We start from the raw sequence: 492,827 nt of genomic DNA on the forward strand, positions 1-492,827 counted from the left end.
TACAAATGTAAAAGTTTGTTCCCACTTGGAGAATCTGACCATGTATTACTCCATCTTATACCAAATTACAAACCTACTCTTAAAACTACAAAGAGAGTTATAAAAACGGTCAAGATGTGGTCTGAAGAGGCTGTAGAAAAACTACGAGGATGCATTGAGAAAACTAACTGGGAAATCCTTATTGAGAACTGTCCAGACATAAACGAACTAACAGAAACTGTTACCTCATATCTATCATTCTGCGAGGAGTTAACAATTCCAACAAAAACAAAACAAGTCTATGGAAACAATAAGCCCTGGATGACCAAAAAAATCAAACACCTTATTACTGAAAAGAAAACAAAGTATAAGGCTAGCAACGAAGAGTTTATAAATGCTAAAGATAAACTGAGAAAAGCAATAATTGAAGGGAAAAAAACATACAAAGAAAAAATTGAGAATTTCTTTGCCAAGAACAACTCAAAACAATGCTGGGAGGGATTAAAGAAAATAACGGGCTGCGCCTCAAAACGAGAACAAATTTTAGTGGCTGATGATGAGAAATTCGCCAACGAACTAAATTATTTTTATTCTCGTTTTGACAAAGAAGATTTTGTTGATCTACACAAAGAACTTTTCAACACTCTGTCCAAAGGAAAACAAGAGCCCTACGTCAATTTTGTAACGGAGGATGAAGTGACCTTGTTATTTAAAAGAGTAGACGTAACAAAAGCTTGTGGACCAGACAAAATTAGTGGCAAGCTGATCAAGCTATGTGCGGAGCAAATTTCTTCTATCTTCTGTCATATCTTTAACCAGTCATTGCAAACGTGCGTAATTCCAAACATCTGGAAAACTTCAGAAATCATACCAGTGCCTAAGAAACCAAAAATAGATTGCTTAAATGATTTCCGCCCAGTAGCACTAACACCTATTGTTATGAAATGTTTTGAAAAATATATCCTTAAACAACTTGTAGCAAAAGTCAATAACAGCCTAGACCCTCACCAATTTGCATACAAAGCAGCTAGAGGAACTGAGGATGCCATTCTATTGCTTTTGGACCAGCTTTATAAGCATCTCGACATACCCAAAACATATGCACGAGTCCTCTTCGTAGATTTCTCCTGGGCTTTCAATACTATACAGCCACATCTAATGATAAACAAACTGAGTAACTTAAATGTAAGCCCTTACTTGCAAGCATGGGTTCTAAACTTTTTAACCCAACGGCCCCAGTATGTTAAAGTCAACAACACCAAATCGTCAACTCGAGTACTATGTACGGGTGCTCCACAAGGTTGTGTACTTTCTCCTGTACTATACACTCTTTACACTAATGACATAAGAAGCATGTATGACTCAGTTAAACTCATTAAATTCGCTGATGATACTGCCATAGTCGGTCTTATTTCAGGAGACGAAACTCAGTATCGAAGCTCGATAGAAGAGTTTACTAACTGGTGCACCGACAACTTTCTAGAACTGAATGTAACAAAAACTAAAGAACTTATAATAGATTTTAGAAAGAAAAAACAAACTATACGTGAACTGCAAATAAACACTACATCTATAGAACAAGTAAAGGCGTTATCATCAACAACAAGCTTTCATGGGAAGACCACCTTGGAACTCTGACAAAGAAAACAGCCCAGCGACTCTTTTTTCTATACAAACTCAACAGTTTTAAATTAAACAAGAAGATCCTTGAGACATTTTACGGCGCAACTGTACAAAATCTGCTAACATACGGAATAAGTTGTTGGCAAGGCAACGCCTCATCTAAACTGTTGCAACGTCTAGAAAACATCATTAAAAAAGCATCAAAAATTACACTCACAACATTACCACATTTAAAGGAACTTTTTGAACAAACGTGCCTAAGAAAAATCGAAAAAATCTTGGAAGACAACGGCCACCCGCTCCATCAGAACTACGCCAGGTCGTCGCGAAGTGGGCGACTGCTGTCAATCAAAACAAGAACGGAGCGGTACAAAAACTCGTTCGTACCTCACTCGGTCAGACTCTATCACCGCCACTCATTGATCAGGGAACATGAAATGCACCAAGATACCTGTGTGTAGTCGCTGAATGAACTCTTTATGTTGTCTGTTGTATTTATGTGTATGTTTCTGTTGTGTTGTCTTTATATGAGAAACGAGTCCTTGTAATCACAACAAATTTCCGTAAGGATCAATAAAGCAGTCTTAGTCTTAGTCATATACCTACATGACAATTTCTAATGGTGCATTGCTGACATAGTCACCCTCACAACTCTACATGACAATTTCTAATGGTGCATTGCTGACATAGTCACCCTCACAACTCTACATGACAATTTCTAATGGTGCATTGCTGACATAGTCACCCTCTCAACTCTACATGACAATTTCTAATGGTGCATTGCTGACATAGTCACCCTCACAACTCTACATGACAATTTCTTCCATGTTCATAGACTCTTCGCTAGTAGAGTGGTTACCGCGTTGGCCTGAGAAGGCTTTAGCCCACAAGTTCTAATTCAGGTGGTTCCCTTTAAAAAAAAATTTAAAAAAACATTGAAAAAGCGATTACTTGGATACGCCGTTCTTTCTCCCTGGCAAGGATCATAGCGTAGTGAGAAAGCTAAAAGCATGAAATTGCGCTAAACAAAAACAATAGGGTTTGTTGGACTAGTCCGTTTCGTTTCTTTGATTAAAAAGTATTGGGCCGGAAGTCGCTTTTTTTCCCTATATATTGTTGTAACTCTAGGGTAGGCACTAAACGTAAAGGCAGGCAACACAACACAGTGTAACTGGAAATAAAGACAGGTGTTTATTCACTAGGACAAACACATAGCATCCTTCAGCTTCCTCAGAGTCTTTCTACTAATTAACCAGTCCTTTAGACAGCAACCCGAATGTGGACCAACGACAGCCTTCCCCGCTTCGCTCCAGGTCCCTTCAGGAAGCACCAAAAGCTGGCTTCTTAGTTTCCAAACATTCAGACTCTTCACAATCCCTGATGCAATGTTCTTCTCTCTGTCCTAGTCTTTTTCTCCCATCCTAGTGTCTTCCTGTTTATGTTCACTAGTGCGCTAGTGCGCACATCAAGCACTGGTGCAAGGCAGGGTTACAACACTACCCCACCTTAGTCTTTTCGTCCCGAAAAGAAACAGGTTCACGGTTGATCAGTGCAGGTGGAGGTCGGTCAGTGGGAGTCACATATTGCATGGAGCGTGTTCCCCACAAAGGGGAGGGGACTGCTCTCAGCAGGTGCCGTTTTCTCCTTCTCCAGTTGACCAAGTTTCTCTCTACACGATGTCGCAAACGTGGCCTCTCCATGCTGACGGTTGTCGCTGGCGTCAGCCACCTGACACATAGAGTGTAAGTGACAGCTATTGTTGTTGTTAACGCAGTTGTCTCATAACTGCGATTCATCAGGCCCTTTCTAAGGATGACTCGTGAAAGAGCTGTAGACCCACATGAAGCCACGCTGTTTAACAAACTGTCAGCCTCAGCCGTCTCAGGGAGAATAGTCTGTAAGGCACCTTTACAACGTTTAAGGTGCAAAAGTTCATCAGCTGCAGGGTTCTTCTTCAGGGCCTCTCTCGCTGGTGAAAATAGAAGTATCGAAGTCCACTGGTTTCAGACCCTGTTGACGAGCTTCTTGACATTTGCATTTCCTTCGTGAAGCACCGCATGTACAGTTGTTGCTTACCACCTGAATGCAACAATCAAAATTCAAGTTCCCCTCGTAGGCACTGGCAGATCGACAGAGGTCCTTAAGGTCCAAAGTGACATGCTCTAACGCAGGCTCAAAGTTTTTCTGCTCTGTCCGGGTCGTTGTTGCACTCAAAGCTGGTACAGCAAAAGTTTCAGTCGCGTAGCAGACTTCTTCTATTGCTTCAACTGTCTCTTTCTGTTCATCTTTGTGCTTCTTGTTAAGATTGACGCATTCTTTGTAACTATCAGTACAGCCACAGTCTTGAATGAGTAACGGTTCATTGTTGTTGAATGATGTTAGACTCCTCTCTCTTACAGGATTGATCTGGCCTTGCACGTTACGTATCAGTTTGTCCATAGAATGATTCATCGAATCCTAGAAGGTACAAAGTTCACTTAACCAGTTCTGCATGGTTTTCAGCACCTCACCAATATCTGGTTTTATCTCAAACAGGTATATTTCCGGTTCCTCCCCTTCATCAACAAGAGCCTGCCAAAGACTGGCTCTCATTTTTTTCTTTGGCACAGAAGATCCTCAGCTCCCTGGCTCGGAGCTCCTCTTTTAACTCTTTACAACTAAGTTCATCTAGCTTTCTAAGCGTTGCCATTCTTTCCTTTCGTTGAGCTGCCCAAATCCCACTTCGACACCAATTGTTGTAACTCTAGGGTAGGCACTCAACGTAAAGGCAGGCAACACAACACAGTGTAACAGGAAATAAAGACAGGTGTTTATTCACTAGGACAAACACATAGCTTCCTTCAGCTTCCTCAGAGTCTTTCTACTAATTTACCAGTCCTTTAGACAGCAACCCGAATGTGGACCAACGACAGCCTTCCCCGCTTCGCTCCAGGTCCCTTCTGCAACCTCCAGGCAGCACCAAAAGCTGGCTTCTTAGTTTCCAAACATTCAGACTCTTCACAATCCCTGATGCAATGTTCTTCTCTCTGTTCTAGTCTTTTTCTCCCATCCTAGTGTCTTCCTGTTTACGTTCACTAGTGCGCTAGTGCGCACCTCAAGCACTGGTGCAAGGCAGGGTTACAACAATATCTTTGTATTTTTCAGTACTCTTTTTAAATTAAACTGACATTATTATGCTATAATTTTAAGTGTACCTGATAGAAAAAAAATTCTGTACAAAAATACGAGTAGTTGGGATATAACCCGATAGAGGCTATAAAAATAAAAGACCTGAAACTAGCGCGTGAAACTACACATTTACAGTACTTTATTTGATGAGTATTTTACCCAAGATCTGTGTTGTTTTTTTAGGACTAGCGTATTTCATGTACCCGGCATTTTCCGATACACAATTTCATACACAAAATAATTGTTGAAAAAAATTGTAGTGATTTTAAACTTTAAATGATTACTTAAAAAGGTGTTACTCTAATCAATTTTGAATATTATTTTGTTATGAATGTCACTGTTTATTTTGTGTCTGTTCTAGTTTCTTAAATTTTTCTTGAGTAAAGGGGTCGTTTTTCTCCTAATGGGTATACCTGATTTCTCCAAGCAGCCTTTGTAAAACATTGGTCCTAAATAATGCTATGTATATAAACGAAAAATCGCATGGCTGCATTATGATGAATGTACGTATTCAATATATTGTTACGAATCTCGCTATCCAGGCTCTCTGCAAACTGCACCACACAGACACCACCAACTGAAAGAACTTGACAACTCAGGGCTTCAAATAACGTAATAGTTTAATGTCAACAAATAACAGCCAATACTGTACAATTGGCAGCACGTAACACAAGACTGTACAAATATCTCTCCGTTAATCGCCGTATCAACTCTTGCACTGGTCTCTCTGTCTCTTCTCGGACTTGTACTGAGCCGTCGTAACGAACCGTAGCTCGAGAAGTTGTATCTCCCCCGTCTTTGATACCTTCGCTCTTTATATAGGGTCCCTGCTGGCCTTCTAGAACCGGGCAGAACTTCACTCGACCATTCTGGGTGGTCAGATGACTACATCCCTCGTGACGCTCCTGAGCTCTGTTCACGACGACGATCCTACTCGAACCTTCATGTTGATACTCGTCACGGTTGACCGCTCGTCTAGCGCTGGCCTGGGGCGATTTGCGTCGGCTGACTACACACACACCACTACCCCCATCTGTGCCACCACCAGGTTTATAACAATATTTTATATTACTAGGTAACTATAAATAACCGCATAAATAGACGTAAGTCTAATATTTTTTTCTGTAAGATAAAGTCATATGGCAAATTTTTCTTTATATCCTAATTCTAAAAAGGAATAATAATAGAATTATACAGTAAAAATAATAAGTTTTTCATTTAATAGTTTTGAAAGTCTAACTGAGTTTGTGTTTTTGCATATGTACACAAGCTACACTATGAGTCAGTCCATCTCTTCTAATTGTTTAGAAATGAGTGTAAAAATGTAGGCTTCGATATTTTTATCCTGAATTTAAGAAGTTACAAACTTCAAACAACTAATATATTGCCTCTTCCATAAAACTTTGTACTTCAAAAATAAATTTATCCAATGCTCGAAATCCTGCTTGTATACTTAGGCCCTATTTAAATCGATCCGGTATCAATGTATTAAGTAACAGTAACCCCGCAAAAAAAAATTAAATGAAAGAAGATTGAGATATACATATATTTTTGTGACGGTATGCACCGGTACGGGGTACCGGCACCTTTTTTCAATGTCGGGAAAAATGATTACTTTTCTTGTAATTCAACGTTAATTGTGTTTTATTATTAGTTGAAAGTTAGGCAATCTATCACTGAGTACCGGAGCCTCTTTTTTATTTAAAAAAAAAAAAGCACTTTATATACTTTCAGCCGACATGCCGTATTATTAAAAACACCTCTATGTGAACTTCTCAATCATCTAGATTCTTAGACAGTCATTATAATACACTAGATTTAAGTCTAGACCTAGATTTAGTAGGCCTATTATTATAAAAAAAAATAATAATAATCAGTCATTATAGACAACATTATTATTATGTCTAGGCATTGAAAAGTAAATCTATTAATAAACTATAATAGATCTAAGTCTAAGTACTAACTTATTAAATAAGTTATTATAAGTAGAAGTATTAGAATGAATATTGTATAGCTCTAGATTGACTAGATTATAGATAGATCTATAGATAGATCTCTAGTTTAGTAGATTAAGTATAGAGTATAGTAAACGTATTACAGTATTATTAGATCTATGTCTTATGTCTATATCTAATAATCTAATAATTAAAAAACTTTAGTCTTTATTAATATCTAGACTTTTTTCTGATAAAAACTGACTATAGGCATAGCATAGGCTAGACTCGGCAATCTAGTCTCAAGATAGAATCTATACTATTGCTAGATCTATTCGATTTTTATATATAGATCTAGACTAGAATTAGATTATAGATCTAAATATACTAATGGAGAGATGATATGAGGTGTTAGCTAATAGCGTTGCACAAGAAACAAACCTGGGTTTTTCTAAACTCTAATACTTGGTATGTAATAGTAAAACAGCTACCTAAATAAATCGTAACTAGCAATCGAAAACCTATATTTATTGTAGTATATATAGGTCTGTGGTTGTATTTTATATAGCCTTCGTAACTTCTTCTATTGAGAAATGACTTTTGTAATTTCCTTTACTGAAAATTGGGCTATTCGCGTCTGACACATATATAATTTTTATGTTCAGCAACAAACCCTATTGGTAAAATATTTCTAATCAAACAGATTTTTTTATTGTTAGTCTAGGACAGTGGTCTTCAACTGGGGCGCTATCGCTCCCTAGGGGGGCGTTTAGAGATTTTGGAGGGCGCAGGGCACAATAGGGGGCGGTAAGGGGGCGCTGGGCATAAAGGGGGAAAGAAGAAACTAAAGGTGCACTGAAACAAAACAAATAATTATTTTTTTTCGAAATAAAGACAAATTATAGTTAGCTTGCTTCTAATTTAAGAACAGAAACAACGTTAGAAATTGAGTTCAGGAATCCCATTTTCTATTTTTAAATTCTTACTCTTTTGCTGTAAAAGAAGGATATCTGTTGTCCTTAGATCTTACGCGCATAGAGGTTGATGATTTGAGAAACCAACAAGAGAATACGCCTTACAGTGAGATGTCCATACAGATATGTCAATGTTCATTGGAACAAAAACAACGTCAACGCTAACATTCAAATAGAATAATTGAACCATTTAACAACAACAACAACAAAAAAAAAAACATTGACAAAGCGTTGTTATGGTATGTAATTGAATATCGTTAAGAGTTTTAGTGAATTGCCACTAGATAAAATGTATTCCAATGTTTTACTTTGACTGACGGCATTTTCAGATGAGGTTATGAAACCAAGTTGGCTTCACGTGAAGCAACTCAACGAGACATAGATAGACGTTTATTTACACGGAGACATGACAAACACAAAGGGCATCTCCATATTGGCTCTCACCTTGGGCGGAAATCGTTCTCTCTCTCATGTCAACATCCGACTTGTTTAGTCACAGATAGTGCGCACCTTCTTTCTGCACTATCTTGGAAGGCAGTGCGCATGGCAAAGTCATAACATTGCCCCCGTCTTAGCACTTTTCGTCCCGAAAAGAAACACTGCAGCTGAGGTTTGACAGTTCAGGTGGAGGTCGATCAGTGAGAGCCACAGGCGGCAGGGAGCGTGTTCCCCACAAAGCCATCGGCATTGTTTTCCTCCAGTGCCGCTTTCTCTTTCTCCATTTGACCAGGCTGTTGTTGCGACAATGACGTGGCCGTTTGACACACAAAAAGATAGTGTCGAGCACTGTTTTCTTAAGCACAGCCGTTGATCGGACACACTGTCTCAACAGACCCTCTCGCCTTACAAGGAAACTGCAGTCTCACAAGCAGCAACGTTGCAAACAAAGTCCAATGCGCCGCAGTCACCCTCACTCAACAGTCTCACATCCAGGAGATATATGTTTACAAATTAGAAAAATACGCTAGCTAATTGAGAATAATGCCTTTAATTTAAATTTACTTAGAAATTTTGTTATGTATTTGAATTTGTTTATGTATAATCTGTAATGTAATGTAATGTTCCCTTTCAGACCTTGTGGTCTATAGGGCAGATGATGTAAAGGTCATCTGTTTCTGTGGCCTACGGTTAACGAGGGTGTCATGTGGCCAGCACAGTGACCAACCGCCTTTATTTTTCCCTAACTAATGTCAGGTACCCATTAGGCGCCCGAAGATCACGAAATTAAAAATCCCTGTCTTCACCAGGATTCGAACCCAGGTCTCCGGTTCGGAAGCCAAGCGCTTTACCGCTCTGCCACCGCGCCTCACATGTATAAAATGTGAGCAGACCTAATTTATGTAGGTGTGCGAGGGCCGCAAGAAACTCCGGCGGGTCACATGTGGCCCTCGGACCGTAAATTGCCAACCCCTGCACTAAATGGTGAGCTGAGAGTATTGAAAATCGGGTTCCAAGTTATTGACGTCTTAAAATGTGCTTTCAGACTCCAAAATCAAGGAATCCAAATAAGTCTTGTACATTTTAACCATTTCACTAGAAATAGTTTCATCTTTATCAAAAGAAAATGACAAAACCTGTTTTCACTTGTTAACCCGGAGAAATGGGATAGGTTTGCTGGAAAATATTTAACATGCGCAAACAAACCATTGCAATAATTCCGATGTAAAACGAGAATTCTGTCTTCCACTCTTCATTAGAAATATTAGAAACAATGTCACAGTCAATGTCCTTCAAGGAACATAACGAGTTCTTTCTTTAGATTTCATTTTGTTCTGAACACCTTGCCGCCCGTGTTCAACCAGCGGATACTACTGTGGTACCAAACATAGGGAATTTGTTTGTTTCCAAATCTTCCCTGAACTGCCTGTGGTGAAGACCTCTAGCTCGGATAAGTTTGATCACTCAGATAATGGGGTCAATAAATGTTTGATTTTCAATGCAGTTGAGTCTATAATTGGGTTAGTTTATGATAGGGATATTGTTCTTTATATTAATTTATTACTCTCAGTCAAAGCTCGGACTCCATCAGGTGTTACACTTGCCGTTTGTTTCATGACAACATTTTCAACACAGTTCTTCAGAGTATTGAATAAATACTGGCCTGAGTTTGTGTCTTTGACCGAATGTTTTGAAATAAGAATCATTTTCGTTTACTTTAAACTTGTTTAGAATGACTTGTAGGGAAAATGTTTCTCTAGCGCCTTTTTTATCATAAGTGATAAGAGTCTCAATAATTGATATAGATATTTATAATTATTTATTTCTAATATGTTTGCATTTTATAATATGTCAGCACACCTGATTTCTGTAGTTGTTCGCGGGCCGCAAAAAACGCTCCGGCGGGCCGCATGTGGCCCGCGGTCCGTAATTTGCCCACCCCTGATCTATGCCAATGTAGATGATGATGGTAGAAGTACATATGCCCTGTTGGTGTCGTAACAGTCTTTAGTTTCTTCATTTGTCTATTTCCCTTCGATTTGGTACATCTCGTTGAGATCATCACAGCAAACATTGTCACGTTTCTCGTCTTGAAAGTCACAACCACAAGACTTGCCCACAACACAGACGGCGCTCCAATCCCCAGTGTCTCCGTCACCACTGTTTGTGCAACCACAGTCTTGACCACGCAACTTCTTTACCAACGAGTCTACAGGCAACTGCTTCTTTACCAACGAGTCTACTCCTTCTTTCATTTGAGACACCGTTTTATCTACCTTGTTTCCCATACTGTTAATTTGTTCACATATTGCATCAATACCTTCATTTATCTTGCTAATAAGCTCATAAATCTCCGGTTCAATTTCAAATAGGTATGTCTCCAGATATTCGTCTTCATCAATTAGGGCTTGCCGGAGACGAGCTATAAGCACCTCCTTGCTACCACCAAGCTTCAGGCGTCTGTAACAAAGTTCCTGCCTTAGCTCTTTAACTAAAAGCTGGTCTAGTTGTTTCAAAGATGCTATTGTACTAGAATCCTACCTCCTCTCGTTGAGTCGCCTATAATCCCACTTCTGACACCAATGTAATAACTGACGTAAGGCAACTCAACGAGACATAGATAGACGTTTATTTACACGGAGACATGATTAACACAAAGGGGCGTCTGCCTTGAGCACAGCATCTCCATATTGGCTCTCTCCTTGGGCGAAATCGTTCTGTCTCTCATGTCAACATCCGACTTGTTTAGTCACAGATAGTGCGCATCTTCTTTCTGCACTATCTTGGAAGGCGGTGCGCATGGCAAAGTCATAACAATATAGCGATATCCAAAAATAATTTAAGAATATTGCTGAACAATTATAAAAAAATCTACTATTCAAACAATCTCTCTGTGGCATTTTACGTCTCGAGAGACGATCTTTTCCCTTTGCAACTTCTTGTGTGACTAAAGAGGCCAATCCTTGATACACAGCTGCGATCGCAGGTTGGGCATATATAATCACCAGGCGCCGTTGCATTTTCACCCTTCTTTCTGCTTCTGTTGTGTATGACATCTGCAATCTGTGACCCTTCCTTTATGCTCTCTCTCCGTGTGGATCTGTCCAGTGCCACCTCTTCCCAGTTGCCAGTGTCGATTTTGCAGAGATTCATGTCGCGTTTGCATACATCCGTATAACGGTATAACGTAAGAGTGGGCGACCAGCGGCTCTCCTGCCTTCTATTAGATCGCCATACAGGATGTCCTGTGGAAGTCGAACTACTGGCATTCTACGAACGTGGCCAAGCCAGCCAAGGCGTCTGCTGCTGATAACAGAGCGGATGTCCTAGCATCCTGCTCTTTGTAGCACTTCCTCACTAGTTATTTTATCGTGCCACCTAATTTTAAAGATCCGCCTTAGGCACCGGAGGTGAAAGACATTCAGCTTTTTTTCCTGCCATGAGTAGGTTGACCATGTTTCACTTCCGTACAGCAAGGTGCTCAACACACAGGTCCGGTAGACTAGGGCTTTAGTACTGCTAGTCAGCAATATGTTGTCCCAGACTCTTTTCTGCAACCGTGACATGGTGGCCATTGCCTTGGCTATCTTTATCCAGTAGAGTGTTGTTGGATATGAAGGAGCCGAGGTAACAAAAGTGATCAACAATTTCTAGTGGTTGGCCATTAATGCTTACTTGAGGTGCAGTGTTTGTGTTTTGGACAAGTATCTTAGTCTTGCTTTGACTGATGTTTAAGCCGAACTTCTGGCAAGCAGCAGATAGTTTGTCAACCATGGACTGTAGCTGAATATCAGAATCAGCCACAATAGCTGCATCATCAGAATACAGGAGTTCCCTGACGAGTAGCTTCCTAACCTTGGTTTTTGCCCGCAGCCTTGATACATTAAATAGTTTTCCAGAGGATCTTGTATGGAGAAGCACACCTTCGTTTATGTCGCTGTACGCATAATGCAGTAGACAGGAGAAGAATATGCCAAACAGAGTAGGTGCGAGCACACATCCCTGCTTGACACCACTGCAAACCTCAAAAGGTGCTGATTGGGCTCCATTGAATTTGACAGTACATTTAGTTTCCTCTTGAAAACACTCAATTAACTTCAGTAGTTTGGGAGGGCAACCTATTTTCCTCAGGAGTTTGAAAAGGCCACTTCTGCTGACCATGTCAAAAGCTTTAGTCAGATCAACTAAAACAATGTAAAGGGGTCTGTCTCTCTCTCTGAATTTCTCCTGCAGTAGTCGTAGAGAAGATATCATGTCTATAGTGGATCTACCACTTCTGAATCCACACTGAGACTCTGGGTAGACTCTAGAAACTATCACTTGCAGCCTGGATAGTGCCACTCTAGCAAAGATTTTGCCCACTATACTGAGGAGAGAGATACCCCTATAGTTGTTGCAGTCACTCCAATCCCCTTTGTTCTTGTATATTGTGACTATAGTTGCGTCACGCATGTCCTGTGGGACATGACCTGTTTCCCAACAGCGGCAGAGGAGAATATAGAGTTCAGGGAGCAGGAGTGATTCGTTGACTTTCACTACTTCCACTTTCAGTAAAACAATATGTTGAAATATAAGGCACAACAGAGATGTGGCTGAATTTGAATATATCACTCAAGTTCCAAATCTGTGGGTCGAAAATGGAATTATGTTTCAGCTTGTCCATCAACAAACATGGTTCACCTAGATTTAGTGCGTAACAAACTTATAGAATAAGCAAAGAAATAGACTGGATGTAGCTACTAGTGGAGACCTTCGTCTTGCTTTGGCTAATTTAAAGCTTGAAACTTCTAATATTGTCAGACTGCAGGAGGCACAAGTTTTTCATTAGCTTAATTTCATTTAGTAGTGAATTCAGCGCTAATAATGTTTATATTAAAATAAAACTAAATTTACAATTAAACGTAAACAGTAGGCCCTAATATCCACAAATTTAAAAGGGGACTATTCTTAGGATTTGAAAGAAATTCATGACAATGAGATTAATTATGTAGTTACTGCAAATTATTTGACTTTTTTTTTTTGTACAATAATAATATTGGCAATGCCTTCGATTCCGAAGATTAAGGCTGAGTGCAAACCTGCATATTTTCCCGAATTTTGTGCAGACAAAGCCGTTGTCTGCTGGCGGTCTATTTAAGTTTTCTTTCCGTCTTTAGCGCCTGTCATCAATAATGGCTTTTCTTTTAGTCTCAAATGTTTGTCCCGCAGCTTTTTCCAACTATTTCTCTCAGAGGCCATCTGCTACCAGAGAATGCTGCCAGGTACTTTCCTCTATGCCAGTGAGGGCGAAATGGCGCCTGACTGGATCTTTAAATCGCTTACCGAGGGCAGCTTTGTAACTCCGTCCTACTCTAAGCTCGCCAAAGAAGATCGCCTTTGGCATCAGTTCGTCTCCCGTGCGGGATAAGTGTTATTGACAGCATTAAAATTAATAAATAGATGACATTTTGTTAAAATTTGACTTATCACGCTTCTTTATAAGTGTTTTTCTTAGAGGGGGGGCGCTGGCGGATTTTTTAAAAGAAAAAATACGAAAAGGGGGCGGTATGCTAAAAAAGGTTGAAGACCACTGGTCTAGAGCAACCTTTTTGTATCGAGGGCCGCATTAAAAAATCTTTTTTGGAAAAAAAAAATATATATATATATAATATTATGTATGCATATATATATATATATATACTTACAACTTAGAAAAATACGTTAGCTAATTGTGTATAATGTCTTTTAATTCATATTTATACTGAATTATGCATGCTTCTTTTTTCACACTCCTAATTGAGGAATTACAACAAGCAATGTCTGAAACCAATTTTAGGATTAAAAAAAAAAATTTGCTGTTGTCTTTTTATATCACAACCTTTGACCCCAAGTGTACAGTTGTAGGCCCTACTTCGTGTGAAGTATTTAACTGCGTACACTCGTTCGTAATGTTCCAGAACTGGGAACTAGTTTACTTGCTGTTATCGATTGCTGTCAAATTACAGTCACAGTCAACATCAACCTTTGATTACACTTGTTCTAGTTTCCACACAAAATGTTTGTTCCCAAATAATGTGAAAGTTAAGCAGCAAGTTTTTTTTTCTTAAGTTTGGAAATACAGCTTCTGGCAGCCATTTAACTCCCGTGGACCGAGAAACTTCTTTCAGGTTGAAGTTTGCTTGAAGTTATGTCCTTTGAAGCTGAACCAGTATCTGCGCTAAATGGTCAGCTGATGGTATTGAAAACTGGTTCTTGGCGTCTTAAAATTTGCTTTTATAGATTCCATAATTAGGGATTCTTAAATAAGTCTTGTATTTTTAACCATTTCATTGGAAATAGTTTCACGTTTCAGCAAAGGAAAATGACAAGACCTGTTTTGACTTGCTTGCCTGAAGAAATGGGAAAGCCTTGTTTGAAAAGATTTAACATGCACTTGCATATGCAGGGAACCCATTGCAATAGCTGCCATGTAAAAAATGAAATCTGTCTTCCACACTTCATTAGAAATATTAGTAACAGGGACACAGTCAATGTCCTTCTAGGAACATAAGCAGTTCTGCCTTGAAGTTTTATAATCTTCTCTTTACTGTGACAGGTGGGAAAATGTGATGTGTGTTTGGCACGTTTAATGTCTAGGGGATGATTATTTTTAAAGCTATCACACACCAACCTATCAGCATATGAATCGGGAGCAGACACGCAACGAGACAAAGCAATGAAAGATAGATACAAAAGTTAAAATGAAGAATATTTATTTACATAAATATACATATAAGAATAAAAAGGGGGAGGGTTTGCTTCTATCTCTAAATAATACTAGCTTTAATCATCACTCTTGCATTTAATAAGAGAGAATGTCACTTTGTCCTCTGACTTAGCTGGTATTCCTGTTGATGTCGCAGCTGGCTGTGTCCTGGCTTGAGGTTCTGCGGCTGGAGGTGGCGCTCTAGCGGATAGAGGGACGCCGGTGATATAGATCTTGTGGAGTCTCAATCCCCAAAATCTAATATCTGTAGTGGGCACAGTAGGGCGGGTGGCCGGCTACCGTGGGCACAAGGTTACTGCGGGCAGAGCTGATCTGCCGTGGGCAGCGTAGTTGACAGGATATGTCCAGTGAGTTGCAGAGGGTTGGCGTAGCTATGACGTCTCACACAGATCTGAATCTATAGGGACGTCGCACCTAATAGCTTGACAGGTGGGCTGTCGAATAGGCGGGCAATGCCGATAGCGCCAAGTGGTAGAGTTGAGCAGATCTCAGTAGGCAAGTGCAGTGCTGAATAGCACTAAGCACATAAATAGTAGGTGATTCTCGATAGCGAATAAATAGGCAGGTCAGTGAGCTAGTGCAGTGCTGAATAGCACTAAGCACAAAGATAGTAGGTGATCCTTGATATCAAACAAATAGTTGATCCAATAAATAGGCAGACACCTGAGAGAGGCTGCGGATAAATAAAGACAAGTTAGGACATGTCTCTTATGCATCTTATCGATGCCCTCGACTGAGGTGCATTCGTCAGATTGGTAAAATTGCTTTAGAGCACAATAGGGAGATGATGACAAATGGGATTAGGAAAATAGATGGCTGATAGTAGCAATATGAAAATGTACATAGAAGGGGAAATAATAATATAAAATGTACATATAAGGGGAAATAATAATCTTAAATAAACAACACATGTGGATAGAGAAAGAACAAGGGGGGGGGGGTGAATTGGGCGGTGGTCGGCGACCAAAACGGTTTGTTTACATATGACCGTAGGTCGAGAACAATGGAGCGCGCTTGAATGGAGACGGTGTCCGTTCAAGCGGCGCAACTCTCGTTAGAGTGAAATGACTACAGGGGAGATAATTCATAACTCTTTTCTAGACGCAGTGTTAGTGCGCTAGTAAAATTATCAAGGCGGTCAACCGAGATAAAGGAAATAGAATAAGATGTACAAATATATACATGGTTGCATCAACGATCAATTGAGCAACGTAGCATTAATAGATTAATGCAATACATAAATAAATACATAGGACATGTTTATGTTTTCTACTTACGCTAGTGAGAAATACACAATGCACTAATTAAATATAAATGAACTAGGCAAAATACACATGATAAAATCCAATGGAAATATACACAGAGTAATGAAGATGGAACTTGTGATTAAGTTCGGCTTACCACCAGGTATTCCTCTAGGAGTGAGAATAAATGAAGCAGTCCAGACTCGATAGCTCAGCTCGAATGAGAAATGAAAGAGAGTCTCTCCTGATTTAATTTACTTTATATAAGCCTAGAAAATGCGGGCGGACACAGGAAATGTCCTAGGCTTAGAATTATCTTACACGTGGGTGAGGTAGACTTGAGATGGGAGCCGCACATTGGGAAGGTCAATGGGCGTGTTTGTCCTCGTGGTCTCATAGATCAAAGAGAGACGTGGGAGAAAGGGGGGGGAGGAGTGACTTGCATTCCACACAAGGTGGTGTCCACTGCGGCCGTCAGACATCCTGCCGATAAGATCAAAGTCTGTGCGTATCTTTGCCCCGGTCAAGGGAAGATAAATCGAAAGACGTGGCCTAGCTATCTCCAATGTGGTCAACTAAGTCTAGCCTGGAGAGGAAAAGAGTGGTGCGGGTGGAGAATTTAGGGGTAGGATGGGGAAATAATTAAAATAAAATAAATAAACAATGAAAAATAATAATTAATGCTGTGATAAATTTGAGTGACTCTGACAGCGAGTTTGTGACTTGTCACATTTACCTTGCCCATGCTAGGCCAACGGACATCGGAATATTTTGTTTCTACATCAAGTACGTGTCGGTGGTGCCTGTGTTGAGGACTTCTAGCTCTTAAAACTGTGGTTTCACTGTGATTCAATAGTCAATAATAATATGTTATTTTATACAGTTTTGCGCAAACTTTCCTGTTTAGAGTTTATGGTTAGGATATTTTTTTAAACAACAAACGAACTGCTATTCTCATTCAAAGATCGAGCTCCATCAATTGTTACACTTGCCATCTTGTTCCAAGCATACCCAACACTCAAGACAGTTCTTCATAGCATTGAATAAATACTGGCCTGAGATTGTTTATTAGACCGAGTGTATTGAAGTAGAGTCAATTAGCTTGATCTTCGTTTATTTGAAACGTTTTATACTGAGACATTTTCAATACTTTATAGAGATATTTAGAATTATTTTTAATATACCGGGTATTTGCATTTTTATATGTATATACTGTGGGCACACCTTATTTCTGTAGGTGTTCGCGGGCCACATGTGGCCCGCATTCCGTAATTGACCAACCCCTTGTCTAGATCTATCTATTACAAATTTAATTACACATGACAGATCCAAAGTAATTGATACACTTAGATCTATATAAGCTTTGGTTTTTTTAAATACGGTATATTTGTTGTATTGTGCTTGTTATTTTTTGTGAGGCTATCTCTTTTATTGTCCTCCTATGGGTTTAACAACATGTCTTGTTGGTCCATTGATCTCATGGCGTTGTTGTCTCACCATAGAGCAGTGTTTCTCAAACTTTTTTGTCTGCCGGCACAGTAAAAAAAAAAAACCCACAAAAATTTCGCGGCACACCACGAAGAGCAACAGTTGTTTTATAATAAAAAGAAAAAAAAAGATTTTACCTGTTTTTAAGTATCACATTTAATGTGAGGGTATGCCTGTTTTTGAGAGCAAATTCGATCTAATCGAGGCTCCAGAGCCGACAAACAAACTCGCATTTCATCGTCTATTGTAAGAAGTCTCTCTCTCTCTTTTCTTAGACTTGATTTCAGTCAGTGCTGAAAATCCAAACTCACAAAACCATGAAGATGCAAATGGAAGAATTATTTTGATTGCTTTTAAACTGATTGCAGGAAATAACTTGTTGATTGAAATCCAAAACACATCCAGGCTTTTCTCGGCAAAACTTTACTTAAGAACTGCATCGTTTTTTTAAATCTATGAGCCGCTCTGCGTCTTCAGTTGTCAGATTTGTAGCTTCATTATTTCCAAATGGATAGCTGACCCATCCATATTCATTACTTCCAACTGTTGGAAAGTAATGCTGCAATGCTGACTGCAGGTGTGTCAAAGTGTCCAGAATTTCGGGGGTGATTTCTTTATTTGAAGTACATTCATTGTGAGTAGGAAAGCAGTCGAAGACTCCTTTCGAGATCTTACTTTGCCACAAAAGACAATTTTTCACCAAATGACTTCAGTTTTGAGGATGCAGTGATGATGGTTTCCGATGGTCCTTGAAGACTTAAATTCAATGAATTTAATTTGTCAAATAAATCAGAGAGAAATGTCACCTTAACCCACCAGATCTCGCCATGAATAGAAAATCCAAAGACTTTTTTTCAGCCTCCAAGAATGACATCAACTCGGCCTTGAGTTGGGCGACACGCTTTAACACTTTTCCCCTGGAGAGCCAACGAACGTTGGTATGATACAGGAGACATTTGTAGTCTGAATCCATTGCTTTACAGAGCTGAGAGAAAAGTCGGGATGCAAGCAGTCGAGATTTGATAAAGTTTACAACTTCAATCACTTATCCAGAACAGCCATCAAATCTTTCGGTAAATATTTGAAGGCAAGAGCTTCTCTGTGGATCATGCAGTGAACAACTAATACATTTGGATTTTCTTGACGCACAAGAGTGACGAATCATTTTCCATTTCCCTGCATGGAAGGGCAGCCATCGGTGCAAACGCTGACACAGTTTTTCCATTGTAGTTTGAATAGCAAAATGTTTTCGTTCACCACTTTGAAAATATCTTCGCCTTTGGTCGTAGTTGGTAAGTCTTTGTTAAATAAGAATTTGTTGACACATTTTTCATCCTTTATGAACCGAATAAAAGCTAGCAGCTGGGCTTTGCCGATAACGTCAGTGGATTCATCAACTTGAAGAGACCACAGCGGAGACACTACATCGTCAGTCACGTCAAATATTTCGCAGATTTGATCTTGTAAATCTGACGATGTCTTCAATTCTGCGCGAGATAGTATCATTTGACAAAGGAACTTTTTTAACTTTTTCGGCGGCATCGGGTCCAAGGATAGTTTCAACTATTGCTAAAGCTGGTGCAATGACTGATTCAGTCTCTGTGTGTGCTTTCTTGCGTTTTGCTAATAACTGAGCAACCTTATAACTTACAATCAATCCCTTTTCTGGCAGCTTTAAGTAGTTCGTAAGTTTCTTAGCTTGTTTATTTTGTTAAGCCCTGATGTTTTCAAAGTATTCCCTCGGTTGCACTTTTACAGCTGGATGTTTTGTTTCCAAGTGTCTCCTCAATTAGCTTGGAGCAAGCGCCTCATTCGATAGAGTTGCATTGCAGATTGGACAGAATGACATTGGAGAATCTTCAGGTCCAGAAGATATGAAACCATATCCGATGTAATCTTCTTTGTACCTTCATTTGGTTCCTTGCTTTTCATTTAACGCTTTCGCAGTTTCATTCTTGCTAACGTATTTCTCCATGGATAACAATGAATAATGCTTATTGATTATTTGTTATTATTAAAATACACCTAAACAATTTACATGAAACACATCGCTTATAATTTTAATAGTAGGCTAGTAGAGAATAACAAACACTTTCTTGTCTGTTAAAAGTTTAAATGCTGGTTTATTCATGTTAGATCGTCCATATATATAGGCCAAAAAGGAATTCAATTACCCCCCCCCCCCCCAATCTGTTAATTAGCACATTCTTTCGACATGCCAGCATTGTGGGTTACTGGGTTACACAAACAGGACGGGCCTGACAAAATAATATTTACATTATTATCGTTACCAATTCAAGAACTGACGTGAGTCTACTAAGGCGGCCTACATGTGAGTCATTATAATAATATTTGTATAGTGGACAATGCCATAATCTGAAGAGCTAACAGCCCTTTCCGTCACTATGGAGCGCTCCACTTCTATTACTGGTCATTGCAAGTGGGGATGTCATCGCAAGGTAAAATAAAAATTTAATAGTAGGCAGACCTGTGTAACGCTGCACTTGTAGCGTTTTGAAAACTCACGCGGCACAACTGCAAATCTTCGGCGGCACACTAGTGTGCCGCGGCACACAATTTGAGAAACACTGCCATAGAAGCTATTCAGTTCTAAGTACAAAGGAGCAAAGAATACTTTGGAAATGCAATTAAAACGTGTAGACTTCATCGGCACATTCTTTAAGATTCTTTCATTCTAGAAAACAACAGATGAGAACATTATTCTAGTGATTTTTATATATTTGTATTTAAAAAGAAACTACCGGTAACAAAAATATTTCAAAATAAGAGCAGCATTTAAAGTGTTCTTTTGCCAGCAGAGAATTTGACCCGCTCAATGTTTCGGCATCTCTTAATTTCACATTGTAGTCATCTTCATCATCTATCCCTTAGTCTGTTGGGCCGTAGGGGCACTACACAAGATGTCAACCGTCTTTCTCCATTCCTCATTGTCCTTTGTCTTGGATAGAATTTCATTCACGGACATGCCTGTTCATTCATCATTTGATGTCCCATCGCTTTCTCTGTCTTTTTCTTCCTGGTACTGTTCCCTGAAGGAAGGTCTTTGCGAGCCCTGAGGACCTTGTGATGTTGCACTAGTCTACTACTTAGAAGTAAAAATACGGTTCGTTGATCCTAATAATGATTGATTTCTTGAAATGGCAGGGCCTACAGTGTAGTCATTAGAAATCCTGTTGTGCTCCCCCCCCCCACTCATTTAGATGGAATTTATAAATAACTTTCTTAAGAAGACTTTCTGTGTTGCCTGACGCAGAACTATTTCTATAGAAGGAACCTTTCTGCCAGTACCTGTGTACTACTTTGAGGTTTGAAGACTGTTGTTAAATTCTTGCTACCTTCTGTTTGATGTGGCCCGCAAGAAATAATTTGGTTAGGTTGATTTGATTTGATTTGAGGCTCATCGGCACAATTTAGGCCATGTCGTGCCTGCAGTCCCTCAAGGACCACTCTCTCTCTAAACAACAAGGGCCAGATTCTATACAGTCATATAATTAAAATCAAGGTCTATCCACAGTTAAAATAGTAAAGGTAGTAAAAATTTAAATATTTGGTAAAATTCTAATGTAAATAGTGCATGTTCACAAATCAGATCTTCGTAGATAGCCCCACTTCCCGAATAAAGCCCAGTACCTTCCCAGGGTCGACATTATTAAATAGTGTTTTTAGATTAGTGGCTCTAAAATATTTCGCCCTGACATCCTGGTATCTGGGGCAATCAACGAGGGGCTCCTCTCTCTTCAGTACAAAAGAGTGCGTGATGTAGGTGTGGCCAATCCTAAGTCTGGACATGGTTGTGCTACCACGCCTTGTCAGACCCTTAGATGTGGGCCGCCACCTGACATCCGCCACAATCTGCCTGAGTTTACTGTGAGTCTCAGCCTCCCATCGGTTCTGCCACTCTCGATAGGTGGCAGAGGCAATACTTTGTCTCAGGTCCGAGTAGGGAATTTGGGTTCCTGACACCGCATGATTTAGGGCTCTCTTTGCTTCTCTGTCTGCGGCTTCGTTTCCCTCAATGCCAACATGGGAGGGGACCCAGATGAAGGTGACATCCCTACGGTTGGCTGTTATTTGGTCCAACAGCTTCAGGCTCTTATGTACCAATGGGATGTCAGTCTTCATCCGCCCCAAAGCTTGCAATGCAGATTTGGAGTCGGAGCAGATTATAAATTTACTCCTTTCTGATGCTTTTACGGCCATAAGTGCAAGCAATATTGCGTGCAATTCGGCCGTAAAGATGGAGCAGCCATCGGGGAGTCTACGGGAGATTGTTTTGTTCCGAAAGGAGCAGGCACACGCGACCTTTCCCTCCATTTTGGATCCGTCTGTGTAGATGGTGCCACAATCTCCGTAGCTCTCCTGCAGTTCCCTAAAGTGGACTTGTAGTATGCTTGGGTCTGTATTTTCTTTTTTGAAATTAAGGAGGGATAAATTTAATTTGGGTTTATTCATTAGCCAAGGAGGATTCTGAGGGGTTTCTATTTTAGAGATTTGGTCAATGGGTGGGGTTAAATTTTGGATGGGTTCTCTCATTCGAAGGCCCAACGGCTGTATGACGTTAGGCCTTCGATTGTATAATTCTACCTCTGTGGGGTTAAATATGGAGTCAAAAGCAGGGTTCGTGGGGTTGGATTTTAGCTTGACTATATACTGCATTGCAAGCTTTTTCATTCTTATATCCATGGGGAGTTCTCCAGCCTCCACATGGAGACTTGGGATAGGTGATGTACGAAACGCGCCGAGACAGAGACGCAGGGCAGCATTTTGTATTGGTTCCAGTATTTTTAGGTACGACTTCCTTGCTGCTCCATATATTATGGATCCGTAGTCTAGCTTGGATCGAATTAGACTCCGATAGAGCAGCAGCAAGGTATCTCTGTCAGCTCCCCAGTACGTATGGCTGAGTACTCTTAGTATGTTTAATGACTTTTGGCATTTCTTCTTAAGTTCCTTAATGTGGGGGAGAAAATTAAATTTGGAATCTAAGGTGAGGCCTAAAAATTTTGTAGTTTTCACGACAGGGATCTTCTTTTTGTGTATAAATAGTTCAGGGTCTGGGTGCAGTCCCCTTAGATTACAAAAATGCATACTAACTGTTTTGGAGTCTGAGAATTTGAAACCATTATAGTTTGCCCAACCCTGAATTTTGTTTAAACATAACTGTAATTTCCTTTCTAAGGTGTTCATGTTTTTCCCATAAGTAAGAATGACAAAGTCATCAACATACAAAGAGCACTCTATGCCAGGGGACAGCGCATTTATGATGCTATTTATTTTAATGTTGAACAGGGTGACTGACAGAATGCTGCCCTGGGGTACACCCATTTCCTGGTCATGAGTGTCAGAAGCGGAGTTGCCCACTCGAACCTGAAATTTTCGATCTTTCAGGAATTCCTCCACAAAACGGGGGATGTGTCCCTTAAGCCCCATAAGCGCCAGGTCACGTAGAATGCCATGTTTCCAGGTTGTGTCATAGGCCTTTTCTATATCGAAGAATACAGCTACTAGATGTTCTCTTCTGAGTAATGCATTTCTAATATAAGCTTCCAGCCTTACCAGGTGGTCAGTTGTTGTCCGCCCCTGCCGGAATCCGCACTGGTAGTTTGAGATCACTTTATTCCTTTCCAGGTACCAGACCAGCCTACTGTTAATCATTCTTTCCATGGTTTTGCAGATGCAGCTTGTTAGTGCTATTGGTCGATAGTTAGCTGTGTCAGAGCCGTCTCTTCCCGGTTTAGGTATCGGTATAACTGTGGCTTTCCTCCAGCTGTTTGGGAAAGCGCCTGTTTGCCACACACAGTTATAGACCCCTAGCAGGACTGCCAATGAGGGTTCGGGAAGGTGCTTGAGGAACTGGTAATGGATTTCGTCTTCTCCAGGCGCTGTGTCATGTGACTTGTCCAGCGATTCCCTCAGTTCCTCAAGCGAGAACGGTTTGTTGTAGTCTTCATTGTTCTCTGACCTGAAATCAATGGGGTGTCTTTCCTCCCTGGTTTTGACTTTTTGGAACTCTGGCGTGTAGTGTGCAGTGGATGATTTTTCTGCTATTGAGGATGCCAGGCAGTCAGCTATTTCTCTGGGGGACGTGACAGTTCGTCATTGGTTTTTCAAATGCCCTATTGCATTTGATTCTTTCCCTTTGATTCGCCTTACTGCCTTCCAAACCACTCTAGCAGAAGTTTTGGCATCCAGACTGCCGACAAAACTTCTCCAGGAATTCCTTTTGGCTGACCGTATGGTTTGTCTAGCCTTTGCTCTAGCTATCCTGAATAGCTTTAGGTTTTCCTGGGAAGGATTCTTTATAAATGCAGCCAGTCGTTTTTTCCTATCACCAATAGCACTTTTGCAAGCTGTATCAAACCATGGTTTGCTAGGCCGTTTTGGATTTGCAGAGGTTAGGGGTACAACTTTCCTGGCTATACTTAGTAGCTTGCTAGCAAAGGTATCAGCTGGGTTCTGTTCATGGAGGATATTTTCTGTGATATCCTCAGAGCATCTTTTTTGGAATTTTTCCCAATCGGCCTTATTCAGTTTCCACCGCTGAGGTCGTCCCAATGAAGGGAGATTGTTAGTAATGATGATTGGGAAGTGATCACTTCCCCGTAGATCATTGCTAACTGACCATTTAAAATCGTCCAGAAGTCCAGGGACGCATACGGTGAGGTCAATGCATGTGAATGATCCAGTTCCTGGGTGCAAGTAGGTCGGTGATGCATCATTAAGTATGCATAAATCATGTTGGAGGAAGATATCCTCCAGCATACGGCCTCTTGTGTCGGTATTGTTGGATCCCCACATGGTGTTATAGGCATTGAAATCCCCAAGGATTAAATAAGGCCGGGGGAGTTGTTTCAATAGGTCCTCCATGTCTGTTCGGTTTAATGGAGCGCCTGGTGGTAGATACAGGCTGCAGCAAGTGATAACCTTGTGAAGGGTTATCCTAGCTGCTACGGCCTGTAGTGTGGTCTGTAGTTCTACCCTCTCATGGGGGATGCTATCCTTCACAAGGATACAGACTCCACCTGATGCTCTCTCTGCATCCTCAACATTCTTGGTGTAAGCACGGTAGCTTCGGAAGCTGATGCAATCTTTCAGAAATGTTTCCTGTAAGCAGACAGCTACAGGAGTCTCAGAGTCCATCAGTAGCTGCATTTCCTCGTAATTGGCCTTGAGGCCTCTACAATTCCACTGTACAATTCTGGAATCCATGGCTTATTCTAGATGACCTACTAGGAGCTATTTGGCCTTGGGAGGCCCCCGGAGGGGTTTCCCTTTATTCCAGTGACCTTGGTATTTTTATTCTTGGGTTTGGATGGAGAGGAGGACAACCCCCTTTTGGGGGAAGTCTTTCTCTCTGGAGAGGGGAGATCCCTCTGGTTAGAGCGGAGGTTATTTCCTCCTCTCTCACCTCGGGCATCCTCTCCGCTTTGATTTCTCCCCTTAGGGAGTTGGTCAACCTCTAACTCGGTAGAGGTTGGGGTGTCTGGCTGGGTTCTCTGAGGAGAACCTGTGTCAGACATGATGTCTCCGGGTTCTCCCGGAGTATTGGTTTTGACATGCTGCTCAGTCTCCATGCTCTCATCAGCGAGCACAGAGAACCTGTTCTTTAGCATGACAACAGGGCTTTCTTGTTTCTTCAGAGGTGTGTTCTTTGGCGGTGTTTTCTTCTGAGTTGGGGGAGGAGGAGGGGGTGGTGGGGTCAATGTGTCCGTCTGTGTGGCTATGGATCTTCCTTTCTTAGCAACAGCCTGGGCGTAGGTCTTTGTCAAGCCGAATTGGCCCTTGGGTAGGGCCAGTACAGCCGATTTCGCCTGGCTAAAGGTACATCCGTTTCTTGCCTTGTACTCCTGCACGGCAACCTCCTGTTTCCACACAGGGCAGTCCTTGGAGTAGGCTGAGTGGCCAGCTTGACAGTTTGGGCATTTGAACTGGGCTGTGCAGCCCTTGTCCTCATGACCCTCTCCAGCACATCTGGCACACACAGTGTTCCTCTTGCAGACTGCCGCGCCGTGTCCATAACCCTGACACTTGAAGCACCTCATGGGGTTAGGTATGTAGGGCCTCACTGGAACTCGTAGGTATCCTGCCTTCACATACTCTGGCGGTGTCCTAGTTCTGAATGTGAGGATAATAGTGGCGGTTTTGACCTCCTCACCCTCCCTGCGCCAGTAGGTCACTAGAGCTGATTACACTTCTGCTGGTGTTCAGACTCTTGTGTGGCATGACTTCCACTTGGAGATCACAGAGTCTTCTGCATCTTAAAAGCCCATCAGAGTGTGTCTTGCTGTCTACTTCTACAAAGAGTTCCATTGTTTTGTGTAGCTTAGACACACTCTTGGGCTCTCCCACTACTGACTTGAGTCCCTTATAGATAATAAAAGGGCTCAACTTGGTCAGGCTTTTTCCCTCCTCTGTGCATCTAACCACCAGAAATGATGGCCAGGTGGCACAGCTTTTTGGGACCTCCTCTTTTTTATCGTCAATTCGTCGTTTCTTGCCCAGACATAGGTCTGGGGCAAGTAGTTTTGTGTGTGTTTTTTTGTCCATATATATTTTGGTTAATTCGGCACCTGTGCTCCCCACCCGCCATCGAGTCCAACAAGGGGACGGGCCATTCGGATGTCCAGAATGAGCCCGCCAGGGCTACACAGGTGCTATACTCAGTCAGCTGCTACATCGGACATGTGTCCGATACAGCAGCTCCCTGATTGACCCTCCAGCATAGGTCGACGACCTATGCTGGTAGCTCGGCATGACCAGCCGGTTGACCCAGAGCGGGCCATCTGGGTCTCAGGTCTAGGGGAACTTGGAGCCAAAGTATTGTGTTGTTGTGGCTTATCCTCAGATAGCCACCACTCAAACACCAGGATCTCTTTATCCCCCCTTACCCGTCGCAGTCCACGGCAAACGGACTGGTCTAGGACGTAGTGAGAATTTAAAGTTAAGGAGACAGTGTGATGATCAATGAAGGCAGACTTAGAAAAAGAGGAGGCAGACACAATGATAGAAAAGAAGTAGGGCACTTTTGAGCTCCAAAAGTGCTAAGGAAAGAGGAGCGCAGTTTAACGTCATGTCTCGGGACGAAATTTGGTTAGGCATCACTGGAATACACAGGCAGCTTTGTTAATAGAATGTGACCAGCCTTTGTTAATAGAATGTGACCAGCCTTTGTTAATAGAATGTGATCAGCCTTTGTTAATAGAATGTGATCAGCCTTTGTTAATAGAATGTGACCAGCCTTTGTTAATAGAATGTGACCAGCTAATTTATCACCAACCACGAAGGAGCACCATGGCATTTGTCTTTCAGTCTAAGTACCAGTATTCCAATAGACTTAATTTAAATTCAAGCAAAGTCAATCAACATTTAATTTTGTGAACACATTAAAACCCTTTAAAATTCAAACTTTTATCACTTGCCCAAGAATGGCAAATGCCATTCAGTCTAAAGAGCTTTAAATAAGAATTCCAACAGACTAAAAAATAAAAATTTAAGCTAATAACTTTTAATAAAACCATGTATCCAATAAATTATGTAGTCAATACAAATAAAACACAAAATCTCACACTAAGTATTAGCTCCAACAGAACAAACTCAGGCTACTAAAATTTGGATGGATTTATTTCCCTATTGGCCATCCAATCCACTGGACATCTTGAAGAGTCAATTAAGTTATTACTATCCAATCATAATCAGCTTGCTAAATGTGACTCATCAATGCTAACAATAAACTAATACCTTACTATCTGACAAAATAAAGCCTGCTATGTTGAATGACTTTCTATAAACACACAATTTGGTCAAAGATATTTTGAAACTAAGACACCTAAGTGATACTTCTTGTTATAAAACAGACAAACCTGTTGTAGGTTTACACAAACAATTCAATGAGCATACATTGTCACAGCTCTATTAGCACCGTAACTATTGCATTGTCATACAAACAGTATCACAGTTCTTTCTACACTGTCACAGCTCTCAAAACTATGTAGACACTTAAGACAAGTGAAAGCTTTGATATTTGTAACAAGAAGCCAAAACAATGTGGACAGTTGGAAATAAAGACCAAACAAAAAATTGCAAGTTTCATTATGCATTTCATACATATCTTCAGCAGAAACAAAACTTCAAGTACCGGTATTCATTAAAAAACTTTGCCTGCACCTGTTACCCCTAAAAAAATAAAATGACATTAAAAACACTAGAACTATAAAACCTTATGCACAACAGCCCAGATGGAGGCATAAAAATAGCTAAAATATCTATTAAAAAAAAAAAATCAATGTGAAGGTTCAAATTGGAATCTTAGTTTTTTAAAACCCTACTTTCATTTGTGATGAGACTTTCTTCTGGAATATCACCATTCTGCCTTGCTTTGGTTTAAAAAAAAATGATTAAAGCTTATTACCGGGGTATTTCTAAAAGTACATTTTTCCTTAACATATTTATTACCATCTAAAAACTGAGCAAGTGTAAATGCTCTCTTCCTTTGGTTTCACTGGGAGACAGTCCACTGTGTCCAACATCACAAGCAGAGGCTAATTCTTCCTAAACACATCACAAGCAGAGAATAATTCATCCTAAACACACCACAAGTAGAAGCTAATTCTTCCTAAACACATCACAAGCAGAGGCTAATTCATCCTAAACACATCACACACACAGGCTAATTCTTCCTAAACACATCACACACACACAGGCTAATTCTTCCTAATCACAAGCAGAGGCTAATTCATCCTAAACACATCACACACACAGGCTAATTCTTCCTAAACACATCACAAGCAGAGGCTAATTCTTCCTAAACACATCACAAGCAGAGGCTGGTTCATCCTAAACACATCACAAGTATAGGCTAATTTTAGCTAAACATTCAATTCACAATTCATCCATTTCTTACAGCTTACAAGAGACTATTTCTAGAACAAAAGATTTAAGTCCTAACAACATCATGTATGACTTGGCAAGTTTGACAATATGTCTTTGTATAAAATTTGTTTGATGACTATATACACCAGTCGATTGAAGATGGATCTGGACCTAACAAGAAATGTTTCTCACATCATGGCTAATTTCTCCTCAAGCCCTAAACGTATTAGAAGTTGTTCAATTTCTTCTCTATGTCTTGTCTCTAAAAGATTTCTTTCAGCAGTTTGTCTATCAGTAAGTTTTCTTAGCTCTCTTTCTCGTTTTTGTCGAAATTGTTCTGATTTTGAATTCTGATGATTTGTTGCTGATGCATTATGTCCAGCAGTGTTCACTGATGCAAAGTCATTGGCTACAGACCCTACAACTAATGTTGGAGAAATATTGGTTAATGATGATTCAGCAAAGCCAAGAGATGTTTTGGCTAATGATGATTCAGCAAAGCCAAGAGATGTTTTGGCTAATGATGATTCAGAATGTTCTGAAGTCAAGATGGCTGGTGCTAGTATATTAGCTGTTGCCTTTGATGTCAAAGAAAATCCTGGAGGTGGAGCTGGATATGCAGAGTGTCCAAGTCCATTGTTCACATCGGCACTGGCAGAAGTTATTCCCTGAAGACCAGGTGTGGTCACCTCCTGGTCATCAGAACGACTGATGCCACGTCCCAATAAACTAAATTTAGGTTGAGCTGAAATTTAAAAAAAAAAAGTTACATTCAATCACATAGGAAAGTACTCTATGAATGCTGGAACAGTTTATTCCACATTCTTTAAGAGAGCTCTTGAGAAAATCTTTGCCTACATGCTAAAATGAAAATGTGTATTTTGAGAGGCAAATGTGGAGTTTCCTTTGTCTTCTTCTAGCCAGCTTTTTGCTGCTGAGCTTTCAGCTCTTTTGCAGACTGTGCCAAGGAAAAATAGTGTGCTGTTTTCTTCAGTTGTTCAGCACTGCTGTACACGGTGTAGGTAATGTTGTGCTGTAGTGGAAATAGGGTTTTATTTTGTACAAAAAGATGCTACCGTACAAATGAAAAAGGGAAAAACTGCTTTTTCTGGCAAACCTAACAATAATTCCATGAACAAATTGCCACATCACTGAGTAGCAACTCTGTTCAGTGAGTAGACAATCTGTTCAGTGAGTAGACAATCTGTTCAGTGAGTAGACAATCTGTTCAGTGAGTAGTAACTCTGTTCAGTGAGTAGTAACTCTGTTCAGTGAGTAGTCAATTTGTTCAGTGAGTAGTCAATCTGTTCAGTGAGTAGTCAATCTGTTCAGTGAGTAGTCAATCTGTTCAATAAGTAGACAATTTGTTCAGTGAGTAGTCAATCTGTTCAGTGAGTAGACAATTTGTTCAGTGAGTAGTCAATCTGTTCAGTGAGTAGTCAATCTGTTCAGTGAGTAGTCAATCTGTTCAGTGAGTAGTCAATCTGTTCAATAAGTAGTCAATTTGTTCAGTGAGTAGTCAATCTGTTCAGTGAGTAGTCAATCTGTTCAATAAGTAGACAATTTGTTCAGTGAGTAGTCAATCTGTTCAGTGAGTAGACAATTTGTTCAGTGAGTAGTCAATCTGTTCAGTGAGTAGACAATTTGTTCAGTGAGTAGACAATCAGTTCAGTGAGTAGTCAATCTGTTCAGTGAGTAGTAACTCTGTTCAGTGAGTAGACAATCTGTTCAGTGAGTAGACAATTTGTTCAGTGAGTAGTCAATCTGTTCAGTGAGTAGTCAATCTGTTCAGTGAGTAGTCAATCTGTTCAGTGAGTAGTAACTCTGTTCAGTGAGTAGACAATTTGTTCAGTGAGTAGTCAATCTGTTCAGTGAGTAGTAACTCTGTTCAGTGAGTAGTAACTCTGTTCAGTGAGTAGACAATTTGTTCAGTGAGTAGTCAATCTGTTCAGTGAGTAGTAACTCTGTTCAGTGAGTAGACAATCTGTTCAGTGAGTAGACAATTTGTTCAGTGAGTAGTCAATCTGTTCAGTGAGTAGTCAATCTGTTCAGTGAGTAGACAATCAGTTCAGTGAGTAGTAACTCTGTTCAGTGAGTAGTCAATCTGTTCAGTGAGTAGTAACTCTGTTCAGTGAGTAGTCAATCTGTTCAGTGAGTAGACAATTTGTTCAGTGAGTAGTCAATCTGTTCAGTGAGTAGTCAATCTGTTCAGTGAGTAGTAACTCTGTTCAGTGAGTAGTAACTCTGTTCAGTGAGTAGACAATTTGTTCAGTGAGTAGTCAATCTGTTCAGTGAGTAGTAACTCTGTTCAGTGAGTAGACAATTTGTTCAGTGAGTAGACAATCAGTTCAGTGAGTAGACAATCTGTTCAGTGAGTAGTAACTCTGTTCAGTGAGTAGTAACTCTGTTCAGTGAGTAGTCAATCTGTTCAGTGAGTAGTAACTCTGTTCAGTGAGTAGTAACTCTGTTCAGTGAGTAGACAATTTGTTCAGTGAGTAGTCAATCTGTTCAGTGAGTAGACAATTTGTTCAGTGAGTAGACAATCAGTTCAGTGAGTAGTCAATCTGTTCAGTGAGTAGTAGCTCTGTTCAGTGAGTAGACAATCTGTTCAGTGAGTAGACAATCTGTTCAGTGAGTAGTCAATCTGTTCAGAGAGTAGTAACTCTGTTCAGTGAGTAGACAATCTGTTCAGTGAGTAGTAACTCTGTTCAGTGAGTAGACAATCTGTTCAGTGAGTAGTAACTCTGTTCAGTGAGTAGACAATTTGTTCAGTGAGTAGTCAATCTGTTCAGTGAGTAGACAATTTGTTCAGTGAGTAGTCAATCTGTTCAGTGAGTAGACAATTTGTTCAGTGAGTAGTCAATCTGTTCAGTGAGTAGTAACTCTGTTCAGTGAGTAGTCAATCTGTTCAGTGAGCAGTCAATCTGTTCAGTAAGTAGTCAATTTGTCCTCTTTAATCGCCAGTAATTTTAGTTTTGAAAAACTTTGCTCACGTGTAGCCCCACATATTACTATCATCAGACATATGCAAAGCAAGATGACACTATTCAGGACATAATCAAATATTTTTATGAAATCCAAGAGCTCAATGTCGTGGGTTGTATTTTTTGCTTTACCTTGTCTGCCCGGGATCCCCTGACACTCTATCAATGGGCTAACGTACAGTATTTAGCAAAAAGTGGTAGCGTAACAATTGTTTAATGTATGATAGTTCATACATAGCAATTAGAGGGGAAAAAAAAGTCAATATTAAGTACTACTTCAGTGAGCATGAATTATGTGCAAATGGATTCGTTGCCTTAACACAAAGGCACACCACAATGCCAGCGATAAAATAAGGGCGGCTCACACTGCCCACAACCAAATACTGCCCATACACAATGACCAAGTAAGGCCCTTACAAAGCCAATCGCATGCAAAGCAGTTGTCCAAAGCTTAAAAAACATTTCTCCTAGGTATGTGAAACTTATACAGATCAACACCAACAGCAAGAAAACTGTTCTTCAATTAATACCTGCACGACTAAACTAGAAGGAAACGAGAAGGCTGACACACTTGCCAATGTGTGGGAGAAAAAACACTCAATTGAACATTGCAATCTATCCAGAAGAAATGAAGAAACTAATAGTGAATAGAATAAACGAGAAAAGACAATGCTTATTATAAACTATCCCGATAAGACCAACATCTAATCTTTCAACTCAGAACTGGACATAACAGAATGAGACAACACATGTTCTGGAAGCTAAAAATCGACACTAGCTAAATATACCCTTGTGAAGTGTCACCAGAGAATGCTGACTAAGTCCTTCAAAACTGCATTCTTTATCATGAGGCCCAAACAAGAAACTGGCCCCCAAGACACCCCCAATAACAAAAGAAATGAAAGATTTGGAAACCACTCTACACACATAATGAGAACAAAGAAGAAGTCACAGTTAAAGATAATGTCAGTCCCATTCCTCCTTCTGTCTTATAGAGACAATGGATGAAACCATGCATCATGCCTCCATCTATATTTGTAAGTGAGATTCAATGGAAGCAGAAGCAATTCTTTTAAAACCAACTCAGTCTCTGGTTTGTCATAAATCACATTGCATAAAGTGTGGATTTGTCCTAAATCACTTTCCCTAAGTGTGTTTGTTTTTGTCCTAAATCACTTTCCGTAAGTGTGTTTGTTTTTGTCCTAAATCACTTTCCGTAAGTGTGTTTGTTTTTGTCCTAAATCACTTTGCATAATATGTGGTTTTGTCCTAAATCACTTTGCATAATATGTGGTTTTGTCCTAAATCACTTTGCATAATATGTGGTTTTGTCCTAAATCACTTTGCATAATATGTGGTTTTGTCCTAAATCACTTTGCATAATATGTGGTTTTGTCCTAAATCACTTTGCATGTGATACATCATAGCACATAAAGGTGTGGATGGTAAATAAACAAACCAATGCATGATTCATTGCTTAAAATGCAAGCAGAGCATTTCAGTGAAGAGCTCCACAACTGATTGAAATGTAACTGATGACCTGGCAGAATTCTTTGATGATTGTCAACAATAACTTTTCATTTTTTGCTTGGAGTGGTCTTAAAACTGATCTTATTATCATGACTTTTAATAAAATTTCACTTGCCATCCATCCATGTCCACTGAAGTATCCCCCCCCCCCTTGCTTGTGCATAATAAGGCATGAAAACTTGACTAAAGATAGAAAAGAGTATAATTTCACTGACTGTAATTCCTGACCAGTCTCTATGTCATTCTAGTGTGTGTCATGTGACATCCTAATATATACAACAAAGTGGAGAGGATTAGCAAAACCTCACAATGAAGAAACAAAATTTGGCATAAAATTGTACAAGAAATGAAACATTTCAGAGCAGAGTTGCCTTACTGTGACTTAAAACTCCACGTCCTGAGCCTCTCAGCAGCTCAACACTTGGCTCTGCTCCTCTGTGTTTCGTCCTACTATTAGCAGAGTAATCAAAGACTTCATGAGGTTGGCTCTGTTTTCTGTTGGCATAATTAGCTCCAGGAGGAACATATGGTTTGGTTACTTCCTCAGGGACACTATTAATAAACAAGAGTCTTGGTCTTCATTCATACAACAAAATAACAATGGACAAACAAAGAAACAAGCCTAATTCTTTCAATTTTCCATGTTTTGTTGAGTATAAAATAAATAATTCTGTTCAGTTTTAACTTGATCCTCAAATGGCGAAATGGGAGAAATAATGTGTAAAATTATCTCAGTGGACAAAGACCTATATATCTACATATCTCTAAATACTGATGGATTATTTTCCCTTTTTGGTATCAATTACCAGTAATTAATTAACATATTGGTTAATTCTTTTTATTTATTCACGTTTTGTTAGGTACAATAAAAATTGTGTAAAGATTCAACTTGATCTGAGAATGGATGTGAGAGAAAATAACATTAATTTAGTACCAGACAGAGTGAGTTGATATATACCAGACCGAGTGAGTTGATATATACCAGACCGAGTGAGTTGATATATACCAGACCGAGTGAGTTGATATATACCAGACAGAGTGAGTTGATATATACCAGACAGAGTGAGTTGATATATACCAGACAGAGTGAGTTGATATATACCAGACAGAGTGAGTTGATATATACCAGAGTGAGTTGATATAAGCTTTCTTATCTAACAATGAATTTCTCTCTGACACTGTTAAATAAAAATAAAGTTCAATAAATTTACAAAAATACATTTAAAATATTTTTTAAAGACAATGCTATGGATGTAACTGAAATTTGATGGCTTATCATGCTATAGTTTGATACAAACTAATAAAAATGTACTTTAAAAAACAAAACAAACTTACTCATGACTATTCTTGTTAAACAGTGCCTTGGTTTGAACACGTGGGGCTGTAAAAAGGACTAAAGTTTAGTTTCAAATAAAGTTTCACCAGACAATTTTGTCTTCATTTGACATGTTTAGGGATGGAAGAAAGTTGGTATTGGCCAGGTCAGTTGCCTGTACGCAGCTACACGCCTTTGTCCATACATTTCTTGATATTATAAAGTAATTCATGAAATGGTTTTGTTCAAATAGTCATTGGTGCCTGACACTGTAAGACAAAAACTTTGTTTCTTCAATCTTGTAGCCAAACAACAATGTTAGGTCCAATCGGCTTGTCTCTTACCAAACTACATTACTAGTGTTGAAAGAGTGCCACAAAGCTTTGGAAAAATTCAGTAGTGTTTGTGGAGTATTTTGTAACTAACAATAATCTGCCAGCTTCCTCCTCAGTTCTTGGGTCTCTCCTCATGTTTTAACCACATCTGCTTCCTCCTCAGTTCTTGGGTCTCTCCTCATCTTTTAACCACAACTGCTTGGTACCTGCTTCCTCATCTCTGTTGCATAATTTCTGACCCTTCCCCTTCTTTCCCTGTTCCAGGATTGTCTTTGGATGTTGGCTGCAGGCTTGCCAATGGTGTGGCCTTCCACCATTCCCCATTAGTGATCTTGTCTGGCCAGTGGATCATAAGGATCGTCCTGAGGCAGGTATTGAAGAAAACCTGGAATTTTTTCATGGTGATGACAGTTGTTCTGCAGGTCTCCATAAAGTAGTCAACTAAAAACATAATGGTAACAAAAATGAACTACTTTGAATCCTCCATCTTAGTTTCTCAGGTCTCCATCCAAACTGAAAGCATGATTTCTTTACTTAGGCACAATTTGTTCAATTTTTTTTAATTTCCATATTTTTGAATAAATTTTTAAATTTTAGGAACCAAAACAAAAATTGACTTAAGTCTGAATGTTGCGTGTCTGAGTTGAAGGACAAGACAAAAAGTGACTGACTAAAAAATATCCAAGTCAGATTATTTATTACAGTGACTAAAACTGAACTTGGAAATACAATAGATGCATCTTATTGCTTGAGCTATCACATTCCACTCAAAAGTGAACTCAATGGCTTAAACTTTTCAAGATCATTAAGTCATATTTTCTTTTTGGTTTATATTTTATTCTAGATTAATACAAGCAAATTTACACAAACTTTAATCTTTTTTTTTACTTTACTTTTTTTTACAAATAAGAATTATTCAAAACATAAAATAAACAAGGTTACAAAGACACAAACTCAAAATCGCCCCCGAAGTGGTCCATCGAGAATCTTCACCGGGATTCGAACACGGGACTTCTGGTTCCATGATTATTTAGTAGGACTACTAGATCTAGGCTAGCACTAAATCTAGATCTACATCTTATCATAGGAAGTTATAGCCATTGTTGCCATGTATAAGACCACAGTCACTTGACTTTTTATAAAGTAGGTCAGAGATTCGGAACTACCTCATTCATTTCACTATTGTTTACGTAATAAATAAATCTGCACCCCTAAGCTGTCAGAAAATACGTTATTGCCTTAATAATTAAAATTTTGTTCAAATTATCAATACATTTATAATATATATATTATAAATATATCTAGATCTGGGCTCTATTTAGTCTTATTTAGACTGTCAAGTGTAGGCCCCTATAATGAGGATATGTCAAAACTGCGCGCTATAAAAGTAGTTCGTTATTTTTTAAACTTATAACTTAAACGAAGTTCGTATCAAAATTATTTTTAAAAACAACATTTGAATCAGTATTCTATTCAATGAGTTATTTAATAAATGGAAAATAAATTTATAATGATCCATTGACACATTTACCATTGTGACCTTAGATGCAAATGTTTTTGTACCAATGCACGAATCTATGAATGAAGCTTGAATTATTAATCAAGAAGTCCATGACCTTTTTAAAAAACGTTACCTCCACTGAAGTTTTTCATTGAAAAGTGGTGTAATTTTTAAAAAAATCTGCTTGCATATATAATTTAAAAAATTATATTGTTCACTTTTGGAAAAGAAAAAGTAGCCGTTAAATCAGAACTTTGAAAGATCTAAAATATCATGATGTTCGATTTCCATTTTCTATTCTAGTTTCTGAGATCTAAACGGGACGGAGGGACAGACAGGCCACATAAAACTAATAGCGTCTTTTCCCCTTTTGGGGACCGCTAAAAATGAGTAAGTGTTCTGTGATTTTGAGAGCTGTTAGGGAAACCTGGTACCTGTTTTTACCAGCAGTCACAACAAGGTTGAGTTTATATATGTGGCTGTGTATAAATAAGATACATCAAATTACTTGAGCTTTTCCTCATTAATCATAAATTTTCTAATGCCTTTTTCCCCCCATACATCTTTTCCAGCATTAAGATTGCCTACTCTGACATCAATGTCCTGCTCAACCTAGTATGACATCAATGTCCTGCTCTTCCCTACTCTGACATTATTGTCTTGGAACAAAAAGGCCTTATATGGCAAAAAAATCCTACTTCCTATGCTTTAATGTGCAGCCACTATTATAAACATTTTTTTGAACTCAAACTTACAATTATCTTTTGTTTCTTGGTTTCCACAGCAACAGACTATTGGCAGCTTTCTTATTTACACAGAGAACCACTATTTGGTGATTACTATTCTGTCAGACATTTCTTCAATTCTAGTTTTTATTCTATTTAGTTTTCATCATTCAAATGGTTTCTACTTATTTTATTTTATTGACAGCTCCTGATACAATGTTCTCAGCTTTACTGGCTGTCACAATATCAAATAGAGAGACTAATTGCTTACACTTCTGGCAGCTTTTCAAAAGCATTCATTAAGATCTGGAAATTAGCCTCTTATATGGGACAAATAGTAAAGCCAGGGAGACAATTGATATTTATTTACTAGAGGTCTATGTTTTTTGTTTGACAACTCAGTCTGGTGCTACTAAAGTTGTTTTTATGTACCTGCTTCCCAGTCTTCTTCCAGCTCCTCAATATGATTGGTAATACCAGGACCATTAACAGCTCCAGTAAATGTCTGGTTTTGACTTGCTTGGTCTGAAATATAATTTAAATCTCATCCAATCAATGAAATGAAAATTAGTGTCATTTGTGTTTGCATTATGTCAATTAAGTGTCAGCAATCTACTAGCTTCTAGCCACAGCACTAACAACTAGCCACAAACATCTAGCTTGTAGCCACACAACAAGCCTTTCCTTTGTGGGACTAAATTGTAGAAAGTCCATAATTGCTCTAAAAAAACAACACTCAAATATTTTAATTGTCCATTTTATATGGAATATAGGAATCATAGCAAAATGTGTCCTTGAAGTGCATTTCTGGAGCTCCATATATTCTTTCTAAAAGTGTGATGGACTCTCTGGAGCTCCATATGTTTTTAAAAGACAACCATTTGAGCTTCTTTCCATTTTTTATTTGTTTTAACTGTGTGTTTGAGAAGGTGTACATTTGTTCAAGGCAAAACATTCTTTAAGACTTACATTGCATCTCACGATCAAATACTGAGCGGCTATCACAATGTTGCAAATGATAATATAATTCTGGTTCAGGGATGATGTGGGTCTTGTTAAATTTACAGGTAACTTTTCTGGAACCTTTATGATTCTGGATAACAAGAGAAACACATTGTTAAAGAAACATTGCAAGAAGCCTTTTCAAAAAGACCGCAATGCAGTCATGATAATAATATTCTCTTTATTATCTTTGAGGACAATTGTCTTACAATTGTGCATAACACAAAACAAAACATTAAAACAATTGAAAATAAAATATACATTCACTATACAGTCAAGTTGACACCAGAAAGTTGGATAGAACTGGAGGAAACAAAAGAGTAAATCAGCATAATGAAGTCCATCTATTCTTTGTTTGCAATTTGATAATTGACACACTGAAGCAGACTTTTAGTAACGCCGTGGTAATTTTGGTGATAAATATGTAGACATATAATGTAAATTAAATTAAATAGTCTTTCAAAACAGTAATACATGTTTTTAAAATTTGTATTTCTGCATTTTTTTGTGTAAACATTTTTACCGTATGATATTGAATCCTAGTTTGTTATGTCTTTATATGGTCACTTGATGTCCAATGTATTAATGTTATGAAGATTTAAATATTATTCATCAAGAATTTATTAAAAGGCTTTTCCTTCTGTGTGTGTGTGTGTTGTTTTTCTCTCTAATTAGTCAATGTTTTAACAAAAATTTGTGAGTAGATTGTCATTAGTTTGCTAATATTCGTTAGTGTGTAATGGAATTGTATAAATGAAATGTTAGTAAAACAATTGTAGACAAAATCTTTGTAAAAAAATATTTCACAACAATAATTATAAAGTAGTAGAAATAATAACACAAGCATTGGATTCTAAAGAGAAGAGTTGACATGTATTGCTTTCATTGGATTCTAAAGAGAAGAGTTGACATGTATTGCTTTCATTGGATTCTAAAGAGAAGAGTTGACATGTATTGCTTTCATTGGATTCTAAAGAGAAGAGTTGACATGTATTGCTTTCATTGGATTCTAAAGAGAAGAGTTGACATGTATTGCTTTCATTGGATTCTAAAGAGAAGAGTTGACATGTATTGCTTTTTATAGTTCATCCATCCTGGTTTGATGATGACCATTTTGGGCATTTAGGGAGCTGAGGGCTTTGCACTGGGGTTTTGTGCCTCAAGTGGCTGATGAGACCTATGTGATCTCAGAATGTTCCACTCAGTGTACTGAGTGTCATGGACACGTCAGATACCCTCTACCTGGTTTAGCTGGCCAGTCAAGGCTGTTTCCGAGGTGTGGCCGCTGCACATGCTACAGCAACTGGGAGCCACAGGTGAGAGTTTGGCTCAATCTTGGTCCCCACTCGGTACTCGGTTATAAGTAATGAAGTTAAGTTTCCACAATGACATGTAGCCTATTAAAGAAGACAGCTGGTTTCCCATTGTAACCTGTCAACAGGGATGAAGGTGGTGGGGAGTGTAGGTTATGTCAGGTCAGGACCCAACCTGCTGTAATGTGATACTAGCATGCTTGCTTGGAAGTGCAGATTGTAAGTACTATTGTTCTCTACCTGAAAATGTGCCCACGTCTCCTGAAATTTATGGGATAGGGGAGGTGCATCATTCATTTCCATTTATCATGTTCTCGGGTAGGAGTATCACTTGTTATAGTTAGCTTTATTTATTCATTAAAGATTTAAAATATTTTCTTCTTTTTTTTTAAGAAAGTGAAAACTTTTTTCTTTGGTCTTTTTTTGTTTTCTAAAACATCAACAAGACTGAACTTCAAAACGTCACTTACTGTTAACACATTAACTCATATTCTAGAATGTAGTTTTAGGATAAAGCACAATGTGATAGGAAGTTACCAACAGTTTTTTTTTACTTTTGATCAAGATGAACTCTTCATGTTATGTATAAAATGAAAAGATAAATTTAGCTTATCATTTTCTTCCCTTAAGATTTTTCAAATGAAAATGCCAATACAACAAAATATTTGTTTGCTTTTAAATATTTTCAGATATTTCTCTATTTGCTTAGGAGTTACAAATGACTTTTTAAAACCAGAACTAGGAGCTAAGATCTGGTTTGCATTCCATCTTTTTATGCAATAAAATACTCTAAGAGAAAAATAATTGAAAGCAATATATTGCAATGGAAATACAATGGAACCAATAGAAAACTATAAGAATTGATGGCAAGGCTGGAAGGACTATTCACAGCCTGAGAGATGAACTCCAATTGATGGCAAGGTTGGAAGGACTATTCACACAGCCTGAGAGATGAACTCCAATTGATGGCAAGGCTGGAAGGACTATTCACACAGCCCGAGAGATGAACTCCAATTGATGGCAAGGTTGGAAGGACTATTCACACAGCCTGAGAGATGAACTCCAATTGATGGCAAGGCTGGAAGGACTATTCACACAGCCTGAGAGATGAACTCCTATTGATGGCAAGGTTGGAAGGACTATTCACACAGCCTGAGAGATGAACTCCTATTGATGGCAAGGTTGGAAGGACTATTCACACAGCCTGAGAGATGAACTCCAATTGATGGCAAGGTTGGAAGGACTATTCACAGCCTGAGAGATGAACTCCAATTGATGGCAAGGTTGGAAGGACTATTCACACAGCCTGAGAGATGAACTCCAATTGATGGCAAGGTTGGAAGGACTATTCACACAGCCTGAGAGATGAACTCCAATTGATGGCAAGGTTGGAAGGACTATTCACACAGCCTGAGAGATGAACTCCAATTGATGGCAAGGTTGGAAGGACTATTCACACAGCCTGAGAGATGAACTCCAATTGATGGCAAGGTTGGAAGGACTATTCACACAGCCTGAGAGATGAACTCCAATTGATGGCAAGGCTGGAAGGACTATTCACACAGCCTGAGAGATGAACTCCAATTGATGGCAAGGCTGGAAGGACTATTCACACAGCCCGAGAGATGAACTCCAATTGATGGCAAGGTTGGAAGGACTATTCACACAGCCTGAGAGATGAACTCCAATTGATGGCAAGGTTGGAAGGACTATTCACACAGCCTGAGAGATGAACTCCAATTGATGGCAAGGTTGGAAGGACTATTCACACAGCCTGAGAGATGAACTCCAATTGATGGCAAGGCTGGAAGGACTATTCACAGAGCCTGAGAGATGAACTCCAATTGATGGCAAGGCTGGAAGGACTATTCACACAGCCTGAGAGATGAACTCCAATTGATGGCAAGGCTGGAAGGACTATTCACACAGCCTGAGAGATGAACTCCAATTGATGGCAAGGTTGGAAGGACTATTCACACAGCCTGAGAGATGAACTCCAATTGATGGCAAGGTTGGAAGGACTATTCACACAGCCTGAGAGATGAACTCCAATTGATGGCAAGGTTGGAAGGACTATTCACACAGCCTGAGAGATGAACTCCAATTGATGGCAAGGCTGGAAGGACTATTCACACAGCCTGAGAGATGAACTCCAATTGATGGCAAGGCTGGAAGGACTATTCACAGCCTTCTGCAAGTGTCACTTTGCTCATTGTATTTCTGCTTTTTTTTTTTTTTTTTAAATTTCAATTCAAATCCTAGGCATCAGGAAACATAGGAAGAGCTTTCTACAAAGATAATGACCACACCAAACAAACTGAACAGTTTTATTATCAATTTCCGATCCCGAAAAGAGCTTTCTACAATATTGAATTATCACCTAGCATAAAATCCCAAACACCCACCCCTATAAAATCATACCCTCTTTAAATGACCCATTTTAATTCACCTTAGTCAGACCCTATGACCACTACAGCCCAAGATAACCAACACTCTGAATGGCAGTGCTGAACAGACTCAGCAGCCTAGCAGAACTCCCAAAGATCAACATGCCAAAGGCAAGTACATTGAATATTGTAAATAGTTTTTTAACACATTAGCTTATAAAACATAAAGCCTTCACGTTTAAAAGGATTTCAATAAAATATTTTTAACAACTTCAAGATGACCTGCACATGGCCATTTTGTAGTCTATGATTTACAGTGGTGTTGCCAACTGGTATTATATTTTGAAGAAATCTTTGGCCCATTTAACAGAGGCTGCTGCAAGCATTGCTATTAACATATATATATTTAACATTCATCTTATCTTAGAAATTAAAGACCCATGTTGATCTAGTCATGCATATTAATTAGCTCTGCTAAGTCAATGTCTTTCCCGACTGATTCAGGCAAATTCGATCCATGATTTAAACTTAATAGAACCAGGAAAGAAAAAGCATCTGTACAAATTAACTGAGCATAGGTAACAATTAACTGACAAAAAATATACATATACCTACAACCCTTTTTTTTTTGGCTCAGTTAACACAGTTTACTCACATTTATTGTTAAAAAAAATATTGTTCTTTAATTTATTAAATGTATTGTGTTAAAAATCTGGCTAAGTTTTTGGTGATGCTATTACAAAAGAAAAAAAAAAAAAAGTCTTGAAAAATTATATTGTCAAATGGAAATGAAACATAACAGTGGGCTCTATTTTGAGTGAGAAACCTAACATTGTATTTTCTGTTACAATGCAATACGAGGTATGCTAATTAAACAGGCTACAGTACAAAAATACACAAAACAATTCAGTACATACATGTCAACAGTTTTTATTATTAATTATTGTAATAATTTAGTTCTTGTATGGTGCCCCAACAGACTAAGGGATAGGACAAGAAAGGTGAATAATTTATTCAAATTTCATTCAAAACTTATCAAAGATATAAGGTGATATGCAGAATTCAATCAAAGGGAGTGATTATATTTCTTTCAAAGTTACATAAATTCCTAATTTTATCACAAAAAAAAAATTAATTAATTTTTCTAAATATTTTAAGGAAGACTATACCTCTCTGCACTTAATGAGATGATTCTGTAGACTTTTTTTCTGTATAACATGCGCAGAATCATAGGGACAAATGACTGTGTCATCACCTCTGTTGGACGGCAACATGGCTGTTGAAAGAAGCTAATGAAGATCAAGGATATGTTTTATTGAAATACCACAAACATTTCTAATATACATGAATAATACCTATCACAGATACAATTTTCAATAAAAACTAAACCTAGAAAAAATAGACATTTTAATTTTTTAAAAAAAGGAATCATAATTACTTGCACCTGCAATATATTGTTGTAACCCTATTCGCGACGCAATAGGGTTAACTGTGTGTGATCAGGTGACATATGTGACACAGGCCAGTAATAAAGTTTAGCGTGCTATATCGAAGGGCAAGGGACAGTAGTGGCATGAACTTTGCACGTGAATAGAACCCAGGTTATAGTCATCTGATCATAAGCCTGCGTGGACTAGAGACACAGTGTGTGTAAGGCAGTGCAGTTCAAGAGAGGACAGCGATTAGACCAGGACTATTGGTCTGCTGACGAGATTAGAAGGAGAAACCATGATGGTAGTCGAGGAAGTCGATTGGAGGCTAAAGATGATTAGGAGAGAGAATCGTAACACTTGTGTCTTGAAGTGGGATTTCCTAAGGCTTCTGTAAAACTGCTAGATGAACTGATTCTGAAAGAACTGAAACGAGCTGAAATGGCGAGGACTGAAGTACTACAAAAGGAACAACGAAACTCTTAAAGAACATCTCCGGCAAGCCCTGGTGGATGAAGACGAAGATCCGAACATGTACATCTTTGAACTCAAACCCGATGTGGTAGAGGAAATAGTTATCTTCTTACAGTTTAGGGGTGCAGATTTATTTATTATGTAAACAGTAGTATCATGAACTTTGCACGTGAATAGAACCCGGGTTATGGTCATCTGATCATAAGCCTGTGTGGACCAGAGACACAGTGTGCGTAAGGCAGTGCAGTTCAAGAGAGGACAGCGAGTAGACTGGGACTGTTAGTCTGCCATGAAGTCGGTCCTGGTGGAGTCCTGAAGTGAATGTATGAGTCCAGGAAGAGCTAGAGACAGTAGAGTTTATTAGCTTAGTATAGTGATGTACAGCAGTGACTGTTAGATCTAGACTAGATTCTAGACGATGTAGAAAATAGATTTATTAATTTATAGATCTACTTAAATTAGGCTTAAAGTTAATAGTTTAATGTCTTAAAAAATAAATGTCTTATTATTAATAATTATTAAATAGGAATAGCCTTGACAAGGCTTGAATTATGTAGGGAGGTTAAATTCCGGAACTTCCGGTGCCCAAAAAAATGACGTAAAAACTTGAGACAAGAGTTTTCCTTACTGCTACATAGGTCTTTGTTTGAAATCGATTAAATGCTCACTATATATAAAGATATCATTGCTAAAAAGAGTGAATTCGATTACTTTTGATGATGGAGAACATTTTTGTCTTTGACAACTTTTTGAAAAAAAAAAAATGTATTTAAATATTTTGCATTGAAAGTATATACATTTTTTATTTTTGCTGATACTCATCACAGAAAAGTCGTACCCTCTTAATTTTTTTCCTGCTAATAGTACATGTCTGGCTATATTCCTACCAATTTTCAGATCTATCTATTGTCAACATCAAACACACTTGAAAAAAAAAATAATAACATTGACCTCAATGGACTTGTCAGGTTTTATTTTTTTTTTTATAGAAGATATTGTTTGTCACCAACAAATGAAATTATAATCTTGTAGCAGATATTATTAGCTACATATCTAGATACTTTTGAAAGATTTTTTACTTTGCAATTTTAAAAAAAAAAAACGCATTTGAAAAAAAATTGTTTCAGGCGATTTTGATCCCAATTTTTAAATATTTTGTTATTTCCTGCCATCACAACGCCGCCATTTTGTCCCAGCCTCTCTGACATTTCTTGTAGATCTAGACCCGATAATTTGTTTATTTCATCAATATTTACATTTTAAACAACTGAAGTTCATAAATATAAATGAAATCAGAATTGTGAGCTAGAAATTTACTACGAATACTAGATCTACTATTAAATTTCTTATTTAATAAGTAGATCTATCGTCTACTAAACTCAATTCCAATTTTTTAACTTTTGACCTTGGGGGTGTGTCTTGCCGGCTGAGCCAGCAACAAGCTCTCACTTCACTTTCTCCATGTCAACCAATGTTAGGTCAAAACGGCACAAAAAAGATCATAACTTTCTTAATGTTAAACATACAGTCATAATTTATACACCATTAGAAAGTTCTTTTATAGTATTGTAATGATGTACTAACGAAAAATTGTTTTTTCAAAGATAAATTTTATTTTCACTTCCCTAAATTATGAATAGGCATTCAATAGATACTAATTAGTAACTAATAGATAGAATAGTCAAAAGATCTATAGTAGATTCTTATATTAGGCACACCGTATTCGGGAACTAGGTCAAATTTTTATTTTATTTTTTTACTTGGTGACGGTTTAACTTACAAAAAAACTGAAAGCAGATTCTTATTCTGCAACTAAAGGACTATAAAAATAGCTATGTTTCTTTGAATTACCACTCATAGTCAAGATTTTATTTTAAAATAAATCAGGTCACTTCATGCTCCTATAATAAACGCAGTTTTTGTGCTTTCTCCTTTAGCGCACATCGAGCACTGTTAAGAAACACCACTATGTTATTGCTAATAAATTATATCTGTGTTAATTAAAAATTATTTAGATTGTATTAAAAGAAGTAGATTCACTTCTGCAATATGTATTTATAGTATATTGCCTCTCTCTCTCTCTAGATATATATATATGCCTACCTATATAATCTATGTGTAGAAACAGACAGAAATAAATCTATATAATTATAGATCTATAAATTAATTATTATAATTTAATAAAGATGATATTTTCAACTAGGCTACATGTATTCTCTGTCTCTTTCTTTTAATTCTCATTCAAGGACCCTCTTCTTTTCATAATTTGGATGTTCGTTTTGTTACACCTTAACATCCCCTCCCTCCCATAGATGCTTATAATTCTTTTCATGACTCTCTCCCCCTTCCCTCCACTGCCTGTATGATAGGTTGTGACACTACACGCTTAGTGTATACCTCTCCTCACCACAAGTGCTCGCCTGGCGTGATCACCTGCAGTGGGCATGGTCTCTGGCTTCAAATTAGCATTCATAAATTATATATTCTAGATATCTCGATCTAGGTCACATTTATTTATTGAAAAAAATCATAGATTTATTAATCCCAATAATATTTCTTATTACGATTTTGCCTTGTGCACTATAGGAGAATGTGTTTTATTCATTATTTTTCATAGAAACACCTCCTTTTTTAATTTTATTTAACAGCTAACAGTATGAATGTGATTGGAATGTCTTTCTAAAGATGTTTGGAAGCTTATTTCGATAGATCCACCAGCATACGATCAAACAGGCTCATAATATAGCCTTCATCCCTTATATGGGTATGAATTGCCGGGGGAGGTTTAAACAATAGCTTTACATACTTGGTTACCGAGAATCTAAAAAACTGCCATCTGCTTTGGAAAAGCGGAACAAAAATACAGGAACTTATCTAAAATTGGACATGCACTGTCCTGAAACATCGTTTTTAGCTCCAAACATAAAAACAAATTAATTATAAACAAAAAAAGCGACGTGTTTCTTAAAGGAGAATTCGATGAGCTGTGCCTAATATAAGAAGCTACTATATATGCCAATCTATGCTATCATCTAGGAATCTAGGTAAAAATAGGTTTGTTTGGATTTATTTTAATAAAAATTGTATAGATCTATATAGATCTAGATCTAATTTTATTGAGTTTATTGCCTAATATTAAATAAGCCATAAGCCTTATTATATTTATATAATATAAGCCTTATTATAAGGCCCTTATAAGTTGTAAGGCTAAGGCTAAGGCTAATTACCTAGACCTAGAGATCTGATAATTTGATAATGATATTATATTGATATATTATATAAAATATTATATATTATAATATATAGTTAATATAGATCTAGTATCATCTAAATCTGTGATCCCTGTCAGTACCGCATTTAGATCTAGATCTACTAATCTCGACTAGAATGATGAGTCTATAGATCTAGAGTCGATGTACTAGATCTAGATAGAATCTAGGATCTAAAATGTAAATCGTAGATTTAGATCTAGTACCTGTGACTTAAAGAACTTAAAAAAGAGATCTAAGTAAATTGAAATTGATGCAATAAAAATACCAAGAAAAACACATAGTACTTGTGTTATTTCGACAATTTGTATGTTAATAATATATCTTTAATTTAGATCAGGCATGTCAAACACGGCGTTCGGGGGCAGCATGCGGCCCGCGACCACTTTGCGTGCGGCCCGCTTAGCCACCTAAAAATTATCAAAATAATGTTGAACGCTGGAAAATAAGAGATGACAAGCTACTTGAATCGAAAAATAGTATTTGTTAAACTGAACAACGAGAATGAGTTTGCATTGAAAGCAATTTAAACTACATTTTGTCCAATTTAATTGCAGCCATGGCAAATCATTTAGTGAATGTGATTTTATGAAGGAGTATGTCGTTAAAGCCGAAGTAATTTGTCCTGAAAAGGTGAAAGCATTTAGGAAATAGCGTTCACTAGGAACACTGTGGCAGATACAATAAATGACATGTCAGTCAGATTACGTGAATAATTAAAGATTTTGAATTATTTCATTGGCTCTCCATGAGTCAACTGATGTAACGGGTGTTGCACAGTTGGCTATATTCATAAGGGCCTGTGATAGGAATTTTGAGATACATGAGGAGCTACTTGAGCTTTGTTCTATGCATAAAACCACAACAAGCGAGGATGGTTTTGAGAAATTAGAGGAGGTGATATTGCAGTACAATTTATCTTTGGTAAAGCTAGCTAGTCTAACAACGGATGGCGCACCAACCATGAAATGAAATGGTTTTGATGCAAAGCTACTTGCAAAAAGAAGAGAGACTGATGCTAAGTTTAAATTTCCACATTTTTAGTACATCATTCACCGAGAAACATTCTGCGCAAAGCAATTAAAGTTCCAACATACCATAAGATCCTTTTCAGTCGCTCTCAATTTTATTCGTGCCCGTGTTCGCCAATTTTCAATGTTTCTGGATAACATTGGACACGGATTTGATTGTGTTCCCTACTACACAGAAGTCCGCTGGCTCTCATGTCATAAAAGTATATAAGAGATTTTTTGCACTGCGTGAGGAAATTGTATTGTTTCTGAACATGAAAGGTGAACCTGTTGAACATTTCCAAACTGACGAATGTGTTCAGGATTTGGCGTTAGCAGTTGATTTTACTGGTCACCTGCAAGACTTGAATTTGAAACTTCAAAGTAAAGACAAAATTGTCTCAACTGCATGTGATCATGTGAAGTGCTTTCAAGCAAAATTACGACTGTGGATTAACCAAATATGAAGAGAAAATCTTGTTCACTTCTCAACGTGTTAGGAACTAAAAAGACTAAATACGGCTACAACATTTGGTAAATATGTCTTACACATGGAATCGTTAGTAGATGCTTCCACTGGCCGTTTGCGTGACTTCGTTCTGTACGAGCAAGAATTTTCGTTGTTTGTATCTCCATTCTCATTTGCTCCTGAAAATGCTGCTGGTAATGTGCAACTAGAGCTGATAGAATAGCAGTCAGATTCTTTGTTGAAATCGAAGTATACAGAATTGGTACGTTGAATTGCGGAAATTTGCAGCCAGAATTCTTGCTGTTTGCAAACACATATCTCTGTGAGCAGTTCTTTTCCATAATGAAAGCTACAAAAGCATCTCACCGTTCGAGATTATCTCATCAATCTTTGTCAAAAGTAATGTAAGTGTCAGTGGAAAACAAACTTCAACATGACATTAATAAACTTTTATCCTATAAAAGATTTCAAGCATCATAACAAAGAAAATATTGCGTAATCATATTAATTTGTAATTGCTAAATAGTACTACAAATTTAGCTAAGGGACAGGTATGCCATTAATTATTGTATTTTATTGTATTGTTTCTAATTTACATAAAACTAGTACGCTGTTTTGCAACTGATTTTTGGCTGCGGCCCCTCAGGTCATACTAAGTTCTTATGCGGCCCATACACCTTAATGAGTTTGATATGCCTGACTTAGATCAAGATCTATAATTTACTATAATAGTCTAGTTTTAGAGCTCTGACCTTATCACATTTTCAGATATAGGCTACTATATCTATATACTAGACATATATTAGGCCTATATATTATATTCGGCACATACATACATACATACATACATACATACATACATACATACATACATACATACATACATACATACATACATACATACATACATACATACATACATACATACATACAAACGCCTCGCATTCTACTTTATATTAGGCATATATTTAATTTATACTAGCCATATGCTACCCGCGGCCTGCGGGTCTTAATCACTGTCAATATTGTCACTGAGAGTGTTTTGGAAACAATTAAATAAAATAATAATGTTATAAGAAAGCGAATGCGTGAATTAAAAAAAAAGTATGAATGGAGCTAATCGACCTAAATCCATTTTTTAAATAAATAAAAACATTTGCTTGTAGGTCTACATATATTTAGATCTAGATCTAGAGTTTAGATACTATTATAATAGATGTAGACCTAGGCTACTATCATAAGAGTGAATTTAATGGGTCAAGAAGCTTATTAATTATTGTTAGTAGATATGTTATATCCCCAGGGGCGGATTGGCTATATGGGCAAACAGGCAAATGCCCGGTGGGTCAGTACCAAATGGGCTGGTCTGGTCGCGACCAAAGAAAATAAAAATCAATGCAGACAACTTTAAAAAAAAAAAGTGACAGCAGCAAGACACAAAGGCCCGAACACGTTTTCTTGTTGTTTTTTTAAATTATTATTACAATTAATTTTATTTGAAATTCAAGAAGAATATAAAAAAAAAATACACTATACACTGCAAAACGTTACACCGTACTTTCTGCTATGCACGAGCGGCATGGACTGCTTTGATGTCTTCGAGGTTGCTTTGGGCCTAATCATTTTGCTGGTCGGCAAAACTCGGCATGGGCCTTTGATGGCACTCCCATGTTTTTTTTTGCTCCTTCCCTCCCCCGTCTTTTAATGGTTCCAATGAAATTTAACCAAAATGAGGGATGAGAGGGGTAAAGTTAGAAAACATTGAAGATAGGCGCGACAATTAGCTCTTTAACAATACTTAATAGAAATTAACTTTAACACATACACAGCCGCGAAATTGCAAACCACCCAACTTATTCACAGCTCAATACGGGTTTAAAGCTCTACTTTCTGCGATTTGAAAAGAAAAAGTAGGTTTCTTTTTGTTTATTTTTAATAACATAGATCTAAAAATAATACACCTTAGGCTTACAAAAAATTATTTAAATAAAAAATAAATCTAGATCTAAAACAATTTTTATACTATTACAAATTAATGGTAAACTTATGCTTAGTATGAAGTCATTAATGATGAAAATTATTAAAATAATTACAATAATTTATATTGCGCTGTCACATCCGATATTTAAAGAAAGGAGATTTATATTTTAAATAATGGGTCATGGTATATTCATATACAAATCGCGTTTTTGATAATGTACTAGGAGGAAGCAAGAGCTTTTCACATTAAGTAAGTGCCTCTATAACCGTTCTGCTTTCTCTTATCTTTTAATGGAATGGGTTGCCTGAGTCAGCCAGGAAAACTAATGATTTAGCATATTTTAAGTCTCAGATCAACATGCATGACTAGATTGACACATGAAATGTGTAAGACGTAACAATCTTATTTTTTTTTTGAAGAAACGTCTGTAATCTGTAAGTAATACCAAAAAAGCCTCTAACTCAATAGGTTGCTGTTGTATTGTTTATAGTTTTCAGACTACTTACATGTATAAAAAAATATATTATGTAATCCTACGAATGCATACATCCAGTTTTTTGCTGCCTTATCAAACTTTATATATTTTGTAGAGAAGTAGGCTTACACCTATAATATAACACATGTGCGTAGCAGGCAGGGGAGGGTCTTCAAACCATCACTTGCCTCAGACCTCATTGTCTGAAAGGGAAACTTTACTTACAACCCCAGTGCAGCCAACTTAAGCAAACTACAGTCACCAAATTTCATGGGCGTAGCCAAAAGGGGTTTTGTGGTTTCCCTTCCCTTTCCAATACAAAAGCTATAGCAAAACTATAGTTACCATTTTCAACCAGTCGCTGGACTCCATTGAATAGCAGATTTGGTTTTTGAATTTTTTTACTGGAAGAATAGCAGGCTGATTGCACTGTAGATACCCCAGAATATGCATTTTTAAAGCTTAAAATTACGGAAATAATGCTTGGTTCCGGGGGGAGCTCACAGCGCTCACCCGGACTCCCTAGCTGCCTTTTCACTAATTATAAGAAGAGAGTATTCTAGGGTAGAAAAAACGTTTGAAAGAATGAAAGATCATAATGTAATGAAGATTAATTACATATACACACACACTAATATATATATATATATATATATATATTATATATATATATATATATATATATATATATATATATATATAAATTGCGGAGTGGGGTAAAAATCCACGTCCCCCCACACCGAAAATATATGACATGCCATTTGTGGGCCGGTTTATATCGTAATGCCAGGGCCAATTTTGATACCCAGTCCGCCCCTGTATATCCCCCATATATACCCCCTCACGTAGCCTATCCAATCATAGTGTGTTTACATAGCGGTGTGCACGACTATTAAAATGTATGTCAACATGGAAGCTATAGCGAACGAATGTATGAAAAATTTGAGGGCTAATTTGATTAAAATATGAAATGAATGGAATTTATTTTGTATGTTAATGTGTTAAAGTATGAAATAGATATTTCCTCTTTGAATTAGATCTAGAATTAGAGTTAGATCTAGACTGCTGCATAGAGTCTAGATCTAGATGTCGGGTTCGATAGATGAATGGGATTATAAAGTACGCCAGGATTTCTAAATTCGCAGATATAAGGAACGAATTTATGTAAAAATGCTTTTGAAAGACAAATTTGAAGCTTTGTTTGATTAAATAATAAAATCAATAGACTATTTTTTTTTAATTTTCAGGTGTCAAAGTAAAAAAAAAATATCTGTGCAAAGTGTAGTTCTTAAAATTAGATATAGATCCTTTCGATCTTTTCTCATGTAAACATGGTAAACATGGCCTAGATTTATAAGATACTAATACTTGCATAGAGTTGGGCAACTTTTTGTTTGAGGGTCTTAAGTTTGTTTTAGGGCTACTATACATACTGTTACAACATTTAAAGGAGGCAACTCAACGAGGTATGGGAACAAAGTCAATACAAAGTTTAATCAACATAGATCACCAAAAAAAAACAAGGACCATCTCAATCTTCTCGCACTTCCTCTTCCTCTCTCCCCATTCATTTAGTCCATCCTCGTGCGCTGGTGCGCAACCATATAGTCACTACAGAACATGGTCATTACACTGCCCCCCTTCTTATGTCTGTTCGTCCCGAACTGACTCTGTTCCTCTCTCCTCTCCACAATACCGGTACAACCAATCGACGTGTACCACATTGCATTTAGTTCGAGGAGCCCTCTGGATACGGTAAACCACGTCGTTGATTCTCTTCACAATCCGATACGGACCTTCCCAATCCTTTTGTAATTTAGGCGATCTTCCCTTCCTTCTCTTTGGGTTGTACAGCCAAACGAGATCATGCTCTACAAACCCCGTAGAATTGGCTCTTCTATCATATCTGGTGTTCATGAGGTCGCTACTGTCTTTTATCCTACTCCGTGCAAGTGCATGAACCCTCTCAAGTCTCCCCCTAAGTTCTGTTACGTATTCGTTAGCTGTCGTTTGTTTTTATCCTGGCAACCCAAATAAGAGGTCTGCTGGCAGCCGAAGTTCTCGACCAAATAATAATTTGCATGAACGGCTCCTCTATAAGACATGAGGAATAGAGAAATGTAGTCATCCCAATCGTTTTGCTGTTCTACTGTCATCTTAGCCAAGTGTTGTATCAATGTGCGATTAAAGCGTTCCACCATCCCGTCTGACTGAGGGCGAAGTGGCGTTGTTCGAGTCTTTTCAATTTTTAAGATTTTGCAAATCTCCTGGAATAGCTTGGATTCAAAGTTGCGTCCTTGATCTGAATGTAGTTCCATAGGTACACCAAAGCGGCTAATCCAGTGTTGCACTAAAATATCGACTATTGTTGTGGTTTCTTGGTTTGGTATCGAGAAAGCCTCAGGCCATTTACTAAAATAGTCCATTATTACTAGAATATATTTGTTGCCTTTTAGTGTCTCAGGAAACGGGCCAGCTTTCGAATGGAACACCTACGTTGTACTGTTGTAGGGGGTCCCCTTGTCCGACGTTGTGGGCCTTTGGTTGCTGCACATCGGTCACATCTTCTGCACCAATCCTCGACGTCTTCCTTGTACCGGCACCAATAAAACCTTTGTCTCACTTTCTCCAACGTCTTGTTAATACCCAAGTGACCACCCGTGGATCCATTGTGCAACTCTTGGAGTACTTCTTGGATTCTAACTTTTGGGAGAACTATTTGTAATCGTGTTGATATCCCATCAGTAGATTCCCACATTTGCTTAAGAACACCGTTTTCCACTACCATTGAGTCCCATTGTGCCCAGTACGCCTTCATGGCAGCCCCTTTGTCAGCAATGTGTTGCCAATCTGGCCGTTGTCCCCTCTCCTTCCAAAGAAGAACGGTTGCCAGACCCTCATCTTTCAGCTGATCCTCTCGGATATTCTCATCAGACCAAGATCCTAAAACATTCAGGTCCAAACGTTGACAATCGATTATCTCTTCCTTTTCCTCAGCTTTGTTTGCATTCTGTTTTGCAAGGACGTCGAGATAGCGCATCAGCATTCTGGTGAATTAGTCCTTTTCGATGGTGAATTTCAGTTTCATAGGTTTGCAGACGTTCGATCCACCTAGCGACCTGACCTTCAGGGCACTTAAAAGAAAGAAGCCATTGTATTGCTGCGTGATCTGTCCTCAAAATAAATTTCTGCCCATAAAGGTACTTATGAAAATGTTTTATTGCATCGACGGCGGCCAGGAGTTCACGTCTTGTGACACAGTAGTTCCTTTCAGCCTTTGACAAACTTCGACTGAAGTAAGCGCGTTCCGTTCCATCAATCTTTTGGGAAAGAACGGCGCCTATTCCGGTATTGCTTGCATCCGTATCCAAAATGAACGTCATGCCTGGTATCGGATAGGCAAGTATGGAGGATGAGACAAGTGTGTCTTTTAACATTTCAAAGGACTCTTGACACTCCTGTGTCCAGTTGAATGACCTCTTTTGTTCTGTCAATCGATGAAGGGGTGCACATATATTGGAGAAATTTGGCACAAACCGTCTATAGTACGTACAGAGTTTTAAAAAACTTCTTAGTTCTCGAATATTGGATGGTGTAGGCCAACGTTTTACTGCCCCAGTCTTGTCGGGATCAGTGTTGATGCCGTCCCCTGATTCTATGTGGCCAAAATATTTGACACTCTTCCTGAAAAACGAGCACTTCTTTGGATTGATTTTCATACCCTCATTTCTGATTCGTCCAAAACTTCATGTAGATTTGCCAGATGCTCTTCAAACATCCTACCAGTGACTATAATGTCATCCAGGTATACAAGACACGTGTTCCAATGAAGTCCCTGTAAAACGCGCTCCATCAATCTGTCAAAAGTGGCGGGAGCATTACAGAGACCAAAAGGCATCACAGTGAACTGCCAAAGACCGTTGCCAGCAGAGAAAGCCGTTTTCTCTTTATCCTCAGGATGCATTCCCACCTGCCAGTATCCGCTCTTTAGATCAAGAGTAGAAAAAATCTGTGATCCAGCAAGCGTATCCAAGGTATCGTCTATTCTTGGGAGTGGATAGCTATCTTTATCCGTAATTTCATTAAGTGCTCTGTAGTCTACACAAAATCGCATGGATCCATCCTTTTTTTTTTACTAGGACGATTGGTGAACACCAAGGACTATTAGAGGACTCTTTGACCCCTTGCTGTCTCATTTTTTCTATCATGTCTGTAGCCTCCTGTTGTTTTGCGAGAGGAAGGTAGCTGCCGAATCGGTCTAGTTACTCCAGTATCGATCCTATGTTGTACCATGTCTGTTCTTCCGCAGTCTGACTCATCAGATGGGAAGATGTCTGCAAATTTCATTATCAACTCTTTGGCTTTGCTATACTGCTCTTCAGATAGGTTCGCCTTGGTTTCTGTCAAAAGCCTGGTAAGTTGAGGGTTGACCGATTCAGTGGGCGTAAGAACCGTTGTTAATGTTGCAATTCTTAATTAGGTCGATTGTATGGCATTTAGCAATGTAGCTATCCCTTCGTAGATGCTTCTCCCTCAAACCAAGGTTCATGATTCTGACAGGTACTCTCTGATGATCTTTACCGATCATGACCAGCGTTTTCCCTACAGCCACTCCGTCGTAATTGTCTTCCGTTCCTTCGATTAGCGCCGTTCCCGACTTTTCATGTCCGTTCTCTAACTTTCCCCAAATAATTGATTCGGACTGTGCAGGCAGACTTGTATCCTCCGTCAACAGTATTTTCATCATTCGATTGTTCCCTTCTTCACCTAACAAAGGAATCTCCACATTTCCATACAACAAAGTTCCTCCGCTAATGTTAATGGAAAATCCAAATTTTTGTAGAAAATCTAGACCTAAAATGCAATCATCAGTTATGTTTGCTATCAAAAATTCATGCACGAATGACTGACATCCGAGCTCAAATCTTAAGTCCGCCAGTCCTTTTATGGGCATCAGTTCTCCACTGGCTGTTTTCAGGGAGAAAAGGCTCACATTTGTAGTATTATTGCTGTTTGCGACATTTGACCGAATGACTGAACGTGAAGCACCAGTGTCTATGAGAAACCGATACTTCCGAATTCCAATTTTTCATTCTATATTAAGACTCCTATTCTGTCCCAGCACAGCTATTGGAGTGACATTGACAGGGGCTCCCATTTCCTGGATCGCCGGTTTCTGCCCCTTGAAGCCGACTAATGTTAGTTTTCCTGATAGCCATTGGCTCCAGGCCATGCACCCGTTTCTGATCTGTGCTTATTGCTGATTAGATGTTCTTCTACACATCCTTTGTATATGTCCAGATTCACCAAAGTTCCAGCAACTGATGAGCTCCATGTGACCGGCTTGGCTTATACTCTTCGAGAACCTCCGTCATCCGTCTGAGTACTTGTGTTAGATCTTCTTCCTGAACTTCCTGTCTCCTACCATGATGACTGTTGATGGATGCGTTCTTAGCGGCTTCATAGGACAGAGCGTACACAAGGGCTTCGCTGGCCTTACGCTTGCCACTAACTCTAATTAATAACTTTTTTTTTAGCTCTTGATCTCGAACGGCATCGATGAAGGCATCAGTGACGATTACTTCGAGGAACTCCTGTGCAGCTGTGGGGTATGCCAGATGGGCAAGTCGTTCAATGTCCGTCTTTAGCTCTTGTAGGGTTTCACTGACCCGCTGTTGTCTGGTCTTCAGCTGGACCCTATAAACTTCCTGTAAGTGCTCGTCCCCGTATCGAAGCTCCATAGCCTGGACGATAGCAACATAATCCTGCTGGTTTGGAATGGATTGGAGTACTTCGGAAGCCTTTTCTCTAAGGGCCAGTACTAGAGCGGTCGCTTTTTCCTCCTCGCTGCCCCATTTGTTAACCTTAGCAGCTGCCTCAAACTGTCTTCTGTAGACTGACCAGGAGACGGACCCATCAAACACAGGAGGTTTCAACTTTACAAGCCCTTCGGGTAACATTGATCCTGTATTCATCTTTACAAGCCCTTCGGGTAACATTGATCCTGTATTACTCACCGGCGCCTTGCTGAGCCCTTCTCTAACTTGAACTTTCAGTTTTTCTATGTCTTTTTTTACCACATCGACTCTCTGGTTCATCGTGACCTCCATTGTGGTTATCTTCTGGTTAATCGATACCAATTCAGTCCTGATCCCTGAATCCAGTGTGTCTATTTTGTCCTGCATGGTTCTAATCCCTATATCAAGTGTATCCATCTTTTCCTGCATCTTACCTAGGAGTTCCATCTTTTCCTGCATCTTACCTAGGAGTTCAGTTATATCTGGCCCTACTTCGAATTGATAACTGTCTAGGTCTTCTTCTTCCTCAATCAGGGCCTGCCGGAGACGAGCTGTAAGTGTCTCCTTGCTACCACCAAGCTTTAGACCTCGATACCGAAGCTCTTGTTTTAGTTCTTTAATCAAGAGTTGGTCTAGTTGTTTCATAATAGGGGAAGCCATTACTAACTTACCTCCCGTTCGTTGAGTCGTCTATAATCCCACTTCTGACACCAATGTTACAACATTTAAAGGAGGCAACTCAACGAGGTATGGGAACAAAGTCAATACGAAGTTTAATCAACATAGATCACCAAAAAAAAAAAAACAAGGACCATCTCAATCTTCTCGCACTTCCTCTTCCTCTCTCCCCATTCATTTAGTCCATCCTCGTGCGCTGGTGCGTGTGACAGGTTGGGGAAAGTGATGTGTGTTTGGCGCGTTTAGTGTTTAGGGGATGATTATTTTTGAAACTATCACACACCAACCCGTCAGCATATAAATCGGGAGCAGACACGCAACGAGACAAGCAATGGAAGATAGATACAAAGTTAAACATGAAAAATATTTATTTACATATAAGAATAAAAAGGGGGAGGGTTTGCATCTATTTCTAATCAATAATATATTTAATCATCACTCTTGCACTTAATAAGAGAGTATGTCACTTTGTCTTCTGAACTAAGCTGGTTGTCCTGTTGATGTCGCAGCTGGCTGTGATCCTGGCTTGAGGTTCTGCAGCTGGAGGTGGCGCTCTAGCGGATAGAGGGACGCCGGTGATTCAGTTCTTGTGGAGTCTCAATCCAAAGTTCCAAGTGTACTGCGGGCAGAGCGGATCCTCCGTGGGCAGCGTAGTTAGCAGGATAAGTCCAGTGAGTTGCAGAGGGTTTGGCGTAGCTATGACGTCTCGCACAGATTTGGGTCTATAGGGACGTCGCACCTAATAAGTTGACAGGTGGGCTGTCGAAAAGGCGGGTAAGTAGTAGAGATGAGTAGATCCACGTAGGCAGTAGATGATACTCAATAGCAAATAGGCAGTTGACTAGGCAGACAATGACAAATAGGCAAGTGCAGTGCTGAATAGCACTAAGCACAAAGGCAATAGGTGATTCTCGATAGCAAATAGTTGGGTAGATCTCAGTAGGCAAGTGCAGTGCTGAATATCACTAAGCACATAGGCAGACACCTGAGGGAGGCTGCGGATAAATAAAGACAAGTTAGGACATGTCTCTCATGCATCTTATCGATGCCCTCGACTGAGGTGCATTCGTCAGATTGGTGAAATTGCTTTAAAGCACAATGGGGAGATGATGACAAATGGGATTTTAAAAATATACGGCAGATAATAGCAATATAAAAATGTACATAAAAGGGGAAATAATAATCTCAAATAAACAACACAAGTGGAAAGATAAAAAAAGGGGGGAATGGGCAATGGTCAGCGACCATGACGGTTTGTTTACACATGGCCGTCGGCCGAGAACAATGGAGCGTGCTTGAATGGAGAGGGTGTCCGTTCAAGGGGTGCAACTCTCGTTAGAGTAAAATGACTACAGGGGAGATAATTCATATCTCTTTTCTAAACGCAGTATTAGTGCGCTAGTAAAATTATCAAGGCGGTCAGCCGAGATAAAGGAAATAAAATAAGATGTACAAATACATACATGGTTGCATCAACGATCAATTGAGCAACGTAGCATTAATAGATTAATGCAATACATAAATATACATACATATGCCATGTTTATGTTTTCTACTTACGACAGTGAGAAATACACAATGCACTAATTAAATGAAATAATAAAATACACATAATAGTATCCAGTGAGAAATATGCACAAAGCAATTAAGTGGAACTTGTGATTAAGTTCGGCTTACCACCAGGTATTCCTCTAGGAGTGAGAATAAATGATATAGTCCAGACTCGATTGACAACGATAGAGAAATAAGAGGGTCTGGCTTGATTTAATCTACCTTATATATAGGCCTGGAAAATATGGGCGGAAACAGGAAATGTCCTAGGCTAAGAATTATCTTACACGTGGGTGAATTAGACTTGAGATGGCAGTCACACCTTGGAGTGTCGAGAGGTGTGTTGACTCGAGTAATCTCTTTGATCAAAGAGAGACGTGGAGGGGGGGGGAGAAAGATTGATTCGCATTCCACCCAAGGTGGTGTCAATTGCGACCGTCAGACATCAAAGAGATTGTGTGTTTATCTTTACCCCGGTCAAGGGGGATAAGTGAAAGCCTTGGTCTAGTTGTCCAAAGGTGGTCGACTAAGTCTAGCCTGGAGAGGAAAGGGTGGGGCGGGTGAAGAAATTGGAGATAGGATAGGGAAATAATTAAAATAAAATACATAAATGATAGTAAATAATGATTAATGCTGTGATAAGTATGAGTGACTCTGACAGCAAGCTTTTGACTTGTCACAGTGCGCAACCATAGAGTCACTACAGAACATGTTAATTACAATATGTTACTGTTTCAGTTAGCACCCAAGGAACATTTCTGTCATGTTTTATCAAGACTGATCAAACGGTTTTGATTTATATGCGGGACATACATACATACATATTACATTCATACATACATACATACGCCTTACTTTCTACTTTATAGTATAGATGAAGGATAACTAATCACCAAATTCCACTATCGTAGCCAAAGGGGTTTAGATTTTGAAATCCCCTTTCCAATAAAAAAAAAATCAAAGCTACAGCCACTATATTCCATGAGAATAGCCATAAGAGAGTGTTAGGTTAAAACCCTATTCCAATTTTTAAAAAAATGAAAACTACTGTCAACAAATTATATGAGCGTAGCCAAAAGGTGTTTTGGGGTTAACCCCCCTCCAACAAAAAAAGTAAAGCAAAACTATAGTTACTAGATCTATAGTTCCTTTTCTTTGCCACTTGTTGGTAGCCTACCCATTAATAACATAAATGTAGGAGAATACAAGCCACAGACTTACATTTCACACATCAAGCCACAGACTTACATTTTACACATCAAGCCACAGACTTACATTTCACACATCAAGCCACAGACTTACATTTCACACATCAAGCCACAGACTTACATTTCACACATCAAGCCACAGACTTTTATTTCAGACAACAAGCCACAGACTTACATTTCACACAAGCCACAGACTTACATTTCACACAAGCCACAGACTTACATTTCAGACAACAAGCCACAGACTTACATTTCACCCACTGCTTTGTTTTTGTATCAGTCACTGGGCTCCATTAACCAAGTTGCTATGAGTAGCAGATTTGATATTTGACCTACATTTTTTAATGGTAGAGTAGCAGGATATTGCACTGTAGACACATACGAATATGCCTTTTTAAAATTTCAATTACAGGAAATAATGTTTGGTGCCGAGTATCAACATTGGTCAGTCAGTCCTGAACAGTTGAACCCTGTACAAGTCCAGGACGAGGCGGAGAGGCCAGTGCAAGAGTTGATATGGCGGTACGGTTGTTCACGGAGATATATTTGTACAGTCTGTGTTATGTGTTGCCGATTCCAGTATTGGCTGTGATTTATTGGACATTAAACTGTTACGTTATTTTGGATCCATGAGTTGTGTCAAGTTCTTTGACTTGATGGTGTCGTAGGAGCAGTTTGTAGAGAGCTTGAATAGTGAGAAACGTTACAATATATAGGCTACTATATCTAGAATCTAAAGTTGAAATAATTTAGATGTAATTTAGATTAGATTTATGTAAAAAGTAAAGCCAAGAAAATCTTTCAATAGACTGAAAGCATAACACAGAATGTAAAAATATTTCTCGTATTTCATTAGTCGGGCTCTCCTTATCATTTCATCATATGTCCTGTGTGCACCTTTTCTTCATTTCTAGACGCATATTGCTACAAATAGCTGTTCTTTCTTCTTTTAATATTATAACATTGCTGAATTTCAACTTATTAGCAAAAGCAAAATAAGGTTTAATTATATTGTCTATATCTTTCTTTCTTTTAGGCCATCTATTCATAATTGTTTCTCTTAATTTGTTCAATATTTCCATCTGATTCTGTTTCTTGTATCTTATCTACTCATTGATCAGGAAGATTCACACTGGCAGAACATTACGAACTTCATCATGTTATTTTTTGTTGTTGTCTAGACTGTAGGGGTGTTACCGTGATGCCTGCAGAGTGTTCTTTGTTTTATTCAACTGTTTCCTGACTCTTTTCTCTGCTGTGACTAGACAGAAAGCTTTAGGTCAATGAACACGATGTACAAAGCTATCTTTGCTCTCTACAATTTTTACTGAAGTTTAACTGACGGATGGAGGAAATCATGTCAATTGTGGACCTCCCTGAGCAAAAGCCGCACTTTGATTCTGGATAGTACTTTGTCTAGCTCATTCATTGTGAGTAATGGGTACATATACATAGATGGTAGATAGGGTTAAGGGCAGAGGTTGAGAATGAGCTTGTTGTTGCATAGAGTTCGAAGTTATTTTCGACTCATCTGTGCATTTGCTTGCTCTTGTCTGTAAATATTTCACCAGTGGTTAAGATGTTTTTACACTCATCTGACGTTTTTCTTTCCTTCTCATAATGTTTTTTTGACATGTAGAAATCTTAATGTTACTCCTTTTGTTTGGTATCAGTGTTCGAGTCATCCGACCAAAAAACATCTGAACTGGGCTTAGTTTTGTGTCTTGCCTTAGAGTATTTCTAAATTAAAGAAGAGCTTCATAAGCATCTGACTTTAATTCTCTAGATTTCTTCATTATGTTCTTCAAAATTTTAACTGCTGACTCAGCCTTTCCATTGGATTGATGGTGTCCTGGAGAAGATTTCAAATGAGTCACTCCCCATTCCATCATAAATTTGGAAAAATATTCCGATGTAAACTGAGGTACGCTATCAGATATACAGACTTTGGGCACCCCCATATCTTGCAAATAAAACTTTCAGTTTCTTTATAATTGCGTGTGTTGTTGTCAACTGCATGTTTTCTACCTCTATGAAATTTGAATAATAGTCCACTATAACTAGATATTGTTGGTCACACATTTGGAATAAATCAATTCCAATCTTGTCCCACGGATTGGAACCTATTTCGTGCTGTATTAATTCTTCTCTCTGGTTTGCTGGTTTATTTTTCTGACAAACATAACATGAGTGGGCTATTTCCTTTACTCGAGCTGATAATCCAGGGCAGAAAACTGTTTCTTTTGCTCTTCTTTTCATTGAATCTACTCCCAGATGTGCTGCATGGAGTTTTTCTTCTATTTCCTTGCGAAGTGATATCGGTATGATTATTTGTTCTCCTTTCAACAAGAGTCCGTCTTCGTATGTTAACATGTCTCTTAGTGAAAAATATTGTTTGAGTTCAGGTAAACTATTATGTTTGTCTGGCCATCCATTTAGGATATACTGAATAAGTGTTTGCATTGTTCTATCTTTCTCTGTCTCGATTCTGACTTTCTCCAGCACTGCATCTGGTATTGCCAGTCCGACTGTATTGACACAAACATCAGGGATATCACTCTTTTCCTCTGATGGGTCTCTACTCAAAGTATCAGCTATGAACAAATTTTCGCCTTTAACATATTGAAACTGGATATCGTAACGATAAAGACGCATCATTAGACTTTGTAGCCTTCTCGGAGCAGAACTGAGTGGTTTTTGAAGGATGTTTTCCAGTGGTTTATGGTCATTCTGAACTATAACTGTCCTGCCATACGTATACTGGTCAAAACGTTCCAAACCAACAACCACTGGTAACAATTCTTTTTCAATCTGTGCCCATCTTTTCTGAGTATCAGTTAATGATCTAGAAGCATATGCTATTGGACTGCCATCTTGTAATAACGCTGCTCCCAACCCATTTTGGCTACTGTCTGCTTGTAATGTAAGCTCTTTGTTAGGGTCAAAATATATCAATGTGCCATAAGTCGATATTTTCTGTTTTATCTTGATGAAAGCTCGTGTGCATTGATCAGACCAAACAAATGGTGTGTTCTTTCTGATCAACTCTGTTATGGGCTGTAAATCTGTCGACAAATCTGGAACAAATCTTGCAAGATATTGAACCATGCCACAGAATCTTCGGACTGATGAAATATCTTTTGGAGCATTCAAACTCAAAATCGCAGATACTTTGTTCGGGTCTGGTTTTATTCCTGCTTCTGTAATAATATGACCCAAAAAATTAATCTCAGCTGTTCTAAAAACAGACTTTTCGTGGTTCAGTTTAATCTTCTTTTCTTGACATCTCTTCATCAGCTCTCTTAGGTAAATATCATGATTTCTGAGTGCTTCTTCTTTCGTTCTTCCTCTTCCTACCACTATAATATCATCAACGTAATTGAAACAGCCTTTCAGTCCTTCTAGTGCTAGATTTAATCTTCTCTGAAAAATTTCTGAACTCACTTTCAGACCAAAAGCTAATCGTTTCCATTTGTATCTACCAAAAGGGGTTATCATTGCTGTCAAATTAGATGACGCTGTGTCTAGTCTGACTTGCCAGAAAGCTTCTTGCACATCCAATTCGCTGAATATTTTGGCATCGTTCAAATCTGCCAATATGTCATCTAAAGTAGCAAGATTATAGAATTCCCTTAGTAAAACTTTATTCAGGGCTTGTGGATCTATGCAGATCCTAATTTTTCCATTAGCTTTTTCCACAATTGCCATCTGACTCACCCACTCTGTAGGCTCTATCACTGGTTCTATGATTCCTCTCTGCACTAGGGTCTTTAACTCCTCCTTAACTCTTTCTTGTAAAGCAATAAGGATCTTTCTACATGGCAGAACCTTGGGCTTAATGCTGCTATCAATCTTTAAAGACACTTCTCCTAAGTCACCCAAATCACCAGTAAACTTTGGACTACAGTCTTCTTCTTGGTTATTCACTACTAATGCTATGAACCTATCTTTATTGACTTTGATTAACTTCATTCTTGTTAAAGTTTCATGACCTAGAAGGCATGCTAGATTATTTGGTACAACTATATATTCCACCTCAAATGTTTCGTTAGTTTTCTCATTTCTCGTCGTTAGAGTGGCTTTTCCTATGGGTCTCATTTCAGTCTTATTCCACATTAGTAATCTTTGCGTTGCCTTTTCTATCTGATTCTTATTTACGTATTTTTCCTGGATGGTGTTTACATCAGCTCCACTATCCATTTGAAACCTTACACGGTGACCATTCACTGTCATAACTGCTGTCATCCTTTTCGTTTTGCGGTTCTCCAAAAACATCACCCATTCATTTTTTACCATCATGACATCATCTCTTGTGTCCGATTGCAGCTGTCTTTCATCGTTAGACATATTATGTGACACCTGCTGAATTTTTTGTGTGCACATAACGACAAAATGATGTCTTCCCTTGCACACTAGGCACATTTTACCCCATGCAGGGCACTTTTCCTTAATGTATTCGTGAATTCTTCCACAATACCTGCATTTACCTTTCTGAATGTTTGTTCTTGAGGGTGTTGATACTTTCTCAATGATTGGAGGGTCGGCTTGTATTTGTCTCAACTGTTTGTTGGCGGTCTCGTATGCTCTGCAATTGTCTCTGCACCTTTCCAATGTGAGACTACTATCTTGTAACAATTTCATTTTGAGGCATTCATGTCTAACATCAAGAACTACTCTGTCTCTAATCAAGCTATCTTCCAGGCGTTCAAACCTACACGTTTTTGCTAGTCTTCTCAGATTTGTTATGTACTTTTCAATGTCCTCGCCTTCTTGTTGTTCACGAGTATTGAAAACATAGCGCTCATAAGTTTCATTCGTTTTTCCAATGCAAAAACGTTCAAATTTGTTCACTATTTCTTCCATCTTTCTTTTTTCTTCTCAATTTCTAGACCTTCATATATGTCCATGGCTTTTGTTTCTATAATTGCTAGAAAGGTGGCCACTCTGACCTCCTCTGATTCTTCCGACAATTAGGTGGCTAACTCATAGTTTCGCCAGCTCCGGTGAAACTTTTGCCAATTTGCGGCCATGTTACCTTCTACCTCGAGCGGCTCGGGTACAGGAAGGAAATTTCTAGCTGCCTTTGCACGGCGTAGCCCTGTAAATGTTGCCTATTTATTATTGCAAACAATAAACCTTTATATACTGATTATTCATTACCTCTGATCATTAATACACCGCTGTCACCATGTTAATTTAAGATCTAGGTTCACAGTCAACAATAAACAACCAACAACCACTAGTGTCAAGGCGAAGAACGATACTTTATTATATTGAACGTGTGCATCTTTGCGCACCATATAAGCAGGTATATAAATAAATAAACTATAAACGATATATATATATATATATATATATATATATATATATATATATATATTATATGGCTCCTTTTGTCTCAAAAGGCAATGGATGCGCCCAAATGAGTCACTGGTTTTGGCTTAATCTTGAGACGGGGCAGAATCTGGTGTGGCTAATCAAGCCAATTCTAGAACGGCAGACTATGCCACAATTCGTACATGTGTATGCCTCTGATTCAGGGCTAGCGGACAGGGCAGCTTTCTTTTTTTACCTCTTGATTAAGCCGCTTCAATTCCTTTGTTCTCAGCGAGGGTTGTCCCAGCACGCGCAGTCTGTCTCCATGCACTCCGGTCTTTGGCTATGTTTTCCCACATACTTTCGCTGATGCCTGTGGCTCTCATGTCTCGCTTGAAGACATCTCTATATGTTAGTCCTGGGCGGTCCTTGGGTCTGACTCCTTCCACAAGCTCAGCATATAAGATATCTTTCGGGATTCTACCATCTGGCATGCGGGTGACATGTCCGATCCAGCGTAATCCAGCGTAATCTTCTTTGTGTCAGGAGATCATACATGCTGTTCATATTGGCCAATCTCAAAACTTCCTGATTGGAGACATGATCCCTCCAAGAGATGCCCATTATGCGTCTCAGGCAGTGCAAGTGGAAACTATTCAATCTGTGCTCCTGGTACATGTATGTTGACCAGCTTTCACTGTCATAAAGGAGAGTGCTCACAACACAGGCGTTGTAGACTAGGATTTTGGTCGCTGTGGTCAATTTACCATTTTCCCAGACGCGCTTTGAGAGTTTTGCCAATGCTGTGGTAGCTTTTCCTATCCTTTTTGTCAGCTCGATGTCTAAGTCTAGGTTACTGACAATTGTTGAACCCAAGTAGGTAAATTCCTGCACCACTGAAAGGGTGTGGTTCCCAATAGGTACTATAGGTATTTCTGCGAGGTCTTGTGCCAGGACTTATAGTAAGGCTAAACTCTTGACAAGCAGCTGCTAAGGCGTTCACTAGCTTCTGTAGACCTCCTTGTGAGTGAGATACGAGTGCCGCGTCATCGGCAAACAGCAGCTTCCTTATCAAGATACGACGCCTTTTCGTTTTGGCTTTAAGACGTGCCAGGTTAAAGAGCCTTCCATCGAATCTGCTATGGGTATATATTCCGTCTTCCAGGGATTTAAAAGCTGAGAAGAAGATGCCAAATAGTGTAGGGGCCAGTACACATCCTTGTTTTACACCGCTCTTAATGGAAAATGGCCTGGAGGAAGAACTTTCAAACTGAACAGTGCCCTGCATATTTTCGTGAAAAGCGGACACTAGTTTTCTTAACTTATTTGGGCAGCCGATTCTCTCTAGTAGGCTACAGCAAACAGACCGCTTCTGCTAACAAGGTCAAAGGCCTTGGTCAAATCAATAAATGCTATGAAGAGGGGCTGCTTTTGTTCTCTGCTCTTCTCCTGTAGCTGCCGCAGAGAGAAAATCATATCTGTTGTAGATCTACCTGCCCTAAAGCCACACTGCGACTCTGGATAAACACGTTCTGACAAGATCTGTAATCGCTTTAGTAATACTCTAGCAAAAGCCTTTCCGACTATGCTAAGCAGTGAGATGTCTCTGTAATTGTTACAATCAGAGCGGTCGCCTTTATTTTTATAAATTGTAACTATGTTGGAGTCTTTCAATTCCTGGGGGACCATTCCTTGTTCCCAGCACAAGCTTAGCAGTTCATGGAGTGGTTTGATTAGGGCATGTTTTCCAGCCTTGAATGACTTCAGCAGGAATGCCAACTCCTCCAGGTGTTTTCCCATGTGCAAGCATGTCAATGGCTATGTTCAGCTCCTTTACCGAGGGCGTTTTGTCTAATTCCGTCAAAACTGGAAGTGATGGGATGTTGGAAACAGCATTTGGTGAGATGGCGTTTTCAATCTGGTAGAGTTCTGCATAGTGTTTTACCCATCGCTCCATTTGAAGCGCACGATCGCTGATGATTTAGCCATCTTTTGACTTGAGCGGAGCACACTTGCTGGTGTGAGGTCCAAAGGCTTTTCTCATGCCCTCATATAGTCCTCTTATGTTACCACAGTCGGCACAAGATTGAATATCTTCGCATAGCTTCTGCCAGTATTTGTTAGCACACTGTCTCGCTACTCTTTGGGCATTGTTACGTGCAGCTCTGAGCCTTTTTAAGTTGCTTGGGATGGGATCCTTCTTGTAGATTAGCATGGCTGCTCTCTTGTTCGTAGTGGCAGTTTCCATTTCTGGGAGACTAGCTTCAAAACAGTCTTCGCTTTTCTTGGTTTTGTTTCCAAAGACAGTGATGATGTTTGGTAGATTGTATCACGCATAAACGTCCAGCTTTTTTCTACCTCAGTCATAGAGAAGTTTTTAAAAGCTTCCTCTAATTTGTTCTCAAATTCGGTGCAAAGATCAGGATTTTTTTGTGCTAGTGGTATTCATGCGTGATTTTCTTTTTCCCTGTGATGTGTGGATCTTAGTTGGCAGCAGTCTTGTCCGGCAGGACACTAAAGTATGATCAGTTTCACATTCCGCACTTTGAAAGCTACGTGACAGCTGTATGTTTCCAATGTCCCTTTTCCATGTCAGTATCATATCCAGCTGGTGCCAGTTCCCAAAACCTAGGCTGCCTCCATGAGACACAGTGCTGTGGTTTTGTCCTGAAGAAGGTGTAGGTAGAGAGTGGTAGTTACCGGTGATAAGTTCCTAGCCGATTGGCGTAAGCTGGAACGCCAGGGACCACTCTTGACGGTAGGAGGGGCTTTTTAGCCTCACTGGATAGCTACTGCCTGCCTTAAGCCGAGCAGCCCTCGGACAATAAAGTGCTATCCCGCCACAGTTTGCCGCACCACTGGGTGCTTGGTGCTAAGACAAAATCAAAAAGCAAGTTGCTCACCCGCACCTGCAAATAAAATCAAAAGAAAACCCTCAACATTAATGCGTTTAGCAAGCTGGAACATACGGACAATGTGTCCCGGCTTCAATACTGACCCTGAACTCGTCACCGACATGCGACAAACAGCTATCATCGACAGAGAACTCAGCAGACTAAACATTGATGTGGCCTGCCTGCAAGAAACCAGACTGGCAGACAGTGGATCTCTTACAGAAAGCAACTATACATTCTACTGGCAAGGAAAACCAGAACCAGAACATGGCGTAGGCTTCGCAATAAGAAACAGTCTCGTCCCCTGCATTGCAATGTTTCCCATTGGCAATGAAAGAGTAGCACACATGAAATTTGCATCACCGCAAGGCAAAGTTAATATAATCTGTGCTTACTCACCAACCCTTGCTGCACCGGAAGAGGACAAAGACAGATTCTTTCAAGCTCTAGAGGACGTAATTAAAAATATTCCAAAGTCCGAGCACCTCTATATAAATGGAGACTTTAATGCCCGTGTTGGTGATGGAAATGATGCATGGCCAAAATGCTTGGGACCTCATGGTGTTGGCAAAATAAATGACAATGGCCAAAGGCTACTCGAGTTCTGTCGCTCTCATGAACTGTGTGTAACTAATACATTCTTCTCTGGCAAGGAACGCCATAAAGTCTCTTGGCAGCACCCACGCTATAAAAGGTGGCACCAGCTTGACCTCTGCATCACCCGAAGGATGGATCTGAAAAGTGTCATCCACACCCGTTCATACCATAGTGCGGACTGCAACTCAGACCATTCACTAGTGCTAAGCAAAATCAAGCTACTTCTCAAGAAGGCTTACACTTCCACTCAACCCAGATCTAGGCGAATTAACGTCAACCATGTAGGTGACCCAGAGAAGTGTGCACTCTTTGGCGAGCTCCTAATCAGTTCAATCCCCTCCTTAAGTGATGAAGAAGACATCTTTATCAGATGGGAGAAATTAAGAGACGTAATCTACAGTTCGGCAATCACCGCCTTTGGGCCTCAAAAACACAAAAATGTAGACTGGTTTGAGGCGAATCTAGCACATATGGAACCTTGCATCGAGAAAAAACGATCTGCACACCTCGCTCACAAGACAAAGCCTAATCCAAAATCTTTGGAGGCCTTCAAAAGTGCTAATAAAGAGGCGAAACAAATTGCTAGAAAATGTGCTAACAACTTTTGGAGGGATACCTGCAACAGAATCCAAGACAGTCTCCACTCAGGAAATAGCAAAGCTCTATTTGATGTCGTTAAAGCGGCCCTGGGTCCAACAGTGTCTAAGCCTGCCCCCCTTCTATCCAAATCAGGAGAAAAAATTACAGATCAAACCAAGCAGCTAGAACGATGGACAGAACACTACCTCGAAGTCTATGCCACACAGAATACAGTAGACGATGTCGCCCTGGCTTCTCTACCAGATCTTCCAGTACTGGAATACCTAGATGAGCTTCCGAGCCTTAGTGACCTCAAAAAAGCAATTAACTGCTTAAAGAATAGAAAATCTCCTGGGAGCGATGGTATCCCAGTGGAAGTAGTGAAAGTCAACGAATCACTCCTGCTCCCTGAACTCTATATTCTCCTCTGCCGCTGTTGGGAAACAGGTCATGTCCCACAGGACATGCGTGACGCAACTATAGTCACAATATACAAGAACAAAGGGGATCGGAGTGACTGCAACAACTATAGGGGTATCTCTCTCCTCAGTATAGTGGGCAAAATCTTTGCTAGAGTGGCACTATCCAGGCTGCAAGTGATAGCTTCTAGAGTATACCCAGAGTCTCAGTGTGGATTCAGGAGTGGTAGATCCACTATAGACATGATATCTTCTCTACAACTACTGCAGGAGAAATTTAGAGAGAGAGACAGACCCCTTTACATTGTTTTTGTTGATCTGACTAAAGCTTTTGACATGGTCAGCAGAAGTGGCCTTTTCAAACTCCTGAGGAAAATAGGTTGCCCTCCCAAACTACTGAAGTTAATTGAGTGTTTTCAAGAGGAAACTAAATGTACTGTCAAATTCAATGGAGCCCAATCAGCACCTTTTGAGGTTTGCAGTGGTGTCAAGCAGGGATGTGTGCTCGCACCTACTCTGTTTGGCATATTCTTCTCCTGTCTACTGCATTATGCGTACAGCGACATAAACGAAGGTGTGTTTCTCCATACAAGATCCTCTGGAAAACTATTTAATGTATCAAGGCTGCGGGCAAAAACCAAGGTTAGGAAGCTACTCGTCAGGGAACTCCTGTATGCTGATGATGCAGCTATTGTGGATGATTCTGATATTCAGCTACAGTCCATGTTTGACAAACTATCTGCTGCTTGCCAGAAGTTCGGCTTAAACATCAGTCAAAGCAAGACTAAGATACTTGTCCAAAACACAAACACTGCACCTCAAGTAAGCATTAATGGCCAACCACTAGAAGTTGTTGATCACTTTTGTTACCTTGGCTCCATCATATCCAACAACACTCTACTGGATAAAGACATAAACAACAGGATAGCCAAGGCAATGGCCACCATGTCACGGTTGCAGAAAACAGTCTGGGACAACATATTGCTGACTAGCAGTACCAAAACCCTAGTCTACCGGACCTGTGTGTTGAGCACCTTGCTGTACGGAAGTGAAACATGGTCAACCTACTCATGGCAGGAAAAAAAGCTGAATGTCTTCCACCTCCGATGCCTAAGGCGGATCTTTAAAATAAGGTGGCAAGATAAGATAACCAATGAGGAAGTGCTACATAGAGCAGGATGCCAGGACATCCGCTCTGTTATCAGCAGCAGACGCCTTGGCTGGCTTGGCCACGTTCGTAGAATGCCAGTAGGTCGACTTCCACAGGACATCCTGTATGGGGATCTAATAGAAGGCAGGAGAGCCGCTGGTCGCCCACTCTTACGTTATACGGATGTATGCAAACGCGACATGAAGCTCTTCAAAATCGACACTGGCAACTGGGAAGAGGTGGCACTGGACAGATCCACATAGAGAGAGAGCATAAAGGAAGGGTCACAGATTGCAGATGTCATACACAACAGAAGCAGAAAGAAGGGTGAAAATGCAACGGCGCCTGGTGATTATATATGCCCAACCTGCGATCGCAGCTGTGTATCAAGGATTGGCCTCTTTAGTCACACAAGAAGTTGCAAAGGGAAAAGATCGTCTCTCGAGACGTAAAATGCCACAGATGTGTTGGTAATGCAGAGCATATGGTATGTGCAGAATTCAAGCAGTCTTTGTCCTTTCTCATTCATCTTTTCGATTCCAAAAAGCCCAAGGCAGTCTGGCCAGGTAGTGTGATCTGATCCTGCTCTGGCATTGAAGTCACCTAGAAGGATCATATGTTCTTTTTGAGGAATGTTTGCAATGGCTTCTTTGAGGTCTTCATAGAATTTGTCTTTGTCCTCCTGAAGCGAGCATAGTGTGGGGGCATAGGCCCTAATTAGTGTGACTTTTACAAATGCTGTCATCATACTTATGCTTAGTAGCCGTTCCGAGCCACCAACTGGAGGGACTATCATGGGAAGAAGACTGTTCTTGACAGCAAAGCCCACACCATGTATTCGAGTCTCATCCTGTGCTTTCCCTTTCCAAAAGAAAGTGTAGTCAGTCTCGCGAGCATGCCGTTTTCGGCCAGTCGGGTTTCTTGCAGGGCTGTAATGTCAATATGTAGCCTTTTTAGCTCGTAGTTTATGACTGCCGTCTTCCTTGCGTCGTCGATCTGCCTAAGATCATCAGTGAGACCAGGACACATTGTCCTGACATTCCAAGTGGCCAGTCGCATGACAGGGATTTTTATTTTCATTTTTATTTTTCTTCTTTTGTTGCTTGGTGCAAGTTTCCAGCCTACTTGTCGTTTTAAACTAAGATCTAAGCTCCCATTAGAGCAGGCAGGCTGTGGCGGATCAGCACCTAACTGACTGGGGGCTGCCCAGGTTGAGGCGGGCGGTAGCTGATCAGTGAGGCGCGAAGACCTCTCCCACAGTTAGAGACAACCCGTGGCGTCCATACATTACGCCAATCAAGTTGGACTTATAACCCGTAACTGTTGTCTCCCGTGTTGTTTTAGCCGCTTTGCAGCAGCACCAGAGTTTCCTCTCCGGGGCGCATTGGATAAAGCGGTCATGGGTGGCCCATGCTTCATGATCCCTCTCTCGACCTTGCTGATGTGATCCAAAGGAACGCATCGCATTACATTTGGCACCAACTCAGTTGCAGAAGCTGCCGGACGGAATTTCATAGCTGATACTCCCAACGCCTAAGGGGCTTTACTTCTGATTTCTCCTCGAGGTTGTCTCCTGAAGCCTTAGTACCGCAAGGCAGCGGGGTTTTAAGTCAGAGTACCCCTCTCCTAGATGAACTGCCTTATTAGGCTGACGAGCTCCATCTGCCCGAAGCTCCCGGTTTTGTGGCGCCAGGTATCCGCCTTCACCCCTTCACCTGTTTGTAAGAGCAGTTTCGCCGGGCTTAATATCTAAGCCACACGAGCAGGCCAGGTGCTGGACTTAGTTGTCAGAGGCTATTTGAGACGCATGCCATTAGGAGTATTTTATAGACAGTGGGAGCTTAACCCCACTGACACCTCTGGCCATGACAATCTTTGAAACCATATATATATATATAAAGTAGAAAGTAATGCGTATGTATATATGTATGTCCCCGTATAGAAATCAAAACGGTTTGACCAATGTTGATAAAACTTGACAGAAATATTCCTTGGGTACTAACTTAGACCGTGGTGTATGTTTTGTAGCCCTAAAACAAACTTAAGACCCTCAAAAAAGTTGACCAGCTCTATGAAAGCATTATAACTTCATCGATCTAGGCCATGTTTACATGAGAAAAGATCGAAAGGATCTAGATCTCGATCTAATTTTAAGAACTACACTTTGCTCAGATAGTTTTTTACTTTGACAGATGACAATACAAAATATTGTCCATTGATTTCATTATTTATAAAAAAATAACCTTCAAATTTGTGTTTCAAAAGCATTATTTTTTTCATATATATTCGTTCATTATATCTGCGAATGTAGAATTCCTGATGGGCATTCTTTCATTAGACAATACCGTAATGTTACACATCTTTCTATTCCTAGGTCTAAAAGTCTAATTAAACTCTAAGACGTTATAACTTCTCTTCGCAAAGATAGTTTTATAGCCTACTATAATACAGGAATTATAGTCCATTCATTTCATATTTTAATCAAATTAACATTCAAATTTGTTTTTTCTAAAGCATTTTTTCATGCATTCGTTCGCCCTAAAGCTGCGAAGCCGTGTTAAGATATATATCTATTCTAATAGCTTCATTCATTCGCGTACATCTAATTAAAAAGGTCACGCATGCGCAAAATGCAAAATGAACTCTATGACTCTAGATCTAGATCTATGACTCTATGTCTAACTCAAGATCTACTTTATGCTTTAACACATGAACATACAAAATTAAGTCTATTCATTTAATTTTGATCAGATATATGTAGGTCTACAAGCAAATGTTTTTATTTGAAAAAAATGGATTTAAGTCGATTAGCTATTTTGATAGCACCATTCACTTATACTAGTTTTACATTTTTACGCATTCGCTTTACTTATAACATCATTATTTCGTTTAATTGTTTACAAACCACTCTCAGTGACTCATTGACAGTTATACGCAAACAAAAAACCCTCGGGCTGAGGGTAATATATGTCTAGTATATATATATATATTATATATTATATATATATATATATATATATATATATATAGAGAGAGAGAGAGAGAGAGAGAGAGAGAGACAGACAGACAGACAGACAGACAGACAGACAGACAGTGAGGCAATATACTATAAATACATATTTCAGAAGTGAATCTACTTCTTTTAATACAATTTAAATACTACTTCTTTTAATACAATTTAAATAATTTTTAATTAACACAGATATAATTTATTAGCAATAACATAGTGGTGTTTACTGACGGTGCTCAGTGTGCGCTGAAGGAAAAAGCACAAAAACTGCGTTCAGTATAGTATAGTATGAAGTGACCTACTTTATTTTGAAATAAAATCTTGACTATGAGTGGTAATTCTAATAAAAACAGCTATTTTTATAGTCCTTTAGTTGCAGAATAAGAATCTGCTTTCAGTTTTTTTGTAAGTTAACCCGTCACCAAATAAAAACATAAAATAAAAATTTGACCTAGTTCCCGAAAGTCGGTGTTCAGATATAAGAATCTACTAAATATAGATAATAGATTTCCTGCGGCCGCCTGATTTACCAGGAGCTCCTGGAAATCTCCTGAAATTGCAAAATATACGAAAATATAATGGAAATCTCCGGAAATTATAAAAATCTTTTGAAAATTCATACAAATCTCATGAAATATATAGACATATATAGAAATATATAGACAAAACTTGTCATTTTGGGTGTCATTCAATCCTACGCGCGATAAGTAAAAACGTCATTATGCATTACCCGTAATTGTGTAATCTGGTGAAAGAAGTCTCTCGCGCCTCAAACTAATGAAGAATTACTTGAGGTTAACAATTCTCAAAGATAGATTGAAACATTTGGTAATTCTTGCTATTGAGCGTGTTCTATGTAGGAAACAGAATTATAATGATATACTGTATGACTTCGCTACACGCAAGGCTCGTTAAGTAATTCTGTACGTAGTAAAGAATGAATGAAATTTTAAGACGAATTTATTTTCTAATACAAACTCTTAAATTTTACTTTTATCCGTATCCCTACACAAATTTGGCCCCGCGAAATCCGTTTCGCATAGGGCCCCACAACGGTTAAGTCCGGCTCTGCTTTTTTTGTGACGGGTGAATACTACTTGTTCTCCCACCCTCTTTTATTTTTTCGTAGGGTAACTCTAGCCCGTCCGACTTGCAGAAATAAAAGAGTGATCTTTCCTTTACGTGGTGTCCAAACTCTTGTGCCATGAAGAGAATTATATATATATTGATAGTCAAATATGGCGACAGAATTTATCTTAGTTATTTTAAGAGAGACTTTGTTTCGGAAAATTTAGAATTCATACGAAATTTTTCATTATAAGAGTAACAATTGAGATGAGTTCTTAGCCCCATTGTTATGTTCCTAGTCACCTTAATAGAACTTTTACTCATACTGATATTTTTCTATTGTAAAAAAAAATTTGAGATTATAACTCACAATAAATACTTGAATCCTAAAAAATGCAAAAACTTTTGAGAACAATCTAATTGGCGAATTATTTTTTGAATATTTTTTTTCTGCGGCGATCCTCAAAGTCTTAATCTAAATGTAGTGGATGTTCAGGCCACACCGGCCACCCCGATATCCACGTGACTATTCCCCCTAGATGGCGTCTTGTGTCCGCGCTTAAAAAGGCAGAACAACGTGGACACTGCCCATTCTACCGGCATCTCTTGTCACTGTAGTGTCTGTACGTTACTGGACCTACTTGGTCTCCACTCCCTGTTTGTGCCTGGTTCTACACCATGTGATTTCGCAGGACTGCAGGTCTTTAGTGTGTAATAGATTGAAATCGTCCTACGAGTTGCCTTCGTCATTTATTTAGTTCTTCTGTGCCAAACCCACCACAGAAATATGTGGGGTACATTATCTTTTCAAGGAACAAATCGGTTCTATTTGCAAAGTAGTATGGGCCTATAAATTCATATTAGAATATTTTTCAAGTAAAACATTTTCAAACGGTCATTTTTTAATAGGATGAATAATGAGCTGTAGATGTCACGAGAATGTGTTTCTGCAGTGAAGAATGCAAGAAAACGCTTTTGGCGTCAGACCCCACTTGGTAAGCTTACAGCGCTCCCCCAAATCCTTTAGCTGTCAAGAGAAAAACCTCAACATGGCTGGGTTTTTTTTTCTTTTTTTTTTTCGCCAAAGGTTGAGAAACACTTTTAAAAAAAATAATCTTATATATATATATATATATATATATATATAAGGCTAGTCTTCGAGTCCGAAGATCAGTGAGGAATGCAGTATTTCCCGTGGATGCGCAGTCCCAGCTGTGACCTACATATTTTGCCACATTCAGGGCAAGCATAACTATTGTCCGCAGGCGGTCGATTTAGATTTTCTTTTCGCCGTCTGCGTTTGTCCTCGGCAGCAGATTTTCTTTTGGTCTCAAATGTGTATGACCCGGCCTTCGTGAGTGACCTCCAGCTGTCTCGTTCGGAGGCCGCATACAACCAAGTGCTCTCTTCTATGTCAGCCAAGGAAAGTTGACGCCTAAGCTGGTCTTTGAAGCATTTCAGTGGGGCGCCTCTGTTACGTCGACCACCTTTAGCTCACCAAAAAGACTGCCTTTGGCATATGTTCGTCTCCCATTCGGGATACGTGCCCTGCCCAGCGTAACTATCGGACCAAAAGAAATCCCTCTATACTGTCCATACAGGGGTTTGCAAGGACATCGCTGTTTGTAGTGCGGTCTTGCCACCGTATGTCCATGATGGAGCGCAAGCATCTTTGGTGGAAGCGCTCAAGAAGTCTTAGATGTTTCCTGTATAGTGTCCATGTCTCAGAGCCACACAGAAGGGTTGAGAGAACCACCGCCTGGTAGACACTAATTTTTGTAGGCAGGCGGAGCGATCTGTTCAGGCAACTCTCGCCTGAAGGCGTCCAAAAGCGCTACTGGCCCTGGCCAGACGGTTATCAACTTCCCTTGAAAGTGAGGCGTCATTTGACACTATACTACCTAGATATGTGAAGTAGTCTACCACGCTAAGAGGCTGTCCGTTTACGGTGATCCTTGGGGGCTGAGTATGTTTTAAAGGGTGACTTCTGTAACATGATTTCTGTTTTCCAGAGGTTTATAGATAGACCGAAAGAGGCGGCAGTGTATGCAAATTCGTTTACTGCGTTCTGGAGATCATGTTCATTGTGAGCTAGTAGGGCGCAATCATCGGCATAGAGAAGCTCCGTTATGACCATCTTCTTTGTTTTTGTATGGGATAGTTGACGTCGAAGATTGAACACATTGCTGTCAGAACGAAACCGGATATAGATGCCATCGTGCAATCGCTGCCTCATTTTACCCAGCATTACGCTAAAGAAGATAGCGAATAGAGTAGAAGTAAGTACACAGCCCTGCTTCAGGCCATTTTCTATTGGGAAGTGATCAGAAAGGGCACCATTGTGTCTGATCTGGCCTCTTTGTCCCATGTGAAACTGTCTGAGAATGGATAGGTAGATGGGCATCCCAGCCTAGCCAAAATCCTCCACAAACCATCGCGACTGACCGTGTCGAAAGCCTTCATGAGGTCCACAAAGGCAGCGTATAGGTTTAAGTTCTGCTCTTTGCATTTATCTTGTAATTGTCCAGAACAAATATCATGTCAGATGTACCTCTACCGGCTCTGAAACCTCATTGGCTTTCAGATAAGATATATATCCCAACTGTCAGGATTGTGTTAAAACCTTATCTTCAGGCTCCAGCCTCCAGCTTCTTTCAGTTTGTCCCATCTCTGGGGTAAATTGGAAAATAAGTTGAACAATTCATGTACAGTTACAAAATAAAACAAGATTACAAAGAGAGTTTGTGTTGCCACACAAACTCAGAGGCGGCCCCCGTGTGAGACGGATCCCTGTCGGATCCGCATATTCGCAAGGAATATTCAAGACGTGATTTTGTTTTTATTATTAAAAGTAATAATGTTTCAAAGATTCATTTGGCGTTGTAAAAAAAAATAAATTGTAATGTAACATCTCCCGCTGGTCGTCGGAGGATGGCATCAAGCAGGGTATGAAACCGAGAACGTAGAGATAATCAGTCCTGCGCGCTAACCGCACGACCAGGCATTGCTATTAACCTAATGACAAACTGGTTACAAAATAATAGCCTATTATTAATAATATACCTACATATACCTAATATAACTACCGGATATGTATAATATGTCAGAAGAGCGATTTTAGATAATCTTTTGGTATTGAGCATTTTCATTTCAATGGAACTAGAATGAGGATGTAGATCTACCTAAATTAAACTTTTAGTTTAGCACTCTCAATATCTTTATCTACTAGATCTAGATATAGAATATATATTTGGGATAATGTAGATGTAATTTAGATAAGATTTATGTAAAACAAAAACACACTAGATATCAATTAATAGACTAATCGCAATATTAAATTTTAAAATAAGTAGATTAGTTTTGGTATTTTATAACATTGCAATATTGACATATTGACAATCTAGACTTTAGAAATAAAAATCTACACTTTAAGTCTAGAAATTAAAATTATAGATCTTGATCTAGTCTAAATCATGACTGTCTGGTAGTGCGGTTTGCGCGCTGGACTGTCGTTTGGATTCATCGATGGTCCCAGGTTCAAACCCTGCCCGCTCCCATCCCCTTCGTCCTGCTGGAGGTTTGGACTACAACTCTGAAGGAACATCCGAAACATGTAAAACAACAAACATTCTAAACGAGGCCAAGAAATTCTAGATCTAGATTCTACAATGATTTTAACTAGAACTTAAATCTAAATCTAGATTTAAAAATCTAGCTCTAGTGTAAAAAAGTATATCTAGATCTAGTGTAAAAAATCTAGCTCTAGTGTAAAAAAAAATCTAGATCTAGATCCTAGACAATGAACTAAATTTTACTGCAAATACTGATTATATCAGCTAAAAAGGGCAGCAAAGATTACGATTCCTAAGAAAACTGTCCTCGTTTAATGTTAGCGAAAAGGCCTTGGCTATGTTTTATCACGCTCACATCTGCAATATTTTAAGTTTCAATATCACTGCCTGGTATGGCAATCTGAGCATTAAAAATAAAAATAAACTTTATAGAATCCTAAATGCTGCTGGCAAAATCATTGGCAAAAAACAAACCCCATTTGGGCAGTTGTTTGAGACAAACATCTCTAAAAAAGCTAACAAGATCCTCGAAATAAAGAATCACCCTTTGTGTCAGGATTTTGTGATTTTACCATCACAAAAGAGATACAAGACACCGATAGCAAAGACAAACAGACACAAACACTCTTATGTTCCCCTGGCAATCAAATCATTAAATAAGAACAATCTGGTATAAACTTTTCACATGTAAATTATGAGTGAGTCTGGTGTGAATGTACACTTTGGTTTCTTATAGTTATAATGTTTTTTGTTTGGTGTAATGCACAAATTGTAAGATAAATTTCCTTACGGATTTTAAAGATTATTATTATTATTATGTTAGAAATGAACGAGTAGTCATTCTCTGGCGCTGCCAGGGTCGAGTTTCGCTAAAGAGAAACAAAATTCATCGTAGTCCCTTTAACAGTTTCCACTGAGGAATTTTCTGGTGATGTGGCAGGTCTGCAGCAGTACCGCCTTCTGACAGGCAACGAAGATGTTCCTAGGAATGTTAAGGGCCTTGAAGGTGTCTGTGAGGTCAGTTGTTATTATCCCCTCGGTTGATATAACAATGGGGTATATTGTTATTTTGGACAATTTCCATAGACGCTTAATCTCCAAGCCTAGGTTCCCATATTTTCTTTGTTTTTCTATCTCAGTTTTTCTTAAATTATGAGACAGTGGTACGGCGATATCGATAATGGTAGCGGTTTTTTCTTTTTTATCGATGAACAGCAGATCCGGGCGATTGAAATCTACCGTTTTGTCGGTCAGAATAGGCCTATCCCAGTACAGCAGATGTTCAGTAGACTCGAGAAACCTCTTGCGGAGAGTATTTATAATAAGGGGGAGTGTCCTTACCGATCAATTTGTACGTCAAAGCCAGGTGTTGGTGTATTAACTTTGCAACTTGGTTATGGCGACCTAGGTAGGCTGATTCTGATAGGGCTGGACATCCTGCCATAATGTGTTCAATCGACTCGCCCACATTTCCACATTTTCGGCATTTGTCGACAACATTGAGTTTCAGGATATGCTTCTCGTATTTTTTTGTCCTGATTACTCTGTCCTGTATTGCTGTAACAAAGCCTTCTGTTTCAGGGTAGAGATGACCTGCTTTGAGCCATGTTAAGGAAGCAGCCTTGTCGATGTTGTCCCCATGTAATGAAGCCGGAAATTTTCCGTGGAGTGTTTTTTCTTCCCATTGGCGAATCTCATGCCCTACGTCGTCCAAACCGATATTGACATCAGCATTGTGTAGGTTCAGAGGGGTTGCATCGGAGTCGTATTTCCGTAGGAAGGAAACTAATTTATTGCTGGAGGCGAGCAGTTTTGATCGTATTTTTAAAACTTGCATCTTACACAATTTGAAGATGTTCTGCAATCCACGACCCCCATCCTTCCTGGGCAGGTATAACCTTATGGTGGAGGACTTGGGGTGTAGACATCGAAACTTGGTTAGTAATTTTCTAGTGAGTCTGTCAATGTCATGTAGGTCGGTGTCAGTCCATTTGATCACACCGAACGTGTAAAGGAGCACAGGGACGGCCCAGCTGTTAATTGCAGTGATGAGATTATTGCCAGACAGTTTGGTGTTGAGGATTTTATTAACTCTTTGCCTATATTTGCCAAGAAAGTCCTCTTTTAATTTCTTATGGTTTATCTTGGCATTCTGGTTTATTCCAAGATATTTATAAATAGAGGCGGAGTTCAATTCCTCGATGCCTTCAAATTCAATGTTGGTGTTCGTTGCCTTGCCCTTTTTAATGCTTATGATGCCACACTTATCCAGGCCAAAAGACATACAGATATCGTCACTAAAGCATTTTACCGTTTTGATTAAGGTGTGTAATTTTTGCTCGGTTTCTGCATATAGCTTTAGATCATCCATGTATAATATGTGGGACACACATTTTGTACATTTAGTGTCAACCCTAAAACCGTTTGTAGAGTCTTGGAGTAATGTAGATAGAGGATTAATCGCTAGGCAGAACCAGAGTGGAGATAGTGAGTCACCCTGGTATATACCTCTTCTTATGTGCACAGAACCTAGTTTATCACAAATGCGAGTCACATTACGAGGTTTAATTAACATTATTATACCGAGTTGTTTTAGCATTTCATTTAAAGAATTTATTCCATATGACGTCAAAGGAAAAAATCCACTACGTTACACGGCCTAGTTAGACTAAAAAATGTCTTCTATACGAGCAGCTTGTCGAGGGTTCTTAGACATTGGTGCACCGGGTGATTTCTGTTAGCATTTCATTTGATTGACTAGTTAGACTAAATATGTATATAACATATATATATATATAAAAGGATTAAAGACGTTTTTTTTTGTTTTGTATGTCAGTCTGTCTGTCCGTCATATTAAAGCTATTGAAAATCTGATTAAAATTTTTTTTTTCCGAAACATCACAATAGTTTTAAGTTTCTATTATAGATTGTTCCGGATATTTATATATTTATAGTGAGAGAAAATAAGAATTCCAGATAAATGAAATTTGTGGGATGGTCTGTTATGAAAATTAGATGTACCATAGCCTTATGGAGAGATTTTCAAACCATACTTTGGTGTTAGGAAATTAGATTTTCTAACGTTTTAGCTAAAAAGTTAAATGTAGTGTAAGAGAGAAGTGCGATTTTACATAAATAGAATTAAAATATTTTTCATTAAAAGTCCGGAACAACCAATTTTCATAAATGAGAAAATGATTTGATTCATTTATTAGAAGAGGGATTTTAAACATTTATTAGCGTTATTAGATTTTTCATATAAAATTCGGATCATTTTTGGCGACGATTAGTAAGAAAATTAAAGTAATGTAGGTCGATTTCTTTTTCGAAACAAAATCCGGAACATTCTTTACCGATTAAACAACTTTCATTATGTTTCGGCAAGAAAATTTACTGTAAAATAAGTCTAAAAGTGATTTTAAATAATCGTTTCTAGTAAATTACTTTCTTATTTTAAAATCCTGAACAACCTATTGTCGATATTTTTGAAAAAATAAAGTCATTTGACATAAATTTGTTTTAAGTTAAAAATTCGGAACAATTGATATTGATAAATAAACGTAGTGTCCAAGAATATAAGTGTAATATTAGTCAATTATGCAATTTCAAACAATCATTTGTCATAATTTATTTTTTATAAAAGAATATCCGGCACACCTTTATAGTTAATGAAATATAAATCAGTATAGATATTTTTATTTAGCATTTATATGCTATTTACATTAAAAACCGGAACAATGTATTTAAGATCATGTGTTTATTGCAACGTTTAAGCATGGAAATAAAATTTAATATAAGTTAGAAGAGCAAACAAATATTCGCTGGCATTGATTTGTTTTTCACAAAACATCCGGAACAATCTATTATAGATACTTAAAACTATTGCAATATTCCTGAATGAAAAATTAAAGGTTAAATCAGATTTACAATAGCCTCTAATTCTATATGTTAATCTAATCGTGACGGACAGACCGACCAACAGACAAAACGCACAAAAATAAGCTTCTTTTATTCGGATGGGGGCACTTAACAAAAAATAAATAAAATCTGATTTTTTTAAAACGTTTAAGGAATTGGTTTAGCACCGCCGAATGTTGCGACGTTACGCTACTGCACGAAAGTCGCTGCATAAAAAGTCCATTTAAAAAAATGTGCGTGATATCTACATACAAAGCGCATTATTAGCCTTTATAAACAAACAGAAATGTTTTCTTTTAATTTTAGCAGCTAGTTGACCAGAAAAAACACCTTTAACTATTATTTATATTTGTTGTAAACATTTCTTGTACATTTTATAAATATATTTGACTTAGCGATACTGAAAATACACAAAAATAGTCCATCTTTGTTAGCATATTGTAACATTGCCTCCCTTATATTTACGTAATTATTTTAGAATTGGTGTGTTTTTATGAAAAAATCGCTTGCATAATTAATTTTATAAATTAAACGGTTTGCTTTTAGAAAACCAAAAGTAGCCGTTGCACCTAAACTTTTTAAGCCCCATTTAAGAGCGGCTTTTTCCCCTTACGGGGGCCGCTAAAAAAGTGACAATAGCTGGATCTATCTCAGCAGAATGAAGAGCTGCCAGGTTGAGAGAGTGATTCTCACAGTTCAGAAATGTTACCTTTGGATTTAGAAGAGACGTTTCTGCAGGCAGACAGAAGGCCCCACTCATTGTGGCTGCGTTATCATAAGGTTAGAACCTCTGGACACATCAAAGTCCAGGCCAATGTCTTTAAGAGTTTTTAGAACCAGCTATTCATAATGTTGTCCATCAGGTTTCTAAACTCAAAGTAACCAATGAATGACTCTTTTATTTCCAAATTATCAACCATCAAGTAACGAACTATTAGGGATGCCTGTTCTTGATGAAAAACATCTGTGGTAGAATCAAGCACCAGAGAAAAGTAACAAACTTGCTTGACTTTCCCAACAATTGATTCCCTAACTTTATTGCCTATAAAGTTAATAAACTCATTTTGAATTTCTGATGACAAATTATGTGTCTTCCCATATTCGATTCTATGTAAGTGATGTTTCGTAACTTCATCAAATTCTGCAAGAAATTTCAAAATGGGTGAATTAAGTTTTTCGTTGTGACCACGTAAGCTTGAGTTTGTTTTTGCTAACTACTTAATAGCTGCTGTCTCCAATACTGCAGATTTGTCAAAATTTGCGCATGAAACATATGTTCATCTGGTTCTGACAGCAACACGATACTAGTCAGCGCTACTCCTTGAAAATTGAGAGTAACACCGCACGGAAAGAGTTAATACTCTGAGTGGAATACACGCTACAGGGTCACGAACTTATAAAACAACGTGAAAAGCAGGATGACATGACAGTGACGCAATATTTTGTTTATTTAAAAACAAATCTGGGACACTCATTTGGGGCTTAGCTACTTTCTGCCCACACCAAAGTTCTGGATCTGCTAGTGACTGGAAACCGGAATCAAATTTTTATCCGCGATTGATCGATTCACAGACCTATATATATTTTTATATATAGATTTTTATGTACATAACTCCCTTTTCAAGGTCTAAGGGAAGTAGCCCCAATTAATCCTTTCTTAGAAAAGTAATGATGTTTGGTTTTCAAAGTTTAGAAATAATGCAAAATCATTTCTCGGATTTTCTTTAGAATGGGCTATTAATCACAGAGCTATATATTCACGCAAATATATGAAACAAAGCCATTTCCGGTTAGTTTCCATTGAGATAATGTTTCAAAAAACCTAGATCGAAATAATGGTTTGGTTTTGGTTTTGGGCACATCGGCACAATTTAGGCCATATCGTGCCTGCATTCTCTTAAGGACTACTCTCTCTCTCTCTCTACATATGTTTATTTTAATCATCTTATGTACATTTAAATAGATTGATTACCTAGATATTTCTAGATTATGTATCTAAAAATTGCAAAATAATAATTATGAGACGAGAGTACTCATATTTTTGATGTTCAATTACTAGATCTAGATCTATAAATTAAATTACATATTACATAGGTTAGGGTTTAAAAAAAATATTTACGTCTTTAAACTACTTTACAAAACAACGCCTTGTTTCAACTTTAAAAAAAAAAATCACATTTTTTGTAGTGTTACAAGATTTCCATGTCCAGTCTAGATATGATATATTTAAGTCTATGAGTGCGCACTTTTTTAAACTCGTAAACACCAGAGCCGCTTCCGACTTTGATGTTTGAATGTAGTGCGCACTTTTTACAACTCGTCAACACAAGAACCGAGACGCACACATTACGGATTCATTCAGATGACATCATTTCCTGTTACTCAGTCTTCAGCTGCCAGATCTTTCGTCTCTTAGCGTAAAATGTAACATTTTGTGTTAGTGGTGTAGATATCTGGTTTCAAAGGGGTCTGGGGACAAAGTTCACCGCAGAATAAGGTAAAAGCTTTGTATAGGTGGCTTGAAGGGTTTATATGGACTCCATCTTGATCCTTTACTGGATTACATTCAATAGTCAAATTTAAAGGAGAATCTACACTCTAGAATAATGAGTATACTCTAGACTCTAGAATCTAGATCTAGATCTAGCTAGTAGATTCTATTATAGTCTATATACATTTAGATCAAGAATATATATAAATACATTCTATCTAGATCTAGATTAGATCTATTTGTAAAATACCACCGACTCATTCATTACAAGATCTCGTACAGATCCGAATGAAATTTCATAAACAGGTTCTTTTTACCTCCTAGGCCTAGACGCTTGCTAAAAACTAGGGAGGTGAAATGAAAAATTTATCTTTGAAAAAAACAATTTTTTGATAGTACATCATTAAAATACTTCATTACAACTTTCCAATGATCTATAAACTATTGCTGTATGTTTAACAGTTTTTTTTTTGTTGCGTTTTAACCTAACATTGAGCGCAATGGACCAAATGAGAGGAGAGTTTGTCTCTGGCTAAGCCGGGCTTGGCTGGACGACACCCGCCCCTCAAGTCAAAAGTTTAAAGTTAAAGTTGAGTTTTGTAGATGATAGATCTACTTATTAAATAAGAAATTTAAGAGTAGATCTACTATGAGTAGTAAATTTCTAGCTCACAAAGCTGATTTCATTAGTATTTATGAACTTTAATTGTTTAGAGTGTAAATCTTGAAGGAAATTGACAAATTCTCAAGTCCTGGAACTACAAGAAAGAGTGGTCTGGAGACAGAAACAAAATATTGAACGAGATCAAAATAGTCTGAAACAATTTTTTGAAAAATGCGCATGTAGACTCATGCGAGTATTTTTATTATAAAAAAGAATACTGGTATATCCAGACTATTAGGCGCCCTACAAGCCCTGGCCTGTTTTTTTTTCTTTTTCTTTTTAATATCAATTTTGTTATTTAGGCTATCTAAAAAAAACTGTAAATTCTCATAGGGCTCAATGTTAACCGTATATTTCAAGTTTGTGAACAAACCGCACATGCAATAGCGCTAGAACATTTGGTAGAAGTATGGCCAGACATGAGATCTAACAGGAAACAAAATTTAATGTTTGAAAATTTTCCTGGTCCATGTATTAGTAAAAATAAAATAAAAGGGTATTTTTCATAATCAATTAAAACAAAAGTAATTAACTTTTTTTTTTAAAAATTCCTCATTAAGCATCATATAAGTCTTTGTCGATAAGACTTCTTGACAACCTCTTTCATTCATCTATCTCCAAGTACAACCTCTTTCATTCATCTATCTCCAAGTACAACCTCTTTCATTCATCTATCTCCAAGTACAACCTCTTTCATTCATCTATCTCCACGTACAACCTCTTTCATTCATGTATCTCCAAGTACAACCTCTTTCATTCATCTATCTCCAAGTACAACCTCTTTCATTCATCTATCTCCAAGTACAACCTCTTTCATTCATCTATCTCCAAGTACAACCTCTTTCATTCATCTATCTCCAAGTACAACCTCTTTCATTCATCTATCTCCAAGTACAACCTCTTTCATTCATCTATCTCCACGTACAACCTCTTTCATTCATGTATAAATCTATCTCCACGTACAACCTCTTTCATTCATGTATAAATCTATCTCCACGTACAACCTCTTTCATTCATGTATAAATCTATCTCCACGTACAACCTCTTTCATTCATGTATAAATCTATCTCCAAGTACAACCTCTTTCATTCATTTATAAATCTATCTCCAAGTACAACCTCATTCATGTATAAATCTATCTCCACGTACAACCTCTTTCATTCATTTATAAATCTATCTCCAAGTACAACCTCATTCATGTATAAATCTATCTCCAAGTACAACCTCTTTCATTCATGTATAAATCTATCTCCAAGTACAACCTCATTCATGTATAAATCTATCTCCACGTACAACCTCTTTCATTCATTTATAAATCTATCTCCAAGTACAACCTCATTCATGTATAAATCTATCTCTAAGTACAACCTCTTTCATTCATGTATAAATCTATCTCCAAGTACAACCTCTTTCATTCATGTATAAATCTATCTCCACGTACAACCTCTTTCATTCATGTATAAATCTATCTCCAAGTACAACCTCATTCATGTATAAATCTATCTCTAAGTACAACCTCTTTCATTCATGTATAAATCTATCTCCAAGTACAACCTCTTTCATTCATGTATAAATCTATCTCCAAGTACAACCTCTTTCATTCATTTATAAATATATCTCCAAGTACAACCTCTTTCATTCATGTATAAATCTATCTCCACGTACAACCTCTTTCATTCATTTATAAATCTATCTCCAAGTACAACCTCTTTCATTCATTTATAAATATATCTCCAAGTACAACCTCTTTCATTCATGTATAAATCTATCTCCAAGTACAACCTCTTTCATTCATTTATAAATCTATCTCCAAGTACAACCTCATTCATGTATAAATCTATCTCCACGTACAACCTCTTTCATTCATTTATAAATCTATCTCCAAGTACAACCTCATTCATGTATAAATCTATCTCCAAGTACAACCTCTTTCATTCATGTATAAATCTATCTCCACGTACAACCTCTTTCATTCATGTATAAATCTATCTCCACGTACAACCTCTTTCATTCATTTATAAATCTATCTCCAAGTACAACCTCATTCATGTATAAATCTATCTCCAAGTACAACCTCTTTCATTCATGTATAAATCTATCTCCAAGTACAACCTCTTTCATTCATTTATAAATCTATCTCCACGTACAACCTCTTTCATTCATGTATAAATCTATCTCCAAGTACAACCTCTTTCATTCATTTATAAATCTATCTCCAAGTACAACCTCATTCATGTATAAATCTATCTCCAAGTACAACCTCTTTCATTCATGTATAAATATATCTCCAAGTACAACCTCTTTCATTCATTTATAAATATATCTCCAAGTACAACCTCTTTCATTCATGTATAAATCTATCTCCAAGTACAACCTCTTTCATTCATTTATAAATATATCTCCAAGTACAACCTCTTTCATTCATGTATAAATCTATCTCCAAGTACAACCTCTTTCATTCATGTATAAATCTATCTCCAAGTACAACCTCTTTCATTCATGTATAAATCTATCTCCAAGAACAACCTATGTTGTACAAAATGCGATCTCTAAATTATTATGTCATTTTTTACTTCCGCAATTCGTTTTTTTGCCCGCCTAGTTATAAGCCGTTTTGACAGAATTACGACCTGAGTACCGCTTTTCGCAAAAAAAACAACAACAAAAAAACAAGCTTTCTTACATACCTGATTTTATTTTATTTTCGGTATTTCCCCACAAGGCCGCAGTCCATATTTAAAGAATTTCCCAAATTCCGTATTTTTAAAGCGATTTTTTTTTCTTTTTCCCAAAGTCTACTTATTTTTAATATGGCTTAGCCTACGTCATTTCTAAATTGTAAAAATCCTAATATCATTAATTAATAAGATAGATTTAAAGTTTTTTTTTATTTTCGCGAGAGATTGAAAGACAGAGAGAGAGAGAGAGAGAGAGAGAGAGAGAAAGCAAGTAATTGTACTTTGTAACGAATCCTTATAGCATTGAAAAGATAAATCTAGATCTGTTGTCATTTTGCTACTTTTAATAAATGGTGTAAAAAAGAGATTACAAGCAAGTAATTGTACTTTGTAACGAATCCTTATAGCATTGAAAAGATAAATCTAGATCTGTTGTCATTTTGCTACTTTTAAATGGTGTAAAAAAGAGATTACAAGCAAGTAATTGTACTTTGTAACGAATCCTTATAGCATTGAAAAGATAAATCTAGATCTGTTGTCATTTTGCTACTTTTAAATGGTGTAAAAAAGAGATTACAAGCAAGTAATTGTACTTTGTAACGAATCCTTATAGCATTGAAAAGATAAATCTAGATCTGTTGTCATTTTGCTACTTTTAAATGGTGTAAAAAAGAGATTACAATGAAGAAATCCAAATTGATATTTCTTTTCATTCAGAGAACAAAATACCAAGAGACATGTAAAAAGTGGTAAGGGAATGTTTACGAAGGAATACATTTTTGTTTGGTTTGGTATGGGGGGAGGAAGCGAATCAATAAAAGTGCGCTACTAAAAGCAGGGCCGGCCTTATGCAAAGGCTGACTAGGCAGTCTTTTAGTGGATGTGCGTGGACCGGGGGGAGGGCATTATGTGTGTAACTTAGTTACTTAGTGGTTTAAACGAGACCAATCGTTATTATCGTCATAGGCCTCGGTTTTATATGTGAATAAACGAATAATAGTATTTATTTTATAATGTTTATAATAGTAATTATATCCAAATATCTTTTAGTTCTCTCTCTCTCTCTCTCTCTTTGTATTAATAGAAAGAAGTGGTAATCCTTGTAGGAACATATAGTGTAAGTGCGTTAAAAATTTCTACTTCAATTTTTTTGGGAAAAATTAGTCACTTATAAATACTTATTCTGCTGATAGTATTGCCAAATCTGTAGAGGTCTTACTATGAGTATTATTTTGACAGTTCTTAATAAACCAATGAATCAAACTCCCTGACACAGGCGACTACCTCCAAAGAAAGGAGGTTGATGTGCCGAACATCAACGTTTGTACCGCCCCCTCTCCCACCATCCCCCTTTCAAATGTACGGACCTCCCCATCCCTTTTCCAAGAGCACATCCTAAGGATTAAAGTGGGTGGGGAGAGGGCGATTTTATTTATCACCAACACTCCCCGACATAATGAAGAATACATATTTTATAGTATTATTATTTAATCTAAAGTATTAACATTAGTAACTAAATATTTACACGACTTGCGTAATTATCAAGTTCAAAAACTCACCAGTCATCCTTAGGGGTTGGTGATGGAGGTGAGCAATGAGCGGAGAATCATCTCTACTTCCCCTCCGCTGAATCCACACATTCTCATGATTGTCCTTTTTTTTCCGTTTTGTCAGCTTTTATTTTGTATCACGAAAATGCAGTTAGAATCATTATAGTTGCTTTTTTTGATAACGTCACCGATAGCCCACAGCCTTAGGATAAAATATACGTTAAAACTTTTTAATTATGTTCAAAATTAAGGTCGCTATTAAAGATTGCCTAATCTTCAGCCTTGTCAAAAAGTGTCTAATTATCCGGTGCCTAAATTTCCAGGTGCCTAAATATCTGGGTGCCTAAATTTCCAGGTGCCTAAATATCTGGGTGCCTAAATTTCCGTGTGCCTAAATATCCGGTGCCTAAATTTCCAGACACCCCTATATACTATATATATCTACTCATCTAGAGTAAGATGTTACACAGTATCTAGATCTAGACCCCCTATATAGGCCTACTATATAGATTATAGATCTACTCATCTATATTCTAGAAGATTAAAATTCAGGACAGAATCTTTCAACCTGAAATAAACAAATAATAGAAAATCTTAATCTAATATCTATCTATCTATCTATCTATCTATCTATCTATCTATCTATCTATCTATCTATCTATCTATCTATCTATCTATCTATCTATCTATCTATCTATCTATCTATCTATCTATCTATCTGTCTGTCTGTCTGTCTATCAGGAACATAGTCAGTCTTTCTGTTTCTCTGTCAATCTAACCTAACGGAACCAATACCAACATAATCTAATCAAATCTAATCTAACATAATCTAATCAAATCTAATCTAACATAATCTTATCTAATCCATGTCTGTACTAGAAGTGGTCTGATAACTAAGCCGATACTAACTTAATCTAATCCATGTCTGGACTAGAAGTGGTCTGATAACTAAGCCGATACTAACTTAATCTAATCCATGTCTGTACTAGGAGTGGTCTGATAACTAAGCCGATACTAACCTAATATAATCCATGTCTGTACTAGGAGTGGTCTGATAACTAAGCCGATACTAACTTAATCTAATCCATGTCTGTACTAGAAGTGGTCTGATAACTAAGCCGATACTAACTTAATCTAATCCATGTCTGTACTAGGAGTGGTCTGATAACTAAGCCGATACTAACTTAATCTAATCCATGTCTGTACTAGGAGTGGTCTGATAACTAAGCCGATACTAACTTAATCTAATCCATGTCTGTACTAGGAGTGGTCTGATAACTAAGCCGATACTAACCTAATATAATCCATGTCTGTACTAGGAGTGGTCTGATAACTAAGCCGATACTAACCTAACCTAATATAATCCATGTCTGTACTAGGAGTGGTCTGATAACTAAGCCGATACTAACCTAACCTAGCCTAATCTATCACTACTAGTCGACCGGCGACGTAGCATACGCCGCTATTTTGCAGGGCGGTCTTAGGCCACTGCAACCTATGCGATCGCAGTGGGCCCCGCACGTTCATAGGACCCGCGCTAATTCTAGGTGTAAAATTATTAAATTAAACAATTGTATAACTTATAACAGAATTCACGCGGACTCCTGTCGATTCACCAGGAGCTCCTGGAAATCTACTGAAATTGTAAGATATACAAAAAAGTCCTGGAAATATCCGGAAATTATTAAAATCTTTAGAAAACCCATACAAATCTCCTGAAATATATAGACAAAAATTGTCATTTTGGGGTGTCATTCAATATGGAAAACGTCAATCCTACGCGCGATAAAAAAAGGCATTATGGAATGATGGAATGAATTGTGGAATCTAGTGAAAGAAGCTTCTCCACCTCAAACTAATGAAGAATACCTTGAGGTCAACAATTCTCAAAGATAGATTGAAGCATTTGGTAATTCTTGCTATTGAGCGTGATCTATGTAAGAAACAAAATGACTTTGCTACACGCAAGGCTCGTAAAGTAATTCTGTACGTGGTAAAAAATGAATAAAATGCATTGACGAATTTATTTTCTAATATAAACTCTTAAATTTCACTTATTATCCGCTTCCCTACCCAAACTTGGCCCCGCGAAATCCGTTTCGCATAGGGCCCCACAATGGTTAAGTCCAGCCCAGCTATTTAGTGTCTACTATACATAGTAGATTACTTGTTCTCTTTCCATGACCCCTTGGTCACAATGGTTAAGTCCGGTGCTGCTATTTAGTGTTTGTAAAATGTTTGTTTGTAAAATGTTTTACATGTTTCGGATGTTCCTTCAGAGTTGAAGGACAAAGGGGGATGGGAGCGGGCAGGGTTTGATAAATCCAAACGACAGTCCAGCGCGCAAACCGCACAACCAGGCAGTCATCCGTAGTGACCGGTGAATACTTGTTCTCCCCCCTCTTGTTTTTTCGTTGGGTGACTATCCGCAGAAATAAGAGAGTGATCTTTCCTTAGCTTTTTCTTCTCGTCCAAACTCTTGAGCGACGAAGAAAAGTATATATATGGATATTTAAACAAATGAAATTAACAATGGCATTTATCTCTCTTTAGCCAGCACGTTTGGAAACTCTAGGGCACTTGTTATTCAAAAGATGTCTTTCAGCACACATCAATATTCCAGCTGTACTCCTGGCAGCCTTTACAGTAAGGTAGGTTTAAGGCCAGAGTTTCTTGATGCCCGAAGTTCTGCCTTCAGACCCTTGGATCTGCCCTTGCAGACAACTCGCTATGTAGACGAATTGAGGAGTTTCAACGTCAACGATTATCTCCCCTGTCCAAAGAATAAACTTGATTTAAAGCTCAATTATTCATATTCAGAAGATTTCAATAACTATTTTGGTAGAGATCCCGAAAGTATTCGTTGGGAGCCAAGCTCCACCCCTCGACTTTATCAGCCAACAGTGAGTCTGCTCAACTTAAACAAGTCCTACCAGGAAAACGGTCCTCTATCTGTTCGCAGAACTTTCAGCACAATAGAGAACCGGGACGAAGATGGCCAAAAGAAACAAAAAACGGCTTTGGTAAAAAAAGGCAAAACTCCAGATTTGAACAACAATTTTTTCAAAGATGCCAGAGGAAAGTTTGGCTTAGCACCAGAGAAATGGGCGGATTGCCAAGGTAAGGGGAACAACTCAGTGATTTAGATACTTTAATGAACAGAGGTAGCTAGGTTTTAATGTCCCCTTAGAGTGGCTCAGTCCATCTTTTACGTTTAGATCGAAATACTAATAATAACAAAAAACTAGATAAAATAGTTAACATAAAATTTGACCATATTTTTGTGTTGCTTGCAAACTGTTTCTTCATACAAATGCACACTTTTTAAAACAATACTTCAAAGATATTTTTGTGCATTAAATGTTTCAGTAAATTTCGTGAAAGGAACACAAACCAAACAATGTAGATACTTGACGTTGTCAGTTGGAAATATGCTACTAGATATATATAGACTCCTCACCATCTTCTAACACTATCCAACCAAATCTGAGGATAAAATAACTATCTGACTTGAATGTTGGCAAAAATATGCGAGCTTGCGTTCTAAACTCTCTGATAAAACACCCACACTATGTAACTGTCAGGGTTATGTTAAGGCCTTAGCTCGTTTGCCCGGGCCCCTGACATTTAACCAGGCACCTTCGTGCTTACAATAAATAAATGACTCACTGGTAACAATGTAAATATTTAATGATATAAATATAAGTATGATGACAAACTAATGGAGTAATGACATTGAACATTTTAAGACTGTGAATTTATTAATTAAATAATAATTCTACCCCTTGCTGTCCCACAACGTACACATTAATGTTCGAAAACACAACACACTCTGACACTGCTGTCTTTAGTCACCAGCGTAGACTTCCAATCCCAAGCTAACTCCCTGTAAAGACAAAGTAAAGACAAACTAGAAAGGTCTAGTAGACTATCACTATGGCATCGAAACAACTGCGAAACGCAGTTGTGCCTTAGATACTCACCCTAAACAGGGGAACACAGAAAAATCTCAACAAACGTTACAACAGCAGAACAAAAACACTCCATTAACTTACAAGCAAGGCAACAAAAAGAAAGTGCGTTCAAAAATAGTGCACTTAATACACATTGGTGCTAGAATGCCATAATCTACGCACCGACATTCCCCCTCTCCCCCCAAACTGGTTCTTACAAAGTATGGACCAGTTTCCGTACCTCAAACTGAAAGAAAAGTAAGAAGATATCATTGCAACTACAAGGTAAGCACATCCATCTAGGAAAATTCATCCGCATTAACATCACTCTTCCAAACATAACAACTTAGAAGAAAAATTACCAATAACACTTTTTACCAAAGTATCCACATTACACTATGAACCATTCACAAAATCACAATCTACCAAACAATCAAATTTAAAATGCATAATCAGCAAATTAATGTCAATAATACTAAATGCAACATAATATCATCTAACATAAAGTGCAAACATTTTCAAACAACAATGTATACATTGGAACCATAAAATGCATAAGACATGTATAAAAACAATACATAAGTATGTAGCTCATGTAGCTGCGTATTTGAAAGTCTATAGCAATCTTGAACACAGATCAGCAAGCAGATTGTCCTCCCCTTTGACATGAACAACATCAAAGGAATAATCCTGCAACATCAGCGCCCATCTTGTAATACGTGCATTGGTAAAGTTAGTGCTTCCAAGGTAAGATAAAGCCTTGTGGTCAGTCTGGAGATGAAATTTTTTTCCGGCCAGATACCTGTCCAATTTTTTTTATTGCATATACAATGGCCAATCCTTCCCGTTCAATGATAGAATACTTCTGCTCCCGAGGCAACAACTTACGGCTCACAAATTTTATAGGATGCAACATACCATTCACACACTGGCTAAGAATGCCAGAGATCCCTTTGTCTGAGGCATCAGTCTGGAGATAAAACGGTAGAGAAAAATCAGGCAATCGAAGAATAGGATACTTACACAGACAGGCCTGCACTCTCTTCAATGCCTTCGCACACTCACAGCTCCAGTCTACTCTCGTGGATTTTAAACGACGTAAGAATGCCTTAAAAGGAAAAACTAAATCCACGTATCTACCAATAAACTTTTACTCCCATAACTAACAGATATGGTTCCGATACTTTAAATAACAAAGTATATACTCAACTTACTTTAAGTATATATAAAGATATAAGTGGAATGGAAAAAAAATTTCGTCTAGAATATTGATTACATCAACATCTAAATATACCAACACCATTCATCCATAGGTCTCGATATTTAAACAACCCAATATGGATTTACCAGAGTACCCTAGTTATCATCACGTTATCCCCGCGTGCTTATACGATGAGGGACAACCACAATATTCCTACCTCCAAATTTGGACTTGTCCAGATATTTAACTGCTCTCGCAACGTCTGCTAGGTTCCTGAGCCTAACATGACCTACACCCATTGACTTCCCATTCGCCATCAAAACCTCCACAAATCCCACCAAACCAACATCTCTAAACCTATCCTTTAACTTCTGCCAGTTAACATTATATGGTAAATTTCTAACTGTCACTGTGTAACGATCCGGAATCAGCTTATAGTCACGACGACTCTTGGACTCGCGACGGCCCTCTAGTCATCTATCACTTGGCCTCTGCTCATGTGCTCTGACCACAGTATTACAATCGTCTTCCCTATCAGTTGAATTAATCGGGTAAGTGTTTGGAACCCTATCCACACAACTGAAGCAAGCGATCTCCATCCTTTTGCCCCCAGGACTCCGATTCATCACAGGCTCACTACACTCTGCCGCAACATACACTTTGTCTTCCTTAGCAAGCGACACGCCCGGACTAGCAACCTTAAAACCTTCAATAACATCAATCATATCATCAACGGTGCCTTTCTTACTTATTATAAGTTGCTTGTACACATCACCGGACACATTCTCAAGTATTCTATCTTTCACCAGCAACTCTTTCACTTCTTCCACAGTCTTGCCTACTTCAGCCATTTTCAACCAATTGTCCAACGCATTTCGCAGCTCTGTGACAAAACCCCTAAAATCATTCTGTCGTGGTTTTACCCGGTGGAACCTCTTGCGGCAGGTTTCCGCGTTTATATCCGCATGTCGGAGTAATACGGTCCTCACTTCCTCATAATTTTCATTCAAAAACAGACTGTCACGCAGCATACAGTTTCTTAGAAAGGTAGTTAGTTTATAGGACAGGAGCAATGACCATTCCTTTCTATCGATCTTGCATCTTGTTGCGACGGCCTCAAAGTGTGTTAAATATGCCATCAGGTCATCGTCTTCCTTCATTCCCTGGAAGCTCTTGTCAAGTTTATCTAAAACATTTCTAGGCCGCACCTCTGCCTGTGTTGCCGTCCCAGCCGCTGTTGCTGACTTTTCCTTCATTCTTTCTAGTTCCATCTCCTCTTTCCTCTTGAGTTCCTCCCTGGCATCTCTTTCTTTCCACCTCTCGTGTTCCTCACGCTTGGCCTTCTCCTCACGTTCAAATCTGGCCTTCTCCTCTGCCTTCAATCTTTCCTCTCTCTCAAATCTAGCCTTTTCTCGTTCAAAATCCTCTTTCTTGGCTTTTTCATAATCTTCTTTCTGCTCAGCCACATACCTCTCTAACCTTTCACCTTCGTATCCCAGAGAACGACCATCACTTATAAACTGGGCAGTAATTGTCAACCTAGTTTCCATGGTAAATACAATGTACACTACTTGGCTGTATTATATTTAAATTATATACAATATGGGAACCAAAAAAATTCTACTAATTGTACAAGAGATCAACTAAAGCCTAGAGCCTGCGGTTAAATGGCAAAGAAAGAAACCTATCTGTGCAGTATCCCACGTTGGAGGAAAGTGCCTCACTCAGGCCACAGCGTCGAAATATAGTTGCCACAGGACAATCCAACACAATACTAGTAGCCTCAGACTTCAGTAGTTACCAACAGCCACTTTACACTCACGTTCGCTTGTTGCCGAGAGCGAGAAGACACTCGTTCGAAGGTGAAGCACAATATAGAAAACAAGAAAATACAAATGTGTTTCAATCTTGCAATACAATAGTTATATAGTATATAGTACAGTATAGTTATAGTGTTATATCACTTATATCACAAAGGATGTATTTATTGTATTTATCTGGTACTTTCGATATACATCGTTGCCAATGGTACACAATTCAATATTAGTACAGTAGATTGTGATGCAATACTATGTAAACAATTATTAGATTGTAGACACTGCTGCTACATAATCAAGTAACTAAAACTTATATAATGATTGAAATTATAGTTCTGTGACTGGTAGTCACAGCCGGACTCGAGCCCCCAACTGTCAGGGTTATGTTAAGGCCTTAGCTCGTTTGCCCGGGCCCCTGACATTTAACCAGGCACCTTCGTGCTTACAATAAATAAATGACTCACTGGTAACAATGTAAATATTTAATGATATAAATATAAGTATGATGACAAACTAATGGAGTAATGACATTGAACATTTTAAGACTGTGAATTTATTAATTAAATAATAATTCTACCCCTTGCTGTCCCACAACGTACACATTAATGTTCGAAAACACAACACACTCTGACACTGCTGTCTTTAGTCACCAGCGTAGACTTCCAATCCCAAGCTAACTCCCTGTAAAGACAAAGTAAAGACAAACTAGAAAGGTCTAGTAGACTATCACTATGGCATCGAAACAACTGCGAAACGCAGTTGTGCCTTAGATACTCACCCTAAAAAGGGGAACACAGAAAAATCTCAACAAACGTTACACCAGCAGAACAAAAACACTCCATTAACTTACAAGCAAGGCAACAAAAAGAAAGTGCGTTCAAAAATAGTGCACTTAATACACATTGGTGCTAGAATGCCATAATCTACGCACCGACAGTAACAACAAACGGCAATGTGTCGAGTACTAGAGAGTTTAGCACAGGAGCGCCGCATTCTTTCACCAGTATCTATTATCTACACCAATGAAGCCATCAGTTGATATTCCCATCATCAATTCAATGATGACACATCGTCCCTCATCTGCCTTGTGGTCCAAAGTTTGTACCGTTCGACATTGGACACATTGAAGCTATAATGTATAGACACAACATTTGTGTCGACTTGAGAGATTCAGATCTGCAACCAAACTGGAGACTAGATGCAAGAAACCTAGATACAAGTAGAAAGAACAAGCTTAAATGAACATCGCCTTGATAGTTATAAGAAGAAGGAATTAAGCAATAACTAAACCAATCAGCAGTTCAACAACTCAACAACTTAACAACTAAACAACTCAACAACTCAACGACTCAACAACTCAACAACTCAACGACTCAACAACTCAACAACTTAACAACTCAACAACTTAACAACTCAACAACATAACAACTCAACAACTCAACAACTTAACAACTCAACAACTTAACAACTTAACAACTCAACAACTTAACAAGTCAATAACTTAACAACTCAACAACTTAAAAACTCAACAACTCAACAACTTAACAACTTAACAACTTAACAACTCAACAACTTAACAACTCAACAACTCAACAACTTAACAACTTAACAACTTAACAACTCAACAACTTAACAACTCAACAACTTAACAACTCAACAACTTAACAACTTAACAACTCAACTACTTAACAACTTAACAACTCAACGATTTAACAACTTAACAACTTAAAAACTCAACAACTCAACGACTTAACAACTCAACAACTCAACGACTTCACAACTCAACGACTTAACAACTCAACGATTCAACAACTTAACAACTTAACAACTCAACAACTTAACAACTCAACAACTTAACAACTCAACAACTTAACAACTCAACAACTTAACAACTCAACAACTTAAAAACTCAACAACGCAACAACTTAACAACTCAACAACTTAACAACTTAACAACTCAACAACTTAACAACTCAACAACTCAACAACTCAACAACTTAACAACTTAACAACTTAACAACTCAACAACTTAACAACTCAACAACTTAACAACTAAACAACTCAACAACTTAACAACTTAACAACTCAACAACTTAACAACTTAACAACTTAACAACTCAACATCTTAACAACTCAACAACTTAACAACTTAACAACTCAACGATTTAACAACTTAACAACTTAACAATTCAACAACTCAAAAAATCAACGACGTAACAACTCAACGACTCAACAACTCAACGACTCAACAACTCAACGACTTAACAACTCAACGACTCAACAACTCAACGACTCAACAACTCAACGACTTAACAACTCAACAACTCAACAACTCAACGACTCAACAACTCAACAACTCAACAACTCAACGGCTTAACAACTCAACGACTTAACAACTCAACAACTCAACGACTCAACAACTCAAGAACTTAACAACTCAACGACTCAACAACTCAACGACTCAACAACTCAACGACTTAACAACTCAACAACTCAACGACTTAACAACTCAACGACTTAACAACTCAGCAACTCAATGACTTAACAACTCAACAACTCAACGACTTAACAACTCAACGACTTAACAACTCAACAACTCAACGACCTAACAACTCAACGACTTAACAACTCAACAACTCAACGAATTAACAACTTAATGACTTAACAACTCAACAACTCAACAACTTAACAACTCAACAACTCAACGACTTAACAACTTAACAACTAAACGACTTAACAACTTAACAACTCAACGACTTAACAACTCAACGACTTAACAACTCAACGACTAAACATCTCAACGACTTAACAACTCAACAACTCAACGACTGAACAACTTAACAACTGAACGACTTAACAACTTAACAACTCAACGACTTAACAACTTAACAACTCAACGACTCAACAACTCAACGACTCAACAACTGAACGACTCAACAACTGAACGACTCAACAACTCATCAACTCAACGACTTAACAACTTAACGACTTAACAACTCAACGACTCAACAACTCAACGACTCAACAACTCAATGACTTAACAACTCAACGACTTAACAACTCAACAACTCAACGACTTAACAACTTAATGACTTAACAACTCAACAACTCAACGACTTAACAACTCAACGACTCAACAACTCAACGACTCAACAACTCAACGACTTAACAACTCAACAACTCAACAACTCAACGACTCAACAACTCAACAACTCAACGACTTAACAACTCAACGACTTAACAACTCAACAACTCAACGACTCAACAACTCAAGAACTTAACAACTCAACGACTCAACAACTCAACGACTCAACAACTCAACAACTCAACGACTTAACAACTCAACGACTTAACAACTCAACAACTCAACGACTCAACAACTCAAGAACTTAACAACTCAACGACTCAACAACTCAACGACTCAACAACTCAACGACTTAACAACTCAACAACTCAACGACTTAACAACTCAACAACTCAACGACTTAACAACTCAACGACTTAACAACTCAACAACTCAACGACCTAACAACTCAACGACTTAACAACTCAACAACTCAACGAATTAACAACTTAATGACTTAACAACTCAACAACTCAACGTTTCAACAACTCAACGACTCAACAACTGAACGACTCAACAACTCAACGACTAAACATCTCAACGACTGAACAACTTAACAACTGAACGACTTAACAACTTAACAACTCAACGACTTAACAACTTAACAACTCAACGTTTCAACAACTCAACGACTCAACAACTGAACGACTCAACAACTCAACGACTCAACAACTCATCAACTCAACGACTTAACAACTTAACGACTTAACAACTCAACGACTCAACAACTCAACGACTCAACAACTCAATGACTTTACAACTCAACGACTTAACAACTCAACAACTCAACGACTTAACAACTTAATGACTTAACAACTCAACAACTCAACGACTTAACAACTCAACGACTCAACGACTCAACAACTCAACGACTTAACAACTCAACAACTCAACAAGTCAACAACTCAACGACTCAACAACTCAACAACTCAACGACTTAACAACTCAACGACTTAACAACTCAACAACTCAACGACTCAACAACTCAAGAACTTAACAACTCAACGACTCAACAACTCAACGACTCAACAACTCAACAACTCAACGACTTAACAACTCAACGACTTAACAACTCAACAACTCAACGACTCAACAACTCAAGAACTTAACAACTCAACGACTCAACAACTCAACGACTCAACAACTCAACGACTTAACAACTCAACAACTCAACGACTTAACAACTCAACGACTTAACAACTCAGCAACTCAATGACTTAACAACTCAACAACTCAACGACTTAACAACTCAACGACTTAACAACTCAACGATTCAACAACTTAACAACTTAACAACTCAACAACTTAACAACTCAACAACTTAACAACTCAACAACTTAACAACTCAACAACTTAACAACTCAACAACTTAAAAACTCAACAACGCAACAACTTAACAACTCAACAACTTAACAACTTAACAACTCAACAACTTAACAACTCAACAACTCAACAACTTAACAACTTAACAACTTAACAACTCAACAACTTAACAACTCAACAACTTAACAACTAAACAACTCAACAACTTAACAACTCAACAACTCAACAACTTAACAACTTAACAACTTAACAACTCAACATCTTAACAACTCAACAACTTAACAACTCAACAACTCAACGATTTAACAACTTAACAACTTAACAATTCAACAACTCAAAAAATCAACGACGTAACAACTCAACGACTCAACAACTCAACGACTCAACAACTCAACGACTCAACAACTCAACGACTCAACAACTCAACGACTCAACAACTCAACGACTTAACAACTCAACAACTCAACAACTCAACGACTCAACAACTCAACAACTCAACGACTTAACAACTCAACGACTTAACAACTCAACAACTCAACGACTCAACAACTCAAGAACTTAACAACTCAACGACTCAACAACTCAACGACTCAACAACTCAACGACTTAACAACTCAACAACTCAACGACTTAACAACTCAACGACTTAACAACTCAGCAACTCAATGACTTAACAACTCAACAACTCAACGACTTAACAACTCAACGACTTAACAACTCAACAACTCAACGACCTAACAACTCAACGACTTAACAACTCAACAACTCAACGAATTAAAAACTTAATGACTTAACAACTCAACAACTCAACAACTTAACAACTCAACAACTCAACGACTTAACAACTTGACAACTAAACGACTTAACAACTTAACAACTCAACGACTTAACAACTCAACGACTTAACAACTCAACGACTAAACATCTCAACGACTTAACAACTCAACAACTCAACGACTGAACAACTTAACAACTGAACGACTTAACAACTTAACAACTCAACGACTTAACAACTTAACAACTCAACGACTCAACAACTCAACGACTCAACAACTGAACGACTCAACAACTGAACGACTTAACAACTCATCAACTCAACGACTTAACAACTTAACAACTAAACGACTTAACAACTTAACAACTCAACGACTCAACAACTCAACGACTCAACAACTGAACGACTCAACAACTGAACGACTTAACAACTCAACAACTCAACGACTTAACAACTTAACAACTAAACGACTTAACAACTTAACAACTCAACGACTTAACAACTCAACGACTCAACAACTCAACGACTCAACAACTCAATGACTTAACAACTCAACGACTTAACAACTCAACAACTCAACGACTTAACAACTTAATGACTTAACAACTCAACAACTCAACGACTTAACAACTCAACGACTCAACAACTCAACGACTCAACAACTCAACGACTTAACAACTCAACAACTCAACAACTCAACGACTCAACAACTCAACAACTCAACGACTTAACAACTCAACAACTCAACGACTCAACAACTCAAGAACTTAACAACTCAACGACTCAACAACTCAACGACTCAACAACTCAACAACTCAACGACTTAACAACTCAACGACTTAACAACTCAACAACTCAACGACTCAACAACTCAAGAACTTAACAACTCAACGACTCAACAACTCAACGACTTAACAACTCAACGACTTAACAACTCAGCAACTCAATGACTTAACAACTCAACAACTCAACGACTTAACAACTCAACGACTTAACAACTCAACAACTCAATGACCTAACAACTCAACGACTTAACAACTCAACAACTCAACGAATTAACAACTTAATGACTTAACAACTCAACAACTCAACAACTTAACAACTCAACAACTCAACGACTTAACAACTTAACAACTAAACGACTTAACAACTTAACAACTCAACGACTTAACAACTCAACGACTTAACAACTCAACGACTAAACATCTCAACGACTTAACAACTCAACAACTCAACGACTTAACAACTTAATGACTTAACAACTCAACAACTCAACGACTTAACAACTCAACGACTCAACAACTCAACGACTCAACAACTCAACGACTTAACAACTCAACAACTCAACAACTCAACAACTCAACGACTCAACAACTCAACAACTCAACGACTTAACAACTCAACGACTTAACAACTCAACAACTCAACGACTCAACAACTCAAGAACTTAACAACTCAACGACTCAACAACTCAACGACTCAACAACTCAACAACTCAACGACTTAACAACTCAACGACTTAACAACTCAACAACTCAACGACTCAACAACTCAAGAACTTAACAACTCAACGACTCAACAACTCAACGACTCAACAACTCAACGACTTAACAACTCAACAACTCAACGACTTAACAACTCAACGACTTAACAACTCAGCAACTCAATGACTTAACAACTCAACAACTCAACGACTTAACAACTCAACGACTTAACAACTCAACAACTCAACGACCTAACAACTCAACGACTTAACAACTCAACAACTCAACGAATTAACAACTTAATGACTTAACAACTCAACAACTCAACAACTTAACAACTCAACAACTCAACGACTTAACAACTTAACAACTAAACGACTTAACAACTTAACAACTCAACGACTTAACAACTCAACGACTTAACAACTTAACGACTAAACATCTCAACGACTTAACAACTCAACAACTCAAAGACTGAACAACTTAACAACTTAACGACTTAACAACTTAACAACTCAACGACTTAACAACTTAACAACTCAACGACTCAACAACTCAACGACTCAACAACTGAACGACTCAACAACTGAACGACTCAACAACTCATCAACTCAACGACTTAACAACTTAACGACTTAACAACTCAACGACTCAACAACTCAACGACTCAACAACTCAATGACTTAACAACTCAACGACTTAACAACTCAACGACTTAACAACTCAACAACTCAATGACTTAACAACTCAACGACTTAACAACTCAGCAACTCAACGACTAAACAACTTAACAACTCAACGACTTAACAACTCAACGACTTAACAACTCAACGACTTAACAACTCAACGACTTAACAACTCAAGGACTTAACAACTCAACGACTTAACAACTCAACGACTTAACAACTCAACGACTTAACAACTTAACAACTCAACGACTTAACAACTCAACAACTCAACGACTTAACAACTCAACAACTCAAGGACTTAACAACTCAACGACTTAACAACTCAACAACTTAACAACTTAACGACTTAACAACTCAACGACTTAACAACTTAACAACTCAACGACTTAACAACTCAACAACTCAACGACTTAACAACTCAACGACTTAACAACTCAACAACTCAATGATTTAACAACTCAACAACTTAACAACTTAACGACTTAACAACTCAATGACTTAACAACTCAACGACTTAACAACTCAACGACTTAACAACTCAACGACTTAACAACTCAACAACTCAACGACTTAACAACTCAACGACTTAACAACTCAACGACTTAACAACTCAACAACTCAATGACTTAACAACTCAACAACTCAACGACTTAACAACTCAATGACTTAACAACTCAACAACTCAACGACCTAACAACTCAACAACTCAACGACTTAACAACTCAACAACTCAACGACTTAACAACTCAACAACTCAACGACCTAACAACTCAACGACTTAACAACTCAACAACTCAACGACTTAACAACTCAACAACTCAATGACTTAACAACTCAACAACTCAACGACCTAACAACTCAACGACTTAACAACTCAACAACTCAACGAATTAACAACTTAATGACTTAACAACTCAACAACTCATTGACTTAACAACTCAACAACTCAACAACTTAACAACTCAACAACTTAACAACTCAACAACTAAACGACTTAACAACTCAACGACTTAACAACTAAACAACTCAACGACTTAACTACTCAACGACTCAACGACTTAACAACTCAAAGACTTTTCTTTTTCAGAAAGGTAGCATAATTTAAAATTGACAAAAGAATAATTACACTATTTTTTTATACTGCAATTATTAGAAATCTGATGACCTTTTGCTACAGCCTGTTGATATGGTAATACTTCACTGGCACAAAGACATACGCCACTAAACAAGGCTACAAAGACATACGCCACTAAACAAGGCTACAAAGACATACGCCACTAAACAAGGCTACAAAGACATACGCCACTAAACAAGGCTACAAAGACACTAACTCCAAAGTGTTGCACTAAGTCAGTCAAAAGGGCCGGTTTCAATACTTTCAGAAAGACTCTAGAAAACTTTGAAGCACAAACAAGAACTAAGACACTTACTCCGTCCATACAAAAAGAAGAGACTTGCTCATTACTGTTGTATTGTTCGACAATAGTTTTGAAGGTCTTTGGCAAATCATGTGCAAATTCGGCTGCCCGGATCAATTCGTAACAATGGTGCGCCAATTCCATGATGACATGCAAGCAAGAATCCAAGACAACGACACTAATTCTAGAAGCCTTTTCCTGTCTCAAATGGCATAAAGAAGGGCTGTGTGCTGGCTCCAACGCTTTTCAGAATAATGTTCACGCTATGCTGAAAGATGCCTTTCGCATAGAAAGCTTTGGAGTTGGTATACGATATCGCACTAATGCAAGTTTATTTAATGCTCAAAGACTTAAGAACTTAAAGCAAGAACCAAAGTAAAATATGACTGCATCAGAAACCTAATATTCGCAGATGATTGTACCCTAAAAGCCTCAAACGAAGAAGACCTTCTAAAGAGCCTGTCCCTCTTCGTCAAAGCCTGCAGATATTTTGGCCTCACTATAAATGTAAAAAAAAACAACAACAGAAGTATTGCAACAACCTTCTCCAGATAAATCAGTCACAGAACCAGACATTCTTATAGATAGCCAGAAACGAGCAAATGTTAAAAAGTTTGTCTATTCGGGAAGTACCATATCAGCCATTACCAACCTTGCTATCAACACATGCCAGACAATCGCCTTCCCAAACGACTTCTTTACGGGGAGCTGTGTGCAGGAAATCGCCTATAGGGGGGGGGTCAATAACAAGCGCCATAAAGCTCGTTCAAGGAGTGTGCTATTGACATTCACGTCTGGAAAGCACTAGCTCTCGATCAGTGTGACGTATATATTGTTTAACTAACGGCATGATACCACAGGATAAGATTTATGAATGTTATTATTACATTCATATGTATTCAATGCGAACCTGACCTAACTGATGTTATTGAGTGATTATCTACTTGAGTGTATTGTTTTTGTTTTAAAAAAAACAGACAGTCTCTGATAGAAGTCCTATGGGAAGAAACAGTTCACTTTGGTTATAAGGCATAGCCTGTATTTGTCTCCATTAAAGAATGAGGATGTGAATAATAGAGGAGACAGCTTATTAATTGTTAGTTTAAATTATGTTTTATTCCTATGTTTACAAAAGAGATTCTTTCTTATTTAAAACAAAAGGAAACATTTTATTTTCAATGTCAATAGTTTGTATAACAGAAAATAATTTATTTAATAAGAAAAATTGTCGTACATTAAAAAAAAAAGAGCTACAAGCGTTTGCTTAATATGCTGAATGAATACTTACTTCCCTGACTAAATAGCCTCCCATGTTGTTGTTTTTTTATATTAATAGTAAATAGTTGTAAAAATAGTGTGTTTTTACAAAACAAACTTCTTGCATAGTTTATTTTAAAAAATTCACTTTTAGCTTTCTGAAAAGAAAAACGTAGCCGTTGCATCAGAACTTTTGAAAGATCTAAAATATCAAGATAATCAATATCTTTTCAATTTTCGATCTCTTAACGGGACTGTCGGACAGACAGACCACACAAAACTAATAGCGGCTATTCACGGGTGTCGCTAAGCTGGAACAAAGCTACTACCCGAAGAATGTTTCCATAAAAGATGCTTTTTCCAAAACACACTAAATTCTCAAAGACTATTAACAACACACGGTTACTACAGTAACCACAGTTACATCAGACAAATGGTTATAATAATAATAATAATAATAATAATAATAATAATAGAAAGTAATACTCAGGTAGACAATTGCAGTCAGAAGGAATTTCCATTTATTAAGACCAATGAAATTATCGTATATTTTCTCTCCTTGTGGAGTCACTGTTACATGAGCTGTTACATGGTTCCTTCTGCTTTGTGGAGTCATTGTTACATGAGTTGTTACTTGGTTCCTCCTGCTTTGTGGAGTCACTGTTACATGAGTTGTTACTTGGTTCCTTCTGCTTTGTGGAGTCACTGTTACATGAGTTTTTACTTGGTTTCTCCTGCTTTGTGGAGTTACTGTTACATGAGTTTTTACTTGGTTTCTCCTGCTTTTTGGAGTCACTGTTACATGAGTTGTTACATGGTTCCTCCTGCTTTGTGGAGTCACTTTTACATGAACTGTTATTCGGTTTCTCCTGCATTGTGGAGTCAATGTTACATGAGCTGTTACTCGGTTCATTCTGCTTTGTGGAGTCACTGTTACATGAGTTGTTGTTTAGTTCCTCCTGCTTTGTGGAGTCACTGTTACATGAGTTGTTACTTGGTTCCTCCTGATTTGTGGAGTCACTGTTTCATGAGTTGTTACTTGGTTCCTCCTGCTTTATGGAGTCACTAATACATAAACTGTTACTCGGTTCCTCCTGCATTGTGGAGTCACTGTTACATGAGCTGTTACTCGGTTCATTATGCTTTGTGGAGTCACTGTTTCATGAGTTGTTACTCGGTTTCTCCTGCTTTCTGGAGCCACTGTTACATGAACTGTTACTCGGTTCTTCCTGCATTGTGGAGTCACTGTTACATGAGTTGTTACTCGGTTCATTCTGCTTTGTGGAGTCACTGTTACATGATTTGTTACTCGGTTCCTCCTGCTTTGTGGAGTCACTGTTACATGAGCTGCTGTTTGGTTCCTCCTGCTTTGTGGAGTCACTGTTACATGAGTTGTTACTTGGTTCCTCCTGCTTTGTGGAGTCACTGATGCATAAACTGTTACTCGGTTCCTCCTGCATTGTGGAGTCACTGTTACATGAGTTGTTACTCGGTTCCTCCTGCTTTGTGGAGTCATTGTTACATGAGCTGTTGTTTGGTTCCTCCTGCTTTGTGGAGTCACTGTTACATGAGTTGTTACTTGGTTCCTTCTGCTTTGTGGAGTCACTGTTACATGAGTTGTTACTTGGTTCCTCCTGCTCTGTGGAGTCACTGTTACATGGGTTGTTACTTGGTATAAGGTTATATGTGCGTTTAGCTTGTTTATGGATGTTTATCTCAAACAGGTGCTTAAATGGGTTTTCTTTTGCCAATGACTTTACCAGCAACATTTAGGATTCTCTGGAGTTTATTTTTATTTCGTGAGAGTTCCATACCAGGTAGTGATATTAAAACTTAATATATTGCAGATGTGAGCGTGATAAAACATAGCCAACGCCTTTTCGCTAACATTAAACGAGGACAGTTTTCTCAGTAATCGTAATCTTTGCTGCTCTTGTTTGCTGATGTAATCAGTATTTGCAGTAAAATTGTGTTTATTGTCTAGGATAGTACCAAGGTATTTAAAAGTTTGCACTATTTCAATGGTCTCTCCAGCTACAGAAACAATATCATTTTCCTTCTTGTCCCTACGAAAATCGATTATCATTTCTTTGTTGTTGTTTTTTACATTTAATAATAAAAAAAATAATCTTGACAGACATATTGATTAGTACATAATGGATCTCGCTCTAATTTTGACAGACATATTGAATGCTAGATAAAGGATATCGCTTTAATGTTAACAGACATATTAATTGCTACATAAAGAATGACACTCTAATTTTAACAAACATATTGATTGCTACATAAAAGATGTCGCTTTTAATTTCTATTTTTAGTGTATAACAGAATTGAAGAGCTTGCCAAACCCAAACAGTTACCTTGTGAATACCGAGATAACAGGTATGTAGATGGAAGTTTCTGATGGGAAATAGTTTCATGTGACAAGACAATCATTGGTGTCAGAAACTCATTTGTGTTTTCTCATTCAAAATGCATTTCTCTTTTAGGACATGAATGTCTTACACCATACAGTTCTATTAGCTCACAGTTCTACTAGCTCACAGTTCAAATAGCTCACAGTTCTACTAGCTCACAGTTCTACTAGCTCACAGTTCAATTAGTTCACAGTTCTATTAGCTGATGGTTCTATTAGCTCACAGTTCTATTAGCTCATAGTTCTATTAGCCGATAGTTCTATTAGCTGATAGTTCTATTAGCTCATAGTTCTATTAGCTCATAGTTCTATTAGCTCAAAGTTCTATTAGCTTACAGTTCTATTAGCTCACAGTTCTATTAGCTCACAGTTCTATTAGCTCACAGTTCTATTTGCTCGCAGTACTAAACCCCTGAAGCTAAAGTTTTATAGACAAACACTTTTCCGTCCCATCAGTTGTAGCCTTCTGCCTGACCCCCACACTCACACACACACACATACTTTGTAATGAAAAGCCTCTCCTTTAGCAACAAACCTTTTGGCTCTTTTCTATTTAGTGGTACAGCAAGCATTCAGTTTAGAAAGCCTTCATTGCCAACCACCAACTTTTGGCATTCTCAACCACCAACTTTTGGCTCTATTTAGTGGTACAGCAAGCATTCAGTTTAGAAAGCCATCATTGCCAACCACCAACTTTTGGCTCTATTCAATGGTCCAGCAAGCATTCAGTTTAGAAAGCCATCAATGCCAACCACCAACTTTTGGCTATATTCAGTGGTACAGCAGCATTCAGTTTAGAAAGCCATCATTGCCAACCACCAACTTTTGGCTATATTCAGTGGTACAGCAAGCATTCAGTTTAGAAAGCCTTCATTGCCAACCACCAACTTTTGGCTCTATTTAGTGGTACAGCAAGCATTCAGTTTAGAAAGCCATCATTGCCAGAAACCAACTTTTGGCTATATTCAGTGGTACAGCAAGCATTCAGTTTAGAAAGCCATCAATGCCAACCACCAACTTTTGGCTCTATTTAGTGGTACAGCAAGCATTCAGTTTAGAAAGCCATCATTGCCAACCACCAACTTTTGGCTATATTCAGTGGTACAGCAAGCATTCAGTTTAGAAAGCCTTCATTGCCAACCACCAACTTTTGGCATTCTCAACCACCAACTTTTGACTCTATTTAGTGGTACAGCAAGCATTCAGTTTAGAAAGCCATCATTGCCAACCACCAACTTTTGGCTCTATTCAGTGGTACAGCAAGCATTTAGTTTAGAAAGCCATCAATGCCAACCACCAACTTTTGGCTATATTCAGTGAGACAGCAAGCATTTAGTTTAGAAAGCCATCAATGCCAACCACCAACTTTTGGCTCTATTTAGTGGTACAGCAAGCATTCAGTTTAGAAAGCCATCATTGCCAAAAACCAACTTTTGGCTATATTCAGTGGTACAGCAAGCATTCAGTTTAGAAAGCCAGCATTGCCAACCACCAACTTTTGGCTATATTCAGTGGTACAGCAAGCATTCAGTTTAGAAAGCCTTCGTTGCCAACCACCAACTTTTGGCTATATTCAGTGGTACAGCAAGCATTCAGTTTAGAAAGCCTTCATTGCCAACCACCAACTTTTGGCATTCTCAACCACCAACTTTTGGCTCTATTTAGTGGTACAGCAAGCATTCAGTTTAGAAAGCCATCATTGCCAACCATCAACTTTTGGCTCTATTCAGTGGTACAGCAAGCATTTAGTTTAGAAAGCCATCAATGCCAACCACCAACTTTTGGCTATATTCAGTGAGACAGCAAGCATTTAGTTTAGAAAGCCATCAATGCCAACCACCAACTTTTGGCTCTATTTAGTGGTACAGCAAGCATTTAGTTTAGAAAGCCATCAATGCCAACCACCAACTTTTGGCTATATTCAGTGAGACAGCAAGCATTTAGTTTAGAAAGCCTTCATTGCCAACCACCAACTTTTGGCTCTATTTAGTGGTACAGCAAGCATTCAGTTTAGAAAGCCATCATTGCCAACCACCAACTTTTGGCTATATTCAGTGGTACAGCAAGCATTCAGTTTAGAAAGCCATCATTGCCAACCACCAACTTTTGGCTCTATTCAGTGGTACAGCAAGCATTTAGTTTAGAAAGCCTTCATTGCCAACCACCAACTTTTGGCTATATTCAGTGAGACAGCAAGCATTCAGTTTAGAAAGCCTTCATTGCCAACCACCAACTTTTGGCATTCTCAACCACCAACTTTTGGCTCTATTTAGTGGTACAGCAAGCATTCAGTTTAGAAAGCCATCATTGCCAACCACCAACTTTTGGCTATATTCAGTGGTACAGCAAGCATTCAGTTTAGAAAGCCATCATTGCCAACCACCAACTTTTGGCTATATTCAGTGGTACAGCAAGCATTCAGTTTAGAAAGCCATCATTGCCAACCACCAACTTTTGGCTATATTCAGTGGTACAGCAAGCATTCAGTTTAGAAAGCCTTCATTGCCAACCACCAACTTTTGGCTCTATTTAGTGGTACAGCAAGCATTCAGTTTAGAAAGCCATCATTGCCAACCACCAACTTTTGGCTATATTCAGTGGTACAGCAAGCATTCAGTTTAGAAAGCCTTCATTGCCAACCACCAACTTTTGGCATTCTCAACCACCAACTTTTGGCTCTATTTAGTGGTACAGCAAGCATTCAGTTTAGAAAGCCATCATTGCCAACCACCAACTTTTGGCTCTATTCAGTGGTACAGCAAGCATTTAGTTTAGAAAGCCATCAATGCCAACCACCAACTTTTGGCTATATTCAGTGAGACAGCAAGCATTTAGTTTAGAAAGCCATCAATGCCAACCACCAACTTTTGGCTCTATTTAGTGGTACAGCAAGCATTTAGTTTAGAAAGCCATCAATGCCAACCACCAACTTTTGGCTATATTCAGTGAGACAGCAAGCATTTAGTTTAGAAAGCCTTCATTGCCAACCACCAACTTTTGGCTCTATTTAGTGGTACAGCAAGCATTCAGTTTAGAAAGCCATCATTGCCAACCACCAACTTTTGGCTATATTCAGTGGTACAGCAAGCATTCAGTTTAGAAAGCCATCATTGCCAACCACCAACTTTTGGCTCTATTCAGTGGTACAGCAAGCATTTAGTTTAGAAAGCCATCAATGCCAACCACCAACTTTTGGCTATATTCAGTGGTACAGCAAGCATTCAGTTTAGAAAGCCTTCAATGCCAACCACCAACTTTTGGCTATATTCAGTGGTACAGCAAGCATTCAGTTTAGAAAGCCTTCATTGCCAACCACCAACTTTTGGCATTCTCAACCACCAACTTTTGGCTCTATTTAGTGGTACAGCAAGCATTCAGTTTAGAAAGCCATCATTGCCAACCACCAACTTTTGGCTCTATTCAATGGTCCAGCAAGCATTCAGTTTAGAAAGCCATCAATGCCAACCACCAACTTTTGGCTATATTCAGTGGTACAGCAGCATTCAGTTTAGAAAGCCATCATTGCCAACCACCAACTTTTGGCTATATTCAGTGGTACAGCAAGCATTCAGTTTAGAAAGCCTTCATTGCCAACCACCAACTTTTGGCTCTATTTAGTGGTACAGCAAGCATTCAGTTTAGAAAGCCATCATTGCCAGAAACCAACTTTTGGCTATATTCAGTGGTACAGCAAGCATTCAGTTTAGAAAGCCATCAATGCCAACCACCAACTTTTGGCTCTATTTAGTGGTACAGCAAGCATTCAGTTTAGAAAGCCATCATTGCCAACCACCAACTTTTGGCTATATTCAGTGGTACAGCAAGCATTCAGTTTAGAAAGCCTTCATTGCCAACCACCAACTTTTGGCATTCTCAACCACCAACTTTTGACTCTATTTAGTGGTACAGCAAGCATTCAGTTTAGAAAGCCATCATTGCCAACCACCAACTTTTGGCTCTATTCAGTGGTACAGCAAGCATTTAGTTTAGAAAGCCATCAATGCCAACCACCAACTTTTGGCTATATTCAGTGAGACAGCAAGCATTTAGTTTAGAAAGCCATCAATGCCAACCACCAACTTTTGGCTCTATTTAGTGGTACAGCAAGCATTCAGTTTAGAAAGCCATCATTGCCAAAAACCAACTTTTGGCTATATTCAGTGGTACAGCAAGCATTCAGTTTAGAAAGCCAGCATTGCCAACCACCAACTTTTGGCTATATTCAGTGGTACAGCAAGCATTCAGTTTAGAAAGCCTTCGTTGCCAACCACCAACTTTTGGCTATATTCAGTGGTACAGCAAGCATTCAGTTTAGAAAGCCTTCATTGCCAACCACCAACTTTTGGCATTCTCAACCACCAACTTTTGGCTCTATTTAGTGGTACAGCAAGCATTCAGTTTAGAAAGCCATCATTGCCAACCATCAACTTTTGGCTCTATTCAGTGGTACAGCAAGCATTCAGTTTAGAAAGCCATCATTGCCAACCATCAACTTTTGGCTCTATTTAGTGGTACAGCAAGCATTCAGTTTAGAAAGCCATCATTGCCAACCATCAACTTTTGGCTCTATTCAGTGGTACAGCAAGCATTTAGTTTAGAAAGCCATCAATGCCAACCACCAACTTTTGGCTATATTCAGTGAGACAGCAAGCATTTAGTTTAGAAAGCCATCAATGCCAACCACCAACTTTTGGCTCTATTTAGTGGTACAGCAAGCATTTAGTTTAGAAAGCCATCAATGCCAACCACCAACTTTTGGCTATATTCAGTGAGACAGCAAGCATTTAGTTTAGAAAGCCTTCATTGCCAACCACCAACTTTTGGCTCTATTTAGTGGTACAGCAAGCATTCAGTTTAGAAAGCCATCATTGCCAACCACCAACTTTTGGCTATATTCAGTGGTACAGCAAGCATTCAGTTTAGAAAGCCATCATTGCCAACCACCAACTTTTGGCTCTATTCAGTGGTACAGCAAGCATTTAGTTTAGAAAGCCATCAATGCCAACCACCAACTTTTGGCTATATTCAGTGAGACAGCAAGCATTCAGTTTAGAAAGCCTTCATTGCCAACCACCAACTTTTGGCATTCTCAACCACCAACTTTTGGCTCTATTTAGTGGTACAGCAAGCATTCAGTTTAGAAAGCCATCATTGCCAACCACCAACTTTTGGCTATATTCAGTGGTACAGCAAGCATTCAGTTTAGAAAGCCATCATTGCCAACCACCAACTTTTGGCTATATTCAGTGGTACAGCAAGCATTCAGTTTAGAAAGCCATCATTGCCAACCACCAACTTTTGGCTATATTCAGTGGTACAGCAAGCATTCAGTTTAGAAAGCCTTCATTGCCAACCACCAACTTTTGGCTCTATTTAGTGGTACAGCAAGCATTCAGTTTAGAAAGCCATCATTGCCAGAAACCAACTTTTGGCTATATTCAGTGGTACAGCAAGCATTCAGTTTAGAAAGCCATCAATGCCAACCACCAACTTTTGGCTCTATTTAGTGGTACAGCAAGCATTCAGTTTAGAAAGCCATCATTGCCAACCACCAACTTTTGGCTATATTCAGTGGTACAGCAAGCATTCAGTTTAGAAAGCCTTCATTGCCAACCACCAACTTTTGGCATTCTCAACCACCAACTTTTGGCTCTATTTAGTGGTACAGCAAGCATTCAGTTTAGAAAGCCATCATTGCCAACCACCAACTTTTGGCTCTATTCAGTGGTACAGCAAGCATTTAGTTTAGAAAGCCATCAATGCCAACCACCAACTTTTGGCTATATTCAGTGAGACAGCAAGCATTTAGTTTAGAAAGCCATCAATGCCAACCACCAACTTTTGGCTCTATTTAGTGGTACAGCAAGCATTTAGTTTAGAAAGCCATCAATGCCAACCACCAACTTTTGGCTATATTCAGTGAGACAGCAAGCATTTAGTTTAGAAAGCCTTCATTGCCAACCACCAACTTTTGGCTCTATTTAGTGGTACAGCAAGCATTCAGTTTAGAAAGCCATCATTGCCAACCACCAACTTTTGGCTATATTCAGTGGTACAGCAAGCATTCAGTTTAGAAAGCCATCATTGCCAACCACCAACTTTTGGCTCTATTCAGTGGTACAGCAAGCATTTAGTTTAGAAAGCCATCAATGCCAACCACCAACTTTTGGCTATATTCAGTGGTACAGCAAGCATTCAGTTTAGAAAGCCTTCATTGCCAACCACCAACTTTTGGCATTCTCAACCACCAACTTTTGGCTCTATTTAGTGGTACAGCAAGCATTCAGTTTAGAAAGCCATCATTGCCAACCACCAACTTTTGGCTCTATTCAATGGTCCAGCAAGCATTCAGTTTAGAAAGCCATCAATGCCAACCACCAACTTTTGGCTATATTCAGTGGTACAGCAGCATTCAGTTTAGAAAGCCATCATTGCCAACCACCAACTTTTGGCTATATTCAGTGGTACAGCAAGCATTCAGTTTAGAAAGCCTTCATTGCCAACCACCAACTTTTGGCTCTATTTAGTGGTACAGCAAGCATTCAGTTTAGAAAGCCATCATTGCCAGAAACCAACTTTTGGCTATATTCAGTGGTACAGCAAGCATTCAGTTTAGAAAGCCATCAATGCCAACCACCAACTTTTGGCTCTATTTAGTGGTACAGCAAGCATTCAGTTTAGAAAGCCATCATTGCCAACCACCAACTTTTGGCTATATTCAGTGGTACAGCAAGCATTCAGTTTAGAAAGCCTTCATTGCCAACCACCAACTTTTGGCATTCTCAACCACCAACTTTTGACTCTATTTAGTGGTACAGCAAGCATTCAGTTTAGAAAGCCATCATTGCCAACCACCAACTTTTGGCTCTATTCAGTGGTACAGCAAGCATTTAGTTTAGAAAGCCATCAATGCCAACCACCAACTTTTGGCTATATTCAGTGAGACAGCAAGCATTTAGTTTAGAAAGCCATCAATGCCAACCACCAACTTTTGGCTCTATTTAGTGGTACAGCAAGCATTCAGTTTAGAAAGCCATCATTGCCAAAAACCAACTTTTGGCTATATTCAGTGGTACAGCAAGCATTCAGTTTAGAAAGCCAGCATTGCCAACCACCAACTTTTGGCTATATTCAGTGGTACAGCAAGCATTCAGTTTAGAAAGCCTTCGTTGCCAACCACCAACTTTTGGCTATATTCAGTGGTACAGCAAGCATTCAGTTTAGAAAGCCTTCATTGCCAACCACCAACTTTTGGCATTCTCAACCACCAACTTTTGGCTCTATTTAGTGGTACAGCAAGCATTCAGTTTAGAAAGCCATCATTGCCAACCATCAACTTTTGGCTCTATTCAGTGGTACAGCAAGCATTTAGTTTAGAAAGCCATCAATGCCAACCACCAACTTTTGGCTATATTCAGTGAGACAGCAAGCATTTAGTTTAGAAAGCCATCAATGCCAACCACCAACTTTTGGCTCTATTTAGTGGTACAGCAAGCATTTAGTTTAGAAAGCCATCAATGCCAACCACCAACTTTTGGCTATATTCAGTGAGACAGCAAGCATTTAGTTTAGAAAGCCTTCATTGCCAACCACCAACTTTTGGCTCTATTTAGTGGTACAGCAAGCATTCAGTTTAGAAAGCCATCATTGCCAACCACCAACTTTTGGCTATATTCAGTGGTACAGCAAGCATTCAGTTTAGAAAGCCATCATTGCCAACCACCAACTTTTGGCTCTATTCAGTGGTACAGCAAGCATTTAGTTTAGAAAGCCATCAATGCCAACCACCAACTTTTGGCTATATTCAGTGAGACAGCAAGCATTCAGTTTAGAAAGCCTTCATTGCCAACCACCAACTTTTGGCATTCTCAACCACCAACTTTTGGCTCTATTTAGTGGTACAGCAAGCATTCAGTTTAGAAAGCCATCATTGCCAACCACCAACTTTTGGCTATATTCAGTGGTACAGCAAGCATTCAGTTTAGAAAGCCATCATTGCCAACCACCAACTTTTGGCTATATTCAGTGGTACAGCAAGCATTCAGTTTAGAAAGCCATCATTGCCAACCACCAACTTTTGGCTATATTCAGTGGTACAGCAAGCATTCAGTTTAGAAAGCCTTCATTGCCAACCACCAACTTTTGGCTCTATTTAGTGGTACAGCAAGCATTCAGTTTAGAAAGCCATCATTGCCAGAAACCAACTTTTGGCTATATTCAGTGGTACAGCAAGCATTCAGTTTAGAAAGCCATCAATGCCAACCACCAACTTTTGGCTCTATTTAGTGGTACAGCAAGCATTCAGTTTAGAAAGCCATCATTGCCAACCACCAACTTTTGGCTATATTCAGTGGTACAGCAAGCATTCAGTTTAGAAAGCCTTCATTGCCAACCACCAACTTTTGGCATTCTCAACCACCAACTTTTGGCTCTATTTAGTGGTACAGCAAGCATTCAGTTTAGAAAGCCATCATTGCCAACCACCAACTTTTGGCTCTATTCAGTGGTACAGCAAGCATTTAGTTTAGAAAGCCATCAATGCCAACCACCAACTTTTGGCTATATTCAGTGAGACAGCAAGCATTTAGTTTAGAAAGCCATCAATGCCAACCACCAACTTTTGGCTCTATTTAGTGGTACAGCAAGCATTTAGTTTAGAAAGCCATCAATGCCAACCACCAACTTTTGGCTATATTCAGTGAGACAGCAAGCATTTAGTTTAGAAAGCCTTCATTGCCAACCACCAACTTTTGGCTCTATTTAGTGGTACAGCAAGCATTCAGTTTAGAAAGCCATCATTGCCAACCACCAACTTTTGGCTATATTCAGTGGTACAGCAAGCATTCAGTTTAGAAAGCCATCATTGCCAACCACCAACTTTTGGCTCTATTCAGTGGTACAGCAAGCATTTAGTTTAGAAAGCCATCAATGCCAACCACCAACTTTTGGCTATATTCAGTGAGACAGCAAGCATTCAGTTTAGAAAGCCTTCATTGCCAACCACCAACTTTTGGCATTCTCAACCACCAACTTTTGGCTCTATTTAGTGGTACAGCAAGCATTCAGTTTAGAAAGCCATCATTGCCAACCACCAACTTTTGGCTATATTCAGTGGTACAGCAAGCATTCAGTTTAGAAAGCCATCATTGCCAACCACCAACTTTTGGCTATATTCAGTGGTACAGCAAGCATTCAGTTTAGAAAGCCATCATTGCCAACCATCAACTTTTGGCTCTATTTAGTGGTACAGCAAGCATTCAGTTTAGAAAGCCATCATTGCCAACCACCAACTTTTGGCTATATTCAGTCGTACAGCAAGCATTCAGTTTAGAAAGCCATCATTGCCAACCACCAACTTTTAGGCCTCCCCATTTATTTGCATCGCTTATATGAAAAGCCAGAAAGCACAATGTTCAACAAAGTATATGTGTGTGTGTGTGTGTGTGCCCTTTTTTGGCATCCCTCGTTGCATCCTAGTATAGAATAATGCCCCCCCTCTCACAACGCATATTTTACTCGTAAATTACAGAATTACCGTACTGATAAGTAAATAATTGTAGAATAGCCGCGGAACAGTTTGAAAGAAGAACGTATCTTTTTTTTATTTTGTCAATCGTAGGTCAAGATGTTTTTAAACTCGAGAGAGTTGACGAGGGTTGCTAGACATTGGTGCAGCGAGTTCTTTTAGCACTGCGTCTCAAGAATTACTCCGTTATCATAAAAGAGAAAACCATTGCATGACTTCACAGGGCCTAGTTAGACTAATAATGTCTTTTTGACACGAAAGATTTGACTAGACATTGGTGCAACAAGTTCTTATAGCAGCTCATTTCGAGAATTCATTCCTTATGACGTCAAAGGAGAACACAAATTCCATTACGACCTAGTTCGGCTAAAAATGTCTTTCAACGAGACATTTGACTATATCTGCATCGCTCCTATTTTACGAGAATCCAAGTGGTCGAACCAGCGTTGAAGCAGCTTTCAGTCTGTGGTCTTCTGCTGACCAAGTCTACTCTAAATATAAGCGCTTACGCTGAACATAAAAGATAATCTTCTTACGATGAAACTTTGACGCTGCATGTACTTCGATTGTCACTCACACACTCGCCCCGTAACCCAACTTACTTTATTTCCATTCATTTGACCTCTGCCCTTTAGAAGAGAATGGATAGTGAGCTATAGACGTCACAGGGGAATGAGTTTTTTTTACAAAGTAAAACTGCAAGCTGGGAACCGCTTCTCCCACCCCCACCAGAGCCCGAAGCTATCGAAGGAGCAACAACGTATAAAGATCTCTTTCTTTCTATTTTTCTCTCTCTCTCTCTCTCTCTCTCTCTCTGTAAATATATATATATATATATATATATATATATATATATATATATATAAATAAACATATGTTTGCGCGTGTGTGTGCTTGCGTGAGTGTGTGTGCATGTGTATTTGTGTGCGAAGGGTTAGTTTTTTTTCATGGGGTTTTCAGAGAAATCGGCAGATTGTCGTCAGGCGAATTATGAGGATATATAACGATTGGGCGTTCTAAATATAATTCTTTTTCCTTTCAATATGAAAATAAAATGAAGACTATAAACTAATGTGAAGTTCATATAAAAACATTTGAATGAGTATTTTATTCATTAAGTTAGTTAATAAATGTAAAAGATATTTAATAATGAGTAATTAATATTTACCCATCGTGACGTTTGATGCAAACTTTGTTTCTACCATTGCGTGAATCTATGAATGAAGCCAGAGAGTAATTTATGTAGAAGTCTGTATCACCACCTGACGTTTTCAGTTTCAAAGTGGTTTTATTTTCATGAAAAAAACATTTATTCCTATTTATTTTGTTAAATTAAAACTTTGGCTTTAAGAAAACAAATAAATTGCCATTACATCAGAACTTTGTCAGATCTAAAATATCATGATATTATATTTAATTATATTTTCTAGTTTTTGCAATCTAAGCAGGACGCACTGACTCACAGAAAGAGCACATAAAACTATAAAATTTGTTTTCCATTTTGAGGACCACTAAAAATTAACATTTTATGTTCAAATAATAATGTAACAATTCTAATTAATGTAGTTATATACATATATATATATATATATATATATATATATATATATATAAGCCAAATTGGTTATTGAAAAAAAAAATTGCCAGGACGACGCTAGGATAATTAAAAAAAATACCAAAACCAATGATTCTGTATCAGCTCCATAGGAAAATAAAAAATACCAAAACCAATGATTCTGTATCAGCTCCATAGGAAAATAAGAAATACCAAAACCAATTATTCTGTATCAGCTCGCTAGGAAAATAAGAAATACCAAAACCAATGATTCTGTATCAGCTCGCTAGGAAAATAAAAAAATACCAAAAACCTATGATTCAGTGTCAGCTCGCTAGGATAATAAAAAAAAAAACAATGATTCTGCTAAGGATTTGATCTATGTTTCAGGAATGTCTAAGCTAAGGAGTTGATCTATGTTTCAGGACTGTCTAAGCTAAGGAGTGTATCTATGTTTCAGGACTGTCTAAGCTAAGGAGTTGATCTATGTTTCAGGACTGTCTAAGCTAAGGAGTTGATCTATGTTTCAGGACTGTCTAAGCTAAGGAGTTGATCTATGTTTCAGAAATGTCTAAGCTAAGGAGCTGATCTATGTTTCAGGACTGTCTAAGCTAAGGAGTTGATCTATGTTTCAGGACTGTCTAAGCTAAGGAGTTGATCTATGTTTCAGGACTGTCTAAGCTAAGGAGTTGATCTATGTTTCAGGAATGTCTAAGCTAAGGAGTTGATCTATGTTTCAGGAATGTCTAAGCTAAGGAGTTGATCTATGTTTCAGGACTGTCTAAGCTAAGGAGTTGATCTATGTTTCAGGACTGTCTAAGCTAAGGAGTTGATCTATGTTTCAGGACTGTCTAAGCTAAGGAATTGATCTATGTTTCAGGAATGTCTAAGCTAAGGAGTAGATCTATGTTTCAGGAATGTCTAAGCTAAGGAGTTGATCTATGTTTCAGGACTGTCTAAGCTAAGGAGTTGATCTATGTTTCAGGACTGTCTAAGCTAAGGAGTTGATCTATGTTTCAGGAATGTCTAAGCTAAGGAGTTGATCTATGTTTCAGGAATGTCTAAGCTAAGGAGTTGATCTATGTTTCAGGACTGTCTAAGCTAAGGAGTTGATCTATGTTTCAGGAATGTCTAAGCTAAGGAGTTTATCTATGTTCCATGAATGTCTAAGCGTATGCACTAGCGAATCCAAATTTTTTGAGGGTGGGGGGAGGGCGATTTAAAAACAAAACATTGTAAAAACTCAAGCATTATTTCTCAAAGGTCTTCAACAACAAAAAGTCATGTTGTTGGCCCTCTCTTGTCTATGGATCGCCCCGCGACATTTTCTTGCATTCTTCACTGCCAGGCATTCACCTGACTTCTACAGCGTACTAATCACTGTATTGAAAAGGACAGATCACATTTAGGAAAATAAAGTAACATGGTGGCAATGGCCGATACTGAAGTGTGAGCGTCAATCGAGGCACAGGTAGTGTAAGTGTGTATATTTATTAGGCGTATTTATCGTCCTATTATCTTCCTGCTAAGCGAGAGCTCATGGCTATGTTGGTCTACATTACGAAGGGAAATGCTCTTTGGATATTCGACTGTTTTGACGCTCTCAAAATGTTTTTCCTTTTAAAAATTATAATGTATAATTGTGGGCTTTAACTACATTGCAAATACAACAGATGTGTTCCTAGTAAAGAAAAGAGACTCCACACATTTAGATTAAGGCTTTGAGGGTCGCCACCGAAAAATAATATTTAAAAAAATTCATTTATAAGTTATTAATTTTGTTCCAAACGCCTGTTTGGTCTTTTTAAAAATAATTATTGTAAATTCATGCGCAATTCCATTTACTTTGTGGCCATTCTGTTTCAAAAAATGTCATGTTTTCTTCGAGAGGGGTGGGGTAGAGTGGAACCGAATATCATGTACTTCTTCTTCTTCTTGAAACTGTCAGGTAGAGTTGAGCCTTCGGCTCTCTGAACTCTAAGCCAGCAAAAGTGAACAAGAGCTCCCTTTCACAAGCCTGAATGAGAACAGTGTACACTGTTCTGTCTGACGGGGTGTCAGACTCGCGGCCAGAGACCGCGTACACCAGGACAATTGCCATTTTCCTTTTCTATACCAGGCTAACCGTGCAGGACACGCCATTTATTATGTAACGGCCCCTTGAGGAACGGCGCCTGGATTGTGACAAGGTATATATATATATAGGTACCCCGTCAAAATAGCGCGGACAAAATAGCGCCGACAAAATAGGGCGAATAAAATAGCCCCGACAAAATAGCGCAGAAATAAATATATTTTAGTCATTTTGAAAGAAATACTTAGATATCGTAAAATATTAACAGAGACACTATTTTTTTTTTGTTTTAAAGTTATCATAATTTTTCAGTCATTTTGCAGGAAACACTTTAGATATTTTAAAACACAAATAAGCAAAAATCATAATAAGGTAAAATGAATAATTTCAAAATATAGCATTTATTTACATTATAAAAGTGTACTTAGAAAACACGCAAAGATACTTGTTAAATTTACACACACAAACTTTCACAAAGTTAAATTGTAGGAAATGTCACGTCCATCACTGGCTTCTTCATTGGCACTATAAATTCAAGTCGTCTGTTAAGTTGGAGGTACTTTGTCTTGCTTGCAGCTTTACTTCGTTCTCCAGCATTGTACTTCAGAATCTTGTTCTCAGTGTTCTCCTGTTCTCTGAGGAAGTGAGAGATTAACTTGTACACATTAGGGTGATGACCGTCAATAGCCAGTTGAAATGCATGGTGCCACACCTCCACTGAATTGTTTGTTCCTGGTAGATTGTCCTGCACACGAACTCTAACATTCCATAATGCTATCGGAAATCTTGGAGTCACTCTGCGGTTTCGTCTCTGGCGATCAATATAGTTGTCCTCCCAATAGTCTTACAAATTCCTTACGCCCTTTTTTGATCAAAGAAAGATGCCGCAGATTTCTGATTATAGTATAACACACTTTCCTAGCCTATTTTGTCGGATCACCACATTTTAAAATCCTATTTTTAGCAAGTTATACTTTTTAATCAAAGGTGAAAAAAGGGGAATGATATAAAATTTAAAGTACTCTCGTTCTCTGCAAATATGGCATACATTCAGATCTATTAATATAGAACAAGATAGAGACATCAACAAAATTAATGCCCAGTAAATTAAATTACGAATAATCTGGTACTTTTATACACATCATATATAAGTCCGCGCTATTTTGTCTTGCGCTATTTTGTCGGGAAATTTCGCGCTATTTTGTCGGCGCTATTTTGTCGGCGCTATTTTTGTCCGCGCTAATTTGATGGGTCACCATATATATATATATATATATATATATATATATATATATATATATATATATATATATATATATATATATATATATATACAGGGCCGCCGCGAGGGTTGTGGTCGCCTGCGTACGAAATTAAAAAATGACGAAATTAAAAAATGACGCCCCCCCCCCCTTTTTTTTTTCTAGAAATCAAAAATGTGTTGCGAGTGAGCTGCACCATGTCCCCCGCTGATTTCAATCCATTTTCTAGATCATTCCTTTTTTTCCCTTTCATATTCACATCGTTGGGCGAAACCTCAGCAATTGTTTATGTCTTGCAACATATAAAGGGAGAGTGATCCTTGCAGGCTTACGGGCACGACATGGCCTAAATTGTGCCGATGTGCCTAAGCTCAAAACTCAAATCTCAAACTCAACTTTATTAATTGATACAAACACCCTTTTTATGTGTGTGTGTCTAATAAACTATTTGAGGATCCTTTCAAAGCGAGACATTGCCAATAATAATTCGTTCTATCAAGGATTTCTAAGGCTGCTGTTCAAAATCATGCATTCTTTAATGCGTTGCATCTATTGTTGGTTTCTTTTCAAGAGCGATTTCTTACAATTTTCTTTCTGCATTATATTCGTGTCTTTTCAGAATTAATATGGCTCTAATCATTGACTCCTTTTGTACATGTAATGTCTTTATTTGTTTCTTTCTAAGACAACCGACATGGACTATTAAATGCTGAATAAAGTGACTCGAAACACAGAACCCATTGACTGTGAAACGTTTTCACCATTTCGTAAACTTTCATAATGATTATCACGCTTGTATTTTGGAGAGATGTACATTGTCTCCACAATCATCTAACATACGCGGATTCGGAGGTGCCTACAAATGTATCCACTAAACCTTTAGGACAAAATGAAGCAACTAAACGTTGAATGATTTTCTTAAGTTGATATAAAATAAATAATTCTAAGTACAAGTCACTTCAACAATGACTTGCAGTGTTTCTTAACCATTTGCGGGTGGCGGCATACATGACAAAATTTTCGTTCGAGCCCCTCTTAGAAGCTGGGGACAGTGAATGTGAAAAGAATGTATTGAAAAAAAAAAGAAACTTAGTCATAATTATAACACAATATTTAAGTTTTATTTTTCATTTAACACTTTGTTTAGAATCCAAAATTACAAAATGAATTTTCACTAAAACGAGTCCGTTGTTTGTTTGTTGTTGTTGTTGTTTAAAGTAGTGTTGCCTACATCATTTTTAAGCGTTGTCAAAAGTTCTTTCTCGGGATAGAATTAAACATTCGGTGGATTTCCGCTCAAGTCGGCAAGGGGTATGATTTCGGGTCCGGGTCCCGGCGCTCAGTGTATTCTGGCGTTTTCAGCTTCAGAAATTCTTTCTCCAAGCGTTTACAACGCCTTATTCTCGCAATAAGAAGAAAGAATATAAAAAAAAAAAGGCCAACATCTGTGTGTTTTCTTTTAAAACGCACTATTCATCCTAGTAAAATAAAGTATGATGATAAAGAGAAAAAAAGGTAGCCCTGGTCAATAGTATTATTCAAGGGACATTCTAGGTATATATAGCACACGGGCGTCTGTAATGGGCGTGATCTTTTTTACGATCATCTTCGTGCTACGTAAGACGTCTCTGTTGCGGACCTTTTTTTTCTCACAAAAATCTTCACTATAATGAAGTGCAATAGTCGGAAGAAAAATCCCTGATATGAAAATCCAGATGAATCCAGATGAATCACACTCGCGGAGACGTTTTGAAATGTTTTCGTCAATAAGTTTTAACCCCTATTTTTGCATACGCCTGTCGCCCCAAAAAGTTCACACATTTATTGACAAGGTCTTATTAGAAGATGAAACGACGTCTCTTATTTAAAATATTTTAATTTGTAAACATTGGTCATAGACACGAATTAATAGGCTTAACTTCAATGACAAGAAAATATTTTTTCGCTGTCGCCCCTCCCCCCATTTTTGGGGGGTCGGTCGTTGGCTTATTGCTCCAAACAGCTAGTAACCTAAACCTAATGTAAATCTACATCGATAATGTTCCAAAATATTATATGCTTAACTAACAGCCATTTAACATAAAAGTGAAAATGTTTTTAACATTGAGTTTTTAATTATTAGTTCTACTTACAGGGCGGGGAATTCGACTAAACAACAATATTTATATGTAGTAAGTAGATACTAAGAAGAAAAAAAAAAGGTTTTGACTGATCTTTTTCTGTAAGCGTCATTCAAAACAAATATTACAGACCCGCGAAAATTCAAGGTAAAAAATGTATAAGCGCCTTTGGAAAACCCCTTGGGAATCCCTCGCGCGCCGCTTCAATTTTTCCTATTAAAAGTTTCCAAAATAGCTTCTTAAGTACGAACATCGTTTTTTAGCGGCCCCCGAAAGGAGAAAAGACGCTATTAGTTTTGTGCGAAATTTCTGTCCGTCTGTCCGTCCGTCCCGTTTAGATCTCGTAAACTAGAAAAGATATTGAAAATCCGACATCACAATATTTTAGACCATTCAAAGTTCTGATGCAACGGCTACTTTTTTTTTCCTGAAAGCGAAAATCTCATTTTTAAAATCAGTTATGCAAGCAGTTTTTTAAAGAGAAAAAGCTAATTAGTATGCATTTTAAGTTAGACCTACTTTAGAACGAATAGTAATCTTATAATCTCCATTTTCTTAAACATTTGTTAAGTACGCAGTCTCGGAACTCGAATATAAGATTAAGCATTTTCAAAACAATTATATTATGTAAAGATCAGGAGAGGCTCGGTAAAGCTTCCGAACCGAGGGTCCCGGGTTCGAATCCTGGTGAAGACTGGGATTTTCAACTTTGGAATCCTTGGGCGCCTCTGAGTCTACCCAGCTCTAATGGGTACCTGACATTAGTTGGGGAAAAGCAAAGGCGGTTGGTCGTTGTGCTGGCTACATGACACCCTCGTTAACCGTAATAGCGGCCCCCGAAAGGGGAAAAGACGCTCCGTCCATCCCGTTTAGATCTCGTCAACTAGAAAAGGTATTGAAAATCCGACATCACAATATTTTAGACCATTCAAAGTTCTGATGCAACGGCTACTTTTTTTTTTCCTAAAAGCGAAAAATCTAATTTTTAAAATCAGTTATGCAAGCAGTTTTTTAAAGAGAAAAAGCTAAGTAGTATGCATTATAAGTTAGACCTTATTTAAAACGAATAGTAATCTTATAAACTTCATTTTCTTAAATTTTTTTTTTAAATGAATCGTTTTTAAGAATTAAAATAAAGGAATCAGTATTTTCAAAACAATTACACTAAGTGAAGACCAGGAGAGGCTCGGTAATGCGCTTAGCTTCCGAACCGAGGGTCCCGGGTTCGAAGACTGGGATTCTCAACTTCGGAATCCTTGGGCGCCACTGAGTCTACCCAGCTCTAATGGGTACCTGACATTAGTTGGGGAAAAGTAAAGACGGTTGGTCGTTGTGCTGGCTACATGACATCCTCGTTAACCGTAGGCCACAAAAACAGATGAACTTTACATCATCAGCCCTATAGACCACAAGGTCTGAAAGGGGAACTAATTAGGCCAGGTTCACATCTAACTTTGCATTCACTTGCACCTATCCTTTGATCTGCAGCACCATTGGGGCACTACACAAGATCTGTCAACCTTCTTTCTCCATTCTTATCTCTCATTTGTCTTTGATATAATTTCATTTGGATGTTCTTTCTGAAAATATTGAAGCCTGCCTGGCTGGACCACTCCGGGGGCCGATTTTAAGTTTGTGTTTCCACTCAAACTGTCTTTGTAACCTTGTTTAAAATAGTTTTGAAGGGATGATTGAATAATTAAAATTTATATTAAATGTTTAAATATTTGAGTAATCTTTTTTTTATTAAACTAAAAAATAAAAAAAAGGTAACCTTAGAATAACGATTTGGCCGCCCCCTACATTCAGCCGCCTGCGAGCAATGCACACATTGCACAATAGGTAGGGGCGGCCGGGTATATATATATATATATATATATATATATATATATATATATATATATATATATATATATAAAGTTAAGTGTTGTGTGTGGGGGGGGGAGTGACTTCCGCAATCTTCCCCACCACCCCACCCAATCAGCCAACAAACTAGTGGGGGGGGATTACATAATGGAAAAAAAGCTTAAAATTTCAATAATTAGTATAGTATAACATAAGTATAGATATAAATAGTGTGATTTATCTATTTAAATTCGCCCTCCCGCCGCCCAGAGTAGGGGAGGGGAGAATCGCCCCTTTCCGTCCCCCCCCCCCATCCGCCAGTGAGCCTAGGGTTGATCTATGTTTAAAAGGGAGTCTAAGCCTAGGGCTGATCTATGTTTCAGGCGTGTCTAGACCTAGGGCTGATCTATGCTTCAGGCGTGTCTAGACCTAGGGATGATCTATGTTCTAGGGGTGTCCAAGCCTAGGTTTGATCTATGTTTTAGGAGTGTACAAGTCTAGGGTTGAACTATGTTTTAGGGATATCTAAGTCAAGGGTTGATCTATGATTTAGGGGTATCTAGAGTAAGTGTTATTTATGTTTTAGGGGTGTCTAGGCTTTGTGTTCGAGAGTGTCTAGGCTTTGTGTTCGAGGGTGTCTAGGCTTTGTGTTCGAGAGTGTCTAGGCCTTGTGTTCGAGAGTGTCTAGGCTTTGTGTTCGAGAGTGTCTAGGCCTTGTGTTCGAGAGTGTCTAGGCCTAGCCTTGAGCTTAGCTTTACGTGTTCTAGGTCTAGTGTTAAGATATGCTATAGGGTTGATAGGTCTAGTGTTAAGATATGCTATAGGGTTGTCTAGGTCTAGTGTTAAGATATGCTATAGGGTTGTCTAGGTCTAGTGTTAAGATATGCTATAGGGTTGTCTAGGTCTAGTGTTAAGATATGCTATAGGGTTGTCTAGGTCTAGTGTTAAGATATGCTATAGGGTTGTCTAGGTCTAGTGTTGAGCCAACCTGGGTTCTAGGTCTAGTGTTGAGCTAAGCTTTAAGTGTTCTAGGTCTAGTGTTGAGCTAAGCTTTAAGTGTTCTAGGTCTAGTGTGTATGCTGTAGTGTCCATTTCCATTTTAAATCTTTTAAATTTGCATCTATAGCCCATTAGCCACCAAACTAGAACCAATCTATACCATATATTGAGATCCAGTATCGAGATTATATACGTATCATATCTGGATGAGTGCTACACTATATATATCTATATTATAAAGTAGAATGTGAGGGGTATGTATGTATGTATGTTACTTATAGACATCAAAACCGCTTGACCAATCTTGATAAAACTAGGCAGGAATGTTCCTTGGGTACCAACTTAGACCGTAGTGTATGTATTTTAGCCCTAAAACAAACTTAAGACCCTCAAAAAAAATAAAGTTGTCCGACTCTATTACAGCTATAGTATTTTATGGATCTAGGCCATGTCTACAATGTTGACATGAGAAAAGATCGAAAGGATTTAGACCTAGATCTAATTTTAAGAAATACACTTTGCGCAGATAGTTTTTTACTTTGACACATGAAAATACAAAAGAAGATCCATTGATTTCATTATATAATAAAATTAACCTTCAATTTTGTGTTTCAAAAGCATTTTTTACATTAATTAGTTCCTTATATCTGTGATTACAGATTTCCTGACGAACATTCTTTCATTAGACAATTCCGTAATGAATCGCGTACTCGTTTAATTGTTTACTTTATAATCAAATCCCTAGATCTAAAACTCTAATTCAACTCTAAGATGATAAAACTTCTCTTCGCACAGATAGTTTTATACTTTAACACATAAACATATTAATTAAAGTCCATTCATTTCATATTTTGATCAAATAAACATTCAAATTTGGTTTTCTAAAGCTACATTCGCTTACGAAAGCTGCGAAGCCGAGTTGAGATAGGCCTAGATCTATATTCATCCATGAATCGCGTACTAAAAATTATTTCGTTTAATTGTTCACTTTATAATCCCATTTATTTAACAAAGCTATCGCTCTTTTCGTTTTTAATAGATAAGAATGTATCGACTTCGGGTAAACCATTTTCGCAAAACTAATTTTATTTTCGTAGCGAAAGAGAAATAACGTGAAAGGATCATTAGCTACGTTTAACATACATCTAAATCCAATCCACTAGATTATTCAAAAGCAAATGTTTTAATTTAAAAAAATGGATTTAAGCCTATTAGCTATTTTGATTTGATAGCTTCATTCACACTATTTTTACATTGACACATTCGCTTTACTTATTACATTATTATTTCGTTTAATTGTTTACAAAACACTCTCAGTGACTATATCGACAGTAATGCGCAAATAAAGACCCGCGGGTCGCGGGTAACATATGTCTAGTATATATATATATATATATCTATCACATCTGCCTGGGTGCTAGACTATATATATATATATCACATCTGCCTGGGTGCTAGACTATATATATATATATATATATATATATATATATATATATATATATATATATATATATATATATATATATATATATCACATCTGCCTGGGTGCTAGATTATATATATATATATCACATCTGCCTGGGTGCTAGACCATAAATATAAAAGTAAAATAAACAAGATTACAAAGAGAGTTTGTGTTGCCACACAAACTCAGAGGCGGCCCCCGTGGGAGACGGATCCCTGTCGGATCCGCATATTCACTGGTCGACTGAGGATGGCGTCGAGCAGTGTATGAAACCGAGACCGTAGAGATAATCAGTCCTGCGTGCTACCCGCACGACCAGGCATTGCTCTTAATCTAATGACAAACTGGTTACAAACTAATAGCCTACTATTGGTAATATACCTACACATTACTGAATGACAACTACCGGATATGTACAATATGTCAGAAGAGCGATTTTAGATAATTGAGCATTTTCATTTAAATGGAACTAGAATGAGGATAAAGATCTACCTAAGTTAAACTACTAATTTAGCACTCTTAATATCTATATCTACTAGATCTAGATCTAAAATATATATTTGGGATAATGTAGATGTAATTTAGATAAGATTTATATTAAAAAAAACACTAGATAATCAATTAATAGACTAATTGCAATATGAAATATTAAAATAGTAGATTAGTTTTAGTATTTTATAACATTGCAATATTGACATATTGACAATCTAGACTTTAGAAATAAAAATCTACACTTTAAGCCTAGAAATTAAAATTATAGATCTTGATCTAGCCTAAATCATGGCTGTCTGGTAGTGCGGTTTGCGCGCTGGACTGTCGTTTGTATTCATCGATGGTCCCAGGTTCAAACCCTGCCCATTCCTATCCCCCGTCGTCCATGTAAAACAACAAACATTCTAAACTAGACCAAGAAATTCTAGATCTAGATTCTATAATGATTTTAATTAGAACTTAAATCTAAATCTAGTTTTAAAAATCTAGCTCTAGTGTAAGAACAAAAAATCTAAATCTAGTGTAAAAATCTAGCTCTAGTGTAAAAATAAATCTAGATCTAGTGTAAAAAATCTAGATTAGATCTAAATCTAGCTATTATGTCTTTAAAATGCGAGTCACATTACGAGGTTTAATAAACATTACTATACCGAGTTGTTTTAGCATTAAAAGAATTTATTCCATAATATGACGTGAAAGGAAAAACAATCTACTACGTCACACGGCCTAGTTAAAAAAATGTCATCTATACGAGCAGCTTGTCGAGTTTTCATAGACATTGGTGCACCGAGTGAGATCTTTTAGTATTTCATTTAAAGAATTAACTCCATATGACGTCAAAGGAAAAAAATTCCATTATGTCACACGTCCTAGTTAGACTAAAAAATGTCATCTATACGAGAAGCTTCTCGAGGGATCATAGACATTGGTGCACCGAGTTTGTTCTTTTAGCATTTCATTTCATGAGCTAGTTAGACTTAATATATATATATATATATATATATATATATATATATATATAAAAGGATTGAAGACGCTTTTTTTTTGTTTTATCTGTCAGTCTGTCTGTCCGTTATGTTAATAGCGAGGGAAAAAAGCCTAAAAGCTATTGAAAATCTGATTAAAATTTAATTTCCCTTCCGAAACATCGCATTACTTTTAAGTTTCTATAATAGATTGTTCCGGATGTTTACATATTTATAGTGAGAGAAAATAAGAATTCCAGATTAATCAAATGCCGTTAATTAAATGTGTGGGATGGTCTGTTATGAAAATTAGATGTACCATAGTCTTATGGAGATTTTTTTAAACCATACTTTGGTGTTAGGAAGTTGTTTTCCTTAAAAATCAGAGCATAATATTAACGATAATTAGATTTTCTAACGTTTTAGTTAGAAAGTTAAATGTAGTGTAAGAGAGAAGTGTGATTTTACATAAATAGAGTTAAACTATTTTTCATAAAAAATCCAGAACAACCAATTTTCGTAAATGAGAAAATTATTTGTTTTATTTATTAGAAGAGGGATTTCAAACATTATTAGCGTTATTAGATTTTTCATATAAAATTCGGATCATTTTTGGCGACGATTTGTAAGAAAATTAAGGTTTAATATAGGTCGATTTCTTTTTCGAAACAAAATCCGGATCATTCTTTACCGATTTATTTTATTATGTTTCGGCAAGAAAATTAACTGTAAAATAAGTCTAAAATTGATTTTCAATAATCGTTTCTAGTAAATTACTTTCTTATTTTAAAATCCTGAATAACCTATTGTCGATATTTTTGAAAAAAATAAAATTATTTGACATACATTTGTTTTAAGTTAAAAATTCGGAACAATTGATATTGATAAATAAACTATAGTGACGTAGTGTCAAAGAATATAAGTGTAATATTAGTCAATTATGCGATTTCAAACAATCATTTGACATAATTTATTTTTAAAAAAACAAGACCCGGAACAACTTTATAGTTAATGCAATATAAATCAGTATAGATATTTTTATTTAGCATTTATATGCTATTTACATTAAAAAACCGGAACGATATATTAAAGATCATGTGTTTCTTGCAACGTTTAAGCATGGAAATAAAATCTAATATAAGTTAGAAGAGCAAACAAATATTCATTGGCATTGATTTGTTTTTCACAAAACATCTGGAACAATCTATTATAGATACTTAAAACTATTGCAATATTTCTGAATTAAAAAGTAAAGGTTAAATCAGATTTACAATAGCCTCTAATTCTATATGTTAATCTAATCGTGACGGACAGACCGACCAACAGACGAAACGCACAAAAAATAATCTTCTTTTATTCGGATGGGGGCACTAAACAAAAAATAAATAAAATCTGATTTTGTAAAAAAGTTTAAGGAATTGGTTTAGCACCATAGCATGTTGCGACGTTACGCTACTGCACGAAAATCGCTGCATAAAAAGTCCATTTAAAAAAATGTGCGTGATATTTACATACAAAGTGCATTATTAGCCTTTATAAACATGGCTGTTTTCTTTTAATTTTAGCAGCTAGTTGACCAGAAAAAACATCTTTAACTATTATTTATATTTGTTGTAAACATTTCCTGTACATTTTATAAATATATATGACTTAGTGATACTGAAAATACACAAAAATTGTGCATCTTTGTTAGCATATAGTAACATTGCCTCCCTTACATTTACGTAATTGTTTTAGAATTGGTGTATTTTTATGAAAAAATCGCTTGCATAATTAATTTTATAAATTAAACGGTTTGTTTTTAGAAAACCAAAAGTAGCAGTTGCACCTAAACTTTTCAAGCCGCATTTAATGATGAAATAATATTTTTCATATCTCTTCTAGTTTTCGAGATCTGAGTGTGACAGACAGACAGACGGACATTTTGCACAAATCTAATAGCGGCTTTTTCCCCTTACGGGGGCCGCTACAAATACATAAACATAGCACCAGCTCGCATTATGATAACGTTGCCGTGATCAATACAATTCTATGAACATATATTTGATAGACTCTCGAATCAGCTTAATACAAACAATATCGTAAGGACACATTCAAGACTGTGGCTTGTAGGACTTGAGAAGGAGTACATCACGAACGTGAAATGACTTTTTGATTTTATTTTTCTTGTGACTAGACGCTCAGTCTACTGGATGACCAAAAGGCCCCCACCAAAAGAGGAAGGATGCAATCACACTCATTTTGGTAAGTAAACAATTGAGTCCATTGATAAGTAAACATTTCATCCTTTGATTTAGGACATAACATTTTCAGTTCATTTTTTATCACTTTCTAAATAGGACCAGGGCTTTAGGAATTGACATGGCTTATTCTGAACAATGAGTTTTCTTAGAATAAAGAAGGTGGAGCTAAATATTTGACAGCATTATTAGATAGAACAATTTAGATACGTCTTTCAAAAGAGGAACACAAGTTCTTATTTGTTTGTCTGGTACTCTGTTACATTTTTTTTTATATAAGATAAGATAAGATAATTTTTTATTGGTCCAATCAAATATAAATTCAGTTTGACTAAAATTGACAATCTCAGCGTAACTACTGTACAATAACAATGTAGATGCAAATACGAACAACATTCACACATGCACATATTCACAACTAGCGCTTTAGGAATTGGACTTCTATGTGTTTCTCGATGACGACAGCTGATCTTGTATCACTCTGACCGAAAGTGGGATAAAGGAGTTTTAAAATCTTTCTGTTTTAGTCCTAATGGAACGTAGACGACCACTTTGTTCAGATCTGATGTAACAGTGGTTTAATGGGTGCAGGTTGTCTTAAAGAATCATGAGTGATTTGGAAAAGCATCTTTCATAAATAAGCTCTTCAAGAGATGGTAGCTGTACGATGTTTTTTTTTTAATTAGTCTATTTAGTCTAAGTCTTTGTGCCAGTGAAGTATTACCATACCAGCAGGTGATGGCAAAGTTAATTAGACTGCTGATGGTTGCTGTGTAGAAAAGTTTAATTATTGTGTTGTCGATGTTAAATTTCCTTAGCTTTCTAAGATAGAAGAGTCGCTGGTGAATTTTGGTGTAAAGATATTGACAGTGTTCACTCCATTGCAGTTTGTTGTTGATGGCTGTACCTAGATATTGTTGATGGTTGTACCTAGATGTTGTTGATGGTTGTACCTAGATGTTGTTGATGGTTGTACCTAGATATTGTTGATGGTTGTACCTAGATGTTGTTGATGGTTGTACCTAGATGTTGTTGATGGTTGTACCTAGATGTTGTTGATGGTTGTACCTAGATGTTGTTGATGGTTGTACCTAGATGTTGTTGATGGTTGTACCTAGATGTTCTTGATGGTTGTACCTAGATGTTGTTGATGGTTGTACCTAGATGTTGTTGATGGTTGTACCTAGATGTTGTTGATGGTTGTACCTAGATATTTATATTCTTGCACTTGGTTTGGTTATTGATCTGAATGTCTGAAGGATGACCTTTATGTTTCCTTCAATCTAGTCTCTCATTTCTTCAGTTCCAACTGACGACAGTAGTTTGTAATCTTGGCCGTTAACTTTTGAATTTCTAAGTTTTTCTTTATGTCTTTCTATCATCACTTCACGTGGTCAGTGTGTCTATTGTGTTTCTGTTAGGCTTCTGTTAGGTTTCTGTTAGGTTTCTATTATGTAGTTTTGATTGTTATTCATAAAGAATGCAGCTTCATTTTGAGTGTGTATGTGTGTGTTTGTTATGTATGTGTGTATGTGCGTTCATTCTCTATGAGAAAGTCTGAAAGTTTAAAAAAAAAAGAAAAGATTCAGTGATTAAAAAAAAATTAAATGGTTGTCATCAATCGATATAAAGATTTGGTTCACAACCAAAAATCAAAGCCATACAATGAACGAAAAAAAAACATTTTTAAGAGAAGCATTTACACTTAGAAGTAGGATTTCTCAATAAGCTTTCTACTCTTTTAAATATTTTGTTTCCGCTTTGAACTTTGAAAGCGACTGAACAAAAAGATGTTAAGTTAGACTAACCTTAACTCTAATGTCATACTAACCTGTTGGAGTGCAAGTGCAGTCTGGGACTTCTCGACTTCTTCACAAAAAAAAAATGCTGCGGGACTTTTGGTCATCCGTTCATTGAGTTCTTCAGTAGAACTCTGAGACATGTCTGTGTGATGTGTGAGTAGGAATCTGAGACATGTCTGTGTGATGTGTGAGTAGAAATCTGAGACATGTCTGTGTGATGTGTGAGTAGGAATCTGAGACATGTCTGTGTGATGTGTGAGTAGGAATCTGAGACATGTCTATGTGATGTGTCAGTAGGAATCTGAGACATGTATTGTCAGGTTTAGGATTTATTTGCGTTTTTAACTAGCTGTATACTATTAAGGTCCCGGGGTTCAACCTGACAAGAACATCATTCACACACAGTCGTACATACAGTAAACAACAAGGTGAATAGTTTAAATAACAAAATAAATGAATTTAATTGTATGAAACATATATGTGTATGTACAATGAGGATGATAAATAGACAATTTATATATCTATATTATAAAGTAGAATGTGTGGTGTATGTATGGATGTATGTTACTTATAGACATCAAAACCGCTTGACCAATCTTGATAAAACTAGGCAGGAATGTTCCTTGGGTACCAACTTAGACCGTAGTGTATGTATTGTAGCCCTAAAACAAACTTAAGACCCTCAAAAAAAATAAAGTTGTCCGACTCTATTACAGCTATAGTATTTTATGGATCTAGGCCATGTCTACAATGTTGACATGAGAAAAGATCGAAAGGATTTAGACCTAGATCTAATTTTAAGAAATACACTTTGCGCAGATAGTTTTTTACTTTGACACATGAAAATACAAAAGAAGATTCTTTGATTTCATTATATAATAAAATTAACCTTCAATTTTGTGTTTCAAAAGCATTTTTTTACATAAATTAGTTCCTTATATCTGTGACTACAGATTTCCTGACGAACATTTTTTCATTAGACAATACCGTAATGAATCGCGTACTAAAAATTAATTCGTTTAATTGTATACTTTATAATCCCATCTCTAGATCTAAAACTCTAAGATGATAAAACTTCTCTTCGCACAGATAGTTTTATACTTTAACACATAAACATATTAATTAAAGTCCATTCATTTCATATTTTGATCAAATAAACATTCAAATTTGGTTTTCTAAAGCTACATTCATTTATGAAAGCTGCGAAGCCGAGTTGAGATAGGCCTAGATCTATATTTATTCATGAATCGCGTACTAAAAATTATTTCGTTTAATTGTTCACTTTATAATCCCATTCATTTAACAAAGCTATCGCTCTTTTCGTTTTTAATAGATAAGAATGTATCGACTTCGGGTAAGCCCATTTTTGCAAAACTAATTTTATTTTCGTAGCGAAAGAGAAATAACGTGAAAGGATCATTAGCTACGTTTAACATACATCTAAATCCAATCCACTAGATTATTCAAAAGCATTTTTTTACATAAATTAGTTCCTGATATCTGTGACTACAGATTTCCTGGCGAACATTCTTTCATTAGACATTACCAAATGGTTACACATTAACACATCTCTCTACTGAGTCTATTCCTAGGCCAGGTCTAAAACTCTGATTGAACTCTAAGATGATAAAACTTCTTTTCGCAAAGATAGTTTTATGCTTTAACACATAAACATACTAATTATAGTCCATTCATTTCATATTTTAATCAAATTAACATTCAAATTTGTTTTTCTAAAGCATTTTTAATACATTCGTTCGCTGTTCGCTAAAGCTGCGTAGCTGTGTTGAGATAGGCCTATATTCATTCATGAAAAAAAGTTCACGCATGCCCAGCACAGAATGAACTCTATACAAGCCAATTTTTAACTCTATATTAGTGTAGATTTAGATCTATGTCTACCTTAAGATCTACTTTATACTTTATACACATGAACATACAAAATTTAGTCTATTCATCTCAAATTTTAATCAAATATATGTAGGCCTAGAAGCAAATGTTTCAATTTGAAAAAAAAAATGGATTTAAGCCTATTAACTTATTTTGATTTGATAGCTTCATTCACACTATTTTTACATTGACACATTCGCTTTACTTATTACTTTATTATTTCGTTTAATTGTTTACAAAACACTCTCAGTGACTATATCGAAAGTAATGCGCAAATAAAGACCCGCGGGTCGCGGGTAACATATGTCTAGTTAGATATATTAGGTATATATAAAGATATTCAATAATTAATTTAAGCACCTTTGCTACTGCTATTAACTAGTCACCCTGGCTTTATGGTCCACCAGACTCTGACCGACTGGCGTCACAACACTGCCAACCTCGGTAATAGTAAGGTTAGACCTCAGATAATCGCCAATTTGACAATGACAATGAAAAAAACTGCAATATGTATTTCTGAGACGGCAAGCGACGCCCACAACTCCAACACTGACACCCTATAAACGAAATAAACACAATATTTTCAACTTCTACACTAAAAATAGAAAGAGTGTCAACCTCATACAACATACAATAATAGATATCACAAACGAATAACTCACCCTAAACAGGGGTCCCAAAAATCCAACTGAATAATAAGTCCGAGAAACTGGAACAGACAAATAACGTTTTACGGGCCAACACACCGTCCGCTACAACCAAACTCAGAGGGTGAACTGCCTTATGACAAAGAATGACCGATAGATGTCACCGAACTTTGTGACGTGGCAAAACAATTCAAAACAAAAAAAAATACAAGACATTCTCGCCCCGTACACGTACTACCAGTAGAGGAAATAAAAAAAAACAGAGTTAGGAGAAAGAAATAGACACTTGTCTATACTACGCGACATCCCCCCTCCTCGACGAACTGGAAATTTTGAAAGAAATTCCAGTCATCAAAAATCCTATCGAAGACAAAACTTTGTAGAAAGAACAAGGAAGAACAAAAAGATCATAAGTGCATCTATGTCACATTTCAAAATGCAATAATGGAAGACAAAAAAAAATGATGGGGAGTCACCAATTAATGAACCAATGAGACACAATACACGTCAAGATAAAAATCCAATAACAAAGAAAAGTTGATTACCTTGACTTTTACGGTGACCCATATCAACTTGGGCCAAGAACCGAGTTATATTACAAAATCATATTTACAAATACAACATTAATATAATATACCAAGTTATATTCATGGTAAATAAATACACATTATATTCTTGAAATTAGTCTCATTTGCATAATATAAAACACAAGTTCAAATGTTATAACACATAGAAACATAAGATAAATGGCGGATGGAAGTCTATATCAATCTTGAACAAAGATCAGCCAGCAGATTGTTCTCTCCCTTTACGTGGACAACGTCAAAGGAGTAGTCTTGTAGCATCAATGCCCATCTTGTGATACGTGCATTTGTAAAGTTTGTGCTCCTGAGATACGATAAGGCCTTGTGATCAGTCAGCAGGTGAAATCTTTTACCTGCTAAATACCTGTCCAGTTTCTTAACAGAATATACTATGGCTAATCCTTCCCGTTCAATAATAGAGTACTTCTGCTCCCGAGGCAACAACTTACGGCTTACGTACTTTATGGGATGTAACACACCTTTGATACACTGACAGAGAATACCAGAAATTCCTTTATTTGAAGCATCGGTCTGAAGAAAGAAAGATAGAGAAGGGTCAGGTAAACGAAGAATAGGATACTTACTCAGACAAGTCTGCACTCTATTCAATGCCTCCGCACACTCATAGTTCCAGTCCACTCTTATAGACTTGCCCCGACGTAGTAACTCTGTAAAGGGGAATACTAAATCCGCGTAACTCGGAATAAATTTGCTGTAATAATTTATCAGACCAATCAAACTACGTATTTCTTTCTTTGTAGTGGGTGTTTTAAATTTCATGATCTTTTTTACATTGCTAGGATCAGGTTTGATAACTCCTTGTCCCACATTATGACCCAGAAATTTAACACTAGTGTAGCCCACCTCAAGTTTATCTGGTTTTAGTGTAAAGCCGTTCTCTCTTAGAGCGCAAAAAACATTTCTGACACTCTTCGAGTGTGATTCCCAGTCTTCACTGAAAATACAAATGTCATCGAAGTAGAACAATACATTTTCTACTCCCTTTAGCATACTCTTAACAACCTTATTAAAATGACTTGGAGCACCGCTCAACCCAAAGGGTAAGTAGTGGAACATATAATGCTCCCCAAGAACTCTAAACGCTGTAAAAGGTTTGCTCGTTTCACTGATCGGAATTTGCCAGTAACCCTTTGTTAGGTCCACCAATGTAAAGTACTTGGCTTTATACAACATGTTAAACAAATCTTCTTGTTCAGGAATTACCTCAGCAGGTATTTCAGTAATATTATTTAATTTTCTAAAATCTATACAAGGGCGGAGTGTGCCATCTTTCTTCTTAATTATAACAACTGGCGCTGCATAAGGGGAGTCCGTCGGCCCTATAATTCCCAATTCTAACATGTTGTCGATTTCTCGCTTCACTTTCTCTTTCATATGAATGGGCACCGCATATGGTTTCAGAGCTAAAGGCTTCTTATCAATAAATTTAATTTTAAACTTTTCGACAGTGGCCCTGCCAGGAACATTGGATATAATGTCTCTATACTCTGTTAAAATTTCATTTACTTGCATCTTTTGCATATGGTTCAAATTGGGGTTAATTTTGACCTGTGTGAAGACATCCTCGTGAATCTTCTCTTTCTGCGTAATTTCTAGCGTTGGAATGTTAGGTAGCATATCATCATTATATTCACCCTGCTCAGCAACGTCTTCCTCCCCTACAACTGAAACCATATTAGCTGACAAAAGTTCATTTCTATTTTCATTTGCTACAATTAGGTTATCTCCCTTCTTTACCCTACAATGGTATTTCATAAGTCTGTTTATATGATATATCTTTGTCATATTTTCTTTCTGGATAACATAATTAAATTGGGAAATCTTGTTTAGAACCTTATACGGGCCCTGCCAAAACACGGACAGCTTACTGTCTTTGTGTGGTTTGAGGACTAAAACACAGTCACCCACATTTATATCACGCCTCGATGAGTATTTGTCAAATTGTTTCTTGTATTTGTTTCTGTTTGCCTTACTGTTGAAATTAGCAATAGCAGTCACCACAGATAATCTTGTCTTCAAATCCAGTAAATAACTGAATACGTTCTTGTACCCATTTTCCTCTTCGTTATTTACGAACACTTGCTTTAAGATAGCCAAAGGGCCCCTCATTTGTCTTCCGTAGACAAGCTCAAATGGTGACATTCCCGTTGTTTCGTTAGGAACCTCTCGGTAGGCGAACAGTGCTGCGTTGACTTTCCGGTCCCAATCACAAGGGCTATCCTGACACACTTTCCTTAGAAAGGATTTTAAAGAAGAATTAAGTCGTTCAACCATCCCATTAGAGCTCGGGTGGTAAATGGTAGAATGCACTGGTTTGACAGAGAAAAAATTACAGACCTGATTGTACAATTCCGAAGTAAACTGTGGGCCTTGATCACTTAAAATTTCAGTCGGTAGCCCAATTCTACAAAAAATACTAGTTAGTGCTTCGATAACTGTTTCTGTGTTTATATTTCTCAGTGGTATCGCTTCTGGCCATCTCGTAGCAACATCTACTACTGTCAAAATATACCTATTCTTATTGTCAGTTAACTCCAATGGGCCAATAATATCTGTTGCAACTTTATAAAACGGAGTGGTAATAACATTCATTTGGCCAAGCTCCACTCTGTCACAACGACGTGGCATCCTAGCTTTCTGACAAATATCACACGACCTCACAAACTCTTTTATGTCTCTATCTAAACCTTGCCAGAAAAAATATTTGTAGATTTTACTTTTAGTCTTTCTTAATGACAAATGTCCTGCCAACATACTCTCATGAGCGGTTTTCAACACAATTTCTCTCTTAGCTGAAGGTACAACTAACTGTCTTTCTTCCTCACCAAACTTTCCCCTAAACACTCTGTACAATAGTCTATCAAACACTTAATATTCCACACTTCCATTCTTTTTATTATCTACACAACTGTCCACATGTCGCTCCCATAGATCTTTTAAAGACGGATCACTCAACTGTTCACATAAAAATTCTTCGCTTGTACCTAACACATCTCGACATTCTTCCAATACTCCAAAATCACTTACAGTGCCGCCCTCAATCTCCTTATTTGTCATTGACCTAGTTACTGCTGAGCAATTAAACTCACGACTCACATTACTGTCAACATTCCCAAGAATTAAATCTGCAACCGGATCTTTAAAGCAAGCTACGACATATTTACCGACAATGTAATTCGACTCAATACTCACACAAGCCAATGGATAATCCCTCACTGTCCCATCAACAAGTTTTAATTTATAAGTACCAGGAATCATATCTTTCTCACCAACTAATGAACTTCTAATTCCTATAACACTCGAACCAGAATTTTTCAAAACAGACACACTTATCCCATTTACTCTTCCCTTTTCAAACTTCAGCTTACCCACAGACTTATCACGTAATGACTTACCCACAGACTTATCACGTAATGACTTACCCACAGACTTATCACGTAATGACTTATCCACATATGAAAAAGTTTTTCTCTTACAGGGGGGAAAAATACTCATCTCCTTTCCCTAAAGTACAATTTCCACAATTTTGAATATTGTGAGGACCACTCAGTCATCTCTAAGAACCTCCTGGGCCTTGATCTCTGTTTTGGTATGCCCCAGTACCACCCGTTCTACTGTGCCTGTTATTGTAAGAATTCTCGTATGTAGCATAACTTTGTCTCCCCACACTATTGCCGCGGATTCTTCGACCGTTACCATCAAACTGCCTTTGGTAGCGACCTTGTGATGCATTTCTACTGGGCCTTTGTGTGTTAGTGGAGATTGTGGGTGCGTTCCTATATCTAACATCAGAAGCAGGACTAGAGTTAAGTTGCGAACGTTGAGGGCATTCTGACGCTTTGTGGCCTCCCCTCTTGCACTTAAAACAAATAATTAAGCTACTCTCAATCCCTGGACTTCTATTTCTCACAGGCTCACGACACGCTGCCGCAACATGCGCACTTTCTTCCTTACAAATAGACACATCTGACCCCGACTCACTACATGCTGCTGCAACATATACACTTTCTTCCTTACAAATGGACACATCAGAACCAGCTACCTTAAATCCTTCTATAACTTCTAGCATATTATCTACTGTTCTGTGCTTGCTCAAAACTAGTTGCCTGTATACGTCACTAGAAACACTTTCTAAGATCCTATCTTTGATCAACAGGTCTTTTAACTCCTCCACCGTTTTACCGACTTCGGCCATCTTGCACCAATTGTCTAATGCTGTTCTCAATTCTGTTACATATCTCCTAAAGTCGTTTTGACTTGGTCTCACGAGATGGAATCTTTTGCGGCAGGTTTCCGCGTTGATATCTGCATGGCGAAGAAGTGCAGTCTTGACTTCTTCATAATTCTCGCTAAGGAACAGACTGTCCCTTAGCATGAAGTTTCTGAGTGCGGTGGTCAGTTTATGTGGGGATTCTCTCTTTTCTCTCTATTTTGCACCTTGCTGCAACGGCCTCAAAGTGTGTTAGGTAAGCTAGGAGGTCGTCGTCATCTTTCATTCCCTGGAAACTCTTGTCAAGCCTGTCTAAGACATTCTTGTATCGCACATCCCCTGACTGTCCTGCCGCCCCGTCTGCCTCTGGCGCAGACTTTTCTTTAAGCCTAGCCAGTTCCAACTCCTCTTTCCTCTTGATTGACTCCTTGGCATCTCTTTCTATAGTAATATGATGATGAGTTCAAAATCATAAATGATGAATTTAGCATTGGTACAATCCTCAATATCAACAATCAACACATATAGTAATATGGCGGTGAATTCAAACAAATTAATGATAAATTTAACAATGTTTCAAGCCTCTGCTACTTTTGATGTCCAAACAATTATGAGAAGTACACAAAAAATTTTTTTTTCTTCAGCAAATTGTACCCAATAACATCAAATATAAATACAATAAAGGGGTATTAGGCAGTATATATTTTTTATTTTATTTTATAAGATAACAAGACTAGATAAGACAATCTATGACCTAGTAGTCACAGCCGAACTCTGAGCCCCTGTTTGTCAGGTTTAGGATTTATTTGCGTTTTTAACTAGCTGTATACTGTTAAGGTCCTGGGGTTCAACCTGACAAGAACATCACTCACACACAGTCGTACATACAGTAAACAACAAGGTGAATAGTTTAAATAACAACAAAATAAATGAATTTAATTGTATGAAACATATATGTGTATGTACAATGAGGATGATAAATAGACAATATATATATATATATATAATAGGTATATATAAAGATATTCAATAATTAATTTAAGCACCTTTGCTACTGCTATTAACTTGTCACCCTGGCTTTATGGTCCACCAGACTCTGACCGACTGGCGTCACAACACTGCCAACCTCGGTAATAGTAAGGTTAGACCTCAGATAATCGCCAATTTGACAATGACAATGAAAAAAACTGCAATATGTATTTCTGAGACGGCAAGCGACGCCCACAACTCCAACACTGGCACCCTATAAACGAAATAAACACAATATTCTCAACTTCTACACTAAAAATAGAAAGAGTGTCAACCTCATACAACATACAATAATAGATATCACAAACGAATAACTCACCCTAAACAGGGGTCCAAAAATCCAACTGAATAATAAGTCCGAGAAACTGGTACAGACAAATAACGTTTTACGGGCCAACACACCGTCCGCTACAACCAAACTCAGAGGGTGAACTGCCTCATGACAAAGAATGACCGATAGATGTCACCGGACTTTGTGACGTGGCAAAACAATTCAAAACAAAAAAAATACAAGACACTCTAGCCCCGTACACGTACTACCAGTAGAGGAAATAAAAAAAAACAGAGTTAGGAGAAAGAAATAGACACTTGTCTATACTACGCGACATGTATGTGTGATGTGTGAGTAGGAATCTGAGACATGTCTGTGTGATGTGTGAGTAGGAATCTGAGACATGTCTGTGTGATGTGTGAGTAGGAATCTGAGACATGTCTGTGTGTGATGTGTGAGTATAAATCTGAGACATGTCTGTGTGATGTGTGAGTAGGAATCTGAGACATGGCTGTGTGATTTGTAAGTAGGAATCTGAAACATGTCTGTGTAATGTGTGAGTAGGAATCTGAGACATGTCTGTGTGTGATGTGTGAGTAGGAATCTGAGACATGTCTGTGTAATGTGTGAGTAGGAATCTGAGACATGTCTGTGTAATGTGTGAGTAGGAATCTGAAACATGTCTGTGTAATGTGTGAGTAGTAATCTGAGACATGTCTGTGTGTGATGTGTGAGTAGGAATCTGAGACATGTCTTTGTGTGAAGTGTGAGTAGGAATCTGAGACATGTCTGTGTGATGTGTAAGTAGGAATCTGAGACATGTCTGTGTGATGTGTGAGTACGAATCTGAGACATGTCTGTGTGTGATGTGTGAGTATAAATCTGAGACATGTCTGTGTGTGATGTGTAAGTTGGAATCTGAGACATGTCTGTGTGATGTGTGAGTAGGAATCTGAGACATGTCTGTGTGATGTGTGAGTAGGAATCTGAGACATGTCTGTGTGATGTGTGAGTAGGAATCTGAGACATGTCTGTGTGATGTGTGAGTAGGAATCTGAGACATGTCTGTGTGATGTGTGAGTAGGAATCTGAGACATCTGTGTGATTTGTGAGTAGGAATCTGAGACATGTCTGTGTGTGATGTGTGAGTAGGAATCTGAGACATGTCTGTGTGATGTGTGAGTAGGAATCTGAGACATGTCTGTGTGTGAAGTGTGAGTAGGAATCTGAGACATGTCTGTGTGTGAAGTGTGAGTAGGAATCTGAGACATGTCTGTGTGTGATGTGTGAGTAGGAATCTGAGACATGTCTGTGTGTGAAGTGTGAGTAGGAATCTGAGACATAACTGTGTGATGTGTGAGTAGGAATCTGAGACATGTCTGTGTGATTTGTGAGTAGGAATCTGAGACATATCTGTGTGATGTGTGTGTAGGAATCTGAGACATCTCTGTGTGATGTGTGAGTAGGAATCTGAGACATCTCTGTGTGATGTGTGAGTAGGAATCTGAGACATGTCTGTGTGATATGTGAGTAGGAATCTGAGACATGTCTGTGTGTGAAGTGTGAGTAGGAATCTGAGACATGTCTGTGTGATGTGTGAGTAGGAATCTGAGACATGTCTGTGTGTGATGTGTGAGTAGGAATCTGAGACTTGTCTGTGTGATGTGTGAGTAGGAATCTGAGACATGTCTGTGTGATTTGTGAGTAGGAATCTGAGACATGTCTGTGTGATTTGTGAGTAGGAATCTGAGACATGTCTGTGTGATTTGTGAGTAGAAATCTGAGACATATCTGTGTGTTGTGTGAGTAGGAATCTGAGACATGTCTGTGTGTGATGTGTGAGTAGGAATCTGAGACATGTCTGTGTGTGATGTGTGAGTAGGAATCTGAGACATGTCTGTGTGATGTGTGAGTAGGAATCTGAGACATGTCTGTGTGTGAAGTGTGAGTAGTAATCTGAGACATGTCTGTGTGATGTGTGAGTAGGAATCTGAGACATGTCTGTGTGATTTGTGAGTAGGAATCTGAGACATGTCTGTGTGATTTGTGAGTAGAAATCTGAGACATATCTGTGTGTTGTGTGAGTAGGAATCTGAGACATGTCTGTGTGTGATGTGTGAGTAGGAATCTGAGACATGTCTGTGTGTGATGTGTGAGTAGGAATCTGAGACATGTCTGTGTGATGTGTGAGTAGGAATCTGAGACATGTCTGTGTGTGATGTGTGAGTAGGAATCTGAGACATGTCTGTGTGTGATGTGTGAGTAGGAATCTGAGACATGTCTGTGTGTGATGTGTGAGTAGGAATCTGAGACATGTCTGTGTGTGAATGTGAGTAGGAATTTTTAATATTCAGATCTTAACTGCTTTCTGCAGAAAAAACTGCTTCCATAAATGTTGTGTGTTTTTTAAAACGGCCTCTGCCAAATAGACCAGCGCTAAAGAAAGCGGTGCTAAAACGCGGCGACAAAATGTCGTGGAGCGTGCTTGACCTTTGTATTTTCCCTATTAATTGTCATGTTTGATTGGATTGAACTAGAGCACTCCTTGATTGAAGTGAAACTTCTTCAGCCGAACAGTATGTACACAGCTTGACTTTTCAGTTCATGACAGACCACTAACCCTTTCTTGCTAAATTTGGCAGACGTGTGTATGCGAATGAATGTTGCTATGACATTGATTATGTTTAGACATAACGTTTGTGCCTGGAGATTTGTTCCAATACTGAGTATGATTTGAATTGTCAGAAACTTCCTGTCGCCTGGATGAGCTGGCCGAACCAAAAGTCATCTGTGGAGAATTTTGTGGCACAAGGTAATTTCATTCACAAAATCATTGTACACCTTTTATAACATCTTTCTATTGTTTTAGGGCTTCTTAGCACACGTTACTATTTCTGTTAGTAGCCAAGGAACATTTATGCCAATTTTATCAAGATTGGTCAAACGGTTTTGATTTCTATGGTAATGTAAAAAAAAGATGTAAATGTTTAATACAGTATACATGTAAATTACAAGACATATAGCATATTTCCTAATACATATTATATATATGCGGCCCCCCATCCTTAAAAAAAAAATTAATGCGGCATTTGATACAAAAAAGGTTGCGCACCCCTGTCCTAGATCCATGAAATAGTAATACTTTTATAGAGATGGGCAACTTTTTTTTGATGGACTTAAGTTTATTTTAGGGTTACTGTAAATACGTTACTGGATAGATCTTCATGGAGAGAGAGCATAAAGAAAGAGTCTCGGACAGAAGATGTCATACACGACAGCGGCAGAAAGAAAGTTAAAAAAGCTACGCGCCTAGTGATTTCATATGCCCAACCTGGCCGCAGCTGTGTATAAAGGATTGGCCTCTTTAGTCACACAAGAAGTTGCAAAGGAAAAAGACCATCTCTCGAGACGTCAAATGCCACAGTTCTACATACGTTACGGTTCCAGTCCCAAGGAACATGTATGCCAAGTTTTATCAAGATTGGTCAAACGGTTTTGATTTCTATTGGGGACATTCACCCATAAAACATTTCTACATACGCTTTACATATATGGCTCCTTCTGTCTCGGTGTGACGAGATGTTCATTAGTTATTATTTGGCTTGTTTGTTTAGGTCTAGGGGAAATTTGATTAATTTTATCCCGCTCACATATAAGATTTTGTACAGGCACACCGCAACTAACAGTAAGAACAGACCAATATTATACGTTTATAAATAAATATAATTTAATAAATGAAAGATTACAAAAGATAAATGATCAAATAAAATTATAATTAAGAAATGAAATGAAGGTGCTAATATCTAAAATAACTGCTCATCATGGATTGCTAATTATTGAGTGATTGGAGGAGAAGAATGTTCCTATGTCTGGCTACTTATTTTTCTTAGCTGCTAGCCCTTGGGTCGTCTTCTGGCGGTCGTAGGACTGGCACTCAGAAGGATGAGTCATCCGGCTCTGTCTTAGGACGTCGGCTCGGAATATTCTCTATGCGGTAGGCAAGCTGGCTCTAGGGTGAGGCCGCTGCCTGTTTATCAGTAGAGATGGTTGGTGCTGCAGACTAAGTTGTAGTGGGACGATCTCTCAACTGTGATCTCTAGCTCGTAGAGAGCAGTGCTAACTCAACACCAGTTTATCTTCTGCTGCGAAGGTTGCTCTAATCTGTCGGCATTAGGCAATAACTATTGGGCAGTGGACAGTTTGGGCCGGGTACTGGGCAGATGATACTGGGCAGTATAGGGCACTGTGGACACTGGGCAATATGTTAAGGCCAAGGACAGTAGGCAATGCCTTCTTGCTAACAGGTATGTAATTCGGGGGGGGGGGTATCTGGTGTGGTCTGCTCCGGTTACAGCTTTCTATGGAGATCGGGTAGTTATAGCAGTCGGGTGTAGCAACCAGGGGTAGCAATCAGGGGTAGCAATCGGGGTAGCAACCAGGCTTGGGATAAGACAGACAATTAGGAACCTCCTAAAGGCATTGAGCAGGGATTCCCATATGCATTGCAATCAATCAGATGTAGGCATTGGTATCAATCCCAATAAGGCATTTAAGACAATTAGTTATAAGATCTTAAAGCATGCGCATATAACTCAATAACAAAAGGATATAAGTAAGGTAACCACAATAAATGTGCTATTGTACAATGTAGGATGATACTAGTCAAGATTCATCCATTAAATTTGATTACGACGATAAGTAATCAGTTACAGTAAAATGGGAAATGAGCATATTATATACTAAAGGATAAGATGAAAATAAAATATTAGGGATATGGCTACAGTAATAAGTGCTTGATAAAGTTAGTCAAAATTACATTCATCCAAGGAACTATAAGTTCACAAGGGTGGGAGACATAATAACATGCATGAGGGATATACAATAGAAATGTGAAATGATTAATTTCACATGGGCTCTGTAAGTTTAGAGCACTGTGATCTAAGCTCTTAGACAGTACTTATATTCTCGAAAGGTTATTGTTTACATCAATCACTAAAATACAGGAATGGATGAAACATAACAAATTAAATATAATAACTATAGTTTCAAATGTAGACAACCATAGCGGCATTAATAATACTATATGAAGATATAGTATCGACATAAAATAGTACAATGTATATACATAATAAAGTCATAATGTAATGACGGGGAACGTGGTCGTGTACTAATGTGTACTCACACATTCCTATAAGACAAAATAAGTATAGTTAAATGTTTACACTTACCCGTTTGTCCCTAATGAAACCTCACAACTAAACGTCCTAACAGAGGAGACTGTATGAATCCTAGCGGGCCTAACTTAGAATGCTTGGGTCTCTCTCTATATATAGATGGGACTTTTCGTTTAACGGGTGGGGAAGAAAGGTAGCTGATTTTCTCACATGTATCGATGTACCGGAGATGTCAGGCATCAGGTCAGATTTATGGTCAATATTCGTAGCCTACCATGAGAGCAAAGGCTTAAGCGAATATGTATCTGTCCAGCCCGAGTGCAATGCTATTCTTAGAGCGATGTGTATCCTGCGGGGGGGGGGGGGGTAGGTGTGAAAAGTTATTAGGCCGCTGCGTGTAGCGCGGGTGCAGCGACTTCATTGTGTGATGGTCACCTGTCCAGCGGTCAATAATTAAAAGTTAGCCCTCGAGAGGCTAGTTAATGTTTTACGCCGAGATTCGTCCCGTGAGAAACGTGCGAGGGGGGATGAATCCTACAAGAAATTAGCTGTGGGTGGACAGGAAAATAATTGTTTTAAGTTAAAAATAAAGTTTCTCACGGTTTGCTGGGAAAAACTCAAATGAACTTTTGCATGCAAGTTTCGTATCGTCACACTCGGAAGACAACGGATGCGCGCACAAATGAATCACTGGCTTTGGTATATATATATGTATATTTAATTATATTGTTATAAACCTGGTGGTGGCACAGATGGGGGTAGTGGTGTGTGTGTAGTCAGCCGACTCAAATCGCCCCAGGCCAGCGCTAGACGAGCGGTCAACCGTGACGAGCTACGGCGTTCAGAGGAGACGAGTGTCAACATGACGGTTCGGGAAGGATCGACGTCGTGAATAGAGCTCAGGAGTGTCACGGGTGTTGTAGTTATCTGACCACCTAGAAACGTCGAGCGGCGTTCTGTCCGGTTCGAGAAGGCCAATAGGGACCCTATATAAGAGCGGAGGTGTCGCAGTCAAGACGAGTCAGAAAAGGGGTTCACGACAGAAGGTTCACGGAGTACTGTCAAGTACAGACGAACGGCGTCTTGATCTTGATCTGCGATCGAGTCCGACACAACGAGCCTAGTGTGTGAAGTCAGTCCTGAACTGTTGAAACCAGTGCAAGCCCGGAACGAGACGGAGAGGCCAGAGCAAGAATTGATACGGCGGAACGGTGTTATCGGAGAGATATTTGTACAGTGTACGTGTTGCCAATTGTAAAGTATTGGCTGTTATTTATTCAACTATTAAAGTGTTACGTTACTTTGGAGCCCTGGAGTTGTCAAGTTCTTTAAGTTGGTGGTGTATGGTGCAGTTTGCAGAGAGCCTGGATAGTGAGATTCGTAACAATATATACACTTTTTTTCAGACACTGTTGCTGGGAGTCTGAGTATCCGCAACCTCCAGTGTAAGTAGATGCTGCTCTTGCTATTGTCCTGTCTTCTCTTGCTATTGTCCTGTCCTCTCTTGCTATTGTCATGTCGTCTCTTATCTTATCATATCTTATCTTATATAATACAGACGTTACTTCAAAAAAGAAGATGATTACGTCCTACGCGTCATGCATTTAGTCATGCATATTAACCAATGACTTAAATTCAGCCAAGTCACTGGTTTTCCTGGCTAGCTCAGGCAACCCATTCCATGCTCTAATAGCACTAGGGAAGAAAGAGTAACTCTCTTGCTATTGTCCTGTCCTCTCTTGCTATTGTCCTGTCGTCTCTTGCTATTGTCCTGTCATCTCTTGCTATTGTCCTGTCATCTCTTGCTATTGTCCTGTCATCTCTTGCTATTGTCCTGTCCTCTCTTGCTATTGTCCTGTCATCTCTTGCTATTGTCCTGTCCTCTCTTGCTATTGTACTGTCGTCTCTTGCTATTGTCCTGTCCTCTCTTGCTATTGTACTGTCCTCTCTTGCTATTGTACTGTCTTCTCTTGCTATTGTACTGTCCTCTCTTGCTATTGTACTGTCCTCTCTTGCTATTGTCCTGTCCTTTCTTTTTGTGCAATGTTAAATTTCTATGCTAGAATAGGTAACTAGCTGCTGTTTATCTCTGTGTGGGACTATGTGTGTATTGCTGTTTATCTCTGTGTGGGACTGTGTGTGTATTGCTGTTTATCTCTGTGTGGGACTGTGTGTTGCTGTTTATCTCTGTGTGGGATTGTGTGTGTTGCTGTTTATCTCTGTGTGGGATTATGTGTGTTGCTGTTTATCTCTGTGTGGAACTGTGTGTGTATTGCTGTTTATCTCTGTGTGGGACTGTGTGTATATTGCTGTTTATCTCTGTGTGGGACTGTGTGTTGCTGTTTATCTCTGTGTGGGATTGTGTGTGTTGCTGTTTATCTCTGTGTGGGATTATGTGTGTTGCTGTTTATCTCTGTGTGGAACTGTGTGTGTATTGCTGTTTATCTCTGTGTTGGGACTGTGTGTGTATTGCTGTATATCTCTGTGTGGGATTGTGTGTGTGTGTCTCTGCTCACTACACTCTGGTCCAACTCTTCTCTCTGACATTTGGAGGCATGGAGGTCTAGGTGCCAATGTTTTTATGCTGTTCAAATCTCCTATAACAAAAACTCTTCTAGATCAGGATTCAAACTCAATCCCATCGGTTAGGTACCAAGTTGTTTTCGCCATTCCATTCAGGCGCACATCCAATTCTAATACAATGTCTGTAACACTAAGGCAGTAAAAACAATGTGACAATAGTTTTACAGAGACTAGTTTTTAATAACAAAGACATTTGATTTCTCCAAGAGACAAGTAACAAAGACAATCTTTCATTTGATTTTACAATAAGAACATTTATGTTGTATTATAGAAATGTTATTTAATCAACAATTTGATTCTTTTGCATTGCGTCTGATTGTGTTGACACTAATAAATATTCGTTTGTGAGCGTCATTGAGTTGAGTTCAAACAATAGACTACCGGACAAAATGTTTCACAGGGTTGCAGATCTAAACAACTCATTAGTTGGAGTGGTTCAAATGTAGTTATCTACTTCACTGAGAGGGTTGTATGACACGGTGAGGAAGTGTTGTGTGTCACGGTGAGGAAGTGTTGTATGACACGGTGAGGAAGTGTTGTATGACACGGTGAGGAAGTGTTGTGTGTCACGGTGAGGAAGTGTTGTGTGTCACGGTGAGGAAGTGTTGTGTGTCACGGTGAGGAAGTGTTGTATGACACGGTGAGGAAGTGTTGTATGACACGGTGAGGAAGTGTTGTATGACACGGTGAGGAAGTGATGTATGAAATGGCGAGGCACATGCCCAGTTATGTTTTTTTTTTTGGTCATGTTTTAACTATTTTCTAATTGTCGTTTTTTTTTTAAATTAAATAATAAAAAACAAACACTAATACACAAGTCTTATATTGAAGTTGTGTAGGAACAAAATCCATTCTGTATTCATTAGATCATGTATCGATCCAAGGTCTGTCGACTGGAGTCGATTAGCATGTCCTAAACGGAAGTATCCACCGAATGGAGCTGAGATACAAACAGTGAAACGTACTGCTTTGAAGGTAACTGTTTGACTCGTTCTACTTATATGTGGTAATTTTTTAACTTATAGTTGGTAACAGTTTGACTCTTTAATTTTTAGATGGTAACAGTTTGACATTTTACTTATGGATGGTAACAGTTTGACATTTTACTTATGGATGGTAACAGTTTGACATTTTACTTATGGATGGTAACAGTTTGACATTTTACTTAGGATGGTAACATTTTGACATTTTACTTATGGATGGTAACAGTTTGACATTTTACTTATGGATGGTTACAGTTTGACATTTTACTTATAGATGGTAACTGTTTGACATTTTACTTATGGATGGTAACAGTTTGACATTTTACTTATAGATGGTAACTGTATGACATTTTACTTATGGATGGTAACAGTTTGACATTTTACTTATGGATGGTAACTGTTTGACATTTTACTTATGGATGGTAACAGTTTGACATTTTACTTATGGATGGTAACAGTTTGACATTTTACTTATGGATGGTAACAGTTTGACATTTTACTTATGGATGGTAACAGTTTGACATTTTACTTATAGATGGTAACTGTTTGACAATTTACTTATAGATGGTAACAGTTTGACATTTTACTTATAGATGGTAACAGTTTGATATTTTACTTATAGATGGTAACTGTTTGCTTTTTTTACTTATAGATGGTAACTGTTTGACTCGTTGTACTTTTAGATGGTAACCTTTTATAAATTTTACTTTTAGATGTCAACTTTTTGACATTTTACTTATAGATGGTAATTGTTTGACATGTTATGTATAGATGCCAAATGGTCACACGGTTTGCTGGGCAGGGCACGTATCCCGTATGGGAGACGAACGTATGCCAAAGGCATTCTTTTTTGCTGAGCTAAAAGGTGGTCGACGTAACAGAGGAAAAAGGAAATCTGCTGCCGAGGACAAACGCAGACGACGAAAAGAAAATCTAAATCGACCACCTGCGGACAATGGTTATGCTTACCCTGGATGTGGCAAAATATGTAGGTCACAGCTGGGGCTGCGCATCCACGGGAAATACTGTATTCCTCACTAATCTTCGGACTTGAAGACAAGCATTATATATATGTATAGATGGTAACTGTTTGATATTTTATGTAAAGATGGTAACATTTTGACTCATTTTATTTGAAGAAGGCAACTGCTTACTACAAGTCAATCACCCACTTTGCTGCTTGATTCGTGTTTCTTTTAGTTGGTCACTTTATTAAACAATTACTAATTTTTACTTTGGGAAACATTGGACTATTTGGTTGGTCACTTTATTAAACAATTGCTAATTTTTACTTTGGGAAACATTGGACTATTTAGTTGGTCACTTTATTAAACAATTGCTAATTTTTACTTTGGGGAACATTGGACTATTGAGTTGGTCACTTTATTAAACAATTGCTAATTTTTACTTTGGGAAACATTGGACTATTTAGTTGGTCACTTTATTAAACAATTGCTAATTTTTACTTTGGGAAACATTGGACTATTTAGTTGGTCACTTTATTAAACAATTGCTAATTTTTACTTTGGGAAACATTGGACTATTTAGTTGGTCACTTTATTAAACAATTGCTAATTTTTACTTTGGGAAACATTGGACTATTTAGTTGGTCACTTTATTAAACAATTGCTAATTTTTACTTTGGGAAACATTGGACTATTGAGTTGGTCACTTTATTAAACAATTGCTAATTTTTACTTTGGGAAACATTGGACTATTTAGTTGGTCACTTTATTAAACAATTGCTAATTTTTACTTTGGGAAACATTGGACTATTGAGTTGGTCACTTTATTAAACAATTGCTAATTTTTACTTTGGGAAACATTGGACTATTTAGTTGGTCACTTTATTAAACAATTGCTAATTTTTACTTTGGGAAACATTGGACTATTTAGTTGGTCACTTTATTAAACAATTGCTAATTTTTACTTTGGGGAACATTGGACTATTGAGTTGGTCACTTTATTAAACAATTGCTAATTTTTACTTTGGGAAACATTGGACTATTTAGTTGGTCACTTTATTAAACAATTGCTAATTTTTACTTTGGGAAACATTGGACTATTTAGTTGGTCACTTTATTAAACAATTGCTAATTTTTACTTTGGGAAACATTGGACTATTGAGTTGGTCACTTTATTAAACAATTGCTAATTTTTACTTTGGGAAACATTGGACTATTTAGTTGGTCACTTTATTAAACAATTGCTAATTTTTACTTTGGGAAACATTGGACTATTGAGTTGGTCACTTTATTAAACAATTGCTAATTTTTACTTTGGGAAACATTGGACTATTTAGTTGGTCACTTTATTAAACAATTGCTAATTTTTACTTTGGGAAACATTGGACTATTGAGTTGGTCACTTTATTAAACAATTGCTAATTTTTACTTTGGGGAACATTGGACTATTGAGTTGGTCACTTTATTAAACAATTGCTAATTTTTACTTTGGGAAACATTGGACTATTTAGTTGGTCACTTTATTAAACAATTGCTAATTTTTACTTTGGGAAACATTGGACTATTTAGTTGGTCACTTTATTAAACAATTGCTAATTTTTACTTTGGGAAACATTGGACTATTTAGTTGGTCACTTTATTAAACAATTGCTAATTTTTACTTTGGGAAACATTGGACTATTTAGTTGGTCACTTTATTAAACAATTGCTAATTTTTACTTTGGGAAACATTGGACTATTGAGTTGGTCACTTTATTAAACAATTGCTAATTTTTACTTTGGGAAACATTGGACTATTTAGTTGGTCACTTTATTAAACAATTGCTAATTTTTACTTTGGGAAACATTGGACTATTGAGTTGGTCACTTTATTAAACAATTGCTAATTTTTACTTTGGGAAACATTGGACTATTTAGTTGGTCACTTTATTAAACAATTGCTAATTTTTACTTTGGGAAACATTGGACTATTTAGTTGGTCACTTTATTAAACAATTGCTAATTTTTACTTTGGGGAACATTGGACTATTGAGTTGGTCACTTTATTAAACAATTGCTAATTTTTACTTTGGGAAACATTGGACTATTTAGTTGGTCACTTTATTAAACAATTGCTAATTTTTACTTTGGGAAACATTGGACTATTTAGTTGGTCACTTTATTAAACAATTGCTAATTTTTACTTTGGGAAACATTGGACTATTTAGTTGGTCACTTTATTAAACAATTGCTAATTTTTACTTTGGGAAACATTGGACTATTTAGTTGGTCACTTTATTAAACAATTGCTAATTTTTACTTTGGGAAACATTGGACTATTGAGTTGGTCACTTTATTAAACAATTGCTAATTTTTACTTTGGGAAACATTGGACTATTTAGTTGGTCACTTTATTAAACAATTGCTAATTTTTACTTTGGGAAACATTGGACTATTGAGTTGGTCACTTTATTAAACAATTGCTAATTTTTACTTTGGGAAACATTGGACTATTTAGTTGGTCACTTTATTAAACAATTGCTAATTTTTACTTTGGGAAACATTGGACTATTGAGTTGGTCACTTTATTAAACAATTGCTAATTTTTACTTTGGGAAACATTGGACTATTGAGTTAATCACTTTATTAAACAATTGCTAATTTTTACTTTGGGAAACATTGGACTATTTAGTTGGTCACTTTATTAAACAATTGCTAATTTTTACTTTGGGAAACATTGGACTATTGAGTTGGTCACTTTATTAAACAATTGCTAATTTTTACTTTGGGAAACATTGGACTATTGAGTTGGTCACTTTATTAAACAATTGCTAATTTTTACTTTGGGAAACATTGGACTATTGAGTTGGTGTACTTAACACAGCTAGTTCTGTTCTAAACAAAGAGTATAAAATATTCTGTCACTTGAACCACATAAGAAGTGGTGAAGCGCTTGGCTTCCAGTGTTCGAATCCTGGAATTTTGAATCTAGGGACTTTAAGGGCGCCCCTGAGTCCATCCAACTATAATGGTTACCTGCATTAGTTGGGGAAAAGTAAAGGCGGTTGGTCAATGTACTGGCCACAATACACCCTCGTTGATCGTGGACCTCAGAAACAGATGACCTTTACACATTGATCGCAAGGTCTGAGAGAAGTTATACTTTTACTTGTACTTTATTTTTTTAAAACTAAATAAACACTTTCGGTTTGCACGGTCAAGGCTCCTACAGCTATTGCCTCGTTTTCAGGCTTGCTCTAGCAAGGCCGGTGGACAAACCCAACAAGGAAGTCCTTCGTATTTGTGCATTATGCCGCCGCTAAGCCCATGCGAAGCCAGTGAGAAACGCGTGGCGGCTGGGTTAATCGTTAGTAAGCCCTTTCGTTTGTTTTACCCATCAAAAATATTGCAAGAACTTCCAAAGCCCTCTGGATATAAGGATTTCATTCTCAAGCATCTTCAGGCTCACAATAATTTTGTCCTATTTGTTGTGTACGTTGAAATAGCAACTTGAAGCACTTTGACCAAACCTAAATTACTGCCTCTTTAGAAGCTTGAACTAAGTTTGTGCTAGTTTGCTGAATCATTACCAGTAGGAAATGAATCTATCTTTTAGATGTTAAGTGTAGCCATGGGATTGAACGGAGAAGTTTCTCTAGAAGTTTGAAGTGTTTAGGAAAATGTTTTTCATCTGAAGCCCTCCCATTGTTTCAGGCCAAATGTTCTCAAAGAATAAACCGACTTGCTGCTCCGGTCCTTCGTGGAGCCCAGAGGAAACTTTGAGACGGCATCCAACTCTAGTCCTCTAGATACATTCTCGTGTTGCCATCTTGGAAACAGACCACAATAAGGGAACAACAAAACAACAATATGTATCATGAAGAGAATTAAAGGAATGATATTATCAAGGACTCTGTCTCCTAGCCATTCATTTAGATGATGTTCAAGTTGGATCATTTCTTGTTCGGCTGTCACGGTTAGCTCCCTTGAATTCCTAGCAAACAACATTGAGTTGTTACGGTTAACTTGTTTATAGTGCAACTATACCGGTTAGATATTGAAACCGGGCCGGTTAAGTTTGGTTATAGGCAGTTAACCGTGACAGCTACACGTTTCATTTCGAGGTTACATGCTCAAAAGTTCCAGTTCAAGGTCAAAATGTTCTCTACTGTTTTGGCATTTTCTTTCTTTCTGTATTGACTTCAAGAATGAGTTAGATAGGAACCGAAAGAATGTGGAACAATTGTTTCATGAAACATTTCACACTGTTCATGGTCTATAATCTAGACATTAGTTCAAATAGACATTTACTGGAAGTTTTCGGCAGATGGTTTTTCATAAAATAAGAACAACATTTTTTTTATTAAATAACGAAATGGACTAAAATTATATTGTAATTTATAAATGTATAAACAGTGAATCATTTCATACAAAAAGAAGTACATTCTACAACTGACACTTGACTTCTATTGAAAACAATTCTTTTTTGTTTGTTTGTATGAATACTACGTGCAGAAATAACATGTTGGTCTTTTAGATACTACACGTCTGTACAACTAACACATACATTCATTTCAAGCAAACTCTTTCTTACCCTAACAAAGAGGAAAACAAAACCCAAAAACAAATCGAACCCTAACCAGAGGTGTCGGAGGAATCGCTGGCAAATATCCTGAGGAGCTCGACATTGGAGGAAGTTGAAACAGCAATTCATAAACTCAAAACAACAACAAACAAACAAACAAACAAACATAAAGCACCTGGCTCTGATGGACTGAAATAATGACAATGGGTTGTGTCGCCCTAACTGAGAGGCTAACAGATTTGTTCGCTCTATGCTGGGAGAAGTGCGGGGTCCCACATCCTATCTCTAGAGAGCCGGTCAATGTACACCTGACATAATATTTGTTTTGCGACAGTTATAAGACAAATGCAAAGAACAATACTTCGACCTGTAGGCTGCCATTGTGGATCTCACCAGTTCTTTCGACACGGTCAGTCACAATGGCTTAGGGTGAATTTTGACGTAAGGTTAGTTAGGTCCATCCTGTTTCGTTCGATGTCTACTGTCCCATAGCAAAACAAAGGAAATGGTCATAAGAAAGCTTCGCTATGCCGATGATTATACCATACTAGCTCACAATGAACATGATCTCCAGATCGCGGTCAACGAATTTGCTTTATAAACTTTGGAAAACCAGAAGTCTTATTCCAGAAGTCTTATCCCAGAAGTCTTATTTCAGAAGTCAGCCAATAAAACTCAGCCCCACAGATCACCACGACAGACAACGTGCTAGTCAAACTTCACAACAAATCTGGGAAGTATCCAATGACGCATTGCTTTTAAAGAAAGCTTATAACTGTCTGGCCTGGGCCAGTAGTGCTTTTGGAAGCCGAGAGTTTGGCGGAATAAATCGCTTCGCTTGCCTACAGAAATCAAGCTCTGAGACATGGGTAGTATACTGAAAGCAACCAAGAGACTACTTGAACCAAAGATGTTTGCGCTTTCATTATGGACATTCGATGGCAGGACTGCACTACAAAGAGAGATGTCCTTGTGAACACGTTGCATTGGAAGGAAGCTCCGGTCAGAATAAACAATATCTAGCCCCTAGGAAGAAGTCGAGTCTGCTAGTAACACTAGTGTGTGTCTATATATATATATAATGCTCTTTCTATTGTGTAGTGGAAGATGACTAAGTCATCTCTAGCTTGCCCTTTGATGTGCTCTACTTTTAGGCCTTACCAACTAAAAGACTTTGCAAATTGTCGGAACCTAAGCCAGTTATTGACACTGACAAATACTACCTTTGGTTGTGGAAGAAAAAACCTGATAATGAAGTCATTGTAAGTAGTGAACAGATTTATTTCTTTGGACTAGTTCTTAATAGATCATGTTTTATTTTTTCGAGTAACACTGAAACACACTTGACCAAACTCAATACAATAACAGGTGTCAAAGAGATAGAAATAGTACTTGAAGGGTTAAGAGTTCATTTGTTTTTTAACCACCAAAATCTAAACATAAGTATTTTCGCTTTTTTTTTGGGTAACACTTGGGAAGTAACATTAACTAACAACAACATTTAAACAAATAACAAGAAATTAAACCCAAAGAAAACATATTTAATATATTTATCTTGTATATATAGATATATATAGATATATTGTGATAGGCCTTGATTTTGTAGTTGTTGATGGCTGTCTGACTTGGACAGATATTACCCTGGAGATGTCTGGGTTTCTTGTACGGACGTATCAAACTGCCACAGCCTACCCATGTAACAAGATGAAAAGACTAAGTCCAGACCGTTATAGACAAACTGCCACAGCCTACCCATGTAACAAGTTGAAAAGACCAAGTCCAGACCGTTATAGACAAACTGCCACAGCCTACCCATGTAACAAGTTGAAAAGACCAAGTCCAGACCGTTATAGACAAACTGCCACAGCCTACCCATGTAACAAGATGAAAAGACTAAGTCCAGACCGTTATAGACAAACTGCCACAGCCTACCCATGTAACAAGATGAAAAGACTAAGTCCAGACCGTTATAGACAAACTGCCACAGCCTACCCATGTAACAAAATGAAAAGACTAAGTCCAGACCGTTATAGACAAACTGCCACAGCCTACCCATGTAACAAGATGAAAAGACTAAGTCCAGACCGTTATAGACAAACTGCCACAGCCTACCCATGTAACAAGATGAAAAGACTAAGTCCAGACCGTTATAGACAAACTGCCACAGCCTACCCATGTAACAAGTTGAAAAGACCAAGTCCAGACCGTTATAGACAAACTGCCACAGCCTACCCATGTAACAAGATGAAAAGACTAAGTCCAGACCGTTATAGACAAACTGCCACAGCCTACCCATGTAACAAAATGAAAAGACTAAGTCTACCCATGTAACAAGATGAAAAGACTAAGTCCAGACCGTTATAGACAAACTGCCACAGCCTACCCATGTAACAAGATGAAAAGACTAAGTCCAGACCGTTATAGACAAACTGCCACAGCCTACCCATGTAACAAGATGAAAAGACTAAGTCCAGACCGTTATAGACAAACTGCCACAGCCTACCCATGTAACAAAATGAAAAGACTAAGTCCAGACCGTTATAGACAAACTGCCACAGCCTACCCATGTAACAAGATGAAAAGACTAAGTCCAGACCGTTATAGACAAACTGCCACAGCCTACCCATGTAACAAGTTGAAAAGACCAAGTCCAGACCGTTATAGACAAACTGCCACAGCCTACCCATGTAACAAGATGAAAAGACTAAGTCCAGACCGTTATAGACAAACTGCCACAGCCTACCCATGTAACAAGATGAAAAGACTAAGTCCAGACCGTTATAGACAAACTGCCACAGCCTACCCATGTAACAAAATGAAAAGACTAAGTCCAGACCGTTATAGACAAACTGCCACAGCCTACCCATGTAACAAGATGAAAAGACTAAGTCCAGACCGTTATAGACAAACTGCCACAGCCTACCCATGTAACAAGATGAAAAGACTAAGTCCAGACCGTTATAGACAAACTGCCACAGCCTACCCATGTAACAAGTTGAAAAGACCAAGTCCAGACCGTTATAGACAAACTGCCACAGCCTACCCATGTAACAAGATGAAAAGACTAAGTCCAGACCGTTATAGACAAACTGCCACAGCCTACCCATGTAACAAAATGAAAAGACTAAGTCTACCCATGTAACAAGATGAAAAGACTAAGTCCAGACCGTTATAGACAAACTGCCACAGCCTACCCATGTAACAAGATGAAAAGACTAAGTCCAGACCGTTATAGACAAACTGCCACAGCCTACCCATGTAACAAGATGAAAAGACTAAGTCCAGACCGTTATAGACAAACTGCCACAGCCTACCCATGTAACAAGATGAAAAGACTAAGTCCAGACCGTTATAGACAAACTGCCACAGCCTACCCATGTAACAAGATGAAAAGACTAAGTCCAGACCGTTATAGACAAACTGCCACAGCCTACCCATGTAACAAAATGAAAAGACTAAGTCCAGACCGCTATAGACAAACTGCCACAGCCTACCCATGTAACAAAATGAAAAGACTAAGTCCAGACCGTTATAGACAAACTGCCACAGCCTACCCATGTAACAAGATGAAAAGACTAAGTCCAGACCGTTATAGACAAACTGCCACAGCCTACCCATGTAACAAGATGAAAAGACTAAGTCCAGACCGTTATAGACAAACTGCCACAGCCTACCCATGTAACAAAATGAAAAGACTAAGTCCAGACCGTTATAGACAAACTGCCACAGCCTACCCATGTAACAAAATGAAAAGACTAAGTCCAGACCGTTATAGACAAACTGCCACAGCCTACCCATGTAACAAGATGAAAAGACTAAGTCCAGACCGTTATAGACAAACTGCCACAGCCTACCCATGTAACAAAATGAAAAGACTAAGTCTACCCATGTAACAAGATGAAAAGACTAAGTCCAGACCGTTATAGACAAACTGCCACAGCCTACCCATGTAACAAGATGAAAAGACTAAGTCCAGACCGTTATAGACAAACTGCCACAGCCTACCCATGTAACAAAATGAAAAGACTAAGTCCAGACCGTTATAGACAAACTGCCACAGCCTACCCATGTAACAAAATGAAAAGACTAAGTCCAGACCGTTATAGACAAACTGCCACAGCCTACCCATGTAACAAGATGAAAAGACTAAGTCCAGACCGTTATAGACAAACTGCCACAGCCTACCCATGTAACAAGATGAAAAGACTAAGTCCAGACCGTTATAGACAAACTGCCACAGCCTACCCATGTGACAAGATGAAAAGACTAAGTTCAGACCGTTATAGACAAACTGCCACAGCCTACCCATGTAACAAAATGAAAAGACTAAGTCCAGACCGCTATAGACAAACTGCCACAGCCTACCCATGTAACAAAATGAAAAGACTAAGTCCAGACCGTTATAGACAAACTGCCACAGCCTACCCATGTAACAAGATGAAAAGACTAAGTCTACCCATGTAACAAGATGAAAAGACTAAGTCTACCCATGTAACAAGATGAAAAGACTAAGTCTACCCATGTAACAAGATGAAAAGACTAAGTCCAGACCGTTATAGATTGTGCTACAGTCGAGTGTAACAAGATGAAAAGACTAAGTCTACCCATGTAACAAGATGAAAAGACTAAGTCCAGACCGTTATAGATTGTGCTACAGTCGAGTGTTTAGACAGTTATCCCCTTGAACTCCTAACACCAACTGACTAATAAAAACATCTATAGACTAGAGCCCACTAAATCGTGACCACAATACATGTCGCGTTCAAAGTCCGTCAACTCTGGTGCGTCTAATTAAATGTCTCAAAGATTCTACTTTCAAAATGTCAACATTTCAAAGGCCTGAAGAGAATAGGAAGATGTTGTAGTGAACAGTGCGGGGTTAGGGTTCAGCAAAGGAAAGGTTCTAAAACCTTTTTGATATCAGACATGAATCTGAAATATGTATGACTGAGAAATGAATGCAAGTGCCTCAGCTGCACGACCCCTGTCGGATTGAACATCACATCATATCTCAATAAACTTAACAACAAACTACAAGAAAAATACGTTGATTTTGCATGTAATAGCTGACCCAAGAACCTTTGAAATGAAATAGCAACTGATCATTTAGTGGGTGGAAATGGCCAAAACGTTGCCACATAGGGATTGTCAGAAGTTGGTTTCGGGGTCAACTTTCTACATCTCATGAATTAGTGTAACAATTATATCCGAGGGTTTATAATAAAAGTGCTTTATTGTTTATTAATCAGTTGTATCTTTTCTGTATGTGGCCCTCGACACGAGTGTAGGAACTGAAAATGGCCCTTCAATTACTGAATGGAATTGAACATTATTACATGCCAATACCTTATTTCATAACATCATACCGAACCCGGACTATAATCTTCATCGAACCGAACCCGGACTATAATCTTCATCGAACCGAACCCGGACTATAATCTTCATCGAACCGAACCCGGACTATAATCTTCATCGAACCGAACCCGGACTATAATCGTCATCGAACCGAACCCGGACTATAATCTTCATCGAACCGAACCCGGACTATAATCTTCATCGAACCGAACCCGGACTATAATCTTCATCGAACCGAACCCGGACTATAATCTTCATCGAACCGAACCGACCTTTAATCTGACGGCACGAACCCGAACTTTAAAATATGGTTTCGATTCCCATCTCTAAATATAGATCTAGATTTACATTTATGTTTGATCATGTTCTCTGATACTTTATAGTACTTCCTTACTCCTTATATATATATATGTATACATAGGTTATAAAGTATAGATCTATAGAGTTATAGATCTATATAGATGTATACATACGCTATAGAGTTATAGATCTATATAGATGTATACATACGCTATAGAGTTATAGATCTATATAGATGTATACATACGCTATAGAGTTATAGATCTATATAGATGTATATATACGCTATAGAGTATAGATCTATATAGATGTATACAGAGGCTATATAGAGAGTAATCTATATATATAGGTATATATAGGCTATAGAGTATAGATCTATTTTGTTGAATATAGAGTATAGATCTATTTAGATGTATATAGAGGCTATAGAGTATATGGCTCCTTTTGTCTCGAAAGGCAATGAATGAGTCACTGGTTTTGATTTAATCTTGAGACGGGGCAGAATCTGGTGTGGCTAATCAAGCCAATTCTAGAGCGGCAGACATTGCCACAACTCATACATGTGTATGCCTCTGATTCAGGGCTAGCGGACAGGGCAGATTTCTTTTTTCCCTCTTGATTAAGGCCGCTTCAATTCTTTTGTTCTCAGCAAGGGTTGTCAGCAAGCACAGTCTGTCTCCATGCACTCCGGCTATGTTTTCCCACATACTTTCGCTGATGCCTGTGGCTCTAATGTCTCGCTTGCAGACATCTCTATATGTTAGTCTTGGGCAGCCCTTGGGTCTGACTCCTTCCACAGGCTCAGCTTATAAGATATCTTTCGGGATTCTACCATCTGGCATGCGGGTGATATGTCCGAGCCAGCCTAATCTTCTTTGTGTCAGGAACATGCTGTTCATATTGGACAATCTCAAAACTTCCTGGTTGGAGACATGGTCCCTCCAAGAGATACCCATTATGCGTCTCAGGCAGCGCAAGTGGAAACTATTCAATCTGTGCTCTTGGTACATGTATGTTGACCAGCTTTCACTGCCATAAAGGAGAGTGCTCACAACACAGACGTTGGTCGATGTGGTCAATTTACCATTTTCCCAGACGCGCTTGGAGAGTTTTGTCAATGCTGTGGTAGCTTTTCCTATTCTTTTTGTCAGCTCGATGTCTAAATCTATGTTACTGACAATTGTTGAACCCAAGTAGATAAATTCCTGCACCACTGAAAGGGTGTGGTTCCCAATATGTATTACAGGTATTTCTGCGACGTCTTGTGCCAGGATTTCGGTCTTGGAAAGACTTATAGTAAGGCTAAACTCTTGACAAGCAGCTGCTAAGGCGTTCACTAGCTTCTGTAGACCTCCTTGTGAGTGAGATCAAGTGCCGCGTCATCGGCAAACAGCAGCTTCCGACGTCTTTTCGTTTTGGCTTTAAGACGTGCCAGGTTAAAGAGCCTTCCATCGGATATGCTATGGATATATATTCCGTCTTCCATGGATTTAATAGCACTTGTTAGTGCGACTGAGAAGAAGATGTAGGGGCCAGTACACATCCTTGTTTTACACCGCTCTTGATGGAGAATAACCTGGAGGAAGAACTTTCAAACTGAACACAGTGCCCTGCATATTTTTGTGAAAAGTTTTCTTAACTTATTTGGGCAGCCGATTCTCTCTAGTAAAGCAAACAGACCGCTTCTGCTAACAAGGTCAAAGGCCTTGGTCAAATCAATAAATGCTATGAAGAGGGGCTGCTTTTGTTCTCTGCTCTTCTCCTGTAGCTGCCTCAGAGAGAAAATCATATCTGTTGTAGATCTACCTGCCATAAAGCCAAAATGCGACTCTGGATAAACACGTTCTGCCAAGATCTGTAGTAATACTCTAGCAAAAGCCTTTCCAACTATGCTAAGCATTGAGATGCCTCTATAATTGTTACAATCAGAGCGGTCGCCTTTATTTTTATAAATTGTAACTATGTTCAAGTCTTTCAATTCCTGGGGGACCATTCCTTGTTCCCAGCACAGCTTAGCAGTTCATGGAGTGGTTTGATAGGGCATGTTTTCCAGCCTGAATGACTTCAGCAGGAATGCCATTTTTTCTGGGTGCTTTCCCATGTGCAAGCATGTCAATAGCTTTGCTCAGCTTCTTTACTGAGGGCGTTTCGTCTAATTCCGTCAAAACTGGAAGTGATGGGAAATTGGAAAGAGCATTTGGTGAGATGGCGTTTTTAATCTGGTAGAGTTCCGCATAGTGTTCTACCAATCGTTCCATCTTTTGACTTGAGCGGAGCACACTTGCTGGTGTGAGGTCCAAAGGCTTTTCTCATGCCCTCATATAGTCCTCTGATGTTACCACAGTCGGCACAAGATTGAATATCTTCGCATAGCTCCTGCCAGTATTTGTTAGCACACTGTCTCGCTACTCTTTGGGCATTGTTACGTGCAGCTCTGAGCCTTTTTAAGTTGCTTGGGGTGGGATCCTTCTTGTAGATTAGCATGGCTGCTCTCTTGTTCGTAGTGGCAGTTTCCATTTCTGGTAGACTAGTTTCGCTTTTCTTGGTTTTGTTTCCAAAGACCAGTGATGATGTTTGGTAGATTGTATCACGCATAAACGTCCAGCTTTTTTCTACCTCAGTCACTGAGAAGTTTTTAAAAGCTTCCTCTCATTTTTTTGTAAATTCGGTGCAAAGATCAGGATTTTTTGTGCTAGTGGTATTCAGGCGTGATTTTCTTTTTTTTCCCTGTGATGTGTGGATCTTAGTTGGCAGCAGTTTTGTCAAGCAGGACACTAAAGTATGAGTATAAGCTATAGAGTATAGATCTATTTAGATGTATATAGAGGCTATAGAGTACAGATCTATATAGATGTATATGTAGCTATAGAGTATATATCTATATATCTATCTACGCGGCTTACCCAAAAGATCTTGTATGCTATTTAACAATATAATTTACCTTTAACATCAGCATACAGGAGTTCCCTGACGAGTAGCTTCCTAACCTTGGTTTTTGCTCGCAGCCTTGATAAATTAAATAGTTTTCTAGAGTATCTTGTATGGAGAAACACACCTTCGTTTATGTCGTTGTACCATAATGCAGTAGACAGGAGAAGAATATGGCAAACAGAGTAGGTGCGAGCATCCCTGCTTGACACCACTGCTAACCTCAAAAGGTGCTGATTGGGCTCCATTGAACTTGTCAGTACATTTAGTTTCCTCGTGAAAACACTCAATGAACTTCAGTAGTTTGCGAGGGCAACCTATTTTCCTAAGGAGTTTGAAAAGGCCAATTCTGCTGACCATGGCAAAGGCTTTAGTCAGATCAACAAAAACAATGTAAAGGGGTCTGTCTCTCTCTCTCTGAATTTCTCCTGCAGTGGTCGTAAAGAGGATATCGTGTCTATAGTGGATCTACCACAGAAAAGAGTCTGGGACAACATATTGCTGACTAGTACTAAAATAATAAAGCCCTAGTCTACCGGACCTGTGTGTTGAGCACCTTGCTGTACGGAAGTAAAACATGGTCAACCTACTCATGGCTGGAAAAAAAGCTGAATGTCTTCCACCTCCGATGCCTAAGGCGGATCTTTAAAATAAGGTGGCAAGATAAGATAACCAATGAGGAAGTGCTACATAGAGCAGGATGCCAGGACATCCGCTCTGTTATCAGCAGCAGACGCCTTGGCTGGCTTGGTCACGTTCGTAGAATGCCAGTAGGTCGACTTCCACAGGACATCCTGTATGGCGATCTAATAGAAGGCAGGAGAGCCGCTGGTCGCCCACTTTTATGTTATACGGATGTATGCAAACGCGACATGAAGCTCTTCAAAATCGACACTAGCAACTGGGAAGAGGTGGCACTGGATAGATCCACACGGAGAGAGATTATAAAGGAAGGGTCACGGATTGCAGATGTCATACACAACAGAAGCAGAAAGAAGTGTGAAAATGCAACGGCGCCTGGTGATTATATATGCCCAACCTGCGATCGCAGCTGCGTATCAAGGATTGGCCTCTTTAGTCACACAAGAAGTGGCAAAGGGAAAAGATCGTCTCTCGAGATGTAAAATGCCACAGATTACCTTTAACAATAATTTGATTTGTAGGCTATTACTGGTTACTGCTCACTGTGCGCGATATTATAAATGGAGCTATTAAAATGTATTTCAAAACGGCTAAAAGGTAAAGACGCGAACGAATTTATTTTAAAATGTTTTTGAAACACACAAACACAAATTTGATGGTGAAGTGTATTCAATGATGAAATGCATACACTAAATGTTTTGTATGTTCATGTGTACAAGTAAAAATTATGTGAGCGAAGAGTGGATCGTTGGCGAATGTACGAGATGTTCTGGTCTGCGCATTCGTGACCTTTCAGTCGGGTCACGTGTAAACATTGCTACTCGACCTAGATCCATGACCTTTCAGTCGGGTCACGTGTAAACATTGCTACTCAACCTAGATCCATGACCTTTCAGTCGGGTCACGTGTAAACATTGCTACTCGACCTAGATCCATGAAATTCTATTTTGTATAGACTTGGTTGTTGTTAACTTATCCGTTAGTATCCAAGGAACAGTTAGGTCAAGATTGGTCAAACTTATAGAAATACACACACACTAATTAGTTCAAGCTTTGCAAAAGTGTAGTATTCAGAATCATGGGCGTAGCCAGAATTTGTTTCGGGAGGGTGGGTTGGGGGGGGGGAATTTTTTCTCCCCCCCCCCCACCGCCACAAAAAATTTATATATATATATATATATATATATATATATATATATATATATATATATATATATATATATATTACCCGCGACCCGCGGGTCTTTATTTGCGTAATATAGTCGATATAGTCACTGAGAGAGTTTTTAAAACATTTAAACGAAATAATAATGTAATAAATAAAGCGAATGTGTAAATGTAAAAAATAGTATGAATGAAGCCATCGAATAAAAATAACTAATCTACTTAAATCCATTTTTTCAAATTAAAACATTTGCTAGTAGGCCTACATATATTTGATTAAAATTTTAAATGAATAGACTTAATTTTGTATGTTTATGTGTTAAAGTATAAAGTAGATCTTCAGGTAGACATAGACAGGGGCGGACTGGGTATCAAAATCGGCCCGGGCACTACCATATAAACCGGCCCACAAATGGCATGTCTTTTTTTTTTTTCGGGTGGGGGGGATTTTTACCCCACTCCGCTATATGTAATTAATTTTCATTACATTCTGATCTTTCATTCTTTCAAACGTTTTTTGTACCCTAGAATACTCTCTTCCTATAATTAGTGGAAAGACAGTACACACCGCCTAAGGGCAGCTAGGGAGTCCAGGGGAGCGCTGTGAGCTCCCCCAGTGGGGTGCAGGGCGAAGCCTCGGAACCAAGCATTATTTCAGTTATTTTAAGCTTTAAAAATGCATATTCTGAGGTATCTACAGTGCAATTAGCCCGCTACTCTTCCGCTAAAAAAAATCTAGAACCAAATCTGCTATTCCCTGGAGTTTAGCGTCTGGTAGACAATGGTAAAATGCTTTAGTTTTTGTATTGGAGGGGGAAGGGAAACCACAAAACCCCTTTTGGCTACGCTCATGAAATTTGGTGACTGTAGTTTGCTTAAGTTGGCTGCACTGGGGCAGTAAGTAAAGTTTCCCTTTCATACAATGAGGTCTGAAGCAAGTGATGGTTTGAAGACCCTCCCCTGCCTGCTACGCCCATGTGTTATATTATAGGTGTAAGCCTAATTCTCTATAAAATATATAAAGTTTGATAACGCATCGAAAACTGGATGTATGCATTCCTAGGATTACATAACGTATGCTATTTATCCATGTATGTAGTCTGAAAACTATAAACATTACAATAGCAGCCTAATGAGTTTGAATCTTTTTGGTATTACTTACAGATTACAGACTTTTCTAAAAAAATAAGATTGTCAAACTTTACGCATTTCATGTGTCAATCTAGTCATGCATGTTGTTCTGTGACTTAAAATATGCTAAATCGTTTGTTTCCTGGCTGACTCAGGCAACCCATTTCATTAAAAGATAAGAGAAAGCAGAACGGTTATAGAGGCACTTACTTAATTTGAAAAGCTCTTGCTTCGTCGTAGTACATTCTCAAAAACGCGATTTGTATATGAATATACCATGACCCATTATTTAAAATATAAATCTCCTTTCTTTAAATATCGGATGTGACAGCGCTATATAAATTATTGTAATAATTTTCATCATTAATGACTTCATACTAAGCATAAGTTTGCCATTAATTATAATAGTATAAAAATTGATTTAGATCTAGATTTATTTTTTAATTAATTTTTTTTTGTAAGCCTTAAGTGTATTATTTTTATATCTATGTTATTAAAAATAAACAAAAAGAAACCTACTTTTTCTTTTCAAATCGCAGAAAGTAGAGCTTTAAACCCGTATTGAGCTGTGAATAAGTTGGGTGGTTTGCAATTTTGCGGCTGTGTGTATGTGTTTAAGTTAATCTCTATTAAGTATTGTTAAAGAGCTAATTGTCGCGCCTATTTTTTTATTTTTTTTAATTATTATTATTATTTTTTTTTTAATAATTTTTATTATTTATTTATTAATTTTTTTGCTGCGTTTTCTAACTTAACCTCACTCATCCCTCTTTTTGGTTAAATTTCATTGGAACCATTAAAAGACGGGGGAGGGAAGGAGCAAAAAAAATGGGAGTGCCATCAAAGGCACATTCGGACCTGCAAAATGATTAGGCCAAACACAACCTCGAAGACATCAGAGCAGTCTATGCGGTCTAACGTTTTGCAAATGATAATACGAACAGTGTAGGTCTATAGTGTATTTTTTTTATTCTTGTTGAATTTCAAACAACATTAATTGTAATAAGAATTTAAAAAAAAAAAACAACAAGAAAACGTGTTCGGGTCTTTGTGTCTTGCTGCTGTCACTTTTTTTTTAAGTTGTCTGCATTGATTTTTATTTTCTTTGGTCGCGGCCAGACCGGCCCATTTGGTACTGACCCACCGGGCATTTGCCCGTTAGCCCATATAGCCAGTCCGCCCCTGGACATAGATCTAGATCTAGACTAATCTAGAGTTAAACATTGGCTTTTATAGAGTTCATTCTGTGCTGCGTGAAGGCTTTGCTCTGCGCATGCGTGACCTTTTTTCATGATTGAATATAGGCCTATCTCAACACGGCTACGCAGCTTTAGCGAACAGCGAACGAATGTATTAAAAATGGTTTAGAAAAAAAAATTTGAATGTTAATTTGATTTAATATGAAATGAATGGACTATAATTAGTATGTTCATGTGTTAAAGCATAAAACTATCTTTGCGAAAAGAAGTTTTATCATCTTAGATTTCAATAAGAGTTTTAGACTCAGTAGAGAGATGTGTTAATGTGTAACCATTTGGTAATGTCTAATGAAAGAATGTGCATCGGGATATCTAAATTCGCAGATATAAATAACGAATTAATGTAAAAATGCTTTTGAAACACAAATTTGAAGTCGCTTTTTTTCCCTATATATCTTTGTTATTTTCAGTTCTCTTTTTAAATTAAACTGACATTATTATGCTATAATTTTAAGTGTGCCTGATAGAGAAAAAAATTCTGCACAAAAAATACGAGTAGTTGGGATATAACCCGATAGAGGCTATAAAAAGAAAAGACCTGAAACTAGCGCGTGAAACTACACATTTACAGTACTATATTTGATGAGTATTTTACCCAAGATCTGTGTTGTTTTTTTAGGACTAGCGTATTTCATGCACCCGGCATTTTCCGATACACAATTTCATACACAAAATAATTGTTGAAAAAAATTGTAGTGATTTCAAACTTTAAATTATTATTTAAAAAGGTGTTACTCTAATCAATTTTGAATATTCTTTTGTTATGAATGTCACTGTTTATTTTGTGTCTGTTCTAGTTTCTTAAATTTTTCTTGAGTAAAGGGGTCGTTTTTCTCCTAATGGGTATACCTGATTTCTCCAAGCAGCTTTTGTAAAATACTGGTCCTAAATAATGCTATGTTTATAAACGAAAACTCGCATGGTTGCATTATGATGAATGTACGTGTTAGTTCAATATATTTTATATTACTAGGTAACTATAAATAACCGCATAAATAGACGTAAGTTTAATTTTTTTTCTGTTAGATAAAGTCATATGGCAAATTTTTGTTTATATCCTAATTCTAAAAGGAATAATAATAGAACTATACAGTAAAAATAATCACAAAGTTTTTCTTTTAATAGGTTTGAAAGTCTAACTGAGTTTGTGTTTTTGCAGATGTACACAAGCTACACTATGAGTCAGTCCATCTCTTCTAATTGTTTAGAAATGAGTGTAAAAATGTAGACTTCGATATTTTTAGCCTGAATCTAAGAAGTTACAAACTTCAAACAACTAATATATTGCCTCTTCCATAAAACTTTGTACTTAAAAAATAAATTTATCCAATGCTCGAAATCCTGCTTGTATACTTAGGCCCTATTTAAATCGATCCGGTATCAATGTATTAAGTAGCAATAACCCCGCAAAAAAATTATATGAAAGAAGATTGAGATATAAATATATACTTTTGTGACGGTACGCACCGGTACAGGGTACCGGCACCTTTTTTCAATGTCGGGAAAAATGATTACTTTTCTTGTAATTCAACCTTAATTGTTAATTTATTATTAGTTGTAAGTTAGGCAATCTATCACTGAGTACCGGAGCCTCTTTTTTATTTTTACAAAAAAAAAGCACTTTATATACTTTCAGTCGACATGCCGTATTGTTAAAAACACCTCTGTGAATTTTTCAATCATCTAGAGTCTTAGACAGTCATTATTTTAGACTAGGGTCTAGACCTAGATTTAGTAGGCTTATTATTATAAAAAAAATCAGTCATTATAGACATCATTCGCAATTTTATTATTAGGTCTAGGCATTGAAAAGTAAATCTATTAATAAACTATAATAGATCTAAGTCTAAGTACAAACTTATTAAATAAGTCATTATAAGTAGAAGTATTATAATAAATATTGTATAGATCTAGATTGACTAGATTATAGATAGATCTATAGATAGATCTTTAGTTTAGTAGAGTATAGTAAACGTATTATTAGATCTATGTTTTATGTCTATATCTAATAATCTAATAATTAAAAAACTTTAGTCTTTATTAATATCTAGATTTTTTTCTAATAAAAACTGACTATAGGCATAGCATAGGCTAGACTCGGCAATCTAGTCTCAAGATAGAATCTATACTATTACTAGATCTATTCGATTTTTATATATAGATCTAGACTAGAATTAGATTATAGATCTAAATATACTAATGGAGAGATGATATGAGGTGTAAGCTAATAACGTTGCACAAGAAACAAACCTAGGTTTTTCTAAACTCTAATACTTGGTATGTAATAGTAAAACAGCACCTACCTAAATAAATCGTAACTAGCAATCAAAAACCTATATTTATTGAAGTATATATAGGTCTGTGGTTGTATTTTATATAGCCTTCGTAACTTCTTCTATAGAGAAATGACTTTTGAAATTTCTTTTACTGAAAATTGGGCTATTCGCGTCTGAAACATATAATTTTTATGTTCAGCAACAAACCCTATTGAGAGTGACTGGAACTGGTCTTAGTACATGTTGGAACTGTAATTACTTTGCGCATAATGCTTCTTTGTGAATGATGCACTGAAAATGATCAAATTTAAAATAAACATCAGCCCATAGACTTATAAATAGACTACTAGACTGGAAACCGGAAATAAATTCTTATCCGGACTGATCGATCGTGAACATTGTGTAGAAAGTTGGATCGATGCGTTGTTTTGTAAAGTAGTTCAAAGAAGTCAAGTTGTTGTTTTTCAACCCTAACCTATGTAACATATAAGTTTATTTTTTAGATCTAGATCTAGTAAATGATTATCAAAAATACACAAAAAAATTACAATTTAAAGTTGCATTCAGTCTTATGATAAAGAAGATTATGTATCTAAAAATTGCAAAATAATAATTATGAGACGAGAGTACTCTTATTTATATATCTATATTGTTATAAACCTGGTGGTGGCACAGATGGGGGTAGTGGTGTGAGTGTAGTCAGCCGACGCAAATCGCCCCAGGCCAGCGCTAGACGAGCGGTCAACCGTGACGAGTTACGACGGTCAGCCGAGTCGAGTGTCAACAGGACGGTTCGGGAAGGATCGCCGTCGTGAACAGAGCTCAGGGGCGTCACGAGGGATGTAGTCATATGACGAAGCTAGAAACGTCGAGCTATGTTCCGCCCGGTTCTAGAAGGCCAGTAGGGACCCTATAAAAAGAGCGGAGGTGTCCAGTCAAGACGGTTCAGAAAAGGGGTTCACGACAGAAGGTTCACGGCAGGGGTTCAGAACACGGTCGACTACAGCACATTTCAACGGTGTGGTTCTGTACGGAGCATTACGACGGTTCAGTGCGGAGTACTGTAAAGTACAGTTGAGACGAACGGCGTCTTGATCTCGGTCTGCGATCGAGTCCGACACAACGAGCCCAGTGTGTGAAGTCAGTCCTGAACTGTTGAACCCAATATCGTGTTAATGTATACAATGTTACAAACAAATTTTTTATCAATATTTTTCATGATTACAATTGACATGAATCTGGTGTCAATGTTGTAAACACTCACAATAGTTTGTAATCTTGTTGTCAATGTTTAACATTCCCAATACGCAATACAAGAAACAATCGTTGACACTTCTGTTCTTTTTACTTGAGTTTCTATCTCGCTCAATAGCTGAAGAAAATTCGTCGTCTGAGTCTTGATAAGTGTGACCTGGTCGACATGCGTGTTATCATTCGATTGCTGCTCTCTTGTACTGCCACAGAGGAATCGTGTCGGAAATTGAAAGCAACAATACCCACAATTCAGTTTGCGCTGGATAAAGGAGCTCAATCAGTTGTAATGATCTGTTGCTACGGTGAGTACCAAGATTTCAGACTATATATTTCTACATAGCTTGTCTTTAGTACATGAGAGTATTTAAGGCTTGTCCTCGAGTCCAAACATTAGTGAAGGAATCTGAATGCAGTATTTCACGTGTCTACGTAGCCCCAGCTGTGACCTACATATTTTCCACATCCAGGGCAAGCATAACCATTGTCCACCGGTGTTTCATAAGATTTTCTTTTCGCCGTCTACGTCTGTCCTCGGCGGCGGATTTTCTTATGGTCTCAGATGTCTCGTTCTGAAGCTGCAAGCAACCAGGTACACAAATACCTTCTTCACTTTCACCTTCTGTTGGACCGTCGGGGCACCACACTAGACGTCTTTCTGAATGCCCTCTCTCTCTCTGTCCTTTGTCTTTGGTAGAAGTTCATTCACTAACAGGCCTGTTCATTCTTTGATGTTGTCTTCCCATGGCTTTCTGTCTTCTTTTTCTTCCTGGTACTGTTCCCCGAAGGAAGGTCTTGTCATTTGGCTAAAGAGTTTGTTGACAGTGGTTAGCAGGTCATCGTTATTGCTGTATTAATTCTTCATCCGTGATGCGGGACACCCTCTAGGATCTGTCTGTAGCATCTGAGTAAGATCTTCTTCTCGAGATCTGCAGTCAGCGTACAAATACACATATAACTATCTTTTCTCGAGATCTGCAGTCAGCGTACAAATACACATATAACTACCTCTTCTCAAGATCTGCAGTCAGCGTACAAATACACATATAACTACCTCTTCTCGAGATCTGCAGTCAGCGTACAAATACACATATAACTACCTCTTCTCGAGATCTGCAGTCAGCGTACAAATACACATATAACTACCTCTTCTCGAGATCTGCAGTCAGCGTACAAATACACATATAACTACCTCTTCTCGAGATCTGCAGTCAGCGTACAAATACCCATATAACTACCTCTTCTCGAGATCTGCAGTCAGCGTACAAATACCCATATAACTACCTCTTCTCGAGATCTGCAGTCAGCGTACAAATACACATATAACTACCTCTTCTCGAGATCTGCAGTCAGCGTACAAATACACATATAACTATCTTTTCTCAAGATCTGCAGTCAGCGTACAAATACACATGTAACTACCTCTTCTCAAGATCTGCAGTCAGCGTACAAATACACATATAACTACCTCTTCTCGAGATCTGCAGTCAGCGTACAAATACACATATAACTACCTCTTCTCGAGATCTGCAGTCAGCGTACAAATACCCATATAACTACCTCTTCTCGAGATCTGCAGTCAGCGTACAAATACCCATATAACTACCTCTTCTCGAGATCTGCAGTCAGCGTACAAATACACATATAACTACCTCTTCTCGAGATCTGCAGTCAGCGTACAAATACACATATAACTATCTTTTCTCAAGATCTGCAGTCAGCGTACAAATACACATGTAACTACCTCTTCTCAAGATCTGCAGTCAGCGTACAAATACACATATAACTACCTCTTCTCGAGATCTGCAGTCAGCGTACAAATACACATGTAACTATCTCTTCTCGAGATCTGCAGTCAGCGTCACACACACACACATATATAACTATGAATGTAAGGAAAACGTGCTGTAGCTAAGTTTTTATTTGTTTAGATCAGGGGTGGGCAAATTGCGACATGCGGGCCACATGTGCCCGCAGTACTGTTTTATGCAGTCCGCGGACGCCTACAGAAATCAGGTTTGCTCACAGATAATACAAGTAAAAAAAGAAAAAGTAACTAATTTTAAATATCTATACAAATTATTGAAATGTCTGATTGAAGAGGTGAAAGAAACATTGTCTCTACATGTCATTCTAAAAAGAAACATTGTCTCTACATGTCATTCTAAAAAGAAACATTGTCTCTATATGTCATTCTAAAAAGAAACATTGTCTCTACATGTCATTCTAAAAAGAAACATTGTCTCTACATGTCATTCTAAAAAGAAACATTGTCTCTACATGTCATTCTAAAAAGAAACATTGTCTCTACTTAAAGTAAATGAAAATTATTCTTATTTGCCAAGATTGTCCAAGATTCATTCCAACTTAGGCCATTATTTATTCAATGCTTAGAAGAACTGAAGTCTTGTGTTGGCTTGGAACAAGAAGGCAAGTGTTACAATTGATGAAGCCCGTAGTTTGTATTTGGACTCTGAGAAAGACGCCCGGTTATTTGTTTAAATACGCTACATTAAAAAACCAGATCTCAACAATAAACTCTAAACAAGAAAGTTTGCGCAAAGCTGCATTATATCTCAAACATATTCATGAGTACAGTATATCTGATAATTTGTCATTAATAAGGGTATTGACCACAGGCAGTTCCGAGAAGTACTTGAAGATTTGGAAACAAAACATTCCAATGTTCGGTACCACAGAGTAGTGTCCCGCTGGCTTAGCATGAGCAAGGTATTGGGAAGAATAGATGATTTCAAGGAAGAAATTGTTATGTCCCTTGAAGGAAAGTGACTTTATTACTAATATTTCTAATCAAGAGTGGAAGACAGACTTCATGTTTCTCATCGGAAGAAATGCACATGAAATGTATGTGCATGTTCAATCTTTTCAAACAAAGTTTTCACATTTCTCCAGGCAATAGAAAACAGTTTTTGTCATTTTCCTTTGCTGAATGGTGAAACTATTTTTGGTCAAAGGTTGAATTATTTGAATTATTTGAATTCTTTGATTGTGGAATTTGAAAGCAAATGTTTAGACGTGAAGAGTTTGGTCACTACTTTCAGCTCTCCATTTAGTGCAGACCAGCTCTAGAGGACATACCTCCAAGCAAATTATGACTTGAGAGAGAAGTTCCACTCAATTATTCCGCGGGAGCTGTATTTCCTCATTGAAAAAAAACTTTGCAGCTGTAAGAACAGGTCCATGTAATTTGAAAGCAGTCACGAGGATAACAATTAGTAAGCTGGTTCCACAGTTCCGGAACATTATGCACGAGTGTCAACAGTGAAACACTTAAAACTAGGTACAACTGTTCATTTGTGGTGAAATTAAGATAATATAAACAGACGATAACAAAATTTTAAAAATATTCTTAAAATTAATTTCAGAAATTGCTCTTACAGTAATTTCTTTAGTAGGAGTGTAAGAAATGAAATATAAATGAATAATACAGTATATATGTGAATTAAAAGACATTAACTGTATATATATATATATATATATATAGAGAGAGAGAGAGAGATAGATAGATACATAGATAGATAGATAGATAGATAGAAAGATAGATAGATAGATAGATGTGCGCCCCCCCATTCCCAAAATATATGTAATGCGGCCCACGATAGAAAAAGGTTGCCCACCCCTGGTTTAGATGTATACAGTCTTCATTTCATTCAAGCTTTGAAAGTAATTTCCAATCCAATAAGTTTCCATTGTCTCTACTTTATTTTTCAAACAAACTTTCCATTGTCTCTACTTTATTTTTCAAACAAACTTTCCATTGTCTCTACTTTACTTTTCAAACAAACTTTCCATTGTCTCTACTTTATTTTTCAAACAAACTTTCCATTGTCTCTACTTTACTTTTCAAACAAACTTTCCATTGTCTCTACTTCACTTTTCAAACAAAATTTCATTTTTAACTTTGAAAAGAAGTGTTCAATCTTTTCCTTTCTCAAGGGGACACCAACGGAAAAATTGATCCAGAATTTTCTTTGCAACCTTTAAGAGAAATATTTGAGAATCATCTGAATCATCCTGTCATCTACTTAGAGGATTGCGTGGGATATCAGGTAGAAAGGTTCCTAGTTAGTTACATCAAAAGATACATTTCAACTGGTTCCTAGCTCTGCAGCTGGTAGCTAGTTGTATAACTCAAGTGAAACACTGCAGCTGGTTAATAGTTCATTAGACGAAGAACCATAACACACTGCAGCTGGATCCATGTTACTTAGCTGAGTGATAGATCTCAGCTGGTTTCTTGTTAGGTAAATCAAGTGATACATATTGCCTGTTTCTCAGGTAAATCAAGTGAAACATTGCAAGCAGTTCCTAGTTAGTTAATCAAGTGAAACTTTGCAAGTAGTTCCTAGTTAGTTAATCAAGTGAAACATTGCAAGTAGTTCCTAGTTAGTTAATCAAGTGAAACATTGCAAGTAGTTCCTAGTTAGTTAATCAAGTGAAACATTGCAAGTAGTTCCTAGTTAGTTAATCAAGTGAAACTTTGCAAGTAGTTCCTAGTTAGTTAATCAAGTGAAACTTTGCAAGTAGTTCCTAGTTAGTTAATCAAGTGAAACATTGCAAGTAGTTCCTAGTTAGTTAATCAAGTGAAACTTTGCAAGTAGTTCCTAGTTAGTTAATCAAGTGAAACATTGCAAGTAGTTCCTAGTTAGTTAATCAAGTGAAACTTTGCAAGTAGTTCCTAGTTAGTTAATCAAGTGAAACTTTGCAAGTAGTTTCTAGTTAGTTAATTAAGTAAAACTTTGCAAGCAGTTCCTAGTTAGTTAATCAAGTGAAACTTTGCAAGTAGTTCCTAGTTAGTTAATCAAGTGAAACTTTGCAAGTAGTTCCTAGTTAGTTAATCAAGTGAAACTTTGCAAGTAGTTCCTAGTTAGTTAATCAAGTGAAACTTTGCAAGTAGTTCCTAGTTAGTTAATCAAGTGAAACTTTGCAAGTAGTTCCTAGTTAGTTAATCAAGTGAAACTTTGCAAGTAGTTACTAGTTAGTTAATCAAGTGAAACTTTGCAAGTAGTTCCTAGTTAGTTAATCAAGTGAAACTTTGCAAGTAGTTCCTAGTTAGTTAATCAAGTGAAACTTTGCAAGTAGTTCCTAGTTAGTTAATCAAGTGAAACTTTGCAAGTAGTTCCTAGTTAGTTAATCAAGTGAAACTTTGCAAGTAGTTCCTAGTTAGTTAATCAAGTGAAACATTGCAAGTAGTTCCTAGTTAGTTAATCAAGTGAAACTTTGCAAGTAGTTCCTAGTTAGTTAATCAAGTGAAACTTTGCAAGTAGTTTCTAGTTAGTTAATTAAGTAAAACTTTGCAAGCAGTTCCTAGTTAGTTAATTAAGTGAAACTTTGCAAGTAGTTCCTAGTTAGTTAATCAAGTGAAACTTTGCAAGTAGTTCCTAGTTAGTTAATCAAGTGAAACTTTGCAAGTAGTTCCTAGTTAGTTAATCAAGTGAAACTTTGCAAGTAGTTTCTAGTTAGTTAATTAAGTAAAACTTTGCAAGCAGTTCCTAGTTAGTTAATCAAGTGAAACTTTGCAAGTAGTTCCTAGTTAGTTAATCAAGTGAAACTTTGCAAGTAGTTCCTAGTTAGTTAATCAAGTGAAACTTTGCAAGTAGTTCCTAGTTAGTTAATCAAGTGAAACTTTGCAAGTAGTTCCTAGTTAGTTAATCAAGTGAAACTTTGCAAGTAGTTCCTAGTTAGTTAATCAAGTGAAACTTTGCAAGTAGTTACTAGTTAGTTAATCAAGTGAAACTTTGCAAGTAGTTCCTAGTTAGTTAATCAAGTGAAACTTTGCAAGTAGTTCCTAGTTAGTTAATCAAGTGAAACTTTGCAAGTAGTTCCTAGTTAGTTAATCAAGTGAAACTTTGCAAGTAGTTCCTAGTTAGTTAATCAAGTGAAACTTTGCAAGTAGTTCCTAGTTAGTTAATCAAGTGAATCTTTGCAAGTAGTTCCTAGTTAGTTAATCAAGTGAAACTTTGCAAGTAGTTCCTAGTTAGTTAATCAAGTGAAACTTTGCAAGTAGTTCCTAGTTAGTTAATCAAGTGAAACTTTGCAAGTAGTTCCTAGTTAGTTAATCAAGTGAAACATTGCAAGTAGTTCCTAGTTAGTTAATCAAGTGAAACATTGCAATTAGTTCCTAGTTAGTTAATCAAGTGAAACTTTGCAAGCAGTTCCTAGTTAGTTAATCAAGTGAAACTTTGCAAGTAGTTCCTAGTTAGTTAATCAAGTGAAACTTTGCAAGCAGTTCCTAGTTAGTTAATCAAGTAAAACTTTGCAAGTAGTTCCTTGTTAGTTAATCAAGTAAAACTTTGCAAGTAGTTCCTAGTTAGTTAATCAAGTGAAACTTTGCAAGCAGTTTCTAGTTAGTTAATCAAGTGAAACTTTGCAAGTAGTTCCTAATTTGAAACTTTTAGCTCCTTTTTAATTTTCTTTTATCCAAACAGTTTAACTAGCACTCCCGAGCTGTCGCAGAGTTACGCGCTAAAATGATGACTTCTGGCAGAGTTATTCGCTAAACTGATGACTCGTGACAAGGTTTTAAGTCAGGGAACCAACCAGCCCCCACTCCCTCCCGTGTAGTGCTAGTAGAGTAATGACAGACACGCCCCTTAAACTTCGATACTTTAGTAGCTATACACCCCTCACGCTCACATACAGTCGAAGTATAGGCTAGACAGGACTTCATATAGGCCAGGTTGGACTTCATATAGGCCAGGCAGGACTTCATATAGGCCAGTCAGAACTTCATATAGGCCAGTCAGCACTTCATATAGGCCAGTCATGACTTCATAAAGGCCAGTCATGACTTCATATAGGCAGGGCAGGTCTTCATATAGGCTAGACAGGACTTCATATAGGCCAGGTAGGACTTCATATAGGCATGGCAGGACTTCATATAAGCCAGTCAGAGCTTCATATAGGCCAGTCAGGACTTCGTATAGGCCAGTTAGGACTTCATATAGGCCACTCAAAACTTCATATATACCAGGCAGGACTTCATATAGGCTAGACAGGACTTCATATAGGCCCGTCAGGACTTCGTATAGGCCAGTTAGGACTTCATATAGGCCACTCAAGACTTCATATATGCCAGGCAGGACTTCATATAGGCTAGACAGGACTTCATATAGGCCAGTCAGGACTTCATATAGGCTAGACAAGACTTCATATAGGCCAGTCAGGACTTCATATAGGCCAAACAGGACTTCATATAGGCCAGTCAGGACTTCATATATGCCAGGCAGGACTTCATATAGGCTAGAAAGGACTTCATATTGGCTAGACGGGACTGCATATAGGCTAGACAAGACTTCATATAGGCTAGTCAAGACTTCATATAGGCTAGACAAGACTTCATATAGGCTAGACAAGACTTCATATAGGCTAGACAAGACTTCATATAGGCTAGTCAAGACTTCATATAGGCTAGACAGGACTTCATATAGGCTAGACAAGACTTCATATTAGGCTAGACAAGACTTCATATAGGCTAGACAGGACTTCATATAGGCTAGACAGGACTTCATATAGGCTAGACAGGACTTCATATTGGCCAGTCAGGACTTCATATAGGCTAGACAGGACTTCATATAGGCTAGTCAAGACTTCATATAAGCTAGACAGGACTTCATATAAGCTAGTCAAGACTTCATATAGGCCAGTCAAGACTTCATATAGGCTAGACAGGACTTAATATAGGCTAGTCAAGACTTCATATAGGTTAGACAGGAATTCATATAGGCTAGACAGGACTTCATATAGGCTAGACAGGACTTCATATAGGCTAGACAAGACTTCATATAGGCTAGACAGGACTTCATATAGGCTAAGCAAGACTTCATATAGGCTAGACAGGACTTCATATAGGCTAGTCAATACTTCATATATGCTAGACAGGACTTCATATAGGCTAGACAGGACTTCATATAGGCTAGTCAGGACTTTATATAGGCTAGAAAAGACTTCATAAAGGCTAGACAGGACTTCATATAGGCTAGACAGGACTTCATATAGGCTAGTCAGGACTTCATATAGGCTAGTCAAGACTTCATATAGGCTAGACAGGACTTCATATAGGCTAGACAGGACTTCATATAGGCTAGACAAGACTTCATATAGGCTAGACAGGACTTCATATAGGCTAGACAAGACGTCATATAGGCTAGTCAAGACTTCATAAAGGCTAGACAAGACTTCATATAGGCTAGACAGGACTTCATATAGGCTAGTCAAGACTTCATATAGGCTAGACAGGACTTGATATAGGCTAGACAGGACTTCATATAGGCTAGTCAAAACTTCATATAGGCTAGACAGGACTTCATATAGGCTAGTCAAGACTTCATATTGGCTAGACAGGACTTAATAAAGGCTAGTCAAGATTTCATATAGGCTAGACATGACTTCATATAGGCTAGACAGGACTTCATATAGGCTAGACAAGACTTCATATAGGCTAGACAGGACTTCATATAGGCTAGACAAGACGTCATATAGGCTAGTCAAGACTTCATAAAGGCTAGACAAGACTTCATATAGGCTAGACAGGACTTCATATAGGCTAGACAGGACTTCATGTAGGCTAGACAGGACTTCATATTGGCCAGTCAGGACTTCATATAGGCTAGACAGGACTTCAAATAGGCTAGACAAGACTTCATATAGGCTAGACAAGACTTCATATAGGCTAGTCAAGACTTCATATAGGCTAGACAGGACTTCATATAGGCTAGACAAGACTTCATATAGGCTAGACAAGACTTCATATAGGCTAGTCAAGACTTCATAAAGGCTAGACAAGACTTCATATAGGCTAGACAGGACTTCATATAGGCTAGACAGGACTTCATATAGGCTAGACAGGACTTCATATTGGCCAGTCAGGACTTCATATAGGCTAGACAGGACTTCATATAGGCTAGTCAAGACTTCATATAGGCTAGCTAGGACTTCATATAAGCTAGACAGGACTTCATATAAGCTAGTCAAGACTTCATATAGGCTAGACAGGAATTCATATAGGCTAGACAGGACTTCATATAGGCTAGTCAGGACTTCATATAGGCTAGACAGGACTTCATATAGGCTAGACAGGACTTCATATAGGCTAGTCAGGACTTCATATTGGCCAGTCAGGACTTCATATAGGCTAGACAGGACTTCATATAGGCTAGTCAAGAATTCATATAAGCTAGACAGGACTTCATATAAGCTAGTCAAGACTTCATATAGGCCAGTCAAGACTTCATATAGGCTAGACAGGACTTAATATAGGCTAGTCAAGACTTCATATAGGCTAGACAGGAATTCATATAGGCTAGACAGGACTTCATATAGGCTAGACAGGACTTCATATAGGCTAGACAAGACTTCATATAGGCTAGACAGGACTTCATATAGGCTAAGCAAGACTTCATATAGGCTAGACAGGACTTCATATAGGCTAGTCAATACTTCATATATGCTAGACAGGACTTCATATAGGCTAGACAGGACTTCATATAGGCTAGTCAGGACTTTATATAGGCTAGAAAAGACTTCATATAGGCTAGACAGGACTTCATATAGGCTAGACAAGACTTCATATAGGCTAGTCAAGACTTCATATAGGCTAGACAGGACTTCATATAGGCTAGACAAGACTTCATATAGGCTAGACAAGACTTCATATAGGCTAGTCAAGACTTCATAAAGGCTAGACAAGACTTCATATAGGCTAGACAGGACTTCATATAGGCTAGACAGGACTTCATATAGGCTAGACAGGACTTCATATTGGCCAGTCAGGACTTCATATAGGCTAGACAGGACTTCATATAGGCTAGTCAAGACTTCATATAGGCTAGCTAGGACTTCATATAAGCTAGACAGGACTTCATATAAGCTAGTCAAGACTTCATATAGGCTAGACAGGAATTCATATAGGCTAGACAGGACTTCATATAGGCTAGTCAGGACTTCATATAGGCTAGACAGGACTTCATATAGGCTAGACAGGACTTCATATAGGCTAGTCAGGACTTCATATTGGCCAGTCAGGACTTCATATAGGCTAGACAGGACTTCATATAGGCTAGTCAAGACTTCATATAAGCTAGACAGGACTTCATATAAGCTAGTCAAGACTTCATATAGGCCAGTCAAGACTTCATATAGGCTAGACAGGACTTAATATAGGCTAGTCAAGACTTCATATAGGCTAGACAGGAATTCATATAGGCTAGACAGGACTTCATATAGGCTAGACAGGACTTCATATAGGCTAGACAAGACTTCATATAGGCTAGACAGGACTTCATATAGGCTAAGCAAGACTTCATATAGGCTAGACAGGACTTCATATAGGCTAGTCAATACTTCATATATGCTAGACAGGACTTCATATAGGCTAGACAGGACTTCATATAGGCTAGTCAGGACTTTATATAGGCTAGAAAAGACTTCATATAGGCTAGACAGGACTTCATATAGGCTAGACAGGACTTCATATAGGCTAGTCAGGACTTCATATAGGCTAGTCAAGACTTCATATAGGCTAGACAGGACTTCATATAGGCTAGACAGGACTTCATATTGGCCAGTCAGGACTTCATATAGGCTAGACAGGACTTCATATAGGCTAGTCAAGACTTCATATAGGCTAGACAGGACTTGATATAGGCTAGACAGGACTTCATATAGGCTAGTCAAAACTTCATATAGGCTACACAGGACTTCATATAGGCTAGTCAAGACTTCATATTGGCTAGACAGGACTTAATAAAGGCTAGTCAAGATTTCATATAGGCTAGACATGACTTCATATAGGCTAGACAGGACTTCATATAGGCTAGACAAGACTTCATATAGGCTAGACAGGACTTCATATAGGCTAGACAAGACTTCATATAGGCTAGTCAAGACTTCATAAAGGCTAGACAAGACTTCATATAGGCTAGACAGGACTTCATATAGGCTAGACAGGACTTCATGTAGGCTAGACAGGACTTCATATTGGCCAGTCAGGACTTCATATAGGCTAGACAGGACTTCAAATAGGCTAGACAAGACTTCATATAGGCTAAGCAAGACTTCATATAGGCTAGACAGGACTTCATATAGGCTAGTCAATACTTCATATATGCTAGACAGGACTTCATATAGGCTAGACAGGACTTCATATAGGCTAGTCAGGACTTTATATAGGCTAGAAAAGACTTCATAAAGGCTAGACAGGACTTCATATAGGCTAGACAGGACTTCATATAGGCTAGTCAGGACTTCATATAGGCTAGTCAAGACTTCATATAGGCTAGACAGGACTTCATATAGGCTAGACAGGACTTCATATAGGCTAGACAAGACTTCATATAGGCTAGACAGGACTTCATATAGGCTAGACAAGACGTCATATAGGCTAGACAGGACTTCATATAGGCTAGACAGGACTTCATGTAGGCTAGACAGGACTTCATATTGGCCAGTCAGGACTTCATATAGGCTAGACAGGACTTCAAATAGGCTAGACAAGACTTCATATAGGCTAGACAAGACTTCATATAGGCTAGTCAAGACTTCATATAGGCTAGACAGGACTTCATATAGGCTAGACAAGACTTCATATAGGCTAGACAAGACTTCATATAGGCTAGTCAAGACTTCATAAAGGCTAGACAAGACTTCATATAGGCTAGACAGGACTTCATATAGGCTAGACAGGACTTCATATAGGCTAGACAGGACTTCATATTGGCCAGTCAGGACTTCATATAGGCTAGACAGGACTTCATATAGGCTAGTCAAGACTTCATATAGGCTAGCTAGGACTTCATATAAGCTAGACAAGACTTCATATAAGCTAGTCAAGACTTCATATAGGCCAGTCAAGACTTCATATAGGCTAGACAGGACTTCATATAGGCTAGTCAAGACTTCATATAGGCTAGACAGGAATTCATATAGGCTAGACAGGACTTCATATAGGCTAGTCAGGACTTCATATAGGCTAGACAGGACTTCATATAGGCTAGACAGGACTTCATATAGGCTAGTCAGGACTTCATATTGGCCAGTCAGGACTTCATATAGGCTAGACAGGACTTCATATAGGCTAGTCAAGACTTCATATAAGCTAGACAGGACTTCATATAAGCTAGTCAAGACTTCATATAGGCCAGTCAAGACTTCATATAGGCTAGACAGGACTTAATATAGGCTAGTCAAGACTTCATATAGGCTAGACAGGAATTCATATAGGCTAGACAGGACTTCATATAGGCTAGACAGGACTTCATATAGGCTAGACAAGACTTCATATAGGCTAGACAGGACTTCATATAGGCTAAGCAAGACTTCATATAGGCTAGACAGGACTTCATATAGGCTAGTCAATACTTCATATATGCTAGACAGGACTTCATATAGGCTAGACAGGACTTCATATAGGCTAGTCAGGACTTTATATAGGCTAGAAAAGACTTCATATAGGCTAGACAGGACTTCATATAGGCTAGACAGGACTTCATATAGGCTAGTCAGGACTTCATATAGGCTAGTCAAGACTTCATATAGGCTAGACAGGACTTCATATAGGCTAGACAGGACTTCATATTGGCCAGTCAGGACTTCATATAGGCTAGACAGGACTTCATATAGGCTAGTCAAGACTTCATATAGGCTAGACAGGACTTGATATAGGCTAGACAGGACTTCATATAGGCTAGTCAAAACTTCATATAGGCTACACAGGACTTCATATAGGCTAGTCAAGACTTCATATTGGCTAGACAGGACTTAATAAAGGCTAGTCAAGATTTCATATAGGCTAGACATGACTTCATATAGGCTAGACAGGACTTCATATAGGCTAGACAAGACTTCATATAGGCTAGACAGGACTTCATATAGGCTAGACAAGACTTCATATAGGCTAGTCAAGACTTCATAAAGGCTAGACAAGACTTCATATAGGCTAGACAGGACTTCATATAGGCTAGACAGGACTTCATGTAGGCTAGACAGGACTTCATATTGGCCAGTCAGGACTTCATATAGGCTAGACAGGACTTCAAATAGGCTAGACAAGACTTCATATAGGCTAAGCAAGACTTCATATAGGCTAGACAGGACTTCATATAGGCTAGTCAATACTTCATATATGCTAGACAGGACTTCATATAGGCTAGACAGGACTTCATATAGGCTAGTCAGGACTTTATATAGGCTAGAAAAGACTTCATAAAGGCTAGACAGGACTTCATATAGGCTAGACAGGACTTCATATAGGCTAGTCAGGACTTCATATAGGCTAGTCAAGACTTCATATAGGCTAGACAGGACTTCATATAGGCTAGACAGGACTTCATATAGGCTAGACAAGACTTCATATAGGCTAGACAGGACTTCATATAGGCTAGACAAGACGTCATATAGGCTAGACAGGACTTCATATAGGCTAGACAAGACTTCATATAGGCTAGACAGGACTTCATATAGGCTAGTCAAGACTTCATATAGGCTAGACAGGACTTGATATAGGCTAGACAAGACTTCATATAGGCTAGACAGGACTTCATATAGGCTAGACAGGACTTCATGTAGGCTAGACAGGACTTCATATTGGCCAGTCAGGACTTCATATAGGCTAGACAGGACTTCAAATAGGCTAGACAAGACTTCATATAGGCTAGACAAGACTTCATATAGGCTAGTCAAGACTTCATATAGGCTAGACAGGACTTCATATAGGCTAGACAAGACTTCATATAGGCTAGACAAGACTTCATATAGGCTAGTCAAGACTTCATAAAGGCTAGACAAGACTTCATATAGGCTAGACAGGACTTCATATAGGCTAGACAGGACTTCATATAGGCTAGACAGGACTTCATATTGGCCAGTCAGGACTTCATATAGGCTAGACAGGACTTCATATAGGCTAGTCAAGACTTCATATAGGCTAGCTAGGACTTCATATAAGCTAGACAGGACTTCATATAAGCTAGTCAAGACTTCATATAGGCCAGTCAAGACTTCATATAGGCTAGACAGGACTTCATATAGGCTAGTCAAGACTTCATATAGGCTAGACAGGAATTCATATAGGCTAGACAGGACTTCATATAGGCTAGTCAGGACTTCATATAGGCTAGACAGGACTTCATATAGGCTAGACAGGACTTCATATAGGCTAGTCAGGACTTCATATTGGCCAGTCAGGACTTCATATAGGCTAGACAGGACTTCATATAGGCTAGTCAAGACTTCATATAAGCTAGACAGGACTTCATATAAGCTAGTCAAGACTTCATATAGGCCAGTCAAGACTTCATATAGGCTAGGCAGGACTTAATATAGGCTAGTCAAGACTTCATATAGGCTAGACAGGAATTCATATAGGCTAGACAGGACTTCATATAGGCTAGACAGGACTTCATATAGGCTAGACAAGACTTCATATAGGCTAGACAGGACTTCATATAGGCTAAGCAAGACTTCATATAGGCTAGACAGGACTTCATATAGGCTAGTCAATACTTCATATATGCTAGACAGGACTTCATATAGGCTAGACAGGACTTCATATAGGCTAGTCAGGACTTTATATAGGCTAGAAAAGACTTCATATAGGCTAGACAGGACTTCATATAGGCTAGACAGGACTTCATATAGGCTAGTCAGGACTTCATATAGGCTAGTCAAGACTTCATATAGGCTAGACAGGACTTCATATAGGCTAGACAGGACTTCATATTGGCCAGTCAGGACTTCATATAGGCTAGACAGGACTTCATATAGGCTAGTCAAGACTTCATATAGGCTAGACAGGACTTGATATAGGCTAGACAGGACTTCATATAGGCTAGTCAAAACTTCATATAGGCTACACAGGACTTCATATAGGCTAGTCAAGACTTCATATTGGCTAGACAGGACTTAATAAAGGCTAGTCAAGATTTCATATAGGCTAGACATGACTTCATATAGGCTAGACAGGACTTCATATAGGCTAGACAAGACTTCATATAGGCTAGACAGGACTTCATATAGGCTAGACAAGACTTCATATAGGCTAGTCAAGACTTCATAAAGGCTAGACAAGACTTCATATAGGCTAGACAGGACTTCATATAGGCTAGACAGGACTTCATGTAGGCTAGACAGGACTTCATATTGGCCAGTCAGGACTTCATATAGGCTAGACAGGACTTCAAATAGGCTAGAGAAGACTTCATATAGGCTAGACAAGACTTCATATAGGCTAGACAGGACTTCATATAGGCTAGACAAGACTTCATATAGGCTAGACAAGACTTCATATAGGCTAGTCAAGACTTCATAAAGGCTAGACAAGACTTCATATAGGCTAGACAGGACTTCATATAGGCTAGACAGGACTTCATATAGGCTAGACAGGACTTCATATTGGCCAGTCAGGACTTCATATAGGCTAGACAGGACTTCATATAGGCTAGTCAAGACTTCATATAGGCTAGCTAGGACTTCATATAAGCTAGACAGGACTTCATATAAGCTAGTCAAGACTTCATATAGGCCAGTCAAGACTTCATATAGGCTAGACAGGACTTCATATAGGCTAGTCAAGACTTCATATAGGCTAGACAGGAATTCATATAGGCTAGACAGGACTTTATATAGGCTAGTCAGGACTTCATATAGGCTAGACAGGACTTCATATAGGCTAGACAGGACTTCATATAGGCTAGTCAGGACTTCATATAGGCTAGACAGGACTTCATATAGGCTAGTCAAAACTTCATATAGGCAAGACAGGACTTCATATAGGCTAGTCAAGACTTCATATTGGCTAGACAGGACTTCATATAGGCTAGACAGGACTTCATATAGGCTAGACAGGACTTCATATAGGCTAGACAAGACTTTATATAGGCTAGACAGGGCTTCATATAGGCTAGACAAGACTTCATATAGGCTAGACAAGACTTCATATAGGCTAGACAGGACTTCATATAGGCTAGACAGGACTTCATATAGGCTAGTCAAAACTTCATATAGGCTAGACAGGACTTCATATAGGCTAGTCAAGACTTCATATTGGCTAGACAGGACTTCATTAAGGCTAGTCAAGACTTCATATAGGCTAGACAGGACTTCATATAGGCTAGACAGGACTTCATATAGGCTAGACAAGACTTCATATAGGCTAGACAGGGCTTCATATAGGCTAGACAAGACTTCATATAGGCTAGACAAGACTTCATATAGGCTAGACAGGACTTCATATAGGCTAGACAGGACTTCATATTGGCCAGTCAGGACTTCAGATAGGCTAGACAGGACTTTATATAGGCTAGTCAAGACTTCATATAGGCTAGACAGGACTTCATATAGGCTAGACAGGACTTCATATAGGCTAGTCAAAACTTCATATAGGCTAGACAGGACTTCATTTAGGCTAGTCAAGATTTTATATTGGCTAGACAGGACTTCATAAAGGCTAGTCAAGACTTCATATAGGCTAGACAGGACTTCATATAGGCTAGACAGGACTTCATATAGGCTAGTCAAGACTTCATATAGACTAGACAGGGCTTCATATAGGCTAGACAAGACTTCATATAGGCTAGACAAGACTTTATATAGGCTAGACAAGACTTCATATAGGCTAGACAAGACTTCATATAGGCTAGACAGGACTTCATATAGGCTAGACAGGACTACTTATAGGCTAGACAGGACTACATATAGGCTAGACATTTATCGAAAAAATGTACCTCGCCAATAGTGAGGGGCTTCTTCTTGAAACTGTCAGGTAGAGTTGAGCCTTCGTCTCTTGGAACCCTAGGCCAGCAAAAGTGAACAAGAGCTCTCTTTCACCGGCCTGAATGAGATAAGTGTATACTGTTCTGTCTGGCGGGAGGGTCAGTCTCGTAGCAAGAGGCCGCGTACTCTAAGACCCCCGCCTATTTCCTTTTCTATACCAGGCTTACCGTGCGGGACACGCCATTTATGTAACGGCCCCTTGAGGAACAGCGCCTAGATTGTGACTAGGTTGTGGGAGCTTTTTTACAACTCCGCGCAGTGCAATGAGGATGCACCCCCACGGAAGTCTTGTTTTGCTACCCTTTAGCCTAATCGTTTCCTCCTACGATCGTTTCCACCCGGGCGCCACTATGAGGCAGGGTAGCATGCCCGGGAATATTGAGGGGCCAAAATGACCACTTCACCAAAACAGCTGCACCAAAACAGCTGCACCAAAACATCCACCTTCGTCGTGGTCCCCTGTGCAGGCATCCTCTTATCTTATAGAATACAGACGTCACATCGAAATAGAGGATGAATACACGTGTCCCTGAATGCATCTAGTCATGCATGTTAACCTATGATTTAACCTATGATTTAAATTCTGCCAAGTCATTGGTTTTCCTGGCTGCCTGGTCGTGCGGTTTGCACGCTGGACTGTCGTTCAGATTTATCGATGGTCCCGGGTTCAAACCCTGCCCGCTCCCATCCCCCTTCGTCCTGCGGGAGGTTTGGACTAGGAAGTAATTATCTTCAACTCTGAAGGAACATCCGAAACATGTAAAACAAACAAACAAAACCCATTCCATGCTCTAATACCACTAGCAAAGGAGTATTTTTACACATATGTCCTAGCATATAGAACAAGGAATGTGCCTTTATCTTTGTGTCTTTCTGAGTATTTAATTAGGTTTTGTTTTTGTGTTTGAAGATTATGGTTTAGTGTTTTATGTACAATTGCTACTTTGCTTTTAAGTCTTCTATCCTGAAGGCTTTTAAATTTAGTGATTTTACTAAAGATGTTACTCTAGTCAAATTTGAATATTCATGTGTTATGAATCTAATTAGTACTAAATGATTAACTAATTGGTTAATTTTTAATTGATTCGTGTCTAAATGTATCGATTATGAATAATTATGTGCATCATTTCAACCTGATCCAAGAAAGTGGGAGAGAAAACGTGTGAAACCATAATATAGGGGATTAAATCCATATATACATCGACATCATTAAGTCACATTTATTCCCCTTATTTCGATATCAAACAAAATAATTAATCACCAACAATGATTGAACTGGTTATTTGTTTTATATTGTTTCGTGTCTTGTGATAAATAGTTGTGCAAAGTTTGAACTGGATCAGACATGGACGAAACATCATGAGATCAAACTTTGAACAGACCGCGACAGACAGATCGTTTGTGTTCATAGAAGCATTGTAATAAAATAGGAAGTTTGTTCATCTGATATCAATTCGTTTTGTATGAAGATGTTAATGAGTGTAGTAAGTTTCTATGTGTCACTGAAAATACTTTCCTATCACACTAAGTCCACTGCTTGAACTAATAACTTCCACTGACAAACTTTCAACTTCAGCTCACTACTGTAGACTGTTCAACTCCATGTCACCAGCTCATTACTGTAGATTGTTCAACTCCAACTCACCAGCTCACTACTGTAGACTGTTCAACTCCAACTCACCAGCTAACTACTGTAGACTGTTCAACTCCAACTCATCAACTAACTACTTTAGACTGTTCAACTCCAACTCACCAACTAACTATTTTAGACTGTTCAACTCCAACTCACTAACTAACTACTTTAGACTGTTCAACTCCAACTCACCAATTCACCATGTCACCAGCTAATTACTGTAGATTGTTCAACTCCAACTCACCAGCTCACTACTGTAGACTGTTCAACTCCAACTCACCAGCTAACTACTGTAGACTGTTCAACTCTAACTCACCAACTAACTACTTTAGACTGTTCAACTCCAACTCACCACCTAACTACTTTAGACTGTTCAACTCCAACTCACCAACTAACAACTGTAGACTGTTCAACTAAAAGTCACCAATTCACAACTGTGCACTGTTCAACTAAAAGTCACCAATTCACTACTGTGAACTGTTCAACTCACCAACTCATATTACATCTGTATACGTATATTTTTATTACATCTGTATACTTAAATTTATATTACATTTGTGTATAATTTATATTACAGTGTTTACTAAAATTTATATTACTTCAATGTATATTAAAGCTTATATAACTGCAGTAATTATTACATTTTACGATATCATTGTATACTAAAGCTTATAAAACCTCAGTATTTATTACATTTTACGATATCATTGTATATAAAAAGCTTATAAAACCTCAGTATTTATGACATTTTACGATATTATTGTATACTAAAGCTTATTTCAATATTTGTTTCAGGCCAGATCACTATGTGCAGATCCAGAACCAGGGTCAGTTTTTTTGTTGGAGAATTTATCTTTTCATCCCGAGGAGAAAGGAAAGTTCATTGATCCTGAGGGCAGAGAAGTTTTGTGCAAACAAGGTTTGTTCTAGTTAGTCATGTCATAGAAGTTTTGTGCAAACAAGGTTTGTTCTAGTCATGTCAGAGAAGTTTTGTGCAAAAAACAAGGTTTGTTCGAGTCATGTCAGAGAAGTTTTGTGTAAACAAGGTTTGTTCTAGTTAGTCATGTCATAGAAGTTTTGTGCAAACAAGGTTTGTTCTAGTCATGTCAGAGAAGTTTTGTGCAAACAAGGTTTGTTCTAGTTAGTCATGTCAGAGAAGTTTTGTGCAAACAAGGTTTGTAAGTCATGTCATAGAAGTTTTGTGTGTTCTACTTAGTCATGTTAGAGATGTTTTATTCAAACCAGGTGTGTTCTACTTAGTCATGTTAAAGATGTTTTATACAAACCAGGTTTGTTCTAGTCATGTCAGAGAAATTTTGTGCAAACAAGGTTTGTTCTAGTTAGTCATGTCAGAGAAGTTTTGTGCAGACAAGGTTTGTTCTAGTTAGTCATGTCATAGAAGTTTAGTGCAAACAAGGTTTGTTCTAGTTAGTCATGTCAGAGAAGTTTTGTGCAAACCAGGTTTGTTCTAGTCATGTCAGAGAAGTTTTGTGCAAACCAGGTTTGTTCTAGTCATGTCAGAGACGTTTTGTGCAAACCAGGTTTGTTCTAGTCATGTCAGAGAAGTTTTGTGCAAACAAGGTTTGTTCTAGTCATGTCAGAGAAGTTTTGTGCAAACAAGGTTTGTTCTAGTCATGTCAGAGAAGTTTTGTGCAAACAAGGTTTGTTCTAGTCATGTCAGAGAAGTTTTGTGCAAACAAGGTTTGTTCGAGTCATGTCAGAGAAGTTTTGTGTAAACAAGGTTTGTTCTAGTCATGTCAGAGAAGTTATTTTGTTCTAGTCATGTCAGACAAGTTTTGTGCAAACAAGGTTTGTTCTAGTCATGTCAGAGAAGTTTTGTGCAAACAAGGTTTGTTCTAGTTATGTCAGAGAAGTTATTTTGTTCTAATCATGTCAGAGAAGTTTTGTGTAAACAAGGTTTGATCTAGTCATGTCAGAAAAGTTTTGTGCAAACAAGGTTTGTTCTAGTCATGTCAGAGAAGTTTTGTGCAAACAAGGTTTGTTCTAGTCATGTCAGAGAAGTTTTGTGCAAACAAGGTTTGTTCTAGTCATGTCAGAGAAGTTTTGTGCAAACAAGGTTTGTTCTAATCATGTCAGAGAAGTTTTGTGCAAACAAGGTTTGTTCTAGTCATGTCAGAGATGTTTTGTGTAAACAAGGTTTGTTCTAGTCATGTCAGAAAAGTTTTGTGCAAACAAGGTTTGTTCTAGTTAGTCATGTCAGAGAAGTTTTGTGCAAACCAGGTTTGTTCTAGATAGTCATGTCAGAAAGGTAAATTCAAGATGTCTTGTAAAAGTCTTGTAAAATCCAACCATTGACATTGCGATAGTCTTCTAGATCCAATAAGCCAGCTATACTGAGGCAAGTACTTTCTTGATCCTTTAAGCCAGCTATACTGAGGCAAGTACTTTCTAGATCCTATAAGCCAGCTATACTGAGGCAAGTACTTTCTTGATCCTATAAGCCTGCTATACTGAGGCAAGTACTTTCTAGATCCTATAAGCCTGCTATACTGAGGCAAGTACTTTCTAGATCCTATAAGCCAGCTATACTGAGGCAAGTATTTTCTAGATCCTATAAGCCTGCTATACTGAGGCAAGTACTTTCTAGATCCTATATGCCTGCTATACTGAGGCAAGTACTTTCTAGATCCTATAAGCCAGCTATACTGAGGCAAGTACATTCTAGATCCTATAAGTCTGCTTTTTTTCCTAATATTAATTAAAGTCTTTTATTTTCTAGATAGGTCTGTGACTCATTTTTTTTTGTTGTTTCAAATTGAAATACATTTTACATTTAGTATTGAGCAATTTTTCTATAATGTTATACACAAGTATTGGACAATGTTCTTTGATATGTTTAATTGGACAATGCTCTTTGATATTTTTACTAAATATCGGACATTTGTATTTAGTCACCAAAAGCATTATAATTCCTATAAACGTTGTAAGCCAAAGTAACAATACAATGTTGCTTAATCATGTCATTTAATTTTGTTGGTAGACTGTTTTTATGTCTAGACATTGTAGTCCAACAGTCTAGTCGACTACTTTCATGTCTAGACATTGTAGTCCAACAGTCTGGTCCACTACTTTCATGTCTAGACATTGCAGTCCTACAGTCTGGTCGACTACTTTCATGTCTAGACATTGTAGTCCAACAGTCTGGTCGACTACTTTCATGTCTAGACATTGTAGTCCAACAGTCTGGTCGACTACTTTCATATCTAAACATAGCAGTCTATTTGATAGACAACCTCCTGTTCGAATTCAGAAGTTTTGGCGTCAAGTTTTTTTTAGCGCAGCAATTTTAACGCGAAAAGTTTACTCGCGTTATATGTTCATTTGATTCTGTTCTTCAAAAGTTCTGTTTGCGTTATTTGGGGATTTAAGTTGGTTGTGTAATTCTTATTATATCACTAGCATTGTTTGTATGGTGGGGATTTCTTCTCTCATGGCCCGAACCTAGGACCACACGACCAGACAGCCATCACAATAAAATTATTTCAAGAAATATTGTGTTCTCTTCACAGAGGAGATTTCCAAGTTTTGTAGTGTGTTGTTTGATATGGGAGACGTCTATGTAGTAGACTCTATAACAGAACTTGTTGAGATGTCCAATTCAACTGTAGGAACAAAAGAACAAGTAAGTATCCATGTGTCCACTTATCAAGACTTGCAAACCACTTGTGTAACTTAGGTATGTCAATGATCAAGACTTGCAAACCACTTGTGTAACTTAGGTATGTCAATGATCAAGACTTGCAAACCACTTGTGTAACTTAGGTATGTCAATGATCAAGACTTGCAAACCACTTGTGTAACTTAGGTATGTCAATGATCAAGACTTGCAAATCACTTGTGTAACTCATCTATGTCATTGATCGAAACTTGAAGATTCAATCTTGATACACTGAAGTCCTGAAGATTCAATCGTAGTGATACTAGAGCCAACTTCCTCCATAGTGATACAAGAGCCAACTTCCTCCGTAGTGATACTAGAGTCAACTTCCTCCATAGTGATACTAGAGCCAACTTCCTCCATAGTGATACTAGAGTCAACTTCCTCCAAAGTGATACTAGAGCCAACTTCCTCCATAGTGATACTAGAGCCAACTTCCTCCGTAGTGTTACTAGAGCCAACTTCCTCCATAGTGATACTAGAGCCAACTTCCTCCGTAGTGATACTAGAGCCAAGTTCCTCCATAGTGATACTAGAGCCAAGTTCCTCTATAGTGATACTAGAGCCAACTTCCTCCATAGTGATACTAGAGCCAACTTCCTCCATAGTGATACTAGAGCCAACTTGCTCCATAGTGATACTAGAGCCAACTTCCTCCATAGTGATACTAGAGCCAACTTCCTCTATAGTGATACTAGAGCCAATTTGCTCCGTAGTGATACTAGAGCCAACTTCCTCCATAGTGATACTAGAGCCAACTTCCTCCATAGGGATACTAGAGCTTCAACAAAACTTGGACATTCTGCAGTTCAAAAGTAAAATGGTTTTCAAAAGTCATTTGTATGCACCATATTCAACGAAAAATGTGTAGCGATTTATTTAAATCTTCCTTAGCTGACAATCTTCTAATGTATCTTGTTTCTTGTGTCAGGACAAAGCCTATGGTTTTATTATTAAATCTGAACTCCAACATTACAACCAGTTTGTAGTGAGCCCTGAGCAACCAATGGTGGCTATTATAGGCGGATCATTCAAAGATAAAATCAAAATCGTCAGAAATTTGATGGGTAGGTATATGAGAAGTGTAGGTATATAAGAAGTGTAGGTATATAAGAAGTGTAGGTATATAAGAAGTGTAGGTCTATAAGAAGTGTAGGTATATAAGAAGTGTAGGTATATAAGAAGTGTAGATATATAAGAAGTGTAGGTATATAAGAAGTGTAGATATATAAGAAGTGTAGGTCTATAAGAAGTGTAGGTCTATAAGAAGTGTAGGTCTATAAGAAGTGTAGGTCTATAAGAAGTGTAAGTATATAAGAAGTGTAGATATATAAGAAGTGTAGGTCTATAAGAAGTGTAGGTATATAAGAAGTGTAGGTCTATAAGAAGTGTAGATATATAAGAAGTGTAGGTCTATAAGAAGTGTAGGTATTTAAGAAGTGTAGGTATATAAGAAGTGTAGGTATATAAGAAGTGTAGGTCTATAAGAAGTGTAGATATATAAGAAGTGTAGGTCTATAAGAAGTGTAGGTATATAAGAAGTGTAGGTCTATAAGAAGTGTAGATATATAAGAAGTGTAGGTCTATAAGAAGTGTAGGTATATAAGAAGTGTAGGTCTATAAGAAGTGTAGATATATAAGAAGTGTAGGTCTATAAGAAGTGTAGGTATATAAGAAGTGTAGGTCTATAAGAAGTGTAGATATATAAGAAGTGTAGGTCTATAAGAAGTGTAGGTATATAAGAAGTGTAGGTCTATAAGAAGTGTAGGTCTATAAGAAGTGTAAGTATATAAGAAGTGTAGATATATAAGAAGTGTAGGTATATAAGAAGTGTAGATATATAAGAAGTGTAGGTCTATAAGAAGTGTAAGTATATAAGAAGTGTAGATATATAAGAAGTGTAGGTATATAAGAAGTGTAGGTCTATAAGAAGTGTAGTCAAATAAAGACATTAAAAAATTATATTTATACAAAATGTACAAAATGTTAGGAAACCAATTGATGTTCTAGAAAATGTTAGGAAACCAATTGATGTTCTAGAAAATGTTAGGAAACCAATTGATGTTCTAGAAAATGTTAGGAAAGCAATTGATGTTCTAGAAAATGTTAGGAAACCAATTGATGTTCTAGAAAATGTTAGGAAACCAATTGATGTTCTAGAAAATGTTAGGAAACCAATTGATGTTCTAGAAAATGTTAGGAAAGCAATTGATGTTCTAGAAAATGTTAGGAAACCAATTGATGTTCTAGAAAATGTTAGGAAACCAATTGATGTTCTAGAAAATGTTAGGAAACCAATTGATGTTCTAGAAAATGTTAGGAAACCAATGGATGTTCTAGAAAATGTTAGGAAACCAATTGATGTTCCAGAAAAAGCCAAGGCTAGAGAAATTCCGCTGTTAATTGATATAGAAAGCTTTCATTGAGTTGGTGACACAGAAAGGAAGTAACAGTCTTTACTTTAGAAGTATCTTCATTCACAAAAGAATTATTCAACAATGATTTTCTCAAAACCTCTGTCTTAGCTGAACACATTAAAATGTAAAGAAGAAATGCTGAACTTATTGTCAATTTGCAAAAGAATTACATTTTTTGAAAGTCTGACAATTTGCACCGCTGATAATTTGAAATTTGGACAAATAGTAATCCTGACAAATTATAAGTATGACATATTTGTAACTCTGACAAATTGAAGCATTGACAAATTGAAACTGTGAAAAATTGAAACCCCTGAAAAATTGAAAACTGACAAATTGAAATCCCTGACAAATTGAAACCCTGACTAATTGTACGAGAACAGTGTCCGTTTCAGTTGGAATTACATATCTATATAATTACCATTACGGTAAAATTCCCCCCTTTCTTTATTGCCCCACTTTAAACTCTCACCTGGTCCAGATAAGTGATATAGGATCTTAGCGTAGTGAGATAGCTAAATGCATGAAATAGAGCTAAACAAAATAATTGGTAAAAATATTTCTAATGGCACAAATTAACAAACTAATCCCATTAGATAGGCATCGACTTCAATAGGAAGAAACTGAATGACATTTGAATCGTACTCTGTGCATTGAAAGAAAACATTATACACTTCAGGAAAAGCTCAAGAAATGATTCTGGGCGGAGAACTGGCCATGATCTTCTTGAAAGTCATCAAGAAAATAGAGATAGGAAACATTCCAGTGACGCCCAAAATGCTCAAACAGGTTTGTATTTTATGGGTCAGTGTTATCACGTAGGCTTGTGCTGAGTGCAGGTCAACAATCCCCCCCCTCCCCAGCCCTAGAAATAGTTGCCATTAAAAAGCATAGAAGTGGTGAGTAAAAATGAACAGGAGTGACCAGATGGACATGGGGAACTCTTCTTTTTGTTTGAATAGAAAAAGAAAAGGTTCTGGCTCAATGTGTGAGGGAGGGGTGTTCTAGAGTATATGTGTGTTTCCAAGTCTTAATGTGTGAGGGAGGGTGGTTCTAGAGTATATGTGTGTTTCCAAGTCTCAATGTGTGAGGGAGGGGTGTTCTAGAGTATATGTGTGTTTCCAAGTCTCAATGTGTGAGGGAGGGGTGTTCTAGAGTAGGTGTGTGTTTCTAAGTCTCAATGTGTGAGGGAGGGGTGTTCTAGAGTAGGTGTGTGTTTCCAAGGCTCAATGTGTGAGGGAGGGGTGTTCTAGAGTATATGTGTGTTTCCAAGTCTCAATGTGTGAGGGAGGGGTGTTCTAGAGTATATGTGTGTTTCCAAGTCTCAATGTGTGAGGGAGGGGTGTTCTAGAGTATATGTGTGTTTCCAAGTCTCAATGTGTGAGGGAGGGGTGTTCTAGAGTATATGTGTGTTTCCAAGGCTCAATGTGTGAGGGAGGGGTGTTCTAGAGTATATGTGTGTTTCCAAGGCTCAATGTGTGAGGGACTTATAACATTACAAACTCATTAGTATTTTTGACCCTAACATCTGATCACCTTCAAAACCTAGCGGCCCCGTTGACTCGTTAGGACAGCACATCAGATCTTTCAACCGTTTTTCTCCATTTACTTTTCAGTCCTTTGCCTTGTTTAGAAGTTCATTCTGTCCATTCTTTGATGTTCTACCAACACATTGGTCTGTAGTCGTTCATATCAAACGCTTCAATTCTTCTTTGAGCCTCTGAGTCTACCCAGCTCTAATAGAAACCCGAAAAACTAATTTGTTAATTAACTTTTGTTGATTCCTATTTTGTTTGATACAACAAAAGTAATTATGTAACGTTTCACCGTTGATCCGATAGAGTTGATCTATACACTTTCTAACAACCTCTCAACAAATACACGTCTTCACTGTCTTGCACACCTGAGTCGTCTCTGGTTCAACCCCCCACCTCACCTTTTGAAACGAGCACTTGATGTATTTAACAAAGTTGATTCCCCTTTTGAAACGACAACTAAAGCACTACCTAACATAAATTATGAAAGAAAAATACGTGAAAATACAAACTAGAAATTACCAATTATAAAGTGAGTTGTGAGATCGAATTGGTAAGTGCGCTTAATATGAGCCATGATCGAATATTTGTTTCAATCCATTTGTATATCGCAACTTTCATTCTTATGTATGCTCAGTGCGCTGTACTTCAATATATCTTAAGTCGGGGCATTGTTGGGGAGAGGTACCTTCAGACAGTTATACACTGGATACGTCAGATCTGTCATGGATAACTGTCTCTCCATACAAGTAGCTGCCAACAAAACCTATCAATCATCATTAGACACAATCCAAAACCAAGCCTTGCAGCTAATTAGTGGAGGTATGAGAACTACTCCCACAGCAGCCTGTGATATAGAATCCAATATTGAACCTCTTAAGTTAAGGCGCAACAGAGCAGCATTAGAAGCTATTGAGAGATACAGAAGGTTGGAGGACGACCATCCAAATAAATTACTAACACAGAGAAATAGGAAAAACAACCAAAAAAAAAAGCAAAGAACTCTGATTTACGAACTAGCCCTAAAACATCACCTACCCAATAACAGAGAAAAAATTACCAGGTTCTCAAACATAACTCCTGGACTTAACTACAAACAACCAACCATAAAAACGCATTTAATTAATAACACTAACAAAAGAATCAAATCCACTGGAGTTCAAAGTAGGCACGCTCGAAACAATGGAAAGCTATCCAAAAACAGCCATCCATATATACACCTACGGGTCAAATTCTAGTCTTGGTGCCTTCCTGGTCATTTCCAAAAATAAACACTTTGAAATAAGTGCACCCTGTGGCGACTACTGCTCAAACTTCCAAGCCGAAATTGAGGCAATTACCATAGCACTACAGACTGTGGAAAACAAATTATATGAAGGGATACAATCACCATCAGATATTGTTGTCTTTACAGACTCCCAATCCACTTTTCAAGCACTTAAAAGCAGCACCTCAAACAGCCCAAGAGAATAGTCATAATACATCAGATGATGACAAAATTAAAAATAAAAAATCACATTACAGTGGATCCCTGGACACATTGGCGTCATGGGAAATGAAAGGAGAGATAGGTATCTGAGAGGTTTCTGAGAGGTTTCTGTGCTGGTGATCAGTTCACACAGATGCTGCTGTCAAGGGACCTCCATTTCTAATACTTATTCCAGAAGAGTTAGAAGAGTCTTATCATTGACGACGTGTTGTCATGTTTGCTTTTAAGGGAAAAATCACGCCAAATGATTTTTTTAAAATGTCATTACTTTAAACGATTAAAACCAGACTATGGCTTGAATAGTCCTGGTTCATTGTTGAATTCGACGGGGGCCGCCTCCCTGTAACTTTGTTTAAAAAAATAGAATTGTCTTTCGAGGATAAATGTCACAGACAACTGAATCAACTTTTAAACATTTTCATTGTATTAGCAACAGTTGAAAGACCTGTCCATCACTGGCGTCCTGTAACGTCACTCCATTGCAGGAACTAGAGATTAGTTCTGGGTTGAAGAACTACTCATGTCGTGACGCAATTGATATTTATATTTAGTATTAATAATACGCATCCGTTTTAGAAGTACTCATGTTCATGCAGTCAAATAGTTTATTATGAAAAAAACAACAACAACATAACAAGGTTACAAAGACAGTCTGTGTGGAAACACAAACCGAAAATTGGCCCCCGAAGTCGTCCACCCAGGCAGGTAAAAAGGCAGGTTTCAATATTATCAAAATGAAATTCTATCAAAGACAAATGACAGAAAATAATGGAGCAAAAAAAGGTTAACAGATCTTATGTGGTGCCCCAGCGGTCCAGCAGAGAAAAGGATAGGTGAAAGTGAATGTGAAGCTAGATGTTATCCTGACCTAACTGATGTCTTATAATGAATATCTAATTGATCTAATTTTTTTGTAAAGGGCCAATCTCTTATTCCTTAAGAATAAAACATTTCCGTAAGAAGTGTTTGTTACTTTTAATAGTGAATATTTGTAAAAGTGGTGCATTTTTATGAAAAAAAAAACTGCTTGCATAAGTGATTTAAAAAAAATAGATTTTTCGCTTTCAGAAAAGAAAAAAGTAGCCGTTGCATCAGAACTTTGAATGGTCTAAAATATTGTGATGTCGGATTTTCAATATCTTTTCTAGTTTACGAGATCTAAACGGGACGGACAGACAGACAGGCCACACAAAACTAATAGCGTCTATTACCCTTTCGGGGCCGCTAAAAATGGATCTCGAACAAAGTTGGTTCACCTTTTGAAACGACTACTAAAGCACTTGATGGATTTAACAAAGTTGATTCACTTCTTGAAACTTCAGCTTTAGTAAAAAGAAAATTGGACGAAAATAAACTTCCTGTGGTGAAACTAAACTAAAATGTTTCCAACCTGCTTCTTGTGGTGAAACTAAACTAAAATGTTTCCAACCTGCTTCTTGTGGTGAAACTAAACTTATGTGTTTCCAACCTGCTTCTTGTGGTGAAACTAAACTAAAATGTTTCCAACCTGCTTCTTGTGGTGAAACTAAACTTATGTGTTTCCAACCTGCTTCTTGTGGTGAAACTAAACTAAAATGTTTCCAACCTGCTTCTTGTGGTGAAACTAAACTAAAATGTTTCCAACCTGCTTCCTGTGGTGAAACTAAACTTATGTGTTTCCAACCTGCTTCTTGTGGTGAAACTAAACTTATGTGTTTCCAACCTGCTTCTTGTGGTGAAACTAAACTAAAATGTTTCCAACCTGCTTCTTGTGGTGAAACTAAACTTATGTGTTTCCAACCTGCTTCTTGTGGTGAAACTAAACTAAAATGTTTCCAACCTGCTTCCTGTGGTGAAACTAAACTTATGTGTTTCCAACCTGCTTCTTGTGGTGAAACTAAACTAAAATGTTTCCAACCTGCTTCTTGTGGTGAAACTAAACTAAAATGTTTCCAACCTGCTTCCTGTGGTAGTACCAAGGTGCTATGTAACTTAGAATGGTGGTAGTACCCAGGGGCGTAGTTAGGGATTTGGGGGCCCGGAGGGATTGACTTCTTTGGGGGCCCCTTGCATTTTGGCATTCGACATCATGACATGAGATAATTTGCTTAATAAATATATAAGCCTACATTCACATTGGTACAGTATATCAGTAAAATTAACAATAAATAATCAATAAAAATCTTTTAATGAATAATACAATTGTTTATTGGCGAAATGATGCACAAGTGACAAATCTCAATTAATATCGCTTCACGTCGTGCTTCCCTGCAGCAAAGCCATCTATAACATCCTCTACATCGATACTGTCTAGTATTTGTGACTCCACTGACATTAAAGCCATGCTGCTAAGCCTTTCTTGCGTCATTGGATGATTGTGCTCCTGAGAAAGTTTTTGATTAACTTGAGCTTTGAGAATGATCTCTCACATGACGCATGGAAGTGGCCTCTGTTAGCATTATTCGGATGGAGGTTGCTAGGTTTGAACACACATCATTACCATATGAAGCCAGCTTCCTCAATATGCCAATAGGTGATTGTGGCACTGGTTTTAATTTCTTCAGCAGCTTCCCTATGTGCAGTTCAGACTTTTCTGAATTGGGCGCTGGAGATTTGACCAGAATTCCAGATAAGCATTAAATTCACAATTTTTCACTGCAAGAAGAAGATTCTGTGCACTGTTTCTAGTGTCTTTCTTTCAGAAAGTTTATCAAACAGCTTGATGATTTTGTCGAGATGCAAAGAAACTGCCGACGTAGCTTATTCTCCTGCCGATCACCTTGTAGTACTGTCCTTTTTTAAACTCCCGGCTTCAGCTTCTTTCAGTTTGGCCCATCTCTGGTGTGAATTGAAAAAAAAGTTGAACAATTCATGTACAGTTTAAAAAGATGACAATTGCTGGATCTATCTTAACAAAATGAAAAGCTGTCAGGTTCAGAGAGTGATCATCACAATTCAGAAATGTTGCCTTTGGATTTATGGCTAATGTTTCTGCAGACCATATAGACGGCTACTCATTGTGGCTGCTTTTTCATAGGCTAGACCTCTGCACAGATCAAAGTCCAGTCCAATGTGTAATAAACTCATTTTGATTTCCGGTGACAAATAATGTGTCTTCCCATATTCGATTCTATGTAAGTGATGTTTCATAACTTCATCAAATTCTGCAAGAAATTTCAAAGATGCTAGGAAGTTCCCAGGATTGGGTGAATTCAGTTTTTTTGTTGTGACCATGTAAGCTTGAGTTTGTTTTTCCAAAGTACTTAATAGCTGCTGCTTCACGCTTCAGAATATCTCTCCAATACTGCTGATTTTTCAAAATTTGCGCTTGAAACATATGTGACAGTTCATCTGGTTCTGCCTTAAGCTTTTCTTCTTTTAACTTCCTCTTCAAAAGAACTTGTCTGTGGTGGACTCCTTCTTCATGTTCTTTCAGTCTCTCAGGTGTCTTCCATTTGGTGAAACCAACTCCAGGTTTGCTCAATGCACTAGATGTCTTGTCTGATGCCTCAGAAAACATTACACATGCAAAACAAGGCAGACATCCCAAGTGTGGAGAGAAGAGGAGCCATGATCGGTTGTAAATTTCTCCTGTTGGAAGCTTTCTAGTGAACCATGATGTCAAACTTTGTGATTTATTTTGGGTAAACTCTACTGGAAACAAATACTGTTCATCTTTGTTTTGGAAAAACAAGCTACCCTTTAACACAATCTTTGCTCGCAGTTCCTCAGATAAAATTCCAGGCTGAATATATCTGAAGTCTTTGTACTTAATTACAGCATCTTCCACTTCTGGAGAAAGTGATTTTGGAAGACCATGACTTGACTCATCATCTGTATCACTTAAATGTTTTCTCTGCCTGTTGTAAAAGGTATTCCCCTGGAGTCTCTTCGGCACTAATGCCTTCATCAAGAGACATTTTCACTTCTGCGACTGCTGTATCTTTGTATAAATCATCTGAATAGTGAAACTTTTCTTCCACACGTTCATGGTCTCCTTTGTTTTCAGTGCTCTTATCAGGTTTCTTAAATGATAAGGATGATGACTACCCTATATACCAAGTTACTTTCTGAGAGTAGCACGGCACTAGTCAGCGCTACTCCTTGAAATTGAGAGTAACCCCGCACGGAAAGTGTGAATAATCTGTGTGGAATACATAGAACAAGGGCACTAACTTATGTAACACAGTGACAAGCAAGACTACATACAACTTATGTAACAACGTGACAAGCAAGACTACATACAACTTATGTAACAACGTGACAGGCAAGACTACATACAACTTATGTAACAACGTGACAAGCAAGACAACATACAACTTATCTAACAACGTGACAGGCAAGACTACATACAACTTGTGTAACAACGTGACAAGCAAGACTACATACAACTTATGTAACAACGTGACAAGCAAGACTACATACAACTTATGTAACAACGTGACAGGGAAGAGACTACATAACATTGACGTAACATTTCACACACACTCATTTGGGGGATCCCTCAATTGGGGGCGCGGGGTGATCTTCAAATTCTCCCCTCTCCTCCCCCCACCCTAGCTACGCCACTGGTAGTACCAAGGTTATTCAGAGTTTAAAAGGTGTCTTTAGAAGAAGCCAAGGGCTTTAGTATGTGTTGACCCTAAATGTAGATTTGTTTGTCAGGACTTTTATAAAAGGGGCGGGTTTTAGTAAGTGAACGTAATCATGTGACCCGCGACCAGAGGACCAGATAACAATACTGACTTGAATCGTTGAAACATTTTTTTACCTGGTCGCTGATGGTCAAGCTAGACGTTACACTGGAACATTCAAAACCTCACGCTCTGTCAATGAAAGGTTGAATGGCGTAAGGTTGCAGAATGCGAATGTCGTGTAATACTGAGTTCTTGCTTCCTGAGGTGCTCTTGACACGTGACAAGACAAATAGTATAAACTGACCGTCCGTTTCAGCAGACAAACATGAAATTATTTTACTACAATAATAATAATAATACACTGCACTCCTTGTTAGTGCTACAAGTCAAGAAATAATAAACAATCCTATCCGCATAACAGCGGTATCAAAAGTATCCTAGAATATGCTAGTCACAAATCACTGTGTAGAAATATAGATCAACTAATACATGTCTCAAAAGACCACTGGCAAAAACTGCCCACAAGTTACTTTCTAACTGAAATTACTACAGACTTTTCTAAGTCGCTACTGTCCGTTGCGGACTAAAATATTAGTTGACCACACGGTCCAAAGGATAACACTTGACTTCTCACTTGACTTTTCTTGTCTGCTTGACTTGACTGACTGACCTCAAAGTCAACTTTAATTATTCTACTTCCTGTTTTCTATATCAGGAATTCCACGTGTCTTTTAAACTCTTAACATGACGTGAACTTTAGATCATGCAATGTCAACTAAGACTGTGACACGCTCAGTGACAAGCTCATTTAGTGGTCACTTCATAGTTTTGATTTATATTTCTTTGTGACCCGATCTCTGTAACTGACTGCTTCAATCAGTCTTAGCCAGATGTTTATTGCTGGGATGGCGATTATGTTAAGTTGGTGTATTTTTCCAATAGCTTGGCTTGTCCAAATAGGGCGCAGCCTCTGGAAAATGCTCCCTTCTTTTCCTATTCGGCACGCTACGCCATCGTAGGCATCCCCATCGTTTGCTCTGATGCTGACTAGGTTTGGGTGAAAAAATCCAACTCTTCAATCTCTGAGTCGCTAAGTCTGATGGGGTACCCTTTGCCTCTAGACATTTAATGTTATATTTGTTTGTTTTTAAAGACAGGCTCTAAAGAGTTAATGTTATATATTTTTGCTTTTCTGAGACAGGCCCTAAAAATTTATTCGCGAGCTAAAGACACAAAAACTATCATTTATCTCCCATCTGATGTTGTAGTTTGTCATTGTAAGACTGGTCAGTATTTTAGTGTCTTGACTCGAGAGGATATCGATGAAGGTTAGTGAAGCCTACATAGTAGACAAAAGATTAGAGATTGTTAGACAGATCGATTGATTGGAGATATTGGACAGACTGACTACAGATATGAGATCAACTGATTGATATTAGACAGATTAATGTGATTGATATTAGACAGATTAATGTGATTGATATTAGACAGATTAATGTGATTGATATTAGACAGATTAATGTGATTGATATTAGACAGATTAATGTGATTGATATTAGACAGATTAATGTGATTGATATTAGACTGATTAATGAAATGAGACCAACTGACTACAGAAATAAGACAGACTGACTAAACAATATTGGACAGACAGATTAGTGATTTTAGACCAACTGACTAGGGATCAAAGGATTAATGATATTAGACTAATTGATTAGAGATATTGTACAGACTAACTACGGATATTAGACTAATTGATTAGAGGTATTGGACAGACTAACTACAGATATTTGACCAACTGATTAGAGATATTGGACAGACTAACTACAGATATTTGACCAACTGATTAGAGATATTGGACAGACTAACTACAGATATTTGACCAACTGATTAGAGATATTGGACAGACTAACTACAGATATTTGACCAACTGATTAGAGATATTGGACAGACTAACTACAGATATTTGACCAACGGATTAGAGATATTGGACAGACTAACTACAGATATTTGACCAACTGATTAGAGATATTGGACAGACTAACTACAGATATTTGACCAACTGATTAGAGATATTGGACAGACTAACTACAGATATTGTAACGACTCTCACTATCCAGACTCTCTGCAAAATTCTCCACACGACACCACCAACTCAAAATAAATCACAGCCGATACTATACTATTGGCAACACATAACACAGACTGTACAAATATTTTTCCGTGAACAACTGTACCGCCATATCAACTCTTGCACTGGCCTCTCCCCGGACATGCACTCGGTTCAACTGTTCAGGACTGGCTTCATGTACTATGAATAGACCTTGTTTTTAATGATTTAACTGTATAGAATTTAGCCCTTGTTATATAAAGGAATAGTGATCCTTAAAGGATTACGGGCACGACATGGCCTAAATTGTGCCGATGTGCCTTAACTCAAAACTCAAACTCATCTACTGGGCTCGTTGTGTCTCAGATAAAGATCTCAAGGCGCCATCTCTCGTACTAGCCAGTTGTTTTGAAAGTACATCACAGTACTCCACACTGAACCATCGTAATGCGGCGCACAAAACCACACCACTGAACCATGTGAACCACACCACTGAACCACGTGAACCACACCACTGAACCACGTGAACCACACCGCTGAACCATGTGAACCACACCACTGAACCACGTGAACCACACCGCTGAACCATGTGAACCACACCACTAAACCACGTGAACCACACCGCTGAACCATGTGAACCACACCACTGAACCACGTGAACCACACCGCTGAACCACGTGAACCACACCGCTGAACCATGTGAACCACACCACTGAACCACGTGAACCACACCACTGAACCACACCACTGAACCACGTGAACCACACCACTGAACCATGTGAACCACACCACTGAACCACGTGAACCACACCACTGAACCACGTGAACCACACCGCTGAACCATGTGAAACACACCGCTGAACCACGTGAACCACACCACTGCACCTCACCACTGAACCACACCATTGAACCACGCGAACCACACCACTGAACCATGTGAACCACACCACTGCACCTCACCACTGAACCACACCAATGAACCACGTGAACCACACCACTGAACCACGTGAACCACACCACTGAACCATGTGAACCACACCGCTGAACCACGTGAACCACACCACTGAACTACGTGAACCACACCACTGAACCACGTAAACCACACCGCTGAACCACGTGAACCACACCGCTGAACCACGTGAACCAAGTCATCTGTAGTGAAGCGGACGGTAAGAAATCGTCTGAGTGCGACACTTTAACTTTTTATTTAGGGTCGCCGCTAGCCTTCCAGAAACCGACACAACGTCGATCGACCATTCTGGTTGATCACAACCAGGTACGCTATTCTGCCTCAATGTGGCACTCGGGTGGAAACGATCATTTGAGGCAGTGATTAGGCTTAATGAATAGCAAAACAAAACTCCTGTGGGAGTGTCCAAGGGAATGCGAGAGCTTTCCCATTGCACGGTGCGGATTTGAAAGAGAGCTTCCACTTCCCTGTCGATAATCCATGCGCCGTTCCTCAAGGCACCGTTACACTAATGGCGAGTCCTGCACGGTTAGCTTGGTACAACATTGGAAAATGGCGGAGGTTCCCGGTGTGCTCGGCCTTCGGCCATGCATTCTAGTCCATGCGCCCGGAGTGCCAGATACATCGTAAATAGCAATGCTTTACTTAGGCATTGACTTGGATCTCTTCCAGACAGAACAGTTGTTCAAGCAGGCTTACACGCCTAGAGCTCAAAGAGCCCCGGCTCAGCTCTTTTGACAATTAAACGGTTGATCGCATGACTACACCCGGAGTGAATTGCCTGGGTAGTATTCTTGAAAATTCGCCAGTCATCGCAGTTGACCGTCTCGTATCGACACGGTTGATCGCATACCTAGCGCTAGCCTGGGGCGATTTGCGTCGGGTGACTACACACACTATTACCCCTATCCGCACCCCCTGTTCTGTAGTCACAGATAAATAATAAATTACTGTAGACGTTACTAATTAATAATGATAATAACGAGACTGTCTTGATCAAGGTAGACATATATAACTAACTTTTATTTCCGTCCGATTCTTTGCTTTCGCATAAAACATAAACAACAAACAATGACGTAATATCTTCTAATATTAGTGTCAGGTGTGTTTTGTCCTCGCGCTCATCTAGGGTATGATGTACTCCGCCGGGCTTCCCACCTGAACAGTGTTTATTAACTTTATGCCGGGGTTATAATTTAGCCTTGGCTCGTCTGCCTGGGCACCCCTAACAGTCTAGTAATCAATTTATGCAATAAGTATCTAGGAACGAATAAACCAAATATTAACGTATACTAGTGAATAACAATATTGCATATAACAACAAAGGTTTAATGAGTGAATGATATATATGATATTATGAGGCATACATTAGGAATAAATATCAATGGCAATTACAGATTACATTCAAAGGGCTATAGCACACCTTAATCTCAGTGCCATAGTCAATCAGGCCTCACAACGCCAACCCAACGCCACGGGCAATAGTCAACTACCAAGCCTACAACTCAGACTTGACTCCAGCAGAGTCCCAAGCCTGCGTCCCTAGATAAGAAAAATACACACCCCTTTGATACCGCCATTTTCACGATTATTAAAGAACCGATTGTAAAGCTACGACATGTAGAAGATAGTAAAATAAACTAACTTACCCAATACTGGGGAATAACACCACACAGATAACTCAATCTCAAGGCACACCAAGAGAAAACAAAGAGACTCATCTCAAGGCACAACAAGAGAACAATGACACCAATATAGCGCATCCTTAGAAACAAAACTAATAAGACCTTATGGTGCTCAAACGAAAATACCCTACCAGATGCGCACGACATCCCGATCATCTTGCTAGAGTCATTAAACCAACTGATTAGATATATCAGACAGATCATCTAACTAGAGTCATTAAACCAACTGATTAGATATATCAGACAGATCATCTAACTAGAGTCATTAAACCAACTGATTAGATATATCAGGCAGATCATCTAACCAGAGTCATTCAACCAACTGATTAGATATATCAGGCAGATCATCTAACTAGAGTCATTAAACCAACTGATTAGATATATCAGGCAGATAATCTAACTAGAGTCATTAAACCAACTGATTAGATATATCAGACAGATCATCTTGCTAGAGTCATTAAACCAACTGATTAGATATATCAGGCAGATCATCTAACTAGAGTCATTAAACCAACTGATTAGATATATCAGACAGATCATCTAACTAGAGTCATTAAACCAACTGATTAGATATATCAGACAGATCATCTTGCTAGAGTCATTAAACCAACTGATTAGATATATCAGGCAGATCATCTAACTAGAGTCATTAAACCAACTGATTAGATATATCAGACAGATCATCTTGCTAGAGTCATTAAACCAACTGATTAAATATATCAGGCAGATCATCTAACTAGAGTCATTAAACCAACTGATTAGATATATCAGGCAGATCATCTAACTAGAGTCATTAAACCAACTGATTAGATATATCAGGCAGATCATCTAACTAGAGTCATTAAACCAACTGATTAGATATATCATACAGATCATCTAACTAGAGTCATTAAACCAACTGATTAGATATATCAGACAGATCATCTAACTAGAGTCATTAAACCAACTGATTAGATATATCAGGCAGATCATCTAACTAGAGTCATTAAACCAACTGATTAGATATATCAGACAGATCATCTTGCTAGAGTCATTAAACCAACTGATTAGATATATCAGACAGATAATCTAACTAGAGTCATTAAACCAACTGATTAGATATATCAGGCAGATCATCTAACTAGAGTCATTAAACCAACTGATTAGATATATCAGGCAGATCATCTAACTAGAGTCATTAAACCAACTGATTAGATATATCAGGCAGATCATCTAACTAGAGTCATTAAACCAACTGATTAGATATATCAGACAGATCATCTTGCTAGAGTCATTAAACCAACTGATTAGATATATCAGACAGATCATCTTGCTAGAGTCATTAAACCAACTGATTAGATATATCAGGCAGATCATCTAACTAGAGTCATTAAACCAACTGATTAGATATATCAGACAGACAACTGAACTGAGTTATTAGACAAAAGATTTAGAGACTAGACACTGTGACACTTCCTTTGTTTGGACTTTCAGATTGTAGATATTAACTTATTGGCTAGACACTGTGACACTTCCTTTGTTTGGACTTTCAGATTGTAGATATTAACTTATAGGCTAGACACTGTGACACTTCCTTTGTTTGGACTTTCAGATTGTAGATATTAACTTATAGGCTAGACACTGTGACACTTCCTTTGTTTGGACTTTCAGATTGTAGATATTAACTTATTGACTAGACACTGTAATACTTTGTTTGGACTATCAGATTGTAGATATTAACTTATTGACTAGACTAGACACCGTGACACTTCCTTTGTTTGGACTTTCAGATTGTAGATATTAACTTATTGACTAGACACTGTGACACTTTATTTAGACTACCAGATTGTAGATATTAACTTATTGACTAGACACTGTGACACTCTATTTAGACTACCAGATTGTAGATATTAACTTATTGACTAGACACTGTGACACTCTATTTAGACTACCAGATTGTAGATATTAACTTATTGACTAGACACTGTGACACTCTATTTAGACTACCAGATTGTAGATATTAACTTATTGACTAGACACTGTGACACTCTATTTAGACTACCAGATTGTAGATATTGGCCCATTCACAAGAAATTGCTATCAGAACGTTTTGACTGGTGCCAAGACAATGGTCTGGTGTGGACTAATGGGTGACCTACCAGACGGCACAGCGGTCATCTCTAAAGCTTTCGCTCTGGCTACAAGACACGGAGTGTCCACTTACATCACGGATGAACAGACTAGAGATGCCTTTGATAGTTGTGGACAAAAAGACGTCACACATATCACGTTGAGTAAGTATATATATGTTCGTTGAGTAAGTATATGTTCGTTGAGTAAGTATATATATGTTCGGATTGTTGAGCTGAGCTCACCACCTACAAACAAAAGTGCATCAAGTTAATACATCAAATTAAAACAACAAAATACTTCATTTTAACACATACAAAACATCCGCTTAACACATCCGTAGACATCAATTTTTATTTAGCCTTTACTAGTAGTATCCGTATCAACGCATCGTTAGAAATCACCGGGACACATAAGTCACAAAATGATCCTCAAATCTACAGCTCAACGCATCAGCCAGACACCATGACAAGGACTTGTTTATTGCCTTTGAATCTGATCTTAGCCTAACAACAGTAGACCCTAATTTAGAACTTCACCAAAAATAGAAAATATTTGCTTGACTCCTAATAGATGTCAACAGAACACATTAACAGACAGGCACATACATATGTATTCAAAGTAATTCATGCTTGGCTTTGGGACAAGTTGGTCCAGTCTGGACACTGACTACGGTAGGAAGGTTGTCGCCCACACATGATTGTTATTTATTGGACTAGATAAAAGTCTGGACACTGGTCTGGAAGGTTGAGTGCAGTTTCTTCCCACAGTTGATGGCTCCCAATGGCAAGTACACCATACAGATCTCTGCCAGAGTGTCACACCAGCTCTTGATTTTTTTCCCTAGGATTGACTCCCAAAGCGTTTCCAATTAGGGCGTTGTCCAACTTCCTTTCATTGCAAGGCTATATCTTTATTCTCTTTTTGTTTTCTGATTATTGTCTCTTCAGATCAGGACGCCGATGCTCCAGCCGCTTACAATCCAAGGGCTCGCAAGACATTGCGCCCACCTCGAGAGACCAGGCGCGAGAAATTTGTGGCGCGAGAAACTTGTGGCGCGAGCAGGTGGCTAATAAAGAAATGGGAAAAAGCAAGGAACGTTGCGTCACTGGACAGGGTGAACCACGGCCAGAAAATCAGTCGGTCGTGTGCCTCTAAACTGACCAGCCGTTCCAGGACAATGGGGGGGGGGAGTCGAAGGGAAAATGTTACCGGAAAAGGAGTGGAGAGTTTTATGAAATAAAATAGGAAAAATAATTGAATGCTCCGCGACCTGAGTGATTCCCCTTGTGGTCACAGTCTTGTACGGAGTTGTGGCTGATAGATTGCTGTACCGACTGCGACTGATTGCTGATGAAGTGTTGTACCGACTGATTGCTGATCAAGTGTGGTACCGACTGATTGCTGATCAAGTGTGGTACCGACTGATTGCTGATCAAGTGTTGTACCGACTGATTGCTGATGAAGTGTTGTACCGACTGATTGCTGATCAAGTGTTGTACCGACTGATTGCTGATCAAGTGTTGTACCGACTGATTGCTGATCAAGTGTTGTACCGACTGATTGCTGATCAAGTGTTGTACCGACTGATTGCTGATCAAGTGTTGTGCCGATGTGCCAAAAACTACCTAATGATTGCTGATGGATCAAGTGTTGTACCTAATGATTGCTGATGGATCAAGTGTTGTACCTAATGATTGCTGATGGATCAAGTGTTGTACCTAATGATTGCTGATGGATCAAGTGTTGTACCGAATGATTGTTGATGGATCAAGTGTTGTACCTAATGATTGCTGATGGATCAAGTGTTGTACCTAATGATTGCTGATGGATCAAGTGTTGTACCTAATGATTGCTGATGGATCAAGTGTTGTACCTAATGATTGCTGATCGATCAAGTGTTGTACCTAATGATTGCTGATCAAGTGTTGTACCTAATGATTGCTGATCGATCAAGTGTTGTACCTAATGATTGCTGATCGATCAAGTGTTGTACCTAATGATTGCTGATGAATCAAGTGTTGTACCTAATGATTGCTGATCAAGTGTTGTACCTAATGATTGCTGATGGATCAAGTGTTGTACCTAATGATTGCTGATCAAGTGTTGTACCTAATGATTGCTGATGGATCAAGTGTTGTACCTAATGATTGCTGATCGATCAAGTGTTGTACCTAATGATTGCTGATGGATCAAGTGTTGTACCTAATGATTGCTGATAGAGTGTTGCAGTGTTCTACCTGAGGTTGGCTGGAAGAAGATTGCAGCCGTTGATCGACTGACGAAAATCATTGTGTTGGCCACGCCCACTATTTCTAGCACCATTTGTAGTAGTGTCCTTTGCCAAACTGTTCGATCACCATTTTAAAACAGACTTTCAGTCCATGCATGCCAACAAATTCAGTTCTTTGCAAGTTATTGTTATGCCTGGTACAATAGTAAACAGCTTCAATTAATATTTCGCAAAAACATTAGTTCTTGTTTCAATTTAAATCTTTTCAGCTTATTCTACTACATACAGATATATTGTTTTTGTTGTTGTTTTTTGAAACAGCAAGCATGACTTGGACATTTGACAACTTAGGTGCTTTCAGTAAAGAAAAGTCTAGAAATAGAAAATAGTTTATAGAACACGTTAACTTAGGTGATGTTTTGTTTTCTCGTGGACCACGTCTGGAAGAATTCGATGGCCACGTCTGGAAGAATTTGTTGGATCATGTCTGAAAGCATCCGGTTGATCACATCTGAAAGCATCCGGTGGATCACGTCTGAAAGCATCCGGTGGATCACGTCTGAAAGCATCCGGTGGATCACGTCTGAAAGCATCCGGTGGATCACGTCTGAAAGCATCCGGTGGATCACGTCTGAAAGCATCCGGTGGATCACGTCTGAAAGCATCCGGTGGACCACATCTGAAAGCATCCGGTGGATCACGTCTGAAAGCATCCGGTGGATCACGTCTGAAAGCATCCGGTGGATCACGTCTGAAAGCATCCGGTGGACCACATCTGAAAGCATCCGGTGGATCACGTCTGAAAGCATCCGGTGGATCACATCTGAAAGCATCCGGTGGACCACATCTGAACCGTGTTTTAAGTGTTGCTGAGTCTAGCGTTTGTCATAACAATCAAATGATGATGATTGCTAAGTTTAAGTCATGGCAATCAAACAATGTTGTTTGCTAAGTTTAAGTCATGACAATCTAACGATGTTGTTTGCTAAGTTTAAGCCATGGCAATCTAACGATGTTGTTTGCTAAGTTTAAGCCATGGCAATCTAACGATGTTGTTTGCTAAGTTTAAGCCATGGCAATCTAATGATGTTGATTGCTAAGTTTGAACCCTACCCCCCCCCCTTTAAAAAAATGAATTTGGTGTTGTGTACAGTCAGACATAACTAAGACTGAAACTCTCACGGTGTTTGGTTGATTCTTTCTCTTGGTATGTTTCTTTAGATGGAGAAGTGACTACACTTTTACTGAATGGGAAACTGCCCAAAGGTTTAGCCGTACTGAACAAATACAGACATAAGATGAAAGTAAGTCGGCCCTCGTTCCATGTTATACACTAAAAGGTTGATACAGACATGAGATAAAAGTAAGTTAGATCTAGTTCCATGTTATACACTAAAAGGTTGATACAGACATGAGATAAAAGTATAAAAACTTTGAACATAAAACCAAATGAACGTGAAGAAATTCAAGGGATGACTTCCTTTTAGTTATTAGGTAATTTATTTCTTTTAATTTTGTGATCATGTGATCGTATACAGAGTCTAGTGAAGGCGTGTAAGATTATGTATAGAGTCTAGTGAATACATGTAAGATTGTGTTTAGAGTCTAGTGAATACATGTAAGATTGTGTTTAGAGTCTAGTGAATACATGTAAGATTGTGTTTAGAGTCTAGTACATAGAAGTAAGATTGTGTTTAGAGTCTAGTGAATACATGTAAGATTGTGTTTAGAGTCTAGTGAATACATGTAAGATTGTGTTTAGAGTGTAGTACATAGAAGTAAGATTGTGTTTAGAGTCTAGTGAATACATGTAAGATTGTGTTTAGAGTCTAGTGAATACATGTAAGATTGTGTTTAGAGTCTAGTACATAGAAGTAAGATTGTGTTTAAAGTCTAGTGTTTACATGTAAGATTATGTCTAAAGTCTAGTGTATACATGTAAGATTGTTGTCACCACCTCAAAGTTGGTGCCATAGAGTAGAAACCCTAATTCTGTATTGTGTATGTTAATTCCATATTGTGAATCTTATTCACAACCCATGTTACACTAAGGTGAACACTTTTGACCTTAGGTGAACCAGAGAGTTAAAGGCAGTCAGTCCACATAGAGATCTTGTAGCAAGCACTTGTATTGAGTCACTTAAGATATAAGCAGTAGAGTTAGATGTTTAAAGTAGTTGGTTATAGAATAAGTACTAAGTTGTGATATTCGTATATTACTGTTGGATTAATACTGACCATTCCTGGGTCGAATTGTATGGTGTATTCACTATGTGGTGTTATATTAAACTTATTGTGTCTGCTACACCCAGCGTCATTTCATTATTCTGTGATCTGTAACAAGAACCCAATGTCACCACCACGCCTACATTGATAACCACAGCCACATTCATAACATATAAAATAACTCAGTGACATTTATGGTGTCAGAAGCGGCCGAAAACGACATTTATGACAGCATTGTTCAAAGTCACTTTAACATGATATGCTGAGACAACCTGCGTGGACGAAACTAGACAACCCTGATCTTACAACCTGTGTGGGTGAAACTAGACAACCCTGATCTTACAACCTGTGTGGGTGAAACTAGACAACCGTGATACTACAACCGGTGTGGGTGAAAATCTAGTACTTCAAGTCATTCAAGTCATCGTTTGAAGACAGCTGATATATGGTCAGTCGAAGTAGCTGACATATTCAAGAATCATCTACATCGAGTGCTCGTCATAATTCTAATGACACACTCCTATTGTCGCTGTCTAACAGCACATTTAATAAGAGAGCTCTCTTACTCTCAGACCTCTCTTGTCGTCACTACCTAAGGTCATTTTTAGTTATTTATATTTGTTTCAGCAACTGTACGAAACAGTGGATTACCTATCAAGCATATGAATTATTTATTGGATTACTTGTCAACTATATGAATTGTTTAATGGATTATCTGTCAAACATATGAAGTATTTATTGGATTACTATTGTTCAAGAACTTGAGTACCGTACCATTTAACATTGTACTGTGGATTTAACAAGTGGATTACTTATGAACTGTACCATTGTGCTGTGGATTTAACAAGTGGATTACTTATGAACTGTACCGTTGTGCTGTGGAATTACCGAGTGGATTACTTATGAACTGTACCGTGGACATATTTTATGTGGGGCATCACCGGAACTTTTTGGACAAGTCAAGCATCAAGTGAATATTTAAGGGAAGTAACTTTAATTACCCTTTAGTATTAATGAATATTGATTAGTTCTCTTTGAACTACACCACAATTTTTTTCATTGTTTACATTTGTATTTATATATACATCTGACCTTTAGGGACTAAATTTAATTATCTATTGAGTCTGAGCATTTATTTTTTTTTTCAAGTAAGCATCCAGGTATTGGTAGGGACTCTTTAGATAAAGTAAATACTTGATCGTATAGCTGTATTAGTTAAGTTTGTATTTTGTCAAGTATCTATCATATTGTTAAACTCTTGTATTGATATTGTCTTGTTTACATCTGTTGAATTTTTTTTTGCGTCATAGTTATTTCTCATTGTAATTCTTTTGTCTACTATTTCTACTATCTTGTAATGTCTCATTTAAAGCAGACTGTTTAGTATCTATAGTGTATTTATGTTTGTCTAATTACTTATTAATATATATATTTATTTTACTTCTTATTTCAACCTATTTTTTATTATTATCAACACTACACTACACACTTGATACACTATGGGATATATTTTGATTTGAGATTGACAAGATTTATATTGTATATACTCTTCAAACACATTCAACCATTCTGATACTATTGATACATTGATCACTATTTACCAGACTAATAAGGCTCACATAATTGTGAATTATTTGTTGCAATAAACTTTTACATTGCAAGTGGAGATACTAGAAATACATAATCACATAATTGATCAGTAAAGTATTACATTACGAACTAGACAAAGTACCAAGAATAACTTAAGATACCTCATAACCTCAATTGTTTCGCACAAAATATATATCTACTATTACCTGCAATTACTATTTGAGCTATAATAATTATTTATCGTACAATATTCATTTACAACTACCTAGTGTACACATATCTATTAATTAACTATATTACTAATTTGAATCTTTGAAAATGGCTGAATATGAAAAACTAATAGAGATAGTGGATAAACTAAAGTTAAAAGAAGATGATAGAGCTGCATTCATTAAAATTGAAATAGACAGAATTAGAGTAGAAAAAGACAAGCAACGGGAAGAGAGGCTACATGAAAGAAGACTGAGAGAGAAAGAACAAGAAAACTTAGAGAAAGAAAAAGAACGCCAGCATGAAATAAAATTAAAAGAACATGAAGAAAAAATGGCCAAGCTAGCAAAAGAAAATAAAGACAATTCAGCAAGTCAAACTTCATCTCATCATCAGTATCATAGCAAATTTAGGAACTTTGACCCAAAAGAAGACACATTGGAAAATTTCATTATTCAATTTGAATACATCTGTCAAACAGCAAATATGAATAGTGCACAAATGGCTCAACAACTTCTAGCTAACCTAAGAGGTGAACCACTAAACATCATCGACACACTAACTATGGAGCAAAGAAAAGACTACAACACAGTGAAACAAAGACTAATTGAACATTTTGGCAAAACGGAGGAGCACTATCGAAAACTTTTTAGGGAAATAAAACTAGCAAAGAATACAGATTTAAAAAGAACAATACATGACATGCGCCAGAACATGACAAAGTGGCTACAACTCGCAAACTGTAACTTAGATGACCCCAAACAGATATTAGATTTCTTTCTCATTGAGAATGTGTTAATAAATGTTACAGATGCAGCATTCTCATTCCTGAAGGAGAGAAAAATAAAAAATGAAGCTGAATTGATATCAAACTTAACAACATACAAAGACTCCCACCCAAACATCACCATTGACAAAAGGGAATTGTACAATGTAGCTGCAACAGTGACAGAAAACCATCCAAGAACTACAAATAAATTTAAATATGCCAAGAGCATACAATGTTTTTTCTGTGGCATATTGGGTCACACCAAAGCAGAGTGCAGAAAGAGAATGGCATCAGAAAAACAGCAATATGTAAATAGAAACCATAAATATGGAAGAGATAACAGAACTTTCCAGAGCTTCAGTCCTAACTATAATAGATCCTATCAACAACAATATAACAGAAGAACATGGCAAAGCTACAGTCCAACTAACAGTAGATCACATCAAACAAACAGAAGATGGCAAAACAACAGAATGTCTAGAAGAGATCAATTTCAAGATAGACAACATACTTACCACAATAACAATCATACCAGACAAAACATAGCAGCTGTAGCAACTGAAAGACCAATAGAATATGAAACAGTAGCATATATACAGACAAAGGTAGCCAAATTAAAAGTGTATCCTGCCTATGTGGATGGCATTAAGGTATATGCATTACGTGACAGCGGCTGCACCTCAATCATTGTAAAGAAATCACTAGTAAAACCTGAACAGATACTTGAAGACAAGGTCACACTGACTTATGCAAATAAAGACTTATGGGAAGTATGTGAAACAGCATTAGTTTTCATTGAATCACCATGGTTCACTGGTCAATACAAAGCCATAGTAATGAACAACCCAGCTGAAGAACTAATAATAGGGAACATAGAGAATATAGTTGAACTGTCAGAAGAAGCCTTAGTAAAATGGGCTAATAGTGTGAATCAAGAAAACATTGAGTTAGCATCAACTACTAATTCACATGATTTCAACAATGTCAGTATACATGAAGCAACTAAACATAATCAGTCAATTGCAGATACAAATAAAGTAGATGTAGAATGTCAAACAGATTCTAGCACAACACTAAAAGTAACTAGTGAGATACAAACAGAGGAAGTATGCTCCTATACAAATGCTCATAGAGATGAATTCAGACCTCAATACAGAACTACTAATGAGAAAATGGCCTTAACATTTAAAAATAGTAAACAACTAGAACTCTATAGTGCATCAGTTAATGAACGTGATGTTAAGTGCATAATAGATGAAGAATCTACCACAACCTTTGTAGATAAATATTTAGTGAAGCAAGAGAATTATCTAAATGACATAGCTATTGTTACTATGCCCAATAGTAAAATCATACACTGTAAAACTGCTATGGTAGATATTACATCACCATGGACAAATGGGAAATTTAAGGTTGTTGTTCTAGAAAACACTATCTGTTCAATAATTATTGGAGCATATCCAAATTTGGTCAAACCTTGGGAAAAGCCACAAATTAGAACTAATCTATGTCTATACAAATTGCCTGGTAATTGTTCATTGGATGATATCTTATCTAGTGTTGAAAATGTATCTAGTAATTGTACCTATAGTAGTATTGAAGAGCATCCAAAATATGGCTATTTTATGGCTATTTTATGTGGTTAGATAACAAAGATTTTAAGGAATACAAGAAGATTTTGCATGAGATGTATGAAAAAACTATTCAAGGTCAAAGAATTAAAGTCACCATTGTAAATTTCAAAGATTTAAGATTCACACCTTAAAGTAAACACAATTATTTTTACAACCAACTATGAGCATTATTCTGTAAACATTGAGCATTATTTTGTAAACATTGAGTACTATTTTTAAACATTGAACTAGAAACCCTAACCCTAACCCTAACCCTAACCCTAACTCTATTTGTAAACAAACTTTGGAATTTGATTACTTCATTGTAACCTACATTTTTTCACATTCTTTTGTCAACAAGAATAACATTTTTTGTACTCAACAATGTAAACAAACATTGAATTTTTTCCAAACTTATTCAGTACCTAGCTTAATTTTTTCCATGCAATGTAAACATTATTTTTTCTCATTGTATTGAGAACAACTTGGACAAATTTTTTTTACAGCTATTGTAAACAAGATTGAAATTTTTTACTATGTCATTTATCACAATTATATAACTTAGTCACATTTTTCAATACTATTGAAACAAGAGATTGATTCATAATGTAACTTATTTATTTAATGTCAATTAGTGTAATCAAATATTGACATACACTTGTATTTTTTTGAAAACATTTTTGTCAAACTATTCTTATGGACTATGTTTTTCTGTAACAATCATTGAGGTAAACAAGAAGATTGTTGTACAAACTTTTTGATATTTCAAGTACTGAAAGAGACACTTGATATTATTCTTTTAAATTGGACTTGCATTTTTTTTCACAACAGATTAAAATAAATACAACTAAACCATTATGATGTTATGGTTGTATATATATATATGCTTGAACAAATTAATGTAACCTCAAAGATAGTATCACAACTGACACATTTTTCTCAGTTGAATCTTTTTGAAAAAAGATTTTTTTTTGAAACTTTGTACTCAATAATTATTTGATAAACATAATGTAATATTAAACTTATGTTATTACTACCTACAAATTATTTGAACTGGCATATAGAGAAATACTTAATTGAAACATAAGGTGCATGTAACAAGAACTATGAAGGATACTTATTACTTTGATTTCATGTTGATACTTTTGAGCAAACAATATTTTGATACTTGAATTATACATATTTACTTGTGTAATATTAATGCACAACAATTTTTTTATGGAGATGTCAAACCTCATATTGAAGTAAACAGATACATTGAATTTGTAACAATGATCATTTATCAATTTGATCTTGAATTTTGACACATATATTTTGAATTTTTCTATACTTATCACTTACATATTGAGACTTACTTGTAACATTTTCTACATGATTTGTACATATTGTACTATTGGTGTTAAAAAACCAGACTTCTAACATTTCTATAGTGTCAAAGATTTTTTATAAATAGATATTGTGAATAAAAACTTGTATTAATTTTTCACATTGTGACATAGGAGATTGTCATTGAAATTTTTGTCACACTTTGCACATATTATTATGAAGAAGACTTGTAAATATTGAACACATTTGAACATTGATGTATATATTAGAACTACATATAAAGAATTATTTGGGATGTTAAGTATTTGACTCAGAGAATTATTTGAATTGCCTTACAAGAATATGATGGATTAGAGAATTTTGCCCTTGTATGAATTTTTTTGATTCAGCAAATATTTTGTGTAACACTGTCATATTATATATTTTATTTGAAGTTTGTAGTTCTATTTGAACTCTGCAATTGTACATTTCATAGACCCCAAGAATTCCAATTGATCCTACTTATGATAATTATGTCGTCAAGCTAAAAAAAAAAAAAAAAAAATTTCTTCAAAATTTTTTTCAAAAGGGGGGTGATAGGTAATGTCACCACCTCAAAGTTGGTGCCATAGAGTAGAAACCCTAATTCTGTATTGTGTATGTTAATTCCATATTGTGAATCTTATTCACAACCCATGTTACACTAAGGTGAACACTTTTGACCTTAGGTGAACCAGAGAGTTAAAGGCAGTCAGTCCACATAGAGATCTTGTAGCAAGCACTTGTATTGAGTCACTTAAGATATAAGCAGTAGAGTTAGATGTTTAAAGTAGTTGGTTATAGAATAAGTACTAAGTTGTGATATTCGTATATTACTGTTGGATTAATACTGACCATTCCTGGGTCGAATTGTATGGTGTATTCACTATGTGGTGTTATATTAAACTTATTGTGTCTGCTACACCCAGCGTCATTTCATTATTCTGTGATCTGTAACAAGAACCCAATGTCACCACCACGCCTACATTGATAACCACAGCCACATTCATAACATATAAAATAACTCAGTGACAATTGTGTTTAGAGTCTAGTACATAGAAGTAAGATTGTGTTTAGAGTCTAGTGTTTACATGTAAGATTATGTCTAAAGTCTAGTGTATACATGTAAGATTGTGTATATAGCCTAGTGTATACATGTAAGATTGTGTATAGAGTCTAGCATATATATGTAAGATTGTGTATAGTTTTGTGTATACATGTATAATAGTATTATAATTTTAAAATTTGTTTATTAGCTTTCATCTATGTTTATGAAATCAAACTATATTGGTGTATACATCTTTTTGTTTATCAGAGGACAATAGATCAACTAATCTAGGTGTTTATCCATCAGAGAGTTACTATCTAACTAATCTAGGTGTTTATCCATCAGAGAGTTACTGTCTAAGTAATCTAGGTGTTTATCCATCAGAGAGTTACTGTCTAACTAATCTAGGTGTTTATCCATCAGAGAGTTACTGTCTTAGTAATCTAGGTGTTTATCCATCAGAGAGTTACTGTCTAACTAATCTAGGTGTTTATCCATCAGAGAGTTACTGTCTTAGTAATCTAGGTGTTTATCCATCAGAGAGTTACTGTCTAACTAATCTAGGTGTTTATCCATCAGAGAGTTACTGTCTAACTAATCTAGGTGTTTATCCATCAGAGAGTTACTGTCTAACTAATCTAGGTGTTTATCCATCAGAGAGTTACTGTCTAACTAATCTAGGTGTTTATCCATCAGAGAGTTACTGTCTAACTAATCTAGGTGTTTATCCATCAGAGAGTACTGTCTAACTAATCTAGGTGTTTATCCATCAGAGAGTTACTGTCTAACTAATCTAGGTGTTTATCCATCAGATAGTTACTGTCTAAGTAATCTAGGTGTTTATCCATCAGAGAGTTACTGTCTAACTAATCTAGGTGTTTATCCATCAGAGAGTTACTGTCTAACTAATCTAGGTGTTTATCCATCAGATATTTACTGTCTAAGAAATCTAGGTGTTTATCCATCAGAGAGTTACTGTCTAACTAATCTAGGTGTTTATCCATCAGAGAGTTACTGTCTAACTAATCTAGGTGTTTATCCATCAGAGAGTTACTGTCTAACTAATCTAGGTGTTTATCCATCAGATAGTTACTGTCTAAGTAATCTAGGTGTTTATCCATCAGAGAGTTACTGTCTAAGTAATCTAGGTGTTTATCCATCAGATAGTTACTGTCTAAGTAATCTAGGTGTTTATCCATCAGATAGTTACTGTCTAAGTAATCTAGGTGTTTATCCATCAGAGAGTTACTGTCTAAGTAATCTAGGTGTTTATCCATCAGAGAGTTACTGTCTAACTAATCTAGGTGTTTATCCATCAGAGAGTTACTGTCTAAGAAATCTAGGTGTTTATCCATCAGAGAGTTACTGTCTAACTAATCTAGGTGTTTATCCATCAGAGAGTTACTGTCTAAGTAATCTAGGTGTTTATCCATCAGATAGTTACTGTCTAAGTAATCTAGGTGTTTATCCATCAGAGAGTTACTGTCTAAGTAATCTAGGTGGTTATCCATCAGAGAGTTACTGTCTAAGTAATCTAGGTGTGAATAAGAGATTGTCCCTTTACAAAACAATTAGAGAAATTATATTTTCGCTAGACATATATTACCCGCGGCCAGCTGGTCTCAATTTGCGTATCACTGTCGATATAGTCACTGAGAGTTTTGTAAACAATTAAACGAATTAATAATGTTTACTTAAATCCATTTTTTCAAATAAAAACATTTGATTGTAGGCCTACATATATTTGAGCAAAGTGTAGTAGTCAGTGGTCTTCAACGGGGGCGCTGTCGCCCCCTGGAGGCGTTTTAGAGATTTTGGGGGGCGCTGGGAGCCAAAGGGGCGGTAGGGGGGCGCTGGGCACAAAAAAAGGGGCGATAATGAGACACAGGGCATAAAGGCGGAAAGAAGAAACTAAAGGTGCACTGAAACAAAACAAATTGTAAAATTCTTCAAAATTAAAGCTGGCAAACTAAATATAGACAAATTATAGTTAGTCTGCTTCTATTTTAAGAACACAAACAGCGTTAGAAATTGAGTTCGGGAATCCCATTTTCTATTTTTAAATTCTTACTCTTTTGGTATAATTGGAGGGTATCTTGTGTACATAGATCTTGCGCGCATAAGATTTGATAAACAAAGTAGGTAATACGCCTATCTACATATGCTAATATGTTGATATATTGTGTGTGAAGCGTGGTCGAGAGGCCAAGTGTCTTGAATTTGGCTACCTAGAAGGGGGCTTGAGGTTCGACTCCCGACTCGAGCAGAGTTGTGTTTACTGAGCGCCTAGAAACCCCCTCCCCCCACTGGTCCACAATTGAGATTGGACCAAAAGCGCTATAAGTATGAAAGTAGCGCTGTATAAAAGCTATAATAATAATAATTGATATGTAAATGTTAATTGAAAAAAAAACAACAACGTTAAAGCTAACATTCAAATAGAATCATTTCACATTTTTTTAAAACAAAAAACAAAGTGTTCTTACGACTACAGACTGGTATGTCATGGAATATTGCTTAGAGTTTTAGTGAATAGCCGCTGGATAAAAAGTATGTTCTACTTTAAATGACGGCATTTTCAGATGAGATCAAGTCGGCTTTATATCAATATCCAAAAATAATTTAAGAATATTCATGAACAATTATAAAAATCTATTATTAAAACAATAAAGGCAAAGCAGGATATGTTTTAGTGGCGTCTTAAAAAAAATGCATAGCTTTTTTTAAAGTCTTATGATATTGTTTGAAAATTTATTAAAACTAAAATTAATTTTTTAAAAAACATGTTACACAAAAAGACTTTTTTCTGCTAGTGACGAAATATTATTTCAAATTGTCTAGCTTATGACGACATAGAGGAAACCATCGGTGGTTGGACGCTACAATGACTTCATAATTCATTGGCCTCTTTAGTCGTAGAACAACTATGGTTCATCTCAGAGCACACTTCCTCGTGTGGCTGTGGAGCCCTATTTTGGAGAGACACTCCCGTCCACAGATAGCGCAGGTTAAGGTGGCTTTTGCTTCGGTGGTAGAGGAGCTGGCCATATTTCGGATTGTGCGTTTTTCTTCCTGAGCTGAAACCCATGTACTTTCACTGTCCATAGCTTTCTTGGTCACTGTCTCTCTCCATCTGTTGCGGTCTAGAGCTATGTCTTCCCAATTATCAGTATTGATGTTCACTGATTTGAGGTCACGTTTTATTACATCTATGTAACGGAGGTGGGGGCGACCAGTTTTTCTTGTGCCAGTCGCGAGTTGACCATAGAGGATGACTTTCGGGATGCGATTGTCCTCCATCCGGCGAACATGTCCAAGCCAGCGCAAACGGCGTTGTCTGAGGGCTGTAAAGATGCTGGGAATACCTGATCGCGCAAGGATCTCAGTATTGCACACTTTTTCTTTCCATGTGACATTCAAGATCCTACGGAGACATCTCAAATGAAATGAGTTCAGTTTTCTCTCTTGCTTTGCGTAGGTGGTCCATGATTCACCGCCATACAGCAGTGTACTCATAACGCATGCCTTGTAGACTTCCATTTTGGTCACCGTAGTTTGCTTATGTCGAGGCAGCCTTCCCTATGCGTTGTTTCATCTCCTCTTCTAGAGACAGGTCATCTGTAATTGTGGATCCCAGATAGCAGAATTCGTTTACGGCGTCCAGCTTGTTATCGTCTATGAGGATGGAGGGTGGTGCTGTAGCAGGTGGTTCTATAACATTTGTTTTCTTCGTGCTAATTAATAAGCCATATTCTTTACAGGCCTGAGAGAAGCGGGAATTGGTGACTGAAGTTCCTCTTGTGTGTGTGCCACTACCGCTGCGTCATTCACGAATAGCATATCTCTTACGTGGGTGGCTCTGATTTTAGTTTTTGACCCTCAGTCTGGCAATATTTAGGAGTTCCATCAAATCTGGAATGGAGATAGATGCCTTCTAGGATTTGTCAAACGCGTTGTGGATTAGCAGTGAAAATAATATTCCAAAGAGGGTTGGGGCCAGGACACATCCTTGTTTAACTTCGCTGTTTATACTGAAACTTTCAGAGCTGGCACCATTGAATTGCACTGTACCCATCATATTTTGGTGGAAAGATATGATTACATTTAGTAGCTTGGGTGGACAGCCAAATTTTAAAGAGGCCATCTCTGCTAACTAGATCAAAGGCCTTTTTTCAGGTCAATAAACGCAATGTACAAAGGCATCCTTTGTTCTCCAGTTGGCGGGTGGAGAAAATCATGTCAATCGTGATTCTGGATAGACCTGATCAGCGAGTTTTTGTAGCCTGGGAAGTATCACTCAAGCAAAGACTTTGCCTACAATACTTAGGAGGGAGATTTCCCTGTAATTGTTGCAGTCGCTTCTGTCACCTTTGTTCTTATACAGTGTAACGATTTTAGCTTCCTGCAGGTCTTGTGGCACAGCGCCTTTTTGCCAACATTTGCAAAGCAGTTCGTGTAGAGGTTAGATTAGAGTAGTTTTGCATTGTTTTAGAAGATCTGGGGGGATACCATCGCATCCGGGTGCTTAGCGGGCAGCAATGTTGTCTATGGCTTTGTTGAGCTCTGACAGGGTGGGTATTTCGTCTAGCTCGTTCATTGTGGGTAATTGTATGATGGCCTTAAGGGCTGAGTCAGAGACTGAGCTTGTTGTGGCGTAGAGCTCCGAGTAATGTTCAACCCATCTGTGCATTTGTTGGCACTTGTATGTGATGTGGTTGATTTCAGAGGTGCTGTCTTGTTTTGGGAGGGTCCGAGAGCCTTTTTGATTCCTTCGTACATCCCTCTTATGTTTACCCACTTGGGCTGCGAGCTGAATATTCTCACTGAGCTCTACCCAGTATTCATTGGCACAGATCCTTGCTGTCCTCTGTGCATTGGCTCTAGCTTCTTTCAGATTAAACAGGTTGCGTTGGGTAGGTTTTGCCTTGTAAGTAGCGAGTGCATCTCTCTTTGCTCTGAGGACAGGTGCTAAAATAACTGCTTTAGAGTCGAACCAATCATTTTGTTTTGTAATTTTTCTTCCAAAGATTTCCAGGGAAGTCTTTTGTATGGTGGACTTGAGGTGTTCACATTTTTCTGTTGCTGTATTTCCAGAGATATTTTTATACTCGCGTTCAAAAGATTCCGCAAACTGTATCTGGAGATCAGGGTGACACATCTTGCTTACATCCGATTGGGGTCTTCCAATCTGCTTGGTATGGGGGATTTTTTTGGGGAGAAGATTGATCTTACAACATACCAAGGAGTGATCTGTGTCACAGTCTGCACTGTGATAGGACCTGGTAAGCTTGACAAATTTTAAGCACTTTTGTCTTACCATGATTAGGTCTAGTTGGTGCCAGTGTTTGGAGCGAGGGTGCCGCAAAGATACTCTGTGCTGTGGTTTAGTCTTGAAATAGGTATTAGTGACGCAGAGGGAGTGTAGTGAACAAACCTCGAGGAGCCTTGGTCCATTTTCATTTACTTTTCCGATACCAAAACGCCCAATACAGCTGTCCCATGCAGAGTTGTCAGATCCAACGCGTGCATTGAAGTCGCCGAGGATGATAACCTGTTCTGTAGTTGGGATCTCGCTAAGAGCAGACCAAAGGTTGTCATAAAACATATCTTTGGCCTCTGGTGTGGAGCTCAGAGTAGGAGCGTAGGCACTTATCAAAGTCACGTGTCCAATAGATGTGTTAAGTCGTAGTGATAGGAGTCTTTCTGAACCGTTGCACTTCAGCCCTACTGTGTTCCGTAGTGTGTTCTTAACTGCAAAACCAACGCCATGTTCCCTTACTTCACTTTCGGCTTTGCCTTGCCAGAAGAAGGAGTAGTTTTTTTCTTTGATTGAACCAGAGTCAGCTAAACGAGTTTCCTGAAGGGCAGCAATGTCCACTTTGAGCCTGGACAGTTCATCGTTTATTATTGCAGATTTTCTGGCATCTTCTATATCTGGTAAGTTTTCATTAAGTCCAGTTTGTAGAGTACGCACATTCCACGTGCCCAGTTTAAGAGTGGAGCTCCTCTTACTTTTCTATATGTCGACTGGTACATTGGCTTTGTGCCTGCTTTTCAGATTTTGTCCAATCCTCGTGTACCCAAACGAGGAAGACAGGCATGACGGGACAGCACCTTATTGGCTACAATGACTTCATAATTAATATAGAATAAAGAACAGATCTATTCACTATTCACCTTGTGAGTTATGATACACAAGAAATCTATTTTAAAGAGTTTTACAATCTCAATAACTTGTTTGTTGACAAATGAATTACTGCCTAAGGACACCGATATGTATGCTATTCACATAACAATGTTCAATGAAGAAATTACGATTCGTATCTAAAATTAAAAAGAATTAAATATAAATGACAATTATTGAACATCTGTTACTGTTAATAATGTTCAAATTGAGTTGCAGGATAAATAGATCTACAAAATTATGTCTTCAATAAAAAGAATGTAAACATAGGAGGCACACAGTGGCATAGCTAGGGTGGGTGGAGGGGGGGGGAAGAATTTGAAAATTCCCCCGGGCACCCACTTGAGGAAGGCCACAAATGAGTGTTTTTAATTAATAAAATTAAATATTGCGCAAAATGCAGGGGCCCCCAAAGAGGTCAAGCCCCCTTGGCCCCCAAACGATGGAAAATTCCTAGCTACGTCCCTGGAGGCACAGCAGAGGTTTGGCTGCATTGAAATGTTTCAGTAAAATTCCAAAACTGTGGTTGAAAAACAGAATCATGTTTTAGCTTGTCCATCAACGTTCATGGTTCACCTAGATTTAGTGCGTAACAAACTTAATGAATAAGCAAAGAAATATACTGGATGTAGCGACTAGAGGAGACCTTCGCCTTGCTTTGGCTAATTTAAAGCTTGAAATTTTTAATATTGTCAGACTGCTGGAGGTACAAGGTTCCAATTAGCTTAATTTTACTTTGTAGTGAATTGAGAAAAAATAATGTTTATATTAAAACAAATAACAATTAAACCTAAAAACAGTAGGCTCATATTCAATAATTTAAAAGGGGACTATTCTTAGGATTTGAATGAAAGTCATAACAATGAGATTAATATTTATGTGTAATCACTGTAAATTATTTGAAATAATTTTAGTATAATGATAATATTGGCTGTTTTTGCCTTCGATTTCGAAGATTACGACTGAGTGCAGTGTTTCACATAACTACGCAAACCCAGTTGCGACCTACATATTTTCCCGAATTTATGGAGACTAAGCCGCTGTCTGCCGCAGTCTATTTAAGTTTTCTTTCTGTCTTTTGCGCCTGTCTTCAATAATGGCTTTTCTTTGAGTTTCAAATGTTTGTCCCGCTGCTTTTGTGAGAGCTCTCCAACTGTCTCTCTCAGGGGCCATCAGGTACTTTCCTCTATGCCAGTGAGGGCGAAATGGCGCCTGAGTGGATCTTTATAGCGCTTACGGTGGGCACCTCTGTAACACCGTCCAACTCTAAGCTCGCCAGAGAAAATTGTCTTTGGCATGCGGTCGTCTCCCATGCGGGATAAGTGTTATTGACAGCACAAAAATTAATAAATAGATGACATTTTGTTCAAATTTGCTTTCTCGCGCTTCTTTATAAGTGTTTTTCTTAGAGGGGACGCTTGCGGATTTTTTTAAAGAAAAAATACGAAAAGGGGGCGGTAGGCCAAAAAAGGTCGAAGACCGCTCGAGTGTAGTTCTTAAAATTAGATCTAGATCCTTTTTTTAGTGTCTTAAGTTTATTTTAGGGCTATAATACATACACTACGGTCCCAGTTAGTACCCAAGAAACATTTATGCCAAGTTTTATCAAGATTGGTCAAACGGTTTAGATTTCTATTCGGCACATACATATATACATACATAGGCCTTACATTCTACATTATAGTATAGATTATGAGACATTTCGTAGGACGTAATCATCTTCTTTTTTGAAGTAACGTCTGTATTATATAAGAAGATTAGTTAAACCAAGTCCACATCTAACTTCACATTCACTTTCAGCTATCCTTTGGTCTGTGGACCACAGGGGCGCCACACAAGATCCGTCAACCTTCTTTCTCCATTCTCCTGTCATTTGTCTTTGATAGAATTTCATTCTGATGTTCTTTCTGAAAATATTGAAACCTGCCTTTTTACCTCCTTGGGTGGACCACTTCGGGGTCCGATTTTGAGTTTGTGTCTTCGCCCAAACTGTCTTTGTAATCTTGTTCACTTCAGATTTTAAGGTAAAATTGTAGAAGATTTGTTTTAGAAACTAACAAGAACATCCCCCTAAACCAGTGATACTGTCCACTAGAACTTAAATAGGAAACTTTTCTATTGATAGAAACATCCCCCTAAACCAGTGATACTGTCCACTAGAACTTAAATAGGAAACTTTTCTATTGATAGAAACATCCACCTAAACCAGTGATACTGTCCACTAGAACTTAAATAGGAAACTTTTCTATTGATAGAAACATCCACCTAAACCAGTGATACTGTCCACTAGAACTTAAATAGGAAACTTTTCTATTGATAGAAACATCCACCTAAACCAGTGATACTGTCCACTAGAACTTAAATAGGAAACTTTTCTATTGATAGAAACATCCACCTAAACCAGTGATACTGTCCACTAGAACTTAAATAGGAAACTTTTCTATTGATAGAAACATCCACCTAAACCAGTGATACTGTCCACTAGAACTTAAATAGGAAACTTTTCTATTGATAGAAACATCCACCTAAACCAGTGATACTGTCCACTAGAACTTAAATAGGAAACTTTTCTATTGATAGAAACATCCACCTAAACCAGTGATACTGTCCACTAGAACTTAAATAGGAAACTTTTCTATTGATAGAAACATCCACCTAAACCAGTGATACTGTCCACTAGAACTTAAATAGGAAACTTTTCTATTGATAGAAACATCCACCTAAACCAGTGATACTGTCCACTAGAACTTAAATAGGAAACTTTTCTATTGATAGAAACATCCCCCTAAACCAGTGATACTGTCCACTAGAACTTAAATAGGAAACTTTTCTATTGATAGAAACATCCCCCTAAACCAGTGATACTGTCCACTAGAACTTAAATAGGAAACTTTTCTATTGATAGAAACATCCACCTAAACCAGTGATACTGTCCACTAGAACTTAAATAGGAAACTTTTCTATTGATAGAAACATCCACCTAAACCAGTGACACCTTCCACTAAGCCTACAGTTTATGAGCTGCCAGGGATGATGATCGACAGCGGAGCCAGAATTAAATGCATCAACGACGTAGCACTTGAGGACAAACGTGTTGTCATAAGGTCAGTTGAATTTAAAGTTGTCATAAGGTCAGTTGAATTTAAAGTTGTCATAAGGTCAGTTGAATTTAAAGTTGTCATAAGGTCAGTTGAATTTAAAGTTGTCATAAGGTCAGTTGAATTTAAAGTTGTCATAAGGTCAGTTGAATTTAAAGTTGTCATAAGGTCAGTTGTTATTACATAGAAGGCCATGAATTTAAATGTGTTATAAGATATATACTTAAGGTCATATATATATGACAGGAATACAGTATTTTCCGTGACTGCGCAATCCCAACTGAGACCTAGATATTCCGCCACATCCAGGCAAGCATAACCATTGTCCGCAGGTGGTCGGTTTAGATTTTCTTTTCACCTTCTGCGTTTGTCCTTGGCAGCAGATTTTCTTTTGGTCTCTTTTGATCTCGGCCTTTGCGAGTGACCTCCAGCTTTCTTGTTCTGAGGCCTCATGTAACCAGGTGCTCTCTTCTATGTCAGCCAAGGAAAGTTGACGCCTAAGCTGGCTTTTGAAGCGTTTACATGGGTCGCCTCTGTTATGTCGACCACCTTTTAGCTCACCAAACAAGACTGCCTTTGGCATACGTTCGTCTCCCATACGAGATACGTGCCCTACCCAGCGTAACTGTCGGACCAAAAGAAGTCCCTCTATACTGTCATACGGCGTTCGCAAGGACATCGCTGTTTGTAGTGCGGTCTTGCCACCATATGTCCATTAAGCAGCGCAAGCATCTTTGGTGGAAGCGCTCAAGAAGTCTTAGATGTTTCCTGTATTGTGTCAATGTCTCAGAGCCATACAGAAGGATTGAGAGAACCACCGCCTCGTAGTAAGCAGGCGGAGCGATCTGTTCCGACAAACTTTCGCCTGAAGGCGTCCAAAAGCGCTACTGGCCCTGGCCAAACGGTTATCAACTTCCCTTAAAAGTGAGGCGTCATTTGACACTATACTACCTCGATAAGTGAAGTGGTCTACCACATTAAGGGGCTGGCCGTTTACGGTGATCCTTGGGGCTGAGTATGTTTTATTGGGTGACTTCTGGAACATGACATCTGTTTACCCTAGGTTTATAGATAGACCGAAAGAGGCGGCAGCGTATGCAAATTTAATTACCGCGTTCTGGAGATCATGTTCATTGTGAGCTAGCAGGGCACAATCGTCGGCATAGAGAAGCTCTGTTATGATCATCTCCGTTGTGTTTGTATGGGATAGTTGACGTCGAAGATTGAACACATTGCCGTCAGAACGAAACCGGATATAGATGCCTTCGTTCACTTTCTGCCTCATTTGACCCAGCATAACGCCAAAGAAGATTGCGAATATTGGGAAGTGATCAGAAAGGGCACCATTGTGTCTGATCTGGCCTATTTGTCCCACGTGAAACTGCTTGAGAATGGATAGGAACGTAGGTGGGCATCCCAGTCTGGCCAAAATCCTCTACAAACCATCGCGACTGACCATGTCGAAAGCCTTGGTGAGGTCCACAAAGGCAGCGTATAGGTTCTGCTCTTTGCATTTTTCTTGTAATTGTTGCAGAAAAAATATCATGTCAGATGTACATCTACCGGCTCTGAAATCAACGGTTGAGCAACACTTGAGCAAAGATCTTTCCTACTACTGACAGAAGTGTAATGCCTCGATAGTTGGAGCAGTTAGAATTGTCACCCTTTTTGTATAGGGATATGATTAAGGAATCTCGAATTTCAGGTGGGACCACGCACTTCTCCCAGCATAGAGCGAACAAGTCTGTTAGCCTCTCAGTTAGGGCGACACCACCCATTTTAAATATTTCAGCGGGAAGTCCATCAGAGCCAGGTGTCTTGTGTTTTTTTAGTTTAGATATTGCTGTTTCATTCAACTAGAGACCATGGTGACGACAGCCCGGAGCGCATACTAATTTCCTCAAATGTCGGTGGGTCGTCAAGCTCCTCTCTCATAATTTTCTGGGGGACATTTGCAACAGCGATTCCTCCGATACGTGCCTTTTATCTCCAAACAGCATACTGTAGTGTTCTGTCCAGCGTTTTAGTATGTCCGCCTTGCTAGTTAATAGGGTAGAACCATCAGATGATCTTAGTGGTGCACTAGTCTGGTAAGTTGGGCCATAGGCACATCGAAGCGACTCATAGAAAGAGCGTGTGTCACCAGTGTCAGCATGTCTCTGCATGTTTACGGGCAGCTCAAGCCACCAATTATTTTTTAGTTCCCTGACCTTTGACTGCAGAGTGTGGCAAGAAGCTTTATAGAGAGTTCTGGCTGCTTTGTCATTAGGGTTTGCAAGAACAGAGCGATAGTATTTGTGCTTATTCTTTAACAGTTCTTGAATTGCGGTATTGTTCTCATCAAACCAGTCGCTGTTGGGTTTACTGCAGTATTCCACGACTTTGGCCGTCACGTCCTGAAGTATCGTTTTTAGCTGGCTCCAGTTACTCACTGGGTCATCGTCCTGGGGCTTTCGAAGATCAGCCTCGAGTAGTACACTGAAGCGCTCTCGTACGTCAGCCAGCCTTTCGACATCTAGCTTCTAGGCAGGCCACCTTTTTTACCAACTTGATGGTGATGTTTAGCTTCGTCCGGACAAGACGACGATCCGTGTAACAACCGGTACTGGGCATTACTCTAGTGTGCGTCACATCCCTGACATCACACTGCCTCACTATTATGTAATCCAACAGGTGTCAGTGCTTTGAGCGTGGATGCATCCATGTGGTCTTGAAGCGGCTTTTTTGTTTAAAGATTGTGTTGGTTATCGCAAGCTTTGCTTCAGAGCAGAGTTCCAACAGGAGCCTGCCATTATCGTTGCAGTTCCCAATGCCATGCCTACCTAGGACACCTGGCCAAGCGCTATAGTCGTTCCCCACTCTAGCGTTGAAGCCGCCCATGATAATAAGTTTGTCAGTAGTGTTCACCTTGCACAGGACTCATTCCAACCTAACCCACAGTGTACTACTTTTTAAACCCATTTGTATTTTATGTATTCTAATCTCAAATTCAATTACTAGAAAATATAAATGCAAGATGGTGGTCGGTAACGGTGGGACAGTGGGAGAGGAGGTAGATGCCTCGTATCTTCAGACTCCGACACTCACAGCTTCACGCTGGCCGCTCTCCATGCTTCGTCTCTTCAGACTCCGACACTCACAGCTTTAATCTGGCTGCTTTCCTTGCCTCGTATCTTCAGACTCCGACACTCACAGCTTTAATCTGGCTGCTTTCCTTGCCTCGTATCTTCAGACTCCGACACTCACAGCTTTAATCTGGCTGCTTTCCTTGCCTCGTATCTTCAGACTCCGACACTCACAGCTTTAATCTGGCTGCTTTCCTTGCCTCGTATCTTCAGACTCCGACACTCACAGCTTTAATCTGGCTGCTTTCCTTGCCTCGTATCTTCAGACTCCGACACTCACAGCGTCACGCTGGCCGTTCCCTTGCCTCGTATCTTCATACTCCGACACTCACAGCTTCACAATGGCCGCTCTCCTTGTGTTGACACCTCCTCCCTGAGAGCTATTAGTGTAACTGTTCCTTGAGGAACGGCGCATGGATTATTGACAGTACGTGGACGCTCTCGTTCAACTCTGCGCACCGTGCAACTCACAAGACACAACAAGAGGAGTTTTGTTTTGCTATTCATTCACTTCCTAATGACCTCCTCTAGCCATCATTTCCACCTAAGTGCCACATTGAGGCAGAATAATGTACAAGGGAGCGCTAAAAACAGAGAGAGTGATTGGAAGAGGTGGAGGAAAGAGCATTTCGAGAAGTGTAACGTGCCCGGAAGAGTGGAGTTTTGATAGGTGCGTCAGTCGGTATCAGAGAGGGCCGCAAACTGACCAGCTCTCGTTGCTGGTCTTGTTTGTCTTTACCTGCGTCAAAGGGAGATAAGCGAAAGGGGGCAGTAACTCTTCGCCAATGTGATAAAACGATTCAGTTGAGAGTGATGAGGGGGAAAAAAGGGAGGGGGAATTAGGTGTTAAAACGAAATGTAGAAAAGGGAAATAATTCAAGTAAAACTAATAAACTAGAATTAATTCTGTGATTACTGTAAGCGATATTGTCACAACAAAAAGTCTTGAATACAATATTCGATTGGTCCTAGACTTTTCATTTGGCAAGGAATATTCAAGCCATGGTTTTTTAGGGCCCCGTAAGGGGAAAAGCCGCTATTAGGTTTGTGCAAAATGTCCGTCTGTCACACTTTTATCTCGAAAACTAGAAGAGAAATGAAAAATATTATTTCACCATGCGGTGTGACTTCAAAAGTTTAGGTTCAACGGCTACTATTGGTTTTCTAAAAGCAAACCGTTTAGTTTATAAAATTAATTATGCAAGCGATTTTTTTCATAAAAATACACCAATTCTAAAACAATCACGTAAATGTAAGGGAGGCAATGTTACAATATGTTTACAAAGAATGAGCAACGCACGTGTATTTTCAGTATCACAAAGTCAAATATATTTATAAAATGTAAACTACAAGAAATGTTCACAACAAATGTAAATATTAGTTAAAGGTGTTTTTTTTTTCTGGTCAACTAGCTGCTAAAATTAAAAGAAAACATTTATGTTTTATTTATAAAGGCTAAGAATGCAATGTGTATGTAAATATCACGCACATTTTTTAAAATGGACTTTTTATGCAATGACTTTCGTGCAGTAGCGTAACGCAGCGACAAACCGGTTCTTTAAAATATTTTAGATAATCATATTTTATTTATTTTTTGTTTAGTGCTCTAATCAGGATAAAAGTCGCTTATTTTTGTCCGTTACGTTTATATAAAAAACAACAACAACACTAAACGCTATTGAAAATCTGATTTAACCTTTAATATTCCTTCCAAAACATTGCAATATTTTTTTATCTTGTTCCGGATGTTCTTGTGAAAAACAAATCAATGTCAACGAATGTTTGTTTGCTCTTCTAACTTATATTACATGTAATTTCCGTGCGATGAACTATGATGAACTATGAAGTTCCGATTTTAAAGGAAAACAACTTCCTAACACCAAAATATTATATACAAATCTCTCCTCAAGGCTATGGTACATCTAATTTTCATACGAGACTATTCAAAAATTTAATTAACGGTATTAGATTTATCTAGAATTCTCTTTTTCTCTCACTATATATACAAACATCCGGAACAATATATTATAAATACTTAAAACTATTGCGATGTTTCGGAAGGAAAATAAAAGGTTAATCAAATTTTCAATAGTTTTTTAGTATTTTCTTTTTCGATATTAACATGACAGACAAAATACACAAAAAATCTATATAAGGAATTTTATTAGAACTCGTTGCAATAGAGGCAGTGAACCCTCGTTAAATCTCTCGTGTTAATAAAAACTTTTTTTTTACAAGTCCATTGTGACGTAATGGATTTTTTTTCCTTTGACGTAATGTAAAGGAATTCTTTAAATGTAATGCTAAAAAAGAAATCGGTGCACCAATGTTTATGAACCCTCGATAACGGGCTCGTATTGATGAAGACATTTTTTAGTCTAACTAGGCCGTCTGACGTAGTGGATTTTTTTCCTTTTTGTCTATGATCCCTCGATAACTTGTTCGTATTGATGAAGACATTTTTAGTCTAACTAGGTATTTGACGTCATATGGAACGAATTCTTCAAATGAAATGCTAAATCAACTCGGTATAGTAATGTTTATTAAACCTCGTTATCTAAGGCGTATTTAAAAAAGGCATGATAGCTAGATTTAGATCTAATCTAGATTTTTAAAAGTAGATCTAGTTTTTTTTACAGTATATCTAGATTTTTTAAAACTAGATCTGGATTTATATTTTATTTAAAATCGTTGTAGAGTCTAGATGTAGAATTTCTAGGTCTAGTTTAGACTGAATCAAGATATAGAATTTCAATTTCTAGACTTAAAGTGTAAATTTTGATTTCCAAATGTCTAGATCAATATTGTAATGCTATAATATACTAAAACTAATCTACTATTTTTTATTTTAATTTTGCATTCAGTCTATTGATAGATTATCTAGGATTTTTTTTTGGATGGGGCATAAATCTAGTCTAAATTATTCTAAATTTATATTATAGATCTAGATCTAGTAGATATAGAAATTAAGAGTGCTAAATCAAAAAGTTTAGTTTATGTAGTAGATCTACATCCTTATTCTAGTTCCGTTTAAATGATAATGCCAATAGCTCTGATGATAACTGTGCTGAGACATCAAAGTACAAGCACAATATATCTGTTCTTTTTTTTTCAATAACAAATCAATGCTGAAAGATTATCTAAAATCGCTCATCTGACATAGTGTACATATACTGAACTGATGATCTCGACGGTCCCGGGTTGTTTGTTTGTTTTATATGTTTCGGATGTTCCTTCAGAGTTGAAGTTAGTTTACTTCCTAGTCCAAACTGTAATAGACACACTAAAGCAACAAGAGTCTCAAGTAACACTTGATTTTTATTAGTCTCTTGTTAGTCTCTTGACTCTAGCATCTTGTTCTCAATCTGACCTCCTTTTACACACAGTCCTCACTTACTTTCCATGCTGTTCACTCAACCATGGACAATGAAAATCCACTGGTCATTTCATACACAGGCACACACACTGTACTACGGCTACTCCACTTACTATCAAATCTCCTTGAAAGCATTCGGATATTTATCGACTATACAAAAAATGATTTTTCTGTCTCACTCTAAACATAAATTAGTCAACTGAATACATGTTTAACACAACAGAATATTCAATTGATAATATTATCAATAGTAACAATATAAGTTATAAAATGTGTAGTAAAAAACTAAGAGTTTAGGTTTACAAATAGAGACATTAATTATATCTAATTGCATAATAATAAAAAAACATGTATCTAATTATCTGCGTCAAGGTAACGTACTGGTGGCCAAACTTGCCTTCCATATCGAGTTATCACTGGTGGCGGATTGATAGTAGTAGACTAGTAGTCTGTTCCTGTTGCTTTTAATGATTTAACTGTATGGAATTTAGCTCTGGTGATATGAAGGGAGAGTAATCCTTGAAGGATTACGGGCACGACATGGCCTAAATTGTGCCGATGTGCCAAAAACTTAAAACTCAAACCCATTCTCTGGCTGTATAGGTTGACTATGACTGTCTCTGGGGTGTCCATTTCAAAAATATCAGGCATAACTTCTGATCTTGTACATGTGTCTCTTAACATTCTTCTATTTCTTCGGTATGTTACCCCATTGTGTGGTTTTACCCAGTAGGATCTTGGGGTCTCCGCTTCTGAGATGACCACTGCTGGTTCCCATAAATCGCCACACTGCTGGTTCCCATAAATCCACACTTTGCTCCAAACTTGAATGTGTGGTCGCTCGCTGCGTCTCACTATTTTATTATAGTATTTTACTTGATTACTTTTTCTTGTTTTCCAAGCATTTTCTTGTTTGTCTGGGATTTGAGGTCTGAGATAGGCCTCCGTTGTCGGAAGATTTGTCCTCAGACGGCGGCCCATGAGCAGCCGTGTAGGTGAAGGTCCATCAGGGCATGGAGCATTTCGAGAGTGCAAGAGGGCCATATATGGGTCTTGACCCGACATTCTAGCTTTATTTAGAAGCTGTTTCACTGTTTGTATGACCCGTTCTGCCGTACCATTAGATTGTGGAAATCTGGGGCTAGACGTAATGTGCTTAAATCCCCAGCTTTTAGAAAATTTCAGAAATTTCTTCACAAGCAAATGAGGGTCCATTGTCACTAATTACTTCCCTTGGGATACCATGTCGAGCAAATTGTGATATTCATATGTATGATCCCATCTGAAGCTTTTAGTGTTGGGAGAAGATTTATCTAAAAAAATTTACTATAGTGATCTACAAGAAGTAAATAGTTCTTACCAAGATACTCAAAAATATCAGCTCCGATTTTTTCCCAAGGAAGTACAGGAGTATCATGTGGTAACAATGGCTCCTTTTGCTGGGACTTCTGGTGTTCGTTACACACTGCACATGTTGATACCATGTTTTATAATCTGCTTAGACATTCCAGGCCAGAAGAACACCTCCTTAGCTGTAACAAGACATCTATCGCGCCCAAGGTGACCTTGGTGCAGTCTTTGAAGCATTTCTTTCTGCAATGTCGACCTTGGGAAGGTACTGGGCTTTGTCCGGGAGGTAGGGGTTGTCTACGAAGATTTGATTTATGAATTGTGAACATGTTGTTGTACATCTGGTGGTGACACAGATGGGGGTAGTGCTGTGTGTTTTTAGCTTACCCCAAATCGCCACAGTCCAGCGCAGGACGAGCGGTCAACTGAGACCAGTGACAGTACACGCCAGTTCGGCAAGGACCAGTGTCGTAAATATTACGCACGCAAGTCACGGCGAAACTGGAGTGGTCAAGAAGGTTCGAGGCCAGAAAAGACACTATATAAGAGCGAGTGTATCAAAATCACGTTACCTCGCAATGTGACCAGTACGAGGCGAGAACCAGCACGGTGTGTGAAGTCAGGCGGAGCAAGACTAGGTTTTTGTAAAGACAGTGTTAATGTTGTTGCCAATTGTGATGTATTTGAAATTAAACTGACTGATACTTAAGAGCCCTGAGTTGTGAGGTTCTTTAAGTTCGTTGTGTCGTGTGGTGCAGTTTGAAGAGAGCCTGGATAGTAGGAGAGATCGTAACAATATAATATTTACATAAGAGTTTTACCAAATTATTAAATTTTTACTACCTTTACTATTTTAACTGTGAATAGACCTTGTGTTTAATGATTTAACTGTATAGAATTTAGCCCTTGTTATATAAAGGGAGAGTGATCCTTGAAGTCTTTTGAGTTTAAAATTGTTAAATTGGACCAATCTTTTCATTTGGGGCTCACTCACCTTTTGGGGCTCACTCACCTGACTTCTTTAACCCGCGACCCGGGGGGGGGGGGACGAAGGAGGATGAAAGCGGAACCATGCAACAATTACCAGGCTGGACCATCGCTCGATGGTACAGCGAACGGAAACGATTTGAATAGCCCTGGGCGTTAGAAGCGTCGACTCAAAGGGATGTACGTGGACACCATAATTTAATGTCCCTGGACTTTACGGTTGCGTGCTTTTGTTTCGGCGTTTGGGGCGTAACTTTCAATTTTAATGTTCCTGAACTTAACGGCTGCGTACGTTTGTTTCGACGTCTGGGTGCAACTTGGGATGTGTGTTTATGGTCTATAATTTGGGAGTTGGATCTAACCTTGGTGTAATAGGATGTTTGTGTTCTACCCTGGTCAGTTTAGTGTAAAAATAGGCTATACAATGCTAACTAGTGGTTAAGTGGGGGGGGGGGAATGTTCCGCACTGGTCAGTTCTGTATTGAGAAGGGACGCGTTTCGTCACAAAGACTTGAGATGAACTGCTAACATGTAAAGACTTGAGATGAACTGCTAGGATGTAAAGACTTGAGATGAACTACTAGAAAGTAAAGACTTGAGATGAACTGCTAGAATGTAAAGACTTAAGATGAATTGCTAAATTGTAAAGACTTGAGATGAACTGCTAGAATGTAAAGACTTGAGATGAACTGCTAGAATGTAAAGACTTGAGATGAAGTGCTAGAATGTACAGATTTGAGATGAACTGCTAGAATGTACAGATTTGAGATGAACTGCTAGAATGTAAAGACTTGAGATGAACTAGTAGAATGTAAAGACTTGAGATGAACTGCTAACATGTAAAGACTTGAGATGAACTGCTAGAATGTAAAGACTTAAGATGAACTTCTAGAATGTACAGATTTGAGATGTACTACTGGAAAGTAAAGATTTGAGATGAACTGCTAGAATGTAAAGACATGAAAGGAACTACTAGAATGTACAGATTTGAGATGAACTGCTAGAATATAAAGACTTGAGATGAACTACTAGAATGTAAAGATTTGAAATGAACTGCTAGAACGTAAAGACTTGAGATGAACTTCTAGAATGTAAAGACTTGTGATAAACTGCTAGAATGTAAAGACTTGAGATGAACTGCTTGAATGTAAAGACTTGAGATGAACTGCTAGAATGTAAAGACTTGAGATGAACTACTAGAAAGTAAACAATTGAGATGAACTGCTAGAATGTAAAGACTTGAGATGAACTACTAGAATGTAAAGACTTGAGATGAACTACTAGAAACTAAAAACTTCAGATGAACTGCTAGAATGTAAAGACTTGAGATGAACTGCTAGAATGTAAAGACTTCAGATGAACTACTAGAATGTATAGAATTTAGATGAACTGCTAGAATGTAAAGACTTGAGATGAACTGCTAGAATGTAAAGACTTGAGATGAACTGCTAGAATGTAAAGACTTGAGATGAACTGCTAGAATGTAAAGACTTGTGATGAACTGCTAGAATGTAAAGACTTGAGATGAACTGCTAAAATGTAAAGACTTGAGAGATTGATTGTCTGAAGTTAAAATGTGTGTGTGTTTCATTTACATCTTAAAATATATTTGTATTTCCACAGAGTAGACTTTGACGTCCCAAACTCCAAATCTACTACTATCAGTAACGACTATAGAATACGAATGACGATACCTACTATCAAGTATGCACTACGTCACCGAGCTAAGTCAGTTGTCATTATGGCTCACTGTGGCCAGCCAGGTGGAAAAAAGATTTCAGAATTGTCTCTAAAGCTGATCTGTGAAGCCCTTGCTACTCTACTAGGACAAACGGTGGCGTCAAGTTTTCTTACACTATTTCTTTGACTTTCCCAAACCTTGTCATTAATGTTTGTACGTTTGTACGAGTTTTATTTGTACTAAGCTTTTATGAATTCTATCTGGTACACACTTTGAACTAGTTATTTCTCCCACACCCATGTACACAATTATTTATAGTACTTTAGAAAACATGATGAATCAATACATATAATAATTAACCAGTTAGTCAATTAATTACTGTTATGGTAATTAATTATTTTGTTTGATACCAATAAGGAAAATTAATCCTTCAGTATTAAGAGATATGGGTAAATATGTGGGAAGTTTTACTCTTATATAATTGTACACGTTGTTTCACCCAAGGAGCTGCAGTGGCTAAGTGGTAGGCGGCGGGGGGTAGAATCTTGGGGAAGAAAGACATTTTTTATTTCGGGATTATTAGGACGCCAGCTCTAAAAAATGCCCGACATGAGAGCTTGACCTGCTCTGTCCTAGAGATGTTCTGAAAGGGGGACGTCTTTCTCTCCCCCCCCCTCCATTCTCAGATCAAGTTGAAACTTTAAAAAATTATTTCTTGTACCTCAAATAGCACGAATCTATTTGACCAATTAGTCAATTAAATATTTGGTAATTAATTATTTTGTTTGATATTGAAAAATACATTTTACATTTTTTAGTTATATAATTGTAAATGTGGAGTCCATCCCCTTATATAAGCCTTTTTTAAAAAAAGTATTTCTTTTTTTTTTAATTTTTTTTTTGAGTTTTAACTTGCTGGGAAATCTAGTGAAACAAATCTTTGGAGAACATAAACTACTGAACAGCTCACAAACTATTTGCAGCAAATTGAGTTAGATCGAGTTTTACACATTAACATAAACTCCTACACATGTTAGCAGAGACCTAGGATCTAGTCCTACATATGTTAGTATAGAGATCTAGTCCTACGTATGTTAGCATAGAGATCTAGTCCTACGTATGTTAGCATAGAGATCTAGTCCTACGTATGTTAGCATAGAAATCTAGTCCTACGTATGTTAGCATAAAGATCTAGTCCTACGTATGTTAGCATAGAGATCTAGTCCTACGTATGTTAGCATAGAGATCTAGTCCTACGTATGTTAGCATAGAGATCTAGTCCTACGTATGTTAGCAGAGACCTAGGATCTAGTCCTACGTATGTTAGCAGAGACCTAGGATCTAGTCCTACACATGTTAGCAGAGACCTAGAATCTAGTCCTACACATGTTAGCAGATACCTAGGATCTAGTCCTACATATATAAGCATAGAGATCTAGTCCTACGTATGTTAGCAGATACCTAGGATCTAGTCCTATGTATGTAAGCATAGAGATCAGGTCCTACGTATGTTAGCAGATACCTAGGATCTAGTTCTATTTATGTTAGCATAGAGATCTAGGATCTACTCCTACACATGTTAGCAGAGACCTAGGATCTAGTCCTACGTATGTTAGCAGATACCTAGGATCTAGTTCTACTAATGTTAGCATAGAGATCTAGGATCTAGTCCTACATATGTTAGCAGAGACCTAGGATCTAGTCCTACGTCTGTTAGCAGAGACCTAGGATCTAGTCCTACGTATGTTAGCAGATACCTAGGATCTAGGATCTAGTTCTACTAATGTTAGCATAGAGACCTAGGATCTAGTCCTACTAATGTTAGCATATAGACCTAGGATCTAGTTCTAATAATGTTAGCATAGAGACCTAGGATCTAGTCCTACGTATGTTAGCAGAGACCTAGGATCTAGGATCTAGTTCAACTAATGTTAGCATAGAGATCTAGAATGTAGTCCTACGTATGTTAGCATATACCTAGGATCTAGTCCTATGTATGTTAGAATAGAGATCTAGTATCTAGTCCTACGTATGTTAGCAGCGACCTAGAATCTAGTCCTACATATGTTAGTATAGAGATCTAGGATCTAGTCCTACATATGTTAGCATAGAGATCTAGGATCTAGTCCTACGTATGTTAGCAGAGACCTAAAAATTAGTCCTACGTATGTTAGCAGAGACCTAGGATCTAGTCCTACATATGTTAGCATAGAGATCTAGTCCTACGTATGTTAGCAGAGACCTAGGATCTAGTCCTACATATGTTAGTATAGAGATCTAGTGGTACGTATGTAGGCAGATACCTAGGATCTAGTTCTACGTATTTTAGTATAGAGACCTAGGATCTAGTCCTATGTATGTTAGCAGAGATCTAGGATCTAGTCCTACATATGTTAGCATAGAGACCTAGGATCTATTCCTACGTATGTTAGCAGAGATCTAGGATCTATTCCTACGTATGTTAATATAGAGATCGAGTCGTACGTATGTAGGCAGATACCTAGGATCTAGTCCTACGTATGTTAGCAGATACCTAAGATCTAGTCCTACGTATGTTAGCAAAGACCTAGGATCTAGTCCTACACATGTTAGCAGAGACCTAGAATCTAGTCCTACACATGTTAGCAGATACCTAGGATCTAGTCCTACATATATAAGCATAGAGATCTAGTCCTACGTATGTTAGCAGATACCTAGGATCTAGTCCTATGTATGTAAGCATAGAGATCAGGTCCTACGTATGTTAGCAGATACCTAGGATCTAGTTCTATTAATGTTAGCATAGAGATCTAGGATCTACTCCTACACATGTTAGCAGAGACCTAGGATCTAGTCCTACGTATGTTAGCAGATACCTAGGATCTAGGATCTAGTTCTACTAATGTTAGCATAGAGATCTAGGATCTAGTCCTACATATGTTAGCAGAGACCTAGGATCTAGTCCTACGTCTGTTAGCAGAGACCTAGGATCTAGTCCTACGTATGTTAGCAGATACCTAGGATCTAGGATCTAGTTCTACTAATGTTAGCATAGAGACCTAGGATCTAGTCCTACTAATGTTAGCATAGAGACCTAGGATCTAGTTCTAATAATGTTAGCATAGAGACCTAGGATCTAGTCCTACGTATGTTAGCAGATACCTAGGATCTAGTCCTACGTATGTTAGTATAGAGATCTATGATATAGTCCTACGTATGTTAGTATAGAGATCTAGGATCTAGTCCTACGTATGTTAGTATAGAGATCTAGGATCTAGTCCTACGTATGTTAGCAGAGACCTAGGATCTAGTCCTACGTATGTTAGCAGAGACCTAGGATCTAGTCCTACTAATGTTAGCATAGAGACCTAGGATCTAGTCCTACATATGTTAGTATAGAGACCTAGGATCTATGCCTACGTATGTTAGCAGAGATTTAGGATCTAGTAATACATATGTTAGCATAGAGACCTAGGATCTAGTCCTACATTTGTTAGCATAGAGACCTAGGATCTATTCCTACGTATGTTAGTAGAGATCTAGGATCTAGTAATACATATGTTAGCATAGAGACCTAGGATCTAGTCCTACATTTGTTAGCATAGAGACCTAGGATCTATTCCTACGTATGTTAGCAGAGATCTAGGATCTAATAATACATATGTTAGCATAGAGACCTAGGATCTAGTCCTACGAATGTTAGCAGAGACCTAGGATCTAGTCCTACGCATGTTAGAATAGAGATCTAGGATCTAGTCCTACGTATGTTAGCAGATACCTAGGATCTAGTCCTATGTATGTTAGTATAGAGATCTACGATCTAGTCCTACATATGTTAGCATAGACATCTAGTCGTACGTATGTTAGCAGATACCTAGGATCTAGTCCTACATATGTTAGCATAGAGATCTAGGATCTAGTCCTACGTATGTTAGCAGAGACCTAGAATCTAGTCCTACATATGTTAGCATAGAGATCTAGGATCTAGTCCTACGTATGTTAGCAGATACCTAAGATCTAGTCCTACGTATGTTAGCAAAGACCTAGGATCTAGTCCTACACATGTTAGCAGAGACCTAGAATCTAGTCCTACACATGTTAGCAGATACCTAGGATCTAGTCCTACATATATAAGCATAGAGATCTAGTCCTACGTATGTTAGCAGATACCTAGGATCTAGTCCTATGTATGTAAGCATAGAGATCAGGTCCTACGTATGTTAGCAGATACCTAGGATCTAGTTCTATTAATGTTAGCATAGAGATCTAGGATCTACTCCTACACATGTTAGCAGAGACCTAGGATCTAGTCCTACGTATGTTAGCAGATACCTAGGATCTAGGATCTAGTTCTACTAATGTTAGCATAGAGATCTAGGATCTAGTCCTACATATGTTAGCAGAGACCTAGGATCTAGTCCTACGTCTGTTAGCAGAGACCTAGGATCTAGTCCTACGTATGTTAGCAGATACCTAGGATCTAGGATCTAGTTCTACTAATGTTAGCATAGAGACCTAGGATCTAGTCCTACTAATGTTAGCATAGAGACCTAGGATCTAGTTCTAATAATGTTAGCATAGAGACCTAGGATCTAGTCCTACGTATGTTAGCAGATACCTAGGATCTAGTCCTACGTATGTTAGTATAGAGATCTATGATATAGTCCTACGTATGTTAGTATAGAGATCTAGGATCTAGTCCTACGTATGTTAGTATAGAGATCTAGGATCTAGTCCTACGTATGTTAGCAGAGACCTAGGATCTAGTCCTACGTATGTTAGCAGAGACCTAGGATCTAGTCCTACTAATGTTAGCATAGAGACCTAGGATCTAGTCCTACATATGTTAGTATAGAGACCTAGGATCTATGCCTACGTATGTTAGCAGAGATTTAGGATCTAGTAATACATATGTTAGCATAGAGACCTAGGATCTAGTCCTACATTTGTTAGCATAGAGACCTAGGATCTATTCCTACGTATGTTAGTAGAGATCTAGGATCTAGTAATACATATGTTAGCATAGAGACCTAGGATCTAGTCCTACATTTGTTAGCATAGAGACCTAGGATCTATTCCTACGTATGTTAGCAGAGATCTAGGATCTAATAATACATATGTTAGCATAGAGACCTAGGATCTAGTCCTACGAATGTTAGCAGAGACCTAGGATCTAGTCCTACGCATGTTAGAATAGAGATCTAGGATCTAGTCCTACGTATGTTAGCAGATACCTAGGATCTAGTCCTATGTATGTTAGTATAGAGATCTACGATCTAGTCCTACATATGTTAGCATAGACATCTAGTCGTACGTATGTTAGCAGATACCTAGGATCTAGTCCTACATATGTTAGCATAGAGATCTAGGATCTAGTCCTACGTATGTTAGCAGAGACCTAGAATCTAGTCCTACATATGTTAGCATAGAGATCTAGGATCTAGTCCTACGTATCTAGTACTACGTATGTTAGTAAAGAGATCTAGGATCTAGTCCTACGTATGTTAGCAGAGACCTAGGATCTAGTCCTACATATGTTAGTATAGAGATCTATGACCTAGTCCTACGTATGTTAGCAGAGACCTAGGATCTAGTCCTACATATGTTAGTATAGAGACCTAGGATCTAGTCCTACGTATGTTAGTATAGAGACCTAGGATCTAGTCCTACATGTTAGTATAGAGACCTAGGATCTATTCCTACGTATGTTAGCAGAGACCTAGGATCTAGTCCTTTATATGTTAGTATAGAGATCTAGGATCTAGTACTACGTATGTTAGTATAGAGATCTATGATCTAGTCCTACGTATGTTAGTATAGAGATCTATGATATAGTCCTACGTATGTTAGTATAGAGATCTAGGATCTAGTCCTACGTATGTTAGTATAGAGATCTAGGATCTAGTCCTACGTATGTTAGCAGAGACCTAGGATCTAGTCCTACGTATGTTAGCAGAGACCTAGGATCTAGTCCTACTAATGTTAGCATAGAGACCTAGGATCTAGTCCTACTAATGTTAGCATAGAGACCTAGGATCTAGTCCTACGTATGTTAGCAGAGACCTAGGATCTAGTTCTACTAATGTTAGCATAGAGACCTAGGATCTAGTCCTACGTATGTTAGCAGATACCTAGGATCTAGTCCTACGTATGTTAGTATAGAGATCTATGATATAGTCCTACGTATGTTAGTATAGAGATCTAGGATCTAGTCCTACGTATGTTAGTATAGAGATCTAGGATCTAGTCCTACGTATGTTAGCAGAGACCTAGGATCTAGTCCTACGTATGTTAGCAGAGACCTAGGATCTAGTCCTACTAATGTTAGCATAAAGACCTAGGATCTAGTCCTACATATGTTAGTATAGAGACCTAGGATCTATGCCTACGTATGTTAGCAGAGATTTAGGATCTAGTAATACATATGTTAGCATAGAGACCTAGGATCTAGTCCTACATTTGTTAGCATAGAGACCTAGGATCTATTCCTACGTATGTTAGCAGAGATCTAGGATCTAGTAATACATATGTTAGCATAGAGACCTAGGATCTAGTCCTACATTTGTTAGCATAGAGACCTAGGATCTATTCCTACGTATGTTAGCAGAGATCTAGGATCTAATAATACATATGTTAGCATAGAGACCTAGGATCTAGTCCTACGAATGTTAGCAGAGACCTAGGATCTAGTCCTACGCATGTTAGAATAGAGATCTAGGATCTAGTCCTACGTATGTTAGCAGATACCTAGGATCTAGTCCTATGTATGTTAGTATAGAGATCTACGATCTAGTCCTACATATGTTAGCATAGACATCTAGTCGTACGTATGTTAGCAGATACCTAGGATCTAGTCCTACATATGTTAGCACAGAGATCTAGGATCTAGTCCTACGTATGTTAGCAGAGACCTAGAATCTAGTCCTACATATGTTAGCATAGAGATCTAGGATCTAGTCCTACGTATCTAGTACTACGTATGTTGTATAGATGTAGTACTAACTACATATGTTAGTATAGAGATCTAGGATCTAGTCCTACGTATGTTAGCAGAGACCTAGGATCTAGTCCTACATATGTTAGTATAGAGATCTATGACCTAGTCCTACGTATGTTAGCAGAGACCTAGGATCTAGTCCTACATATGTTAGTATAGAGACCTAGGATCTAGTCCTACGTATGTTAGTATAGAGACCTAGGATCTAGTCCTACATGTTAGTATAGAGACCTAGGATCTATTCCTACGTATGTTAGCAGAGACCTAGGATCTAGTCCTTTATATGTTAGTATAGAGATCTAGGATCTAGTCTTACGTATGTTAGTATAGAGATCTATGATCTAGTCCTACGTATGTTAGTATAGAGATCTATGATATAGTCCTACGTATGTTAGTATAGAGATCTAGGATCTAGTCCTACGTATGTTAGTATAGAGATCTAGGATCTAGTCCTACGTATGTTAGCAGAGACCTAGGATCTAGTCCTACGTATGTTAGCAGAGACCTAGGATCTAGTCCTACTAATGTTAGCATAGAGACCTAGGATCTAGTCCTACTAATGTTAGCATAGAGACCTAGGATCTAGTCCTACGTATGTTAGCAGAGACCTAGGATCTAGTTCTACTAATGTTAGTATAGAGATCTAGGATCTAGTCCTACGTATGTTAAAAGATACATAGGATCTAGTCCTACATATGTTAGTATAGTGATCTAGGATCTAGTTCTACATATGTTAGTATAGAGATCTAGGATCTAGTCCTATGTATGTTAGAAGATACCTTGGATCTAGTCCTACATATGTTAGTATAGAGATCTAGGATCTAGTCCTATGTTTGTTAGAAGATACCTTGGATCTAGTCCTTCATGTTGTTACAACTTTGGTGGCGAAGATCTTAGGAATAATTGTGTGTGTAATAAGCTGACACAGAGAACACTGCCAAGCGCTATGTCAACCTTAAATTTTGACGACGGGCTAGGCTTCAGGAAACTAGTGTAATCTGTCCACTGCTCATGCAACGAATACTTGATATGGTCATGTGATCCTCCAGAAGGAACGAGCGATGTTTGATTAGTTTCGAGATATCCTTCGAGGACACTTTAAAAAAGCGAAGGTGTTAGAGTCAAGGCCATTCACGATCGAAGGATTCACGATGATTCACGGTTCAGTGATTCCAGTGTGAAGTCAGTAGAATCCACTACGAATCCTAGACAAGAGGGAGGGTTCAGCAGTACAGAGTTTATACAGCACTACGGTTATCTACAATAACTACGGTGAAGCATGTGTTTAGTCTGTGTTATTTGTGGCCATTTGTACAGTTTTGGCTGGGATTTAATAGACATTAAAATGTAACGTTAAGTTGGAGCGCAAGTTTTTTGAATTGGTTGTAACGTGTTGTGCAGAGAGCCTGTCTACAGAATGTCGTTACAATATGTCAGCATAGAGCGAAGATCTAGTGCTACAATGTTTGGTATTTCAATAAACGCCACATCATAAAACTTTATAAATATTTAAACAAAAAGTAAAACAGACGAACAAAAAAAAAACAGAAAATATTCTTCTAAGGCAAATAAAAATAAATCTTTCTTCTAGGGTATAATACAGCTACATAATTTTTTTCTAAGTTTGACAAAGCTCTTTGAAATTGAAACCTTTGTTTTTTTAACTTATCAAAAAAAAAAAAGGAAAATTTGTTTGCATGCAAACTCAAAGAAATATTTTCTCTGTGTTCAGGTTCTGTTTATTCCCGAGACTGTGGGGAAATCTGTAGAGTCTGTCTTGAACCAAATTCACCCAGGGAACATAATCATGGTGGAGAATCTGAGATTTAATCCAGGGGAAACTGGAGAAAGTTGTTCAAATAGGTGATCTATTTTATCTTTGTTCTAGTGAGTTTCTTTATAGTATGGAGAAACGTTTTGTTAGTGTCACATGATAGTTAAAGGCAGGTCAGAACTATTTGTACAAGTTTTAGATAAATGGTAGAAATTAAAACATATGTCACTTTATGGCTTACATACACAAGTGAATAGAAAGAATCTAATACTATACACTTTGAAACTAACTGCTAGTTTAAAGGAATCCTATATCATGCTTGTAGTGCTTGCATAGAGTGTAGAGCTTGTATAGAGTGTAGAGCTTGTATAGATTGTAGAGCTTGTATAGAGTGTAGAGCTTGTATAGATTGTAGAGCTTGTATAGAGTGTAGAGCTTGTATAGATTGTACAGCTTGTATAGAGTGTAGAGCTTGTATAGAGTGTAGAGCTTGTATAAATTGTAGAGCTTGTAGAGCTTGTATAGAGTGTAGAGCTTGTAAAGAGTGTAGAGCTTGTATAGAGTGTAGAGCTTGTATAGAGTGTAGAGCTTGTATAGAGTGTAGAGCTTGTATAGATTGTAGAGCTTGTATAGAGTGTAGAGCTTGTAGAGATTGTAGAGCTTGTATAGATTGTAGAGCTTGTATAAATTGTAGAGCTTGTATAGAGTGTAGAGCTTGTATAGAGTGTAGAGCTTGTATAGAGTGTAGAGCTTGTATAAATTGTAGAGCTTGTATATAGTGTAGAGCTTGTATAGAGTGTAGAGCTTGTATAGAGTGTAGAGCTTGTATACAGTGTAGAGCTTGTATAGATTGTAGAGATTGTATAGAGTGTAGAGCTTGTATAAATTGTAGAGCTTGTATAGAGTGTAGAGCTTGTATAGAGTGTAGAGCTTGTATAGATTGTAGAGCTTGTATAGAGTGTAGAGCTTGTATAGATTGTAGAGCTTGTAGAGAGTGTAGAGCTTGTATAAATTGTAGAGCTTGTATAGAGTGTAGAGCTTGTATAGATTGTAGAGCTTGTATAGAGTGTAGAGCTTGTATAGATTGTAGAGCTTGTATAGAGTGTAGAGCTTGTATAAATTGTAGAGCTTGTATAGATTGTAGAGCTTGTATAGATTGTAGAGCTTGTATAGAGTGTAGAGCTTGTATAGATTGTAGAGCTTGTATAAAGTGTAGAGCTTGTATAGATTGTAGAGCTTGTATAGAGTGTAGAGCTTGTATAAATTGTAGAGCTTGTATAGATTGTAGAGCTTGTTTAGAGTGTAGAGCTTGTAGAGCTTGTAGAGCTTGTATAGAGTGTAGAGCTTGTATAAATTGTAGAGCTTGTATAGAGTGTAGAGCTTGTATAGAGTGTAGAGCTTGTAGAGAGTGTAGAGCTTGTAGAGATTGTAGAGCTTGTATAGAGTGTAGAGCTTGTATAAATTGTAGAGCTTGTATAGAGTGTAGAGCTTGTATAGAGTGTAGAGCTTGTAGAGATTGTAGAGCTTGTATAGAGTGTAGAGCGTGTATAAATTGTAGAGCTTGTATAAATTGTAGAGCTTGTATAAATTGTAGAGCTTGTATAAATTGTAGAGCTTGTATAAATTGTAGAGCTTGTATAAATTGTAGAGCTTGTAGAGATTGTAGAGCTTGTATAAATTGTAGAGCTTGTATAGAGTGTAGAGCTTGTATAAATTTTATAGCTTGTAGAGATTGTAGAGATTGTAGAGCTTGTATAAATTGTAGAGCTTGTATAGATTGTAGAGCTTGTATAAATTGTAGAGCTTGTATAGATTGTAGAGCTTGTATAGAGTGTAGAGCTTGTATAGATTGTAGAGCTTGTAGAGATTGTAGAGCTTGTATAGATTGTAGAGCTTGTATAGATTGTAGAGCTTGTATAGAGTGTAGAGCTTGTATAGATTGTAGAGCTTGTATAAATTGTAGAGCTTGTATAGAGTGTAGAGCTTGTATAGAGTGTAGAGCTTGTATAGAGTGTAGAGCTTGTAGAGATTGTAGAGCTTGTATAGAGTGTAGAGCTTGTATAAATTGTAGAGCTTGTATAGAGTGTAGAGCTTGTATAGAGTGTAGAGCTTGTATAAATTGTAGAGCTTGTATAAATTGTCGAGCTTGTATAAATTGTAGAGCTTGTATAAATTGTAGAGCTTGTATAAATTGTAGAGCTTGTATAAATTGTAGAGCTTGTAGAGATTGTAGAGCTTGTATAAATTGTAGAGCTTGTATAGACTGTAGAGCTTGTATAAATTTTATAGCTTGTAGAGATTGTAGAGATTGTAGAGCTTGTATAAATTGTAGAGCTTGTATAGATTGTAGAGCTTGTATAAATTGTAGAGCTTGTATAGATTGTAGAGCTTGTATAGAGTGTAGAGCTTGTATAGATTGTAGAGCTTGTAGAGATTGTAGAGCTTGTATAGATTGTAGAGCTTGTATAGATTGTAGAGCTTGTATAGATTGTAGAGCTTGTATAGATTGTAGAGCTTGTAGAGATTGTAGAGCTTGTAGAGATTGTAGAGCTTGTATAGAGTGTAGAGCTTGTAGAGATTGTAGAGCTTGTATAGATTGTAGAGCTTGTAAAGATTGTAGAGCTTGTATAGATTGTAGAGCTTGTAGAGAGTGTAGAGCTTGTATAGATTGTAGAGCTTGTATAGAATGTAGAGCTTATATAGATTGTAGAGCTTGTATTGAGTTTAGAGCTTGTATAGATTGTAGAGCTTGTATAGAGTGTAGAGCTTGTATAAATTGTAGAGCTTGTATAGAGTGTAGAGCTTGTATAAATTGTAGAGCTTGTATAGAGTGTAGAGCTTGTATAGATTGTAGAGCTTGTAGAGATTGTAGAGCTTGTATAAAGTGTAGAGCTTGTATAAATTGTAGAGCTTGTATAGAGTGTAGAGCTTGTATAAATTGTAGAGCTTGTATAGAGTGTAGAGCTTGTATAGATTGTAGAGCTTGTAGAGATTGTAGAGCTTGTATAAATTGTAGAGCTTGTATAAATTGTAGAGCTTGTATAGAGTGTAGAGCTTGTATAAATTGTAGAGCTTGTATAGATTGTAGAGCTTGTAAAAATTGTAGAGCTTGTATAGATTGTAGAGCTTGTATAGAGTGTAGAGCTTGTATAGATTGTAGAGCTTGTATAAAGTGTAGAGCTTGTATAAATTGTAGAGCTTGTATAGATTGTAGAGCTTGTATAAATTGTAGAGCTTGTAGAGATTGTAGAGCTTGTATAAATTGTAGAGCTTGTATAGAGTGTAGAGCTTGTATAAATTTTATAGCTTGTAGAGATTGTAGAGTTTGTATAAATTGTAGAGCTTGTATAGATTGTAGAGCTTGTATAGATTGTAGAGCTTGTATAAATTGTAGAGCTTGTATAAAATGTAGAGCTTGTAGAGATTGTAGAGTTTGTATAAATTGTAGAGCTTGTATAGATTGTAGAGCTTGTATAGATTGTAGAGCTTGTTAAAATTGTAGAGCTTGTATAGAGTGTAGAGCTTGTATAGATTGTAGAGCTTGTATAGAGTGTAGAGCTTGTATAGATTGTAGAGCTTGTATAGAGTGTAGAGCTTGTATAGATTGTAGAGCTTGTATAGAGTGTAGAGCTTGTATAAATTGTAGAGCTTGTATAGAGTGTAGAGCTTGTATAGATTATAGAGCTTGTATAGAGTGTAGAGCTTGTATAGATTGTAGAGCTTGTATAGAGTGTAGAGCTTGTATAAATTGTAGAGCTTGTATAGATTGTAGAGCTTGTATAGATTGTAGAGCTTGTATAGAGTGTAGAGCTTGTATAGATTGTAGAGCTTGTATAAAGTGTAGAGCTTGTATAGATTGTAGAGCTTGTATAGAGTGTAGAGCTTGTATAAATTGTAGAGCTTGTATAGATTGTAGAGCTTGTTTAGAGTGTAGAGCTTGTAGAGCTTGTAGAGATTGTATAGAGTGTAGAGCTTGTATAAATTGTAGAGCTTGTATAGAGTGTAGAGCTTGTATAGAGTGTAGAGCTTGTATAGAGTGTAGAGCTTGTAGAGATTGTAGAGCTTGTATAGAGTGTAGAGCTTGTATAAATTGTAGAGCTTGTATAGAGTGTAGAGCTTGTATAGAGTGTAGAGCTTGTATAAATTGTAGAGCTTGTATAAATTGTCGAGCTTGTATAAATTGTAGAGCTTGTATAAATTGTAGAGCTTGTATAAATTGTAGAGCTTGTATAAATTGTAGAGCTTGTAGAGATTGTAGAGCTTGTATAAATTGTAGAGCTTGTATAGACTGTAGAGCTTGTATAAATTTTATAGCTTGTAGAGATTGTAGAGATTGTAGAGCTTGTATAAATTGTAGAGCTTGTATAGATTGTAGAGCTTGTATAAATTGTAGAGCTTGTATAGATTGTAGAGCTTGTATAGAGTGTAGAGCTTGTATAGATTGTAGAGCTTGTAGAGATTGTAGAGCTTGTATAGATTGTAGAGCTTGTATAGATTGTAGAGCTTGTATAGATTGTAGAGCTTGTATAGATTGTAGAGCTTGTAGAGATTGTAGAGCTTGTATAGATTGTAGAGCTTGTATAGAGTGTAGAGCTTGTATAGATTGTAGAGCTTGTATAGATTGTAGAGCTTGTATAGATTGTAGAGCTTGTATAGAGTGTAGAGCTTGTATAGAGTGTAGAGCTTGTATAAATTGTAGAGCTTGTAGAGATTGTAGAGCTTGTATAAATTGTAGAGCTTGTAGAGATTGTAGAGCTTGTATAAATTGTAGAGCTTGTATAGAGTGTAGAGCTTGTATTAATTTTATAGCTTGTAGAGATTGTAGAGTTTGTATAAATTGTAGAGCTTGTATAGATTGTAGAGCTTGTATAGATTGTAGAGCTTGTATAAATTGTAGAGCTTGTATAAATTGTAGAGCTTGTATAGATTGTAGAGCTTGTATAGAGTGTAGAGCTTGTATAGATTGTAGAGCTTGTATAGATTGTAGAGCTTGTATAGATTGTAGAGCTTGTATAAATTGTAGAGCTTGTATAAATTGTAGAGCTTGTATAGATTGTAGAGCTTGTATAGAATGTAGAGCTTGTATAGAATGTAGAGCTTGTATAGAATGTAGAGCTTGTATAGATTGTAGAGCTTATATAGATTGTAGAGCTTGTAGAGATTGTAGAGCTTGTATAAATTGTAGAGCTTGTATAGATTGTAGAGCTTGTATAAATTGTTGAGCTTGTATAGAATGTAGAGCTTGTATAAATTGTAGAGCTTGTATAGATTGTAGAGCTTGTATAAATTGTAGAGCTTGTATAGATTGTAGAGCTTGTAGAGAGTGTAGAGCTTGTATAGAGTGTAGAGCTTGTAGAGATTGTAGAGCTTGTATAGATTGTAGAGCTTGTAGAGAGTGTAGAGCTTGTATAGATTGTAGAGCTTGTAGAGAGTGTAGAGCTTGTATAGATATTAGAGCTTGTATAGAATGTAGAGCTTATATAGATTGTAGAGCTTGTATTGAGATTAGAGCTTGTATAGATTTTAGAGCTTGTATAGAGTGTAGAGCTTGTATAGATTGTAGAGCTTGTAGAGATTGTAGAGCTTGTATAAATTGTAGAGCTTGTATAGAGTGTAGAGCTTGTATAAATTGTAGAGCTTGTATAGAGTGTAGAGCTTGTATAGATTGTAGAGCTTGTAGAGATTGTAGAGCTTGTATAAATTGTAGAGCTTGTATAAATTGTAGAGCTTGTATAGAGTGTAGAGCTTGTATAAATTGTAGAGCTTGTAGAGATTGTAGAGCTTGTATAAATTGTAGAGCTTGTATAGATTGTAGAGCTTGTATAGAGTGTAGAGCTTCTATAAATTGTAGAGCTTGTAGAGATTGTAGAGCTTGTATAAATTGTAGAGCTTGTATAAATTGTAGAGATTGTATAAATTGTAGAGCTTGTATAAATTGTAGAGCTTGTATAGATTGTAGAGCTTGTATAGAATGTAGAGCTTGTATAGAATGTAGAGCTTGTATAGAATGTAGAGCTTGTATAGATTGTAGAGCTTATATAGATTGTAGAGCTTGTATAAATTGTAGAGCTTGTAGAGATTGTAGAGCTTGTATAAATTGTAGAGCTTATATAGATTGTAGAGCTTGTATTGAGTTTAGAGCTTGTATAAATTGTAGAGCTTGTATAGATTGTAGAGCTTGTAAAAATTGTTGAGCTTGTATAGAATGTAGAGCTTGTATAAATTGTAGAGCTTGTATAGATTGTAGAGCTTGTATAAATTGTAGAGCTTGTATAGATTGTAGAGCTTGTAGAGAGTGTAGAGCTTGTATAGAGTGTAGAGCTTGTAGAGATTGTAGAGCTTGTATAGATTGTAGAGCTTGTAGAGAGTGTAGAGCTTGTATAGATTGTAGAGCTTGTAGAGAGTGTAGAGCTTGTATAGATTGTAGAGCTTGTATAGAATGTAGAGCTTATATAGATTGTAGAGCTTGTGTTGAGTTTAGAGCTTGTATAGATTGTAGAGCTTGTATAGAGTGTAGAGCTTGTATAGATTGTAGAGCTTGTAGAGATTGTAGAGCGTGTATAAATTGTAGAGCTTGTATAGAGTGTAGAGCTTGTATAAATTGTAGAGCTTGTATAGAGTGTAGAGCTTTTATAGATTGTAGAGCTTGTAGAGATTGTAGAGCTTGTATAAATTGTAGAGCTTGTATAAATTGTAGAGCTTGTATAGAGTGTAGAGCTTGTATAAATTGTAGAGCTTGTATAGATTGTAGAGCTTGTATAAATTGTAGAGCTTGTATAGATTGTAGAGCTTGTATAGAGTGTAGAGCTTGTATAAATTGTAGAGCTTGTAGAGATTGTAGAGCTTGTATAAATTGTAGAGCTTGTATAAATTGTAGAGATTGTATAAATTGTAGAGCTTGTATAAATTGTAGAGCTTGTTGAGCTTGTAGAGATTGTAGAGCTTGTATAGAGTGTAGAGCTTGTAGAGATTGTAGAGCTTGTATAGATTGTAGAGCTTGTAGAGATTGTAGAGCTTGTAGAGATTGTAGAGCTTGTATAGAGTGTAGAGCTTGTATAGATTGTAGAGCTTGTATAGATTGTAGAGCTTGTAGAGATTGTAGAGCTTGTAGAGATTGTAGAGATTGTAGAGCTTGTATAGATTGTAGAGCTTGTAGAGATTGTAGAGCTTGTATAGAGTGTAGAGCTTGTATAGAGTGTAGAGCTTGTAGAGATTGTAGAGATTGTAGAGCTTGTATAGAGTGTAGAGCTTGTATAGAGTGTAGAGCTTCTGGAGATTGTAGAGATTGTAGAGCTTGTATAGAATGTAGAGCTTGTATAGAATGTAGAGCTTGTATAGAGTGTAGAGCTTGTATAGAGTGTAGAGCTTGTAGAGATTGTAGAGATTGTAGAGCTTGTATAGATTGTAGAGCTTGTATAGATTGTAGAGCTTGTATAGAGTGTAGAGCTTGTATAGATTGTATATATTGTAGAGCTTGTATAGAGTGTAGAGCTTGTAGAGCTTGTATAGATTGTAGAGCTTGTAGAGATTGTAGAGCTTGTATAAATTGAAGAGCATGTATAGATTGTAGAGCTTGTAGAGCTTGTATAGATTGTAGAGCTTGTAGAGATTGTAGAGCTTATATAAATTGAAGAGCATGTATAGATTGTAGAGCTTGTAGAGATTGTATAGATTGTAGAGCTTGTAGAGATTGTAGAGATTGTATAGATTGTAGAGCTTGTAGAGATTGTAGAGCTTTGAGTTTCTTGTTCTTCTCATCTACGACCCAGTTTGTCTCGTGATGGCCAGCCCATAGCTGCTACCCCTCAGGCCTTGGCTCAATTCTGTGAAGGTCTGACCAATTTGGGTGACGTCTATGTTGACGACGCCTTTGCCTGCCTGCATCTAGACCATAGCTCTATGACGGGTTACCTTGGAAACATCAAAGTTTGTGGTTTCCTTGTCAAGAACGAGCTTAAATATATGACCAAAGTGTTCAACAATGTCAAGCGTAAGTTTCTGGTGATTCTGGGCGGATTGTGTACAAGAGAGAAACTTGTACTGCTGTTAGACCTGTTGAAAGAAGCTGATAACATCATCATTGCTGGCACTTTGGCCACTTTGTTTCTTAAAGTAAGTTGAAACAAGAGTTAGTACTTAAAGATGTACTTTCAGGGTTAGTACTTAAAGATATACTTTCAGGGTTAGTACTTAAAGATATACTTTCAGACTGAGTTAGTACTTAAAGATATACTTTCAGAGTTAGTACTTAAAGATGTACTTTCAGACTGAGTTAGTACTTAAAGATGTATCTCAGACTGAGTTAGTTGTAAAAAGGTTAAATGGTGTAATGTTGAAGAATGCGAATGTCGTGGAATGCTGGGTTCATTGTCGCGTGACAAACATATATACCACAAATTGACTTTAGTCCGTTTCAGCAGACAAATATAAAATTTATTTGAAACAATAATAATAATAATGCACTCCTTATTAGTGCTACAAGTCAAAAAAATACCATCCGCATAACAGCGGTATCAAAAATATCCATACGTTAAAGTCTCCAGAGTATGTTACTGATTACGTCCGCATCTCAGCGGGTAACACTGTACAGAATAATCCAGAATAATATAAGAATACATGTCTCAAAAAGAACACTGGCACTGACACTGCCTAAAAGATACTTGGCACTGACACTGCCTCAAAGATACTTGGCACTGACACTGCCTAACAGATACTTGGCACTGACACTGCCTAAAAGATACTTGGCACTGACACTGCCTAACAGATACTTGGCACTGACACTGCCTAAAAGATACTTGGCACTGACACTGCCTAACAGATACTTGGCACTGACACTGCCTAAAAGATACTTGGCACTGACACTGCCTAAAAGATACTTGGCACTGACACTGCCTAAAAGATACTTGGCACTGACACTGCCTAAAAGATACTTGGCACTGACACTGCCTAAAAGATACTTGGCACTGACACTGCCTAAAAGATACTTGGCACTGACACTGCCTAAAAGATACTTGGCACTGACACTGCCTAAAAGATACTTGGCACTGACACTGCCTAAAAGATACTTGGCACTGACACTGCCTAAAAGATACTTGGCACTGACACTGCCTAAAAGATACTTGGCACTGACACTGCCTAAAAGATACTTGGCACTGACACTGCCTAAAAGATACTTGGCACTGACACTGCCTAAAAGATACTTGGCACTGACACTGCCTAAAAGATACTTGGCACTGACACTGCCTAAAAGATACTTGGCACTGACACTGCCTAAAAGATACTTGGCACTGACACTGCCTAAAAGATACTTGGCACTGACACTGCCTAAAAGATACTTCTTAACTGTAAATCTTCTGCTCGACTTTTCTAAGTCGCTACTGTCCGTCCCGGACCAAAATATACTACTTGACCGCCCGGTCTTAAGGGTACCACTTGACTGACTTGACTGAACTCAAAGTCAACTGTATTCCATCTACTTCCTATTTTCTACATCAGGAATTCCACGTGTCTTTTAAACTCTTAACATGACGTGAACATTAAATCAGTAAGCTGATGAGCTTTTACACTTTGTAGTTGGGCCTAGTTCTCCTTTCTCTAAGATTGTATATATGTGTGGTTGCATCTTAAAGATGTACTTTCAGACTGAGTTAGTACTTAAAGATGTACTTTCAGACTGAGTTAGTACTTAAAGATGTACTTTCAGACTGAGTTAGTACTTAAATAAAGATGTACTTTCAGACTAAGTTAGTACTTAAATAAAGATGTACTTTCAGACTGAGTTAGTACTTAAATAAAGATATACTTTCAGACTGAGTTAGTACTTAAATAAAGATGTACTTTCAGACTGAGTTAGAACTTAAAGATGTACTTTCAGACTGAGTTAGTACTTAAAGATGTACTTTCAGACTGAGTTAGTACTTAAAGATGTACTTTCAGACTGAGTTAGTACTTAAAGATGTACTTTCAGACTGAGTTAGTACTTAAAGATGTACTTTCAGACTGAGTTAGTACTTAAATAAAGATGTACTTTCAGACTGAGTTAGTACTTAAAGATGTACTTTCAGACTGAGTTAGAACTTAAAGATGTACTTTCAGACTAAGTTAGTACTTAAAGATGTACTTTCAGACTGAGTTAGTACTTGAAGATGTACTTTCAGACTGAGTTAGTACTTAAAGATGTACTTTCAGACTGAGTTAGTACTTAAAGATGTTGTAGTTTAAAAAGAAAGAGTTAACACTCAAGCATATTGAATGTGAAGGTCATTGCTGTGGACAATTGTATTGAATGTGAAGGTAATTGCTGTAGACCATTGCATTAAATGTGAAGGTCACTTTTGTGGACACTTGTATTGAATATGAAGGTCATTGCTGTGGACAATTGTATTGAAATCTCTTTCATTGTCTATTACAATATCAAATGTTCAAATCAACTCATTTTACTGGATCATTTTACTGGATCATTTTTACTGGATAACTTTATTGACTGTTGAGTATTGACTGTTGAGTATTGACTGTTGAGTATTGACTGTTGAGTATTGACTGTTGAGTATTGACTGTTGAGTATTGACTGTTGAGTATTGTTGAGTATTGACTGTTGAGTATTGACTGTTGAGTATTGACTGTTGAGTATTGACTGTTGAGTATTGACTGTTGAGTATTGAGTGTCTTTAACTTTTTGATTTGTTTGTTTTTAGATAGACTTAGGTATGGACATTGGTCGAAATTCATTTGACTACAATTTAGAGACTCTAGCAAGGCAAATCATTGAGCTGGCACCATATTACAAGTGTAAACTTCATTACCCAGTGGACTTGTGGATTGCTCAAACAGAAGATGGAAGTAACCCTCAGTTAGTAAGTCACTACTCTAGATACATTAGTAGATAAGGGAAGTAACCCTCAGTTAGTAAGTCACTACTCTAGATACATTAGTAGATAAGGGAAGTAACCCTCAGTTAGTAAGTCACTACTCTAGATACATTAGTAGATAAGGGAAGTAACCCTCAGTTAGTAAGTCACTACTCTAGATACATTAGTAGATAAGGGAAGTAACCCTCAGTTAGTAAGTCACTACTCTAGATACATTAGTAGATTAGGGAAGTAACCCTCAGTTAGTAAGTCACTACTCTAGATACATTAGTAGATAAGGGAAGTAACCCTCAGTTAGTAAGTCACTACTCTAGATACATTAGTAGATAAGGGAAGTAACCCTCAGTTAGTAAGTCACTACTCTAGATACATTAGTAGATTAGGGAAGTAACCCGCAGTTAGTAAGTTACTACTCTAGATACATTAATAGATAAGGGAAGTAACCCTCAGTTAGTAAGTCACTACTCTAGATATATTAGTAGATTAGGGAAGTAACCCTCAGTTAGTAAGTTACAACTCTAGATACATTAATAGATAAGGGAAGTAACCCTCAGTTAGTAAGTTACTACTATAGATACATTAGTAGATTAGAGAAGTAACCCTCAGTTAGTAAGTCTCTACTCTAGATACATTAGTAGATAAGGGAAGTAACCTTCAGTTAGTAAGTCACTACTCTAGATACATTAGTAGATTAGGGAAGTAACCCTCAGTTAGTAAGTCACTACTCTAGATACATTAGTAGATAAGGGAAGTAACCCGCAGTTAGTAAGTCACTACTCTAGATACATTAGTAGATAAGGGAAGTAACCTTCAGTTAGTAAGTCACTACTCTAGATACATTAGTAGATTAGGGAAGTAACCCTCAGTTAGTAAGTCACTACTCTAGATACATTAGTAGATTAGGAAAGTAACCTTCAGTTAGTAAGTCACTACTCTAGATACATTAGTAGATAAGGGAAGTAACCCGCAGTTAGTAAGTCACTACTCTAGATACATTAGTATATTAGGGAAGTAACCTTCAGTTAGTAAGTCACTACTCTAGATACATTAGTAGATTAGGGAAGTAACCCTCAGTTAGTAAGTTACTACTCTAGATACAATAGCAGATTAGGGAAGTAACCCTCAGTTAGTAAGTTACTACTCTAGATACATTAATAGATTAGGGAAGTAACCTCAGTTAGTAAGTTACTACTCTAGATACATTAGTAGATTAGGGAAGTAACCCTCAGTTAGTAAGTTAATACTCTAGGTACATTAATAGATTAGAGAAGTAACCTTCAATTAGTACGTCACTACTCTAGATACATTAGTAGAATATTTACAATGGGTAGATTATACTTAGTGGAGAGTCATACTGATACAGTTTAGGGTCAGAGGCGTCAGGGTGTTGCATTGATAGTTGCAAACTGCCTCAGGGTCGCCGGCTACTGATTTTTCTTCAGGGTTGGCTCACGAGCTCCTCCTTCCCGAACTGGTTCAGGCACCAGTCACTCGCCTTTGTCTTCTGTTAGTGAAAACAGCCCCCCCCCCCCGACTCACTATCTGAGCCACATGCGAAAGCCAGAAATTGGACCGGTTGTCAGGGGAGACGCTTGCAGAAGTTGGACTGGTTGTCAGGGGAGACACTTGCAGAAGTTGGACTGGTTGTCAGGGGAGACGCTTGCAGAAGTTGGACTGGTTGTCAGGGGAGACGCTTGCAGAAGTTGGACTGGTTGTCAGGGGAGACGCTTGCAGAAGTTGGACTGGTTGTCAGGGGAGACGCTTGCAGAAGTTGGACTGGTTGTCAGGGGAGACGCTTGCAGAAGTTGGACTGGTTGTCAGGGGAGACGCTTGCAGAAGTTGGACTGGTTGTCAGGGGAGACGCTTGCAGAAGTTGGACTGGTTGTCAGGGGAGACGCTTGCAGAAGTTGGACTGGTTGTCAGGGGAGACGCTTGCAGAAGTTGGACTGGTTGTCAGGGGAGACGCTTGCAGAAGTTGGACTGGTTGTGATGGGAGACGCTTGCAGAAGTTGGACTGGTTGTCAAGGGAGACGCTTGCAGAAGTTGGACTGGTTGTCAGGGGAGACGCTTGCAGAAGTTGGACTGGTTGTCAGGGGAGACGCTTGCAGAAGTTGGACTGGTTGTCAGGGGAGACGCAGAAGTTGGACTGGTTGTCAGGGGAGACGCTTGCAGAAGTTGGACTGGTTGTCAGGGGAGACGCTTGCAGAAGTTGGACTGGTTGTCAGGGGAGACGCTTGCAGAAGTTGGACTGGTTGTCAGGGGAGACGCTTGCAGAAGTTGGACTGTTTGTCATGGGAGACACTTGCAGAAGTTGGACTGGTTGTCAGATGAGACGCTTGCAGAAGTTGGACTGGTTGTCAGGGGAGACGCTTGCAGAAGTTGGACTGGTTGTGACGGGAGACGCTTGCAGAAGTTGGACTGGTTGTCAAGGGAGACGCTTGCAGAAGTTGGACTGGTTGTCAGGGGAGACGCTTGCAGAAGTTGAACTGTTTGTCATGGGAGACGCTTGCAGAAGTTGGACTGGTTGTCAGGGGAGACGCTTGCAGAAGTTGGACTGATTGTCAGGGGAGACTCTTGCAGAAGTTGGACTGGTTGTCAGGGGAGACGCTTGCAGAAGTTGGATTGGTTGTCAGGGGAGACGCTTGCAGAAGTTGGACTGGTTGTCAGGGGAGACGCTTGCAGAAGTTGGACTGGTTGTCAGGGGAGACGCAGAAGTTGGACTGGTTGTCAGGGGAGACGCTTGCAGAAGTTGGACTGGTTGTCAGGGGAGACGCTTGCAGAAGTTGGACTGGTTGTCAGGGGAGACGCTTGCAGAAGTTGGACTGGTTGTCAGGGGAGACGCTTGCAGAAGTTGGACTGGTTGTCAGGGGAGACGCTTGCAGAAGTTGGACTGGTTGTCAGGGGAGACGCTTGCAGAAGTTGTACTGGTTGTCAGGTGAGACGCTTGCAGAAGTTGGACTGGTTGTCAGGGGAGACGCTTGCAGAAGTTGGATTGGTTTTCATGGGAGACGCTTGCAGAAGTTGGACTGGTTGTCAGGGGAGACGCTTGCAGAAGTTGGATTGGTTGTCAGGGGAGACGCTTGCAGAAGTTGGACTGGTTGTCAGGGGGAGACGCTTGCAGAAGTTGGACTGGTTGTCAGGGGAGACGCTTGCAGAAGTTGGACTGGTTGTCAGGGGAGACGCTTGCAGAAGTTGGATTGGTTGTCAGGGGAGACGCTTGCAGAAGTTGGACTGGTTGTCAGGGGAGACGCTTGCAGAAGTTGGACTGGTTGTCAGGTGAGACGCTTGCAGAAGTTGGACTGGTTGTGACGGGAGGCGCTTGCAGAAGTTGGACTGGTTGTCAGGTGAGACGCTTGCAGAAGTTGGACTGGTTGTCAGGGGAGACGCTTGCAGAAGTTGGACTTGTTGTCAGGGGAGACGCTTGCAGAAGTTGGACTGGTTGTCAGGGGAGACGCTTGCAGAAGTTGGACTGGTTGTCAGGGGAGACGCTTGCAGAAGTTGGACTGGTTGTCAGGGGAGACGCTTGCAGAAGTTGGACTGGTTGTCAAGGGAGACGCTTGCAGAAGTTCGACTGGTTGTCAGGGGAGACGCTTACCATTAGGAAAACTTTTAGAGGTTGTCGAGTGTAGCCATTATCACTTCGGCAAGGTTGTCATTGCTGTTAATGGTAATGGATATACAGGGCCTGGAGTAAGTATGTAAAGAGCCCGAGCAGGAATCTTCGAAAGCTTTAATAAAGATCCATTTATGAATGAAAATACTTATATTTAAAAGTATGTCACATTTTAGAAAAACAATTAGAGTTCTTATGAATTTAATTTCACTTTCCTTTAAAACAAAATATTTTGTATGCATATTTTAATTTTAAAAAGTAAATTTTGTTGGGAGAGGGTCAAAGACCTTTTGTAGAGGCCCATTGTGTGTCGTAAATCCCAAAAAGCTGCTTTTACTTTTGCCGAGCTACAAGTGGACACTTCTTAAGCAGGAGACATTTGTTAACTGACCGTCAAAATGTGGGGGAAAAAAACGAAAAAAAAAACCTTTAAATTTTCTGACCCGTCGAAATTCGGACATATTTTTATCTCTTTGAGGATTTACCAGCGCTGTAGCCCCTCCTACACTCCCTAAAATCCGGCCCTGTGGATTTATAAATTATTTGTATATTATTAAATATATTACAATCTATATTATATTCCAAAGGGCCCTGATTCATTCATGTACTGACATATCACTACTTCTCCCACTTGCAGAGAGGGAATCAATAAAAGAATTGAACCCGTTACTACTTTCTGTGTGCCTAGAAACAACTTAACACCTTTCATGGTCGAAACCGTAGCGGTTAAATTTACCAAAAATAGATTTTTTTTTATTCGCGCGTTACACCCAATATGTTTGTTGAAGTCGCGACATATCAAAAAGTACAAGATTAAACTTTCTTCCGTTTTTAAGCACTACTTTAACTTTTTTTTTAGCGGACATTTCTCATTTGGCGCGAAACGAATGTAGATATTGACTAGAATTTTGTTTTTGTTTCATGAAGCCGACATTAAGTGAATACGTTGTTTTTATGTGTAATAATGTATAGAAACAAAAGTCAATGTAACTATAACTTTGTTGTGTGTTGAAGGTGGAAGTAACAAAAAAAAAGGATAATTCTTGGGTGAGACAACAAAACAACCAGCGGATCAGAGCTTTGAAATACTTCAATAGTGAATGCCGTAGCCGAAGAAAAGTTCGCGATTGTATGTGTATGACTAAATTAACACCTTGAGTCAAATCATTACATTTAGAGACCTTTCAGGATGAAACCTCAAAAGTAAAGTAGCAATGATACTTAAAACACTGAACCAAATAGAAAAAACTAAACCTAATAAGATACTCAGAAAGACACAAAGATAAAGGCATCTTTCTTGTTCCATATGCTAGGACAAATTTGTAAAAGTTCTTCTTCCATAGTGCTATTAGAGCATGAAATGGGTTGTCTGAATCAGCCAGGAAAATCAATGACTTGGCAGAGATCAACATGCATATCTATATTGACTTAGTGATAGCCGTAGGACGAAAACATCTTTTATTGATGTAACGTCTCTAGTTTCTACGATATGATAGGATTTGGAATCAAACATTCAACTCTATGGAATTTGGTTTAGAACTGATCGAACACTTTGTGATACATTGAATGCGATAGGGACACGAGATGTTCATGAACATTAAGATGAAATAAAGTTAGATAACTCCTGTTATAATGCCCGTCGAATGGTGTGTGTTTTTTCACACTCATTGTAAGCATTTGTTGATAATACTTTCTGACTGCTAACAGCACAGTATCGCAGACCAAGTATTTGTTGATAATACTTTCTGACTGCTAACAGCACAGTATCACAGACCAAGTATTTGTTGATAATACTTTCTGACTGCTAACAGCACAGTATCACAGACCAAGTATTTGTTGATAATACTTTCTGACTGCTAACAGCACAGTATCACAGACCAAGTATTTGTTGATAATACTTTCTGACTGCTAACAGCACAGTATAACAGACCAAGTATTTGTTGATAATACTTTCTGACTGCTAACAGCACAGTATCACAGACCAAGTATTTGTTGATAATACTTTCTGACTGCTAACAGCACAGAATAACAGACAAAGTATTTGTTGATAATACTTTCTGACTGCTAACAGCACAGTATCACAGACATAGTATTTGTTGATCATACTTTCTGACTGCTAACAGCACAGTATCACAGACATAGTATTTGTTGATACTACTATTACTTTACTGCCTTGTCACAGCACAGTATCACCAAACCAATACCTGACGGGATGTCTGTTGTAGATGTCGGAGACTTGTCTGCCAGTATGTTCAGTAGAATTGTCAGGAAGTCGAACATCATACTATGGTGTGGTACAGTCGGGGTCACAGAGCCTGTTCCCTTTGTTAAAGTAAGTCATCTCACATGTTCCCTTTGTTCAAGTAAGTCATCTCACATGTTCCCTTTGTTCAAGTAAGTCATCTCACATGTTCCCTTTGTTCAGGTAAGTCATCTCACACGTTCCTTTTGTTCAAGTAAGTCATCTCACACGTTCCTTTTGTTCAAGTAAGTCAAATAACCACAATCAGAAATGCTGAGCAATAGATCTTACATAATGGCCTTCCTATTAAAGCTAGCAATTGAAGTCAATTAAGAGATGCATATAATTACCCAGTGGATCAACTCGGTATCAAGTTGTTATAAGGAAAGTTGATGTCTGACCTACTTTAGGAGACATCAATGATGAGACCGCTGAGAGACTTTAATGTTCTATTTTATTAATACGGAGGCGCGGTGGCTGAGCAGTAAAGCGCTTGGCTTCCTAACCGTGGACCGGGGTTCGAATCCTATCACACATTTAAATTCTAACACACATTTAAAGTCTATCACACATTTAAAGTCTATCACACATTTAAAGTCTATCAAACATTATAAGTCCATCACAAATTTAAAGTCTATCACACAAAGTCAATCACACATTTAAAGTCTATCACACATTTAAAGTCTATCCCACAAAGTCAATAACACATTTAAAGTCTATCACATATTTAAAGTCTATCACACATTTAAAGTCTATCACTTATTTAAAGTCTATCACACAAAGTCTATCACACATTTAAAGTCTATCACACATTTAAAGTCTATCACACATTTAAAGTCTATCACACATTTAAAGTCTATCACACATTTAAAGTCTATCACACAAAGTCTATCACACAATTAAAGTCTATCACACATTTAATCACAAAATTAAAGTCTATCACACATTTAAAGTCTATCACACACAGTCTATCACACATTTAAAGTCTATCACACATTTAAAGTCTATCACACATTTAAAGTCTATCACACATTTAAAGTCTATCCCACAATTAAAGTCTATCACACATTTAAGGTCTATCACACATTTAAAGTCTATCACACATTTAAAGTCTATCCCACAATTAAAGTCTATCACACATTTAAGGTCTATCACACATTTAAAGTCTATCACACATTTAAGGTCTATCACACATTTAAAGTCTATCACACATTTAAAGTCTAACACACATTTAAAGTCTATCACACAAAGTATCACACTTTCAAAGCCTATCACACAATTAAAGTCTATCACACATTTAAAGTCTATCACACAATTAAAGTCTATCACAAATTTAAAGTCTATCACACATTTAAAGTCTATCACACATTTAAAGTCTATCACACATTTAAGGTCTATCACACATTTAAAGTCTATCACACATTTAAAGTCTATCACACATTTAAAGTCTATCACACAAAGTATCACACTTTCAAAGTCTATCACACAATTAAAGTCTATCACACAATTAAAGTCTATCACACATTTAAAGTCTATCACACAAAGTATCACACTTTCAAAGCCTATCACACAATTAAAGTCTATCACACAATTAAAGTCTATCACACATTTAAAGTCTATCACACAAAGTATCACACTTTCAAAGCCTATCACACAATTAAAGTCTATCACACATTTAAAGTCTATCACACATTTAAAGTCTATCACACATTTAAAGTCTATCACCATTTAAGGTCTATCACAGATTTAAAGTCTATCACACATTTAAGGTCTATCACACATTTAAAGTCTATCACACATTTAAAGTCTATCACACATTTAAAGTCTATCACACAAAGTATCACACTTTCAAAGCCTATCACACAACTAAAGTCTATCACACATTTAAAGTCTATCACACATTTAAAGTCTATCACACAAAGTCTATCACACATTTAAAGTCTATCACACATTTAAAGTCTATCACACTTTCAAAGTCTATCACACATTTAAAGTCTATCACACATTTAAAGTCTATCACCATTTAAGGTCTATCACAGATTTAAAGTCTATCACACATTTAAGGTCTATCACACATTTAAAGTCTATCACACATTTAAAGTCTATCACACATTTAAAGTCTATCACACAAAGTATCACACTTTCAAAGCCTATCACACAATTAAAGTCTATCACACATTTAAAGTCTATCACACATTTAAAGTCTATCACACAAAGTCTATCACACATTTAAAGTCTATCACACATTTAAAGTCTATCACACTTTCAAAGTCTATCACACATTTAAAGTCTATCACTTATTTAAAGTCGATCACTTATTTAAAGTCTATCACACAATTAAAGTCTATCACACATTTAAAGTCTATCACACAAAGTATCACACTTTCAAAGCCTATCACACAATTAAAGTCTATCACACAATTAAAGTCTATCACACATTTAAAGTCTATCACACAAAGTCTATCACACATTTAAAGTCTATCACACTTTCAAAGTCTATCACACATTTAAAGTCTATCACACATTTAAAGTCTATCACACAAAGTATCACACTTTCAAAGCCTATCACACAATTAAAGTCTATCACACATTTAAAGTCTATCACACATTTAAAGTCTATCACCATTTAAGGTCTATCACAGATTTAAAGTCTATCACACATTTAAGGTCTATCACACATTTAAAGTCTATCACACATTTAAAGTCTATCACACATTTAAAGTCTATCACACAAAGTATCACACTTTCAAAGCCTATCACACAATTAAAGTCTATCACACATTTAAAGTCTATCACACATTTAAAGTCTATCACCATTTAAGGTCTATCACAGATTTAAAGTCTATCACACATTTAAAGTCTATCACACAAAGTATCACACTTTCAAAGCCTATCACACAACTAAAGTCTATCACACATTTAAAGTCTATCACACATTTAAAGTCTATCACACAAAGTCTATCACACATTTAAAGTCTATCACACAAAGTCTATCACACATTTAAAGTCTATCACACATTTAAAGTCTATCACACTTTCAAAGTCTATCACACATTTAAAGTCTATCACACATTTAAAGTCTATCACACATTTAAAGTCTATCACACAAAGTCTATCACACATTTAAAGTCTATCACACATTTAAAGTCTATCACACTTTCAAAGTCTATCACACATTTAAAGTCTATCACACATTTAAAGTCTATCACCATTTAAGGTCTATCACAGATTTAAAGTCTATCACACATTTAAGGTCTATCACACATTTAAAGTCTATCACACATTTAAAGTCTATCACACATTTAAAGTCTATCACACAAAGTATCACACTTTCAAAGCCTATCACACAATTAAAGTCTATCACACATTTAAAGTCTATCACACATTTAAAGTCTATCACACAAAGTCTATCACACATTTAAAGTCTATCACACATTTAAAGTCTATCACACTTTCAAAGTCTATCACACATTTAAAGTCTATCACTTATTTAAAGTCGATCACACATTTAAAGTCTATCACACAATTAAAGTCTATCACACATTTAAAGTCTATCACACAAAGTATCACACTTTCAAAGCCTATCACACAATTTAAGTCTATCACACAATTAAAGTCTATCACACATTTAAAGTCTATCACACAAAGTCTATCACACATTTAAAGTCTATCACACTTTCAAAGTCTATCACACAATTAAAGTCTATCACACATTTAAAGTCTATCACACAAAGTATCACACTTTCAAAGCCTATCACACAATTAAAGTCTATCACACATTTAAAGTCTATCACACATTTAAAGTCTATCACCATTTAAGGTCTATCACAGATTTAAAGTCTATCACACATTTAAGGTCTATCACACATTTAAAGTCTATCACACATTTAAAGTCTATCACACATTTAAAGTCTATCACACAAAGTATCACACTTTCAAAGCCTATCACACAATTAAAGTCTATCACACATTTAAAGTCTATCACACATTTAAAGTCTATCACCATTTAAGGTCTATCACAGATTTAAAGTCTATCACACATTTAAAGTCTATCACACAAAGTATCACACTTTCAAAGCCTATCACACAACTAAAGTCTATCACACATTTAAAGTCTATCACACATTTAAAGTCTATCACACAAAGTCTATCACACATTTAAAGTCTATCACACATTTAAAGTCTATCACACTTTCAAAGTCTATCACACATTTAAAGTCTATCACACATTTAAAGTCTATCACACATTTAAAGTCTATCACCATTTAAGGTCTATCACAGATTTAAAGTCTATCACACATTTAAGGTCTATCACACATTTAAAGTCTATCACACATTTAAAGTCTATCACACATTTAAAGTCTATCACACAAAGTATCACACTTTCAAAGCCTATCACACAATTAAAGTCTATCACACATTTAAAGTCTATCACACATTTAAAGTCTATCACACAAAGTCTATCACACATTTAAAGTCTATCACACATTTAAAGTCTATCACACTTTCAAAGTCTATCACACATTTAAAGTCTATCACTTATTTAAAGTCGATCACTTATTTAAAGTCTATCACACAATTAAAGTCTATCACACATTTAAAGTCTATCACACAAAGTATCACACTTTCAAAGCCTATCACACAATTAAAGTCTATCACACAATTAAAGTCTATCACACATTTAAAGTCTATCACACAAAGTCTATCACACATTTAAAGTCTATCACACTTTCAAAGTCTATCACACATTTAAAGTCTATCACACATTTAAAGTCTATCACAAATTTAAAGTCTATCACACAATTAAAGTCTATCACACATTTAAAGTCTATTACACATTTAAAGTCTATCACACAAAGTCTATCACACATTTAAAGTCTATCACACATTTAAAGTCTATCACACATTTAAAGTCTATCACACATTTAAAGTCTGTCACACAAAATATATCACACAAAGTCTATCACACATTTAAAGTCTATCACACATTTAAAGTCTATCCCACAATTAAAGTCTATCACACATTTAAAGATTATCACACATTTAAAGTCTATCACACATTTAAAGTCTATCACACATTTAAAGTCTGTCACACAAAATCTATCACACAAAGTCTATCACACATTTAAAGTCTATCACACATTTAAAGTCTATCCCACAATTAAAGGCTATCACACATTTAAGGTCTATCACACATTTAAAGTCTATCACACATTTAAAGTCTATCACACATTTAAGGTCTATCACACATTTAAAGTCTATCACACATTTAAAGTCAATCACACATTTAAGGTCTATCACACATTTAAAGTCTAACACACATTTAAAGTCTATCACACATTTAAAGTCTATCACACAAAGACTATCACACATTTAAAGTCTATCACACTTTCAAAGTCTATCACACAATTAAAGTCTAACGCACAATTTAAAGTCTATTTAAAAGTGTATGAAACATATATCAGGGCTCCAAGAAATTACTTGACACCATCACAGAAGTCACCAGGGACCCAGAGAAACGAGTCATTTCTATCGTTTGTGGACGAAGCTGCAGTGAATTTATACAAACCCACAACCCAAACCACGAAGGGATTACTCATCTTTCAACAGGTAAAATATAAGTATTCAATGTATCAATCAATCTATAAGTATTCAATGTATCAATCAATCTATAAGTATTCAATGTATCAATCAATCTATAAGTATTCAATGTATCAATCAATCTATAAGTATTCAATGTATCAATCAATCTATAAGTATTCAATGTATCAATCAATCTATAAGTATTCAATGTATCAATCAATCTATAAGTATTCAATGTATCAATCAATCTATAAGTATTCAATGTATCAATCAATCTATAAGTATTCAATGTATCAATCAATCTATAAGTATTCAATGTATCAATCAATCTGGCTAGCTAGCTAGTTATCATCTGCTCTTCCTCTACATATAAATTCCTGTTCACGTTCCACGTTATAATGGACTGGAGTTGAATGACTTGAATGATCGATGTTTTGTTTGGAAGTCTCTCTCTTGAGATAAGAGACTCAATGGGGACCAAGAAGATGTGGCTATTAGAAAGAAACAAAGAACAGTAAATGTTCTTGGCCAAGGACCTCTAGGTGAGACTAGAGGATTGGAATACATACAAACAAAAAATGGGAGATGAAATTGTGACTCAATATAAATAAAATATAATTTTTGTTTCTACACCAGATACCCAGGGCCGGTCCTACAGTTTGCGGGGCCCTATGCGAAACGGATTGCGCGGGGCTAATTCTAGGTAGAGATAAGGATAAGAAGTAAAAATGAAGATTTTGTATTATTGTATTAGCAAAATATCGATTTTGATGTTTGAGATAGTGATAGATTTAGATCTATATTTATATGCTAGTGACTAGTAAAGTAAATTAAGTATTTGAACTTCTTGTTTTGGTTTTTGATTCGTCTTATTATGACAATGCCGTTTTTTTTATCGCTTGTAGTATTGAATGAACCCCCGGAATACAATTTTGTCTGTTTTTAAGATTTGCTTTATGAGTTTTCAAAAGATTTTAATAATTTCAGGAGATTTTCGTGACTTTTTCGTATATTTTTGCTCCTGGAAAATCATAAGGCCACGGTAACCCTTTAATATTAAGTTAAAATAGTTTAATTTCATAATTTCCACCTAGAATTAGCGCGTGGCCTATGAAAGTGCGGGGCCCACTGTGGTCGCATAGGTTAAAGTGGCCTATGAAAGTGCGGGGCCCACTGTGGTCGCATAGGTTGAAGTGGCTTATGAAAGTGCGGGGCCCACTGTGGTCACATAGGTTGAAGTGTCCTATGAAAGGGCAGGGCCCAATGTGGTCGCTTAGGTTGCAGTGGCCGTTCTGCAGATACCTTCCTATAAGATGTCTACACACAAAACTTTCTTTAACATGTCTACACACAAACCTTTCTTTAACATGTCTACACACAAACCTTTCTTTAACATGTCTACACACAAACCTTTCTTTAACATGTCTACACACAAACCTTTCTTTAACATGTCTACACACAAACCTTTCTTTAACATGTCTACACACAAACCTTTCTTTAACATGTCTACACACAAACCTTTCTTTAACATGTCTACACACAAACCTTTCTTTAACATGTCTACACACAAACCTTTCTTTAACATGTCTACACACAAACCTTTCTTTAACATGTCTACACACAAACCTTTCTTTAACATGTCTACACACAAACCTTTCTTTAACATGTCTACACACAAACCTTTCTTTAACATGTCTACACAGAAACCTTTCTTTAACATGTCTACACAGAAACCTTTCTTTAACATGTCTACACAGAAACCTTTCTTTAACATGTCTACACAGAAACCTTTCTTTAACATGTCTACACAGAAACCTTTCTTTAACATGTCTACACAGAAACCTTTCTTTAACATGTCTACACACAAACCTTTCTTTAACATGTCTACACACAAACCTTTCTTTAACATGTCTACACACAAACCTTTCTTTAACATGTCTACACAGAAACCTTTCTTTAACATGTCTACACAGAAACCTTTCTTTAACATGTCTACACAGAAACCTTTCTTTAACATGTCTACACAGAAACCTTTCTTTAACATGTCTACACACAAACCTTTCTTTAACATGTCTACCCACAAACCTTTCTTTAACATGTCTACACAGAAACCTTTCTTTAACATGTCTACACACAAACCTTTCTTTAACATGTCTACACAGAAACCTTTCTTTAACATGTCTACACACAAACCTTTCTTTAACATGTCTACACAGAAACCTTTCTTTAACATGTCTACACACAAACCTTTCTTTAACATGTCTACACACAAACCTTTCTTTAACATGTCTACACACAAACCTTTCTTTAACATGTCTACACACAAACCTTTCTTTAACATGTCTACACACAAACCTTTCTTTAACATGTCTACACACAAACCTTTCTTTAACATGTCTACCAAAAAAAACTGTTTTTAACAACATGTCTATGCTGACCATGGGTTTCAAGACTGTGTTCTTTATCAAGAGACCCAAATAAGACACTGGCCCTAAAACACCCCAATAGAAAGAAAACTACATGGAGAGCTCCCAGATTTGGAAACCACTGCGTAGTTCTCATATATTGGTCAAGTCTCATATATTGGTCAAGACTCATATATTGGTCTAGTCTCATATATTGGTCAAGACTCATATATTGGTCTAGTCTCATATATTGGTCAAGACTCATATATTGGTCTAGTCTCATATATTGGTCAAGTCTCATATATTGGTCAATGTGACAGGTTTTCGCGTGTGACGTGTGTTTGGCTTGTTTAATTTCTAGGGGATGATTATTTTTGAAGTTATCACACACTGACCCGTCAGCATATAAATCGGGATCAGGCACGCAACGAGACAAGCAATGAAAGAGAGATACAAAAGTTAAAATTGAAGAATATTTATTTACATAAATATTTACATAGAAGAATAAAAGGGGGAAGGGTTTGCATCTATCTCTAATCAATACTATATTTAATAATCACTCTTGCACTTAATAAGAGAGTATATCACTTTTGTCCTCTGACTTACCTGGTTGTCCTGCTTGGGTCGCAGCTGGCTGTGTCCTGGCTAGAGGTTCTGCAGCTGGAGGTGGCGCTCTAACAGGTAGAGGGATGCCGGTGATTCAGTTCTTGTGGAGTCTCAATCCAAAGATCTGATATCTGTAGTGGGCACAGTAGGGCAATGTACTGTGGGCAGAGCTGATCTGCCGTGGGCAGCGTAGTTACATAGGATATGTCCAGTGAGTTGCGGAGATCTCGCACAGACACGTGGTCTATAGGGACGTCGTACCTAATAAGTTGACAGGTAGGGTTAGGGTTAGAGTAGAGCCGATAGCGCCAAGTAATAGATCGCAGTGCTAACTAGCCCCAAATAGAATAGGGATGTGATCCGATAAATAGACAGAAGTGCAGTGCTGAATAGCACTAAGTACATAGGCGATTGAGTAGGTTGACGAGTGGCTGTCAAACAATGCCGAATAAGTAGGCAGACACCTGAGGCAGACACCTGAGGCAGACACCAGGTATTCCTCTAAGAGTAAGAATGTATGAAATAGTCCAGACTCGATTGGTCAGCGAGAATGAGAAGTGAGAGAGTGTCTGTCCCGCCTTATTCTACCTTATAAAGGTCCGGAAGAGATTGGCCAAAACAGGAAATGCGATAGGCTAACGAGTATCTCTCACGTGGGTAAAGTCCGACGAAAAATGCACATTGGAAGGGTCAAGAGGCGTGGTGACACGAATAATCTCCTTGATCAAAGAGAGACGTGGGTGGGGTAGAACAAATAATGAAGCGTGTTCCATCAAAGGTGGCTTCGACTTGAAAGCCGGACATCTGGCGCCTAAGACCAAAGTACGAGACTAAGTGTTTAGTTTTCCTACAATCAAGGGGAGATAAGTGAAAAGACGCGACCTAGTTGTCGCCAAGGTGGTGAACTAAGCAAGAAGAGGAAAAGGGTGGGGGTCGGTAGGGAAATCGGGACTAAAAATGTGAAATAATGAAAATAAAATAAATAAGTAATAATAAATAATAATTAATGCTGTGATAAAATTTAGTGACTCTGACAGCAAGCTTTTGACTTGTCACAGTCAAGTCTCATATATTGGTCTAGTCTCATATATTGGTCCAGTCTCATATATTGGTCAAGTCTCATATATTGATCCAGTCATCTAAACACTCCATACCTTTCATCTAATCTACTAATTCTCCTAATCTACCCCACATCGCTTTCTACATGTCTAACCCACATACCTTTCTCCATGTGTATCTCACATACCTTTCTCCTAATCTACTAATTCTCCTAATCTACCCCACATACCTTTCTACATGTCTAACCCACATAACTTTCTCCATGTATACCTCACATAACTTTCTCCAAGTCTACCCCACATATTTTTTTCTGTGTCTACCCCACATACTTTCTCCATGTCTACCCCACATACCTTTCTCCATGTCTAACACACATACCTTTCTCCATGTCTACCTCACATACCTTTCTCCATGTCTACCCCACATACCTTTCTCCATGTCTACCCCACATACCTTTCTCCATGTCAACCCCACATACCTTTCTCAATTTCTACCTCACATACCTTTCTCCATGTCTACCCCAAATACATTTCTCCATGTCTACCCCACATACCTTTCTCAATGTCTACCTAACATACCTTTCTCAATGTATACCTCACATACCTTTCGCAATGTCTACCCCACATACCTTCCTCAATGTATACCTCACATACCTTTCTCCATGTCTACCTCACATACCTTTCTCAATGTCTACCCCACATACCTTTCTCAATGTCTACCTCACATACATTTCTCCATGTATACCTCACATACCTTTCTTAATGTCTACCCCACATAACTTTCTCCATGTATATCCCACATACCTTTCTCCATATCTACCCCATACTAATATGTCTACCCCATACCTTGCACTAATATGTCTACCCTACACCTTGCACTAATATGTCTACCCCATACCTTGCACTAATATGTCTACCACATACCTTGCACTAATATGTGTACCTTACACTAATATGTCTAGCCCCATGCCTTGCACTAATATGTGTACCTTACACCTTGCACTAATATTTCTACCCCCATACCTTCCACTATGATGTGTACCTTACACCTTGCACTAATATGTCTACCCTTCACCTTGAACTAAAATGTCTACCCCCATACCTTGCACTAATATGTGTACCTTACACCTTACTCTAATATGTCTACCCCAATACCTTGCACTAATATGTCTACCCTACACCTTGCACTAATATGTCTACCCCCCATACCTTGCACTAATATGTCTACCACATACCTTGCACTAATATGTCTACCACATACCTGCACTAATATGTCTACCCACAAACCTAGCACTAATATGTCTACCCCATACCTTGCACTAATATGTCTACCACATACCTTGCACTAATATGTCTACCCACATACCTTGCACTAATTTGTCTACCCCCATACCTTGCACTAATATGTCTACCACATACCTTGCACTAATATGTCTACCACATACCTTGCACTAATATGTCTACCCACATACCTCTCTCTAACATGTCTTCCCATATACCTATCTCTCTAACATGTCTACCCACATACCTCTCATTCTAACATGTCTACCCACATACCTCTCATTCTAACATGTCTACCCACATACCTCTCTCTCTAACATGTCTACCCACATACCTCTCTCTCTAACATGTCTACCCACATACCTCTCTCTCTAACATGTCTACCCACATACCTCTCTCTAACATGTCTACCCACATACCTCTCTCTCTCTAACATGTCTACCCACATACCTCTCTCTAACATGTCTACCCACATACCTCTCTCTCTCTCTAACATGTCTACCCACATACCTCTCTCTTACATGTCTACCCACATACCTCTCTCTCTAACATGTCTACCCACATACCTCTCTCTTACATGTCTACCCACATACCTCTCTCTAACATGTCTACCCACATACCTCTCTCTCTAACATGTCTACCCACATACCTCTCTCTCTAACATGTCTACCCACATACCTCTCTCTCTAACATGTCTACCCACATACCTCTCTCTTACATGTCTACCCACATACCTCTCTCTCTAACATGTCTACCCACATACCTCTCTCTCTAACATGTCTACCCACATACCTCTTTCTTGCATGTCAACCCACATACCTCTCTCTCTAACATGTCTACCCACATACCTCTCTCTAACATGTCTACCCACATACCTCTCATTCTAACATGTCTACCCACATACCTCTCTCTCTAACATGTCTACCCACATACCTCTCTCTCTTACATGTCTACTCACATACCTCTCATTCTAACATGTCTACCCACATACCTCTCTCTCTAACATGTCTACCCACATACCTCTCATTCTAACATGTCTACCCACATACCTCTCTCTCTAACATGTCTACCCACATACCTCTCTCTCTAACATGTCTACCCACATACCTCTCTCTCTAACATGTCTACCCACATACCTCTCTAGCATGTCTACCCACATACCTCTCTCTCTCTAACATGTCTACCCACATACCTCTCTCTCTAACATGTCTACCCACATACCTCTCATTCTAACATGTCTACCCACATACCTCTCTCTAACATGTCTACCCACATACCTCTCTATAACATGTCTTCCCACATACCTCTCTCTAACATGTCTACCTACATACCTCTCTCTCTAACATGTCTACCCACATACCTCTCTCTCTAACATGTCTACTTACATACCTCTCTCTCTAACATGTATAACCACATACCTCTCTCTAACATTTCTACCCACATACCTCTCTCTCTAACATGTCTACCCACATACCTCTCTCTAACATGTCTACCCACATACCTCTCTCTCTAACATGTCTACCCACATACCTCTCTCTAACATGTCTACCCACATACCTCTCTCTAACATGTCTACCCACATACCTCTCTCTAACATGTCTACCCACATACCTCTCTCTTACATGTCTACCCACATACCTCTCTCTAACATGTCTACCCACATACCTCTCTCTCTAACATGTCTACCCACATACCTCTCTCTCTAACATGTCTACCCACATACCTCTCTCTCTAACATGTCTACCCACATACCTCTCTCTTACATGTCTACCCACATACCTCTCTCTCTAACATGTCTACCCACATACCTCTCTCTCTAACATGTCTACCCACATACCTCTTTCTTGCATGTCAACCCACATACCTCTCTCTCTAACATGTCTACCCACATACCTCTCTCTAACATGTCTACCCACATACCTCTCATTCTAACATGTCTACCCACATACCTCTCTCTCTAACATGTCTACCCACATACCTCTCTCTCTTACATGTCTACTCACATACCTCTCATTCTAACATGTCTACCCACATACCTCTCTCTCTAACATGTCTACCCACATACCTCTCATTCTAACATGTCTACCCACATACCTCTCTCTCTAACATGTCTACCCACATACCTCTCTCTCTAACATGTCTACCCACATACCTCTCTCTCTAACATGTCTACCCACATACCTCTCTAGCATGTCTACCCACATACCTCTCTCTCTCTAACATGTCTACCCACATACCTCTCTCTCTAACATGTCTACCCACATACCTCTCATTCTAACATGTCTACCCACATACCTCTCTCTAACATGTCTACCCACATACCTCTCTATAACATGTCTTCCCACATACCTCTCTCTAACATGTCTACCTACATACCTCTCTCTCTAACATGTCTACCCACATACCTCTCTCTCTAACATGTCTACTTACATACCTCTCTCTCTAACATGTATAACCACATACCTCTCTCTAACATTTCTACCCACATACCTCTCTCTCTAACATGTCTACCCACATACCTCTCTCTAACATGTCTACCCACATACCTCTCTCTCTAACATGTCTACCCACATACCTCTCTCTAACATGTCTACCCACATACCTCTCTCTAACATGTCTACCCACATACCTCTCTCTAACATGTCTACCCACATACCTCTCTCTCTCTCTCTAACATGTCTACCCACATACCTCTCTCTCTAACATGTCTACCCACATACCTCTCTCTAACATGTCTACCCACATACCTCTCTCTCTAACATGTCTACCCACATACCTCTCTCTAACATGTCTACCCACAAACCTCTCTCTAGCATGTTTACCCACATACCTCTCTCTCTAACATGTCTACCCACATACCTCTCTCTCTAACATGTCTACCCACATACATCTCTCTCTAACATGTCTACCCACATACCTCTCTCTCTAACATGTCTACCCACATACCTCTCTCTCTAACATGTCTACCCACATACCTCTCTCTCTAACATGTCTACCCACATACATCTCTCTCTAACATGTCTACCCACATACCTCTCATTCTAACATGTCTACCCACATACCTCTCTCTCTAACATGTCTACCCACATACCTCTCTTTCTAACATGTCTACCCACATACCTCTCTCTAACATGTCTACCCACAAACCTCTCTCTAGCATGTTTACCCACATACCTCTCTCTAACATGTCTACCCACATACCTCTCTCTCTAACATGTCTACCCACATACCTCTCTCTCTCTAACATGTCTACCCACATACATCTCTCTCTAACATGTCTACCCACATACCTCTCTCTCTAACATGTCTACCCACATACCTCTCTCTCTAACATGTCTACCCACAAACCTCTCTCTAGCATGTCTACCCACATACCTCTCTCTCTAACATGTCTACCCACATACCTCTCTCTCTAACATGTCTACCCACATACATCTCTCTCTAACATGTCTACCCACATACCTCTCTCTCTAACATGTCTACCCACATACCTCTCTCTCTAACATGTCTACCCACATACCTCTCTCTCTAACATGTCTACCCACATACATCTCTCTCTAACATGTCTACCCACATACCTCTCATTCTAACATGTCTACCCACATATCCTCTCTCTCTAACATGTCTACCCACATACCTCTCTCTCTAACATGTCTACCCACATACCTCTCTCTAACATGTCTACCCACAGACCTCTCTCTAGCATGTTTACCCACATACCTCTCTCTAACATGTCTACCCACATACCTCTCTCTCTAACATGTCTACCCACATACCTCTCTCTCTCTAACATGTCTACCCACATACATCTCTCTCTAACATGTCTACCCACATACCTCTCTCTCTAACATGTCTACCCACATACCTCTCTCTCTAACATGTCTACCCACATACCTCTCTCTAACATGTCTACCCACATACATCTCTCTCTAATATGTCTACCCACATACCTCTCTCTCTAACATGTCTACCCACATACCTCTCTCTAACATGTCTACCCACATACCTCTCATTCTAACATGTCTACCCACATACCTCTCTCTCTAACATGTCTACCCACATACCTCTCTCTAGCATGTCTACCCACATACCTCTCTCTCTAACATGTCTACCCACATACATCTCTCTCTAACATGTCTACCCACATACCTCGCTCTAACATGTCTACCCACATACATCTCTCTCTCTCTAACATGTCTACCTACATACCTCTCTCTAACATGTCTACCCACATACCTCTCTCTCTAACATGTCTACCCACATACCTCTCTCTCTAACATGTCTACCCACATACCTCTCTCTAACATGTCTACCCACATACCTCTCTCTCTAACATGTCTACCCACATACCTCTCTCTAACATGTCTACCCACATACCTCTCTCTAACATGTCTACCCACATACCTCTCTCTAGCATGTCTACCCACATACCTCTCTCTCTAACATGTCTACCCACATACCTCTCTCTCTAACATGTCTACCCACATACCTCTCTCTAACATGTCTACCCACATACCTCTCTCTCTAACATGTCTACCCACATACCTTACTCTCTCTAACATGTCTACCCACATACCTCTCTCTAACATGTCTACCCACATACCTCTCATTCTAACATGTCTACCCACATATCTCTTTCTCTAACATGTCTACCCACATACCTCTCTCTAACATGTCTACCCACATACCTCTCTCTTACATGTCTACCCACATACCTCTCTCTCTCTCTCTAATATGTCTACCCACATACCTCTCATTCTAACATGTCTACCCACATACCTCTCTCTAACATGTCTACCCACATACCTCTCTCTCTCTCTAACATGTCTACCCACATACCTCTCTTTCTCTCTAACATGTCTACTCACATACCTCTCTCTAACATGTCTACCCACATACCTCTCTCTCTCTAATATGTCTACCCACATACCTCTCTCTCTAACATGTCTACCCACATACCTCTCTCTCTCTAACATGTCTACCCACATACCTCTCTCTCTAACATGTCTACCCACATACCTCTCTCTCTCTAACATGTTAGCCACATACCTCTCTCTCTAATATGTCTACCCACATACCTCTCTCTCTAACATATCTACCCACATACCTCTCTCTTTCTAACATGTCTACCCACATACCTCTCTCTAACATGTCTACCCACATACCTCTCTCTCTAACATGTCTACCCACATACCTCTCTCTAACATGTCTACCCACATACCTCTCTCTCTAATATGTCTACCCACATACCTCTCTCTCTAACATGTCTACCCACATACCTCTCTCTAACATGTCTACCCACATACCTCTCTCTTACATGTCTACCCACATACCTCTCTCTCTCTCTAACATGTCTACCCACATACCTCTCTCTAACATGTCTACCCACATACCTCTCTCTCTCTCTAATATGTCTACCCACATACCTCTCATTCTAACATTTCTACCCACATACCTCTCTCTAACATGTCTACCCACATACCTCTCATTCTAACATTTCTACCCACATACCTCTCTCTAACATGTCTACCCACATACCTCTCTCTCTCTCTAACATGTCTACCCACATACCTCTCTCTCTAACATGTCTACCCACATACCTCTCTCTCTAACATGTCTACCCACATACCTCTCTCTCTCTCTAACATGTCTACCCACATACCTCTCTCTCTCTCTAACATGTCTACCCACATACCTCTCTCTCTAACATGTCTACCCACATACCTCTCTCTAACATGTCTACCCACATACCTCTCTCTAACATGTCTACCCACATACCTCTCTCTCTAACATGTCTACCCACATACCTCTCTCTCTCTAACATGTCTACCCACATACCTCTCTCTCTAATATGTCTACCCACATACCTCTCTCTCTCTCTCTAACATGTCTACCCACATACCTCTCTCTCTAACATGTCTACCCACATACCTCTCTCTCTAACATGTCTACTCACATACCTCTCTCTCTAACATGTCTACCCACATACCTCTCTCTCTCTCTAACATGTCTACTCACATACCTCTCTCTCTAACATGTCTACCCACATACCTCTCTCTCTCTCTAACATGTCTACTCACATACCTCTTGTACAAGAGTTGATACGGCGATACGGTTGTTAACGAAGAAATGTGTGTACAGCCTGGGGTGTTATGTGCTGCTAATTGTACAGTATTGGCTGTGATCTAATTGACATTAAACTATTACGTTACTTTGGAGCTCAAGTTCTTTGAGTGGGTAGTGTTTTGTAGAGCACACAGCCTGGATAGTGAGAGTCGTTACAATAAATATAATCTTATACTTTTTTAAATGGAATGTCATGCAACTATATACACAGGAAACTGTTGCCTCTCCGTGGCGCATTCCTAGGACTTAAAAGGATCAGGGTTTGGTTATGCGTCATAATTTCTCTCTCGATCTAATCCAAAGGAATGCTTCGCATTACATTTGGCACCAACCTCAGTTGCAGGGAAGGAACGTGATACTCCAACTGGGGGGGAGGCTTCATCCCTTCTCGAGGCTGTCTACTGAAGCCTCAGTACCGCAAGGCAGCGGGGGTTTGAAGTTAGAGTACCCCTCTCCTATTACCTTACTAGGCTGACGAGCTCCATCTGTCCGAAGCTCACCGTTTTGAGGCGCCAGGTATACGCCTTCATCCCTTCATCTGTTAGTAAGAGCAGTTTCGTATCCAAATATCTAAGCCACACGAGCAGGCCAGGAGCTGGACTTAGTTATCTGAGGTTATTTGAGACGCAAGCCATTAAGAGTACGTTATAGACTATTTTAGAAGAAAAATAATGCTTTAAAAATACGAAATTTTTTAGATATTTCTATATATGCTTTATATGTAGACCGCGGCCTTTTGGGGAAATACCGAAAATAAAATACAAAGTTTTGATAGAAAGCTTGTGGTTTTTCGCGAATAGCTGTCCCAAAGTTTTAATTCTGTCAAAAACCGTTCTTAGTGAGCGCCTAGTAGGAAAACAATCTGTGTCATCACAACAACTTTCCTTAAGGATCATTCAAGCAGTCGTAGTCTTAGTTTCCATTCTCCACTAATGACAACTCTCTATTTGACTCCTCAGGTGGAGCTGCTGTTATTAAGTTATTAAATGATAGAAAACTGATGGCCTTGGAGGTGCTCAATTGTAAGGTAATTTTCCAAGTCTAATACCCTTCATTACCGCCCCCAAAAGTAGAATTAGCGATTGTGTGTGGTCTGTCTGTCCGTCCGTCCGACTCTATTAGATCGCAAAAACTAGAAAAGTTATGGAAAATCATATATCATAAAATTTTACATCTTGCAAAGTTCTAGTGCAATGGCTAATCTGCTTCTTACCGACGCGTTTTTATTTTAAATGAAATATGCAAGCTTTTTTTTCTTCTCATAATACCACTTTTTTTTAAAATTTATTTTTGTTCCTATTTGCTTAGATTATTTAAAAAAATTGAACAATAATGTAAAGAAAACTTTTTTTTACGTATGTGTATATATATAATTCTCTTCTTCGCTCAACAGTTTGGACGAGAAGAGGAAATAAAGGAAAGATCACTCTTTTATTTCTGCGGATAGAGTTATCCCACGAACTTTACGAGCCTTGCGTGTAGCAAAGTCATACAGTGTATCATGAAAATTTTATTTCCTACATACATCACAATCAATGGCAAGAATTATCAAATGTCTCAATCTATCTACGAGAATTGTTGACCTCAAGTAATTCTTCATTAGTTTGAGGCGCGAAAATCTTCTTTCACCAGATTACACAATTACGGCTAATGCAAAATGCCGTTTTTATTTATCGTGCGTAGGATTGGCGTTTTCCATATTGAATGACACCCCAAAATTACAATTTTTGTCTATATATTCCGTAAAAGGACTTTTTCTTATCTTTTGGTAAAGAGAGAGGAGGCCCCACTTTGTGAGTACTGTGACTCTCGCTTCACCGTTGTACATATCCTCGTTGATTGCCCCAGATACCAGGATGCCAGAGAGAAATTTTTTAGAGCACACAACTTAAAAACACTATTCGACAATGTTGAACCTACGAGGATCTCATTTATGAATTGTGAACATATAATATTTACATAAGATTTGTACCAAATTATTACATTTTTACTACCTTAACTATTTTAACTTTGAATAGACCTTGTTATTAATGTTTTAACTGTATGGAATTTAGCTCTTGTAAAGGAGAGTAATCCTTGAAGGATTACGGGCACGACATGGCCTAAATTGTGCTGATGTGCCAAAAACTCAAACTCCATGGCATTTTCCATATTGAATAACACCCCAAAATGACAATTTTTGTTTATATATTTCATGAGATTTGTATGAGTTTTCAAAAGAATTTAATAATTTCGGGAGATTTCCAGGACTTTTTCGTATATTTTGCAATTTCAGGAGATTTCCAGGAGCTCCTGGTGAATTGTTATAAGTTATACAATGTTTTAATTTAATAATTTATACAGCTAGAATTAGCGCGGGTCCTATAAAAGTGCGAGGCTCACTGGGATCGCATAAGTGCGGAGCCCACTACGGTCACCTACGCCGGCCCTGCAAAAAGCATATATATATTAGCCCTATATTACCCGCGGGTCTCAATGTGCGTGTCACTGATATAGTGCATTAGAATAGTTTGTGGGAAGCGTGGTCGAGAGGCTGAGTACGCTTGAACTTGGCTTGACTAAAGGGGGGCTCGATGCTCGACACCCGACTCGAGTAGAGCTGTGTTTACTGAGCACCTTAAGGCAGCACGGAAACAAATGTGAATGGACCAAAGCGCTCTGAGCAAAGTAGAGCTGTATTAAAAATAATTAGAAACAAGTAAATAAAATAATAATGTTATAAGTAAAGCGAATGCGAGAATGTAAAAATAGTAAGAATAATGCTTATAAAATAGCTAATCGACCTAATCCATTTTTGTTACAAAAAGATTTGCTTGCATATATATTGAGATCAGTTTAAGATTGCATTTAAGGTTCAATAAGGTTATTAATTATTTTATGTTAGTATATTTAATATCACCCATATAGAGCCTCATTTGCCTGTCCAATCACAGTGTGTTTTCACTGGGCATGTAAGGCGTGCGCGACTCATGAATGGAACTACTAAAAATGTATATCAACACGGCCTCGCAGCTACAGCGAACGAATGTATGTAAAATTGCTGTAGAAAAATAAATTTGAATGTTAATTTGATTAAAATATGAAATGAATGGACAATATTTATCATGTTCATGTGTTAAAGTATAAAACTTTCTTTGCAAAAAGAAGTTCTATTATCTTAGAGTTGAATTAGACCTAGCAATAGAGTTGATTAGAGAGATTGTAACAGTTCGATCTTGTCTAATGAAAGAATGTACATCAGGACTTCTAACTTCGCAGATATAAGGAACGAATTTATGTAAAAATGCTTTTGAAACACAAATTTGAAGCTTAATTGTATTAATTGATGAAATCAATAGATTATTTTTTTGTAATTTTCATGTGTCAAAGAAAAAACTATCTGTGCAAAGTGTAGTTCTTAAAATTAGATCTAGATCTAGATCCTTTCGATCTTTTCTCATGTAAACATGATAAACATGGCCTAGATCCATAAAATAGCAATACTTTCATAGAGTTGGGCAATTTTTTGGGAGGGTCTTAAGTTTGTTTTAAGGCTACTTTACATACGTCACGGTTCCAGTTAGTACCCAGGGAACATTTATGCCAAGTTTTATCAAAATTGGTGAAACGGTTTTGACTTCAATCGGTAACATACATACATATATACGCCTTACTTTCTACTTTATATACATATATATATATATATATATATATATATATATATATATATATATATTGCTTTAACTTGGCTAAATAAATCAACGAAAGGATTATAAAATAGAACATTTAATCAACAATAAGAAACTAGATGTAGAGCCAAACTAATCACATCACAAGCGTCCTTGTTTTCATCTGTTCTCTTATCATCTTTAACCTCATTGCTTTTAATGATTTAACTGTATGGAATTTAGCTCTGGTGATATGAAGGGAGAGTAATCCTTGAAGGATTACGGGCATGACATGACCTAAATTGTGCCGATGTGCCTAAAACTCAAAACTCATATTGTAATAAACCTAGTGGTTGCTTATTCTGACATTAGATGTGTTCTGTAGTCACAGATTAATAATAAATTACTGTAGACGTTACTATTTAATAATGATAATAACGAAACTGTCTTTATCAAGGTAGACATATATAACTAACTTTTTATTTCCGTCCGATTCTTTGCTTTCGCATAAAACATAAACAACAAACAATGACGTAATATCTTCTAATATTAACACATCCTTCCTTTTGAAGCTATCATCACATCCTTCCTTTTAAAGTTCTTAATACTTATATTTACAAGGAATTTTGACAACTCGACCACTTCTGGTTGTCTTGACCGGCACAGCAAGTTCTCTAGATGTTGGTTTATTATTGTCTGTTTCATTTGTTCTAACAGTTTGCTGTTCATTGTCTTCGTCGGTGTCATAGTACCCAGAGATGTCTTCTTTGTAGCTCTTGTTTAAAAACCGTTGATTTCGTCTGTATGTTTTCCCATCATTTGTCTTTATGATGTAAGATCTGGGTGATGGATGTTTCTTAATGACGACTGCTTTCTGTCATGTTTGTCCTAGACGAACTCTCACCTTCTCCACGACAGAGTAGTCTTTAGGTAACCTTGCTTTTGCATCGTACCTCACTTTGCTTTTCCTCTGTCGTTCGTTGAGTAATGTCTCTGCATTTTCAGCTACCGATGGTTTCAATAGTTTGGGATCAGTTGGAATGACGTCCCTGAGTCTTCTACTCATCAGCAGTTGTGATGGTGAATAAAGCAGTCCGCTTATCGGAGTATTTCTATACTCGAGCATAGCGAGATATGGATCTTTCCCACTTTTGTATGCTTTGTTGAATATCTGCTTTACGATACCAACATACACCTCACTTTGTCCATTTGATTGAGGGTATCTGGGACTTGATGTTGTTATCTTGAAACCCCATTCAGAAGCAAACTCTCTATATTAATAGCTATTGAATGGCATATTGTCGTTCACTATTTCTTCTGGTATGCCATGTCTAGCAAAAATACCTTTCATTGCCCTGATAACACATTCTGCTGTTTTGTTCTCTAGTCGTTTTATTTCAGGATATTTGGAGAAATAGTCCACAACTAGCAAATAGTCATTGTTTCGCCATTCAAACAAATCTGTCGCAACCTTTTTCCATGGTCTGTCTGGTACAGCATGAGGTAGCAATTTTTCCTTCACATTATTTCTTTTGAACGTTGCACATGTTGCGCATTTCATTATTGTCGAAAAAATATCTTTAGACAATCCTGGCCAAAACACACTCTGTTTTGCATTGAATCTGGTTTTCTCAAGACCAAAATGACCTGTGTGCAACTTGTCGAGAATTTCATTTCTCATACTTGAAGGAATTATAATTCTGTTCTCATAAAACAATATTCCATTCTCTTCATGAATACTGCCTTTAAATGACCAATACACTTTCACTGTTTCATGAACTTGAGTTTTTATCTTTGGCCAACCTTCTCTGACATAATTCATTACAAGTTTTAATTTAGCATCAGATTCAGTTTTCCTTCTAATTTCAATAATCTTCTGATCACTTCCCGGAAACTGTGCTGTTGCGCTATGAATTCTCATAACCATGTCATCATTTGAATTTGATTGTTCTTGACCATTGATGTACGCACGCGATAACGTATCAGCAATATGCATTTTTGAACCTGGAGTGTAAGTTACTGTTAATTGATATCTCAACAGTCTTAACATCATCAACTGAAGTCTTGGTGAAATCTTGTGTAAAGGCTTAGTCACAATAGTTTGCAAAGATTTGTGATCTGATTGTACAGTCACAGTTCTTCCAAAAATATAATGGTGAAAATGTTCAGCTGCAAACACTATAGCTAACATTTCCTTTTCTATTTGTGCATATCTACACTCTGTTTCTGTCAATGATCTTGACGTATACGCAACTGGTTTATCTTCTTGCATTAAACATGCTCCCAACCCTTTAGAAGAAGCGTCACACTGAATAGTAACTGGCTTTTCAGGGTTAAACAATTGCAGAACTGGAGCTTCACTAAGTGTTTTCTTTATTAGTTGGAAAGCATTTTCTTGCTTTTCATTTCACTGCCACAATACATCTTTCTTTAGCAATTCACGCAATGGACTGGTAATTGTTGACATGTTTGGAATGAAACTTGACAGAAAGTTCAACATCCCTATCAGTCTTTGAATTCCTGTTCGATCTGTTGGTGCTGGCATCTCCATTATTGCTTTGATTTTAGCTGGATATGGACGAATACCATCTGCTCCAATTTGTCTTCCGAGATAATTAACACCAGAAAGTTTATATTGTATCTTGTTCTTGTTGAACTTTACATTGTTCTTTCTAGCTCTTTCCAGAACCTTTTCAAAAATTTGATCATGTTCTTTTTCATCTTTTGCTGCAATCAGCATGCCATCTGACATGATATGTACACCTGGGATGTCTTCGAATACACGATAAGCACGTTTCTGTAATACTTCACTAGCTGAGGATATACCAAAAGGCATTCTCAAGAATCTGTATCTTCCAAACGGAGTATTGAATGTACATAAATAAGAGCTTGGTTCATCCAACTCAACTTGCCAATATGCATCCTTTTGATCAAGTATACTAAACACTTTTGCTGCTCCCAGTGAACTATTGATTTGATCAAATGTTGGTATAGTGAAATGTTCTCTCATTATATATTTGTTCAGTTCTCGGGGATCTAAACACAACCTCAAAGAATTATCTTTCTTCTTTGCTATAACCAAGTTATGAACCCATTCTGTTGGTTCATCAACTTCTGTGATCACTCCATCTTGTTGCATTTGTGTGAGTTTTCTTTTTAATTCTTCATAGAGTGATGGTGCATCCACATTGAATAACTGGTTTTGCATCTGACGTCAGTTTAATGTGATACTTCATTTTGTATATACCGAGTCCTTCGATTATATTTTTTCACAAACCTTTCTATCGGATTGGCCATGGGGCAGTTGTGAAGTTGTTTAGGGGGTATAGGTCCCTGCCTCACAAACCTTTCTATCGGATTGGCCATGGGGCAGTTGTGAAGTTGTTTAGGGGGTATAGGCCCCTGCCTCACAAACCTTTCTATCGGATTGGCCATGGGGCAGTTGTGAAGTTGTTTAGGGGGTATAGGTCCCTGCCTCACAAACCTTTCTATCGGATTGGCCATGGGGCAGTTGTGAAGTTGTTTAGGGGGTATAGGTCCCTGCCTCACAAACCTTTCTATCGGATTGGCCATGGGGCAGTTGTGAAGTTGTTTAGGGGGTATAGGTCCCTGCCTCACAAACCTTTCTATCGGATTGGCCATGGGGCAGTTGTGAAGTTGTTTAGGGGGTATAGGTCCCTGCCTCACGAACCTTTCTATCGGCCATGGGGAGTTGTGAAGATGTTTAGGGGGTATAGGTCCCTGCCTAGCAAAACTTTCTATCGGCCATGGGGAGTTGTGAATTTGATTAGGGGGTATAGGTCCCTGCCTCACAAACCTTTCTATCGGCCATGGGGAGTTGTGAAGATGTTTAGGGGGTATAGGTCCCTGCCTCACGAACCTTTCTATCGGCCATGGGGAGTTGTGAAGATGTTTAGGGGGTATAGGTCCCTGCCTCACAAACCTTTCTATCGGATCGGCCATGGGGAGTTGTGAAGATGTTTAGGGGGTATAGGTCCCTGCCTCACAAACCTTTCTATCGGATCGGCCATGGGGAGTTGTGAAGTTGTTTAGGTGATATAGGTCCCTGCCTGACAAACCTTTCTATCGGATTGGCCATGAGGAGTTGTGAAGATGTTTAGGGGGTATAGGTCCCTGCCTCACAAACCTTTCTATCGGCCATGGGGAGTTGTAAAGATGTTTAGGGGGTATAGGTCCCTGCCTCACGAACCTTTCTATCGGCCATGGGGAGTTGTGAAGATGTTTAGGGGGTATAGGTCCCTGCCTCACAAACCTTTCTATCGGATTGGCCATGAGGAGTTGTGAAGATGTTTAGGGGGTATAGGTCCCTGCCTCACAAACCTTTCTATCGGCCATGGGGAGTTGTGAAGATGTTTAGGGGGTATAGGTCCCTGCCTCACAAACCTTTCTATCGGCCATGGGGAGTTGTGAAGATGTATAGGGGGTATAGGTCCCTGCCTCACAAACCTTTCTATCGGCCATGGGGAGTTGTGAAGATGTTTAGGGGGTATAGGTCCCTGCCTCACAAACCACCTTTCTATCGGATTGGCCATGGGGAGTTGTGAAGTTGATTAGGGGGTATAGGTCCCTGCCTCACAAACCACCTTTCTATCGGATTGGCCATGGGGAGTTGTGAAGTTGATTAGGGGGTATAGGTCCCTGCCTCACAAACCACCTTTCTATCGGATTGGCCATGGGGAGTTGTGAAGTTGATTAGGGGGTATAGGTCCCTGCCTCACAAACCTTTCTATCGGCAATGGGGAGTTGTGAAGTTGTTTAGGGGGTATAGGTCCCTGCCTCACAAACCACCTTTCTATCGGATTGGCCATGGGGAGTTGTGAAGTTGATTAGGGGGTATAGGTCCCTGCCTCACAAACCACCTTTCTATCGGATTGGCCATGGGGAGTTGTGAAGTTGATTAGGGGGTATAGGTCCCTGCCTCACAAACCACCTTTCTATCGGATTGGCCATGGGGAGTTGTGAAGATGTTTAGGGGGTATAGGTCCCTGCCTCACAAACCACCTTTCTATCGGATTGGCCATGGGGAGTTGTGAAGATGTTTAGTGGGTATAGGTCCCTGCCTCACAAACCTTTCTATCGGATTGGCCATGGGGAGTTGTGAAGATGTTTAGGGGGTATAGGTCCCTAATGAAAATCTTGATCAAACTTGGCATAAACGTTCCTTGGATACTAACGGGAAAACTAACATATGTAAAGTAGCCCTAAAACAAGCTTAAGACCGTAAAAAATGTAACCCAACTCTATAAAAGTATTAAAATTTCATGGATCTAGGTCATATAGTCATGTTTACATGAGACAAGATCGAAAGGTCATGCATGCGGAAAGCAGAAAATCAAGCGAAAGCTAAAGCTAAACCTTAGATCTAATTCTAGGATCTAGTCTTCGCAAAGATAGTTTTTTTTTACTTAAACACACGAACATACAAAATAGAGTCCATTCATTTCATAAATAAAATAATTCTTCAAATGTGTGTGTTTCAAAATTATTTTACATACATTTTGTGTTCCCTAATGCTGCCACTTAATCCGTCTTTATGTACATTTAATGCATTCAGGAAATGGCGCGCTTCTAACACTACTTATCATGCATGCGCAAGACAAAAATCTCGCGAACGCTAAATCTAGATCTAATCTTCGAAATGGTAGGTTTTTTTTTTCCTTTTACATACATTCGTTCGCTATAGCTGAGAAATGTGACTCTAGCCGTCTTGATATTGATTTCATTAGTCCCATTCATTGTTGGGCACACCCACGTCAGCTGTGTAAAGACTTTATGATTGGACAGGCTACACAAAGCTCTGTATTGGGGAGGGGGATATTAAATATACGAACATACAATACTTAAATAATAAGCTGATTGTGCTCCTGAAATCCCCATTAAACTGATAGATCTAGAATGTATATTGAAAGTAGATGTATTTGACCTAATTTAAACAATTCAAATCTAATTTAAATCTAGGTCTACAACTATATTAGACTTATCCTTAGTTTTTATTTTGGATTTCATTTTGATGTAGTTCAAAACAGTTCGAATAGTTTAGTCACTGAGTGACTTCTAGAGCATTCATAGTCATTGAGTGACTTCTAGAGCCACATACATAGTCACTGAGTGACTTCTAGAGCCACATACATAGTCACTGAGTGACTTCTAGAGCATTCATAGTCATTGAGTGACTTCTAGAGCATTCATAGTCATTGAATGACTTCTAGAGCATTCATAGTCATTGAGTGACTTCTAGAGCATTCATAGTCATTGAGTGACTTCTAGAGCCACATACATAGTCACTGAGTGACTTCTAGAGCCACATACATAGTCACTGAGTGACTTCTAGAGCATTCATAGTCATTGAGTGACTTCTAGAGCATTCATAGTCATTGAGTGACTTCTAGAGCCACATACATAGTCATTGAGTGACTTCTAGAGCATTCATAGTCATTGAGTGACTTCTAGAGCATTCATAGTCATTGAGTGACTTCTAGAGCATTCATAGTCATTGAGTGACTTCTAGAGCATTCATAGTCATTGAGTGACTTCTAGAGCCACATACATAGTTATTGAGTGACTTCTAGAGCCACATACATAGTCACTGGGTGACTTCTAGAGCCACATTCATAGTCACTGAGTAACTTCTAGAGCCACATTCATAGTCATTGAGTGACTTCTAGAGCAGTCATAGTCATTGAGTGACTTCTAGAGCCAGATACATAGTCACTGGGTGACTTTTAAAGCCACATTCATAGTCATTGAGTGACTTCTAAAGCCACATTCATAGTCATTAAATGATTTCTAGAGCCACATACATAGTCACTGGGTGACTTCTAGAGCCACATACATAGTCACTGAGTGACTTCTAGAGCCACATTCATAGTCATTGAGTGACTTCTAGAGCCACATTCATAGTCATTGAGTGACTTAAAGAGCCACATTCATAGTAATTGAGTGACTTCTAGAGCCACATTCATAGTAATTTAGTGACTTCTAGAGCATTCATAGTCATTGAGTGACATCTAGAGCATTCATAGTCATTGAATGACTTCTAGAGCATTCATAGTCATTGAGTGACTTCTAGAGCATTCATAGTCATTGAGTGACTTCTAGAGCCACATACATAGTCACTGAGTGACTTCTAGAGCCACATACATCGTAACTGAGTGACTTCTAGAGCATTCATAGTCATTGAGTGACTTCTAGAGCATTCATAGTCATTGAGTGACTTCTAGAGCCACATACATAGTCACTGAGCGACTTCTAGAGCCACATACATAGTCACTGAGTGACTTCTAGAGCATTCATAGTCATTGAGTGACTTCTAGAGCATTCATAGTCATTGAGTGACTTCTAGAGCCACATACATAGTCATTGAGTGACTTCTAGAGCATTCATAGTCATTGAGTGACTTCTAGAGCATTCATAGTCATTGAGTGACTTCTAGAGCCACATACATAGTCATTGAGTGACTTCTAGAGCATTCATAGTCATTGAGTGACTTCTAGAGCATTCATAGTCATTGAGTGACTTCTAGAGCATTCATAGTCATTGAGTGACTTCTAGAGCATTCATAGTCATTGAGTGACTTCTAGAGCCAAATACATAGTTATTGAGTGACTTCTAGAGCCACATACATAGTCACTGAGTGACTTCTAGAGCCACATTCATAGTCACTGAGTAACTTCTAGAGCCAAATTCATAGTCATTGAGTGACTTCTAGAGCCACATTCATAGTCATTGAGTGACTTAAAGAGCCACATTCATAGTCATTGAGTGACTTCTAGAGCATTCATAGTCATTGAGTGACTTCTAGAGCAACATACATAGTCACTGGGTGACTTTTAGAGCCACATTCATAGCCATTGATTGACTTCTAGAGCCACATTCATAGTCATTGATTGATTTCTAGAGCCACATTCATAGTCACTGGGTGACTTCTAGAGCCACATACATAGTCACTGGGTGACTTCTAGAGCCACATACATAGTCACTGAGTGACTTCTAGAGCCACATTCATAGTCATTGAGTGACTTAAAGAGCCACATTCATAGTAATTGAGTGACTTCTAGAGCCAAATTCATAGTAATTGAGTGAATTAAAGAGCCACATTCATGGTCATTGAGTGACTTCTAGAGCATTCATAGTTATTAAGTGACTAAGCTTCTAGTGCATTCATAGTCGTTGAGTGACTAGGTTTCTAGAGCATTTATAGTCATTGAGTGACTAGGCTTCTAGAGCTTTTATAGTCATTGAGTGACTTTTAGAGCATTCATAGTCATTGAGTGACTTCTAGAGCATTCATAGTCATTGAGTGACTTCTAGAGCCACATACATAGTCACTGAGTGACTTCTAGAGCATTCATAGTCATTGAGTGACTTCTAGAGCATTCATAGTCATTGAGTGACTTCTAGAGCCACATACATAGTCATTGAGTGACTTCTAGAGCATTCATAGTCATTGAGTGACTTCTAGAGCATTCATAGTCATTGAGTGACTTCTAGAGCATTCATAGTCATTGAGTGACTTCTAGAGCATTCATAGTCATTGAGTGACTTCTAGAGCCACATACATAGTTATTGAGTGACTTCTAGAGCCACATACATAGTCACTGGTTGACTTCTAGAGCCACATTCATAGTCACTGAGTAACTTCTAGAGCCACATTCATAGTCATTGAGTGACTTCTAGAGCAGTCATAGTCATTGAGTGACTTCTAGAGCCAGATACATAGTCACTTGGTGACTTTTAGAGCCACATTCATAGTCATTGAGTGACTTCTAGAGCCACATTCATAGTCATTAAGTGATTTCTAGAGCCACATACATAGTCATTGGGTGACTTCTAGAGCCACATACATAGTCACTGAGTGACTTCTAGAGCCACATTCATAGTCATTGAGTGACTTCTAGAGCCACATTCATAGTCATTGAGTGACTTAAAGAGCCACATTCATAGTAATTGAGTGACTTCTAGAGCCACATTCATAGTAATTTAGTGACTTCTAGAGCATTCATAGTCATTGAGTGACATCTAGAGCATTCATAGTCATTGAATGACTTCTAGAGCATTCATAGTCATTGAGTGTCTTCTAGAGCATTCATAGTCATTGAGTGACTTCTAGAGCATTCTTAGTCATTGAGTGACTTCTAGAGCCACATACATAGTCATTGAGTGACTTCTAGAGCATTCATAGTCATTGAGTGACTTCTAGAGCATTCATAGTCATTGAGTGACTTCTAGAGCATTCATAGTCATTGAGTGACTTCTAGAGCATTCATAGTCATTGAGTGACTTCTAGAGCCAAATACATAGTTATTGAGTGACTTCTAGAGCCACATACATAGTCACTGAGTGACTTCTAGAGCCACATTCATAGTCACTGAGTAACTTCTAGAGCCAAATTCATAGTCATTGAGTGACTTCTAGAGCCACATTCATAGTCATTGAGTGACTTAAAGAGCCACATTCATAGTCATTGAGTGACTTCTAGAGCATTCATAGTCATTGAGTGACTTCTAGAGCAACATACATAGTCACTGGGTGACTTTTAGAGCCACATTCATAGCCATTGATTGACTTCTAGAGCCACATTCATAGTCACTGGGTGACTTCTAGAGCCACATACATAGTCACTGGGTGACTTCTAGAGCCACATACATAGTCACTGAGTGACTTCTAGAGCCACATTCATAGTCATTGAGTGACTTCTAGAGCCACATTCATAGTCATTGAGTGACTTAAAGAGCCACATTCATAGTAATTGAGTGACTTCTAGAGCCACATTCATAGTAATTGAGTGAATTAAAGAGCCACATTCATGGTCATTGAGTGACTTCTAGAGCATTCATAGTTATTGAGTGACTAAGCTTCTAGAGCATTCATAGTCGTTGAGTGACTAGGTTTCTAGAGCATTTATAGTCATTGAGTGACTAGGCTTCTAGAGCTTTTATAGTCATTGAGTGACTTTTAGAGCATTCATAGTCATTGAGTGACTTCTAGAGCATTCATAGTCATTGAGTGACTTCTAGAGCATTCATAGTCATTGAGTGACTTCTAGAGCATTCATAGTCATTGAGTGACTTCTAGAGCCACATACATAGTTATTGAGTGACTTCTAGAGCCACATACATAGTCACTGGGTGACTTCTAGAGCCACATTCATAGTCACTGAGTAACTTCTAGAGCCACATTCATAGTCATTGAGTGACTTCTAGAGCAGTCATAGTCATTGAGTGACTTCTAGAGCCAGATACATAGTCACTGGGTGACTTTTAAAGCCACATTCATAGTCATTGAGTGACTTCTAGAGCCACATTCATAGTCATTAAGTGATTTCTAGAGCCACATACATAGTCACTGGGTGACTTCTAGAGCCACATACATAGTCACTGAGTGACTTCTAGAGCCACATTCATAGTCATTGAGTGACTTCTAGAGCCACATTCATAGTCATTGAGTGACTTAAAGAGCCACATTCATAGTAATTGAGTGACTTCTAGAGCCACATTCATAGTAATTTAGTGACTTCTAGAGCATTCATAGTCATTGAGTGACATCTAGAGCATTCATAGTCATTGAATGACTTCTAGAGCATTCATAGTCATTGAGTGACTTCTAGAGCATTCATAGTCATTGAGTGACTTCTAGAGCCACATACATAGTCACTGAGTGACTTCTAGAGCCACATACATCGTCACTGAGTGACTTCTAGAGCATTCATAGTCATTGAGTGACTTCTAGAGCATTCATAGTCATTGAGTGACTTCTAGAGCCACATACATAGTCACTGAGCGACTTCTAGAGCCACATACATAGTCACTGAGTGACTTCTAGAGCATTCATAGTCATTGAGTGACTTCTAGAGCATTCATAGTCATTGAGTGACTTCTAGAGCCACATACATAGTCATTGAGTGACTTCTAGAGCATTCATAGTCATTGAGTGACTTCTAGAGCATTCATAGTCATTGAGTGACTTCTAGAGCATTCATAGTCATTGAGTGACTTCTAGAGCATTCATAGTCATTGAGTGACTTCTAGAGCCAAATACATAGTTATTGAGTGACTTCTAGAGCCACATACATAGTCACTGAGTGACTTCTAGAGCCACATTCATAGTCACTGAGTAACTTCTAGAGCCAAATTCATAGTCATTGAGTGACTTCTAGAGCCACATTCATAGTCATTGAGTGACTTAAAGAGCCACATTCATAGTCATTGAGTGACTTCTAGAGCATTCATAGTCATTGAGTGACTTCTAGAGCAACATACATAGTCACTGGGTGACTTTTAGAGCCACATTCATAGCCATTGATTGACTTCTAGAGCCACATTCATAGTCATTGATTGATTTCTAGAGCCACATTCATAGTCACTGGGTGACTTCTAGAGCCACATACATAGTCACTGGGTGACTTCTAGAGCCACATACATAGTCACTGAGTGACTTCTAGAGCCACATTCATAGTCATTGAGTGACTTAAAGAGCCACATTCATAGTAATTGAGTGACTTCTAGAGCCACATTCATAGTAATTGAGTGAATTAAAGAGCCACATTCATGGTCATTGAGTGACTTCTAGACCATTCATAGTTATTGAGTGACTAAGCTTCTAGTGCATTCATAGTCGTTGAGTGACTAGGTTTCTAGAGCATCTATAGTCATTGAGTGACTAGGCTTCTAGAGCTTTTATAGTCATTGAGTGACTTTTAGAGCATTCATAGTCATTGAGTGACTTCTAGAGCATTCATAGTCATTGAGTGACTTCTAGAGCCACATACATAGTCACTGAGTGACTTCTAGAGCATTCATAGTCATTGAGTGACTTCTAGAGCATTCATAGTCATTGAGTGACTTCTAGAGCCACATACATAGTCATTGAGTGACTTCTAGAGCATTCATAGTCATTGAGTGACTTCTAGAGCATTCATAGTCATTGAGTGACTTCTAGAGCATTCATAGTCATTGAGTGACTTCTAGAGCATTCATAGTCATTGAGTGACTTCTAGAGCCACATACATAGTTATTGAGTGACTTCTAGAGCCACATACATAGTCACTGGGTGACTTCTAGAGCCACATTCATAGTCACTGAGTAACTTCTAGAGCCACATTCATAGTCATTGAGTGACTTCTAGAGCAGTCATAGTCATTGAGTGACTTCTAGAGCCAGATACATAGTCACTGGGTGACTTTTAGAGCCACATTCATAGTCATTGAGTGACTTCTAGAGCCACATTCATAGTCATTAAGTGATTTCTAGAGCCACATACATAGTCATTGGGTGACTTCTAGAGCCACATACATAGTCACTGAGTGACTTCTAGAGCCACATTCATAGTCATTGAGTGACTTCTAGAGCCACATTCATAGTCATTGAGTGACTTAAAGAGCCACATTCATAGTAATTGAGTGACTTCTAGAGCCACATTCATAGTAATTTAGTGACTTCTAGAGCATTCATAGTCATTGAGTGACATCTAGAGCATTCATAGTCATTGAATGACTTCTAGAGCATTCATAGTCATTGAGTGTCTTCTAGAGCATTCATAGTCATTGAGTGACTTCTAGAGCCACATACATAGTCACTGAGTGACTTCTAGAGCCACATACATCGTCACTGAGTGACTTCTAGAGCATTCATAGTCATTGAGTGACTTCTAGAGCATTCTTAGTCATTGAGTGACTTCTAGAGCCACATACATAGTCATTGAGTGACTTCTAGAGCATTCATAGTCATTGAGTGACTTCTAGAGCATTCATAGTCATTGAGTGACTTCTAGAGCATTCATAGTCATTGAGTGACTTCTAGAGCATTCATAGTCATTAAGTGACTTCTAGAGCCAAATACATAGTTATTGAGTGACTTCTAGAGCCACATACATAGTCACTGAGTGACTTCTAGAGCCACATTCATAGTCACTGAGTAACTTCTAGAGCCAAATTCATAGTCATTGAGTGACTTCTAGAGCCACATTCATAGTCATTGAGTGACTTAAAGAGCCACATTCATAGTCATTGAGTGACTTCTAGAGCATTCATAGTCATTGAGTGACTTCTAGAGCAACATACATAGTCACTGGGTGACTTTTAGAGCCACATTCATAGCCATTGATTGACTTCTAGAGCCACATTCATAGTCATTGATTGATTTCTAGAGCCACATTCATAGTCACTGGGTGACTTCTAGAGCCACATACATAGTCACTGGGTGACTTCTAGAGCCACATACATAGTCACTGAGTGACTTCTAGAGCCACATTCATAGTCATTGAGTGACTTAAAGAGCCACATTCATAGTAATTGAGTGACTTCTAGAGCCACATTCATAGTAATTGAGTGAATTAAAGAGCCACATTCATGGTCATTGAGTGACTTCTAGAGCATTCATAGTTATTGAGTGACTAAGCTTCTAGAGCATTCATAGTCGTTGAGTGACTAGGTTTCTAGAGCATTTATAGTCATTGAGTGACTAGGCTTCTAGAGCTTTTATAGTCATTGAGTGACTTTTAGAGCATTCATAGTCATTGAGTGACTATCTTCCAGAGCATTCATATTCGTTGAGTGACAAGACTTCTATAGCCACATTCATAGTCATTGAGTTATTAGGCTTCTTCTAGAATCACATTCAAAGTCATTTAGTGACTAGGCTTCTAGGGCATTCATAGTCATTGAGTGACTAGGCTTCTAGAGCATTCATAGTAATTGAGTGACTTCTAGAGCATTCATAGTCATTGAGTGACTTCTAGAGCATTCATAGTCATTGAGTGACTTCTAGAGCATTCATAGTCACTGAGTGACTTCTAGAGCATTTATAGTCATTGAGTGACTTCTAGAGCATTTATAGTCATTGAGTGACTTCTAGAGCATTTATAGTCATTGAGTGACTTCTAGAGCATTTATAGTCATTGAGTGACTTCTAGAGCATTCATAGTCATTGAGTGACTTCTAGAGCATTTATAGTCATTGAGTGACTTCTAGAGCATTCATAGTCACTGAGTGACTTCTAGAGCATTTATAGTCATTGAGTGACTTCTAGAGCATTCATAGTCATTGAGTGACTTCTAGAGCATTTATAGTCATTGAGTGACTTCTAGAACATTTATAGTCATTGAGTGTCTTCTAGAGCATTTATAGTCACTGAGTGACTTCTAGAGCATTTATACTCATTGAGTGACTTCTAGAGCATTTATAGTCATTGAGTTACTTCTAGAGCATTTATAGTCACTGAGTGAATTCTAGAGCATTTATAGTCACTGAGTGACTTTTAGAGCATTTATAGTCATTGAGTGACTTCTAGAGCATTTATAGTCACTGAGTGACTTCTAGAGCATTTATAGTCATTGAGTGACTTCTAGAGCATTTATAGTCACTGAGTGACTTCTAGAGCATTTATAGTCATTGTGTGACTTCTAGAGCATTTATAGTCATTGAATGACTTCTAGAGCATTTATAGTCACTGAGTGACTTCTAGAGCATTTATAGTCATTGAGTGACTTCTAGAGCATTTATAGTCATTGAGTGACTTCTAGAACATTCATAGTCATTGAGTGACTTCTAGAGCATTTATAGTCATTGAGTGACTTCTAGAGCATTTATAGTCATTGAGTGACTTCTAGAACATTTATAGTCATTGAGTGACTTCTAGAACATATATAGTCATTGAGTGACTTCTAGAACATTTATAGTCATTGAGTGACTTCTAGAGCATTTATAGTCATTGAGTGACTTCTAGAGCATTTATAGTCACTGAGTGACTTCTAGAGCATTTATAGTCATTGAGTGACTTCTAGAGCATTCATAGTCATTGAGTGACTTCTAGAGCATTCATAGTCATTGAGTGACTTCTAGAGCATTTATAGTCATTGAGTGACTTCTAGAGCATTTATAGTCATTGAGTGACTTCTAGAGCATTCATAGTCATTGAGTGACTTCTAGAGCATTCATAGTCATTGAGTGACTTCTAGAGCCACATTCATAGTCATTGAGTGATTTCTAGAGCCACATTCATAGTCTTTGGGTGACTTCTAGAGCCACATACATAGTCACTGGGTGACTTCTAGAGCCACATACATAGTCACTGAGTGACTTCTAGAGCCACATTCATAGTCATTGAGTGACTTTTAGAGCCACATTCATAGTCATTGAGTGACTATCTTCCAGAGCATTCATATTCGTTGAGTGACTAGACTTCTAGAGCCACATTCATAGTCATTGAGTTATTAGGCTTCTTCTAGAATCACATTCAAAGTCATTTAGTGACTAGGCTTCTAGGGCATTCATAGTCATTGAGTGACTAGGCTTCTAGAGCATTCATAGTAATTGAGTGACTTTTAGAGCATTCATAGTCATTGAGTGACTTCTAGAGCATTCATAGTCATTGAGTGACTTCTAGAGCATTCATAGTTCTTATATTCTAGATCTAGATCTACAGATAATTAAAATAATGTTTTAGGAATTAGATGTATACAAAATCATTCTTTGCTTGGATAAACCATCTAATAGTAACTTATTTATAGATTTCAAAAAGTCTATTAACCATAAGTAGGCGATCATTTCTATGTATTAAACAAAATAATGTAGGCTACATGTAGATCTGTATCTATTATAATGGTACATATTATTATAGTATCTAGACTCTTGATTGATCTAGATCTAAATATATATTGAAGCCTTTTTAAAAAAATTAAATTGAGGTCGATAAGCTGCTCTATTCATACTATTTTTACATTCACGCATTCGCTTTACTTATAGCATTATTAATTTATCTAATTGTTTCTAACACACTATATCAGTGATATGCAAATCTTCACAATAACGTGACCTACACTTTTAGATCAATTATAGCGAGAACATATCAATAAAAGACTAACAGTCTGTTTCTATTTGATTGGAACATAGCCTCCTGGAAGACTGACCAACATTTTAGCCGCTGATTCAGGAGAGTTCACAGACCAGAGAGTCCTGGTGAAAGCAGACCTCAATCTAGATGTGGAGGAAAGTGGTCAAGTGCGAGACCCATTTCCACTTAGAGTCAGTATCATACATTTAGTGTGCTATTAGTACATCTAACGCTTGTTTCTACTTCCCTAGCAACTGACTTTACCTATGTAATCTAAACTTGTTTCTACTTCCTTAGCAACTGACTTTACCTCTGTAATCTAAAAACTTGTTTCTACTTCCCTAGCAACTGACTTTACCTTTGTAATCTAAAAACTTGTTTCTACTTCCTTAGCAACTGACTTTACCTATGTAATCTAAAAACTTGTTTCTACTTCCTTAGCAACTGACTTTACCTCTGTAATCTAAAAACTTGTTTCTACTTCCTTAGCAACTGACTTTACCTATGTAATCTAAAAACTTGTTTCTACTTCCCTAGCAACTGACTTTACCTCTGTAATCTAAAAACTTGTTTCTACTTCCTTAGCAACTGACTTTACCTCTGTAATCTAAACTTGTTTCTACTTCCCTAGCAACTGACTTTACCTCTGTAATCTAAAAACTTATTTCTACTTCCTTAGCAACTGACTTTACCTCTGTAATCTAAAAACTTGTTTCTACTTCCTTAGCAACTGACTTTACCTCTGTAATCTAAAAACTTGTTTCTACTTCCCTAGCAACTGACTTTACCTCTGTAATCTAAAAACTTATTTCTACTTCCTTAGCAACTGACTTTACCTCTGTAATCTAAAAACTTATTTCTACTTCCTTAGCAACTGACTTTACCTCTGTAATCTAAAAACTTATTTCTACTTCCCTAGCAACTGACTTTACCTCTGTAATCTAAAAACTTGTTTCTACTTCCCTAGCAACTGACTTTACCTCTGTAATCTAAAAACTTGTTTCTACTTCCTTAGCAACTGACTTTACCTCTGTAATCTAAAAACTTGTTTCTACTTACCTAGCAACTGACTTTACTTCTGTAATCTAAAAACTTGTTTCTACTTCCCTAGCAACTGACTTTACCTCTGTAATCTAAAAACTTGTTTCTACTTCCCTAGCAACTGACAGATTACCTCTGTAATCTAAAAACTTGTTTCTACTTTTCTAGCAATTAATCCCGCTGATCAAATTTCTTCAAAGAAAAGGAGCTCGCTCTATTACATTGATTGGTTATCGCGGTGAAGCCTGTGGGGTACCAGATGAGAAGTATAGCCTGGCGCCATTGAAAGAAGCTCTGGAAACTGTCTTAGACCAGGTTGGACATCTTCTCATGGCATTGAATTGTAAAACTGATTCGTTTGAACCTTGTACTTGACTAGAGACCTCTCTATTCTATAATTTAAATGTCTCTATTTGGTTTGAACAGCCTGTGGTCTTCATCCCGGAAGGTGTCTCGGACGCCGCTGATATTGCAATCCGTAGTCAGGAACCCGGCAGAGTTCTTTTACTTGAAAATATCCGGTTTCACCCGGAAGAAATAGGAGTGAAAGAATTACCTGGAGGGTTAAAGATCAAGGTCTCTTATGATGCTCTCAACGACTACCGGTATTTCTAACTTAAAGCTCATTAAGATTCAGGTTCAATATGTTTACTAATCAAACGATAGCACAAGCCTGTTTCTCTACTTACTTTGACTTTGTTTCATTTGCTTCACTGAAAGTGATTACATGAAACTGAAGTTTAAAAAAAAACACTAAAGATATTTGTTTAAATATTCTAGCACTCTTTGATTAGAAATCATTCAATGACTCATCTTTTATCTTTGTTTCAAATTGAAGTCTCATACTAATAATAAAAATAAAAGTTTTTAATGATGTTTTAGAATTTAATTACTTACCAAGAAGAACATTTTTCTCTGCATTTACTTTAGGGATTAATTCTCGTGCTGGCCTACTAGTTAATTATTCCAGTAGCTCGTAGGACATTCAGGCCTCCCTGAACATAGTGTTTCGCGGAACATATTTTAGGAAACACTAGTTTAGAACAAATTTGAATATGCTGCTCCCATGGGAGCTCAAGAAAGTAGAAAGAAACTAGAACACACAAATTAAAAGATTAGACTCATTTGGCCAGACACCCCATTTCTAGAAACTCACTGTAGACCCAGTCTTGAAGTCTTAGAAACTCACTGTAAAACCAGTCTTGAAGTCTTAGAAACTCACTGTAGAACCAGTCTTGAAGTCTTAGACACTCACTGTAGAACCAGTCTTGAAGTCTTAGAAACTCACTGTAGAACCAGTCTTGAAGTCTTAGAAACTCACTGTAGAACCAGTCTTGAAGTCTTAGAAACTCACTGTAGAACCAGTCTTGAAGTCTTAGAAACTCACTGTAGAACCAGTCTTGAAGTCTTAGAAACTCACTGTAGAACCAGTCTTGAAGTCTTAGAAACTCACTGTAGAACCAGTCTTGAAGTCTTAGAAACTCACTGTAGAACCAGTCTTGAAGTCTTAGAAACTCACTGTAGAACCAGTCTTGAAGTCTTAGAATTTGTTTATTTTTAAAAGTAGAAACCAAAAATGGAATTTCCCTGTCGAACCGGAAGTGGGCGGATTTTTTTTTTCTTTTATCAAACACATTCAGAAACAAACGAAATAATTTGGTTGGTCACTTTACATGGCATTCAAAATAAACAAATGTAAGATATTGCATCATACACAGATATTTCAGGGTAAAAAAGCTTTAAAATAAGATATTGCGTCGTTATTTCAGGGTAAAACAGCTTTAAAATAAGATATTGCGTCGTTATTTCAGGGTAAAACAGCTTTAAAATAAGATATTGCGTCGTTATTTCAGGGTAAAACAGCTTTAAAAAAGTACTGTTCTAGCCAAATCTTTAGTATCACTATCAAAGTTACGACCAAAACAAAGACCTATAACTCTCAAAAAAAAAAAAAGTAAAAAAGGTATCTATTATGTGGATAGTAGAAGGACCTATCCTTCAGCTAAAGACTATGTATGCACTAATGAAGTAACTCTCTAAAAGTAGTGTCAAATGATTGATTTCAATCTCAGCTGACTTTGAACTCTGACCATTATTTGAGTTGGTTTGTTTTACACAGATTGGTATTCATTGTTCCTAACACAATCAAACAAGACACAAATAGAACATGACAAATAGAACATGACAAATAGAACATGACAAATAGAACATGACAAATAGAACAAGACAAATAGAACATGACAAATAGAACATGACAAATAGAACATGACAAATAGAACATGACAAATAGAACAAGACAAATAGAACATGACAAATAGAACATGACAAATAGAACATGACAAATAGAACACGACAAATAGAACAAGACAAATAGAACAAGACTAATAGAACATGACAAAATACTAAGAAAAAAAAAGACTCCACACTTAGTCTACAGCTTACAGAGCGATTTGTTTCCTCTCAAAGAACTCAGTGAATGTTAGTCTTAAAAAAAAGGAACATTTCTTACCGCCCCTTCCCTACCTCCCATCGAGAAAGAATCACTGGGTTATGTGAATGTAGAGATCTATTACACTTTATAATAGTCCCATAGTAGCCCTTTAGATCTATACTTAGAATACAGTAGCGTAGCTATGAATTTGCCATCATTTGGGGGCCCTGGGGGGCTTGACCTTTGTGGGGGCCCCTGCATCTTGCGTAATATTTAATAATTAATGTAAAGAATGGCCCGGAGGGATTTTCCAATTCTCCCCCTCCCTCCCACTACCCTAGCTACGCCTGTGTTCCTAAACAGTCATTGAGTCAACTTTGAACATTATAATGTCTATGTGCGGATATACACGAAGACATAGAGAAAGTTCAAGAGAAATATTGTCTAGTTCTGTCACCAAATTTCAAATTATTGCCCACACTGTGTGGATCAACGAGCTACTAAATTTTGTTTGGCCCTGATGAACAGCAAGTGTGGAAACTAGTCAGAGACTTTAGGACATCCCAGGAACATTCGTCCAAGTCCTAAGACACAACTAGACAGTGTATACAGTACACCTAGACAGTGTATACAGTACACCTAGACAGTGTATACAGTACACCTAGACAGTGTATACAGTACACCTAGACAGTGTATACAGTACACCTAGACAGTGTATACAGTACACCTAGACAGTGTATACAGCACACCTAGACAGTGTATACAGTACACCTAGACAGTGTATACAGTACACCTAGACAGTGTATACAGTACACCTAGACAGTCAATCTAGTTGCTGCCATCAAAACAGAAGAAAAAACAACCGAGTTTTTTTAGCATCGAGACAGGTGTGAGACAGGTGTGAGACAGAGGTGCATCCTATCTCCCTTCTTCTTCCTCCTAGCCATCGGTTACATAATGAGGAGAGCAAATGAACCAGACTGCCTTTGGTATTCAATGGCGTGAACAAAACCGAATGACGGACTTGGACTTCGCCGATGACGTAGCACTACTCGGGGCTACAAATAAATGCATACAAGAAATGACGGAGAGCCTAGACAGAGAGCCACCCAAAATTGGCTTCCGCATAAACTTGGATTAGACTAAAATTATGCGAGTGGGATATAAAGCAAAGGGTGTCCCCGTCAGACTTGGCGAGTCAAAGCTTGAAGAGCTGGACAAGTTCACATACCTTGGCAACATCATAACAATTGATGGGGATGCCTACCATAACACAATCGTCATTCCAACAGCAACAAATGCATGTGAGACATGGAAGTCATCTGTCAAAATTGAGAAAAGACCAAATGTGGCTCAACAATGGGAGTCAGTTACACAGATCGGGTCTTAAACTAGGAAATCCTATGCCGAACCGGGAGTCGAACACTTAGTGAGGTTTTGATAGAGGGTCGCATGAGGTTTGCGGGACATGTTCTCCGACAAAATGAACTACGCATACCAAGAGTTGCGATGAAATGGATGCCAATACGAGGAAAGCGCAAACAGGGACGTCGTTGTATAGCTTGGCGCCACACCTTAATTGAGGACCTCAGACCAGTGGACAGGAGGCTTCAGACATTGCCAGCGACAGATCTTTGTGAAGACAGCTTGCCGCCCAATGCGCCGAACTGCGCGGGAGGACCTAAGTCTAAGTAAGTGAGAACACCAACTGTCCTATTTCTAGACAAATCTTTAGAGCCGTTTTCAATATCCGCATCAAGGTTATTGAACCCACCCACCAAGAAAACTTTATGAACGTACGAGATGAATTCTCTGTAAAAAGAGAAAATATGTCCTATCTACAACTTAGAGAGGGATTTATTTGTTTCTTAATAACTCATCAATGTGTTCAATTAAAAACAAACAAAAAAATTTTACCCCCCCCCCCACACACCATAAAAAATCATGTATTGTAAAAATTAACTGATTAGTTTTATCAAATAGTGGTAATTAATTACTTATGTTTGATAAAAAAATGAAATAAATATTGCCGTATTAAGATATGACTGTACATGTGGCGTTCTTCCCCTAAAACAATCTTGTTTGTTTTTTAAATTATCTATATAAATAATTCTCTTCTTCCTTCAAGAGTTTTGTCGAATAGTAAGGAGTAAAGGAAAGATCACTCTGCGGATAGTCCACGAGAAAACAAGAGGGGTGGGAGAACACGTAGTCATAACCTAGCAGGGCAGGACCACAACCTAGCAGGGCAGGACCACAACCTAGCAGGGCAGAGACCGTTCCAATAGCACTCTTTTTTTTTTATTTCTACCTCACGTTAAAAAAAAAAGGGGGGGGGGTAATCTACTCTGTAGTAACTATCGAGGCGACAGAGCACGCTCAAGAGTTTGAACACAATCGAAAGATGACCTTTTTATTTTTTTAACTCGGACGGAGGGAGTTATCCTAGGTAATTTAAGAGCGAAAGAAAACAACAGAATTTTTGTCTGTATATTTCAGGAGATTGGTATGAGTTTTCAAAAGATTTTAATAATTTCCGGATATCTCCAGGACTTTTTCGTATATTTTGCAATTTCAGGAGATTTCCAGGAGCTCCTGACAGGAGACCGCGGGAAATCTGTTATAAGTTATAAAATGGTTTAATTTAATAATTTATACACCTAAAATTAGCGCGGAGCCTATAAAAGTGCTGGGCCCATTGAGGTCGCATAGGTTGCAGTGGCCTAAGGTTGGCCCTGCAAAATAGCGGCGTATGCTACGCCGCGGGTCGACTGGTTTATTTATATTTTACTTGTTTGACATTGATTCTTTGGTTTTGTCTTGAACCCAAACAATTTGTCTCTTGACAGAAACAAACTCAGCTCTCTGGGAGACGCTTTGATCAATGAATCATTTCTCAGCCTGTATGACGCTGACAGTTCAACAGTCGGACTAAAACACAAGACAAAGTTGGCAGGTTTGTTAAGTAAACACAAGATAAAGTGGAGAGGTTTGTTAAGTAAACACAAGACAAAGTTGGCAGGTTTGTTAAGTAAACACAAGGCAAAGTTGGCAGGTTTGTTAAGTAAACACAAGGCAAAGTTGGCAGGTTTGTTAAGTAAACACAAGATAAAGTGGAGAGGTTTGATAAGTAAACACAAGACAAAGTTGGCAGGTTTGTTAAGTAAACACACGATAAAGTGGAGAGGTTTGTTAAGTAAAAACAAGACAAAGTGGAGAGGTTTGTTAAGTAAACACAAGACAAAGTGGAGAGGTTTGTTAAATCAACACACGATAAAGTGGAGAGGTTTATTAAGTAAACACAAGACAAAGTGGAGAGGTTTGTTAAGTAAACACAAGACAAAGTGGAGAGGTTTGTTAAGTAAACACAAGACAAAGTGGAGAGGTTTGTTAAGTAAACACAAGACAAAGTTGGCAGGTTTGTTAAGTAAACACACGATAAAGTGGAGAGGTTTGTTAAGTAAACACACGACAAAGTGGAGGGGTTTGTTAAGTAAACACAAGACAATGTTGACAATTTGTTATGTAAACATTCGACACAAATTTTTAAGTTATTTGAAACTATTCTGGTCATTCAAGATTTTAAGATTTGCGTCAAGATTTGGTTTCAGTCAGGAGAATAGTCCAAGCCCTGGACCCAATCACTCACCATCACTCTTCCAAATAACGGCAACTGTGTCAAAACTACTGGGCCTTCAGCCTTATAAACATCAAGGCAAAATCCTACACCCAGACCAAGCTGAAAGTGTGCACATTTATTCATACACCCAGAGACCAAGCTGAAAGTGTGCACATTTATTCACACACCCAGACCAAGCTGAAAGTGTGCACATTTATTCATACACCCAGAGACCAAGCTGAAAGTGTGCACATTTATTCATACACCCAGAGACCAAGCTGAAAGTGTGCACATTTATTCATACACCCAGAGACCAAGCTGAAAGTGTGCACATTTATACATACACCCAGACCAAGCTGAAAGTGTGCACATTTATTCATACACCCAGAGACCAAGCTGAAAGTGTGCACATTTATACATACACCCATAGACCAAGCTGAAAGTGTGCACATTTATACATACACCCATAGACCAAGCTGAAAGTGTGCACATTTATACATACACCCATAGACCAAGCTGAAAGTGTGCACATTTATTCATACACCCAGAGACCAAGCTGAAAGTGTGCACATTTATTCATACACTCAGAGAATAAGCTGAAAGTGTGCACATTTATTCATACACCCAGAGACCAAGCTGAAAGTGTGCACATTTATTCATACACCCAGAGACCAAGCTGAAAGTGTGCACATTTATTCATACACCCAGAGACCAAGCTGAAAGTGTGCACATTTATTCATACACCCAGAGACCAAGCTGAAAGTGTGCACATTTATTCATACACTCAGAGACCAAGCTGAAAGTGTGCACATTTAACTATACACCCAGAGACCAAGCTGAAAGTGTGCACATTTATTCATACACCCAGAGACCAAGCTGAAAGTGTGCACATTTATTCATACACCCAGAGACCAAGCTGAAAGTGTGCACATTTATTCATACACCCAGAGACCAAGCTGAAAGTGTGCACATTTATTCATACACCCAGAGACCAAGCTGAAAGTGTGCACATTTATTCATACACCCAGAGACCAAGCTGAAAGTGTGCACATTTATTCATACACCCAGAGAGCAAGCTGAAAGTGTGCACATTTATTCATACACCCAGAGAGCAAGCTGAAAGTGTGCACATTTATTCATACACCCAGAGACCAAGCTGAAAGTGTGCACATTTATTCATACACCCAGAGACCAAGCTGAAAGTGTGCACATTTATTCATACACCCAGAGAGCAAGCTGAAAGTGTGCACATTTATTCATACACCCAGAGACCAAGCTGAAAGTGTGCACATTTATTCACACACCCAGAGACCAAGCTGAAAGTGTGCACATTTATCTACACACCCATAGACCAAGCTGAAAGTGTGCACATTTATTCATACACCCAGAGACCAAGCTGAAAGTGTGCACATTTATTCATACACCCATAGACCAAGCTGAAAGTGTGCACATTTATACATACACCCAGAGACCAAGCTGAAAGTGTGCACATTTATCTATACACCCATAGACCAAGCTGAAAGTGTGCACATTTATACATACACCCAGAGACCAAGCTGAAAGTGTGCACATTTATACATACACCCATAGACCAAGCTGAAAGTGTGCACACTTATTCATACACCCAGAGACCAAGCTGAAAGTGTGCACATTTATTCATACACCCAGAGAGCAAGCTGAAAGTGTGCACATTTATTCATACACCCATAGACCAAGCTGAAAGTGTGCACATTTATACATACACCCAGAGACCAAGCTGAAAGTGTGCACATTTATACATACACCCAGTGACCAAGCTGAAAGTGTGCACATTTATTCATACACCCAGAGACCAAGCTGAAAGTGTGCACATTTATTCATACACCCAGAGACCAAGCTGAAAGTGTGCACATTTATTCATACACCCAGAGACCAAGCTGAAAGTGTGCACATTTACTTATATACCCAGAGACCAAGCTGAAAGTGTGCACATATATTCATACACCAAGAGACCAAGCTGAAAGTGTGCACATTTATTCACACACCCAGAGACCAAGCTGAAAGTGTGCACATATATTCATACACAGAGAATAAGCTGAAAGTGGGCATTCCAAGCTGAAAGTGGGCATTCCAAGCTGAAGTGGGCAGACCAAGCTGAAAGTGGGCACATTTATTGCTTTTACCAGACAAAATAAGAATGAATTAAAAAAACAACAACAATCAGTTAATTAACTATTGGCTTAACAAGTGAAAGAAATCGTACTTGACTAATAATGTGAAATAAGTTTAATTAATTGTATAGGTTAAAATTAACAATAGATAACTTTTAAACTTTTTATTTTGACAAGCACTTCCGTGGCGCAGAGGTTAGTGTATTGGCTTGAGAAGGCTAAAGAGGTGGTTCACCTTTTTTTTTTATAGATGCATTTGAAAATGAATCCCCCATAGATCTCTTTCTCTGTCTCTAGACATTTCGCTAAACAAAAACAATTGGTAAAAGCTATTTGTAATGGCATATTTATTCTTGTTAGTGTAGATCTATTATAAATGTAATGACATGACTAATTGATACAACTACACTTCATATCTAAGTTTTATTTTAAAGAATTTTTGTGTTGCATGTTTACTGCCTCCGCTGTACTCTGTAGAACTCTCTCAGCAATCCCCGAACTAGTTTCAATAGATTGTGCAAGTCATTGGAGAATTAGGGTCATGACATGGCCTAAATTGTGCGACGTGACAAAAAAATATCAAAGGATAATGAAAGATCCTCTCGATGGCTATGAAGGTACTACTGTAAGCCTTGGAGAAAGTAGAATTACGTCACTTGCGCTTTGCGGTCGACCTAGATGATGTGACGGGGAGAGATGAAGAACTGGCTGTGACTTGGTGATAGGCAAAGACAAGACTTCCCCAGCATAGGGCACGTTAAACACCTTGAAGCATTCGTCAGAGTAAGGAACCAAACTTGAGCTACTTTCCATAGGCTTGCAAATCTTGGACGCTGACTGCAGAACAAGAGGATCCAAACAATGGCATTGAGATGCTACAGAAAGATCCTAGGTATCACATTTAAAGACCGCATCATAAAGCAAGAGACTAGAAAGAGGATTAATACAGTGATCGGACCTCACACACTAACCTGCTCACAACGTCCTCAGGGCTTGCAAAGTTCCACCTTGAGAAAACAGTACACCAGGACAAAGAGGCTGACAGAGAAAGCCAATGGGAAGACAGCATGAAAGAATGGAGGACATGTCATTGAAAGAGATTCAAGTCAAAAGTCTGAGAGCTACCTCTCATTTCATTCATCCATAATCAAATGTTATCTGGTGGGCAATTATTGAAGTGAAAGTTTTGTATGCATAACATTCATTTATTGTTGCTCTAGCCTGCCGAAGTGCGGGACAAGGAAACTTTGAATCCAATAATTAAACCAGGTTACTTTGAGTCATCCATGTAAAACCAGGTTACTTTGAGTCATCCAAGTTAAACCAGGTTACTTTGAGTCATCCAAGTTAAACCAGGTTACTTTGAGTCATCCATGTTAAACCAGGTTACTTTGAGTCATCCAAGTTAAACCTGTAAGACCCAAAGTCAGAAATAACTTAAAAGTGAATAATGTCGTCAAGGAGACAATGTCAAGAAGAAAATGTCAAGGAGACAATGTCAAGGAGACAATGTCAAGGAGACAATGTTAAGGAGACAATGTCAAGGAGACAATGTTAAGGAGACAATGTCAAGGAGATAATATCAAGGAGACAATGTTAAGGAGAAAATGTCAATGAGACAATGTCAAATGGACAATGTCAAGGAGACAATGTCAAGAAGAAAATGTCAAGGAGACAATGTCAAGGAGACAATGTTAAGGAGACAATGTCAAGGAGACAATGTCAAGAAGAAAATGTCAAGGAGACAATGTTAAGGAGACAATGTTAAGGAGACAATGTCAGTAAGACAGTATATCAATGTTTTGAATTCCCAACATCTTCATGCGTAGCTAGAAGCTGTCCAATCTTTAGTTGTTTACTTGTCCAATGTTTAGTTGTTTTCAAGTTATTACTTGTCCAATGTTTAGTTGTTTTTAAGTTATTACTTGTCCAATGTTTAGTTGTTTTTAAGTTATTACTTGTCCAATGTTTAGTTGTTTTCAAGGTATTACTTGTCCAATGTTTAGTTGTTTTCAAGTTATTACTTGTCCAATGTTTAGTTGTTTTTAAGTTATTACTTGTCCAATGTTTAGTTGTTTTCAAGTTATTACTTGTCCAATGTTTAGTTGTTTTCACGTTATTACTTGTCCAATGTTTAGTTGTTTTCAAGTTATTACTTGTCCAATGTTTATTTGTTTTCAAGTTATTACTTGTCCAATGTTTAGTTGTTTTCACGTTATTACTTGTCCAATGTTTAGTTGTTTTCAAGTTATTACTTGTCCAATGTTTAGTTGTTTTTAAGTTATTACTTGTCCAATGTTTAGTTGTTTTCAAGTTATTACTTGTCCAATGTTTAGTTGTTTTCAAGTTATTACTTGTCCAATGTTTAGTTGTTTTCAAGTTATTACTTGTCCAATGTTTAGTTGTTTTAAAGTTATTACTTGTCCAATGTTTAGTTGTTTTCAAGTTATTACTTGTCCAATGTTTAGTTGTTTTCAAGTTATTACTTGTCCAATGTTTAGTTGTTTTCAATTATTAATTGTCCAATGTTTTGTTGTCTTCAAGTTATAACTTGTCCAATGATTTTTAGCGGCCCCCGAAAGGGGAAAAGACGCTATTAGTTTTTTGTGAAATGTCTGTCCGTCTGTCCGTCCGTCCCGTTTAGATCTCGTAAACTAGAAAAGATATTGAAAATACGACATCACACTATTTTAGACCATTCAAAGTTCTGATGTAACGGCTACTTTTTTTTTCTGAAAGCGAAAAATCTAATTTTTAAAATCAGTTATGCAAGCATTTTTTTACAGAGAAAAAGCTAATTAGTATGCATTATAAGTTAGACTTAATTTAAAACGAATAGTAATCTTGTAAATGTCATTTTCCTGAACTATTTTATATTGCGAATTTTTTTTTATGATTTGATTAAGAGATTGAGCCTTTTCAAAACAATTGGATCAATTATAAGACATCAGTTAGACCAGGGGAGGCGCGGTGGCTGAGCGGTAAAGCGCTTGGCTTCCGAGCCGTGGGTCCCGGGTTCGAATCCTGGTGAAGACTGGGATTTTCAACTTTGGAATCTTTGGGCGCCTCTGAGTCCACTCAGTTGATTGCCCCAGATACCAGGATGTCAGGGCGAAATATTTTAGAGTCACTAATTTAAATACACTATTTGATAATGTCGACCCTGGGAAGGTACTGGGCTTTATCCGGGAAGTGGGGCTATCTACGAAGATCTGATTTATGAATTTGTGAACATGTTCTATTTACATTAGATTTTTACCAAATATTTAAATTTTTACTACCTTTACTATTTTAAGTGTGAATAGACCTTGATTTTAATTATATGACTGAATAGAATCTGGCCCTTGTTGTTTAGAGAGAGAGGGATCCTTAGGGGACTGCAGGCACGACATGGCCTAAATTGTGCCGATGTGCCTCAAATCAAAAATCAAATCAAATCTAATGGGTACCTGACATTATTTGGGGAAAAGTAAAGGCGGTTGGTCGTTGTGCTGGCTACATGACACCCTCGTTAATCGTAGGCCACAAAAAACAGATGAACTTTACATCATCTGCCCTATAGACCACAAGCTCTAAAAGGGGAACTAGTTAGGCCAGGTTCACATCTAACTTTACATTCACTTTCACCTATCCTTTGATCTGCTGAACCGTTGGGGCACTACACAAGATCTGTTAACCTTCTTTCTCCATTCTTATCTCTCATTTGTCTTTATATAATTTCATTCGGATGTTCTTTCTGAAAATATTGAAGCCTGCCTGGGTGGACCACTTCGGGGGCCGATTTTGAGTTTGTGTTTCCACACAAACTGTCTTTTGTAACATTGTTCAAGTTATAACTTGTCCAATGTTTTTTTTATTCAAGTTCTAACTTGTCCAATGTTTTGTTTTCTTCAGGTCTCAACTTGAAGAAAGAGGTGATCCGCTATTTTGAGCTCCGAGATACTTTAGAACATCCTGTGCTGGCTATCATTGGGGGCAAAGACAGTGTGGCGAATGTCAGCAGGATCCAGAAAATGTTACATTTTGTGGATGAACTGATTCTGTGTGGGGGCGTGGCAAGTGCCTACTTCGCTTCGCAGGAAACTGTCAAGATTGGGAAAACTGCTGTCAATGAAGCCTGCTTGAAATACTTCCATAAGTAAAAACAACAACATAGGAATAGGGCTTGGCAACCATAGCGCGTGTGTAGAGTACTAACAACAACATAGGAGTAGGGCCTGGCAACCATAGCGCGTGTGTAGAGTACTAACAACAACATAGGAGTAGGGCCTGGCAACCATAGCGCGTGTGTAGAGTACTAACAACAACATAGGAGTAGGGCCTGGCAACCATAGCGCGTGTGTAGAGTACTAACAACAACATAGGAGTAGGGCCTGGCAACCATAGCGGCGTGTAGAGTACTAACAACAACATAGGAGTAGGGCTTGGCAACCATAGCGGCGTGTAGAGTACTAACAACAACATAGGAGTAGGGCTTGGCAACCATAGCGGCGTGTAGAGTACTAACAACAACATAGGAGTAGGGCCTGGCAACCATAGCGCGTGTGTAGAGTACTAACAACAACATAGGAGTAGGGCCTGGCAACCATAGCGGCGTGTAGAGTACTAACAACAACATAGGAGTAGGGCTTGGCAACCATAGCGCGTGTGTAGAGTACTAACAACAACATAGGAGTAGGGCCTGGCAACCATAGCGCGTGTGTGTAGAGTACTAACAACAACATAGGAGTAGGGCTTGGCAACCAAAGCGCGCGTGTAGAGTACTAACAACAACATAGGAGTAGGGCCTGGCAACCATAGCGCGTGTGTGTAGAGTACTAACAACAACATAGGAGTAAGGCTTGGCAACCAAAGCGGCCTGCAGAGTACTAACAACAACATAGGAGTAGGGCTTGGCAACAATAGCGGCCTGCAGAGTACTAACAACAACATAGAAGTAGGGCTTGGCAACCAAAGCGCGCGTGTAGAGTACTAACAACAACATAGGAGTAGGGCTTGGCAACCACAGCGCGTGTGTAGAGTACTAACAACAACATAGGAGTAGGGCTTGGCAACCATAGCGCGTGTGTAGAGTACTAACAACAACATAGGAGTAGGGCTTGGCAACCATAGCGGCCTGCAGAGTACTAACAACAACATAGGAGTAGGGCTTGGCAACCATAGCGGCCTGCAGAGTACTAACAACAACATAGGAGTAGGGCTTGGCAACCAAAGCGCGCGTGTAGAGTACTAACAACAACATAGGAGTAGGGCTTGGCAACCATAGCGCGTGTGTAGAGTACTAACAACAACATAGGAGTAGGGCCTGGCAACCATAGCGCGTGTGTAGAGTACTAACAACAACATAGGAGTAGGGCCTGGCAACCATAGCGCGTGTGTAGAGTACTAACAACAACATAGGAGTAGGGCCTGGCAACCATAGCGGCGTGTAGAGTACTAACAACAACATAGGAGTAGGGCTTGGCAACCATAGCGGCGTGTAGAGTACTAACAACAACATAGGAGTAGGGCTTGGCAACCATAGCGGCGTGTAGAGTACTAACAACAACATAGGAGTAGGGCCTGGCAACCATAGCGCGTGTGTAGAGTACTAACAACAACATAGGAGTAGGGCCTGGCAACCATAGCGGCGTGTAGAGTACTAACAACAACATAGGAGTAGGGCTTGGCAACCATAGCGCGTGTGTAGAGTACTAACAACAACATAGGAGTAGGGCCTGGCAACCATAGCGCGTGTGTGTAGAGTACTAACAACAACATAGGAGTAGGGCTTGGCAACCAAAGCGCGCGTGTAGAGTACTAACAACAACATAGGAGTAGGGCCTGGCAACCATAGCGCGTGTGTGTAGAGTACTAACAACAACATAGGAGTAAGGCTTGGCAACCAAAGCGCGCGTGTAGAGTACTAACAACAACATAGGAGTAGGGCTTGGCAACCATAGCGGCCTGCAGAGTACTAACAACAACATAGGAGTAGGGCTTGGCAACAATAGCGGCCTGCAGAGTACTAACAACAACATAGAAGTAGGGCTTGGCAACCAAAGCGCGCGTGTAGAGTACTAACAACAACATAGGAGTAGGGCTTGGCAACCACAGCGCGTGTGTAGAGTACTAACAACAACATAGGAGTAGGGCTTGGCAACCATAGCGCGTGTGTAGAGTACTAACAACAACATAGGAGTAGGGCTTGGCAACCATAGCGGCCTGCAGAGTACTAACAACAACATAGGAGTAGGGCTTGGCAACCATAGCGGCCTGCAGAGTACTAACAACAACATAGGAGTAGGGCTTGGCAACCAAAGCGCGCGTGTAGAGTACTAACAACAACATAGGAGTAGGGCTTGGCAACCATAGCGCGTGTGTAGAGTACTAACAACAACATAGGAGTAGGGCTTGGCAACCATAGCGCGTGTGTAGAGTACTAACAACAACATAGGAGTAGGGCTTGGCAACCATAGCGCGTGTGTAGAGTACTAACAACAACATAGGAGTAGGGCTTGGCAACCATAGCTGCCTGCAGTGTACTAACAACAACATAGGAGTAGGGTTTGGCAACCATAAGGCCTGCAGAGTACTAACAACAACATAGGAGTAGGGCTTGGCAACCATAGCGGCGTGTGGAGAGTACTAACAACAACATAGGAGTAGGGCTTGGCAACCATAGCGGCGTGTGCAGAGTACTAACGACAACATAGGAGTAGGGCTTGGCAACCATAGCGGCGTGTAGAGTACTAACAACAACATAGGAGTAGGGCTTGGCAACCATAGCGGCCTGCAGAGTACTAACAACAACATAGGAGTAGGGCCTGGCAACCATAGCGGCGTGCAGAGTACTAACAACAACATAGGAGTAGGGCTTGGCAACCATAGCGCGCGTGTAGAGTACTAACGACAACATAGGAGTAGGGCTTGGCAACCATAGCACGTATAGAGTACTAACAACAACATAGGAGTAGGGCTTGGCAACCATAGCGGCGTGTGCAGAGTACTAACGACAACATAGGAGTAGGGCTTGGCAACCATAGCGGCGTGTAGAGTACTAACAACAACATAGGAGTAGGGCTTGGCAACCTTAGCGCGTGTAGAGTACTAACAACAACATAGGAGTAGGGCTTGGCAACCATAGCGGCCTGTAGAGTACTAACAACAACATAGGAGTAGGGCTTGGCAACCATAGCGGCGTGTAGAGTACTAACAACAACATAGGAGTAGGGCTTGGCAACCATAGCGTGCCTGCAGGGTACTAACAACAACATAGGAGTAGGGCTTGGCAACAATAGCGGCCTGCAGAGTACTAACAACAACATAGGAGTAGGGCTTGGCAACCATAGCGGCGTGCTATCTACTTTTTTGTTTCGTTTAAAAAGAAAAGCTAATTTTTAATTTCCGTTTTTACTAAAGCAAGTAGTTAGTTCGAATGATCCAATGAAGCAGGCTTACCCATGGCCATGACACATAGTAGACAACACATACACATCTGGCTGACATGACACATAGTAGACAACACATACACATCTGGCTGACATGACACATAGTAGACAACACATACATTTCTTGCTGACATGATACATAGTAGACAACACATACATTTCTTGCTGACATGACACATAGTAGACAACACATACACATCTGGCTGACATGACACATAGTAGACAACACATACACATCTGGCTGACATGACACATAGTAGACAACACATACATTTCTTGCTGACATGATACATAGTAGACAACACATACATTTCTTGCTGACATGACACATAGTAGACAACACATACATATCTTGCTGACATGACACATAGTAGACAACACATACACATCTGGCTGACATGACACATAGTAGACAACATATACACATCTGGCTGACACGACACATAGTAGACAACACATACACATCTGGCTGACATGACACATAGTAGACAACACATACACATCTGGCTGACATGACACATAGTAGACAACACAAACACACATCTGGCTGATATGACACATAGTAGACAACACATACACATCTGGCTGACATGACACATAGTAGACAACACATACACATCTGGCTGACATGACACATAGTAGACAACACATACACATCTGGCTGACATGACACATAGTAGACAACACATACACATCTGGCTGACATGACACATACACATCTGGCTGACATGACACATAGTAGACAACACATACACATCTGGCTGACATGACACATAGTAGACAACATATACACATCTGGCTGACATGACACATAGTAGACAACACATACACATCTGGCTGACATGACACATAGTAGACAACACATACACATCTGGCTGACATGACACATAGTAGACAACATATACACATCTGGCTGACATGACACATAGTAGACAACACATACACATCTGGCTGACATGACACATAGTAGACAACACATACACATCTGGCTGACATGACACATAGTAGACAACACATACACATCTGGCTGACATGACACATAGTAGACAACACATACACATCTGGCTGACATGACACATAGTAGACAACACATACACATCTGGCTGACACGACACATAGTAGACAACACATACACATCTGGCTAACATGACACATAGTAGTCAACATATACACATCTGGCTGACATGACACATAGTAGACAACACATACACATCTGGCTGACATGACACATAGTAGACAACATATACACATCTGGCTGACATGACACATAGTAGACAACATATACACATCTGGCTGACATGACACTCACGTTAAACATTTCATCCATTTGAGAGACAGTTTTAGACAGTGAAAACCAAAACAACTGCCATTTGACTTTCTGGAAACATAGATATATAGGTCGGAACATGTATGATTATAAGCAAATATATATAGGTCGGAACATGTATGATTATAAGCAAATATATATAGGTCGGAACATGTATGATTATAAGCAGAGATATATAGGTCGGAACATGTATGATTATAAGCAAATATATATAGGTCGGAACATGTATGATTATAAGCAGAAATATATAGGTCGGAACATGTATGATTATAAGCAAATATATATAGGTCGGAACATGTATGATTATAAGCAGAGATATATATGTCGGAACATGTATGATTATAAGCAAATATATATAGGTCGGAACATGTATGATTATAAGCAGAGATATATAGGTCGGAACATGTATGATTATAAGCAGAGATATATAGGTCGGAACATGTATGATTATAAGCAGATATATATATAGGTCGGAACATGTATGATTATAAGCAGATATATATATAGGTCGGAACATGTATGATTATAAGCAGATATATATATAGGTCGGAACATGTATGATTATAAGCAGATATATATAGGTCGGAACATGTATGATTATAAGCAGATATATATAGGTCGGAACATGTATGATTATAAGCAGATATATATATAGGTCGGACATGTATGGTTATAAGCAGAAATATATTGGTCTGAACATGTATGATTATATTGAGACATAGATGTATAGGTGTGTGTGTGTGTATATAAAAAAGAAGAAAGGAAAATAGTTTACATTTCCACCCTAGATCCCCAACTCTGAAAAAAGCACCTAGCTACGCCCATGATGTAGTCTCCTACTTGTCTACTGACTAGTGTCACTAGAGAGTCCCATCAAAGGAAATAGTTTGTGGATTTGTTTCAAATGACGTCAACGGTTGGTACGGCTCGCCTCTAGGTTTGAGTTCTGTCTCTGTAGGGTATGGGGGTCAGTGCTAGGCGGCTCGCCTCTAGGTTTGAGTTCTGTCTCTGTAGGGTATGGGGGTCAGTGCTAGGCGGCTCGCCTCTAGGTTTGAGTTCTGTCTCTGTAGGGTATGGGGGTCAGTGCTAGGCGGCTCGCCTCTAGGTTTGAGTTCTGTCTCTGTAAGGTATGGGGGTCAGTGCTAGGCGGCTCGCCTCTAGGTCTGAGTTCTGTCTCTGTAGGGTATGGGGGTCAGTGCTAGGCGGCTCGCCTCTAGGTTTGAGTTCTGTCTCTGTAGGGTATGGGGGTCAGTGCTAGGCGGCTCGCCTCTAGGTTTGAGTTCTGTCTCTGTAGGGTATGGGGGTCGGTGCTAGGCGGCTCGCCTCTAGGTTTGAGTTCTGTCTCTGTAGGGTATGGGGGTCAGTGCTAGGCGGCTCGCCTCTAGGTTTGAGTTCTGTCTCTGTAGGGTATCGGGGTCAGTGCTAGGCGGCTCGCCTCTAGGTTTGAGTTCTGTCTCTGTAGGGTATGGGGGTCAGTGCTAGCAATGTCAGCAGAATCTAAATGTATCTTCTTCTTCTTGGATCTCAGTAGCTGATGTCATTCACATCGTGAATCTTTAGTGGTTGACACGCACATTAACGAATAGCTTTCACCATGGGCGCCCGCAGGGAGGTGCAAGGGGGTGCACTTGCACCCCCCTGGATTCTGAGTAGCCAAATTCTAGCCATTTTTTCTCAACACCAACTCAATGAACTTCTAAGTAGCACTGAACAAATAGTGCTTCCACTGGTTAGTGTAGTAGTAAATTAGCCTTGGCGTACCAGGAATTGATGACCAACCATGTACGTGTACGCCTCTGAATTCTGAGTAGCCACATTTTAGCCAATTATTTATATTCTATAATGAAATACCAGATCTCTTTTGTTTTATTACGTAGATGTAGATTTACTCAGAATCCAGGGGGGGGGGGGTTGCAAGTGCACCACCATGTACCCCCCCCCCTACGTGCGCCCATGAATTATTGATTCAATAGTTTAATGAATTACTTTTCAAAAAAAAATTTGCTCATCGTCTTCTAAGTTTAAATCTAAAGGACTATCATTGGAACATTATAAAGTGTAGTAGCTTAACAAGTAGTGCTTCCATTGAAGTACAGTTGTACAGATAGGCTTTTATTGTCACTAGAGTGAGCCAATCAGTAGTTCATGTCCGACCATGTACGAATTATTATAGGCTTGCCGAATATTCTATAGCATGATAGTCGTGACGATTTGCACATAGACTTAGTACTTGTTGTAAAAAAAATAGGTGCCGGTACTCAGTAATTAGGTGCCGGTACACAGTGATGGATTGTCTAACTTTTAACTACTAATAAATTAATAATAAACGTTAAAATACAAAAAAGTAATGTTCAACAGTTATAGACAGTTTCGGCAGCCACAGTCAACGTTTGCAGTTTTTGTCTGATCGAACGTAAGGAAGCACGAGCCTCACGGATCAAGTGAACACACAATGTTGTACAGTGAATACTTGGTTCACGTGTTTAGTTTCTTCTTCTGTTTAGTTCATGAACTAGAAGTATTTACTGAGCACTTAATCTCGATTAGGAATGAGGGGCCGAATAGGGGGCAGTTCTTTTCTTTAATATTATAACAAGAAAGTTACGACTTTGAGCCATGGGTGGCAGCTTGCACCCCCCCTGCAAAAAATCCTGCGGGCGCCCATGGCTTTCACCTTGTTAGAAATAAAACAAAGAATTGATTTCAAAGAAAACATACTTTCTCACTTGTGAATGGTATCGCACAGAAAAAGAAAGAATGTATTCTCGTGAAGGCCTCGTGCCTTATACAACAGAAAGTATAGGATGAAGCGATGTGGAGGAGGCTATTCGGTGTTTGAACTGGGCTACTCTCATAAAAGGATAACAAAGATTCTAATCATTGACCTTCGGCTCCGATAACTTTCCAATACCGAGGTTAAAGGTCATGTCTATAATTGGTTTCTTATTCTACAGAACTAGAAGCACGATAAATTAAATACTGAGGTTAAAGGTCATGTCTATAATTGGTTTCTTATTCTACTAGAAGCAAGATAAATTAAATACTGAGGTTAAAGGTCATGTCTACTCTACTAGCCCAGACCTGGTGCATAACGGCGGGGCATGAACTTGCGACCTTCATGACGACAATTCAAGCGCACACATTCAGAAATCAAAGTAGGGAAATAAAATCTAGTAGTAATTGGGGAAAAAAACGTACTTTTAATGTGAAAAGTGAAGCATATTTCCAATGAAATCTGAATGAATCGCTGTGTATTGTGGTTGTGACTATATTTCTAGCAGGTTTCTTCTTAACGGTGTAAGGTTCATGTTGACCTTTTCTTCCCTCTCTAGATTGATCAAAAAGGCAAAAGTTTGTGGCATTCCCATTCATTTACCTGTGGACTTGGTGGTAGCAGAAAGTCTCCTGCCTCCCCCACCACCAGAGGTTACAGAGGAAGAAGTGACGGAGGCACCTGTCTCTGATCTACCAAAGACAGAGGTAGTGACTACCTCCCAAGGTGTACCCCAGACCTCAATGGTATGTGACATCGGTCCTGATACAATCCAAGAGTTCCAGCAACTTATCAGCAACGCCAAAACTATTATTTACATTGGTGATGCAGGAGCGTATGACTATGAGCCTTTCAGCCAGGGAACCAAAGGTTGGTCGTCAGTTTACTAACACATTTTCATGTCAGTGTGACACAGAGGCCTGAGGGGGGGGGACAAACATCGGTGAGGTCATTGTTACAATTAAAAAAATGAATTCTATTTACCTCAGAAAATAGTTACATTTAAAATATCTATAAGGATGTCACACTTAAATAGGCAATCGAGACACCAGGATGTAACGGTCAGGGAAAAGTAAGGTGAAGGTGAAGCCTGGGCGTGAGAAACAAAAGATTCTAGAGGTTTGGGGAGATTATTTAAAAGTAGTTTTAACTTTTGAGCTAGATGCTGCTAGTGAAGCTACACAGTTGATTAGTTGATTTGAGTATTCCTAATAGTATAGTATCCTGTCACTGTGTTTTGTAGTTCTTGTTTCAAGTTGAAGTTTCAAACATTTCCAATCTCCACTGTCTCCTTGGATTGAATCTTAGTTTGTGTTGGTGCCAAGGCACTTCGGAATCAGAGGATATGGAGAAGTGACAACACAAGTCTATCTCTTTAAATAACATTATCTATCTATCTATCTATCTATCTATCTATCTATCTATCTATCTATCTCTCTTTCTATCAATCTGTGCATCATCCTATGTGTATCTATGTGTATGTATGCGAATGGATGTGTATGGATGTGTGACTCCAATGATGATTGTGAATGCGTTGTTTGTCGTCTCCAGGCCGCGACATTTTTGTCTATTTCTCCAGCACTTATGTCCAGCATTCAGACGGTCACCAACAATGGATCGACCTCAGTAGCTCTAGGTATGGACACGGGAGTCTGTCTGGGTCAACTGAATGCACTGGATACCTTTACGTATTACAGTACAGGAGTGGAAACCTTCACTGAGATTATGTTAGGCAGATCGTTGCCTGGCCTTGCAGTGCTTTCTACTGCCTTAGTGAGTTAAACCTTTACTTTCTACTTCTGCCTTACGTGAGTTAAACCTTTACTTTCTACTTCTGCCTTGGTGAGTTAAACCTTTACTTTCTACTTCTGTCTTACGTGAGTTAAACCTTTACTTTATACTTCTGTCTTAGTGAGTTAAACTTTTACTTTATACTTCTGCCTTAGTAAGTTAAACCTTTACCTTCTACTTCTGCCTTAGTGAGTAAAACCTTTTCTTTCTACTTCTGCCTTAGTGAGTTAAACCTTTACTTTCTACTCCTGCCTTAGTGAGTTAAACCTTTACTTTCTGCTTCTGTCTTAGTGAGTTAAACCTTTACTTTCTACTTCTGTCTTAGTGAGTTCAACCTTTACTTTCTACTTCTGTCTTAGTGAGTTAAACCTTTACTTTCTACTTCTGCCTTACGTGAGTTAAACCTTTTTTTTCTACTTCTGCCTTACGTGAGTTAAACCTTTACTTTCTACTTCTGCCTTAGTGAGTTAAACCTTTACTTTCTACTTCTGCCTTAACGAGTTAAACCTTTACTTTCTACTTCTGCCTTACGTGAGTTAAACCTTTACTTTGTACTTCTGTCTTAGTGAGTTAAACCTTTACCTTCTACTTCTGTCTTAGTGAGTTAAACCTTAAATTTTTACTTCTGCCTTAGTGAGTTAAACCTTTACTTTCTACTTCTGCCTTAGTGAGTTAAACCTTTACTTTCTACTTCTGCCTTAGTGAGTTAAACCTTTACTTTCTACTTCTGTCTTAGTGAGTTAAACCTTTACCTTCTACTTCTGTCTTAGTGAGTTAAACCTTTACTTTCTACTGGTTTGAACATTTAGTGTCACAATTTCGCTTGGTTAAAAAAGTTTGAAAGAAGAAACTCGTTTCTATTTTTGTCCTTCCTGCTTCAAATATTTTGGGAGGTAGTCAATAGCGACCTTTTTTAAAACGATTAGAGTTATTGAACTTCTCCACCTGATAACTACACACGTCCACCTGACACATCCACTTGACACATCCACCTGACACATCCACTTGACACATCCACCTGACACATCCACTTGACACATCCACTTGACACATCCACTTGACACATCCACTTGACACATCTACCTGACACATCCACCTGACACATCCACCTGACACATCTACCTGATACATCCACTTGACACATCTACCTGACACATCCACTTGACACATCCACTTGACAATCTACCTGACACATCCACCTGACACATCCACCTGACACATCCACCTGACACATCCACCTGACACATCCACTTGACACATCTAATTGACACATCTACCTGACACATCTACCTGACACATCCACCTTGTCAGAGGTTCTTATTTATATATATACGCTGCTTCTCTGCTCTGCTTGACACATCCACTTGACACATCCACTTGACACATCTACCTGACACATCCACCTGACACATCCACCTGACACATCTACCTGATACATCCACTTGACACATCCACCTGACACATCTACCTGACACATCCACTTGACACATCCACTTGACACATCCACTTGACACATCCACTTGACACATCTACCAGACACATCTACCTGACACATCCACCTGACACATCCACCTGACACATCTACCTGACACATCTACCTGACACATCCACCTTGTCAGAGGTTCTTATTTATATATATACGCTGCTTCTCTGCTCTGCTTGACACATCCACTTGACACATCCACTTGACACATCTACCTGACACATCCACCTGACACATCCACCTGACACATCTACCTGATACATCCACTTGACACATCCACCTGACACATCTACCTGACACATCCACTTGACACATCCACTTGACACATCCACTTGACACATCCACTTGACACATCTACCAGACACATCTACCTGACACATCCACCTGACACATCCACCTGACACATCTACCTGACACATCCCTTGACACATCCACTCGACACATCCACCTGACACATCCACTTGACACATCCATCTGACACATCCACCTGACACATCTACTTGACACATCCATCTGACACCTGGAAAGGAAAGAAATTCTTTCGAAGCATGGGACATGTCCTTGAAATTTACTAAAGCTTTCCACAGTGTTTAACCTAAATAACTTTTGAATCCTTGTGTCTAGGGGTAGAGTTGTGTTTGTGAAAGAAATAACTTTTAAATCCTTGTGTCTAGGGGTAGAGTTGTGTTTATGAAAGAAATAACTTTTGAATCCTTGTGTCTAGGGGTAGAGTTGTGTTTGTGAAAGAAATAACTTTTAAATCCTTGTGTCTAGGGGTAGAGTTGTGTTTGTGAAAGAAATAACTTTTGAATCCTTGTGTCTAGGGGTAGAGTTGTGTTTGTGAAAGAAATAACTTTTGAATCCTTGTGTCTAGGGGTAGAGTTGTGTTTGTGAAAGAAATAACTTTTAAATCCTTGTGTCTAGGGGTAGAGTTGTGTTTGTGAAAGAAATAACTTTTAAATCCTTGTGTCTGAGGGTAGAGTTGTGTTTGTGAAAGAAATAACTTTTGAATCCTTGTGTCTAGGGGTAGAGTTGTGTTTGTGAAAGAAATAACTTTTGAATCCTTGTGTCTAGGTGTAGAGTTGTGTTTGTGAAAGAAATAACTTTTAAATCCTTGTGTCTAGGGGTAGAGTTGTGTTTGTGAAAGAAATAACTTTTGAATCCTTGTGTCTGAGGGTAGAGTTGTGTTTGTGAAAGAAATAACTTTTGAATCCTTGTGTCTAGGGGTAGAGTTGTGTTTGTGAAAGAAATAACTTTTGAATCCTTGTGTCTAGGGGTAGAGTTGTGTTTGTGAAAGAAATAACTTTTGAATCCTTGTGTCTAGGGGTAGAGTTGTGTTTGTGAAAGAAATAACTTTTAAATCCTTGTGTCTGAGGGTAGAGTTGTGTTTGTGAAAGAAATAACTTTTAAATCCTTGTGTCTAGGTGTAGAGTTGTGTTTGTGAAAGAAATAACTTTTAAATCCTTGTGTCTAGGGGTAGAGTTGTGTTTGTGAAAGAAATAACTTTTAAATCCTTGTGTCTAGGTGTAGAGTTGTGTTTGTGAAAGAAATAACTTTTGAATCCTTTTGTCTGAGGGTAGAGTTGTATTCATGAAAACTAATCGCCTAGGCATTGTATTGACATTCAGGATAAGAAGTTGAAAAAACTAAGAATAGACCAGATGGATCTCCGAGGTAAACGTGTCTTGATCAGACTAGACCTGGATGTGCCAACATGTGAAGGTGTTGTGCTAGATACAGATAAGTTGGAAGAGGCATTACCCACCATTAGGTAAGAGATCAGTAGAGACATAGTGCATTGAACAGAGACTATTAGCTGAATAACTAGCAGCAAATAGCAAGAACTGTTAGCTAGATCACACCTATCATGAATCTATAGCAAGAACTGTTAGCTAGATCACACCTATCATGAATCTATAGCAAGAACTGTTAGCTAGATCACACCTATCATGAATCTATAGCAAGAACTGTTAGCTAGATCACACCTATCATGAATCTATAGCAAGAACTGCTAGCTAGATCACACCTATCATGAATCTATAGCAAGAACTGTTAGCTAGATCCATGAATCATGAATCTATAGTAAGAAATGCATCTCTTTTTTTTCTCTATCCAACTTTGTTTCCATCGCTCAAGTCTTTCTTTGTTCTCTCTGTGTGCTCAAGTCTTTCTATGTTCTCTCTGTGCTCAAGTCTTTCTTTGTTCTCTCTGTGCTCAAGTCTTTCTTTGTTCTCTCTGTGTGCTCAAGTCTTTCTTTGTTCTCTCTGTGCTCAAGTCTTTCTTTGTTGTTCTCTCTGTGTGCTCAAGTCTTTCTTTGTTCTCTCTGTGCTCAAGTCTTTCTTTGTTCTCTCTGTGCTCAAGTCTTTCTTTGTTCTCTCTGTGCTCAAGTCTTTCTTTGTTCTCTCTGTGCTCAAGTCTTTCTTTGTTCTCTCTGTGCTCAAGTCTTTCTTTGTTCTCTCTGTGTGCTCAAGTCTTTCTTTGTTCTCTCTGTGTGCTCAAGTCTTTCTTTGATCTCTCTGTGCTCAAGTCTTTCTTTGTTCTCTCTGTGCTCAAGTCTTTCTTTGTTCTCTCTGTGCTCAAGTCTTTCTTTGATCTCTCTGTGCTCAAGTCTTTCTTTGTTCTCTCTGTGCTCAAGTCTTTCTTTGTTCTCTCTGTGCTCAAGTCTTTCTTTGTTCTCTCTGTGCTCAAGTCTTTCTTTGATCTCTCTGTGCTCAAGTCTTTCTTTGTTCTCTCTGTGCTCAAGTCTTTCTTTGTTCTCTCTGTGCTCAAGTCTTTCTTTGTTCTCTCTGTGTGCTCAAGTCTTTCTTTGTTCTCTCTGTGCTCAAGTCTTTCTTTGTTCTCTCTGTGCTCAAGTCTTTCTTTGTTCTCTCTGTGCTCAAGTCTTTCTTTGTTCTCTCTGTGCTCAAGTCTTTCTTTGTTCTCTCTGTGCTCAAGTCTTTCTTTGTTCTCTCTGTGCTCAAGTCTTTCTTTGTTCTCTCTGTTCATTAATACGTCCCAAAGCTCAAACAAAGAGACGCTGGCGTATCTTCATTAGGGAGCTGCTATGAGCCGATGATGTGACACTCATATTTCATTCACAAGAAAGAACACAGAGGCCTAAGCAGCTTCTTAAGAGTTGAGCCTTACAATATGCCTCTCCAAGACCAAAATTCTGGCACAGGTCGCAGAAATACCTGAGATACACATTGGAAATACCTTGGTACTATCCTAGACAATAAACTCAATAATTTTACTGCAAATACTGAATATATCAGCAAAAAAAGGAAAGATTACGATTACTAAGAAAACTGTCCCCGTTTAATGTTAGCGAAAAGGCCTTGGCTATGTTTTATCACGCTCACATCTGCAATATTTTAAGTTTCAATATCACTGCAGTTGTTTGAGACAAATATCTATAAAAAAGCTAGCAAGATCCTCGAAATAAAGAATCACAATTTGTGTCAGGTTTTTGTGATTTTACCATCACAAAAGAGATACAAGACACCGATGGCAAAGACAAACAGACACAAACATTCTTTTGTTCCCCTGGCAATCAAATCATTAAATAAGAACAATCTGGTATAAACTTTGTCACATGTAAATTATGAGTGAGTCTGGTGTGAATGTACACTTTGGTTTCTTATAGTTATAATGTTTTTTGTTTGGTGTAATGCACAAATTGTAAGACAAATCATGTATAAACATCAGGAGAAAACACGACCCCTTAACTCAAGAAAACATTAAGAAATTAAAACAGACACAAAATAGACAGTGAAATTCGTAACAAACGAATATTCACAATTTATTACAATTACACTTTTTTTAAAAACACCTTTTAAAAAATCATCAAAACTTTAATTCCCCCCCCCCAAAAAAAAATTATTTCTACAATTATTTTTGTGTGTAAATTGTGTATCGGAAAATGCCGGGTACTTGAAGTAAGCTAGTCCTAAAAAAAAATACACGGATCTTGGGTAAAAGACTTGTCAAATAAAGTACTGTTAGTATGTAGTTTCAGGTCTTTTCTTTCTATAGCCTCTATCGGGTTTGATCACAACTACTCGTATTTTTGTGCAGAATTTTTTTTTCTCTATCAGGCACACTTAAAACGATAGCATAATAATTTCAGTTTAATTTAAAAAGAGAACTGAAAAATGTAAAAGATATATAAGGATAAATGTACTTCCGGCCCAATTTATAATTGTAGTTTTAAATCAAAGAATCGAAAAGCATAAGCGCAACAAAGCCCATGACCAATAATGAATGAACTAATTGTTGTTGTTGTTTTAATGTGTTGTCATGACAACATTTCAACTTTATCCGAGAATGGATGTAGAATGTAGAAATAATGTGTCCAAATAGTGTACCAGACAGACAGAATGAGTTTGTAAATATAAAGCCGTTGTTTGCTTCTTCCAATAGAAAAGATCAGATGGGTTTGGCTAGTATGAGATGGGTGTGGCTAGTATGAGATGGGTGTGGCTAGTATGAGATGGGTGTGGCTAGTATGAGATGGGTGTGATTAGTATGAGATGGGTGTGACTAGTACGAGATGAAAGTCCGCGTACAAACTTTGTCAAATCTTCCAATAGATCAGATGGGTGTGACTAGTATGAGATGAAGGTCCGCGTACAAACTTTGTCACATCTTTCAATAGATCAGATGGGTGTGACTAGTATGAGATGGGTGTGACTAGTATGAGATGAAAGTCCGCGTACAAACTTTGTCACATCTTCCAATAGATCAGATGGGTGTGACTAGTATGAGAAGGGTGTGACTAGTATGAGATGAAAATCCGCGTACAAACTTTGTCACATCTTTCAATAGATCAGATGGGTGTGACTAGTATGAGATGGGTGTGACTAGTATGAGATGGGTGTGACTAGTATGAGATGAGTATGACTAGTATGAGATGGGTATGACTAGTATGAGATGGGTGTGACTAGTATGAGATGGGTGTGACTAGTATGAGATGAAAGTCCGCGTACAAACTGTCACATCTTCCAATAGATCAGATGGGTGTGACTAGTATGAGATGGGTGTGACTAGTATGAGATGAAAGTCCGCGTACAAACTTTGTCACATCTTTCAATAGATCAGATGGGTGTGACTAGTATGAGATGGGTGTGACTAGTATGAGATGAAAGTCCGCGTACAAACTTTGTCACATCTTCCAATAGATCAGATGGGTGTGACTAATATGAGATGGGTGTGACTAGTATGAGATGAAAATCCGCGTACAAACTTTGTCACATCTTTCAATAGATCAGATGGGTGTGACTAGTATGAGATGGGTGTGACTAGTATGAGATGGGTGTGACTAGTATGAGATGGGTGTGACTAGTATGAGATGGGTATGACTAGTATGAGATGAAAGTCCGCGTACAAACTTTGTCACATCTTCCAATAGATCAGATGGGTGTGACTAGTATGAGATGGGTGTGACTAGTATGAGATGAAAGTCCGCGTACAAACTTTGTCACATCTTTCAATAGATCAGATGGGTGTGACTAGTATGAGATGGGTGTGACTAGTATTAGATGGGTGTGTGACTAGTATGAGATGGGTGTGACTAGTATGAGATGGGTGTGACTAGTATGAGATGGGTGTGACTACTATGAGATGGGTGTGACTAGTATGAGATGGGTGTGACTAGTATCAGATGGGTGTGACTAGTATGAGATGTGTGTGACTAATATGAGATGGGTGTGACTAGTATGAGATGAAAGTCCGCGTACAAACTTTGTCACATCTTTCAATAGATCAGATGGGTGTGTGACTAGTATGAGATGGGTGTGACTAGTATGAGATGGGTGTGACTAGTATGAGATGAAAATCCGCGTACAAACTTTTTCACATCTTTCAGGTATGCCTTAAAGATGGGCGCCAAGAGTGTTGTTTTAGTAGGTCACAGAGGAGATGTATCAGATGGGTGTGACTAGTATGAGATGGGTGTGACTAGTATGAGATGGGTGTGACTACTATGAGATGGGTGTGACTAGTATGAGATGAAAGTCCGCGTACAAACTTTGTCACATCTTCCAATAGATCAGATGGGTGTGACTAGTATGAGATGGGTGTGTGACTAGTATGAGATGGGTGTGACTAGTATGAGATGGGTGTGACTAGTATGAGATGGGTATGACTAGTATGAGATGAAAGTCCGCGTACAAACTTTGTCACATCTTCCAATAGATCAGATGGGTGTGACTAGTATGAGATGGGTGTGACTAGTATGAGATGAAAGTCCGCGTACAAACTTTGTCACATCTTTCAATAGATCAGATGGGTGTGACTAGTATGAGATGGGTGTGACTAGTATTAGATGGGTGTGTGACTAGTATGAGATGGGTGTGACTAGTATCAGATGGGTGTGACTAGTATGAGATGGGTGTGACTACTATGAGATGGGTGTGACTAGTATCAGATGGGTGTGACTAGTATCAGATGGCTGTGACTAGTATCAGATGGGTGTAACTAGTATGAGATGGGTGTGACTAGTATGAGATGAAAGTCCGCGTACAAACTTTGTCACATCTTTCAGGTATGCCTTAAAGATGGGCGCCAAGAGTGTTGTTTTAGTAGGTCACAGAGGAGATATATCAGATGGGTGTGACTAGTATGAGATGGGTGTGACTAGTATGAGATGGGTGTGACTACTATGAGATGGGTGTGACTAGTATCAGATGGGTGTGACTAGTATGAGATGGGTGTGTGACTAGTATCAGATGGGTGTGACTAGTATCAGATGGGTGTGTGACTAGTATGAGATGGGTGTGACTAGTATGAGATGGGTGTGACTAGTATGAGATGAAAGTCCGCGTACAAACTTTGTCACATCTTTCAATAGATCAGATGGGTGTGTGACTAGTATGAGATGGGTGTGACTAGTATGAGATGGGTGTGACTAGTATGAGATGAAAATCCGCGTACAAACTTTGTCACATCTTTCAGGTATGCCTTAAAGATGGGCGCCAAGAGTGTTGTTTTAGTAGGTCACAGAGGAGAGCCAAATGGATTCAAGAACTATTACTTGAAGATGGAACCTTTGCTAGAAGAATTGAACCAGTTGCTTGAAGTAAGTACATTACATAAGACACTACATAAGACACTACAATGACATTACACAAGACACTGCACAAGACACTGCACAAGGAACTTCTAGTGACGTCCTCCTTGAAAATGTTGTTTATTTAGCAAAGCTATTCCCTTATAATCTCTAAGTTGTTTCTGAGTATTTGAGCCAGGCATAACTAAACTGTAATGGATGAATGTTTTACAATTGCAGCTGAAGGTCACTTATGTCGATCGACCTTGTAGTATGAAGGCAATGACCTTACTATCTGACCCTGAACCAGGAAGCGTGTTTCTCATGGAGAATCTGAAGTTTTACCCTGCAGAATATGGCAGAGATCCGGAGCCTAAAGAAAAACCTAAAGATGAAACTGAAGAAAACCCAACTCAGGACCCAGCTGTTGAAGAAATTCAATCAAGAGGCAGGTCTAAAGAAATGTGTCTGTAGGATGGTCATGTGCCAACATCATTCTAGTGTTCTAATGTAGACAGAGAGATAGATCAGTAGATTGTGTTGGGTATATCAATACATTATGCTGGTTTTTTCAGTATATGTGTTTGGTATTTCAGTATATGTGTTTGGTATTTCAGTATATTGTGATGGGTATATTGGTACATTGTGATCGGTTAGGGTTAGTACATTGTGATGGGTATATTAGTGCAGTGATGTTTTAATATAGAGATTCGAAGTAAGAAGTGCTGTCACCATTATCATCTGTCCCTTGTCCCTGGGGTGCTGTCATCAGTATCATCTGTCCCTTGTCCCTGTGGTGCTGTCATCAGTATCATCTGTCCCTTGTCCCTGGGGTGCTGTCATCAGTATCATCTGTCCCTTGTCCCTGTGGTGCTGTCATCAGTATCATCTGTCCCTTGTCCCTGGGGTGCTGTCATCAGTATCATCTGTCCCTTGTCCCTGTGGTGCTGTCATCAGTATCATCTGTCCCTTGTCCCTGGGGTGCTGTCATCAGTATCATCTGTCCCTTGTCCCTGGGGTGCTGTCATCAGTATCATCTGTCCCTTGTCCCTGGGGTGCTGTCATCAGTATCATCTGTCCCTTGTCCCTGTGGTGCTGTCATCAGTATCATCTGTCCCTTGTCCCTGGGGTGCTGTCATCAGTATCATCTGTCCCTTGTCCCTGGGGTGCTGTCATCAGTATCATCTGTCCCTTGTCCCTGTGGTGCTGTCATCATTATCATCTGTCCCTTGTCCCTGGGGTGCTGTCATCAGTATCATCTGTCCCTTGTCCCTGGGGTGCTGTCATCAATATCATCTGTCCCTTGTCCCTGGGGTGCTGTCATCAGTATCATCTGTCCCTTGTCCCTGGGGTGCTGTCATCAGTATCATCTGTCCCTTGTCCCTGTGGTGCTGTCATCAGTATCATCTGTCCCTTGTCCCTGGGATGCTGTCATCAGTATCATCTGTCCCTTGTCCCTGTGGTGCTGTCATCAGTATCATCTGTCCCTTGTCCCTGGGGTGCTGTCATCAGTATCATCTGTCCCTTGTCCCTGGGGTGCTTTCATCAGTATCATCTGTCCCTTGTCCCTGGGGTGCTGTCATCAGTATCATCTGTCCCTTGTCCCTGGGGTGCTGTCATCAGTATCATCTTTCCCTTGTCCCTGGGGTGCTTTCATCCGTATCATCTGTCCCTTGTCCCTGGGATGCTGTCATCAGTATCATCTGTCCCTTGTCCCTGGGGTGCTGTCATCAGTATCATCTGTCCCTTGTCCCTGGGGTGCTGTCATCAGTATCATCTGTCCCTTGTCCCTGGGGTGCTTTCATCCGTATCATCTGTCCCTTGTCCCTGGGGTGCTGTCATCAGTATCATCTGTGCCTTGTCCCTGGGGTGCTGTCATCAGTATCATCTGCCCCTTGTCCCTGGGGTGCTATCATCAGTATCATCTGTCCCTCGTCCCTGGGGTGCTGTCATCTGAGATGAACTCCTATTGAAAAATCAGAGCAGGAAGGACTAGTCCTCCCGTAGTGCTCTGGCAAGAAACTTAGCCGTATGGCGTAGTGCCTCATAGCTACCATACAAGTCGAGTGACTGCACAGGCAAGTCCCCCCTTAGCTCGCGGAGCTGGGGACACTCGTACAAGACATGCGACACTGTTTCGACGCTCTCTCCACAGTGACGGCATCGGGAGTCAAAGTTAGTGCGGAACCGGGCAAAGTATGCCCCAATAGGACAATGTTCCGTCCTGCACTGCGCAACTATTGACTGCTCTGACCTCCTCAGTCGCCACCATGGATCGTCGCGATCTGGGTGACGCATGCGCTGCCAGACACCACGTGCTCTGTCGGATTCCTCCCAGGACTTTAACCACTTCTCATGAATGAGCGCTCGGATTTGTGCCGTTGCTTGTAAGTACGTGCTTGGTGCTTCGAGGTGTGTGGCTGCCATTGCACCCTCCCTTGCGAGGGCGTCTGCCGTTTCATTGCCTCTCACGCCGCAATTTGAAGGCGCCCACTGCATAAAAACGACAGCTCCAATAGCTCGGCGGATGTTATCTGCGGCGCCGATTGCCTCTTCTATTACGGGCGACCCTCCCCTGCCGCCACCCATAACTTGGAGACTGGAGCGAGAGTCAGTGACCAACACCACCGTAGTGGCGCTAGTCTCGCGTTGGAGCATTCGGGCCCTAATGGCCTCGAACGCCCTAGTTATCCCTGTGAGTTCGGCATCCTTGGAGCATGCGGCGTAGCCGCATGGACCAGAGAGCCTATCTGGTTCAGTCCGGTCGGGGTAGACGATAAGGGCCCCATACCCCGATCTGTCGGGGTCCCTCATTACCGACCCATCGGTATAACAGAAAATGGCATCTGATGGGTAGGATTTTATGGTTATGGATGCCAAATTTTGAAGAATGGCAGGTGTAAATCGCCTCTTGGTGGCTCCCTCTTGCCCTAATAGGGACAGGTTTATTTGTGGGGCCGGAAATCTCCTCCACGGAGGGCACGTACTAATTCTCCTAATAGGGATTCTATAAGTGGAGAGTCCATCTGAGTTAGACAAATTGGCCGCAATATGGAGGAACGATCGCATTTTGATGCGGTTCCTCTCTCTCCACTGTCGCACTAAGATTGAGGTGGGTAGCCTAGAGTCGCCCCTTTTGTAGCGCTCGTAGGCCGTAAGTACTGCCCTCTCCCTCCTAAGATGTAAGGGTGCCACGTTAGTTAAGATTTCAGCAGCGTTTGTTGGGCTTGTCCTAAAGGTGCCACAAATGAACCGTAGGGCCTGTGCTTGTACCCGGTCGAGTGATTCGAGGGCAGTTTTACTAGCGTATACTTGAACTGTATAGCTGTATTCAATTTGTGATCTGACTGCCCCTAAGTACAATGTGCGTAGCATGTCAGCTTTGGCACCCCACTTTGTGCTGGCCAGCTTTCTTAGTAACTCTAACTTCTCCGAGGCTTTTCGTTCAACATCCTGGACGTGCTGGAGCATTGACAGTTTTCTATCCAGGGTCACCCCTAGATATTTTGGCGTATTTTCACGCTGGAGTCGCAGCCCACCGAGTTGAAGCTCGAATGGAGCCTTAAGAATGTCTATCCCTAGGCTGAACAGGGACCAGGTTGTTTTGGCTACGTTTATCTGAATCTGCCATTTGTCGCAATACGAGGAGATGGTATGGAGGTCTGCTTGAAGTGCCGCCTGGATTTGGTCGGCTTTCTTCCCGGTTGACCAGAGGACAATATCGTCAGCATATAGCAGTTTTTTGGACCGTAGTGAGCTGGGCAAATCATTAAGAAAGGCTATGAAAAGTGTACATGACAGGGCGGAGCCCTGAGGCAGGCCATTGAGTTGTTGTTTTAGCTTGCTAAGGGAGTGCTGGTATTTTGTACGTGTGCTCCTCCCAGACAGAAAGGATTGTATCCAATTGTATATCTTGCCCCGCACACCCATAGCTCTTAGCTTAAGATAGAGGCCTTGCTTCCACACACGGTCGTAAGCCTGTTTTAGGTCTATGAACACCGCCTATGTGCTCTCGGACCTCTGGAACCCTCGGCCACCTCCTGTGCGAATGTTGTGACCTGGTCGATCGGGCTCAAGCCTGCCCTAAAGCCGGCCTGTTCTGGCGCCAGGATACCGGCACTCTCAAAGGACCAAACTAGCCGCTCGTTAATCATTCGCTCAGCAACTTTGCCAAGGGTTGAGGTTAGTGAAATGGGTCTGTAGGACTCCACGTTAGTCGCGTCTTTTCCCTTCTTAAGGACTGGCACAATGACAGCACTCTTCCAGGCCCCGGGCAGTCTGGACTCTGCCCAGGTTCGATTCATAAACTCCAAGAGTTTATCTCTCGCAATGCCCCCAAGGTGTTTTACCATCTCGGGGGTAACCTTATCTGGCCCCGGAGCTTTTCCTTTTTTGCACTTAGCTATCGCTCTGTCCAGCTCAGCACGACAGAAGGGCGCGTTGCACGTTGCTTGGCTTTCCGGCTCATCTGGCTCCCTCTCGAGCCTCTTACGTTCTTTGTTGAGGGCCTTGGACATGGCAGACTTCTTTTCGGGCTTGCTGATTTTAGCAAAATGTCGATTCAACAAGCCGGCCATTTTGGTTACCGTCGAGACCGGCCCTCCGGGTGACAATAGAGGGGCAGCCGTTCGCGCTGTGTCTTTGGCCTCTAGGTTTCGCAGAAGACTCCAGGCTTTCGAGTCCCGAAGATCCATCCTGGTGCAGGCAGCGTTCCAATGGTCCGACCGGACGCAGAGCCGATTGTACTCCCGCCGGATTTCAGGGGTACCCTTCCGTTCAGCAAGCCTCCGGGCTCGCTTACGTCTCAGGACCAGCTTATTCAATTCCTGAGACCACATGCGTTTCTGGCTTACGCCAGGATAAGTCCGCGGGACAAACCTCTTGGCCGCACCCAACATAGTTGCTGTTATTTCGCCGTATATGATGTCAACGTCCTTATCCTCCACTGCAATATTCATAAGGGCAGTGTTGACTGCTGCCTCGTAGGCTGGCCAGTTCGCCTTGGTGTAACTCCATCTATGCGGAGCTTTTGGGGTTACACCACTGGCCTCTGAGAGGGCAATTGTGACTAGTATGGGTCTATGGTCACTTCCAATGTGGTCTAAGACTTGAAACTGAGTATGGGATTCTAAATTAGCTGTAATTAGAGTAAGGTCTGGTCTAGATTGGCTGCCATTTCCGGTATGGTATAGAGTTGGGGGAGTATGTTTATTTTGAAGGCAGAACAAATTAGAATTATTTAGGAGTTCATGAATTTTATGTCCCGACGAGTCGGTTGAATCATAGCCCCACTGCTGAGACTTAGCGTTAAAGTCTCCTGCGATGACGTTGTGAGTATTGATATTTGTACAGTCATATTCGAGACCAATTTCGTGCTTGGGGGGGGGGGGGTTGTACAGATTAGTTACCGTGAGTTTACGCCCGAGTTTATGTACTTCAAGGGTGATGGCGTCGGTATGCCCATGCACTCGTGGACCTGGGACTTGTGTAGCAACCAAGTTGTTGCGCACATAAGTGATGAGCCCCCGGCAGTCTGTGCATTTGCACTTAAATGCAGTATAACCGGTGATACTGGCATTGCGTTTGCCAGTTAGTGTCTCTTGTAGTAAAGCCACGTCTATTGCCCTCTCGTGGAGGAGTTTTGAGAGTTCTAACACTTTGGGGATAACCCCGCAGATGTTAATTTGTAAGATCAGGAGGGACCTAGTGTTTATGGGCTTAGTCCCTGGAGTGGGTTGGGTCCCACTAGTGTCAGTTTGGGTTGTTTGGGGGCCGGAGGCTCCCGACACTATTTCGCTTCGGCAGGAGGTTGTGGCAGACTTCCATCAACCTTGTTCTAATCGGACCTCCGAAGGAGGTACGAATGCAGTGTTCGTTAAGAAGAGGACATAGGTGGAGGAATTTTAGCTAACTTTTCACGACCTGACAAATTCCCCCTCATCGAGGTCGCGGGGCGACTAGTAGCTGACTTTTCGTGTCCAGGCCTGACGCCCACTACCCGGCGCACGGAGCCTGTTCGGGTCTGCTTGTGCCCGCGTTTTACTGAGTCTGTGTCAATCATGGTTGTATGGTTAAGGCCGTTGGCGGCCTTAGTTACTGCTCTAATGCAGCAGCGTGCATGGCCTATACTTGTGTCGCCACTAAGGGCAAGGCAGAGACCTGCCCAAGCTATCACCGCCACAGATTGGTATATAAGTTTCCTGCAAGGCAGGAGTGGGGCGGCGCGCGTTTCTCGACATTCCCAGTGTCAGAGTTGCCATTGGTCGCGGCGGATTCCTCCACTAGCGCGCCAGGGAACGGGCTAGATAGAGCCTAGCTCGTGGACGCCAACCGGTCCGCCCGACGCAGCCCACGCCATTCAGTCCAGTCTTTGCCCAAAGAGAGACCCGCGAATCAGCCGAGTCCCAGGAGAACCCGACCAACCCTCGAGTTGGTATCCGCTTTTCGGAGATCCCGTTAGGTCTCTTACTCACCGTTGCCCCGGGGCCCCACAGGGGGGGGGCTGGACATAACCCCTTTGAGTTCCTTTTACACTTGCCGGCTGCTCATTCATCAGCGGCAAGCAACCAGAACCCTTGGCCACTCCATGAGAGCGGAGTGTTCACGCGGCGACCACGATGAGGTGGTACTGCAACGCCGCGGGTGCTGTCATCAGTATCATCTGTCCCTTGTCCCTGGGGTGCTGTCATCAGTAACATCTGTCCCTTGTCAGTTCACGTCACATAGTCCCTTCACTTCTCAAGGTCAGCTATCTCAAGACGAGGCTCCATTCTTTATCCAATCAACGTTTGTTTCTTCTTCCTTTTGTTGTTCGTGCTCCCTTCCCTCGACCTTGAAGGATGACTTACACTAGGACCAGCTCAGCTTCTCACAGTACTGAGGAGCAGTGCCAGCCAGAGGGTTGATGAAACTGTGTTGGGATTGATCACCAAGTGATCTATATAGTTTTACTATTGATCAAGATGTGTGAACATTGAGCAGTGCAGTGTGTGTGAACATTGAGCAGTGCAGTGTGTGTGAACATTGAGCAGTGCAGTGTGTGTGAACATTGAGCAGTGCAGTGTGTGTGAGCATTGAGCAGTGCAGTGTGTGTGAACATTGAGCAGTGCAGTGTGTGTGAACATTGAGCAGTGCAGTGTGTGTGAACATTGAGCAGTGCAGTGTGTGTGAACATTGAGCAGTGCAGTGTGTGTGAACATTGAGCAGTGCAGTTTGTGTGAATATTGAGCAGTGCAGAGCCTAGATATCTGAATGGTGTTATTAAACGAATGCCTAGATATCTGAATGGTGTTAGTAAGCGAATGCCTAGATAACTGAATGGTGTCATTAAACGAATGCCTAGATAACTGAATGGTGTTATTCAACGAATGCCTAGATATCTGAATGGTGTTATTAAACGAATGCCTAGATATCTGAATGGTGTTAGTAAGCGAATGCCTAGATAACTGAATGGTGTCATTAAACGAATGCCTAGATATCTGAATGGTGTTATTAAACGAATGCCTAAATAACTGAATGGTATTATTAAACAAATGCCTAGATAACTGAATGGTGTTATTAAGCGAATGCCTAGATAACTGAATGGTATTATTTAGCGAATGCCTAGATAACTGAATGGTGTTATTAAGCGAATGCCTAGATAACTGAATGGTGTTATTAAACGAATGCCTAGATAACTGAATGGTGTTATTAAGCGAATGCCTAGATAACTGAATGGTGTTATTCAACGAATGCCTAGATAACTGAATGGTGTTATTCAACGAATGCCTAGATATCTGAATGGTGTTATTAAACGAATGCCTAGATATCTGAATGGTATTGTTAAACGAATGCCTAGATAACTGAATGGTATTATTAAACGAATGCCTAGATAACTGAATGGTATTGTTAAACGAATGCCTAGATAACTGAATGGTATTATTAAGCGAATGCCTAGATCACTGAATGGTGTTATTAAGCGAATGCCTAGATAACTGAATGGTGTTATTAAACGAATGTCTAGATAACTGGGACTCTTAGGAAAACTTTTGCAAGGAAAGTGTTTGTTTGTGTGTCACTGAAACATTATGAGGGTACGGATCACTATTTGGAACACGCACATGGTCAGAGTTGAGTGTATGGTAGTATACGGATCATGATTTAAAATGTTTAGTTTGTCTTGCTGTTCTATTGTAAAGTATTTTTAAAACATTTCAATAAGAATAGAATCGAGCAAAATACTTTAAGATTTCTTCCATTTTTTCCCCCTAGAAGCGACTCAAGAGACGGACGAGGAGCCAGACGACGACGCCATCTTGTCAGTCAGTGATGGCGATGGTGGTCGTAACATTGATGCCGTGATGTTCCAGAAGATGGCGCTGAAGACTGTGGATGAATATCGCAATGAGATTGCTGCGTGTGGTGACGTTTTTATTAATGATGACGTCAAAGACGTGGAGCAGACTCTGACGTCACTAGAAGGTTTTGGCCTGGAGGAGAGAGCTGTGGGTTTTCTTCTCATTAAATTTCTGTTGGATGCAGACGACAATGCCTACAACTTACCTGGCGTGCTCAATTTGTCTCCTGCACCACCGTCTTAAATGTAGCCTACAACTTACCTGGCGTGCTCAATTTGTCTCCTGCACCACCATCTTAAATGTAGCCTACAACTTACCTGGCGTGCTCAATTTGTCTCCTGCACCACCGTCTTAAATGTAACCTACAACTTACCTGGCGTGCTCAATTTGTCTCCTGCACCACCGTCTTAAATGTAGCCTACAACTTACCTGGCGTGCTCAATTTGTCTCCTGCACCACCATCTTAAATGTAACCTACAACTTACCTGGCGTGCTCAATTTGTCTCCTGCACCACCATCTTAAATGTAACCTACAACTTACCTGGCGTTCTCAATTTGTCTCCTGCACCACCGTCTTAAATGTAGCCTATAGAAACAAACCTTTTGTCCAATCCTTTTGTCCAATCCATCCTTTTGTCCAATCCATCCTTTTGTCCAATCCATCCTTTTGTCCAATCCATCCTTTTGTCCAATCCATCCTTTTGTCCAATCCTTTTGTCCAATCCATCCTTTTGTCCAATCCATCCTTTTGTCCAGCTCACAATGAACACTGGAAAGTAAAGGATGTCCTAATGGCTCTGAGTCGTCTGGTGTATCAAAAGTTCTCTCTGAAATAAACTTGTCTTCTGCTAGTGATGTCTTTTGTGTCTTTTTACACACTCACACACACACACAGTTTTAACCTTTTGTCTATCAAGCTGAAGGCTATCAAGCTGAGGCTATCAAGCTGGAGGCTATCAAGCTGAGGCTATCAAGCTGGAGGCTATCAAGCTGAGGCTATCAAGCTGGAGGCTATCAAGCTGAGGCTATCAAGCTGGAGGCTATCAAGCTGAGGCTATCAAGCTGGAGGCTATCAAGCTGAGGCTATCCATCACTCTCAAAGAACGGAGGTCATACTTCAGGAGGGGAACTAACCCAGCTACACAAATCAATTCTCCCGATTGTTGTTGACCACTTTACCAACCTGGGCAGAACAGCGATGCGTCACTGTCCAGAGAAATAGACAGCCGTCTAGCAAAGGTCATCTCAAACTGAGAGTATGGCGGAATAGGTTTCTAAAACCAGTGGTTCTCACCACACTTTTGAATGGTTTCGAGACCCGGGTGCTTTATCGAAGGCATTTAAGGCTCCTCAAACGCTTCCATCCAAGGTGCATTCGCTTCATAATGGGAGGGAAATTCCACACACCACCTAGACACTTGATGAAATGTCACACACCACCTAGACACTTGATGAAATGCCACACACCACCTAGACACTTGATGAAATGTCACACACCACCTAGACACTTGATGAAATGTCACACACCACCTAGACACTTGATGAAATGTCACACACCACCTAGACACTTGATGAAATGTCACACACCACCTAGACACTTGATGAAATGTCACACACCACCTAGACACTTGATGAAATGTCACACACCACCTAGACACTTGATACGAACCGGTTTTGACAGAATGGCAGCCCATAGATTGCTATTCACGAAAAAACAACAACCTAGCAGTGGTCAGGTTGCAAGTATGTTAGCACTAGTGAGCACCTAGAGAAGGTCAAAGAGAAACTTGTGTAGGAAATGTCCTGCGGACCTGTACGACAGTTTACGTGATCAATAAGTCCGTCAGGGTTGTTAAGTTAGAGGGGTCCCAAACAGAGGACTCATTAGAACTAATGTTGGCCTTACCAAGTTTAAATAGCATTTTAATTTAAAGTTTTTTTTATTTGATTGGCACTCATTTATTTTAATTAACCTAATGCTTTATTTTTTTTTTGTTAATGTTTGCACTATGGGATTCTATGATAACATTTAATTTATTCTAACACCTAGAGATTTGGGTACGTGTAGCTGGTTTACTACAAGTTATTGTTTGGTACTCTCTACTCTCTACAATCTAGTTTATTTATACTTCAAGACAGTCATGTTGATTGGACTTCTATACAGTCTTTTTTTTTTACTTCTATACATATATATAAAGCTAGTCTTCGAGTCCGAAGATCAGTGAAGAATACAGCATTTCCCGTGGCTGCGCAGCCTCAGCTGTGACCTACATATTTTGCCACATCTAGGGCAAGCCTAACCATTGTCCGCAGGTGGTCGATTTAGATTTTCTTTTCGTCGTCTGCTTTGTCCTCGACAGTAGATTTTCTTTTGGTCTCAAATGTGTATCCCGCGGCCTTCGTGAGTGACCTCCTGCTGTCTCGTTCTGAGGCCGCATGCAGCCAGGTCCTCTCTTCTATGTCAGCCAAGGAAAGTTGACGTCTTAGCTGGTCTTTGAATAGTTTCCGTGGGGCGCCTCTGTTACGTCGACCACCTTTTAGCTCACCAAAAAAGATCGCCTTTGGCATACGTTCGTCTCCCATAAGGGATACGTGCCCTGCCCAACGTAGCTGTCGGACCATAAGTGTAGTTTATTGGACTTCTATACAGTCTAATTTATTGAACCTATACAGTCTATTGGACCTATACAGTCTATTGGACCTATACAGTCTATTGGACCTATACAGTCTATTGGACCTATACAGTCTATTGGACCTATACAGTCTATTGTATCTATACAATCTAGTTTATTGGTTTATTCGACTTTCTCTTCTAATGACTCTGGCCTTGACAAATCCAGGGGAGGTAATTCTCAAGTTTTGTAGGAACGATCTAGTTTTCTCTACTAACAAAAAAAAAATAAATATTTAAAGTGAAAAAAAAATCCCTTGGAGTTGATGTAACAACAGACTTATTTTAATATCCAAGTTTTAGCCTGTGTGGTTCGGATAAATGTTCAAAATATCTGCATGGAGAATCGATTACTCAATTTAGTATCGCTCTATACTTAGGCTCGTTTATTATGAGTAAAAAAAAAGTTGCATCAAAGGCATCCTATCGATTTCGGTTATTATTGATTTGTCACCGATCCCTGCCTCCTAAATAATCAATCAGATTTGGTTCGATCTTGTCATCTGATACAATAAATTGAGTTTCCTGCTTAGTTAGAGAGTTGTTTTCTAGGTGACTAGCCTGTAATCTCTAGTCTAAAGTAGTATCGCTGGAGTGATAAGTTAAACAAAATGTTTTATTAAATTGATCTATGGACTCAATGTCATATCAACTCAACTTACAGACACAGATATTTTCTGTAGGAAGCTCTGTGATAAAATTTCTTTGATTCAAATGTAACATCAGTAAGTTTACAGTAACCAGTCATCTTGAAAGTAACACGGTAAGTTGTCCATTTGTATAGGGACTCAAATCTAGTGACTAAACTAGACAACTTTTCACACATTAACAAGCTCCCAGCTTGACATTCTCACAAATTGACATGTTGACATTTTGACATATTGATATGACCACCGATTGCCAAACTCACCAATTGACATGCTCAGAGATTGACATCAAATTAAAAGATAAATAACAAGATTACAAAAAATGTTTATCTCAGAAACTCAGAAGCGGCCCCCCATCCCAGGGAATTGTCAAGTCATAGTTTGTTTTGATTGTCTGGAGTAATACAAATTTCAAAGAATCATTTTCGCTTTATTGTGGACTTCAAAACAAACTGAAGAAATTATTCTCTATCAAAAGACTTGTAGAACATCTGACAAGAAACTATTCTCTATCAAAAGACTTGTAGAACATCTGACAAGAAACTATTCTCTATCAAAAGACTTGTGGAACATCTGACAAGAAACTATTCTCTATCAAGAGACTTGTAGAACATCTGACAAGAAACTATTCTCTATCAAAAGACTTGTGGAACATCTGACAAGAAACTATTCTCCATCAAGAGACTTGTAGAACATATGACAAGAAACTATTCTCTATCAAAAGACTTGTGGAACATCTGACAAGAAACTATTCTCCATCAAGAGACTTGTAGAACATCTGACAAGAAACTATTCTCTATCAAAAGACTTGTAGAACATCTGACAAGAAACTATTCTCTATCTTGTAGAACTCAATGTTATATGTCCGACTAAGTGATTTGCGATCATCCTTTGGTCTTGTCACTAGAAAACTGAACAACGTCTTAGCGATGACTTGTATATTTATTTTTCTTGTTTAAAAAAATCAATCGGAGCTTTTCAATTTGTTTTTCTAGTTTTGTTTTCGATCTAGACTTGACAGACAGACGACACAAAACATTTGATCATACAAGCGTCTCTTTAAAAAAAATGTGGGACTTTGTGTGTTTAATGAATGCACGCTACTGGGACTTTGTGTGTTTAATGAATGCACGCCCCTGGGACTTTGTGTGTTTAATGAATGCACGCCCCTGGGACTTTGTGTGTTTAATGAATGCACGCCCCTGGGACTTTGTGTGTTTAATGAATGCACGCCCCTGGGACTTTGTGTGTTTAATGAATGCACGCCCCTGGGACTTTGTGTGTTTAATGAATGCACGCCACTGCACGATCCACTTTTTTTTTCTGGCCGTTACAAACACGTTGACAAGTTTCTGTTTGAGATTCGAACTCAAACCCAATGGCGTCACTAGGGGGTGCAGGCCGCAACGGATGACACCCGATAGGGGGTGACACCCAAATGAAAAAAATGCACTTTTCCAAAAAAACAAAAGGCCAAATTAAAAATGTGACAGAAGCAAGATTAAAAAGCATAGAAATGGTTGAATCAACGTATTCACTCTTATAGCAGAAGAAATGACCTTACCTAACGCAAAAAGTATAGAATCAACATTTTGTACAATGAACACCACCTCAACATCCCTAATAATAGGCAGCATTTACAGACCACCAAATTCTAGTTGAGAATACATGCAAGAACTATGTAATCATGTAACTACACTTGAATATGGGTGATTTCAACCTACCTGATATAAATTGGAAAATTCTAATCATAGATAAACACCAAAACATAAATGAGCTTTTCATAGAAACTTTACACAACCTAAGTTTAGATCAAATCATTAAAAACAACTAGATTAAACAACACATTAGATCTCTTCTTAACCAACAGACCTGGATTAGGAGTTGATTATGAAATTATCCCTGGTCTATCAGACCATGAGATCATAAAAATGTACTAAAAACAGTAGCCAATATAAAACCCAAAAGAAAAATCTTACTCTGGAATAAATGTAACCTAACACAACTACACCAAGCTACATTAAACTTTTAACAAACATTCTTATTAGAAAAAGACATTAAGCAACCAGTCGATGACCTCTGGAATTTCATTAAAAACTATCTTAAAAGCATTATGGAAAATCACATACCAACTGCATCTACGCAGGAGAAAATAAATAAATTTAAAGAAACTAAGGCAGAAAGACTTTATAAAAAGTATATTAAAATTAAACATATAACCCAAAAAGTGAGCAGACAGCTGCAGAGTGAATACATAAACAATGTAATATCTAAGGATAATAATAATAATAATAATAATGATAATCTTATTTATAAAGCGTTGTTAACTAACAAAATGTAGGCTCAAGGCGTTGTAATAACATTACAAACACAAACACGACAGTTAAAATGACAATTAATCTAAAAAAGTTTTAGACAGGTCTTAATGTTCTTCTTAAAAGTGGTGTAGAATGTTGTCTGCCTGAGATCAATGCACTGAAAAAGCCCGCAGACCGTAGCTTTTGAGGGAGAAACGTGGCACTACTAAAAGCTTAGTGCTCTCTGGGGGACATGTGGAGTAATCAGTTCGCTAAGGTACAGGGGCATCTCGTTGTTATATATACACTGATGACAAAGTGTGGCGACCTTGTAGTCGATTCTCGCTTTTACGGAAAGCCAATGGAGCGTGCGCAAGAGCGTAGTAGCAGAATCTTGTGTTTTTCTAAGGACTATTCGTGCGGCGTTGTTCTGTATACGCTGCAGCTTGGCGATTTTGTCATCGGGTATAGCACGGCATTGCAGTAGTCAAGGCGGGAGAGTATGAATGCCACAGCTAGCGTTTTTGTTGACTCCGTTGTTAAATATAGTCGGATCTGGCCTAATCTGCGCGGCTGCAGATAAAGACCCTTGCAGAGCTGACTTATGTGTGGGTCGAAAGATAGTGTTGAGTTGAAGAAAACTCCAAGATTCCGCACTACATGGACATAAGGAATCTGGCAGTTCGTGATAAAAAGAGAATCTGTTCTCTCAACTTTTGAGACGTTGTTCCGACTGTTAATCTTAATAATTTCTGTCTTGTCTTCGTTCATCTTGAGTTTATTTTCAATCCTCCAATCGCTCACCCTTGCAACGGTCCCACTCTGCCAGACACCTCTGAGGGTACTAAGGAATTGTATAACTGTGAGTCATCGGCAAAGAAATGGTACAAGATGCCGGTTGCCTGTATGACACCGCTAAGTGGGTATGTTTACATAGTGAACAGTACTGGGCCTAGAACTGATCCTTGGGGTACTCCGTACTTTAAGAGTAAGCTTGTTGATTCTGCCCCGTTAACAACGACACTTTGGGTGCGTTCAGTCAGTTAGGATTCGAGCCACTTTACGTCGATTCCTGCTAAACCAAAAGTGGCAGAGAATCTGGCCATCATAATTTCATAGTCTAGTGTATCAAAGGCTGCGGACAGGTCCAGCATGGAGAGAATCGATATTTGGCTTATGTCGGAATTGTGAAGTAAGTCGTTTAGTACCCTGACCACTGCTGTCTCTGTGCTAAGGCACTTTCTATATGCAGATTGAAATTTTTCCAAGAGACAGTACTGTCAAGATGAGAAAGAATTTGCGCTAACACGATACGCTTCAGAAGCTTTGACAGGAAGGGAAGGCATAAGTGATTTAAAAATTAGATTTTTCGCTTTTAGAAAAGAAAAAAGTTGCATCAGAACTTTGAATGGACTATAATATTATGATGTCGGATTTTCACTATCTTTTTTTAGTTTATGAGATCTAAACGGGACGAACGGACGGACGGATAGGCCACACAAAACTAGTAACACCTTTTACTAGGGAGTAACACCTTTAGTAAAATCACTAAATTTAGAAAGCCTTCACGACAGAAGGCTCAAAAGTAAAGTAGCAATCATACACAAGACACCGAACCATAATCTTCAAATACAAAATTTAATAAAATACTCTGAAAGACACAAAGATAAAGGCACATTCCTCGTCCCATATGCTAGGACAAATTTGTACAAATACTCCTTCTTCCCTAGTGCTATTAGAGCATGGAATGGTTTGCCTGAGCTAGCCAGGAGAACCAGTGACTTGGCAGAATTTAGGTCATTGGTTAATATGCATGACTAAATGCATGACGCGTAGGACGTAATCATCTTCTTTTTTGAAGTAACGTCTGTATTATATAAGATAAGATAAGATCTAGAGGGATATGTAGTATAGATCTAAAGTGACACGTAGTATACATCTAAAGGGACAGGCAATATAGATCTGTCGTTAGGTCAAGACTTGCCATTTTGAGGACCTCTGCAGGACGATTGAATACATTAAAAGAATGACCTTGACCTAAAGTTTTCATAACGAGTCTATCAGTACGGAGAACGGGAAATGGGTTCAAGAGAAATGGGTTCAAGAGAAATGGGTTCAAGAGAAATGGGTTCTCAAACTTTGTGGAAAGTGCAATATTTGAAGGTGCCATTTTCAAGTGTCATTTGTAAGTAGGTTGTAGATAGGTACCTAACCTTTTACAGCCCTAGATTCTTAAAATCGACCCTTTCTAAACCTAGATTCTTGAGTCTGTGTTTGAGTGTATGCTCTGTGAGTGTGTTGACAAATGGTTCCAGTAGACTTGTCCAACAGTTGATTGCAGTGGTTCTCATTTAGGCAATAAACTTCTCAAGCGTCTATGTAGTTTGTCTTTAACGTAGGTGCTTCTTAGTGTGTCGAGAACCATTGTTCCAGTCTTGATTATCAATGTCTCTAGTTTACGTGTAGGTATTAGTCATCAATAAACGAACACTATCTCATGACTCAACTAGCACCAGTCACACAGCAAAGGAAAGAATACTTACAACATTGCTTTCTTGCCTAGTAAGAAAGTTAATCGCGACTTATTTTTCTTCCAAATATTTGGAGTTGTCTGCCCTAAAGAAAATCTTACATGTATGGACATGTGCTTTCGTGAATCTCAGGAGATTTGATAGATCGCTAGAAAACAGGAAGGCATTTTTTTTTCTAATTGTAAGCTATAAAATGTGTCGCCTTTTGATATTCACTAATATAAGTCTACTCTAGTTGCAATCAAGTCAAAGTATATAGTCTAGTTCTAATCAAGCCAAAGTATATAGTCTAGTTCTAATCAAGTCAAAGTATATAGCCTAGTTCTAATCAAGTCAAAGTATATAGTCTAGTTCTAATTAAGTCAAAGTATATGGTCTAGTTCTAATCAAGTCAAAGTATATAGTCTAGTTTTAATCAAATCAAAGTTAATAGTCTAGTTCTAATCAAGTCAAAGTATATAGTCTAGTTCTAATCAAGTCAAAGTATATAGTCTAGTTTTAATCAAATCAAAGTCAATAGTCTAGTTCTAATCAAGTCAAAGTATATAGTCTAGTTTTAATCAAGTCAAAGTATATAGTCTAGTTCTAATCAAGTCAAAGTATATAGTCTAGTTCTAATCAAGCCAAAGTATATAGTCTAGTTCTAAACAAAGCAAAGTATATAGTCTAGTTCTAATCAAGTCAAAGTATATAGTCTAGTTTTAATCAAGTCAAAGTATATAGTCTAGTTCTAATCAAGTCAAAGTATATAGTCTAGTTCTAATCAAGCCAAAGTATATAGTCTAGTTCTAAACAAAGCAAAGTATATAGTCTAGTTCTAAACAAACCAAAGTCAATAGTCTAGTTCTAAACTTCTAAAAAAGTCAAATACTACATGCAGTTTTATTGTAAACTTCTAATTAGGTAAAATTCTGCCTGTAGTTTAAAATTAAAGCCAAAGTAAAGCCAAAGTCTACAGTCTAGTTCTAATTGCGTGAAGTTCTGTCTGTAGTGCTGAGTACGAGCTGATTGAGTTCTAGATTGCAACATAAACTCTCTCTCTCTCTCTTTATATATATATATATATCTCATTTATATGTCTGTAGTCTGTATCCTTTATGTCTGTTAGTTTTGCTATGGTTTATTGTTGGACCAGTCCTATTGGGTTATTGTTGGACCAGTCCTATTGGGTTATTGTTGGGCCAGTCCTATTGGGTTATTGTTGGACTAGTCCTATTGGGTTATTGTTGGGCCAGTCCTATTGGGTTATTGTTGGACTAGTCCTATTGGGTTATTGTTGGACTAGTCCTATTGGGTTATTGTTGGGCCAGTCCTATTGGGTTATTGTTGGACTAGTCCTATTGGGTTATTGTTGGGCCAGTCCTATTGGGTTATTGTTGGACTAGTCCTATTCATTCAATCAACATTCAAATTTTGTAGACAACCTAAAGCTTGATAACAACACATGAAACAATAAAAAAAAATCAACTTATTATTTTATCAATTAGTCGTAATTTAATCATTTTGTTATCCTAGAGAAAATGTACTCAGCTAAAGGAACATAAGCCTTATGTAGAGAATTAGGCTATTGAGACATTTCGTAGGACGTAATCATCTTCTTTTTTGAAGTAACGTCTGTATTATATAAGATAAGATAAGAAAGTTACAATAAAGGCGAAGTTACAATAAAGACAGGTTATAACAGAAAGTTACAATAAAGGCGAAGTTACAATAAAGACAGGTTATAACAGAAAGTTACAATAAAGGCGAAGTTACAATAAAGACAGGTTATAACAGAAAGTTACAATAAAGGCGAAGTTACAATAAAGACAGGTTATAACAGAAAGTTACAATAAAGGCGAAGTTACAATAAAAACAGGTTATAACAGAAAGTTACAATAAAGGCGAAGTTACAATAAAGACAGGTTATAACAGAAAGTTACAATAAAGGCGAAGTTACAATAAAGACAGGTTATAACAGAAAGTTACAATAAAGGCGAAGTTACAATAAAGACATGTTATAACAGAAAGTTACAATAAAGGCGAAGTTACTATAAAGACAGGTTATAACAGAAAGTTACAATAAAGGCGAAGTTACAATAAAGACAGGTTATAACAGAAAGTTACAATAAAGGCGATGTTACAATAAAGACAGGTTATAACAGAAAGTTACAATAAAGGCGAAGTTACAATAAAGACTGGTTATAACAGAAAGTTACAATAAAGGCGAAGTTACAATAAAGACTGGTTATAACAGAAAGTTACAATAAAGATAGGTAATAACAAAGAGATAGTTACAAAGATGAAGCTGTAACAGAAGTGCAACGCGAAACATTTTTTAAAAAATAACTCTTTTAAAAATTAGTCAATAAAAAAGGCCAGCCCAGGAAAGCAAGTGTTTAGCCCACAAATGGTGTTCCCTATTGTGCGACTGTCTGCTTCTTTCAATACAGTTTGTTTGCAAGGATCAGGTTTCAGAACGCCTCGATCGTTGAATTGATCTTATAGCTTATGAGGGTAAGGGAAATTTAATTTGATAACTAGAGCATTGTCTCTCTTTATAGTTCTCAAAGTTGTCTCTAGGTATTTGTAAGGTGTTTCTAACTGTAAGTAATGTCCTGGCTGAAAGTGTGTTTAACAATACGTGTCTGTTCTTTAACAATACTTGTGTGTGTGTTAAACAATACGTGTGTGTGTGTGTACATTACTCTCCTCTCTGTCCCAGGCAAAGTTTTCAGCACTGTTTTGTTGAGACGGCTTCAACAGTCTGTAGATGAAAGGCTCAGAGAAGAACAAGCAGGTTTCCGAAGAGGCAGATCATGTACAGAGCAGATTTTCGTTTTACGAAATATCATAGAACAAAGTTTTGAGTATCAACAACGGCTAACGATCAGTTTCGTGGACTTCAAAAAAGCGTTTGATAGTGTCCACCGAGAATCACTATGGAAAATAGTTAGAGAATACGGTATACCAGAAAAATTCGTCCAGATCCTACGACACCTTTACAGTCAGTCTAGTTGCTGCATTAAAACAGAAGAGGGAACAACAGAGTTTTTTACAATCGAGACAGGTGTGAGACAGGGGTGCATCTTATCTCCCTTCCTTTTCCTCCTAGCCATCGACTACATAATGAGGAGAGCAATGAACCAGACTGCCTTTGGTATTCCATGGCATGAACAACTCCGATTGACGGACTTGGACTTTGCTGATGATGTTGCACTACTCGGGGCTACAAATAAATGCATTCAAGAAATGACGGAGAGCCTAGACAGAGAGGCACCCAAAATTGGCCTCCGCATAAACTTGGATAAGACTAAAATTATGCGAGTGGGATATAAGGCAAAGGGTGTCCCCGTCAGACTTGGCGAGTCAAAGCTTGAAGAGCTGGACAAGTTCACGTACCTTGGCAGCATCATAACAAATGATGGAGACGCTTACCATGATGTAGCGTGCCGAATAGGAAAGGCAGGGAGCATTTTCCAAAGGCTGCAGCCTATTTGGACTAGCCAAGCCATTGGACTCGAGACAAAAATACACCTTCTCAACACAATCGTCATTCCAACTGCTACATATGCATGTGAGACGTGGAAGTCATCTGTCAAAATTGAGAAAAGACTAAATGTGGCTCAACAGAGATGGCTGAGACGGATTTTAAGAGTCAGATACACAGACCGGATCTCAAACAAGGAAATCCTTTGCCGAACTGGGAGTCGAACACTTAGTGAGGTTGTGACTGAGCGTCGCATGAGGTTTGCGGGACATGTTCTACGTCAAAATGAATTACGCACACCAAGAGTTGCGATAACATGGAAGCCAAAACGAGGAAAGCGCAAACAGGGACGTCCTCGTATTACCTGGCGACACACCTTCATGGAGGACCTCAGAACAGTGGACACCAGATGGGAAGAGGCTTCAGACATTGCCAGTGACAGATCATTATGGAGACAGCTTGCCGCCCAATGCGCCGAACGGCGCGGGAGGACCTAAGTCTAAGTCTAAAGTGTGTGTGTGTTTGTGTTAAACAATACGTGTGTGTTTGTGTTAAAAAATACGTGTGTGTTTGTGGTAAATAATACGTGTGTGTTTGTGTTAAACAATACGTGTGTACTTACTAATACGTATGTGTGTTTTGCAATACTTGTGATCATTATCTATTAGAGACTGTCAGCATGTATGTCATGTCAGCATGTATGTCATGGCAGCATGTATGTCATGTCAGAATGTATGTCATGTCAGAATGTATGTCATGTCAGCATGTATGTCATGGCAGCATGTATGTCATGTCAGAATGTATGTCATGTCAGAATGTATGTCATGTCAGCATGTATGTCATGCTAGAATGTATGTCATGTCAGCATGTATGTCATGTATTGTATTTCAATGTATTTCATGCCAGAATGTATGTCTACTTCTGAATTATATAGTTCCGTAATTCTACTTTTGTGACTCTACTACTGTAACTCAAAAGTTCTGTAATTCTACTTTCAACAATTCTACTGCAGTAATTCCACTACTGAAATTCTACTTCAACATTTTACTTTGTAGTTCTAGAATTATGTAGTTCTAGAACTATGTAGTTCTAGAATTATGTAGTTCTAGAATTATGTAGTTCTAGAATTATGTAGTTCTAGAATTATGTAGTTCTAGAATTATGTAATTCTACTTCTGTGATTCTACTTGTGTAATTCTACATCTGTGCCTAATTCATCTGTTTTTCTGCTTCTGTTATTTTACTTCTGTGATTCTTTTGCTGTAATTCTAGAGTTCTGTAATTCTAGAGTTTTGTAATTCTACTTCTGTAATTTCTCTTTCTGTAAATCTACATCCGTAATTCTATTTCTGTAATTCTACTTTTGTGATTCTACTACTGCAATTCTAGAATTATGTAATTCTACATATAGGCCTATCTATATTATAAAGTAGAATGTGTGGTGTATGTATGTATGTATGTATGGATGTATGTTACTTATAGACATCAAAACCGCTTGACCAATCTTGATAAAACTAGGCAGGAAAGTTCCTTGGGTACCAACTTAGACCGTAGTGTATGTATTGTAGCCCTAAAACAAACTTAAGACCCTCAAAAAAATAAAGTTGTCCGACTCTATTACAGCTATAGTATTTTATGGATCTAGGCCATGTCTACAATGTTGACATGAGAAAAGATAGAAAGGATTTAGACCTAGATCTAATTTTAAGAAATACACTTTGCGCAGATAGTTTTTTACTTTGACACATGAAAAGACAAAAGAAGATCCATTGATTTCAGTATATAATAAAATTAACCTTCAATTTTGTGTTTCAAAAGCATTTTTTACATTAATTATTTCCTTATATCTGTGATTACAGATTTCCTGACGAACATTCTTTCATTAGACAATTCCGTAATGAATCGCGTACTAAATATTAATTCGTTTAATTGTTTACTTTATAATCCCATCCCTAGATCTAAAACTCTAATTCAACTCTAAGATGATAAAACTTCTCTTCGCACAGATAGTTTTATACTTTAACACATAAACATATTAATTAAAGTCCATTCATTTCATATTTTGATCAAATAAACATTCAAATTTGGTTTTCTAAAGCTACATCCACCTGCGAATGCTGCGAAGCCGAGTTGAGATAGGCCTAGATCTATATTCATCCATGAATCGCGTACTAAAAATTATTTCGTTTAATTGTTCACTTTATAATCCCATTCATTTAACAAAGCTATCGCTCTTTTCGTTTTTAATAGATAAGAATGTATCGACTTCGGGTAAACCCATTTTCGCAAACCTAATTTTATTTTCGTAGCGAAAGAGAAATAACGTGAAAGGATCATTAGCTAAGTTTAACATACATATAAATCCAATCCATTAGATTATTCAAAAGCATTTTTTACATAAATTAGTTCCTGATATCTACAGATTTCCTGGCGAACATTCTTTCATTAGACATTACCAAATGGTTACACATTAACACATCTCTCTTCTGAGGTCTGAGTCTATTCCTAGGCCTGGACACAATAGCTGACCAAGTTAAGTGTGATAGATGGACACAATAGCTGACCAAGTTAAGTGTGATAGATGGACACAATAGCTGACCAAGTTAAGTGTGATAGATGGACACAATAGCTGACCAAGTTAAGTGTGATAGATGGACACAATAGCTGACCAAGTTAAGTGTGATAGATGGACACAATAGCTGACCAAGTTAAGTGTGATAGATGGACACAATAGCTGACCAAGTTAAGTGTGATATCAGACAAAGAATGTCACGGAATGTCACCTGTCTATCGAATTCTATGATCTACTGACACCAACAAGCGGCAATGAATGTTGACAGACAGCTGACAGAATAGTAAACTAAAACGGCAGTCAAGTATGACATTAAGCATGCTGACTAAAACAACTGTCAGGCTAGTCAATTAAAGTATGTTACCTCGATATTCTGTCAAGAAATGTCAAGACTGTCACGTGTTTCATTGTTACGGGTGACTACACTTAGTATTAGTATTAACTTTATATTCTAGGATAGACTTATTGAGCTATGTAGTTGGCTAGAGAGATCTAGATCTTAATGCTGTGCTATAGAGATCTAGATCTTAGTGCTGTGCTATAGAGATCTAGGTCTTAGTGCTGTGCTATAGAGATGTAGATCTTAGTGCTGTGCTATAGAGATCTAGATCTTAGTGCTGTGATACAGAAATTTAGATCTTACATCTGTGCTACAGAGATTTAGATCTTAGTGCTGTGCTATAGAGATCTAGATCGTAGTACTGTGCTATAGAGATCTAGATCTGAGTACTGTGCTATAGAGATCTACATCTTAGTGCTGTGCTATAGAGATCTAGATATTAGTACTGTGCTATAGAGATCTAGATCTAAATGCTGTGCAATAGAGGTCTAGATCCTAGTGCTTGGCTATAGAGATGTAGATCTTAGTGCTGTGCTATAGAGATCTAGATCTTAATGCTGTACTATAGAAATCTAGATCTTAGTGCTGTGATACAGAGATTTAGATCTTACATCTGTGCTACAGAGATCTAAATCGTAGTTTTGTGCTATAGAGATCTAGATCTTAGTACTGTGCTATAGAGATCTAGATCTTAATGCTGTATTACAGACAAATAGTATAGGATACGGGCAGCAATATTACTTAACTTTTGTTTCGTGAAAAATCTGTATGAACGCATGTGTGGTAAAACTAATATGAGATGTTAAGCTCTTAGGATCACTCTTCTATTCTATTACCACTAGGTCTATATTGATTGTTTTCTAGATTAAAATGTATTTCTTGAAATGGAATACCAAGCTTATAGCAACTCTTAGCTGTCTCTTAGATCTGTCTCTTAGCTCTGTCTCTTAGCTCTGTCTCTTAGCTCTGTCTCTTAGCTCTGTCTCTTAGCTCTGTCTGCCCCTCAAACGTTTATTTCTCCCACACCAGTCTCGAATCAAGTCTAAATTCTACAGATACAGATCATCTATGACTGGTATAATTCATGTACAGATACAGATCATCTATGACGGGTATAATTCATGTACATATACAGATCATCTATGACGGGTATAATTCATGTACAGAAACAGATCATCTATGACTGGTATAATTCATGTACATATACAGATCATCTATGACTGGTATAATTCATGTACAGATACAGATCATCTATGACTGGTATAGTTCATGTACAGATACAGATCATCTAAGACTGGTATAATTCATGTACATATACAGATCATCTATGACGGGTATAATTCAGGTACAGATACAAATCATCTATGACTGGTATAATTCATGTACATATACAAATCATCTATGACTGGTATAATTCATGTACAGATACAGATCATCTATGACTGGTATAATTCATGTACATATACAGATCATCTATGACCGGTATAATTCATGTACATATACAGATCATCTATGACTGGTATAATTCATGTACAGATACAGATAATCTATGACGGGTATAATTCATGTACAGATACAGATCATCTATGACTGGTATAATTCATGTACAGATACAGATCATCTATGACTGGTATAATTCATGAACATATACAGATAATCTATGACTGGTATAATTCATGTACAGATACAGATCATCTATGACTGGTATAATTCATGAAGATATACAGATAATCTATGACTGGTATAATTCATGAACATATACAGATAATACTATAGATCTTATATTATAGATGCAACTTCTTGTGTGACTAAAGAGGCCAATCCTTGATACACAGCTGCGATCGCTGGTTGGGCATATGTAATCACCAGGCGCAGTTGCCTTCTTTCTGAGCTTCTTGTCACGTTAGCATACATCCGTATGACGTAAAAGTGGGCGCGGCTCTCCTGCCTTCCGCCATACATGGGCAACCGACTCACGGCAGGACAAAAAGCTGTAGGTCGACTTCCACAGGACAATCTGTAGGACTTACTATGGAATAGCAGCTATACTATAAAATCAGTTTATAGCTATCTACTAATAGAATATAGATCTATATTTCTAGATTAGAAATAGTCTAGTAGAACTAGAATATAAAATATCTTATATAATACAGACGTTACTTCAAAGATCTACTAGAATAGTATTACCAACGCATTCATAAAGGCTATAGATCTATCTGTTGTATTAGATTTATATTTATATATATAGACTAGATCAATAGATCTAAATATACTAATAAAGAGATGTAAGTTAGATCTATACGGCCTTAGCGAATTGCGTTACACAAGAAAGGAACCTGGGGATTTGTCTCAACTCGGACACTTGGTATGTAATAGTAAAACACCTACCTAAATAAATCGTATATAGAAATCAAATACCTATATTTTATGTAGTATATATGGGTCGGTGTTTTTATATAATATAACTTTCGTAACTTCTTTTATAGAGAAATGACTTTTGAGCATAGACATAAATAAATATAGACTTGCCGATTAAAGAGTTTTATGAAACGAAAATTTGTGACTTGCAATTTTGTGTACTTTATTATACAGCATTTATGAGCAGTATAAAAGTTAAGTATTCATATCTATTTCAGCCATACACCTAAAAATATTGTAAATAAGGAGGCAGTGTAGTTTTGTTTAATCTCCAAGAATGAAGATCATGCAATTTTTCATAATTGGGAAATCCGAATACACTAGATATACATGTGTTCAAGTTACATAAAGTGACTTCCTTCAACCAGTCTCTAGTTATTGATGTCTAGGGTAGTGAGATATCTTTTACTGAACATTTGAGGTCTGACACATATACTCTATAGCCCATGACTGGTTCTTGCATTCATTTTAGTGCAGCCAATATTAATTGCTGTCTTCATCACAGAGACATAATTCTAAACGCGTTATGTCTTTTCAATTCCAGAGTCTTGATGGAAGATACCATGACTGAATCCTTCAACCAATTTAAAGATGATTCCAGACCAGCATTTATCAGGCTTCCGTGTAAGTAAATAGAGACACCCGCACATTGAATTCAAATGTTCTAAAGATATGAGGAAAGGAAGACAAAGAAAAGTTTTAAGATTCAAATAGGAAAAACAAAAGCCAAAAAACAAAGTAAGAACAAAACGAATTAGAGAAAAATAAGAAAAACATTTTACAAAAATAATTTTTAAAAAAGACAATATCTCAAGTATACTAAAAACAAGATTACAAAGAGAGTTTGTGTTACACAAACTCAGAGGCGGCCCCCGTCGAAGTCGGATCCCTGTCGGATCTGCATATTCGCAAATAATATTCAAGAGGTGATTTAATTTTGATGTAAAATGTTTTACACGTTTCGGATGTTCCTTCAGAGTTGAAGATAATTACTTCCTAGTCCAAACCTCCCGCAGGACGACGGGGGATGGGAGCGGGCAGGGTTTGAACTCTGGGCCATCCATAAATCTGAACGACAGTCCAGCGCGCAAACCGCACGACCAGGCAGCCATCCGATGGTCAAAAGTAATAATGTTTCAAAGATTCATTTGCCGTAAATTTAAATTTAAATTTAATAAAAAAATAGTAGATTAGTTTTAGTATATTAAAACATTACAATATTGATCAAAACGTTTGGAAATGAAAATCTACACTTTTTTTTTACACTTTAAGTTTAGAAATTGAAATTCTACATCTTAATCTAGTCTATTTTAGTCTAAACTAGATCTAGAAATTCTAGATCTAGACTCTAAAATAATTTTAATTAGAATATAAATCCAGATCTAGATATACTGTAATAAAAATCTAGATCTAGTTTAAAAAATCTAGATTAGATCTAAATCAAGATATCATTCCTTTTTTAAACGCGAGTCACATAACGAGGCTTAATAAACATTACTATACCGAGTTCTTTTTTCATTTCATTTGAAGAATTAATTCCATATAACGTCAGAGGGAAAAAAACACTACGTCACACGGCCTAGCTAGACTAAAAATCGCCTTCATCTATAAGAGCCATTTATCGAGTGTTCATAGACTTTGGTGCACCGAGTGCGTTCTTTAAGCATTTCATTTAAAGAATTCATTCCATATGACGTCAAAGGAAAAAAAAACACTACGTCACACGGCTTAGTTAGACTAAAATATGTTTTCATTAATACAAGCAATTTTTTCGAGGGTTAATAGACATTGGTGCACCGAGTGCGTTCTTTTAGCATTTCATTTAAAGAATTCATTCCATATGACGTCAAAGGAAAAAAAAACACTACGTCACAAGGCCTAGCTAGACTAAAAATCACCTTTATCAACACGAGCCATTTCTCGAGTGTTCATAGACATTGGTGCACCGAGTGCGTTCTTTTAGCATTTCATTTAAAGAATTCATTCCATGTGACGTCAAAGGAAAAAAAAACACTACGTCACACGGCTTAGTTAGACTAAAATATGTTTTCATTAATACAAGCAATTTTTTCGAGGGTTAATAGACATTGGTGCACCGAGTGCGTTCTTTTAACATTACATTTAAAGAGTCCATTCATATGACGTCAAAGAAAAAAAATTCCATTACCTCACAATAGGCTAGTACCGGTACCATAAAAAAAAATGTCTTTATTTACACGAGATATTTAACGAGGGTTCATAGACATTGGTGCACTGAGTTCTAATAGATATTATTTAAAAAGGATCAAAGCCACATTGTTTTTGCGTTTTGTCTGTCAGTCGGTCTGTCCGTTATCTTGATATAAAAAAAACAACTAAAAGTTATTAAAAATTGATTAACCTTTATTTTACGTTTCAAAACATCGCAATAATTTTTAAGTATGAACACAATTGAAAAGTTTATATAATAGATTGTTCCGGATGTTTGTATAAATAGTAAAAGAAAAAGAGAATTTCAGATAAATGTAATACCGTTAATTAATTTTTTTGGATGGTCTCGTATAAAAATTAGATGTACTACAGCCACGTGGAGAGATTTTCATACCTTACTTTGGTGTTTGGATTCTGTTTTCCTTAAAAATCGGAACATAATATTAACGATAATTAGATTTTTTAATGTTTTAGGTAGAAAGTTAAATGTACTGTAAGAGAGTAGTGAGTTAAAATATTTTTCATAAAAATCCGTAAAAACATTATTTCGTAAATGAGAAGATTATTTGTTTATTAATTAGAAGAGGGAGTTCAAACAATTATTTGGCGTTAGTAGATCTTTAAATAAATTCGGAAATTTCTGGCGACGATTTGTAAGAAACAAAATCCGGAACTTTCTTTATCGATTACAAAACTTCTATGTTATGTTTTACAAGAAAATTAAATGTCTAAAAAGTAATTTTCAGTAATCAATTCTAGTAAATTACTTTTTTTAAAAGCCTTATGCGATTTCAAACAATCATTAGGCATAATTCATGTTTTATAAAACAATATCCGGAACATTTTTACAATTAAAGAAATATAAGTCAGTATAGAGATTATGATTTAGCATTAATATGCTATTTACATAAAAAACGGAACAATATATTATTGATAATGTGTTTTTGCAACGTTTAAGCATGGAAATGGAATGTAATATAAGTTAGAAGAGCAAACAAACATTTGTTGGCGTTGATTAGTTTTGCACAAAAAAATCCGGAACAATCAATTTTAGATACTTAAAACTATTGAGATGTTATGGGAGGAACATTAAAGGGTAAATCAGATTTTCAATAGCTTTTAGAGTTCTAGTTTTTTAAATCTAATCGTGACGGACAGACCGACCAACAGACAAAACGCACAAAAATAAGCTTCTTTTATTCGGATGGGGGCACTAAACAAAAAATAAATAAAATCTGATTTTTTAAAAAAGTTTAAGGAATTGGTTTAGCACCTGATCATGTTGCGACGTTACGCTACTGCACGAAAATCGCTGCATAAAAAGTCCATTTAAAAAAATGTGCGTGATATTTACATAAAAAGTGCATTATTAGCCTTTATAAACAAACAGAAATGTTTTCTTTTAATTTTAGCAACTAGTTGACCAGAAAAAACGTCTTTAACTATTATTTATATTTGTTGTAAACATTTCCTGTACATTTTTAAAATATATTTGACTTAGTGATACTAAAAATACACAAAAATTGTCCATCTTTGTTAGCATGTTGTAACATTGCCTCCCTTACATTTACGTAATTGTTTTAGAATTGGTGTATTTTTATGAAAAAATCGCTTGCATAATTAATTTTATAAATTAAACGGTTTGCTTTTAGAAAACCAAAAGTAGCCGTTGCACCTAAACTTTTCAAGCCGGATTTAATGATGAAATAATATTTTTCATATCTCTTCTAGTTTTCGAGATCTGAGTGTGACAGACGGACAGACGGACAGACGGACAGACGGACAGACGGACAGACGGACATTTTGCACAAACCTAATAGCGGCTTTTTCCCCTTACGGGGGCCGCTAAAAAACTGACATCTAAAAAAAAATTTAACTCAAATCGTGTATCGAACTAATTTATATATAGAGCTCCTCTTTCGTGGTCGAAGATGAGCACATTTCTCATTTCCTATGGATTCGAAGATGACTGTAAAGTCCAATCCTCGTTTTAAAAAGCCGGCGCATACGTGGCATGGGGTGGGTTTGGTCAGTTGCAGATAGGCCTGCTTCATATCTCAGCATTTTGTTGGTTCGGCGCTCATTCGCCCTGGCCACTCTTCTTGCTTTAAAACTTGAAAGTCCGAGACTCAGCTTCACACCATGAGGAGAGATCGAGAGCTAGTGCTTCCCAGCCGTGAATGTCGATATCGCATTCCTTGAAGGAGCTCTTGAGAGTGTCTTTGTAGTGCTTGACCTCCCTGGAAGCGATTTCCTGCACATAACTCCCCGGAGAAGGAGGTTATTGGAGGAGGTTGTTGGAGAAGGTTGTTGTGTTGAAACAGCCTGTAGACGAGAGAGAAGAGCAAGCAGGTGAGGCAGATCCTGTGCGGAGCAGATCTAGGAAATATCAAAGTCTCGAGTACAAACAACTAACAAACAGTTTCGTAGTAGATTCTGTGCGGAGCAGATCTAGGAAATATCAAAGTCTCGAGTACAAACAACTAACAAACAGTTTCGTAGCAGATTCTGTGCGAAGCAGATCTAGGAAATATCAAAGTCTCGAGTACAAACAACTAACAAACAGTTTCGTAGCAGATTCTGTGCGGAGCAGATCTAGGAAATATCAAAGTCTCGAGTACAAACAACTAACAAACAGTTTCGTAGCAGATTCTGTGCGGAGCAGATCTAGGAAATATCAAAGTCTCGAGTACAAACAACTAACAAACAGTTTCGTAGCAGATCCTGTGCGGAGCAGATCTAGGAAATATCAAAGTCTCGAGTACAAACAACTAACAAACAGTTTCGTAGCAGATTCTGTGCGAAGCAGATCTAGGAAATATCAAAGTCTCGAGTACAAACAACTAACAAACAGTTTCGTAGCAGATCCTGTGCGGAGCAGATCTAGGAAATATCAAAGTCTCGAGTACCAAAAACTAACAAATAGTTTTGTAGACTTGAAGAAAGAGTAGGAGTCCATCGTGAGTCACTGAGAATATGGCGTCCCAGAAAAATGTGTCCAGACAATCAAGTTGCTGCATTCAAATAAAATAAGGAAGAGTTAGCATCAAGACAGATGTAAGACAGGTGTGAGACAGAAGTGAGACTGGGGTGAGACAGGTGTGAGACAGGAGTTAGACTGTGGTGAGACAGGTGTGAGACAAGTGTGATACAAGAGTGAGACTGGGGTGAGACAGGTGTGAGACAGGAGTGAGACTGTGGTGAGACAGATGAGACTAGAAATGTGCTCAAAGAATCATGAACTTGAAGTGTGCTCAGAGAATCATGAACTTGAAGTGTGCTCAGAGAATCATGAACTAGAAATGTGCTCAAAGAATCATGAACTAGAAGTGTGCTGAAAGAATCATGAACTTGAAGTGTGCTAAAAGAATCATGAACTCTAAGTGTGCTCTAAGAATCATGAACTTGAAGTGTGCTCAGAAAATCATGAACTAGAAGTGTGCTCAGAGAATCATGAACTAGAAGTGTGCTCTAAGAATCATGAACTTGAAGTGTGCTCAGAGAATCATGAACTAGAAGTGTGCTAAAAGAATCATGAACTCGAAGTGTGCTCTAAGAATCATGAACTTGAAGTGTGCTCAGAGAATCATGAACTAGAAGTGTGCTAAAAGAATCATGAACTCGAAGTGTGCTCTAAGAATCATGAACTTGAAGTGTGCTCAGAGAATCATGAACTAGAAGTGTGCTCAGAGAATCATGAACTAGAAGTGCGCTGAAAGAATCATGAACTAGTAGTGTGCTCAAAGAATTATGAACTCAAACTGTGTACTATGTATGCTGAACTTAATTAGGACACTATCAATTAACATTGGTCTACAACCAAACCCAAATCCTGTTATAGCCACACAGTCCCGCTATTAGTAACACATCCTTAGTGCAGCTTTTAAATATAACTGTTATAAAATCACATCAGTATAACGTTTAACTATAACATCACATCAGTATAACGTTTAAATATAACATCACATCAGTATAACGTTTAAATATAACATCACATCAGTATAACGTTTAAACATAACATCACATCAGTATAACACTTGAATATAGCATCACATCAGTATAACATTTAAATATAACATCACATCATTATAACACTTGAATATAACACCACATCAGTATAACATTTGAATATAACACCACATCAGTATAACATTTAAACATAACATTCTATCCTATTATTACTACAACATCAGTCAGTGTTTCAGTTGCTGTACATTTTATTCATGCCATTTTCAATTGACAAAATATAACAACTTGAGATGGACCAATTTAAAGTTGACATCCACTTTAGCACTCGCACAAAGCTCCTTAGGTGGCATAACGCAGTGTAAAGACGTCTTACTATAATACGTACAGAATGTTTCAGAGACTTACTTGACTTTGACCTTTGTGCTACCAAATCAATCAGCTGTAAAACCTAGAGATGCAGACTTACTTGACTTTGACCTTTGTGTCACCAAATCAATCAGCTGTAAAACCTAGAGAGATGCAGACTTACTTGACTTTGACCTTTGTGTCACCAAATCAATCAGCTGTAAAACCTAGAGAGATGCAGACTTACTTGACTTTGACCTTTGTGTCACCAAATCAATCAGCTGTAAAACCTAGAGATGCAGACTTACTTGACTTTGACCTTTGTGTCACCAAATCAATCAGCTGTAAAACCTAGAGAGATGCAGACTTACTTGACTTTGACTGATGCTGCAACAGAAAGACCAAGAAAATGTTTTCGTATTTTTGAAGGGAAGATTGTGCTGAGATAAAGAGTATTATGCTTCATAAGACTTTGCATCTTGAAAAATAACAACTGCATCTTTTAGCTACTCATTAAAATAACTAATTTTACAAGTAATATTCAAGCATTCTACTCCCGTGAGACGATCTTTTCCATTTTCAACTTCATATGTTAGGTCTCTGTGACCAGGTTAAATATGTTAGGATTGTGTGACCAGGTTAAATATGTTAGGTCTCTGTGACCAGGTTAAATATGTTAGGTCTCTGTGACCAGGTTAAATATGTTAGGTCTCTGTGACCAGGTTAAATATGTTAGGTTTCTGTGACATGGTTAAATAAGTTTAATTTCTGTAGCCAGGTTAAATATGCTAGGTTTCTGTGACAATGTTAAATATGTTAGATTTCTGTGACCTGGTTAAATAAGTTTAATTTCTGTGGCCAGGTTAAATATGTTAGGTCTCTGTGAGCAGGTTAAATATGTTAGGTCTCTGTGACCAGGTTAAATATGTTAGGTTTGTGTGACCAGGTTGAATATGCTAGGTTTCTGTGACAATGTTAAATATGTTAGATTTCTGTGACCTGGTTAAATAAGTTTAATTTCTGTGACCAGGTTAAATATGTTAGGTCTCTGTGACCAGGTTAAATATGTTAGGTCTCTGTGACCAGGTTATATATGTTAGGTTTGTGTGACCAGGTGAAATATGTTAGGTTTCTGTGACCAGGTTAAATATGTAAGGTCTCTGTGACCAGGTTAAATATGTAAGGTCTCTGTGACCAGGTTAAATATGTTAGGTCTCTGTGACCAGGTTAAATATGTTAAGGCTCTGTGACCAGGTTAAATATGTTAGGTCTCTGTGACCAGGTTAAATATGTTAGGTCTCTGTGACCAGGTTAAATATGCTAGGTTTCTGTGACAATGTTAAATATGTTAGATTTCTGTGACCTGGTTAAATAAGTTAATTTTCTGTGGCCAGGTTAAATATGTTAGGTTTTTGTGACCGGGTTAAATATGTTAGGTCTCTGTGAGCAGGTTAAATATGTTAGGTCTCTGTGACCAGGTTAAATATGTTAGGTTTCTGTGACCAGGTTAAATATGTTAGGTTTTTGTGACCAGGTTAAATATGTTAGGTTTCTGTGACCAGGTTAAATATGTTAGGTTTTTGTGACCAGGTTAAATATGTTAGGTTTCTGTGACCAGGTTAAATATGTTAGGTCTCTATGACCAGGTTAAATATGTTAGGTTTCTGTGACCAGGTTAAATATGTTAGGTTTCTGTGACCAGGTTAAATATGTTAGGTCTCTGTGACCAGGTTAAATATGCTAGGTTTCTGTGACAATGTTAAATATGTTAGATTTCTGTGACCTGGTTAAATAAGTTAATTTTCTGTGGCCAGGTTAAATATGTTAGGTCTCTATGACCAGGTTAAATATGTTAGGTTTCTGTGACCAGGTTAAATATGTTAGATCTCTGTGACCAGGTTAAATATGTTAGGTCTCTGTGACCAGGTTAAATATGTTAGGTCTCTGTGAGCAGGTTAAATATGTTAGGTCTCTATGACCAGGTTAAATATGTTAGGTCTCTGTGACCAGGTTAAATATGTAAGGTCTCTATGACCAGGTTAAATATGTTAGGTTTCTGTGACCAGGTTAAATATGTTAGGTCTCTGTGAGCAGGTTAAATATGTTAGGTCTCTGTGACCAGGTTAATTATGTTAGGTCTCTGTGACCAGGTTAAATATGTTAGGTCTCTATGACCAGGTTAAATATGTTAGATTTCTGTGACCAGGTTAAATATGTTAGGTCTCTGTGAGCAGGTTAAATATGTTAGGTCTCTATGACTAGGTTAAATATGTTAGGTTTCTGTGACCAGGTTAAATATGTTAGGTTTCTGTGACCAGGTTAAATATGTTAGGTTTCTGTGACCAGGTTAAATTGGTTAGGTTTGTATGCCCTTGTTAAGCATGTTAAGCTTCTGTTAAGCCTATGCTATAAGTAAACTGTATTCTGTATTGAATGTGAGATGGAATCTACTTTTTCTCTACAGATACAGTAGGTATCTACCTTGATGCTCTTGACGCTCGACCTGACAAAGACATCAATGTTGGTTCTCATCACGCTTTTATGATGGAGGTGATGGACCAAATGTTTCAACATTTCAAGACGTTGGATCTCTCTCAACTGAAAGGTCACTTGCTGGCAAGACGAGCTGCAGAAGGGATGATTCTAGAAGGGTTTCGATCAGGTAACTCATTTTTATTTGGTGCCTATTTTAAAAAGTGGCTTTGATAAAGTTATAGTCTCTCAATCACAGATGTTTGAGTGTTTCTTTGCTGTGATGTATAGTGTATCAATCACAGATGTTTGAGTGTTTCTTTGCTGTGAAGTATAGTGTATCAATCACAGATGTTAGAGTGTTTCTTTGCTGTGAAGTATAGTGTATCAATCACAGATGTTTGAGTGTTTCTTTGCTGTGAAGTATAGTTATCAATCACAGATGTTTGAGTGTTTCTTTGCTGTGAAGTATAGTGTATCAATCACAGATGTTAGAGTGTTTCTTTGCTGTGAAGTATAGTTATCAATCACAGATGTTTGAGTGTTTCTTTGCTGTGAAGTATAGTGTATCAATCACAGATGTTAGAGTGTTTCTTTGCTGTAAAGTATAGTTATCAATCACAGATGTTTGAGTGTTTCTTTGCTGTGAAGTATAGTTATCAATCACAGATGTTTGAGTGTTTCTTTGCTGTGATGTATAGTGTATCAATCACAGATGTTAGAGTGTTTCTTTGCTGTGAAGTATAGTTATCAATCACAGATGTTTGAGTGTTTCTTTGCTGTGAAGTATAGTTATCAATCACAGATGTTTGAGTGTTTCTTTGCTGTGAAGTATAGTGTATCAATCACAGATGTTTGAGTGTTTCTTTGCTGTGAAGTATAGTGTATCAATCACAGATGTTTGAGTGTTTCTTTGCTGTGAAGTATAGTGTATCAATCACAGATGTTAGAGTGTTTCTTTGCTGTGAAGTATAGTTATCAATCACAGATGTTTGAGTGTTTCTTTGCTGTGAAGTATAGTTATCAATCACAGATGTTTGAGTGTTTCTTTGCTGTGAAGTATAGTGTATCAATCACATCTATCATCGCAACATCATCAACTGTTCCTTGACTCTTGCAGTAGTTGTGACAATTTGCGTCACCAAAGTCTTCCAATGTCCTGGTTAGCAGCTGCTCATAGCAGGACATCAAGTCAGCTTTTCTTTCATTTGTATGTTGGCGCTTGGTGAAAACTGGCCTACATTGTAAAAAAAAAAAAAAAAGATACACACTTTTAAATCAAGATTATAAAGAGAGTTTGTGTTATCACAGAAACTCAGATGCGGCCCCCATCGATTTCACCAATGGACCAAAACTATTCAAGCCCTAGTCTTGTTTGGATCGAAGTAATAACATGTACAAATCATTGGGCACTCAAATAATAATAATAACAAATAATTATTTTTTCTTTTTTAAAGTTTAAATCTTTCAAAATGAATTTAATATTTTATCAAAGATAAATACTTTTTCAATTACAAATTGTTGTTTTTTACATATTCATTATGTCAAGTTCCCCTTTCAGACCTAGTGATCTATGGAGAAGATAATGTAAAGGTCATCTGTTTCTATGGCCCACGGTTAACGAGGGTATCATGTGGCCAGCATAACAATCAGCCCCCTTTACTTTTCCCCAATTAATGTCAGGTAACCATTAGAGCTGGATGGACTCAGAGGCGCCCTGAAGATCCCGAATGTAAAAATACCAGTCTTCAAAGGAATTCGAAACCAGGCCCTCAAGGTTAAAAGCTAAGCGCTTTACCACTCAGTCACCGCGCCTCCATTTAGCGTACACTTATGTTTTTTAAAATAATATTAATTAATCTTACCCATACATTCGAAATTAATAAAATGTTCGATGTTTTAAAGAGAAACTAAAAAAGATTTATTCTTCTTACAAAATTAGATAAATTGGCAACAAGAAAAACTATTCTTGACCTACTTAAGGTAGTGAGCATAGACATAAATAAATATAGACTGGCCGATTAAAGAGTTTTATGAAACGAAATTTTGTGACTTGCAATTTTGTGTACTTTATTATACAGCATTTATGAGCAGTATAAAAGTTAAGTATTCATATCTATTTCAGCCATAACCTATATAAGTATTACATTATTTTCACTAGTGTTTTTTTTTTAATCTCTAAGAATGAAGATCATGCAATTTTTCATAATTCGGAAATCCGAATACAATAGATATACATGTTACATGAATTTACTTCCTTCGGCCAGTCTATATTTATTTATGTCTATGGTAGTAAGTTAGAAATGACTTGGTGACTTTTCCCACAACAAATAAAAATTAATATCTCCCCTCCATTTGTCATACAAACTAGATCTAGATGTAGAACTAAATCTAGAATATAGACTAGATCTAGAATCTTGATATAGAATCTACATCTAGACTAGAATTCGTAGGCCTATGACTTTATATGTTTAATCTTAAAATTACTAGACACCTATGCCAATGTAATGAACAGGAATAGTAGGCCTTTTGGTACTTGGTAATGGTGTACTAGACTGTGCTGCTCGTATCCAATACTACTGTGTACGTAATATATAAATCTAAGCCCCTAAGCTGTCATTAGATAAGCAGTTGCCTTAATAATTATAATTCTGTTTAAATTATCAATACATTTATAATATATATATTGTAAATATATCTAGATTTGGGCTCTATTTAGTTTTATTTAGACTGTCAAGTGTAGGCCACTATAATGAGGATATGTCAAAACTGCGCGCTATAAAAGTAGTTCGTTTTTTTAAAACTTACAACTAAAGCGAAGTTCGTATCAGAATTATTTGTTAAAAACAACATTTGAATCAGTATTTCATTGAATAAGTTAGTTAATAAATGGAAAATATATTCTATAATAATACCATGATACTTTTGACATTGTGACCTTAGATGCAAATGTTTTGGTACCAATGCAGGAATCTATTAATGAAGCTTGCGGGTTATTAATACAAATAGTATAGGATACGGGCAGCAATATTACTTAACTTTTGTTTCGTGAAAAATCTGTATGAACGCATGTGTGGTAAAACTAATATGTGATGTTAAGCTCTTAGGATCACTCTTCTATTCTATTACCACTAGGTCTATATTGATTGTTTTCTAGATTAAAATTTATTTCTTGAAATGGAATACCAAGCTTATAGCAACTCTTAGCTCTGTCTCTTAGCTGTGTCTCTTAGCTCTGTCTCTTAGCTCTGTCTCTTAGCTTAGCTAAATAAGTAAAGTAGAGATCCAACTGATCACCTAAAAAGTAGAGTAGAGATCCAACTGATCACCTAAAAAGTAGAGATCCGACTGATCTGCTAAAAAGTAGAGATCCAACTGATCACCTAAAAAGTAGAGATCCAACTGATCACCTAAAAAGTAGAGTAGAGATCCAACTGATCACCTAAAAAGTAGAGTAGAGATCCAACTGATCACCTAAAAATAGAGTAGAGATCCAACTGATCACCTAAAAAGTAGAGATCCAACTGATCACCTAAAAAGTAGAGTAGAGATCCAACTGATCACCTAAAAAGTAGAGTAGAGATCCAACTGATCACCTAAAAAGTAGAGATCCAACTGATTACCTAAATAAATAAAGTAGAGATCCAACTGATCACCTAAAAATAGAGTAGAGATCCAACTGATCACCTAAAAAGTAGAGTAGAGATTCAACTGATTACCTAAATAAGTAGAGTAGAGATTCAACTGATTACCTAAAAAGTAGAGTAGAGATCCAACTGATCACCTAAAAAGTAGAGATCCAACTGATCACCTAAAAAGTAGAGATCCAACTGATCACCTAAAAAGTAGAGATCCAACTGATTACCTAAAAAGTAGAGATCCAACTGATTACCTAAATAAGTAGAGTAGAGATCCAAATGATCACCTAAAAAGTAGAGATCCAACTGATTACCTAAATAAATAAAGTAGAGATCCAACTGATCACCTAAAAATAGAGTAGAGATCCAACTGATTACCTAAATAAGTAAAGTAGAGATCCAACTGATCACCTAAAAAGTAGAGTTCCAACTGATCACCTAAAAAGTAGTGTAGAGATCCAACTGATCACCTAAATAAGTAGAGTAGAGATCCAACTGATCATCTAAAAATAGAGTAGAGATCCAACTGATCACCTAAAAATAGAGTAGAGATCCAACTGATCACCTAAATAAGTAAAGTAGAGATCCAACTGATCACCTAAATAAGTAAAGTAGAGATCCAACTGATCACCTAAAAATAGAGTAGAGATCCAACTGATCACCTAATAAGTAGTGTAGAGATCCAACTGATCACCTAAATAAGTAAAGTAGAGATCCAACTGATCACCTAAATAAGTAGAGTAGAGATTCAACTGATTTCCTAAAAATAGAGTAGAGATTCAACTGATTTCCTAAAAATAGAGTAGAGATCCAACTCATTACTTAAAAAGTAGAGATTCAACTGATCACCTAAAAAGTAGAGATCCAACTGATTACCTAAAAAGTAGAGATCCAACTGATTACCTAAATAAGTAGAGTAGAGATCCAACTGATCACCTAAAAAGTAGAGATCCAACTGATCACATAAAGATAGAGTAGAGATCCAACTGATCACCTAAAAAGTAGTGTAGAGATCCAACTGATCACCTAAATAAGTAAAGTAGAGATCCAACTGATCACCTAAATAAGTAGAGTAGAGATCCAGCTGATTACCTAAAAATAGAGTAGAGATTCAACTGTTTACCTAAAAATAGAGTAGAGATTTAACTGATTACCTAAAAATAGAGTAGAGCTTCAACTGATTACCTAAAAATAGAGTAGAGATTGAACTGATTACCTAAAAAGTAGTGTAGAGATTCGACTGATTACCTAAAAATAGAGTAGAGATTCGACTGATTACCTAAACATAGAGTAGAGATTCAACTGATTACCTAAAAATAGAGTAGAGCTTCAACTGATTACCTAAAAATAAAGTAGAGATTCAACTGATTACCTAAAAAGTAGAGTAGAGATCCAACTGATCACCTAAAAAGTAGAGATCCAACTGATCACCTAAAAATAGAGTAGAGATCCAACTGATCACCTAAAAAGTAGTGTAGAGATCCAACTGATCACCTAAATAAGTAGAGAAGAGATCCAACTGATCACCTAAATAAGTAGAGTAGAGATCCAACTGATTACCTAAAAATAGAGTAGAGATTCAACTGATTACCTAAAAATAGAGTAGAGCTTCAACTGATTACCTAAAAAAAGAGTAGAGATTGAACTGATTACCTAAAAAGTAGAGTAGAGATTCGACTGATTACCTAAAAATAGAGTAGAGATTCGACTGATTACCTAAACATAGAGTAGAGATTCAACTGATTACCTAAAAATAGAGTAGAGCTTCAACTGATTACCTAAAAATAGAGTAGAGATTCAACTGATTACCTATAAATAGAGTAGAGATTGAACTGATTACCTAAAAAGTGGAGTAGAGATTCCACTGATTACCTAAAAATAGAGTAGAGATCCAACTGATTACCTAAAAAGTAGAGATCCAACTGATCACCTAAAAAGTAGAGTAGAGATCCAACTGATTACCTAAAAAGTAGAGATCCAACTGATCACCTAAAAAGTAGAGATCCAACTGATCACCTAAAAAGTAGAGATCCAACTGATCACCTAAAAAGTAGAGATCCAACTGATTACCTAAAAATAGAGTAGAGTTTCAACTGATTACCTAAAAATAGAGTAGAGCTTCAACTGATTACCTAAAAAGTAGAGATCCAACTGATCACCTAAATAAGTAGAGTAGAGATCCAACTGATCACCTAAATAAGTAGAGTAGAGATCCAACTGATTACCTAAAAATAGAGTAGAGATTCAACTGATTACCTAAAAATAGAGTAGAGATTCAACTGATTACCTAAAAATAGAGTAGAGATTGAACTGATTACCTAAAAAGTAGAGTAGAGATTCGACTGATTACCTAAAAACAGAATGAAAACCTCCCAGACAGTGTCGGTGGCACCTGGTGCGGTAGCTCAGGGCGTTATCCCTTCACATCAACTTTCTACAAATATGTTCCAATAAACACTATTGCTAGTTAGTTCTTTTTGTTGAACAAATACAGTGAGCTGATTACCTACTATTATTGATTTTTACTCAAATGTAAAATGAGTGTCAATTCTATTATACAATCACACTGTTTATGATATTTACTCAAATTTTATTGCAAATTTTACAATGATAATTAATTAAAATTAGAAACAGACTAAACATCACCTGAACAGGTTTCTTTTGTGATACTTTAAGACAGAAGTGGTATAACGTTGTGCTTTGTCATTTAAACATAAACTACCATCTAGACGTGTCTAGCATGTTTGGGCATATATCTAGAGATTTTAATAAGATTATCTTGTCTGATCTGTTTGCTTTTACCTGGATATAATTTTTTCAACTTGGTTGTGATCCCCTAAAATGGTTTTACCCTTTGCTACCGCACCGTTCGCACCCTCCTAGTGACGCTACTGCTCTCAGATACGTACCACTCCCCAAATATGTCGATTAATATATTGGAGTAGACGGGCTGGGAAATTTTTTAAAAATAATAGCCTGCACAAATAACCGGTTTCCCATGCGAACAGCATATTGCACTATTACCCACTAGTAGGCCTACTAATCCTGATCATAATCGCTCTATCTACTTGATAGTCTAGACTAGGACTAGAACTAGAATCTAAACTAGGTCTAGACATAGAATCTAGACTAGGTCTAGATCAAGATCTAAAATCTAGAATCCAGGCTATATCTAGAATCTAGACTAGACCTAAAATCAAGATATATAATCTAGATCTAGAATAGAATTCGTATGACTTTAAATTTTAAAATTACTAGACCTAGACTTAGGTCAATAGTATGATCTAGTACGCCTACTCCTGGATAATAATGCACTATGCCTATGCTGTTCGCATCTCATTCACTTCTTAATGTGTTTACATAATACATAAATCTGCACCTTTAAACTGTAAGAAAATAAACCATTTCCTTAATAATTATAATATATACATGTAAATTTTGTTCAAATTGTTTAATACGTTTAAATCTAAATCTAGATCTACATCTGGCCCACTGGCGGATCCGGGGGGGGGGGCGGACGAATTTTAGTATAGAATTCACACAATTTGTATACGAATTTATTACTTATGTTAATAATATATATTAATTATTTATATTATAACCTATTTTTAGATTATTTCGCCCCCTCCTTCCAGTATTTTGGAGATTTGGTAGGGTCGGGAGGGGGCGATAGCATCAATCCGCCCCCCCCACCATAAACTTTCGAGTGTGGGGGGGCGGTCCTATTTATTAGTAGAAATCACAATTTGCTAACAGAATCAATTAAATATCTATATGATTAAAACTTGTTATTGGTATTTTAACAGGTCTTTATATTATGTCGTTCACCTGTTGGCCGATTGGAAGGGGAAGAGCGAATACCTCTACTGCCCTTACCATCTAAACCCTTTGAGTGTGGGGGGGGGGGCGGTCCTACTTTTATGGAGAAATCATAGTATGTGAACAAAATTAGTCGAATATCTATATAATATAAACAGGTGGAAGTGCGATACATGCAATCACCTTCCCCCCATCGGACAAACCAATACTTTTTCTTTTTGTATTATAGTAAGAAATTACAAAATAAAAAAAATCTGTCACTAATATAATTTATATATGCTATAAAGTAAATTCTTATATCGAGTCCCCATCCCCTATTCTTTAATGCAAAATGCAATCATTAGCAGAAATTATAAAAAGGAGCGAGGATTAATCGTTTTCATTTTACCGCCATTCCCCTTTCCAGACAGAGTTTGTGTAATTTCACATGAATTTATCATAACTATTTTAAGAAAGACTTTGCTTTGGAAAAGTTATAATTCAAACGAAATTTTTCAATATAACAGTCACGGTTGAGATGAGTTCAAAAGCCAGATAATCTTTTCCTAGTCGCCTTTTTCCAACCTTTACTCTATCTCATATTTTTCTAGTTAAATAAATTTTGGACTATAACTCATAATTTATGCTTCAATTTCATTGAAAATTGTTAATCGAATTTTTTTTTCGGCGACGATCCTCAAAGCTTTAATCTAAATATGTGGGGTATCTTATCTTTTCAAAGAACAAATCGGTTGTATTTGCAATGTATTAAGGGACTATAAATTCATATTAGAATATTTTTCCACATTATTCAAAAGGTCATTTATAATAGAATGAATAATGAGCTGTAGGTCAGGAGAATGCGTTACTGCATTGAAGAAATTCAGAAAACGCTTTTAGCATCGAGGCTTCGCCCCGAACCTCACTGATGAATAATAAGCTATAGATGTCAGGAGAATGCGTTTCTGCAGTGAAGAATGCAAGACAACGCTTTTGAAGTCGGGGCTTTGCCCCGAACCCCACTAATAAATAATAAGCTGTAGATGTCAGGAGAATGCGTTTCAGCAGTGAAAAATGCAAGAAAACGCTTTTGGCGAGCTCCACTGATAAATAATGAGCTGTAGATGTCAGGAGAATGCGTTTCTGCAGTGAAAAATGCAAGAAAACGCTTTTGGAGTTGTGGGTTCGCCCCGAACCCCACTAATATATAATGAGCTGTAGATGTCAGGAGAATGCATTTGCAGCCTTGAAAAATACAAGAAAACGCTTTTGGCGTCGGGGCTTCGCCACGAACCCCACTGATAAATAATGAACTGTAGATGTCAGGAGAATGCATTTGCTGTGAAAAATGCAAGAAAACGCTTTTGGCGTCGGGGCTTTGCCCCGAATCCCACTGATAAATAATGAACTGTAGATGTCAGGAGAATGCGTTTCTGAAGTGTAAAATGCAAGAAAACGCTCACTGAGGAAGCTTACAGCGCTCTCCCAGACCCCCAAGTTTGCAAGAGAAAGGCCTCAACATGACTGTTTTTTGTTCTGTTTTTTTTCGCCGAAGATTGAGAAACAGTCTTATTTTATTCTCATATATCGAATATATATATATATATTAGGGGTGCACCGGATAGTCCCTCCGGCTCCGGCTTCTGCCGAATATCCGGCATTTTTTACTATCCGGTGCTATTCGGCTCCGGTCGGAAATCACTACCGGATAGTAAACCGGATAGTAAAAAATACACCTATTTAATATGCATAAAGTGGACCTCGTTCCATTAATGTCTGTTGTAGAATGTATTAATGTTTATATTAAAACAAAATAATGTGCTTATAAATAGAGCCATTATGAATATGCACCAAACATCGTTTATTATAAAGACAAGGCGTGTTAATAACTTAATATAAATAGAAATGAAACTTTACATCATAAATGCGCTTTACATACAGAGCAGCAATGGCTGACACTTTTTTCAATTTGTCTTGACCTTTTAGTAGGTTAGTTAACATGTTAAAATGCTACATTCCTTGACTACGTCATGCTGACCAGACGTCTGTCTAGCTGTGCGAATATATCTCCAGAGGAAGAGATGAACAACTCCCACCCCTTTTTATTTGTTTAGTCCATCACATTGAGTTTTTTTTATAGGCAGTTGACCACAAGTTAAATACGATGGACGTAGGTTTAATGTCAGCGTATTGACACTCTCTAGAGGTCACACCTTTCTAGGGAACTGAGTTTGTTTATTTAGTAGTTAATCTTTATTAGGGGGGCTGGACTACAAGAGCCACACCTCTAAGGTAACTAGGTATATTTCCAGATGAACTCCCTCCCCCTTTTATTTGTTTAGTCCATCACATTGAGTTCATTGATTGACAGGTGACCCCAAGTCAGATACGATGGACGTAAGCACTCTCTAGAGGTCACACGAGGGAACTATGTTTGTTTACTTAGTAGTTAATCTTAATTGGGGGGGGGTGGACTGGACTTAAAGCAAAACATCTACACGGGTATCCGGACAAAGAGTTTGCTTATTTGGAGAAAAATCTTAATCACGTGGTTGGTCTAGAGGCCACACCTTTTCAAGTGTGCTACGTTACTTGAACATAAATCTCAATTAGTAAGCTGGACTAAAGATCACACGCACCTAAACGAGTGACATTTAGCTACACAGAACACAAACCGCGAGATTATATAGCCCAGTAAGCCAGTAACTAATTATTTTGTAGAAGACACAAACAGGGCTATCTTTAAATGGAGAGCTAAACACCCCCTACTCTTTATTTTATTTCTTTGGTCATTGACACCCAATTTATTGATAGACATTGACCATTTATAAGCCAGAATGAAAAAAACGCAGCTTGCTAACAAAGGATATTACACTGTCAATAAATATTAACGTTAAATAATTTTTCTAACGTGTTAACTTGAATATTACTCCTGCAGTTAAGTGTCTTGATTTGATAACAATATTCTTAATAATTTGTGACAGTCAATTAACTCCTTGTTATTATTTTTTTTTTACTTAAGATGCATACTTAGCTACTGTGTATCAGGCGAGGACGACTTTTACACACCTGACATTCATAGGATTACTATCGTTCCCTTTTGTAACAGTTACTGAAACCACGAATAAAATAATTAATAAGTATTAATTAAGAAAGATGTTTCAAACATACGATCTTTGCATTTAATGTTTCTTACGTACGTTCTTTGCACTTTAAAATAAAACAAAGATGTGCATGTTTGCGTGTGTGTATTTTTGCCTTGTATTAAAACCTTTAGAAAGAAAGCTAATTTCATTATTTAATTCTTTTGACTTAATAAATAACGGAAAACCTTACAGTAAATTTTTAAATCGCATAAAATAAATTGAACAATAGTACCGCAGTTAGATCTAGCAAACAAAGAAACAATATGCTGGAGTGTAAAAAAACAACAAAAAAAAACCTTGACCTCTAACTAGTGGACGGGTATAATGTATCTATATGCTTGACTGACCATGCCAATGTGTTGTCTTTTTTGACTGACACCCAACTCTATTGCGTGCGTATGCTCAAGGAAAAAACAATGCTTGATGGTTAACACAAACAACTATACACACTACTCTAGGACTACATGTGTAGACTCACTAGGTATATCTGACCAGGTTGTTGCTCTGAAATGCATGAACACATACATCCGACCACTATATAAGGCAGATTGCACTTTACTTATGAGAGATTTACATTAGTAATTAGTTAAATATATACTAACATTATTTACATAGACCTTCCTACACATCCTTTACATATGGTGGTATCGTACATACAGACACACTCATGCTATACAGATTTTTAGAAATACTGTTAAGTTTGAATAAATTAATCAGTAATAGAGTTTAAAACAATAAGGTATATAAAAGGAAAAAAAATAAAACCAACCAATATAGGTATGTTATTTAACAGTTTCGTAAAATGTTCAGCAACACAAGCTATTAACAAGACACTTAGGTATCCGGCTCCGGCTCCAGCCCCGGCCGAATATCAAATTTTACTATCCGGTCATATCCGGCTCCGGCCGGATATCAAAAAGTACTATCCGGTGCACCCCTAATATATATATATATGTGCTGTACGCACGTTTATGTATAGGGTTAGGGTTTACTGGGCGTTAGGGTTAGGGTTTGGAAAAAAATCGCCCCCCCCACTCCAAAGTTCTGGATCCGCCAGTGACACTGGCGGATCCAGGGGGGGGGGCGGTAGGGGCGATCGCCCTCCCCCCAACTCGGGACGAATTTTAGTATAGAATTCACACAATTTGTATACAAATTTATTACTTATGTTAATAATACATACTAATTATTTATATTTCAACCTATTTTTTTATTATTTCGCCCCCTCCTCTAGTATGTTGACCGATTTGGTGGGGTCGGGAGGGGGCGATGGTATCAATCCCGCCCTCCCCCATACACTTTCGAGTGGGGGGGGCGGTCCAATTTATTTGTAGAAATCACATCTTGCTAACAGAATCAATTAAATATCTATATGATTAAAACTTGTTATTGATATTTTAACCGATCTTTATATTATGTCGTTCCCTGTTTTTCGTTTCGAGGTGTGGGGGGGGGGGCGAATACCTCTACTGCCCTTCCCACCTAAACCATTTGAGTGGGGGGGGGGCGGTCCTACTTTTATGGAGAAATCATAGTTTGTGAACAAAATTAGTTGAATTAATCTATAAATGTTATATTATGTCGCTTCGGTGGGGTTGGGGGGAGGGCGATTGCATATTTTGCCCTTCCCACTCTAGCCCTCTGAGTGGGGTGGGCGGTCCTATTTTTATGGAGAATCATAGTTTGTGAACAAAATTAGTTGAATATCTATATAATATAAACTACGTATTGATATGTGAACCCATTGTATATTATGTCGTACCATACTCTAATCTCAAATTTTATCAATAGTAAATTTAAATGAAAAAGGGTTGCACCAGGTGGGAAGGGCGATATATGCAATTGCATTTCCCCCATCGGACAAACCAATACTTTTTCTTTTAGTATTATAGTTTAGAAATTACAAAATGTAAAAAATCTGCCACTAATATAATTTATATATACTATAAATTAAATTCTTATATCGAGTCGCCCTACTTTTTTTTTATTCTTTAATGCCAAATGCAATCTTTAGCAGAAATTATTAAAGGAGCGAGGATTAATCGTTTTCATTCTACCGCCCCTCCCATTTCCAGAGTTTATGTAATTTCACATGAATTTATCATAATTATTTTAAGAAAGACTTTGCATTGGAAAAGTTAGAATTCAAACGAAATTTTTCAGTATAAGAATCATGATTGAGATGAGTTCTAAACCGAAAAAGATAAATTTATAGTCGCCTTTTCCCAACCTTTACTAAATCGGATATTTTTCTAGTTAAAAAAATTTGGGACTATAACTCACAACTTGTAGCATCATTTTATTGAATATTATTTATCGAATAATTTTTTTTCGGCGGCGATCCTCAAAGCCAAAATCTAAATATGTGGGGTATCTTATCTTTTCAAGGAACAAATCGGTTTTATTTGCAATGTATTAAGGGCCTATAAATTCATTTAAGAATATCTTTCAAGTATAATATTATTCAAAAGGTCCTTTTTTTAAAAATAGTATGAATAATGAGCTTTAGGTCAGGAGAATGCGTTTCTGCAGTGAAAAATGCCTGAAAACGTTTTTGGCGTCGGGGCTTCGCCCCGAACTCCATTGATGAATAATGAGCTGTAGATGTCAGGAAAATGCATTTCTGCAGTGAAGAATGCAAGAAAACGCTTTTGTCGTCGGGGCTTTGCCCCAAACCCCACTAGGGAACCTTATAGCGTTGCCCCACTTTTTCGCCGAAGGTTGAGAAATGCTGCTTTTTAAAATTCTCATATATATAATATATATATATATATATATATATATATATATATATATATATATATATGTGTGTGTGTGTGTGTATGTGTGTTCTGTACACACGTTTACGCATAGGGTTAGGGTTTACTGGGCGTTAGGGTTAGGGTTTGGAAAAAAATCGCCCCCCCCCCACTCCAAAGTTCTGGATCCGCTAGTGTATCTGACCAATAAGGTTCTCACTAGGGACACAGAAGCTTGTGTATCTGACCAATAAGGTTCTCACTAGGGACACAAAAGCTTGTGTGTCTGACCAATAAGGTTCTCACTAGGGGCAAAAGCTTGTGTATCTGACCAATAAGGTTCTTACTAGGGACACAAAAGCTTGTGTGTCTGACCAATAAGGTTCTTTAGGGACACAGAAGCTTGTGTATCTGACCAACAAGGTTCTTTAGGGACACAAAAGCTTGTGTGTCTGACCAATAAGGTTCTTTAGGGACACAGAAGCTTGTGTATCTGACCAACAAGGTTCTTTAGGGACACAAAAGCTTGTGTATCTGATCAACAAGGTTCTCACTAGGGACACAAAAGCTTGTGTATCTGACCAATAAGGTTCTCACTAGGGACACAAAAGCTTGAGTGTCTGACCAACAAGGTTCTTTAGGGACACAAAAGCTTGTGTGTCTGACCAATAAGGTTCTTTAGGGACACAAAAGCTTGTGTATCTGACCAACAAGGTTCTCACTAGGGACACAAAAGCTTGTGTGTCTGACCAACAAGGTTCTTTAGGGACACAAAAGTTTGTGTATCTAACCAACAAGGTTCTTTAGGGACACAAAAGCTTGTGTATCTGACCAACAAGGTTCTTTAGGGACACAAAAGCTTGTGTATCTGACCAACAAGGTTCTCACTAGGGACACAAAAGCTTGTGTATTTTACCAACAAGGTTCTCACTAGGGACACAAAAGCTTGTGTATCTGACCAACAAAGTTCTCACTAGGGACACAAAAGCTTGAGTGTCTGACCAATAAGGTTCTTTAGGGACACAAAAGCTGGTGTATCTGACCAACAAGGTTCTTTAGGGACACAAAAGCTTGTGTATCTGACCAACAAGGTTCTCACTAGGGACACAAAAGCTTGTGTATCTAACCAACAAGGTTCTTTAGGGACACAAAAGCTTGTGTATCTAACCAACAAGGTTCTTTAGAAACACAAAAGCTTGTGTATCTGACCAACAAGGTTCTTTAGGGACACAAAAGCTTGTGTGTCTGACCAACAAGGTTCTCACTAGGGAGCACAGAAAATTTGAGTGTCTGACCAATAAGGTTGTCACTAGGGACACATAAGCTTGAGTGTCTGACCAACAAGGTTCTCAAACATTATTGCGTTACTATTTTTGAAAGATAACTTTTTTTTTTTTTCTAAATATTTAAAAATGTACATGACAATTTTTTGTTTGACTTTCAAAATCTGCTACTTCTTTTTTTATTGTTTATTACATTTCTCCTGTGTCTTGGCTGTTACATTTCTCTTTGAGTTACAGGCTCTGTCTTGACTGTTATATTTCTCTTTGAGTTACAGGCTGTTGCTTGGCTGTTACATTTCTCTTTGAGTTACAGGCTGTGTCTTGGCTGTTACATTTCTCTCTGAGTTACAGGCTGTGTCCTGGCTATAACATTTCTCTTTGAGTTACAGGCTGTGTCTTGGCTGTTACATTTCTTTTTGAGTTACAGGCTGTGTCTTGGCTGTTACATTTCTCTTGTACTTCTGAATTACAGGCTGTGTCTTGGCTGTTACATTTGACACATTGGACGCTGTGGACAACCTTTGGACCCTGTACATTAAAGGAAAGCTGACACCGATCTTTCAGGATCTACTAGTGGACCAAGCGTTATTGAAGGCGACCAAGACAGTAAAGATCTCGCTCAGGTCGAAACTGTGGGAGGATGAGTATAAGTCGTGTTTAAACGAAATCACCACAAGATCCACAGTTAGACAAAGGCTTTCCAGTTTTGGTAGGTTCATTAGGTTTTTAATCGTTAGATTGGTCAGGAAAAAGTCAATTATGTGTTCTAATCTAGCTTTCGTATTTGATATGACGGATCTGACTTAATTAAATAACAGAGTATGGAGTGGAAAAATATAATTTCTTAAGATATTCAGATATTTATTGAGCTAGCCTGTAACCAACACACACATTTCTTAAGGTAATATTCAAACTAAATTTTCAATAATGCCGTATAACAAAGAAAGTAATTCAATTCCATTACAGTAAAAAAAAACAATACACCAGATGTTAATGTCTTCTAAGTCACCGCAACTGGTGGGGAATCAAATAATCTCTCACAACAATTGGTGGGGAATCAAATAATCTCTCACAACAACTGGTGGGGAATCAAATAATCTCTCACAACAACTGGTGGGGAATCAAATAATCTCTCACAACAACTGGTGGGGAATCAAATAATCTCTCACAACAATTGGTGGGGAATCAAATAATCTCTCACAACAACTGGTGGGGAATCAAATAATCTCTCACAACAACTGGTGGGGAATCCAAAAATTGTGCCAAAGTTGCAATAGGCAGTGATGAAACAGGCTTCCAGTGGACGGAACACTTCCACTTTAAAGGTCAGTGAAGAGTCCAAGTTTGTTCTCCCAACATTAGAAAGGAAGCCATAATAGTGATATCAAGTCTCGTTTATTTATAGACACCGCAGTCTGAATGACTCATTGAAACTTGTACGCAGCTTGATAAATCTCATCAAAGCATTTGACAAAGTGAGTCGCAATGGCTTGTGGATGATTCTGTCTCGACCCTCTGAAGCAAGTACATTGGGTCAAAAAAGGTCAAATCAGATACAACGGTGTATTATCAGCTCACTTCTCTATAGAGTTCGTTCATCGTGGTTCGATGATGACCACTTTTGTCATTCAGGTGGCTGAGGGCTTTGCATTGGGGTTTTGTGTCTCCTCATGTGGCTGGCGAGACCTATGTGAAAACGATTCTCTATAGAGAATGGTGTGGTGAAGCTGGGTTGTGTGCTACCGCCAATACAAGGCTAAATAAGAAAAAGACGCGAGGCCAGGATGAGGGCACCAGGTCTAGCACCAATGGCAGCCTACGGTTCTTGTTCTCTTGCTCTTGAAGAGATGATTAGATTGCTACTCAGCTAAGTGGACGATTGCGTTCTTCTTGCACACACAGCAAACAAGAGTTTCAACCTGCCGTCCATGAATCACTCCATCAACCTGGTAATGAGATCTGATGTATCTCCCCCCCCCCTCTTATTTTAACTCTCCGCTTACATGAATTAGCACGGCCACACCCTCCCAGACACAAACTTCTGACCGAGAATTCTAGTTTCACTTTTGTAACATTTCTGTCACCATTCTCAAAAATAATGTTACATACAATCATTGCCTTATTCAGTGGCGTAGCTAGGGTGAGGGGAGGAGGGGGAGAATTTGAAAATTCCCCCGGCCCCACTGGAGTGGAGCCCCAAAATGAGTGTTTTTTACATTAAATATTAAATATTACGAAAATTACAGGGGCCCCCAAAGACTTCAAGCCCCTCCCCCGGGCCCATAAAAGATGATGGAAAATTCCTAGCTACGCCCCTGGCCTTATCTTTGATTTTGTAATTCAGTAATAAAGTAGTTCATAAGTTCTGTGTTGGTCCAACAGCTTGGCGCGCGGCGAGTCTTCATGTGGTGTCTACAGTGTAGACAGCTCCTTTAGGCCCTATGAACCTGGCATGCACAGAATATATATATGTGTGTGTGTGTGTGTGTTCTTTATGTAGAAAACTGTCTAGATACGAACTACAATGAGATGAGGGGAACCCAGGAGTCATGCTCATTACACATAATAAATATTAAAATTCAATATTTTAAAAGGGGGGGGGGGAAGAAGTCTGGCCTCGAATATAATTATTAAGTAAGTAGATGTTGGAATGTTATGTGTCATGTGTGTTATGTGTCATGTGTGTTATGTGTCATGTGTGTTATGTGTCATGTGTGTTATGTGTCATGTGTGTTATGTGTTATGTGTGTTATGTGTCATGTGTGTTAACAAAGTGTGTCAATAAATTCACTCATGAATCTGGTACTAGAGTGTTGGTGTTGTTTATTAAGTGTAGCGTTCCTAGTTTAACAAGTGGTAGCAGAGCTGTAAGTAAAATTATTTACTTTATTGATCCAATTCGGAGTAATAATGGCTACTAGGATAGAAATTCCATCATTTATTAAAGAAAAGCCATACGAATTGTATAAACAAGAGTTACTGGCATGGAATGAAATAACTGACCTGAAAGAAGAGAAAAGAGCCCTTTCATTACCACAAAACAGTGAATCAGGGATCAGAGAAAAAGTGTTCGAACAATTAGACCTATCAGAGCTCAAGTGTCGGGAAGGCTTTGAGAGACTTTTGCAGTTTCTTGACAAGAACTTGGCCAAAGATGACCTCGCAGATAGCATTCACAAATTTGACGAGTTTGAAGATTTTAAACAGGGGGAAAACCAGACAATACAGGATTTCATAGCAGAATTTGATACAAAATATAGAAGAATAGAGAAAAAAAAGATGAAGCTGTTACCTGAGATTCTGGCCTTCAAGTTACTAAGGAAGGCAAGAATAACACGAAATGAAAAGATGCTTGTTTTGACCGGAATGAATTACGCCAATCGTGACACCTTGTATGAAGAAGCTAAGTCATCTTTGAAAAAGTTTAAGGGAGAAGAAAGTAAGCTGAAGGACCAAGAGGCATGTATCAAACTTGAGCCAACGTTTTTGGCTGAAAATGAAGAAGCTTTATGGGCAGCGGGATACCAAAGACATGAAAACTTCAGTAGCTTTGGAAAACGAGAAGATGAGACAAAATGTAATTATAAGCCTAAAGTCGGACATCAAGTGAGAGGTGGAGGACAAGGATGGGGCGGCACCCGAGGTTTTGGATTCCCAAAAGTTCAACGAAGTTCGAAAAATATAAACCCAGTTGGTCCCGACGGAAATGTCTTAACATGTAAGTCATGATGATCATAATCTTTTGTCCAAGTGCCCTGACAGTTGGGAAAACATGTCTAAGAGGATCAATGTTGTAGACCAGGAAGAAGAAGCCTGTTTGTTCACAGGAAATCACAAAGATGAAACTTCCCAATTGGGGGTCGAAGCTTTTAACTGTGCCGTATTGGACAGCGCATGCAGTAGTACAGTGTGTGGAATGACATGGTTGGAGGCTTTTCTTGAGCTCTTTAGATGAAGAGGACCGCAACAAAGTTACGTTAAGAGAAGGTCACAGAATGTTTAAGTTTGATGGTGGGACAATAATAAAATCAAAAGGTGAATATGAGTTACCTGCCACAGTGGCTGGAAAGAAAGTTAAGCTTCTGACTGATGCTGTAGAAACAGACATACCATTATTACTCTCCAGATCTGCTATGAAAACAGCAGGAGTAAAAATGGATCTGGAAAATGATACAGCTGTTATATTTGGAAAAGAGGTTGCCTTAAACTTAACATCTTCTGGTCATTATTGCATTCCCATTGACAAGACAGAAATGATTCAAATTGAAGAGGTCAACACAGTAAAAGTATTCGACGAATCCCCTGAAAAACGCAAGGCAACTATTAGAAAACTACACAGGCAGTTCGCACACCCTCCGAAGGATAGACTTAAGGCTTTACTTCAAGACGCTAACATTTGGTGTGAGGATTTTGAAGAGGAATTAACAGATATAGAAAGAAGCTGTGAACTGTGCAAAGTATTTGCCAAGACACCATCTCGACCTGTAGTGGCCTGCCCTATGCCCAGAGACTTTAATGAAAAAATTGCAATGGATCTCAAACAATACAAAGGTCAATGGATACTGCACATGGTTGATATGTGGTCGAGGTACAGTGTTTGTGTACTAATCAACCGGAAAAAAACGTCTAATGTCGTTGATGCCTTGATGACAAACTGGGTAGGAATATTTGGAGTGATGAAGGCGTTGATGACGGATAATGGCGGCGAGTTCAATTCTGATGAGCTTCGAGAAGTAGCATCAATCCTGAATATTCAAGTTAGTACAACTGCAGCTTTCAGTCCATATCAGAATGGCTTGTGTGAACGGGTCCACGCTATTACCGATCACATGCTAATGAAACTTGAGGCTGAAAATTCAGACGTAGATCTTGAAACTCTCTTATTCTGGGCTAAAAACTCTTTGCAAATGAGAAATGGTTATAGTAGCCATCAACTTGTGTTTGGGAGAAACCCTAATTTACCTAACATTCTGCAGGCGAAATTACTAGCTTTAGAGGGCAGCACAACAAGTGAAGTCTTCCATAAGCACCTGACCGCTCTCCACGAGGCACGTAAAGCTTACATTCAATCAGAGTCAAGTGAAAGAATACGACGAGCCCTGCGTTCTAAAGTTCGAGCGTCAGAGCAGGCGTTTCAAAATGGTGACAACGTTTTTTACAAGCGTGAAGGCAAAGAGAGATGGTTAGGACCCGGAAAAGTGGTATTTCAAGATGGAAAAGTTGTTTTTGTGAGACATGGCGGTGTATTTGTCAGAGTGGCACCTAACAGACTTTATAAAGCGGCGAGCGTGGATGAGGAAGAGAGTACAGAAGATAATGAGAAGAACACAAAAACAATTCATGACGTCATCAAGAGTGGTGTAAGCGAAATATTTGATGGAGATCGTGAAGTTATTAGAGATGAAAGTGACACAAGGACAGACATTCATTCTGTAACTTGTTTGAAACCAAATGAACAAATAGAATACAGAATGGACGAATCAGAACAATGGACAGAAGCTACCATTCTCGGTAGAGCAGGCAAAGCCACAGGAAAGTATAAGTATTGGTATAACATAGAAAATAATGTGGACAAAGAAAGAAAAAGTGTTGACCTTAAACGAATTGAGTGGAAATATTCAAGGGGAGGCATTAGCGACAATGTATGCTTATCAATGGTTGAATCAAGCAAAGAGATAGATGAAGCCAAACAATTGGAGTTATTGAAATTAAAACAGTTTGAAACATATGAAGAGGTTGAAGACTGTGGACAAAATGCTATTGCTACACGTTGGGTTATAACAATGAAAAATGGTTCACCAAAAGCACGTCTAGTTGTAAGAGGTTTTGAAGAGCAAGACTTAATACCAAAAGATAGTCCAACTGTTGCCAAAGGTTCCATGAGAATTTTTTTGTCAATTGTGGCTAGTAAACAATGGCAGATTAAAACATCAAATATGCATTCTTACAAGGAAAGCCCCTGGATAGAGAGGTACATATTATACCTCCAAAAGAGAGTAATACTCCAAGTAAAGTTATTTAGAAACTGAAGTATGGGCTATATGGACTTAAGGATGGTGCAAGACAGTTTTATTTAAGTGTCAAAGAAGAGCTTATTGAACTTGGTTGCAAACAGTCAAGCCTTGATCCAGCACTGTTCACATTAACGAGTGATGGAGTTGTATGTGACATCATTTGTTGCCATGTTGACGACTTTCTTCATGCTGGCAATGACGTTTTTGAGAAGACCATGTGTGAATTGCGTCAACGATTTGTGGCAGGAAAGATAGAAGAGCGAAATTTTTATTACATCGGATTCGACATCAGACAAGTCACAGATGGGATAATCCTGGACCACACAGCGTACATCGAAAAACTTGATCGCCCAAAGTTAGACCCAGCAAGATGTTTGCAAAAGGATTTGCAGTTGAATGATACAGAACAGTCTTTGTACAGAAAACGCATTAGCCAGTTAAATTGGGTCGTTCAAGGCTCCAGACCTGATATGGCTTTTGCGTTAGTTGATCTCAGCACAAAGTTAAACAAAGCTTTGGTTACGGACCTAATGCGAGCAATAAAAGTCATCGGAAAGCTAAAGGACTTAAGACCCATACAATTGTATAGAAGTCTGAATGGAAAACCTGAAGAAGACTGGGAGCTGCTTCTGTTCTGCGATGCCGCTTTGGTTAACCTTAGTGGTGGTACAGGAAGTACAAGTGCCCATAATGTATGGATTAAAGACAAAGACGGGCATTGCTGTCCAATTTTTTGGCGAGCCTCGAAGATCAAAAGGGTAGTGAGATCTACCATAGCTGCTGAGGCATTAGGCTTGCAAGAAGGCCTAGAATCTGCTTCTTTTACAGAACTGTAATAGAAGAACTCTATGGTCTTGAGAAACAGTCGTTGCCTATCACAGTTTTCATTGACAACAAAAGTGTCATTAGAGGACAACCACCAAGCTAGAGGAAGACAAAAGGCTGCGTATTGACATTGCTTCCATCAACGAGATGCACAGGACTGAAAGAATTGAAATTCGCTGGTGTCCTGGGAGAGCACAACTAGCTAATGTAATGACCAAACGAGGCGCATCGGGACTTTTATTGCTGACCATACTGCAAGAAGGAAGACTCCCGGATGAGTTTGTGTAAGCAGCACTGTTATTTCATTTTTTTTTCCTTATTCACCATATTTCTATTTCTAGTAATGTAAATATATCTTTGTGTAAATGGCCCTGTCATATATTTTCTTCCAATATATCATTTTTCCTAATTATGTAAATATGCCTACAATTTCATTTTGTTATTCACCATACTTGTCTTGTAGTAAAAAAAAAACATGAATAAAACAGATTTTGTAACTTGTTTGCTTTTTGCGTTATTTTACATTAATACTATTGTCACGTATAAAATACTTGTTAATATAATATGTCCTTGTATTTCTCGGTTGATTTTTCTACATTTTTTTCTGATTCTGGTTTTTGCCTTTAAAGTTGAAAGTAAGAATGAGTGAGAAAAAGAAGAGAGAAATTGTAATGAATGTTGACATTGTTTATCTGAGTAGCTTGAATGATTCCCCTTGACTAAGGGAGTGAATTTTGGAATGTTATGTGTCATGTGTGTTGACAAAGTGTGTCAATAAATTCACTCATGAATCTGGTACTAGAGTGTTGGTGTTGTTTATTAAGTGTAGCGTTCCTAGTTTAACAGTAGAATTCACAGGCCTATCATTAGAGTTGTAAAGACTCTGAATAGATTTATACATTCGCTTAACCAGTTTTGTTTCATGAAGGTTAAATTTAATAAAAATCTATTTTTAGTTGTTAAGAGAATAACAATCATTCTTACTAAAAAGTCGCCAGCTTCGTAAAGGAGGTCTATTTACATGCACTTGATTTAGTTACTCAATGTTTCCCTCATGTTTCTAGAGAATGACTTCATGTCAATGTTTTGTTCTTGTTTCTAGAGAATGACTTCATGTCAATGTTTTCCTCATGTTTCTAGAGAATGACTTCATGTCAATGTTTTGTTCTTGTTTCTAAAGAATGACTTCATGTCAATGTTTTGTTCTTGTTTCTAAAGAATGACTTCATGTCAATGTTTTGTTCTTGTTTCTAGAGAATGACTTCACGTCAATGTTTTGTTCTTGTTTCTAGAGAATGACTTCATGTCAATGTTTTCCTCATGTTTCTAGAGAATGACTTCATGTCAATGTTTTCCTCATGTTTCTAGAGAATGACTTCATGTAAGCGTTTTGTTCTTGTTTCTAGAAAATGACTTCATGTCAGCGTTTTGTTCTTGTTTCTAGAGAATGACTTCATGTCAGCGTTTTGTTCTTGTTTCTAGAGAATGACTTCATGCCAATGTTTTGTTCTTATTTCTAGAGAATGACTTCATGTCAGCGTTTTGTTCTTGTTTCTAGAGAATGACTTCATGTCAGCGTTTTGTTCTTGTTTCTAGAGAATGACTTCATGTCAGCGTTTTGTTCTTGTTTCTAGAGAATGACTTCATGTCAGCGTTTTGTTCTTGTTTCTAGAGAATGACTTCATGTCAGCGTTTTGTTCTTGTTTCTAGAGATGACTTCATTTCTGTTTTCTTTTTCTAGACAATGATTTCAGGTCATTGTTTTGTTCTTTTTCTAGAGAATGAATTAAGGTTAATGTTTTTGTTTTCTATTTTTGGAGAATGACTTTAAGTTAATGTTTTGTTCTTGTTTCTAGAGAATGACTTCAAGATGGTCTGTCGGATAAAGCAGTCGCAACAAAATATGCCAGGAATCATCGCCAAGGCCAGGGAACACGAAAGTCAATTCGAGCGCAACCTCGGAGAGTTTATGCTGACCTTAAAACGAACCCTCCCACCAAACATGACAGTCCTGAAAAACTTGAAAGAATTTTCGACTAACATCCGAGTAGCGAAAGGAATCAAGAAAACAGGCTTTGAGTCAGTAGATCAGTTCTTGAAAGCCTTGGAATTTTTTAGACAGTAAGTCATTTGAAAGATATTTGTGGATTAGTTTGTGCTAGTCACTAATCATTAGATTTTCAATGGAAATCTCTACCATTAGGTTTTCAATGGAAATCTCTACCATTAGGTTTTCAATGGAAGTATCTACTCATTAGGTTTTCAATGGAAGTATCTACTCATTAGGTTTTCAATGGAAGTATCTACTCATTAGGTTTTCAATGGAAGTATCTACTCATTAGGTTTTCAATGGAAGTATCTACTCATTAGGTTTTCAATGGAAGTATCTACTCATTAGGTTTTCAATGGAAGTATCTACTCATTAGGTTTTCAATGGAAGTATCTACTCATTAGGTTTTCAATGGAAGTATCTACTCATTAGGTTTTCAATGGAAGTATCTACTCATTAGGTTTTCAATGGAAGTATCTACTCATTAGGTTTTCAATGGAAGTATCTACTCATTAGGTTTTCAATGGAAGCCTCTACTCATTAGGTTTTCAATGGAAGTCTCTACTCATTAAGTTTTCAATGGAAGCCTCTACTCATTAAGTTTTCAATGGAAGTCCCATAGACCTGCTGTTGTTGTTTTGAAGAGATCAATCCTATAACGCAATACATTCGTCTGTGTTGAGGATATTTCCAGACTGAATCGACAACGTGCTGACCAGAACAAATAATACTTAAAGACCAACTGAAGAGGTTTTTTTCGAAATTGAGATAGCGATTGATTCAGACAGTAGATAGCATCAAAGTTAGTTCCTAAAATTTTGAGATTTTAGAAAAGCGTATTTATATTAGAAAAAGTCATTTGAAAGTGGACAAAATAACGAGATTTGAAAATCAGCTTCAATGGCCGAAACCGGAAGTGATGTATTGTAATGGACTGAGAAAATGTAAATAAAAATAGACATGGCTGGATACGTTATTGATAGCGATTTAGATGATATACTTATCTAAATCTAGCTGTCAAACAATTTTAAATGATACTTATCATGGGATGCACCTGAGATTGGCATGTAAGTTTCCTGCAAGGCAGGAGTGGGGTGGCGCGCGTTTCTCGATATTCCCAGTGTCAGAGTCGCCATTGGTCGCGGCGGATTCCTCCACTAGCGCGCCAGGGAACGGGCTAGATAGAGCCTAGCTCGTGGACGCCAACCGGTCCGTCCGACGCAGCCCGCTAAGGCCGCGCCAGTCAGTCCGGTCTTTGTCCAAAAAGAGACCCGCGAATCAGCCGAGCCCCAGGAGAACCCGACCAACCCTCGAGTTGGTGTCCAGCGCTATCCGCTTTTCGGAGAACCCGTGGTCTCTTACTAACCGTTGCCCCGGGGCCCCACAGGGGGGGCTGGACATAACCCCTTTGAGTTCCTTTTACACTTGCCGGCTGCTCATTCATCAGCGGCAAGCAACCAGTACCCTTGGCCACTCCATGAGAGCGGAGTGTTCACGCGGCGACCACGATGAGGTGGTACTGGAACGCCGCGCATGGGATGCACCAGAATGCCCTGAAGCTAACTCTTCTACTTTTTCAAAATATATTCTAGAGCAGACTATTTAATTAATATTATAGATAGATTAATAGATAGGACTAGAGTCACTAGACAGTCACTAAGTCTAAGTCAGTCTAAGTCTAAGTTATGATCGTCTTAGTATAGATCTAGATAGTAGATTATAGATCTACTATAAATTATAATAATAAACTATACTAGTATACTAAAAGTATAAGTCTATTATAATTTTTATTATAACAAAACTAAATGGATAGATCTGTCTATCTCTAATTCTAGCTAGGCCTTCTAACACTTTTACTAGTCACTCACTAGATTCTAGATCTTGTTTATAATAATAATACTTGACTGACTTGACTTTGGCTTGTAGTAATACTAATAGAGTTTAATACTTATACTAGCGACACTAGAGTAATCGTTTATAAACTAGTAGATTTAAGTAGATCTAGAGTAATCTAGACTAGCCTCTATCTATGTTAAGTCTAAGCCCAGTCGCCAACATTTTTTAATACTTGAATTTGTATATCTCTGTAATAGTAATAATAGTGAGACCTAGTGAGTAGTGTCCTAGCATAAAGATTATTCATACTATTCATAGATATAAATAAATATAATATTATATTAGTCAAGGACTAAACCTAAAGCCTAAGCTAAATCTTTATAGAATATATTTTTAAAAGATCTAATTCTAATATAGCCCTTTACTAGCCCTTACTATACTTATTAATAAGGCTAGACTTTAGATCTAAAAAATAATAAGTCATCATTTATATTGGTAATATTAAATACAGATCTATACTAAACACATGTGACTTGTCATAAACTTAAACAGGGTCGGTCCTAACGATTGCGGGGCTTTATCATGCTTATGTGAAACTGATTGCGCGGGGCCTAGTCTGGGTGGGAATAAGGAAAATAAGTGGAAATTAAGATTCTTGTATTTTAAAAAAATTCGACTTTGCATTGTATTCAATCTTTACTAAGTACAAGATTACGATCAAATCAACTTTACTTTACGAACTTTGCAACCTATGGGATATTAATAAGCCAGTCACTTTAAAAGTAAATAAAGTATGGAAACTTCTGATTAAAGTGAAAATTTGCCTGATTATTACATTTTATTACATGAAAGTTGACAATGCCTTTTATCGCGCGTAGGATTAGCGTTTTCCGGAATGAATGACACCCACAAATGACAATTTTGTCTATTTTTCAGGAGATTTTTATGAGCTTTCATGAGATTTCCAGGTATTATATATACCGGTATATATATATATATATATTGCAATTTAACAATTACACCTAGAATTAGCGTGGGGCCTATGAAAGTGCAGGGTCCACTGCGACCGAATAGGTTGCAGTGGCTTAAGACCGGCCCTGGTCTGAAATATATTAGATTGCCTAGACCTAGAGTAGAGTAATTTATTATTATTAAGAACAATAAGAGTTAGATGTTAATGTTAGATCAGATAATCAGTATAACATTTAATATATATATATAACCACTAGTTCTATACATATGTATACATAATTAAGTATAAATGTTAGTAAATAAATTTTTAAAAATCTATTTTACAGAAAACATATATGACATGTGGCATACAGACAAGTTTACTAGATGGATCATTCATCATTTTGGAAATACAAGAAGAGTTAATATTCCCTGTTTCTATTGTGAAACAAATCACAGAAACATTCTACAATTTTATTTTATATATAATAAATACCAATAAATGTAAATAAAAAATCACATTTTAATAGAGTTCTTCATTATACACACAACATTATTTTAGTATGTTCCTTTTCACTTGCTAGGTTTAGAAAAAGCTTCAAATCAGGATTTAATATTATTATGTCATAGCCCATAACTCCACCAGGATGTTAGTTAATGGCAGTGGTCAATGTTTGAACCTGAGACCACAGAGAAGACAGTTCGGAGCGCAAACCACACAACTTTCTGCGTTTTGAAACGTATTCAAATTTTGATCATTTCTATGTTATTGCAGATTTGAATGTCCATTGCAATGATGACTTGATCTGTAAAGGGGTTACATTTAAAAAAAAAATAAGAGTTGGATCTCATTCTTCAAATGATGCTATTTATTAGAAATTGCAAGGTGGAATAGATATTAGAGGCCATAAGAAAATCCACTGCCGAGGGAAGACGTAGACATCGTCAAGAACATTTAAATTGACCACCAGCTAGGGCTGCGTAGCCATGGAAAATACTGCATTTCTCATTAATCTTTCGACTCGACTGCCAGCCTTATTTATTGAACACTTTAAATTATGAATAGCTCTGCATTTTTTAATAACAATAAAATATATATATATTCAGTGATTGGGTTACTAAAATTTAATAAAATGAGTTGCATAACTACATCTACATACCAGATGGGAAGAGGCTTCAGACATTGCCAGTGACAGATCATTATGGAGACAGCTTGCCGCCCAATGCGCCGAACGGCGCGGGAGGACCTAAGTCTAAGTAAGTCTAAAGCATAACTACATCAACAGTAGCCTATATGCATTACTGAATATTATATTGATACTACAATTTATTTTTCACTTCCCAGAGAAAAGAAAAAAAACAACAACTCCTTTTCCAGTTAGATAATCTCTTCTATTGTCTAAACACAATTTAAACTTTGTTACAGTAACAGATTAACTTGCTAACTTAACTATCTAATGATTCTATACGTGAGATAAATGAAAATTCAATTTTTACATATAGATTTATAGAACCTTAAACTACGTCATCGACCTTGGTTGTCTGGGAAATACTGATCTCGAATGGCTTCGAGATTGTGAAATTTAATAGTCCCTAAAACGCACATTAAATTGCTTATATCTAAATAATTACAAAGAATATATGTTTAATATTTCGTATGTATGTTTCTTTAAGCATTATGAAACTAAAAAAAAAGTATTACACCGGTTTCAGCGTCTGACCCCAAAACCTCTTCAGTTGGTCTTTAAGATAGTAAATCAGTGGTTCCCAAACTTTTTTGTCTCATAGACCCCTTGCCATGTTTTCCAGTTTTCGGTAGACCCCCTGATTTTTTTAGGAAATTCATTAACTTCAAATTTGTTTTTCTCAAAGATTCTAGGCCATATATATACAAAAAAAAAAAGCCCCATTGGTTGAAAAGTTTGATAATAAAATTTCCATATTGAGCTTCAATTAAGGTTTAACATTATATCTTCTTGATTAGATAATGTTTGACTAAGTTAAATTTGGAAAATAACATTATTCATCCTCTACATTCATTTAATCCTCACAACAAACACTGATATTATGATTTCGCTTTGACAAAATTTAGGTTATCACCTTGTCGCAGCAAATTATCCACATTAAATGTATGAAAGAAGTCTGTTAAATAGACTATGTCAGCTTCCCGCTTATTTTTTTGGTTTTAAAATTGGATCTTTAGCTACAAGGACAAAATATTGTCACACATTCGACAACTATCAAACTTCAGTGTGAAGGAGCCATTGATCTTAGTTCTTTTTTTATTCTTGATTCATAAAAACGAAAAATTTGATAGTAATAACACTATAAAATCGGGCAAGGTTAACTAGTCCAGTTTTATTTTTTTTTAGAAGTAAGTCATTTGCAAGTAATTACATAAGAACCTTTCAGTGTCCTAACTCATCTTACCATTACACCTTTGAACTGTATTGTTGCTTAAAGGAATATTTCTCCTGATATCAGATATAGGATTGTGTAAAACAGGTTGTAAAACCTCCCCAATGGCTGGCAAAGTCTTTTTTTTTTTTGCCTACAGTGTGCAGTTTTCTGGAGTTTGATAAAGTAAAATATTTTAAAATGCCCACAAACCTCTTCTCTTTTGTGATGTTCAATCAAACTTTTTTTCTACTCTGGGTCTATTCTGAACTTGAAGTGATCCAAAATATTTCAAATCTGAATCTATTTTATCATGTTGGCGTCTCAAATGATGTTCCAGATTCAATGGTTTTATAGAGACATAACTTTAAACTTTATTGCATAAAAAGCACAAATGCATTTGCTTGTTTCACAAGGACGAAATAAATCCAAATTTCTAATAACCAACACTGCACTTTCTACAGTTCTTTTTAGACTCGGTCATGTAGGCTACTTTCATATAGACAAAATTAAGCTATTTAAAAAAAAGATGTTAAAATTTCAAAATAAAATCATTCGACTAACATAGTTGCAATTCAAATGATTAACTAAGGCACAAACCATTAATGGGAAATTTAAAGTCTCGACATGCTTAAATGAGATCCACTATCGTAGACCCCCATTTACAGGTCATAGACCCCCAATTTATTTTTTCACTTCCGTAGACCCCCTGGAAGTCCTCGTAGACACCTGGGGGTCTAAATAGACCACTTTGGGAAACAGTGTAGTAAATCATTTCAAAGTTATCAGTGAGTCAATACTTTTTGTGACAGTAAGACTGGTCAAAAGTAATCAATAAGTTCGTTTTCAGGAACATTGATAAAAAATTATCAGTGAACTTTACTGTTTCAGGAAAATGTTCTAAAGTTATCAGTGAGTCAATATTCTTTGTGCCAGTAATACAAAATAAACAACAGGATATCTTACGTTGAACAAGATTACAAAGATGGCATCCGACTGACGATACATAAGTAATATACTTTTCACTAGGTTTTACAGCTTAGACTAAAAAAAGTATTTTTAATACGAACTAGTTAACGAGGGTAAATAAACATTTTAATGCGTTCTTATAGCATTTCATGTAATGAAATCATTACGAATGACGTCAAAGGAAAAACCAATCCACTCCATCAAACGGCTTATAATATAATAATGAAAATGTCTTCGATTGCAAAGATTAAGGATCAGTGCAGTGTTTCAAATGACTATGTATTATAGTTAGACTAAAAATGTAATTTTTGTTTCAACAAGAGAAAGTTGACGAGAGTTAAATAGACGAGGACGCACCGAGTTCTTATAGCATTTCATGGACAGAAATCATTCCGAATGACGTGAAACGAGAATAAAAAACACTTTCCATTACGTCACACTGGCCTAGTTAGACTAAAAAATGTCTCTTTCAACACAAGAGAGTGGATGTAGGCCACTTAACATTGCGCACGAGTTTTTAGAGCCTTGAAAATGTAATAGCCAGACAAATATACTCAGAATCCCGGAATAGTCTAATACCGATCCTTACATTTTTGGGATGTTTTGGTATGAAAATTAGATATACCATAATTTGGAGGAGAGATTTTTATAAAATTCTTTGGTGTTAAGAAGTTGTTTATCAATAATTTTATTATTTAAAAAAACATTCTTAGTGAGCACCAAGGAATCTGTGTACGAAATTTGATGCGAATACGTAACGCGATAGTTTAAGAAATCCTGCGATCAATGAAGTAGTCAGTGAGTGGTAGTTCGCACTTCTATTATAGATCTGACTTTGGTCTGAATCTATAGGCCTATCATTTCAATTCTATAAACTCTACTTAAAGTTTATATGCATTGAACCAGAGGCATGGGGATATTAACAGTCTTTGTTAGGGATAGTGGGTGGTGGTAAAAGTCTTTGTTAGGGATGGGGCGGAGTAACCTGAGATGAACTCCTATTGAAAAATCAGAGCAGGAAGGACTATTCCTCCCGTAGTGCTCTGGCAAGAAACTTAGCCGTATGGCGTAGTGCCTCATAGCTACCATACAAGTCGAGTGACTGCACAGGCAAGTCCCCCCTTAGCTCGCAGAGCTGGGGACACTCGTACAAGACATTCGACACTGTTTCGACGCTCTCTCCACAGTGACAACATTGGGAGTCAAAGTTAGTGCGGAACCGGGCAAAATATGCCCCAATAGGACAATGTTCCATCCTGCACTGCGCAACTATTGACTGCTCTGACCTCCTCAGTCGCCACCATGGATCGTCGCGTTCTTGGTGACGCATGCGCTGCCAGACACCACGTGCTCTGTCGGATTCCTCCCAGGACTTTAACCACTTCTCATGAATGATTGCTCGGATTTGTGCCGTTGCTTGTAAAAACGTGCTTGGTGCTTCGAGGTGTGTGGCTGCCAAAGCACCCTCCCTTGCGAGGGCGTCTGCTGTTTCATTGCCCCTCACGCCGCAATGTGAAGGTGCCCACTGCATGAAAACGACAGCTCCAATAGCTCGGCGGATGTTATCTGCGGCGCCGATTGCCTCTTCTATTACGGGCGACCCTCCCCTGCCGCCACCCATAGCTTGGAGACTGGAGCGAGAGTCAGTGACCAACACCACCGCAGTGGCGCTAGTCTCGCGTTGGAGCATTCGGGCCCTAATGGACTCGAACGCCCGAGCTATCCCTGTGAGTTCGGAATCCATGGACCAGAGAGCCTGTCTGGTTCAGTCCGGTCGGGGTAGACGATAAGGGCCCCATACCCCGATCTGTCGGGGTCCCTTAGTACCAACCCATCGGTATAGCAGAAAATGGCATCTGATGGGTAGGATTTTATGGTTATGGATGCCAAGTTTTGGAGAATGGCAGGTGTTAATCGCCTCTTGGTGGCTCCCTCTTGCCCTATCAGGGACAGGTTTATTTGTGGGGCCGGCAATCTCCTCCACGGAGGGCACGTACTAATTCTCCTAATAGGGATTCTATCAGTGGAGAGCCCAGCTGATTTAGACAAATTGGCCGCAATATGGAGGAACGATCGCATTTTGATGCGGTTCCTCTCTCTCCACTGTTGCACTAAAATTGACGTGGGTAGCCTAGAGTCGCCCCTTTTGTAGCGCTCGTAGGCGGTAAGTACTGCCCTCTCCCTCCTAAGATGTAAGGGTGCCATGTTTGTTAAGATTTCAGAAGCGTTTGTTGGGCTTGTCCGAAATGTGCCACAAATGAACCTGTTCTTGTACTCGGTCGAGTGATTCGAGGGCAGTTTTACTAGCGTATACTTGAACTGTATAGCTGTACTCTATTTCTGATCTGACTGCCCCTAAGTACAATATGTGTAGCATGTCAGCTTTGGCACCCCACTTTGTGCTGGCTAGCTTTCTTAGTAACGCCAACTTCTCCGAGGCTTTTCGTTCAACATCCTGGACTGGGCGGAGTAACAGTCTTTGGTAGGGATGGTGGGTGGTGGTAACAGTCTTTGTAAGGGATGGTGGGTGGTGGTAACAGTCTTTGGTAGGGATGGTGGGTGGTGGTAACAGTCTTTGGTAGGGATGGTGGGTGGTGGTAACAGTCTTTGGTAGGGATGGTGGGTGGTGGTAACAGTCTTTGGTAGGGATGGTGGGTGGTGGTAACAGTCTTTGGTAGGGATGGTAGGTGGTGGTAACAGTCTTTGTAAGGGATGGTGGGTGGTGGTAAAAGTCTTTGGTAGTATAGTGAGTGGTGGTAACAGTCTTTGGTAGGGATGGTGGGTGAAGGTAACAGTCTTTGGTAGGGATGGTAGGTGGTGGTAACAGTCTTTGTTAGGGATGGTGGGTGGTGGTGTAAGTCTTTGGTAGTATACTGAGTGGTGGTAACAGTCTTTGGTAGGGATTATGGGTGGTGGTAACAGTCTTTGGTAGGGATGGTGGGTAATGGTAACAGTCTTTGGTAGGGATAGTGGGTGGTGGTAACAGTCTTTGGTAGGGATGGTGGGTGGTGGTAACAGTCTTTGGTAGGGATGGTGGGTGGTGGTAACAGTCTTTGGTAGGGATTGTAGGTGGTGGTAACAGTCTTTGGTAGGGATTGGGCGGAGTAACAGTCTTTGGTAGGGATGGTAGGTGGTGGTAACAGTCTTTGGTAGGGATTGGGCGGAGTAACAGTCTTTGGTAGGGATGGTAGGTGGTGGTAACAGTCTTTGGTAGGGATGGTAGGTGATGGTAACAGTCTTTGGTAGGGATTGGGCGGAGTAACAGTCTTTGGTAGGGATGGTGGGTGGTGGTAACAGTCTTTGGTAGGGATGGTAGGTGTTGGTAACAGTCTTTGGTAGGGGTGGTGGGTGGTGGTAACAGTCTTTTTTATGGATAGTGGGTGGTGGTAACAGTCTTTGGTAGGGATGGTAGGTGGTGGTAACAGTCTTTGGTAGGGGTGGTAGGTGGTGGTAACAGTCTTTTTTTTGGATAGTGGGTGGTGGTAACAGTCTTTGGTAGGGATGGTAGGTGGTGGTAACAGTCTTTGGTAGGGGTGGTAGGTGGTGGTAACAGTCTTTGGTAGGGATGGTGGGTGGTGGTAACATTCTTTGGTAGGGATTTGGAGGAGTAACAGTCTTTGGTAGGGATGGTAGGTGGTGGTAACAGTCTTTGGTAGGGGTGGTAGGTGGTGGTAACAGTCTTTGGTAGGGGTGGTAGGTGGTGGTAACAGTCTTTGGTAGGGATGGTGGGTGGTGGTAACAGTCTTTGGTAGGGATGGTGGGTGGTGGTAACAGTCTTTGGTAGGGATGGTGGGTGGTGGTAACAGTCTTTGGTAGGGATTGTAGGTGGTGGTAACAGTCTTTGGTAGGGATTGGGCGGAGTAACAGTCTTTGGTAGGGATGGTAGGTGGTGGTAACAGTCTTTGGTAGGGATGGTAGGTGATGGTAACAGTCTTTGGTAGGGATTGGGCGGAGTAACAGTCTTTGGTAGGGATGGTGGGTGGTGGTAACAGTCTTTGATAGGGATGGTAGGTGTTGGTAACAGTCTTTGGTAGGGGTGGTGGGTGGTGGTAACAGTCTTTTTTATGGATAGTGGGTGGTGGTAACAGTCTTTGGTAGAGATATTAGGTGGTGGTAACAGTCTTTGGTAGGGGTGGTAGGTGGTGGTAACAGTCATTTTTATGGATGGTGGGTGGTTTTAACAGTTATTGGTAGGGATGGTAGGTGGTGGGAACAGTCTTTGGTAGGGATGGTAGGTGGTAGTAACAGTCTTTGGTAGGGATGGTGGGTGGTGGTAACAGTCTTTTTTTTGGATAGTGGGTGGTGGTAACAGTCTTTGGTAGGGATGGTAGGTGGTGGTAACAGTCTTTGGTAGGGATGGTGGGTGGTGGTAACATTCTTTGGTAGGGATTTGGAGGAGTAACAGTCTTTGGTAGGGATGGTAGGTGGTGGTAACAGTCTTTGGTTGGGGTGGTAGGTGGTGGTAACAGTCTTTGGTAGGGATGGTAGGTGGTGGTAACATTCTTTGGTAGGGATGGTGGGTGGTGGTAACAGTCTTTGGTAGGGATGGTGGGTGGTGGTAACAGTCTTTGGTAGGGATGGTAGGTGGTGGGAACAGTATTTGGTAGGGGTGGTAGGTGGTGGTAACAGTGTTTGGTAGGGATGGTGGTTGTTGGTACCAGTATTTGGTAGGGATGGTGGGTGGTGGTAATAGTCTTTGGTAGGGATGGTGGGTGGTGGTAACAGTCTTGGATAGGGATGGTGAGTGGTGGTAATAGTCTTTGGTAGGGATGGTGGGTGGTGGTAACAGTCTTTGGTAGGGATGGTAGGTGGTGGTAACAGTCTTTGGTAGGGATGGTGGTTGTTGGTACCAGTCTTTGGTAGGGATGGTGGGTGGTGGTAATAGTCTTTGGTAGGGATGGTGGGTGGTGGTAACAGTCTTTGGTAGGGATGGTAGGTGGTGGTAACAGTCTTTGGTAGGGATGGTGGTTGTTGGTACCAGTCTTTGGTAGGGATGGTGGGTGGTGGTAATAGTCTTTGGTAGGGATGGTGGGTGGTGGTAACAGTCTTGGATAGGGATGGTGAGTGGTGGTAACAGTCTTTGGTAGGGATGGTGGGTGGTGGTAATAGTCTTTGGTAGGGATGGTGGGTGGTGGTAACAGTCTTGGATAGGGATGGTGAGTGGTGGTAACAGTCTTTGGTAGGGATGGTGGGTGGTGGTAATAGTCTTTGGTAGGGATGGTGGGTGGTGGTAACAGTCTTGGATAGGGATGGTGAGTGGTGGTAACAGTCTTTGGTAGGGATGGTGGGTGGTGGTAACAGTCTTTGGTAGGGATGGTGGGTGGTGGTAACAGTCTTTGGTAGGGATGGTGGGTGGTGGTAACAGTCTTTGGTAGGGATGGTTGGTGGTGGTAATAGTCTTTGTTAGGGATGGTGGGTGGTGGTAACAGTCTTTGGTAGGGATGGTTGGTGGTGGTAATAGTCTTTGTTAGGGATGGTGGGTGGTGGTAACAGTCTTTGGTAGGGGTGGTAGGTGGTGGTAACAGTCTTTGTTAGGGATGGTGGGTGGTGGTAACAGTCTTTTTAGTATGGTGGGTGGTGGTAACAGTCTTGGATAGGGATGTTCCTTTTTTTTTAATATCAAACTTCCGTTAGTTAGTCAAAGCTAAATGATGTCATTAGAAGCAGAACATTTATTTAACATTTGGCTTGTTCTGGTTTAAGATAATAAGGGGGCTGACCCAGGCATTCCATTACTTGAAGATCTGGTAGAGAGTCTCAGGCGACATGTTCTACTGTTTTTTTTTCATACATATCGTTCTAGCTGCTTGTTTTGATCCGCATTTTTCCCTTTCAAATGTTGGTAGGAAGACTAGAAAAAAAAAGGAATAAAGAACTTAAAGAAGAAATAAATGTTGAGCCATGAATAAATTGAAACAGAAATTATCATGACGATGATAGAAGAAGATATTTACCTTGGTCACATTTCATTTGTCGTGTGTCACAATTGATCTAGCATAAAGAAAGTCACAGCTATCCACTTGTTAAAGAATGATAGACGCATTCAGACATTCATGTCTTGACATTCTTGATGTGACTGCTTTAATATTCCAACTATTTCTTTGTCTTCAGGACATTTGCAGAGATTGAGAAGCAGACAATCAATCCTTTGTGCCAAGTGAGAGCTGTCTGTGAACATGAGAAACAAGTGGAGTTCAAGAAACAGATCCGAGACTCCTGGGCCGAAATGACGTCACTGCTGAAGCAGGACTCTGATCTCAGTCAGGCCAAGTACAAAGACTGGGAAAGGAAAGTTTTAAAAATGGAGCACGCATTGTTTTTTGGCTTAATAAGTTTGATACCTTTAAGTTTGGACCGATTGACTACCATTGACGTCAGCACTGATGAATACATTATGGCCTTTCCAGAGATGGCGGAGTAAATGTGAGAGTTACATTACACGAGTGTGTGAGATGGAGGCTGTGTGAGATGAAGGCTGTGTGAGATGGAGGCTGTGTGAGATGGAGGCTGTGTGAGATGGAGGCTGTGTGAGATGGAGGCTGTGTGAGATGAAGACTGTGTGAGATGGAGGCTGTGTGAGATGGAGGCTGTGTGAGATGGAGGCTGTGTGAGATGGAGGCTGTGTGAGATGAAGACTGTGTGAGATGGAGACTGTGTGAGATGAAGACTGTGTGAGATGAAGACTGTGTGAGATGGAGGTTGTGTGAGATGAAGACTGTGTGAGATGAAGACTGTGTGAGATGAAGGCTGTGTGAGATGGAGGCTGTGTGAGATGGAGGCTGTGTGAGATGGAGGCTGTGTGAGATGAAGACTGTGTGAGATGAAGACTGTGTGAGATGGAGGCTGTGTGAGATGAAGGCTGTGTGAGATGGAGGCTGTGTGAGATGGAGGCTGTGTGAGATGGAGGCTGTGTGAGATGGAGGCTGTGTGAGATGGAGGCTGTGTGAGATGGAGGCTGTGTGAGATGGAGGCTGTGTGAGATGGAGGCTGTGTGAGATGGAGGCTGTGTGAGATGGAGGCTGTGTGAGATGGAGGCTGTGTGAGATGGAGGCTGTGTGAGATGAAGACTGTGTGAGATGGAGGCTGTGTGAGATGGAGGCTGTGTGAGATGGAGGCTGTGTGAGATGAAGACTGTGTGAGATGGAGACTGTGTGAGATGAAGACTGTGTGAGATAGAGGCTGTGTGAGATGAAGGCTGTGTGAGATGGAGGCTGTGTGAGATGGAGGCTGTGTGAGATGGAGGCTGTGTGAGATGGAGGCTGTGTGAGATGGAGGCTGTGTGAGATGAAGACTGTGTGAGATGGAGGCTGTGTGAGATGGAGGCTGTGTGAGATAGAGGCTGTGTGAGATGGAGGCTGTGTGAGATAGAGGCTGTGTGAGATGGAGGCTGTGTGAGATAGAGGCTGTGTGAGATGAAGGCTGTGTGAGATGGAGGCTGTGTGAGATGGAGGCTGTGTGAGATGGAGGCTGTGTGAGATGGAGGCTGTGTGAGATGGAGGCTGTGTGAGATGGAGGCTGTGTGAGATGAAGACTGTGTGAGATGAAGACTGTGTGAGATGGAGGCTGTGTGAGATGGAGGCTGTCAGAGATGGAGGCTGTGTGAGATGAAGACTGTGTGAGATGGAGGCTGTGTGAGATGGAGGCTGTGTGAGATAGAGGCTGTGTGAGATAGAGGCTGTGTGAATGAGAATACAAGATCAGGAAACTGATTCTTGACGTATTTCTTCAGTATTAAACTAAAAATAACAAAAATATAATGCATTTGAATATTTCAAAAGTAACATTCAGACACTCAAGTATGTTTTAAATAACAAATTTCTACAAGCATTTGATTTGGGAATTTCTTTGGTTTATTTTAGAATAGGTGTTTGTATAGCATGTCTGTGATGGTGCAGCTCATCAATGAATAACTTGATCTACTCTTGTCTGGGGTATCTGGTAAAAGGTTTCCCTGCTGTCATTAGGCAGTTCATAACTTGATCCTTATTGCATTTTAAAAGCGCTACTTGGAATGGTGTAGAAAAACAAGAAAAAGAGATAGGGAAAATGTGCGGGAAATATAATGAAACTTTTCTTTTAAAACGTAAGTTAATAAAAAGATTTTCAATTAATAAATTAAAAAATAAATTTGAAACAAAAATTGTAAAAATTAATTTGGGCTACAGGGGACATAACTCTGCAAGTGTAAATAGACTTTCACTGTCTATAATGTGACTAAAATGTCTCAAATTGAAGTGACGAAAGAAGATTTTGTTCACATATCTATTTACTTGTATTTCTATGCGTAGAGTTTCGAAAAGAAACTCAAGGAGGTCACTTCCAGGGTTCCCAGGTGGATAATGGGGCATTTTTTTTTAGAAACACTGCTCATTTGTCACCATGGTCTTTTAGACTTGAATATCGACCCGCCTTTCTTCATTTTATTTGTACTGCAATCTTCTTACAAGACGACATAATGCATTGAAGACCTAGGGAGAAATGAGTTTCTGCAATGCTGAAAACTCTTAACGCCAGGGCTCCGCCCAGAACCTCGCTTTCAGCACTCACACAGACCAATGGCTGAGATTCTGCAAACGTTTATTGTTTTAGATGAGCGTTACTATTAAAAGTATTAGACTGGCACAACTGTTTCCAGAACGTCTTAAAGAATTTCAAATGTAAGAAGGAAAAGAAGTTCCGTTGATACTGTTTTTAATTTGAATACATTTACATTTGAATCTTTGTAATAACTGTTGATCTGTGACATTTGACGTCTCGAGAGACGATCTTTTCCCTTTGCAACTTCTTGTGTGACTAAAGAGGCCAATCCTTGATACACAGCTGCGATCGCAGGTTGGGCATATGTAACTGTTGATAACGACATTTCAAAACAAAATATAAACACATGTTTACACTCAATCAACGAATGTAGGTCATTAGCTGACTGTAGTTTAGTTCAAGAAAAATAGCTTTTATTGGGATTTATGTGTGTGTGTGTGTGTGGTTGGGTGACACTGACCCTAGTGACAATACTGATTGGATGCATAAGCTACCACGAGTTCAGAGCCTTAAAAAGTGCACACACATCTGAGACATGATAAAATACTGCTAATGTGTTGTTTCATCCCCCTGTTTCGGGTCTTCTTTAATTAGCACCTGTAGTGGTTTAGGTCTAAACTCTTGGTATTTTTGTCGAGATTGAGTTCTCTCTCAGTTAATGTTGGCCAATGACCTTGACTTTCCTTTGTAGCTGTGACGACGACTAGATAGTTGTATCATTACACTGCTTTGATTGGTTCCTACACTTTAGGTGCATTTGTCCTAGGGCTGTAACATTTCCTCCTTTTTGTACCAAGTTTAGAGCTCTGTCTGTCTGTCTGTCTGTCTAGTAAATATTTTGTACACGTTAGTTCTACCGCACTCATTCTCTGATAAAGTTGAAAGTTTGCAAAATTATTAAATGGTTTAGACAAGAAATGAATCAATAAAAACAATAATTACTAGTAATGAATTATTTGGTTTGATACCAACTAGGGGAATTAATTCTTCAGTATTCACAAATATGGCTCACTTTGTAGTTGTTCCCCCTTAGATACGTGTTAACGCTCTTTCTCTCACACGCATTAAGGATTAAGTTGAAACTTGAACAATTATTGATAGCTAACAAAACATGAATCAATCACCAATTAGTCAATTATTTATTGGCAATTGATTGTTTTGTTTGATATTAAATAATTGAAATAACGTCTACCTTATTGATAGATATAGTCTTAGATAAGCTGTGTGTGTGTGTGTATTTTAAAAAGAGAATTGAATTTTTGAACACGTTATCCCCCCCCCCCCCTAAAAAAAATGTCGGATCAGATTTAACCTTGACACAATCATTTGTTGTACTTTACAAAACATGAACAAATCAAAAAAATTAACCAATCATCAAATTAATTATTGATAATTAGTAAGTTAGTTTGGTATCGAAAAAGGGAATTAAATGCTACTTATTGAGAGATGTAGACTGTATATGTGGAGTTATTCCTCTTTTAACGTTTTGTACAGGTGTCTTCTCCCAGTTGCCATTCTCAGAGCAAATTTTCTAAATATTTTATACTCGTTGAGAATATAGGAACCAAGCAAAACATTTATTTCATACTCGATGTGAATATAGGAACCAAGCAAAACATTTATTTCATACTCGATGAGAATATAGGAACCAAGCAAAACATTTATTTCATACTCGATGAGAATATAGAAACCAAGCAAAACATTTATTTCATACTCGATGAGAATATAGGAACCAAGCAAAACATTTATTTCATACTCGTTGAGAATATAGGAACCAAGCAAAACATTTATTTCATACTCGATGAGAATATAGAAACCAAGCAAAACATGAACCTAGTAGTTGATCAATTAGTGGTCATTAATTAATTTTGTTTTATTAAAAAAAGACATATTCATGACATATATGCCAGTGATTTTGTGGTTCTTCCCCTTAATAAGCTCTGTTTTTTTTTAAATTACTTTTTCTACTTTGCATGTTTTGAACTTCCACTAAACGGGCCAATGCTCTAAGCCCGTGAAGTATTGTACCTGTGAGCATCCTCCGGTTGATAGACCTAAAGTATTGTATTTGTGAGCATCCTCCGGTTGATAGACCTAAAGTATTGTATTTGTGAGCATCCTCCGGTTGATAGACCTAAAGTATTGTATTTGTGAGCATCCTCCGGTTGATAGACCTGAAGTATTGTATTTGTGAGCATCCTCCGGTTGATAGACCTGAAGTATTGTACCTGTGAGCATCCTCCGGTTGATAGACCTGAAGTATTGTACCTGTGAGCATCCTCCGGTTGATAGACCTAAAGTATTGTATTTGTGAGCATCCTCCGGTTGATAGACCTAAAGTATTGTATTTGTGAGCATCCTCCGATTGATAGACCTGAAGTATTGTATTTGTGAGCATCCTCCGGTTGATAGACCTGAAGTATTGTATTTGTGAGCATCCTCCGGTTGATAGACCTGAAGTATTGTACCTGTGAGCATCCTCCGGTTGATAGACCTGAAGTATTGTATTTGTGAGCATCCTCCGGTTGATAGACCTGAAGTATTGTACCTGTGAGCATCCTCCGGTTGATAGACCTAAAGTATTGTATTTGTGAGCATCCTCCGGTTGATAGACCTGAAGTATTGTATCTGTGAGCATCCTCCGGTTGATAGACCTGAAGTATTGTACCTGTGAGCATCCTAAGGTTGATAGACCTGAAGTATTGTATTTGTGAGCATCCTCCGGTTGATAGACCTGAAGTATTGTACCTGTGAGCATCCTCCGGTTGATAGACCTGAAGTATTGTATTTGTGAGCATCCTCCGGTTGATAGACCTGAAGTATTGTACCTGTGAGCATCCTCCGGTTGATAGACCTGAAGTATTGTATTTGTGAGCATCCTCCGGTTGATAGACCTGAAGTATTGTATTTGTGAGCATCCTCCGGTTGATAGACCTGAAGTATTGTATTTGTGAGCATCCTCCGGCTGATAGACCTGAAGTATTGTATCTGTGAGCATCCTCCGGTTGATAGACCTGAAGTATTGTACCTGTGAGCATCCTCCGACCTGAAGTATTGTATTTGTGAGCATCCTCCGGTTGATAGACCTGAAGTATTGTACCTGTGAGCATCCTCCGACCTGAAGTATTGTATTTGTGAGCATCCTCCGGTTGATAGACCTGAAGTATTGTACCTGTGAGCATCCTCCGGTTGATAGACCTGAAGTATTGTACCTGTGAGCATCCTCCGATTGATAGACCTGAAGTATTGTACCTGTGAGCATCCTCCGGTTGATAGACCTGAAGTATTGTATCTGTGAGCATCCTCCGGTTGATAGACCTGAAGTATTGTATCTGTGAGCATCCTCCGGTTGATAGACCCATCAGCACACATTTTTGAATTCTAGATATAGCACCTCTGTTAAGTTTTATATTTTTTACAGCCCTAAGGCTGTATAAAATAATTGTAAATATCTCTTTATATATATATATTCTATAGCTGGTGACCCTTAGGCAGATAACTGCACACTGTGCTACAGCCTTGTTCGTTGTTTTGTCAAGTAGTTCTAAGAAGTAATGTAGTCTTTTCTCAACCCTAAGCTATGTAACATATAATTTAATTTTTAGATCTAGATCTAGTAATTGAACATCAAAAATAGAAGTAGGCCTACTCTCGTCTCATAATTTTTATTTTGCAATTTTTAGATATAAAATCTAGAAAGATCTATGTAATCAATCTATTTAAATGTACATAAGATGATTAAAATCAACAGACATAAATTAATTCCATCTAGGATTTTTGAAACATTATCTCAATGGAAACTAACAGGAAATGGCTTTGTTTCATATATTTGCGTGAATATATAGTTCTGTGTTTAATAGCCCATTCTAAAGAAAAATCCGAGAAATGATTTTGCATTATTTCTAAACTTTGAAAACTAAAGATCATTTCTTTTCTAAGACAGAAAATATTGATTGAAGCGACTTCCCTTACAGCTTGAAAAAGAGTTACGTACATAAAAATCTATCTATATATATATAGGTCTGTGAATCGATCAATCGCGGATAAGAATTTGTTTCCGATCTCCAGTATAGATATAATATATATGTCGATAATCCCAACCATAAACTCTAAACGGGAAATTCGGACCACAGGCAGTTCCGAGAAGTAAGACCTACTTAAAGATTTGAAGACAAAACATTCCGATGTTCGGTACCACAGTAGTATCTGCTGTTTTAGCATGGGGCACTGGCGGATCCGGGGGGGGGGAGCGGTAGGGGACGATCACACACACCCCTCGGCCGACGATACACAAATATTCGTCACCAATATGTCAATTTACTTCGATCGATGGGTAGACCTGTCAATAGTGGATACCGACGTAATCGGCAAAAAGTTCGTTTCCGATGTCAAATTTGTGGTAGAACAAATATGAAACCCTCAGAGAACACATCATAATGGACACTGTGATGGAAGCTTACAATAATAATGTGAAAACATACGTCACGGAGCGAGAGCCAAAGACCATCAGCAGCCTGATAGCACAACTAAGGCAGTATAAGGCCGCACACCCAAGGGAAGTGTTAGCTAGAGAGAACCCAACTGCGACATCAGCTTTTATGGTGAACAACGCTGCAAGAATGCGGACTCTATATAGAAGAGAGAACGCTGACAAGAGCCCAACATATACAGAAAGAAGAGAGAAAGATGAAGAAATGAGTCCAACATATAGATATCGATGAGAGAAAGATGAAGAAATGAGTCCAACATATAGATATCGATGAGAGAAAGATGAAGAAATGAGTCCAACATATAGATATCGATGAGAGAAAGATGAAGAAATGAGTCCAACATATAGATATCGATGAGAGAAAGATGAAGAAATGAGTCCAACATATAGATATCGATGAGAGAAAGATGAAAAAATGAGTCCAACATATAGATATCGATGAGAGAACGCAGATAAAAGCCCAACATACACATATAAGAAAGACACAGCTAAGAGCCCAACATATACATATAGAAGAGACAAAGATGAGGAAAGGAGCCCAACATATACCTACAGGGAACGAGAATACAGACGTAATCAGCAAAAAGTTCGTTTTTAATGTCAAATTTGTGGTAGAACAAACCACACTACAGAGACTTGCTTCTACAACGGACTCAATAAAGATCGAGAGATCGAGCGTTTGCTGCCAAACATGCTAATAAACTGCAGGTATACCCAGGCTTTGTGGGAGAACAGAGGACCAATGTACTGTACGATACGGGTGTAACCGCAATTTTAGTCGTAAAAGAGTACGTCAACCCACAAGAGTACACAGGACGAAGACAAGACTGTGTTGGTTACACTGGTCAAGTAACTACACATCTGGTAGCACGTATCAACATATACACACCGTTCATCAGTGGTTGGCATGAGGCTTTAGTACTAGATAATAAGCCAGACAACATTGGTCTTATCATTGGCTCTATCAAAGGCTCTAAACCATGCACAGTAGAAGAATTGAACAAGTGGAAAGAAAAATACACACAGAAATGTTCCATGATTACTACAAGAGCTCAGAAGAAAGCAGAAGAAGTGCTAAATACAAACGATAAGATATAAGTTCCTTATAACAATGAAAATGAAAATACAGAAACAGAAAACAACGATATGACAAGTAATAATCAAGTGAACAACCCGAAGGAAATCTCCGCACAAAGTCAAGACCCACTACAGATTAAAACGGAAAAATTTGTCAGTGAACAGAAAAATGATCCAGATCTAATAAAACTCATAGAAAGTGAAGCTCCACCAAGACGAGGTCTAATCAAGATAGACGAAGATGGTGTTTATGTGAGAGAAATACATCTGAAAGCAGGCAAGACACAACAATTGCTAATTCCAATGAAATATAGAGCAACAATTTTAAAGCTTGCACATGACACCCCGTTTGCAGGACATGTGGGAGTAAGGAGAACATAGAATAGAATCTTGAATGAATTTTTTGGGCCTAAAATTACTCAACATGTCAAGGCCTATATAAAATCTTGCCATATTTGCCAAATACAGGGAGCAAAAGGAACATATATGCAAGCTCCAATACAAACAGCAAACCTAACTGAAATGCCATTTCAGAAGATAGCTCTAGATATTTATCCGTTGATATATAGCCCTATGAAAAGAATTACTAGCTCGTTGGCCACACTGTGAAAACTCTAATTTGAAAGTTATAATTTTCCAAGTAAAAAATGGAATACATTTTAATTGGGCAAGTAAACATTGGAGTGAAAAAAAAAGATTACAGCTAAAAAAAATAATTCTGTTCAAAAATATTTCAGTTCATTATAAGTTGTATAATGTTTTTTCTTGTTACTTTTTATTAGCGGCCCCCGAAAGCGAAAAATCTAATTTTTTAAATCATTTATGCAAGCAGTTTTTTTTCCATAAAAATACACCACTTTTACAACTATTAACTTTTAAACACTCAAACACTTCAAGCTATTTGTTAGGGGAGACAACTGTTTTCTATTTTTTTAATTTATGCAAACAGTTGTAAATTTTTGTCAAAAATTTTTGTTTTTATATTTGTATTGTTATGTAATTTCTGTTATACTAATTCAAATAGGATTCAAATAAGAGATTGAGCCTTTTCAAAACAATTACATCATTATAATATAAGACATCTGTTAGGCCAAGGGAGGCGCGGTTCGTGAGCGGTAAAGCGCTTGGCTTCCGAACCTGAGGTCCAGGGTTCGAATCCTGGTGAAGACTGGGATTTTCAACTTTGGGCGTCTCTGAGTAGCTGACGTCTATGAGCTCTAATGGGTAGCTGACATCAGTTGGGGAAAAGTAAAGGCGGTTGGTCTATGAGCTCTAATGGGTAGCTGACATCAGTTGGGGAAAAGTAAAGGCGGTTGGTCGTTGTGCTGGCTACATGACACCCTCGTTAACCGTAGGCCACAAAAACAGATGAACTTTACATCATCTGCCCTATAGACCACAAGGTCTGAAGGGGGAACTAGTTAGGCCAGGTTCACATCTAACTTTACATTCACTTTCACCTATCCTTTGATCTGCTGGACCGTTGGGGCACAAGATCTGTCAACCTTCTTTTTCCATTCTTATCTGAGCTAGCCAGGAAAACAAGTGACTTGGCAGAATTTAAGTCATTGGCTAATATGCATGACTAAATGCATGACGCGTAGGACGTAATCATCTTCTTTTTTGAAGTAAGTCTGTATTATATAAGATTATCTCTCATTTGTCTTTGATATAATTTCATTTAGATGTTCTTTCTGAAAATATTGAAGCCTGCCTGTGTGGACCACTTCGGGGGCCGATTCTGAGTTTGTGTTTCCACACAAACTGTCTTTATAACCTTGTTATTATAGATCTAAACTCTAAATTACAATAATATTAATGTTATTGGAAACATGGGCGTAGCCAGGATTTTTTTTTTTGGGGGGGGGGGGGGTTGCGGGGGTGTTTGCCCGCAAAAAGAAATATATGTGTGTGTGCGTGCGTGTGTGTGTGTACATCAATAATCTCTATTTCATTCTTTCGGAAGACGTTTATTGTGCCCTAGAATAGGTTCTTCCAGGAGTTAGTGGAAAAATTGTTAACTAACCGCTATTGCCAGCAAGGAGGTCAGGGGAAGCGCTGTGAGCTCCCCAGCACGAGGTGAATTCCCACCGCCAAGCACTATTTCCGGTATTGAAAGCCAAAGAAATGCATTTTCTGAGGTATCTAGCCTATAGTGCATTATTCTGCTATTAAAAAGTTTTATTTCAAAAACCGTATGTGCTATTCTTACTGAATTAGATCCTCCCGCGTTGTTCGGCGCATTGGGCGGCTAGCTGCTTCCACAAAAAACTGTCACTGGCAATGTCTGAAGCCTCCTCCCACCTGCTCTGAGGACCTCCATGAAAGTGTGTCGCCAAGTTGTACTAGGATGTCAATGTTTGCGCTTTCCTTGTAATGGCTTCCATGTCATCGCAACTCTTATTATGCGTAATTCATTTTGTCGGAGAACATGTCCCGCTAACCTCATGCGACGCCCTGTCAAAACCTTACTAAGAGGTCGACTCCCAGTTCGGCATAGGACTTTTTTAGCGGCCCCCGAAAGGAGAAAAGACGCTATTTGGTTTGTGTGGCCTGTCTATCCGTCTGTCCCGTTTAGATCTCAGAAACTAGAAGAGGAAATGAAAATCGAACATGATATTTTAGATCATTCAACGTTCTGATGCAACGGCTACTTTTTTCTTTTCTGAAAGCGAAAAATCTAATTTTTAAAATCAATTAAGCAAGCAGTTTTTTCATAAAAAATACATCATTTTTTTACAACTATTCACTATTAATAGTACCAAACACTGGAGGTTTTTAATAAGGAAGATGACTTTTTACCATTTTTACATGTATATATTCCACATCGACAAACAAGTGACACAGATTAGTTTGTAATATCTGTTTATAAATGCTGTGACCCACTTTAATTCATCAGTGACAGTGACAATACGCTGAAAGAAAGAAAGGGAAACAAATGTAACATGCTACTCAGAAGTTTTGCAATATGTTCGGTGTAGAACTATTTCATTGGTTCAACACATGACAACATGTCAATGAATACTTGTGCAACTTGATCCGAGATTTGAACTGGGAGAACCAACGTGTACACGCTACTCTCAAGACAGAGTGAATAGAAACTTTGTGAGGAAGTAATTGAAACTCTAGAAAGAGGATGTCACACTGAAGAAGAATGTCACACTGAAGAAGAATGTCACACTGAAGAAGAATGTCACACTGAAGAAGAATGTCACACTGAAGAAGAAAGTCTCGATAGAAATAGTCCACTTCTCTTTTTTTTTGTTTGTTTTGTTATGTCGTTGTTTATTTGGTTTCCCAATAATGCTGGCTTGAAGAAGAAGTCCCAAGTATGTCAGTTTTGTCCCGAGAATGCAGGAATGTTGTTTTAGAGTTGAAGGCAAGTTTTTGATCCAAATACTTTCTAGTTACATAGTCCTTAAAATAGCCAAGAGCCTTTTCACGCATACGTCGGGACTCTTTGAAGTAGCAGACGTCACAATTATTTGAAAATGACGTCAATACTAATTAAAAGCACCGATGTCAAGATTATTTGGAAGAACTGACGTCATGACTATTAGGAATGACGGACGTCAAGACTAATTAGAAGCGCTGACGTCAAGACAAGGGCGTCAGGAATGGCAAATACGTCATGTCATTGCAAGTTTCAGACATTCACGTCATGAAGAGGAGATATTTGAGTTAGTTCTAAGGTATGTTTTGAAATGACCACATGATCTATCTTGAGTTAGTTCTAAGGTATGTTTTGAAATGACCACATGATCTATCTTGAGTTAGTTCTAAGATATGTTTTGAAATGACCACATGATCTATCTTGAGTTAGTTCTAAGGTATGATTTGAAATGACCACATGATCTATCTTGAGTTAGTTCTAAGGTATGTTTTGAAATGACCACATGATCTATCTTGAGTTAGTTCTAAGGTATGATTTGAAATGACCACATGATCTATCTTGAGTTAGTTCTAAGGTATGCTTTGAAATGACCACATGATCTATCTTGAGTAAGTTCTAAGGTATGTTTTGAAATGACCACATGATCTATCTTGAGTTAGTTCTAAGGTATGTTTTGAAATGACCACATGATCTATCTTGAGTTAGTTCTAAGGTATGTTTTGAAATGACCACATGATCTATCTTGAGTTAGTTCTAAGGTATGTTTTGAAATGACCACATGATCTATCTTGAGTTAGTTCTAAGGTATGTTTTGAAATGACCACATGATCTATCTTGAGTTAGTTCTAAGGTATGTTTTGAAATGACCACATGATCTATCTTGAGTTAGTTCTAAGGTACGCTTTGAAATGACCACATGATCTATCATCTTTATCTTCGTTATTCTATACTGACTTTATGACCATTGATAGTAATATTATTAAAATGTATCCCATCATGTCGTTGTTTAAAAAGGATCTGACCAGGGAACAGAAAGTTGAGTGCCCAGTAATCACCAAACACCATTCGAAGATTCTCGCCCCTGGAGCTGCTAATCTTAACGTCCACCTGCTTGGCTACTTCATACAATGTCATCCCCATGGAAACCAATGTGAACTGACCAATGCTGTAGATGACACTCATGGTTCCAAACACGGCCAGCATCTCGGCGTGGAAAGTCAGCAGCAGAAACTGCCAGGAAACTCTTCCAATGACAAACTTAAAGAGAGACCAAGGGAAAATGTAGTCCAGCCAAGTGTACGCTTCAGACATGTTTCTAAGATAAGACAGGGTCATGTAGAAGCCTGCCAGGCCAGTGATGACCCCAAGGAAACAGAAGACTATAAAGTAACGTTGGTTGTAATGACCAACACATGTTCCTATCAGGAAGCAATGGTGGTCTCGTCTCAGTATACAAGTCTTGCAGGCTACACAGTGATGGCTTCTTGGGGGCTTGTACCGCTGACACTCTGTGCAGAATCTCCATTCTAATCCATTGGAGTCTAGAGCTAACTTATCCTGGCCATTGGTCTCGGAACAATTCGTCATCCATTCCCTAGGAATAGTATCTGGTCGATCATTTAAGTCGGGCAATCTGTTTGAGTAACATATTGAACACAGCCAGTTGGCTTGACCCATGGCAAATACGTAACAGACTAATACTTTCAGGTAGTACTGGCTCATAGCATCACAGTTTGAGAATACGTGAGGTACTAAGTAGGTCAAGGTCATGTGGAGCTGTGTAATAGCCTGAAATTGAAATAGTATTCTGAACAAATACTTTGAGTTGGTGTCTGACGAAGACTTCTTCTGGTAGTGAGCTTTTAACTTTTGCATCAATGATACATTACGGTCTTTGGAGAACTCTTCTCTGCTGCCTCCCATTTCTAGTCTGGCACTTCTCAGAACTGTCGACCGCGCAGAGTTGGGGGGTTTCTCTTTCATTGGACTGTCGTAAGGCTGAAAATAAAATAACAGTTATTAGCTTACTTAAAGTTATAGGCATTGAATCATATCAACTGTTCATATCAACTGTTCATATCAACTGTTTCTAGGCCTGTATGACATGACAATTGAATCATATCAACTGTTCATATCAACTGTTTCTAGGCCTTTAAGACATGACAATTGAATCATATCAACTGTTTATATCAACTGTTCATATCAACGGTTTCTAGGCCTGTATGACATGACAATTGAATCATATCAACTGTTCATATCAACTGTTTCTAGGCCTTTAAGACATGACAATTGAATCATATCAACTGTTTATATCAACTGTTCATATCAACGGTTTCTAGGCCTGTATGACATGACAATTGAATCATATCAACTGTTCATATCAACTGTTTCTAGGCCTTTAAGACATGACAATTGAATCATATCAACTGTTTATATCAACTGTTCATATCAACGGTTTCTAGGCCTGTTTGACATGACAATTGAATCATATCAACTGTTCATATCAACTGTTTCTAGGCCTTTAAGACATGACAATTGAATCATATCAACTGTTTATATCAACTGTTCATATCAACGGTTTCTAGGCCTGTATGACATGACAATTGAATCATATCAACTGTTCATATCAACTGTTTCTAGGCCTGTATGACATGACAATTAAATCATATCAACTGTTCATATCAACTGTTTCTAGGCCTTTAAGACATGACAATTGAATCATATCAACTGTTTATATCAACTGTTCATATCAACGGTTTCTAGGCCTGTATGACATGACAATTGAATCATATCAACTGTTTATATCAACTGTTCATATCAACTGTTTCTAGGCCTGTATGACGTATCAACTGTTCATATCAACTGTTCATATCAACTGTTCATATCAACTGTTTCTAGGCCTGTTTGACATGACAATTGAATCATATCAACTGTTCATATCAACTGTTTCTAGGCCTTTAAGACATGACAATTGAATCATATCAACTGTTTATATCAACTGTTCATATCAACGGTTTCTAGGCCTGTATGACATGACAATTGAATCATATCAACTGTTCATATCAACTGTTTCTATGCCTGTATGACGTATCAACTGTTCATATCAACTGTTCATATCAACTGTTTCTAGGCCTGTTTGACATGACAATTAAATCATATCAACTGTTCATATGAACTGTTTATATTAACTGTTCATATCAACTGTTTCTAGGCCTGTTTGACATGACAATTAAATCATATCAACTGTTCATATGAACTGTTTCTATGCCTGTATGACGTATCAACTGTTCATATCAACTGTTCATATCAACTGTTTCTAGGCCTGTTTGACATGACAATTAAATCATATCAACTGTTCATATCAACTGTTTATATTAACTGTTCATATCAATTGTTTCTAGGCCTGTATGACATGACAATTGAATCATATCAACTGTTCATATCAACTGTTCATATCAACGGTTTCTAGGCCTGTATGACATGACAATTGAATCATATCAACTGTTCATATCAACTGTTTCTAGGCCTGTATGACATGACAATTGAATCATATCAACTGTTTATATCAACTGTTTATATCAACTGTTCATATCAACTGTTCATATTGTTATAACTTTGCAAGCGCACCGCCATCCAGGCTAGTGCTAGAAGGTGCACACTGTGATAGACTAGACTGAAAAGGATGTCAACATTAGAAAGGAGAACGATTTCCGCCAAAGTCGAGAGCCAAGATGAAGAGACTTTGCTAAGAGAAGATGTTTTTTTTTTGTGTAACTGTGATGTCGTGTAAATAAACATATATGTGCCTCGTTGAGTTGCCTCACTTAAGTTATTACAATTATAAACAATCCGTTACTCAACGGAGACGCCGTTGATGGTAGCGCTGTCTATGACAGTAATAGCGAGCCGTGCATGCTTGGCTCCTACGACAAGAATCCTGACAATTGTTGTGACAGCGCTGAACACAGATCTGATCATGTCAACGTGATTCCTGCCTGTACCCAGGCGTTCAACAAGAAATGTGCTGACAGGGCTGCCTGGCAGGGAGAGTACGAGCACCGGAAGACTTGTCAACAAAGTCTTGACAAACCGACGTTTGTCCTGATACCAGTATCAGCAAGAGAAGCGCTGTTGGTGGTACAGCAGATGGACACATAGAACGTTGCAAACGTGCCCCACAGATTTGTCTTTCAGCCAAGCTTAAAGATTATTCCGTGTTTGACAACCTGGCCTCCTGGGGGCCTACGGCGCATCGAGAAAGCCTGCTGGAACAACGTGTAAGACGGTCTTGATGACCACCGCCATGACATCCACTGCCTCGCTTCTTGCCATGAGGCTGCCGTCGAGGGTGACTAAGAGATAGGTCAGACAACGAAAATCACTTCCTATTAACCAAAGGCAGATCAATTGGAGCAGAAGGAGAATGCGGCACCTGCAGAGAGCAGTGTGGATTGCTTCGTGGGGAGCACGCTCCATGCAATCTGTGACTCCCACCTACCGACCTCCACCTGCACTGACCAACCGTGAACATGTTTCTTTTCGGGACGAAAAGACTAAAAAGGGGGTAGTGTTGTAACCCTGCATTGCACCAGTGCTTGAGATGCGCACTAGCGCACTGTTGAACGTAAACAGGAAGACACTAGAAGAGAGAGAAGAACAGTACATCAGGGATTGTAAAGAGTCTGAATGTTTGGAAACTAAGAAGCCAGCTTTTATGCACATTCGGGTTGCTGTCTAAAGGACTAATAAATTAGTAGGATAACTCTGTTAAACTGTGTTGAGTTGCCTGCCTTTTCGTTGAGTGCCTAGAGAGTTACAACAATATCAACTGATCATATCAACTGTTCATATCAAGTGTTCATATCAATTGTATGACGTGACCATGAATGACGACATCTGGCTAATATTTGGAAAACTGTTTTCCTAGCAACGTTCAGTTGGTTGTCACACAGTTTGGGAACCAGTTTGAAATGAAAACAGTGTGTGTGTGTGTGTGTGTATGTGTGTGTGTGTGAGTTTCATTTCGTCTATCGAGACATTCAATGTGTCAAGGAAATAAAATAATATAGGGAGTTACTAAATGGGGAGTTACTAAGTGGGGAGTTACTAAATGCGGAGTTACTAAAGTAGAGTTACTAAGTGGGGAGTTGCTAAGTGGGGAGTTACTAAGTGTGGAGTTACTAAGTGCGGAGTTACTAAGTGCGGAGTTACTAAGTGGGGAGTTACTAAGTGTGGAGTTACTAAGTGCGGAGTTACTAAGTGTGGAGTTACTAAGTGTGGAGTTACTAAGTGTGGAGTTACTAAGTGGGGAGTTACTAAGTGTGAAGTTACTAAATGTGGAGTTACTAAGTGCGGAGTTACTAAGTGCGGAGTTACTAAGTGTGGAGTTACTAAGTGTGGAGTTACTAAGTGTGGAGTTACTAAGTGTGGAGTTACTAAGTGTGGAGTTACTAAGTGTGGAGTTACTAAGTGTGGAGTTACTAAGTGCAGAGTTACTAAGTGTGGAGTTACTAAGTGTGGAGTTACTAAGTGTGAAGTTACTAAGTGTGGAGTTACTAAGTGTGGAGTTACTCAGTGCGGAGTTACTAAGTGTGGAGTTACTAAGTGTGGAGTTACTAAGTGTGGAGTTACTAAGTAAGTGGGAGTTACTAAGTGTGGAGTTACTAAGTGGGGAGTTACTCAGTGCGGAGTTACTAAGTGTGGAGTTACTAAGTGTGGAGTTACTAAGTGTGGAGTTACTAAGTAAGTGGGAGTTACTAAGTGTGGAGTTACTAAGTGGGGAGTTACTAAGTGTGGAGTTACTAAGTGTGGAGTTACTAAGTGTGGAGTTACTAAGTGTGGAGTTACTAAGTGCGGAGTTACTAAGTGCGGAGTTACTAAGTGTGGAGTTACTAAGTGTGGAGTTACTAAGTGTGGAGTTACTAAGTGTGGAGTTACTAAGTGTGGAGTTACTCAGTGCGGAGTTACTAAGTGTGGAGTTACTAAGTGGGGAGTTACTAAGTGTGGAGTTACTAAGTGTGGAGTTACTAAGTGTGGAGTTACTAAGTAAGTGGGAGTTACTAAGTGTGGAGTTACTAAGTGGGGAGTTACTAAGTGTGGAGTTACTAAGTGTGGAGTTACTAAGTGTGGAGTTACTAAGTGTGGAGTTACTAAGTGCGGAGTTACTAAGTGCGGAGTTACTAAGGGAGAGTTAATAAGTGGGGAGTTACTAAGTGGGGAGTTACTAAGTGGGGAGTTACTAAGTGAGGAGTTACTAAGTGTGGAGTTACTAAGTGTGGAGTTACTAAGTGTGGAGTTTCTAAGTGTGGAGTTACTAAGTGGGGAGTTACTAAGTGGGGAGTTACTAAGTGGGGAGTTACTAAGTGGGGAGCTACTAAGTGGGGAGTTACTAAGTGGGGAGTTACTAAGTGGGGAGTTACTAAGTGGGGAGTTACTAAGTGCGGAGTTACTAAGTGGAAAGTTACTAAGTAGGGAGTTACTAAGTGGGGAGTTACTAAGTGGGGAGTTACTAAAAGGGGAGTTACTAAGTGGGGAGTTACTAAGGGGAGAGTTACTAAGTGGGGAGTTACTAAGTGGGGAGTTACTAAGTGGGGAGTTACTAAGTGGGGAGTTACTAAGTGGGGAGTTACTAAGTGCGGAGTTACTAAGTGGAAAGTTACTAAGTAGGGAGTTACTAAGTGGGGAGTTACTAAGTGGGGAGTTACTAAGTGGGGAGTTACTAAGTGGGAAGTTACTAAGTGGGGAGTTACTAAGTGGAGAGTTACTAAGTGGGGAGTTACTAAGTGGGGAGTTACTAAGTGGGGAGTTACTAAGGGAGAGTTACTATGTGGGAAGTTACTAAGTGTGGAGTTACTAAGTGGGGAGTTACTAAGTGTGGAGTTACTAAGTGTGGAGTTACTAAGTGGGGAGTTACTAAGTGTGGAGTTACTAAGTGTGGAGTTAATAAGTGTGGAGTTACTAAGTGTGGAGTTACTAAGTGTGGAGCTACTAAGTGGGGAGCTACTAAGTGGGGAGTTACTAAGTGGGGAGTTACTAAGTGTGGAGTTACTAAGTGGGGAGTTACTAAGTAGGGAGTTACTAAGTGTGGAGTTACTAAGTGTGGAGCTACTAAGTGTGGAGTTACTAAGTGTGGAGTTACTAAGTGTGGAGTTACTAAGTGTGGAGCTACTAAGTGGGGAGCTACTAAGTAGGAAGTTACTAAGTGTGGAGTTACTAAGTGGGAAGTTACTAAGTGCGGAGTTACTAAGTGGGGAGTTACTAAGTGGGTAGTTACTAAGTGAGGAGTTACTAAGTGGGGAGTTACTAAGTGGGGAGTTACTAAGTGTGGAGTTGCTAAGTGGGGAGTTACTAAATGGGGAGTTTCTAAGGGATAGTTACTAAGTGGGGAGTAACTAAGTGGGAAGTTACTAAGTGGGGAGTTACTAAGTGGGGAGTTACTAAGTGGGAAGTTACTAAGTGGGAAGTTACTAAGTGGGGAGTTACTAAGTGGGGAGTTACTAAGTGGAGAGTTACTAAGTGTGGAGTTACTAAGTGGGGAGTTACTAAGTGTGAAGTTACTAAGTGTGGAGTTACTAAGTGTGGAGTTAATAAATGTGGAGTTACTAAGTGTAGAGTTACTAAGTGTGGAGTTACTAAGTGTGGAGTTACTTAGTGCGGAGTTACTAAGTGGGGAGTTACTAAGTGAGGAGTTACTAAGGGGAGAGTTACTAAGTGCGGAGTTACCAAGTGGGGAGTTACTAAGTGGGGAGTTACTAAGTGTGAAGTTACTAAGTGTGGAGTTACTATGTGTGGAGTTACTAAGTGAGGAGTTACTAAGGGGAGAGTTACTAAGTGCGGAGTTACCAAGTGGGGAGTTACTAAGTGGGGAGTTACTAAGTGCGGAGTTACTAAGTGCGGAGTTAGTAAGGGGAGAGTTACTAAATGGGGATTTACTAAGTGCGGAATTACTAAGTGGGGAGTTACTAAGTGGGGAGTTACTAAGGGAGAGTTACTAAGGGAGAGTTACTAAGTAGGGAGTTACTAAGGGGAGAGTTACTAAGTTAGGAGTTACTAAGTGGGGAGTTACTAAGTGGGAAGTTACTAAGTGGGAAGTTACTAAGTGGGGAGTTACTAAGGTAGAGTTACTAAGTGGGAAGTTACTAAGTGGGGAATTACTAAGTGGGGAGTTACTAAGTGGGGAGTTACTAAGTGTGGAGTTACTAAGTGGGGAGTTACTAAGTGTGGAGTTACTAAGTGTGGAGTTACTAAGTGTGGAGTTAATAAGTGGGGAGTTACTAAGTGGGGAGTTACTAAAAGGGGAGTTACTAAGTGGGGAGTTACTAAGGGGAGAGTTACTAAGTGGGGAGTTACTAAGTGGGGAGTTACTAAGTGGGGAGTTACTAAGTGGGGAGTTACTAAGTGGGGAGTTACTAAGTGCGGAGTTACTAAGTGGGAAGTTACTAAGTAGGGAGTTACTAAGTAGGGAGTTACTAAGTGGGGAGTTACTAAGTGGGGAGTTACTAAGTGGGAAGTTACTAAGTGGGGAGTTACTAAGTGGAGAGTTACTAAGTGGGGAGTTACTAAGTGGGGAGTTACTAAGTGGGGAGTTACTAAGGGAGAGTTACTATGTGGGAAGTTACTAAGTGTGGAGTTACTAAGTGGGGAGTTACTAAGTGTGGAATTACTAAGTGTGGAGTTACTAAGTGGGGAGTTACTAAGTGTGGAGTTACTAAGTGTGGAGTTAATAAGTGTGGAGTTACTAAGTGTGGAGTTACTAAGTGTGGAGCTACTAAGTGGGGAGCTACTAAGTGGGGAGTTACTAAGTGGGGAGTTACTAAGTGTGGAGTTACTAAGTGGGGAGTTACTAAGTGGGGAGTTACTAAGTGTGGAGTTACTAAGTGTGGAGCTACTAAGTGTGGAGTTACTAAGTGTGGAGTTACTAAGTGTGGAGCTACTAACTGGGGAGCTACTAAGTGGGGAGTTACTAAGTGTGGAGTTACTAAGTGGGAAGTTACTAAGTGCGGAGTTACTAAGTGGGGAGTTACTAAGTGGGGAGTTACTAAGTGAGGAGTTACTAAGTGGGGAGTTACTAAGTGGGGAGTTACTAAGTGTGGAGTTACTAAGTGGGGAGTTACTAAATGGGGAGTTTCTAAGGGAGAGTTACTAAGTGGGGAGTAACTAAGTGGGAAGTTACTAAGTGGGGAGTTACTAAGTGGGGAGTTACTAAGTGGGAAGTTACTAAGTGGGAAGTTACTAAGTGGGGAGTTACTAAGTGGGGAGTTACTAAGTGGAGAGTTACTAAGTGTGGAGTTACTAAGTGGGGAGTTACTAAGTGTGAAGTTACTAAGTGTGGAGTTACTAAGTGTGGAGTTACTTAGTGCGGAGTTACTAAGTGGGGAGTTACTAAGTGAGGAGTTACTAAGGGGAGAGTTACTAAGTGCGGAGTTACCAAGTGGGGAGTTACTAAGTGGGGAGTTACTAAGTGTGGAGTTACTAAGTGTGGAGTTACTAAGTGTGGAGTTACTAAGTGAGGAGTTACTAAGGGGAGAGTTACTAAGTGCGGAGTTACCAAGTGGGGAGTTACTAAGTGGGGAGTTACTAAGTGCGGAGTTACTAAGTGCGGAGTTAGTAAGGGGAGAGTTACTAAATGGGGATTTACTAAGTGCGGAATTACTAAGTGGGGAGTTACTAAGTGGGGAGTTACTAAGGGAGAGTTACTAAGTAGGGAGTTACTAAGGGGAGAGTTACTAAGTTAGGAGTTACTAAGTGGGGAGTTACTAAGTGGGAAGTTACTAAGTGGGGAGTTACTAAGTGGGGAGTTACTAAGTGGGGAGTTACTAAGTGGGAAGTTACTAAGTGGGGAATTACTAAGTGGGGAGTTACTAAGTGGGGAGTTACTAAGTGTGGAGTTACTAAGTGGGGAGTTACTAAGTGTGGAGTTACTAAGTGTGGAGTTACTAAGTGTGGAGTTAATAAGTGTTGAGTTACTAAGTATGGAGTTACTAACTGTGGAGTTACTAAGTGTGGAGTTACTAAGTGTGGAGTTTCTAAGTGGTGAGTTACTAAGTGTGGAGTTAATAAGTGTGGAGTTACTAAGTGTGGAGTTACTAACTGTGGAGTTACTAAGTGTGGAGTTACTAAGTGTGGAGTTAATAAGTGTGGAGTTACTAAGTGTGGAGTTACTATTTGTGGAGATACTAAGTGTGGAGTTACTAAGTGTGGAGTTACTAAGTGTGGAGTTAATAAGTGTGGAGTTACTAAGTGTGGAGTTACTAAGTGTGGAGTTACTAAGTGGGGAGTTACTAAGTGCGGAGTTACTAAGTGGGGAGTTACTAAGTGGGGAGTTACTAAGTGGAAGGTTACTAAGGGGAGAGTTACTAAGTGTGGAGTTACTAAGTGGGGAGTTACTAAGTGGGGAGTTACTAAGTGGGGAGTTACTAAGTGCGGAGTTACTAAGTGGGGAGTTACTAAGTGGGGAGTTACTAAGTGGAGAGTTACTAAGTGGGGAGTTACTAAGTGGGGAATTACTAAGTGGGGAGTTACTAAGTGGGGAGTTACTAAGTGGGGAGTTACTAAGTGGGAAGTTACTAAGGGAGAGTTACTATGTGGGAAGTTACTAAGTGGGGAGTTAGTAAGTGTGGAGTTACTAAGTGGGGAGTTACTAAGTGGGGAGTTACTAAGTGTGGAGTTACTAAGTGTGGAGTTACTAAGTGTGGAGTTAATAAGTGTGGAGTTACTAAGTGTGGAGTTACTAAGTGTGGAGCTACTAAGTGGGGAGCTACTAAGTGGGGAGTTACTAAGTGTGGAGTTACTAAGTGGGAAGTTACTAAGTGCGGAGTTACTAAGTGGGGAGTTACTAAGTGGGGAGTTACTAAGTGAGGAGTTACTAAGTGGGGAGTTACTAAGTGGGGAGTTACTAAGTGTGGAGTTACTAAGTGGGGAGTTACTAAATGGGGAGTTTCTAAGGGAGAGTTACTAAGTGGGGAGTAACTAAGTGGGAAGTTACTAAGTGGGGAGTTACTAAGTGGTGAGTTACTAAGTGGGAAGTTACTAAGTGGGAAGTTACTAAGTGGGGAGTTACTAAGTGGGGAGTTACTAAGTGGAGAGTTACTAAGTGTGGAGTTACTAAGTGGGGAGTTACTAAGTGTGAACTTACTAAGTGTGGAGTTACTAAGTGTGGAGTTAATAAATGTGGAGTTACTAAGTGTGGAGTTACTAACTGTGGAGTTACTAAGTGTGGAGTTACTTAGTGCGGAGTTACTAAGTGGGGAGTTACTAAGTGGGGAGTTACTAAGTGTGGAGTTACTAAGTGTGGAGTTACTGAGTGTGGAGTTACTAAGTGAGGAGTTACTAAGGGGAGAGTTACTAAGTGCGGAGTTACCAAGTGGGGAGTTACTAAGTGGGGAGTTACTAAGTGCGGAGTTACTAAGTGCGGAGTTAGTAAAAGGAGAGTTACTAAATGGGGATTTACTAAGTGCGGAATTACTAAGTGGGGAGTTACTAAGTGGGGAGTTACTAAGGGAGAGTTACTAAGTAGGGAGTTACTAAGGGGAGAGTTACTAAGTTAGGAGTTACTAAGTGGGGAGTTACTAAGTGTGAAGTTACTAAGTGGGGAGTTACTAAGTGGGGAGTTACTAAGGTAGAGTTACTAAGTGGGAAGTTACTAAGTGGGGAATTACTAAGTGGGGAGTTACTAAGTGGGAAGTTACTAAGTGGGGAGTTACTAAGTGGGGAGTTACTAAGTGGGAAGTTACTAAGTGGGAAGTTACTAAGTGGGGAGTTACTAAGTGGGGAGTTACTAAGTGGAGAGTTACTAAGTGTGGAGTTACTAAGTGGGGAGTTACTAAGTGTGAAGTTACTAAGTGTGGAGTTACTAAGTGTGGAGTTAATAAATGTGGAGTTACTAAGTGTAGAGTTACTAAGTGTGGAGTTACTAAGTGTGGAGTTACTTAGTGCGGAGTTACTAAGTGGGGAGTTACTAAGTGGGGAATTACTAAGTGTGGAGTTACTAAGTGTGGAGTTACTAAGTGTGGAGTTACTAAGTGAGGAGTTACTAAGGGGAGAGTTACTAAGTGCGGAGTTACCAAGTGGGGAGTTACTAAGTGGGGAGTTACTAAGTGCGGAGTTACTAAGTGCGGAGTTAGTAAGGGGAGAGTTACTAAATGGGGATTTACTAAGTGCGGAATTACTAAGTGGGGAGTTACTAAGTGGAAAGTTACTAAGGGAGAGTTACTAAGTAGGGAGTTACTAAGGCGAGAGTTACTAAGTTAGGAGTTACTAAGTGGGGAGTTACTAAGTGGGAAGTTACTAAGTGGGGAGTTACTAAGTGGGGAGTTACTAAGGTAGAGTTACTAAGTGGGAAGTTACTAAGTGGGGAATTACTAAGTGGGGAGTTACTAAGTGGGGAGTTACTAAGTGTGGAGTTACTAAGTGGGGAGTTACTAAGTGTGGAGTTAATAAGTGTGGAGTTACTAAGTATGGAGTTACTAACTGTGGAGTTACTAAGTGTGGAGTTACTAAGTGTGGAGTTTCTAAGTGGTGAGTTACTAAGTGTGGAGTTAATAAGTGTGGAGTTACTAAGTGTGGAGTTACTAACTGTGGAGTTACTAAGTGTAAAGTTACTAAGTGTGGAGTTAATAAGTGTGGAGTTACTAAGTGTGGAGTTACTAATTGTGAAGATACTAAGTGGGGAGTTACTAAGTGTGGAGTTACTAAGTGTGGAGTTACTAAGTGGGGAGTTACTAAGTGCGGAGTTACTAAGTGGGGAGTTACTAAGTGGGGAGTTACTAAGTGGGGAGTTACTAAGGGGAGAGTTACTAAGTGTGGAGTTACTAAGTGGGGAGTTACTAAGTGGGGAGTTACTAAGTGGGGAGTTACTAAGTGCCGAGTTACTAAGTGGGGAGTTACTAAGTGGGGAGTTACTAAGTGGAGAGTTACTAAGTGGGGAGTTACTAAGTGGGGAGTTACTAAGTGGGGAGTTACTAAGGGAGAGTTACTATGTGGGAAGTTACTAAGTGGGGAGTTACTAAGTGGGGAGTTACTAAGTGGGGAGTTACTAAGTGTGGAGTTACTATGTGGGGAGTTACTAAGTGGGGAGTTACTAAGTGGGGAGTTACTAATGGAGAGTTACTATGTGGGAAGTTACTAAGTGGGGAGTTACTAAGTGGGGAGTTACTAAGTGGGGAGTTACTAAGTGGGAAGTTACTAAGGGAGAGTTACTATGTGGGAAGTTACTAAGTGGGAAGTTACTAAGTGGGGAGTTACTAAGTGTGGAGTTACTAAGTGGGGAGTTACTAAGTGTGGAGTTACTAAGTGTGGAGTTACTAAGTGTGGAGTTACTAAGTGTAGAGTTACTAAGTGGGGAGTTACTAAGTGGGGAGTTACTAAGTGAGGAGTTACTAAGTGTGGAGTTACTAAGTGTGGAGTTACTAAGTGGGGAGTTACTAAATGGGGAGTTACTAAGGGAGAGTTACTAAGTGGGGAGTTACTAAGTTGGGAGTTACTAAGTGGGGAGTTACTAAGTGGGAAGTTACTAAGGGAGAGTTACTATGTGGGAAGTTACTAAGTGGGGAGTTAGTAAGTGTGGAGTTACTAAGTGTGGAGCTACTAAGTGGGGAGCTACTAAGTGGGGAGTTACTAAGTACGGAGTTACTAAGTGGGAAGTTACTAAGTGCGGAGTTACTAAGTGGGGAGTTACTAAGTGGGGAGTTACTAAGTGAGGAGTTACTAAGTGGGGAGTTACTAAGTGGGGAGTTACTAAGTGTGGAGTTACTAAGTGGGGAGTTACTAAATGGGGAGTTTCTAAGGGAGAGTTACTAAGTGGGGAGTAACTAAGTGGGAAGTTACTAAGTGGGGAGTTACTAAGTGGGGAGTTACTAAGTGGGAAGTTACTAAGTGGGAAGTTACTAAGTGGGGAGTTACTAAGTGGGGAGTTACTAAGTGGAGAGTTACTAAGTGTGGAGTTACTAAGTGGGGAGTTACTAAGTGTGAACTTACTAAGTGTGGAGTTACTAAGTGTGGAGTTAATAAATGTGGAGTTACTAAGTGTGGAGTTACTAACTGTGGAGTTACTAAGTGTGGAGTTACTTAGATCGGAGTTACTAAGTGGGGAGTTTCTAAGTGGGGAGTTACTAAGTGTGGAGTTACTAAGTGAGGAGTTACTAAGGGGAGAGTTACTAAGTGCGGAGTTACCAAGTGGGGAGTTACTAAGTGGGGAGTTACTAAGTGCGGAGTTACTAAGTGCGGAGTTAGTAAGGGGAGAGTTACTAAATGGGGATTTACTAAGTGCGGAATTACTAAGTGGGGAGTTACTAAGTGGGGAGTTACTAAGGGAGAGTTACTAAGTAGGGAGTTACTAAGGGGAGAGTTACTAAGTTAGGAGTTACTAAGTGGGGAGTTACTAAGTGTGAAGTTACTTAGTGGGGAGTTACTAAGTGGGGAGTTACTAAGGTAGAGTTACTAAGTGGGAAGTTACTAAGTGGGGAATTACTAAGTGGGGAGTTACTAAGTGGGGAGTTACTAAGTGTGGAGTTACTAAGTGGGGAGTTACTAAGTGGGGAGTTACTAAGTGTGGAGTTACTAAGTGTGGAGTTACTAAGTGTGGAGTTAATAAGTGTGGAGTTACTAAGTATGGAGTTACTAACTGTGGAGTTACTAAGTGTGGAGTTACTAAGTGTGGAGTTTCTAAGTGGTGAGTTACTAAGTGTGGAGTTAATAAGTGTGGAGTTACTAAGTGTGGAGTTACTAACTGTGGAGTTACTAAGTGTGGAGTTACTAAGTGTGGAGTTAATAAGTGTGGAGTTACTAAGTGTGGAGATACTAAGTGTGGAGTTACTAAGTGTGGAGTTAATAAGTGTGGAATTACTAAGTGTGGAGTTACTAAGTGTGGAGTTACTAAGTGTGGAGTTACTAAGTGGGGAGTTACTAAGTGCGGAGTTACTAAGTGGGGAGTTACTAAGTGGGGAGTTACTAAGTGGGGAGTTACTAAGGGGAGAGTTACTAAGTGTGGAGTTACTAAGTGGGGAGTTACTAAGTGAGAAGTTACCAAGTGTGGAGTTAATAAGTGTGGAGTTACTAAGTGTGGAGTTACTAAGTGTGGAGTTACTAAGTGGGGAGTTACTAAGTGCGGAGTTACTAAGTGGGGAGTTACTAAGTGGGGAGTTACTAAGTGGGGAGTTACTAAGTGTGGAGTTACTAAGTGTGGAGTTACTAAGTGGGGAGTTACTAAGTGGGGAGTTACTAAGTGGGGAGTTACTAAGTGTGGAGTTAATAAGTGTGAAGTTACTAACTGTGGAGTTACTAACTGTGGAGTTACTAAGTGTGGAGTTACTAAGTGCGGAGTTACTAAGTGGGGAGTTACTAAGTGGGGAGTTACTAAGTGGGGAGTTACTAAGTGGGGAGTTACTAAGTGTGGAGTTACTAAGTGCGGAGTTACTAAGTGGGGAGTTACTAAGTGCGGAGTTACTAAGTGGGGAGTTACTAAGTGCGGAGTTACTAAGTGCGGAGTTACTAAGTGTTGAGTTACTAAATGTGGAGTTACTAAGTGTGGAGTTACTAAGTGGGGAGTTACTAAGCTTAGATGTATGTAAAATTGAGTGTGTACTAAATCTAATTATTTGTGTAAACTTTATTGCAATATGTCTTTGACAAACCCGGTGGATCTAATTTTGTAAAGCGAAACCAGCCGCCATTAAAAAACCGAAAGTGATAGATTCATTGTTTCTCGATGGCTGCATCTTTTTCTTTGACTTCCCATTCTCTTGTGAAATCCTCCAAAATCTTTCATTTGTTTTGATATTTAAAACTTCACAAAGATAAGTTATATGATGATATTAACTCATTATTTATGTTTTGAATGGATATTTATTGAAACTAACTTACAGAAAATAGCCACATAACCAAATTATTAGACAATCAGCCACTCAAAAAAAAAATTCACAAGACTGGACTCAACACCGGCTAAAAAGAGCTCATTTTGTTCAGAAATCACATAACCTTAAAAAGAAATACCACTTAGAAAATATAACTTTTGAGTCAATGAAGCAGCATAATGCTTTTCCTTCCTGGGAGCAGAGTTCACTCCCTCCTATAAGAGACAGTATTGAAAGAGTAACAAAAAATCCAATCACAACTAAACAGCGCTTAAGGAATTAGTGAACTCTTTTCTAAAAACCCATTACCCCAAAAAACAATGGGTCAGAGTTTACACAGATGGATCCACTCAAAAAATACAACACAAATGGCATACTAATTGAATGGCCCAATGGAGAAAGACTGGAAAAGTCAATTGTAACTGACAATCTCTCAGACAGCCATAGGGCAGTAAGGCAAGCCCTTGAACTAGCAGCTAACATACTAATAAACTACAACATGTTCACTTAACAGTCGAATCGTCTTACTGACTGATGCCAAAACAGTCCTTCAAATCCTGAAAAATTCCAAAATTCTGATACTTCTTTTATAAAGCAACTCTAAATCAACAGCAAGGAAACCTTTCTTCAATGGATTCCATCAGGCATTGAATTAGAAGGCAATGAAAAGCAGCAGATATACTGGTGGAAGGACGACGAAACAAATGAACTCTCCCCAGGGAGAAATGATAAAAATAATACAGTGTAGAATAAATAAGAATTGGACCCGCTCACATCCCAATTACAAGAGAAAGGACGCCTGTTATAAGCTACCTCGACATGACCAACGAATACTTTTTCGACTCAGAACCGGACACAACTGACAACATATGTCCCGGAAGCTAAAAGTCGGAACGAGAGAAACCTGCCATTGTGAAGCATCATCATAGAATGCTGACATTGTCCTTCAAAGCTGCATGCTATATAATGAAACCCGAACAAACCTCTGGCCCCAAACCCTCCTATAGTAGAAACACTATACGGAGAACTGCCTGATCTGGAGACCACTGGGCAGTTCATCTCAGATATAACATTAATGATCTGGAGACCACTGGGCAGTTCATCTCAGATATAACATTAATGATCTGGAGACCACTGGGCAGTTCATCTCAGATATAACATTAGTGATCTGGAGACCGCTGGGAAGTTCATCTAAGATATAACATTAGAGATCTGGAGACCACTGGGCAGTTCATCTCAGATATAACATTAGTGATCTGGAGACCACTGCGCAGTTCATCTCAGATACAACATTACTGATCTGAAGCAGTTCATCTCAGATATAACATTACTGATCTGAAGCAGTTCATCTCAGATACAACATTACTGATCTGGAGCAGTTCATCTCAGATATAACATTACTGATCTGGAGCAGTTCATCTCAGATATAACATTACTGATCTGGAGCAGTTCATCTCAGATATAACATTACTGATCTGAAGCAGTTCATCTCAGATATAACATTACTGATCTGAAGCAGTTGATCTCAGATACAACATTACTGATCTGGAGCAGTTTATCTCAGATATAACATTACTGATCTGGAGCAGTTCATCTCAGATATAACATTACTGATCTGGAGCAGTTCATCTCAGATATAACATTACTGATCTGAAGCAGTTCATCTCAGATATAACATTACTGATCTGAAGCAGTTCATCTCAGATATAACATTACTGATCTGAAGCAGTTCATCTCAGATACAACATTACTGATCTGGAGAAGTTCCTCTCAGATATAACATTACTGATCTGGAGCAGTTCATCTCAGATATAACATTACTGATCTGGAGACCACTGCGCAGTTCATCTCAGATACGACATTACTGATCTGAAGCAGTTCATCTCAGATATAGCATTACTGATTTGGAGCAGTTCATCTCAGATATAACATTACTGATCTGGAGACCACTGCGCAGTTCATCTCAGATATAACATTACTGATCTGGAGCAGTTCATCTCAAATACAACATTACTGATCTGGAGCAGTTCATCTCAGATATAACATTTCTGATCTGGAGCAGTTCATCTCAGATATAACATTACTGATCTGAAGCAGTTCATCTCAGATACAACATTACTGATCTGGAGCAGTTCATCTCAGATATAACATTACTGATCTGGAGACCACTGCGCAGTTCATCTCAGATACAACATTACTGATCTGGAGCAGTTCATCTCAGACATAACATTACTGATCTGGAGCAGTTCATCTCAGATATAACATTACTGATCTGGAGCAGTTCATCTCAGATATAACATTAATGATCTGAAGCAGTTCATCTCAGATATAACATTACTGATCTGGAGCAGCTCATCTCAGATATAACATTGCTGATCTGGAGCAGTTCATCTCAGATATAACATTACTGATCTGGAGCAGTTCATCTCAGATATAACATTACTGATCTGGAGCAGTTCATCTCAGATATAACACTACTGATCTGGAGCAGTTCATCTCAAATACAACATTATTAATCTGAAGCAGTTCATCTCAGATACAATATTACTGATCTGGAGACTACTGCGCAGTTCATCTCAGATACAACATTACTGATCTGAAGCAGTTCATCTCAGATACAACATTACTGATCTGAAGCAGTTCATCTTAGATACAACATTACTGATCTGAAGCAGTTCATCTCAGATACAACATTACTAATCTCAAGCAGTTCATCTCAGATACAACATTACTAATCTGGAGCAGTTCATCTCAGATATAACATTGTTGATCTGAAGCAGTTCATCTCAGATATAACATTACTGATCTGGAGCAGTTCATCTCAGATATAACATTACTGATCTGGAACACTTCATCTCAGATACAACATTACTGATCTGGAGCAGTTCATCTCAGATATAACATTACTGATCTGGAGACCACTGCGCAGTTCATCTCAGATACAACATTACTGATCTGAAGCAGTTCATCTCAGATATAGCATTACTGATTTGGAGCAGTTCATCTCAGATATAACATTACTGATCTGGAGACCACTGCGCAGTTCATCTCAGATATAACATTACTGATCTGGAGCAGTTCATCTCAAATACAACATTACTGATCTGGAGCAGTTCATCTCAGATATAACATTTCTGATCTGGAGCAGTTCATCTCAGATATAACATTACTGATCTGAAGCAGTTCATCTCAGATACAACATTACTGATCTGAAGCAGTTCATCTCAGATATAACATTACTGATCTGAAGCAGTTCATCTCAAATACAACATTACTGATCTGGAGCAGTTCATCTCAGATATAACATTACTGATCTGAAGCAGTTCATCTCAGCTATAACATTACTGATCTGAAGCAGTTCATCTCACAAATAAAATTACTGATCTGCAGACCACTGCGCAGTTCATCTCAGATATAACATTACTGATCTGGAGCAGTTCATCTCACAAATAAAATTACTGATCTGGAGACCACTGCGCGGTTCATCTCAGATACAACATTACTGATCTGAAGCAGTTCATCTCAGATATAACATTACTGATGTGGAGCAGTTCATCTCAGATATAACATTACTGATCTGAAGCAGTTCATCTCAGATATAACATAACTGATCTGGAGCAGTTCATCTCAGATATAACATTACTGATCTGGAGCAGTTCATCTCAGATATAACATTACTGATCTGGAGCAGTTCATCTCAGATATAACATTACTGATCTGGAGCAGTTCATCTCAGATACAACATTATTGATCTGGAGACTACTGCGCAGTTCATCTCAGATACAACATTACTGATCTGAAGCAGTTCATCTCAGATACAACATTACTGATCTGAAGCAGTTCATCTCAGATACAACATTACTGATCTGAAGCAGTTCATCTCAGATATAACATTGTTGATCTGAAGCTGTTCATCTCAGATATAACATTACTGATCTGGAGCAGTTCATCTCAGATATAACATTACTGATCTGGAGCAGTTCATCTCAGATATAACATTACTGATCTGAAGCAGTTCATCTCAGATACAACATTACTGATCTGAAGCAGTTCATCTCAGATACAACATTACTGATCTGGAGCAGTTCATCTCAGATATAACATTACTGATCTGCAGACCACTGCGCAGTTCATCTCAGATATAACATTACTGATCTGGAGCAGTTCATCTCAAATACAACATTACTGATCTGGAGCAGTTCATCTCAGATATAACATTACTGATCTGGAGCAGTTCATCTCAGATATAACATTACTGATCTGAAGCAGTTCATCTCAGATACAACATTACTGATCTGAAGCAGTTCATCTCAGATATAACATTACTGATCTGAAGCAGTTCATCTCAAATACAACATTACTGATCTGGAGCAGTTCATCTCAGATATAACATTACTGATCTGAAGCAGTTCATCTTAGCTATAACATTACTGATCTGAAGCAGTTCATCTCAGATACAACATTACTGATCTGGAGCAGTTCATCTCAGATATAACATTACTGATCTGGAGCAGTTCATCTCAGATATAACATTACCGATCTGGAGCAGTACAGCTCAGATATAACATTACTGATCTGAAGCAGTTCATCTCAGATACAACATTACTGATCTGGAGCAGTTCATCTCAGATATAACATTACTGATCTGGAGACCACTGCGCAGTTCATTTCAGATACAACATTACTGATCTGGAGCAGTTCATCTCAGACATAACATTACTGATCTGGAGCAGTTCATCTCAGATATAACATTACTGATCTGGAGCAGTTCATCTCAGATATAACATTACTGATCTGGAGCAGTTCATCTCAGATATAACATTACTGATCTGGAGCAGTTCATCTCAGATACAACATTATTGATCTGAAGCAGTTCATCTCAGATACAACATTACTGATCTGGAAACTACTGCGCAGTTCATCTCAGATACAACATTACTGATCTGAAGCAGTTCATCTCAGATACAACATTACTGATCTGAAGCAGTTCATCTCAGATACAACATTACTGATCTGAAGCAGTTCATCTCAGATACAACATTACTGATCTGAAGCAGTTCATCTCAGATATAACATTACTGATCTAGAGCAGTTCATCTCAGATATAACATTGTTGATCTAAAGCAGTTCATCTCAGATATAACATTACTGATCTGGAGCAGTTCATCTCAAATATAACATTACTGATCTGGAGCAGTTCATCTCAGATATAACATTACTGATCTGAAGCAGTTCATCTCAGATACAACATTACTGATCTGAAGCAGTTCATCTCAGATACAACATTACTGATCTGGAGCAGTTCATCTCAGATATAACATTACTGATCTGCAGACCACTGCGCAGTTCATCTCAGATATAACATTACTGATCTGGAGCAGTTCATCTCAGATATAAAATTACTGATCTGGAGACCACTGCGCGGTTCATCTCAGATACAACATTACTGATCTGAAGCAGTTCATCTCAGATATAACATTACTGATGTGGAGCAGTTCATCTCAGATATAACATTACTGATCTGAAGCAGTTCATCTCAGATATAACATAACTGATCTGGAGCAGTTCATCTCAGATATAACATTACTGATCTGGAGCAGTTCATCTCAGATATAACATTACTGATCTGGAGCAGTTCATCTCAGATATAACATTACTGATCTGGAGCAGTTCATCTCAGATACAACATTATTGATCTGGAGACTACTGCGCAGTTCATCTCAGATACAACATTACTGATCTGAAGCAGTTCATCTCAGATACAACATTACTGATCTGAAGCAGTTCATCTCAGATACAACATTACTGATCTGAAGCAGTTCATCTCAGATATAACATTGTTGATCTGAAGCTGTTCATCTCAGATATAACATTACTGATCTGGAGCAGTTCATCTCAGATATAACATTACTGATCTGGAGCAGTTCATCTCAGATATAACATTACTGATCTGAAGCAGTTCATCTCAGATACAACATTACTGATCTGAAGCAGTTCATCTCAGATACAACATTACTGATCTGGAGCAGTTCATCTCAGATATAACATTACTGATCTGCAGACCACTGCGCAGTTCATCTCAGATATAACATTACTGATCTGGAGCAGTTCATCTCAAATACAACATTACTGATCTGGAGCAGTTCATCTCAGATATAACATTACTGATCTGGAGCAGTTCATCTCAGATATAACATTACTGATCTGAAGCAGTTCATCTCAGATACAACATTACTGATCTGAAGCAGTTCATCTCAGATATAACATTACTGATCTGAAGCAGTTCATCTCAAATACAACATTACTGATCTGGAGCAGTTCATCTCAGATATAACATTACTGATCTAAAGCAGTTCATCTTAGCTATAACATTACTGATCTGAAGCAGTTCATCTCAGATACAACATTACTGATCTGGAGCAGTTCATCTCAGATATAACATTACTGATCTGGAGCAGTTCATCTCAGATATAACATTACTGATCTGGAGCAGTTCATCTCAGATACAACATTATTGATCTGAAGCAGTTCATCTCAGATACAACATTACTGATCTGGAGACTACTGCGCAGTTCATCTCAGATACAACATTACTGATCTGAAGCAGTTCATCTCAGATACAACATTACTGATCTGAAGCAGTTCATCTCAGATACAACATTACTGATCTGGAGCAGTTCATCTCAGATATAACATTACTGATCTGGAGCATTTCATCTCAGATAAAACATTACTGATCTGGAGCAGTTCATCTCAGATACAACATTACTGATCTGAAGCAGTTCATCTCAGATACAACATTACTGATCTGAAGCAGTTCATCTCAGATACAACATTACTGATCTGAAGCAGTTCATCTCAGATACAACATTACTGATCTGGAGCAGTTCATCTCAGATATAACATTACTGATCTGAAGCAGTTCATCTCAGATACAACATTACTGATCTGGAGCAGTTCATCTCAGATATAACATTACTGATCTGGAGCAGTTCATCTCAGATAAAACATTACTGATCTGGAGCAGTTCATCTCAGATATAACATTGCTGATCTGAAGCAGTTCATCTCAGATACAACATTACTTATCTGAAGCAGTTCATCTCAGATACAACATTACTGATCTGGAGCAGTTCATCTCAGATATAACATTACTGATCTGCAGACCACTGCGCAGTTCATCTCAGATATAACATTACTGATCTGGAGCAGTTCATCTCAGATATAAAATTACTGATCTGGAGACCACTGCGCAGTTCATCTCAGATACAACATTACTGATCTGAAGCAGTTCATCTCAGATATAACATTACTGATCTCAAGCTGTTTATCTCAGATACAACATTACTGATCTGAAGCAGTTCATCTCAGATACAACATTACTGATCTGGAGCAGTTCATCTCAGATATAACATTACTGATCTGGAGACCACTGCGCAGTTCATTTCAGATACAACATTACTGATCTGGAGCAGTTCATCTCAGACATAACATTACTGATCTGGAGCAGTTCATCTCAGATATAACATTACTGATCTGGAGCAGTTCATCTCAGATATAACATTACTGATCTGAAGCAGTTCATCTCAGATATAACATAACTGATCTGGAGCAATTCATCTCAGATATAACATTACTGATCTGGAGCAGTTCATCTCAGATATAACATTACTGATCTGGAGCAGTTCATCTCAGATATAACATTACTGATCTGGAGCAGTTCATCTCAGATACAACATTATTGATCTGAAGCAGTTCATCTCAGATACAACATTACTGATCTGGAGACTACTGCGCAGTTCATCTCAGATACAACATTACTGATCTGAAGCAGTTCATCTCAGATACAACATTACTGATCTGAAGCAGTCCATCTCAGATACAACATTACTGATCTGAAGCAGTTCATCTCAGATACAACATTACTGATCTGAAGCAGTTCATCTCAGATATAACATTACTGATCTGGAGCAGTTCATCTCAGATATAACATTGTTGATCTGAAGCAGTTCATCTCAGATATAACATTATTGATCTGGAGCAGTTCATCTCAGATATAACATTACTGATCTGGAGCAGTTCATCTCAGATATAACATTACTGATCTGAAGCAGTTCATCTCAGATACAACATTACTGATCTGAAGCAGTTCATCTCAGATACAACATTACTGATCTGGAGCAGTTCATCTCAGATATAACATTTCTTATCTGCAGACCACTGCGCAGTTCATCTCAGATATAACATTACTGATCTGGAGCAGTTCATCTCAGATATAACATTACTGATCTGGAGACCACTGCGCAGTTCATCTCAGATATAACATTACTGATCTGGAGCAGTTCATCTCAGATATAACATTACTGATCTGAAGCAGTTCATCTCAGATACAACATTTCTGATCTGGAGCAGTTCATCTCAGATATAACATTACTGATCTGGAGACCACTGCGCAGTTCATCTCAGATATAACATTACTGATCTGGAGAGATCTGGAGCAGTTCATCTCAGATACAACATTACTGATCTGAACCCTTCGACAAGTAAAATGAGAACGAAGAAAATATTCAAATCAAATCTTTTTAACTGCCTGAGTGAACGACTTAAGGGGCTGAATCTGCCACACAAAGTCTCAGATTGTAAAACAATTGTGTTGCAACTGACCTTCTACTTATGTTCTATTTATTCCATTACTGCCTCAACAAGTTTTGAACTCTGGTTTCACACTGTTTGTCTGGTACGTGTCAGAGTTCAATAGGTAACTAATTGATGGGCCGGTCCAAGTTTAAAAGGGAGGGGGTCCAAGTCAAAACAAACAATATATATAGCTTAGTACAAAATCAACGATCTCTACCAATACAAGACTAATCTTTACCAAGACAAGACTGATCTCTACCAATACAAGACTGATCTCTACTAATACAAGACTGATCTCTACCAATACAAGACTGATCTCTACCAATACAAGACTGATCTCTACTAATACAAGACTGATCTCTACCAATACGAGACTGATCTCTACCAATACGAGACTGATCTCTACCAATACAAGACTGATCTCTACCAATACGAGACTGATCTCTACCAATACAAGACTGATCTCCAAATCTCCTGATCTCTACCAATACGAGACTGATCTCTACCAATACGAGACTGATCTCTACCAATACAAGACTGATCTCTACCAATACGAGACTGATCTCTACCAATACGAGACTGATCTCTACCAATACGAGACTGATCTCTACCAATATGAGACTGATCTCTACCAATATGAGACTGATCTCTACCAATACGAGACTGATCTTTACCAATACGAGACTGATCTCTACCAATACGAGACTGATCTCTACCAATACAAGACTGTCTCTACCAATACGAGACTGATCTCTACCAATACGAGACTGATCTCTACCAATACGAGACTGATCTCTACCAATACAAGACTGATCTCTACCAATACAAGACTGATCTCTACCAATACGAGACTGATCTCTACCAATACAAGACTGATCTCTACCAATAAGAGACTGATCTCTACCAATACAAGACTGATCTCTACCAATACGAGACTGATCTCTACCAATACGAGACTGATCTCTACCAATACGAGATTGATCTCTACCAATACGAGACTGATCTCTACCAATACAAGACTGATCTCTACCAATACAAGACTGATCTCTACCAATACGAGATTGATCTCTACCAATACGAGACTGATCTCTACCAATACAAGACTGATCTCTACCAATACGAGACTGATCTCTACCAATATGAGACTGATCTCTACCAATAAGAGACTGATCTCTACCAATACAAGACTGATCTCTACCAATACGAGACTGATCTCTACCAATACGAGACTGATCTCTACCAATACGAGATTGATCTCTACCAATACAAGACTGATCTCTACCAATACAAGACTGATCTCTACCAATACAAGACTGATCTCTACCAATACAAGACTGATCTCTACCAATACAAGACTGATCTCTACCAATACGAGACTGATCTCTACCAATACAAGACTGATCTCTACCAATACGAGACTGATCTCTACCAATACAAGACTGATCTCCAAATCTCCTGATCTCTACCAATACGAGACTGATCTCTACCAATACGAGACTGATCTCTACCAATACAAGACTGATCTCTACCAATACAAGACTGATCTCTACCAATACGAGACTGATCTCTACCAATATGAGACTGATCTCTACCAATACGAGACTGATCTCTACCAATACGAGACTGATCTCTACCAATACGAGACTGATCTCTACCAATATGAGACTGATCTCTACCAATACGAGACTGATCTCTACCAATACGAGACTTATCTCTACCAATACGAGACTGATCTCTACCAATATGAGACTGATCTCTACCAATATGAGACTGATCTCTACCAATACGAGACTGATCTTTACCAATACGAGACTGATCTCTACCAATACGAGACTGATCTCTACCAATACAAGACTGTTTCTACCAATACGAGACTGATCTCTACCAATACGAGACTGATCTCTACCAATACGAGACTGATCTCTACCAATACAAGACTGATCTCTACCAATACAAGACTGATCTCTACCAATACGAGACTGATCTCTACCAATACAAGACTGATCTCTACCAATAAGAGACTGATCTCTACCAATACAAGACTGATCTCTACCAATACGAGACTGATCTCTACCAATACGCGACTGATCTCTACCAATACGAGATTGATCTCTACCAATACGAGACTGATCTCTACCAATACAAGACTGATCTCTACCAATACAAGACTGATCTCTACCAATACGAGATTGATCTCTACCAATACGAGACTGATCTCTACCAATACAAGACTGATCTCTACCAATACAAGACTGATCTCTACCAATACAAGACTGATCTCTACCAATACAAGGCATATCTCTACCAATACAAGACTGATCTCTACCAATTCTAACTTAAAACTAATGTACGTCTTATCTCTACCAGAATTTACATTCCAGCCTGAACTTTTTAATTATTCTCGCTCTCACGTCTTTCCTTGACCTTTGATCATGACACTTGGCTTTAGCCAATGGAATTATTTTCTACAACCAATCAAATAATTTTCTATCAAGTGTCATTAGCATGATAAACAGGTGTCTGCTACGTCATTGGAAAAACCGACGTTGACCATAACCTAGACCCGGGGTCGGCAACCTGCATGCCGCTCTTTGGATAAGTTACTTCATTTTCAATGGTTAAAACAGTATCAAGATAAAATCAGTGAAACTTTTGACACGAATTACTTCAGCACAGTTATAAAAAGTCATCAAAGATGAATTTCTTGATAGATTTAAGCAGTTCAAAACCAACAAAATCATTCTAGCATTCCTAGTAAATCCTCTCAACACTAATAGTAACGAAATCCACATTGATCCATTTGGAATTGATACTGGATCTCTAGAAATGCAATTGATCGATTTAAAAAGTAAAGCTTTGTAAAGTGGAAAATTTACAGAGTTGAAAAGCAAGTTGGAAGAGTTGAAGGTCTAGAAATGTAACGCAACAAAAGTGGACAGCTTTAAAAGAAATGCTGAGAGTTGATTCGGTGCAAGGATTAGTCTTCCAGATTGGCTACAGTCAGGTGATGAAGTTGACATTAAGAGTACTGAGTATCTTTGAATCGACATAGTCGTGCGAGTAAGCGTTCTCTTGCAGGAATATAATTTAAAGTAAAGTAAGAAGTTGACTAACAAATAAAAATTAAGATTCGTATTTGAAACTAAAAACAATAAGTTCTGAGCCAAATTTATCCAAACTTTCTAAAACCATGCAAAGCCAATGCTCCCATTGAATTTGTTTACTCATTTGTTAGTTATTAAAATATAAGTTAGTATTGTAAGTAAATGTTTATCTTCTTTAGTTACCGAAATAAAAAATAATTATCTAACAATGCCATATATATATATATATATTTAATTAATACATGACATTGATACGTGACATGGATACATCTATCTATCTATCTACCTAACTCCTAGATACCCCCTCCCCCCCCCCATTGGTCCACAAATGAGATTGGACCAAAAGCGCTCTGAGCATGTTATAAGCATGAAAGTAGCGCTATATAAAAGCTATAATAATAATAATATCTCATTTGTTGTGCTACTTATATATGAATAAATAGACTCGTTTTTTTTCCATTAAACAATTGTGAGTACTATTTATTGTTGGCAAGAAAAAAATGTTGTGGCTCTTTAAAAACTTTAAAATTTTGTAAATCTGAAATTTTGGCTATTCCGACTCAAAAGGTTGCCGATCCTGACCTAGACTTGAGTTTATTTTAAATTATTTCATATTTTAAATTAATACGTGACATGGATACATTTATCTATCTATCTATCTATCTATCTATCTATCTATCTATCTATCTATCTATCTATCTATCTATCTATCTATCTATCTAACTATCTATCTATCTATCTACCTATCTATCTATCTACCTATCTATCTATCTATCTATCTATCTATCTACCTATCTATCTATCTACCTATCTATCTACCTATCTATCTACCTATCTAACCCTAACCCTAACCCTATCTATCTAACTATCTATCTATCTATCTATCTTTCTATCTACCTGCCTATCTATCTACCTATCTATCTACCTATCTATCTATCTACCTATCTATCTATCTATCTATCTATCTATCTAACTATCTATCTATCTATCTATCTTTCTATCTACCTACCTATCTATCTACCTATCTATCTATTTATCTATCTATCTACCTATCTATCTACCTATCTATCTACCTATCTATCTACCTACCTATCTACCTATCTATCTACCTACCTATCTACCAATCTACCTATCTCTGTGGATTATGTTTTGACCTGATGACGTTGTGGCACGTTCTCTCGCCCACTTCTTGGATCCAGTTGAACATGTGGCACATCATTAGTTAGAGTCGACAACAAGAGACACGACTATAGCCCGATAACAAGAGACACGACTATAGCCCGATAACAAGAGACACGACTATAGCCCGATAACAAGAGACACGACTATAGCCCGATAACAAGAGACACGACTATAGCCCGATAACAAGAGACACGACTATAGCCCGATAACAAGAGACACGACTATAGCCCGATAACAAGAGACACGACTATAGCCCGATAACAAGAGACACGACTCAATCCAAAAAATAAGCAAGTCATTGAGTACCAATAAAATAATTTTGTGTTTTAGGCCTAGAGCAGAAAGAGAGCTAAACCCTGTATTTTTCAGTTCAATGGCAGTAATTAGCGGTTATTTCCACTAAGATGAACTTTAATCTTAAAAATTATTCTTTTTCTATTGCTTCTTTTGTGATAGGCTCAGTTATACCTTAGTTTGTTTTGTGGTAGGCTCAGTTATAGCTTAGTTTGTTTTGTGGTAGGCTCAGTTATAGCTAAGCTTGTTTTGTGTTAGGCTCAGTTATAGCTAAGCTTGTTTTGTGGTAGGCTCAGTTATAGCTAAGCTTGTTTTGTGGTAGGCTCAGTTATAGCTAAGCTTGTTTTGTGGTAGGCTCAGTTATAGCTAAGCTTGTTTTGTGGTAGGCTAGTTATAGCTTAGTTTGTTTGTGGTAGGCTCAGTAATAGCTAAGCTTGTTTTGTGGTAGGCTCAGTTATAGCTTAGTTTGTTTTGTGGTAGGCTCAGTTATACCTTTGTTTGTTTTGTGGTAGGCTCAGTTATAGCTTAGTTTGTTTTGTGGTAGGCTCGGTTATAGCTTAGTTTGTTTTGTGGTAGTCTCAGTTATAGCTTAGTTTGTTTTGTGGTAGGCTTAGTTATAGCTTAGTTTGTTTTGTGGTAGGCTTAGTTATAGCTTAGTTTTTTTTGTGGTAGGCTCAGTTATAGCTTAGTTTGTTTTGTGGTAGGCTCAGTTATAGCTTAGTTTGTTTTGTGGTAGTCTCAGTTATAGCTTAGTTTGTTTTGTGGTAGGCTTAGTTATAGTTTGTTTTGTGGTAGGCTTAGTTATAGCTTAGTTTTTTTTTGTGGTAGGCTCAGTTATAGCTTAGTTTGTTTTGTGGTAGGCTCAGTTATAGCTTAGTTTTTTTTTGTGGTAGGCTTAGTTATAGCTTAGTTTTTTTTTGTGGTAGGCTCAGTTATAGCTTAGTTTGTTTTGTGGTAGGCTCAGTTATAGCTTAGTTTGTTTTGTGGTAGGCTTAGTTATAGCTTAGTTTTTTTTTGTGGTAGGCTCAGTTATAGCTTAGTTTTTTTTTGTGGTAGGCTCAGTTATAGCTTAGTTTGTTTTGTGGTAGGCTCAGTTATAGCTTAGTTTGTTTTGTGGTAGGCTTAGTTATAGCTTAGTTTTTTTTTGTGGTAGGCTTAGTTATAGCTTAGTTTGTTTTGTGGTAGTCTCAGTTATAGCTTAGTTTGTTTTGTGGTAGGCTTAGTTATAGCTTAGTTTTTTTTTTTGTGGTAGGCTCAGTTATAGCTTAGTTTGTTTTGTGGTAGGCTCAGTTATAGCTTAGTTTGTTTTGTGGTAGGCTTAGTTATAGCCTTGTTTGCCTATAGGTAAAAATCCAACACTGGGTAACTTCAACTGAAGATGTAGAGTTCATTGAGGTCTTTCTATGGTAAAGACACTCTAGAGCAAACTGTTGTCTTTTTATGTTAAAGACACTCTATTGTAAACTGAAGTCTTTCTGTAGTAAAGTAACTCTAGTTACAAAGCATGTATTTATGTGCAAAATGTCAGCTCAATTGGATACTGAAAAGTTGTCCAAATCAATAAGTCACTAAAACAAAAGACTTGGATCAAAGTTTTCAAACTTCAGACGAACAATGATCAAAGTTACAATGTGTTGACATCTACTTACTATGTCACCTATATCAGATTATGTATGTGTCATCTATTTACTATGTCACCTATATCAGATTATGTATGTGTCGACATCTATTTACTATGTCACCTATATCAGATTATGTATGTGTCATCTATTTACTATGTCACCTATATCAGATTATGTATGTGTCGACATCTATTTAATATGTCATCTATATCAGATTATGTTATGTTGACATCTATTTACTATGTCACCTATATCAGATTATGTTATGTTGACATCTATTTACTATGTCACCTATATGAGATTATGTTATGTTGAAATCTCTTTACTATGTCACCTATATCAGATTATGTATGTGTCGACATCTCTTTACTATGTCACCTATATCAGATTATGTATGTGTCATCTATTTACTATGTCACCTATATGAGATTATGTATGTGTTGACATCTATTTACTATGTCACCTATATGGGATTATGTTACGTTGACATTTATTTACTATGTCACCTATATCAGATTATGTATGTGTCATCTATTTACTATGTCACCTATATGAGATTATGTATGTGTCGACATCTATTTACTATGTCACCTATATGGGATTATGTTACGTTGACATTTATTTACTATGTCACCTATATGAGATTATGTTATGTTGACATCTATTTACTATGTTACCTATATGAGATTATGTTATGTTGACATCTATTTACTATATTACCTATATGAGATTAAATTATGTTGACATCTATTTACTGTGTTACCTATATCAGATTATGTTATGTTGACATCTATTTATTATGTCACCTATATGAGATTATGTTATGTTGACATCTATTTACTATGTCACCTATATCAGATTATGTATGTGTCGACATCTATTTACTATGTCACCTATATCAGATTATGTTATGTTGACATCTATTTACTATGTTACCTATATCAGATTATGTTATGTTGACATCTATTTACTATGTCACCTATATCAGATTATGTTATGTTGACATTTATTTACTACGTCACCTATATGAGATTATGTTATGTTGACATTTATTTACTACGTTACCTATATGAGATTATGTTATGTTGACATTTATTTACTATGTCACCTATATGAGATTATGTTATGTTGACATTTATTTACTATGTCACCTATATGAGATTATGTTATGTTGACATTTATTTACTACGTTACCTATATGAGATTATGTTATGTTGACATCTATTTACTATGTCACCTATATGAGATTATGTTATGTTGACATCTATTTACTATGTCACCTATATGGGATTATGTTATGTTGACATCTATTTACTATGTTACCTATATCAGATTATGTATGTGTCGACATCTATTTACTATGTCACCTATATCAGATTATGTTATGTTGACATCTATTTACTATGTCACCTATATGAGATTATGTTATGTTGAAATCTCTTTACTATGTCACCTATATCAGATTATGTATGTGTCGACATCTCTTTACTATGTCACCTATATCAGATTATGTATGTGTCATCTATTTACTATGTCACCTATATTAGATTATGTATGTGTCGACATCTATTTACTATGTCACCTATATGGGATTATGTTATGTTGACATTTATTTACTATGTCACCTATATGAGATTATGTTATTTTGACATCTATTTACTATGTTACCTATATGAGATTATGTTATGTTGACATCTATTTACTGTGTTACCTATATCAGATTATGTTATGTTGACATCTATTTACTATGTTACCTATATGAGATTATGTTATGTTGACATCTATTTACTGTGTTACCTATATCAGATTATGTTATGTTGACATCTATTTACTATGTCACCTATATGAGATTATGTTTTGTTGACATCTATTTACTATGTCACCTATATGAGATTATGTTATGTTGAAATCTCTTTACTATGTCACCTATATCAGATTATGTATGTGTCGACATCTCTTTACTATGTCACCTATATCAGATTATGTATGTGTCATCTATTTACTATGTCACCTATATTAGATTATGTATGTGTCGACATCTATTTACTATGTCACCTATATGGGATTATGTTATGTTGACATTTATTTACTATGTCACCTATATGAGATTATGTTATTTTGACATCTATTTACTATGTCACCTATATCAGATTATGTATGTGTCATCTATTTACTATGTCACCTATATTAGATTATGTATGTGTCGACATCTATTTACTATGTCACCTATATGAGATTATGTTATTTTGACATCTATTTACTATGTCACCTATATGAGATTATGTTTTGTTGACATCTATTTACTATGTCATCTATATCAGATTATGTATGTGTCGAAATCTATTTACTATGTCACCTATATCAGATTATGTTATGTTGACATTTATTTACTATGTCACCTATATGAGATTATGTTATGTTGACATCTATTTACTATGTCACCTATATGGGATTATGTTATGTTGACATCTACTTACTATGTTACCTATATCAGATTATGTTATGTTGACATCTATTTACTATGTCACCTATATGAGATTATGTTATGTTGACATCTATTTACTGTGTCACCTATATGAGATTATGTTATGTTGACATCTATTTACTGTGTCACCTATATGATTATGTAACGTAATTTATATAAGGGCATGTAGGCCGTGTTGAGTTGCCACTTGCTCCCGAATTAACAGCTTGACCACTGGACCTGTGTTGTAAATTGTATTTATTCTGTAATGTTTTTCTAGCCTTGTCTCTGAGGGATTCAACTCTGTATTGAAGAATCAGATAGGCTTTACCGAACGGATGTCTATAGGTGGGATTCTATGAAACTTGTAGGCTCTTAGGTTTCCCTTAGCTTATAGTTCATCTTGACTCTTTTTTTTTTTTTTTTGGCTAGAAGTGGCTAGTGTCAGCCTGAAGCCTGTAACCCCAGAGTGGCCAAAAGTGGTCGTGTTTTGACCTGAGGCCTATGACCTTCATTTGCTTTACACTGACGTGTGATGGGGGTATCTGGAAATTTAGGCACCGGATAATTAGGCACCGGATATTTAGGCACCGGATATTTAGGCACCCGGAAATTTAGGCACCCGGATATTTAGGCACCCGGAAATTTAGGCACCCGGATAATTAGGCACCCGGAAATTTAGGCACCGGATAATTAGGCACTTTTTGACAAGGCGGAAAATTAGGCACCGGATAATTAGGCATTCTTTGATTCGCGACCTTAATTTTGAAAGTAGTTTTAAAATGTTAACGTATATGTTATCCTTAGGCTCTGGGCTATTGGTGACGTTATCAAAAAAATAGCATTTATAACGATTCTAACTGAATTTTCATGATATAAACGAAAAACTGACAAAACGAGGAAAAAAATGACAATCGTGAGAATGTGTGGAAAAAATGACTCCGGATTAATAGTAATTATAAAATATAGACCTCACAGTATTCAGGGAAGGGGAGGTAGAGTTGATTCTCTTCTCATTGCTTCCTGACCTTAGCCCTTCCCCCTTTACGCACTCCCACTAAAGGAGAGGATTTGTGGCGGGTAGATGTTGAACTAGGTCGTGAAAATGACGCAATGAGTCTTCTTATCTTATCTTATATGATACAGATGTTACTTCAAAAAAGAAGATGATTACGTCCTACGCGTCATGCATTTAGTCATGCATGTTAACCAATGACTTAAATTCAGCCAAGTCACTGGTTTTCCTGGCTAGCTCAGGCAACCCATTCCATGCTCTAATATCACTAGGGAAGAAGGAGTGTTTGTACAAATTTGTCCTAGCATATGGGACGAGGAATGTGCCTTTATCTTTGTGTCTTTCAGAGTATTTTATTAAACTTTGTTTTTGTATTTGAAGATTATGGTTCAGTGTTTTATGTATGATTGCTACTTTACTTTTGAGCCTTCTGTCCTGAAGGCTTTCTAAATTTAGTGATTTTACTAAAGGTGTTACTCTAGTTAAATGTGAATATTCGTTTGTTATGAATCTCACTGCTCTATTTTGTGTCTGTTCCAGTTTTTTAATGTTTTCTTGAGTTGAGGGGTCCCAAACGGAGGATGCATATTCTATTATTGGCCTAACCAAGGTTAAATAACATTTTAGTTTTATGTTCTTATTTGATTTATAGAAATTTCTTTTAATAAATCCTAATGCTTTGTTTGATTTTTTTGTAGTTTCATCAATATGCGGGTTCCATGACAGTTTTTCATTTATTATAACACCTAGGTATTTTGCGTTTTTAGTCTGTGTTACTGGTTTGCCATGAATAAGATAAGTGGAATTAATTTGTTTTAGTTTTTTTGTTACTCTTAACAACTGATATTTTTCTGGGTGGAAAGACATGCTCCAATTTGATTCCCATTTCTGTAATTCATCTAATTCTCTTTGTAAAATATCTGTGTCCTGTGTTGTTTTTATTGTTCTATATATTATGCAATCGTCTGCAAATAATCTGACTTTTGTTCCTGAAGTAATGCAATTAGGTAAATCATTTATGTAAATTAAAAATAGTAGTGGACCCAATACTGTTCCTTGTCTCAAGGCTACACACTGGAGAACTGGGCAGGGTACAGCATTGAACATTACTGCTAAAATGGAAGTCTGGAGAAAATTGTCTTCTTATAGTGGGAATTGAAATGAGCAGGGTGGATTTGCGCGCGTTACTTATAGGAATTAAATATGTTGATAAACTAAAGTAGTATACATATTTTAAAGTACCATTAATATATATTATCAACACTCCTTCTTTTATATTGTTAATGGGTAACCCCTTTAGGAAGATCTATTGTGTGAGTGTATAGGTGTGTTACGTCCTTCAAATGTGGTAATTAACTTATATTGAATATATATGTAAATTTATGTAATATAATATTTATATAAATAGCAATGGAAATCGCAAAACGGCTAGAAATTACGATAAAATATAATGTTTTGAAAATTTAAAAAAAGTTTATGGAAAAGACAGATGAGTTAAAAATTTAAATATAATTTTTTTTGGAATATTGGTCTCTTATTAATACTTATTCTGCTTATAGAAGATTGTTGATGTTCCAATTTAACCCCGCCTTCTCTATCATAAACCAAATATATTTACTACAATTGTCGAGAAGGTATGATTCCTCCATTAGTAGCCTACCTTATACAATTATTTGTTTCTTCAGAATGAAAAAAAAAAAAAAACAACGACAAAAAAGGTTTCATACACTCATTATTAAACACACACACACATATTAAAAAAAAACAACACTCGTTTCCCTAACTTTCAAAACTGCCAATGAAATTTAACTATCTTCATTTCCCTTATATATATTATTATTTTTATTACTGTTCTTATTATTATGATGGTTTTAACAGAAATGTGTCTACCAAAGTTTTTGGAAGGCCTCTAAAATATAATCCCCAGACTTCCATTTCAACACCTTTGTGTTTCCATTCCCTTTAGTCCAGTGTGTAGCCTTCAGATTCACTACGTAACTTTTACGACCAAGTTTACATCTACCTGCGAGAAATCCTCTCATTTAAGTGAGAGTGTGTGCGCCCCCCCCCCTCGCCCCGCCCATCCCATTTAAAGAGTACGACCCCTCCCTTTTCCACAAGCAGAGGGCGATTGCGATTATATTTATCGCCAACACTCCCCGACATAATAACAATATTTTATAATACTTTTTAATCCTAAGTATTTACATTACTAACTAAATATTTACACAATTTGCATAACCATCAATTAAAAAAAACCTTAGTGGTTGGTGATGGACGGAAGCAATGAGCGAAGTATCATCTCTACCAACCCTCCCCTGAATCCTGTGATGTCTATATTATATACTCAGGAGTCTTTTGTTTGCACACATTCTCATGATTGTCATTTTTTCCCATTTTGTTTCAACTTTTCTTTAGCTAGAATCGTTATAGTTGCTATTTTTTATAACGTCACCGATAGCCCAGAGCCTAAGGATAACATATACGTTAACATTTTAAAACTACTTTCAAAATTAAGGTCGCTAATTAAAGAGTGCCTAATTATCCGGTGCCTAATTTTCCGCCTTGTCAAAAAGTGCCTAATTATCCGGTGCCTAAATTTCCGGGTGCCTAAATATCCGGGTGCCTAAATTTCCGGGTGCCTAAATATCCGGTGCATAAATATCCGCAAATACGCGGTGCCTAAATATCCGGTGCCTAAATTTCCTAAATTCGTGTGATGGGACAGTAGATTGTATATTTAGTTGAAATATATGACTAGTGGCGAGTAACTTTTGTTTATTGTGTGTTGAGAAGGCCTATAGAGTTGATGGCCATTTATTGACACATTTAGTTTACCCATGTAAATAAACTTTGTATACATGTTTACCTGCGATTTTGTTAAGTCTTGTGTTGCATACATTAGTTGAATTGTCTACCTAGAGGTTATATTTAATAACCTAGGCAGTACAAGTAGGGACCAATGTACCTCTGGACGAATGTGCCAGCACACCTTTAACACAGATCTTGTCACTAATTCTAATTGAATCTTTTTAGATATACCCGCTAATAGGTAAATTAATTGATCAAAATTTTGTTACGTAGAATGGGGTGCTCTTTTAGAATCAATCCCCATAATTAGGTTACCTAGGGGGGGGTACTCTTACAAGTAACCTCTACAATATGTAGCAGGGTCTCTGGGAGAAGGTTTTTTAATGCTGCCTTTATAATGAACAATTCTCCTTGGAAGATGCAATTGTGTCAGTGTAAGTGTCAGTGTAAGTGTGTGTTAAAAATGTATAGGAAAAATTAGTCACTTATAAATACTTATTCTGCTGATAGCATTGCCAAATCTGTAGAGGTCTTACTATGAGTATTATTTTGACAGTTCTTAATAAACCAATGAATCAAACTACCTCCAAAGAAAGGAGGTTTAAGTGCCGAACATCAACGTTTGTACCGCCCCCTCTCCCACCATCCCCTTTTAAAAGTAAGACCCCTCTTCCCTTTTCCACGAGCACATGTTAAGAGTTAAAGTGGATGGGGAGAGGCCGATTCTATTTATCACCAACACTTCCCGACATAATATAGAATACATATTTTATAGTATTATTATTTAATCTAAAGTATTTACATTAGTAGCCTAACTACTATCCTGTGATGTCTATATGATATAATGACTCTTAATCCGGAGTTTCTCCACACATTCTCATGATTGTCATTTTTTTTCCCGTTTTGTCAGCTTTTATTTTGTATCACGAAAATGCGATAAGAATCGTTATAGTTGCTATTTTTGATAACGTCACCGATAGCCCACAGCATAAGGATAAAATATACGTTAAAACGTTTTAATTATGTTCAAAATTAAGGTCGCTATTAAAGAGTGCCTAATTTTCCGGTGCCTAATTTTCCGCCTTGTCAAAAAGTGCCTAATTATCCGGTGCCTAAATTTCCGGGTGCCTAAATATCCGGTGCCCAAATTTACAGTGCCTAAATTTCCTAGATTCGTGATTCTGTATGAAAACGTGTGTTGGAGTATTCTGTATCGAACTATTCACTAGTTTTGTGTTTCATATTGATTCTAGTTCTGTGTCAGTGTTTGTTTCCTATCAAGTGTGACTACTACACAGAGCCGGTCCTAACGATTGCGGGGCTCTATACGAAACGGATTACGCGGGGCCCAATTTGGTATAAGGCTAATAAGTGAAAATTGCATTGTATTCATTCTTACAAAGTAAAATACCTCCCTCGATCAAGTTAACTTTACGAGCCTTGCGTGTAGCGAAGTCATACAATATATTCTCAAAATGTTGTTTCCTACATAGATCACGATCAAAGTATTGCCCAACTGTTCAATCTCTCTTCGTGAATTGTTGACCTCAAGTCATTGAATGACACCCCAATATGACAATTTCGTCTATTTTTCAGGAGATTTCCATGAGCCCGTGGAAAATCAGGAGGCCGCGGGAAACCTGTACTATAAGTTATAAAATGGTTTAATTTAATAATATTCACCTAGAATTAGCGCGTGGACTATGAAAGTGCGGGGCCCACCGCAGTCGCATAGGTTGCAGTGGCCTAAGACCGGCCCTGCTACTATACACTCTCTCTTAGAATAGGACTATATCAAGATCTCTCTTTTAGACTATATCTAGATCTAGACAGCAGTAGGCTACACGCTCTATTTTAGACTAGATCTAGACAGCAGTAGGCTACACTCTTAGACTAGGACAAGACAGCAGCAGGCTACAGTGACTCACCTGCAAGTGTCCATGAGTCTGGATACAAGTCAAATGAGATCGCGTCCTACCAAGTCGGGATTCAAATTGAACACACTCAAAGTTTAATGGCACCATGAACGAAGTTTCGGATCAATCGGTCAGACAGAGATCGATAATTTGGACAGTGCCGGTGTAGGTTATTTTATTAACCATTATATATTTTCATTCGTGTGTGTACATGTTCGTCCAAGAAACAGAGAGATGCCCCCCCCCCCCATAGTTAAACGAAATAATTACATCTATATTAACAACAAAATGTAGGCTGACGATAATGAAGACCATGACGAGAATACTCTGCAAACACACACATACACACACATACATATATATATATATATATATATATATATATATATATATATATATATACACACACACATATATATATATATATATATATATATATATATATATATATATATATATATATATATATAATATTATGTTAAATTATGTTAAAATATTATGATAGAGTTAACAATGTCTATACACCGGGTAAGTCCGCGTCGTTAGCTTGAGTCAGTCCGGTAACCTGTGGCAACACACTCACAACAGTTATAGATGTGCTAGGCCCTACTCTGTGTGTTCGCTGGATAGAGGTCAAAGGTTGCTGTCACAGATGATCTGCTAATCTTCAATGCATGAATGTGCTTCATATTACCCTCTTTGTTACAAGCAATGACACACGCATAGTTAGGTCTTGGTTGTCTATTTAGTCAAGTCTTTAAATCTATCCTTCTTAGGCACCCGGAAATTTAGGCACCCGGATATTTAGGCACTCGGATAATTAGGCACTCGGATAATTAGGCACTTTTAGACAAGGCGGAATATTAGGCACCAGAAAATTAGGCACTCTTTAATTAGCGACGTTAATTTTGAAAATAATTAAAAAATGTTAACGTAGGCTATATTTTATCCTTAGGCTCTGGGCTATCGGTGACGTTATAAAAAATATCAATTATAACGATTCTAACTAAAGAAAAGCTGACAAAATGAAAAAGAAATGACAATCATGAGAATGTGTGGAAAAAATGACTGCTGAGTCATTATATAATAAAGACATTACAGGTTTCAGGGGAGGGGATGTAGAAATGATTCTCCGCTCATTGCTTCCCTCCATCACCAACCCCTAAGGTTGACTGGTGAGTTTTTTTAAATTATGTAATTTGTGTAAATATTAAGTTACTAATGTAAATACTTTATATTAAAAAGTATTATAAAATATTGTTATTATGTCCGGGAGTGTTGGCGATAAATATAATCGCAATCGCTCTCTGCTTGTGGGAAAGGGAGGGGTCGTACTTTAAAAAATGGGATGAGCGGGGGGGCACACACTCCCACTTAAGGGAGAGGATTTCTCGCAGGTAGATGTAAGCTTGGTCGTAAAAGTTACGTAGCGAATCTTAAGGCTACACACTGTGGTCAAGGCTATGGAAATTAGATCAGCATAGTACTATAAGGTGTCAAAATGGAAGTCTTGGGATTATATTTTATAGGCCTTCCAAAACCTTTGGTAGACTTATTTCTGTTATAACAATCATAATATTAATAACAGTAATAAAAATTATAATATAAGAGAAATGCAGATAGTTTAATTTCATTGGGCAGTGATGAAAGTTGCAGATAGCTTAATTTCATTGGGCAGTGATGAAAGTTAGAGAAACCAGATGAATAAGATCTAGATCTATATCTAGTTACTTGTCAAAGGCTGGTAGGTAAATAAAACAATCCTCCTCAAACTGCTCAGAACATAGAGTAGTCTATTAGATCTAAAGGAGTGTGTGCAGTGAAGTTTGTTCCCTATCAGTTTTACAACCCATTCTTGACAGAGAGCTTTGTGCAGTGAAGTTTGTTCCCTATCAGTTTTACAACCCATTTCTTCACATAGAGCTTTGTGCAGTGAAGTTTGTTCCCTATCAGTTTCACAACCCATTTCTTGACAGAGAGCTTTGTGCAGTGAAGTTTGTTCCCTATCAGTTTCACAACCCATTTCTTGACAGAGAGCTTTGTGCAGTGAAGTTTGTTCCCTATCAGTTTCACGACCCATTTCTTGACATAGAGCTTTGTGCAGTGAAGTTTGTTCCCTATCAGTTTCACGACCCATTTCTTGACAGAGAGCTTTGTGCAGTGAAGTTTGTTCCCTATCAGTTTCACAACCCATTTCTTGACATAGAGCTTTGTGCAGTGAAGTTTGTTCCCTATCAGTTTCACGACCCATTTCTTGACAGAGAGCTTTGTGCAGTGAAGTTTGTTCCCTATCAGTTTCACAACCCATTCTTGACAGAGAGCTTTGTGCAGTGAAGTTTGTTCCCTATCAGTTTCACGACCCATTTCTTGACAGAGAGCTTTGTGCAGTGAAGTTTGTTCCCTATCAGTTTCACGACCCATTTCTTCACATAGAGCTTTGTGCAGTGAAGTTTGTTCCCTATCAGTTTCACGACCCATTTCTTGACATAGAGCTTTGTGCAGTGAAGTTTGTTCCCTATCAGTTTCACAACCCATTTCTTGACATAGAGCTTTGTGCAGTGAAGTTTGTTCCCTATCAGTTTCACAACCCATTTCTTGACATAGAGCTTTGTGCAGTGAAGTTTGTTCCCTATCAGTTTCACAACCCATTTCTTGACAAAGAGCTTTGTGCAGTGAAGTTTGTTCCCTATCAGTTTCACAACCCATTTCTTGACATAGAGCTTTGTGCAGTGAAGTTTGTTCCCTATCAGTTTCACAACCCATTTCTTGACAAAGAGCTTTGTGCAGTGAAGTTTGTTCCCTATCAGTTTCACAACCCATTTCTTGACATAGAGCTTTGTGCAGTGAAGTTTGTTCCCTATCAGTTTCACGACCCATTTCTTGAAAGAGAGCTTTGTGCAGTGAAGTTTGTTCCCTATCAGTTTCACAACCCATTTCTTCACATAGAGCTTTGTGCAGTGAAGTTTGTTTCCTATCAGTTTCACGACCCATTTCTTCACATAGAGCTTTGTGCAGTGAAGTTTGTTCCCTATCAGCTTCACGACCCATTTCTTGACATAGAGCTTTGTGCAGTGAAGTTTGTTCCCTATCAGTTTCACGACCCATTTCTTGACATAGAGCTTTGTGCAGTGAAGTTTGTTCCCTATCAGTTTCACAACCCATTTCTTGACATAGAGCTTTGTGCAGTGAAGTTTGTTCCCTATCAGTTTTACAACCCATTCTTGACAGAGAGCTTTGTGCAGTGAAGTTTGTTCCCTATCAGTTTCACGACCCATTTCTTGACATAGAGCTTTGTGCAGTGAAGTTTGTTCCCTATCAGTTTCACAACCCATTTCTTGACATCGAGCTTTGTGCATGAAGTTTGTTCCCTATCAGTTTCACAACCCATTTCTTGACATAGAGCTTTGTGCAGTGAAGTTTGTTCCCTATCAGTTTCACAACCCATTTCTTGACATAGAGCTTTGTGCAGTGAAGTTTGTTCCCTATCAGTTTCACGACCCATTTCTTGACAGAGAGCTTTGTGCAGTGAAGTTTGTCCCCTATCAGTTTCACGACCCATTTCTTGACATAGAGCTTTGTGCAGTGAAGTTTGTTCCCTATTAGTTTCACAACCCATTTCTTGACATAGAGCTTTGTGCAGTGAAGTTTGTTCCCTATCAGTTTTACAACCCATTTCTTGACAGAGAGCTTTGTGCAGTGAAGTTTGTTCCCTATCAGTTTCACAATCCATTTCTTGACATAGAGCTTTGTGCAGTGAAGTTTGTTCCCTATCAGTTTCACGACCCATTTCTTGACAGAGAGCTTTGTGCAGTGAAGTTTGTTCCCTATCAGTTTCACAACCCATTTCTTCACATAGAGCTTTGTGCAGTGAAGTTTGTTCCCTATCAGTTTCACGACCCATTTCTTCACATAGAGCTTTGTGCAGTGAAGTTTGTTCCCTATCAGTTTCACGACCCATTTCTTGACATAGAGCTTTGTGCAGTGAAGTTTGTTCCCTATCAGTTTCACGACCCATTTCTTGACAGAGAGCTTTGTGCAGTGAAGTTTGTTCCCTATCAGTTTCACGACCCATTTCTTGACAGAGAGCTTTGTGCAGTGAAGTTTGTTCCCTATCAGTTTCACGACCCATTTCTTGACAGAGAGCTTTGTGCAGTGAAGTTTGTCCCCTATCAGTTTCACGACCCATTTCTTGACATAGAGCTTTGTGCAGTGAAGTTTGTTCCCTATTAGTTTCACAACCCATTTCTTGACATAGAGCTTTGTGCAGTGAAGTTTGTTCCCTATCAGTTTTACAACCCATTTCTTGACAGAGAGCTTTGTGCAGTGAAGTTTGTTCCCTATCAGTTTCACAACCCATTTCTTGACATAGAGCTTTGTGCAGTGAAGTTTGTTCCCTATCAGTTTCACGACCCATTTCTTGACAGAGAGCTTTGTGCAGTGAAGTTTGTTCCCTATCAGTTTCACGACCCATTTCTTCACATAGAGCTTTGTGCAGTGAAGTTTGTTCCCTATCAGTTTCACGACCCATTTCTTCACATAGAGCTTTGTGCAGTGAAGTTTGTTCCCTATCAGTTTCACGACCCATTTCTTGACATAGAGCTTTGTGCAGTGAAGTTTGTTCCCTATCAGTTTCACAACCCATTTCTTGACATAGAGCTTTGTGCAGTGAAGTTTGTTCCCTATCAGTTTCACAACCCATTTCTTGACATAGAGCTTTGTGCAGTGAAGTTTGTTCCCTATCAGTTTCACAACCCATTTCTTGACAAAGAGCTTTGTGCAGTGAAGTTTGTTCCCTATCAGTTTCACAACCCATTTCTTGACAGAGAGCTTTGTGCAGTGAAGTTTGTTCCCTATCAGTTTCACAACCCATTTCTTGACATAGAGCTTTGTGCAGTGAAGTTTGTTCCCTATCAGTTTTACAACCCATTTCTTGACAGAGAGCTTTGTGCAGTGGTCACAGGAAAACGATGAAAACTTTTTTTTTTCTCTACCTTTTTTTATTTTTTTTTATGTTCGTCATTATTACAGTCAAATACAACGCATTGCTTCCCCATCTTTCCAGTACTAATCTATACACACAAGTGAATCGTTGATGGTTGTCACGTGACCGTATGTTTCCGCGAATGAGGTCTATTATGTGTGTGTTTGTGTATGTGTTTAATAATGCGTGTATGAGACTATTTTCTTTCTTTTTTTTTAAATTCGAACTTTTGTTTTTTATTTTTGTGTTTATTGTGAAGAGCTAAACCAATGGGTACTGAAAGGAATGGGGGGGGGGGGGAGGTCATACCTTCGTCTCAAACCTAATCCAATCTATTTGGTTCATGAGGCGCGAGCTTGAATTGGATAGCAACATTTTCACCGCACCACCCCTTCCTTGCGACATCCTTCAAAAAGAAGCAAATTAAGTTTGAAGGGGAACGGGCGGTTTTATTTGTCTTAGGGGCTACTATTTATCTTAGGGGCTACTATTTGTCTTAGGGGCTACTATTTGTCTTAGGGGCTACTATTTGTCTTAAGGGCTACTATTTATCTTAGGGGCTACTATTTGTCTTAGGGGCTACTATTTATCACAGCTATAACGCATGGTCTCGGTTTAAATATTGTCATCAAGTAACAAAAGAATTTATTTTTATATGGAACTTATTGAGTCTTATTTCTTTGCATAAATAATTCCTTTTTAAAAAAAAAGATCTATAAATTCAGGCAACCCATTGACCTGTTCTAACAGCACTAGGGAATAGAAGGAACACATTCATGAATTAGCATTGAACTAATGGAACAAAAAAAATGTGTCTCTATTTTTTGTTTGTTTGTCTTTAGTGTATTTGATTAGGTTTTGTGTTTTAAATATTTTTTTTAATGTTTTCTACTAATCTTTGTTCTATGCATTGTGTTATTGTATTAAGAACACCTGGCATTAGCGTTTTACACCGTTGTAATGTTGTTGTTTTTCTGTTATTGTAAAAAGGCCTCTGGTCAGACATAAAAACAATGGCATAAATTGATACGAAAATTTTTTAGCAAATTTATTTACAAAACTTACAAAGACAAAAAAAATAAAACCAAAGAAAAATGTTTTAGTTAAAAGGTGAGATTGTGTAATAGTTAGAGCTAACTATAATTTACAAAACAAAGTCACTTATTTTGAAAACAAAGTTGATTCAAGTCTTATATAATCTAGTGAAATTTTATGTTGTGGCCAATTCCCTTTAAGAATTGTTCTAATGTTTTGTTTTTTTTTCCGTATATTGTGTACACAAATTTTGTAGTCTTTTTTGTTGGTCAATTAAAACCTTTTTGTATTTCTTAAATGGCGGAGTGCCAATAGCGTCCTTTGCAATGAATGCAGTAACTGTTGCCTCTTCTTTTTGTAAAGTTTGAATTAATTTCCAAATTGAACGGTGTTGATAGCCCACTCAATGGAAAACATTTGCTGTTCCATCCTTCACCAAAATGTTGTTAGTTCTGGGCCACAACTCGACTTTGATGTAGCTGGATAAAAACGTTTATAGCATCGGCATGATATTTCGCATGTCGCGGAAAAGACTCGATACATTTCGAACCCAGGCGTCTTATAGGATCAACAGGTAGACCCAATTTCTTTTGTAAAGGAGCCTGATTCATAGTTTTATCATAAACTGTCAACATAAGCATCATATTAAGAACTTTAAAGATTTTCATCTGTTATAAGCAGACAAAGTAATCTGTTTAATAACAGATGAAAAGAGACCCCCCAATATTCCCAAAATTAATATTGAAATGTTCAACTCATCTGTTTTTTTTCCCATAAACTCTTTGTTTTGTTTTTATTTTCAAAACATCATCAAAAGTTTATCCTTGATTTCTAGCCATTTGGCAATGTCCAAACATATATATTTTAGATAGATATTATGAATATATGCGTAGGTATAAGAAAAAATTAATTACCACAAAAAAAATACTTGAAGGAGGTAACACACCTATACACTTACACAATAGATCTTCCTAAAGGGGTTACCCATTGATAATAGTGATTAATGCTGTTATAAAAAAATGAATACTACTTTAGTTTATTGACATATTTAATCCCTATAAGTAACGCGAGCAAAGCCCTCCCCCTCATTCCCATACCCACTGTAAGGAGACAAGTTTCTCCAGACTTCCAACTTAGCACCTATGCTGTTCCATACCCTTGATCCAGTGTGTAGCCTTCAGATTCACTACGTTACTTTTACGACCAAGTTTACATCTACCTGCGAGAAATCCTCTCATTTAAGTGGGAGTGTGTGCCGCCCCCACCCCGCCCTGTCCATTAAAAAAACACGACCTCTCCCTTTTCCACAAGCATTGGGCAATTGCGATTATACTAATCGCCAACACTTCCCGACATGATAATTTTTTTAATCTTTTTAATCTAAAGAATTTACATTAATAACTAATAATAATAAGACTAGTCTTCGAGTCCGACGATTAGTGAGGAATGCAGTATTTCCTGTTGCTGCCCAGTCTCTGCTGTGACCTACACATTTTGCCACATTCAGAGCAAGCATTAATAACTAAATATTTACACTAATTGCATACTCATCAATTTAAAAAAAAAACTCACCAGTCAACCTGTGATGTCTATATTATATAATGACTCAGGAGTCATTTTTTTCCACACATTCTCATGATTGTCATTTTTTCCCCATTTTGTCAGCTTTTCTTTAGTTAGAATGGTTCTAGTTGCTATTTATTATAACGTCACCGATAGCCCAGAGCTTAAGGATAAAATATACGTCAACATTTTACAATTATTTTTCAATTATCTTCAAAATTAAAGTCCCTAATTAAAGAGTGCCTAAATTTTCGGGTGCCTAAATTTCAGGGTGCCTAAATATCCGGTGCCTAAATTTCAGGGTGCCTAAATATCCGGTGCCTAAATACCCGTAAATATGCGGTGCCTAAATATCCGGTGCCTAAATTTCCTAAATTCTTCATAGACATAGGAAGAGACAGTGCACTATTGGACTATTAGTAAATGCTTTTCACTAGTGAAGTGTCGGCTCTTGAAATCTTCCCCTCTGTCCGTACATTTGGAATATTGTGAAGAAACTGCAGGCTGCCTATTTATTTCTTCAAACATGTTTTCTCTGGATTAGACTGGGCGGGACTCAGCCCCTCTGTCCGTACATTTGGAATATTGTGAAGAAACTGCAGGCTGCCTATTTATTTCTTCACACATGTTTTCTCTGGATGAGACTGGGGGGAGCCCCACTGTGACACTTTTTGGCTCTTTATTTATACGATGAAAATCCATAAGTTTTTGTTTACCACAGACTTGTTAGCTCTTCAGAGATCTAGCACCTTTGTTTAGTTTACCACAGACTTGTTAGCTCTTCAGAGATCTAGCACCTTTGTTTAGTTTACCACAGACTTGTTAGCTCTTCAGAGATCTAGCACCTTTGTTTAGTTTACCACAGACTTGTTAGCTCTTCAGAGATCTAGCACCTTTGTTTAGTTTACCACAGACTTGTTAGCTCTTCAGAGATCTAGCACCTTTGTTTAGTTTACCACAGACTTGTTAGCTCTTCAGAGATCTAGCACCTTTGTTTAGTTTACCACAGACTTGTTAGCTCTTCAGAGATCTAGCACCTTTGTTTAGTTTACCACAGACTTGTTAGCTCTTCAGAGATCTAGCACCTTTGTTTAGTTTACCACAGACTTGTTAGCTCTTCAGAGATCTAGCACCTTTGTTTAGTTTACCACAGACTTGTTAGCTCTTCAGAGATCTAGCACCTTTGTTTAGTTTACCACAGACTTGTTAGCTCTTCAGAGATCTAGCACCTTTGTTTAGTTTACCACAGACTTGTTAGCTCTTCAGAGATCTAGCACCTTTGTTTAGTTTTACCACACGGCAGACACTACCTACCACTTTTAGACCTAGAGGGAAATAAATGCAGAGTGCATAGAAAATAGCGCAAGACCCCGAAGTTACCCTTGTTTGGGTGGGGGTGTTTTCCAGTCCTGTATGTCCGCCCTCGCACGCCCATGGCTCTAAGCTCTAGATAGACTTAATTCCACACTCGGTCATATGCTGACTATTTATGTTATCCCTGAGACCAGGAGATTCTATCCCGTGTGCCGGGATAGGTCCGCGGGATAGGCCTCTTGGCCGCACCCAAAATGGCTGCAGTGATTTCGCCGTAATTGAAGTCGACTTCATTCCCTCAACCGCGAGAGTTGGTGTAGCTTTCCTTTCTGGTTACACCTTAGCCTCTGAGCTGGCAATAGGATTGATCTCTATGGGTCTAGGATCACAAGCACCTTACTTGAGGTTGTTCCTTCTAGATCAGCTGAAAGTTCAATCGGGTCTTGAGAGAGACCATTGGACAGTGTGTACGAGGGTTGGTGGACATTTGTAGTGTTTAAAAGGTCATAGACTTTTATTGTCCCGAAGAATCTTGCATGTCATAGCCCCACGCAGGAGACTTCGCGTTAAGATCCCCGGCTAGGAAGGTTCTGGCAAAGTTACAGCCAAATTTGATGGCGAGCTCATTTTTATGTGGATTATAGCAGTTGATGACAGTGAGTTTTCTCCCAGCATATAAATGGCTCCTTGTATCTCGGAAGACATGGATGCGCCGAGGTGAGTCAATGGCTTTGGTTTCGTCTTGAGACGGGGCAGAATCTGGTGTGACTGATCAAGCCAATTCTTGAGCGGCAGAGTTTGCCACAGTTTGTGCATATATATGCATCTGGCTTAGGGCTAGTGGACAGGGCAGCTTTCTTCTTTTTTTCTCTTGACTGATGCAGCTTCTTTTCTTTTGCACTCGGCGAAGTTCGTACCAGCATGTAAGTCTTAAGTCTGTCTCCATCACGTAAGTCTGTCTCTATCACGTAAGTCTGTCTCCATCACGTAAGTCTGTCTCTATCACGTAAGTCTGTCTCCATCACGTAAGTGTGTCTCCATCACGTAAGTCTGTCTCCATCATGTAAGTCTGTCTCCATCACGTAAGTCTGTCTCCATCATGTAAATCTGTCTCCATCACGTAAGTCTGTCTCTATCATGTAAGTCTGTCTCCATCACGTAAGTCTGTCTCCATCACGTAAGTCTGTCTCCATCATGTAATTCTGTCTCCATCACGTAAGTCTGTCTCCATCACGTAAGTCTGTCTCTATCACGTAAGTCTGTCTCCATCACGCAAGTCTGTCTCCATCATGTAAGTCTGTCTCCATCACGTAAGTCTGTCTCCATCACGTAAGTCTGTCTCCATCATGTAAGTCTGTCTCCATCACGTAAGTCTGTCTCCATCATGTAAGTCTGTCTCCATCACGTAAGTCTGTCTCTATCACGTAAGTCTGTCTCCATCACGTAAGTCTGTCTCCATCATGTAAGTCTGTCTCCATCACGTAAGTCTGTCTCCATCATGTAAGTCTGTCTCCATCACGTAAGTCTGTCTCCATCACGTCCAGTCTTGGGCTATTTACCCCCACATGCTTTGCTCAGCTTATAGTATGTCTTTAGATCTCTCTCTCTCTCTCTGTATATATATATCGAGAGATGACGTCAGTTCGCCCTTGAGTTTGAGGGTCAGGGTTACCGGTAATTAACATGCCGTTCCGTACGAAGGTTCTAATACGGCGGCACTCTGTGCATTTATAGACTGTGACGCCATATTTTGTTTGTTTTAGTTGATGACCTTGATGAGATCTATTTGTGACCTCTGAACCCTTTACATGACGTTCATAGTCTGCTTAGTTGGCATCTTAGAACAACAGCCCTGGCCCTGGGCATAACAAGTGACCGCCACAACCTTCCTTCCTTTGTGGTAGGCCTCGGCGAAGGCAATCAATGTGAAGGCGTGCAGACAGAAGTGTTCTAACTCATTAACTAGATCTAGAAGCGTGCTAACAGAGAGGTGTCCTAACTCATTAACTAGATCTAGAAGCGTGCTAACAGAGAGGTGTCCTAACTCATTAACTAGATCTAAAGGTGTGTAGACAGAGAGACGTGTATTAACGCATTAACTAGAAAGAGATGTAAAGACAGAGGTGTGTCCTAACTCTAAGTTTGAAAGAAAAGCTTTCCTCTAAGTGACCAGGGCAGAAACAGAGAGTACCAGTGAATGTGTTTTCTATCAGCTGTGAAGGACAAAAATAGATTTGTGAAGGGAACAGTTGAATGTTTTGTTTGCATGTCTGAATTAAGATTCCAGTTTTAGACATTCATCAATATTGGCCTAAGTCGCAACATCTATACGTAGATTCAAATTGCCAAATAGCTGAGGAGCTCATTTGAAATGAAGACAAGGTTTGCTTTCCCTAACCATCTCTCTGAGGAACTCATTTGAAATGAAGTCAAGCTTTGCTTTCCCTAACCATCTCTCTGAGGAACTCATTTGAAATGAAGACAAGGTTTGTTTTCCCTAACCATCTCTCTGAGGAACTCATTTGAAATGAAGACAAGGTTTGCTTTCCCTAACCATCTCTCTGAGGAACTCATTTGAAATGAAGACAAGGTTTGCTTTCCCTAACCATCTCTCTGAGGAACTCATTTGAAATGAAGTCAAGCTTTGCTTTCCCTAACCATCTCTCTGAGGAACTCATTTGAAATAAAGTCAAGCTTTGCTTTCCCTAACCATCTCTCTGAGGAACTCATTTGAAATGAAGACAAGGTTTGTTTTCCCTAACCATCTCTCTGAGGAACTCATTTGAAATGAAGACAAGGTTTGCTTTCCCTAACCATCTCTCTGAGGAACTCATTTGAAATGAAGTCAAGCTTTGCTTTCCCTAACCATCTCTCTGAGGAACTCATTTGAAATGAAGTCAAGCTTTGCTTTCCCTAACCATCTCTCTGAGGAACTCATTTGAAATGAAGTCAAGCTTTGTTTTCCCTAACCATCTCTCTGAGGAACTCATTTGAAATGAAGACAAGGTTTGCTTTCCCTAACCATCTCTCTGAGGAACTCATTTGAAATGAAGTCAAGCTTTGCTTTCCCTAACCATCTCTCTGAGGAACTCATTTGAAATGAAGACAAGGTTTGTTTTCCCTAACCATCTCTCTGAGGAACTCATTTGAAATAAAGTCAAGCTTTGCTTTCCCTAACCATCTCTCTGAGGAACTCATATGAAATGAAGTCAAGCTTTGCTTTCCCTAACCATCTCTCTGAGGAACTCATTTGAAATGAAGTCAAGCTTTGCTTTCCCTAACCATCTCTCTGAGGAACTCATTTGAAATGAAGACAAGGTTTGTTTTCCCTAACCATCTCTCTGAGGAACTCATTTGAAATGAAGACAAGGTTTGTTTTCCCTAACCATCTCTCTGAGGAACTCATTTGAAATGAAGACAAGGTTTGTTTTCCCTAACCATCTCTCTGAGGAACTCATTTGAAATGAAGACAAGGTTTGCTTTCCCTAACCATCTCTCTGAGGAACTCATTTGAAATGAAGACAAGGTTTGCTTTCCCTAACCATCTCTCTGAGGAACTCATTTGAAATAAAGTCAAGCTTTGCTTTCCCTAACCATCTCTCTGAGGAACTCATATGAAATGAAGTCAAGCTTTGCTTTCCCTAACCATCTCTCTGAGGAACTCATTTGAAATGAAGACAAGGTTTGTTTTCCCTAACCATCTCTCTGAGGAACTCATTTGAAATGAAGACAAGGTTTGTTTTCCCTAACCATCTCTCTGAGGAACTCATTTGAAATGAAGTCAAGCTTTGCTTTCGCTAACCATCTCTCTGAGGAACTCATTTGAAATGAAGTCAAGCTTTGCTTTCCCTAACCATCTCTCTGAGGAACTCATTTGAAATGAAGTCAAGCTTTGCTTTCCCTAACCATCTCTCTGAGGAACTCATTTGAAATGAAGTCAAGCTTTGCTTTCCCTAACCATCTCTCTGAGGAACTCATTTGAAATGAAGTCAAGCTTTGCTTTCCCTAACCATCTCTCTGAGGAACTCATTTGAAATGAAGACAAGGTTTGTTTTCCCTAACCATCTCTCTGAGGAACTCATTTGAAATGAAGACAAGGTTTGCTTTCCCTAACCGTCTCACTGAGGAACTCATTTGAAATGAAGTCAAGCTTTGCTTTCCCTAACCATCTCTCTGAGGAACTCATTTGAAATGAAGTCAAGCTTTGCTTTCCCTAACCATCTCTCTGAGGAACTCATTTGAAATGAAGTCAAGCTTTGCTTTCCCTAGCCATCTCTCTGAGGAACTCATTTGAAATGAAGACAAGGTTTGTTTTCCCTAACCATCTCTCTGAGGAACTCATTTGAAATGAAGACAAGGTTTGCTTTCCCTAACCATCTCTCTGAGGAACTCATTTGAAATAAAGACAAGGTTTGCTTTCCCTAACTATCTCCCAGTCTCGGGGTAATGAAAAGAATAAATGCAGGAAACACAGTCAAAGAACAGTAGGTAGAAGAAAAATAGCATGAAACACAAGCAATCAAAGAACGGTTGGTAGGTCTGGATTTGATAGTTTAGTTTATAACTAAGCAATTGCTACAACAGAAGTAAAGGTTTAAAAAACAATTTTAACAAATTGGGGCGACGAGAAACAGCAGTTTAGTTTGACCTCGAGACATAGTTTGAAAAAACTTTGTCGGTCTAGGAGTCAAAAGAAAGAGAAGCTGCCACAGATATCTGTTCAATAAGTCTCTAATCATGGAGTCAAAAGAAAGAGAAGCTGACACAGATATCTGTTCAATAAGTCTCTAATCATGGAGTCAAAAGAAAGAGAAGCTGCCACAGATATCTGTTCAATAAGTCTCTAATCATGGAGTCAAAAGAAAGAGAAGCTGCCACAGATATCTGTTCAATAAGTCTCTAATCATGGAGTCAAAAGAAAGAGAAGCTGACACAGATATCTGTTCAATAAGTCTCTAATCATGGAGTCAAAAGAAAGAGAAGCTGACACAGATATCTGTTCAATAAGTCTCTAATCATGGAGTCAAAAGAAAGAGAAGCTGACACAGATATCTGTTCAATAAGTCTCTAATCATGGAGTCAAAAGAAAGAGAAGCTGACACAGATATCTGTTCAATAAGTCTCTAATCATGGAGTCAATAGAAAGAGAAGCTGACACAGATATCTGTTCAATAAGTCTCTAATCATGGAGTCAAAAGAAAGAGAAGCTGACACAGATATCTGTTCAATAAGTCTCTAATCATGTTTTAGTACTCGGAGGTCAGAAGCACTGCCATTCTAAAATACATTCCGCATCTTCAACAGCAAATGTCAAAGTAACACTAGAGGTAAGCTCCAGACATTCACCAGCAACTGTCAAAGTAACACTAGAGATAAGCTTCTGACATTCAACAGCAACTGTCAAAGTAACACTAGAGATAAGCTTCTGACATTCAACAGCAACTGTCAAAGTAACACTAGAGATAAGCTCCTGACATTCAACATCAATTGTCTAAGTAACAATAGAGATAAGCTCCTGACATTCAACAGTAAATGTCAAAGTGAAGTTGATCCAAGTTTGTTGTGAAGTTGATCTAAGTTTTGTTGTGAAGTTGATCCAAGTTTTGTTGTGAAGTTTATCCAAGTTTTGTTGTGAAGTTGATCCAAGTTTTGTTGTGAAGTTGATGCAAGTTTTGTTGTGAAGTTGATCCAAGTTTTATTGTGAAGTTGATCTAAGTTTTGTTGTGAAGTTGATCCAAGTTTTGTTGTGAAGTTGATCCAAGTTTTGTTGTGAAGTTGATCCAAGTTTTGTTGTGAAGTTGATCCAAGTTTTGTTGTGAAGTTGATCCAAGTTTTGTTGTGAAGTTGATCCAAATTTTTTTGTGACGTTGATCCAAGTTTTGTTGTGAAGTTGATCCAAGTTTTGTTGTGAAGTTGATCCAAGTTTTGTTGTGAAGTTGATCCAAGTTTTGTTGTGAAGTTGATCCAAGTTTTGTTGTGAAGTTGATCCAAGTTTTGTTGTGAAGTTGATCCAAGTTTTGTTGTGAAGTTGATCTAAGTTTTGTTGTGATCCAAGTTTTGTTGTGAAGTTGATCCAAGTTTTGTTGTGAAGTTGATCTAAGTTTTGTTGTGAAGTTGATCGAAGTTTTTTTGTGACGTTGATCCAAGTTTTGTTGTGAAGTTGATCCAAGTTTTGTTGTGAAGTTGATCCAAGTTTTGTTGTGAAGTTGATCCAAGTTTTGTTGTGAAGTTGATCCAAGTTTTGTTGTGAAGTTGATCGAAGTTTTTTTGTGACGTTGATCTAAGTTTTGTTGTGAAGTTGATCCAAGTTTTGTTGTGAAGTTGATCCAAGTTTTGTTGTGACGTTGATCTAAGTTTTGTTGTGAAGTTGATCTAAGTTTTGTTGTGAAAATGAAACATTTTTGGTTTGAAGTCTTTGCCTTTCTTAAAACGAGTTTAAACGGACAAGTAAAACATCAACAACAACAAACAACAACAACAACAAATCTTAGCTTTAAAACAAGAAGAATTTGTTTTCAAAAAAACAAAGCTTATATTAAGAGTAATTGTATCAATGAGTTTATATCAGTCATGTGATTGAATGACCTCGACATATCATTATGTGCAATAGAAATATGTTTACCAATTATTTTTGCTTAGCTTTTTAGCTTTTCCAATACGCTATGATCTTATCACCAGTTGTGAAAGGGGGAGGTAAGAAGGGGGGGGGGTATCTTTGTGAATGTTAACATGATCGTTTTTGTTTGAATGTATACAAAAAAAAAATGTTCACTCAGGTCTACAGATTCCTCAAGGGGACTAATTCAATTTATACCACAACATCTGTCAAGTACGATTTCTTTCCCTAGTTCAAGATAACAAACAAAATAATTAATTACCTAATTTTTTTAAATTAACTAATTGGTTATTTTTTATTTATTTTTGTGTTGTTTTGGTAAAAGAAATAATTTTGAAAAATTTCAGCATAATCCGAGAATGGGTGTGGGAGAACTAACGTGTACAAACTTTTATCAGACAGACAGACAGACAGAGTGAGTTTATAGAGGTTTTGAATTAAAAACACGCATACGGAAGCTGGAGAGATTCTGCTACAAACTATTACCTCCCCTTTCTTTTCAAAAAGTATATGGGTGCAGATTGTTTGTTAAAACTTTTTGTTTTTGTTTTGTTAAATCCAAGTATTTATGTGTGATAATAAGTAATCTAGTCCAGATGACTCCACAAAAGATTTACCTTGTCCTGTATCTCCATTAAATTGTCTCCTGAACTACCCCCCCCCATCCCCGACACCTGTATTGTACCAGTAGGTAGAGCCTGTTAATTACCAAACAATGGAGGAGAGAAGTCATGTGATACTTTCAATTACAGTGCAGTGAGTGGCAGATGGTACTCAGCACTACGAGGATTGGACAATCCAACGGTAAGTCCGAGTGACAAGGATACAGTTTGTTATTTGCGTCGTGCTGTTTGATTTGGTGAAGACCCAATAGGTCAGTGATTGAGTTGTGAGGTCATTTCTCAGACAGAGGTCAGTTGATTGAATTAGATTGTATAGATGTATTTTTCTTTAAGTTTCAAATCAAATTGTTTTCTTTTTAAAAGTCTATAAAAACATTCAGATCTCTATGTAAATAAAATTTTGTTTTTATTTTAGAATATGTATGTACCATCCATAGATCTAGTTTATATTTGAATGATTTAGAACCATCTAGAGATCTAGTTTATGTTTGAATAATTTAGAATCATCTAGAGATCTAGTTTATGTTTGAATAATTTAGAATCATCTAGAGATCTAATTTATGTTTGAATAATTTAGAATCATCTAGAGATCTAGTTTATGTTTGAATGATTTAGAATCATCTAGAGATCTAGTTTATGTTTGAATAATTTAGAATCATCTAGAGATCTAGTTTATGTTTGAATAATTGAATAATTTAGAATCATCTATAGATCTAGTTTATGTTTGAATAATTTAGAATCATCTAGAGATCTAGTTTATGCTTGAATGATTTAGAATCATATAGAAATGTAGTTTATGTTTGAATAATTTAGAATCATCTAGAGATCTAGTTTATGTTTGAATAATTTAGAATCATCTAGAGATCTAGTTTATGTTTGAATAATTTAGAATCATCTAGAGATCTAGTTTATGTTTGAATCATTTAGAATCATCTAGAGATCTAGTTTATGTTTGAATGATTTAAAATCATCTAGAGATCTAGTTTATGTTTGAATAATTTAGAATCATCTATAGATCTAGTTTATGTTTCAATAATTTAGAATCATCTAGAGATCTAGTTTATGCTTGAATGATTTAGAATCATCTAGAGATGTAGTTTATGTTTGAATAATTTAGAATCATCTATAGATCTAGTTTATGTTTGAATAATTTAGAATCATCTAGAGATCTAGTTTATGCTTGAATGATTTAGAATCATCTAGAGATCTAGTTTGTTTGAATAATTTAGAATCATCTATAGAACTAGTTTATGTTTGAATGATTTAGAATCATCTAGAGATCTAGTTTATGTTTGATTTTTTAGAATCATCTAGAGATCTAGTTTATGTTTGAATAATTGAATAATTTAGAATCATCTAGAGATCTAGTTTATGTTTGAATGATTTTGAATAATCTATAGATCTAGTTTATGTTTGAATAATTTAGAATCATCTAGAGATCTAGTTTATGTTTGAATAATTTAGAATCATCTAGAGATCTAGTTTATGTAAGATTTAGAATCATCTAGAAATCTAGTTTATGTTTGAATGTGAAGAAACTAGTTTCTAATATTATACATAAAACACTGAACAATAAATCTTCAAATACAAAAGCAAAATCTAATAAAATACTCAGAAAGACACAAAGATAAAAGCAAGTTCCTCGTACCATATACTAAGACAAAATGGTTGCTTGAGCCAGCCAGGAAAACCAGTGACTTTTCAGAATTTAAGTCATTGGTTAACATGCATGACTAGATGCATGACGCGTTGGACGTAATCATCTTTTTTGAAGTAGCGTCTGTATTTTATAAGATAAGATATGTCAATGTGAAATGCTTGTAATATTTGTTTCAGAACTATGTGCACATTGTTTTTGTGTTTTGTTGCCATCAGCTGGTTGCTAGGAAACATAGATTGTAAGTAACTTAAAGTAGTCAGTGACATTTCCTCAGACTACATACATTGTTTCATAAACCATTGCTCGCTAGATCTCAAATAGAGGAGACAGTGACATTTCCTCAGACTACATACATTGTTTCATGGACCATTGCTCGCTAGATCTCAAATAGAGGAGACAGTGACATTTCCTCAGACTACATACATTGTTTCATGGACCATTGCTCGCTAGATCTCAAATAGAGGAGACAGTGACATTTCCTCAGACTACATACATTGTTTCATGGACCATTGCTTGCTAGATCTCAAATAGAGGAGACAGTGACATTTCCTCAGACTACATACATTGTTTCATGGACCATTGCTCGCTAGATCTCAAATAGAGGAGACAGTGACATTTCCTCAGACTACATACATTGTTTCATGGACCATTGCTCGCTAGATCTCAAATAGAGGAGACAGTGACATTTCCTCAGACTACATACATTGTTTCATGGACCATTGCTTGCTAGATCTCAAATAGAGGAGACAGTGACATTTCCTCAGACTACATACATTGTTTCATGGACCATTGCTCGCTAGATCTCAAATAGAGGAGACAGTGACATTTCCTCAGACTACATACATTGTTTCATGGACCATTGCTTGCTAGATCTCAAATAGAGGAGACAGTGACATTTCCTCAGACAACATACATTGTTTAATGGACCATTGCTCGCTAGATCTCAAATAGAGGAGACAGTGACATTTCCTCAGACTACATACATTGTTTCATGGACCATTGCTCGCTAGATCTCAAATAGAGGAGACAGTGGCATTTCCTCAGACTACATACATTGTTTAATGGACCATTGCTCGCTAGATCTCAAATAGAGGAGACAGTGACATTTCCTCAGACTGCATACATTGTTTCATGGACCATTGCTCGCTAGATCTCAAATAGAGGAGACAGTGACATTTCCTCAGACAACATACATTGTTTAATAAACCATTGCTCGCTAGATCTCAAATAGAGGAGACAGTGACATTTCCTCAGACTACATACATTGTTTAATAAACCATTGCTTGCTAGATCTCAAATAGAGGAGACAGTGACATTTCCTCAGACAACATACATTGTTTAATGGACCATTGCTCGCTAGATCTCAAATAGAGGAGACAGTGACATTTCCTCAGACTACATACATTGTTTCATGGACCATTGCTCGCTAGATCTCAAATAGAGGAGACAGTGACATTTCCTCAGACAACATACATTGTTTCATGGACCATTGCTCGCTAGATCTCAAATAGAGGAGACAGTGACATTTCCTCAGACTACATACATTGTTTCATGGACCATTGCTCGCTAGATCTCAAATAGAGGAGACAGTGACATTTCCTCAGACTACATACATTGTTTCATGGACCATTGCTCGCTAGATCTCAAATAGAGGAGACAGTGACATTTCCTCAGACTACATATATTGTTTCATGGACCATTGCTCGCTAGATCTCAAATAGAGGAGACAGTGACATTTCCTCAGACTACATACATTGTTTCATGGACCATTGCTCGCTAGATCTCAAATAGAGGAGACAGTGACATTTCCTCAGACTACATACATTGTTTCATGGACCATTGCTCGCTAGATCTCAAATAGAGGAGACAGTGACATTTCCTCAGACAACATACATTGTTTCATGGACCATTGCTCGCTAGATCTCAAATAGAGGAGACAGTGACATTTCCTCAGACTACATACATTGTTTCATGGACCATTGCTCGCTAGATCTCAAATAGAGGAGACAGTGACATTTCCTCAGACTACATACATTGTTTCATGGACCATTGCTCGCTAGATCTCAAATAGCGGAGACAAAAGAAACGACTACAGACAGATGAACAAAGAAAAAGTAAATACTTAAAACTAGAAAGACGGAGAGACAGACAGAGAGACAGACAGATAAATAAATTGATTGATTGATTGATATCTGTTTGTCTATAAACAGGTAACTGTGACAGATACGTGGATGTGGCTATCATTGGAGCGGGCCCCTCGGGCACCTACTCAGCCTACAGATTACGCAATCAGAAGTTGACTATTGAAGTATTTGAGTACTTGAATCGTGTGGGGGGCCGCCTGTATTCTACAACCTTACCTGATGCTCCAGACTTGCCTATAGAACTTGGAGGCATGGTCTTTTTGCCTTCGATACATAAACGTGTCTTCAAAGTTGTCAATGAAATAGGTACAAATATAAATAGGTACAAATATAAATAGGTAGAAATATATCTTTTTTTTTTATTAGCAAGGGTTGGACAAGAAATACGCAAAGGTTTAGGTGGTTGGCTTTTTTAAATTATAGAAATCTTGGGGTTGTTTTTAAATTTTAGGACACACTTCAATGAACTGACTCTGTCTGTCTGGTACAAATCTGACTCTGTCTGGTACAAATCTGACTCTGTCTGTCTGGTACAAATCTGACTCTGTCTGTCTGGTAGAAATCTGAACATGCTATTTCGCTCACGTCCAATTTTCGGATTAATTGGAAACTTTGCAAATGTAATGAGATGTTTGATCTGGATTCTTGTCGAGGCTATTCACTAAATTTTAAACTAACAATAAACCAAATGAAATATTCTACTTGAGTAGTAAAACACTTCGCCTTCCATCATGTAGGGTCTTCTTTTTTTTGTGTTTAAATATTTTTGTTTGTTATTTTTTCATATATAAGTGACGTTTTTACAAGATTTTTGTCTAGTCCATACAAAGACACGCGCGGCCTTGCTCTCTTGCCCCCCCCCCCCATACACACCTTTTAGCACGCGCTGATTTATTTGTATCAAATATATGTCCATAGTACACACACACACACACGCCTTAAAGAAAAAAAAACATTTGACTTTGCTGAAATGGACCCATGACAGATTCCCCCCCCCCAATGGATATGCAATGCAGGTTGACAAACAACAGACAGGTAGACAGACAGGTAGATAGACAGGTAGATAGACAGGTAGACAGACAGGTAGACAGACAGGTAGACAGACAGATAGACAGACAAATAGACAGACATGTAGACAGACAGGTAGATAGACAGGTAGACAGACATGTAGACAGACATGTAGACAGACAGGTAGATAGACAGGTAGACAGACAGGTAGACAGACAGGTAGATAGACAGGTAGACAGACAGGTAGACAGACAGGTAGACAGACAGGTAGATAGACAGGTAGATAGACAGGTAGACAGACAGGTAGACAGACAGGTAGATAGACAGGTAGATAGACAGGTAGATAGACAGGTAGACAGACAGGTAGACAGAAAGGTAGATAGATAGGTAGATAGACAGGTAGACAGACAGGTAGACAGACAGATAGACAGACAAATAGACAGACAGGTAGACAGACAGGTAGATAGACAGGTAGACAGACAGGTAGACAGACATGTAGACAGACAGGTAGACAGACAGGTAGACAGACAGGTAGACAGACAGGTAGACAGACAGGTAGATAGACAAGTAGACAGACAGGTAGACAGACAGGTAGATAGAAAGGTAGACAGACAGGTAGATAGACAGGTAGACAGACAGGTAGACAGACAGGTAGATAGACAGGTAGACAGACAGGTAGACAGACAGGTATATAGACAGGTAGACAGACAGATAGACAGACATGTAGAAAGATAGGTAGACAGACAGGTAGATAGACAGGTAGACAGACAGGTAGACAGACAGGTAGATAGACAGGTAGACAGACAGGTAGATAGACAGGTAGACAGACAGGTAGACAGACAGGTAGATAGACAGGTAGACAGACAGGTAGACAGACAGGTAGATAGACAGGTAGACAGACAGGTAGATAGACAGGTAGATAGACAGGTAGACAGACAGGTAGATAGACAGGTAGATAGGTTTCAACAGCAACAATATCTAAAGCAGTAAACTAAAAGTTAGCCAACAATTCATGCAAAATATTCATTTGAAAGCGACTACCAACTAGTACCAACCTTGACAAATAATTCACTAACAATACACGAGATCCTCCTTCTAGTCAGTCTGAATACGTGAACATTGTCTACGTGTAGTCAGTCTGAATACGTGAACATTGTCTACATGTAGTCTGTCTGAATACGTGAACATTGTCTACGTGTAGTCAGTCTGAATACGTGAACATTGTCTACGTGTAGTCTGTCTGAATACGTGAACATTGTCTACGTGTAGTCTGTCTGAATACGTGAACATTGTTTACATGTAGTCTGTCTGAATACGTGAACATTGTCTAAGTGTAGTCTGTCTGAATACGTGGACATTGTCTAAGTGTAGTCTATCTGAATACGTGGACATTGTCTACATGTAGTCTGTCTGAATACGTGAACATTGTCTACGTGTAGTCTGTCTGAATACATGGACATTGTCTAAGTGTAGTCTGTCTGAATACGTGGACATTGTCTACGTGTAGTCTGTCTGAATACGTGAACATTGTCTATATGTGTTTATATTACAATACCTTTATTCAATTCGTAACGTCGTGGAAACAAGCTAACCCCACGCGATTCTAAAAAAAAGGCTGTAACGATTTTCCTAAAAATTTGATAGTTACTGTATGTCGTTGGGAAAACTCTAGTTTGACCGTATTAAAAAAAAAGAAATGAGTTTAAATTTGGCTAGAGGAGAACATATTTCTCTTGAGCGGACTGTATGTATATCTTCGGGTATTTCCGCATTCCTTGAAGAGTTGAATCCTTGAATGTTCAGAACAATTGTTGGGCCACGTCTACTAAGTGTAGGTCTAAAGGCCTATCATTGGAATAGTCTAGTTGATCTAGACATTCACTTCACTAGGGTAATGGGCTGGGGTAAAACTATTTTAATACTTTATTAGTTGGATCGTTTCAATTCAACGTAGCAGCTACTAAAATGCCGAAAGTAGATTTGGGAACAGTGATTAATTAAAATGTAAAAAAAAAAATGATGATGACGACTGATACTAACGTTTGTTTCTTGGCGAGGCTCAAGTGACAACATCTCAAGTCATATCACCTCACATCGTGCTTTCTGTACAGCAAAGGTCAAAAGTCATCTTAAACATCATCTAGATCAATGTTATCTTGTGTTTTTAATTCCACTGACATTAATAGCCATGCTGATAAGCCTTTTATTGCTCCTTAGATAGTTTTTCATTAACTTGAGCTTTGAGAATGATCTCTCACATGATGCAATGAAAGTGGCCTGAGTTAGCAGACTTCAGATGGAGCTGGCAAGGCTTAAGAACACATCATTAATATATGAATTGGTGATTGTGATGGCTGGTTTGTTGATTGTGATGGCTGGCTTGTTGATGAAAAGTACTCGTGCACTAATGACATCATTAAACAAGCGATTTGCCTGTATTTCATCATCCAAACAAGAAAAAGTAACTCAGTTTTTCATCAGCATCTATAGACTTCAAGAGGTGTCTTGGTTCAAGTAGAAACTTAAAGGTGTCCACATGGTTTTCCAGTCCTTCATCTCCATATGAAGTCTGTCCAGCACTTTTGTCGCAACACGTTTGAATTGCAGTTCTATTGACAGTCCTACATCAGAGCTCAACTCCCCATCAAGTCTTTTCTTTCTTCTGGTTGTTTTGAACAGAACAGTCATTATCAAGCTCTGTTTCCCTCTGATTCTTTATAGCTCTTTGTTTCTCCCTCGGGGCTAACATTCCTAATGAGACAATTTCTTCTCTTGGCGTTCCTTTAACAGCTAACTAAGCGTTGCTTGTTATTAAATCAACTTCTTCTAATATGGGATCATATTTAGATAATGTAACATTTTTCTTAATAAAAACAGAACCCGAACTGGTCAACCATATTGGTAACGAAGTCCCTGACCACTTCTTTAGTTGAGCCCAAAAGTCGTTCATGTGGTTTCCTGTTAGTTGACTAGTAGTGACTAGTAGTGACCGGATGGACTGCAGAACATCATTTAATACTAGTTCCCATTTAGCTATGTCAAGTTCCTTAGAATGTAAAGCCAAAGTGATGGCTTTCCATAAAGTTCCATTTAGTCTCTCTACCTGTTCGTTTCCTTGGGACTATAAGGAGTCATTCTACTGGTCGCGATTCCCCTCTCGTGGAGGAAATGCTGCACCTCAGTAGACATAAATGAAGTTCGCCTGTCAGTGTGGACGTACACTGGAAATCCAAGTAGGGCGAATAGTTCATTGAGACATTTAACAACCGTAGAGGAAGACATATTGGAACATGCAAATGGGAATCTAGAAAGTTCATCTATAATGGTAAGAAGATATCTATTTCTTGAAACAGGAGAGGAGGTCCCGTTAACAATAGTTAACTTGCTTTAATGAGCTCTTTGGTCGGCTGTCAAAAAAAGGGGGGCTTCAGCTCAGCATAAGTTGGACATTGTTCTATCATAGTTCTGACATCCTTACAGGTGAATGGAAGAATTGTAGCCCTAACGAGTAACGCAAGGATAGCAGAGACTAGTATGTAGCAATTTAAGGTCATTGCTAGTGATTGTAGATTGATAGTTTCTGGTAAATTTATCAGCTACAGTGTTCTGCTTGCCTGGGCGATAGATGACATCATAGTGGGAACACGAGAGTTCTAGTTAGCATTTTTTTTTCATTTTTCCTTTGTTTGACCTGTTATACATGAAAGAGACAGATCGCTGATCCGTAACAAGTGTGAACACTTGACCAACTAAGAAATGTTTCCATTTTCTCAACGACTCAACAATGGCATATGCTTCTTTCTCAACGGAAGAATGTTTTCTTTCACTTTTTTGTTAATGAGCTAGAGAAGAAAGCAACGGGTTGAGGATAGCCGCAATGGCCACAATTTACATGTACACATAAGAACAACAACCTATACAGTAAATCATTTTCCCCTAAGCTATCTTCGTATAGAATTTTTTCCCATAGTAACCAATCTTAATGTAATCTTTTATCCACTTGTCTCCAGGTCTAGACTACAAATCTTATCTCGGTGGTATTGGTAATCTTTCAAGCATTCGCTATTACCTTAGAGGCATCAATCGAAATTATGTGGACACCTTTCTATACACTTATCATTTGAGGGAAGAAGAGAAAAAAGCAGATAATTTAGTCAAGTATGTAACAGTCCTAGCAGTCTCGTGTTTTGAAATGTTTCTAAAACACAAATACACCACATTCTCTCTCTCTAAATAGACACAGTCATAAAACTTACTTTCAATTGATAAAGTCACCACACTTTCTTTTAATTGATAAAGTCACCACACTTTCTTTTAATTGATTAAGTCACCAAAGCTAACTTTACAAATACATATACATTAACAAGGATTTTTTTCCTTACCATAATGTTGGTTGAGCTTACCATGCACTTGGGGACGGGACTTGCACTCTTGAAGGATGTATTAAACTGTTTCAGTATCATCAGGCAGTATTCACATCTGGTATCACAAACTTTCGTGATAGGACAATAGTAAGTTCTAACTATAGACTAGAGAGAGCTGGTCATAAAAGCAAAAGAAAGCCTGGACACTGCGCAAGCTATGGAAGACAACAGAGCTTTAAGTAATCTATAGGAGCATGAAAGACTACAGAGCTTTGAGTAATCTATAGGAGCATGAAAGACTACAGAGCTTTGAGTAATCTCTAGGAGCATGGAAGACCAGAGAGCTTTGAGTAATCTATAGGAGCATGGAAGACCAGAGAGCTTTGAGTAATCTATAGGAGCATGTAAGACTACAGAGCTTTGAGTAATCTATAGGGGCATGAGAGACCAGAGATCTTTGAGTAATCTATAGGAGCATGGAAAACCAGAGAGCTTTGAGTAATCTATAGGAGCATGGAAGACCAGAGAGTTTGAGTAATCTATAGGAGCATGGAAAACCAGAGAGCTTTAAGTAATCTATAGGAGCATGGAAGAGAGCTTTGAGTAATCTATAGAAGCATGGAAGACTTCAGAGCTTTGAGTAATCTATAGGAGCATGGAAGACCAGAGAGCTTTGAGTAATCTATAGGAGCATGGAAGACTACAGAGCTTTGAGTAATCTATAGAAGCATGGAAGACTACAGAGCTGTGAGTAATCTATAGGAGCATGGAAGACCAGAGAGCTTAGAGTAATCCTAGGAACCTGGAAGACCAGAGAGCTTTGAGTAATCTATAGGAGCATGGAAGACTACCGAGCTTTGAGTAATCTATTGGAGCATGGAAGACCAGAGATCTTTGAGTAATCTATAGGAGCATGGAAGACCAGAGAGCTTAGAGTAATCTATAGGAGCATGGAAGACAAGAGAGCTTTGAGTAATCTATAGGAGCATGGAAGACCAGAGAGCTTAGAGTAATCTATAGGAGCATGGAAGACAAGAGAGCTTTGAGTAATCTATAGGAGCATGGAAGACCAGAGAGCTTTGAGTAATCTATAGGAGCATGGAAGACCAGAGAGCTTAGAGTAATCCTAGGAACATGGAAGACCAGAGAGCTTTGAGTAATCTATAGGAGCATGGAAGACTACAGAGCTTTTAGTAATCTATTGGAGCATGGAAGACCAGAGATCTTTGAGTAATCTATAGGAGCATGGAAGACCAGAGAGCTTAGAGTAATCTATAGGAGCATGGAAGACAAGAGAGCTTTGAGTAATCTATAGGAGCATGGAAGACCAGAGAGCTTTGAGTAATCTATAGGAGCATGGAAGACCAGAGAGCTTAGAGTAATCTATAGGAGCATGGAAGAGAGCTTTGAGTAATGTATAGAAGCATGAAAGACTACAGAGCTTTGAGTAATCTATAGGAGCATGGAAGACTACAGAGCTTTGAGTAATCTATAGAAGCATGCAAGACTACAGAGCTTTGAGTAATCTATAGGAGCATGGAAGACCAGAGAGCTTTGAGTATTCTATAGGAGCATGGAAGACTACAGAGCTTTGAGTAATCTATAGAAGCATGGAAGACTACAGAGCTTTGAGTAATCTATAGGAGCATGGAAGACCAGAGAGCTTTGAGTAATCTATAGGAGCATGGAAGACCAGAGAGCTTAGAGTAATCCTAGGAACATGGAAGACCAGAGAGCTTTGAGTAATCTATAGGAGCATGGAAGACTACAGAGCTTTGAGTAATCTATTGGAGCTTGGAAGACCAGAGATCTTTGAGTAATCTATAGGAGCATGGAAGACCAGAGAGCTTAGAGTAATCTATAGGAGCATGGAAGAGAGCTTTGAGTAATCTATAGAAGCATGGAAGACTACAGAGCTTTGAGTAATCTATAGGAGCATGGAAGACTACAGAGCTTTGAGTAATCTATAGGAGCATGGAAGACTACAGAGCTTTGAGTAATCTATAAAAGCATTAAAGACTACAGAGCTTTGAGTAATCTATAGGAGCATGGAAGACTACAGAGCTTTGAGTAATCTATAGAAGCATGGAAGACTACAGAGCTTTGAGTAATCTATAGGAGCATGGAAGACCACAGATTTTGAGTAATATATAGGAGCATGGAAGACCAGAGAGCTTTGAGTAATCTATAGGAGCATGGAAGACCAGAGAGCTTTGAGTAATCTATAGGAGCATGGAAGACCAGAGAGCTTTGAGTAATCTATAGGAGCATGGAAGACTACAGAGCTTTGAGTAATCTATAGAAGCATGAAAGACTACAGAGCTTTGAGTAATCTATAGGAGCATGGAAGACCAGAGAGCTTAGAGTAATCTATAGGAGCATAGAAGAGAGCTTTGAGTAATCTATAGAAGCATTAAAGACTACAGAGCTTTGAGTAATCTATAGGAGCATGGAAGACTACAGAGCTTTGAGTAATCTATAGAAGCATGGAAGACTACAGAGCTTTGAGTAATCTATAGGAGCATGGAAGACCAGAGAGCTTTGAGTATTCTATAGGAGCATGGAAGACTACAGAGCTTTGAGTAATCTATAGAAGCATGGAAGACTACAGAGCTTTGAGTAATCTATAGAAGCATGGAAGACCAGAGAGCTTTGAGTAATCTATAGGAGCATGGAAGACCAGAGAACTTTGAGTAATCTATAGGGGCATGTAAGACTACAGAGCTTTGAGTAATCTATAGGAGCATGGAAGACTACAGAGCTTTGTGTAATCTATAGGAGACCACAACATCAAAACATTCCTCAGTGGACACTGATAAAAGGACTACAATGATTGTTTTCATTGAACGAGAAGCTCGACCCTGTCAGAGAGAATGTGTTTATTTCTCCAAATTAATTAAGTAAATAGATTTTGACTTGAATTTTTTTTTTATTCTTCCAAAATTAATTAATATTGAGCTATATTATTCATATAGCACGAATTATCTGAAATACCGATATTCCATTATTAACATGATAAACTTTAAGTTATGATTAACATGATAAACTTTAAGTTATTCCATGATTAACATGATAGACTCATGACTTGTTCTAGAACTAATGCTCACATTTGTCTGTCAGGTATTTGCTCCAGAAGTTAACAGGTAATGATGGGACTAACTTGACACAGGAAACATTGCTGAATTTAAAAACCTATGATGGCAGATACCTGTACACAGTTCCGTGAGTGATTGGACAAAGTCAATTAGAAATACTTTTTTTAAAACAATACCACTGTTCAACTCGAACTTGCTTACTTCTGTGTTGTGGGAAAAACCTGAACACGGAACTTGGAAACGGCTCTTACGATTTTTCTAAAAATTTAACAGTTGATGTGTGTAGTTGGGACAAGAATTATTAGCTCGTTGGCCAGACTTAAACAACACTCTAGTTTGACAGTTCAATGTATAAAAGGAAAGGGGGGGGGGCTCCGTTTCCATTTGGCTAGAGAGAAGTTCAAACTATTTCTGTTGAACACCTTCGTGAGTAGTCATTTAGTCTTTCAAGAGTTGAAATTAGGTTCAAGAACATTTTGCGCACCGTCGTCTATGTCTAGTAAGCCTCTATGTGTATGTGTATATATATTTCCCAGTAATCTTTTGTCTCGAAAACATGGCTTTCATATAATATAAAAGATATAAAAGCCTTTCATTAGAATATTATAAAGTATAGTAGATTTATACAGCCGTTTCAAGACCACATGGATGCATCCACGCTCAGAGCACTGACACCTGTTGGATTACATAATAGTGAGGCAGTGTGATGTCAGGGATGTGACGCACACTAGAGTAATGCCCAGTACCGGTTGTTACACGGATCGTTGTCTTGTCCGGACGAAGCTAAACATCACCATCAAGTTGGTAAAAAAGGTGGCCTGCCTAGAAGCTAGATGTCGAAAGGCTGGCTGACGTACGAGAGCGCTTCAGTGTACTACTCGAGGCTGATCTTTGAAAGCCCCAGGACGATGACCCAGTGAGTAACTGGAGCCAGCTAAAAGCGATACTTCAGGACGTGACGGCCAAAGTCGTGGAATACTGCAGTAAACCCAACAGCGACTGGTTTGATGAGAACAATACCTCAATTCAAGAACTGTTAAAGAATAAGCACAAATACTATCGCTCTGTTCTTGCAAACCCTAATGACAACGCAGCCAGAACTCTCTATATAGCTTCTTGCCACACTCTGCAGTCAAAGGTCAGGGAACTAAAAAAAATGGTGGCTTGAGCTGTCCTTAAACATGCAGAGACATGCTGACACTGGTGACACACGCTCTTTCTATGAGTCGCTTCGATGTGCCTATGGCCCAACTTACCAGACTACAGCACCGCTTAGATCATCCAATGGTTCTACCCTATTAACTAGCAAGGCGGACATACTAAAACGCTGGACAGAACACTACAGTATGCTGTTTGGAGATAAAAGGCACGTATCGGAGGAATCGCTGGCAAATGTCCCTCAAAAAATTATGAGAGAGGAGCTTGACGACCCACCGACATTTGAGGAAATTGAGACAGAAATATCTAAACTAAAAAAAACACAAGGCACCTGGCTTTGATGGACTTCCCGCTGAAATATTTAAAATGGGTGGTGTCGCCCTAACTGAGAGGCTAACAGATTTGTTCGCTCTATGCTGGGAGAAGTGCGGGGTCCCACCTGAACTTCGAGACTCCATAATCATATCCCTATACAAAAAGGGTGACAAGTCTAACTGCTCCAACTATCGAGGCATTACACTTCTGTCAGTAGCAGGAAAGATCTTTGCTCGAGTGTCCTCGACCATCTAACCCACTCTTTAGTGGACAAGGTCTTATCTGAAAGCCAATGTGGTTTCAGAGCCAGTTGAGGTACATCTGACATGATATTTGTTCTGCCACAATTACAAGAAAAATACAGAGAGCAGAACCTAAACCTATACGCTGCCTTTGTGGACCTCACCAAGTCTTTCGACACGGTCAGTCGCGATGGTTTGTAGAGGATTTTGGCCAGGCTGGGATGCCCACCTACGTTCTTATCCATTCTCAAGTAGTTTCATGTGGGACAAAGAGGCCAGATCAGACACAATGGTGCCCTTTCTGATCACTTTCCAATAGAAAATGACGTGAAGCAGGGCTGTGTACTTGCTCCTACTATATTCGCTATCTTCTTTGGCGTAAGGCTGGGTCAAATGAGGCAGCGATTTCACGAGAATATCTACATCCGGTTTCGTTGAGACGGCAATGTATTCAATCTTCGACGTCTACTATCCCATACAAAAACAAAGGAGATAGTCATAACGGAGCTTCTCTATGCCGATGATTGCGCCCTGCTAGCTCACAATGAACATGACCTCCAGAACGCGGTAAACGAATTTGCATACGCTGCCGCCTCTTTCGGTCTATCTATAAACCTCGGGAAAACAGAAGTCTTGTTCCAGAAGTCACCCAATAAAACATACTCAGCCCCAAGGATCACCGTAAACGGACAGCGCCTTAGCGTGGTAGACCACTTCACACATCTAGGTAGTATAGTGTCAAATGACGCCTCACTTTCAAGGGAAGTTGATAACCGTCTAGCCATGGCCAGTAGCGCTTTTGGACGCCTTCAGGCGAGAGTTTGGCGGAACAAATCGCTCCGCCTGCCTACAAAAATCAATGTCTACCAGGCGATGGTTCTCTTAACCCTTCTGTATGGCTGTGAGACATGGACATTATACAGAAAACCACAAAGATTTCTTCAGCGCTTCCACCAAAGATGCTTGAGCTCCATCATGGGCATACGGTGGCAAGACCGCACTACAAACAGTTATGTCCTTGCGAACGCCGATATGGACAGTATAGAGTGACTTCTTATGGTCCGATAGTTACGCTGGGTAGGGCACATATCCCTTATGGGAGACGAACGTATGCCAAAAGCAGTCTTTTTTGGTGAGCTAAAAGCTTTTCTTGGCTGACATAGAAGAGAGCACCTGGTTGTATGCGGCCTCAGAACGAGACAGCTGGAGGTCACTCACGAAGGCCGCGGGATACACATTTGAGACCAAAAGAAAATCAGCTGCCGATTACAAACGCAGACGGCGAAAAGAAAATCTAAATCGACAATAGGTGGACAATTGTTATGCTTTCCTTGGATGTGGCAAAATATGTAGGTCACAGCTGAAGCTGTGCAGCCAATGGAAATACTGCACTCCTCACTAATCTTCGGAATCGAAGACAAGCCTTATTAGATTTATACATTCTCTTAACCAAGATATTTTATCGGGGAAAAAGGGGGGGGGTAAAAATACTCCATTTTCTAAAAATCAAACATTGATTAGTAGTTCAGAGCAAACAAATAATCGCTATAAAAAAATTGTATAAAGAAGGTAGTACCTTTGTTGTTGTTGTTTTAAAAGAGTATCTTTATGTTTTTTTAAAGAGTATCTTTATGTTTTTTTAAAAGAGTATCTTTGTTTTTTTTAAAAGAGTATCTTTATGTTTTTTTTATTGCATGTTTGGAGAAATTGAAAGAAACATACAAGTTTGTTTTTTTTTGTGTACATTTTCCTATGAAGCTGCTGACTGTAGTTTAGAGAATACTTTGGCTCAACATGAAATATAAATCTGGTTATACTTTGGCTCAACATGAAACATAAATCTGGTTATACTTTGGCTCAACATGAAATATAAATCTGGTTATACTTTGGCTCAACATGAAATATAAATCTGGTTACACTTTGGCTCAACATGAAACACAAATCTGGTTATACTTTGGCTCAACATGAAACATAAATCTGGTTATACTTTGGCTCAACATGAAACACAAATCTGGTTATACTTTGGCTCAACATGAAACATAAATCTGGTTATACTTTGGCTCAACATGAAATATAAATCTGGTTATACTTTGGCTCAAAATGAAATATAAATCTGGTTACACTTTGGCTCAACATGAAACACAAATCTGGTTATACTTTGGCTCAACATGAAACATAAATCTGGTTATACTTTGGCTCAACATGAAACACAAATCTGGTTATACTTTGGCTCAACATGAAACACAAATCTGGTTATACTTTGGCTCAACATGAAACATAAATCTGGTTATACTTTGGCTCAACATGAAACATAAATCTGGTTATACTTTGGCTCAACATGAAACATAAATCTGGTTATACTTTGGCTCGACATGAAACACAAATCTGGTTATACTTTGGCTCAACATGAAACATAAATCTGGTTATACTTTGGCTCAACATGAAATATAAATCTGGTTATACTTTGGCTCAACATGAAATATAAATCTGGTTATACTTTGGCTGGACATGAAACATAAATCTGGTTATACTTTGGCTCAACATAAAACATAAATCTGGTTATACTTTGGCTCAACATGAAACACAAATCTGGTTATACTTTGGCTCAACATGAAATATAAATCTGGTTATACTTTGGCTCAACATGAAATATAAATCTGGTTATACTTTGGCTCAACATGAAACACAAATCTGGTTATACTTTGGCTCAACATGAAACACAAATCTGGTTATACTTTGGCTCAACATGAAACACAAATCTGGTTATACTTTGGCTCAACATGAAACACAAATCTGGCTATACTTTGGCTCAGCATGAAACATAAATCTGGTTATACTTTGGCTCAACATGAAACACAAATCTGGTTATACTTTTGCTCAACATGAAACATAAATCTGGTTATACTTTGGCTCAACATAAAACACAAATCTGGTTATACTTTGGCTCAACATGAAACATAAATCTGGTTATACTTTGGCTCAACATGAAACACAAATCTGGTTATACTTTGGCTAAACATGAAACATAAATCTGGTTATACTTTGGCTCAACATGAAATATAAATCTGGTTATACTTTGGCTCAACATGAAATATAAATCTGGTTACACTTTGGCTCAACATGAAACACAAATCTGGTTATACTTTGGCTCAACATGAAACATAAATCTGGTTATACTTTGGCTCAACATGAAACACAAATCTGGTTATACTTTGGCTCAACATGAAACACAAATCTGGTTATACTTTGGCTCAACATGAAACATAAATCTGGTTATACTTTGGCTCAACATGAAACATAAATCTGGTTATACTTTGGCTCAACATGAAACATAAATCTGGTTATACTTTGGCTCGACATGAAACACAAATCTGGTTATACTTTGGCTCAACATGAAACATAAATCTGGTTATACTTTGGCTCAACATGAAATATAAATCTGGTTATACTTTGGCTCAACATGAAATATAAATCTGGTTATACTTTGGCTGGACATGAAACATAAATCTGGTTATACTTTGGCTCAACATAAAACATAAATCTGGTTATACTTTGGCTCAACATGAAATATAAATCTGGTTATACTTTGGCTCAACATGAAATATAAATCTGGTTACACTTTGGCTCAACATGAAACACAAATCTGGTTATACTTTGGCTCAACATGAAACATAAATCTGGTTATACTTTGGCTCAACATGAAACACAAATCTGGTTATACTTTGGCTCAACATGAAACACAAATCTGGTTATACTTTGGCTCAACATGAAACATAAATCTGGTTATACTTTGGCTCAACATGAAACATAAATCTGGTTATACTTTGGCTCAACATGAAACATAAATCTGGTTATACTTTGGCTCGACATGAAACACAAATCTGGTTATACTTTGGCTCAACATGAAACATAAATCTGGTTATACTTTGGCTCAACATGAAATATAAATCTGGTTATACTTTGGCTCAACATGAAATATAAATCTGGTTATACTTTGGCTGGACATGAAACATAAATCTGGTTATACTTTGGCTCAACATGAAACATAAATCTGGTTATACTTTGGCTCAACATGAAACATAAATCTGGTTAAGCGCATGTATAAATAAACTTACTCATAGGACATACAATTGAAATGATTGGCGTTGAGATCCAGACCAAACTGACAAGACATGCGCACTATGTAATTAGTTTCACTTTGGAATGAATGAATACGTGTAGTGTTACCTCATGACCTGTTCAAGTTTGTGTGGAACTCCTGGTAAAATTAAATTTTAATTTGACAAAGATTATAATTTGAAAACTTTTCGCTGTCTGGTAATGAGAAATTCTTTACCAAAGATTGACATCAATTTTCAAATTTCTAGGAAAATCTTTAGAGCGGTTTCGACATCCAGAGATTCGCGGAGGTCACTAACAAAATGTAGTTCCTATTTTCAACTATTGTTTCATAAGTTAAGTGATACTGTTGAAATCAACATATGTCTATGGTTGAACTACTTTGAAACTAAAGAGAAACTGAAACGTAACAATATTGTTTTTTGTACCTCACAAAACATGAATTAATTAGATTTCACCAGTTAGTCAAATAGGCCTA

At 38.2% G+C, this 492,827-nt stretch overlaps 8 protein-coding genes and 1 long non-coding RNA gene across 19 annotated transcripts in view; 3 read left to right on the plus strand and 6 right to left on the minus strand.

Moving 5' to 3' along the window:
- Positions 1-27,097: 27,097 nt before the first annotated feature.
- Positions 27,098-46,736, minus strand: LOC106051099 (uncharacterized). Its single transcript, XM_056015529.1, has 7 exons — positions 46,707-46,736; positions 42,745-42,851; positions 37,843-37,966; positions 37,306-37,398; positions 34,333-34,378; positions 33,374-33,549; positions 27,098-29,228 (listed from the first exon to the last, which is right to left on the minus strand). The coding sequence occupies exons 2-7, from the start codon at positions 42,847-42,849 to the stop codon at positions 28,672-28,674; spliced, it is 1,101 nt and encodes a 366-aa protein (XP_055871504.1). The 5' UTR covers positions 42,850-42,851; positions 46,707-46,736; the 3' UTR covers positions 27,098-28,671.
- A 9,071-nt stretch (positions 46,737-55,807) lies between these two features.
- Positions 55,808-57,487, minus strand: LOC129923627 (uncharacterized). The gene is made up of 2 exons (XM_056015528.1): positions 56,946-57,487; positions 55,808-56,915 (listed from the first exon to the last, which is right to left on the minus strand). Exons 1-2 carry the CDS (start codon positions 57,139-57,141, stop codon positions 55,987-55,989), a joined length of 1,125 nt encoding a protein of 374 aa, XP_055871503.1. The 5' UTR covers positions 57,142-57,487; the 3' UTR covers positions 55,808-55,986.
- Positions 57,488-84,788: 27,301 nt separating this feature from the next.
- On the plus strand, positions 84,789-347,007 carry LOC106079506 (uncharacterized). Of its 3 annotated transcripts, none has more exons than XM_056015519.1 (36): positions 84,789-84,938; positions 92,378-92,944; positions 109,184-109,247; positions 133,764-133,831; positions 147,027-147,093; positions 150,862-150,900; positions 152,905-153,013; positions 159,705-159,812; positions 174,978-175,161; positions 178,814-178,926; positions 194,073-194,196; positions 196,808-196,920; positions 197,888-198,023; positions 200,053-200,162; positions 208,215-208,341; positions 213,815-214,051; positions 217,342-217,424; positions 234,075-234,208; positions 244,664-244,874; positions 253,430-253,560; positions 261,241-261,583; positions 264,166-264,324; positions 270,135-270,284; positions 275,660-275,804; positions 288,213-288,280; positions 306,808-306,939; positions 307,958-308,104; positions 308,216-308,394; positions 313,070-313,176; positions 319,884-320,127; positions 328,079-328,389; positions 329,099-329,292; positions 332,422-332,564; positions 337,727-337,850; positions 338,061-338,268; positions 346,071-347,007. In XM_056015519.1, the coding sequence occupies exons 2-36, from the start codon at positions 92,419-92,421 to the stop codon at positions 346,397-346,399; spliced, it is 5,667 nt and encodes a 1,888-aa protein (XP_055871494.1). In that variant the 5' UTR covers positions 84,789-84,938; positions 92,378-92,418; the 3' UTR covers positions 346,400-347,007. The 3 variants fall into 3 exon arrangements, with proteins under 3 accessions (XP_055871494.1, XP_055871497.1, XP_055871496.1); XM_056015521.1 differs by having other exon boundaries at positions 84,795-84,955; XM_056015522.1 differs by lacking the exons at positions 332,422-332,564; positions 346,071-347,007 and having other exon boundaries at positions 338,061-338,200.
- Positions 211,407-211,852, minus strand: LOC129923631 (uncharacterized). Its single transcript, XR_008775586.1, has 2 exons — positions 211,743-211,852; positions 211,407-211,635 (listed from the first exon to the last, which is right to left on the minus strand). It is a non-coding gene; the product is annotated as an uncharacterized LOC129923631 (long non-coding RNA).
- On the minus strand, positions 240,227-253,096 carry LOC129923628 (uncharacterized). The gene is made up of 2 exons (XM_056015530.1): positions 252,545-253,096; positions 240,227-242,823 (listed from the first exon to the last, which is right to left on the minus strand). Exon 2 carries the CDS (start codon positions 241,916-241,918, stop codon positions 241,145-241,147), a length of 774 nt encoding a protein of 257 aa, XP_055871505.1. The 5' UTR covers positions 241,919-242,823; positions 252,545-253,096; the 3' UTR covers positions 240,227-241,144.
- A 123-nt stretch (positions 347,008-347,130) lies between the features above and the next one.
- On the plus strand, positions 347,131-409,554 carry LOC129923626 (uncharacterized). Of its 5 annotated transcripts, none has more exons than XM_056015524.1 (6): positions 347,131-349,590; positions 363,646-363,725; positions 372,070-372,267; positions 387,153-387,389; positions 395,376-395,640; positions 407,834-409,554. In XM_056015524.1, the coding sequence occupies exons 2-6, from the start codon at positions 363,653-363,655 to the stop codon at positions 408,141-408,143; spliced, it is 1,083 nt and encodes a 360-aa protein (XP_055871499.1). In that variant the 5' UTR covers positions 347,131-349,590; positions 363,646-363,652; the 3' UTR covers positions 408,144-409,554. The 5 variants fall into 5 exon arrangements, with proteins under 5 accessions (XP_055871499.1, XP_055871501.1, XP_055871502.1 ...); XM_056015526.1 differs by lacking the exon at positions 347,131-349,590 and adding an exon at positions 356,567-356,798; XM_056015527.1 differs by lacking the exon at positions 347,131-349,590 and adding an exon at positions 356,838-356,887.
- Positions 409,555-417,689: 8,135 nt separating this feature from the next.
- On the minus strand, positions 417,690-458,326 carry LOC106063373 (putative ZDHHC-type palmitoyltransferase 4). The gene is made up of 2 exons (XM_056015993.1): positions 458,125-458,326; positions 417,690-421,218 (listed from the first exon to the last, which is right to left on the minus strand). The coding sequence occupies exons 1-2, from the start codon at positions 458,218-458,220 to the stop codon at positions 420,160-420,162; spliced, it is 1,155 nt and encodes a 384-aa protein (XP_055871968.1). The 5' UTR covers positions 458,221-458,326; the 3' UTR covers positions 417,690-420,159.
- A 2,994-nt stretch (positions 458,327-461,320) lies between these two features.
- LOC129923602 (FYVE and coiled-coil domain-containing protein 1-like) lies at positions 461,321-463,039 on the minus strand. Its single transcript, XM_056015242.1, has one exon. It carries the CDS (start codon positions 463,037-463,039, stop codon positions 461,321-461,323), a length of 1,719 nt encoding a protein of 572 aa, XP_055871217.1.
- Positions 463,040-474,363: 11,324 nt separating this feature from the next.
- The window catches only part of LOC106052569 (achacin-like), a 66,343-nt gene continuing 47,879 nt past the window's right edge, over positions 474,364-492,827 (plus strand). For 2 of the 5 annotated variants that reach the window (XM_056015681.1, XM_056015678.1), the window contains exons 1-5: positions 474,374-474,533; positions 476,081-476,142; positions 478,115-478,354; positions 483,067-483,214; positions 486,541-486,642. In XM_056015681.1, the coding sequence (XP_055871656.1) occupies positions 476,085-476,142; positions 478,115-478,354; positions 483,067-483,214; positions 486,541-486,642 (548 nt within the window). In that variant the 5' untranslated portion in view covers positions 474,374-474,533; positions 476,081-476,084. Of the gene's footprint in view, positions 474,534-476,080; positions 476,143-478,114; positions 478,355-483,066; positions 483,215-486,540; positions 486,643-492,827 lie in introns of all 5 variants that reach the window. The other 3 variants (XM_056015679.1, XM_056015680.1, XM_056015682.1) reach the window with 3 other exon arrangements.

This window comes from Biomphalaria glabrata, chromosome 17 (genome assembly GCF_947242115.1).
Source record: "Biomphalaria glabrata chromosome 17, xgBioGlab47.1, whole genome shotgun sequence".
NCBI classification, from domain to species: Eukaryota; Metazoa; Mollusca; class Gastropoda; family Planorbidae; genus Biomphalaria; species Biomphalaria glabrata.

Bases quoted from the DNA above. Each gene is read 5' to 3' on its own strand.
- LOC106051099 (XM_056015529.1), bottom strand. From the start codon at position 42,849: ATGTTGCCGTCCAACAGAGGTGATGACACAGTCATTTGTCCCTATGAT. The intron at 37,399-37,842 runs GTAAGTCTTAAA...ATTATATTTCAG, and splicing joins ATTTGATCGTGAGATGCAAT to ACCAAGCAAGTCAAAACCAG. The intron at 33,550-34,332 runs GTAAGTTTGTTT...GTTTATTAATAG, and splicing joins TTTAACAAGAATAGTCATGA to TGTCCCTGAGGAAGTAACCA.
- LOC129923627 (XM_056015528.1), bottom strand. From the start codon at position 57,141: ATGGCTTCCCCTATTATGAAACAACTAGACCAACTCTTGATTAAAGAA. The intron at 56,916-56,945 runs GTAAGATGCAGG...TGGAACTCCTAG, and splicing joins AGATATAACTGAACTCCTAG to GTAAGATGCAGGAAAAGATG.
- LOC106079506 (XM_056015519.1), top strand. From the start codon at position 92,419: ATGTCTTTCAGCACACATCAATATTCCAGCTGTACTCCTGGCAGCCTT. The intron at 133,832-147,026 runs GTAAGTAAACAA...TTGAATTGTCAG, and splicing joins ATGCAATCACACTCATTTTG to AAACTTCCTGTCGCCTGGAT. The intron at 214,052-217,341 runs GTAAGTATATAT...ATGTTTCTTTAG, and splicing joins CGTCACACATATCACGTTGA to ATGGAGAAGTGACTACACTT.
- LOC129923628 (XM_056015530.1), bottom strand. From the start codon at position 241,918: ATGGACCCTCATTTGCTTGTGAAGAAATTTCTGAAATTTTCTAAAAGC.
- LOC129923626 (XM_056015523.1), top strand. From the start codon at position 360,701: ATGTTACCTCGATATTCTGTCAAGAAATGTCAAGACTGTCACGTGTTT. The intron at 372,268-387,152 runs GTAACTCATTTT...TCTGAATTACAG, and splicing joins TCTAGAAGGGTTTCGATCAG to GCTGTGTCTTGGCTGTTACA. The intron at 395,641-407,833 runs GTAAGTCATTTG...CTTTGTCTTCAG, and splicing joins GCCTTGGAATTTTTTAGACA to GACATTTGCAGAGATTGAGA.
- LOC106063373 (XM_056015993.1), bottom strand. From the start codon at position 458,220: ATGGTGCCATTAAACTTTGAGTGTGTTCAATTTGAATCCCGACTTGGT. The intron at 421,219-458,124 runs GTGAGTCACTGT...TTTTATTTTCAG, and splicing joins AGACTCATGGACACTTGCAG to CCTTACGACAGTCCAATGAA.
- LOC129923602 (XM_056015242.1), bottom strand. From the start codon at position 463,039: ATGGGTTGTAAAACTGATAGGGAACAAACTTCACTGCACAAAGCTCTA.